The following is a 518859-nucleotide window of genomic DNA, read 5'->3' on the forward strand; positions in this document are numbered from 1 at the left end:
CCAGCAGATTATGGTTAATCTGATTCAGAGGCATCGTCCGTTTGAACTGACCCTAAATAACCATTAGAAACTATACTCTTTTGTAAAGTTATTATACAGAAGTAAAAAAAATGTTAGACCTTTAAAATGATCACAAATAATGAGAAAACAATCACTAAAACAATCGTTCTTCTGACGGAAACGATTAATCGTAAATCAACACTTTTTTGAATGGGGTTTGGTCCAAGCGTCTTCCCGCCATTTTCACGAGACAAAAAAAAAATCATATTTAAAGCAGGAAAAACTAAAGAAACACAGCACATGTAAATCAAAAATCCTAAAAACAATAATGACTGTCGAGGAAAATTTTAATAAATATTTGAAATGAAAAATGATTCAAACTCCCTCTCGTTTACGTGAACGAAGGCGGAACCGGAAGTCACGTATGAGCCGAACGTTTATAAACTTTGGATCCAGCCCTGGAATTATATTTAATTTCGTTAATTTAAACATTAACCCCTTGATGCCTGTTAGGTCTTGGTGCAGCTGAAATGAACTTTTTATCTCATTATTACCTATTGATTCATAGTCTACACAAACCAAAGATCCTATCAGATCCACTATGTCTCAGTATATTTGTGAGGGGATCAACTTCTTCTGTCTTTAGATAACTTAGTTATAACTCTCCACTTGATTTAACATCTGTAAGAATGAAAAAACACATAAAACAGTCTATTTTTATAACTGTTAATTAATTCAGGCAGTAAGGGGTTAAGTGCAGAAATATTGTTAATTAAACTACAAAACAATAAATACAAATAATGAAATTTTATTAAGTTTTAACTTTGAAATTGAAACGCAAGCTGTATTTTGACTGTTTGGTAACTTAACCCTCACCTGTAAGAACATTTAACTCAACACTATAATGAAACACTCTCATCAAGGATTCATTTAAATACCAAAACTCTTCTGTAAAAATTTAAAATTAGTGGTCAGCTCATGAATATTGAAAATGTTTTTTTCCCCCAATATTATTATTATTATTATTATTATTATTATTATTATTATCATTATTATTATTATTTCTGGGTTTTTCAAACGTTATCTCAAAATATGTTCTTGTTGCTTCGACTCAAACATGTCCCCATTTATGTATTTATTTATTTATTTTATTTTATTTATTTATTTATTTATTGTCTAGGAAACCAAAACATTTGAAGTCAGCTGAGCAGTTACATCTTGATTTTCTGTGCTTAAACTCAGGATCACAACCTCCTCTTGATTTAAATAAAAAATGAAAAAGGATCACATTAAACTTTCCTCTTGACCTCTTTACATCCAGCAAACCTCACCAAGACTGCTCCCCATGCTTCATAAGCCTCCCTCCTGCACCACAGCACCACCTGCTGGTCACTCTCAGCTCTGCAGATACAGAACTCAGAGCTTTCAGTGTGTTTCTGTTTTTCCCACTCTGTTATTATTCTGTCAAACACTTCGAGGTTCATCTTACTGTGAAACATGGAGGTTCAGAGTTTGTGTTCGTCCTGCACGACGTCCCCGTCCTCCTCCAGCCCAGAGGCAGAGCGCCCCCTGTTGGCGCCCCCTCCCTGTGCCCTGCAGGCTCCCACCCTGTAATTCTCCTCTTCACGCTCAGACATCTGTGAGCGTTTCTCCTCGACCACAGGAGCAGAATAGAAAGTCGTAGCAGAAGGCTGTGATTTGGATGGATATAAATAACGCTGCCAGCGAAGGAGACGCTGCTAACATGAAGGAGGAGCAGGAGGTGGGAGGTCCAGAGGAGCGGGACACCCAGGTCATCAAAGACCAGGGACAAGGAGCAGGAACAGGGTTAGAGCATCAGGGTGGGTGTGTTTATTTACAGTTTAGGTCTTTCTGGTTTTATTTCTCTCTGCTCCGTCTCTGACGGAGGGAGGAACCTTTAGGGAGGAACTTTTAAGGAGCGGTATGTTTTAATCCCATAAATAGTTCATGTTTCTCTCTGTTATTACACTGAAGAACAAGCTTCTCTGTCCCACATCTCATCCAGTCTCAAAGATTTGTCCTGGATCATGAATTTATGAGTTTTTCAACCATATTTTTCACAAGCTCTCTGGAAAGAAAAACTTTTAGGCTTTTCTTTGTTTTCTATCTGTTTCTTCTCTTCAAAAGCGAACATGTTTTTACAAAGTGATGATAAACTGAGGTCAGATTAGGGCGAAGAGCTAGGAAAAGCTAACGCTAAGCTAACCTTACATTATTCAGAAGCTTTATCATGTAGCTTCTGAATACTGTAACGTTACTTTATCATAGCTTGTGCAGCGAACGCAGCTTAGCTGTCCAATCATTCATGAAACGCAGGTGTAGCTATTATTAGCTGTAGCTATAGCAGTGTTAGCTAGATTGTTAAGGCAATTTTAAAACACAACCAACAATTCAAACATGGCTGATATTTACGTGGAGGAGCAAAAGTTTGGATATCTAAAAAAAAAAATCCATATCATGAGAAATTTGTCAATCCCCTTAGTTCCAGGTGAGGTCCTGGTTTGCCTTTAGCCGCGTTTCCATCAAGCAGTCCGGTTCGGTTCAGTACGGTTTGGCTCTGTTTGGTACAGTTAAGTCTGATCCTGTCTGTGTTTCCACAGCAAACTGTGCCCTCTCGTGGTAGGCGGTGTGTAAGCTGGATGCTGAAAGCCCCAGCTTTTAAACAATAGCGCGACGCCATAGCAGCTTACCCCGCTAATAAATCCAACGAAGAAGAAAAACGTGACACTGTAAACAAAGAGCAACGATGAAGAAATGCAGCATTTCGTCCTCTCTGTGATTAGCATGTAGCTCTTTGATACAAAGAACAATCAAACTTCGTTTCAGAGAAGTCTGTGAGCCACCAGGAAGTGACGATTCTTTCGACCAATCGACGGTCTACAGTGTTGTAGCTCCACCTTCCGAGAGCGGATCGGTTCAGTCTGGCACCCATACTGAAGGATCCCAAAAAAGTGGTACGGCTCATCTCGGTTATTTGGGGATCTGTCCTGGGATAAGTCAGTGGAAACGTCAACAAATGCGCGCAGTACTGAGACGAACCGAACTGGTCTGCTTGGTGGGAACGTGGCTTTTGTTGCCCTTCACCCTACGGAGAATTGGGACACCCCTTCACTAGTTGAGAACACGCAAAACTACAGACTAAAGGCCAGTTTCTCCTCCCTTTACGTACGAAAATGTCTCCATCCTTTTCAAACGATGTTACCGTCACATTTACTTTGGCATTGCTGTTAACCAATACAACCACCAGGGGGAGCAGCTCAGAGACAAATGTCTATGATAGCAACAAACTCAAAAACAAACATGGCGACTGTGGAGGAGTTTTACTGATGAAGTTCTTGCATAAAAGATAAAAACGGAGGCAGTGAAAGTTCCTCCATTGTTATTTTTTCTTTATGTGTCACTAAAGCTACGTATCAGGTAGTAACAGCAACACTGCCCCCCATGGTTTCCAGTGGTACTGCTCTGTGTGGTCTGTATCTGTAAGCTTCGTGGAAACGTGCAGAAATACGGACAAAACACAAGGACAGAAGACTACGTATCCGTATCCGTATCAGTTTCCGTATCCATATCCGTATGTAACGTTGAGCATTAATGGGTCTTAAGGGTTGGAATTGGGATTAGTCTTTAATCTGAGCCACATTCACCTGATGGGTCCAGAAAAAAAATGTTTTCAAGATAATTTGAAGACCAAAATAACCACTGAAATCTGTGGATATGGTAAAAGAAAAATGTGCTTGTTTTATTTCTTTTTATGCTGATATTATTCTTATTTCAAGAAACTTGACACGTACATATTTTTATATTCACACTACAAAAAATAAAATCTTATCAAGTGTTTTTTTTCTTCTTTTTTTAAAGTTAAATTGTCTTATTACACTTAATATGGGCCACATTCAACATCAAAAAAAGTTTCTTGTATTAAGACATTTTTGTAGTTTCAAGCAAATTTTTTTTTTTTTTTTTTTTTTTTTAAACTTGTTAAAGCAATTTAGACCTAATTTTTGTCTCTTAACAACTGAAAAAAAATCTGGATTGACCAGTTGAATGTGGCTCATATCAAGTGTAACAAGACAATTTTTACTTAAAATAAGACAAAAACACTTGATGAGATTTCATTTTTTTGCAGTGCAGGTGTCATTTTTGTCTCTTAATTTCTTAAAAACAGACATTTTTACGGTTTTATCAAGTGAAATCAGCTCATGTTGAGTCTATAAAAGTAATTTTTCAATCAAAATAAGATGAAAAAAGTCGTGCCCAGATTCTAGTTTTTGCAGTGTTGTCGTTTTTGTCAGGGGAAAACAGGCAGAGACAAAAACAGAGAGGAGGCCGGTGGTTTCTTCATTTAGCTGGAAGCTGGTTCCTGAGTTTCTGAAAATAAACCTCTGACACCACCGTGATCTGGTTTTAAACGAACAAAGAAAAGTGTGAAACGTCTTCTCTTTAAATCAGATGACTCAGGTCGGGGTGTGAGGACTGTTTCTGAGCACGTACGAACAATAATGGATGAAACATGTTGTGGAAACAAACACCGGGCCTCGGCATGGCTGTGGTCTCCGAGCGTCCCAGCTGAGGGTGGATCAGTGTAGAGCTGGTCCAGCAGGAGGATCACAGCCCGGGTTTTAAGAGCCCTGACCTCAGACTCCAGCCTCCAGGGACAGAAATAAACTGAGGGCAGAGCCCGGAGCAGGAGCTCACACACATTTAGAGACGACCCCTGACTGAATGAACAGTATCTGCTTTATTAATCTCACTCAGAGGTCAGGATTAGGATAATCTGGACACAATAAAAACACACGAATAATGACAAAAATATATGGAAACAGATTTAAAACCAGAACATCTGAAAGAGGAAAAGGAAGTGAGAGTCAAAGGGTTGTTTCAGACTGCTCCGTCTGATCGTTTCAGCCGCCATCCAGATTTCTATTCCTCATAAATATAAGAATAAATACCATCAAACCCTGAGCCCGGTCTAAACCCGTCCCTGTTCGTGCCCCTCAGCCGACTCCAGACCAGCGTCTCTCCGTCTCTGCCCGCTCTCTACCAGCTGAAGAGCTTCATGAAGTTTTGGAAGCCGTCCTCTCCCAGGAAGTCGAAGGATCCCTGAGACGTCCCCAGGTGGACCAGCAGGAGGACCAGGAGGACCACGGCCAGCAGGGGGATCAGCAGGTTCCAGCCGGCCGCCAGGATGTTGTACCACTTGGCTTTATCCGAGCACTCCTGGGCCAGCTGGAGGTTCCCCTGAGTCTTCTGGTCCCGGGCCTTCACACAGACACAGAGACACAGAGACACAGAGACACATGATCAGGATGAGAAGCTGGAGTATAAACCGTTTTTTCTCCTAAACCAGATTATCTCAACATGCTAAACCAGGGGTCTGCAACCTTCACTATCAAAGAAGCCATTTTTCCTCAGCTCACCTGGATTACAGTCATTCAGAGACACAAAATCTGCTTTATCTTCACAATGGAGGTAAAAAAAAAATGTGTAAAATTCTTAACATGATTAAAATCTGGTGAATAATTATCAAAACAAAAACTTTTTGGTGTTTATAAAATTGAACATGTGATATCTTAGTTTTTTATTTTTGATAAATTTGCCATTAAAAAAAAGGAAAAATTTGTAATTTCATGTATTTTACAAATATGCAAACTTTATGAAATGTATATAAGTTGCAAACTAAAAAAAAAAAAGAAATTTAATACTTTCAAAATATATAACAAATAGCCAAAATTTCCTGCATTTGCATAAAATTTTTAAAAATTGCTTTTTTTAAAGGAATGGAATTCAAATCATTTGTTAAAAAAATTCACTAAAAAAACAATTAAAAAAAAAAGTCAATAAATAAAAACATGCAAAAATCTCAAAAGAATCCAAACATTTGATAACAATACAATTCAATTCAATTTTTTTGAATTGATGTAATTTTTTTAAAACAAATATTCAAATTCCAATCCATTGAAAATAAATAATTTTTTTTTATTTTAATGCAATTTTAGGATTTTTTTATTATTATTATTTTGAAAGTATTAAGTGTCTTCCTTTTTTTTCCTTAAGGTTGCAACTTGTTAAAATTTCACTACGTTTACAAATTTGTGTAAATAGGAAATTAAAAATTTTACATTTTTCTAAAGAAATTGCAAATTTATTAGAAAACTAAGGTTTCACATTTTTTTTAACAAAAAAAACGAATTGATTTGAAAAGTTTCCAGATTTTTTTTTTTTTTCAGATTTTGCATTTTTTTTTTCTTGGCATTTTTTCAAATTATGGAAAATATTTTCAGGAAGAGTAAGCACAATTCATAATTTTTATCAATTTCATTTTTTTTCATTTCTTGCATTTTTTGTACAATTTATTTAAATTCTATTCCTTTGAAAAAAAAAACAAATTTTTGAAATATTTTTTTTATTTAGGAAATTTTTGGCATTTTTCTTATTTTAAAAGTATCAAATTTCTTTCTTTTTTTTTGTTGCAACCTATTAAAATTCAATAAAGTTTGTGAAGTATATTAAATCACAAATTTTCATTAAAAAAATGGCAAATTAATTAAAAATAAAAAGCTAAGATTTGACATGTACAGCTTTATGAAGACAAAAACCTTCTTGTGTATATTTTCATTCACTAGATTTTTTATCATGTTTAGAATTGTATCCACTTAATGTCTTTACTGTGAAAATAAAGTAGATTTAGTGTCTCCTGAATGACTTTAATCCAGCTGAGCTGAGGGAAAAGTAAAGTTTCAGACTCCTGATGTTGGAGGTCAAACAGAGCTCAGTGTAAACGCTCTTGTTCTCTCTGTCCGTGTGTTTACAGCTCGTTTTCTCCTCCTCTCATTATGTTTTCCTCGACTGAAGCCGTAGGAGGGCGGAGAGCTTCCAGATCCTTCAGCAGCTCCTGTCTGTGTATTTTGGATCCAGTCAGGCCGAGCCGTCCCCTCTCCACTCTCTAATTTCAGGAGCACTCGCCCTTCAGAGGACGTCAATTATTCTGTTTTTAACCTCTGAGACGAGCAGCCGGTCACCGTCTTTAATTTGGGAGCTGCGCCCTGAGCGGGCGGATGAAAGATGTAAAACAGAGAGCACACGCTCTTTCTGTGGGGAGGTTTCAGGAAACTCTGTTTGAGCTGCTCTGTGTGTTTCTAACGTTGTTTCCTCTCTGTTCAGCAGACTCATCTTTATGCAGATGATGCAACAGCGTCTGTGAGGATTTACTGTTTGCTGTGTTGGATCTTAAAAAGCTTCAAAGCAGAGTTTCATAAAGCAAAAGGAAGAAAATGGGAGTGAGATATTTTCCCATAAACTCCCAAAACGAGGTCAACCGCAATCTGAGTTTTTTTATTCAGTATTTGTTCATAATTTTTTAGTACTTTTTCTTTTTCTCCTCTGATGTTTTTCACTTATTGTGTCCGAGCTCGGCTGTAAAGACAGACCCCTCTGGGATGTATGAAGTATTTTTGAGTCTTTGTTTTTATTGTTACTGTGAAACTTCAGCGTTTGCGTTCTTCTTCCTCCACAGACTCATTCCTGTGGTGACGGGCGCAGCAGCTTCCTGCAGAGCTGCCATCCAGTCCAGGACAGATACAGGACCAGCAGGACCATGATGGAGCTGGACTGTCCCTCACAGATCACTACACTCTGTGAAACTCATGATCAAGGGTCTTCAACCTGTGGCTCTGGAGCCTCATGTGGCCCTTTGACTCTTTTACAGTGAGTCATTGTAGCTTTAAAAAATATTATTAAGATAATTATTTAAAAAAAATTAAACCTACAAAGAGACAAATCTGGAAGAAAATACACATTTTAATTCTGTGGGTGGATTCATTTCACTGACAACGTGCTGCTTAGTAAACATGATTGATATGTGGCAAGACATGAGCAAAAAAAAAAAAAAAGAATGAGTTAAGCAATAGTATTGATCTATGTTATCACATCCACTTAATCCTTCAGAATCCTTTTAATATTTTGCAAATTTATGAAATTTTGAATTAATTTATGTTTTTTTAATTAAAAAAATCGTGATTTGTTTTACTTTTGTAGGTATTTTTTAACTTTTTTTTTTTTTTTTTTTTTTACATTTTTACATTTTTTCAATGATTGAAATTTTCAAAAGTTCATATTTTTGGAAAAATTACCAAAATTTCAAAGTTTGTAAAATGTTAAGTTAAAAATTTTTAAAGAAATTTTAAAAACTTTTCAAATTTGACTTTTTTGAGTTTCGAGAATTTATGAAATTTCACTTTTTTGCAAATTTATGAAAATTATAAAAATTATTAGCTTTTGAAAGTTTTTGAAGATAATTTTTACATTTTTGGAAGTTTTTGCGAACTGTTGAGTTTTTGCAAATTTATCAACTTTTGTTTTAAAAAAATGCAAGTTGTTAATGTTTCATAATTTTTTAAAAATCTTTGCAAATTTTAGCAAATTTTATTATTCAAAAATTTTCAACATCTTTGCAAATTCTTTAAAATTTCAACAATTAAAAAAAAATGCATTTTCTTAATTTCTTGAAATTTGCAATTTTTTTTTAAACTAAGACATTACATGTACAAGTCAATAAAAAAAAAAATATATATATATTTAAAAAAAAAACTCTTGATTAGATAGTAATTTACTCGATTTAACTTGAATTTTATCCACTTTTTTGTCTCTATTGTGAAGATAAAATAGATTTTGTGTCTCCTGAATGACTTTAATCCAGGTGAGCTGAGGAAAAATGGCTCCTATAAAAGTAAAGGTTGCAGACCCCTGATCATGACACACCTGTACAGCTTTGGTTGCTTCCTTTTTTTGTCTTTGTTGAGTCAGATCTCGTCACTCCTTGGAGCTTTATTTCTGAGTGTGGCGTTGACCACGGCGTGCCCCACCAGCTCGCCCACTTGTGGTGAATTTCTGCCGTTTTTAATCGTGGAGTTGTTTTCTCTGTGGTTCAGTCACAAGATGGGAATTGTTTTCTAATTCGATTCAACCTCAAAATTTTTACGCCACCAGTGTTTCTACTTTTCCAAAACGAAACCTCCTAAAAGCCACAGACGGCAGCTTTAATAAATCATTTGATCAGTCACTGATTTAGGGTGAAATGGTTTATTTTTGGCCCTTTTCTCATCGGCTCGTCCTGCAGAGCAGAGAGGACTCTAACACTGATCAGTCTCCCTGTGTTTTTCTGTGAGCTGAGGAAGTTTCTGTCCCGTCATTGGTTAAAAACGAGTGATAAAGGAGCTGAATGTCTGACCTTGATGGAGTAGATGAGCGCCATGAACCCCAGGCAGCAGAAGTTGACGTACAGGGTGTTGCACAGAGACCAGACCAGGTAGTCTTTGGGGGGACTCTTCCCGGCGTTGCCCATGTTGACCACGGTGGACCCGGCCGGTTTCCTGGCGGACTTGCAGTTGGTGAGCGGGGTGCAGTCTGAGGGGAAGTTGTAGGAATGGTTATCCATGGTGAGCTGGGAGAGGATGCTGTGTGCTCTGTCTGCCTCTGGGATGAAGTGCCCCCCCCACTCTCTGTGAGAGGTTTATAAAGGCCGTGAACAGGGAGGAGGCCTGGGCAGGGCGCTTCAAACTGCAGCTCTGTCATTATGTGGTCAGGAGGACGGAGGACGGAAATAGAGACGCAGGAACAGAAAGATGCAGAGAGGGAGGCAGAGCAGCTGAAACATCACTTCAGGTTTCTACATCGCTTCAGCGCTGGAAGTAAACACTGGCATGGGGGTAAATCTAGAAGAGAAACTTTTTCCAGATCACTCTAGCTCCTCACTGCCCCTTTAAATAACAATGAAAGTTTGAAATAAAATACTTATTTTCTTTTTTTATGCCCTTAAGTGATAGTTTAAATTGCTGAGTTTGTCTCATCAACACCAAATATTCAGTTTGGCTTTGTTTTCACTTTGCTAGCTGCTATCCAAAGTAAACGTTTGCCAACCTATACTGAATGTGCTCTTTCATTTTCCCCAAATTTCAATCTTTCTTTCAGTCAAATCTTCTAAACTGAACAAAATTAACTTTTCAGAAGCATTCTGTGAAACTTTATTAATATTTTTAACACCTTTTTTAAACATTTTGTAAAATGTTTATTTTGATGAGAGTAATAATATTTGTAGTCTGCACAAAACTAAGGGAAGGTTTATTGATTCTGCACAGACTTTAGGGTGAAACTCAGAGTAAAAAAAATGTAACAAAAATGAGCAGAAAGCCTTGATTTTTAATGATAAGTTAAAAAAAAATGTTAACTGATATGAAACTAAAGAGTGAGTTAAACTATTCAATACATACAGCGTGCTCACTTTATACAAAATGCTTTCAGAATCAGAATTCCACCTTGGAAAATTAAATAACATTTAGTCCTCATGTGAACAGTTTACACCTGTGTTGTTGTTTATTATTATCAATTAATTAAGTAAACATTCATGGCAGAAAGGAAAAATGTCCCAGTTATTATTCATTTACCTGACAAATGGAACAACAGCGCCCTCTGCTGGCTGTTCACTGATTTATCTGAACGCAGCTCTGTGGATCCTCTACATTCACCGCGTTGTTAGAAACGCCATTTATACATTTTTAGGCTAAAGAATAGTTGAAATAAAGTAAAACCTACAGAATCTGCTCAGCTTGAACGCTGGTGAAAATTTAATACAGCTGATTACGATGAAAAGGAAACGAGGCTTTGGTTTAAAGAGGCAGAAACAGAGAGGATGTACTCGCTTCCAAATGAATAAACATTCGCTTCTGGCTTTTTGAGCCGAAACATTAAACATTGGTACAGATGTGAACTCGAGATTCAACGGAAACGCGAACTAAAATAATCCTTTGAAAGAAAAAAACACTTAGCAGAGGATGGTTTCGATCCATCGACCTCTGGGTTATGGGCCCAGCACGCTTCCGCTGCGCCACTCTGCTGCTTGTGTACGATTGGGTCTCGCGAGAGGTTATATAACTAATACAGAAACTCACGTCAAAACTGTTTAATTCATTAAAAATGACGAGGAAAGATGTTTTTTGTTTATTTTTAATACGGCCAATTTTGTTTCAGTTGTACCTGTTTTGGTTACAACCGTTACAAAATGTTGTTCTTGATCAATCCTAAGGAAGACAGTAGCCTACCATCGGAGCTTCCGGTCCCCCGGTGTTAAAAGGACCGCACGAAGGGTTGTTCTGCCCTAGAGAGATTATTTTCCATATTATCTTTCTGGAAGAGTGGTTCCCAAAGTTTGTGCCTTAAGGAGATAAAATTGTTTTTAGGTCCCCTTACACCCACCACTTCATACATGTTCTCAGATAAATACACTGTCAGTCCGGGGCTTTACTTGCAAACATGCAAAGGCTTCATTAATGTTTTTACATTTTTTTCTACATGTTTTAATCATACTGACATTTGTGAAAGTGACTGTTTAAGTATTCTAAATAAATAAATAAACCAACAAAAAAATATTTAGTTATTATTGATATTGTAGTAATTTTTTTTCTGTTTTCAGATTACTTTTTTCCTGTTTTTCTGAGTAATTTTGTCCTGAAGTATCGAGATAAAAAATTACTCCTTATAACAGGAGGAAAAAATTACCATGAAAAACAGCAGGTTGAGGTTCTTTTCTAAGTTGGGATTTCTAAGTATCTTGATACTTCAGGAAAAAATTACTCATAAAAACAGGAAAAAAGTAATCTGAAGACAGAAAAAAAATTATTCATAAAAACAGAAATAATTATAACAAAAAACAAACCAATAAAAAAAATATTAATCAGAAAACAAAATTAATTACCACAAAAAATTACTCATAAAAACATAAACAATTATAACAAAAACAAACCAAATATATATTTATATATCAATCAGAAAAACAAAATTAATTACCACAAAAAATTACTCATAAAAACAGAAATAATTATAACAAAAAACAAACCAATAAAAGAATATAAATCAGAAAAACAAAATTAATTACCACAAAAGTTACTCATAAAAACAGAAATAATTATGACAAAAAAACCCAATAAAATAATCATAACAAAAAATGATACAAGAAAAAAATATTTAATTATTATCAATATTGTAGTAATTTTTTTCTGTTTTTAGACTACTTTCTTCCTGTTTTTCTGAGTAATTTTTTCCTGAAGTATCGAGATAAAAAAAATTACTCCTAAAAACAGGAGGAAAAAAACACCACGAAAAACAGCAGGTTGAGGCTCTCGTAGGATTTCTAAGTATCTCGATACTTCAGGAAAAAAATCCTTCGAAAAACAGGAAAAAAGTTATCTGAAATCAGAAAAAAAAACCTCATAAAAACAGAAATAATTATAACAAAAAACAAACCAATAAAAAAAAATATTAATCAGAAAAACAAAATTATTACCACAAAAAAATTACTCATAAAAACAGAAATAATTATAACAAAAAACAAACCATAAAAAAACAATTAATCAGAAAAACAAAATTAATCACCACAAAAAAATTACTCATAAAAACAGAAATAATTGTAACAAAAAACAAACCAATAAAAAAATATTAATCAGAGAACCTGAGTTGTATTGTTTTTTCTTCAAGTGAATAAATTATGCTTCTGTAATATTGTGTGCTTAATTTGATTTTATTATGATTATTTTCTCTTTGTATGCAGCACTTTGTGTGGTACCACCTGTATGGAAGGGCTCTGAAAGCTATCAGGAGGAAAGTTTAAACTCTTGAAAACAGGGGCGTCCTAACTTTTTTTTTTAAAGGTTTCAGGTTGAGTTTGTGAGAAAGTCAAAGGAACAGCCTGTTTTTACTCGAGTATAAAGACTTCTTCTACCTTATTCACCCACGCTTCGCTCTGAGAGGAGGCACAAAGCTTCAGTTCACCACGGCCTGGAGGTCAACTATCCAAGGAGGACACAAAGGCATCGTATAGCTGCAGGATGAGCCCACGCTCGGTCTGTTTGTGGCAGTGAGTGGGTGTGCCAGATGTTTTTTCTTGCTCCAGCAGAATCCTGACGTCCTGAAAACCAGCGGGTCTTTAAATAATGTCACTTTATACATTTTCAAACAATGTTAAAAAAGAATTAAACTAAAGACTGTGTCATTTAAGAGCATGCATGGTTAATTTAGTGATTTATCAGGATGTAATTCTGTCTTTCAGCCACTGGGTGGCAGCAAAGGACATGAAGACGGTGAGGCTGAGCTTTGGTCTGACTCCTCTGGCCCAAAACAAAAGCATAAAGCAGCCTTGTAGGGAGAGTTTTATGTCATATCTGATGAGATAAAAGATGAGACGTTGAGTTTAGGAAAAAGAACACGAGTATAAAGGCTTCACTCTTTTACATTTTGGTCATTTTAATGCATCACATTTCAACCTTGCAGCAGATCCTCAAACAACCCAAGAAAATATGGATCGCTTTGAATCCCAGAAACACAGAAGTAGTTCAAAAAGAACTCATAACATCCGAAGAGTCCGAGCATGAGGTCATTAAAAAACGTCTTTACTTTATAAACTGGCTGACGGGCTGTGTGGTCCATAGACTGATAGTCCTGATGATGAGCCACTCTTTCTGACTGGCTGTGACGACTACCCGCACACACTCGATGTCGAAGCCGATCTTGTGGTCCACTTTGTTCACCTCGATGCTGCCTCCTTTAAACTCTCCTAGAGTGATGTAAGACAAACACTGACGTCCCTGTTTGGTCTCCACAGACTTCTGTCCCACCTCCAGAGCCCCGTGGTGGAGGATGTCCGTCTGTCTGTCCTCTGTGCCGGTCACGATCTTAATCCTGCTGATTTTGGTGGACTGGTTGAAGATGATGAGGTAGAAGTCTCCGGTGACGGGAGGCTTCCCCCAGAAGTACTCGTCCACGGAGCTGTACGCCTTGGTGGCGTCGTAGTTCTCGAAGACGTTGATGTTGGTGTAAAGCGTGGCGGGAGGGTTGTCGGGGATGTCGATGGAGTCCTCCTCGAAGTCGTCGTCCTTCAGCTTGTTCTCGGCTCCTTTGTAGGAGGAGTAGTAGCCCATGTGCTGGAACAGAGAGGGTTTGAAGCGGATCACGTCCTTCTGGGCCAGCAGACCCCTGAAGTGGATCAGGAGCCAGTCGCAGGGCATCTCCTGGTAGAACATGAGCAGGAAGTGAGCCAGGCGGGGCAGGTCTCTGGAGTGGTACAGCTTCCCGATGTAGCCCAGTTTGGAGAACTCCAGCATCACCCAGTAGGACCCGTCTCTGGAGGTTATCACCTTCTTCAGCGCCGTCAGGAAGTTCCTGGAGCAGCGCACGTCGTCCTCCAGCATCATGTAGAAGTGGGACAGGTTGGTGCAGAAGTTCAGGAGGAAGGCGTAGTCCACATTCTGCTTGGAGCGGAAACGGACCCGATCCTCTGGGTCATTATAGTTCCTTTTCAGCCCGTCCAGAGACGGGTAGTACTCCTCTGGAGTGTGGATCACCAGGAGGCGTCCGGCTATGATGTGATGAGCGAACTTCCTGCTGATTTCCTGGACCAGGTTTTCACACCAGACCAGGTCAAAGTCTGCCAGGTGGACCACGACCACGATCTCTTTGAGTTCCTCGTAGCTGGACTGGTCAAAGATGGATTTGATCGTCTCCAGGAGGTAGTTTCCCTTTTTCCTCTTGACAGACGACAGTCCGATGGTCAGGTACTCTGTGAACAGAGAGTCACAGCGTCATCAAACCAAACGCCGCGTGTTCCTGGTTAAATACGTTAATTAACTTCACATACTTTTGCGTGGCAGAGGAATCCCAGCGAGGTATCGGTACGTCACGTTGATCGTCCCAGAGAAATTGGACAGATCTCTGAACGTGTGCACGTATCTGTCAGAGTTTGACGGGTGCATCAGCGTCTCTCCCAGCTGACGTTTCTCAGCTTCCTGAAATCACAAAAACACGATAAACCAACAAGAAAAAAATCAAAGACCATGATCGCAGAGATCTGTGGGAGGAGAGGAGCCTCACCAGCACGTATCCGTCGTCCATGTAGAGGTTGAAGAAGAGCAGGAAGGTGATGAGGAAGCCGAGGAAGGGCAGCATGGAGCGTTTCCTGAAACAGCGCATCTTGTCTGAAGGTTTCCACATCAGCCTGGAGATCACGACGCTCGCTGCAGACACAGAGACAGTGATGGTGAATGAGGGACAGCGTGTTCACGTCTGCATATCTAATACCTGAATCACTGTGAAAGGTGCTTAAAGACTGACTCAGGGCTGAAATGATATTCTAATGAGACAATTGGAAATTAAAGAGGGGGTATTACGCTCATTTCCAGGCTCTGAGTCGTCCCTCTGAAAGATTTTTCTAAGCTTTTCATGATAAAACTCTTTATGTGTGTCAGACTGGCTCTTTGAAAGCCCTCTGTCTGAGGTGCTGCAGATCTTATCATGGTTTTTAGTTTGGTTCTGTCTTCATTATTGTTGTTTTTAACTCCCCATACATCCCAATAACCCACTGTTGACAGGTTTTTGTTGTTTTAATCATTTCTGTCATGTATAGTCATGAAAAACTGGAAAGAATGAGACAGTCTGACATGAGAAACATCTTTAAAGCTGGTGAGACATTGCTACTTTCAACAGACCAGACCAAGGGTGTTCAACCTGTGGCTCTGGACCCTCATGTGGCCTTTGACTCCTTTGCAGTGGCTCCTTGTAGGTTTAAAAAAATATTATTGAAATAAAGAATAGTTATTTTTCTCCCAGAGGGTATTGATGATTAAAGACACTGACACTAAATAAAATCCTGCGTTAACATAAGTTGAACTAAATCTTCATCCCATCTGTAAATAAAGCTTTCAATCTTTTTTTGTTTTTTTAGATTTTTGACATTTCAAAAAACTTTTTGCTAATTTTTAAAATTTCAATTTTTGCCTTTTTTTCAAATTTGAAAAAAAGAACAATTTTTGGTTTAAATTTTTTATATATTCAAAATTTTTACATTTCTGCAAATTTAAGGAAAACTTTTAAATTCAATTTTTTAAATTTCAGTTTGTTTAATTTTAACATTTTTTTGAAAATTAAGCAATTTTTTTTAAATGTATTAAAAATATCAATTTTTTTGTTGAGATTTTTGCATATTCAAAATTTTTAGAATTTCTGCATATTAAAGCAAATATTTTAAATTCCATTTTTAATTTCACAATTTGTATTCAAGATTTTTAATATTTCTGCAAATTTTAGCAAATCTTTTGAAATTCTTTATTTTAAATTTCACAATTTGTTTAATTTTTACATTAAAAAAAAAGAATTTAGAACATTTTTTGAAATTTATAAAAAAAATCTTTTTTGATGAAATTTTTGCATACTTAAAATTTTTATGGTTTCTCCTTAATTTAGCAAATCTTTTAATTTTTTTTTTTATTTCACAATTTGTTTAATTTTTTTTTAATTTAGAACATATTTTGAAATTACAATTTTTTTTAACAATTTTTTTTGCATAGTCAAATTTTTTGAATTTCTGCAAATTTTAAGCAAATTATTGTAATTCCACTTTTTAATTTTTACAATAAAAAAAAAGCAAATTTTTTTAAATTACATTTTTAAAATATTTTTGCATTTGTATGAAATTTCAAAATTTGGGGGATTTTTGGAAGTTTTTGCACCTTTTTGAAATTAGACTGGTTTATAGTTTGATAATAAACCATAGTTTTACTGTGAGTATAAAATGTGTTTTCTTAACTGGTGACATATCAGCCGTTTATCACTGACATGTTCAGCTGAGAGTCCCCAAGTTAGCACAGTCACTCTTTGCTCCAAAACACCCGTAGCTCGTTAATGTTTTGACACACAGACAGTTTTAAACTGTTGACAGCTCTGAGTTAGTGTTTGAAGAACAATAACTTGTCTGAATGAATGGAGCCAATCGCTGCTAAAAAAGCTATGTGTATTTTTGATGACGTGGACAGTGCGCTGGTGTGTTGATCTGTGCAGTCCTGAGGTCTGGATCCTGAATCTGGATGAGGTTCATCTTAACTCGGTTACGATGGAGAAGTCATGAAGACAGATGTGGTCATTGGCTCTAACAGACACAAACCAGAGTCTCATCCTGTTGTTTCTCATTGGTTTAAACAGACTGATAACAGCTGATCGTGGTCGTTAATCTGGTCGCTCACAGGAGGAGCTGAAGTCGTCTGTGCAGCTGCTTTATCTGAACTCAAACAGCTCCAGTTCATCGCCGTGTTTACTCAAACTGCTGACAGCTCCAGAATAACTCCACTCACTTTCTGTCCTATTTGGCACCTCATCTAAAAAAAACAACTGGTCCCATGATGCTCTCCCCAATTCTGATGTTGCGTAACACAAGAACGCCGCCGCCGCTGCTGCTGCCGCCGCCTTGGATGTGAGAAACGGCAGAGCTCCCCAGTGACAAGGACAATTTCTGCTCAGGCCGGCACGCCTGCCGCTGGGCCCAATAACTCAATAAACAACTTATTATTCAGCGCGTTATTCATCGCTCCAGTTCCATTTTAGGGGGAAACGTCTGCCATCTGCCAGAGGAGCGAGAGGAGCGAGAGGAGCGAGCCATTTTGTGTTTCTCCACGGCGACACCTGAGAGTAAGTGGAAACTCAATGACAGCTGTGAGTCAATATTATGAAAGTGCTCACAAAACACACCTCTACACACACACACACACACACACACACTCAGGAACTCCATTACTGGAGACGGCGGCCTGTGAAATCAGATACGGAGGCGATGAAAGAAAATCTAACAAGGCAAAATAATGGCCACATGCCGTCTCTGCAGGAGAATACTGAAAAGAAATTAGATTTTGTTTGCTCTCTCAGACTGAATGTAAACAACAAACAAGCCTCCCATAGGTCACGGATATTTATATGGAAATGAAGGTGCGTCTATGAATAAATAAGCACCATTTGTTGGGTCTATTTGCTTTTGTTTACAATGCTTCTCTGCCAAGTTGTTGTTTTTCCACAGCAAATTATCAGCCTCTCTGTGTGTGTGTGTGTGTGTGTGAGCTTATTTCTACCACTGAAGTCATTTCAGATTAGAGCCAGAGAAATAATAACAGGTAGAGGAGAATACTAATGAGCGGCAGCACTAAAACATCTCCCACGTCCCTCAGGAGCACTTATCTTCACTGGAGCACGTTTAAGAGGAGAGTCTCCAGAAGAGGACGGAGAGGAGATTTATCCCAGCCACTAACCTTCCTGTTTTATCAATTTAAAGTCCTCACTGAGGGGAAATTAACCAGGTATTTATCAGTGATAGCAGTGAAAGTCAGTGAGTTTGATATCCAGAAAAAAAACGCTCTTTCTGAGGCCGTTAGTGTTTTTATGATGTGTAATAAACAGCTACACCAACAGCTGGAGGGCCAATTATGTTCAGAGGCTGAACTGCTTTAAAAACAGGAGCTGACTGCTGTTGCTTTCCACAAGTTTTTTTCTTTTCTTAACTTTTCCAAAGTCCTTCAAACCAAAACCAGCTCCACGTCGTGATGGAGGGAAACTTTTAAAACCTCCTCTCCTCGCGCCGAGCGGCTCTGCTTCAGATCAGTGAAGTGATCTTCAGGTTTGAGGAGAGGATGGAGCTCGGCTTAAGGAGCTTTGGCGTCAGATTTTTATCTCAGCTTCTGGAGAATCATCTGTATTCATGCTCTCAGGAAGCTGCGACTTCTGGTTTCATGGATAAAAACAGAAACTAATAAATTAAAGCAACGTTATTTTTTTCTTTGCAGTTAAAGAGAGAATTCTTATCTTTTGGTATCTCATGGTTTTATTTGTACAGTTGTTGTAATCTATATATTCCTCATAATTTATATTCCTGTGCATGCTTTCCTTTGGATTCACTTATATCACTTTAATTTACATATATAACACACTGTAAAAAGTAATTTGTTGATTCAGCTTAACTCACTCAAGTCATCTTGTAGCTTTGACTGAGTTAAGTCAATTCAACATAATTTGAACCACAAAAGTTGTTGTTTGAACTTAAAGGGCAACTCCGTTTTTTTGACACCTGGACCTTATTTATAGGTGTGTGCATGCTCATATACTCACTCAGACAAACATGGTGCAGCTCGGAGTCCTTCAGAAGTTATTTAGATCCAGCTGATTTTAGCCGCACTTAGCAGGGGCTACGGCAAGGGAGCTTCAGCGCGGAACATAATCCCTGCAAAATCGCTCATTTCAGCTATATTTGTTCATCCATCGCCAGTGTTATCATAAAGTCAGCTAGTCTACCGTCTTCAGGTGGTTTAATTTATCAGTTTATCTTTGGGACATGAAAAAACGTCTGTACCACAGCCCGGTTTGTCATTGCAGTGTTATGAACTTCCATATGCGTATCAGCCGGTCTCAAGTCCTACTCTGAGCAGCAAACACAGTCCTCTTCTGTTGCCATAGGCGAACACTGTCGACAAGCGCACCACCAGTTCGCATTGAGTCGTGGACGTGCTCCTGTTTGTTGTTCTCCAGCCAGCTCTTCGTCTCTCTCCCCCTGCATCCTTCTTTCATGGAGCTCCTGGTCCGTGTACTCAGGCTCAAACCAGTAAGGACAAGCGTCAAACTCGAAGTCGTAGTCTGAAGATGGTAGACGAGCTGACTTTATGATAACACTGGCCATGGATGTAAAAATATCGCCGAAATGAGCGATTTTGCAGAGATCATGTCCCGCGCTGAAGCTCCCTTGCCGTGGGCACCTAAGTGCGGCTAAAATCAGTTGGATCTAAATAACTTCTGAAGGACTCCGAGCTGCACCATGTTTGTCTGAGTGAGTATATGAGCATGCACACACCTATAAATAAGGTCCAGGTGTCAAAAAACCAGAGCTGCCCTTTAAGTGTTATTACAACAAATTCAAAAATCTTTTGTCACAATGACTTAAAATAATGTGTTAGAACAACAAATGTGCAAAATCACTTTTTTCAGTGCACTTTGCTGCTGTAATACTATAAATTTACCTGTTGTTTGACGAATGAAAGGCGATCATACACTGTAAAAAAAATGCTGTTAATTTACAAGGAAATTTTAACGGTAAAATCCAACATGTTGTGTTTATTGTGAAAAATGTCCCTGTAAAAAAATGTCTGTGCTCCACATGACATTGACAGGTTGTCTTTACTGGCCCAGACCATCTACCCATTTTTTAATTATTTTTATATCATTATTTTTTTATTTGTTGTTTATTTTCATTGATTTTATTTCATTTAATTTTTTTGTAGTTCAGTTAACTTTGAAATACTGGGGCAGTGGTTTAATTGGAGCACAGACAGCCAGCACATGCTGGGCTAGCATATCATCGCAATTTCTTTTATATGTTAGCATCAAGCTAGCGCTATGTTTTTAATAAAAATTTTGGTCTATTGAGTAATGAACATTTCTTTTTGATCAGTTTTTCAGTCAAACTTCAAGGAGAAAATCCTGAACCAGAGTTTTCTTGGGAAGCTGTTATCATCTGCTAAGCTAAGCTAGCTGGGGCAGACGAGTTCACGTAAGGTCCCGGTAGCTTCGGTTTAATGTAAATAATCAGTGAGGGGATGGTTTAGCATAAAGGCTAATGATGTCGATGGATTGGATTGAATCATTTCTCATTGATTCTTAACAGGAACTGTTTCTCAATACCCAAAGTGAACGATAGCAAGATAATATCATACATGGTAACATGGGACGGCCTGACAGCTGATGGTAAAATGAGTCTTGTGTTGGTGCCAGGCTACAGATGCAGATTTCTTCAGTTAAAACCTCAGATCAGAGAAAATCGTCACTGTGAAAGGAGGAAAAGAGAAACTGCAGAAATGTTTATCCTGTAACCAGTAACCAGAGTATTTCTCCGTCAAACTAACAAATGATGCTTCAAATCCAACAAATTCCACCAAGGTGCCCTTCAGCAAGGCACTCCCTCTGCACACCAGTAAGCAAACCTTACTGGTTGTACTGGGAGGCTCTCTGGGGGAGCTGTGTGTAAAATGCTGAAACTTTCTGCCTCCTCAGCATAAACCCCTCCCTGAGTAATCTGAGCTGTAAAGAAGATGGATGTGCTACATGAAGCTGCAGAGACGCCGCGCTGCGAGACTCCACGGTGATGAATCTACACGACAGCTGGCGCACATCACCGACTCCATGAACACGCATGATTAAACGTGCTTAACACATTTACTCCAGGACGGCCATGTGGCGACTGTTTTCACATCCTCCACCTGCTGAGAGCTCCGAACGCTAATCCATCTGCAAACACGGCGAGCTGAGTGTTCCTGCTCAGAGCACCTTACAGTCCTGTTCGGGCTCAGTTAGAGCGCGCTGGGTAATCTGAGGATGAGCGGGGGCTTTATGTGTTAATAAAGATCAGAATGCACCACTACAAAGCAAAGATGTTCGTTTATGGGAGCATATTGCAAACACCGGGGAGGAAAGGAGAGAGGAAGCGATCATTATAATGTGACAACGTTTGGAGTTTATGCTGAAACAAGATGTTTTCAGACGACCGTGACTCTGAAACAGATGGGACGCTGCGAGAAGTGACAGATTCTGATTGTTAGGAAACTATTTAAACCCAACTTTTATCTAGAAGTAACGCAAACACAGCACAGCAAAGAGGAAATAATCATTTTTGTTGTTTTATGGACATTTTCTGCTAATTTGACATCAGCAATAGTCAGGAAGTAAACAAAGTACCAACAAATTTACCTTCAGTTTACAGGAAAAAGAAAACACTACATCATTAGTAAGTCATCAAAGTATTTTTGTTGTGATGGTGTTTCGTCACCGTGAGTGGGGAGGGAACACAGTGGATATGAGACTCTAACGGACATTAAGATGTTGCACAGAGAGTACAGGCTGTCTGTGCTACAATTAAACAAATGCAACAGTAATTGTATTTTATATTAAACTGGAAAAAAACGAACTTAATCATTTTCTCCATTTTAAACATGGCCACCACCATTAAAAATCATCCAGTACATGGTCTGTTCCATGCCATGTGGAGCACAGACTATCCATTTATTCCATGTGGAACACAAACATTTCCATGCAAATGGAGAAAAGAAAGCCAGTCTGTGCCATGTGAAACACAGAGAACCCATTTGTTCCATGCGGAGCAAAGACAGCCAGACTGTACCATGTAGCGCACAGTTAACCCATTTGTTCCATGCGGAACACAACCAGCGTTCTATGCAAATGGAAAAAAAAGTCAGCCAGTCTGTGCCATGTGGAGCATAGACAACCTGTTCATTCCATGTGAAGCAAAGACAGCCAGACTGTTCCATCTGGAGCACAGATAACCCATTCGTTCCATGTGGAACACAGACAGCGTTCCATGCAAATGCAGCAAAGTCAGCCAGTCTGTGCTATGTGGAGCACAGACAACCCCTTTTATTTTAAATGGAACACAGACAGTGTTCTATGCAAATGGAAAAAAAGACAGCCAGTCTGTGCCATGTGGGGCACAAACAACCCATTTGTTCCATGTGGAGCACAGACAGTGTTCCATGCAAATGGAGCAAAGACAACTGGTCAATACTACTGAGCACAGACAGTAGGTCCATGCCATGTGGAGCACAGACAGCTGTTCCGCGTCATGTGGTGCACAAACAGACGTTTCGTGCCATATAAAGCATGGACAGCATACTGCTGTGTAACATCCCATGTACAGCAGGGTCTCATATCCACTGTGTTCCCTCCTCTTTCACGGTTTCAAATCACCATCACAACAAAAATAACATTACTATAAAATTACTGCAATATACCGGCAGCTGGGTTGACGGTTTTTACTGGTATTTTACCGTTTTCACAGTGCTGTATTTGAACATAACATGATTTAACTGTTGAAATCTCCTCATGAATTTCCAGTATCTTTTTACAGTGGACACATGAGCCACATGTCTAGTCAAAGATGATTATTGTCATTTTACATAAATTCAACTGTTTTTTTGAAGAGCAGAAAAGATCGTACAGGATTGTTTCCTTTAAAAATTGAGAAATAAACACAATAAGTTATTACCGGCATAATACTTTTAAAAAATCCAGGTTTGACAGTTTTGTATAATATTTAAAAACAGAGCCACTACTTTATAAATTTGGGGTCATTAGCCAAACACACCTGGAGGAAGATTTATCCCCCTGAACTAATTTTCCTCCCTGGTTCCTCTGGAGGAAACGTATCTTCAGAGCAAAGGTTTGAGTCCACGTCTCTCTTTAAGTTGCTGCAGACAGAAATAGCCGTGCTGTGATCCTCTGAGGAATAAAAACATGTGTCTGTTTGCTCCAGCAGCCAAACTTCAGCCTCTCTCCTCAGAGCGCCTCACACCATCGCAGCACGCTGACGTCCCAACATGCAGCGTGGGTTTGGCTCGGCCTGTCCCCTGCATTCTTAATGCCACGTGCCCTCTCGCCAACAGCGGGGAGAGGGTAAGTGTCTGAGAAACTCCCCCCTCTTCCTGCACCTTGATGAATAAGTAAACACACAGAGCCGGGCAGAGATGCAGTCGGTAAAACTCCCAGCTGGAAGCAAAAAGATTTGCTTTCTTGTGAGAGGAACGCTGTTTACTCGTCTGAACTCCATTAACGTTTTCCCTCTGAGTCTGAATTCACGCCTCAGCTTTAATTCTGGTCAGCAGATTGAATTTCAGAGCCTCAATCAGACTCATCCCTCATCCTGAGAACGACGGTCTGGCTGTTTAATCCCTGTTTTTTACTCCATCATTTTCTAAACCATGAAAAATCTGCTGCTTTTTCTTCCTGTGCACTAAAAAGAGAAGTCAGACCAACCTTGGATGTTTATTATAAAGAGTAACAGCTCCTGGCTGTTTAGAGAAATAATGATGAATATTTTATCACCCACTAAAATCGTGATTTAGTTGTTTTTTAATGTTTTGAAGGAGACGGAAGGTTAATGTTTCAGTTTAGCCCAGGGTTTGGATCTTACAGAGATTTATCTTCTGCTTTAATTCTTGTTTGTAGTGATCGTCACGGGATATTTGTTATTAGCTGTGAGTTCAACATCAAAGGGGAGCTGTCCGGCTCGATACCTCCCTTCAGCGTTACAAACTTTTACAGCGGTTTTCATCTCGGAGCAGCTGAAGCTGGTGATGGAGGAGGCCGACTCTGAATATCCGACATGCTTACCCTGTCAGTGCCGCGGCGAATTCCCCCTGGGGATTAATGAAGTATTATCTTATCTGCAACGGCTCGGATTATCATCTACTGAACAGCAAAACAAGCTGCAAACACATAAATAATGTAAATTCAAGAATGTACAAACACAGAAATGTCCTGCAGGACGTTTTAAATCAGCTTTGTGTCCAAGGCCTCTGAGCATGCTCAGTACAACAGTCAGGGCTAATCCCAATTCTACCTTTTAGCACTCGATTTTGTGTGTACCTGTCTATTAAAGGAGTGTCTCAATTCTCTGTAAGGTGGAGGTAAGAAGCTACACACCTCTCTAAACAAAAAAAAATATCTGACAGTATGACTAATTTCCCATGATATGGACATTTCTGAGTTGTTTGTTTTATTCTTAAAACGCTCGTTATAACGATCCAGCTACAGCGACAGTACAGCTAAAAACAGCTACACCAACGTCAGAGCAGAGCAACACCACCCTAAACAATCATCAAGGTTATTTCTTTAGCTTATTTCTTCTGCTGTGAGTTCTTTCTTCATGTGTGATGCTAGAGGAGGATAACAAAATGATTTTGTGTAGTTTTATACTCTTGAACTCTGGTTAAAACTGTTTAAACTCTGGTTAGCAGTCACTGTTTTAGAATCGCTGACTCATGCTAACTTCCAGCCTTCAGAATTTATATAGAACACAGGAGTTCTGGAATGTTTTCCTCAATGACTCTGATTATAGAGAAAATTCTGGAATGTTTCTCAGAAAATGTTGTAATGTGATGTCATCACATGCTGGCCAAGCAGCAACCTCCGGTCTAAGAATGTGAGACAATGCTGAAGTTCAGACGGTCCAAAAAACGTCTCCTGTCTGAGTCGCTAATTTTACCACCAGCACACACTGTGGGGGGGGGGTGAGTTTTTTCTAAGACGATAGTAAGAGGATAGTAAGATCACAAGCTCGCCCAATCAGAGGCACAGCTCAGGTCACGTGACCAACAGGCGCCCTATAGCTGTCCTAAATGTCCTAAATAAAAACATGCTTACGTGTCAGTTTTTGCAGTGCACTGCAAAAACTGAAATCTCATACACTATTTTTTATACTCGATATGAGCCACATTCAAGTGATCAGTCCAGAAAAATGTCTTGTTTTACACAAAAAAAACTTGTACACAAAAAAAAAAAAAAAAACACAAAAATCTTTCGATGGAGCTAGAAAAATTTGCTTAAAACTACAATAATGTCATACTACAAGTAATTTCTCTTGTCCCATTGGCAGATTTTTTTTTTACTTGTTACAGCAATTCATACCTCATTTTGTCTTTAAATAACTTGAAATCAGAAATTTTTCTGGACTGGTCGGGCGAATGTGGCTTATATTAAGTCTGAAAAGACATTTTCGACTGTAAAAAGACGAAATCACTTGAAAGATTTTAGTTTTATGCAGAGTGTAAAGCCGACTTGAGGAACAGAAACATAGTCTGCAGGTTGATAAAAACATTTTCATACCTTCGTTTTTTTCTTCTGAGAAACAATTTTTTGGGTTTTACACCATTTCCCCAGAACTCAACACTAAGTTTTAAAACTTTTTCTCTGATGTGGTTTAACTGAATTGATGTTCAGGTTAAAGTCTAAAACCTTGTGCTTAAAAATGTCAGTTTCCACTCAGACCCAATCATAGATTAATCTTTTGATACTTTTATAATGTGAAGTGATGTTTTGATCAGATTTAATCTTCTTCCCATTTATACCAGGATTAATCCATTCACAGCGACTCCAGAGTAAACAGACGACAAAGTAAAGCTTGAAGGTTAGCGCTCAGCGTTAGCACTCGACATCCTGAACATTGGTCACACTCGCTTTCACAGAATCACATTTATTTTCAAACTCATTCAGAGGAAACCAGAGAAAAGCTTTGGATTAATAAACACAAAAGGTCGTCTTATCAAGGACACGTAATCAATCGCCCTCTACACACACACACACACACACACACGCACACACACACACTGAGGATCACAGAGACCCCGGGCGCCACAGGGTCCGTGAGGGGTTCAAACACGGCCTGGATGTCAACAAGCAAATGAACAATAGTGTTTACCAAACGTCTTTGTTGTTGAACACACAGCCTTATTAAAATGGCATCTCATTAGAGCGCTGAGTGCCTGTTTTCCCACAGATGAATTGCGATTTGAAAGCCGTTCTCTTCATTATTATTCCACGTTGCATATGGATCTGCTGTGACCGTAGCGGCTACATATTCATATAACAGGAAGCTTAGAGACGCTTGGGAAAGGAGCCAAAGGCGGAGCTGTGTTTGCTGTGCAGACAGACGCTGAATTTTAAACACCGGCTTTTCTGCTCGGTACGTTAAAAAAAAACACAGGCTGAGTGTTTCAAGAGAAATGAATCCTACTGTACCCCTCCCTCTGTCACTTCTCATGTTTCTGTATTTTATACTTTCTTATATCTCATAATTTTATATTTTTCCCTCAGGGATCAGTAAAGTATTTCTGATTCTGAATCTTACTGTAACAGGAAAACGTGAGATCATGAAACGTGTCTCCAGGTTTCTTTTCTGACCAAACAAACAGCACAACTTTCTCTACGTAACCCATTTAGTGACTTATTGTGGCGTTTTTTGGCTCGCTACTCCTCAAACAAATAATCACAGTTTCGCCGTTCAAACTGTAAAATGTGCAGAATGTTCAGGAAAAGTGGCCGTGTATCACTCAAATTTCTAACCCTCTTACTTAAAAAAAAAAAATAGCCAATGAAAACAAATAGAAAATGATCCGTAACCATGGCAACAACACGGTGATGATGTCATAAGGGATTCCATTTAGAGTTCCGAACAGAGGTTATGAATAGAACTGGCCTCTAGAGGGCTGGCCAATCAGGGGGAAGGGGGTTTGTGGAGCAGGAAGCCTTAAAGAGACAGCAGCTTAAACCAAGTTTTTCAAAAAGAGTTTTCTAAAAACACCAGGGAGAGGAAAACAGACTTTTTTGTTTTTTATTTATTTATTTTTTGTTTGTTTTTAAGGGCTGTGATTCATGTATAGCAGGGGTGGCCAACCTGCGGCTCGCGAGTCGCATGTGGCTGTTTGCCTATTGGTGTGCGGCTCTTCGATCCATTCATAAAAATCTATAAAGTTATGAGTAGCAGTGTGCTGATCAATCTTAAATATTGAAATACTGATGCCAACGTTGGGTTCAGTGTTGATCAATATTTGGGTGTACAGATTGATACTTGAGTTTCAGTTTCTTTTCTCTAGTATGATTTTAAACGCACAAACACAGTAAGCCTCGCTTTGAAAAGTATTGATTTTCATTTTATGTCATTTCGTTTATGTGTGAGAGGAATTGTGTTTGTAAGACCCCGTGTGTGTGACGTGGCTCTTTGTAGTACTACGGTAATTTTCGTGGCTTTTGGTCTCTGACTGGTTGGCCACCCCTGATGTATAGATACTACGGGGGCCCAAAGGGACACAATAAATACCAGATATTTCTTCCTTTTCGAACTCTCGGAGTCACATTTGTAGTCCAGTAATTTGGACATGTAGTATAATTTGTCATTTCACATTCAAGTTAACTCCATATTGACGGCTTTGTAGAATGGCAACAGTGGGGGAGGCTTCCAGAATGCTTTAAAGAGCTTAAATAACATTTTGAATAAGGGTGTTCAGAAATACCAGTCTGAGATACTCAAAGAATTTTTCGTTGCTGCTAAGCTATCAGAGAAAGAATATAAAGCCTAAAAATGAGCATAACACCCCCTCTTTAAGCTGTTTGTCTCAATAAACAAATAAATAACTGAGTCGTTCCTTCACTGACCAAGTCCTCCTAACGGGTTCATCACGTATTGGCAGAGCAGGCTTCAAACACCAAGGTCTGCCAAAAGCTCCGCCCACCTAGAAAAAGCCTCTAGAGGGCTGACCAATCAGTGGGAAGGGGGTTTGTAGAGTGGGGAACCTTAAAGAGGGGTATCTAAAACAAAGTTTTTCAGACAGAAGCTGAAATAAAGGTTTTCTAAAGAATCAGTGAGAGAGAAAAAGAGATTACTGTTGCATGTGAAGATACTACGGGGGCACCAGAGGGACAGAATGAAGACAAAAAGAAGCGTAATACCCCCTCTTTAAGTCTTCAAACAAATAAAAAGTTTGTGTTTTCGTTTGAAACTTAAAATCCCTTTTGCAGCATAAGGTGATGAGACTGTTGTTTTGAATGCACCTGAACAGACGTTCTTCTCTCATGATGAATGATCTCATTATCCCGAGCCGAACAAATAATTACTCTGTGATCTGAAACAATACATTACAGAGCTGGAGGCACGTCTCCTGTTCTTTAAAAAGTTAGAATAAATCACAGCTGCATTATTCAGAGAGGCTTTAATATCTGTGCTATTGTTTAAAGAATTGTATCTCCGTGTCTTCAAAGTGCAGAGGCTCAGTTTCCCTGATTAAAGGCGTCTTTAGCCCCGAGCAGAGGATCATTCTCCATTTCTGAAGCAGGCCTGCGCTACATGTAAATTACATCTGGAGTGTATTTACCTTTCAGGTCAAAGTCGAACATGAAAGGCTCAGCGGTCCCAGCGGTGGCGGCTGTAATGAGGATGGGCTCTCCCCAGCAGTCAGCGCTTTGACCCACATTAGCTCTCCGCCCGAGGCCCGCCGAGGCAGGATGGAGATGGAGAATAATAGCAGGATATAGTGTCTAAGACGCGCATTGTATATTAAATGATATTCACAGAGCTCCAGTAGACTCTGTGAAGTTCATAAACTAGAGGGGATTTTAAAAAAGCCAGTAAAAGCCCTTGGCACAGATTCCTCAGCGCTCTGAAAGCGAGCTGCGAGGATCCTCCTGCAGAGGCTTCATCACTGTCACTGTTCAGGCTGAGGGAGGCCTTCAGCTTCACAGACCTCTTCAGTCTGCTTTCATTCAGACAGGGTCACCAGACTCATTTCAAGGATGAAACTAAAAAAAACAAGTTGAAAATTTCAGACTGAATTTTGAAAAAAGAGAGAAAGATATCTGAGCCACCTGGAGAAATCTGAGGATTTACAGCCCAACATGAACCAGGAGAGGATCACCACTGGGGCGGAAATCCAGGGGAGCAGGGGACACAGCGTCCATGATTTCCCAAAGAAATACCAAATTTTTCTTTAAAGAGGGGTATTGTGCTTTTTCACTCTTCATTCTGTCCCTCTGGTGGCCCCGTAGTATCTTTACATGATTTACAGCTCAGAGTAATCCTGTTTCTTTCTTACTGGTGTTTTGGCAGACTCTTATTTCAGTTGTCTCTTTAAGGCTCCCTGCTTGACAAACCCCTTCCCTCTGATTGGCCAGCCCTCTGGAGGCCTGTCAAGGGGGGCGGGGCTATGGGCAGTCTCTATTGATTAAGGCCACCCCTCCAATGTGTCATGAAGCAGTTAGGATCTCATCTCTTGAGCGACCTTCTATCCCGTATCACCTCTGACGATCTGTCTTACTGAGTGTTGGTATCTTGTGTTCACAATAAAATTCAAAGTAAGCTTTGTTGGTTTGAGTTTTTTTTACATGTTGCCAAAGCCAATGTAGAAAAAAATGGATTAAGAAAACAGATCAACTCTCTAACTCCTTTTGTTAGAATTGTCAACAAAATTATTATGAAATCAATCAAAAATTAAAACAAATAAAAATAAACTAACAATTAGTAATATTTACATAGAAATACACTTTTTTGTTATCTTATAACAAATGATTGATAATTATTTGTAACTTGAGTTTTTATTTCCTGTGACGTTTCGTCTCATATCTCATATTCAAATCATGTTTCTTCCCTGCAATCTTTCTTGTGATGTGTTTGTATTTTATGTTTGTATCTGGTGTTCTTATCTAGTGTTTTTATCTTGCCTTTGTGTCTTGCGTTTGTATGTTGTGTTTTGTCTTGTGTTCATATCTTGTATTATCTTGTGTACCTTGTGTTTGTATCTCCTGTTGGTAACTTGTGTTTGTATCATGAGTTCTAATCTTGCATTATCTTGTGTATCTTGTGTTCATATCTTGTGGTGGTATCAAGTTTTTTTTTTTATCTTGAGTTCTTATCTTGCATTTGTATCTTGTGTTTGTATCTTATGTTAGAATTTTGTGTTTGTATCTGATGTTTCTATATCTTGTGTTTTTATCTTGCCTTTAGTATTGATTAAGGCCACCCCTCCAATGTGTCATTGTTAGTATGTTAGTATGTCATTTTTGTATCTTGTGTTTGTATCTTTTGTTTGTGTCTTGAATTCTTATCTTGTGTTTTCTTGTGTACCTTGTGATTGTATCGCCTGTTGGTAACTTGTGTTTGTTTCTTGAGTTCTAATCTTGCATTTGTATCTTGTGTTTGTATCTAATGTTAGTGTCTTGTTTTCTTATCTTGTGTTTTTTTATCCTGCCTTTGTATGTTGCGTTTGTATGTCATGTTCATATTTAGTGACCATATTTCATGTTCGTATCTTGTTCTTATCTTGCATTATCTTGTGTACCTTGTGTTCATGTCTCGCGGTGTTATCAAGTTTTTGTATCTTGAGTTCTAATCTTGCATTTGTATCTTGTGTTTGTATCTTATGTTAGAATCTCGTGTTTGTATCTGATGTTTCTATATCTTGTGTTTTTATCTTGCCTTTATATCTTTTGTTAGTATGTCATTTTCATATCTTGTGTTTGTATCTTTTGTTTGTGTCTTGTGTTCTTATCTTGTGTTATCTTGTGTGTCTTGTTGTCGTATCTTGTGTAGGTATCTTGTGTTTTTATCTGGTGTTTTCATCTTGCGTTTGTATCTAGTGTTTGTATCTTGTGTCTGTTTCTTTTGTTCATAACTTGCATTTGTATCTTGTTTTTGTATCTTGTGTTTGTATCTTGTTTTCGTATCTCTTGTTTATATCTTGTTTTTGCATCTTGTTTTTGTATCTTGTGTTTGTATCTTGCGTCCATACCTCGTTTTTGGTATCTTATGTTTATAGCTCATGTTTGAGTCTCCTCTCAGTATCTCTAGTCACAAGCTTTTGTTCCTATCTTGTGTGAAAATCTTTTATGACTATCCTGTTCTATTTTCTCACATTAAACTTTTGTCTTCTTCTTGTTTTAAGTATTTCATTGTTTTGTGTTCCCATATTTCACCTCTTCAGCTGAACAGACAGTTGTTGATTACCAATCAGCTGTTTCCAGGAACAGTCAGACCTGAACCCCGTCCTGAAAACATCTAAAAAAAACTCTTAGAGGAGGTTTGTTCAGCGATCCGACGCTGCTACACATTGTTGTTGTTGTTGTGAAACGTCTGGTGAAAGAAGAGTTTCCTCCCTCATTAACGCCCCTTACACCGAGCTGCAGCGGCTCAGTGTCAAAGAGGGAGAAAGATTTATTTTCAGTGACAAAAGTGATTTCTTTTGTAGCCGAGGGAAGAGGAGCAGGCGCTGCGGGGAGGCAATGATGCAAGCTTCAGCTCTGACGTCTGACATCAGAGAAAAACAGCGATCAAAACAAGACGAAACCAGCGCTGGGCTGGAGAGCCCCGAGTTTAAAATGTGAAGGAAAGAAAAACGGTTTCATCTCAACACAAAACACATGATCTACAATCAACAAGAAGAAGAAGAAGAAGAGTATCCTCTGTCAGCCGCCTCTGAAGGTCTGACTGTGACCCAGAGGGACGAGGCTGTTAGGGCGACGAGAGCGAAACACGACAGCTTGTTGATTCAGCTTCAAGGTTTCCCAGCGCTTACAGTGATAATCTGCTTATTTTCAGCTCCTGGTGTAGATTTATGTAACTCCACTTCTCCATAACGCAGAGGTATCAAACAGCAGCTCCAGGACTCAGAAACCACAAGTCTGCTGGATCTGGACTTAAAACAGAGTCCAGCAGGGGTCGTTCAGTCAGTTCAGGTCAGTGAGTCCTTTCAGCATCGTGTCCTCGCCTGGCGGTGTCAATTAAACCATCAAAAAGAGGAAGTTTCATCGTTAATCTGGACGACCCTTGAAGCAGAGGTCGTCAGAGTTCGTCTGCACAGCCACGGGACAAAAACACGTCAGACTAATTTCATATTTCACAACCAAAAAACACAAACGAAGAAGAGTTTGTTGGATTCATTGTTAGATCATTTAAAAATCTGCGTCTTTACTTGGAGCACGACACAAAGTTCAGACGGGCCGAGAAGAGTTTTAAAAGACAACAACAAACCTCTTCACTGACGCAACAGTCCACTTCAAAAGGACTGTGATAGATCTGCTTTGATCGTCTCCTCGTCAGCTCCACACGAGAGGCAGAGGGTTTCAGCTCTGCAGACGGAAAGAGACAAACTCTGTCCTTGTCGAAGGTTTTTGCAGAAATATCTGCACTGCAACAAGAGACGGTGAAACAATAATCCTCTTTTTACACCTTTTTAAAGACTTTTAAAGACCTTCTTGGATCCTGTTCAGGGGGTTTTGGTGTTCAGTCGTGTGTCACTCTGTCTGATCCACGGCGTGCCTCGATGACTGACTCAGTCATCGAGGCACGCCGTCGATAAGACATGTCTATAAGACGTGTCTACGGACGTCTTAAGATGTAAAAGTCTTAAGACAAATGTAATATAGACATGCACCGACTGATCGTTTGGTGCCAATTTCCTTAATTTTGGGGGATCAGCGATCGGCCCATCCTTACAGGCCCATCCGAACCTGGGGGGACAGAGCCTTTTCAGTTGCCGCCCCCTCTCTCTGGAACTCACTCCCTCAAAACATCCGCAACTCCACTGACCTCACCACCTTCAAATCCAGTTTAAAAACACACCTCTTCCGCACTGCTTTCAACCATTAATCCAAAGTCCCTTCTCAATGCTCTATGTTTTTACCTTTGCACTGTAACCTTCTGCTTTTATCTGTTTTCTGTTGTTCATGTGTCTTTTATCTGCACTTTTAACTTTTTATGTAAAGCGACTTTGAGTTTTTTTTGAAAAGCGCTCTATAAATAAAATTTATTATTATTATTATTATTATATGAAACTGATCTTATATACCTCCAGGAAGGTCTGACAGCCAGCCTTTTTTGCTTTTTGCTCCGAGACCTAAAACTCAGGACACTTCATTGGTTGTTTAAGTTAAAACATAAAGATTTTTTGTTTCACAGGTATTGATCAATGATTTTCAATAAGTTAAGATTGGAACATTGAAGGTATACACTGTCAGTTATAAAACAAACAAACAAAAAAGAATAAAAATCAGTATCAGCCCAAATCGGTATCAGCAGGTCAGGCTTTTAAAGATTGAGTGATCAGTGATCGGCCAGAAAATTGTGATCAGTGCAACCCTAGACTTAAGATGTATTAAGATCCCTTAAGACACTCAATGTCTTCAAGACAAAAAAACCTAACTGGGTGCACCTCTTGTAATGTCTTAAGACATGAGCGCAATCTTCAAATTTTTGTCTTAAGACGTCTTCATGTACAAAATATCTTGAGACGTCTTTATTTTGGTTATTAAGACGTCTTAAGATGTCTTGAGACACTTTGATGGCTGGGTATGTAGGGGTGGGTGATAAGGGCAAATAAATATATCTTGATTATTTTTTCAAATGTTCCGATAACGATAGTCTCACAATGTTGAACAAAAAATACTGTTGAACTACTGGCCTACCAAGAGAACAACTGGCCCCCACAGAGGCATCTGCCCTCCTGGCAGTCGAGTGAATTTTATTTTCCATACAGCGCCAGATCACAGCAGAAGTAAATTAAAGTTACCTCCTTCATAAATCAGGTCTATACTTTGTTTTTTAATCTAACAGACTAATCAGCCTTATGTTAACCATCTAATTTACACGATGGGATGTCATTTGTACACTGACGTGTTCACATTTCTCCTCACGTGGTTTCGGGGACAAGAGGCAACCGCCGGTCTAAGAATATGAGACAAAGCTGAAGTGCTAAAATCTGCTGTTTCTCCAGTGTAGCCTTGAGGCTGGCTCTGGAAGTACAGGAAGTCACATACACACCAATTAAAAAAGCTGTTTTCAAACCTATTTACAGCCTGGTTCAAAAAACATCTCCTGTCTGAGTCGCTAATTTTACTATCAGCACACACTGTGGGGGGGGATATTGAGATCACAAGCTCGTCCAATCAGAGGCACAGCTCAGGGTCATGTGACCGACAGGCGCCCTATGGCTGTATGCGAAGCCCTTGACATTTCCAATATGGCCGCTATAGCCGATCTGCTTCATTTTCCGTTTCAGAAACAGACGGGTGACGTCGGCGAGACTACGTCCATGTTTTAGACAGTCTATGTTCACGGACAGTGAAGTTCTGAAACGCTCACAGACACAAACATGTGCTCGCATTTACACACACAGACAAGCTCGTCCTGTATAGCGGACAGAGAGCTGGAAAACCACCACAAGAAACATCTCCCAACGCTTTCTCTGTGAAGATGCAACACTCGCTCCAAACCTTTTACAAACGAGGGACGTGGACCCACGTCTTACTGTTAAATTATCCGCTGAGACGGGAGACTCCTGCATGTTTTCTCTATGTGCGCCTGTTTGGTCTGAGTCACATGACTGAACCCTGTCTGCTGATTGGCTTGAGGCAAACATTCAGCAAACCAGGACTTTCAAGCACCTCTCCTTTGCCATCTACTTGAGTCTGTTTCTGTTTTTCAAAACAGAAATACTCGATGATGTAAAATGGCACATTGTTAAAGCAACATTTTGGATGATATCATACGCGACATATATCGTCCATCACTGCACAGGACTCAAACATGGTGTTCAGTCATGTGTCACTCCATCTGATCCATGTCGTGCCCTGATGACTGACTCAGTCTCTCATTCTGGTGTGGTCATGTGACGTCAGAGCTGAACGCTGTGAAGCGACAGATTTGGACGAGGTGAGAGGCAGAGGACAGGGCGTGGGTGGTGTCAGGGTTTTTTCAGAAACGCTCTCTGCCTCAGAGGACTCGGATGGCACGTTGCAGCTGGCCGGCTGCTCGCAGAGGAAGCTCTGCAGCTCCATGTGTTCAGTCACATTCGTCTGACAAAGCTTCATTAAGTTTTACTGGAGCTGGTTTCCCGTGGCGAGCTCACACACACACAGAGAGAGTGTTTTTTAATGTGTGAGAGACTCTGCAGAGTAGGAACGTGAGGATTTCCTGAATCTTTTGTTTAACTCCATTTATTCAGAGTCAGAAACTAATGATAGCTGAGGAAGAGGAGGAGAGGAGGATAGGAAAGAGGAGATGAGGAAGGAAAGGAAACAGCCAGGGGAGATATGAGAGCTTTAAATACCTTCATTTCTCAGACGTCAGTGAATCTGTTTTATCATTTCGCTCTGTGCCGTGGATTGGAAACCCGTCGATCTGAGAGAGGCTCGGTGAGCTGATAGGAGTCCCAGCTTAGCCCAGGATCCACAGAGGAAGCAGCTTTAAGATACAGAGATGACTTTAAACTGAGAGCTATCGCTTCACACGTCTGGACACAGGTGTTACAGGACCAGGTTTTCCCAGCAGCCATCAGTGAGACCAACAAGTCGCAGTAATGGGTTTTCCTCAGCAGGGTGCCAGTAAAGGCAGAGCTTTGATCCCAATCATGGTTTTATTTCCTGACTTTACCTGAGAGGAAACCTGGTAGAGGAACAACAACATCCTCTCAAAGCACAGCGTGATGAAAAGGAGGTGCTCCAGGTCCCACCGAGCAAAGAGACGTTCAAAGGACGTCCCCTTCAACGTCATTTATCAACATCTAACTTTGGTTTACTTTTTATAACATCCACAGTATCTTCGTATAAAAAGCTACCCCCCTTAAAAAAATCAATCTTTGTCCATGTCAGGCCTCAAATCAGTGTCCAAACCCAAGTCCCAATAAACTGAACTGTGCCTGTTCATTTCCTGTAGCATAATTTGATTTTCTCAGCAGCAGATGGTAACTGTAAATACAGACAAAGGCGTTTTACATTCCCACTTCAAAGCTGCTGCTGAGCGAAGTGAAGCTACAGGAAAATGCATCAGTATTTTAGAATGGGAACAGGAAATGGAAACAAATAAAATATGACTTTGATTCAAAACTAATGTTCGAAGTTAGACGTCCAAAGAGAGGTCCTTTGAACGTCTCTTTGCTCAGTGGGCTCCATTAACGTTCAACCATATGTACGCAAGAAAATAGAGAAGGTTTCCAAGGTACGCCACTCTGCTCTTAAAGTGATACTCTGGGTTGGATCAAGTTGGGTCCTATCACAAGGTTTAGGGCAGAAATTACCCCTACAGCAGTGTTTTTGTGCAGCAGAAGCCCAGAGCGCTCGCACCAAACACCCCCTCCCTGCTCCTCTGCAGGTTTCCTCTGCACTCAGACGGGGCCATATTTTACTTGACCAAAAACACAAATAAATTTCTGCTCTAAACCTTGTGATAGGACCCAACTTGTTCCATCCCGGAGTATCACTTTAAGCTCCTACAACAGGTACTAGTTTTTGACGTGGAGTGCATGTGTATACACAGCTACGCAGTATTACACAGTCATCAGCATCATCCACTTGTCTCAAGCTGCGTCATAAGGCAGATTGTCTGTTTTAACTGAAATGTCTATTTTAATCGTCTGTAATGTTTTCCTATGAATATGAATTATAAAACATGTATTTGGAAAGTTTATTTTAGAAATTTAGGGGATATTTAGGGTAAACATCTGACTTGTGCATAATTTCGGGTCATAGGAATGGAAATCATTGGTAACTCGAGGACTACCTGTACATATATGTGTGTATATATATGTAACGACTCAACCCTTATCGGGTCGGCGTTAAATACACCAGGGGGACAAACTTTCAGGAAATGACAAATCCCCAAGAAACAAACAAAAGAGGTCAAACAATGAAATAAACTTGGAGCAACGTTTAAGACATCAGAAATAACTCTTTAATCAAACCAAAATAAAATCTCGCCTGCGCACCCACGCGTAATAGACATCAAACTCAAATAGCTCCTCAAGAAAAAAACCAAATCCAGTCAGTCCTATCTGTAAATAAAACCAAAAATCCTTTTCAACGAAAATAAGTCCAATTGTCTTTTTTTTACCCTCTTAAAATGTCTTTTAACCGGTTTGCGTGTCCGTTTTCCGCCTTAAATCCGTCACGAAAATAAAATAATCCACACAGGGAAAAAAACCCCAAAAACACCCCAAAAAAACGTGATCGATCAATAACCAAAAGTCACTGGTATACCAGGAAAAAACACAAAAAATAAATGTTGTAAGGCTCACCCCCCTGGAAGCACTTAACCTCTCCCAGCCGGGTCGTGCTCCTCCTGGTCCTGGGAAGCGATATTCCGTATCAATCCTTTGGGCTGTAGAGGCATCGCGCAAGTAAGCAACTCTGGAAGATTTCTTTTAAGAGTGGTAACACTTTTCCTCTGACAGTCTTTACTTTTCTTCGGTTTTCCCGGCCCTTTCCACCGGCACGCCAGTTTCTTTGTCTTTCCTCTTCACCTACGCCTCTCCGCCCATTCCCTGACGCCACGTCCTCCCTTTATAATTTCGTCCATTCTTTTCTTTTCTTTTTCGACCAAAAATCCAAATCAAGACAGCAACAGGTACCCCGACCTCTCATACATTTTTTTTTTACTGGGATTTATTTTCTTTTTACTGCATTCATTTCTTTCATTCATTTCATTCATTCACAACAAAATTTTCCTTATTTAACCAAACCTTCTTTTTTTTCATGTTGACACTGTCACATATAAATATATATATTTATATATATATATATATATATATATATATATATATATATATATATATATATATATATATATATATATATATATATCTCCTCTCCTATCACAGGAAACTGGCTCCACCTCCTTCTCATTCATCCCTGCAGCGTCTCAGCGCTTTAACACAGTCAGACGCTGAGCGTCTTCTGACTTCAGCGGGGAAGCGTAGAGTGGGTCTTTCCACTGTGGAAACTGGACGGTCATTGGATAAACGCTGGGCTTTGTCCCGCCCATCGGACGCTCAGCGTCTCTGGGGGTCTATGAGGCAGTGGGCTGGCCTGGACGCTGGGCTTCTACATGACGATTGGATGATCTGTCTGAGGCTGAATCCCTTTTTGATTGACAGTGAAATGAGCCAGTCAGAGATCTTGAAGTATAACCCTCCACTGGAGCATCTTCTGTAGAGAGGAGCTTCTCCTCAAGTCTTACACCAGCAACACAACGGGCCAAGGCTGTTAAAGCAGTCTGGCTCTGCTGGACTCTGAGAGAACACTGGAAAAAACACCTGAAAAAACACCTGGTTGGTACGACAGGGTCACAGATCATTTTCTTGAAAAGGAACAGAGGTAAACAAATTTATGATGTAGGCCGGAAAAAAAAGAGCTTCCTCTCCTCGACTGACCAGCAGCCGCCACTGATATATAAATATTAGACTCCTGGGTTACCGGATGTTTCAGCAACAAGCAGAGCGACCTGTGCTCAGAGGACTCTTGAAGCTCCGCCCCTCGGTCTCTGACCATCAGGGCGCTCCCTGCTGAAGGATTGACACTCTGCTGATGCACCTGATGGAAACGGGTTTGGGGGCCGGTGACGGCGGCCTCATTCATCATTCATGGGGCTGAGGAGCGTCTGCCGACTCCTGGCGTTGAGTCAGGAAGGAGACGACAGTAAACACATTTTCTGAGTGCTGCTCCTCGCTCCTCGTACAATCAATTCTCCTGTTATTGCGTTTCAGTGGCTGTGGGGGCAACAGGACGGAGGGATATGATATCACCCAGGACTGCCAATAATAAAACTCTATCAGCAGAGAGCACCTGAGGGGGAGGGAAGTGTCAGGCTGCTCTGAAGCACACTTTCAATAACAAACAGCTCTCCTGTGAGGAGTCAACAACGCCCCGAGGTGAGACACGTGCCGTTCGTCGCCCCGGACGCACCGCTTCGTCGATGGATGGACGTGAAAGTGTGCGACCAGCCGCAGGGGAGGCCTGAGATCTCACGTCTGAGATGAAGGAGCCAGAGAGGGAAATACAGACGTCATTAAGTATTCTCAAAGCCCATCACTTTCTCTGTCTGCAGGAAGAGGAGCAGGGGAAATCCAGGCAGGAGCTGTAAAAAAGGAGCACCAGTTTGGAGGAGACGCAGTGTAGGGGAGAGGATGTCTCCATGGTGACTGGTGTGATGGAAACATCGGGCGCTCGGCGGCAGAGCGGCTCCAGTCACAGACAATCTCTGAAACGATGCTCGCTGTAAAATCATCCCACAGCTCCACAGAGAGGAGGAGGAGGAGGAGGAGGAGGAGGAGGAAGAGGAGGAGGTGGTGGGGGGAGGTGTCGGCTCTGAAGAAATTTCCCATTTTTTTTTCTATTTCCACGCCATGAGGATCCAGACTGGTGATAATTGCAGAGCGGGGTTCACACCACAGCTGAACACGTCCCGCTTCTTCCCCTCATTAGGGCCGAGGATGAGGAGGATTTGACGAAGCATGTGTTCAGTGTGACAATAAAACAAGCAGCACGTCCGCTCCATGTGACACGCTTACCCTCAATAATCAAACACAGCAGAGAAAAGCCGTCACTGAACACTTTGAGATCACCAAATCTGCAAAGATCTGAATCTGCTGGTGCAAAGGGAAGAGTCCAGTTTTCGAGGACTTTGAGGACAAAAACCACTCAGAGAAGGTCAGAGAGGATTGTGACTGAAGGAAACATTTTCCTGAGGCTGGAAATTAAAGCTAAAGCTATCAGCACGTACAGTACGAACTCAGCAGGAGTCCAAGCAATCAGGTCTGAACCACCAGGGAGGAGTCTGAGCCTCCTGGAGCTACTTTAAAGTCTGCATCGTGACCAAGCACCAAGCTCCACTCTGAAACCATGAAACCTCTGGCTTCTTGTAGCTTTAAAAAACATTATTGAAATAAAGAATTTTCATTGATGATTAAAGACTCTGACACTAAATAAAATCCTGCGTTAACATTTAGTTGAACTAAATCTTCATCTCATCTGTCAATAAAGCCTGCCACCGCTCTACTTCACCTCCTACAACATCAACAGCCCACCAACTTTCCATGCACCTGTGGCTAACCTCAAGTTTTACAGCCCTGGGAAGATAACTACATCTACAAAAAGACTCATCTGGAAGAAAATACTGATTTTAATTCTGTGAGGATGGATTCATTTAACTGACAACGTGCCGGATTAATACACATGACTGATATGGGGCAAGAGATTGACAGACAACAAAAAGTTTGTAAGTTAAGCAATTAAATATATATATGTGATCAAACTCAGGTGTTCTTTCAAAGATTTGGTAAATGTTTGACATTTAAACATTTTTTAAGCTTTAAAAATTTTGAATATCAAAAGATATTTTTGTTTCAAATTTTAAAAAAGTTTATTTATTTTTATAAAAATTTATTTTCTTTTAAATAGTTGTTGAATTTTTTTCTGATATTTGTAGTTCCATTTAAAAAAAAAAAATCAGATTTTTAAAATTTCAATATTTTTTGATATTTAAAAAATTTTTTTTTTAATTCTTGCTATTTTTTAAGAATACAATTTTTCTTAAAAGCTTTTGCAGCTTTTACATAAAAAAATAAATTATTAAAAAACGTTTTAAAATTTTTGGAATATCAAAACAATATTTTAAATATATTTTTATTTTTTTTTAATTTTGGCAATTTTTTTAAGAATATTTTTTTCTGCAAAGCTTTTCCAGTTGTTTACATACATTTCATTTAAACTTTTTTAAATTTTTAAAATCGATTTTTTCAAAACTTTTATAAATATTTTTTATATGTTTTAAAAAAAAATTAGAATACAATTTTTCTTCAAGGCTTTTCCAGTTTTTGTACATTAAAATCATTTTTTAAGAAAACTTTTTAAAACGTTTAAAATTTCAAAAAAATTTACACTTTTTACAAATGTTCAATTTTTTTTATTTTTTTCAATTTTTTTATAAAAGATTTTTTTCTCCAAACTTTTCTAGTTTTTGACATAAAAAATCAATTTTAATTTTTTTTTTCACATTTTTGAAATTTTAAATTATTTTGATTTCAAAGAAAATAGAAATAATTTACTAAGACATCACATGAACAGTTGCAAAAAAAGAAAAAAAAAACGTATTGTGTAGATAACAATTCACTGGACTTTTACTATGCTAAGAATTTTATCCACTTTTTTTTTCTTTATAGTGAAGATAAAGTAGATTTTGTGGCTCCTGAATGACTTTAATCCAGGAGAGCTGAGGAAAAATGGCTCCTATGAAAGTAAAGGTTGCAGACTCCTGGAAAACTCCTCATAGACTTTTTAAAAAGCCTTATAGATGAGATTAAAGAGACAGACTATTGAAACCGGTCATCCTGAATGAACCCTGAAGTTCTCCAAGTTTTTGTGCTGTTTTCATGTTGGGAGAAACACAGGAAACATCTTTATTTGAACGAAGCAGCCTGGAGTTACATCCTCTCATCCGTCCTCTCTCCACGCGTGGTCATAACTCCTGCTATCGGCAGCTTGGCTGTAAATTTAGCCGCAGTAAAAGCGAGGAGACTTTTCCTAGCCTCTGAACTCCTCCTGACATGGCTGTCAGCTCGCGTTGAGTTATGAGTCTTTTATTACATCCAGGCAGCGACGTGAGACAGAGATCCCAATAATCAGATCGAGGCTCAGAGCTGGAGCGCGGCCCAAAGCGTGTGTGTTGTGACTGTAGCCGAGAGCGCGGAGCAACAAAACCGTCATTACTCAGGTGGCTGCCAGGAGGAGCTGCTACTATAAGACGAACATAATAGGATGCTAATAAATCCTCTGGAGATCAGCGGGAGTTCAAAACCATGTTTCCCAGAAGGCTCATCAATCAGACGGAGAGCGTCAGGCGAGAGGCCGGCTCCATCTTTCCTGGAAGGCGTCCTGTTTCAGCACGTCTGGACCAGAGAGCAGCCCACTCGCCTGTTTGTCTCTAATGTCTCACTTTGATGTAAATAAACATCATCTGATGACTAATGCAGCAATCTCTCATCGCTCCGCTCTGACTCAGACCAGCAGCTCTCAGGCCGTCCTGTTCCCGCTCTCTAAACCTGTTTGGGTTCGTCGTGTCCTCACAGTTTGGGCTCTTCTTCAACGTCTCAAACTCCTTAACTTTAACTCACCTTCAAGCTGTTTCTGTGCAGGAGAAGAGCTCTGCTTTAAAAGCTTTCAGTCGTTCATTCAGAGGATTCAGCTCTTCACTTTAACCTCTCAAACACAGCCCGTGGTGTTAACACGCAGAGATGAATCCAGACAACTCTGATCCCTCATGTTTCTGTAAGAGACGAGTCTGAACAGCCTTCAACCTTTAGATGCTAACACAAAAGGATGAAAACCTGCAGCTTCTCTGAGCTCCAGCACATTAAAGAGGAGGTATTCTGCTGCCCCCCACTTTAACATGAATTTAAAGCAGAGTGTTGGATGTTCATGTAACTCCTGCAGAAAGGGGGTGAAATAATCTTAACCATGGATATCGATGCTAACATCTCTGAGCTCAGTGTTCTGTGAAGCTAAAAGCTAAACGCTCTGAAGTTCACTGGATCCACTCAGTTAGCGAGGAGGTTGGTTGTAGCAGAGATTTAGAGCAATGAGACCCAAGTTCACACAGAGACACGACGCAGAGTTAAGCAAATACAAAAAAAATATTTGGGCGGTTATGTTTAAGAGTTTTTGGCCTTTAAAAGATAAAGATAAAATATACTTTATTCATCCCCGAAGGGAAATTCATGAGTTTATTTAACTTGTGTTTTAGCCTTTAGCCTGTATTTAAGCCTTTGGTTGTGTTTTAGCATTTAGCTTCTGTTTAAGCCTTTAGCCTGTATTTTAGCCTTTAGCTTGTGTTTTAGCCTTTAGCCTATGTTCTAGCCTTTAGCTTTAGCCTATGTTTTAGCCTTAAGCTTGTGTTGTAGCTTTTAGTCTGTGTTTTAGCCTTACGCTGTGTTTAAGCATTTTGCAAACGTTGAAGCCTTTAACCCTTGTTTTAGCCTTTAGCCTGTAATTTAGCCTTTAGCTTGTGTTTTAGCCTTAAGCCCATGATTTAGCCTTTAGTTTTAGCCATTGTTTAAGCTTGAAGCTTGTGTTTTAGCCTTTAGCCTGTATCTAAGCCTTTAGTTTGGGTTCTAGCCTTTAGCCTGTATTTTAACCTTTAACCTGTGATTAAGCCTCTAGCTTGTGTTTACCATATTAGCTTGTTATAGGCTTAAGTTTGTGTTATAATCTTTAGTTTGTGTTTTAGCCCTAAGCTTGTGTTTTAGCCTCTAGCTCGCATTTTAGCCTTTGGCTTGTGTTTTAACCTTGACCTGTGTTTTAGCCTTAAGCCTGTATTTTAGCCTTTAGCCTTTGTTTAAGCCTTAAGCTTGTGTTTTAGCTTTTAGCTCGTGTTTCAGCCTTTAGCCTTTATTTTAGCCTTTAGCTTTAGCCACTGTTTTAGCTTAAAGCTTGTGTTTTAGCTTTTAGCCCGTATTTAAGCCTTTAGCTTGTGTTTCAACCTTTAGCTTGTGGTTTAGCCTCTAGCCTATGTTTTAGCTTTTAGCTTGTGTTTTTGCATTTAGCACATGTTATAACATTTAGCTTATGTTTTAGGCTTCAACCTTTTTTTTAGCCTTAAGTTTGTGTTTCAGCTTTTAGCCTGATTTAGCAATTTTTTTACGTTATAGCCTTTAACCTGTGTTTTAACCTTAAACCTGTGTTTTAGCCTCTATCCTTTGTTTTAACTTTTAGCTTGTGTCTTCACACTTTGCAAATGTTATATCCTTTAGCTCATGTTTAGCTTCTAACTCTTGTGTTAGCCTCTAGCCTGTGTGTTAGCCTTTAGCTTGTGCTCTATCTCTCTCCTGTTTCTCTTTCTTCTGCTCTTCTGTCCTTTTTCTGTCTGACAGTTAGGCTCCAGTGTCCACCATCACTACAAAATTAATCACAGAAATCATTTTCAGCAGATTGTCAAACCTCCACATGTTCATGTTTTAGAGAAATCTCTGAATCTTTTTATAAACTGAGCAAAACAGCACGAGAAGGGCCCTCAAACACCAAGGTTAGCCCATAGTTCTGCCTCCTACAGGCTTTCAGAGCGCTGGCCAATCATGAAAGCGTTTCATCTGCAGAAATCCTTCCATAATCCATCATCATCCTCATCATCATCATCATCATCGTCGTCTTCTTACAGCAGATCAGAGCGTTAAACACCAAGACGCCGTCACACTCCTGATTTCACAGCCGGCTCCAGGAGCAACAATCTGCGGCGCTGAAATGTCAGAGGAAGGATTACGACTGGATGTTTGAGGAGGAAACAAAGGAAGTGAAGTGGATTGGATTATATTAGATTACACAGACTGGTAGTGGATTGGATTGGATTAGGCCGCAGCGGGCTGAATTAGATTTGGGGGAAAAATGAAACAATAAGATTTAAGCCTGAAGGGAAAAACTGGACAATCTAATTTCATCCAGATTAATGTGTTTTTTCCACGTTTGTCCTCAGAGACTCTAATAACCTGACTTCATTTCAGACTGGAGCTGGATTATGCAACAAATACCTGGTCAGAAATGAACAGGAGGTTTTTGTTTACCTGAACGCAGGTAACGTCTCTGATTAACTCTGAGGTCATGAGACGTATCTGCAGGAGACAGACGCACATTTCCTCCTCATCTCAGGACGTTTCTCTGCTTTTTGTTCTGAGGAGGATCAGCTGAGGAGTTTATTTTCCTGCCTTCAAAGCGCAGATACCAAGAAAAACATTTTGTTTGTGGAGTTTCTCTCCCGCTGCTGTTTTTCTTCACCCTGAAGCAGTTTTTGATGAGAGGAGAATACGAGACCTCTGCACCAACCTCGGTTTCATCAATTAGGCTTTTTTACGTTTTCTGAAGTCGCTCTGGTTTCCACGCCGAGGGCTGAATGCCTGCCGGGGAGGATAACGAGAGGCTGGCTCTGCCTGAGCTTCACTCTGACCGGCGCTCCCACAGTTCACGGCAGGAAGAGCAAACCGCCTCCCCTCTGCTCGCCGGATCAATTCTCATTTTGTTCCTGAGTCGATACACTCCTGCTCTCCGTCTTTTTCTTCAGACGCCGTGTTTATTGGAGCTTCGCTGGTCGTACGGGGTTAGATCAGGCTGAAACGCCATGTTTGATGTATGTTGTGTGGAAGTGACACCTTTCTCCTTCAAAGACGACGTCTGTCAACATGTTTGTTCTGCTGTGATACCTTCCTCTGCGGTTCACACACCCGTACTGTCACTGCTGAGGGAAGAAACCCAACGCTGAATGTACAGATCTCAGATCCCTGTTTAATGTCTCTTGTGATCTAAAAAAAGACGATTTTTCCAAACCAAGGGTCTTCAACCTGTGGCTCTTTGACTCCTTTGAGTCAGCTGAGCCAGACCAGAGTCAACAGGTCTGAGGTTGGTGTACAATCCAGGAACTTCTTGATGTAGTCAAGATATATAAAGATAAAGCCCTGTTTCCACTAAGCGGTCCGGTTTAGATCAGCCCAGTTTGATCAATAAAGGCTGATCCTGTTTTTGTTTCCACATCCAACTGTGCCCCCTAATGGTAGGCATTGGGTAAGTCGATTGCCGATAGCTGCGTCTGTTAAACAATAGCATGACACCATAGAAGCAGGACACAGTTTTCCCCTGCTCATAAATCCAACAAAGAAGAAAAAAATTGACACAGTAAACACAGAGTTACATTTAAAAAAAAAAAAGAAATAACAATCAAATTTTTTAATTACTTTTTTTAATTGTTTGCAATTTTTTTATTTTCTAATCTTTTGCAGATTTTTAAAAATACAAAAACTTTTGAAAATTCTCGCAAAATTTCAAAATTCAAAATTATTATTATTATTATTTTTAATAAACTAAATCATCACATAGGAGGAGCAATGTGGTTTTCGTCCTGGCCGTGGAACTGTGGACCAGCTCTATACCCTCAGCAGGGTCCTTGAGGGTGCATGGGAGTTTGCCCAACCTGTCCACATGTGTTTTGTGGACTTGGAGAAGGCATTCGACCGTGTCCCTCGGGGAGTCCTGTGGGGGGTTCTCCGGGAGTATGGGGTGTCGGGCTGCTTGTTACGAGCCGTCCGTTCCCTGTACGACCGGTGCCAGAGCTTGGTCCGCATTGCTGGCAGTAAGTCGGACTCGTTTCCAGTGAGGGTTGGACTCCGCCAGGGCTGCCCTTTGTCACCGATTCTGTTCATAACTTTTATGGACAGAATTTCTAGGCGCAGCCAGGGTGTCGAGGGGGTCCGGTTTGGTGGCCTCAGGATTGAATCACTGCTTTTTGCAGATGATGTGGTCCTGTTGGCTTCATCAAGCCGTGACCTTCAACTCTCTCTGGAGCGGTTCGCAGCCCAGTGTGAAGCGGCTGGGATGAGAATCAGCACCTCCAAATCCGAGTCCATGGTTCTCAGCCGGAAAAGGGTGGAGTGCCCTCTCCGGGTCGGGGATGAGATCCTACCCCAAGTGGAGGAGTTTAAGTATCTCGGGGTCTTGTTCACGAGTGAGGGAAGGATGGAGCGAGAGATCGGCAGACGGATCGGTGCGGCGTCCGCAGTAATGCGGACTCTGCACAGGTCTGTCGTGGTGAAGAGGGAGCTGAGCCGGAAGGCAAAGCTCTCTGTTTACCGGTCGATCTTCGTTCCCACCCTCACCTATGGTCATGAGCTTTGGGTAGTGACCGAAAGAACAAGATCGCGGGTACAAGCGGCCGAAATGAGCTTCCTCCGTAGGGTGGCCGGGCTCTCCCTTAGAGATAGGGTGAGAAGCTCGGCTATCCGGGAGGAGCTCGGAGTAGAGCCGCTACTCCTCCGCGTTGAGAGGAGCCAGATGAGGTGGCTCGGGCATCTGATGAGGATGCCTCCCGGACGCCTCCCTGGAGAGGTGTTCAGGGCACGTCCCACCGGGAGGAGACCCCGGGGCAGACCCAGGACACGCTGGAGAGACTACATCTCTCGGCTGGCCTGGGAACGTCTTGGGATCCCCCCGGAAGAGCTGGACGAAGTGGCTAGGGAGAGGGAAGTCTGGGCTTCCCTGCTTAGGCTGCTGCCCCCGCGACCCGACCCCGGATAAGCGGAAGAAGATGGATGGATGGATGGATAAATCATCACATAATAATTGCAAAAATAAAAAAAAAATAGTAGGAAATTATTCAATAGATTAAAGAATTTTATTAAAAAAACATTTTTTTTTTGACGATCTTGCAATTTTAAAATTTTTGCAATTTTTTTTTAATCTTGGAATTTCTGCTTATTTATGCAAGTTATTATATTTCTTTTTTTAATTAGAAATTTAGAAATTTCTACATTTTTCTGAAAAACAAGCAAAATTTTTTAGATTTCAATTTTCTTTATTTTTTCCCCTTGTTAAATTTATTTTTCTGAAAACCTAAGAATTTTTTTGAAAAAATTGAACAGTTGTGCAATGTATCAGAATTTCATAAAGGCTGAAGATTAATAAAACAAATAACATTCATTTATTTTTGAAAATATATTTTCAAATGTATTAAAAATGAAAAACTATGAAATCCCTTAGATTTAAAAAAACAAACCCCTTTGGAAATTTTTGCAAATTTTTCAAATTCCATATAATTTTATTTTTTTCAAAAAAAAGAAAAAAAACCCCAAGATATCATAATATAATTGAAAAAAATTGAACAAAAAAGTCTTTGGTAGGTAATTATTCAATAGGTTATAGAATTTTAAGGTCAATTTTTTGATGATTTTGCAATTTTACTATTTTTTTCAATTTTTTAAAAAAATCTTCAAATTTCTGCAAATTAATGTAAGTTACTTCATTTCTTTTTTAAATCTAGAAATGTTGAAATTTATACAATTTTCTGAAAATTAAGTAACTTTTTTTAAATTCCAAAATTTTTATTTTTTACAAATTTTTTACATTTATTTTTTTTTGAAAACTTTCGAAAATTTTAAATGTAGGGGTTTTTTTGTACAGTTGTGCAAGGTATCAGAATTTTATAAACGTTGAAGATTAATAAAATGAATGACATTGATATATTTATTTTTTTAGATTTTGTGTCTCCTGAGTGACTTTAATGCAGGTGAGCTGAGGAAAAATGGCTCTTTTAAAGTAAAGTTTGCAGACATCTGAGTTAGTCCATGTTACAGAAAGCACAAAAACTACAAGGCTTTCTGATGACAGGGTAAAGCGCTGAAAAGAGTCTCAGTAGAGCGATCAGTTAAACTGTGATGAGTAAAAAATCAGCTAAACTACGTTAGCAGACTCGGTTGTTTCTCAAGTAACTTCTTTAAAAAGAAACGTGGAATATCCCTTTAAGGGCTTTGAGGAAAACCAACCAATAAAATCATTTTCTCATTCCTAAATGAGTCTGAACCAGGCTGTTCTGTATCTTAACACATTCATGAACATTTTAAAATCTTTCTGTGGCGGCTTCAGAATAAAGTTGGTTTGTTCATGTGAGTTTCATCGAGCGTTACAGTTTGAGATCTGAAGTTTCAGACGCTCACACGTGTGTTTCTGAAAGTTTTCCTCACCAGTGATCTCCACTGACAGAAAAGTCGGTGCAAACCAAAAGAAGTCGTCATGAAGTTTTCCCACAGATCGAACCGTGGCGTATCTCGAGCTCAGCCTGATGGGATTTTCATTTCCTGCTCCTTCAAGTCGCTCCAAGAACAAGGTGAGCAGGAGACTGTGTGCTGCTGGGAAATAACGCTTTGTGTGTGTTTATGTGTGTGTGTGTGTCGCGCTGCAGCCATCCACCATGATCAAAAGCTGCTGTCAGGAAACTACGAAACCGGGTCTTGAAGCCGCGGGGACGCCTGACAAGCTCCTCCAGAGGAGCCGGGCTGTGCTTATTAAGACTGGAGGAGCCGCGTGCTGTATGCAGCTGCCTGCTGGGACACTTTACACACACACACACACACAGCTGCTTCTTCATCTCACACACAACTCAGAGAGATGCTCCAGAAATCAGAGGGAAAATCACCGAGCAATTACTCGACCTGCAGGATCCGTCAATTTAAGCTTAATACGCTTAATGACACGTTGAAGGTGACAGCGGGAAACTGTTTTTAACTTTCTGTTTCAAGAACACAGGAGGGAGATCTGCACACGCTCAGCGCACGTCTACAGAGCGACAGAGCCTGAAGTGTTTCACAGGAAGATGTGACAGAACATAAAAACACGCTGGGCGGTGAGGGGCGGGGAGATGAACAGCATTTCATATGAGAAAATCCATCGCACAGATGGGACTGAAGGAGCTACACATCTGCAGAAAGACCACACATTGCTGAATCCAGCCGAGGCCCCAAAAGCAAAGGTGATAAATTCTCGCAGCCAGGAAAAAATGACTGTCAGACGATCTCCTGATTCAAAGCTATATCAAAAGTAGGGTTTGCCATTGGTAAAGCATATCAACAAACTAGGATGTCTCGCACCAATATAACCAGCTATTTTATTCCAAAATTCTCACCCATCTTAGTTTTGTTCCATGAGATCAGTTCTCACATGATTGTGACGCATCTTTCACTTCTTAGCTCGCAACAACTGCAAAAAAAAACCCCTCAAAATAAAAACCTCTTTGGTGCAGTGGCGTGCACAGACTTTTTGAAGGCTGGGGCCAGGGTCTGCAAGCTGCCACTGAGTGTGTCGACTCATTTAACTGCTAACGTGCCAGCTTGACAAACAGGTAAGATATGTAGCAAAAAAATTAGCAATCAACAAGTAGGATAAGTAAAAGGATATTAGCAATATATATTCCACAATTCAAATCTTCTTTCATAATTTTTGCAAATGTTTGAAATTTCAATTTTTTTTAAGATCATGAACATTTTCAAATTGACACAATTTTGGAAAATTTTGCACATTTTTTTGGAATTCCAAAAAATAGATTTTTTTAAAAAGTTAAAATATTTTTTTAAGTTATTTACATTCAAAAGTCTTTTTGAATTTCCTTGCATTTTTTTTATTTCTTTTTTTTTAGTCTGCAATCTTCTAAAGTATATATTTTTTATTTTTGCAAATTTTTGAAATGTAATAATATCTTGTTTTTAGTTGCAACATTTTTGAAATTTTTACAAATTTTTTGATTTTTTTTAACTTTTCAAATTTTTAAATTTCATTTTTTTTATTCTGCAGTTTTTTGAATATATACTTTTTATTTCTGCAAATTTTTGAAGTGTAATTATACATTTTTTTCAATTGCAACATTTTTGAAATTATTACAATTTTTTTTATTTTCACATTTTTTAAATTTCATTTTTTTATTCTGTAATTTTTGTAATTTTTTTTTTTTTCTGCCAATTTTTGAAATGTGATAATATCTTGTTTTAATTCCAACATTTTTTTAAATTTTTTTTTACAAATTTTTGAAATTACTTTTTTATTTTTTTGTAATAAACTAAGACATGATTTGTACATTTGCATTAAGTAAAAAAAAGTATTGTGTAGATAATCATTATTAGATTTTATCTTTGTTTAGAATTTTACACTTTTTATATCCTTACTGTGAAGATAAGCTGAGGCTAAATGGCTCTTATGAAAGTAAAGGTTGCAGACCCCTAGGCTTGGTCAAAAAAAAAAAAAACAGGCACATAAAACATGTGCTTTGTCATCCAAAGAGAGTAGTTTTTCATATTTTAAATATCTAAAAAGCTAGGTATGTGTGTTTTGCCAACCAGGAGGGCACTTAAGCACGTGTTTTTCAAAATTTGACCATGAAGGGGTTGACCATCCTCCCCTGCCCTTCCCTCCCTGTGCACACCACTGCAAAACACTTTATAGTCGATTATCAAAAAGTATTAATATCATGCTGATTATGGCTATGATAATGAGGGGGTCCTTGGAAAAACGTCTCAGCTGAAAAGCGTCCATGGTCTAAAAGAACCCTTGGTATAAAGAACAGACTGTGTCCTCTGCGCTCACAGACCAGCTCCTCGTCTGTCTTTGTGAGAGTCTCTGAAACGACGAGCAGCTTGTCGACACGTTGTTGTGTTTCACACTGAATGTACACAGGCTCTTAGAGCTGCAGCTTGTCCTCGCCGCTCACACAACTGTTTCCAAACACCAAACTCCACCGTCCTTGAGTTTTTGTCTTCAGAGAGAGCTCTTCAACTTTTTCAAACTGTACATATTTTTCCAAACACGCTCGCTGACGTTAGCTATGAAAAGAGAAAATACACTCTGCAGTTTCTGAGCCCAGCTTTAGATATACGCGGCTGACCTTCAGGAAAACACAGGAGAAAAAATAAAATTTGATCATTCACTACGACCGGCTCCCTGCTGAGAGAGCTTTCTGCAGCCGACGATAAAATCATTCATCAATAAAAGAAAAAAACCTTTTGTTCACTTCTGGCTCGCTTAAGGAGAGCACAGACAAAAACCAAACAGTGAGGGTAAATTTGAGTTACTCGTGACAAAGAAAGGAGAACAAGTGAGAAGACCTGAGTGCTGAACGGATGGATAAAAGATTCAAACAAAAGGAGGACGAGCTTAGATTAGATTAAATAAACCGCAGGAAGAAGACAGGAATCAGCCCTGAAAGATATAAGTGCCACAGTTTTTAGCTTGTCTCAATTCATTCTGGATCCATCTCTGGAGCAGAGCACAGCTCACCCCAAAGCAGCTGGACTCAGATCACAGGAAAACCACACGTTCCCACAGGAAGGATGTGCTGTGTCATACAAAATTATGAACTTTCCTACCTCCAGGTTTGACCTTTCCTCATCCATAACATCAGATTTTTATCTGGAGCTGACCTCCTGAATACTTCAGACCATGTGCCACTGTTGTAGTTTTGATGAACAGGATGAGATTTACGATCAGCAGCCAGAACGTGGAGCTTTATTTTGAAATGACCAGATACTCTAACTGTCAACCCTGCTGCCAGTTTTTTACCGTTATTTAACAGCAGAGTCATTTTTGTTGTGATTGTGTTTTGTAACCGTGAGTGAGGAGGAAATAAAGTGGATATGAGACTCTGCCGAACATTGAGATGTTACAATGGAGGAGGCCCACACTGTCTGTGCTCCACATGGCACAGACCAGCTGGATGTCCACAACATGGCCAGATCAGCTCTCTATGCACCACATGGCATGAACTGGCTGCCTGTGTTCCACTTGGCACAGACCGGCTGTTAGTGCACCACATGGCAAATGCCGACTGTCTTTGCTCCAAGTGGCATGGACCAGCTGTTTGTACTCCAAATGGCGAGGACAAGCTGTCTGTGCTCCGCTTGGCACAGACTAGCTGTTAGTGCACAACGTGGCACGGACCAGCTGTAAGTGCACCATGTGGCATAGACCGGCTGTCTGTGCTCCACATGGTTTGGACCAGCCCTCTGTGGACCATATAGCACAGGCCAGCTGCCTGTGCTTCATCTGATACAGATCGGCTGTTAGTGTACCGCATGGAATGGACCAGCTCTCTGTGCTCCACATGGCATGGACTGACAGTCTGTGCTCCACATGGCATAGACTGACTGTCTGTGCACCATACGGCACAGACTGACTGTCCGTACTCCTCATGGCACAGGTAGGCTATCTGTGCTCCATATGGCATGAACTGACTGTCTGTGCTCCACATTGCACAGGAAGGCTGTCTGTGCTCCACATGGTAAGGACCAGCCCTCTTTGGACCATATAGCACAGGCCAGCTGCCTGTGGTCCATTTGACACAGATCGGCTGTTAGCGTACCACATGGCATGGACCAGCTGTCTGTGCTCCACATGGCACAGTATTATCCTGTTAAAATAACTCCCAGTTCATGTTCTGTAAAATAACAGGACAACACTGATCATTTCCACTCCCAGTAATTTACAATGACATGTTTAACAATAAACTTTTCTAGACAGGAAACAGCTGTTGTAATCACAGGAAAACTTTTCTATAAATGGTAGAGTTGTTTCGAAATCTTCATAAAACAAACTGCTGATGGTTACTGTCCAAAGATATCAGACACATAGAGAAAGGGAGAAACTCCCTGAGGCGGGACTCGACAAGCTGCTGTCTGCATGATGAGAGGAAAGCTGCAGGTGCAGAAATTTCAACAATGCAAGAAATAAAAAGATAAATCCAGGTGAGTCCTGAAACTGAAGCTTCCTTTAAACCTGAAGATGCAAAGAAGATTCTCAACAACAAGAGGAGCAATGTCTATACAGTGATTTAACCACTGAGAGGACGAAGGTGTCAGATTGGTCGGGTATATTTCACTTTTTTTCATGAGTCACATTTGTAAAGCATGCAGGATGAATTTTCTTCACACAGGAAACACATCTTAGACATAAAAGGATGAGATCAGTAAAAAGGATCCTGACTTAGCTTAAAGGAAACGTATACGTCTGTATTAAGGTGATCCACTGCATGCCCCCTGCTCCACAGTCAGCCAGAAACCAGGCCTGAGCTGCACAGCTTGAAATGCAGCGAGAAAAACTCGACTTTGAAGACGCCTCACCACACAGAGTCGGGCTAACGCTGCTGCGGCGCGTCACGTCTGCAGGGTGGGAAAGCAAAAGAGGAAAATTGAATTTCAGAGCTCAGTGGCAGGCAGGCAGAAGTCTGTGATGAAATCCTCTGTGGGATTTCTCCAAAACAAGGTAAAAGCTGGCTCTGAATGTCAAACGCTCATCAGATCCAATCACTGCCGGGCTCCGGTTTGTGTCAGAGGAGAGGAGCGTCTCTCCGCTAATTAGAGGAATAATCCCTGATCTGAGTCAGCGCCGTGAAGGCAGCAGCCAGCATGTGTCGGATTCTGACTCGGCTGCTCTTCACGCTTCGCCGGGTCGCTGATAGAAACCCAGGATTAATAAACTCCATCTGATTGTCCTTCTGGCTCCAAATTAATGACACACTTAGTGATTAGTGAAGTGTTAACGGGCTAATGTGCTTATCGTCCATTATGTGCATTAATGACACAGCTCAGCGTTTCTTTAGATCAGGAGTCTGCAACCTTTACTTTCAAAGACGATAATATTCCTCAGCTCACCTGGATTAAAGTCACTCAGGAGACACAAAATCTACTTTATCTTCACAATAAAGACAAAAAAAGGGGAAATAAATTCTATGTATGGTTAAAATCTGGAGAATAATAATAAACATGAGAAGTGATTTGAGTTTTTGCAATTGTAAATGTGATGTCTTAGTAAATTATTTAAATAATAATAAAAACAATAATTAAAAAAATAAAATAAATTTTAAAAATTCAAAAACTGCAAATAATTTAAGATTTTATTTTATTTTAATTTTATTTCAAAAATTTGAAAATTATTTTATTTTAAACAATTGCAAAAGTTAAAAAAAAGAATTTTCAAAATAATTTAAATATTTTTACAATAATATTTAAATTTCAAAAGTTTTATAAAGTCTTAAAAGAATTGAAAATGGAAAAATCTGAAAAATAAATCTCAAACTTTTTGAAATTTTAAAAATTGCAAATTTTTGGGAAATTTTGAATTAAAATCAAAATAAAATAAATAAATAAATTTTAAAAATGCAAAAATTGCAAAGAATTTTAGATTTTATTTTATTTTAATTGTATTTCAAAAATTTGAAAACAAATTTATTTTAAACAATTCCAAAATAAAAAAAGGATTTTCAATTTTTTAAAAATATTTTTACAATAATATTTAAATTTCAAAAGTTTGAAAAAGTCTTAAAAAAAAGAAAATTGAATTAATCTGTAAAAAAAACCCTCAAACTTTTTGAAGTTTTAAAAATTGCACACTTTGGGGAAATTTTAAAAATTAGTCTTCGTCTTTTTGATTAGTCTTTTTGTAGATGTAGTTATCTTCCCAGGGCTGTAAAACTTGAGGTTAGCCACAGGTGCATGGAAAGTTGGTGGGCTGTTGATGTTGTAGGAGGTGAAGTAGAGCGGTGGCAGGCTTTATTGACAGATGGGATGAAGATTTAGTTCAACTAAATGTTAACACAGGATTTTATTTAGTGTCAGTGTCTTTAATCATCAATACCCTCTGGAAGAAAAATAACTATTCTTTATTTCAATGATATTTTTTAAAGCTACAAGGAGCCACTGCAGAGGAGTCAAAGGGCCACATGAGGCTCCAGAGCCGCAGGTTGAAGACCCTTGGTTTGGACAAATAGTCTTTCTTTGGATCACAGCTAGATATAAAACAGGGATTTGAGATCTGCACATTCAGCGTTGGGTTTCTTCCCTCTGATCGATGGTCCTGCTCTTCCAGAAAAATAAAAACTCTTTTCACTTTCTGACCAAGATCCCATTAGCTCCAACCACCAGCTCAGCCCACATCCTGTTTGAACCGTCTCTCAGACTGGAGGAACATCATTTGTTTCTAAATGTGGATAATGTTGGTTTATACCTCTGCGTAGACTCCATGTCATGGTGGCTTTATGATTTCCTGTTTGCTGCCCCCTGTAGTATTTTTTACATGACTCGCAGCTCAAAAATTTCTCTCCCAGCTGTTTTAGAAAACTCTGAATTAACACTGACTGACACATTTGGTTTTAGCTGCTGTCTCTTTAAGCTCCTCACGACACAAACCCCCGTCCCTCTGATTGGCCAGCCTTCTAGAGGTCTGTTGGGCTCTGAGCTATGAGCAGTCCTTGGTGTTATGGCACACATTTAAGCTCCCAAAGGGCACTTTAGAGCTCTTTCTTCAACTGTTCATCAAAAGTTAAACAGTGGCTGAGTGACAACAGTCTCCAACTGCATGCTGACAAAACGGAAACACTTATTGTTGCCCCAGACGGTGCAATTCCCAGCGTTGAACAGCACATAGGCGATTTGAGCCTTTCAGCCAAAACTAAGCTGAGGAATCTAGGGGTCATTTTTGATGAGGCCATGTCACAGAGCACCACTCAAGGCAGTTGGTTAAAAACTGCTTTTTTCAGCTGCGTAATGTTGCTAAGCTCGGGTCCATGGTGTCTAAACAGGAGCTTGAGATGATCATTCATGCCTTCGTGTCTTCGCCTTCGCAGCTGCAAGGCTCTGGACGAGCACCAGCAGGAGAGCCCACATCACACCAGTACTCAAGTCTCTCCACTGGCTTCCAGTTGCCTACCGTTTTCAATTTAAAACCTTATTGCTAACTTTCCGAGCCCTACATGGACAGCCCCATGTACATTGTGGATTTAATTAAGCCCTATAGCTCAGCCCGAAGCCTGAGGTCGTCTGGGCAAAACTTGTTGATGGTTCCTCGAACCTGCTTTAAAACTCGGGGTGACCGATCCTTCAAAGCTGTTGCTCCTCGACTTAGTAATGAACTTCCCCAGGACCTGTGCTCCCTGGACTCAGTGGACACCTTCAAAAAGCTCTTGAAGACACATTTATTTAGGCGAGCATTCGCGTCCTAACATGCCCAGTGGTGGCACTGATTGAGCACTGTGATTTTAGATATGTTGTTTTATGGTTAGTTTTACTATGTTTTTCCACTGTGAAGCACTTTGTGACTTGTGTCTGTGAAAAGTGCTATACAAATAAAGTTTACTTACTTTAGCTAACAAGTTGGCTCCCAACCTGCTTTCCCAGTGGACCTCTTGACTTCAAAAGAGCACAATGGTGTAGGTCTTGACTTCAGAAGGGCATGTTAGCTAAGTCTTGACTTCAACAAGTCACACTAGCATATGCCTTGACTTCAAAAGGGCAATGTATTGACTTTTTTAGGGCACTAAAGCAAAGTTTTAAATTCAGAAGGCCACATTAGCATATGTCTTAGCTTCAAAAGGGCACCTTGGCAAAGTCTTGCCTTCAAAAGGGCACGTTTGCGTATGTCCTGACTTTAAAAGGGCATGTTTGCATACATTTCAACTTCAAAAGGGCACTTTAGCAAAGTCTTGACGTAAACAGGGCACCTAAGCATACATCTTGACAAAAAGGGGGACTTTAGCGCAAGTCTTGACTTCAAAAGGGCACGTTAGCGTACATCATGACTTTTAAAGGGCAACTTAGCGTACTTTTTGACTTCAAACGGGCATCTTAGCCTAAGTCTTGATTTCTAAAGGGCACTTTAGTGCATATCATGACTTCAAAAGAGTATGTTAGTGTATGTCTTGACTTTAAAAGGGCATGTTTGTGTATGACTTGACTTTAAAAGGGCACGTTAGCACACGTTTTGACTTCAAAAAGGGCACTTTAGCATATTTTTGAGCACCTAAAATTCACTTTAGCCCACAGTTTGGTCCCCAAAGGATACTTTTGCTGATGTCTTGACTTCAGACGGGCACTTTAGCTTAAGTTTTAGCCTCCAAAGAGCACTTTAGTCTATGTTTTTGTTTTCAAGAAGGCACTTCAGTGCACATCTGGACTTGAGAGAGGCACTTTAGCGTATGTGTTTTTGCCTTCATCAGGGCACTTCAGTGCACGTTTTGGCTTTAAAAGGCCCTGCAGGGCATATTTTTCAACAATTGAGCCTTGAGGGGGGGGACCATCCCCCGTGCCCCTCCTCTGTGAGCACCACTGTGGGAAAACCATCCTCAGCTTGGCTTCACTTCCACCTGACTTCCTGATGCAGCAGCTCTTTGCAGACTTGCTGTTTTTTGTCAACTCCTGCACGACACTGATAGCTCCTGTTAGCTTGTACCTGAATAAAAACATCTCTCCTGCTTAAATTTGTGATATTTAACGCCTCGTCCCTGATAAATTCTCCCCATTATAACGGTGTGATAGCTAAGTGTTGCCAGATTGAATAAGTGAACACAAAATAAGCAGATTTCTTTTTGGGAGCAGCTTAGAGCTGTCAGGCGCTAACCGAAATAGCGGCTTTTTCTGCCTGTTAAGCAGCTTAGCGCTCTGACATCTCTGTTAGAGGATAAAAGTTGCTGCTTTTCAATCCAGACGTGTTTCCTCCACGTTTATATCTTCCTGAGCACAAAGAGGAGCTCTTACAACTCCTCACCGGGTGTTTGAGCGCTGGAGTGTGTCTGTTTTTTTTGTTGTTGTTGCACAGGAGGCTGAAAGCACACTGGCTCTCAAACGTCTATATGTTGGAGCCAAAAAAAGAGGCTGAGTTTTCGATCGGCTTTTATTGACTCGACTATTCTTGGCTGCTTCTGTGCCTGCAGCAGACGACGCTGCAGAAACCAAACAGTCGATCAGACCTCATGGCGAGCTGAGTTTCAGGACAGGACGTAAAAAAACAGCAGCAGCATCAGAAGTCTGTGGTTTGAGATTTACAGCAGGTGTTAAAAGTTAGTGAGAGGCGGCTGAGAGGGAGCTTTTGCTTTTTTTTAAATTTTCTTTTATTTATTTATTTATTTTAACAAAAGATAGCTTGGTTTACATACTACAACAATATGAGTAACACTCACGGTTCAAAATCTGTAGCCGTAGCCAAGGGGATGACAGCCAACCCTTTATGTAAATAAATGCAACTCTGTTATTTTTTGTGTACTCTATCCATTTTTGACGGACTTCTTCAAATTAATCCAGTTTTAATCTGAGCAAGAACATCAGTTTTTCCATGGCAAAGACCAGAAGTCTGTAGCCTTTACTTTCATAGGAGCCATTTTTCCTCAGTTCACCTGGATTAAAGTCATTCAGGAGACACAAAATCTACTTTATCTTCACATTAAAAACCAAAAAGTGGATGAGATTCTAAACATAGTAGAAATCTACGAGAAATGTTTTGAATTCATGCAGTTGTAAATGTCATGTCTTTACAAATTGAAAATAATAACAAATTAAAAATTTCAAAAATTTGCAAAAAGTGAAAAAAAAAATGAAATCGAAAAAAATAGCAAAAATTACAAATAATTTTAGAATTTATTTTATTTTATTTTTATTTCAAAAATTTGAAAACAATTGTATTTCAAAAAACTGCAAAATAAAAAATAAAAATAAAAAAACAATACAGAAAAAAGTGTATGAAATTCTATGTTAAGTAAAATATAGTGAATTATTATCTTAATAAGAAGTTTTTGTGTTTGTAAAATTGTACATGATGGCTTAGTTATTTTTTATTTTTAATTAATTTGCAAATGTTAAAAAAAAAACCCAAAAAGAAAAACTTGTCATAAATTTTCAATAAATTTTCAAACTCTATGGAATCCTGATATGCTGCACAACTGTTTTACAAAAACTGAAAATTTGCAAAAGTTTTTAAAAACATTACAGACAATTCAAAAAAATAAGAAATTTAAAAAAAAATTGATTTTAAGAAAATTTTACAAATTTAAAATTTTTCTCAATTGAGAAATAATAATAAATAATTTGCAAAAATGTGCCCAAAATTCCCATTTTTTTTATTTTACAAAAAAAAAATTAAACTGCAAAATCTTAGATTTTTTTTTTTTCTAAATTTGATAAAATGTCAAAAAAAACTTGTGAAACTCAAATGAAATAAGTAAAAAAAATAACAATTCTTTATTTCAATAATATTTTTTTAAAGCTACAAGGAGCCACTGAAAAAGAGTCAAAGGGCCGCATGAGGCCCCAGAGCCACAGGTTGAAGACCCTTGCCTTAAACATATATTTCTTTACAAAACCCTAAATTGTCATTTTTCCAGTAGTAAACAGTTCAAATGAAAGAGGAAACATACTTTTCATCATCCTGTATTTTATACTTGTGTTGTGTCGGTGCAGTGAAACACCTCAGGATGTTTCTCCAACCATCTCTCCATGAAGGGGGATCAGGTTGTTTATTTGTATTTAATTATATTTGCTTATTTATTTCTAACGAGGTTTAAAATCCTCTTAATAAGAGCAGATATTTCTTTGCAGATTCATACATCCTTAAAGCACCTCTCAGGTTTCAGTACTCATCTATTCTGATCGCTTTAAGACCAAGTTAAAAACACTCAGAGTCTGTGCTGTAGGAATGTGTAAGGACAAAGCCGACTGGAGGACGTGATAGAAACCTGACTGGGCTGATAAATGTTTCACGTTTCCTTCATTCTTCTGTCTTTGTGCACTCTCTCTGCACAAGTTGTTAAAATGTCCTTGAGCACAAACCCAAATAACAACTCTGAGGACTCTGAGCCGCTGAGCTGCACTTCAGAGGAGAGCGAAAAAGAGGATGATGAAAGACGAAAAAGCGTCCAGAGCGGCTGTCTCTGTGGACTCCAGCATCCACAGAGAGAAGAGCGAAACGGAGTGAAGCAGGAGGACGGGACGGGCTGTTAAAACGCATCATTTAATGGACGGAGGGTGTTTAAAGGTAGCGGCTTCAGAGCGGCGCTGTTTGACGAGCGCTGACCTCAGGTTTGGGTTTACAGTAGGCTGAGAGCGTCCGCAGGGAGCAGGCCGGTCAGCCGTGTCTCGCTCTGCGCGGCAGCCGCAGGTTTTTGGCATCGACAAGAGAAATCAAGAGGATTATGTTCTCCTCCTGCCAACACTCGCTTTTGATCAGCAGCCAGGTGGAGTCAGACATTAATCCAGCATCTCTATCTCCTCTCAGGTCCCGTTCTCCTCGCGGCCGCCGCTCCTCTCCTCTCTCCTCTCCTCACCAGGTTGTTATCAGGCGCAGGGATAATTAAGCCTTGTGGGACGGCTGCAGGCTTTCCTCTTCCAAGTTGTCAAACGTTAGAGGGAGGCAGATCAAACGGCTTTGAAACACAAGAGAAAATGAAAAAGGCTAATCTACCCCAGACAACAGACGTATTGTTGAAGCCGTGTTTCTCTGACTCTCAGCGAGCGCTGCCAGATGAAAGTTCACTCCGAGCCGCGGCAGAGTTTGAAATCAGGGACTTTTAGGCAAATTCACAACCAAAAGGAAGAAATGAAGAGGTTTGATGCTGAAATGAATGAAAAGGTGAGTGAATTCATGAATGACAGGCTGGTTAATCCATCACTGAGCTGCATGCAGCGAAATCGCCCACCTCGGCTGTTTCTCTGCTCGTGAATTAAAGAGATTTGTCAATAAAAACAACGATCTCAGGGTTTATTTACTCTAAAACACACCACTGCTGTCTTTAAAAGCATGGCTGTGAAATGACAAGGGGGTGATAAAAAGTGGCGCAGAGGATTTCATTACTCTCCCACTCAGACACAGGTTTTTGCAGGTTAACCAGTTCATACCAGGTCTTACTTTTTCAGATGTTTACAGCGAAGAAACTTTTTAATCAAACGTTCAGAACGAGTTACGAATCTATCCACAACTGAAGCATTCTTAATAAAAAAATTAAAAAAGAAAAATAAAAAAAGAGAAAAGGGAGAAAAGGTGAAAATAATAAAACATTGTTACTAGTTATTGCAGTCGTCTGTGTTTGACATGGCACAGACCATGAACCAGATAACTCTTACAGTTTGTTGGTAGATTTTAAAAAAAAGGAAAAAAAAAACCCAGAGCTGTCTGTGTTTTTCTTCAGTCAACTTTAAAATACCACTACTTGGACAGTATTTATATTTGAAGCACAGAAAGTTTGGGTGTGTCATGTGGAGCACACAGAGCAAGTCTGTGCCAAATACGGCAAAGTCAGCCATCAGAGCAAAGACAACCGTCAGAGCAAAGACAGCCAGTCTGTGCCATGTAGAGCACACACAGCCAGTCCCTGCCATATGGAGCACAGGCAGCTGGTTTGTGCCATGTGGAGCACACACAACAGTCTATGCCATGTGGAGCACATACAGCCAGTTTGTGCCATGTGGAGCACACACAAACAGTCTGTGCCAAATGGAGCACAGATTTCCGTCAAAGCACAGACCGCTAATTTGTGCCATGTGGAGCACACACAACTAGTCTGTGCCAAATGGAGCACAGATTGCCGTTAAAGCAAAGACTGACGGTCTGTGCCATGTGGAGCACATACAGCCAGTTCGTGCCATGTGGAGCACACACAACCAGTCTGTGCCAAATGGAGCACAGATTGCCTTTAAAGCATAGACTGACGATATGTGCCATGTGGAGCACATACAGCCCTCGAAGCACAGACAGCCTGTCCATGCCATGTAGAGCACAGACAGCTGCCAGGGCACAGACAGAAGGTCCGTCGTGCCATATAGAGCACAGACAGACAGTCTGTGCCATGTGGAGCACAGACAGCTGATTTGTGCCTTGTGGAGCATCTCACTTACAGTTACGAAACACCATCTCAACAAAAACTACTTTGCTCTATTGTTATTTTACCCTTATTTCACACTCATGCTACGCTGTCGCCACCGTAAACCTACAACGTGTGTGGGGTAAAGTGGATTCAAACACGTATCCTTGGGGAAAAAATGCCTTGCCATCTGTGAGGAAGATGAAGCTTTGGCGAAGTTGATTCCAAGCAGACCTCAAAGTCCACCTGGATTTTGGGAGGGAACCTGGAATACTCTAGGAAACCCGATAGACGATGTTTTCAGCAGGTCATAACAGAAAAATGGTCTACGAAGTGATAAACTTTCCCCATATGAAGCGGCTACATCACTTTGAGGATTAACCCTTTATCCCCCAAGCATCACTCAGGCTACCTGGACTTTTTTGTCATCTTGTCCTTAAAAGAGTCAAAGTTCATGCCTGGAAAATCTTATCGTCTCTTCTTTCAGGAACCATTTGATTTTTTTTCTCTTGCCCAACTAGTAGAAGAGTTACGGTAATGACAAAGGCTTGCATCAATTTTTGCCTGTGATTGGAGCGTGGTTGCTTGTGGATTCCTGTGCAGTACCGTAATACCCCAGATGTCACTGCAAAGCTTTTCTTTGTTTGCATTTCCTCTCCGGCCCAAACGCTTGAAGAGTTACGGTAAATTAAAGAGCACTTCTAAAGAGTCTCCTCAACAGCTGATCGATCCCACCAAACTGGAGAGGATAAATTGAGCAGAATTTCAGTGAGTGTTTGGTTTTCCACACACAGACTCCTCCTCGCTCTGCTGCAGGAGGTCTGACCACACCGAGGCGAGGAAAACATGGAGGTCGGCTCAGGACCTCGGGTGATGGAGAGGATGTGATGACCTCTGCTCCATCAGGAGAGAAAAGGTTTGACTCAGTCAACTCAGCCAGGCTCTTTCTCTGCTTCCCGCCTCAGGGGAGGTCAAAGGTCACGATCAAACCCTGCAGCCGTATCGCTACAGGGCATATCAGCTCTGCAGGAGCCTGCCAACACGCCAACCCCAGCACCGCACCATCATCTCAGATCTATCAGGATCCATCCGGGCTCCAACTTTTCCTTCTGCGGCGGTGAAACCAGCAGAGCTGTTCATCAAGTGTGAGTCTGATTTGTTCTGCTCGGAAACGCAGCGTGCGGCGTGAACGCGCGGCGTCCTGAGCCAGGAGCAGCTGTTTACATGAATCTTTAATGCTGGCGTACGGTGAGGTCTCTCGCAGCGGATCACTGAATCAAACCATGGGAAACTTTCAAATTGTTCAAGCTGCTGTCACGGCGGAGAGGAAAAACGGGCTCTTCTGAATAATAGATGATACCAACTCCAAAAACAAGTGATTCTACAAGAAGTGCTGAGTTCACTCTGATTTTACTCACTTCTTAAACTTTCTGCAGGAGAGGGGAATCAAATATTAACGCTGTTTTTAACCCTCGTTCAACAAACACTGACGACAGTCCAGGTCCTGCAGGGCCTGAGAATTCACTCCTCTTTGAAGCCAGTCATAAACTTACTCCCTCTGAGAAGAAAACGTGAAGAATAAAACCTGACAAGTTACCGTAGAAGAATACTCAGAGTCTCTGATATCTTCTGTGCACAGGCAAAAACTAAAGCTAAAGGGAGCCAAGAATTGTGATCAGCCTTAAATCTGATTGGTCCAGAGGGGTTCCAACTCCGGAACATTCCATTCGTCCGTTGGAGTAGAACATTCCGGAACACCCTTACAGTCAGAATTCTGAACAGGGAGCATCTCAAACACAGACTGTAAAACACAAGCAGCAACCTCCAGTCAAACAATATGAGACCATGAATAAGAGCTGAAATCTGCAGTTCCTCAAGCGTCCACTTGAGGCTGGCTCCAGAAGTACCAGAAACCACATACACACCAAGCCAAAAAAAAGTAGTTTCAACTGCAGAAATAAACAAATTTAAAGCCTGGTACAGAAAAACATCTTCCATTTGAGTTACGAAAATCTCTTTCTGCACACGTTGACCGAAGGGTGGATTTTTTTCCTAAAAATCATGAGTTTGCCCAACCAGAGGCACAGCTCAGATACATTTTTACTTTTTTTTTTTTTTTTTACATTTCAGATAATTTCAAAATTTTTGCCATTTTTTCAATTACATATTTCTTTGACTTCTAAAAACTTGGAAAATTCTAAGATAAAAAAATGTTTCTTAAATTAAATGATTTTTAAATGTTGCACTTTTTTATCTTACAAAATGTTTGATATTATTTCAAAATATATTTGTTATTTTTAACTTTCATATTCATTTTTTTAAATCAATCAATAATTTGGCCCATTTTAACTTTTTTAAAGCTTTGCAATTTTTCTAAAATATACTTTTTTTCATTTTTTGCAAATTGTTTTAATTACATATTTCTTTGATTTCTAAAAAATGTGAAATTCTTAGATAAAACATGTATGTTTCTTAAATTAAATGATTTTTAAATGCTGCACTTTTTTATCTTACAAAATTTTTGAAATTATTTCATAATGTTTTATATTTTATTTTTGTAACCTTTTTCACGTTTATTTTTTTTTAATCAATTAATAATTTGGCAAATTTTAACTTTTTTTAAAGTTTTGAAATTTGTTTGAAATATTTCTTTTATATATTTTGCAAATTGTTTTTATTACATTTTTCTTTGACTTCTGAAAATTTTGAAAATTCTAAGATACAAGATGTGTTTCTTTAATTAAATGAATGCTGCACTTTTTTATCTTCCAAAACTTTTGAAGTTATTTCAAAATATGTATTTTTTTTTTTGTTTTGTAACTTTTTTCACATTTAATTTTTTTTAAATCAAACTAAAAAATTGGCAAATTTTAACTTTTTTTTAAAGCTTTGCAAATTTTCCAAAATATCTTTCTTTTATTTCTGATATTTTAAAATTTTGAAATTTATGCAAATTTATTCAAAATAAAAAGACATAACATGTACAATTTCATTCATTTCAAACAATTAAGATATTTATTAATCAGATTTTCACACTGTTAAGAATTTTTATACACTAAAGTAGCTTTTGTGGCTCCATATTGACTCTTATCTCGGTGAGCTAAAGGTTGTAGACCCCTGATTTCACATTATCTGAGGACGAGAGGTCTCTGGGAACAGATTTCAGGGATTCTGGTGCAGCCAAGACTTCCTTTAATGAGCTGTGTTTGTGTCTGTAATGTCCTCTCCATCATTCCTTCGTTCTTTGGTTATGAAAAGTTTCTTGAAAGAAGATCAGACGTTCTTCCTTTGGTGTTGGAGTCTTGGAGTTTTCATGGTGCATGGATTTTGGGAAGGATTAAAAAAAGTGAGAAATGTCACATTTGAATAAAGATGACACGGACTGTGAAGTGGCGTTTGCGGCATCAGTTAAAACGTGCGATCACAGCTAATCCGACAACAATGTGTGAAAACGCCGCAGAGCTGCAGGAATAATGAAACAGTTTGATGAAGTCAGAGAGAAGGAACTCTGAGGATGTTTCTTTCCTACCTGCCTCCTGATGATGAAGATGAAGATGATGATGGTGGTGGCGGTGAGTTCAGGGTGTGTGTGCTGCTCCTGCTGCTGGCTCCGAGGACTGGCATGGATCCTCAGTCATCAAACGAGAACAACCTGAAAAAGAAGAGCAATATACGATGACACATTTTGTTTATACGTGAGAAAAAAAGAGCGATGCATTTCCTCCCACGCGCTCTCCGATGACTGTCTGGACATTTGAGACGTGCTCAGTCAGACTCCAGCGTCACACACTCACAAACAAAGCGCCCTCAGTGAAAACGCTCTTTTTACAGGAAAACACATCTGTGCTGTGTGGAGACAGGAAAAAGACGAGCTCATTATCCTCAAACTCAAACTGCTGCTCAGCAGGAACACTCTCCTCATGGAGTTAACCCTTTAACGCTCAACGTGTGCTCAGTCAGGAAACACCTTTAACGCTCAACGTGTGCTCAGCAGGAACACTCTCCTTATGGAGTTAACCCTTTAACGCTCAACATGTGCTCAGTCAGGAAACACTCTCCTCATGGAGTTAACCCTTTAACGTGTGCTCAGCAGGAAACACTCTCCTCATGGAGTTAACCCTTTAACGCTCAACATGTGCTCAGTCAGGAAACACTCTCCTCATGGAGTTAACCCTTTAACGCTCAACATGTGCTCAGTCAGGAAACACTCTCCTCATGGAGTTAACCCTTTAACGTGTGCTCAGCAGGAAACACTCTCCTCATGGAGTTAACCCTTTAATGTTCAACGTGCGCTCAGGCTCAGGTTTTAGGTTGCTCAGGGTTAGCAGTGCATAATCCTCCACACAGTCATTCAGTCAGGCTTTATGAGTTTTTCTCTTTTTTTTTCAACACCCTCCTCTTTTTCAAAAAAAAAGAGAAAAAATCAAAATGCCATTAGTTTGCAAATTTTATAAAATGTTTCAAAATGTAAACATTTCAAAAATTTGCAAAACCTTTTATAAAACTGAAAAAAATTGAATTATTTCAGCACTTAAATTTTTTAAATATTGCATAAATAATAAAAAAATAAAGTGGAATTTGAATTATTTGCTATAAATTAAAAAAAAAATGAAAAAAAAAAAATTTGGAAAAAAGAAAAACTAAACTTCATGAAATCTACAAAAAACATTAAAAATTTTACAAAATTTTAAAAAGCGTGGACATTTATGGAAATTCCAAAATTCTGCAGAAATTTTCAGACAAAAATGAAATAAAAAAAAAAGAAAAAACATTTGTCAAAATTTCTTAAATTCTGCAAAAAATAAATATATTTACAAAAAATTAAATTTATTTCAAAAACTAAAGCTTAATTTTCAAAATATTGAAAATATTTATGAAATTTGCAAAATTTTCCAATAAATAGAATTTGAATTATTTGCTAAAACTGCAGAAATAAAAAAAAAAATTAAATCTGAAAAATACTTTTTAATTGGTGAAATCTACAAAAAAATGTAAAAAAAAAAAAATGAAATAGTGTGGAAATATAAATTGAAATTCCCAAAATTTGCAAAAATTTTCTAAATCTATAGAAAAAAAATGAAAAGAAATATAGATAAATTTACAAAAGAATAGTAACAATTTCAAAACTTTTCGCTAAATTTTTTAGTATAAAGTATTGCATATTTTTAAAAAATACTTAATTTTACAATTAATCGTAATCAAATCATCCCGAAAAAATTGCAGAAATTTTTAAAAAATTGAAATTTGCAAAAATTTGCAAAAATGTGAATTAATAAACAAAATTTGCAAAATTTGAAAAAGTGTGGAAAAAAAGTTAAATTCCAAAAGTTGCCAGAAATTTCTCCAAAATTCCTAAAATTCTTAATTTTTGAAAACTTTGAAGCTTTATTGTAACAGGTGATGCATATGTTATTCTGCCTCTGGCTCCACCCCCCCAAACTCTCAACGCTCAAAATGAGGCTAAAAGTTAGCCAGTGTTGAGCCTTTTTTAAACAAACCTCAAACAGCAGTTAGGAGACTTAAACACGGGAAAATAAACAGTCTGTTTTTCCTCTTTTGCTAAGATGACAGGTTTGCAAACCAGCTGATTAAATTTGTTCTAAATGAGTCTCTGAACAAAATCACATCAGCGGAGTTTAAGTAGTCATTCTGAGTCATTACCAACACTTTTTACCTTCCATCTGGCAAATCTTTCATACACCTCCAAGACGACGTCTCCACCAACAGCTAAACAGACGAAAGCAGTCAGAGCGACCCCTGGAGGTCAGGCTTCAGTTAAAAAGTGAATAAAAACAGACACAAATCAAATGTTTCTAACTTTCTGTCCTCCTCTCTGCCGTCTTTTGTCAGGTTAGGGTGTGAGAAATATGGACGGTGGGTGGACTGCCTACTTTAAACAAGCAAGCCGCCATCTGCTCACAGCTCAATGTTTTAGTTTTTCTCTTTCACTCTGAGATTTAGCTTCACGAGCACCGTGAGCACCGTGAGCACCGTGAGCAGAGTGAACACAGAGAAACATGCTCAGCACATTAAACCTGAGCCCAGATCTGAAAAACAGAGGCTACGTCTGAGCTTATCCACAGGCTGCGTGTTTCTGACGCCACCAGAGCAACTCATGATCTTCACCTCTGTTTTTGGATCTTCAGGGAAAACTCACAATCAGACTCACTTCCCAGAGAGAAACTAAGACACAGTGTCAGAAAATGTGGAGACGTTAACCCTGGTTAGTGCAGTCTCAGTTTCAGTTACTGTGAAGAGGAGACTTTGACCAAAGTCTGGACTCTTTGCTCCATCATCAGGATTTCTGTTCACCGTACGTGGAGGAGGCTGAGGACAGGATGGTTCCTCAGAGAGGAACATCAGATGGAAACATGGAGGAGGAAGCAGGATGGTCTAGGGATGGTTTACTGGATCCAGAGTCTGGGACTTGTATGGAGTACAGAGCTCCATGTTCAGTGTTCTGCAGCGCCCCCAATGCAGTATGAGCCTGGTTGGTCAGGGTTTCATCCTACAGCAAGATACTGAACCCAAAGACCAAGAAGAAAGAAGTAGAGGGTCGGAAACATGGAGGGCTCTGCCAGCACAGTCTATGACCCCGTTTACACAACATTTCAGCCCAAAATGCAAAACTGTTTACACGCTTAGGGACTGAAAACGCTGTAGTAAGCATGCCAGACCTAGAGGTGGCGCTATAACTGTCTTGTCCAGAAGCAGCTTTTGGTAGATCTCCAGGGAAATCGAAATAGGTATTTTTTCTGACATGTTTTTCTGACAAAACATGTCAGAAAAAATACACGAGAGCGTCAGCTGACAATCATTGTTAAAAGTGACGTAAAGCCTTGTTTTTAACCTCGTATAACTGATGAAAACGAAACTTTTCAGAAAAAAGAGGACTTGGATACAAGACAGCCAAATGATATCTTCAAATCACCACAACAATCAGACGTGAGAAACATTTCTACCAGGTGTATTAATTTGTTAAAGTTTGACCACAGCCCATCTGGAATGACTGGGGAGATGGATTTTTTTAACCTATACTGCAGCCAGCCACCAGGGGGAGCAGTTTTTGTGGAGACCTCACTTCAAGCCGAGCAAGATGACGTCCATATTTTTTTTTTTTTAATTTTTTTTACAGTCTATGGCATTGAAGATTTTGCTATTTTTTTTAAAATTTGTGACTATCCTTTTTTTTTTTCCAAACTTAGAAAAAAAGTCAAATTTATTTAAAGGTTTTCCAAAACTATTTGAATCTGCATTTTTTTTATTTTTGAAAATCAAGCAAAGTTTTGAAATTGTATTCTTTCTTTCATACTTTTTTTGCAAATTTTTGAAATTTCTTTTTTTTTACACTTTGCAATTTTTTGAAATTTCAAACATTTTTTTTTTAGATTTTCCAACTTATTGAAAATTTATTAAGTTTGCACATTTAGGAAAATCTATGAAGTTAAGAATTTTTTAGTTTTTTTTTTTTAATATTTGTAAATTTACCAAAAATAAAAAACTAAGACATCACATGGACAAGTTTAAAACACAAAAAACTTCTAGTTAATATAATTATTCGCTAGAATTTTACACTTTTTTGTCTTATTTGTGAAGATAGAGTGGATTTTGTGGTTTCTGTTGTATTTTCGTTGTGCAGTTGTATGAGCATGGCGTCAACATTTCTACTAAAAACGGTGTTAAAGGGAGAACGGTGGCTTTTCAAAAGTTTGTGTTTTAGGTCGGCTAAAATGCAGTTTCTTTGTAAAAGAGGCCAAAACTCAACAACACTTTGGTGTTTTATCCTAAACCTGTTGTGGTGTGAACGTCCCCTCAGTCTGCAGACTCAGACCCTGAGGAGCTGGTTTTGAAGGAACAAACCTGCTTTTTATCACAACCATAAAAAGTTTCTGAGCGTCTGGAGGAAACTCTGGTTCCTCCAGGTGAGACCAGGCCTTCACGCCGTCCCTGCACGCTCTGAAATCCTCCATCACGGTTTCTGAAACCAAACAAAGCAGCGGTGATTTGTTGGTCCACCTGCCTCGACACAAGCTGTTAAACTTGTTTACCGGCCGCGCTGCTTCACCCTGACATTGTTTTCCCTGTTTATTGATCCTCACGGAGCGAGCGATTTCACCAGCTGAGGAGCTGAAACTTTAACATGACGCCACGAAAAGAAAATCCTCCCTAAGAAAAAACCATGTCATGAGTTTTCCTCTTCCCACACGGAGCGGGAAGGAGGTCAGAGCAGGTGAAAGATGCTCCTCCATCGATCCCTGGAAGCAGAGCGGACTGCGAGGAGGAGGAGGAGAGGAGAAAAGGATGAAGATCAATAAAAAGAGGATGAGATGCTCTCGTGTTTGAAGAGGGGAAACATCCTTGGAGTCGTCCTTTACGGAGGAAAGAGTGACAGTAAATCCAGCCCCTGATACATTTAATTTCTAATTTTAAGAGCTCCATTACTCCTCCTCCTGCACCTCCGCCTGTTTCGCTCCTGACGGGGTCACCGGGAGCGCCAGCATCAATAACAGCCGCCACATCCCGCCGACAGTGTCCTCCTGGGAATAACGTATGAAGCCATTAGGTGGCGTTACAGGTCAGAGCCCGCGCAAACACCGGGCAGACGAGGAGCTGACGGGAGCAGCGGTAAATCACCCTGATCCAGGCGGAGAGGACGGAGGATCTGTGACCAGCTCCAGTCCTGATGATGGAGCTTGATCGGAGCGCGATCACCTGCAGAGACACCAACCCCGGACCACAGACTCCAGAGAGGAGGGTCTAATCTGAGTCAGATTATCTCCTCTGGTGCAGATTGGGATGATCACGCTGATGCTCTTACCCTCCTGGTCCCTGAAGCACAGATTTGTCTTCCTCTCATCCTCTTCCAGCCTCACTGAGCCCGCCTGTCGATACGGAGCCGCTAAACGCTGCTCAGACTGTCAGCGAGGAGCTCCGCACGCCGTCCACACGAGAGCAGAGATGAGGAGCCAATTAGAGGAGGAGGAGGAGGAGGAGGTGGAGGAGGAGGAGGAACATCCACCTAAAGTCTGCAGAAGTTGTTTTCTCCTTCTCCTCGGAGCTGGAACAATGAGAGGAGCACTCAGTGAGGGATGCAGAGCGGCTTACCTGCTCGCGGCGTGGACGCACAGACGGACGTGACGCTCAGCTCCATCACTTCATGACTCAGGCGGAGCCGAGAGACGCGGCTCTCAGGGAAAGTGGAGGAAACACTCGCTACAAAGGCAGAAGGCAGGCAGGGCGCTCTGAGCTCTGCAGCGCTGCTATCCTCCTCCTCCTCCTCCTCCTCCTCTGTCTCTCTGCTTTGATCCCCCGCTCCTCCCTCCTCCTCCCTCCCTCCTCTCTCCAGTGGTGCCCTCTCTCTCTCCGTCTCTGCCACCCCCTCACTCTCCAACACACCGTGTCACACACAGTGTGTCTGCCCCCCCCCCCCGCTCTCCACGTCGCTGCACGATCCAGAAAATCTCCACGCCAACATTTAGGGAGCGGGAAACTCGTTTAAGGCGGGATTAAAGAAGAAACAACTTTCAAACATACTCCGTTTCTGTGCATAAGTTACAGTTACACACACTACAAACAACATTTCTCCACATTTAACATTTGTGAAAAATTCGTCAGATATTTTTCACAAATGTTGAACATTTTGTCTAAATGTTAAATGAAATAAATTAATGTTATGAATAAATGTCCTGATTCTAAATATTTGGCTGCGTTTCTACAAATTTAGTTTTTATTCCAAATCTTAAGAAAAGATTCCCGAATACTTTTTTCTCAATATTTAGTCGATACTTCTTAATTTATTTCTAGATCTTGGGCTAAGATTTTTAGATCTTTAGCAACAATTTCTAGATCCTATATTTCCAAATTCCTGAGCAAAAATTTCTTAATCTTGAGCTTAGCTCTCTAAAAATTTGCTTTGCTTTCTAAATATTGAGCTAAGATTTTTTAGATCTTTAGCGAAGGGTTCTAAGTCTAGGGCTAAGATCTCTACATTTTGAGCTATTATTTCTAAATATTTAGCAAAGATTTCTAGATCATTAGCCAGGAGTTCTAGATCTTAAAAAACAACAACCTCAATCCTCAGCTAAGATTTCTGGATCTTTAGCAAAGATTACCAGATCGTAAGCAATTGGGCTAAATCTAGAACAAATATCTCTATATCTTGAGCAAAGAACTTTTTGATATTTAGCAAAAAAAAATTCTAGATCTTGCGCAAAGATTTTGAAACATTAAGCAAAGATTTCATATTTAGCTACTATTTTTTAATCTTGATCCAAGATTTCTAGATCTTAAACGAGGAGTTCTATATATTTAGCGATTACTTCTAGATCTTTAGAAAAGATACCTTAATCCTTAGCTAAGAACTCTGAATACTATGCAAAATTTACCAAATCTTGAGCTGAGATTTCTTAATATTTAGAGAGAAGTTCTAGGCTTTTAGCAAAGATTAGTAGATCATGGGCAATGGGTCTTAGTCTATAGCTAAGATCTCTAAATTTTGAGCTAAGGTTTCTAGATATTTACCAATTTTTTGTAAATCTTGAGTTAAGATTTGTAGATCTTTGGCAAAGATTTCTTCACCTTGAGCAGAGATTTCTAGATCTTAAGGAAAGATACTTTGATTGAGGCAAAGATTTCTGAATCCTGCACAGATTACTAAATCTTGACCTTAGATTTCTAGATCTAAAGCAAGAGTTCTTCTAATGAAGTGAAGATTTCTTAATATTTTGCAGAGTTTCTAAATCTTGAGCCAAGATTTCGAAATATTCGCTAAATTTTCTAAATCTTGAGCTAGGATTTCTAGATCTAAAGCAGGATTTCTACTGGTGAAGTCAAGATTTCTTAATATTTTCTACGCTTTCTAAATATTGAGCTAAGATTTCTTGAGGTTTCTAAGGTTACTCGATCTTCAGCAAGGAGTTTAGAGTCTAGAGCTAAGATTTCTAAATCTTTAGCAAATATTTCTAGATCTTGAGCAGAGATTTCTAAACATGTAGCAAAGATTTCTTGATATTTAGCAAGGATTTCAAATCTAATGCAAAAAATTCTCAATTTTTGCCAATATTTCTAAATATGAAGTCAAGATTTTTAAATCTTGAGGTATGATTACTAAATCTTAAGCTTATACGCAAATTTAACCTCCCGCCCACCAGAAGCACCAAAATAAAAGGTCAATGAAGCGATCCAGACAAGTGGGATCTTGAGAGTGTTCAGCTCTTCTTCAATGGATCTTCAACAGCGCCATCACAGTCCGTTTCTTTTGGCTGATTTAACCCACTGTGTTTGACTTTCTTAAAATCAGATTTAGAAACCTCAGAAAAATATTCGTTCTTAGATTAAGATTTAGAATCAGGGCATTTATTTTTAAGATTTAACATTCAGATTTAACATTAACACTTACATATAATATTTGACAGACATATTGCACAAATATTTCTCTAAATCTGTGTTAAAGTGATGTTTTAGAGCTAAATGTAAAGAAATGTTATCTGTAGTGTGTGTAACTTTACAATCATCTCGTCTCTTGCAGCTTTTTCTCTGAGCTTCGTTTTCTCCTGAAGCTTTTCCTGCTCAGAAAAAAAAACCTAAACAACATAAAGGAGAAAGAATCCAAACCTTAATTTCCCCAACATCTGATCTTAAAAAGCTCAGTGACTCACTCAAACCTCCTCTCCGTCCCCTCTCTGCTCCTTCAGGCCCTGCGAGGACCTCCTGAGTGATCCTAAAATAGTCTCAGTGTTTTCTGTTTGCCTCGGCGTAATCCGGGATTAAAAACACTTTTTCAGCTGGAGGGTTGATGGTTTTTTCCTTTGGAAGTTTCTGTGTAAAATTCCTTCCTGTTTTTTTATCTTTTAGCATCTGAAAATATACTTTAGCATCAAGCTAGTGCTGTGTTTTTGATATGGCTTTGATATCCATGGATCAAACCATACTTATCCTTTTTCCTGAAACCTTGTGTCCTTAATGTGAGCTCTTTGATTTTATCTGACAAACAGAGAGCGGAAAAGAGGAGATTTTCCCTCGAGCAGCGCCACCTGCTGGTCTGGTTCATCTGTGCTTGGAAATCTGATGTAAACGTTTTTCTCACTATCTTAAATTCCCTCAGTAACAGATTGATTGGTCGTCCTCTCTGTGATAAAAACCTGCAGACCTCACATGTTCCCGGACGCTTTGTGCGAGCGAGCCTCGACCTCAGCCGGCGTCCTGGATGTTTCCGATACTGAGAAAAACACGACATCAGAGACGCTCAATGAGTCTGATCCCCTCGCACGGACTCAGGGTCGTGAACACTCAGTCCCTTCGTTACAGCGTGTTCCCGTCTGTGCATGACGACCTGTGCGAGGACTGGCCTTGGTGATGCGTTTAGGGACACTACGGACAAACTGAGTCACATGCAGCCGTGTGTGACGACTTCATTTTGTGTTTTTGTGTCACTAAAAGAAGAGGTGATGCAACGCCACGGCAACCGTGTCCCTGACCCCACGGTTTTGTTGCTGAAATCAAATTTGATTTTTTTCTGTGTTGTCTTTGCAAACCATCAAAATCTGTTTGAATTTTTCACAGCATCCCGACACAAATTTAAGACACAGCACCTGCTTATTTTCTGCCACATGATTTCTGATGAAAGACGCAGAAATCCCAATAAAAGGCAGGACTGAGTCCAAACAGCAGGACACGGAGCTGCCCTCAATAACAGGATCCATGAATTTTGAGCGGATGTAGCCTTTAATGATCAGTTCAAACTGGGTCTGCATGGAAACAGGGCCAGGAGTCAAGTCGCCAATTTGCAATTATAATAATCCTCCAAGCCCCTTAAAATGTAGATTACATATATTTCCATGCTGCTGTGTCCTGGTGTGATTTTCGCCCTAATTCGCCATGAAAACAGATTAATGGCAGCGCTGCAGATGTGCTCGTGTCGGAGGCGTGGAGGCGCTCTCGCTGTTGTCGTGTTTGGCCCTCTGAAATGTGCTGCATCTGTTTAAAATGTAAGCGTGCTAAATCATTGAGATCACAACATGTTGGAGCACAAATCAACACGGAGGCGCCGCGGAGGAAAGCTGCTGTACGCAGCAGACTGATGCAAGAGCAGACGCTGCAACACGGACAGGAAATGAAAGATGGACGCTGCAACATCTGTCCACGTCCGACTGAGAGCTGCAGAGTCTGACAGATGAAGGAGAGCGGTTCAGTTTCTGTGTCCTTTACTCAGATAAATATCTGTATTTCTGTGTGTTCACAGACATTATCTGTTCATGTCCTTCACACTGAGGCACTTTGGGAAAATTATTCTTCTTTGGGAAAAATCCTGAAGATTAAAGTGGATTAAACTCAATCATGCCATGAAATCCTTTGTTTCAAGTATTCTGTCAGATTTTGTCATGAGTGTGAAAGCTTGATATCCTAAATTTATCCAACTTATTCCAAGCACAAACCAATAAAACATGTTATAAGGTCAAATCTACTTCATCTTCATAGTAAAGACAAAAAAAGGAGATAAAATTCTACACGTAGTGCCCATCAAGTAAATAATTATCTACACAAGATTTTTTTTTCAATTTGTGCAATTGTACATTTGATGTTTTAGTTTATTATTTAAAAAAACTTATAATAATCAAAATTTCAATGGCTGTAAAAAATAAAAAGAAATAAATAAAAATTTGAAACTCTGAAAAAATTGAAAAGTAAAAAAAAAAAAAATTTCAATTTTCTGAAAACATTAAAATGTAAAAAAATTGAAATATCAAAAACCTGAAAAAAATTAAAATGGAAAAAATATTGAAATTTCAAAAACTGAAAGAATGAAATGTGAACAAAATTGAAATTTCAACACCTGAAAAATAATTTTGAAATGTGTGTGAAATGATAGAAAATATTGACATTTCAAAAAACTACACAAAAAATAAAATGTAAAAAATTTTGAAATTTTAAAAGCCTGAAAAGAATTGAAATGCAAAAAAATTCTGAAAGTTCAAAAAACAGAATAAAATAAAATTGAAATTAAAAAAAAAATGAAATTAAAAAAACTTGAATCAAATTGAAATGTTAAAATGTATTTTCAAAATCACGAAAAAAATGAAATGCAAAAAATATTGAAATTTCAAAAACCTGAACAAATGAGATGTGAACAAAATTAAAATTTCAACACCTGAAAAAATAATTTGTTAAAAAAAATGAAATTTCATAACCAGAAAAAAAACAAAATGGAAAAAACAAAATGGAAGAAAAAAATCTAATTTTAAAAAACCTGAAAAAATATGGAAATGTGAACAATATTGAAATTTCAACAACCTGAAAATGATTCAAATGTACAAAAATTGAAATTTTTCTGAAATGTCAAAAATTTGCAAAGTTTCAAAAAAAATTGTACTTTCAAAAAAATGTTTGCAAAGGCTTCCCAAAATACTGAAATTTCTAACATTTGCAAATAATTTTCTCATTTATTAAATGAATCCATCCACACAGAATTAAAATCTGTATTTTCTTCCAGATTAGTCTTTTTGTAGATGTAGTTATCCTCCCAGGGCTGTAAAACTTGAGGTTAGCCACAGGTGCATGGAAAGTTGGTGGGCTGTTGATGTTGTAGGAGGTGAAGTGAAGTATTTTCTTAGATGAACCTCTGCATATGTTGTAGAAATCCCTGAATCTGTCTGAAAACAAAAAAGGTTTCTATGTCGATAAGACATAATCGAGTTTATAAGTGAGTAAATATGAAATTGGTCCCTGGATCTGGATATCTCTGGACGTAAATAAATAAAAACTAAAAATCTCATGTAAAATCGATATATTAATTGAAGTAGGCCATCTAGTGTCTCAAAGTGGTTATAGCAGTTGTTTGAGTTGTTTGGAACCTTAGCATAACTGTTAAATGTTTCTGAGATGAAAGTTGAAATTCTGTTTTGAAACCAAAGTTGTTTTGATGTATGCCAAGCGCTAGCATTCAATACAATTTTCCATATATGTTAGCATCGAGCTAGTGCTACGTTTTCTATATCTATTTAGATATGTTGTTGGTCCAATAGGAGATATATGACATGTTGAATCTGTTGAACAGGAACCTCTGAATCCTGAATCAGATTTTGAATCAGGTTTTTATTTGGAAAAATGATATTACGTAATATTTTTGACTGCTAACTTTATTTTTCTTAAAGCATGGACAGTTTACGTGATAAAAAACATCTTCTGTGATTAATATTTTGCATTTCCTGCTGAGCAGAAACAAAAGCTCTGACCATGAGCTCCATGTTGACGTATTTATGACATTGATTATCAGCTGCTTTCATTCACCCTCCTTTTGTTGCTACGCTCAGCCGTCCTTGGTGCTGCATTCAAGGACGCGCTGCCGTTACCCTCGCTCCACCTGCAGCAGCACAATGCCTTCACCATCTGTCAAACCTCAAACTGGAGGAGACAAACGAATCAAATGCAGACGCTGTGAAGAGCGCAGAGTAAATTTAGCTGTTTAGCAGCTGTCAGCTCCAATCTTTTCCTCCAGACGCCGACAGGGAGAGTTTTCTGAAAACACTGAACCATTAACACGCAACAACGCGCAGCTCGGACCAGAAAAACAGCTGATATGAGCTCACAGGGATGGATTATATATCTGAGGCACATTAATGCCACTGTTGGTTTCTGAAAGGCTGTGAAATGAGCTGAAACCTGAGCCGGGTTTAGGGTTTAATTTGGAGAAATGTCTGCAGGAAGGGAAAGAGATTACAATTTGGAGTTAAATCAGTGAGCGGCCTCTGGCTGTACGAGCTGTAACGTTATTAAATCAGCACATTAAAAGTGACTAAAGTCTGAGAGCGTCATCCAAACACAATCATGATCTTTAACGACATTTCTCAGGGAAGAAAACTGGATTTATGACGCACTTTTCACAGACAAAAGGAGAAAATACAACAAAGATACAAAAACTTCATTTGAGACCAGGAATAAATTAATTTAAAGAATTTTCCGGATATGCCTCCTGCTTGAAATCCTCATTTCTGAGTCATTCTGCTGTTTCAAACAACCCCCAAATGAATAATTTAGGTTTTTACAGGAAACAGAAGAACCATGGAGGAGGAAATACAACTTAAAGCTCCTGTGCAGGAAGTGAAACTAGCATAATGAGGAATATACAGGACAAACATATCAAAGATTTAAGAGGTGAAGTTTGTCCACAGAGGGCGCCAAAGTCAACCCAAATTAAAGATGTCCACAGGAGCTTTAAGAGACTGCCAAACAAAGTCGATGTGAATCTGTCGATACCAGCTATGACACATTTTCAATCCCATACTCCCCCCTTATGATGTCACAGCTGAGACAGTATCGATTTCCTGTTTTTATTTTATGCAACTCATCAGATTTGTAGTTTCCTGATCATTATATGGGATCGTTAATCTCAGTGCTGACAGAGCTGGAGCGATGATGAACAATTCTGCACGTTTCTCTTCTGTTGCTTCAAAACTAAAGTGCGTAGCGTCTTTTACTGAACGCCAGGTGTTGTTGTTACACTCTGTTGACGTTTGTGCACGATATGGTCACTGTTACACCAACGCTGCAGCTCCTACATGTTACTATACACACACACACACACACACACACACACACACACACACACACACACACACACACTGTGCACTGCCCTCCCCTCCCTGCCAGATGATCACAAGTGTGTTCTAGTTTCCTGATTCCTCATGGACGACCTGTTTCTGGTTCTTGTTACTGTTCCCGCCTGCCATCTTTGGACCTCTGCTTGACTCATTGGTCTAACAATGAACTAAACCGTTTCCTGCTTTGGGACCTCTTTGACTTCTGCATCTGGAGTTGTCCTGTTTGAGTCCTGGACAAATTAAAGCTAAGATTAGCCCGCTAACAGCTACACTTTGGCTTTTACTCATATTTAAAAACCTGTTTTCAAACTTTTAGTGTCCTCCTGTAAACACAATCTTCATGCTGCTTTTCATTCCCTTTTTTTTGACCAATCAGAAGCAAGTCTGACCTGATTGGTCCACTGGAGCAGATACCCCCAAACCCCCTCCCCACCCACTCCCCTCCCCAAAGTGTAAGAGCCATCACTGCTCTGTTTTTGTCTGTAAACAGCCACATAGCTCCATGCTCAAGCTTCCCATCTCAGAAGAAGACAGACTAAGTGTCTAGAGTTCATTTATCAGGAAATGTTCCAGCTACACTCAGTAAAACTGAGCATGTGTGTGCTAGTCACTTCACGGCCGACTGCTTTTCCAACTTTGGACAGTCCAACAGAGGGCTAGCCAATAGACTGGTCCTGAATCCAGGCGCATTACCAACCATCCTCCAACAAACCTGGGACCCTGGAAATGTGAGTATTTTAAATGCTGTGTGCTGTGGAGCAGATGGAAGAGCTTTTCCTCAGTGTCCCCCCTGTCTCTGTGTTAGCTTCAGGATGCTAACTTTAGCTGCAGTTAGCCTGTTGTTTTAGCCTGTAATGTTACGGTAAAGGAGCTTCTCTGTTTTCTAAACATTGTGCACTCGGAGCTCGTGGCGCCGCTCTCAGTGACGTGGAAGAGCGGGGCGGTATCAGCGGTGGCTCATTTACATATGAAGGCCACGCCCACTAAATCAGAGCGTTCTGAACAGAGGGGCTATGAGAGCCTGGAAACAATGCTGCTGTGCTTGATTTATTGGCTTTTTGGACCAAAACATGTTACTACCATTTCATGAAGACATCAATGATCCAGATTAAACTGCAGCAAAGGAGCAGAATATGGGACATTTATAACAAGCCCTCTCCCTCTGATTGGCCCTCTGGAGCCATACCTTGGTGATTGAGGCTCACACCTTTGATGTGTCATGAACCAGTTAGGAGTCCTAAAGTGATGACCTCTTCATTTCAGCAATCGAATTTTGAGATAATTTTTTAGAACAGTGTTTTGTTCAGTTTACAGACAGATTCAGGGATTTCTACAACATATGAACATGTACACTCTTAGAAGAGTTTTAGTTTTTCCTCATAGGAAAACTCTTTTTGGTTCCTGTCATAAAGATTCTACCTGAAAAGCTTTCAGAGGATTTTACCTAGTACCCAGCATAAAGGATTAAACCCAAAACCATTTGTGGTCCATCCATCTCTGTAACCATGAGTGAGGAGGGAATACTGTAGATCTGAGTCCCTGCCGTCCTTTGAGATGCTGCGCTGGGGGCACAGACTGTCTGTGCTTCAATGCATGGACCAAAAAAACAAATATCAACCCATACCTCAATCTTTTTTTTTACTTAGCTTCAAAACTGGCCAACACAGCATCTAACACCTCATTTATTAATAAAACACGGCGTCAAAACCAAAAGGTGCCACGTGGGGCGCAGACGGCCAGCATCATTTCAAAGTACATCAGGGTCTCATATCCACGGCGTTCCCTCCTCGCTCACAGTTTTAAAACGGCATCACAATCTCAGCAACAACAACAGTTGCCTCTGTTTAACATTTCAGTTATAGCTTTTTATCTTTCTGAGTGGTTTGAACATTTAAGGTACATTGAGTTGCTAAGGTTATTCCAGATTATTCTACACTAAAACTATGAATAAAACATGGCTAAACATTTGAGTATTTGAGGGTGAGGATCTTCACCTGTTTTCAACAGCTCTTGAATAACCCCTTCTTCTAAAAAAAAGGTTCTTGGTATCAAAAAGGTTCTTGCAGGAACCCTGAGTCTTACAAAGAACCCTTAAAGAACTCTTCTTTAAAAAAGGTTTTTAGAAGCAAATGGTTCTGGGTAGAACTTCTGCCCTTTAAGAAGAACCTTTTTGAACCCGTATTCCTGAGAGCGTAGAGGTTTGAGAATCTGCACACGCTCAGTCTGAACAGCTGAGCTATCATAAGGCTAGCATTAAAGCTGTGACAGTCTGAGAGTCCAGTCATATTAATGAAAGCTCAGGTTCCTTCACAGATGCTCTGCTACCAAGGAATAACAGACCTGTTGTCATAACGACCAGGATCACATGTTAACGACTGTGTCAAACTGTTTTTTTAAATCTGTCCGGCCTGATTCATGGAGAGAAACACTGATAGTGAAACTTAGTGTGGCGCTGAGTGAGCGTGCAGACTCCTCTTCTTCTTCCAGCAGGGGGAAGCGCAGCCTGAGCTAACGTGATGATTATATTAACGGCCTACAGCGCCTGTCAATGTTCAGGCCACTCAAACAGAAACAGGCCGCCGCGCCCGGCAGAGTGGTCGATGCCTCCGTATCCTCCTCACGCCTGATTAAAGACGTTATTTGCTGCGTTTAGTCGGGGGAGCTCGGCTGTTGATTCTAATCTCAACAATCTTCTCTCAGGAGCGACTTCATTAGCGGCCAAAGTTCCCCCGTCAGCTCCTCCGAGCGGCGCACAACCTGGAACCAGGAGGAGCTGTGATGAGGAGTGACAGTCAGCTGACTGCCAACGACGAGGGAACGCAATTACAGCATCCGAGGCCAGCTGTGTGCTTTAGATACTGGTGTGTGCTTTGGAGACCAGCCACGCTAATTCATGAATAGATGAATAAATCAATTAAAAATTGATGAGGCGATGCAACGTCCTGCTCAAAGACATCCACGGGTGACCGCTCTTTTGGCGTTTGGCTGCGTGACCTTCTCCTCCCTCAAATATGAATATGGATTTCCTGCCGGAGGAATGGACGTCGAATGTGTCAGAACAAGTCTTAATTAACTCTCTTAAAAGTTCAAGTTTGCAGCGCGAGCGTTTTAAGGTCGACAGATGACACTTAAGACCAGCACAGACACCGGAGAGGAGGAGACGGAGCCGATTCTCAGCTCGGGCTCTCTGTGATAACGAATGCAAATTATGACTTCCTCCGTCTGTGCTGCATTAAAAAGAAGATCTTCTCCGGTTTGGCTGCTAAACAAAGTTAGCGCAGTGAGGAGCTGCAGCGCTGCGAGGCTCACAGCCACAGAGAGGATGAGTAACAGCAACAGTTACAAACTCACAAGTCACAAAGTCAGATCTCATGTTTTTGGTCTGATTCACTCCGTCGCTGAGGATCCTCTTTTTCAGAGCCGTTAAACATCTTTCTCTGTCTCCTACAGACGGTTTCTCCTCTTCAAAAATCCACTCACTGACACCAGACGACACAGAAAACAGCGTCAAAACCTCCAAACACCAAATCTATCACAAGCCTCTTCAGTCTGACTAGAAAGAAGTTTTAAGATGTCACAGATTACTTTTTCACATCCCTGATTAAATCTGAGTTTTAATCTTCTTTTTCCTGTTTCATCTCTTTAAAATGACTTTTTCAGTTTCTTGTTTTTATCCTGATGAAATTTTGTCTTCTCTTGTTTTATTCGTCTGTGTTTGTGAAGCAAAAAGATGAATGAGGGTTATGGGTGTATATGTCTGTCTAGATCAGGGTTTTCAAATTTTTGGGTTTGTGACCCTCTTGTCAAGTCCGACCTTTTAATGACCCAGAAAAAAATATTAGGAAACCTGTGAAATAAAATTTCAAAAAATAAAAGTTTTTTTTGTAAATCTTGTTGTTTTCTTTTTTTAAGTTTTCTTCATCTTCTGCCTTATTTTTCACGTTTAGTTTGTCTTGTTTCAACCACCTGTCCACTATATCCTTGGCTGCGCTGTTGTTAGCTTGCAAATGTACATGCTAGCTCGATGACACCAACTAGTCCAAGCGGTTTTGCAAATAATACATTTCATGGATATATGTGCTCAATTTGTCAACAGTTCCTCATTGGCTAAAATGCCGTTTCCGTGAAAATGAGCGGCTGAAATGCAACTGTACTTTTGCTTTTCATCCTAAAACTGTCAAATTAAATGCACTGTGTTAACGTGTCCTCTGGAGGGGGCTCCAGCCTGAGTTTGAAAGACATAGTGAAAACTAGCTTAGCCTTCACCAGCTACAACAATACAACCTCTCAGAGTGTGACATAAAGTAAATATTAAGAAGAGCCAGACAGTGAGGTGTTGTTTTAATATGAAGCTTCATTAGGGTCCTTGCACCAAAATATGCTCTGTAGTGCCACCTGGGCACACTAAAACTCTAGTGGGCAGTAGGAATGTTGTACTGAGATCAAACCAACGTCAAAAAGTTCGTCTCACTGAGAAGCACAATTCATATGCTGACACCCTTAACCTATCTCGAACAGGAAGCCAGCAATTTGCCTTTTAAAATAAAATCTGGCTAAATTTTGGGCCAGAAACAAAAGTTATCTCCCACTAGGCCATAAATGGTATCAGCCTGAAATTTGTTCAGATGGCAGAGTGGACCCTGCTTAACAAAAACTTTGTAAGAATTTGTTGTTTCTCAACAGTTTTTGAATGCCAAACCCTCAAAGTCGGTGAACCCCAAAGAAGCCCTTTCAGCTCTCCCTATTAGAATGAATGGGAGAGGAGCATCCAGCTCCACACAAGCTGCGGCAGTTAGGCTTCTACACAAAAAAGTAAAAGAGGTACAGCTTTAAAAATGACATGGATGGATTCCTGACAAAATTTACTATAAAAAAATACCCATTCTTACAGAGATTTGGTGAAAATTGTGGCATCTATGAGGAGACGTTTCCATAAATTCAGTCAGTTTCATTCCAGAGAGGGCAGCAGTTGGTGATGATGTCACAATGACTGAGAGTTCCGTGCAGCTGGTCATGTGACTCACTAAAGGCGGGAAAATGGAATGTGTAACACACACACATTATGAAGGGATGAAACGTTGACAGTGGAAGTGAAAGCGGCATAAAGGGACGGGGGGCAGTGCGAGGACCTGACTAACGCCGCTTCCACCTTAAATTTAACCCGTGTATTCACCATCACTGAAGTTTGACTTTATTCTCAGGAGTTTGACTTTAACAGAGCACTCTCACTCTGTGCTGTTGGTTAAATAAAGCATCTGAGTTCCTCTCCCGCTCCTGAAAATAGAATTAATTCCTGATGCAATGAATGATTAATACGGGACCTTGAGGTGTGCAATGAGAGCGATGATTGTGCGAGCTAAGTCAATACTCTCCCTCATCTCCTCCATACATCATGAGATTTCCAATCACAGAGGGAACGCAGTGGATCATATCAGCAGGGCTGAGGTTTTACCTTCATCTCCGCCGGCCGGCCGGCAGCTCTTTACATCAGCTCCACCGCTCGGCTTCAACTTCATCCATTAACTTGTCAGAAACTTTGAATTGGAATTGATTCCTCAGGCCGTAATTATTCATCTGTCTCCATTATTTATTGTTGTGAGGAAGGAGCTCGTGCTTTTGTGTTTGGTTTGATTTTCAGGTGCAGGGTTAGGATTCAGACGGAGGTGAAAATATCGAATTCAGATCCGTCTGGAGGGAAAGTTGGTGAAAAGTGGGGCTGGGGCTTCTGCAAGTAAACTCATCTAAACTCCTGCTGCAAAGAAAGGCTGAATAAAACAAACCATGGCTTCACAAGAGGAACAGCTCAGCCAGCAAATCAAGTCTGACATGTTGAAAACTTCACTTAAACAAAGTCGTCAGCATTCGTCTGAACGGAAACGGTGGAAATGGGATAAAATGTTTTTACGTGTTTGTGAATTATCTTTAAATGAATGAAGAATAATCCCATAAAACTTTCCTTTTTTTTTTTATAAAGTTAGAAAAAAAGATTTTTAAATTGAAATTACTGAGGGTCCTGTTCACAGAGGCAGACATAACGAACAGCCATGTTTGTCTACGGCAGATTTTGGGGACAAAAAGAGCGAAACACAGTTTTCCATACGAGCCTGGACTCCGTTGGAAGAAGAAGAAGAAGAAGAAGAAGAGAAAGTATATTTTTGTTGTTTTGCAGGGAAAAAGTTGATTTTGAGAGACCAAGGGTCTTCAACCTGTGGCTCTGGGGCCTCATGTGGCCCTTTGACTCCTCTGCAGTGGCTCCTTGTAGCTTATTGAAATAAAGAATTTTTATTATTCTTACAGAGGGGATTGATGATTAAAAATAATAATCATATACATCATCTCTTTGAATCGAGCTTTGAATTTTTTAAAATTTTTTGCAAAATTTCAGATTTCAATTTTTTGCTGCTATTGAAATAAAAAAACAAAACATTTTCTTAAGATTTTTTAAATTATGTAAATTTTTGTATTTTATTTTTGATTTTCTGCAAATTATTCAAATTCTGTTTTTATTTATTTTTCTATTCGTACATTTTTTAACTGAGCAAGTTTCTTTAAATTATTTTTTTTTTTTTACTTTTGGAAAATGTATGAAATTGAGGTTAATTTTTGAAAGTTCCAACATTTTTGGAAGTTTTGCACATTGTCTGCATATTTTTAAATTTCTTTAAAAAAAATGCAGATTTTTGACGTTTAAAAATGTTTGACAAATTTTGCAACTTATTGAAATAATAAATAAATTTTGCAAATTTATATGCAAATGTATGGTATTACGAGTTTTTTATTTGCAAATTCATCAAAATTAGAAAACTAAGGCATCACATGTATAATTTTAGAAACACAAAAAAATCTATTTTGGATAATTATTCTCTGGATTTCTACAATGTATCGAATTTTATACACTTATTTGTCTCTATTGTGCACATTAAGTTGATTTTGTGCCTGAATGACTTTAAGGCCATGTCCACACGTAGCCCTGTATTTGGGAATCTGGATAATGTTTTCTGAAAACCTCGGCCAAAGTAAAGATTTTGGAAAACTCTGGTTTCATGGTTCCGTGTAGACGCTGAACGACGGGGTCTCATTCTGATTGGCTGGCATGAGTTTTACATCTGGAAAATACTGCTCATTATGGGTTTGGCGTGCTTCCAGCCACACTCACGGGCAGATTTACCCGCTGCGTGTGGATTTTTAAAAACAAACAGGGAGGGATACTAGTTTCTGAAAATATATAGCTACGTGTGGACATGGCCTAATCCAGGTGAGCTGAGGAAAAATGGCTCCTATGAAAGTAAAGGTTGCAGATCCTATGAGGACAAACTAAAGTGCTTGAAGATGTTTCTAGTCAGCACTTTTACAGGGGAATGGAACCAGGGAAAGTAGTGAAAATATCTAAAAATGCAGCGTACACTCAAGCTGACAGGGTTTCGTTATATTTTAAACTATTTTTGGAAGCTTAAGTGAGTTTTTCCCTAGAGGAGCACAGCTTCACTTCAGAGGAGGAACTCCAGCTCACCTCTCCTCACAGGGCCTGGATGACTGTTATCTAACGCAGGTTAAATACTTCTGAAAACACAGAACTAGCCCTTTAAAACAAAAGTTAAAGCGTATTTCTGGTGGTAATTTACAAAGTCTGGTCCACAGCAGACGGAGCGTTCAGCTGATTTCCAACAAATGAAGTTTAAACGAAGTGACAGCGATGTGACAAGCTGAGTTTCTACGGCGACGTGTATCTGAGGTTTATTTCCTGGAGGAGACTCTGCCTCTGTGTGTGTGTGTGTGTGTGTGTGTGTGTGTGTGACAGGTGACTGACAGCGAGTATAACACAGAGCTGATTATGAAAACACACACTGCAGAGAAAGGATGAAAACACAGAGTAAACTGAAACAGCACATGATGGATTATGTCACTCAGGGGAGGTGTGAGTGGCGGCAAACGGCTGCTCGTGAGCGTCGCATAATGAGCTTTAATATCTGGTGATAAGAAAGCAAAACAGCGGAGGAAGCTGAAAGCTAAACAAAGACAAGCTGTCATGGAGGTAGGAAGCAGAGAGGAAGAGGATAAACTCGCTGAATGGATAAATGAAGGAGCCAGAATGTGAATGAGCTCCTTTCTCGAGCTACGAGAGGTGCTTTGGCATCCCAAACCACGCAGGGTTATTAGAAAAGCTGGCACCCTCGCTGCGCGCGTCCTCTTTCCAACAGAGCTGAGCAGGCTGCGCCGACAGCCAAAGCTCTCCACGGCTGCTACCATAAACACAACCCGAAGGCACACAGTGGGAGAAATGTTTGGCCTGCTCCACGCCACCAAAGCCGCACTTGGCCGGAGAAATCTGCGGCCTCCTGACAGACCTTCACCTCATTATGTAAATCCAAACATTTGTCCGGAGCCGCCGTGCAGGATCGCCTTTTACTGGTGATCCCAACAAAGTCTGCATCATGCAAACCAGTCAGAGGAAGGAAGAGGAAGGAGTGGATGAAACAACATCTACCTGAACATCACTGAAGGGCAAAGTTACCGCTGCAGAAGAAACAAGCAGCAGATTCAGAAACTAACGAAACAACAAACTGATGGAAAGCATTGTACATTCTTTATTTGCATGTGTCCAATCCAGGTGTAGTGGAAACACCAGCAGTAAGACCGACAAAACCCCAAGAGGACTATCAAACCGGGTCATTTTTGGCCCCCCATCTGTTGAACAGAGTCTGCAAGATTTATCTTGGAGCATTTTTACCATTTTTGTAGGACAGGACATAAAGAAAGGCCTGAAAGGTGGCGATCAGAGAGCCAAGGCCAGGAGTTGAACCAGCGCCTTGCAACAGGGACTTCAGCCCCAGCAGGTGTATGACGTATGATGATCTGCCCCAGCAGAGGGAAATACACATTTTCTTTTTCATTCGCATGTATATTTAGGGTCCTCGCCCCAAGGGACCTGACACTTCTGGTTTTGCTTTGTTTCTTCTTATTCCGTCTGCTCTTTAAACTTTAAACTTTAATATGAATTGGCACTCACGTCAGATTTAGCAAAAACTTCAATACAATACAAAAATTGACCCCTAACATTCCAAAATGTGCTCTCTAGCGCCACCTAGGCACACTGAAACACATTAAAACAGCTCTTATGGACAGTAGGAATGTCTTTCAGAGATCAAACCAACGTCACAATGTTTGTCTCGTTGAGCCGCAGAAATCATACATCGACACCCCTGACATATCTCAAAACAGGAAGTTTCCAATTTGCCTTTCAAAATAACACAAGACCACATTTTTGGACCTTTTTCAAAAATGACCTCCTCCTAGGTCATAAATGGTATTGGCTTTAAATTTGCTCAAATAACAGAGTGGACTCTGCTTTACAAAATGTATGTAGGAATTTATTGTTTCTCAAACGGTTTTTAAATGACGAGCCCTCATAGTTCGTGAACCCCAACAAAGCCCATTCAGCTCTCCCTATTACAATGAATGGGACAGGAGGATCCATCTCCACACAAGATGCAGCAGTTAGGCCTCTACACAAAAAAAGTAAAAGTGGTAAAGCTTTAAAAATAACATGGATGGATTCCTGACTAAATTTACTACAAAAATTTCAGATTTTAATCCAGATTTGGTCAAAATTGTGGCATCTATGAGGAGACGTTCCAAAACTTTAGTCAGTTTCACTCCTGAGAGGGCAGCAGTTGGTGATGATGTCACAATGACTGACAGTTCCGTGCAGCTGGTCATGTGACTCACTTTAGGCGGGAAAATGGAATGTGTAGCATACACACATTATAAAGGAATGAAATCTTCACAGTGGAGGTTAAACCACTGTGAGGCGTCCTCATCTTTGGTACTTTATCTACTATATAAACTATAAAGTGTATAAAACTCTATGCTTTTAAATATCTAGTGAATAATTATTTGAACGAGTAGCTGTTTTGTGTTTATAAAATTGTACATGTGATGTCTAAGTTTATTATTTTCAAAACATTTCCAAAAAATATTCTTTTAAGAATTGAAATGTCAAAAATTTGCATTTTTTAAAAAATGTAATAAAAATTTTTGCAGAAATTCTCACATTTCAATTATTATGCAAAAGTTAAAATAAATTGAGATTTCAAATATATATACATATATATATATATATATATATATATATATATATATATATATATATATATATATATATACATATATATATATATATATATATATATATATATATATATATATATATATATATACATATATATATATGTATATAAATAAATATATATATATATATATAAATAAATAAATATTTATATATATTTATATATATATATATATATATATATATATATATATATATATATATATATATATATATATATATATGTATATATATATATATATATATATATATATATTTATTTATTTATTTATTTAAATGTAATAAATTTGCAAAATTTTTAAATTTTTGAAAAACTCCTTGCCTTTGATAACATATATCGATGATGTCGCCCAGCTCATTTTCATCTTTGCTCATGTCTTGCCACATATCAAGCATAAATATTAATCTGACACGTTGTCAGTTAAATGAATCCATTCACACAGAATTAAAATCAGTATTTTCTTCCAGATTAGTCTTTTTGTAGATGTAGTTATCTTCCCAGGGCTGTAAAACTTGAGGTTAGCCACAGGTGCATGGAAAGTTGGTGGGCTGTTGATGTTGTAGGAGGTGAAGTAGAGCGGTGGCAGGCTTTATTGACAGATGGGATGAAGATTTAGTTCAACTAAATGTTGAAATGAAGAGACGTAGCTTCCATTGAAAAAAGTTTGAGTTAGCATGGGATCAACTGTCTGAGAAGGGAGATTTTTTCATTGGACCTGGCTTGGAAAGAGACGTGTTTTGATATCGTGTGTGCTCAGAGACACCTTCAGAGGCTTTGGGTGATTTCTAAAGGATCCAAACTGATGTTAATCAAACAGCATCAAAGGTCCCTCTCTCCCTGAAGGTTTGTAGTCAGGTATGATGTTTACTGACTGTTAGAGTCTATTAAACGTGTTTTAATTCATGATGATTCCTTTGGTTCCTCGGCAGCGGGCGGCGCTGTGCTCGAGGAGCCGCTCACGTCTCAATGCCGCCTTTCATCCCGTTCCACCGGGTTAAAACGTGAGTCGCAGTTCACTGAATATTCAGTCACACTGGGAGCTCCTGCAACCCTTCAAATGATCCGTTATGAAATATTCAGAGCTCATCCGCGCGGGGACCGGGCAGAGACACAGCAGGGGGCTCGGACGGCTGATTGGACCAGCCAGTTTTCATGTAGCCGCTTGTAACGCTGCCTGCACCTTTTACATTGACGAGGCTGACATTAATGGATACCCTTCATGCCTCTGGAGCGTGTAATTATGGAGCAGGCAGTTTGAAAATCCGCTAATTGGCAGTTAGAAGAGGAGAGCATTGTTGCCGGCTGAACTGTTATCCATTACCTGAGATAAAAATAACTGGGGGCTGAAATTTCAGAGCAGTATGTATCATCAAAGTTAGCCACTGCACGGCTGAAAATTGGTTTTATGACTCCTTTCTAGGCAAACGCTGAAGATTCAATATTTTATAAAGATGTACACTCAATAACAGCTTCGCCAGATGGTAAGAAAATCTCAGATGCTCAACATCCCTGAGCTGCGTCACGGAGAAGAAAAAGCTGTGAAGTGTCTCCGGTGATTTATCAGGAGCCTCACAGACAGAGCTGAAAGTGTGCCAGTTTGAAGCTCTGTTACAGGCACCGACGCAGAACGAGGAGCTCACACAGACTGGAGACAATTCTGACGTCTGTAAGAGGCCTGAAGGAAGTCTGGGACTCTGATATGAAGTCCAGCTCTTTGCAGAAAGCTCCACGTTCAGCACATAACTCCTCAGATCAGAGAGGGTGTTTTTTTCCAAGTTTTTTTTTTTTTTTTGGAATTGTTGCAATTTTTTCCAACTCAAAGATATATTCAATCATTTGGCATCCTTTAATATTTGTTATTTATTTATTTATTTATTTATTTTTTTTTTTTTTTTTTTTTTTGGGGGGGGGGGGGGGGGGGGCATTTTTCAAATAACATTTTTTTAATTTTTGCAAATTTCTAAAAAATTAAAAACTAAGACATCACATGAATGAAAAAAAAAAATGAAAAAAAAGTTTGCTTAGATAATTATTGAGATTATTACTTTAACTAGATTTTGCGATTTTTTGCAAATTATTGAAATTCACTATTTTCTATTTTGGAAATTTTGGAAATTTTAACAATTTTGTAAAAAATTAGCACTTTTTTAAAATTATTTTTTTCTCGCAACTTTATGAGATTTTAAGAAAACTTTGAAATATTAAAATATTTTTATCTTGAAATTTTTTGCAGTTTTTTTTGCAATTTTAAATTCCATTTTTATAAAAAAAATAATCACATTTTTGAAGTTGTTAAGTTTTTTTTTAAGTTTTGCAACTTATTAAAATGTCATAAATTTTTGCTAATATACATATATATGTATATATATATATATATATGAATACTTTACTTTTTTGAATAATTTATTTAAAATCATAAACAAAGTAGGGATGTCCCAATCCTCATCTCTTGTATCTGGCTGGTTTTGGCAATTTTTTTTTAAGTATCAGTTATCAGGAAATCCAGCCGATCCTCTCAACCGATCATTCACGTTAGCCGTCATAAAGCTAAAATTGTAAAACAGAGCGCTATAGTGCGCCCAGCCTCATAAAGTTGAGAGAATGATAAAATAAGGTACAGTGACGTAGAACAGCAGCTAGACTTAGCTTCATTACCGAACACGTGCACAACCAGATACAGCAATAACATCTGCTTTACAGCACCCTACGGTAACTCTACAGGGACATATGACTCAAAGAGCGAAAACAATCAAAAAAGTAGCCTGTTAGCTTAACACCAACAACTCTATGGCTTCAGTGTCAGCAGTGTGGAAAGACATCAAAATAGAAAGTGAAGACAGACCAACAGACACATCTATGCTCTGTGATATTTTCAAGAGGCCTCAAGTTCAACCAAAGCACCCCAAACAACAGGAAACGGTCGTTCACTTACTGAGGAGAGGCTGCTCCGCTGTGGCTTTAAAGACTGGATAAATATCCACAGAGAGGAGGACAGCGGCCAAAAAGCTCTGAGAAGAAGGTGGGACGCAGGTTTATGCCATCTCAGTTATCCACGGTAAGTCCTTCCGTTCAGACACTTGGTTTAACAGCCTGCTTCACTGAGGTTGTACATGTGAAGATGGTGAGATCAGTTTGACAACAGAAGTTTGTCTGGTGTTCCGGCTGAGCCTCAGCACACAGATTAATCCCTTACCATGGATGGTTCAGGTCAGTTAAAGTCATAATCCAGTTCGTAGCAAAATAAATATTTCGATGAAAGGGGAAAAACATGAGATACTCCCGTTGGCGTACGGTTGAAGTCTCTCACCGTCATCGTGAGTTGCGTTCAGGGCAGCCTCTGATTTTAGCGTTCTATATCACATGCTAAAAGTTGTCCAACATTCAGGGTTTGCTGAAAGCCTTAAGAAGCGTAGTTTTTTTTTTCAACTAAATTTTGTGAGCAAACCGGTCATTTTCTGCAATTCTTCTTAGAAGACTTGAAATTCAAAGCGATGTTGATGAAATTCTCCCGCCTCATGCGTCATGTTGAGACATATGTCCAGCTTCGTATGTGATACATTCAGGTACCCTCGGAAATTTGAGAATCCGACGATTACTCAAGTGTTTCCAGTTTTAGGATTGGACAAATGGCTTGTTTATAAGTGGAATTTCGATCCCGCCGACGGGTTTGGGATCCAGAGGGTTTTCACATCAAAATTAGCTGGACTAAGTTAAATAGACTGAATGAGCTTTAACTGTAATTTTTTTTAATATATACAATTTAGTATTGTTAACACATAAAACAAAAAGAACTGTTCTCCTCCACTCTACACTTCTTCAGTGAAGTTTATCTCCAAACCCAAAAATCTGATCGGGACTCGGTACCGTCCGATACTCAATATTAAATAATCAGGATCAGGGGCAAAAAATGCTGATGGAGACATCCCTAAAGCTAAGATATCATATGTACAACTTTATAAACACACAAAAAATCTTTGTTTAGATAATTATTCACTAGATTTTTAGTATGTTCAAAAAATGTATCCACTCTTTTTGTCTTTTTTATGAGTAGAATTTTGTCAATTTTTTTCTCTTTATAGTGAAGATAAAGTAGATTTTGTGGCTCCTGAATGACTTTAATCCAGGTGAGCTGAGGAAAATGAAATAGAGCTTCATACAACGCAGTAAAAATACCATTTATTTCCAACATTCCTGCACAAAAACACCGCCGACACATCCCTATAACACAATGACTTCGAACAAACGTGGAATAAAGGAGTTTCCCTTCCCTGCATGACTCAGTCACAACAGTCCGGACACGTCTCCGCTCTCAGGCCCCAAACAGCAGCTAAACCTTCATTAACGAGTATCCTGTAGCTGTTTGATGACGAGTGTCAGAGAAACCGCAGCACAGAAATCAACCTGAGGCTGTAAAAAAAGAGGCTGGAAGAAATGTGTGATTTAAAAATCTGACAAGGACACAACCTGAGACCCTGTGGAAACGCTGACCTCGTTTCATTTACTTAATGAGCATCTGGTTTCAACAGTTACAGCTGGGACGGTGTGAAAACTGAAGGCCGAGGAGATGGAGTCATGATATAAAGTACACATTAAAACCAAAGAAATCAGGGCGTGGAGCTGGAGGGCAGCACGCTCATATCAATAAAGGATGACAACATTACAACACTGAACCAGCAGCTGAAGAGCCTGAGCTTTTTCTGACTCCACCTTCCTCCATCCGTCGTTTCATTTCCTTCACATTTCCATCAATCAGCCGCCCCGACAGAGAAAAATGAAAACCAGTCAGCAGAAAGTTGAGAAATGTTTGTGAAGCATCCTTCTTGCTTCTCCTCCACAGCATCTGACGCCTGAGTCAGACTTGATGGCGATGTAATAACCTTCGTCAAATAGAAAGAGATCATGTTTCCTGAGCAGAGCACCAGCTTTGTCTTTGAGGAGTGACTCATTCGTTCGAGGCTTTCCTCATAATGTGCAGAGAAGATAAACTCCAACTGCTTACTGATGGAAATAGACTCATCACGTCTGCACACACCCGCACATCTTTGCTCTTCTGCATTATTCTACATTAGCATCATTCCATCTGCAGCCGAGGTATTTTTAGCTCTTTTTCGCCAGTTACACGACATCTCACCCAACGCCGACCAAGACGGAGGTGCTCAACCGTCCATAACATGTACCACCATGAAGCTGAGCACGTTTCTCAGAGTTAAAGAAGAAAACTTTCTCTTTAGCCTGTTTTAGCTGCTGTCTCTGTGTGTCAGTGTCTGTGTCTGCCTCAGCCCCCTCCTCTGCCTGGATGTTGATGCGAGTGGAAGAAGCTAATCAGAGCGGCTACGATGGCATACGTAGCACGGAGGAAGGACAAGGAACACCTGAAGGAGGGTGAAGCTTGGCGCAACTTTCACTCGCTTTCAGGCACTTGGAGAGCAGCACAGGACGAAGAGCGACGCAAGTTAGCTTTCTGCTAACTCGTGATTAGCTTGTGCTAACATGCCAAGTCAGGTGCACAGCTCTCCAGTCTCTCCCATATAGAAACATGATGCTACATGTGGTTGCTGGGCTAGAGTGTGTTCAAGTAGTCACAGTCTAAGGCTGAGGGTGTGGGCTGCCGCTGGCACTGAGCCAAAGAGGAGGAGCCTAGTTTGAAAGTTGTGTTTACTAATAAGTAATGAAAACTCCTGCAGACCCTACTTTCAAGGCTCCTTCTAGACAAACCTCTCCTCTCTGATTGGCCAGCTCTCTAGAGGCCAGAGCTATGGGAAGACCTTTTGGCAAATATGACAATCTCAAACTTTTTCTCTGGAAAAAAGAGCTTTGATCAGCTCCCAGTCAGATTCAGCGATGTAGACTCAGTTTTTGGTGTTGTGATGCTGAAAATAAACGATTTAGGATTCTTAGCCTCTATAAAGCTGATCAAGATACTGATAGGTAAACATAAAACTCTGAGTGGAGAAATCTTGCAGATTTTTTGGAAATTGCACCAGATCTTGATGAGGATCACATGAGGATCTCCTTACTGGTTCATGAAACATTAAAGGGGCAGGCCTGAAATACCAAGGTCTGCCCCGAGCTAAAATCATATGTTAACATTTTTTTTTTACCTAAATATAATTAACCTCTTGCAAATAACTTTCATTTTTTAAAAACATTTTTGCAAGCTTTTTTTTTACTTTATTTTTTCAAATTTAGACATTTTTTTTGAAGAGTTTGCAAATTTGTAGGATTTTTTGCAAATTTTTAGATTTGTTTTTGCAAATCTTATTTTTGAAAATTCCTGCAAATTTTGGAAAATATTTAAACTGATTTATTTCTTTGAATTTTGCAAATTTGTAAATTTTTTTAATAGGAATTTTGTATTTTTTGGAAATTTAAGAGATTTGGTAAAATTTTGTAATTTCAAAATTTCAGGAATTTTTTCAAAATTTAGACATTTCTTTTTTTATTTGAGATTTTTAACTTTAATTTTTGGATTTCTGACTTTTTTTTCAAATTTAGAAAAAAAGTTTTTTTTTAGATTTTCCACATTTTAAGAGTTTTTTTTTTTGCTAATTTTTTAGATTTCTATTTGCAAATCTCATTTTTTTTATGTCTGCAAATTTTGCAAGTATTCAAATTCTATTAATGTCTTTAAATTTTGTGAATTTTACTTTATTTTATTTTTGAAAATGAAATTTTGTAATTTTTTTGTAAATTAATGAGATTTTGGAAAACATTTGAAATTTCAAAATTTTTAATTTTTTTTTTTAATTTGACATTTTTCAAATTTTTAAAACTATAATTTTTGAAAAATCTTACAATGAATTGAAAGTTCATTAATTTTACAAGTTAATGAAATTTATGACATTACAAATGTTTCTCTTTTTTTGAAATATTTGCAAATGGGGAGCCTTAAAGGGACAGCCGCTAAACTAAAGTGGAAGAGGCTGAAATAAGGTTTTTTTTGAAACACCAGAGGGAGAAAAATACGGATTTACAGGAGCGGTAAATCATGTCAATATACTACAGGAGCACCAGAGGGACAGAATAATGACTTTGAAAAAAGCACAATACCCCTCTTTAATCATGATTTGTAGTGTTGATTGGTAAAAACATTAGCAGAGAAGCTAAGCTGAAACAGAAGCTGTGGATGAAGTGGTGTGGAGGAGAAGGTGAATCTGTTCTGGTTGTAGTCCACAGTCTGGGACTGACACCTTCACAGAGCTCAGCTCTGAACAGACCTGGAGGCTCTCTGCAGCCTTTTCACCGACACACCAACTCATCTGCCCACAGCGCTCCGCAAACAAAGCGTTTGGCTCAGCCTCTCCTCCGGTAATCAGGGCGAAGAGACCACTCCACATAATTGATATAGGATGCTATGAGGTGGGTTTTTTTCCAGCACTGGAGTGTGCACACACTCGTACACAAAGCTGGAGCATCGCGCTGAGTGGAGGCTGAAGAGGAGGGCGTACTCGTAGGGGAGAAGTTTACATTTGCATATGAAAAGCAGCGAATAACGAATTCCTCCTACTTGTTTTTGTTACGGGAGAAACACTACAAGTGTTCGCTCTTAAACGAAACCGTAACCAACAATGTGCTGTTCACTGTCATCATTAAAGACAACCCTCAGTGTTTCTCCAACAGACAAACATTTAAAGCTGTGATATTCTCTGACAAACCAAGTGTTTCCGTTTCTACTCGTAAAGATGATTGTGTTTCCTCTCTGTGTCTCTCTAATGAATATGTTCATGTATTCTCTCGTTTAAAGCCTCCAGACGAGCTGAGAAGAAGTAAACAAAAAGCCACATTAGCAACCAGCGGTGGAGGGAACAGGAGGGCCGGGGGACGTGGATGGAAATGTCCTACAATCAGTAACACTAAGCGGAGAGAGCGCGGGATCCCAGAGGCCACTTTGACTCACTCATCTGAATGAGTCCGACATAACAGAGCCGTGATGGACGTGGCTCCTGTCTCGCCGGGTTTCCTCCTCCATGAATAATGGATGAAACATTTTGTCTTCACATAAAAAGGCCGTTTGGAGAGAGGAGCCTTCAGCGCTCGCTGCTCGCTGCAGATTTCCAGGTGTGTAATCGGAGCGTGGAGGCCTGAGCGCGCTCCGTACCACCTGAGCAGAGGGGGACGAGGGGTGAGGGGATAAATCCAACACACTTATGTAACAAAATGTTCAACCCAACAACACCCAGGGTTCTCACCTGGCTGGGTTAAATACTGGATTCTGATTGGTCAGAAACCAGGAACAAGAGTTTTTACATCTGGACAGTAAAAGGTTACGCTTCTTGTTTTAACACGTCAACATTTTTCACATCTACAAAATTAATCCAGGGTTACAGCACATCTGGTGTTTATGATTTCACCACTTCCTGTTTACACTGTGACAAACATTACTTTCCAACAGCTTTGGTAAACATCGAGGAGGATGTTTTTATAAATGTGAATCTGTTGCTCCACTTCTGCTCTAAGCATTCACCAACACACCAGATGATCAGCCCAACTCTACTTCAGAGGAGATCTACCAAAAGCTGCTTCTGGACAGGACAGTCATATCGCCACCTACAGGCTTGGCATGCTAACTACAGTGTTTTTAGTTCCTCAGCATTTTCGTGTAAAAGCAGATTTGTTTTTCACTGCGTTTTAGTGTTTTTAGATCAAACATCATGTAAAAAGCCTTCCTGATGCCTTCACTGAAGCTCAGAAACAACAACATTTGTTCTGGACAAACATTCATAAAAGAACGATAAAATAATAATATGAATGCTCCAGTCCGTATGTGTGGCAGTAATTTTTTTTTTTTTTTTGAGATTTTGCAATTTTTGCAAATTTAACAAATTTGTACAAGTTTAAAATTTGTAAAAAAAAAATTCAATTTTTTGGAAGTATTTTTAATTATTTTTTTTTTTTTAAGTTTAGCACATTTTTTAAATTGTTATTATTATTTTCTTTTATTTTTTTTATAATAATAATAATGATAATATTTTTTATAATTATTATTTTTTTGCAAATTTGTGTTATTTTGGGAAATGTTTAAAATTTCCAATTTCTAAAAAATTTTTTGCACATTTTCAATTCAATTTTTTTATTTTCAATTTTTTTTTTGTTTTTTATTTTTTATTTTAAAAAAAAGCATAAATAAGCAATTTATTAAAATTTCATGAACATAGTTTGTAAATTCATGAAATAGATGATATTACAATTTTTCTTTTTTAAAAAAAACAAATAAAGAACTAATATGTCACATTACCAATTTTGTACAAAACAATTATGCAACTTATTAAAATTAATACATTTTGTACATTTTTCTCTTTTATGACATATTTTCTTATCTATTAAAAAAAAAAGAAAAACTAAGACATACAATTTTTTCAACACAAAAAACTTCTCATTTAGATAATTATTTACATGATTTTTACTATGTTTAATATTTTCCACTTTTTTGTTTTTATTGTGAAGATAAAGTAGATTTTGTGTCTCCTGAATGACTTTAATCCAGGTGAGCTGAGGAAAAATGGCTCCTATGAAGGTAAAGGTTGCAGATCTTGGGTTTAGAGACTCTATTTGAACATCTTGCTTTGACAGTCATTGATATATACGGTATTTATTCTTATTTTTCCAAACATAATTTATGAAAAAAAGGTGGTTTATTAGTGTCACATTCAGCACCTGGAGTCTGGATTATTCTGAGGTTGTGGGTTGAAACTGGAGCGATGGATGGATGAAATGTCTGGAAATGTTGATGACTGCTCTTCACACGTGGATTCACACACACACACACACACACACTCAGCTCCGTCTCAGTGATTACAAGCTCCTATTTCTGTCCCTCCATGTCATGAATGTTGTTCCAACAACCCAAATATCTGGGCTGCAGCTCCTCATGAGATCGACGCCCTCGTATTCTGGGAAGCCGGTGCATCCAAAGTTCAAGTACCATCGGTTCGACGCCGTGACCGCTGAGACGAAAAGAAACATCCAGCGATTTATGAGTCGGCGCGGCCCTCTCCCCTCCTCGCCCACATTATGAGCCAATGTCACCTCTCCCCATCACAGCAGGCGGTCGGCGCTGACGCTGTAATGAGCTGCTGTTTGTTTGGCTACAGGCTGTCGCAGATGAGACATGATGCTGTCACTCACATCTCATGGCAGCGGCCCCGCTGGCTCTGAATCACCATCTGAGTCTCTCACCGGCCCACGTCTGATCAAAGGCAGCTTCAGCAACGTTTCAGAGTCATCTCAGATTAAAACGCCCGTATCCTTCAGTTTGTTTCTTCTTCTATCACTGAGGCTCATCCTGAGTGTACACAGGCAGGTCCACACTCATTCCCATTTACTCTGATGATTGGGTGACACATTCATTTACCCTAACGTGCCTCTAATGACCAGGTGCTGTTGGCTGCTCTGCTGGAGCAGCTGGGGGCAGAGTGCCATACTCAAGGGCACATGTTTCACAGCTTCTGACCCTCAAACAGATCCAGTTTAGAGTAGAGTGGCCTGAGAGTCTAAATCAGAAAGTGAAAGATGCTCAAACTCCAGCTAAATCTGGATCTGTCCACATCAGGGGTCTGCAACCTTAGCTTTCATATAGTTTTTCAGTGATATTTTTACTATTTCTGCTCCTGTGTTTGTCTGGAGATCCTACATGTAACCATGGCTGCATTGTTTACATGTGAACTCAGCTGTTAGCAGCCTGTAGCATGCCAGTGCTAACTGGTGCAAGGCCAGATGTCTTCCCACAAGGTGAGGAGAGGAATTATTTTTTCAAATTTAGAAAAAAAAAATTGGAAGCTTTTGCAAATTTTAGAATTTTTAGCAAATTTTTAGAATTTTTTGCAAATCTCAAATGTTTTGACTTTCTGGAAAATTTACAAATATTTAAATTTGATTTATTTTTTAAATGTTGCACATTTTTGAAACTAAAATTTTGTAATTTTTTTCAAATTTGTGACATTTTGGGAAATTTTTGACATCTCAAAATTTCTGGACTTTTTGCAAAGTTTTGAAATGTCTTAATTTATTGTCTTTTTGTTTTGTTTGTTTTTTTTTTCGTTGCTATGTGCTGCCCAAGTAGCTGCCTGTTGCAGTAGCTCTCTCGTCTTTGTTCGTTTCTTGTAATTTTTTCGTCTCTTTTTGTCATTTTTTGAATTTGGAGTGGATCTTTGCTTTGTATGGCTCATTTGTTGCTCATAGACACCAAACTGTTTTTGTCTTCAGTGATATTTTTACTACTTTTTCTCCTGTGTTTGTCTGGATGATCCTACATGTAACCATGGCTGCATTGTTTACATGTGAAATCAGCTGTTAGCAGCCTGTAGCATGTCAGTGCTAACTGGTGCATGGCTTGATGTCTTCCCATAAGGTAAGGAGAAGGAGGTGAGGAAATTTTTGCAAGTTTTTTTTTTTTTTTCAAATTTAGAAAAAAATTGGAAGCTTTTGCAATTTTTCAAAATTTTTAGAATATTTGCAAATCGCAATTTTTTTTTAATTTGCAAATATTTACATTTGATTTATTTTTTAAATTTTGCACATTTTTGAAACTAAAATTTTGTATTTTTTTTTTTCAAATTTATGACATTTTGGGAAATTTTTGACACTGTAAAATTTCTGGAATTTTTGCAAATTTTTGAAATGTCTTTATTTGATTTGAAAAATTTTGGAGGAAGACGTGCTGGTTCTCAGGTGTGAGCTAAGAAGTGACGACATGGACCTGTCCTTCCATCCATCGTTATTGGGAACGTAAGATCTATCTCCAATAAGATGGACGAGCTAGCTGTGCTAACCCAGCAACAGAGGGAATACCAGAGGGCAGAGTAGCATCATGCTATTCACAGACATGGCTAACAGAGCTAACAGCAGACACCAAGGCCACATGTGAAGAGCTTCACCTGCTGTGAGCAGACAGGATCCAGGAGACAGAGACTGAACAGACTGCTGAAGAAGCTCAGTCCTGGACCCTGTGGAGGTGGAGGCTGGCTGACTGGACAATGATGGACAAGCTGTCAGCATCTATTTTCTTATGGACCTTTTTACACTTTCTATACACTTTCTTACTTTTTTTTCTTGATTGCTGCTGTGACTCCTCCTGAATTTCCCCTCAGGGATAAATGAAGTATTTTCTCACAAGCCCTGTTTCCACCAAGTGGTTCAGTTCCGTTCATCTTGGTACGGCACACATTGTGGCGTTTACTTTGACTCATCCCAAATTACCAACCAGTACCGTCCCACTTTTTGGTCTTCGTCTGTTGGGGTGTCAGACTAAACCGATCCCAGAAGGTGGAGCCAGAAACACTGCAGTCTGCTGATTGGTGGAAAGTTAATTGCTGGATGTCTTCATTGCTGCTCTTTGTTTACTGTGTTGCGTTTTCTTTTCGCTTACACGTCGCCTACCAAGGAGGACACGGTTGGCTGTGGAAACACAAACAGGATCAGGCTTTACTGATCCAACCTGTACCAAACTGGACTGATCCGTACCGGACCGCTTGGTGGAAACGAGGCTTAAGAGCCATACTCTAACTCAGGTAGTCGTCTGATTTTAAAGATTGGCAAGAATCTGTTATTTATTTATTTTTTTTTAGCTTTTTCAGCTTTTTCTAATGGTCAAACTTGGACTGACTCCTCCAGGAACACTTGCTGCTTAAACCATCAAAGTCTGACGCCTCGCCATAAAGCATTAACTGAGGGTCCCTCAGACATATTGGCTCCAAACTGCCTCAGACTTCACCATAAATGTCCCCGTCTCTCAAAAACCCACGTTTAGAGGCTAAATGTTAAATTTTCACTGTGCTTTTGCGTCATGACGCATGCAAAACACGACTATTAACGCCATTTCAACGTTCCTGTCTCTGATTCAGACTCGGCGGCTGCAGCATCTTTACATCTCTGAGGCAGAGGTTAAAGACGAAGGACACACCGTCTCTGCTCGTCGTCCTTGAACACGCCGCCGCTCAGAGAAGCAACAAAGAGCTTTATGAGACGCGTCCTGACAGATCTGGTCTGAGGTGGATTCATGTGTGCGGTCAGAGGTGTAATGTTTGGCCCCAGCTCTCAGGGGGGCGGGTCCAGCAGGTATCCATCACTGTACGCTGACAGGGCGTCTCATAAAAAAGCAGAGCTGGGTAATTTTACAGGATGAAAGTCAATACAGTCGATACAGGCAATCATCTGAGGGACGTCCCCGGCTTTCCTGCAGCTACTTACTGCCACAGCAGAGCTGAGAGTGATGGTCTGAGCCGGTCTGAGGAAGAGGGACCAGGTCCAACGCACGGAAACATGAGAGAGTGGAAAAACTCTGACTACAGGAAAAGTTCAACAGCATTTTTAGACCCCTTTATGGCTATTTATGTATTATTTACAGTGGGGAAAATAAGTATTAAATGCCTCAACTTCTTTCTCATCACATTTATTTCCAAAGCTTCAATTCAAACCAAATTTCTCCCAGACATTGGTATTAACTCCAATAATCCACACATGAAAAGAAATCACAACGTTCAGGTCCATAAATAATGATTATGGTGAATTAAGTACGATAACACAGGAAAAAAGTATAGAACACACCATGGAAAGGCTGAATACTTTGGACAGGAAATGCACCATACCACCTGAAATCTGTCAGTGATTATTACTTGAACTTCCAATTAGTGCAAACCAACATAAGCTGTCTCTTTCATTTCTTCCTGGTTCCTTAAACCTGAACGAGCCTGGTTAATCCTTACAACATGCGTGTTGTATATGAAGCTCAAAATGTAGCTGTGATAGTTGATTAAACTCAGTGCTGGTTTAAAATACTTGTAACTATGAACTGTAAATCCAGAGTATCCAACAAATGGCCCCTACCCTGAAGGTTTTTTTTTAAACCTCTAAAACATTAATTTACCATACTGGGGGACGAATGAGTTTCATTTCAGTGATGGTGGCTTGAATCAGTGGTTTGGAACACGAAAAAAAATCTCTGGTCAAACTTTGCCAGGAGTCTGTACAGTTTTGGGTTCGACTGTAGCATCTCCTTACTCGTTGGCCACGGTGGACTACTGGTGTGTGATAGTCTCTGACTGTAAAGCAGAGTCTTTCCGGGAATCTCTCAAACTGTTTACTGTCGTTCAGAGGACTAAAAATAAACAGGGAGGAGGCCAGAAATGTTTTTTGACATTTTGATGTTAGGTGGGGCTTCTGCATCAGGCATGATAAACTGGTTCTTGGAGCCAAACATAAAGGTGAAGCAGGAACCAAGTTCACAGATTCCTCTCAGTCCGACTGATCAGTGTTTCACAGTCACTTCACACAAATGGACGGTAAGTTAGAGCCTTTCTGAATGAATGTTTCTCCAGTGTTTTAGCGTTTCACAGTGACTGCTGACGAAGATGTTGTTTTGGATAAGCTAGCAATGATTGGTTTTGTTGCAAAGGTTAAGACATAAGTCATGGTCAGTTAAACTTTCCCATGTGCCTGCAGGAGCTGGGATTGAACCCTCAACCTCCCAATTGAGAGGCCACGACTCTACCGCTGAGCCTCAGTCGTCCAGAAGTAATTCTGGCATGGCAGCGTCAGGCGAGGAGCTTACAGGTGAGGATGCACCTGTTTGGTCTTTGCCTGCTGTCGCCATGTTTGTGTGCTTTTTGTTTGGTGGTGGGGCTTGAATAGCATTTTATTAGGACTGTTTATCATCTTTATTCTCATTGTTGTTTTATGCCATGAAGTTCTGTCCAGGGTTTGGGGGGTGTTGGCCGTCACCATGTATTTTATTTCACTTTATGATATGCCTTGGCTTGTTTCATTCAGCTGTGTGACAAAGTGGGTCAGCCCTGCCTGTCTCCTTTAACCACTTCTCACTGAGCCGTTAAACATTACATCACATTATATTATCAGTAGTATTATTATATTACTATTTACAGGTTTTTTTGTTTTGCTATAATTTACTTTTGCAACGTTGCAACTATAACTATCCTGGGTTTGTTTGCATTAGCAGTGAGTCACAGTTCACATCAAAGCACAAAGTAATGTAAGGCACACACCCAGTCTTTTGTTGTTGTAGTTATTTTAACTGAATCTCAGGTAGTGATGGACAAATGATAAAGAGACTTTGGAGTGATCACAAACACTGTTTTGGAGCTTGTATCAAAACACCACTGTCACGTAACCATGGACGTACAAAGCTTTAAACGTGGTCACTGCTTCACAGAATACTGGGCTAAAACACTGAACAAAAAATAACTTGTTTCTGTGTTCAACACCATGTTTAGTTTCAAAGCTGTAGCAGGAAGAATCTCTGGTCTTGTCATCCAGTTTTTTAAATCTAGCTTTCTGAATAAACCTTAAGCAGCTTGTTACCTTTTGTATTGCCCCATTTATATTTATCCTGTGGTGTCATCTAGGATGTTTTTTGGTGTGAAAATTTTTAAGACAACCCACCCTTTTTGAGGGTTTCATCTAGAACCCAACATTAAAGGGATAGTTCAGTTTTTTTAAAGTGGGGTTGTATGAGCTCTATGTGACCACTAAGGACATTAGATACAGTAGAAAGTTGTCTCCTCTCCCTCAGTAAGACACAGACTGTAATCGATGGTGACGAGGAAATAGACGCTAACAGGGACAGACCGTACCAAATTCAAAGGCTATTTTCTCTGCCTACAAGAACTAAAATCAAAAAGTAATACCACAGTTTAAGAGTACGATACATAAAATATTTTTTAAGTGCATTAAGTCTTCGGAAATATCAACATTTATCTGGACCTAACTAACTCATGTGTCCTTCCGCGCAGCGCTAGTGCGCTCCGTCCCCCCTCCTCCTTTCAGCTGTAGGGAATGTAAACAAGCTATGCTTCGAGCGCTGGTTGTAGCCTCGTGTAAGTTTGATCAAGTATCGTAATTCTTTTGTTTTTACTCTAAGGATTGTGAGGCAGCGTAGGAAATTCAAAATGAGTGACTATGACAGCGACGATGAAGTTTCATTCACTTTGGAACCAAAAGGATACCTGTATGAACCGGAGCATACAGAAGAGGAGCTGCTACAGATGGAGACTGAAAGGAATACAGAGGAAACATCCACGGACACTGGACATCGAGATAGTGTCTGAAATACTCAGTACTGAGCTGTGACTCAATGCCCACGGATGCTGAGTGTTACTGCTGTCACGAGTGGAACTTGGTCACAGAAACTCTTCAGGATTTGTCTGAGGACACTGCTGGCTCTCAAGCCGTCTGTATAACTCATCGCACAGATTTCCCTGCTCTTTTAAATTCTGGAGTGTCCTGTAACAACAACAACAACAACAACAACAACAGTCGTGGCAGCAGTAACACTCAGCATCTCGATGTCCAGTGTCTGTGGATGTTTCCTCTGTATTCCTTTCAGTCTCCATCTGTAGCAGCTCTTCTTCTGTGTGCTCCGGTTCATACAGGTATCCTTTTGGTTTCAAAGTGAATGAAACTTCATCGTCGCTGTCATAGTCACTCATTTTGAATTTCCTACGCTGCCTCACAATCCTTAGAGTACAAACAAAAGAATTACGATACTTGATCAAACTTACACGAGGCTACAACCGGCACCCGAAGCATAGCTTGTTTACATTCCCTACAGCTGAAAGGAGGAGGGGGGACGGAGCGCACTAGCGCTGCGCGGAAGGATACATGAGTTAGTTAGGTCCAGATAAATGTTTATATTTCCGAAGACTTAATGCACTTAAAAAATATTTTATGCAGCGTACTCTTAAACTGTGGTATTACTTTTTGATTTTAGTTCTTGTAGGCAGAGAAAATAGCCTTTGAATTTGGTACGGTCTCTCCCTGTTAGCGTCTATTTCCTCGTCACCATCGATTACAGTTTGTGTCTTACTGAGGGAGAGGAGACAACTTTCTACTGTATCTAATGTCCTTAGTGGTCACATAGAGCTCATACAACCCCACTTTAAAAAAACTGAACTATCCCTTTAAGGGTTAGAGATGATGGTTGCCATCTGTGAACCATCCATCTTTGTAACCCTGAGTGAGGGGTGAGCCCCATAGATATGAGTCTCTGCTGTCCTTTGAAATGTTGTCCAGATACATCCGCACAACTAAAATATAAATGAAACATGGCTAAACATTTGAATACTTGAGGGTGAGGATCTTCTAACAACAGTTTTCAGCAGCCCTTAAAGAACCCCTTATTCCAAAAAGGGTCCTCTCTATTGAAATGGTTCCTGCAGGAACCCTTAGTCTTACAAAGAAGACTTTGATGTGAAAACCCTTACCCTTGCCAATAGCTGCATCAGTTACGTAATAACATGACACCATAGCAGCGTGCACAGTGTACCCTGCTATTACATGATTTAAATCAGGAGTTAATTTGCCTTAACTTACATACATTTCATGATTGTTCCTATCAAACTTTGCCAGTAGCTCATGGATTCATGTCATGACATGAGCTTATTTGTGTCTTCAGATACATGAAACCATGTTCAGTTCAATGACGGGCCATTTTGTTTTTCCTTCAGAGCCAAAGAGAATAGTCATCCTGGGGAAAACTGGATCAGGGAAAAGCAGCCTGGTTAACACCATATTTGGGAGGACACTGTTCACGGCTGGCCACACCTCTGAATCTGAGACAAGGAAATGTCAAGCAGAAACCAGATCTGTCAATGGGAGATGTTTCACTTTGGTTGACACTCCTGGTTTATTTGACACAGAAACACCTGAAGATCTGAAGCCTGAGATAATAAAGTGTATGACACTGTGCGCTCCTGGACCTCATGCTTTTCTCATTTTGCTGAAGGTTGAGAAGTTTGGTGAACACGAGAAGGCTGTCATCAATGAAATTCAAGCACTCTTTTCTAAAGAAGCCTTCAAATATGCAACAGTTGTCTTCACTCATGGTGATCAACTCCAAAAAGGGCAGACAATTGAAGATTTTGTTGGTGATACGAGTCTGAGTGATGTGGTGAAGAAGTGCGGAGGCCGCTGTCACGTCATCGACAGCAAATATTGGAATGAAGAGACAAACGATGAATACAGGAGCAACAAGTTCCAGGTAGAGCAGCTGCTCAAGACAATTGACAAGATGATAGAAGACAACAACGGTGGCTACTACACCAACAAGATGCTGCAGGCAGTGGAGAGAATGATGACCAGAGTGAGGGAAATCATTTCAGAAGTTTCAAGAAACTTGCCAACAGAAATCGTCAGGACAATTGACATAGACGTTGTTCAGGGAGAGCTTCGTACTGTACTCTCAGGTGTGCCAACACGTATGTTGTTGGCGGTTTTCCTTGGTGCAGTAATGTTGCTGGTAGTAGCTCTGGTAGAACGTCGAATAGGAAATGTAACTGCATTAAGAGCTGCAGTGATCGCAGTTGCAGGAAATTACATGACTCAAAGATGACTGATTTAAGTGCACAGAGATTATTAATCGTTCTTTCTGTTTCCACTTTCTACTTATACATCTATCAGCAAAGAATAAAACATGTGCTTGTATTATATTCCTGCATAGAACAAATGTGTTTTATGTAAATGTGCATCAATATTAAACTTCAAAGCCCAGAAATCAGAGAAGCCTTTATTTATGTTAGTACAGAAAGAAACACAGTATCATGACATAGGCCCGTCCCGTGTTTAATTTTCAGTTTGATGTTAAAACCAAAGAAGAGACTTTAAAGTGAAGAATGAAAGAAAACGGTCTCAAATATCTTGTTGGTGTTAGCTGGCTGAATAAAGATATTGTTATCGACAAAGTATTTCGTTTGTTCTTGTTGAATCTTGTGTCCGATGATGATGATGATGTCATCATCGTTTGTCTTATTTGATAAGTTAAAGCTTGTTAACTGAACTTCAAACTTCACTTCCTGCTGGACCAGCTATCCTATGTATGATGAAGTTTTCAGTGCTATTGCCATGAACACAACAGATCAAACACTTCAGAGGTTATTTAAATCAATCAAGTGTTGTCTACTGTCAAGGCTAACTAGAAAATACAGAGGGGAAAATAAGTATTGAACGCATCAACTTCTTTCTCATCATTTATTTCCAAAGCTTCAATTCAAACCAAATATCTCCCAGACATTGGTATTAACTCAAATAATCCACATGAAAATAAATCACAACGTTCAGGTCCACAATATTGGTATCGGCTGATAAAAGCTTAAAAACACGTTTATCGGTATCGGCAGATATGAAAATTTCTGCCGATAGTCACAGCCGATAAGGTGCTATTCAGTTAGGATTATTATTATTTTCCATCTGAAAAATAAGCTCCTTAAATAAAATGTAGCACTTCATTTATTTGCACTGCAGAGCTCTGTGTCTGTCACCAGGTTGTTACAGTAGCTCTAAAATAATCAAATGCAACTTGGTTATGTTTAAAAATGCATTGAACATTTAAAGTTCATGTGATCTAAAGAAATTATTTTTCTGTATGTCAATACTGAATGTCTTGAGTTTGAAAAAATAATGCATTTCTTATTTATGGTAAAATCAAATGTTTTTTGTCTGGTTTTATGTGTGTTTCTTAAACAAATAAGACCGTCACAATAAGAGTAACATGTAAATTCCAGTACAGGATAGACTTATCAGTATCAGTATTGGCCAAAAGGGGTTTCAATATATTGGCATCTCGGATATTGGCAAAAATCCAATATCATGCATCCCTAGAAAAAAGTATTGAACACACCATGGAAAGGCTGTATACTTTGGACAGGAAATGCACCAAACCACCTGAAATCTGTCAGTAATTATTACTTGAACTTCCAATCAGTGCAAACCAACATCAGCTGGGCTAGAGCAAATTGATGGTCCTATAAAAAAGGTGTTTTTTTCACCAAACAGTTAAATAGCACACACCTCATGATGGGTAAAGGCAAAGAGCTCTCTGAAGACATTCACAACCTGATTGTTGCTCAGCATCAGAATGGAACTGGTTACAGACTTATATCAAAGCACCTGAATATTCCAGTCAGCACCGTTGGGGCCATTATTCACAAGTGGAAGAAGCACCACCTTACCATCAACAGGCCACGCACAGGAGCTCCTTGAAGATTTCTGACCAGGGAGTCAGAAAGATAGTCAGAAGAGGACTCAACCAGCCAAGGACCACCCTGAAAGTGCTCCAGAAAGACTTGGAGGCAGAAGGTACAATTGTTACAGAGAAAACAATAGGCAATGCACTCCACCACCATGGCCTCTATGGACGCTCAGCCCACAAGACTCCATTCCTCAAGAAAAGGCATGTTGAAGCTGGTTTAAAGTTTGCTAAACAGCATCTTGACAAGCCTGTAGAATACTGGGAGAATGTTGTCTGGTCAGATGAGACCAAAACTGAACTTTTGGGCTGTCATACTACAGACCATGTTTGGAGGAGAAATGGCTCTGCACATCAGCCCAAAAACACGACACCAACAGTGAAGTTTGGAGGTGGAAGCATCATGGCATGGGGTTGTTTCTCATCTCATGGTGTTGGCAAACTTCATATAACTGACGGAGCAATGAATGGAGCCATGTATGGGGAAATTCTTGATCTGAATCTGCTGCCATCCACCAGGATGATGAAGATGAGACGTGGCTGGACCTTCCAGCAGGACAACCATCCAAAGCACACGGCAAAGTTGACTCTCAAATGGTTTGAAAAAAAGAAAATCAATCTGTTAGAATGGCCTAGTCAATCACCTGACTAATTTACAGTAGTTTACTGTGAACATGAAATCTGTTTCTTTCTCTCCAGTCCATAGTGTCGTATTGTAGGGATGGGTATTTATAAGATTCAATTGATACTACTGCCCTCATCAATTTGATCCTTTTTCTATCCCCTTGTCTATTCCTGTGAATTTTCAAAAACATTTTATTGAGTTTACAAGGGAATAAATATGAAATTGGCCACTGGATATTGATATCTCTGGACGTAAATACATAAAAATAAATAAAAGTTGCATGTTACTGTTCATGTTGATATTAATGCACTGTTTTGTCTTATGTTATTGGCTGAAATGGGCTATTTAGTGTCTCAAAGTGGTTACAGATTCTGTTTAGGTTGTTGTTTGGAGCCTTGTGGCACATACAAGGATATCAATGCAATGTCCCTTAAATGTTAGCATCAAGCTAACGCTACTTTGTATATAGTTCTTGGTAAAAAAAAAAAAAAAGATGTATACCATGTTGAATGTATTGAATAGAAATGAAATGAGTAACGTTCATTTCTTGGAGTGTTCAGGTCTTCAGTCAAACTTCAAGCAGAAAATCCTGAATCAGCGTTTTCTTGGGAAAGCTAAGCTAGCTGCGGCACACTAGTCACCTCAATACACTCTGCGATATTTTAAATCATTTGACTCAATCGCTAAGTTCAAAAGTTTGCAGCTCATGAATCATGTTTTCACACCATACGTCCACGCCTCGGACTCTGTATCCTTCTTCTTCTGTGGTGTTTGGGAGCTGGACTCATGTATCTAGCTCTGCAACGTCAGAAGCAGGAGAAGAAAAAACACAGAAGTGGGAGACGCACACAAGAGATGCTCAACAAAAACAAAAACGCACTGCCTCGGTAATTTGTGGCATTCAAAAACAGTTTGTAAACGTTGACCAGATGATTATTGATGTCATCGCTCAGGACTCTGTGAAACGAGAGGTTGATTTATAGTTTGTGAAATACATCAACCTTTACGTCCCACAATCCTTTGCTCCCCTACAGCAGCTCAGACAGACGCCGAGGCGCTGTGTGAGCTTTTGATTTAAACTGAATCATCATTATGTAAAATGTTTTTCAAAGTTCAGCAAAGTGAAGTCTGGAAACTTCAATTTCTCCTCTTATCGGAGAAAAACAAGCGCCTGGAAGATGGCGGGGATAAGAGAGCGGAGACTTTACTTTCATGTTTCCAATTTAGAGTGGGCACAACAGGAAGGAGAAGCAGCCTTTGATTTATATTCAAATGAGGAGTATACAGGGGAAATTGGATTTCTCTTTCATTTCAGAGAATGAATTTCCTGGTGGCAGATCGTATTGTATCATCTGGTGGCGTTAATATCCAGCTCTGAGCGTCAGGAGCTATTCTTCATCACAGAGACTCACAGGAACTTTCACACCTCCTCGCCTCACAACGCAGCCACACGACGCAGCCATTTCCATTTCTGTCTCCGTGTTCAAACAATACCCCCGAGGCCACTTAAGACATTTTTCACCGTTTTAATTTACACTTGAAAGGAGATAACGTATCAAAGCAGCTCTGCTTTAAACTTAAAAGAAAACTTGTTTCTGCTTCACGTCCCGTATGTCGAGCAGGCGGCCGCCGCAGCGTCCTTTAGTAGGTGTAATTGAGTTCAGCGTGTTTGTACGCCCATAAAAAATTCAGCAACGTACAGCCGGCCTAATCAGGCTGCAAAGGCTCATGGGAGAAAACAGCATGCACTGCAGGATCCAGAGAGGAGCAGGAATCCTTCAGTCCTGGTTCAGACTCGGTCTCTGGGTCTGAGACCGAGAAGCGGGTTGTAATCCTCACAGGACGCAGGAAGCTCCTGTTACTGAGGGAGGAGACGCTCAGGGTTTAATCAGGTGTTAAATCCCAGAGTCAACACGGCGCCTCCTCAGGTCGACGGATTCTCCACGTTCGCACCACAAGAAGAGAAATCCAACCAAGTGTTTCCGTCTTATTTTTAGAAAAATAAATTACTCATCAGAAAGTTTGAACTGCATTTACATTTACCTGAGGAAAAAATGAAAACCTGTCTGGAAGGCAGAGAAGAAGAAGAGAGGGGGCGGTTGTTGTTTTTACTGTTGAAGAAGAAGAAGAACAGAGTTTTGTGCCTGTAGTTTCTCTGGCTTTGAGACAACAACGCCCATCAACATCACTCCAAATTTAGCCAACATCCACTGGCTGCCTGTTGCTTTAAGGATTATTTTAATGCCTTGTAAGGTACAAGATGGCCTTGTCCCACAATTATTTTGAGCTTTGAACTCCATATGTAGCTGCACGCAGTCTGAAATCTCCTGGCAGTGCCCTACTGGACGTTCTTGTCTTAGTTTCTTCTTCTTTTCTTTTTTTTTTATAAATTGCAAATATTTCAGAAATTTTTGTATTTAAAAAATATGTAAATAAAAAAATAAAAAAATAAATAATAAATAGTTAATAACGGATTTGGAAAAAATAAAATAAAAAAGTTTAATGAGTTTTCATAAATAATTTAAATTAAATTAAATTAATTTAAGAAATTCAAAAAAATGTTAAAAATATTAAAAATTTTGAATTTATAGTCGTACATGTGATGTCTTAGTTTTTTATCTTTTTAAAAAAGTTGCAAATATTTTCGAAAATGTTGTATTTAAGAATATATATATAAAAAAACAAAAATGATTTGGGAAAAAATAAAATTTGCAAAAGAAATAAAATAATTTTGATACGTTTTTTTAAGTTTGCAAATATAAATTAAATTTAAGAAATTTGGAAAAATGTTAAAAATATTTAAAAATTAAAATTTATAGTCATACATGTGATGTCTTAGTTTTTATCTTTTTAAAAATTTGCAAATATTTCAGATTTGAAGAAGAATTGAAGAATTTGTTTAAAAAAAATAATGATTTGAAAAAAAAAATTTTTCAAAAGAAAAAAAACAAGTTAAATAAGTTTTTATAAGTTAGCTCATACAAATTAAATTTAAGAAATTTGAAAAATGTAAAAAAAAAAATCTGAAATGTAAATTTATAGTCATCATATGTAATATCTTAGTTTTTATCTTTTTTTTTATTTTGAAAAATGTGCAGAAAAAAATTAAAGAATTTGGGAAAAAAATAGTTTAATAAGTTTTTATAAGTCTGCTAATATAAATTAAATTCAAAAAAAATTTCCAAAATGTTACAAATTTTAAAATCTTAAAATGTTGCAATTAAAAAAAAATTAAATTTTCTGAGTTAAATAAATGCAAAAATTAAAAGAATAAAACAAAAAAAATGTTAACTTTAGTTTTTTAATTTTTTGTTTTTCAAATGTTGATTAATTTATATTTATTTAGATGATGATGATGATTATCATTATTATTTTTATTATTATTATTATTATTTATTTATTTATTTATTTTTTTTCAACATGATGATCAAAACCAATGACGCCCCCTTCAGGATCTCCTTTGATCTGCAAAGGCTGAGAGACCCTCAGTGATGGGATGTTTTTATATCTGAATGCTCCATGTCCCTAAAATTCTGATTTCTACAAACTGCACCTTTAAATTTTAGATTACGGATCATGTGATTCTGTTTTACTTCAGTGCTTCTAATCAGCTGATTGATGTGATGGTTTATTGGTATTTAGTGTCTCTGTCACATGTTACACTCTTTAAGAAGACTGATGTGTGTGCAGCATTTTCAGACGTGAGCCGAGGTTTTGCCTCCTTGGGCCGGAGTCTGCAGGTGGATGCTGGTCTGGATGCTGGTCTGGATGCTGGTCTGGATGCTGGAAGTTCAAGCACAGCTCTGGTTCAGAGCAGCAGGAGCAGAGGCAGCGACTTAAATAGACGACCAGAGCAGGAGGGAGGGGGGGTGCGTGTGATTGTGAGAATGACGCATGTGAAGTGTGAAATCAGGACGGCTTGAGACGCCGGCGTGAAGCAGGCGCTGCTTCATTAATCAGTTAAACGAGCAGTTTTTAAAGCTGACGGAGAAACTCTGATTTACTGTAAACGAGGTGAGCAGGTTATCTCTGAGGGGAAATGTTAAACAGCTGTGATCTCTTTAGTCCCAGAGGAGGCAGCAGAAATAAAACGACATGCTCGTACAGGATTAGGTTTCTGGTGCTCTGACGGACACGTCACCTTCATACTCTGACAGGTACGACGACTCTGAAAGAAACACACCTGAGTGTCTTTAAACCTGAACCAGCTCCATCTCCAGCCTTTCACCATCATATGTGTGTGTCTCTGGCGCCACCTGCTGGACACACACAGGAACACCAACACCTCCAACTCCTTTATCAAGTCGTCTTTATTGTCACACAGCAAACTGACCAATGCTCAGCTGATTAAAGGACTAATCCACCCAAATGGGACAAAACGAAATGTGTGTCATCAGATCATTTTGATTTTATTCACCTCGGTTTCACCTTCACGCTCCAAAAAATGGAATTAAAGAAAGTTTTTTTTTAAATTATTTTTAGTATCTAGACTTGATTGAATATAAAATTTTACCAAGATTCATCAATTTCAGGAGAAAACACTGTTTTAAAGCAAAAGATATACGCACAGAGATGCACTTTTGTTAACTTAATCAGTTTTATTTGGGTGGACTGGTCCTTTAATCACACAAAAGCAGAACTAATGCCACAGAAACATTTAAAAAATGTTAGAGTACGGTTCATTTAATGCCTTTAATGAGAAGACAACGACATGTTTTTAAAGTGAGAGTTATTATCCAACAGCAGGTGAATCTTTGGTTTAATGAGACGCTTGGCTACTGCTGCTAATAAGCTAACAGCTAACTGAGTTAGCGCTGAAGTCACCACCTCACTGATCCTCTACGTCCGTCCGTTTTCTGTTTCCATGCAGACAAACATCAGAGAACAAGTATCCAAATAAATAAATCCCCTCATCAGGAAAACAAAGTTCAGAGTTTATCCAGAACATCCCAGGTCCCAGAAGACGTCACGACGGAGAGCAGAAAATCTGAGCCTGTTTCCTGATCCGGTGATAGAAATCCTCCTGCTCCTCTGCGTGAAATCATCCCAAAATAAGCCGCAAATATCATCCAGGAAAACAGAGAGATGAGTATCAGCGCCGCAAAAATCCAAAACGTTTGTGCAACAAGAAAAATTCATCCAAAGCGAGTTCAAGATGCTTCAATGTCAGAAAAAGTTGCAACACCTGCAAGCGAAGAGCTCGCTCTGACTCAATCTGAGCTGCCTGCGCGTCAGGAAGGACAGTCTGCTCCTGGAAGATTGAATCCTTGAAAGTACGAGATCAGGAACGACCTCCAGACTCTCTGTGGATGGGTTCATTTGATCAGCGCTCTCAGAGAGCTGCTCAGTGGCCGTGTTGGTGGTTAAAGTGGGGTATGAGTGTGTGCGTGCCACGTTTTCTAAACTGCTGTTGATGATTTAGAGAAACAAGTGTGAGGACAGGGACACCTGCTGGATTTAACGTGAGCAGAGGAGCTTTTTCAGTTTATGAAACAAGTTCAGAAAGCAAACTATCATCCAAGAAATAACCAGCTTCAATTTTTCTACAGAGTATTTTAAAAGCTAGGAGAAAAGATTATGGAGACTTCATTTACAGCCTTCCCACAGGAGGAGGTTTAAAGCAGGGGTCTGCAACCTGCAGCTCTGGAGCCAGATGCAGCTCTTTGACTCATATTTAACTGACTAAATAAAATCATGTGTCAACATTTTGTTGAACTAAATATGCATGAACACTTCAATTAAAGCAATCAAGTAATTTTGAGATTTTTACTTTTTTTTTTTTTTATTTAAGAAACATTTTTAGCTTTCAATTTTTTGACATTTAGAAAAAAACATCTAAATTGTTTCGAGATTTTGCAAATTTATGCAAATTTCAAAATTTTTGAATTTCTGCAATTTTAAGCTAATTATTTAATTTTTTTGAGAAATTTACCAAATATTTGAAATTACAATTATTTTTTACAATTATTTTGAGATTTTTTGCATTTTTTTCAATTTTTACAAGTTTTTTGGCATTCAATGTTTCACAGTTAAAAAAAAATCAAAATTGTTTCAAGATTATGTTTTTTTTTAATTCTGCCCTTTTAAATTAATTAATTATTTTTTGAAAAGTTTACCAAATTTTTCAAATTACAAATATTTTTTATAAATTCTTTTGAGATTTTTGCATTTTTTTTATTTTTGCAAGTTTTTTGGCTTTCAATTTTTGACATTTGGAAAACAATTCTACAATTTTTCAAGATCTCGCAAATTTTTGCAAATTTCAAAATTTTTGAATTTGTGCAATTTTCTGCTAATTATTTAAAGGTTTTTTTTTTTAATTTACCAAATTTTTGAAATTACAATTATTTTTGCAAATTTCTGAAATTTCATTTTTTTTTATTTTTGCACATTTCGTAAATTTATTTCTTTAGATTTTGCAACTTATTGGAATTTCATAAATTTTTGCTTATCAAGGAAGTACATAATATTACAAATTTTATTTTTTTTTAATATTTGCACTTTCATTAAAAATAAAAAACAACACCATTTTTTAGATAATTATTCACAAGAGTTTTACTTTTTACTTCTTTGTCTTTATTGTGAAGATAGAGTAGATTTTGTGGCTCTTCTCAAAGTAAAGGTTGCAGACCCCTGGTGTAAAGGTTTAAAGGAAGCTGGAGATTTTTCTTTTGAAGGGAAGACTTGACTCAAAGAGATAACCACACTCCAGAGCCCAGACAGACAGATTAACCAAGCAGCTTTAAGTGAAAATGGATCATGGCACATCTACGCCTCAGCTCTCCCCCTTATAGGACTCTAAAGGCTTCAGCCTCCCCTGGATGTGGACAGACCTGCTCTCTCTGGAAGGATCCTTGTGTTGGAAGAAGCCACCGTGTCTGTAAAGAGGCTACTTGGTGGACGATTCCCCGTCGGGCCTCATGCTGAAGGGCTCCAGGCGCTCGCTCTCAGGCAGCATGTTGTTAAGGCGCTCCATCAGCGGCACCGTCTGGTCGATGCCCATCTGGATGCGCCTCAGGATCATGGACATCTCGTTGACCTTCTGGATCTGCTCGGCGTACTTGGCGTAGCGTTTCTGGCGCTCCTGCATGATGCTGAAGAGTGTTTCCACGGACAAGTCCATCTGGAGAGAAACGATGAGGAGAGGGTTGAACGTTGAACATTCTCCCTGATCATCATCCTCCTCTGGTTACACCGTCACCCTGCTGCTCTCACCTCTTTGATCCTCTTGACCAGGGCGTTCTGGTCGAAGGCCACGGCCTCAGCACACTGGTGTAAGTGGTCCTGGTACCTCACACAGAGCTGCATCACCTGGGCGGTGTCCAGCCTCTCCAGACACACAGTGCTGGGCGACGTCTGACCACTCAGCACTCCTGGAGAGAGCGTGAAGAGAAATGACTCTCACAGACAAGGTGGACCACAGTAACACTTGTGTAATGACTTTAATAAGCTACTTCTAAGAGTGCACCCACACAAGAAACTCATTATCCACCTTCTAACGCGGTGATAATGGGCTGCAGCAGCAATTAGTTTCTGCAAGAATGTGCAAATGGACTGTTGGAGAGAAGAAGAAAACAACACCTGCAGACAACACTTCCTTCAAAGACTACCTGGAATCTGAGTGTGGGCTGATATTAGACCTTCTCTGACTCTGCTCTTAGTTGTGTCATTTATGGAGGCACTGGTACCCGAGTTACCCTTTGACACTAATGATTCAAGACTCTATAAACCAACATCCAAACTATTCTGACAGTAAACACGAAAGCTGCAGCTCAACAGTCTCTGAGAAAACATTATTTCAGAAACATTTTCTTGATAAGGTTCGTTTACGTTCTGAGGGTCACCTTTCAACAGCGGCTGAAACGTTGGTATTTCCTGAAGCTTAATGACGTCTGGGTCGTTGTGGATATTTCTCATGGACTGCGTCCCCTGAGCCACGACCACGATATCATCCATCTTCGCCTTCTGCTTCGCTGGGGACGGCACCACTGCAACGACGACAACACAAGTAAAACCAACAGTGAAGAGGAAGCGAATCAAAGGATACGTGACTTAACACTGAGTAACACAAAAAATATTCTTTTTCTACTTTATTGAAAACTTAAAGAGGGGGTATTCTGCTTAGCTATATTTCCAGTATGGATGTAAAGAATAAAAGATTTACTGTGTTTGTAAGCAGGGATGGGTACCTTTCACATTTGAAACGATACGGCACCGATGCCTGGTACCTGCTAATTGGTACCGGTACTCAAAAGTACTGATTTTCGGTACTTTTTTGTGTTTATGTGGTAAAAAATATCAATTTGTTTAATAATAACGTACATTTTTTTAATTTTAACATATTTACTCTTCAATATATAACCTTGCAATGCTGTGTTTATGTCCAGCATGGAAAATCACCTTCTCTTCCACTCTCTCACAATGCTGTTTTTAGGTACCTAAACATGGCATATTTGAATTTACGTGAATTGGTACTCGCTACTTTTGACAGAATTTGGTCAGTACCTAAAAAAGTACCTAATTCGGTACCTGTCCCTATTTGTAAGTGTGTTTAAATTTGTACTTGGAGCCGTGTCTGTCTATCTATCTATCTATCTATCTATCTATCTATCTATCTATCTATCTATCTATCTATCTGCCTATCTATCTATCTATCTATCTATCTATCTATCTATCTATCTGCCTATCTATCTATCTATCTGCCTATCTATCTATCTATCTATCTATCTATCTATCTATCTATCTATCTATCTATCTGTCTATCTATCTGTCTGTCTATCTATCTATCTATCTATCTATCTGTCTATCTATCTATCTATCTATCTATCTATCTATCTATCTATCTATCTATCCGTCTATCTATCTATCTATCTATCTACTTATCTACCTTTCTATCTATCTATCTATCTATCTATCTATCTATCTATCTATCTATCTATCTATCTTTATATCTATCTGTCTATCTATCTATCTATCTACCTATCTATCTATCTATCTATCTATCTATCTATCTATCTGTCTATCTATCTATCTATCTATCTATCTATCTATCTATCTTTCTATCTATCTGTCTATCTATCTATCTATCTATCTATCTATCTATCTATCTATCTATCTATCTATCTATTTATATAGATATAAGCATATGAGTGATTGAGAGGAGCACATGTAGAGAAGAGAAACTGAAACTTAAGTATCAGTCTCATCATCCAAGTATTAGATTGATCGGCACACCTCTACTCATAACAATATTTTATCAATTAATTTTAATTAATTAAGAATGGATCCAAGAGCCGCACACCGAAAGGCAAAGAGCCACATGCGGCTCGTGAGCCACAGGTTGGCCACCCCTGGTCTATTGTCTACTAGTGTTTGTTGTAGTGTATATTGTCTCCAGTGCTTTTTGTGTGTTTTGGAGAAGAATAGAAATAAAAATAGAAGGACTAAAAATATGAATTTAAAAAAGGTCTCCTGGATCTCCTAACTACATCAAATTGGAACGGGCCTCAGACATCAAGGTCTGCCCGTAGCCCCACCCCCAAACCAGAGGGAAGGTGGAGTGTTAAAGGGACAGCAACTAAAACAAAGCATTTCAGAAACAGGTTGAATAACTGTTTTCTAAAACACCAGGGAGGGACAAATAGAGACAGAATAAAGCCTAAAAATGTAAAATACCCATTTTTAAATACTGGATCCAGTTGCTCATTCTCGTCTGAAATAACATGATGCAGATTTTGAAGTGAAGATTAGTTATACCCCTATGCTGCATAGATAGAGGATAAACCATTAAAGGGTATTTGTTGGATGTTTTGACTACATTACATTGTTTAGAGTGTCATAATTATACCCATAGTTTTAACAATACTTTTACCCAAAATGCATATGTGTCACTTCGTCCCTATGTCAACATTGTCGTAAAGCTGCTGCTAATATTCGAAGTCAAAAAGCTGAGACTGATAGCAGCTACACTGAAAAACACACCAGTTAGTAAGCTTTTAATTCGTGTAAGTTCGTTTTTAAAAGCTGATAAAATAAATTAATCTTATAAAGAACTCCTTTACTCACCAGATGAACTGTAGTCGGAGTGTTTGTGCTCCGCGTCTCCGCTCTGCTCGGCTCCCATACTGCTAGGCTAACGTTAGCCGTTAGCTTCCCGTAACCGTCACAGAAACCGTGATAACAGGAAATAACGGTGAACACAGAGGACACCTCGACAGCAGAGAGATCTCACATGACTTCAAAACTCGACGACGGTAAGAGTCTGAGACACATGCCGAACTGAAAGAGAGGTTATTCAGCAGCTAGCAACTAAGCAACGTTTGAGTAGCGCTGGTCAGAAGCTTCCAGGCCACCGTAGATCCTTTAAATGCTATACTAGCTGGGATAGCGCCCACAGTTTGAAGAATTCAGCTTTTTTAGTGAAAATATTAAAAGAAATGACAGTAATGAGTCAGGACTGCAGCCTCTGCTCAGGGCAGAGGAGACACTTCCGTAAATAATGATCACGAGGTGTGCTCATGTAAGCGCAACTACATCTTGCTTTGCACTATCGCCCCCTGCTGGGCCTGAGGGTGACTTGCTGCCACACTGTTTTTATTGAATTAGTTCGTCTAAAAGACAAGGGGTCTTCAACCTGTGGCTCTGGAGCCTCATTTGGCTCTTTGACTCCTCTGCAGTGGCTCCTTGTAGCTCTAAAAAATATTCAAATAAACAACTGTTATTTTTCTTACAGAGGGTATTCGAGATTAAAGACACTGACACTAAATAAAATCATGTGTTAACATTTTTTTTTCAAACAAGTCCAAAACATTGAAATTTGTGCCAATTTTTGAAACTTAAAAATTGTTTGGAATGTTTGTAGATCTATTAAAATAAAAAAAACTAAAACCTCACATGTAAAATTTCATTGAGTTAAAAACCATCAAATTCAAATTTTCTCTCAAATTTATCTCACAATTTTTTTTAAATTCAAAAATTGTGATTTTTTTTTCACATTTTTTGAAATTGGATTTTTTTTAATCTTTTGTAAATATGAAAAATGTTGAATTTGTTTTTTTTTTCAGATTTTCGAAATTAGATCTTTTTGAAAATGTAGTTTTATTAATTTTATATATATATTTTTTTTTTTTTTTTATTATTTTAAAGAACAACTTATACATCACATGGACATTAAGTCAAAAACTTTCAAATTCAAGTTTTCATCCAAAAATTTTGAAACTCTTTGAAAATGAATATAATAACTTTTTTTTTTTTACATTTTAACTAATTTTTTAAAATTCCAAAATTGTGAAAAAATTTTCTCATTTTTTTCAAAATTAGAACTTTTTTTGATCTTTTGTAAATGTCTGAAATTTTAATTTTTAATTTTTTGAAAATTTTGTGGTATTATTAATTCTATATATTTTATCATTTATTTTTATTTTTTATCTTTTTTTAAACAACAACTCTTACATCACATGGACAATTACATATCTTCCAAAAACTTCTTGTTTAGGTTATTATTCACAAGATTTTGACTGCGTATAGAATTTTATCAATTTTTTTGTTTTTATTCTAAAGACAAAGTAGATTTTGTTTGTAGAAGTTTTAGTTTTGTTGTGCAGGGATTATGTACCTTGTAAATAAATCAATAAATGAACCAAGTACACTTAATTTTTAACTTTTCAAAACATTTAAACAAGATTCATAAACAAGATACAACTTATACAGCAAAACTTAAACGCAAATACAAAAAACAGGCAATAAAATAACAATAACTGTTGCACTTCTTGGAGTGCAGCATCTGAACATTTTCTCTCATGAGTTGCTACAAACAGGTTAGCTTCTGAACCATCTCATTTATCAACTTGAAGTCTCTTTGGTAAATCACCAGAACATTATTGAACAAAAAAATCAAGTTGAACTCCAGGTGTAAATCTGTAAACACTGCCATTTCCTGGGAACAAGACTGAAAGAAGCACACATCATCTGCAGGTTACACACGTCTGGGAGTCTCCTTCTCTGCCTGTTCGTTTTCCTCTTCAACAACAGGGTAGGGTTGCAGGTCCAGGGTCAGAATGCGGCTCAACATGCACTCATCAAACTGCAAAGGAGACAAATCTTTGAGTGTGTGCTCACAGAAGTTTAATGTGCCGTGCATTTCATTCAAGAAGTTTTCTTACGTCTGAGTAGACCCCGAGCAAAGCGTCCGCCTTTGAGAAAAACTCTTCTTTCAGGGAGATGACGATGATCTGCATGTTAGTCCTGGACTCCTCTCTGATGAAACTGGTCACCTGGACACACAGAAACTCATCATATGAAATACAAAACTTACAATTGTAAGTAGTTGTAGTTTTTTTTTGTTTCAAAATTAAATTATTTCTGAGTATACAACATGCAGCTGGACTCTTACCTTTCCGATGTTCGTGTTATCTAAAGCTGCATCCACCTCGTCCAAGACGAAGAAGGGTGCAGGGCGGTAACTGAGAGAAATCACATAAACAACACTGTGCCAAAACACAAACAAGCAAAATCCAGAAGTTTCTGTGAAGTTTTCAGAAACTGAAGAAGAGTCAGAACCAACGGTATCAAAGTCATATCTCTTAGAGCGAACCTTTGCGGTCGCCATAGGCAACTGCAGCTCCTCTACTGCTGCCATTGTCTGTGGTGTACCACAGGGTTCAGTTTTAGGTCTGATTTTATTTTCTATTTACATGCTGCCCCTTGGCCAAATAATTCAGCGCCACCAAGTCTCCTTTCACTGCCACGCAGATGACACACAGATACACCTTCCCCTGAGACCTGAGGACCCACAGGGCCTAGCTGCTGTCATGGACTGTCTCAGGGACATCAAAGGTTGGATGGCAGAAAATTTCCTGCAACCCAATAACACAAAATCTGAAATAATCCTGTTTAACATTGACAACTCCCCCCTCATACAGTCCAGTCTTGGCACATTTGAGTCTTTTTAGTCTTTTATTTTCCTTCTTTCTCTGTGTTTTAGTCTCTTTTCCTTTTATTTGTGTCCCAGCCTTTTTTTTATCCTTTTATTTGATGGTATTTTTCTTATCCATCTTTTATTGACTTCTTATATTGTTATTTTAACAGACTGGTGTTTTTGTTTACTTCTAATTCAGATTGTTTTATCTCGCGTCATACATTTAATCTTCTTATAGAAATATTTTAAAGTCACTGTGTTATTGTTCTATCCCTGTTTCATCTCTACTATTTTATGTTTAATGTTTTTTTTTTCTTAATTGGTCCTCATGTCTCATATTAGCTGCAGTGTTCCTGTACTGTCTGGGTTTCCATGACACATGGAGGGGGCCTTCTGAATCATGGGGCTGGAGTTACTGGACATGGCACTCAGGATACAGTTTACACTTAAGTCTTGTATGTTGCTGTATCCTGGTGTGCTGTGTCTCCGGCCGTGTGTGTCCGTGTTTAGTGACAGAGCCTGGATCACTGTGCTTTCTTTCGGGGTTAATTTTGCTACTTGTGTTTGTCCTAACTGTTCTTTGATTTTAATGAACCCTTTTCGGCTGTTCTTTTACCATGTGTTAAAAAAAGGAGTCTCAGAGTGAGCTGCAGCTTCAGTGGATATGAGCTCAACTCATCTGAAGAGAAGAGTTCCTCCTCATTTAAGTTGATGAAGTGAAATGAACAAGATGATTAAGAGGCTTTAAAGGAACAAATCTCTGCTTTCAGAGTCCATTCATCAGCTTAGGAACTCATTACACTGAGTTTTCCAGCCAACAGAGGGAATTTGAGATGAATGAATACTTTCTGAAGAGACGTCAGCTCCAGCACCAGTGGACTAACAGGATTTAACTTGTCTACCTGGTAACTTGTTGTCTCTGCTGTTTGTGTTCTCGTCCAGACTAAGAAATGTGATCTCGTTACCTGTGGATAGCGAACAGCAGGGCCAAGGCGGCGATGGCTTTCTCTCCACCGGACAGATTGTCCATGGACATGAAGCGTTTCCCCGGTGCCACGCAGTTGTAGTTGATGCCGCCGAGGTACGGCTCATCTGGATTCTCTGCACTCAGGATGGCCTGCAGGAAAATACAGAGTTCAGTATCACATATATGTACTGTCTGTACTGCAGTCAAAGACAGAAAAATAACCCAGTAGGAGGCGATGATGCTTTACCTGAGCGCTGTTGTTGCGGCAGATTCTCTTATAGATCTGATCGATGACCACGGACACGTGTTCGAAGCACTGGCTGAAAAGATGGAAGCGCAGAGCTTTCACTAGTTCAAACTCCTGGCTGCATTTCCTGGCTGCTTTGGTGCTGGCATCAAACTCTGAACGAGAGAAAGAAAACAAATCAAGAGTCCAGGTACAGCAGTTCACATGATACAGCTGAACAGCACAGGTAGAAATCCCTGAATTACAGACGTTTCACTTACAGCTGCTCTTGTACACAATGAACTAGTTTCAGAGTGTTAAAAGAAAGTACAAATACAAAAGATAAGGGAAAATATACAAAAAGAAACAGAATATCACAATGAGGCAGAAGCTCAGAAATTCTTTTGAGAGTCTAATCACTTCCTGACTCTGCCTCCCGACATATTTTACAATCCCCGAAAAAAATACACGAGAACATCAGCTGTCAATCATCGGTAAACGTTACGTAAAGCCTCGTTTTCAACCTCGTATAATTAATGAAAACGAAACTTTTCAGAAAAAAGAGGACTTGAATACAAGACAGCCAAATGATATCTTCAAATCACCACAACAATCAGACGTGAGAAACATTTCTACCAGGTGGATTAATTTTTTAAAGTTTGACCACAGGCCATCTGGAATGACTGGGGAGATGGATTTTTTGACCTATACTGCAGCCAGCCACCAGGGGGAGCAGTTTTTGTGGAGACCTCACTTCGAGCCGAGCAAGCAGACATCCATTTTTTAACAGTATATGATGTAAACAGGTTAGTCGATTCAAAATTGGACGAAGCATGGATCCATTGGCACAGCTTGATGATAGGGCTGGGACAATATGCTTTACTCCTGATTCTATTTCTTTACGATTTTTGCAGTGCTGATTCAATTTAAATTGCCATTCTTCAATATTCCTTCAGACCATGTAGAAAAAGTTGACTGATGATGATGTCTACTGTCTTCATCAGGAGCCATACTTTCACAAAAAATGCACGTTACATATGAGTAGGGATGGGTACCTTTCACATTTGAAACGACACGGTACTGATGCCCGGTACTCACCGGTACCAAATTTCAGTAGTTTTCTTGTGTTAATGTGGTGACAAATATCAATTTGTTTAATAATGAAATATCATTTATTTCAATTCAACTTATTCTTCAATATATAACCTCATAATGCTGTGTTCATGTCCAGATTGGAAATCACCTCCTCTTCCACTCCCTCACAGTCATAAGGATGCATTTAGGTACCTAAACATGGTACCTTTTGGTTTAACATGAATTGGTACCAGGTACTTTTAACAGAATACGTCAGTACCTATAAACCAGTGGTGGCTACTGGTCAGTCAAGGAGGGGAAGCTCATATTTTTCTGGCCTACATCAAAAATTTGTTTATTTATTTAAAGGTAATTTCTCCCCTCTGTGTCAGCTTGTTATCAGCTGGAGCTGCTACGTGAGACTACGACAGGCTGTAAGTGTGAGTGACAGGGGGAGAAGCTCCACAGCTGTAGCTGGAGCTGCTTATTGGTGAAAAGAGAGAGAATCTTTAAACACAACGCTCGTCGTTTTTAAGAAAGGTAAACTCGCTGGGGATTGATAAAACCTCTGGATCAGTCCAGAACAACTGACTGTAAAACTCAGAAGATGCTCCTGTGGAGGGTTATACTTCAAGATCTCTGACTGGTTCATTTCACTGTCAATCACAAAGGGATTCAGCCTCAGACAGATCATCCAATCATCATGCAGAAGCCCAGCGTCCAGGCCAGCCCACTGCCTCATAGACCCCCAGAGACGCTGAGCGTCCGATGGGCGGGACAAAGCCCAGCGTTTATCCAATGACCGTCCAGTTTCCACAGTGGAACAACCCACTCTACGCTTCCCCGCTGAAGTCAGAAGACGCTCAGCGTCCGCCTGTGTTAAAGCGCTGAGACGCTGCGGGGATGAATGAGAAGGAGGTGGAGCCAGTTACCTGTGATAGGAGCTGATTCTGAACTAAAGATGAAGGAATTCTAGCTCAGATTTTATCAATGAAATGTTCACACAGCAGAACATATCAACACTTTTTAGGGACATTTTAGGGGAAGCTGAGCTTCCGTTGCAGTCTTAGAGCAATCACCACTGATATAAAAGTACCTAATCTGGTACCAGTCCCTACACATGAGTCAGTTTTTAGAATTTATTCGGGGATCTGGCATCTCAACTTTTTTCCAACAATGACTAAAATGAAAGATTTAGGTCTGAAAAAAAGAACATTTTATGAACAAAAAGTCATGATTTAAAATCACTAAACAAAACATCAATACTTCCATACATGGATTATTTTGTTTGACTGAGACAGACAACCCTTCATGAGCACAGACTCACTCCTACGGACAATTTGGAGTTCACAATTAACCTGTTGAGAATGTTTCTGGATTGTCGGAGCACTCCCTAAACTTCAATATCGAAATTTCATTTAGAAGAACAGTCAAAAACTCTCTGTGACTACACACTTAGGGGGAGCACAGCTCAAAGAAACATCCAGGAAAAAAACAGACAAGGTTTTCAGAGTTAGAGAGAAATCTAAGAGAGACTGAGCTTCACAAACCTTCTGTCACTCCCACCAACTTGTCCTTCACCTCTCTCATCTTCTCCACAGCTTTCAGGTTGGGTGCAGGGGTTCGGTGCAGAGTTAACTCCATGGAGGACACTGACTCTGTCATCTTCTCCAGGTAGGCCTCAACCTCTGCCTCCTGGAGATGCTTCACGCACACACAGGGAAACAGATGTGAACACACTCGAACATGACAAACTCAGGACAGGAGTTTGACTTCATGTCTCACCCTGACGTCTCTCCTCAGACCAGAGTAGTCGATGACCAGCTGTGCCTCTCTCTCAGTGTCCAGCTGCAGGAAACAGAGCAGTCGTGATTAATCGTAGTGCTTAGCTTGTCATGAAGTTTCACTCTGAGCACATCTTACCTGCTCCATGACCTCAGTCAGGCTCCCGGACTGCAGCGTGATGGGCAGAGACTGGATTTTGCAGGCCACCAGCATGTTGTGTCGGGCCAGTCGTTGCTGCTCTACAGCAGACTCTGCAGACGTCACCTCCCCCTGGAGCTTCACCAACTCTCTGAGAGAAACAAGAGAGCGTTCCCGTGTTTGAAGATCTACGTTTTATCACAGCTGTGAAACTACAGATCAACAGCCCTGTCACACCAGCAGGTGTTGGCAGGTGTTGTCGTACTTGTTGATTTTTTGGAAGCTCTGGGTTTTCTGGTCCAGCTCAGCTTTGGCAGCAGTGACCTGACTCTTCTTAGTCAGCAGCTGCTTCTTCATATCCAGCAGTTTGTTCTGACCCTCGTCCACAGCCGCCAGCAGCTTCTCCTCGTCCTGGAGAGAAGTGGAGACATCAGGCTTAATCCTGGACTGGGCATTATTTTAAATCAGCCTTAAATATATGTAAGATTGGTAATTAAATTGATTTTGATCCTTTTTTGGTTTTTGTATTTCTTTGCAGTGTCAGATTCTTCATTTCCTATCTTTTCAGGTAAGCCCAGGACACAAGTTTCTCGTGTAGTCTCACTATAACCACAGTTTTTAAAAGCACAATCATTACACAATAAAACCATGTGTTCTCTAATTTCAGGCTTTAATTTTGGAGAAAAAACAGCATTTTTCATTTTTACCATCCATTTCTTAATGGTGAAAACAACTTTAACTATAAAAATGGGCGTTCAAAGGGTTTAAACAATAAAGTCCATTAAATATTTGGTGTTTTTGATTAGGATGGAAGTTGACTCAAAGTTAATTGGGAATCTGACACAGTAAAAAAGGAGTAAATAAATAATGATGCATCAAATTGAATTTTGTTAGAAATCTTCTGTTTGTTTCAGCCGGAGCTTAAAGAAAAATCCCCGACCCTTCAACTTTTATTATATGAAAAATAACTCATTTTATGTCGTTTTCAAAATAATAATGGTGAAATCATGTAATCAGATGAGAATTTAAAGGGTCTTGTGTGTTTTTTGTTTCCTGTTTTAGTCTAAAGGTCTTGCTCTTTGTGGTTTTGGCGTGTCACTTTTTTGGATTTATCTTGTCTTGTCTTGTTGTGTCTGATTGCTCCCTGTCTAAAAGTCTCTGTGCTGAGTTCCTTAGTCAGTTCAATGTGTGTGTATCCTGTCTGCTGTTGCTTTTCATCTGTTGCTGGTCTCTCGTGTCTCATCTTGGTGCCTCTTGGTTTCTTGGGTAAGTTTTCTAGAGTTTTTTGGTTTGGGATTTTATAAGAGATTTTGGTTTTGAGTTTTTGGACTAAGGCCATCTCCACACGTAGCCGGGTATTTGGGAAACCATTTATATTTGTATACGTTTACTCCAGTCGTCCACATGAAACCGCAGCTTTACGTCACTAAAAACAATGTTTTTTGAAAACTCAGGCCAAAGTGAAGATTTTGGAAAACTCTGGTTTTGTGTAGATGACGGGAAAAAGAGTTTTTGCTTCTCATTCTGATTGGCTGGCACGGGTTTTACGTCTGGGAAACACTGCCCAGTATGGGTTCGGCACGAGTCGAGCCGCACTCACCTGCAGATTTATCCACTGTGTGTGGATGAAAGTATTTTTAAAAACAAACGAGTGGGGGATACTCGTTTTGAAAATACTTGTGTGGACATGGCCTAAGAGTTTAGTTGCAAAACCTTTTTGTTACATCTGCATTTGGGTCCTCCACCTCTATGCTTCCTGCTTCTGTGTTTCCTCACAGGTTAAAATAATAAAAAAATATATTATATATTGTTTATTTTTTTATAAGGAATAAAGATAGCTGAACAATCTGAGCAAAAAAAGTAGAAAAAAAATCTGTTGTGATTTTAAAGTAGTTTTTGGTAGCTAATGTTCTCAAGGGTTGTAAACTAAAGCTACCCATAAGGGGTAAGGAGTCTGCCGTCAGTAAGAAGAAACACTGACTACGTTTACATCCAGTCATTAACCCTTTCATATTCAGAATATTAGCAATAACTCGGTTGCGCACAGCCATGCAAACACTAAAAAACCCTTTTTAAAAACCAGAATATGCTCATATTCCTGTTTTATAACCTGAATATTTGGTCATGTTTATGCCTTTCAGGATATCCCCATCCAAAGGAACATTAATCTGTGTTCTGTTTGCAAGGAATCTTGGTCTTTTGCGGACAGGAAGTCTGAGATGTTGTCTGTGTGATAAAATGACTACCTTCTTCTGTTCAGCCACAGCTCTCTGGGCCTGTTCGATGGTTTCCTCCATTTGGCGGAGCTTCTTCCTCTGCTGGTTCAGTTGGCCTTCTTCATACTCCAGCTGTGTTTTCAGGCGAGTGCGCTGACTCTCCAGCTCCAGGCTGAAAGCAGAAACACGTAGAGGCTTTTTTTAATCTCAAACATTAGGTTCGGATTCATCTTTGCTGAAGAAGCGTGTTGTTTTGGTACCGCTTCTTGTCGAGCTCCGTCTGCTGTTTCAGGTACTCCTGCTCGTATTCTCTGATGCTGTCCACGCCGATCTCAGCGCAGAAGTCAGAAAACACCAGATCCTCCATCTACAAACACAGAGCATCAGTGTTTAAATGCAAGCAGCTGTTACATACATTTGTTTTAATCGCAGACGTACTGGCTCTTGTGAACCACTTTAAAAAGATGCTGCACAGTCAGACGTACCTGGTTGATCTGGTCTCTGATCATCTTCATCTCTGCGTCTTTCGCCTCCACACTCTCCAGCTGCATCTGGATCTGAGAGCTCAGGTTTGCCAGTTCGCTCTCCATACGAGAAATCTCCTGGAGAGCAGAAGGTAAAACTGTAAACTGATGTTTATCTCTGCTCCTGCGTGACTACATTATGGCATACTGATGTTGTGTGACGTTTTATTGGAGAGAGTGGAGAATCTGTGGCCTTACCGCCTGACATCTGGGGATGTTTTTCTTCTGGAGGTTTTCCAGATCAGCTTTGGAGTATTTGAGGCGGGTGTGAACACCCTGAGCCTGAGCAGTGAGCAGTTTCAGGTCAGACTCCTTTCGTTTCAGCCTCATCAAGTCCTGTCACAAGGTGAAATTACAGTTAAAGTAACATTTCCTGCATCACGTATTCAATTCTGTTTCAAAACTGTTTGGTTGTTTTTGTTTTCCTTGCATTGACTCACCTGTAGCTCTGCTGTGAGCTGGTGTTTTCGATCAATCAGCTGCCTCATCTCCTTTTCCTCCCAGCATCGAGCTTTGGTCCGCAGGTCACTGGAGCCTCCAGAGATGATACCGGATTTCGAAAACAAAGTCCCGTCCAAAGAAACGGTCTACGAAAGAAGAAAATGGTACAGCAACTCTGACGGACAACTTCTTGTTATTTTTTTGTCACCCGAGGATGAGGACTGTGTTTACCTTCAGGCGCTCCTGTCCGTCAAAAGCCACGCTCCTGGCTTCTCTGATGTTCTCACACACCAGAGCGTTACCACACACAAACTGCACCACCCTCCTCAGCTGAGCGGCTCCTGCAGAAGTGTTCACCTGTACGACATCCACCAGCAGCTTGGCACCAGGCACCTCCCTCAGGCGCTCATTCAGGGTACCCACCTGAGCGAGGAGTCGACAAACGTTTAAAAAACACCCTCAGTTAGTGGACACAGCTGATCCAGACTTGCTGTTATCCAAACTCACCTCCAGGTAGTCGATGGGGAGGAAGGTCTCCGGCTCAGCACGCTCTGCTTTGAGGAAGTGGATGCAGTCACGGGCCACCTTCTCCGTGGCCACGACAATGGCGTTCATGTAGCGGCCGAACACCTTCGTGACAGCCAGTTGGTATTTCTTATGAATGGGGCTGCACAAGTCAGAGAGGCGGCCGAACTGAGACGAAAGAAGACGTTTAAAGGAGGGAAAATGATTTAACTCTTAATTTTGGGCATTTTGAGCAGGCCTGTCACGATAACAAATTTTGCTAGATGATAATTTTCCAAAATATTATTGCCGATAGACGATATTATTGTCAATATTATTTTGATTTTTTTCCATTTTTTTCATTGATGTAATTATGATAAATGGGATAATAAAGTGAGTACACCATATCAAAAGCAAGAAACTTTAATTTCTTAAGAGTATTTAACTGTAATTAAAAGGTCAGGATCTTTGAAATAGGATAAATTAAAAAAAATATATAATAAATTTAACAAACAAGAAAGAGAAAAAAATACAATGAAAATGAAATGGACTCTCTTAAAGAAAAAAATATTTTTAATACTAATCAAAAACAATAAAACATAGACCCTGTCTCGAAAGAAAAAACAAAACTCCAAAAAAAAAAACCAACAATAAAAACTATAGCCTAAATAAAAGGGAGTTTATACAGTTCCTGAATTGTTTGTAACATGTACTTTTTCCCAGTCAATCCGAACTGTCTGTCAAACATTTTTAATATTTCTGGCTTTCAACCGTATTGAAGGGCTGCATTTCTTTGCCAATGTATCTGTCTTTGAGCGCCACCATTTGGCCCTTTTATTTCTATTTACTTTGCCGACCAAAAGCCTCAGTAAGAGCAGATTGTCAAAGAACAAGGCTCTGCTGCACCTCCGCTTCTTCTTCTTCGTCGCCACTATTTTCAAACAAATGCCACATATCAGCTGGTTGGTGTTCATGAGCTCACACTTTGTTCATTCTGATAAAAAACTAAATATTCCCACACTGGGACTGTGGCAGGCGGCTTAAGAACCGTATCTTTGGTGCCATCACTCATATTAGCGTGTGTTTCCTCCTTACCCCTCAGGACGCTCGCTTCAGCTCTCTCCGTGTGTACGCGCGAGCAGCCCCGTCTTCACCCCAAAGATCACATTTTTGACAGATGCTCACTCCGCTATAAATCTGCAAAATCCGCTATAGAACCTATGCACCCCAATGTTAGGAAAGATAGACGTAGTGAGCCATCTTCTCATTCAGCCTCTTTGGTCCAAAGAGAGGAGGAAAACAAACATGCACGTGTCAGTTTATCCAGGCTGGAAAACTTACCCAGGATGTTTTTATTTATCGTTCGGTTAATCCATTTATTGATTATCGTGACAGGCCTAGACGTGTGTTTTATCAGCTGTCAGTCTGTCACTCACCACTGTGTCAGGGTAGAGTCTGCGCAGCTTCTCCAGCTGCTCTTTGCGTTGCAGCTCTCGTTTGCTCTCCTGTCTGTCCAGACGAGCATTTCTCAGCTCCTCCAGCAGCTGACCGAGTTCCTGGTTCACCTCTGCCTGACGCTGGCGGCCCCTCTGCAGATCCACGCTCAGACTCTCCTCCTGCTGGCGGTACTCTTCAAGTGAAGTCCTGAAACATCAAGTTTCTGAATCTTAAGCTGATCCGTTCTCTTTTCTTGTGACAGAAAAGTGTTGTCAAAGTTGTGTGACATACTTGCTGGTCTCGATGTACTCCTCCAGCTTCTCTGCTCTTCGTGTCAGATCTTCCAGCTGAGTGTGGTTGCTTTTAATGGAAACCTACACGAGAAGATGTTTCAAGATCTCAAATTTTTATGTCATTGTTGGCTCACAGTATCATTGCTGTGTGGGTTTTAGGCGATACACTGGCTGTACTTTCACTTCCTTCATCCTGCGTTGATCAAAGGCCATTTTCTCGCTGTCTGCTCTGACCTCCCAGTGCAGTTTTTCCGCCTGTTGGCTTAAGACAGCCCCCTGCTTTCTTGCTAGCTCTTTTAGCTCGTTGTATCGCTCCAGCTGCAAAAGACATAGACACAAAAACACATTCAGGATGTTGTGACTATGTCCTGATGATATCTCAAAGTTAAGAAGCAATATCTGTGATTGAATAAAAGTGATATCTTTTTTTGTCAAATCTGGCAGCTCCTTCTTTACACATCATGCTGAGTGACTGTAACTGATGGGAAGTAGGTGGCACTGTCTGCTCACCTGATCCTCATCCAGGTGGATGTCTCTCCCCTGAGGCGCTCCCTCCCCCTGCCTCTCGTAGCTCCTCCAGGTCATTTCCAGTTCAGCAATCTCCCGCTGTCCCTCTGCCAGCTCCTGCTCCTTATCAGAAATGAGCTTCTGAGTCTTCTCCAAGGAGTCACGTGCCTGCTCAGCCTTCTTCAGGTGATGGGAGGTGTTCACCTTGGCTTTGATGTACTGGGAGCGACACTGGGACACAGTGTGTTCCTGTGCTCTGATTGACAGAATGAAGAGACGTTGAGAACAGTAGATGAGTAGATTTTATCATCTGAGACTTTCAACACCTGTATTTGTCGAAATAAAACACGGGACAGGAAAATCAAATTGTAATTTTCTTCACCGAATCTCTTTGTCCATGTGCAGCTGTTCCCTGGTGAGGCGTCCATGACCCTTTTTGTGGGTTTTGACTGCGTTTTCAGCCTCCACCAGTTCACCGTTCTTGACAGCTGCAGCCTGCTGTTTCTCCCTCAGGGTATCGCTCAGGGCGCTGATGCCCTTCTCATTATGGTACAGCTTGGCCAGTTGCAGCTGCAGGCGGTTTTGGTAGAGTTCATCCACAAGTGCCTGGTATTTCTGGGCCTAGGAAAGTGAGAAGAGGGAGAGTGTGCATACACCGGTGATTCAGGACACCCTAGACTAATTATTTCTGCTATTAAATCCTGGATTCCTCAGACATTTATCTTTTAATCTATGTTCAGATTCTTTTAAACTATAGCTCCAGAGGCTAACCTCAAAAGCTGACATAATGCTCAGAGAGAGTTCACATAAGGTGAGAAACACTCCACTCCAGTGTGAATCTACCTCCATTTTCTCCTGAGACACCTGTTTCCTCTCGATGGTGGCAGATTTCTTCTTGTTAAAGTGGAACTGAGTGTCCTCTTTTGCTTTCAGCAGAGCCTCTTTCTTCTTGTCATACTCTGCAGCGTATTCTCTTGACTGACTGATAGACTCGAACATCTTGGTCCTCTCCTTTGGGTCCTTCAGTGCTATGGACTCCACTGCACCCTAGAAGAGAGAACAAATGACAGACTAGTTTTTGAAAAAGGAAAAATGTCATGCACATCTTTCTCCCAGTTTGTTATCTATTGCACTATCCTGTTACTTGTCTGCTTCTGTCTACGTTACATCTGAACATTTTCTGCCTGCTAAGAGTGTGTTTTTTATATAATTATTGAAATATATGAAGCATATTAGCACATGCATATGCACCACACTTTTGATTTCATGGTAAAGTTTACCTGGAACACTAAGCAGTTTTGAGCTTTGGTAAAAATGCCAATCTTCCCCAGCTCCTCAATGTACTTGGTCAGACTGATGTGTCTACCATTGACGCGGTACTCAGACGAGTCACCTGCAAAAAAAATAAAATAAACAGAAAAGTCAGGCAGAGCAATAACTAGTATTTATCCAAGTGACTTGCTCAAAGGTTCAGAGCAGCCCTGATAATCTGCCCTCTCCACTCACCATGTATACTCCTGCTGAAGACGGTCTCTTGGTCCATATGGTCGCAGTACTTTATGGCAACTCGGGCTGTGTCGCTGACCGGCTTCCCGATGTGAGCTCCATGGATCAGGTCTCTAAGATGTTTCACTCGGAGAGAGGCAGCTCGCTCCCCTATGGCGAAGCTCAGGGCATCCATCACATTAGACTTTCCTGGTGTAAAGTAAGAACAGTACCTTTCTTAGTAACATTTATAGCATTGTTAACAACATTTAGGACTTAATGAGAAATCCCCATTGAGTACAAAAATGCCTGTTTAGTTTATAGGATCCTTCCTCCGTCTATAATTCTTTTCCTTAGAGCATCACATTAGCAGAACTCAATACCACAATGAAAAAAATAAGTGAAGTAACATGCTATCATTAATTTAAATACAAGTTAGGAAATGGTTTATTATTAAGAATCAACGACAACACTGATGCTGAATTTACCTGTATCCTGTACTTTCTGTTCTTCCGATATTCCCTGTTGTTATGTTTTGCTATTTTTACACTTTAAATGTCTATAATCTGTCTTTCTACACTGTACTTTTAAATATATCATCATGTTTCTATGTTATAACATCTAACAAAGGGACTGTTGATGAAAATCTGCCTTTTGGCTAACTCAGGTGAATTTACATTTGCCCTTATATCAAATGTCTAGTTAATATACCTTGTATACACAGATATTTTCAATATAAGATCACCGAGCCAAACTTCACTTTTAAATGAGTCAGTTTTCTAACATAACACCTTTGACATTTTTATAAATAAAGAGCAGAATTACATAAAAATGATTCAACAAAGCGTTATTATATTTGTAATAAGTGTGAATTAATTAGAAGTAGACTTAATTTCATAATCTTGGCTGGCATATTGTTTAGATATCAACATTTGAACAAGTACAGTTAGGTCAAGCTTTACACCTTATCAAGCTACATACATTTAAAATGCATATTAACACATATTATCCCCATAACACGAGAGATTTTTATACAAATATTCTAAAAAATATCGCTCAAACAAACGAACATTGCAGTTTTATTTAGTAATCGACTACTGACAGCTCAATTAGCATAGATAGTGCTCGCGCCCTGTAACTTTAAATGGGACTTAGCGTCGCGTGCTAACGGGAGCTAGTTCATGAGCTAGTCGACCGTTAGCAGTTCACTTACCGGAGCCGTTGGTGCCGATTATGCAGTTAAACCGCATAAAATAACCGATAACGTGTTTACCACGCCATGACTTGAAGTTTTCGACCTCCATTTCTTTTAAATACCCCATTTTAATCTGAAATTTGATGAAAAAATAATGTTGGAGTGACGGTTCTCTCCTGGTAGAGAAGAAGAAAGTCCAAAGGCGGGAAAGGAGTTGAAAATGGCGTTGGTGAGTCTATTTTAACACATCAATATTTTCACACTCTTGAATCGAAAATACTCTCAAATTTAAGGCATGTTTATCCCTTTATTTCGACATAACTGTCTCAAAGCTATATATAAAAATTATTTTCACAACTATCTCATGCCGTAAAATCTTTGGAAAACAATATTTAATATTATAGTTTGACATTTTAAATACAACATGTTAAACAGTACGTCTTTCCACCAACTACATTTTCGTTTTCTCAAGAATAAATTGTGTATTTTTCCCGTATTTTAATAAATCTTTAAATTAAAATAGACTCTTTGTGGTATAGAAAATACACACCAAAAATAATATGGGGTTATCCTATGACACAACTGTAAAAAGGCTCATGTGGATTCCTTAAATGTAAATACTTTAAAGTTTTGTGTGTTTTTTTTTTTTTTTTAAATTAGATTTATGCTACTTTAGACTAATTGTAAAACACAATGGAGATCAGTAGTAATCAGTGTTTTTTTTTTGTTTTTTTTTTTCAATTATTTATTAATTCCTCTCTCCTTTCTTGAAATTTTTATCACTGCTCATTTATCCAAGAGACCTGGCACTTTAAATATCAACTTTAGCACTTTAATTAATAACTTAAGCTCTTTATACTCAACTCAAGCACTTTACTGCCTAAATCTAGCACTTTAACATCTTTTACTGACCACCTGTGTACAATAAAAACTATGATTGTAATGTATTGTAAAATGTTTTATTATGATAATGTTTCTCTGTTCTTTCTTTTCCTTAAAAAGAAACAAAACAAGAAGAACAGAGCCCTTTAAGTATTATACTTGTAATTTTTTTTCTTTCTTTAACCTGTTTGTTTTTATATTTTAGCTGGGGTGACTACCAATGGAAATTAGCTTGGTAGCTAGATTTGGGTACATTTACATTTTTTTTTTTTTTGAACACATTTTTTTTGAATGTACATTGTCCCTCCTTATCAAATAAACTAAATTGAAATTGAAATTGTTGCTTTTAAATGCACTGCATAAATTCAACACATATTTGATAAGGAGGTATCTTAAGGTCAGAGTTAACAAAGCTGCTATCTTGATCTAAACCATGGTATGAAATGGTGAGGTTATGAATGCATAATGTTCGTAGACTGTACTCTCTATGATTATGTTTAAAGAATTAAATGCAAAAAATGAGTCTTGACTTCACAATTTTGTGACTTTATTGGGCAGTATCAATAGGTCATCTGTTATTAAACAGCCATAAATCAGCACCGCCTTATTAAAAAGTCATTATGCTAATTTACAGACTTCATGGACTTTATTGAATTTATTACAAAGCTTTCCTCTTCATGGTAGCTCTTAATAAGGATGGTCACGGACGTACTCCATGATGTGTTTCAGGGCGAGCCAGGTCTCGCTGGCTGTGGGGATGATCTGACTGGCTGGCAGGATGAAACCATAGCGGCCAGTGTCCCTCAGCTCAAAAGCGTAGGAGTACTTGATGCCCAGGTTGTAGGTCCAGTCGATGCTGCCGCCACTGGCTTGATCTGAGAGCGGAGGAGGAGATGATGAAACAAGTTGAATGAACAAGGTACTTCCAACCCCTGGCACAACTTGAATTGAAATCAATATGACTTTTCTTTGGAAAATTTGAGTTAGAAGTTACTTATTAGTGCCCTCTAGTGGACAAATGTCCCACCTTTTTGGTTTCTACAGTAGCTCACAGTATGTCTTTCAATAAGTTTGCAACTACTGTTAATGCTTCCAAATTCAAAAAGTAACTTTTGTTGGCATCCTTTTAACGTTTTCTTTTGAAAGAAGCTTGTGACACATTATTTTTTTAATACCCACAAGTTCACCTTAAAATGGTGTGACATGAAAATAAATTTATGGTGTGGTGAAGAAAGCAAACATTGAAAAAAGGTCACTTACAGATGATATTGCAGATGCTTCCAACCTTATACCTGGTGCCATAGAGGGAGGTGAGTTTCTGCACGGCTGCTCTGCCAACAGAATCCTGCGGGGAATAAAGAAATATTAAAGTTGTAAACAGACAGCAGTGCTGCAGAAAGGGGGCATGCAGAAGTATAAGGAGAAAGATTGTGAAGGCCTTTCCCTTATTCTCACAGTTTATTGGCACCGCTGTCCTGAAACAGCGAGATTGCTCTTCATCCTCTTGAGAGAAAATCAACCATAAAGGACTAACGGCATCTACTTCCAATTTTTCAGCACATAAATTTGGTGGAATACGTTCTTTTTTATTGAGTTACAAAACAGTATGAGGTTTGCTTTGCACAAATAAGTCAATAAACAAGATGTTTGAGGGAGTTTAGGTTATGTAAGGAGAAAAGTTTGTTTTTAATAGAGATATGAAAGCAAATATTTCAGGGCATAACTTTTAAATGTAAAAGTTATTTTCTCCAATTAGGTTGGTGAGTCAGTCTGAAAATCGAATTCTTGTTGCACTTTTGTTGTTCAGTGAAAAGAGCCTTCAGCTAACTGGGAAAAAGAGGTTTACTGGTAACAGCAGCCTGTCTGAAACACTGGATGATCTTTGCAAACACAACATGAAATGGGAAATTTTCAGAACTCAGCATAGAGTTACAAGTTTAAGGGATTTATTGGCAGAGGATATTAGGTGATCTTTCATGAAAAAGTACTTAAGATATTTTTTTAAACTCCATGTATCAGAGCTGATGCACTTTTCCCTTTTTCAAAGACAGGGGTTTGTAACCTTTACTTTCATAGGAGCCATTTGGCCTCAGCTCAGTTGGATTAAAGTCATTTGAGGGGCAGAAAATGTACTTTATCTCAACAATAAAGACAAGAAAGTGAATAAAATTCTAAACATAGCAAAAACCTAGTAAATCGTTATCTAAACAAGAAGTTTTTGTGTTTATAAAATTGTAAAAGTGACTCTTTTTTATTTTTGATAAATTCAGAAATATTTTAGAAAATGTAAAGAACTTGCACTGAAATGAACTTGATGAAATTTCAATACAATTCGAAATTGTTCAGAAATTGTGAATTTTTTCAAGATTTGCATTTTTTTCAAAATTATGAAATTTAGAAAAATGTGCAAAATAAAAAAAAATGTACTTTCAAAAATTTACAAACTTTTCATAAAAAATGTTTCAAAATTTATAAAAAATTTGCTATTTGAAAGAATAAAATTCAAATAATTTTCAAAAAATGCAAAAATGCAAAAAATTAAAATAAGCCAAAAATTGCAAAAAAACATTTTTTCTAAAAATTGAAAAAAAAAAAATCAAAAAGCTTGCAAAAATCTTTAAAAAAATATCAAAGCTTTATTTACGGATGTGATGGGTTTTTTTTAACTGAAACAAAATGTTAACGCATGATTTTAAGTGTCATTGTCTTTAATCATCAATAACCCCTAAAAAAAAAAAAAATTAAAAATATTTCTTTAAAGCTACAAGGAGCCGCTGCAAAGGAGCCAGAGAGCTACATGAAGCCCCAGAGCCGCAGGTTGAAAACCCTTGTTCTACGGTTTAAAACTTCAACTAGACAAGAAAGACAAGAAATTTGTATCAAACTAAACAAAGTCTCTTTGGGCGCTCCCTGGAAATCACGATGAAAAAAAAAAGAAAAAGAGCATCTTTTCCCGCTTTTCTTACCAGCTCAGGCTGATCAGGAATGTCCCTGCAGGTGTAGCCGTAGGGGTACATGAGCAGCTGGGAGTAGGCGTGGACGGAGATGAAGGACTTGAAGTTTCCGTGACTCTTAATCAGGTCCACCACGTTCTTCACCTCGATCTCAGAGTGAGCCGAGGGGCCGTGGAAAGAGTCGGAGCAGGGGTTCCTGCTGGCCCCGGGGCCTGGAGGGAGAGACATTCATACTGAGATAAAGAGGAAAAAAACTTTCAAGGTAATAAAATAAGAATCAGTGTTTGACTGCTGGGTTTACACTGTTTTCCAAACAGTCATTTTATTGGACCAGCAAAGATCTCTAAAAGGTTGAGCAGTCTATTGATTTCTAATCAGGGGGAAATTATCACTTTTTAAAGTCATATATTTAAGATACCTCTTGTTTCATTTTATTAAGAGAAAAATTACATATAAAAATACAGATTGAAGGCTCTTTTCTTTCTAAAAACAGGCAAAACCCAAAGACTGCATAAAACTCCAATCATGTTCAGGTGAATAAAGAAAACCTTTGTTTGCAGACACTTTGCCCTGCCTGATCCAAATCAAACTTCCAAAACAAAGAGCTCCTTTCCATGGGAAGCATTTGTCGTCTTTCCCACACTCACCACCAAAGCCTGCGTCCCAGTTCCTGTTGGGATCGACCCCACGGCACACAGAGCCAGAGTTCTTGGAGCGGGTCTTACGCCACATACGATCCTGAACACACCGCACAGTTTCAGTCAGTTGAGCACGAACCACTAACAGTTTAAGCAGCAACATGTGATGATGTGTTTTTACCTCGTTAAATGAATGAAAACATGGAGATTTATTCAAACAGGAAGTGTAACACAAAGGTTTAGTACGTTGGTACTGAGTGACGGTAACGCACGTTGGAGTGTGTGTAGGCGTATCCGTCAGGGTTGGCGAGCAGCAGCATGTAGATGTCCATGGTGTTCAGGAGGGAGGTGAGGGAAGCATCAGTGCCGTAATCTGTGGCAATCTGACCAAGAGAAGAAAAAGCTTTTTATTTCACCTGCAGCAACATGATGATGTAACAGAGAGTTATTAATGTCTGTAGCAAGAAAAATGAAGGAAATGAGACGCATTTCACTTTAATGCAATCAGTTCAATACATTTTAAAATCTGGATACAGCAATATTTGTCTAAAACAGGGGTCTGCAACGTTTACTTTCATAAGGGCCATTTTTCCTCAGCTCACCTGGATTAAAGTCATTCAGGAGCCACAAAATCGTGAAGTTTTATGTGTTTATAAAATTGAACATGTGAAGTCTTAGTTTTTTTTTATTTCTAATAAATTAACAAATATTTTTCAAAAATTAAAAAAAATTGTTAATTCATATATTTGCAAAATTTATGAAATTTCATTAAGCCGGATTTTTTTTTAATGTTAAAATTTAAAAAATTTGGCAAATTTTAATCAAAAGAATTAATTTAAAAAATATACAAAAATGTGAAAAAGTAAAAAAATAAAAACTTTAAAAGTTGCATCACCCCCCCCCCCCAAAAAAAAAAAAAATTCATAAAAAAAAATAAAATAAAATGATTTAAAAAAAACATGTAATTCTAAAATCGAGCAATTTTTTCAAGAATTTCAGAAATTTCATGTATTTTGCAATATATTTTTTCAAATTTTGGAGAATTAAAAAAAAATGAAACTAGCAAAATTTTCAATAATTTGCATTTTTTTCTAAATTTCCAAAAATGTAAAAAAAAAAATTAAAATTCAAAGTATTTGTTAAAAAAATACAAAATATTTGAAAATTAAATTGAAATCTTTGTTGCAAGGGGTGATGCATACTTAGATCAACAAATTACTTATGCATATTTTTATTTAGTGTGTCTCTAATGTCTTTAATCATCAATACCCTCTGAAAGAAAATTTAAAATTCTTTTTTCAATGATTTTTTATAAAGCTACAAGGAGCCACTGCAAAGGAGTCAAAGAGCCACATGAGGCTCCAGAGCCACAGGTTGAAAACCTTTGCTCTAAAAACACAACTTTTACAAAAACTATGACCTTAACATTTGTTAGAGTTCACTTTTGCAGGGCAGCTGGAAACTTTGCCTCAAGTAATCACAATTTTGGAGAAAAATGCCTCTCAGACCTCAGCCTTACACAGCTTTTACTTCCTCTGGAGGAGGTCTGACTCACTGCAGTTCATGACCTGATGGATCCAGTCTGCATGACGTACCTTGTTGGCTGTCCACACTCCTGTGGCCTGGGACACCCACTCTCTGGAGTGGATCCCGGTGTCGATCCAGATGGCAGGACGTTTGTCTCCTCCAGTGCTGAACTGAACACAGCGATGACAGAGACAGAGTTACAAACACACACACACAGACAAAGGCCTGGTGGCATTGTGACGTATAACTGTGTGTCGTCAGCATTGTGATGGTATCTGACTTTGCTGTTTTCTATAATCTGAGCCAATGGGAGCATGTTGATTTTAAACAGATGAGGCCCCAGGATGGAGCCTTGGGGGACTCTTACCTTGAGTGCGTACATGGGCCTGTTCTCGTAAGATCTTCCAATTTCTTGCTTGGAGATCAGTTTGGGGTACTGGGCCACCAGAGTGTCCATCCAGCTGTAGATCTTAACGGAGGATGAATGAAATATTAGAATTCAGACAGACGCTGGTGTATTATTACGTGTTTGTTAAATGACCTACAGTCTCCAGGCTATGGTAGGCTCCGAAGTTGAAGCTCTTGGTGCTGCGCTCCCTCATCTGGTTCCTCTGCATCTCAGCTTTCTCCTCATCCAGCAGCTCCTGATGACACAAAGACACGTAAAGTTCAGAGATAGTATCAGATATCGAGCTCAGCTGATGACTGACTGCATGTGGAGGGTTACATGCCTGAAGGTTGTTGATAAGGATGGAGTAGTGGATGTTGTGCTGATGGAGGAACTCCGTCACAGCACTGTGACTGGAGAGGGGCACACGGATGTCGATGGGGAGCTCAGTGGAGACCGGGTGGAGCCAGAAGTCCACCTGAAGCGACATGATATCAGCATTACTCTTCAAACTCATACATGCGTTTCCTCATTTTGGCACCCCAATGCCCCCCCTTCCTTATTTTAATAAATCTGGAAAAATCCACCGGGTGTTTGAGTAAAGTCTAATCTGTACACTCAGAGAATTATTCCCCCCAGTTCCCTCTGAATTAATGAACCAGAGGCTTTAGTGCAGATATGAGTTAATGAGACAAGTGCAAATTCACTTTCCATTTGTCACTTTCATATTCATATTGAAAGTCTCTGTGAAGAGTTTCTAAGTGATCTAAAAAAGAGTCTTCCTCCTAGATATCTGCCTGATCCTGATCCACACTTTAAAATGAGATTATCAGCATCAGTATTACAGGTTACAGATTATTCCTAAATGCTACTTCTCAGCTTCCTGATCAGGTCGAGTAGGACCAGATTAATTTACAGCACGTCTAAGTCTCTATGACAACACCACGTCAGCTGATGAAGTTTAGTAGAGGGAGAGAGATCTGTGTTTTTCTCTGCTGAAAACGATTTCTGTGATTAACTTTGTAGTGATGGTGGACACTGGAGCCTAACTGTCAGACAGAAAAAGGACAGAAGAGCAGAAGAAAGAGAAACAGGAGAGAGATAGAGCAGCAGCTAAAGGCTAAAACACAGGCTAGAGGCGAAAACACGAGCTAAAGGCTAAAACTCAAGCTGAAGGCTAAAACATGAGCTAAAGGTTAAAACACAAGCTAAAAGCTAAAACAAGCTAAAACATGAGGTACAGGCTAAAACACGTGCTTAATGCTAAAACACAAGCTAAAGCCTAAAACCGGAGCTAAAGGCTAAAACAAAGGCTAAACACCAAAACACAAGCTAAAGGCTAAAAAAACAATGGCCAAAGCAGAGTTACAGGCTAAAAAATGGTTAAATACTAAAACATGCTAAAGGTTGAAGCATATGCTAAGGACTGAAACACAGGCTTTAGCCCAAAAAAAGCAAATGGCTAAATAATGTCTAAACCACCACAGACTTAAGGCTAATACAAAAGTAAAATGCTAAAATACAGGCTAAAGGCTTAAACATAAGCTTAAGGCTAAAACACAGGCTAAACACTCAAACAGACTAAAGGCTTAAACATGCTAAAAGCTACAACATAAGCTTAAGGCTAAAAAATGCTAAAGGCTAAAACACAAGCTAAATACTAAATCAGGCTAAAGGCTTAAACATGCTAAAAGCTCAAATACAAGCTAAAGGCTAAAACATGCTTAAGACCAAAGCAGGAGCTAAAGGCTAAAACACAAGCTAAAACATGACCTTAAGGCCAAAACACAAGCTAAAGGCTAAAGCCCAGGTTAAACCCACAGTCAGCAGTTATTCTGCAGTGGTCTGTTCAAACTTGAGAGTCTATCAATAAAATGAAGAGCCAGGTTACGTTAGCTCTGATTGGTGAGGTTGGAGTTGGTAGATGAGCTCTGGTAGGACAGAACCAGGATTCACTAACGTTATACGTTACAGACACGTCTCAGAGCACCGGGCTGTGAGGAGAGAGAAATATAGCAGCTGCTAAACTACGCTACAAACTGACAAAGTTAGCTTGTTGTTACGTTAACCTACAGATACTTCAGAGCACCGGGCTGCCGATAGCACTACATAAAGCCAGCTACTACGACATTTGCTTGATGTCACCTTTCAAACCATAGTCGTCTCATAAGAGTTTAATGAAACATTTTTCTAAGTAAGGTGCCGTTCCTGACACTCATTCATTAATTTGTATCAACTTTCTCTTTAAAAAGGAGCAGAAACAGATGAGATAATTAGAATCAAATCGAAGGCAAAGGTTAACTTCTGCTTCATTTTTGTTTATTACGGCCTGTGAAAGTTTCTCCCAACAAGATGCTGATGACTCTGTTAACCTTCAGCCCACACACGCTCCTGGAGGATTAACCCAGGCTGAAACTCATTTCCCTTTTCTACGTTTGGGAGTTTGTGAGAAAGTGTTTAGCACCAGCAGCTGAGAAAACTTGGAGTGTAGGTGTTTGTGCTGCTGTGTGCTTATGTTTGTGTATATACGTGTGTGTGTGTGTGTGTGTGTGTGTGTACCTCCCACTCCTCTTGCGTCTCCAGAGCCTGCAGGAGCTGGATCTGCTCCTCGGACTCAGGGATGACCCTGATGACCTGATCTCTGGAAGAAATTCAGCAAATGAGAAACGACTCACGTTTTTTAGTTTTAACTTAATGTTCTCATTCCTGAATTCTACTGTGGGCTCGTCCGTCGAGATTAATGTTGTTGCTTACCAACACACCAAGCAATTATTCCCACAGAACAGCGAGTAGCAGACCCGTGACTCCCACTCTACTCTCTTTAATACGGCTGTAATTATGATTTAATCTTTCTCCAAACATAAAGTCTCTGCGTGTACTGCTCACTGAATATAAATGTGCTTTCCCTGCTTCACAAAACGTTTGGTATGCTAAATATCTGAGGCACTTTGGAAAGGAAATAGAGCTTTTCATGTCTCTAAAGACTTTAATTTAATAACTTTAGACTGTTTTGTGTCTGAAAACTAAACGGCAGACTGAGCGGAAACTGAGGCGTGCAAGAAATTCAAACATTTAAAGGTTTAACTTTTAATTCAGTCCATGTGTTGTAAGGCAAACCTGAAGCTGGAGCAAGTTTTAACATCTTATTTTTATTTCTTTCATTTTATTTTTTTATTATGAGATTTTAAAAGACATACGATGCATGAATTGCTTGAAAACCGTAAAAAAAAAAATATTAAAAAAATAAGTCAGTGCAGTAATAAAAATGTACCTGTTTGTTTTTTTTTTGTTTTTTTTTAAGAATAATGACTTAAAACAGGAAACTAAACATGGATTTGCTGTTCAGTGGTTTTTTTAAATGATGCAAGGCAGTTTTTGTTGCAATGGTGTTCTGAAACCGTGAGTGAGGAGACGCTTAGACGCTGCTGTACATTGAGATGTTACACTGCAGGGGGCACAGACTGTCTGTGCTCCACATGGGACAGACCATGTAGTGGTTGATTATTACAGGGTGGTGTCCAGTTTTAAGGAGGAAAAGATAAATTGAGGTTTTTTTGGGGGAATGCATGATATATCTGTATCAATATCAGTTTCAGCTGATGTTGGTCATTAGCTGCCGGCATTTTCAGAGCATCTTGAATGATCTTTCCAGACTCAAATAATCTTGTTTTCGCTCACTATGTAAACACCAAAACTACCTAAGAAAAGTGGACTCTCTTCTTTTATGTCTTTCTTCCTGTTTTTGATCTAAAAACAGACAAAACAAACTTTTTGATCACTTACATCCCGGGTGCTCCATCCTTTGATCCTCTCTGTGGTCGTCTTTTCTCGCGATAATGCTGCTCTTTCACTCTGAACTACCACAAAACATCATCAATGATTGTTTTTTTTGTTTGTTTAACCAATATTGATATCGGCAAATATCGGTTATCAGCAATAGCAGCAACACCAATATCAGTATCTGCCAAAATTTTCATATCGGTACATCCCAATTAATTAATTTCAAAATATCACTCCTGTGGCAGTAGTTTAATTGGAGCACAGACAGCCTGTACCCTCAGTGTAACATCTCACTGTACAACAGGGTCTTATATTCACTGAGTTCCCTCCTCACTTATGGTTACAAAACACCACACTGCAAAAAAAACAAATCTCATCAAGTGTTTTTGTCTTATTTTCAGTAGAAAAGGTCTTTTTAGACTGAATATGAGCCGCATTCACCTGATCAGTCCAGAAAATTGTCTGGTTTTAAGTTATTTAAAGACAAAAATGAGGTCTGAATTGCTGTAATAAGTTTAAAAAAAACAGTGAATGGAACAAGAGAAAATTTACTTGTATTAAGACATTATTTTAGTTTTAAGCAAATTTTTGAGGATTTTTTTTATTCCACTTGCAGTTTTTTAAAAACTTGTTACCGCAACTTCGAACTCATTTTTGTCTTTAAATAACTTGAATTAAGTTGTTTTTTTTTTTTTTTACCTCCGCCAAGGTGCTTCTGTTTTGGGGGGAGTTAGCCTATTTGTGAACAACATAACTCAAAAACTAACGAACAGATCTTGATGAAATTTTCAGGAAATGTTCAAAGTGGGATAAGGAAGAAGTGACTGCATTTTGGCGGTGATCCAGATCACTGTCTGGATCAAGGACTATTTTAAAGGATTCTTTATCATTCTGAGATAGAGCCGTTTTCACCATCTATGTAAATAACTCCACCATAAATGGTCAGATTGATTTACAAAACAACACAAGACAAGGTCACCGTAATTTCTGACAGATGTAAAAGTACGATCCAGATCCTGGTAATATTCTGGATGCTAAGATCCAGAATATGAAATATGAACTAGGTCATCATCATTTTCAACACTGTCAGGAAACAAATTATCAAAACTGTAGCAGACAGTCTGCTGAAAGGGAGTATAACATTAAAGTCGGACTTAAGTGATGTATGGCAGTCATAATATGCTTGGTGGAGGTCTGTGCTCTCTGACTGCTTTTCTACTTTTACAAGGAAATTTTTCACAGTGCTGTAAAAATAACATGATTTTACTGTCAAAATTTCCTCATAAATTTACAGTCAATTGTTACAGTGTAGGCAAAATCTGATCAAACGCCTGCAGTAGCAAGAAAAAAACAGGTGAAAAAACACATTTCATTAAATATTATTGAGAGCTGACTGAAAAATAATCCAACACTGTGAAATAACTGTAAATTACTGCTGACAGTATTTTACTATGATTTTTTTTACAGTGTAACCTCTCCTACCTTATTATCCATCATAGCGCCGAATGAAAAGACTCTAAAAACCCAACCAGGAGTTCATCATGAGGAATTCAAACAGATCACAGAACAAATCAATCCCTCGCCGTCCACACACAAACTCACCCGATGAAGACCCTCTCGTCAGCTCTGGCCGCGGCCACGAGCACCAACAGCATCCACAGGCCTCTCATCTCGTCTGTACGTCCGAACCGTTACAGGAGCACAAAGCGAGCCCCGCATCAGTTTTTCTAGTCTCTTCATATCACCTGACGACAGGTGGACTGTTCCCACACAGAGAGTACAGTTTGTCACTGTACGGACAAACACAACCACTCTCCTGTCTGGAAAACAGCTATTTTTGGAGACAAAGTTGCTGACGAGGCGTTGTGTTTATCTGTTCAGAGCTCAGCTGTGGATACTCACACTTTCCCTCGCTGTGTTCCCAACATTTTGTACAAGTCAAGATTTTCACTGGTCACATGCTCATAATGCTCAGCAGGGAAATACTGCAACTTTCCTGCACATACAGATAAACTTGGAAATATAAAAAAAAAAAAAAAACGGATAAATATACAAAATCATGCAGAGCTGGATAAAATATCCCACAAAGAAACACAAATGGAGATTGAGCTCTATGAGCATCATCAGGTTAAAACTGTGCCATCTTTAAAACTGAACAAGCTGCAGTCACACTTTAAGCAGACTAAAGAGGCAAAATTACCTCAATATCAACCCTGTTGTTTGGTTTCTGCTCGAAGAAGATGTACACATGAAAAATAACCACAATCTTTTATCTTTAAATGAGAAATAATCTGCTCTGTATGATGGAATATTGCATTCACTTTACCAAAAATGCTTCTGTTCTTACGAGATTATTTCATAAAAACAAGAATTTATTTAAATTTGATTTTTCTGTTTTTACAAGATACTATCTCAACGGTCTTCAACCTGTGGCTCTGGAGCCTCATGTGGCTCTTTGACTCCTTTGCAGTGGCTCCTTGTAGCTTTAAAAAATATGGTTGAAATAAAGATTTTTTTTTTCAAGCAGAGAGAATTGATGATTAAAAACGCAAGAACTAAATAAAATCAAGCCTTAACATTTTGTGTGATTAAATATGCAACACTTCTTGGAATAAAGCTTTCAATTTTTTGAGTTTTTTTTGCAATTAAAAAAAAAAAAAAAAATATATATATATATATATATATATATATATATATATATATATATATATATATATATATATATATATATATATATATATATATATATAAAGTTAGGAAAAAAATCAAAAATATTTGGAAGATTTTGCAATTTTTTAAATTTTTTGCTTTTTTAAAACATTTTGAAATAATTTTACAATTTTCTGCAAATAAATGAAATTTTGATTAATTTTTGAATTTTTGCACATTCTTTAAATTTCTTTTTTCTTTTTTAAAAATTTTGCAACTTATTAAAATTTCATTAACTTTGCAAATGTATAAAGTTTATGACATTACAAATTGTAATTTGGAAAAAATATTTGAAAATTTATTGAAAGTAAAAAAAAATAAGACATCACATGTACAAATTTATCAACACAATAAACTTCTGGTTTAGATAATTATTCACTAGATTTTTACTTTTTTAATTTTTTACACTTTTTTGTCCTCATTGTGAAGATAAAGTAGAATTTTTTGTCTTAATGACTTTAATTCAGGTGAGCTGAGGCTAAACGGCTCCTATGTAAGTTAAGGTTGCAGACCCCAGTACAATCCCATTAAAAACAAGAAAGCTTTAATAGGTAGTCAAGCGATGTGAGGATGTAATCACCAAAAATGCATTTTTTACCTTAATAACTATAATTTGATGGATGGTAATTTTAGTCCCTAAACCAAATTTTGCATTTACAAAGTAAAAACTGGATTTAGAACACTGACGAACACTGGTGTGGTTTAGTGTAAAGTGTGACCCTGTTAACTGGCGACCTTCAGCTGAAAACAACAGACACTTTTGGCTCAGCCGTTAGCAGTTAGCAGTTAGAAGTTAGCAGTTAGCGCAGTCATTCTTAACTCCAAAACACCAGTTGCTCTGTAATGGTCACTGAAGAGGAGTCGGCTCCATGGTGAGCATCGTCTCTGACCACTGAACAACCCGACATTTTCATGCTGCACACAACTTGAATTTAGCGTTTAAAGAATGTAAGCTGTAAAAAACTTCTTATTTGTACAAGTTACTTTCTCATAAAAACAGGATTTTAAAAAACATCCAAGTGAACGCAACATGCCACCATGCACCATCAAAGCTCTGACCTCTTAAAAATGTTTTCAGTAAGAAAATAAAGATCAAATGAAAAAATGATGCATGTTAGTGAGCAATGTCTCCAGCTCCAGCATTTAAAAACAACTCAAAGTCATATCTCCATCAATTAAATGTGGTAAAAAGTATGACTTGCACACATTTCTGTGTGTAGAAAATGAATCAATCCATATCACACTTGCATGTTGACACAGCAGCCAGTAGATGGCAGTCTGGAACCACCGAGCATGTGTCACATCAAGCCGTACAGTCATAACAAACCCCTAATTATGGCTCTGCTGAGTGACATCAGATTAAGCAGGCTGGAATTACCCTGCACGCTGAATAATTGATCACACGCTGAAGCTTTTTGTCTTGATGAGTGTCACTGTTACGGCTCATGAGTACGACTGAGTGGGGAGCTACTTACAAAAGCGGCGTTTCCTCCATAAGTACCCAGAGGAGCTTTTTGGAGCCACTAAAAGGTCCCTGAAGCTCATAGCTGGCTGTGTTTCCACTGGTGGTCTTAACCCCTGTGGAGAGACGCCACATTAGTCTGCTGAGGTAAGGAAAACGCTCACCTGACCCCGTTTGGACACTGACTGACAGCATCAAGTCCTCCCATTCTTCAGTTAACATTTATACACAGTAACACACTCAGACATGAAACCACTGAGCGCTCTGTGTGTCCTGTGAATGCTGTGATAACTCAACCAATCATAAATCTTCAGTACGTCCCCTGAAGCCTGTCCTTTTGATGTTTTATTCAAACCTTAGTCCTTATGGTAGAAAACACAACATAACGCTGAGACCCGCTCATCTGTGGGACAGTTTCCTCCGGAGGAATCAGGCAGAAAAACAAGCAGAGCTGAAATATTAACTAATTGGTACCAGTATGAACAAATTTCTGTGTCTGTGATTATTTAGATAATAAATCAATGTTCAATTACTTTTCTGGAAATGTTTGCCTCCCGTTTTTATCACTGAAATAGAATAAATTGAGCATTTGGACATTTTTTAATTAAAACAAGGTGATCAAAAACTGCACCGCTGTTCCTGAGAAGAATCTGATAGATGCTCTTTCTCAAATATGCCAGAAAAAAATGAGTTATTGTGAAATAACGGTAATTTTTTGTTGTGGTGATGTTTGTAACCGTGAGTGAGGAGGGAACACAGTGGATATGAGACTCTGCTGAACATTGAGATGTTACACTGCAGGGGGCGCAGACTGTCTGTGCTCCAATCAAACCACTGCTCCAGCTGTGGTAATTAAAAGTTAACTGAAACAAAACTCAGTTTATCTTTTTCTCTGTTTTAAAATTGGCCAACACGCTGTAAAAATCATCAGGTGGATGGTCTACGCCATGTGGAGCAGAAAGCCCGTCCATGTCATGAGGAGCACAGACAGCCAGTCAGTGCCACAGTTCCTCAGGTCATCTGCATGGATTTTACTTAAATAATGTTCACCATGTGCACTAGGGGTGAGGGTTGGAGGGTTAGAGGTGGAGGGTTGTACACTAATATGTGTTTGTTTTTGTGAGTTTATGAGGTGACTTTTGATTATTATTATTGTATTTTTTGTTTGTTTGTTTGTTTTTGCCTTTGCCAAGCACATTGTGTTGCCACTGTTCTGCGCAAAAAGTGCTTTTAAAATAAAAATGGATTAATTGATTGATTAGGCACAGCCAGCAAGTCTATACCATGTGGAGTGCAGCCAGTCCATGCCACATTGAGCACAGACAGCCAGATTGTGCTATGTGAAGCACAGATAGCAAGTCTATGATATGTGGCACACAGACAGCCTGTCCATGCCACTTGAAGCACAGACAGCCAGTTTGTTCTATGTGAAACACAGACAGCCAACCTGGGCCATGGGAAGCAGAGACAGTCAGTCCATGTCACATTAGGCACAGACAGCCAGTTTGTGCTTAGTGAAGCACAGACAGCCAATATGGGCCATGTGGAGCCCAGACAGCCAAGTCCATGCCACATGAAGCACAGACAGCCATTCTATGCCATGTGGAGCACAGACAGCCAGTCCATGCAACATGAAGTACAGCCAGCCAGTCTGTGCAATGTGGAGCACAGACAGCCAGTCCATGCAACATGAAGCACAGACAGCCATTCTATGCCATGTGGAGCACAGACAGCCAGTCCATGCAACATGAAGCACAGACAGCCATTCTATGCCATGTGGAGCACAGACAGCCAGTCCATGCAACATGAAGCACAGACAGCCATTCTGTGCCATGTGGAGCACAGACAGCCAGTCCATGCAACATGAGGTACAGCCAGTCTGTGCCATGTCAAGCAAAGACAGCTGGTTTGTACCATGTAGAGCACAGGCAGCCTGTCCATGCCATGTGGCGCACAGACAGTCAGTCTGTGCCATGTGGCGCACAGACATCCTGCACCTCCTGCAGTGTAATATTTCACTGTACAGCAGGGTCTCGTATCCACTGTGTTCCCTTCTCACTCACGGTTACTAAACACCATCGCAACAAAATCTACTTTGCTGTAAAATAACGGTTAAATACTGACAGCAGGGTTGGCACTTTTATTTTACTGTAAACTTTTTATAGTGCTGTATTTTAACACAATAGGTTTTTGACATTTTTTACTTGAATTTACAGTTGTTTGTTACAGTGTAGCAATGAATTTGTGAGCTGCATCTCTCTATGAAATTATATCTGAAAAAGCTTGAAAGTTTGACCCTTATGTGAAATTTGACAGATATTAAACCACAAACTCCTGTGATATGTTTCCATTTCACCAGCTTCTGAAGCTTGATAACATGATAAATTTACAGAGACCGAGTCCTTTCTGCACCCCACATTTGGCTTTTCCCCAATGGTGCCACGCGATCATATTTTATTACTGTCAGCAGAGGATTTTGGGTTTTGTGTTAAGTTATTCATGCTGATATCCAACATTTGACACACGCTCTACACTCCCGTCAGCTGCTGTGACACCCCGCCAAACGCTCCCTCCTCTCAGAATTAATAAAAAGCGGTTTTGCCGTGTCACTTCCCTTCCTTTTCACTCCCAAACAATCCCACGAGACAAAGCGGGAGGGGAGGGGGGGCGGTGTCGAGGCTTGAATCGGAGTGGGAGGCTACGGGCACATGGGAGTAGAGCTAGGGCTTTCCATCTTCCTCAACGTGGAAATTATTTATTGCTATTCCTGCTGTGTGTGTCTGAAAGTTTAATGTCCCCATGAAAAGTGGCTTTACATGCAAATGTGGGTGTAGTGTGTGTTGTTGGCCTCTCCTCTCCCCTGTCGGTTGCCTCTAAAAGCTATATGAACAAGGCAGCCCAGACCAGCTTGTTCCACATGACTTCCTCTGCTACACTATAAATAGATCCATTTACATTGCATTTCATGGCTGAGCTCTCCCTCTCAATATTTCAGAGGGCCACCAGTAAATTGACCATTAATCATTTATTGCTCACTAGTTGTTCGTCTCATTTTGCACAAAGAATAAACTCAGATATCACAGAGAATGTGGTTAAAGACGTTTTGTTGTGTATTTTCAGCCGTCATCCGTCTTAAAACCTGCTGTTTGATAAAGGAAATGTGACTCCTCTGGTATCTAACACGTGAAATAGGTGTTTTGGTCACTTAAGCATCATGTGATTTGCCCTTGTCAGCAGGTCAGCGGTCAGATGACGGCACCAAGGGGAAATCTTTCATCTGTGAACACCTTTAGAGAGGTAAAATCTTTCTCCTGACTGGATTACACTCCTGGGTATCAGCCTGTTATGACCCAGGGCTGTAATTTAAATTGTGCAGCTCATGTTTTGTGAACAGCAGCATAGTTTCCAGCAGCGCCTGTGAAGAAGACATAATGAGAACAGGCGACAGTGAGGAAGTGACAATTTTTGTGCTGCTGAAAAAGAAGTACAGACAGACCTCTGAATTAAAATGCATCATGACATGCTGCTGAACTTTCTGCTCTGTTTTGCTCACAAATGCTGCCCCAGCCTCTTGTGATGAATACTAAGTGTTTGCTGATGCTCATGAGCAGGAGTCTGCATCCTTTACTTTCATAGGAGCCATTTTCCCTCAGCTCACCTGGATTAAAGTCATTCAGGAGACACAAAATCTACTTTATCTTCACAGTAAAGACAAAGAAAGCGTATAAAATTCTATACATAGTAAAAAACTAGTGAATAATTTTCTAAATTCAAGGGGGGTGTTATAAAACTGTACATATGATGTCCTAGTTTTTATTTTAAATTAAGTCTCCATTTTTTTAAATGAAAAATTTCCAATAAAAATGTCATAATTTTCAAATGTTTAAACATTTAAAAACAAAAATAAAATAAAATAAAATTAAATAAAATTTGCATTAAAAAAAACAAATAAAATAAATGTATTAAAATATGTGATTGTGCAAATGCCAACAGCAATACAATAATTTATTAAATTTGAAGGAATTAAAAAAAAACATAAATTTCAGCCATTTGGGAAATTTTTTAAAACATTTTAAAATTTTAAAAATTTGCAATTTTCTTTAATATAAAATCAATTTTAAAAATGTGATTGTGTAAACACCAATGAAATTTCATTAATTTACAAAATTTGCAGAAATTCAAAAAAATTTTGAAAATTGCAGCCAGTTGTGAATTTTTTTAAAACATTTTTAAATTTCAAAAAATTGCATCTTTTTTTTTTAAAAAAAAAAGAAATCAAATAAATTTGAAAAATGCAACTGAGTAAATGGCAACAAAATTTCAATAATTCACAAAAATTTCAGAAATAAAAAAAAAATTGAAAATTGCAGCCAGTTGTGAAATTTTTAAAACATTTTAAAACTTCAAAAATTTGCATCAAAAAAAGGGAAAAAATTAAAAATTTGATTGTGCAGACGCCGACGAAATTACAATAATGTACAAAATATTGCAGAAATTCAAACAATTTTGAAAATTGCAAAAATTTGCCAATTCCTCAAAAAATTTGGATTTTTTTCAAAATAAAAAAAAGGAAAATAAAGAAATGTGCAAAAAATTTTGCAAGAAATTGCAAAAGAAAAAGAGCCACATGAGGCTCCAGAACCAGAGATTGCAGACCTGTGTTCATGAGGATGGAGTGGTCATTTTTGAGTACCTTGCAGTGATAGGGAATGTTGACATTTTTGATTATGTAGTAAAATAATTATTTAAGTGCCAGAATAATCATAAATGTATCGATCAGTTTGATAAGTATGGAAAACATGCCATTAAAAAGTAGCAGAGGCCTAGTGTTAGCTAACTGAAAAATATTATCATTTAAGACAAGTAGCTGCTCTTTGGACCCATTCAAATGGCTGCCCCTAGCATGACTTCTAGCTAGTAATTTTAAAAACTGACATTGATTTTTTTCCTTTTTTAAGTTCAAAAGCAAATGAATACTGTAGTATTTAGTATATAGCTAAATTAGAATCCAACCCCTACTTGCAAACATTTTTGATTCATCACAATGAGAAAGTAAACAGCAATGTAAACAATATAGTATGTTAGCAAAATAAATAAAGGAAAACTACTAAAAATGTTAGCTAGCTGCTGTTAATGCAATCTGACAGCAGTGTCATGCTGGTTAGCTAGTGGTTAAGTTAGCAAACATTAGTTGCAGTAAGCCAATGTTAAAGCTGAAGAAAAATCACTGATTTGTTGGCTAACTGGTGGTAATGCTTATTGTCTGTAACGTTGTGCTAGCAAGAAGTGATGTTTGCTTCTGACAGTCCTTATCTTGTTTGTTGTTTCTTTTTACCCAGAAACAATAAAATCATGTTATACAATAAAAAAATGCATTAAGAACACTAATAATGTTAGCATGCTAGTGCTAATGTTAGCTGACAGTCATGTTATGTAAACTAGACAGCAGTAGATGTACAGTGGCTAAATGTTAGCTTGCAGTGGTTACAGTTAGCCAAGGTGTTGGCTGAAAAAAAAAATGTGGCTTCAGCTAGCTTGAAAGTAGTCATGCCAGTTTGCTAAGTATAATGTTAGCTTACAGAAATTCTCATTTTTATTTTATTTTATTTATCATTTTACTCATTACATGCTGTGGTAGCTGCAGTCTGTGGCTAAATGTTGATTCCTGAATCCAGACTTGATCTCAGAGTCATGCTAAAGTAACCATATAGTGTTGATTTAGTTGGCCACCAGGGGGCAAAATGACTTCAGCTGACAGAACGCAACAATGTGTGTCATTACACTATTTGCTCTGTTGTTTACATAAATATAAGTACAATATTTACCCAGCTTTTAGCTTTATTTTGGTTCCTTCTCCCCCTTCTTAAAGGTTTTCTTTACCGATATTGTTTGTTATGTGTCAAATCAAAATGTATGCTAAAATGGTTAAAAAAAATAAGATAAATAATTAAAAGTTAAAGCTCTTATTGCTCTCTCTAAGGTGTGAGAAAGCCTTTCAGAGCAAACATATGGTTCCTCGTTTAAAGAGATGATACATTAAATTAACAAGCCTTTATTAGGCGCATGAAACCGAGAACTTGACTTCCAATTATTCTGTTTTGTTGACAGTTTCTCCCATTCACACTGACATCGTTAAAAATATGCATCGAGGCGTTTACACTGATCTGTGTAAGGGTTATGTAAGCTCTGAAACACAGCCACGTCTCCTCACTTTGCTCCCCGGCTCTGTCACATCCACATCCTACATCTCAGCTGATTGAGGCTTGATGTGGCCGCACGTCCGCGCGCTGCCGAGGCCGTGCTGACTTCCTGTTCACGATATGGGAGCAAGCAGTCAGTGTTATCGGTCCCAAGGCGCAAATTTCAACAGCGTTTTTTCATCTTTGCTGTTGTTCTTTCTGCAAACTCAAGATGAGATGTGTCCCAGAAGGAAAACTCATTATCTTCCCCTACCTGTCACCCGTCTGAGCCGACTGCAAGCTTGAAATTATCTTTTTTTGCTATTTTTCCTGTCAAGATTCTGGCACATTAGTCTCATTAGTTGCAAAAACAAGTCGTACCACCTCCAAGAAATGTCTTTAAACGCCTGCATTTCCCTGAAATAAGAGCAGATTCCTCCCTCTGTATGTGATGATGGAAAAACTTCCTTCTGGGGTTGACTCTGTGTTACTGTATTGCATCATGCCTTGAGATTTGTTTATTATGTAATAGTCTAAAAACAGACCATAACAGCCCAGGAAGGCCTCAGCTTGAGTAAAAATAGAAAGGCAGGAACAAAACGATCCGGTTAAATTTAGCAACACCACCCCATCCTCTTCTAAGAATAGCTGCAGAGATGTTTCACATTCAGCCTGAGACTACGCCTGGTACGTGCCAGGATGTCGTATCCCTGTACTTTCTGAGTGGAGTGGACAGACGCTGCCTCCTCTTGAGCCTGTCTGTGTTTGTGTGCTGGCTGCGGGCTTTTTGAGGTGCATGTCATCAAAATTTTACTCACTATTCCTTATTCCATTACTCATCAGAGCCGGTTTCAGCATGCAGGCATCTCTTAGCTGATGAGCTTATTAAGGGGAAGCAGGGGAAATAAAAACTGGCAGAAACGGCAGCTCGGAGACACGAGTGGCTCAAAGAATCAGCTCAAGTGATATTAGATTCATGCTGAGCTTGTTAAAGTCTGCTTTATTGCTCTTGAGTCTTGGGGCTCCATGCTGGGTGGTCCCCGAAGTGAGAGGAGCTTCGTGTGTGAGTCCCTGAGAAGTGCAAAGTAGGACCTTCACTTTTTGGGGTCAGATAAGACGAAGAAATCTGCAAGTAAATAAAAAGAAATCAGTTTCTTTTTGGGGGGTTTGTACATTAGAGAAAGGCCAGAGTGAGGCTGCTGTGTAACGTATGATATGATACCACAAATCACATGCCTTTCTCTTGAACGACCATTGTCTGTTCAAACTTGAGAGTCTATCAATAAAATGAAGAGCCAGGTTACGTTAGCTCTGCTTGGTGAGGTTGGAGTTGGTAGATGAGCTCTGGTAGGACAGAACCAGGATTCACTAACGTTACACGTTACAGACATGTCTCAGAGCACCGGGCTGTGAGGAGAGACAAATATAGCAGCTGCTAAACTACGCTACAAACTGACAAAGTTAGCTTGTTGTCATGTTAACCTAAGGATACGTCAGAGCACTGTGCTGCCGATAGCACTACAAATAGCTGGCTACTGCAACATTTGATTGTTATCACATTTCAAACCGTAGCGCTACGTAACTGTACTGATAAATACCTTACCTCAGTGTCTTGTGTCCAGTGGAAAGTTGTTTTAAACAAATAAAATTTGTTTTAAACTGATCTCAATTTACTTGCAAAACGAACACAAATTTCTTTTTTTTTTTTCAATTTCTGCAATTTTTTTGAAAATTATTTAAATTTAATTTTTTAAATTAATTTTGCATTTTTTTAACACTTTTTTTGAAAATTTTGCATTTTTTTAAATGACAATTTTCCATTTTTTGCATTAAAAAAAATAATTAAAAAATTTTGAAATTTCAACATTTTTGAATTTTTGCAAGTTTTTGCACATTTTCTAAATTACAGTTTTTCTTTTTTTAGATTTAAATTTATTTATTTATTTTTAATTTTGCAACTTTTTATATTTTATAAAGAATTTTTTATTAGAATTTATGACATTACAGATTTTTAATTTTTTAAATTATTTGCACATGAATTAAGATAAAAAAAGAAGACATCACACGCACAATTTTATAAACACAAAAACCATCTAATTGAGAGATTTATTCCCTTTTTCTCAACAATGTTAATTTTACACCTTTTTGACTTTATTGTGAAGGCAAAGTAGGTAGTAGTAGTACTTGCAAAATAGAAATAAATTTATTTTTAGTTTCAATTTCTGCAATTTTTTGCAAATTATGTTAATTCATTTTTTTTAATTAATCATGCAATTTATTAATTTTTTTCATTTTTTGCATTAATTATTTTTTGTTTCAAAATTTTGGAATTTTTGCAAGTTTTTGCACAATTTGTAAATTGCGTTTTCTTTTTTTATAATTTAAATTTATCTTTTTTTTAAATTTGCAACTTTTTTGAAATTTCATTAAGTTTGTAAATTTAAAGGATTTATGACATCACAAATTTTTCATTTTTTAAAAATATTTGTATATAATTAAAAATACAAAAATAAGACAAAGCAGGGCCATTTTTATAAACACAAGAAACTTCTCGTAATTATTCATTTTTTACTATGTTTAAAATTTTACACACTTTTTTGTCTTTATTGTGAAGATAAAGTAGATGTTGTGGCTCCTGAATGACTTTAATCCAGGTGAGCTGAGGAAAAATGGCTCCTATGAAGGTAAAGGTTAGTAAAAGTTAATACTTTTGTCCTACCAACCTTTTAACCTACCTGCCCATCCACCTACCATCCTATTTCCCTGCCTCAAGTCCCCCTTACCTGTCTAACTACCAAATCCTACCACATCTACCAACCTGCAGACCAGAGCTTTCAGAGGCATGCCGGCCCCTGTTGGTGAGAAACATGCTGGGTCATAACCAAAGTAAATCTGTCCTAATAGAGAGAAACAGGCGCGTCTGCCTCAGCGAGTCAAACATGCGCTCTCCAACAACTCAGTTAAATCTAATCCCTAAAAGCCTGGAGTCCTGTTGGTTGGTCGTAAACACATTAGTGGAGTCATGATGTCTCATAACGACTGCAGAAAACACAAAGAGAATCAGATTAGCTCTGTTATTGATAACTGCAGAGACAATGATGTTTTATTCTGCCATCACAGTCGTTAAGCTCTCTAACAGCTCCGGGTTCAATAAAGACCAATAAGAGGAAAAGTGCCCGCGGTGAGCGTAACCTAATTTTAGCTTTAATACTCTGATGGAGAGTCTCTGAAATCATTTCAAACCCACCACCCTGGAGTCGTTTCCAGACGTAGACGTGTGACTCTCCCAGGTTGAATCTGAACTAAGTTCCCAGCACTATCTTCTGACCATACTGTGAGATAAACAGGATTCATGCTTTCATTTATTGTTGAACAAGACTTTCCTCACTGTGAAACTGAAGGTTGACTAATGACAACATCACTTCGTCAAAGAGCAGCTGTAGAGCTTAGAAGAGGAGCATGTGTTTCCTCTTTGCACTCCTCTTTCTTGAAATACTACTCCACCACAGCGAGCCTCTGATGAGTGGGGTGTCAGGTTTGTGGCTCACAGTGCCAATTAAAACCTCTGATTATAGCTCCGAGTGGGAGGAGACCATACAAATATAATAACTCAAAATGAAGTTAAACGTCATATAAATATAAAATAATAGAGCAGGAAGCAGAGAGTGCTCATTATAATCTGGGACAGGACCAGAACTTGAAGGAGAAAGAAGAAAGTCTACCGGCTGTAATTAGCACACTGTCACTTGTTAGAAAGCAGCCCACGCTTGTAGCGCGTCGGATCGCTTCCCAGCAGCATCCACCGTTTGTTTTGTTGCTATTTTGAAAGCGAGTAACATCTGTGCCGGGGGATAATACACGAATGGCTCAAATCCAACAGAGAAACCCTGCACTGTAACACATTACTGTAGATTAATGAGGAAATTTAAACAGTAACTTCCTGTTAATTACTGCCCTGTGAAAAACTTCACTGTAAAATAACAGTAAACGTGACGGTGTTTTGTAACCGTGAGTGAAGAGGGAACACAGGATATGAGACCCTGCTGTACATTGAGATGTTACACTGCAGTGGGCACAGGCTGTCTGTGCTCCACATGACACAGGCTGGCTATCTGTGCTCAATGGCACGAAACAGCTGTTCATGCTTAATGGCACACACAGAAGCTTGTCTGTGCAACACATGGCATTGACTGGCTGTTAATGCTACATATGGCACAGGAAAGCTGTCTGTGCTCCATGTGGCATGGACAGGCTTCCTGTGCTCATCTACCTGTCTGTCCTCAACAGCAGAGAACTGCTGTCTGTGCTTGACATGACAAGGACTGGCTGTCTGTGCTTCACTTGGCACAGAATGCCTATCTGTGTTACACATGGCATGGACTCAGCTGTCTTTGCGCCACATGGCATGGACCGGCTGTCTGTGCTCAATGGCAAGGAACGGCTGCTCATGCTTAACGGCACACAAAGAATGCCTGCCTGTGCTACACATGGCATGAACAAGGTGTCTGTGTGCAGTGGCAATGGACAAGCTGTCATATGAAGCATTGACTGGCTGTCAATGCTTCATATGGCACAGGAAAGCTGTCTGTGCTCCACATGGCAAAGACGGGCTTACTGTGTTCCATGTGGCATAGACAGGATCCTTTGCTCCACCAGCTGTCTGTGCTCAATGGCATGGAAAGGGTGCCTGTGCTCAGCATGGCACAGACTGTTTCTGTGCTCAATGAAACAGAATGGCTGTCCATCAGTGGCGGACTGGGACTGAAAAACAGCCCTGGACTCTGACTCGGCCCAACAACAACAAAGGGACACGTCCCCTGCGCGCCCCTGGGCAGCACCAGCCATTTTGGTATTCTCGAACGTCCAGATGACTAATCCGCCCCTGACGTCATTACTTAAAAAAAATAAACGCTCCAACCACTGGCCAGTTAGGGTCTGGCATAGACCGGCTGTTCAGGAAAAGTCCCAAATTTCCGAAGGCCTGCCGCCCCTGCTGTCCATGCTTAATGGCACAGACTCGCTGTCTGTGCTCTACATTACATGGACTGGCTTTCTGTGCTTTATATGGCATGTACCTGACGATTTTAACAACGTGTTGGCCAATTTTCAAATAGAGAAAAAGAAAAACGTTCATACACTGTAAACCAATATAAAGTGTTACACTATAAAAATGAATTACAGACATGCACAGCAAAATGACAGGAAATTACCGGACATTTCTGCTGTCGGTATTTTAGTTTTTTAACTTTACAGTGACACTTTTTACAGTGTTCCTATCAAAGAGAAGAGGCCTCTGTTCACACACGTCTCTTCCTGGGTCTGTCTGGAAACTACTGAATAAAATATGGAGCTCAAAAAGCTTCATGCAATCCTTTTGTGCTCCGATCACGCTTTTTTATATGGATTATGAATTTGGAGGTCTGATTTCCTGCACCGCTGGAGCACATTGTGCCACAATGTTCCATTATTTCCGTCCCAGAAAGTCATGTACTTTCTTTTTTTTGACACTCCTCACAACACTAAATAATGAAGCAGGGATGATAAAACGTGATGGCACAAAGGATGTCAGTGTCATCTAATGTAAGAGGGAAAATGCCTTTGAGGAATCCTTCAAGCGTGAGCTCCATTTAGCTCAGCGTGAGTGACAAACCTCTGACAGGATTTCCAACTTCGCCTGACGACTGAACACACTCCCATTTTCATACGTGGCCCAGTGTTTCCTGCTCCTGCTTGTTAATCAAACTCTACTGGTGAGGAGCTTCGCTAAGCCAGTGCTGAGGAGGTTCACGACGCATGAAAACACAGAGCTGCAGGAGTCCAGTTCAGCAGCTTTTGAAGGACGGAGCGGGCATTAGGCCGGGTCGCTCTGAGGGGCATGGAGCACTTTCCAAATTACTGCTTCACACCAGCATTTTCTACGACTGCACCAACTCTGTGTTAGAGTGACCCTGAGACCTGTTAGTCTGCTCCTAACAACGCGTAGAGCTCTCTGTGTGCTGAGGAAAACATCTCGTGATTACTGGATATCATATCACTGCGTGTTCATGAGGAAGTTTCTCAATAATTAATTGTGAGCATGAGATCATTACTCTAAATGAACGTCTTTATTACTGACATGCAATCCTCTCTCCTTGTATTTTGTGTACTTCCACCTCTACCTGATGTTTGCAGCTGTCTTTAAAACCTGTTTCAGGTGGCGTTCCTGTAGAGTATGTCCTTGCAATTGGTCCAAGGTTGAAATACAGCTTAAAGATGTTGTCAGTGATCGTCTAACCTGCACTATTTGTCAAAATCGCAGTATTTCTCCTCTCCATCCACAAGATATCATCACTGACAGCATGATGAAAAAAAAGTCTGGTTTCAATACACAACCTTGGCTCTGAATTTCAGCAGGTAAATACTGTGGCTCGGACTGAGACGCCAAAACAGGGTACACCTCCATCAGCTGGTTACGCGCTACTAAGTAAGGCGATACTCTGATTTCTCCACCTTTTTCAGTAACAGGTAATCTAACGCGTTACTATTACCAAACCAGTAATCAGATTAAAGTTACTTATTCAACTCACTGTGCGTTTCTTTTCTTTTTATTTTTCATGTAAAATTTCAAAATGCTTTTTTCTTGTGTCTCAGGGAGTGACGGGAGTCACCTGTTCATCACGTTTTCAGCATGAGGACAACTCAGGTGTGTTAGCAGCCAGTGACACAAAGGTAAACAGAGGGAGAGGAGAGATGTTGGTTTTCTAGCTGGAAACACAGTCACTGTTTGAGTTTGTGTCAGCTATAGATGATAATATTATGGTTCGTTGTTCACTCTGCACTGGCAGTTTGCTTAAGATATTTGACTCAAACATTTAGGAATCAATCAGAGAGAGATCAGCGCACTGCGGACGTAAACGCTTGAGAAGTTGTTTGATTTTTACCTGGGGAAAGGTGAGTCCCGTCTTCCATTGTACCTCTCTCTATTCCAAGAGCTGAACCCTCTGTTTAGCTCAAATCCATCCACTGAGGAGCAGAGCAACATGACGTAGGCTACAACAAGACACCAAGCAGGGGCGTGCCCAGACTTTTTAGACTGGGGTGCCCCGAGCAGGGGGATTATGTGAGCCCGCACTCCAGCAACATTTATTTTTGCTTGTTGTATTACAGATACAGGTTCAATAGACTACAGCTTTAAGAAAAATGAAACTGATAAAAACCAAACTAGACCAAAAAAAAAAATGTAAAAAGAAAATAATTTAAATTAAAAATTGTGCAGTGCACCAAAAATGGCACTGTAAAAGCATTCGTTTTCGTAAGCATTCGTATTTTGAAATTCAAAATGTGTAAAATGAATATTTTTGTTTTTAATTGTAAAGTACACGTTTTACAGCTACCAATGTCTGCATGTTACTTTATAACAAAACATGTGGGCTCATATTATCATTCATTTTAATTGCATTGTACAATTTTTGCCAAATTATGAAAGTAACTAACAAAGTAACTTGTAATCTGATTGAGTTACTTTTAAAATCAAGTAGTCAGTAAAGTAACTAAGTTACTTTTTAAAGGAGTAATCAGTAACTAGTAATCAGATTACTTTTCAAAGTAATTGTGGCAACACTGACCCCCACACACCCAGGGGGCGCTGATCATACTCATGCTCAGATCAGACAGAGGGGGGAGGGGCGTAGCATGTTACGTAGCCTGCACAGTTAGCGTGCACAGTTAGCGTAAGAAGCAGTGTGATACCAACAGAAGCAATGGCTGAAAAACGGCCCAAAAGAAAAATGACAGAAGAGCATAAAATGAAAAAGAAGGTCTGTGACCGTAACAGAGGGAAGACCCGGGTCAACATTGGTTTGGCTTTCCCACGGTGGAGGTAACTCTGCGATTTAACAGAGCTGAAAACGGACGCAGATGTCAGCGTCTTTCTGCTGGACAGGTTAGCAAGATTAGCTTTGTGCTGCTTCATAACAGTAACAGCCGTCAGGCTTTCATCTTATTGTCTAATCTGCCAAAATGTTCTGTTGTTGTGATGTTATCGATTATGGAAGTCGAGTTGTGGCTCCTGTTGTCTGACGAGTCAGGGTTATCAAAGAACCATGAAGCCCAAACAACAGCAGCGAGCTAAAGATAGAAATAGCTGTAAAACAGCTGGAGCCGGCGAGCGTTGCAGCTAAATCTCCTGAGGACAGCGTCCTCCCGCTCCGTCGTACGTCTGCGGGTCAAGTCTCTTTCAAAGGCTAAACAACCTGGACCTTTCTATTGGAGCTTCACACGTCTTTGATCAGAAAATATTTAAATCTCTAAATTAGGGCTGTCATTTTAACGCGTTAATTGGATTAATTAATTACACCGCAAATTAACGCGTTGTAAAAATTAACGCAGATTAATCTGGATCCCAAACCCGTGAGGTGTTCAAAGACGCACTTATCTTCAAATGTCTGGCATTTACAAACCGTTTGTCCTACTTGGAAAAAGTGGTGTTCTCGTCAGATTTTCAAATTTCCGACGGTCCCTGAATGTATCACACCTGATGTCAGCAACATGGTTTAAACCGAGGGGAAGAGAGAGTGATACAGTCCACATCTCGTTTATTCACACGTCCTTTTTGAAAATCTGCAGAAAATCAACCGTTTGCTCAATTCTGTAAAAAACAGATAATTTTACACTCTTTACTGCATCAAACAAGCCCTGAATGATCGATATTTGTCCTGTATTTAAATCTAAAGAATTCTTTGAAAATGTCCTTCCATCTTCCTGGTGTCATGTTTCAGCTTGGGGCTGCTCTGCACCAATCAGCAACAGTTTGTGTGTTCAGAGCATGTTAAACTGAGAATACTTCACTTTTCTTTGATCCAAGACTTGAAAAAAGTGTTTTATACATAGTTCCTCACAGTTTTTAGCCTTCAGCCCTGGTTCTCCTGACCTCATAGAAGTATAGAAGTTCATATTGCAGTGAAAATTGAGTCCACATCGAGTAAAAATGTGACAGAAGCAAAAACAGTGCTAAAAATCAAATCAGCTTATCTTAGGTGCAGGACTGTGTAGATTTTGTTAAGGTAGATTTCATTAAGGTAAGTTCATTTGTTCCTTATGCCTCAGGGTACCTAAAAATGTGTTGTATATATTCCCACCTTATTTTTTTTACGTTTTTAAATGTCTTTTAATGTAATTTTAATGTCCTGGAATTCAAATTCTCTATTTTGGGACCTTAAGCAGATATGAGATTAAAATGAGATTAATTCGATTAATTAATTACAAATCCTGTAATTAATTAGATGATTTTTTTTTAATCGCCTGACAGCACTACTCTAAATATTATAATATCTTTTGCTACAATACTACTAAAAGTCGTCACGCTACCACTACTTTCAAAGCAATAAATCTGGCTTTGTATTATAGCGAACTCACCCTCTACAGTTGTTTCCATGACGATGCATCCATCATCTGTTGGGCGTGGAGCTAGGGGTGGGGTATGAAGGGAGAGGCGGGTCTAAATTAGTTTATCAACAACCTCTGCACTCGTTTTCTCCCAGACCGCTGACTACACCTTTAACTAACTCCTTGGACTGGAGATGCAGGCAGTAAGCATTGGTTGTCTCAGGTGCTCACCTGTAGGCTGTCTCATAAGCCTGGGAAACTTTCTAGAGGTCCCCTACTCTTCTCCTTGGTGCATTGATCTGCTCTCACGGCTTCTCCTAACACTGCTATGCTGACGACACTCAGCTTTTCCTGTCCTTTCCATCTGATGACACAACTGTCTCAGCTCAGATATCAGCGTGTCTGACTGATTCCTCCACATGGATGAAGGAACGCCACCTTCAGCCATGGATCACTCCTTCTGGTCCTCTACGCTCTGCTTGTGAAAGACGCCTGGTGCTTCCAGCCCAGCGCGGCTCCAAATCGCTAGCCAGACTCTTCTCCTCTGTTGTTCCCAAATGGTGAATGAATTACCTCAATTTCAGGGAACACTTAGACCCTTAATCTGACCCTTCTCCTCTTTGTCCTGAATGAGTCAGAAGATCTCAGACTCAGCTCTTAGTGAATTTTCAGCTCTGATCACTGAATGTTGTTGAAGGTTGAAGTATATTGTTGCAGCAATTAATTGTGGTTTGTTGTGGCTACATTATTCTACATGGGAGGGATGAAATAAATGAATAAATAGATAAAATAAAATACAAATATTCTTGCAGCACTTGGTCGCACTAACTCGTTTTTCCTTCTGTCTAAATTCTTGCTTGTATTGTACGTCCCTTTGGACACTTCGAGTTTAGTGCATGTGTGAATAACTCATTACTGAGGTTTTACCTCCTTTATGCCTGACATCAGCTGACACATATTTTCTTTGAGGACTCAGACACAAAGACAGAAGCAGAGTGCGTAGAAAAAACTCTGTCTAACACCTGAAGGAAGAACGTAGCACTGTCCACAGAAGAATGAAGGCAACAATCAGGATTTCATTATTTTTTCACAGCGAGCCCATTCATTATTCATCAGATACTGATGATAATAATCAGACATTTCCTGCTACTGTCTGAATGCAGCAGTGAGAGGAGAAGGTGGCGGCGCTCTCCGTCATTAAACTGCTATTCTACAAAAAAAAGCTCCTAAACCAACAAACTGGTGTTATTTGTGTTTCCGAAGCCGGCGATGTTGTGCTCCTCTGTGCTCCTCTGTGCCCCGGAGCTCCTTTGTTATTAAACCACACTGCTGCACAAAGCGACATGTCCTTTAATTACTGTAAACACACACACACACACACTCACACACAGCAGTTTATTCAGTGCTAGTCCCTCTTACACCACCCTGCTGTCAGTAATACACAACAGCACTTCATCTGGGCCTGTATCAGTTACACAAGCTGTGAATAAAACTGTCGATATTTCAGAGAATTAACGGACTTTGGAATAAAGGGAATACAAAAGGCAAAAAGCTTTGACTTAAATATATTTACCATCTTCAGTAATGGGGGTGAGAGATCATGAGACTGTGGATGATTTGAAGCATATTAAATGTGTTTATGTACGTATATTTCTTATGTCTCCAATAGATGGCGCTACTCCTATAACGCTATGCATCTGTATGTAATGGGTGTAGAGTAGGACAGTGAACGTGTGTTGAATTTGGTAAAGATCAGACAATGTAGTGTTTCTTGTAGATGTGTTGAGAGCTGGACGTTGATGGTGTGTGTGAATTTGAAGCAGATTGGACGTCATATGAAGTAGTCGGATATCTGAGTTTAATATGGCACTATAGACACACCCTAGAACTAAACCAAGGGTGTTCAACCTGTGGCTTTGGAGCCTCATGTGGCCCTTTGACTCCTTTGCAGTGGCTCCTTGTAGCTTTAAAAAATATTATTGAAATAAAGAATAGTTATTTTTCTTACAGAGGGTATTGATGATCACAGACACTGTTGTGTTGTGTTAACATTTTGCTGAACTAAATATGCATCACACCTTGCAATAAAGCTTTTTTTTTTAATAAAGAAAAAAAAACAAATTTTATGAAAATTTTGCAAGTTTTTGAAATTTTTGCAAATTTCACTTTTTTATTTTTTGCAGTTTTTTTTAATTATTTAAATTGAATTATTTGTTAGTTAGCAAATTTTTCTTTTTTAATTTAGCTATTTTTTAAATCACAATTTTTTTTTGCAAATTTATGCAAACTTTATAAATTCCTTTTTTGAAAAGTCTTTTTTTATAATTTACAATATGTCTCATATATTTTGCAAATTATTGAAATTTCACAAAGTTTTCAAATTCATAAAATATACGGTATTACAAATTTTTCATTTTTTTATGATATTAACAAATGTATTGAAAATAAAAAAACTAAGATATCACATATTAAATTCTATAAACACAAAAAAATCTCATTTAGATTATAATGCACTGAATTTTTGTTGCTCCTGAATGACTTTAATCCAGGTGAGCTGAGAAAAAATGGCTTTAATGCATGTAAAGGGTGCACTCTGGTGCAGGTATTGGCACGAAAACAATGGATTCACATTTTTTTGCTGTGACTGATTTTTGGTGGGTGCTAGGTTTGTGTGCATTCATTTCATGCTGAAGGCATGCAATTTGGGTCAACGCAACCGGGAATAAAAAATTATGGTTTCGAGATGGCCTTCATCCATTTTGGGCTCAGTGTCCACTAGGGTCTGGCTTCAGAAGTCATGAAAACACATCACACAGCTGCAGTTTGGCTCAGAGCCAAAGAGTGAGGAGGCATAGCGAGCGTGATTTTGATTAAAACACAGTAAAGCTCCAAAAGACACAGCGACTGTGTCTGTAAACGTTTTCTGTGCCGCTCAGTCTCTTCTGTCTTTTATCAGGAGTCTTTGAATAATTTCATTACCCTCTCAGCCACACACTTCAGAGGTGTAATGGTGCGAAGTCCATCTATTTCAGAGCGCTGGCTCTATTTGAAAAGACTTTATTGGCGCTGTCGGCAGGAGTACGTGTCCATCAACAGGAGGAAGGTGAATCAGGAGCGATGGATTGGGGCTTTCCACAGAGAAGGAAAACTTTCTACAGTATATTTATTTTCCTATGTCATTATGAAGAAGCTTTACAGACTTTACATCAAAACGCTTGTTCACTGAGGTGTAGTTACTCTCATCTATGGGAAAACTGTTCAGGGAACTAAGTCTCTGGAAGGATGAAAACCTGAACACGGTGATCCCCCTTGAAGATTTCACTCAGCTAATCTTTAAAGAAGAAAAGCTTTATGTGGAAACATACACTACGCTGAAAAACTGTCTGCAGACAGGGTCACTTCTAACATAGTTAAAGCAAAAAACACAGAATTAAAAAGATTTCAGGAGGCCGACAGTAGAATAATGGCCAAGCTGTCGTCTCTGATTGACTATTTGAAGTAGTATTCTATTTGTGTGTTCTTGACTTTTTGCACTAAATACTTCCTTGTTTTGCTGTCGTGACTCTAAATTTCCCTGAAGGGATTAACTAGGTAGATTCTATTCTTTTCTATTCTATTCTATGAATAAAGAATTTTTATTTTTCTTACAGAGGATAGTGATGATCAAAAACATAAACACTAAATAAAATCATGTAATAAAATTTTGTTAAACTAAAAATGCATCAACTCTTGCAATTAAGTTTTTAAACCTTTTATTTGAAAAAAAAAAATCAAATTATTTGGGTTTTAACTTTTGGATTTTTTTTTAATTTAGAGAAAAAAAATCCAAGGTTTTTTGTTTTGTTTTGTTTTTTAAAAATTCTGCAAATTTTTGATTTTTTTTTTAAATTACACATCATTACACAATTTTTTGAGTCTCTGAAATTTTTCAAAAATTATTTAAATTTTATACCTGATTTTTTTCATTTTTTGAAAATTAAGCCAAATTTTGAAATTACATTATATTATTATTATTATTATTATTATTATTATTATTATTATTATTATTATTATTATTATTATTATTATTATTATCATTTCTGAAATTTTGGCAAATTTCTGAAATTTCAAAAATAGCTAGTTTTTGTAATTTTTTGAACATGTTTTAAGTTTAATATTTTTGAAAAGATGCATTTTTTTTGAAATTTTGTAAAAAAATGCAACATATTGAAATTTAATGAACTAGCAATTTATAAAATGTTACATTACAAATGTTTCAATCTTTTAGATATTTGCAAATTTATTGAAAAAAATAGACATCATATGTACAATTTTATAAACACAACAAAATCTTGTTTAAATAATCAATCAATAAATTTTTACTTTGTTTAGAATTTTTTTACCTTTTTTTTTGTCTTTATCGTGAAGATAAAGTAGGTTTTGTGGCTCCTGAATGACTTTAATCCAGGTGAGCTGAGGAAAAATGGCTCCTTAGAAAGTAAAGGTTGCAGACTCCTGTATGAGGGTTTTCTAAAAACACCAGTGAGAGAAAAAAGTTTTGTTTTTTTTGGCTGTAGGTCATGTAAAGAAACTATGGGGGCACCAGAGGGACAGGATAAAGACTTTAAAAAGCACAATAGTTCCTCTTTAAGATCCTAAAGTTGTCTTGTGAGTGTCTCTTCTCAGTCACGTCTTTTGAGTTAACTGTGTTTTTGTTTCTCTTTAGGCTTGCAGACCAAAAACAGCTGATCCTCTTTTGAAAGAAAATGCAGCTGTGGTGTTTGTTCAGGCTTCAAACGAGCTGGACAGACGAAGAGACGATCAGACGAGAGGTTTGATATGAATATTTATTTAAAGACTTGAGTCGTTACAGAAATAGTCATTTGAATCAATCTTTAGTGGCTTCCATATTTCCTATGAGAACAGTAAAACCTGTGCTGTATCACAATATCACTAACCCCAAGAACAGATCCCAGTAAATATCATGTTTAATGGACAGATGGCTCTGGACGGTCTCTGTAGTGTCATCACAAGCATCATGCAGAAGCCACAGGTCACTCTTTAAAGATCCAACGAAAGGGCTGAGGAGAAATGAAAGCGAAACTGAAGGTGTGGAGCGGATCGTTTGTTGACTCTGAGATAAATACAGATTAAACTCAGCTGAAGGATCCGTGTGTTTGCTCAGAGCCACACGGCCCAGTGTTTTCTCTTTCCAGCTCACTCTCCGTCTCATTCACATCCGTTTCCCGCGCTGGCTCTGAGAGAAATGCTGAATACAGTCTGATGAGTGACTGTGCATGATTGTAGCCGAGAAATCAAGAAGGAAAAACGTAAAAGAAGAAGAATGACTCTTCGAAATAAAAACCTCTGAAGGCATTGCACAATTCCAAGTTAGATCAGTGAGATTTTTAAGGCAAAACTTGTCTAAAATACTTTGAAATAACACTTAAAGATATTACAATTATGTTTTTAACCCACTGGTGCATCTCTGTTAGAAAAGTCTGTCATGCAAACTGAATGCATGCTATAAAAAACATCAGGATAAAACAGGAGAGCATCACGAGCATTCGTCTGAACCACGTGGTTAGTATAATAAGGTACAGTAAACAGCTTCATGTAGTGAAGAGAGGTGGGCGTTGGGACGGCCTGGCATGCTGACACAGGACTGCCTTGGCAGAGTGACTGTATGGATGAGCGGTGGGAGGCAGCGAGGTGTGAGCCCGCGTCGTTACAGCTCGTATGGCGGCGGCTGGCGGCGGCGCAGGGTTTCAACGTGTTTTTTCAACTTGGAGTCTCCTACACAATAAATGCTTTTGATTGTCACGCCTACACCGACGCGGCCTCAGAGGAGCGGTGATTTCACACCTGGGACAAACACATCGGGCCCACCGAGCCGGGTTTCTGTGTTTCTGTCCCTGAGAGCTCAGACGAGCAGGTCACAGGAAATCTGTGCACAATCTCGTGCTCTTTAGAGGACGCCCTGGGCTTTCCAGTGATATCTAAATTTATAGGAGGTTATCCAATCAAACTAAAGATCTGTCTTTCCAAACTGTGTTTTATGAGCGTAAGACAAGAAAGTTATCAGATTTATGCAAATGCTGCTTTTAAAGTTAAATATTGGATGTTTCTTAAAACACAGCTGTTTGAGCCAAACTTTGTTTTTGCTTTTTTTACTGACTTACTTAAAACAACGTTTTTTCCCAATGTCCTCCACGGTGGACATGGGGACACACACATAAAAACACAAGCCCATTCTAAGTTGAGTTTTGAGTTTTCTGTCATTTTTCTAGATTTGATTAAATGTATAGACCTGGAAAGGGAGGGGAAAAAATCTACAGCTGTGTCAGCTAACTTTTAGAAAGTTAATGACTAATTTTTTATTTTTTATTTTAAATACCAAAAATATCTAATTCCCCCTTTAAAAGTGTAGAAAAGATGACAGATAAAAGAAAAATTGTCAGCATAAGGAAGTCCAACGGTCCCCTGCAAAGGACATTCAGTATTAAAAAAAATTTGGAAAAAAAAAATTGTATTATGCTACTTTCAAATAAGACAATTATGTGATGCAAAAAAAAAAATAATCTGAAATTGAATGTTTTGGGGTTTAAAAGATTCTTCAAAATTTTGAGCAAAATTTTGAAATTCCAAACTTAAAAAAAAATAAAATAAAAAATAAATAAATTTAAGATTAAAATAAAGTGTTTTGGAATTTTTGAATATTTAATTGTTTAATTTTTTTAATCATTAAAATTTAATATTTCAAATAATCATGATTTTGTTGCAGCTTCTTGAATTTTTTTGTATATATTTTGCTTATTTATTAAATTTCAAATTGTTTTTGTTAATATTTGCAAATTCATTAACAATAAAAAAATAGCAAAATTTTAAAATTTAAATTTAAAATAAAAAATTTTCTTTCAAAATTTTTATTTAAAAAAAATTGCAGCTTTTCTAAATTTAAAATTTTTCTCAATTCTTTGTGATATTTTTTAAATTTCAATTTTTTTGTTAATACTTGCAAATTAATTTAAAAGAAACTACTGCATCACATGTAGAATTTTATGAACAAAAACAACTTCTTGTTTGGCAAATTTTTCACTAGATTTTTACTTTGTTTAGAATTCTATTCACTTTTTTGTCTTTATTGTAAAGATAAAGTAGATTTTGTGGCCCCTGAATGACTGAGGAAAAATGGCTCCTATGACAGTAAAGGTTGTTCTAGAATGTTCTAGAATGTTCTAGAATGTTCTTATGGAGCTTTGATTGATCTGAAACATTCTACTCTTTGATGTTTCATTCTGTTCCACTGTTATTTCTTAACAAGAACTGGTTTTGGATACCCATCCTTGTCAGCATATATCACAACAACTTAGATCTAGATGATCTAGATTTCCCAAACACTTCTCCAACAATAATAACTCAACCATTCTGCAGCTTTGGGGAAAGAATGCTGTTGTTTTTTTCATTGAAGCATAATCAGTTTTAGATTCTTTAAACATTTTTGAAACAACAGATCATATAGACGTTGAAAGGATCCAGTGAAAGCGTCTCAGCCGAGCTCTCAGAAAGAACCGGTGGGACAGAAAACAAACAGAAACCCGGCTCCTAAACGTTGTGATGCTGTGATAAACATCCATCCTGTGAAAACACGGTTTCTCTGAGAAAACAAGCCTGAAAGTGGAAATCTCCACTGGAGCGTGGCCTTGTTATGTAAGCGTCATGCATGTTTGATATAGGAATACATGTCCTGGATGTACAGTATATAAGAGGGTGTGTGTGTGTGTGTGTGTGTGTGTGTGTGTGTGTGTGTGTGTGTGTGTGTGTGTGTGTGTGTGTGTGTGTGTGTGTGTGTGGTGATGAATAAATGAAGGCCCTGCCTTGTGTTTCAGGAGGAGAGTCTCAGAGTTCTGGCAGTTTGCTGCAAAGTCACCTCTCTGGAAAACATACACGCAGTATTTACAGGTTATATACACACCAACACGTATAAAAAACTGTTCCTGTCTGATCTGGTTCAGTCCAGCTCCTCCAGTCCAGAACCAGACCTGAAACCAGTGCTACATTGTGCAATTCAACATCCCCCGGCTGTCGTAGGGGGTCCCCGCCGTGATGCAACGGTACAGAAGAGTAGAAAACGTGTCAGAGCGGCCGTCCCCGTGTGACGGACCCTATTCAGTCAAACTGTGCGGAGTGAGGCTCCGCCCACAACCTGACGCTACACTTTACGAGAGTTTGGCAGAAATGTTGCTACGGAGTGAACTTCACCAGCTGGACTTTGAAAGGTCCCGCACACGTGGGACGTTTTTACTCAAGCATTCGCTCATAAAAAAATACAGGCCTGTCGTTCATGATTTAAATATGAATAACTTATATAGAAACATGAGTAAGGCCTGTTAGTCATGATTTAAATATGATTACAGGCCTCAGTATAAAAGGTTATCGTCATATCAGCAGAGAAGAAGCAGCATTACAGACACAGTTTACTGACCATCACACAAAAAGGCAAAATTTGTACAGTGTATAAATGTTTACGAAAACGTTAAACAAGCAGTTTACACGGAGATGTTTCATCATCATCAGCCACCATGCGTGCTAAGTTTGAGGCGCCAGTTTAGAAAAACGTTGTAAACCTTCTGATTCGTGACTGAATAGGGCCCAAAGTACTGAAGGAAGTCAGATACAGTGAGACGCCGTTCTTCACACACTCACAGGAGTCACAGAGGGCCTCAGGAGGAGGTGTGGGTGGGTGGAGCCGACTGAGTTTGTGCTTCGCCTAAAGTTTTCATTTACACAGATCAGGGCAAAACTGCAGGGCTGAGCTCCAGTCTCAGCTGAAACTGGGCTAAAAGTGACTAAAAGTGCGATTACCTGCTTTAATAAGTGCTGTGTTTCCCCAAGAGACGCCGCGCAGAGACGCAGAGGTTTGGAGGTCAAACACGGAGCATCTGAAGGCGTCAGGGGGTCTGTAGTTAGAGCCTTTAGGAGTTTTTTTGAGGGGGACCAAATAAAACTTTAACCCAGGGGTCTGCAACCTGCCGCTTTAAGACTCTAAATAAAATCCTGCGTTAACATTTAGTTGAACTAAATCTTCATCCCATCTGTCAATAAAGCCTGCCACCGCTCTACTTCACCTCCTACAACATCAACAGCCCACCAACTTTCCATGCACCTGTGGCTAACCTCAAGTTTTACAGCCCTGGGAAGATAACTACATCTACAAAAAGACTCATCTGGAAGAAAATACTGATTTTAATTCTGTGTGGATGGATTCATTTCACTGATTGATATACATTTATAAAACTATTTTTCTTTTGAATTTTCAAGGAAAAAAATTGTAAGTTTTTTAAAATTTATGAATTTATGCAAGCTTTGCAAAGTTTTGACATTTCAAAAATTTAGCGTTTTTGAAATTTAAGCAAATATTTGAAATTTCAATTTTTTTTGGAATTTTCGCAAATTTCTAATAATTTTACTAAATTTTTTTTTATTTTGCAATTTTATGAAATTTCTTTTTTTTTTTAATTTTTGCAGATTTATCAAGGATGGAAAAAAAACAAGGCTTTACATTTATAATTTCAAAAATTCCAAAATAACTTTTCATCTCAGTTTTTTCTGTCTTTATTGTGAAGATAAAGTAGATTTTGTGTCTCCTGAATGACTTTAATCCAGGTGAGCTGAGGCTAAACGGCTTCTATCAAAGTAAAGGTTACAGACCCCTGGTCTAACAGCTCATATGTTTCATGATTTATCTTCTTTCATCGACATATATTATTCACTCATTGTCGTGTTTTACCTTTGGCACATTGCACCCTGGGTTTATGTTCTATGTCTGTGTGAATGATGGTACAGACCAATTTAATGTTAACGCCATCATAAATATGAGTAGGCATTTTGGCAAAGGAAGCAACATTTAGCTCCATTCATCCAGACGAGTTATCGTTCTTCAAACCCTAAATTAAAGCTGTAAGCGGCAAAATGTCTGAGCTAACCTTCTTGAAAGCTTCAGATGTGTGAGTGTTTGACGCCAAAACTCTTTATTTTCTGTGACTGTCCCTTTAAATACATGATTAAACACATGCTACTAAACTTTGGGGCTACTGATGATTCCTGGCTCTGATGTTACAGTTACAATGCTCTTGGACCAAACAGAAAGTGTTTTCCTGGTGTGTGTGTGTGTGTGTGTGCCGCTAAATGAAAAACATTTTCTAGAGCAAGGGTCTTCAACCTGTGGCTCTGGAGCCTCATGTGGCCCTTTGACTCCTCTGCAGTGGCTCCTTGTAGCTTTAAAAATATTATTGAAATAAAGAGTAGTTATTTTTCTTACAGAGGGTATTGATGATTAAAGACACTGACACTAAATAGAAACCATGCGTTAACATTTGGTCAAACTAAATATGCATCACCTCTGACAATACAGCTTTAGAAGTCCTGTCAAGATTTTTTGGCATATTTGCATATTTTGTATATTTTTCTAATTTTTGCAAATTTAAGATTTTTGGGAATTTTTTGTCAATTTTTGCAAATTATTTAAATTCCATTTATTTTTAGAAAACTTGCAAACCTTTAATCTTTAATTTTTTTCCCCAAAATTCAACAAATTTGAGGAGTAACAGTTTTTTAATTTCTTGGATATTCATGATATTTTTGAAAACTTCATTTTTTTTATTTCTGCAAGATTTTGCAAATTATTCAAATTCAATTTCTTAAACATTTTGTATTTTTTAAAATTTCATACAATTTATTGAACATTTAGAAAATTTTTGAAGTGCATTTTTTTTTTTTTTTATAATTTACAATTTGTTTAAGTTTCTTATTTTTTTTAATTGTTCAATTTTTTTGCATTTAATATAAATTTCATTTTTTTCAATTACTGCATTTATTAATTTATTAAATTAGATACATTTTGACATTTTAAAATTTGGGGAATTTTTTCAAATGTTTAATTTCATTTTATTCAATCTTTATTAAATTTCTTATTTTTTTAATCTAGACAATTTTTTGAAATGTATTTTTTTCAACTCTTTCCAGTGTTCATAAAGTTTGCATATTTATGAAATATATTACATTGCTAATTTTTATATTATTTTCAAATTTGTCAATAAAAAACTAAGACATCACATGTAAAATTTTCTGAACACAAAAAACTCCCGTTTAGACATTTACTTGCTAGATTTTAACTTATTTCAGAGTTGTAGGTTGCAGACCCCTGCTCTGGTGTGTGACGTGTGCTGAGCTGTTTCCTGTACACGTATTCACAGTGTGTTGCTGACACAGACACCATGAGTCACCTGATCTGGAGAAGCTACCAAAGCGCTGTGAGTCTACAGTTTGGCAGATATTCGATGAGACGGTAAAAGTGTGAACTCAAAAATCACAGAAGCGCCAACACTTTGTTGTTTTCACCACTTTTTTCTTTTTGGCAATTTGAACCAAGTGAGAGGTAGAGAGACGTTAAACCGAACAAAGAAATGCTTCTGAAGATCGTTACTGCATGAGAGGAGGAGACGCTGACTCACACACGGTCAGGTTCGGTGGTGGTGAGATGTGTGTTTTTGACGTCTGGGCTTGGAGATCCACGTTTCCAGAACCCACCGTGCCTGTGAACGCTGTCCGACAAAAAGAGTAAGGCTTGTTCAAGTCCCTGCTGCGTTTCATGTGACCGGACTCCCCGAGGAGTCAAGGCAGGTGGACGGAGCAGAAGGTGGGAAGATTTCAGGTCGTGGCTGATGGGTTTGCACGTGACGGGACGTGGCAGTGGTGGCGGCGGCGGCGGTGTGGGAGGGACAGAGCCCTGAGTGCAAGACGACAGTGCATGCTTCTCTTAAACTAGCACATGCTCCATTTATCAAAAACAAAGGTACACACTCTGTAATGAAGAAGGTGGCACCAGGGCCTAAATGTCTCGTTTGTACAAAGTCAAACCTCCACTTCCTGCAGCTGAAAAATAGGAATTTGAAGAATTTCACATTGATCGGTAAAAATGTCCTCCTGAAAAAACGCCTCGGCTTGTAAACATTTATATATTGAGAGGTGTGAAGGAAAGAGGGCGTGGAAATCAGAAGAGAAGAGCAGTGTCTGAGTCCCTCAGTCCGGACCCGTCAGACTGGACGTGATCAGTCTCAGTCCTGATCCAGGACCCCGCTCCACAGATCGACTGCAGGATCCGTCAGACCAACCAGAAATGAACATCGGAAGCATGGCGTTCTCCGCAGGTTTCCCACGCCACACTCACCGCTCATGGCCAAACGTTTCCGAAAGTGCAGCAGGAGAGCGGGCGAGGTCGCCGTGCGCTCAGAAGCTTCCGGTGAAGAGCAGGAAGAAGAAGAAGAAGAAGCAGAGGGAGGAGAGGAGGGCCGGTGTGGTCCGAGAGACAAACCTGGGCCGTTAGATTCGGCTCACGCGCCTGGCGAGGAGCGGGTGGAGAGCAGGCGGAGGGCAGGTGGTGTACGGAGGCGGGAGGGGGCCCGGTTTGATCCCTCGGGTTCTCATGTAGGACAGGAACTGGTCTGGGATTTCAGCGAGCACCTCTTTGGCCAAGCGGGCCATGCTGAGGATGTGGTTTCCTCGCCGGTCGATGTAGTCTCTGAAGGGAACGAACTGCAGGGAGACAAGAAGACGACCTGATTTAGTAACTTTAAAGAGGGGCTTCGAGATTTATTCACTCTTTATTCTGTCCCTCCAGTGACCCCGTACTCTGTAAATTAAAATTACTGTAAAATAACCGTAAGTAATTTTTGTTGTGATGGTGTTTGTAACCATAAGTGAGGAGGGAACACAGTGGACATGGGACCTTGCTGAACATTGACATGTTTCACTGCAGGGGGTGCAGGGTGTCTGTGCACCACGTGGCACAGACTAGCCGTACTCCACGTGGCACAGACTGTGCTCCGATTAAACTACTGCCCCAGGTGTGGTATTTAACAGTTAACTGAAAAAGCAACAACTAGGTTTCATCTTCTTCTCCATTTTAAAATTGGCCAACACACTGTAAAATATGTTGGGTACAAGGTCAGTGCCATGTAGAGCACAGACAGTCTGTGCCCCCCGGCAGTGTTAATATATCTATGTACAGCAGGGTCTCATATCCACTGTGTTTCCTCCTCATTCACGATTTTAAAACACCATCACAACAAAAATTACTTCTCTTTAAAATAACAATCAATCAATCAATCAATCTTTATTTGTATAGCGCCAAATCATAACAAATGTTATCTCAAGACACTTTACAAAAACATTTACAGGTCTAAACCCGTAAATGTTAATAAAAATAACAGGATATAACATATACATAAAACATAACAGGATGTTACTGTTAAAAGTTCTTGTAAATTCACATCAATTTTTTATAGTGTAGGGAAAAAAAAAAGTTTTTCTCTCACTTTTGCTTTTAAAAACCTTAATTTCAGCCTCTGTCTTAAAACACTTGATTTTTAGCTGCTGTCTCTTTAAGGCTCCCTGCTCCACAAACCCTCTTCCCTCTGATTGGCCAGCCCTCTGGAGGCCTGTTGGGGGCGGAGCTATGGGTAGACCTCAGTATATGCCCCTTCAGTGTGTCATGATGTAAGATCAGATCTCATTAAGGGCCGTTGTAATAGTGATCTAGTAATTTACAGATTTCCCTCTTTAAGTTTTATTTTTTCCAGTCAGTAACAAAATCTCCTTTAGAGAGAGTCCAGGCTCAGACCGCAGCGTGAAAGAAGTTTCAGACAAAGACTCGACAACAGATTAGGAGAGAGAAGGAGAGAAGACAGAGACGAGAGGACGGAGGAGGAGAACAGATTTTGTTTCTCTATCAAAGCATCGCGGCGAGAAACCAATTCACTGTCATATCAGCGCCTGAGGGCTGAGAGAACAACAAAACTGCTGCTCACATCTGATAAAAAAAACTCTCAGAGAATAAAGAGGAGAAAAGAGAGGACAGGAGGTATAAGAGGAGGGGAGGAAACAAAAGGAGGAATAGAAACTGTGAGGATAGGAGAGAAGAGGGAACAGGAAACTGACTGAGGAGACAAGAAGAAACGAGGAGATGCTGAAGGAAGGAAAGATAAAGAAGTGGAGAATGGAGAGGAGAGGACAAAACAGGGGCTTAAGGTAAGGATACATAGGAAAAATAATAAGGAGACGAGGATGGAGGAGGGTAGAGGAAGGGGTAAAAATGGGTAGAAAGAGGAAGAACAAAGGGAAGGTGAGTAAGGGGAAGACGGAGGAGAGGAGGAGGAATTACACAAAGAAAGGAGAGGAAACAAAAGGATGAAAGCAGAGGTGGGAAGGAGAAAGGAAGCAAGGAAAGAATGTAAGAGAAGAGGAAAGGAAACATCAGTAAGATGAGAAAACAAGAGAATAAAAGGAGAGGAGGTAAAGGAAGAGCAGAGAGAAAAGGAGGGACAGAGAGGAAAGGAAACAAGGAGGTAGGAAAAGAGGAGGCAACGCAATCAAAGGATCCTAATAGGATAAAATACTGGTGAAGGGTACAAGGAGAGAGGAGAGAATAAGGAAGCACGAAGAGTAGAGGGAACAAAGAGAAAATAAAGATTATGATGTAAGACAAAAAGAAGAAGAAACAAGGAAAGGAGAGAGGGAAGGTGAAGAAATAGAGAGATAAAGTAGAGGAGAGAGGAAAAATGAAACAAGGAAAGGAGAAAAGTGAGGAAGATGAAACAAAGACCAACAATCTGGAAACAGTGAGGTAGGAAAGAGGAGACAGCAGGGTATAAGGAAACATTGGTGGAGGATACAAGGAGAGAGGAGAGACGAAATAAACAGGAGGAGGAGAGGAAACAAAGAGGAGGAGAAAAGATTATCATGTTAGATGAAAAGAAGAGGAAACAAGGAAACAAGGAAAGGAGAGAGGGAAGGTGAAGAAATAAGGAGATAAATAGAGGAGAGAAGGAAAAATGAAACAAGGAAAGGAGAAAAGTGAGGAAGATGAAACAAAGACCAACAATCTGGAAACAATGAGGTAGGAAAGAGGAGACATGGTAGGGTTTAAGGAAACATAGGTGGAGGATACAAGGTGACACAAAGGGAAGGAAAAGGAGGAGGAAAAGGAAATTTAAAGGAGAGGAAAAACAAGGATGAGCAGAGAGAGGAGTTTGACAAGGAAACAGGGAACACAAAGGAATGGAAATAAGGAGGTGGGAAAAGAGGACACAAGGAGACTAGAGGAAGCAGGGGTTAAGGAAACATCAACAGAGAAAGGAAAAGAAGAAATGAAAAAAAAGAGGAAGCAAGGAAACAAGGAAAGGAGAGAGGGAAGACAAATAAATAGGGAGACAAAGTAGAGGAGAGAAGGACAAATGAAACAAGGAAAGGAGAAAAGTGAGAATGACGGATAAAAAAATGGAAACAGTGAGGTAGGAAAGAGGAGGCACAGCAGGATATAAGGAAACATAGGTGGAGGATACAAGGAGACACAAGGGGAAGCAAAATGAAATTGAAAGGAGAGGAAGGAACTAGGACAAGGGAAAGGAAACAAGGATGAGCAGAAAGAGGAGTTTGAAGAGGAAACACAAAGGAATGGAAATAAGGAGGTGGGAAAAGAGAACACAAGGAGACTAAAGGACGCAGGGGTTAAGGAAACATCAACAGAGGGGACGACTAGAGAAGAGAGCAAGAAATGAAAAGAGGTTAGGAAACAAGGAGGGGAAGAAGAGAAGAGAAGAGGACACAAGAAGTGAGGAGAGGCTGAAAAAGGGAAGCTGTAAAGGAGGAAAGTTTGAGTTTTTCTGAGACTAAGATTCAGGACATCTTTCACCTAAACAAGAACATTCCTGGTAAAAAAAGGTGAAACAAAAAATATGAGGAGGACTCAGAGGACGTCTAAGGGTGAGAGGCAGCAGAGAGGAGAGAAAGAAGAAGGGTAAAAATGGAGGACGGAGAATAAGAGCACAGCAGAGGGTCAGGCACCGTGACCTTCTCCCATTAATCACAAATCCCACATTTCTCTGAGGACGCTGAGCCGACTGTCGCTCAGACGCTCAGGCGTTACGGCGTTAAGGCGTTAAGGTGAGGCTCTACCTGAACGATGTCCCTCTCTGCGTAGCGTCCTTGAGAAGAGATCCTCTCCTCGTCCCCGTCCAGCTCGATCATTTCTACAGGAGGGAGCACACGCATCAGTCACGGGCTGTCAGGGCGCCGCGTCAAAGCCACACCGAGCAAACATGACACACAGAGGGTGTGTGTGAGTGTGAGTGTGTGTGTGTGTGTGTGTGTGTGTGTGTTTTCTTTAATCTGCTGGAGCCTGACTCTGTTACATTCCCTCTGAGTGCTGGAGAAGCCAAACGTGACCAGGATCTGCGTCGCTGAGCGTGAAGTCACCGTGCAGGAACATGCAGGAATGTGTGCAACAGCCAGCGGCGTGCACGCACTGCTGGGACGCCATGCAACCGTGCGCCCTGACTTCATCATAAGCGTGATAATCCCTGAGTCCTGTTGACTTTACGGGCTAATTACTCATCTCCAGCAAGCCACTGTTCTGAGGATGCAGACATGGCAACACGGGGGAGACGTGGGAAACAGGCCAACGCTCATTAAGAAAAATAAGAAAAACCACAAAGAGAAACAAAAGAGCCACATCTGGATCCAGGAACCAGGATTCAGGAGGACTTAAGACCAAGGGTCTTCAACCTGTGGCTCTGGACCCTCATGTGGCCCTTTGACTGCTTTGCAGTGTCTCCTTGTAGCTTTAAAAATATTATTAAAAAAAAAGAAAAGTTATTTTTCTTGCAAATCCTTGTTTACATTTTGTTGAACTAAAACTTCATCTTATCTGTCAATAAAGTCTGTCTGATTAATATACACACCTGGTATTTGCCAAAAAAGTAACAAATGACTAAAATGATGAGTTTAATGACATAGTAATTATGCATAAAACAAGAAATAGGTTACAAAATTCAGGTAGCTTTCCAGGAATTAGATTTTTTGCAATGTATCATTTCTTTTAAGATAATATTTTTTTGCAAATTGTAAAAATAACGTATTTCATTGAAATTTTTGCTTTAATTTGAAATTTCTTATTTTGTTGTGCATTTTTTTAAATTTCATTTCTAAATGTCGCAAATGTATAAAAAATTCAGTTTTCTTAGTTTTTGCAAAATAATTCCTTTTTAAATTTGAAAGTTTTAAACTTTTAAATTTTTAAAACAGTTTTTTGAAGATTCAGAAATTAATTTAAATACTTTTCTTCGAATAACTGCATATTTTTTTGCAATTTGTGAATTTTGAAGGTTATGCAAATTTATTCAAAATTTTAAAAATGAGACAGATGTACAATTTTATTCAATTCAAAACATTTTATTTTTTAATTTTATAACATTGTTTTTTTTTTAGAAAATTTGGCAAATTTGTAAAATTTCGTATTTTGTGGTTTCTTTTCTTAAAGGTTGCAAATTATAAAAAATCTTTTTTCTTAATTTTTGCAAAATAATTCATTAACAATTTTTTTTATCATTTTTTGCAAATTTTTGAAGCTTCACAATTTTTTTTATCTAAAAAAAATATATAAAATTTATTTTATTTAATTTTAATTCCAAAAATAAAATTCTTTCAAATATTGCAAAATTTTTTAATTTTGAAGATTTTGAAGGTTATGCAAATCTTTAAAAAAAATAGACATCAGATGTACAATTTTATTTATTTCAAAACATGTTTCTTTAATTACTGAATCAATATATATTATTTTAATTTTACAAATTTTTGAAAATAAGTTTTTTTTTTTATATTTGGCAAATTTTTATATTTCATAATTTTCTGAAATTTGGCAGCTCTTTTTAGGTTAAATTTTTTTTGAGTTTTTTGCCGATTTTTTTTAATTTCAACCTGAATTTGTTAAAATTTGCAAATAAATAAAAAAAAATAATGCACCACATGAACACTTTTATAAACACAAAAACTTATTAAGAAAAATATTCACTAGATTTTAAATATGACTAGATTTGTATTCATTATTTTGTCTTTATAGCGAAGATAAAGTAGATTTTGTGTCTCCTGAAAGACTCTACCCTCAGTGAGCTGGGGAAAAACGGCTCCTGTGAAAGTAAAGGTTGCAGACCCTGGTTTAGAAGAAGGAGAATGGAGGAGGAGAAGAAGAGCTGGAACATGTGGGAGGCGAGATAGGGAGGAGAATGGAGGCGAAGGATTACTGCATGCAAATAAACCCAGGACACAAAGCGTGCACATGCAGAGGATCTTCACCCCCGCTTACCGTCAAACTCCGCCGGTCCAACCCCGACTATTATAATCGACATGGGCAGAGACGCGGCCTGTGGAGGGAGGAAGGGGGGAGAAAACAGACGTGTGAGGGGAGGAAGGAGAAGCAACTTTGGCTCTTTTCTCCGTGGTGCTATCTTAAACGCAGCAGGCTGGCGGGTAAATTAACCAGACGGCGCTGAGGAAGGAAAGCTCAGTGGCAGAATTCGACGCCATTGTTAAAACAGACAGGGGGTTCATTCACTCGCCTCCATCTGCCCTCTGCAGCCGCTTTAATAAACCTTCTCATCCGGCCAGTTGTGGAGTTTTGTAATTTCATGCATCTACAACTTTGTCTAAATCTCCCGGAGCTTAAAAATGACTCTCATTTACATCTCTGTCCGCGCTGAGCTGCCGCCGAACGGCCGCCGAGCGCCCGCCCAGCTCCGCAATATTGTTTATTAAATCTCAGCTGGAGAACAGTTAGAGTGATGGATGGAGGCGCTCTCATTGTTTCATCACTTCCTGGGGTTATTAGACCAACGCTCAAATTGCCTGGAATATGAGGGGCAGGGGCCCCCGGTGGCCGAGGGGATAATTACTCTGAATCTGACTTCACGAGGACGTTACTTCACATGGAGGAGGAAGAACATGTGAGGAGTCATCACACTCATCAGGTGATTGGTTATTAAAGCCGAGCGGAGCAGGATCAGGGGGTACGGAGGGGAGCTGAGGATGAGGAGGACGACCCCGACCCTCTCAGCTCATTAGAGAAGACATGAAGAGGACTGCAGCTGGACAGCTCTTCATCTCTCCTTTCATATTGTTTGTTTATTCATTACAATCTTTATTAGAGGCTCAATCAGAGGCCGACCACCTGGACCACCTGGGCTCCTCGTGATGAGCCGCCTGAAGGAACCCGAGCGTTAACTCATTAACAGAACCCTGAACAACGACACAGAGGGTTTGTCCCAAACAGGGTACCGTACATTGACGATGGACTCCTTGGTCTGAGCCATGTCCGTGATGACGCCGTCAGAGATGATGAGCAGGATGAAGTACTGCGAGCCGTCCATCACTGCCGATGCGTACCTGCAAGAGAGAGACGCAAGGGTCACACCTCTACGTATTTGTGTGTTGTGGAAATCCCTGAATCTGTGAATTCACATTTATGAACCCATAATTTCACCATAATGAGAAGACAATCTACATTCCCCGGCAAATTTATTAAGCCCACCTGTCCAACTGCTCGTTAACGCAAATTTCTAATCAGCCAATCACATGGCAGCATGTAGACATGGAGAAGAGGATCTGCTGCAGCTCAAAGCGAGCATCAGAAAGGGGAAGAAAGGTGATTTAAGGGACTCTGAACGTGGCATGGTTGTTGGTCTGAGTATTTCAGAAACTGCTGATCTACTGGGATTTTAACCCACAACCATCTCTAGGGTTTACAGAGAATGGTCCCAACAAGAGAAAATATCCAGTGAGCAGCAGTTCTGTGGGACAAAATGCCTTGTTGATGCCAGAGGTCAGAGGAGAATGGACAGACTGGTTGGAGCTGATAGAAAGGCAACAGTAACTCAGAGATTTCTGGATTTCTGCTCCACATTCAGATGGTAGGGTCAGAATTTGGCCTCAACAACATGAAAGCATGGATCCATCCTGTCTTGTATCAACGGTTCAGGCTGCTGCTGCTGGTGTAATGGTGTGGGGGAGATTTTCTTGGCTCACTTTGGGCCCCTTAGTACCAACTGAGCATGGTTTAAAGTCCACAGAAAAAAAAAAAAAGAGGAAAAAAGAAAAAAAAGAAGAAAAAAGAGAAAAAAGAAAAAAAAGAGAAAAATGGAAAAAGAAAGAAATAAGGAAAAGAAAGGGAAAAAGAGATAAAAGGAAAAAAGAAAAAAGAGATAAAAGGAAAAAAGGATAAAAAGAAAAAAAACAAGAAAGAAAAAGGAAAAAAGAAAAAAGAAGAAAAATGAGAAAAAAAGAAAAAAGAAAAAAAAGGAAAAAAGAAAAAAGAAAGAAAAAGGAAAATAGAAAAAGAAGAAAAAACAGAAAATAGAAAGAAAAGAAAGAAAAGGGAAAAAAGAAAGAAAAAGAAGAAAAAAGAAAAAAAGAAAGAAAAGGGAAAAAAGAAAAAAAAAAAAAGTCAGCTGGTAAGTCCTGAGTATTGTTGCTGACCATGTCCATCCCTTTATGAGCACAGTGTACCCATCTTCTGATGGCTACTTCCAGCAGGATAACGCTCCATGTCATAAAGCTGGAATCATCTCAGACTGCTTTCTTCAACATGACAATGAGTTCCCTGTACTCAAATGTCCTCCACAGTCCCCAGATCTCAATCCAATAGAGCACCTTTGGGATGTGGTGGAACGGGAGATTCTCATCATGGATGTTCAGACCACAAATCTGCAGCAACTGTTGATGCTATCATGTCAATATGGACCAAACTCTCTGAGGAAGGTTTCCAGGACCTTGTTGAATCTATGCCACCAAGGATTAAAAAGGGGGTCCAACCCGGGACTAGCAATGTGGACCTGATGAAGTGGCTCACATACTTCTGTGCGTCCTTTTAGTTGGCACTGCTTTTAACCAATACATCCACCAGGGGCAGCAGCCCAGAGACAGAAGTTTATGACAGCAAGAAACTCAAAAACAAGCATGGTGACTGTGGAGGAGTTTTGCTAATGTACCGCTAACATAAAAGACAAAAACGGAGACAGCGTTGTAGGAAGCTGTGGTCCATGGGGTAGTGAAACACATAGCGAATGTTCCTCCATTTTTTATTCCTTCATGTCTTATTAAAGCTCCGTACTGGATGTTAACAGCAACACTGCCCCCACAGCCTGAAACTTGCTAAACTGATGGTCTAGGAGAGGAACTCAAACACCAAGGTCTGCCTTTAGCCCCGCCCCCTTCTCCTTTTCATCATGAATAAAACCAAACTAAACCTCTGCTCAGGACTCAGATAATAGATTAAACTTTGTCTGAGGTAGAAGAACGTGGACCTGCTTTCACTCTTTGTTTTCCTCCTGTCAGACACAAAAAGGCCTTAAAGGCAAACCAGCGATCTGTGATGAGGGCTATAAATGAACATATCTAAAATAGACGTGATGTAACGAAGAAGAAGACACGTCTAAAAATAACAGAAGGAAGAAATAAAGAGCACAAACAGCTGAAGGACAGAAAATCAGAGAGTCCAGAGCGTTTCAGACCGTCATGATAAAAACTGAAGTCTGATCATTAAGAACCTGATTAGACTGTTTAATTTATCCCGTCTTCCCCTGTTTCAGTCACACGCTGCACAGAAATGAGCGCCGAACAATGCAGCTATTCTCAGCGTGCGTGGGCGGATGGCACTTTCAGCGAGGGGGGGGGCTCTGAGAGCTGATGATGAAAGGTGGGAAAAGTGCTTGTTACAGTCAGTCTCCAGGATCAGGAGACACAATCTGGCAATAGAGGATGTCAGGTGGAAGTGGGCGATGGCTGTAGTACAGAGCAGCACGTTACATCCTCTCAGCGCGCGCTGCTGTCAGAGCACACAGAGCTGCAGACACTTGGTGGATGAAATCTACCAGAGGTTTTTCTTATTTCCTCTAAATATTTAAAGAGGGGGGAGGAGGGTTTGTGTTTCTCATCTGTTGATCTGATAAAACTCTAACTGGACTCCAAGGCTGAGCCCGGTGTTTTCTACGACTGAGGACAAAGATCTGAGTGAAGTGGGAGGTGTGACACTCAGATTAGTCACAGCACTGTTTCTTCTGAAGTTTATGAGCTTTATTTATTTATTTTCATCCATCTGAAGCAGAGCATCAATCAGGAGACTGAGAATAACCCCAGAGAGCAAATCATTCATTATTCCCTCGGTCAGGCCCTTTGACTCCTCTGCAGTGGCTCCTCGTAGGGAGGGTATTGATGATTAAAGACACTGACACTAAATAAAATCATACGTAATATTTCAATTGAGCTAAATATACATCATATGTTGCAAGAAGAAAAGGTTACCATTTTTTTTAGATTTTTGCAATTTAGTTTGAATTTTTTGTAAATTTTTGAAAGTTGGAAAATTTCATTTTTTTACATTTCTGTAAATTTTGCAAATTTATGAGATTTTTATCTTTTTTTTACAAATTTTTTGAAAATTTAGCAAATTCATTAAATAACAACTTCTATTTTTTATTCAAATTTATAACATTTTGGCAAATTTTTGGCACATTTTTTGAGTTTCATTTTCTTGAGAAATTTTTCCTTTTTTTTTTTTTGCAAGTAATCTTTAAAATTAGCAAATTTATTTAATTACATCTTCTATTTCTATTCAAATTAATAACATTTTGGCAAATTTTTGGTACATTTCTGGCACATTATTTGAGTTTCATTTTCTTGAGAATTTTTTACATTTTTTATCTTTTTTTATTTTTGCAAGTAATTGAAATTCTATAAATTAAAAACATTTATTAAATCACATCTTCTATTTTTTATTGCAAATTTATTACATTTTGGCAAATTTTTGGTACATTTCTGGCACATTTTCTGAGTTTCATTTTCTTGAGAAATTCCACAATTTTGCTAGCAAATGAAATTCTATAAATTTCACAAATTTATTCAATTACATCTTCTATTTTTTATTGCAAATTTATTAAATTTTGGCAAATGTTTGGTACATTTTTGGAACATTTTTTGAGTTCCGTTTTCTTGAGAAATTTTGCAATTTTTTGATTATTTAATGTTTTTTATTAACTTTTTTTGCAAGTAATTGAAATTCTGTTAATTTAGCAAATTTATTAAATTACGTCTTGTAATTTTTTTTGCAAATTCATAACATTTTGGCACATTTTTGGTACATTCTGGCACATTTTCTGAGTTTCAGTTTCTTGAGAAATTTTGCAAATTTTAGTTGTTTAAAAAAATATTTTAAATATTTTTGCAAGTAATTGAAATTCTATAAATTTTGCAAATTTATTAAAATTATGACATAAAAAAATTTCAAGTGCAGCCTCCAAATACGGTGTGCATGCTCTAACCACTTGGCTAACAGCGCCCCCTTCTGAACCATATGACCACTGAGACTGACATTTTGATTTAAACTACTTGTCTAACGATGACTTTGGAAGAGTGTCAGCCAGTCATTTCTATTGACACTTTAATGTGTTTGATGACTGGCTGACACTCTTCTGTTCCTGAACCCTTAGAAATGAGATGGTTCAGTCCAGGCGGATCGTCTCATGATGCTGCATTCAGAGTTGGACTGTAAACACTGAATCCACTTCATCAACAATAAGAAGTCACTTAGCAACAGTGGCAGGAAAAACTGTCTCTAAATAGACTGAAACCTGGGCATAAAGCAGGTTCATTGGTGGAAAACCATCTGCTGTGAGGCTCAAACCAAACAGACCAGACACCAACAAACAGGTCTTCAGAGAGCTCACCACGTAAACATGTCTGCATTGTGTCCTGTGTACCGTTCTGCCAGTCAGCCTACACATGTTCCCAGCAGCCCCGGCTGTGATTACAGTGGACCTACCTGGCCACATGGTTAATAACAGGGGAGAAGTGGGTGGGTCCGTACAGGCGCACCGATTTGAGGCTCTGGTAATAAGCCTCCATCACTCCCTCGATGCCGTTGCAGTACGGGTTCTGAGGATTACCGTTCTGCAGGAAAACAGAAGAAGAAAACAGGTGAAGGAGCCAGAAATCTCTGGATTTATCGGCGAGAAACATCAGAACATTCAACCTCAGGGATGTTTGAGCCCTCGTTTGTGTAGTTTTGTGTGAGCTGGTTTCTGAATGGACGTGTTAGAGTCAAAGAGGGTGGAAGAAATAGTGAAATATATGATCTGTATGGTGGAGGATCAGGGCCCAGAGGGGGAGGTCGTTTTCTGTTTTGTTCTGTCGAGAAAAGCTCCTCCAATGAAAAACTGCTTCATCACTCGACTATTTAAGGTCACATCAGCTTGTAAAGACCTATAATGTCATTCAAGCGACAAAAAGTGGGTAAAACTTAGCTGACTTGCTTACTTCTTGCCTTCTTTTAAGTTAGCATTTAGCATTCAGCTTAGCATATAGCTTGGTTTTTCCCATAGTAAAGCTGAGTTACTTTTTGCAACATAAGGTTGAGACTAGCGTACCATTTAGCATTCAGCATGTAGCTTGGTTTTTCTGATAGCTTAACTGGCTGAAATATTGTAGCACATGGTTTTGTTATCTTAGTGTTTAGCTTAATATGAAGCTTGGTTTGTCCCCATAGCTTAGCTGACTTGCATAGTGTAGCACATGGTTTTGTTATCTTAGTGTTTAGCTTAATATGAAGCTTGGTTTTACCTATAGCCTAGCCGACTTGCTTATTGTAGCAAGTGATTTTCATATATCTTAACATTTAGCATTCAGCTTAACATGTAGCTTGATTATCCTTTAGCCAAACTGACTAAATAATCTTGGCACATTTTCGTAACTTAGTGTTTTACGTTCGGCTTGACATAAATTTTGGTTAAGCCTATAGCCTAGATGACTAGCTTATTGTAGCACATTTTTGGTTAGCTTAGAATTAAGCAATCAGCTTGACATGTAAGTTATTTTAGCCTATAGCCTAGCTGACTTGCTTAACGTGGCACATTTTTGGTTAACTTAGCATTTAGCATTCAGCTTAACATGAAGTTTGGTTTTCCCCATAGTCTAGCTGACTTACTTATTGTAGCACATGGTTTTGTTAGCTTAGCATTTAGCTTCATATGAAGCTTGGTTTTACCTATAGCCTAGCCGACTTGCTTATTGTAGCAAATAATTTTCATTTATCTTATCATTTAGCATCAGCTTAACATGTAGCTTGATTATCCCTTAGCCAAGCTGACTTGCTAATCTTAGCACATTTTTATTTAGCTTGGCATATAACCTTTAGCTTAACATGTAGCTTGATTTTCCCTTTGTTTAGCTGACTTGCTCATCTTGGCAAATGTTTTCATTTAGCTTAGCATTGAGCATCCGGCTTAACATGAAATTTGGTTTAGCCTATAGCCTAGCTGACTTGCTTATTGTATAACATTTTTTGTTAGAATCACATTTAGCATTAAGCTTAACATGTAACTTGTTTTAGCCTTTAGCCAAACTGACTAGCTTATTGAAGCTGTTTTTTTTGTTAACTAGGCATTTAGCATTAAGCTTAACATGTAGCTTGATTTTCCCTTTGTTTGGCTGACTTGCTAATCTTGGCACGTTTTCATTCAGCTTAGCATTTAGCATCCGGCTTAACATGAAATTTGGTTTAGCCTAAAGCCTAGCTGACTTGCTAATCTTGGTACACTTTTGTTAGCTTAGCATTTTACATTCAGCTTAACATGAAGTTTGGTTTAGCCTACAGCCTGGCTGACTTGATCATTGTATTACATGTTTTTGTTAGTATAGCATTTAGCATCCGGCTTAACATGAAGTTTGGTTTAGCCTGTAGCCTAGCTGACTTGCTTATTGTATATCATTTTTTGTTAGTATCACATTTAGCATTCAGCTTAACATGTAACTTGTTTTAGCCTTTAGCCAAACTGACTAGCTTATTGAAGCATTTTTTTTGTTAGCTAGGCATTTAGCATTAAGCTTAACATGTAGCTTATTTTAGCCTATAGCCTAGCTGACTTTCCTATTGTAGTTCTTGCTTTAGTTTAGCTTAGCACTTAAAATTCAGCTTAACATGTATCATAGTTTTATCCTTAGCTTAATTTAGCACTTAGCTTAGCACTTTCTGTTTAGTTTAGCATAATTCGCTCTTAATGTGTAATTTGTATTACCAATAAATTAATTACCCACTATGAGAAGTTATTTATAGCAACTTGCTAATCTGTGCATCATTTTTCTTTGCTTTAGTTTTTCTCTCTGAACTCAACCAGTGATTAACAAACAGAGACCAGCTGAGACTTGACTCCATCATCGTTTGAATTTGATTGACAACCCCACACGCAGTGAGGACGGTTACAGAGACTGGTTTCAGTTCATCGTCTGAGATGGATCACACCTCCATCTTTAAAAAACAGATCTGTCACACGCTGAGCTCCAACGCTGCCTCGTCTCTTTTCAGGTGAAGCTTCCTGACTTCACGTACGTCAGCGTTTCACAGCTTCATACAGAGCGCCTCTCGTTGATTTACAGCCAGAGAGGGAATATTTAGAAAAATGTGCTAATTATATTCAAGGATAATTAGAATATCCTGCTTACATTCTGCTTTGTTGCCCCAGCAGAGACAGCCGCACATTGAAACACCAAACATCACAGCTGCAAATTGAATCTGGAGTGGCTTGTTTTGATAAATGCAGAGATGGAGCAGCTAAAAGCAATAATAAAGCCGAGGATCCCTGAAGGAGACGATAAATAAACAGGATTTATAGACTTTATATCCCCTCGTGGGGAAAAACGGGCTCGGGTGGAATTACATTTTATTTTTCAAAACAGGCGTGTTTTCACTGCAAATGGCAGAATAACAGGATTACAAGCGTAGTCAAGGGCCATCAAAAAGGGGCTCCTGGGGGCCACAGCATCAGTTAAACTCCAATATTATTGAAAATATGAGCAGGTGTAAGAGGCACGGGAGGGTTACGGAGCCTCCAGGACGTCAAATCCAACCTTCATCAGAGATATCAGACATTTTGGAGAGATGTCCACGGGTCAAATCTTCTGTTTCAGGAGTTTTACATTTTAAACTCAGCGTGAGGGGCGGAGACCAGCGGAGGCCTTCTGGTACGAACTGACGGGTGAGATACTTTGAGCGCTGCAGAGAGGAAGAAAAACTCTTCTCTTTTCATCTCTGAACCCTTTGAAAACACTGAAACAAACGCCTGGCTGCCCGGCTTTGAGACATCTGAAGAAACACCACGACATGCTCACACGTCCCCGCTCGCCGTATGTTCCCGCTCTTTCTAATTAACTCAGGCAGGAGCCATCTTGGCGAGCCGTGCTTGGTTGCCCGTGAGTACGAGCGGCGCTCATGAGACTCCTTCGCTGTGTAAACGGAGCCTGCTCGATCACGTTGGATTCAGGAGTGACTGTGTCCCACCCGCCGCTGCCACACAGCTGCAGTCCTCCTCCTCCTCCTCGTCTTCCTCGTCTTCCTCTTTAAAAGCCGACTAAGTGGAGTCTTTAATGTGAGGAGCAGTGTGTGTGCGCCTTGTCTCGGGGCCCGGGGCCTCTGGGGAGGCTGCTACTCAAAGCTGAGCAGATGTAACGGCTGTAAATGTCTCTGGAGCAACATCTGGAAGAGGAGGAGGCAGGAGACCACAGAGAGGATCATGGGAGACGGAGGCGGAGTCAGAACAACCAGCACTGAGTCTTTCTGTCCCCAGGAGAGTGAAAGGATGAGACGCTGAATCGATGGATGAATGAATGGATGAAATGAAGGCAGGAACAATGGACCTTAAGATGACAGAGTGATGATGGAAAGAAGAAAACTGATAATGATTAGATAAAGAAAGAAAGTTGGGAGTTTATTGGGCTGATGGATAGATGAAAGAAAAAATATGAATGAAAGGTTGGTAAGATGGATAAAGAATGGATGAAGAATGAAGCAGATGATACGATGCAAACATAAATGAGACGGAAAAGATTGAAAAATTGATGTTGGATGGAAAATGGAGATCACGTGAAAAAGGATGGATGGGTGGGTGGATGGATAGATGAATGGATGATGGATGGATGGATAGATGGTTGGAGGTGATGGTTGGATGGATGGATGGATGGATGGAAGGATGGATGGAAGGATGGATGGATTAGTGGATGGTTGGATCGATGGATGGATTGATGGCTGGATGGATGATTGATTGATTGATTAATGGATAGATGGATGGATGGATAGATGGAGGATTAATTAATGGATGGATGGTTGGATGATTGATGGGTGGATGGATGGATAGATAAATGGAAAGATGATTGATTAATGGATGATGGGATGTATGGTTGGATGGATGGTTGGATGGATGGATGATTGATGGATGGATAAATGGATTATTGGATGGATGGATGGCTGGATGGATTGCTGGATGGTTGGATGGATTGATGGATGAAGAATTGATTAATGGTTGGATGGATGGATGGATGAGTGGATGGTTTGATGGATGGATGGACGGATGGATGGATGAGTGGTTGGATGGAAAGCTGATTGACTGATTGATGGACGGATGGATGGATGGATGATTGATGGGTAGATGGGTGGATGATTGACTGATGGATGGATGGAGGGAGGATGGATGGATGGATGGATGGATGGATAACAGACTGTTGAATGGATGGATGGATGATGGATGGATGGATGGATGGATGGATGGATGGATGAATGGACGGATGGATTGATGGATGAAGAATTGATTAATGGATGGATGGATGGATGGATGGGTGGATGGTTTGATGGATAGATGGACGGATGGATGGATGGATGAGTGGTTGGATGGAAAGCTGATTGACTGATTGATGGATGGATGGATGATTGATGGGTAAATGGGTGGATGATTGACGGATGGATGGAGGGAGGATGGATGGAAGGATTGATGGATGGATGGAGGATTGATTTTGGATGGATGGATAGATGGATGGATAGAAGGATTGATTGATGGATGGAGGATTGATTAATGGATGGATGGGTGGATGGAAGGATTAATGGATGGATGGAGGATTGATTATGGATGGATGGATGGATGCATGAATGGATGCATGGATGGATGGGTTGATGGATGGGTTGATGGATGGGTTGATGGATGGATGAAATTGATGGATGGATCAACAGGGAGGTAGATAAATGGTTAAAGAGATGATAGATTGATGAAGGATAGATCAATTAATCAAAAAAAGATCGATGGATCATTGGCTTGAGGATGGACAGAAGAATTGATGGATGGAAGGGAGGAAGTAGTTATAAAAGGATGAATGTAGTGGTAGATGAAGGACAGATGTTTGTGTCTGTGTTTCTACGGCTGTGATCTCCTCATGCCTCACACCTTAAACAGCCGTCAAACCGCCGTCACGCTCCTCTTTAATCTGAATCCACAGTTTTCAGTCAGACATAACGATGTATCACAGACGAGTCACGTACACATCTCTCAGGGCCACGTTCCCTTCGTTTACAGCAGGAACCTGAGCAGCTCCTCTTCCCTTCATCACCTCAGAGCGTGGGCTGATGTCTCATTTGTTTATGTTTGTGGACCATCACACCTACCGCCGCCTACACCGAGCACGGCTGTGATTGGTCATCTGAGCCAGAAACAGAATTCACAGCTTTGGTTTTCACTGTTTTATAAAGTTTCTCCTGAAACTTCCTGTTTGTTTCTGTCTTTGATGAAGACGTACAGTATCAGCTTTGCTTTCAGAGCTGCAGAGAAGAAGCCATTAAAAGTTTCTCCTGCATTAAAGAGCAGTTTGAGGAAATTCAGATTTTATCCTGTCAGGTTTTACAACAGCACTCTTTAAATTAATGCTGTTTGAAATTAAAACCACATCTCACTGAGACCGAGCCTTCACGACACAATTAAACATGTCTCTGTAAATGTTCCCTAACGACTTTTAGAGACGCCTTCCAGCATCGATCGGAGAATTAATCCAAATGAATTCTGTGAGCGTAAAACTTTTCATTAGAGCTGGAATTAACACACATTTTTGAAGTTTGAAGAAAATCCCTCAGGTCTTAAAGATAGTTTATCTCTGAGTTTGTTTTCACTGTTATTTTTGTAGCTTTTTGTTCCTTAAAAACTGCTTTGAGAAACGAGTGGGGCATTTTTGTGGAAGGAAAAGTTGTTTCAAATTTTGCTTCAGTATTTTCACAAGAAGAATAAAGTTATATAACTTCTTTCTTTTTTCCGTCTTTAAAGGTAGAGTCTGCAGGATTTTCCTAAAATCAAAACATCAACTTTTACTGGAATGATCCTGATCAGTCGTCGCCTCTGGGCCTCTATACATGTGTGTCAGTGTCTGTGTCTGCCTCAACCCCCTCCTCTACCTGGATGTTGATGTTTTGGTTGTTTCCAGATGTTTCTGGGCCGAACCAATCACAGCGCTCCCAGTGAGAAAGTGACTTTGCGTGATGATTAGCAAGTGGAAGAAGCTAATCAGAGTGGCTACGATAGTGGATGTAACCAAAATTAAAAAAAAAAAAAAAACGCCAAACAGATAAAGCTTTTTCCTAAACAAGGGTGAAGCTTGGTTTGATTTTCACTTGGAGAGCAGCACAGCACAAAGAACGACACAAGTTAGCTTTCTGCTAACCATATATCAAATACCCGTGATTAGCTTTTGCTAACATGCCAAGTTGGCACAGCTCTCAAGTCTCTCCCACACAGAAACGTGATGCTACCTTTTAGCAAGCTAGAAGGTGTCCTCTCCTAAAATTCCTCTTCTTCTTCTTCTACTTCTTCTTATTCCTTGACCCCCTAAACGTGCTCAAAAAGTCTCCAAAACCTGTGAGATGTAATACAAAAATTGACCCCCAACACACCAAATGTGCCTTCCAGCGCCACCTAGGCACACTAAAACAGCTCTGATGGGCAGTAGGAATGTCATAGAGATTTCAAACCAATGCCAAAATGTTTGTCCTATTGAGAAGCACAAATTATATGCAGACACCTCTGACCTATCTCAAACAGGAAGCCGGCAATTTGCCTTTCAAAACAAAGTTTTCCCACAATTTGGGGCCTTAAACAAAATTAATCTACTCCTTGGCCATAAATGGTATTGACTTGAAATTCACTGGGATGACAGAGTGGACCCTGCTTTACAAAAGCTTTGCGGGAATTTGTTGTTTGTCAAACGGTTTTCGAATGACGAGCCCTCGAACTCCATAAACCCGAAGAAGACCTTTCAGCTCCCCCTTTTAGAACGAATGGGAGAGGAGGATCCAGTTCCACACAAGCTGCAGCAGTTAGGCCTCTACACAAAAAAAGTAAAAGTGATACATCTTTAAAAATGACATGGGTGGATTCCTGACAAAATTTACTACAAAAATATCTCATCTTTACAGAGATTTGGCTGAAATTGTCGCATCTATGAGGAGTTCTTTCTAAAAATTCTGTCAGTTTCACTCCTGAGAGGGCAGCAGTTGGTGATGATGTCACAATGATTGAGAGTTCCGTGCAGCTGGTCATGTGACTCACTGAAGGCGGGAAAATGGAATGTGTAACACACACACATTAAAAAAGGATGAAATTGGCATGAGGGACGGGCAACAGTGTGAAAACCTGACTAACACAGCTCGCAGCTTTGATTTAAATGTTTAATTTTGCTGAAAAATGCAGGACGACTAAACAAAAAATCTTCAAAGTCTTGTCTAATGACTAAATTATTCTCTTAATTATTCTATAATCTGAAAAAATCTCCCAGCACTGTCAACAATGGCGTCACTTTCTCCCAGTTTTCACTTTAACTTGAATGTTGAAGAGTTAAAAAAGTACAGCTTGTATTTCCTGGATGTGACCATTGGAGCCTCACAGGAAGTGGCAGTTTTCAAAGATATTTTTTTATGCAGGAGGTATGAATGAGTATAAGGTGTACCTGTGTAGCTTGGATAAATTGATGATTAGGATATTTGTGAATGTTTAAATGTTAGGTCTGTCTCCTTACCAGGGCGAATTCATGTGACACCCTGCCATCAGGGGGAAGCTTGGCGCCGAATCCCAGCGCAGGAAACAACTTGTCGCTGTCGTAGTCCTGGATGATCTCTCCGATGGCCCGCAGCGCCATGGCGTAGTCATTCAGCTGGTACGGGCTCATGTAATGGAGCGAGGTGGGCTGCGACGGGTTGCCTGAGACCCGGATGGTTCGACACAATAACACACACACACACACACACACACACACACACACACACACACACACATCAGCATCAAACTGTAATTATGCTGCTCCCCCGGGCTGTGAGTCATATTAAATAAAAAGGAGGGGAGTGGGTGGAAAGGGGGTTAAAAGGCAGACTGGAGTTTTAGTTACACAAACATTTCTGGGAGGCACAGCTGCATCAGAGGCTCAGATATCCGCACTGGGTGCTCCAACCCTCAGAGGGTCGCGTGAGGAAGCTCAGTTTGAGGGCTGAGCTCAGTAATGTGAGGCTGTTTCTGAAACGCAGCTCCTCCGCTAATAAGATGAGGAGAGAAAGGCTTCCTGAGCCCACAGGATTTCCTCCCCCACAGTCCATCAAATGAAACGTGTGATTGTTGTAGAAAAATCTTCAGTTTCCTTTTCTCTCTTTGAATTCAGCATCTATTCCTTGCCAATTTATCTCAGTTTCACTGTTATCTGTTGTTGTGTTCAGGTTGAAATCTCTGCTTCCTTTATATTAAAACATACTGTAAACATATTTATTTTATTTTTATTTTTTTAAGTGATTTATAGCTGTGTTTGACTGTCAGAGCAGTTTTTTCATCCTCCCTTTCTGGATGGGGGACTTATATGTAAATATATATATACAGCAACTTTCCATGCACCTGTGGCTAACCTCAAGTTTTACAGCCCTGGGAAGATAACTACATCTACAAAAAGACTCATCTGGAAGAAAATACAGATTTTAATTCTGTGTGGATGGATTCATTGAACTGACAATGAGCTGGTTTTATTTACAAGCTTCACATGTCGCAGGACACAAGCAATAAAGACAAAAATGACAAATTAAGCAATAATTTTAATACATGCAATCTAATTCAGATTCAAAAATTCTGTTGTAGTTTAAAAGTTTTGAAAGTCCAAAATTTTTTTGGAAAATTTTTGCAAAATTTTTTAAATGTAAAAAATTTACATTATTATTATCATTATTTTTACAATTTTTGAAGTTTCTATTTTATTTGAATTTCAATTCTTATTTATTTATTACTTATATCATTATATATTATATATTGTTTTTTTTTCAGTTTTGCAAATTTTTGAAATAAAAAAAAATCACAATTTTTGAAATTTTTGAAATTATTTATTTTTTTGAATTATTTGCAAAGTTTTGAAATTTCAAATTATTTTAACATGTTTGTAAAAATAATGAACTACATCATCATATGTACGGTTGCATAAATAAAAAAAAACTGCTTGCATAGATTATTTTTCACTAGATTTTAACTATGTGTAAATTTTATTCATTCTACAGTCTTAATTTTAGTAGATTTTGTGTCTCCTGAATGACTTTAATCCAGGTGAGCTGAGGAAAAATGGCTCCTATGAAATTAAAAGTTGCAGACTCCTGAAATAGAGGTTTGAAAATCTGCACATGCTCAGTCTGAACATCCAGCGTTGTTGCTTTTAAAAGGGGAAAGCAAAATACACCTTCTTTGTTGCTTAACCTGAAGCTATCTGATGGACATTGTTGGCTTCAGTTGTTTTAGGGGACTTAATTCTGCCCAGTACAGTGTTAAAAGAAGAACTTTGTCCCTGCTTCAGTCACGAGTCGAGCCTACGTGAGGATATCTGAGGCCCCAAAGACAAACTGTACACATAATGTGATCATATGCATAATCTCCACATCGTTCTCAGAGACAGAGCTGTAGGAAGCCGGTCTGATGGGGGTAATGAAAGCCATCCATTCCTCCTGACGTCTGCAGAATTGTATTACAAATATGAACTTACTGAATCATCGCTTACTGAAATGAGATCACCGCTCATCTGTGACAAAGTCTGCCACAAAGAATTGCTTGTTTCCTTTATTTGTTTGCTGTTGAATTGTTGTCGCACACAAATGTAAAGCTGAGTATCTCTGGGGCTTCATAACCAGCCGCTGCATTTGGAAACTGAATATGAGAAATGTGGGTTTGTTGTCAAAGTGTTAATGAAAAACATCAATCTGGAGTCAGACGTTTGAGGAAACAGATGATGTCAAAGTTTGCTTCAGCTGAGTCAACACAGGAAACCCAAACTGATAAGGAAGCACTCATCAGATGAAGATCTGAGAGTTAACCAGCAAACTTTTATCTGTTGGATACACTTCAGCGATTTAATTGATGGGAGCAAAGGCTTGAAACACTCACCATTTGATGCCGTGAAATCAATTGCCACCGTGAAATTAATCTGAGTCCTACAGGAGAAAATAAATCACGTCAGGCTAACATGGAATCATCAATCAGGCTGGATTATACCACAGCGTGTTTCAAAGCATGCAGCGGCGAGCAATTAGGCAGCGGGTTATCAGCAGCTGTCTGTCTAAATATTGGAGCTAATAGTGCTGTAATCCTGGGTGCAGTGTGTACACTAACAGGAAGTGACTCGCCTTTCACTCACCGCCTTTTACTGAGGACTTACCCGCCTCTGATGTAGTCCAGGAAGGAGAGCTCGGTGTCCACCAGGCAGGACAGGAGGGTGACCTGTCAGGTGACACAGGAGGAAGACAGCGTGAGTGGGAACCTCCACACAGTGTTGTGGCAGCTCAGTGTTACCCCTGTGTGTGTGTCTGCCATGATCTTACAACTGCGTCACTTCAAGATTTTCCCCAACTGATCAGTTTATCATTTCAGAGCTTTTTAAAATCCTTCCGTAGTGTCCTTGGCATGATGGGAAAGGACACTTGTGACGTATTTGACCGACTAAACGTGTCCAAAAACTCACCAAAATTAACACACCTCACATTTGGCCAACAATTTAATATTATACAAATTTTGACCCTATATATATCAAAATGTGCTCTCTAGCGCCACCTAGGCACACTAAAACAGCTCTAATGGGCAGTAGGAATGTCATGGAGAGATCAAACCAACGTCAAAATGTTTGTCTCAATGAGACACACAAATTAACATGGGGCAACTCGAAGCTTTTTGGAACAGGAAGCCACCAATTTGCCTTTCAAAATAAAATTCGGCCACATTTTTGGGACTTTTTCAAAAATGGTCTTCTCCTTGGCCATAAATGGTATCGGCTTGAAATTCACTGAGATGACAGAGTGGACCCTGCTTCACAAAAGGTGTGCGCGAATTTGTTGTTTCAGAAACAGTTTTTGAGTGACGAGCCTTCAAAGTTGGTGAACCCCAAAGAAGCCCTTTCAGCTCCCCCTATAGGAATGAATGGGAGAGAAGGATCCAGTTCCACACAAGCTGCAGCATTTGGGCCTCTAGACAAAAAAGTAAACATTGTACAGCCCTAAAAATGACATGACTGGATTTCTGACAAAATTTAGGACAAAAATATTTTATTTTCAGAGAGCTTTGGTGAAAATTGTGGCATCGATGAGGACTTGTTTTTAAAACTTCAATCAATTTTACTCCTGAGAATTTAGCAGATGGTGATGATGTCACTTACTGATTGACAGTTGTATTTTGCGGGCTGTTTTTATGTAAATAGTCATATTTTTTTCTACTTTTCTATACTTCTTATATTCTTTATATTTCTTCAAATTGTTTATTTTATATTCTATTATCATTATTCTATTTTTATTGTTATTGCATTTCTGCACTTTTTTGTGAGCTGCTGTGGCAAAAAAATTTCCCCCAAGGGGGATCAATAAAGAATATTCTATTCTATTCTATTCTATTCTATTCTATTCTATTCTATTCAATGTTTGAGCCTTTAATTAGAACAGGAAAGTGGATAGAGCGGGAAACAGGATGAGAGTTGACCTCCAGGTTAACCTATGAGTACACCGTTCATTAAATCACTCATTATATTGATCTAGCTAACGCTGCAGCTACAGCTAATGATAGCTACAGTGATGTCAGAGCAGGGTGACATATTCACAACAAACAGACTTCACTAAAATAAACTGCATCATGAGTTATGAGCTACTTAGGCTATGATAAGCTAATGTATTCTGAAGCTATATAATATAGCTTCTGAACACTGTAACATTAGCTTAATGTTAGCTTTTCATAGCTTAGCTGTCTTATCAACAGCTTGGGTTAAAGCAGGCGTCTGTCAGTTTGAGAGCAGTTAGCAGAAGCTGAGCAGACTCACCGTTCCTGAGTTTTGGTACTTCTTCTTCTTCTTCCCTTTCTTCTTTGGATTTAGCACCTGTGGAGACAAACAGGAGCTTTAAACGTCTTTGTTGTCTCTGCGAGCAGCAGGTGGCCGAGGAGCAGCCAGAGGGCTTCATTTAGGTCCTCAGTTTGGGTTCAATGCACTCCTTCATAGCAGCTTAAGAGAGACAACATCAAATACGATCAAACGTGTGAAACGATTCAGTCAGAGGAGTCAGAGGAGCATCCTGGGACCACAACAGTCCATGAAGTGTTTGGAGTCCAGCTTCCTCTGAGTCCACACAGTGAGAAATCACAACAGGCCCAGTGTTTCCTCAGAGTCCAGATATTTAAATCAACCTAACTTACATAAAGTTTGGTCTCCTCCCCCTCAGATCTCACCGTGTCGTCTCTGGAGGCTCATAAACTCACATTAACTCTGCACAGACACAGGCTGAGCTCACGGCCTGTGCTCAGACTTTTACCCACACAGCGCGGCGTGTCGATGAGTGCAGGGTAAAAACTAAAGCAAAGATCATGGTCACAGTAATCCACAGGAAAAAAAACAAGAAGGATCCAGCTGCAGATAAAAGTAAAAGGTTTCTTTTAAAGTCACAAATTACAACTTTGGTTTGAGTGCAAGGAATTCTGGCATGTAAACAAACCAACATGGCCGACAGTAAAAGCATAATTCTTAATCATTTCAATCACCAAAGGAGCCACAACTTGCTCTCCATGCTGAGATCTTCGTACATTACATTGTTTTTGATTAGCATGATCAACTTTTTAACATTCGCTAAAGTTAGCTATCGCTAGCTAGCACTAGCTATTTCACGCTGGGCACTGTCTTGGAAATATAACAGTAACATTGTGATTGCAACATGCAAATTTTACGTTACACTGTTGTAAAGTCTATTTCTTAGCGTGTGTCACGGCCAGCACCACCGCATCCATAGAGGGCGCCATATTGTTTACGCAGTGATATGACGTCATAACTCGGGGTACATTGATCTGGTATGAGTGAATGGGTGGGAAGTTATGAGTTCGACTGCCGTTCCAGTGCACTTTTACGAGTTACAGGTGGGAAGAACACAAGTTACGGGTTGCCAGCTTTAACCAACACAGGGAAACTGCAGACAGAGACAAAAGAGACCAACACAAGACAAGAACCAAACAAGAACCACAAAGAACAAGAACTAAACTGTTAAGCGACCTTGAGTGTCCAGAAAAGCGTTTTTAAAGAAAAGACACAAAAAAAAAGAATAACTCAAGAAACACAAAGAATAACCAAGAAAAAAACAGAATCTTGAGAAGTACAGAAAACTAAAAATAAACAAAACACAAACCCAAACCATGACGATCGTCTGACACAGCAGAGGAGGCATCTCTACGAGGCTGAGCCACCCAATCACACGGAGCAGACTCCTCTCTGCAGACCTCCAGCCTTTAACTAAAACAGACCCAGACCTCCTCCAGTAGATTCATGGTCCCTCACATCGATCCGCTCCTCTCACATAGATCTGATTACATATCGATTCAGAGCCTGGATTTCCCAGAGCTGTCCTCAGGGTGAACCGGTCTGATCCACTTTGGCTGCTGCTGGGAATAAACCCTCAGTCTCATTCGTATTCAGGAGTCTTTCATTGATCTGTTGGACCCACATAAATGAAGTCTCTGCTCCGTATCTGGGTGGAAAAGCAGGAACAGGTCAGCAGCTAGCCTCTGACTCCAGAGCTGGAGGTTGTGCCCCGGCCCCGTGGTTGGATGGATAATGGTGTACAGTGTGTGTGGAGCCGTCTGAAGACTTCAAAGACGGACGCCTGACTCCTCTCGGGGTCGGCTCACTGAGCAGACCATTAACTCCTACAGCATGAGAGCAAACCCTATCTCACTGAGGGTCCAGAGTCAGCAAAGATACTTAAGAAGCAGGACCTGAATCTGTGTGTGTGCGTGTGTGTGTGTGTGGAGAGAGGAAGGGTGCTCACTCTGCATCCGCCTGGATTTTATACCTCACATTACAAGCCTGAGGATCAGAAATTTCAATAATGTCCCTGAGGGCTGTCCAACAGATCCAACAGATCGATGTGTTTATTGCTTTTTCCTTTTTTTAAAAAAACAATAAGCAACAAAACACACAAAGATCCACACACATCTGTCACTGGTCCTGTTAACAAAATGAAGCATACAGGTATAAAAGAAGATGCAATTCACAGGGCCCTTCCTGATTATTCCATTTTTCCCTTTAAACCAAAAAGAGTCCATATTTAGTCTCGTGCAAGGATGAACAACGTATGCAGACTGAGCACACTGCAAATCCCCCTGAGTTAAACTTTCAGTGTTAGACCAGCTCAGAGTGAAGTGTTAGATCCTTTACTGAAATTAGACTGACATAAAAACAAGAACATTTGTTTTTTTCTTAGACAATTCGATGCAATGATTTTACAATAAACTGTTCTCTAATCTGCACTGTTGGCCCAGAATTGTTTGCAATCAAATCTTCTAAGTACGGTTTAATGAGAAAAAAAGGTTTTGTTGAATCACTTTAGCTATTTAGGTGCATTTTCCATTAGACATTAATTTGTTTTGTGATTACATTTTGTAACCGTGAGTGAGGAGGGAACACAGTGGATATAAGACCGTGCTGAACATTGAGCGGTTGCAGAGGGACATAGGTTGTCTGCGCTACATAGCATGGACTGCCAGTTAGTCCTCCATGGTACAGACAGGCTGTCTGTGCTCTGCACTTGGTATGGACCGGGTGTCTGTGCTTCATGACACAGACTGGTTGTCTGTGCTTCATGACACGGACTGGTTGTCTGTGTTTCATGACACGGACTGGTTGTCTGTGCTTCATGACACGGACTGGTTGTCTGTGCTTCATGACACGGACTGGTTGTCTGTGCTTCATGACAGGGACTGGTTGTCTGTGCTTCATGACACGGACTGGTTGTCTGTGCTTCATGACACGTACTGGTTGTCTTTGCTCTACATGTCACTGTGAAGCCTTTGTAATTGATTCTAAATCAGAGGTCTTAAACTTGTGCCATGGAGGGCCAAGAGGCTGCAGGTTTTCTTTCCAACCAACAACTTCACCAGCTGATTTCACTGATTAGCCCCTGCTCTTTACTTGAAGGTGAGGTAATCAGTGAAATCAGCTGGTGGAGTTTTTGGTTGGAAAGAAAACCTGTAGCCTCTTGGCCCTCCATGGCATGGGTTTGAGATCCCTGATCTAAATTGACACTAAGGACATGTTTGACACATGCTGTGGAAAACAGGAAGCCCAATCTGTAATGTGGAGCACAGACATTGTGCGCCATGCAGCACACAGATGGACAATCTGCACCATGTGGTGGACAGACAGCGGTCTATCCTGTAGACCAGAGACAGTCAATCCGTGCTGTGGAGCACAGATATACAGTCTGGTGCACTGAACAAACACAGCCTGTGTCCCCAAGTTCAGCAGGGTCTCATATCCGTTGTGTTCCTCCTCACTCACGGTTACAAAACAGCAAAAATGACTTGAATAAAACTGTTTTCCTAAATCGTAAACGAGCAGCTTCTTGAAGTTTGGTTACAGAGGATATTGAATTGAAAAGTATTGAAATTTAGCTTAGGTTGTTTTGAGTTGGATTTCCACAAGGTGATGATTTCAAATTAATCAAATTACTAAGCTCATCAGGCTGAAAACAAAAAAACATTTGAAAAAAAAAACAGTTTGAAACAGTTTTATAAAGTTGACCCAACAGTTTGTTTTTACAGTGCAGTGAAGTTGAAGCTACTCAAACCTTTAATTTAGTTCATCACGGCTCAAATCATTTGAGGAAAATCACGTGCCTCAATTTTAAAACAGGGCAGTTCTCAGCAAAAACTTTCATTTTTCTTTCAGTTTCATTTTGATGGAATTCAAAGTAATGTTTAATGAAACTCTGAGAAGGTTTGCCGCAAAAACTTCTGCAAAATAACTCCCACAGCAGTTTGGTTTGAGATCTCAAAACAGCACCAAGAACTGAACACTTCACTCTGAAACAGTTAACACTGGAAGTTAACCACTGGGGGGTTTGCTGTGCAGGCTGTTTGAAAAACCTGTGAATAAAATTTGGGACTTTTTGGAAAGAAAACGTAATCATTTTGATCTCTACTGTACAAACTACATTTTTATCTTCAGCTAGAGGCGCTCGGTGCCTTCCTCCCACCTAATCATCTCTGACAAAGTTTTTTGATTTTCAGAAGTTGACTTTTTGTGCTTCTGTGAACCAAAGTCTTCCTCCAAACTCTCAACGCTCTACTGAGGAAACTTCTCCTGATAACACGAGCACAGCGTGGAGATAAACATCAGCTCTGAAAACAAATCTGAGGAGTACGTAGAGTGAAATTATACCCAAAGAGTACCAGGACGTGGCTTTGTGTGTGTGTGTGTGTGTGTGTGTGTTTACCTCGTAGATGTGGAACTGCGACTGGCTTCTGGACATTTCTCTGTAGCTGGTGCTGAACTCTCCGATGAAGTCGTGGCTGTGACACAGACACAAACAGATCTGTCTGATGTCTTTGTGGTTGGGTCAGTTTGTCTGTAAAGTGGTCTTCAAAGTGCAGAAACATCAGCGGCTCGACTAACGAGCTCCTCGCTAACTGTGGGCGTAGGAACCAATTTCATAATTTCATGGAGATAATCTGCACAGGGTCAGAAAGGAGGAGAGTGTCTTTAAATAAGGAAATAAAACAGCTGGATTCTGGGCGCTGACTTTCTTTGAAGGCTCTTTATTCCCTCGGCGGACTCTGTGCAGACTCTTTGAGGGGTATAAATACTTGATGTGTATTTAAAGCAGCTGAGCGATGTCGAACTGTCGACTGTGACAGTGACAAACAAAAGGCGGTTAGAGACGCTCGTATGGAGACAGATCTACGATGATAATCCCTGAGGGACTCCTCCAGTGAGCACACAAGCTCAATTTACAGGCTAAACTTCATTTTTACAGCATATTAAGAATCACATGACCATAATTATGTCATAATAAACATGTATGTGTGTGAAGAAACAGCATTAGTCTCTCACCCTCCGTCTCTGTCCCAGTCATACACCTCCACCTTAATGCTCCTGTAGGAAAGGACGAAGGGGACAAGGAAAGGGAAGGAGAGAAAATCCCATTAAAAACCAATTAGCATCCATTAGCTTTCCTGCCTCTCTGCTTAAAAAGCCAGCTAGTGGTCCAGGACAGGCCCCGGACTAAAGTGGTCCCCCCTGTGAGATGGAGGAAGCGTCTTTTCCAAGGTCAGAGTCAGAGTGTTCAGTTAGAGACCAAAGAAAACATGCTAACCTTTCTCCCTGAACACCAAACTAAAGAAGAACTAACTCCAGGGTTTTAACGTTTTTAACATTTTAACAGTTTTACTCTTCAAAGTTTTCCTACCGTACAGAATAGACCTGAGCTAAAATGCTACCAACTTAGTGACAGTAACGGTTCCCGCAGCTCCATGAGGTAAGGTGTTTATCAACCGTTAGAGCTACGCTTTGAAACCTGACAACAAGCTAACTTTGTCAGTTTGTAGCGTAGTTTAGCAGCTGCTATATTTCTCTCTCCTCACCGGTGGTCTGAGACGTGTCTGTAACGTGTAACGTTAGTGAATCCTGGTTCTGTCCAACCAGAGCTCATCTACCAACTCCAACCTCACCAAGCAGAGCTAACGTAACCTGGCTCTTCATTTTATTGATAGACTCTCAAGTTTGAACAGACCACTGCAGAATAACTGCTGACTGTGGGTTGGAGACAACATTAGCACAAACACATTAACCTGGGTTTTAGCCTTTAGCTCATGTTTTCGCCTTTAGGTTAAGTTTTAGTTTTTAGCTTGTGTTATAGCCTTTAACTTATGCTTTAGCATTTAGCTTGTGTTTATTACTTGAGCTTGTTTTTTAGCCTTTGACTTGTGTTTTAGCCTTAAACCCTTGGTTAAACCTTTAGCCCTTGTTTTAGCCTTAACCCTGTGTTTTGACTTTAAGCTTTTGTTGTAACTTATAGCTTTTGTTTTAGCTTCTAACTTGTGTTTTTGCCTTTGGTTAATGATTAAGCTTTTGGCTTGTGTTTTAGTATTTAGCCCTTGTTTTAGCCTTTCATTCATGCTTTAGCCTTTGGCCTGTGTGTTTTTCCCTTTAGCCTTTAGCTTCTGTCATTGCCTTGTTTTTTAGCCTTTGGCTTATAATTAAGCTTTTAGCTTGTGTTTTAGCATTTAGCTTGTGTTTTCGCATTTAGCTTGTGTTTTCGCATTTAGCTTGTGTTTTAGGCTTCAGCATGCTTTTTTTAGCTTTTAGCCAGTGTGTTAGCCTTTAGCCTTTGTTTTAGCATTTAGTTTGTGTTTTAGCCTTTAGCCTGTGTTTTAGCCTTTAGTTAATGTGTTATCCTTTAGCCCGTGCCTTAGCCTTTAGCCTTTGATTTAGCATTTAGCTTGTGTTTTAGCCTTCAGCTTGTGTACTAGCCTTTAGCCTGTGCCCTAGCCTTTAGCCTCTGTTTTAGCATTTAGCTTGTGTTTTAGCCTTCAGACTGTGCTTTAGCCTGTAGCCCCTGTGTTAGCCTTTAGCTGGTGCTCTCTCTCTTTAGCCTTTAGCCTTAGTTTAAGTTCTCACTTGTGTTTTAGCCTTTAGCCTTAGTTTTCACTTTTAGCCCATGCTTTAGCCTGTAGCTTGTCTTTTAGCCTTTAGCTTGTGCTCTATCTGTCTCCTGTTTCTCTTTCTTCTGCTCTTCTGTCCTTTTTCTGTCTGACAGTTAGGCTCCAGTGTCCACCATCACTACAACATTAATCACAGAAATCATTTTCAGCAGAGAAAAACTCAGATCTCTCTTCTCTCTGATAAACTTCATCAGCCAATGAATTTGGCCAATCAGTGTTCAAGAAAATAATCCCAGAAAAAATTCTAAATCAGAGAAATTTGATTTAATCTGTAAAATTCCAGTAAACCCTGTGGTTTGCTTGATGTGAAATATAAAATAAGACTGTCTCAGGTTTTCTGGCACAGGCAAAATAAAAACCACCAGTGTGAGATTTTATATAAATGGATTTTTTTGCCCTTAGTTTGTTTGTTTATGGTCCTTCTATTCCCAGATATACATCCAGACTTCATTTGTGACAACATCTCCATCAGGGAGGTGTGTGCAGCAGCAGGTACCTGTCATAGTCTCCGTTACACAGCGCCCTGACGGGAATCTTAAACGCCTGCCACACCGGGTCCAGAGTATTCTTCACCACCTCCGTCTTATGGCAGATGGTGAATCTGTGAGACACAAAACCACGTTAACAGGCGACAGATCTACCTTTAAATTCACTGATCCCTTTTTACAGTCAGGAATCCTGTTTTTTTCAGTCTTAATAACAGAAGGAGTGAACCGTCAGGGGGGATGTGGGCGTGGCCTCTGATGAGCAGTTTGACAACTGGCAGCAGACGGTCACAGAGCTCAAAGAAAACAGTTTTACTGATTTAATTCAAAGTTAAAAGCATCATCAGGTAAAATTATGGTAAATTTTACACCTCTCCCTTCACGGTTTCATCTCTTTGTGTGGAAACATCAAAATAAAGCAGCGTCTTGATTTCAGAGAGGGGTAAAAATAGCTGCTGAGTGCTCCTCTGCTTCTCTCTGTGTTATTTAAAGACGTGTAATGTTAGAAGTATTTCATAAAGCATGATCTGCAGCTAAAATAACCACTTCCTGCTCTTTTTTCTGCGCGGCGCCCGCTCCGGCTCTGGGTGACTGTGGCGTGCGGCTGTGAAACCCTGCGGCTGAACATTTAGGCTGCTTCAGTAAATACCCAGCTGCACAAAGAGCGAATGTGTGTCTCCTTTAAGACGCTGAAGTCCGCTTGAATAAAAGCATCTGCGGGGCAAAAGAAAGTGCGACCTCTGCATACAGTTTTCACTTAACTCCATCTTCCCGTCCTTTCTCTCCCTCTGTCAGCTCTGATCTATTATCTCTGCTCATCCCTCCTCCTGCCGCCATAAGTCACATATACAGCGCCCAACGTTATGTAACATCACATATGCAGTATAGTCCTTATATCCTGAGTATGGGAGCTTTTTGGAGCATGAAAAATCCCTCTCACAGCCTATATGTGTCCCAGGAAGCTTAACATGTTGTGTTTTTGTGTCAGCGCCGGATGGCTGCTTCTGATAATTCAGCAAATTGATGTCCAAACAAACCGCTTGTCAACTTACGATCCGTCTTCGTTACTGCGGTAGAAGACGAGGAAAGGGTCGGATTTTCCAAAGAAGTCTTTCTTGTCCAGTTTGTTTCCGCAGAACTGCAGCATCACCGACTCCTGAAAACCAGAGGAGTAAACAAAGAGGAGACGTTAGACGTTAGACGTTAGACGTTAGACGTTAGACGTTAGACGTTAGACGTTAGACGGCCTCAGGTCTCAGAAAGTTACCAAAACAAGTCGTTTGAGAAGAAGACAGAAGGACTGTCCCTGACATGTTTGTCCGTTTACATCGAGGAGTCTTCATTCAGATTCATCAAAGTTAAACAGACACGAGCGTCAGACGTCACATTGTCACAGGAACTGGACGAACACGGGAAAACTTTCAATCAGGATCACTCATCTAAACAATTTTTGTTTTTCATGTCATCACGTACACTACAAAAACTGAAATCTTACCAAGTGTTTCTGTCTTATTTTCAGTAGAAAATTCCTTTTTAGACTCAATATGAGCCAAATTCACATGACCAATCCAGAAAAATGTCTTGTTTAAAGTTATTTAAAAACAAAAATGAGGTTTGAATCGCTCGTAACCAGTAAAGAAATCTGCCAATGGAACAAGAGAAAAGTGACTTGTATTAAGACATTGTTCAGATTTTTTTTACTGGTTACAAGCGATTCAAACCTCAGTTTCGTCCTCTGATAACTTGAAACAAGACATTTTTCTGGATTGATAAGTTGAAAGTGGCTCATATGGAGTATATTAAGATGATTTTTACTTAAAAAAAGACAAAAACACTTGATAAGATTTCAGTTTTTTGCAGTGTAAATATGGCGGCATGGCTCTGTTCTGTACGGTAGCCCTGAGCTTCAAGTTATAGAAACAAAACAAAAAATCAAACAAAACAAAACAAAACAAAAAAAAAAGAAACAGTAAAATAAAAAAGAAACAACTAAGAACTAAAAAGAAAAGAAAGAAACAAAAAGAGATCTCAGCTCAGTAAAGAGGAAACTAAAGGATCGGCACGAGTCACTGAGCTACTGGCACATGTCACAGAGTTTTTCACATGAGTCGCTAAAGAATTGCCAAAAAGCACTGAGCATTTGGCATAAATTGCTGAGGGATTGAAATTAGTTACTTACGATTTGGCACAAGTCCCTGAAAGATTGGCACCAGTGGCTGAGGGATTGGCACAAATGCTTAAAAGTCCCATATTCTGCAAAAATCACTTTATTAAGTCTGTTAGTGAAATGTGTGGGTCTTTGTCTTTCCTCCCAGCCCACAAAATGTGATATTTAATGACCAAACCTGTTCTTAGTAGAGCTTGTTAATGTAAAGTCCTGACCTAAAACCAGCTGTTTGGATTTTGGGGGTTTGTTGACGAGCCATCACTGCTCTGTTTTTGGCTGTAAACAGCCACATAGTTCCATGCTCAAGCTTCCCATCTCAGAAGAAGACAGACTAAGTGTCTAGAGTTCATTTATCAGGAAATGTTCCAGCTACACTCAGTAAAACTGAGCATGTGTGTGCTAGTCACTTCACGGCCGACTGCTTTTCCAACTTTGGACAGTCCAACAGAGGGCTAGCCAATAGACTGGTCCTGAATCCAGGCGCATTACCAACCATCCTCCAACAAACCTGGGACCCTGGAAATGTGAGTATTTTAAATGCTGTGTGCTGTGGAGCAGATGGAAGAGCTTTTCCTCAGTGTCCCCCCTGTCTCTGTGTTAGCTTCAGGATGCTAACTTTAGCTGCAGTTAGCCTGTTGTTTTAGCCTGTAACGTTACGGTAAAGGAGCTTCTCTGTTTTCTAAACATTGTGCACTCGGAGCTCGTGGCGCCGCTCTCAGTGACGTGGAAGAGCGGGGCGGTATCAGCGGTGGCTCATTTACATATGAAGGCCACGCCCACTAAATCAGAGCGTTCTGAACAGAGGGGCTATGAGAGCCTGGAAACAATGCTGCTGTGCTGGATTTATTGGCTTTTTGGACCAAAACATGTTACTACCATTTCATGAAGACATCAATGATCCAGATTAAACTGCAGAAAAGGAGCAGGAGATGGGACCTGTAGGATTCCCAAAAGTAGCGGAGCAATCAAGAATGTTGAGTATTAGCATAAGTTGCTAAGCAATCAGAGGCACACCATAGCCTGCTTCTGGATTTCACTGTCTCTCCAAATGAGCCTTTTCAGACTTTTCAAGACTTTTCAGGACCCTTTAAGGACCAACTTGGACCCTGTGCAGTAAAAACTGAGACTCAGAGCAGAAAGTTGTGGACGTCCTGTGCACTGTGTGCTCACACCAGGCCCAGAAGCTGCAGTCCTCGTCAGACTGGTATTAGGATCAGTTTCTGCCACCCAACACAGCCTGACATGTTGACTTTCTAACAGCAACAAGCCTCAACATAATTGCTGGAAAATGAAACTCCATGTGCACCAGACTCACAAAGAAGGAGCAGAAAAAGAGGACGAAGCATAACGAGCACAAACACAGAAGCTGTGTAACTGTAAAAGTTGAGAATCTGGTCTTCAGACTGACTGTGAGTGTGGGGCACACATCATTTCGAGTCGATAATGTGAGACCAGAGCAAACTGCGCCTGAACGATCCGGACTGTGCAGCTCTGACACGGCCACGAGGCTGATACTGAAACATTTCTCCCTCCATCAAAACACAGATTAACTCAGAATAATCAGGCTTCATTTCCCCTGCATTACTCACGACACAGACGTATCATCAGCATGATCTCCCCTCAAATCTGACATTAACGATGAGCCGGGATTCAGTTTCAATTAAGCGTTTGTAATTAGTTTTTAACGCTCCCAGTTTCTCTGTGTACCTCGTCTTAATTAAGCTGTTTTCTTTGCTTCTTCCCAGGTCTTTGGAGAGCGCCCAGATAAAAAACAGAGAGATGTCAGATTGTGTGCCAACTTCTCCGACGCCTGCCGGAGCATACATATTGTATGAGGAGAAATGTCAGAAGTGAAATTGATGCCTCTGCCTCTTTACGACGGCGCTGGTTCGATATGTTGTTTGGAAACGACGGCTCAGAGCAATCTCTCTTTGATTTGAAGGGAAGGACGGCAAAAAGGGACGTTCACCGTTTGATGTTTTGATCTCAGGCTCGCTCTCACACTCCTCAGCAAACACCTTGTTTAGGGGACGAGGCGTCGCCGGGTGGGAGGAACAGGATCGAAGAACAAACGGGCCCTGAATGGAAAGCTAGTTTCTCAGATACCTACGTGTGTTTTTAGAAAGTCTGAAAGAAAGACGGATTCAGAGAGTCGGGCTCATCAAAGGTCAGCTCAGAAAACCAGTCGTCTTAGTTTTTGTTCTTTAGTGATTGTACATCATTGTTAGCTGTTGTCCAAAGGGCTCTAGTAAAGCTAATGTTAGCTTCTGGAGCTTAGCTTCATTAGCTTATCTGTAATAGCCAAGATAACAAAGGTTAGCTAGCATTTTGCTGTGTGATTCAGTGTGAAAACTGTAGCTCTGAACTAAGAGAGACACACTCTAGGTAAAAATGCTAATAAGGGCCTTAGAATTTCGTCATGTACAAGGGTGTTCAACCTGTGGCTCTGGAGCCTCATGTGGCCCTTTGACTCCTTTGCAGTGGCTGCTTGTAGCTTTAAAAATATTATTAAAATAAATATTTTTTATTATTTTTACAGAGGGTGTTGATGATTTAAGACACTATAAATAAAATCATGTGTTAACATTTTGTTAAACTAAATATTCATCGCATCACATTTTCAATAAAGCATTAAAAAAAAATAATCATTTTTTAAATAATTAAAATTACTATATTGTTCAAATTTTTAATTTTGGTTTTACATTTTCAATTTCTAGGATTTTTTTTTTAAAACATCTGCAAAATTTGTGAATACCAATTCTTTGACATTTTGAAAATTTTGGAAAAAAATAAAACCTTTTGATGATTTTGCAATTTATTGAAACCTTCACTAATTTCCAAACTTTCTGAATTTCAGCAGATTTTTGCAAATTATTTCACTTTAATCTTTTTTTTTTAATGAAATTTTTGAAACGTTTTACTTTTAAAGATTCAGCTATTTTTTTCAAATTACAATTTTAAACATTTTTTGCTAATTATAATTTTTATATTTTGCACATTTTTAATTTATTGTTTTTTTAAGAAATTCAAACTTTTGGATTTCTTGCAACTTATTGATTTTTATAAATTTTGTATGAAACATTATAGATTTTGATCTTTTGTAAATGTTTTAAAAAATGATCAAAAACTTAAAAAATGAGACACCAAATGCAAAATTTTATAAACAAGAAAAAACACTTCAAAAAATTTTGGAAAAAAAATCAAAATTATTTGAAGACTTTGCAATTTATTGAAATCTTCACAAATTTCCATATTTTTAGAATTTCTGCAAAATTTTGCAAATTGTTTCATTTTGATCTTTTTTTTGTAAATGGAATTTTTGAAACGTTTTACTTTTAAGGATTCAACTATTTTTTTCAAATTACAATTTTAAATATTTTTTGCTAATTATAATTTTCATATTTTGCAAATTTTTAATGTATTGTTTTTTTTAAGAAATTCAAACTTTTGGATTTCTTGCAACTTATTGATTTTTATAAATTTTGTATGAAACATTACAGATTTTGATCTTTTGTAAATGTTTTAAAATTGATCAAAAACTTATAAAAACTGAGACATCAAATGCACCATTTCATAAACACAAAAAACTTTTACTTTAGATAATAATTCACTAGATTTTTACAATGTTTAGGATTTTTATCCACTTTTTGGTCTTAATTAAGGAGGTAAAGTAGATTTTGTGTCTCCTGAATGACTTTAATCCAGGTGAGCTGAGGAAAAATGGCTCCTATGAAAGTAAAAGATTGCAGACCCCTGGTCCTGACCAATGCTGATCCTCTGTCTTGTCTGAGATGCTGATGCTAACCAGATGCTGTTTATCAGGTTTACTCTGGGAGCTGTAAATTTAGTCTATAACTGACCTTCACTAATAAAATGATTCATATCTCCCTCTGATGTGGACTTTAGAGACTTTTAGGGTCTGAGAGATGATCTGTGATCTTTCTGTCTCCAACATTCATCAACAGCATCCTGAGAAATGTCTCCTGCTGTGACACCTGTCGATGCACCTGTCACTGAATGTTTGTCTGAGTTGGTGGAGGGGGCGGGGCTTAGCCATAGGTCGACCGGGCCATGAGGGGTGGTGACTGCCCCCTCTGCCCCCTTCTGTAGCAGAACATGGAGAAACTTCCTCTGAGTGTAATCCATCAGTGTGGACAGAGTCTGAGAACAAGGAGCTCTTTCTTATCTCTAACAGAGCTTACAGCAGTGTCTGGCCCGCAGCGATACAGCGGTATCTCCAGAAAACATGACTTTAAATAACTCTGTTATGTTCCTTCTTAAAGTCCTGAATGCAGCTTTAAATCCATACACTACCAAAGCTCAAAGGCTCCTCAGAAAAACAGCTGAACACTCTGTTAGCGTCTGAAAAAGAGCTTTGAGTTCTGACTTAAAGAGTGAGATCAGAAGCTTCGAGTGGAGCCACACAATGAACTACAGGCTCTGAGTCTGGAGGGGGCGCCAGGACTGGGCTTGTTAAGGTTTTTAACTGTCACGACCTGATGAGTTCACATAACTTTACAGCAAATGTGACATTAACGTGGTCACGCCAGACCACAAAAAGTGTACGCTCATCTCAGCCCATAGAGATAAACAGTGAAACTCACCCTGCAGTTGCTCAGCTCCTCCGCTCTCACGATGATGGTGCCGCATTTCTTCCCCGGGATCCCACTGGAGACAAAAACACAAACACAACTGATTTAAATACACTGTAAACAATTAAAGTTCTCACACATTATGGTAAAACAAGATAAATATTAGTCCATGTCAGGGGTCTGCAACCTTTACTTCCATAGGAGCCATTTTTCCTCAGCTCACCTGGATTAAAGTCATTCAGGAGACACTAAATCTACTTTATTTTCACAATAAAGACAAAAAAGTGAAAAAAATCTAAATATATCTAAAATCTAATGAATAACAATCGAAACAAGAAGTTATATTTGTGTTTAACAAATGGAACCTGTGATGTCTTAGGTTTTTTAAATTTGCAAATACAAGGATTGAAGAATTTGTAATGTCATACATTTCTTTAATTGGCACAATTTCTTAAATTTTAATAAAAATATTTTAAAAAATTGCCATTTGGAAAAAAAAGGTAATTTGCAAAAATACCCCCAATTTTGAATTTTCAAGTTATCAAGAATTTCAACAATTGTGGAAATTGAAAAAAATTTGCAAAATTTAGAAAAATGAATTTAACTAATTTGCAAAAGGTTGCAGAAATTCAAATAATATTGAAATTTTCAAAAATAAAAAAGCAAAATTTAAAAAAATACAAAATAAAAAAATTAAGTTAACTTATTATCAAAAATTTGCAGAAATTTACCAAATTTTGAAATTTGCACAAAAAAAACAACTCAAAATTTAATAAATGTAAAATAAAAAAATGAATTTAACGTATTGGCCAAAATTGCAGAAATTCAACACATTTTAAAATTTGCAAATAATCAAATATTTGCAAAATCTCCCCAAAATTTTTGTTTTCTTAATTTGAAAAAGTGTCAAAAAGCTTGCAAAAATTTTGAAAAAATAAAAGCTTTATTGACAGATGTGATGAACATTTAGATAAACATTTTTTGATAATTATATTTAGAATCAGTGTCTTTGAAAATTTGATTTTTTCTGAATTTGAAAAAATGTAAAAAAAAAAAAAAAAAAAAAAAAAAATGACAAAAGAAAAAAAATTGCCAAAAGTTAAAGAAAATTCCCCAAATCTCAAAAAAACTCTTAGCTTTACTGACAGATTGGATGAATATATAGTTCAACTAAATGTTAATACAGGATTTTATTTAGTGTCAGTGTCTTTAATCATCAATTCCCTCTGTAAGAAAAATAAAAAATCTTTATTTTAATCATATCTTTTAAAGCTACAAGGAGCCACTGAAAAGGAGTCAAAGGGCCACATGAGGCTCCAGATCCACAGGTTGAAGACTGTTGGTCTATGTTAAAGTTTCCCATAAACCCATAATGACTTGGTTTGATGTAAAAACATAAAAATACTTTGTTTTAGAAAAATAAACATAAGCTCCCCTGATTGTTCTGCGTTTGCTTCATCAGACAGATTCATTTCAGATACAGATATATACGTTCACGTGTTTCTCTGAGCCTCTTTCTGTGGAGAGATAATGGATGCAGGATTTATCTGAGACCATAAAAACTAAACTTTATCCAAACATTAATTATTCTGCAGTTCAAATGTCAGCTGATTGCAGGATCCTGTCGACGCAGACCCCTGCAGACCTGCAATCAAACTTCCTGTTTTCACCTCTTTCTCACATTAACATCCAGCGCCTGATTGTGCAAATAAATATTAATTAATGCTTGATGAAGACCTTCATAAAAGACCGTGAAACAACAACGCCACATCCAGTGACATTTCAGCTGCGATGTTTGTTTACATCCCAAGCTGGCGAGGCGTAACACTCAGCCAATAAAGCCGAGGGAGGCTGACCACTAAAAATAGACCCGTGAATGCCACAAACCCCGGGCCTGACTCAGCAGCAACACCACCAGAGACCGCTTCATTTGGATAAAGGTCCAGTAATGACCAGGACGGACTTGGAGACGGTGATGACGGGCTTTGATCGTCACCGCTCCGTTACCTGAGACACACAGCTGTGCTCTGATGCAAGAGGAAGAGTTCATGGACGTTAATTTCGGCAGGAGCAGAGAGATCAGTCGCTGAGGGGGCAGACGGACCACAGACTGACAGACCAGAGACTGACAGACCAGAGACTGACAGACCAGAGACTGACAGACCAGAGACTGACAGACCAGAGACAGACTGACAGACCAGAGACAGACTGACAGACCAGAGACTGACAGACCAGAGACTGACTGACAGACCAGAGACTGACTGACAGACCAGAGACAGACTGACAGACCAGAGACAGACTGACAGACCAGAGACTGACAGACCAGAGACTGACTGACAGACCAGAGACTGACTGACAGACCAGAGACTGACAGACCAGAGACTGACAGACCAGAGACTGACAGACCAGAGACTGACAGACAGACCAGAGACTGACAGACCAGAGACTGACAGACCAGAGACTGACAGACCAGAGACAGACTGACAGACCAGAGACAGACTGACAGACCAGAGACTGACAGACCAGAGACTGACTGACAGACCAGAGACTGACTGACAGACCAGAGACAGACTGACAGACCAGAGACAGACTGACAGACCAGAGACTGACAGACCAGAGACTGACTGACAGACCAGAGACTGACTGACAGACCAGAGACTGACAGACCAGAGACTGACAGACCAGAGACTGACAGACCAGAGACTGACAGACAGACCAGAGACTGACAGACCAGAGACTGACAGACCAGAGACTGACAGACCAGAGACTGACAGACAAGAGACTGACTGACAGACCAGAGACTGACAGACAGACCAGAGACTGACTGACAGACCAGAGACTGACAGACAGACCAGAGACTGACGGACCAGAGACTGACAGACCAGATACAGACAGACCAGAGACTGACAGACCAGAGACTGACAGACAGACCAGAGACTGACAGACCAGAGACTGACAGACCAGAGACTGACAGACCAGAGACTGACAGACAGACCAGAGACTGACAGACCAGATACTGACAGACCAGAGACTGACAGACCAGAGACTGACTGACAGACAGGAGACTGACAGACCAGATACTGACAGACCAGAGACTGACAGACAGACCAGAGACTGACAGACCAGAGACTGATGGACCAGAGACTGGCAGACCAGAGACTGACAGACCAGAGACTGACAGACCAGAGACTGACAGACCAGAGACTGACAGACAGACCAGAGACTGGCAGACCAGAGACTGACAGACCAGAGACTGACAGACCAGAGACTGACAGACAGACCAGAGACTGACAGACCAGAGACTGACTGACAGACCAGAGACTGACAGACCAGAGACTGACAAACCAGAGACTGACTGACAGACCAGAGACTGACTGACAGACCAGAGACTGACAGACCAGAGACTGACTGACAGACCAGAGACAGACAGACAGACCAGAGACTGACAGACCAGAGACTGACAGACCAGAGACTGACTGACAGACCAGAGACTGACAGACCAGAGACTGACTGACAGACCAGAGACTGACAGACCAGAGACTGACAGACCAGAGACTGACAGACCAGAGACTGACAGACCAGAGACTGACTGACAGACCAGAGACTGACAGACCAGAGACTGACAGACCAGAGACTGACTGACAGACCAGAGACTGACAGACCAGAGACTGACTGACAGACCAGAGACTGACAGACCAGAGACTGACAGACCAGAGACTGGCAGACCAGAGACTGACAGACCAGAGACTGACTGACAGACCAGAGACTGACAGACAGACCAGAGACTGACAGACCAGAGACTGACAGACAGACCAGAGACTGACAGACCAGGGACTGACAGACCAGGGACTGACTGACAGACCAGAGACTGACAGACAGACCAGAGACTGACAGACCAGAGACTGACTGACAGACCAGAGACTGACAGACAGACCAGAGACTGACAGACCAGAGACTGACAGACAGACCAGAGACTGACAGACCAGAGACTGACTGACAGACCAGAGACTGACAGACCAGAGACTGACTGACAGACCAGAGACTGACAGACAGACCAGAGACTGACAGACCAGGGACTGACAGACCAGGGACTGACAGACAGACCAGAGACTGACTGACAGACCAGAGACTGACAGACCAGAGACTGACTGACAGACCAGAGACTGACTGACAGACCAGAGACTGACAGACCAGAGACTGACTGACAGACTAGAGACTGACTGACAGACCAGAGACTGACAGACAGACCAGAGACTGACAGACAGACCAGAGACTGACAGACAGACCAGAGACTGACAGACCAGAGACTGACAGACAGACCAGAGACTGACAGACAGACCAGAGACTGACAGACAGACCAGAGACTGACAGACCAGAGACTGACAGACAGACCAGAGACTGACTGACAGACCAGAGACTGACAGACCAGAGACTGACTGACAGACCAGAGACTGACTGACAGACCAGAGACTGACAGACAGACCAGAGACTGACAGACCAGAGACTGACAGACCAGAGACCGACTGACAGACCAGAGACTGACTGACAGACCAGAGACTGACAGACCAGAGACTGACAGACCAGAGACTGACTGACAGACCAGAGACTGACTGACAGACCAGAGACTGACAGACAGACCAGAGACTGACTGACAGACCAGAGACTGACAGACAGACCAGAGACTGACAGACCAGAGACTGACTGACAGACCAGAGACTGACAGACAGACCAGAGACTGACAGACCAGGGACTGACAGACCAGGGACTGACAGACAGACCAGAGACTGACTGACAGACCAGAGACTGACAGACCAGAGACTGACTGACAGACCAGAGACTGACTGACAGAGACTGACAGACCAGAGACTGACAGACCAGAGACTGACAGACCAGAGACTGACAGACAGACCAGAGACTGACAGACCAGAGACTGACAGACAGACCAGAGACTGACAGACCAGAGACTGACTGACAGACCAGAGACTGACAGACCAGAGACTGACTGACAGACCAGAGACTGACAGACCAGAGACTGACGGACCAGAGACTGACAGACCAGAGACTGACAGACGGACCAGAGACTGACAGACAGACCAGAGACTGACAGACCAGAGACTGACTGACCAGAGACAGACAGACCAGAGACTGACAGACAGACCAGTGACTGACAGACCAGAGACTGACAGACCAGAGACTGTCAGACCGACCAGAGACTGACGGACAGTCCAGAGACAGACAGACCAGAGACTGACAGACAGACCAGAGACAGACAGACCAGAGACTGACAGACCAGAGACTGACAGACGGACCAGAGACTGACAGACGGAGAGGACAGTGAGGACAGGGAGGACAGTTAGGGCAGTGAGGACAGCGAGGACAGTGAGGACAGGGGAAGATGGAGGAGGGGCTGACAGACACACACCTCACAGCTCAGTTTCCAATAAAACATCCTTCAGACTCTGATTTCCCAAACGTGCTCAGAGCTGATATCATAAACACACCTTTTTAATTCAACATCAGAAAAAAAGCAATCAGACGGAGCCCACCTCCTCAGAGCTTTCTGGGACTCACACCAACATCCAATATATCCACTCTGAGAAACACGCAGCTCCAGGTTTCATCTTCTTCTTCTCTTCTTCGTATTTAAATTACTCTTTGTTTTTGCATCTTCGAAACAAAAAGTTTCTAACTTCCTTTGTTTGTTCCCTCTTCAGGAGCATAAACACTCCGCTCAGTATTTACGAGAAAAATGTTTCCACAGACTGTAGCTGTGTTTTCATGACCTGCTCCAGTGCGCCCCCTATTGGCTTAAAACTGCAGCCCCTCTACTACTGTGAATAGGCCTGAATTAGTTTTGCAGAATTATCACGACACCTACAAAAAGTCTCCAACGACCACGGTGAATTCCGAACAGGAAGTTCAGAAATTTGGGTTAAGCATCGGATTTTGTCGATTTATAGGTGACGTATTTGAACGGATTAGTTTTAGGTTTTTCATCAGATCAACTCAAAACTTGTCATGTGTGTACAAAACACATTGAAGATTTAAAGTTATCAAAGGATTTTTTCTAACTCAATGGGCGTGGCTACAAATGGCTGACAAAGTTTATGATTTTTTCATTTAAATTTAAATATATATATATATATATATATATATATATATATATATATATATATATATATATATATATATATATATCCTGTATAGCTCAGCAGATAGCAACCATAGACTGTAAAAAAAAAAATGGACGTCCGCTTGCTCGGCTCAGTGAGGTCTCCACAAAAACTGCTCCCCCTGGTGGCTGGCTGCAGTATAGGTCAAAAAATCCATCTCCCCAGTCATTCCAGATGGGCTGTGGTCAAACTTTAAAAAATTAATCCACCTGGTAGAAATGTTTCTCACGTCTGTTTGTTGTGGTGATTTGAAGATATCATTTGGCTGTCTTGTATCCAAGTCCTCTTTTTTCTGAAGAGTTTCATTTTCATTAGTTATACGAGGTTAAAAACGAGGCTTTACGTCACGTTTAACGATGACTGACAGCTGACGTTCTCGTGTATTTTTTGGGGGATTATAAAATATGTCTGGAGGTAGAGTCAGGAAGTGATTAGACTAGTCACCCAGCTCCACTCAGATTCTCCCAGAATCCCTCACAGTCTCTACTGCACAGACTCTGGCTCCAAACTGCTTTAATGTCTGCGCCTGAGACGGGGAATTTTGGCTTCAAAACCAAACAATGACAAATGGAGGAGCCACTCTGTATACAGAGTATGGTATGGTCTCACAAGAGGTCTGAGAGTCTCATCTTGGTACCTAATGGCAGCCAGGCTCCCTCTGGAGAGCACATGGAGGGCTGTGCGGCCCCCCCAAAGAAATGCCGCCCCACACCATTACTGACCCACTGTCAAAGCGCTCATGCTGGAGGATGTCCACGCTCTGGACACTACGCTGACAGACACAGTAAACCTTCTCACATTGATGTGCCTGCCTGCTGCTCATGGTGTGTTACAGATATCAGATGTTAGGAGGCGTTTCCTCCAGATGAGGCTGATGTTTCAGGAGAATAACAGACCGTCTGCGCCATGAAGCATCGTCTCAGCCTCAAACAAAACGTGACGCGCTCTGCGCCCAGCACGCACTCCTCTCTCTGCTGTCTTCGTTTCTTCTTCATCCCTCTGATCCGCCTCCACTCGGCTGAGCAGAAGTGTGATACGTTCGACTCAATACGGGCTTTTTGTTTGTTTCGCTCAGAGTCAACAGAGCGAAAACACACACACACACACACACACACACACACGCACACACACACACACGCAGCTCTACAAACTTCAGAAATCAGCCAAGCATCACGGGAAAATAAAGAACGTCTAAAAATATCTGCAAACTGAAATAAAACGCCAAGAATAAAACAGGCAGGTACACACACACACACACCACACACACACACACACACACACACACACACACACACACACACACACACAGATTTCTGAGTGAATGACTGTAGGCAGAGGTGATTACATAACACGGAGACCTCAACACATTCTTACATCATGTTTCTGTGTGTCATTCAGACCCATTCAGCTCCAACCACTCGTTGATCCTGCCTCACACACACACACACACACACACACACACACACACACACACACACACACACACACACACACTCTGGCTGGTCCAGTGTGTGTCAGGGGACAGGGCGAGGGTCAGACGACTGATGGCTTTCTGCCCGGGAGGTAAACAACAACAACAACAAATTGTTCTCTTCACTGAGCTCCAGAAGACGCTGCACGGCCGCAGAGTGTGTGTTACAATGACAGTTACAGCTGCTCTGATATTAGGATACACACACACACACACACACACACCCAGCTCTGTTTTTATAAATAGATGGAGAATAGAGACTAAAAAGGCACCAAACCCCGTCTTTGAGTCAGTTCACACACCAAAAGGTGACAGCCGTCACTCCTTCATCAGGATCAAAAATCACTGGATACTGAACGCCTGGGTTTTCATGAAAAAAAAAGGTAAATCAAAAACTGATGACATGATTTCTGACTCTTAAGGTCACAGTAGCAGGAAGAATCCAGGTGTCCTGTTTGATACCTGGGTGATTAAGTGTCAAAGCATGAAGACAGAGATGGAGCCGTGTTTGAGCTTCAGAAGAAGTCGTTGATGGAGGACTCCTCTCATTAAATCCTGATCTGATGAGCAGACTATGACACGTTTATCAAACTAAACCAGGATGACCTCCTCTGTGTCTGAACAGCTGCTGTAACCTGGATCTGAAGGTCTCCAGTTTACAGGGTCACTCTTTACACTGGAACACCAGGAGCTGACAGAGACACAGTCACACCATCAGGAGGAACTAAACCAAGTCCATCACATCAGGGGGTCAGCTTAATGTGGATGAAGAGAGGGGGGGAAAAGAACTGTGACCCCCAACCCCACAGTCCCTGGAACTTTGAAAAGAACTACTCCAGAACTAAATTTAGACCCTGGTACCGGCAGCCTTTGGGACAGGAACCTGACGTCTTAGCTACTTTAGAACACATGAAATTAAATTGATGGTACTGAATTATAAAGTGGTTGTTCACAAATTATTTTGGAATTTTTGCAATTTTTTTAAATGAAAGAATTTTTGCGATATTTAAAATTCAATTTTGAAGATTTTTTTTTTATTTTAGAATTTTAATTATTTTTTTTTTTACTTTAAATTAGTTAGTTTTTCAAAAAAATCTAAATAAAAAAACATTTTAGTCTTTGAAATTTCAAAATTAAGCATTTTTTTAAATTAAAAATAAAAAGCCAATTTGATAGTTTTAATAAAAGTTTATGATTTTTTTATTCTTTTACACTTAAAATCTCAGAAAAGTTTGAATTTTTTGGAAATTTTTAAAATTTACAATTTTTTTTTTAATTAAAAAAAAAGGCAAATTGTTTTGATTTCAATTGTTCTATTTTTTGCAAATTTTTGAAACCACAACATTTTGAGAAACTATTCAATTTTCAAAATTTGTTTAATTTTTTAAATAAAATATTACATTTAATTTTTACATTTCTGCAAATTTTAGAAATTTGCAATTTTTTTAAAAAAAATTGCAAATTCATTTGATTTCAATTTAAAAACAATAAAAATAAAAATTTGTCATCTTCAAAAATGTTTAAACTTTTTAATCTTCTGCAAATTTGATTTCATTTCTTTTTTTTTTTTGCAGATTTTTAAAACATCACATTTTTAAAAAAGATATTCGCAAATTCATTTTAAATCAAAAACTAAGACATCGCATGTATATCTTTTTTCTAGAAATAAAAAAAAACTCGATATTTTTAACCCTAACCCTTTTTTAGATTTTTACTATGTCTTGAATTTTACCTTTTTACCCACTTTATTTTGTCTTTATTGTGAAGATAAAGTAGATTTTGTGGCTCCTGAATGACTTTAATCCAGGTGAGCTGAGGAAAAATGGCTCCTATGAAAGTAAAGGTTGCAGACTCCTGGTTTAGACCCTAGTTCCTGCAGTCTTTGATACAGGAACCTCTTAGCTACTTAAGAGCCTTTCCTCCATACTCTCATGAAGAAACAGCTGAATTCATGTCACCACGTCGTGATTTCAGACAACAAACGGAAACTTGGGAGGTTTAGAAGAAGACGAGCAGCAGATGCAGATCCTTTAACGAGCTGATTTTCTGTTTAAACAGGATTTTGTTTCACTAATCAACGACATAGAGTGAGAAATCAGAGATGTATTTACATGTATTCACATTAGCCCCTCTCTTCTCTGGCTGAGGATTCCTCCAGGGTTCAGCTCAAGCTTCAGCTCGGCTCAGACGTCTTCAGAAAACGAGCTGCGAGCTGACGTCTTCCCCTTTGGGTGAACTGTCTCTTCCCACTACCCAGTGTTTACCGTCTCCACATGTTTACAGTCTGTCATTAGGCCCTGCTGCTCTTTAACTATTCATGTCATTCTGCTGATGGAGACGTCTTCGCTCATTTCCAAGCTCCTGCTTCCACTCACTTCAAAGACCAACGGCAGCGAGTGAAAATAACACGATGATTTTCATTTCACACCACTCGATCGGAGACAACCTGGAATCAAACGTGAGCGCAAACATCTTTTCTGTGCCATCACATGATCGCAACAACCAACCGGCTTTCAATTAGGAGAGTCTAATTGAAAGAGAAATGTTTGTTGGTGTGTGTGTGTGTGTGTGTGTGAACGTACTTACATCAAAGGTTTCTCCAAACGACTCCCCAGGGAGCCGACGATTTCCCCCAGCGTGCAGAAGGCCTGTCCCAGGAAGTCCTGCAACAAACAAACAAACAAACACGCCACGCTTCAGCAACACAAGATGAAAAGGTTCGAGTTGGAGAAAAGAAAAAAAACAGTTTCTGAGGATTTCATCATTTTTCTTATTGTTTTATTATACCAACAAAAAACAGCGTGGTGGAGCGTCCTGGCACCCCCCCCTGGGGCCGGTCGACTCATTACTGAGCGTACAGGCTGTGAAATACTGGAGGGTTCACTCCCATAAAAAAACAAAATAATGTGTCTTGGAGGAACATACCAAATTAATATAAGTTACATTTATTTAGAATTATTTTCTATATTTTCATTTTTTCCAGAGAAAACTGTTTTAATAATAAGAATTTGTAAATTAGAAAGTTTAAATATTTTCCTAAAGCACCTCATATCTGTGACCATACTTCAGTTTCGGTTTCTTTTCTCTCCATGCTCCTCTCATTCACTCTGCTCACTTTTAAAAAGTGCTGTCAGGGTTGTGGAGATATTTCCTCTAGGAATGGGCGAGTACCGATATCTGGTCTTGGTAATGAGCTGATACCAGCCTTTTTTCAAGGTATCAGTACTCGTGAAGGCTGCAGATACCAGCTGCAGATACTCTAGGCAAAAAAAACGTATCAAGAGTAAGTCCTCCTCACCACTAGATGATGCTAATTGCTGCAGTTTGATACCACGGCAAATGTGCATCAGGTCCTGTTCAGACAACATGAATGAACCAGGGAGAGTTGACAGTAAAACTGTTTTATTTTGCACTTTAGTCTGTATTCAGACCAGAAAAGTCCTTTGGTCCACTTGTTTGGTCCGGACCAAAAGAGAGACTTTATTTTTGTCGTTTGGTGCGGTTCGTATTCAGATTGTACTTTTTCCAAGTGGACTATATTGTGTAAACACATCCAGGTGTGTGAGGATCAGTGCTCTCATTGGACAGCTCTGACAAAGGGCGGCACACAGAGCACAGACCTGGAAATGGAGGTAAACATGTGTTCGTGCTCTTATTAGAGCTGCTAAATCATTTTCAGTTTCAAGAGCAGCTCCTTCAAAGCAGCTTAACAACACCGTTTACAATTTAGGAACAGGAAGACCAGTGATCGCAGCAAGGAGGCGCTATGCTCTGTGTGTCCTGACCCACAACATGCTAGCTACAGCGTGGCTAAACAGAAGATGGAGGATCAGGTATGAACCAAAGACGGTTAGGTTACGGTGGCTCTATAGGCCCAAAAGGAGCATGTGTCCTGTAGTTAGTTCAGATGGACCTTGGTTTGTATTCAGACCTGCACCGGAGAACCACGAACCGCATCAGAGTTCGTTTGGAAGCGGACCGAGACCACCTCAAAAAGTGGGTCTGGGTCCAGTTGTTTGGTCTGCACCAGGGTTCGTTTGTGTCTATTCACACCTGCATGAAAAGTCCAGACCAGCGTGGGAAACGAACCCTGGTCCGTTTAAAGTGGACCAAACAGTCCAGGTCTGAATACACCCTAAGTTTACTTTAAAAATACTTAAACTCTGACAGTTGCTAGTTTTATTTTGCACTTTTAATATATATATTTTTTATTTATCAAAAAAACCCTGTAAACTCAGAGAGTTGTTTGTGTTTTATTTGGACTTAATGTCAGAGTGACTGTGCTGTCTTTGATCATAATGATCTGTCATCCATTAACAGAAATTTTATGTATCAAAAGTACTAGTAGAATCGGTACTCAGTATCGGTGAGTACTCAAGAAGAAGTACTGTTACTGGTATCGGTCTGAAAAAAAGTGGTATTGAACATCCTTAATTTCCCCATCAATACTCCTCATGTATGAATTTATCGATCTTTCTCTTTTGAAGTATCCAATGACACAGCTCTACATGGTATGGCAGTGTATGGTATCTAAGTCACAACTGACTGTAAAGCTTCGTTTCCATCGAGCAGTCTGCAATACGGGTCGGATCAGTAAATCCTGATACTGTTTGTGTTTCCACAGCCAACAGTGCCCCCTCATGGTAGGTGGCGTGTAAGCTGGATGCTGATAGCTGCATCAGCTACGTAATAGCTTGACGCCCTAGCAGCGCAACAGAGTGTAATAAATCCAACGAAGAAGAAAAACATGACACAGTAAACAAAGAGCAACGATGAAGACATCCAGAAACTGGTCTCCTTTGTGATCAGGATGTGGCTCTTTCCACCAATCAGCAGACTGCAGTGTTTCTAGCTCCGCCTTCTGGGGTTGGATTGGTTTAGTCTGACACCCCAACAGAAGGAAACCAAAAAGTGGGACGGTACGGATCGGTGATTTGTGGATCTGTCCTGAGGTTTGTCAGTGGAAACGCTGTAAAATGTGTGGCGTGCTGAGACAAACTGAACTGAACCACTTGGTGGAAACGGGGCTTAAACCGCAAAACCAGACAAACGATGAAAAAAATTGTGACTTATAATCCATGAAACACAGAATACAGTGAATAGTTCCAAAGTGACAACTATAATATACAACAGTCACATAATTTGCATGCTACACAGTCCCTAGCGAGACCAGTAGGGGGAGCACAGGAGCTGATTATGCTCTCGTTAACCTAAGACTGAGCCTGAGTGCCTCTAATGGAGCATATTTGTGTTTTTGCAAATCTAGAAAGATTCTCAAACAGGAAGACGTCCTAACGTCAAAGGATGATCAGTTTTTAATAATATATCCACCAATAAAAAACGTCTTCATCAATAAAGCTTCTTTAGTCTGTAATAACCCTTTGTTTCATCAAACGTGTCTGAGATTCACTGACACATTTTTTGACACTGAGGTTAAATTTTTGCCAAATTTTACAAATGAACTGTTACACGTGGAGTTGCTGCTCCTCATATTTCTGAGTTTTTATCCCCAATGAGTCAGGACACCGTCTGAGATCCTCTGCTGGTTTTTCCCTGGTCCAAACTGAAAACTGAAAGTGACAGCAGGAGAGCTGTCGGAGACCCACAACTCTGGATCCTCCTGCCACGAGGAATCAGACTTCAGAGGTTCAGACTCTCAGGCATTTTTTAAGAGATTTGGGACGAGGCTTCTCTTTTGGTGCATTTATCCGTCCCTTTCTGACTTATTAGCCCAGTGTGAGGAGGAGGAGGAGGAGAAGGAGGAGGAGGAGGAGGAGGAGGAGTAAAGCAATGTGTTTACAACAGGCAAGGAAAGACTCTTCACGCTCCAATACTGAGGCCTCCCTGCCAGATTGTGTATGCATGTGTGTGAGAAGGCATGCATGTATACGCGTATATGTCAGTGAGTGTGTGTGAGTGTGTGTGTGTGTGTGTGTGTGTGTGTGTGTGTGTGTGCAGAGAGCTTGACAGATGAGCCGTGTTGAGTCCGGCGGGCAGAAAGCTGCTCCAAAGATCTTTGCCGGTGCTGAGCATTTTCTCCCCGAGTCGAGGTCTTGAAACAAAAAGCGAGATGACAAAAAAAGCTCTGGCCTTTCCGCACGGCGAGCGCTGCGAGCGAGCAAACCCAGCTCAGAGACCGATACACTCCGAAAAACCCAGACCAGGAGCTGAGGCGCCTCGCAGTCAGAGGCTGGGTTGGCGTTTTGCTCCCTGAGATAAAACCGTGACGGCTGTCAGCGTCAGGGCTTTGATCACAACACAACCAAGGTCAGAAAGTAACCTGCTTTTTGTCCTGTGTGGCTCACCGTAGATGAAACAGCTGCTTCCTTCTTCTGCTGTCATCACATTGTGCTTCTAGAGAAACATTTCCTTATGAAAGACTCAGTTTGCAGTTTGAGCTCATCAGAGAGCTTCAGTCTGTGAGCGAAGCATGAAGGTGCAGCCAATCAGACGGAGGCTAATAAACAGCCACAGCACGATGTATCCAGCCTGAGCCTGACCAACACTGCAAAAAACTGAAATCCTATCAAGTATTTTTGTTTTATTCTTATTAAAAATTGTCTTATTTCCTACTCCAAGGAGGTTATGTTTTTGGGAGAGTTTGTCTGTTAATGAACAACATAACTCAAAAAGTAACAAACAGATCTTGATGAAAGTTTCAGGAAATGTTAAAAATGGGATAAGGGAGAAGTGGTTAAATTTTGGAGGTGAACTGGATCATCGTCTGGATCCAGGACTTTTCTTTGTGAGATAGGCCTGTTTTCACCATATGTGTATATAACTCCACCATAAATGATCAGATTGCTTACAAGACAAGGTCATCATAATTTCTGACAGATGTAAAAGTACGATCCAGATCCTGACAATATTCTGGATACTAAGATCCAGAATATGAAATATGAACTGGGTCATCATCATTTTCACCACTGTCAGGAAACAAATTATCGTACAAACCTGTAGCTAACACCTAACTGTAGCAGACAGTCTGCTGAAAGGAAGTATAACATTAAAGTAAGACTTAAGCGTTGGTGACAATCACAATATGCTTGGTGGAGGTCTGTGCTCTCTGAGGGTTTTCGAGTAAGTTTTTGTCTTATTTTCAGTAGAAAAGCAGTAGAAAAGTTACTCATAATTACTCATTAGTCATTTTTGTCTTTTAATAACGTGAAATTAGACATTTTTCTGACAAAATAGGACAGAACACAAGATTTTAATTTTTTGCAGTGTACTGTATCATTTCAATTAAGAAAGTCACCCATCCCTGGTAAAGACACTACAATCCTCTTCATCCACTTTGTTTACAGATTGTTAGGAACCAAAAAGCTCATTATTGAGTCCAATAACCTTGGAGATTTGGTTCTTGTACCAAAGCCGACTCACAAAGAAACCACAGCTCCTGGCTTTACACTGTAAAAAACTGAAATCTTATCAAGTGTTTTTAGATTTATCAAAGACAAAGGACAACAGTTTGTTTATGACAGTGTTGCAATACTTTGTATTGCGCGTTTGTCGTACGTACAGTCTTGAAATTATGTTCATTTCTTTCAAAGTTTGGAAATCAGACATTTCTCTGGACTGTTCAGGTGAATGTGGCTCATATTAAGTCTAAAAAGACATTTTCTACTGAAAATAAGACAAAAACACTTGATAAGGTTTCAGTTTTTTACAGTGTAAAGCCAGGAGCTGTGGTTTTTTAGTGAATCGGCTTTGGTACAAGAACCAAATTTCCAAGGATAGTGGATTCAATAATGAGCTTTTTGGTTCCTAGCAATCTGTAAACAAAGTGGAGGAAGAGGATTAAGAAGAGGATGGTGTCTCGACCAGAGATGGGTGTCTTTCTCCATTGAAATGATACGGTACACTGCAAAAAATAGAAATCTTGTGTTTTGTCAGAAAACTGTCTCATGTCAAGTTATTTAAAGACAAAGATGAGAAATGAGTAATAATGAGTAACTTTTGTACTACTGTTCTACTGAAAATAAAACAAAAACACTTGATAAGATTTTTTTTTTTTTTTTTGCCGTGTAGCAATAGCGCCACCTACTGGACACAAGTGATACTCCCATTTGCACCTAAAAAAATGCTTGAAATCATCCACATTGTTTCATGATCTCTCCCCGAATTAAATTATGAGAAGATGATAAATATATCAAAGTCACTGCCTTACCTAGTGGTCAAAAGCAGTACTGCAACATATTTCATGATTAAAATTACCTACGGTCAAACTGAGACCAATCCCAGTTCTCATTCTTACCCTTTTACCTTCATCTTACCCTGTCAAAAAAGCCATGAAAAGCTAAGGTTAAGCTAACGTTGCAGCATTCAGAAACAATATTATGCAGCTTTTGAATACTGTAATGTTAGCTTGACGTTAGCTTATGTAGCTAATGCAGCTTATCTGTCTGATCCTTCATGAAATGCAGTTCATGGTAGTGAAGTCTGTTTACTGTGAATGTGTAACCCTGCTCTGACATCACTCGAGCTATTATTAGCATTAGCTGTAGCTATAGCAGAGATAGCTAGATTGTTATATCGAGCGATTTCAAAATACAAACAACGATTCAGACATGGCTGATATTTACGTGGAGGAGAAAATGATGGGATATCTGATAAAAAAAATCCAGATCATGGGGACAGGCTCCTTCTCTCCAGAGGAGATGAAGATGCTTTGTGAGTACGGGCCTGGACTTCAAATCTCTGTTTCCAGCCCTGTTTTTTTTTCGACTTCCAGGCAGAGTCTGCAGATGTGGAGCCAGCACAATAAAGTGCTGACGAAAAAAAAGTTACGGCGCAGAAAGACGATAAGAAACATGTTCACAGCTCGTGTTCATTTTCCCGAATGAACAAAATGTACCCAACAGAGCGTCTGAGTGAAAGGAAACGCAGACATAACTCCTTTTTGTTATCGCCTCTGCTGCCCAGACTGTGTTCCCAGAGAGACGAAAGATGCCGAGCGACCTCTCAGGAAGTCAAAGAGAGACAAAAGGAAACCAATAAAAAGCACATAAAGAGTCAAATTCAGCGTTTGTTTCCTGATAATTCACCAAAATGAGGTGATTTCTGCTGTTTTTCCTAATCACAGGAGGCTAATGTCGCCTTAAAGCCGAGCTTCCCTCTCTCAACTTCTCAGAGTGTTTGCTCTGAAAGAAGAAAGTTCATTATTCAACATTTCAGGAGCACAAAAGGAGAAGAAAGGAAATAATTATCCCCTCCAAGCTATTGTAAATTTAATAAGGGGAGTAAAAGTTTGACTGCTCTCCGAGCGCCGAGCGGGAACACAGTGAGTTAAGTTAATTACTGTGTGCAAACAAAGAAGCCATTTCCCTGCCTCGCTCTCCTGCTGATGGAGTTTAAAATAATGAAGAAAAACTTTGAAATGAGATTTTCTGTTTGCAGGAAGCTTATTGGAGGATCCTCACACAAACACAGCGTGGAGTAAATAAAGCACAGAGCTGTCAGGAGTCAGGCCCAGGGAGAAACATCTACATCATCTGCCAGGAAGGACGATAATGTGAGGGTCTTCAACCTGTGGCTCTGGGGCAACATGTGGCCCTTGACTCCTTTGCAGTGGCTCCTTGTAGCTTTAAAATTTATTAGAGAAAGAATTTGTATTATTCTTAAAGAGGGTATTATAGATTGAAGACAGTGAAAATAAATAAAAATTAAATTCAAATATTTTTTTAAATTTTTGCGTTTAAAACAACAAAAAAAAAAAATTCTGATTAAGAATTTTTGAAGATTTTGCCATTTTTTGAATTTTTGAAAACTGCATTTTTTGTCAAGTTTCTGATTTTTCATGAATTGTAAAATGAATCATAAATTAAAATAAAAACATACATGAGGAAATAAATCTAAAATAATATCAACTAAATATTAATAAATTGTAATTCGTATTACTGTTATTATTATTATTTACCAACAATATTATTTTATTATAATAACACTATTACTACAATTAATGATAATAATAATTCTAATTTTAATTTAACAATAATACCTATAATAATAATTACAATTATAATAATTATTACAATAATAATAATTATTACAATAATAATAATAATAATAATAATAATAATAATAATAATAATAATAATAATAATTATTATTATTATTATTATTATTATTATTATTATTATTATTATTATCTATCACAAAAAAAATAATAATTGAAAAATGGAAAACTTGAATTTTGTGCAATTTTTTGGAAATTACTATTATTACAAATAATAATAATAATTATTATTATTTTTTTAATGTATTAAAAATAACGATATGATTAAATAATAATAAAAAAAAATAAAATAAAAAAAAATAAAATAATAATAATAATAATAGTAACAATAATAATTGTTTTTGTGTATCTTTAGAAAATCTATAAATAATTGAAAAATGGAACATTTGAATTATGTGCAATTTCTGGAAAATTAAGCAATTTTTTTTTCTTTTTTTCGCAAATTTACAAAAGTTTTGGGAAATTTTTTGAATTCCAAAATTTATTGCACATTTTTCAATGTAATTTTTCAAAGAACTTTTGCAATTTTTTATTACATTTAACATTTTTTGGAATAATTGTCCAACTTATTAAAATTTCATTAATTTTCCAAACTTACAAAATTTATGACATTACAAATTTTAAAATTTTTCAAAAAATATTTGCAAATTTCAAAGATGAACAAACTAATAAATCACATGTTAAATTTTAAAAACAACAAAAAAAATCTTTGTCAGATAATTTTTTACAGGATTTTCCCTGTCTTTTATTATATACACTCTTTTGTCTTTATTGTAAAGATAATGTAGGTTTTGTGTCTCCTGAATGACTTTACTCCAGGTGAGCTGAGGAAAAATGGCTCCAATGAAAATAAAGGTTTCAGACTCCTGCGATAAGGAATGATTCATTAGATTTACTGTACGCTCGCTCTTTGCACGTCTCCTACAGTCGTGTCTGTTTAAGGTATGCACGCCATATGGCCAGAGAAGAAACATCTGCTGTGGTGGGAGGAACGGAGCATCCTCAACAACACGTCCACTGAAGCTGCCAAGACAGACTCTGTACTCGTGCATTCCTCATTTTTCCACGTTATTTAAAGCTCGGCGACAGGAGATGGACCGTGCCCGGACAATGGAGCCATCACCGCGTGCCAGATCTCTAATCCCACACATCCACAGCGACGACGGACGCATCCAAGCGTCCCCGGCCTTCACGCTGAGAGTGAGTGGCTACGTGCACATCGCTCAGCGCTCTGAGTGGAAGCCCGGGGGGCAGCAGGGCTGGGGCTGGGGCTGGGGGAGGAAGAGGAGAAGATCCCGCCTGCAGTTGGCGGAGGATGAAGCAAAGTGAAAAGAAGTGGGTCTGGGGGTGTGAGATCCAGATCTGGAGCAGGACGCTGCTCCTCGTGAAGGATGGAGAGAAGGAGAATCTGAAAGAGGAGGTGGAGAAACCAGGAAAAAGGAGCAGGTGACGTGTTTGGGAGTAAAATCCCAGCTCTGACAGGAGATGTTTACAAATGTGACCCATCATGAGCGGGAGAAAGAGACTGACACCGAAACGACAGAGCTGATTTAATCTGCTCTCATTATCAAAGCCTCTCAGCTGACTGTTGTCACAAACGTTTACGTCGTTTAGAAAGAAAAACGGGGGTGATCTTCCCCGTCTTTATCTGATCGTTCTGACAAGCTAGAAATCTGCTCGGAGCTACGGCGTGTTTCCACCCTCTTTTTTTTTTATAAAGCATCAATTTTACGCAGATGATACACCTCCATACACCCTGAAAATCACCAAACATGATCTCACACTGACGCATTTATGGAAGAGGTTGAAAAGACGCTCAAAAAAAGATACAGACAGATGTTTTCTTCTGCACAGAGAAGCAGAGGCTGGAGATTCCTCTGATGGTTCGTTCACGACAGTTTTAAACACACGTCCAAACAGGCAGGATCTAATCTAATCTATCGGACATTAGAGACTAATACAACTTAAAGAACATTTAGAGTATGAGCTCCAGGAGTCAGACGAGGAGGTTTGGGCATCTCCCCAGGAGAGGAGCCAGGATATGGTGACAAAGACAGTATCTCTTGGCCTTCCTGGGAAAACCTCAGTACCCCCCAGAGGAGCTAGTCAAAGTGGCGGGGGGCAGGAGACACCGGTGTTGGCTGACAACACTGCTGCCCTTTTGACCTGGACCCGGATAAGACGACAGACTGATGGACATAAAACCAAACTAGCTAAAAGTGTTAAGAAGGAAGTAACAACTAAGAACTGTTTGGCACTCAAGACTGTGAACGCTGCTGAGGTACAGACTGCGAAAAAGCAGAAATCTGGGCTAAGACGAGAAAATAAAAAAGACTTTCAGCCCAGCCTGTGTTTTTAGCTTTTAGCTTGTGTTTTAGTCGCTACCTCGTGTTTTAGTTTTTGGTCTTTAGCTGGAGTTTTAGCTCATGTTTTAGCCTTCAGTCTGTGTTATAGATTGGTCTTTAGCCAGTGTTTTTGCCTTTAGCTCATGTTCTACCTTCAGCTGGTGTTTTGGCCTTTAGCTCATGTTCTAGCTTCAGCTGGTGTTTTGGCCTTTAGCTCATGTTTTACCTTCAGCTAGTGTTTTGGCCTTTAGCTCATGTTTTACCTTCAGCTGGTGTTTTGGCCTTTAGCTCATGTTCTACCTTCAGCTGGTGTTTTGGCCTTTAGCTCATGTTTTACCTTCAGCTGGTGTTTTGGCCTTTAGCTCATGTTCTACCTTCAGCTGGTGTTTTGGCCTTTAGCTCATGTTTTACCTTCAGCTGGTGTTTTGGCCTTTAGCTCATGTTTTACCTTCAGCTGGTGTTTTGGCCTTTAGCTCATGTTTTACCTTGAGCTGGTGTTTTTGCCTTTAGCTCATGTTCTTCCTTCAGCTGGTGTTTTGGCCTTTAGCTCATGTTTTGGTCTCTAGTTGATGTTTCAGTCTCTGGCTCATGTTTTCAGCCTCTAGTCAGTGTTTTAGCCTTGAACTTGTGTTCCAGTCATTAGCTCATGTTTAAGTCTCTAGCTGGTTTTTTAGCTTTTAGCTCATGTTTTACCTTCAGCTGGTGTTTTGGCCTTTAGCTCATGTTCTACCTTCAGCTGGTGTTTTGGCCTTTAGCTCATGTTCTACCTTCAGCTGGTGTTTTGGCCTTTAGCTCATGTTTTACCTTCAGCTGGTGTTTTGGCCTTTAGCTCATGTTTTACCTTGAGCTGGTGTTTTTGCCTTTAGCTCATGTTCTTCCTTCAGCTGGTGTTTTGGCCTTTAGCTCATGTTTTGGTCTCTAGTTGATGTTTCAGTCTCTGGCTCATGTTTTCAGCCTCTAGTCAGTGTTTTAGCCTTGAACTTGTGTTCCAGTCATTAGCTCATGTTTAAGTCTCTAGCTGGTTTTTTAGCTTTTAGCTCATGTTTTAGCCTTCAACCTGGTGTTTTAGCCTTTAACTTGTGTTTTAGCCATTAGCTCATGTTTTAGTCTTTAGCTCATGTATTAGCATTAAGCTCATGTTTTAGCTTTAGGCTCTTGTTTTAGTCTCTAGCCGGTGTTTTTTTTTTTTTTTTAATTGGCAATTGTATTGATTTTTTTCCTTTTTTTCACAAAAAAGACAAAACACAAAAGACGAACAAAGAAACAATACAAAACAAAACAAAATAAAAAATGTTGGCAGGACGTGTGCATCTTTCATTTGTTCTTACATATTTGTGACAGTACTGTATGTTTCAGGTATTTACATCGTTTCCTCCAGTCTCAAAATCACCAAAGCTGTCCCAGTGTTCCCCTGTTTCTACATTCCCAACATCAGTTGTCTTTCATTAAACCCCTACTATAAAGCCTGTTGGTGTGTATTTGCCTCTGGCCTCTCTAGCTGGTGTTTTAGCTATAGCTCATGCTTTAGCCATAAGCTAGTGTTTTAGTCTCTAGCTTAAATTTAGCCCTTTACTTGAGTTTTAGCCATTAGCCTGCATTTTGGTTTCTAGCTTGTGTTTTAGCCTTTGACTCGTGTTTAGCCTTTAGCTGATGTTTTAGTCTCTCGCTCATGTTTTAGTCTCCAGACCATGTTTTCAGCCTTTAGTCTGTGTTTTAGCCTTGAACTAGTGTTTCAGCCATTAGCTCATGTTTAAGTCTCTAGCTGGTGTTTTAGCTTTTAGCACATGTTTTAGCCTCAACCTGGTGTTTTGGCCTCAAGCTCGTGATTTAGTCTTTAGCTCATGTTTTAGCTTCAGGCTTTTGTTTTAGTCTCTAGCTGATGTTTTATTTTTTTTAGTTGTCAATTTAATTGATTTTTCCTTTTTTTTTTTTATTAAAAAAACAAAACACAAAGGCCAAAAAACACAATACAAAACAAAAAGCTAGTGTTTTAGCTACAGCTCATGCTTTAGCCATAAGCTCGTGTCTCTAGCTTACATTTAGCCCTTTTACTTGAGTTTTAGCCATTAGCCCGCATTTTAGTTTCTAGCGTGTGTTTTAGCCTTAACTCGTATTTAGCCTTTAGCTCATGTTTTAGTCTCTAGCTTGTGTTTAGGCTTGTAGCTCATGTTTAGCCTTTAAGTCATGTTTTAGCTCTTAGCTTATGTTTAAGGCTTTAGCTGGTGTTTAAGTCTGTAGCTCATGTTTTAGCCTTAAGCTTGTGTTTTAGCCTTTACCTCTTGTTTATAACTCAACCTTTTGTTGTAGCCATTAACTCTCATTTTAGTTTCTAGCTTGTGTTTTAGCCTTTGCTTGTGTTTTAGTCTTTACTCGTGTTTTAGCCTGTAGCCTTTTTTAGCCTTTAGCTCATGTTTTAGCTCTTAGCTTATATTTTCGCCTTCAGCTGGTGTTTTTTTTTGCCACAAGCTCGTATTTTAGTCTTAAACTCTTGTTTATAACCCCACATTTTGTTCTAACCTTTTAGCCTGTGTTTCATGTTTAGTCTCTAGCTCGTGTTTTAGCTTTTTGTCTTTAGCTGGAGTTTTAGGCTTTAGCTCATGTTTTAGCCTGTAGCTTGTGTTTCAGCTTTCAGACTGTGTTTTAGGTTGGTCTTCAGGGGTTGTTTTGTTTTTGGCTCCTGTTTTAGTCTCAAGGTCATGTTTAGCCATAAGTTCATGTTTTAGTTTTTGGTCTTTGGCTAGTACTTTAGCTTTTAGCTCATATTTCAGCCTTTAGCTTGTCTTTTGGCTGTTGGCTCTTATTTTAGCCTTAGGCCTATGTTCTAGCCTTTAAGTTGTGTTGTTAGCCTTTAGCTTGTGCTCTACCTCTCTCCTGTTTCTCTTTCTTCTGCTCTTCTGTCCTTTTTCTGTCTGACAGTTAGGCTCCAGTGTCCACCATCACTACAAAATTAATCACAGAAATCATTTTCAGCAGAGAAAAACACAGATCTCTCTTCTCTCTGCTAAACTTTGTTTGGAAGCTAAGAAGTAGCATTTAGCAATAACCTGTATTGGAGCTCATAATCTCATTTTAAAGTGTGAATCAGGATCAGGCAGAAATCTAGAAAGAGACTTTTTCAGGATGACTCAGAAACTCCTCACAGAGACTTTAACTGCATGATGATTGTGACCAGAGTTCGCTTTCTGGCTCCTGGCTCAGCCAAGGTCGTACTCAACGTAAATGTTATTATCTCAGTGAAGAGCAATTTGTTTAGCAGACGGCAGTAAAAAAAAAAAAGCAGAGCAATAAAAAGATTGACCCAAACATTGAGAGGAGATAAAACAGAGGAGTGGAGGAAATCAAACTCTGAAATAACAGCAGCAGAGGAATGAGCCGAGCTGATAGCCGCTGGGATAAATGAGTTTCTAATCTCTGGGAGCCGCAGCAGCAGCAGGTCGACCTCTGTGAGGAGACCACGATCAGAGAGGACAGACTTTAACGTCCCGTCTCTGAGCAGCTGTGGAGGATTTCCCCTGACTGTTTCTGATTCGGAGCGCTGGGTGTAAAACCCTCTGAATGCCTTTGGTACGGGTCACAAACCGCTGCGTCTCTCCTGAAGGAGGCTGAAACGCCAACACGCTGCTCCGTCCCCGCGGTGACACTCTTACCTCTGACATTCTGATTTAAATCAGCCGCCTATTGTACTGGGAGGGTAAACATTTGGCTCTAGCGTCTCCCTGAATGCGTGGCTGATTGAGCTGCGGTCGGGGTGAAGGAGACACTCACGTGTTTGGAGAGGTTGTCGCTCTTGCAGTCCAGATCGTACCTGCAGAGAGGAGAGGAGAGGAGAGATGACACATCAGAGCGAGGCCTGTGATTGGCTGAGAGGTTCGAGGTCGGTGAGTCAAACAAAACCAGAAGTCTAATGATAATAGGTTCGTTAATGTGAGGAGCTGATGACGGTGACTGAAGCAGCCAAAGCTTCACTGATCCCAGACCAGGCCTGAGGGGAGGACAGCAACGCTTCCAGAGCCTTTATTTTGAAAGGACAGCCTGAGGGAGGAACAGGAAGTACGAGGAGAATGTGAATCTTTTAATCAGCTGGATGAGGGCGTGTGAAGCTCCTGCTCCACAGCTTAGCCGACATTTTACCCAGAAACCTGCTTTAAAAACAGCCCTGATGAGCGGGTTAGGATCAGGCATTTATCCAGAAGTTTTCCAGATCACACAGCCCCTTTAAAAAGAAGGCCTGATGATTGCTTTTTTTTCTTGATTTAAAAAAAGAAAAGAAGAAACATCCCCCTCTTTAATCCCATTTAACAAATCACACCCTGGTCACAGGTGATGTGAAGCAGGGGCGGCTTTATGGGTGGGCTCAACAGTCCCTGGCCCACCCACATTTCAACAAGCCCATCCTAAACTTTGGAAGATTTTTTAAAATTATCTTTTCATAAATCAGTTTAAACAAAGCACTGTGTAATTTCGTCACTTCACACTTGTTTTGTTATGGACAGATTCCCTATCCCTTTAAAATGAGCTGGTAATCTTTTTGGCCTGTTGGATAAAAAATAAAAATGAAGTGGTGAAACATCCAGCTTTTTGTTTTATAGGTGGGACTAGAAAATGATTTATGAAAGACAGTATATTTCTGTCTTTTATCCAACTGTGGTTAATGTAGCCGCTCTTACAGCCTATAATAAGTGGAAAGCTGTAGCACTACAACGCCATTCTTTGCTCAGTACCATGGAAAACCATCACAGGTTGATCTGTCTGATGCACCAAAACTCAATAAAGAAAGGAGCTAAAACAACCACAAACACTGAAAGGAGTATATCAGTTTTTTTTACCAATCGTTATTAAGGCTGTATTCAGACCAGAAAAGTCCTTTGGTCCACTTGTTTGGTCCGGACCAAAAGCAGACTTAATTTTTTTCGTTTGGTGCAGTTCAAATTCAGATTGTACTTTTATCAAGTGGACTATATTCTGTAAACACATCCAGGTGTGTGAGGATCAGTGCTCTCATTGGACAGCACTGACAAAGGGCGGCACACAGAGTACAGACCTGGAAATGGAGGTAAACATGTGTTTGTGCTCTTATTAGAGCTGCTAAATCATTTTCAGTTTCAAGAGCAGCTCCTTCAAAGCAGCTTAACAACACCGTTTACAATTTAGGAACAGGAAGACCAATGATCGCAGCAAGGAGGCGCTATGCTCTGCGTGTCCTGACCCACAACATGCCAGCAACAGCGTGGCTAAACAGAAGACGGAGGATCAGGTATGAACCAAAGACGGTTAGGTTACGGTGGCTCTATAGGCCCAAAAGGAGCATGTATCCTGTAGTTAGTTCAGATGGACCTTGGTTTGTATTCAGACCTGCACCGGAGAACCACGAACCGCACCAGAGTTTGTTTGGAAGCGGACCAAGACCACCTCAAAAAGTGGGTCTGGGTCCGGTTGTTTGGTCCGCACCAGGGTTCGTTTGTGTCTATTCACACCTGCATGAAAAGTCCACACCAGCGTGGGAAACAAACCCTGGTCCGTTTAAAGTGGACCAAACAGTCCAGGTCTGAATACGCCCTAACGCTCTGTCAGAGTTGGGTTGGCCCACCCGAAAATGAAATCTTGGCTCCGCCCCTGCTGTGAAGTGACACCAGAGAATAAAACCTAAAGGAAAGGAGCTTTAGAAAAAAAAAAATGTTGACAATTTTTTTTATTTAACAGCAGAATTGAACACAATATGATACTATTTTTGATGATTGACTTTTATATAACCACCCTGAACAGGAAAGTGGTAAAAAAAAATGGACGGATGGATCAAGGGCTGTGAGAAGTTAGGCGTCAGTGTCGTGCACCGCAACATAGAGGTCCGAAAGAAAATATTGATACAGAGATATATCAGGATACTTTGACCCTTGATTAAGTATTGATATTTCAACTCCTAAAAGAGATGAGTACTCCTCACATCTGAAGCGATATGGTTCCGATGCCCGGTACCTGGCACTCAGTACCAGTACCCAACAGTACCAATTTTCGGTACTTTTTTATTTGTTTATGTGGTAAAAAAATATTAATTTGTTAGATAATATAATAAAAAATGTCAATTCAACAAATTTATTCTTCATTATTTAACCTTGTAACGTTGTGTTCATGTGCAGCATGGAAAATCCCCTTCTCTTAAACTCCCTCACAGTCACAAGGATGGGTTTAGATATCTAAACATGGTACCTTTTGGTTCTAGGTGAAGTGGTACATGGTACTTTTGACAGCCTTGTCTGCCCTGGAGTAAAAAAGATACACATTTTAAGTTTCTTGAAATAAAAAATGTTTTAATGGAAAAAGCTAACCGAGTGAATTTTCTCACCTGTTTGTCAGATTTTGCTCTAATGAAATATTTATCATGAGAAATGAGACGCTCAGACGTGCTCAGATATCTGTTTTTACAGAGCGGCTTTGTCTCCTGTTCGTCTCTCGTCTTTGCAGAGTTTGACAGATTTCCAGATTCCTCTTATTTAATCTTTGTCTCTGCTGCAGGATCTCACCTGGACCTGGATCTCTGCCCTGTTCACGTTAAAGACCGTGTATTTCTCCTCATGCTGCTGTAAAAGTCGAGCTGTCGGAGCGATTATGAAAATGATTGGTCCTCTCTCCTCGCTCAGACTGGCTGTGGTTTCCCGCTGTGGCTCATGAAAAATGAAGGAGCTCTTTGTTTGTTTACGTGTTGGTCTGTCGGTGAGGCTGCACGCCGCTGATTAGCTGAGCGAGGTCACTGTGAAGGTCAAGGGGAGACGCAGGCTGTTATCTAACCTGTACTGTAAACACACACACACATATATATATATATCCAGGTTGTTAAGGTGAATGCGTGTAGCTACAGGTATTGTTGGCTTTGTGCATCATTGTCAGACGGTTTGTTTGTGAGTTTTCCCGCTCAGAGCTGTGTCCTCCACACGTCGACTGTGATGGTTTAATGTTTGGTCCAGAGAGCTTCGTTCTTCACTTTCAGGGTGTTTTATGTCGTGCAGCCAATTTCTCCAATTTCTTGTTCATTAAAAGGGCATATTATAGGTTTTTTTTTCAATTAACACTTAACATGGTCTGATTATGGCAGCAGAATAAGTCAAACACTGGTTTTGTATCTTATTCAACAAAAAATGGCAGAGATTTAGCCAGAAATTTGGCTCCTAGCTCGGCTCCTGGTGGCAGACGTAAACAAGGATTGTCAGAGATTCAACGGAAACGTGAGCTGAGCAGCGTAGCTAAGTCTTGGTTTTCTGACTCTGGATCAGTGGATGGACTCTGATAGACCTCTCTGTCTGTCTCTCTATGGGTTTTATTGCTTGTGCAGAGCTGCTAATGACATGAAACAGTTAAGACAAAACAGTGAACACAATTCTAAAAAGAGTGAGAATCTAGTGAATAATTGTCGAAACAAGATTTTTTTAAATAATTAATGGAGTTGTAAATGTGATGTCTTAGTTTTGAATAAACTTACAAAACTATCAAAAACTGAATTTTCCATATTTTGCAAAACTTAAAAAAAAATTAGAATTTAAAAAAATTACATAAAATCTTAGAAATAAATCAAAACTTTTGAAAAAATTTTGAATCATTGCATTCTTTATTTAAAATTTAACAATTTGTTCTTGTTTTTTTTTTTTTGAAATTTTACAAAAATTGTGAAAATCCCAAAAAAAAATAAATCAAAATGAAAATTTAATAAATTTGCAAAAAAAAAAAAAATCAATACTTGAAAGAATACTTGAATTTAATAACATATATTGATTAAACCACTAAACTTGTAATTTTTTGTTTGCTTGTTTCTTGCAACATATTAAGCATGTTTATTAAACTGGCAATTCAAAGAATCCATCCACACAAAAATAAAAAAAAATGTTTTCTTCCAGATTTGCCTTTTGTAGATTTATTTTTTTTTATTATATAAATATGCAAAAAAATTCAACAAATTTTGAAAATTGAAAAGTTTAAAAAATATTTGAAGAATCAAAAATTTGCAAAATCTTAAGAAAATTTAAATAAAATGGATTTGCAAATTTTTTAAGTATTTTGTAAATTTTAAAAATTTGTAAAAAAAAAAAAAAAAAAGTTACAACTTTTCTAACAACTTTAAAATTTGCAATCTTTTTAAAGAAAATTCAAGTTGAAAAAAATTGCACAATTTTTTTAATTAATTTTTAAAATAAATAAAAATTACTAAATTTGCAACATTAAAATTTTTTTGAAGAAAAACCTGTTTCCTAACATACACTGATAATATGTTCAACCCATAATTTTTTGTTGTTTGCTAATGTCTTGCACATATCAATCATGTATATTAATCCGGCACGTTGTAAGTGAAATGAATCCATCCACACAGAATTAAAATCAGTATTTTCTTCCAGATTAGTCTTTTTGTAGATTTATCTCCCCAGAGGTGTCTTCAATATTTTTCAAAGCTACAAAGAGCTAATAAAATGTGGAGCTAACGCGTGGAGCTAACGTGTGGAGCTAACGTGAGGAGCTAACAGTGTGGAGTTAACAGTTTGGAGCTAACGTGTGGAGCTAACGTGAGGAGCTAACAGTGTGGAGTTAACAGTTTGGAGCTAACGTGTGGAGCTAACGTGAGGAGCTAACAGTGTGGAGTTAACAGTTTGGAGCTAACGTGTGGAGCTAACGTGAGGGGCTAACAGTGTGGAGTTAACAGTTTGGAGCTAACGTGTGGAGCTAACGTGAGGGGCTAACAGTGTGGAGTTAACAGTTTGGAGCTAACGTGTGGAGTTAACAGTTTGGAGCTAACGTGTGGAGCTAACATGTGGAGCTAACGTGTGGAGCTAACGTGTGGAGCTAACGTGTGGAGCTAGCGTGTGTAGCGCTGAGGAGAGAGCAGAGATGGAGGAGGATGGATTTGGTGTGTGGATGTTTTTGTGTGTGCGCCCTGCAGGGGGCACGTTGTGAGTGGGAGAGCATCAGGCCCCACTTCTGTCCTCTGGGCTGATGGCCCTCTGCTACGATAACTCACAGCGAGGACACGACTCGCCTCAGCCCACACACACACACACACACACACACACACACTCTCGCCTGCCCTCGGAAGGAGAAATCTCCCAAAATACACACACACTTCTTCACACAGAGACACACATTCACACTCTGCCACTGAGGCAGTCTCCTGCGCTCCACACGCACACACATTTCTCACACTCCTCGTTACAGGAGCTGTGGTTACTCCTGCTCTCCTCAGCCTCTGTCCTGAGGTCTGGAAGTCGCTTTTTTTCATGCTGCAGCTCCTGCAGCTCCTGCAGCTCCTGCAGCTCACGCACGCAGCACATCATTACCTCCACCTCCCTCACATCCACTCAGCGCCTCAGGATCTCCACACGGCACCAAACTCCCCTCAAAGCGCCAGCAGAGCAGCATCCCACGCTCTCTTTAGCCTTAGGCCCTGCAGTCCAGACACACTCAGCTTCCTCTGGAGCTTTCTGGAAATCCTGTTAGCCCTGCTCTCCCTGACGCCTCTGCTTCCCCTGCTTCCCCTGCTCTGTGTGGTTTTTTATGTGGTGGTGTTGAAACTCGAGATGCTAGCTGGAGCCAGTAAAGCCCGTGGCTGGGTGGGTGTCTAATCAAGGGTGGCAAATTGGATCAGGCCTGGATATTAAGTGAAATGACCTCCCTGGAGCAGCAGGAGAACAATGCAGAGCTCTTAACTTTACAACACAAGTTATCAAAGGTTATCCTGAAGCACACGTTCACCAGCGTCAGCTTTAAGAAACCAAAAGTTTGTGTAATGACACCACATTTAAAGATATTTTTGTTGTTAACACTAATGAAAACAACTGGGAACAGAAAATGCACATCCCCAATAATGTTCACAAACTACCTGACAAACGAGGTGCATTAAAAACAAACTGGGGCCTAAAAACGAGCTGTGAGGAACCCCAGAGGTACTCGTTATCTGCTGCAGTGACTAATGACTCTCCTGCTCCAACAGGGGGCAGTATGAAGCCTTAAACAAGCACAATACCCGGTCTTTGAACACAGCTCTTAACATCTTATCACCTGTAAACCTGCGGGTTTTTTAATAGTTAATATTGATGTTAATCATCAATACCCTGTGTAGGAAAAATAAAAATTCTCTGTTTCAATACATTTTTTAAAGCTACAAGGAGCCACTGCAAAGGAGTCAAAGAGCCATATAAGGGTCCAGAGCCACAGGTTGAAGACCCTTGTGGAATAATAACAAGACTACAGCAGGATTACTCTTGTCCTACTAATCTCAAGAAGTTTTTTGTGTTTTTAAATTGTGAATTTGATGTCTTTATGTTTTATTTTTGATAAATTTGCAAATCTTTTAAAAAAAAAAATTGAAAAATTTGAAATGTCATAAATTTTTCAATATTTGGAAAATTAATGAAATTTTAACAAGTTGTAAACCTCTTCCAAAAATTTTAAAATTGAAAAAATAAATTACAAGAGTTCTTTGAAAATATTAAATTGAAAAATGTGCAAAAATTGAGTTAAAAAAATTCCCAAAATTTTGATAAATTTGTTAAAAAAAGTTGCATTTAATAATTTAATAATAATATTTTAATATAATAATAATAATAATAATAATAATAATAACAATAACAATAATAATAATAATAATAATAATAACAAAATTTGGAAATGCTTTCTTAATTTATAAAATGTCAGAAAATTAATATTCAAAAATTTAAACAGGGCAAATTTGCAAATAAGATAAAGAATGTTATTTCAAAACTTTGCCTAAATTACCAAAAACTGTTACCGGAAAAAATACATTTAAAACTAACAAATAATAATTTATCACAAAATTATCTAAAATCATAAAATTTTCAAATTTGCAAAAATTGGCAAATATAATAATAATAATAATAATAATAATAATAATAATAATAATAATAATAATAATAATAATAATTACAAAATTTGGATTTTTTTTTTTATTGTCAAAAGTAAGAAAATTGAAATAAAATAAATAAATAAATAAATAAATAAATAAATAAATATATAAATAAATAAATAAATAAATAAATAGGAAAAAAAAAACAAAAATTTTTGAATTGAATTTTTATTTCATGTCAATGTTTTAGTCATCATTACCCTCCTAAAGTAAAATAACAATTCTCTATTTCAGTTATATTTCTAAAGAACAAGGAGCCACTGCAGAGGAGTCAAAGAGCCACAGGTTGAAGACCCTTGTTGTATAATAACAAGACTACAGCAAGGTTACTCTTGAAATCTGAGGAATTAGCCCCAAAGAATAAAATAATGGGATTAAGAACACATGCTGGGTTACAGATAATCTGTGAGGACAGATCCTGCACTGATGGATTGTGGGAGTTTGGGAGCGTTTTGTGTCAGAGGGCAGGAACGCTTCTCTGAGGTTTCATGAAGCTGTGAAGAAACGGAGCTCATGTGTCAGCGCGCTGTCGTCGGTTTGTTGCTGCCTCCCCGGCCTCGTTTGTTTGTGTGCCATCATTAGTCATCACTGCTCAGTTCAAACACACACACACACACACACACACACACACACACCCCTCCCCCATCACGAGACTGACAGCAGGACCCAAAGAAATCCTGTTTGGCCCAGTGACATGCAGAGTGATGTCATCCTCATAAACACACACACACGCTCACGTTCAGTCACACAAAACAAATGTGCTCTCACGAGGCGCCGCGGGACATGGAGTCCTGCACACACTCTGATGTGTGTCTATAGGTGTGTGTCCGTCAAACCCCTCTGCCTTCACACACACACACACACGCACACACACAGACGTGTGTTTCCCTCTCTCTTTGGGCGCCTCAGTAATTAAATGCATCATTTATAAAAAGCAGCAGAGGCAGGAGATGGCGAGAGCACGAAGCACACCTGTGCATTTCTGCCGATGGCGTGTTGTGTAATCACGCCGTTTTTTTCCTATGGAATTACATTAGCAGCCACGGCGCCGTGCTGAAGGCTCCGCCCACCTGGAGTGACACACAGCGACTCCACGTTTTGTCAGCAGGCGCCTCATTGTACATGGCATGCTGTCTGCAGGAAGAAACACTCAGGCTCTCCCTTTCTCTGCACTCCACTGCACGCTGCACACACACACACACACACACACACACACACACACACACACACACACACACACACACACACACACACACACACACACACACGTATTGACCCACACCTGAGGCACAGAGCATGGCAGGTTATTAAGAAGTAAATAAAGCTGGATGAGTTGCTCTCTGGAGATGTGAGGGGGTCACATGGTCTACGTGGTGTGGGTGTAGCGTATGGATCTGGGTTCTGGTTTTAGGATGAGGTGGAGCTGCGTATGGATCTGGGTGCTGGCTTTAGGATGAGGTGGAGCTGCAGACCGACCGGGGAGCAAAGTAAGCAAACACTCATGAAGCGGTCTAAATATAGCCCAGCATCTCAGAGTCTGCAGGTAAACAGAGTCACACAGGCAGAGGGAGGCTTACGTTAGCAGAGCTACAGTCCGGCATGCTAACATGCACAAAAACACCACACAACAAGACGCCAGCTCTCATCTGTGCCTCTTTACATCTGGGTAGTAGATCACAGTCTGTATAATACATGGATAAAGTCTCTGTGAGTATCTAACCTCAATTCTTTCAAGTTGGCATGAGGTAAAGAGGTGAGCTTTTAGACCTGCGCCTCTTTGACTCCTCTGCAGTGGCTCCTTGTAGCTTTAAAAAAAGAGATTATTTCTTTTTCTTCCAGAGGGTATTGATGATTAAAGACACTGACACTAAATAAAATCCTGTGTTAACATTTAGTTGAACTAAATCTTCATCCCATCTGTCAATAAAGCCTGCCACCGCTCTACTTCACCTCCTACAACATCAACAGCCCACCAACTTTCCATGCACCTGTGGCTAACCTCAAGTTTTACAGCCCTGGGAAGATAACTACATCTACAAAAAGACTCATCTGGAAGAAGATACTGATGAAAAAAGGAAAAGGAGGAGTTAACCAATATAATCAATAAATATCATTAACTTTAAGAATTATTTTAAAAATTAAGAATTTATAGAAAATTTGTTAAATTCGGTTTTTCTTTTCTTTTTAAGAATAATTTAATTACTAAATTTTTCAGATTTTTCTGGAATGTGTTAACATTTCAGTTTTGTTTATTTTTTTGAGTATTTTTGGCAGACTTTTTGAATTTTTTTTCATATTTTCAAATTTGGGACACAAATTTAAATTTTGAAGCTTTTTCACATTTTAGAAATTTTTTACAAATTTCAAATTGTTGACATGCTACAAATTTTACAATTTTTTTTTTTCTTTTTAGATTTTTAAGCTTATTTTTTTGCAAACTTTTTGCATATAATTTCTGTGTAATTTTTTTCAATTTTGGGATACAAATTCGGAACTTATTGAAGCTTTTGCAAATTTTAGGAATTTTTACAAATTTCAAATTGTTGACTTGCTACAAACTTTGCACATTTTTTAAATTTTGTTTATTTGTTTTTTGTTCAGATTTTTAGTATTTTTTATTTTTGCAAACTTTTTGAATTTTATTTTATTTATTTATTTATTTTTTCAAATATGGGGAAAATGTAAAATTTTTTAAGCTTTGCAAATTTTTGAAAAATAAAAAAAAAATCCAATTTTTGACTTGCTACAAATTTTGTTTATCTTTTTAATTGATTTTGTTTGTGAAAAAATTAGCAATTTTTAAATTATTTTGATTTTTTTTTTTGTTGTTTTTTTACAATTTATTGAAATGTCATAAATTTTGCCTTTTTTAAATTTATGCAATTATTTTTTGTAAATTTCCAACATATTAAAAATGAAAAAAACAAGACATCAGGTATTAAAATTTCTAATCAAAAAGAACTCCTCTTTTTGGTAATTTTTCACTTCATTTTTACAATGTTCAAAATCTTAAATATTTTTTTGTTTTAATTGTGCAGATAAAGGAGACAGACAGACCTTGGTGTTTGAGGTCCAAGCTCTGCATTGAGCATGAGCCAGTTAGAAGATCTGATAAAGATCTTGTGTTATATTTTTAGAACACAGTGTTTTAATCAGTTCTCGGACAGATTCAGGGATTTTTCCAACAGATGAATATGTAGAGGTTTGAAAATCTGCAGAATACCCCCTCACAAAACTCCTTCAGTAGATTTACAACAGGAGACAAAAAAATCAAGCGTTAGTTTTTCCAGAGCTGCAGAGCTCAGCAGCGTTAGGCCACTGTGTGTTTGACCACAGCTCACTCATGCAACTTGAAATAATCGTCTTGTTTTTGTGATTTCATCCATGAGAAGCTGCAGCTCAGTGTGAGCGAGTGTTTCAGAGAGTGTGAGCGCAGAGACGAGGTGCAGCTTCCTCTGAGCTGGATGACGGCGTGCCAACGATCAAACGCTGTATCGCTTTGGCCGAATGCAGCTCACATGCTAGAGCGGAGCGGAGAGACGCAGGACTCTAAAGTTTCATCCAGAGTGGCGTCCCAGATATCTGCCAACTGTCCCGTCAGAGTCAGAGACACAATCGACTTAATTGGCGCCGTGTGTTGACATGGACGAGGAGCTGGACCGCGCTTGTCAGCAGCGCTGCACAAACACACGCTCAGGACGGAGAGAGATGTTCGGATACAGATTCACATGTCAACAAGCAGATCATGGATTAGACACACAGGCATGAACATACAGGGATTATATAAGCTGCTATAAAAATAGATAAACAACATAAAGTATGTTCACAGGAGGCAATTCAATCCCTATATCCAGGTCTGATTTCCAGTTTCACTGTCATCAAAGTTTTAATCCTTAAAAGAAACCTAAAGTAATGTTTGGTTTGTCCTCATAGATCAGGGGTCTGCAACTTTTACTTTGATAGGAGCCATTTTTCCTCAGCTCACCTGGATTAAAGTCAATCAGGAGCCACAAAATCTACTTTTTTATCTTCACCATAAAGACAAAGAAGTGGATAAAATTATGTACATAGTAAAACTCGAGTGAATAATTATCTAAACAAGGAGGTTATAGTGTTTGTAAAATCGTACATGTAGTGTCTTTTTATTTTATTATTTTTATTGAATTCAGAAACATTTATAAAAGAAAAAGGAAAATTTCATAAATTTGCAAAATTTATAAACCTCAATAAATAGTAAAAATTACAAAAATTCGCAAATTTTGTGCAAAAGTTCCCTAAATAGTATTTTCAAAGAAATTTACAAAAGTTTTAAAAAATTGCAAAAAAAATTGTAAAAAAGAAATGGAATTTAAATAATTTGTACTTTTTTCTTTTTCTTTTTAATTTTCCAAATTTGTCGTTTTGTAGATTTAGGTTCAAATTTGAAAAAAATTGAAATTTCTAAATAATGCAAAAATCTCTTAAATTTGAAAAATAGAAAAATCGTTAAAAAAAAATTTAAATAATTTTTTTTAAGTTTTCAAATTTTTTACTTAAAAAAAAAAAAAATCAAATAATTTGCAAAAATTTGCAGAATTTTTGAAAAATTTGGAAATTTTATTCCAAGTTTGAAAGAATGTTAAAAAATTAAATTCAAAAAGTTTGCAAATCTTTCAAAAAAAAAATGCAAAAAAAAAAAAAGAAAAAAAACATTTTAAAACTTACTGGGAGCCACAGCAAAGGAGTTTTCATTAGGCTCCTGAGCCACAGGTTGAAGACCTTTGTTTTAGAAGAAGTCTGTTTTGAAATACACTGGACTTTTGTTTCTAAACTTGCATGAGCAAATTTCTAAAAATTATAATCAAATAGGCCTGCAAGGTTGGTTCACTTCAAACCTTTACCTTCAAGCTCAAAGGCCCCTCAGCAGGAAAACACCATCACTGAGAGTCCAGCCTGAGGAACTCTTTGGCATCTGCCTGCCTTGATCTGGTCAGTTTTCTGAAAATTTCCAATCGAAGCAGCCCAGGGATTTTTTTGACCTTACATCATGAAGCTACGGCAGAATCTGTTTTCCCACCAAGCGTGCAGAGCGGCCACTGATTGGACTGACTGTACCTGTGCATGTTTGAGTGTCTGGATTTACTCCATGCTTTCATTCACTTTGTTCATAGCCTGACTCAACCCAGCTTCCTTCAGTTAGGATCAGGTGAAGAGGCGGGCTTTCAGACTTTTTACAGACAGATACATGGGGCCCACCTGTCGGTCAGATCAGCCGTGACTCATGAGGATTCTGCAGTTTTCAAAACTTCTACATCAGATTCAGGTTTTAAGACCAGTAACTGTCACTAAGAGATGAGCAACTACAACACAAAACAAAGGGAGGAGGAAGAAAACTGTGAGGGGAGACGGGGGAGACGGGTACAGCCTGGTTAACATGAATGTGAACTGACACAGAGAGGAGAGGCTGAAATGAGTGAGTGAAACGAGTGAGGAAAGATGACACAGTTGGAGGAGCCTGGCCAGGAAAACAATCGCAGTAGTTTGACCAGAGTGGCCTGTCTCATCACTCCCACACGTTAAGGAGGAGACACGTCATCTGAACAACAAGACGCTAACAATCCTCCAACCCTGTGTGTTCGTTTTCTCTGACGTCCAGAAGGTGTTGTCCATCCGCCTCCTGCCTGGAGAGGCGTGAAGAGGCAGCGCTGTGAGAGGAACGGACTGCAAAGAGAGCATCCTCTGAAAACAACCATTAAAGAGAGGTATGCTGCTCCAGCGGGGCGCTAACATGGAGAAAAGCTAACACTGCTGGATGCTCAGACTGAGCGTGTGCAGGTTTTTAAACCTCTACATGTTCATCTGTTAGAGGAATCCCTGAATCTGTCTGTGAGCTGAGCAAAACAGCTTTAAACAGCATTTAGACATTTATTGAGTCGGCCTACTTCACAGCAGGACCTGGAAAAACTGGTCCAGGCTTTTATCTTTAGTAACCCCGATTAACTGTAACAGCGTCTTTACAGGCCACAAAATCTACTTTGTCTCTACTTTAAAAGACAAAAAAGTGGATAAAATTCTAAACATAGGAAAATATCGAGTGAATAATTATCAAAACAACGAGTTTTTGTATTTGGAAAATTGTTCATGTGACGCCTTAGTTTTTTTTTATATTAATGAATTTGCAAAAATTTAAAAAAGTAAAAGAAAAAGAAAAATTGTAATATCAAAAATAAGAAAAAATTGCAAATTTTTCAAACAAAAAGATAAATTTAAAAAATTCTGCAAAATTCCCCAAAAACTGCATTTTTTAACGAAATCACAAAAATTTAACGAAATTACAAAAATTTGCAAAAATTTGCAAAATTGTTTAAAATTGGAATTAAAATAATTTGTACCTTTTTATTTTTCTTTTTTCTTCTTTTAATCTGTATTCAGGATTTGTCTTTTTGTATATTCAGTTTCAAATTCCAAAATAAAGGAAATCTAAAAAAAAATGTTAAAATCTAATAAATTTGCAAGAAAAAAAAAAAGAAAAAATAATGAAATTTCAAAAATTTCACATTTTTTAAAACTTTCAAAAAATTTGCATTTTTTTAAGTGACTTCAAATATTTTTTTTTTAAAAATTGACAAAATTGCAGAATTTTTGAAAATTTTGATTTTTTTTTTTAGAAATTTGAAACAATGCCAAAAATGAAATTAAAAAATTTGCATAAATAAAAAAAAAAAAAAATCCAGTCAGACAGCTGCGGGCGCTCAAGTCCCCACTAAGAGCAAGAAAGTGGATCACATCAGTCCAGCTCTGAGGTCTTTAAACTGGCTTCCTGTTTGTCAGAGGATAGAGTTTGAAACACTCCTGTTGGTTTACAAAGCTCTGAATGGATCAGGGTCAAAATGTGTCTTTTTATGATCTTTTGATCCCATATGAACCATCAAAACTTAGCTGGATCTGGATCTGGTCTGCTTTTAGTCCCCAGAGTCAGAACCAAACATGGAGAGGCAGCGTTCAGCTTCTATTCTCCAAATATCTGGAACAAACTGCCAGAAAACATCAGGTCTGCTGAAACACGCTGCTCCTTTACATCCAGGTTTGTTTGTTTTCTGTTTTGTTTTGTTTTTCTGTATTTTATTTCTAATCTGCTTTTACCTGTTTTTTCATTGTTTTCTTTTAATATGTTATTTCTGTGAAGCACTTTGAATTGCCTTGCTGAAATGTGCTATATAAATAAACTTGCCTTGCCTTTAATGCTCTGCATATAGATTTTTGGCATTTCAAAAAATTCCACAAAAAATATCTACAAATTTGAAAATTTTTTAAGTTTCACAAATTTTCTTGTATTTCTAAAAATTTTTATATTTAAGCAAATTTTTGAAATGTCAAAATCTTTAAAAATTATGCAAATTTATTCAAATTTTTTAAAAGACATCACCTGTTGGATTTTATTTATATCAAAACATTTTATTTAGATATTTATTCACTAGTTTGCACACTTTTTTGTCTTTATTGTGAAGATAAAGTAGATTTTGTGGCTCCTGAATGACTTTAATCCAGGTGAGCTGAGGGAAAACTAAAGTTTGCAGACCCCCGATCTGAGGGTTTGTTATGGTCTTACCATAAATACATTCAACTGGGAACTAAAAACGTACGTTACAAATTACATTTACAAAGCATCTTTACAAACGAGCTGCATAAAGAAAGTTAATGGGCCTGGAAATGAGCCGTGAGGAACCCCAGAGGAGCTTGTTATCTGCCGCGGTGACTAAAGACTCCTGTTTTAACAGAGCAGCTTCTGGTGGAGCTCTGACCCAGAGATCCCCACCCTGCGCTTAAGGCGGTGAATTAAAATTGTATGATGGACTGTGTCAAAAGCCGCGCTCCGTCCTGGACGAATGGGGAGAGAGCGATCTGCACGTGCCGCTCCACAGAGGTCGTTCGTTTGTGCGGTGTCACAACCCAAAATGATCGGCTCGATTCTTAAAACTGATGGAGACTTTCACAAGCTGCTGAGGAGGGTTATGGTTCACCGTCTGCGCCGTGTTTCCTCCTGAAGCGCCGTATGAATGGAGGAAGTGGGAGGGAAGCGATGGCGAAGAAGACTGGTCTTTTATTTAAGAGGGAGAAGACTTACATCTCCCCCTGCACAGACCATAAATATTTCAGTCTGAGCTTAACTTTGCTCCACACAGAGCACCACTCTCACCCACTGCTTTAACACACACACACACACACACACACACACACACACACACACACACACAGAAGTCAAGCGTTAACTCACAGGTCAAAGCGCAGGTTCTGCCTCTCCTCGAAGAAGTAGTCCAGGATGAATTTGCGGACAAAGTCGGGGTTGAGGGTGTTGTCGATGACTTCTGTTCGGCCGAACTGAAAGAGGAGAAACAGAAACGTCTGATTAGAAACACACGACTCAAACCCAGACTGACAGCTTTATATCTTATTTCTCCCTTCAACCCTGTCTCTGTCTGTCTCTGTGTGTCTCTGTTTGTCTCTGTCTGTCTCTGTTTGTCTCTGTGTGTCTCTGTTTGTCTCTGTCTGTCTCTGTTTGTCTCTGTCTCTGTTTGTCTCTGTCTCTGTTTGTCTTTTTTTGTCTCTGTCTGTCTCTGTGTGTCTCTGTTTGTCTCTGTGTGTCTCTGTTTGTCTCTGTTTGTCTCTGTGTGTCTCTGTTTGTCTCTGTGTGTCTCTGTTTGTCTCTGTGTGTTTGACTCTGTTTGACTCTGTGTGTCTCTGTTTGTCTCTGTCTGTCTCTGTGTGTCTCTGTCTCTGTTTGTCTCTGTGTGTCTCTGTGTGTCTCTGTCTGTCTCTGTGTGTCTCTGTCTGTCTCTGTTTGTCTCTGTTTGTCTCTGTTTGTCTCTGTTTATCTCTTTGTGTCTCTGTTTGTCTCTGTGTGTCTCTGTGTGTCTCTGTTTGTCTCTGTGTGTTTGACTCTGTTTGACTCTGTTTGACTCTGTTTGTCTCTGTTTGTCTCTGTGTGTCTCTGTGTGTCTCTGTTTGTCTCTGTTTGACTCTGTTTGTCTCTGTTTGTCTCTGTGTGTCTCTGTTTGTCTCTGTCTGTCTCTGTCTGTCTCTGTTTGTCTCTGTGTGTCTCTGTTTGACTCTGTTTGTCTCTGTTTGTCTCTGTGTGTCTCTGTGTGTCTCTGTGTGTCTCTGTTTGTCTCTGTGTGTCTCTGTGTGTCTCTGTTTGTCTCTGTGTGTCTCTGTTTGACTCTGTTTGTCTCTGTTTGTCTCTGTTTGACTCTGTTTGTCTCTGTTTGTCTCTGTGTGTCTCTGTGTCTCTGTTTGTCTCTGTTTGTCTCTGTGTGTCTCTGTTTGTCTCTGTCTGTCTCTGTCTGTCTCTGTTTGACTCTGTTTGTCTCTGTTTGTCTCTGTGTGTCTCTGTCTGTCTCTGTCTGTCTCTGTTTGTCTCTGTGTGTCTCTGTTTGTCTCTGTGTCTCTGTGTGTCTCTGTGTGTCTCTGTTTGTCTCTGTGTCTCTGTTTGTCTCTGTGTGTCTCTGTTTGTCTCTGTGTGTCTCTGTGTGTCTCTGTGTCTCTGTTTGTCTCTGTGTGTCTCTGTGTGTCTCTGTTTGTCTCTGTTTGTCTCTGTGTGTCTCTGTTTGTCTCTGTTTGTCTCTGTCTGTCTCTGTGTGTCTCTGTCTGTCTCTGTGTGTCTCTGTGTGTCTCCGTTTGTCTCTGTTTGTCTCTGTTTGTCTCTGTGTGTCTCTGTTTGTCTCTGTTTGTCTCTGTGTGTCTCTGTCTGTCTCTGTGTGTCTCTGTTTGTATAAGTGTCTCTGTGTGTCTCTGTTTGTCTCTGTTTGTCTCTGTTTGTCTCTGTGTGTCTCCGTTTGTCTCTGTTTGTCTCTGTTTGTCTCTGTGTGTCTCTGTTTGTCTCTGTTTGTCTCTGTCTGTCTCTGTGTGTCTCTGTGTGTCTCCGTTTGTCTCTGTTTGTCTATGTTTGTCTCTGTGTGTCTCTGTTTGACTCTGTTTGTCTCTGTGTGTCTCTGTCTGTCTCTGTTTGTCTCTGTGTGTCTCTGTGTGTCTCTGTGTGTCTCTGTTTGTCTCTGTTTGTCTCTGTGTGTCTCTGTCTGTCTCTGTGTGTCTCTGTCTGTCTCTGTGTGTCTCTGTTTGTCTCTGTTTGTCTCTGTGTGTCTCTGTTTGTCTCTGTGTGTCTCTGTTTGTCTCCGTGTGTCTCTGTGTGTCTCTGTTTGTCTCTGTGTGTCTCTGTGTGTCTTTTTGTCTCTGTTTGTCTCTGTTTGTCTCTGTTTGTCTCTGTGTGTCTCTGTTTGTCTCTGTGTGTCTGTGTGTGTCTCTGTTTGTCTCTGTTTGACTCTGTTTGTCTCTGTGTGTCTGTGTGTGTCTCTGTTTGTCTCCGTTTGTCTCTGCTTGTCTCTGTTTGACTCTGTTTGTCTCTGTTTGACTCTGTTTGTCTCTGTGTGTCTCTGTTTGTCTCCGTGTGTCTCTGTTTGTCTCTGTGTGTCTCTGTTTGACTCTGTTTGTCTCTGTTTGACTCTGTTTGTCTCTGTTTGTCTCTGTTTGACTCTGTTTGTCTCTGTGTGTCTCTGTGTGTCTCTGTGTGTCTCTGTTTGTCTCTGTGTGTCTCTGTTTGTCTCTGTGTGTCTCTGTTTGTCTCCGTGTGTCTCTGTGTGTCTCTGTTTGTCTCTGTGTGTCTCTGTGTGTCTTTTTGTCTCTGTTTGTCTCTGTTTGTCTCTGTTTGTCTCTGTGTGTCTCTGTTTGTCTCTGTGTGTCTGTGTGTGTCTCTGTTTGTCTCTGTTTGTCTCTGTTTGTCTCTGTGTGTCTGTGTGTGTCTCTGTTTGTCTCCGTTTGTCTCTGCTTGTCTCTGTTTGACTCTGTTTGTCTCTGTTTGACTCTGTTTGTCTCTGTGTGTCTCTGTTTGTCTCCGTGTGTCTCTGTTTGTCTCTGTGTGTCTCTGTTTGACTCTGTTTGTCTCTGTTTGACTCTGTTTGTCTCTGTTTGTCTCTGTTTGACTCTGTTTGTCTCTGTGTGTCTCTGTGTGTCTCTGTGTGTCTCTGTTTGTCTCTGTGTGTCTCTGTTTGTCTCTGTGTGTCTCTGTTTGTCTCTGTGTGTCTCTGTTTGTCTCTGTTCGTCTCTGTCTGTCTCTGTCTGTCTCTGTGTGTCTCTGTCTGTCTCTGTGTGTCTCTGTCTGTCTCTGTTTGTCTCTGTGTGTCTCTGTGTGTCTCTGTGTGTCTCTGTTTGTCTCTGTGTGTCTCTGTTTGTCTCTGTCTGTCTCTGTCTGTCTCTGTGTGTCTCTGTCTGTCTCTGTGTGTCTCTGTTTGTCTCTGTTTGTCTCTGTGTGTCTCTGTTTGTCTCTGTGTGTCTCTGTTTGTCTCCGTGTGTCTCTGTGTGTCTCTGTTTGTCTCTGTGTGTCTCTGTGTGTCTTTTTGTCTCTGTTTGTCTCTGTTTGTCTCTGTTTGTCTCTGTGTGTCTCTGTTTGTCTCTGTGTGTCTGTGTGTGTCTCTGTTTGTCTCTGTTTGTCTCTGTTTGTCTCTGTTTGTCTCTGTTTGTCTCTGTGTGTCTGTGTGTGTCTCTGTTTGTCTCCGTTTGTCTCTGTTTGTCTCTGTTTGACTCTGTTTGTCTCTGTGTGTCTCTGTGTGTCTCTGTTTGTCTCTGTGTGTCTCTGTTTGTCTCTGTGTGTCTCTGTTTGTCTCTGTTTGACTCTGTTTGTCTCTGTTTGTCTCTGTTTGACTCTGTTTGTCTCTGTTTGTCTCTGTTCGTCTCTGTCTGTCTCTGTGTGTCTCTGTTTGTCTCTGTGTGTCTCTGTTTGTCTCTGTTTGACTCTGTTTGTCTCTGTTTGTCTCTGTTTGACTCTGTTTGTCTCTGTGTGTCTGTGTGTCTCTGTTTGTCTCTGTCTGTCTCTGTCTCTGTCTGTCTCTGTCTCTGTGTGTCTCTGTTTGTCTCTGTGTCTCTGTTTGTCTCTGTGTGTCTCTGTTTGTCTCTGTGTGTCTTTGTCTCTGTTTGTCTCTGTTTGTCTCTATTTGTCTCTGTTTGTCTCTGTTTGTCTCTGTGTGTCTCTGTGTTTCTCTGTTTGTCTCTGTGTGTCTGTTTGTCTCTGTCTGTCTCTGTCTCTGTTTGTCTCTGTTTGACTCTGTTTGACTCTGTTTGTCTCTGTGTGTCTCTGTTTGTCTCTGTGTGTCTCTGTGTGTCTCTGTCTGTCTCTGTCTCTGTTTGTCTCTGAGGCTGGGAGCAGGATCCCTCTCCCCCTCCTTCGTCTCTGCCGGCAGCATCACCTCACTTGCCTTCCCCTCTTCACTCACCTGCTCTCGTCTCTCTGATTAGCTCCCCCGCTTACTTAGTCATGCCTCTTTCAGCAGTCCTCCTGCCACAGACTGTCCTCGTGTCACACAGCGCTCAGAGCCTGGACCTCCTCATCTCTGTTTGCTCTGTTTGCTTCCTGTCGCTGAACTTTGTCTGAGGTAAAAACTCAGAGTCCAGAGTTTGGATTCTGTGTTTTTAACCACATTCGCTGTTTTAAAGTGTGTCTGATCCAGATGTTTTTTTATCTTCACTACAACAACAAACCGACATCTGTGCGCAAAAACCTTCGGCATGGTCGCTAACTAACTAACTAATAACTCCAAAACACTGTCTGCTTTTGTTCGGCCAAACTTGAGTATCCAAGTGCCCAAACTCGGTCAACGTTGCCTCTGTTGCAGGGACAGAGCCAGGATTTCAGCCCTGAGTGGGTCAGACAAAGTTTGGTTGGGTCTTGAGCGACAAAATTTTGTAGATTATTGATTTCATTAATAAAAATATCTGACAATATATACTGTGTGTGGTTTTAAAGCAGATTTGGTTGCTTTTTTTTAACTCTAATTTGCATTTTTGCATCTTTAACTGTAAGAGCAAGGACATTAACCATGGGTTAAATAAAATAAATATAATCAATGAACTTCTACAGTCTTTTCCAAAGTAATGCTCTGATACCATCAACATGAAGCTGAATGATTTTTTTCAGCAGGCTAAAAGCCACAGCTCATTTTACAAAAACAGAGCATCTAATCCTAACAAAATGAAGTGACAACATTTTACCATACTTTTTCATATCAATTTAAAAATATAAAAATAAGAAAATGTTCAAATATTTTTGCAATTTTTGTTTTAATTTTTGAATTTAAATTGTCTGAAACTTTTGAAACTAAAAAAATAATTCCAATTTTTTAAAAGATTTTGATTTTGATTTAAAGTTTTGAATTTCAACTTTTTTTGACATTTTTTCAAATCAGGAAAATAAATCCAAATTTTCTAAACATTTTGCAAATTTTTGAAATTTTTGCAAGTTTCATTTTTTTTATTTCCGCATATGTTTGCAAATTCTAAAAAAATTCATAGTTCTTTAAAACTTGCAAAAAATGTTTTAAAAATTATTAAATTTTTATATATATATTTTTTTTAATTTATTATATCAAACATATTAATATTTTGAATTTAAAATTTAAATCTATATTATTATTTTTTATATTATGGTTTTATAATTTTTTAAATGCAACACATTTTTGCCAATTTATGAAATTTTGGCATTTTTCTTTAATTAAAAGTTTTGGAATTATTGAAAATTTGGAATTGTAATGTCTTCATTTTTGCTAATGTATAAACATTTTATAACAAATTTTTCAGGTTGTTTTCATATCTAGAAATTTGATAAAAATTAAAACACTAAGACGTCACATGTACAATTAAAAACAAACAAAAAAATCTGGTTAGGATAATTATTCACTAGATTTTTACTGTTTTGAATTTTATCTCCTTTTTTGTCTTCATTGTGAAGATAAAGTAGATTTTGAGGCTTCTGAATGACTTTAATCCAGGTGAGCTGAGGAAAAATTGTTTGTATTAAAGTAAAGGTTGCAGACCTCTGACCTAACCCTTACCCTCTTATTTAATATAAATAGTTTCTTACAGGAAGAAACACATGTGATCTCAGTAGACCTGTAGCTTCATGTAGCAACACGCTAACATGCACTTAACTCTGTCATAAGAGGGAAAACACGACGCTGCCTTTAACTACTGGACTATTTCTGAGAGGAGGCGCACGTGACGTGAACATGCAAACACAACAACAGGAGTGAATCTTTAATGTGATGAACTCAACCCAACGCGGCGCTGCACTGAGCTTCAGACGGCGTTTCAGAGACAGAGGAAACGGGCTGGGCTCTCATCAGGAAGCACATACTGTAAGCTGGCTCATAGACCACAATGCTTTGCTTCATTCTGGTTTAAGCTCCCTGGAAACAGACAGTGGTTAGCAATGATCACTCCTCCTCCTCCTCCTGCGTACTCACCTCTCTCCACTCCCTGTTGGCGATTCCTTGGGTGTACAGCACACAAACTGTTGGATGAGAGCAGGAGAATAGGGTTAGACTGACTGAAGAGTATTGAACAGAGTCTACAGCTGAGAGCGTCTCCTTCCCCTGGACCCCATCATGAAATGAAAACCTCTAATTAAATGTCACTGGAAGTTTGCCTGGCAGCACGCTGATATTTCAGAGAGGGAGAGAAGGGGGACGGGGTTATGGAGGGTCTGCGTGGGTGGAGGGATGTCCTCCTTATTGACACTGGAGCGTCTACGTTCCTGGGAGACTTTCAGTGTTTTCTGACGACGGACGGAGTGAAACACGGCGAGGCAATCAGCTGGCACTAAACTGACATTTCATTTGCTTTCCAGCAGCTTCTACTGTACTCACACACACACACACACACACACACACACACACACACACACACACACACACACACACACACACACACACACACATCCGTCACAGGGTGAGGCTCACAGCGCTGGGGACCCCCAGGACCAGACACTCAGAGGTCTGTTTTTACAGGAACCATGTTTACGTGAGGGGAATGTGAGGGGTGGAGCTGATGGAGGAGGTACACAGCGAGGAACAATGACTGAAATACGGAAAACTGTCATCAGCAGGTTATTCTAAAACAATTCAGGAAAATTCTTTGTCTTTTAAAGACGCTACGAGAAGGTTTTAATGTGACTGCCTCGCCACCTCCTGGCCTGGAGTCTCACGATCACTGTCGTGATGAGCCTTTAGCTCATGTTTTAGCCTTTAGCCTGTGTTTTAACATATGGCACATGTTTTAGCCTTTGGCCTTAGTTTTAGGTTTTACCCTGTGTTTTAGCCTTTAGCTTGTGTTTTAGCCTTTAGCTTTAGTTTAGGTTCTAACCATGTGATTTAGCCTTTAGCCTTGTGTTCTAGCCTTTAGCCTGGGTTTTGGTTCTTAGCCTGTGCTTCAGCCTTTAGCTCATGTTTTAGCCTTCAGTCTGTATTGTAGTTTGTTGCCTCATGTTTATCCTTTAGCCTTGTGTTTTAGCCTTTAGCTTGTGTTTTAGCCTATGGCTTTAGTTTTACTTCTTAGCGTGTGTTTTAGTGTATAGCTTGCTTATGTTTTAGCCATAGTTTACGATTCTTAGCCTGTGTTTTAGCCTTTAGCTTGCTCACTTTTTAGCCTTTAGCCTTAGTTTTAGTTCTTAACATGTGTTTTAACCTTAAACTTGTGTTTTAGCCTTTAGCCTTAATTTTCACTCTAAGCCTTGTGCTTTAGCCTTTAGCTCGTGTTTTAGCCTTTAGCCTTAATTTTCACTCTAAGCCTTGTGCTTTAGCCTTTAGCTCGTGTTTTAGCCTTTAGCCTTAATTTTCACTCTAAGCCTTGTGCTTTAGCCTTTAGCTCGTGTTTTAGCCATTAACCTTAATTTTCACTCTAAGCCTTGTGCTTTAGCCTTTAACCTGGGTTTTAACACTGAGTGTGCAGCACGGAGCAGACACTTTTTGTGCGAGTGTCCAAAGTAAACAAAAATTCTGTTATTCACATGATTCATCACACAGAGATCACCATGACGACAATGTGATGAACAATTCCTGGCTTCAAATTGTGTCCACACAGTGTAAATGACTTCCTCTACTCTACGCTGCCCCCTGCAGTTTTGGAACGGATGCCAACAGATGCTGCAAAAGCCACAAACGTTTTCTTGAGCTGATTTCGAGTGTCTCATTTTCATGCCGAAACCATAACCCAGCTTTTATATCAACTCTTGGACTCAGAAGAAGTTAAGTTTGTATTTTGTTTTGGAAGCTGAAGCTTGGAAAGTAGATGAAACTCACTGATGGGTCTAAATCACGTTTTCTGAAAACCGTGAATGCAGGTTTATTTTTAGGCGGACATCTGACTTCCTGTCCTGACCTCCTGTTTCTGTGCAGAATGAAAGAGCAGAACTTTGACGAAAGCGTTTAACAAATCATCCCTGAGTCGAGAGGTCGCCGGAGTCAGGAGGTGAAAACGTTTAGCATAAAAGGCGGGAAAGGAAAGGTCCTGTCAGATGGGTCCAGATGATCTTCTGACTCCTGCACGCCGAGGCCGAACCCTCTCCACCTTTACACGCATCACCATTAATTAGTGAATTAATTCAGCGCACATCAACGCCCGAGCTAATGTACGAGCCGAGCGGCGGCGACGGAGGAGTCATTAGGAGGAATCAGGCAGGTTGGAGATAAATGTCACTTCTCTCTGGGATCCTGTTTAGCTCAAAAACACTTTTTCCAACATTTTGCAGAAAGATGATGTTTTTTCTGTTTCTCTCGCAGCAGTCTGCTAAATGTCACGCTGCGTCCCGGCGCCAACACAAAGAACAAACGTCCTAATTATCGGGCTGCTGGTGCGGCGGCAGGAGTGCTCACACTCGCTGTGTTTTGGCCACGCTGTCAGTGTGCATACGTCGCTGGCGCTGCGCGGCGTGGAGGAGCGAGTAGCAGCGAGGCTCAGCCGCGCCCACAGCCCGTCCTTTAATCCAACGTCGCAGCGCAGGATCACACATGGTTTCTGCGTTTGAGATACATCAATCACACACGGCTGCAAACGACGATGCGCCCTCGCCACCCTGACCGCCTTTTCCAATCGGCTAAAGCATCATGATCAAAACACACGACCACGCCACCGCGCCGCAAGAACAAGCGTTTCACAGAAACAGGAAGAAAACACCAACACGGGGTTTGTTGTCCGGCTCTATAAGCTAATATGAGTATGGTGCGTGAGCCTGCCGGGGGCCCTGCATGTGTGTGTGAGTGTGTGTGTGTGTGTGTGAGTGTGTGTGTGTGCGGCTCTGCTCAGGCGCTCTAATGCTGTGTGACTGGGGCCAGTGCTGTCAGCAGAGCAGAGACATGGACGCAGCACAAGTGCCTCCTTGCATAAACGTTGCGGCGGGCAGGGATGCTCGTCTCTCCTCTCCCACCTCCTGACACTTAAAGGTCCGACCCTCTCCTCCTGAGAGCTCATCAATTATGGGTTCACACACGCCGCGGCCCACGCTGCAGAGCACCACCGCCGGGTTGGCTGAGCGGCGCCCAGGTGGCGAAGTGGGAAGCTGAATATTTAGGGAATACTGCAAGGTCGAGCTGAAAAAAGCTGCATGCTAACCAAACGGTAAAAGAGAAGACACACATTTCCACTTCACCTTTTCATCATAACTCAGAGGATTTTCCTGCCGTCGGGTTTATTTTTAGAGCTTTTAACGGACAGGACTGTCACAGGCTGTTACAGGAAACAAAGCAGGCGGGAAGGACTTTCAGACGGAGCGAGCGCGAGAGGATGAGCTCCTCAGTCAGGATGGGTGAAATAAAAAGTAGCATAAAACGTCAAATTTCACAGGAATAATTCTGCTCAGTCGTCTCCTCTGGGCCTCTTTACACGTGTGTCAGTGTCTGTGTCTGCCTCAACCCCCTCCTCTGCCTGGATGTTGATGTTTTGGTTGTGTCAGGACGTTTCTGTGAGGGGAGTAAGCGTGGTTGACTCAGCCAATTACAGCGTGTCTAGTGTGCAAGTGACTTTGCGAGTTGATGCTAGCTACGATAGCGGGTGTAGCACTGGGGAAGAAAAACAACAAAAGTGAAATGAAACTCCAAACAGATAAAGCTTTTTCCTAAACGGGGGTAAAGCTTAGCGAGTTAGCTTTCTGCTAACCAGGTATGTGTCAAATACCTGTGGTTTGCTTGTGCTAACATGCTAAGTCAGGTGCACGGCTCCAGAGTCTCTCCCATGTAGAAACGTGATGCTACAGGTGGTTTCTGGGCTATAGAGTGTGTTCATGTAGTCACAGTCAGAGGCTGTGGGTGTGCTGCAGCTGGCACTGAGCCAAGGAGGTGGAACCCAGAATAAATGTTGTGTTTACCAACAAGTAACTAAAACTCCTGTAGATTCTGCTTTTAAATTAATGGATTTATCAGGGTTTGATAATGTGAGAGTTAAAAAAAAAACAGAGGACACAAGACTGGATTGTAGTGCTGACATGGAGCAGAAAAGACAAAAACACTTCAGAATCCAGCTGTGAGGACTTTCTAAGTGATTGTAAATAAAAAAAAATCTACCTTCAAAATCAGGTGCCTGTAAACTTTACTTTCACAGGAGCCATTTTTCCTCAGCTCAGCTGGATTAAAGTCATTCAGGAGACACAAAATCTACTTTATCTTCACAGTAATTACCAAAAAGTGTATAAAATTCTAAACAAAGCAAAAATCTAGTGAACAATTATCTATCTCAGAAGATTTTGTCTTTATAAATTTGTACTTGTGATGTGGTAGTTTTTTGAATTTCAATAAAATTTTCATTTATTTTTTAAAAATTCAAAATTTGTGGTGACATATACTTTATAAATTTGCAAGGATCATGAAAATTTTACTGTATCTTCACAATTAAGACAAAAAATGTATAAAATTCAAGGAAAGTTATAAATCAGTGAATAATTATATGCAAGAAATGTTTTTAATTGTATTAAATATTACATTTAATGTCTAATAATAAATTCATTTTTATTAAATTTGCATAAAACAAAAACTTTTTTTTTTTTTAATGTATTTTTTTTTGGAAATTTTAGAAAAGTAGAAAAAAAATAAAAAATTTTGAAACTTAAAAAATTGCAAAATTTGGGGGAATTTTTATGGAATTTGTGTAAATTAAAAATACCTACAAAACTTCAAAATGTTTTAAAATGTTTCAGCAATTTTTTAGAAAAAAAATCAAATGTAATTTATTTGCAAAATCAATAAAATAGAATTAAAAGTCCAAAAAAAAAATTTTCAAATTTTTTTAAAATTTGCAGAATATTTAAAATATTTTTCAAACAGTTTGTTAAATTTAAAGAAAATGAAAAATTGATGTATTGCAAAAAAACAAAAAAATCAAAATCTTTGAAAAAATACTTTTTGAATGATAATATGTCTGTCCAGAGGTGTGGGCAGAAGGTGGCCAGTGCTTGTTCCTGCCGATAATCCCTGAATCTGGCTGGCTGGTTTTTGGTACCCAGGAAGCACTGAGGTAAAAACTTCAGCATAGGAGAAGTCTGGTGAGACCAGGGAGCTGGATTTTTTAGTCAAAGAAATTCTGGCAAACTATCTGGTGACTCTGACGGGGAAAACGGTCGTTTGTTTGCACCGTTTAGGAGTGGGGAGCTGATGACCTCAGCTGAGAGCACAGTCAGGAAGTGAAAGCAACACTTGGAGGATCTCCTCAGTTTCACCAACAAGCAGTAGACTGAGGGAGCAGAGCCAGAGGACGTGGGATCCATGGACGATAACAGTCAGTAAACACGTCAAACAGAGCAGCTGGGCCTTGGTCATCTTTAAAGGATCAGGTGAAAAAAGTTTGTAGACCCCTGAAGCGTCTAACCAACACACTTCATAAAAACTGTGTTTGTGATTAATCCAGAGCTGATGAACCGTGTCTGCTGCGTCTGATAACTGATCCAAACACAAACCTGGACAATCCCTTAACTCTGCGACTTATCGGAGCGGAGCTCTCGTTGTTCTCTCGATGACACGGCAGACAGGATAACGCTTTGTCTGACAATCCCTTTGATCCGCGGCGTGTGTCCTGTGTGTGTGTTTGATCAGGCCTTCATCTGGATTATCATGTTCAGTCTGATGACGGCAGGCGTAAACAAGATTGGGAATCAAAAGCCTGTTTTGTGAATCTGGCTCTTTTTGATACGCTGTGCTGCGAGTGCGTTTCAGGCGCCATCAAAAAGAGAATTAAGGTCTAACACCTGGTCCTGGTGTTTACGTGTTGGCTTAACGCCGAGCGATCCGGACTCCAAACGAGGAGTTAGCTCCTGAAAACAACACGCAGGGATTCTCCATCCAGACAAACGTCTACGTGATGCAGCCAGAGCCTTTAAAACCACCAGACCAGCCGCCAAATGAGCCCCTGCTGTCAAGACAGTGAGGATTGTGTGTGTGTGCGAGTGTGTGTGTGTGTAGGAGGGTGGCTGCTGTGTGTGTGAGGATGATCTGGTTCCCCTCACTCACATCGGAAGCAGAGAGCGGTGACGAATACGACCCCTGACATATGCAAATGTCTACTGATTCACACAGGAGAGGCAGAGCACGTGTGCCACTGTGTGTGTGTGTGTGTGTGTGTGTGTGTGTGTGTGTGTGTGTGTGTGTGTGTGTGTGTGTGTGTGTGTGTGTGTGTGTGTGCAGGGAGAGCAAGCTGGTGTTTGTACAGTTAAAACCAGGCTGCATGTGGTGAAAGCTGGAAGATCATTTCTGTTTGTCAGCAGATTAATAACGTGCACGTCTGTCAGCTGATGTGTGATTTCTTCCAGAGGGTATTGATGATTAAAGACACTGACACTAAATAAAATCCTGTGTTAACATTTAGTTGAACTAAATCTTCATCCCATCTGTCAATAAAGCCTGCCACCGCTCTACTTCACCTCCTACAACATCAACAGCCCACCAACTTTCCATGCACCTGTGGCTAACCTCAAGTTTTACAGCCCTGGGAAGATAACTACATCTACAAAAAGACTCATCTAGAAGAAAACACTGATTTTAATTCTGTCTGGATGGATTCATTTCACTGACAACGTGCTGGATTAATATACATGATTGATATGTGATTGATTTGCTTTTTCTTCATATCGCTTTGAATTTTTTGCTATTTTTTAATTTGAATTTTAGATTTTTTTTTATTATTTTTTTTGAAAATGTTGCAAACTTATTTAAATTAAAAATAAATATTTATTTGCAATAAAGTAAGATTTTTTTTTTAAAAAGTGAGGTTATTAAATTCAAATTTTAATAATTTTTTAATATATAATTTTTAAAATACCAAAAATTCCACAAAAATGTAATAATTATTTGGCAAATATAAAAATTTTGAAGTATACAGAAATTGTCTTAAATTTTTCAAATTTTGGAAGAATTTTTCCTTTTTTTAAAATTTTAGAATAAAAAATTCAGCAATTGAAAAATTAAAAAAAAAAATTGCATGATTATGATGATAGTTACAGTTTTTTTTCTTTGAAAAGTAAGGTTTTTTAAATTTTGAAAATTCTTTAATTTATACTTTCTACTTTATAATTTTTGAAATTTTAAAAGTTCCCCCCAAAAAATTAAAAAATGTCTTTGGCAATAATACAAATTTTGAAGTTTGAAGAAATTGTCTTTAAGTTTGAAAAATTTGGGGGGGGATTTTTTGCAGTTTTTTAAATGTTTAAAAATTATTTTAAAATGTTGGTTATAGTTTTTTTAAGTCATTTTTTTTTTTTTTTGGAAATTTCAAAATTCCACAATAATTTTCTTACAAATTTTAACATTTATAAAGTTTTACAAATTTTCTTAAAGTTTAAAAGTTTTGAATTTTTTTGGCAAATTTTGAGAAATGTTAACGTAAAAAATATGCAAATTAATTAAAAATGTTAATAAAAAACAAAAGATTTCATATGTACATTTTCATTCATTTCAAAACATTTCAGGCTGATTATTATTCACTAGATTTAACTATCTATAGTTTTTTGTCCACTTTTTGTCTTTATTGTATAGATAAAGTAGATTTGGTGTCTCCTGACTGACTTTAATCCAGGTGAGCTGAGGAAAAATGGCTCCTATGACAGTGAAGATTGCAGATCTCTGGTGTCTGTGTTACTGTATGTGTGTGTGAGTGTGTGTGTTTCTGTGTGTGTGTGTGTGTGATGGAGATGAGCTTACTTGGATCAGACTTGGAGAAGGTGTCTCTATCCAGCAAGTTTCTGAAAAAGAAGAGCACAGAGGAGCACATTAGCTTTAATTGCGCCGCTCCCCGACTTTAACAGAGAAAGTGGAGCACGGCGGTTATTGCATCACTTAAACTCGCCTAATTAGCTCCCTCTTTCACTCTGACAACTTGTTTCTCCGTAATCCTCCCCTGAGTTGATGAACAAAAGCCATTTCATCCCGTCATCAAGGCAGCGACATTAAACAGACGATAAAACCCGGCTCAAAACGAGCCCATTTATATTTCAAGCAGGGAGCAAACAGCGGCAGAGAGAGAGGACCTATTTTTCACTTTTCCTGCGCTCCCTGGACGCCGGCAACGACAGCAACGACAGCACAGGCTGCCATCAAATTTACATGACACTCCAGTCTCCGCTCTCTGCACAAGGGGCGGGAAAAATGCAGCAAAGAGCCCATCACCGAACAGATGCTCGGCTCCACCACGAGCTGCTCTGCACAGAAACAGCTCTGGAGGAATTAAAAATGCACAAACGACACGTCCCCGCCGCCGCTGCTGCTGCAGCTGCAGTTTGGGACGCCACAGGAAGGCTCAGGCTCAGGAAGGGAGACCCGGCCTGTTACGTCAGGTCTCAGGCCTCCGTGTGTCATGGTCTTGAGGAGTCCAGGTCTCAGGGGGGAGGCAGTCAGGAGGCTGACAGCACCCAGAGGAGACGGCGTGAACCCTTCACTGTCCCGCTCGGCGTGTTCTGCTGCCAAGTCTTACATTAAAAGCCCATAAAGCTTTCATGGAGCGCGCCCGGAGGACCAGATAATACCAGAGCCTCAGGAAGTGCAGCGAGCAGCAGCACTTCATGAAGTGACCATCAGACCTGATCCTGTCCCAGAAACACCTGCACACCAGCTCTGATCCCCTGAAACCCTGCGTGTGTGTGTGTGTGTGTGTCCTCAGCGTTTGTCTCCACACACTCACGTCTTCAGCTGCGTTAAAACACACTCCAGAAACTTCCCAGACAATTAAAAAGTCATGATTTCCTGACTGATGTAACTGTGCCAGATATTTCCTCTCCAATGTGTCGCCAACAAAACACTAATTCACTTCCCATGATGCAAATGGGTTGGATATTTCCCCCAGGATGAGTCTGACAGAGACGCAGAAAGGACACAGAAAGGAAGAAAACATTTATGTTTTTTTTTATTTTTATTTTTGTTTTTTTTTTGAGTCGCCACTTTATCACCTGTTTATCGCCTGTTCAGCTGCTCGCTAACACAAATATCTGGGGTAGACGTTGGGTGGAAACCTTTTATCTCCAAATTTCATCTTGTGTTTTTTCCCCAAGTGGTTCAGTTTGGTTTGTCTCAGTACGGTACACATTTTGTGGCATTTCCACAGACTAATGCCAAATTACCGACCCGTACCGTCCCACTTTTGACATTTTTGCTAATTATCGAAACAACGAAATTGTTGGAAATGTTGAATAATTTTTCTAAAAAATTACAAATTATTATTATTTTTTTTTTTCAGTTTATAAAATTTCAAAAGTTTTTGTAAGTTATGCATATTATTTTTGCAAATTTTTTAATTTCAAAACTTTTGGAAAATTTTGCAAATTTGTTAAAAAAAAAAGTATGAGTTTTTTTTAAGTTTTTGATCTAAAAAACTGCTTTTAAAATATCAAAATTCGAAAAAAAAAAAAATCTTTTTATTGGCAAATTTTAACATTTTTAGGTTATTTAAAAAAAATTTTTTTTGAACTTCAAAAGTTGGGGAATTTTTCCCAAATTTCTGGAAAATTATTCAAAATAAAAAAAAACTAAGACATCATATTTTCAATTTTATTTTCTCTCTAAACATTTATTCAAATAACTTTTCACTAGATTTAAACGCACTTTTTTGTCTTTACTGTGAAGATACAGTAGATTTTGTGTCTCCTGAATGACTTTAATCCAGGTGAGCTGAGGAAAAATGGCTCCTATGAAGGTAAACATTGCAGACCACTGTGTGTTTGCAATTCTTGAATGTTTTGCATGTAAAATAAAAATGCTGTAAATAGGGATGGCCAATGATTCTTGAATATTTGAATACTTGTTAACATAGAAAAAAAATCAATCAGTTAACGTGACGATGGCTTCAGTTTTACAAAAAGCAGGTCGAGCAGGACAGGAAGTTGTTCACGGAAACTGCCTAAAACATCCGATGACTTTCAAAATACAACAAACGTGTCTAAACCAGATCGTATTTAACTTGACTACGGCAACAAACTCACAGAACGAACCGGACAGACCAGGAGTGAGCAAATGCTCAAAAATGGATTGGGAAGTGCAGGAATAGCTCTGCTACTTGATGCCCATCCCTTGTTCTAAACTCATATAAGAGCATTTGAAAATAAATGTTTTCTTGAGTCTATAAGGTAAAAATAAAATGATGAGATGACCTTGTTTGACTTGTGAAATGAGTAACTTGAAGAATATTTTGTTTTTATGACCTATACTAGGTATTTGTACTAAATCAACTGGGTTAAAAAGAACTGGATCACTACAAAGAGACTGAAGTACAGTCTAAAATTTCAGTCGACTGAGGTGCATTTACACAACAAGGTTTCACCTTAGAAGACAAAAACAAAGAAAAAGAAATCTACATTTGCATGGAAATGCTGAGAGACCGAAAACCCTGTAGTAAATAAACTGTAGGTGGCGCTATAACTGTCTTGTTCAGAAGCAGCTTTTGGTAGATCTCCTCTGAAGTAGAGTTGTTGATCATCTGGTGTGTTGGTGAATGCTGAGAGCAGAAGTGGAGCAACAGATGCTCATTTTGTTAAAGACAGTCACAGATTCAGCAGATTGAGCAGCACAAGATCAACACGGGAGATCACCACCATCCAAACAACGATCCTAACAACCATCCTAACAACGATCCTAACAACGATCCCAACAACGGGGCTGTTGGATGTGCTCGCGCAAAGCAGAGTGTGACGTCATCGTTTTCACTGAAAACGCCGGCTTACTGTTTACATGGTGTCGGCAGCGTTTCAGAAAAATCCCACTCTGGAGGCCGTTTTCAAAAGTTTGCGTTTCAGGTCGACCGGAACGTTGTTTCCGTGTAAACACTTTGCATTTCATCCTATAACCGTAAACAGCTCCTATAACTGACCAAAAAAAGACTAAAATACTCAAACTTTTAGTCGACTAAAACTATCAAGAACTGAAACGATAGTTTGACTGGGAACAACACCAACAGGGTCCAACTGGAAACCAGTGAGGTGGATCTGATGAAGAGCCCGCCGGGCATATCATCCATGTTGTTTTCCTTCACCACCAGCCAAAGACGCCAGCGTCCTTCGTGGCGTTAATTTTCTCAGAGGAAGGAGATGGAGGTGTATCATTGGTTCATGTGTAGTCCGTGGTCGTGGCGTGCACAGACGCCTCCACCTGTATGATGACGTAACGATCAGCCCGTGTTTCCCTCGCTCAGAGTTCAGCTCTGGGTTTCCTCGTCTCTCCGTCTCCGTCTGACATGGATTGGAGCTGACCTCCTCTCAGACGCTCTCCCCGCTCGCTCAGTCGCGTTTTTGACTCTTAAAGAGCGATTTGGTGTAAAGCACCACTTTGAGCTGCAGTGATGTCAGCGGAGATGAAGACAGAGAGGGCCGCGCTGTCATGGCAGCTGAGCGGCGAGCGTTCTGTCGCCTGTCCCGTCCTGAATGACAAGCGGCGAGTGTTTGAAGCTGTTGATGGCGAGTGATGTATCCAGATCAGGCGCTCGTGTTGAGCTGATCCCAGCGAGGCCCAGATGGTGAAACGCCACGCTCTGCTGCTCACGCCGCTCTCGCTGCTCTCGCCGCTCTGGCTGTCAGGGAACGCCTCCTGGCCTTTCCCGGCGCCGAGACCTCAGATTAATGATAATAAGTGTTGGAATCAGGCCTCGCCACATCAGGCCAGGGTTTGTGACGACCGGAGAGACTGGGAGGGTGTGAGGGAGCGGGGAGGCGCCTTCACCTGCCAAACGGGATCAATGTGGAGTACAGAGCAACACTGTAATCTGCTGTTTCCCCGAGGAGCGAGAGCGGGCAGGGCGCCGCCACCACTGCCGAGGGGGGAGGGAGCGAAGACAGAGAGCGCTACTGTACGCGTGTGGGTGGAGGTAACCCTGCCTCTGATTCATGACCCCCCCAGGGCTTCCACCTGGCCCTCCCCGGGAACGCCGCTCTCTAAAAAGCCCTCTCCGCCGCGCGGTCTGAGCAGAGTGCTCCGTCAGTCATCAAACATTCACGACGGCGCTCCCTCCTCGACACCAGAATCACATTTGAAATCCCAACAGTTACATCAGCGCCGCCTAAACATGGCAGCTGGAGCTTTAAACAGCGGCCTGAGAGGTGGAGGAAGAGGAGGAAGAGGAGGAGGAAGAGGAGGAGGAGGAAGAGGAGGAGGAAGAGGAGGAGGAGGTGGGGGGATGGAAACACTGCTCTCTTCAAGGCAGGGGTCTGCATCCTTTACGTTCATAGGAGCCATTTTTCCTCAGCTCACCTGGATTAAAGTCGTTCAGGAGACACAAAATCTAATTTATGGATAAAATTCTAAACATGGTTAAAATCAGGTGAATTGTTGTAAAGTCAAGAAGTCTTTGTGTTTATAAAATTGAACGTGATATCTTAGTTTTCTATTACAACAATTTTTTAATTTTTTTTTTTTTTTCAGATTTTTCATGTTTTTATTTGAATTTTTGTCAAACTAGGACATTAACATTTTTGGGGAAAATTTTGCAAGTTTTTTTGAATTTTTACTGATTTCATTTATTTTTTTTTTATTCAAAATGAGTTATCTTGAATTAATAAAAAAAATGTTACATTTACTAAATTTTCAACATATTCCTAAAATTAAATTTAAAATAATATCCAAAATTGCTAAAAGAATGAAAATTAAATAATTTGCAATAAAAATATAAAAATAATGAAACAATAAATAAAAATAATTTGAAATCTAAACAAAAAAGAAAAAAATATTTTAAAAAAAATGAAATTTACTTGCCGCAAAAATTTTAAATTTTTGGAAGAATACTTGAAAACATATTTACTTTTAATAATGATTATAACATTAATCTCATGACTTTTTGTCATTTGCTAATGCCTTGCCTCATATCAAGCATGTATATTAATCAGGCAGGATGGTATTTAAATAAATCCATCCACACAGAATTAAAATGTGGATCAAAAACTGATTAAAAAAAAGTAAAATTACAAAGACCTACAAAATCATAAAATATTTAATTATTTTGCAATCATTTTATCTATGTTTTTCATTGAATAAGTTTGCAACATTTTCCTAAAAATTGAATTTAAACTTTGAAAAACTTTTGAATTTCAAAAAATTGCAAGAAATTCAAAGAAATATGAAATTTAAAAAATGCAAAAACTTAAATTAAATTGAAATTTTTAGAATCTCATTCTTTTAGAATTCTTTTGATATTTTTTAGTTTGCCATAATGTAAATTTGAAATAAGAAAAAAATGTAAAAAAAAAAAAAAATAAATAAAAATATCTTCTAAAAAATGTGAAATGTCACAAAAATTTAAAAAATTTGAAAGAATTCTTGATAACATGTTTACTATTCATGATGATTTTATCATTAATCTCAAGATTTTTTGTCATTTGCTAATGTTTTGCCTCATATCAAGCATGTATATTAATCAGGCATGTTGGTAGTTAGATAAATCCATCCATGTATATTTTTTAAAGCTACAAGGAGCCACTGCAGAGGAGTCAAAGGGCCACATGAGGCCCCAGAGCCACAGGTTGAAGACCGTTGCTTTGAGGTGTGAAACAGGAGCAGCTTCATCCCTCAGAAACAAAGGAGGAGGTGGTTCATCCACGGCACTGATCATGTTTACGTACAGCACCATCTGCCTCGCTCACAGGCCCACCCACTCCACTCTGTAAATGTGAGCTTTCATCACCTCAGGGTGTTTTTTCCACAGCGTGATCCACTTCACATACAAACTCCTGAATCGGGGGAAGCGTGTTTCCTTTCTCACACAATGAGCAGCCGAGTCGGCGAAGAGGAGGAGCGCTAAGCCTGTTTCCAACGTGACAGGAATTTTTGTTTCACCCTGGGCAAATCCAGCTAATTAATGCCTAAAAGAGCCTAATGCAGGAGGATTAGGAGCAGCGCTATCACAGCCAGCCTCTGCTTTCAATTTATATCCACACAATGAGGAGAAGAAAAGTTATTTCAGATCCTCCTGTCGCTCCCGTTCTCAGCTCTGCCTTCATGGATTCACTGCTCCAACATCTCAGAGCCAGTACATGTCCGCTACGGCAAGAAACGATACCACTGTGGCTGTATCACCATTTTAAAGATGGGTACATTTCACATCTGGAACAATATGGTACCAACTGTGGGTACTTCTGTGTGTGTAATAAATATCAATTTGTTATTTGTTGGTAAAATAATCTCAAAGTTTTTAAATTAAACATATTTATTCTTCAGTTTATAAACTTACAGTGCTGTGTTCATGTTCAGCATGGAAAATCTCCTACTCTTCAACTCCCTCACAGTCACAAGTAAGTGTTCAGGTATCGAAACATGGCACTGTTTGATTTTACTTGAATCTTGGTACAAAGACAGAATTTAGTTGGTACCCATAAAAGTACTTAACTCAGTACCTAACCCTAAAAGATATATCAAGGTATGTGTTGTTTTTGGGTGACTCTGTTCCAGTAGTTTGTTTTATAACCAAATCTTTAGTGTTGTGGATCGGGATCAGTCCTGCCTGGGGACTGGGGATGGGTACCAAATTAGGTACTTTTATAGAATAGAATAGAATAGAATAGAATAGAATAGAATAGAATAGAATAGAACAGAAAATACTTTATTTATCCCCGAGGGGAAATTCAGGAGTCACCGCAGCATTTAAGAAAACAAAAGTAAGAAAGAGTATAGAAAGTGCAAAAAAGTCCATAAGAAATTCGATGACGACGTCCCGTCCACCACTCGTCCACCACTCTCCAGTCCAGCCAGTCTCCACCTCCACAGGGTCCAGGACTGAGCCTCCCCAGCAGTCTGTTCAGTCTCTGTCTCCTGGATCCTGTCTGCTCACAGCAGGTGAAGCTCCTCCAATGTGTCGCGGCGTCCGATGTCTGCTCCGTCAGCCACATCCGTGAACAGCACGATGCCGCTGGGTTAGCACAGCTAGCTCATCCATCCCCCGGAGCGAGATCCCACGTTCCCAACAACGATGGATGGAAGGACAGGTCCACGTCGTCACCTCCCAGCTCACATCCGAGAACCAGCACGTCGTCCTCAGCTCCTCCTCCTCAGCTCGAGGGAAATCATCAAGCCCTACACTAGTTAGCATTGACATGCTACAGGCTGCTAACAGCTAATTTCGCATGTAAACAATGCAGCCATGGTTACATGTAGGATCTCCAGACAAACACAGGAGAAAAGGAGTAAAAAATATCGCCGAAGCCACAAAAAGTTTGGTGTCCGTGACCGACAATGAACCATACAAAGTGATGATCCACTCCAAATACAAAGATGACGAAAAAGAGACGAAGAAATTACAAGAAACGGACAAAGACGAGAGAGCTGCTGCAACAGGCAGCTACTTGGGTAGCGCCTTTATAGGTGCAGACTGAACTTTGTCTGTAGTACCGAGAAAAGTTTTGCGTAAAATCAAATGTTACCATGTTTCGACACCTGAACACATCCTTGTGACTGTGATGGAGTGGAAGAGAAGGGGATTTTCCATACTGGACATGAACTCAGCATGGCAAACTGAAGAAATTAGATTTTTATTGTTAAACAAATTGATATTTATCACCACATAAACACACAATCAGTACAGAAAACTGGTGCCTTTGGTTACCAATACAGATTGCCAGGTACAGGGCATCTGTACCGTATCATTTCAAATGTGAAACATACCCATCCCTACTGGACCTCTGGTAATTTGGTGTCGTATATTCCTTCTCACGTTTCTGACTGAAAACTCTGAACAACCCATCGTGTTTTGGAGGCAGCATCTCGCTCTGCATCTCAATGCACAGCCCGACGAAGACATCCACATCCAGCTTCATGCCTTAAATACACCAGATCCATCTGCAGATCAACTCTGTTCTGTTTAGGGCTGCAAGTAACCATTATTTTTAATGTTGACTAATCTATTGGTTATTTTTTGATTAGTCGATTAATCACGATTATTTTGTGTTTCAACCTAATTTGTCCTTTAAAATGTGCAGACCTTTAAAATTCAACCTGTGTGTTTCATTTTCATTGCATTTACCCAGAGTTCAAAATGAATGAAGCAGGTAACAAGGACATTAAGTTGTTGTTCACAGTGTTGCTTGGACAGACCACTTATTAGTGACTTTGAGCTTGTTTTCTAATGTTTATTTGTTTGGCTTGCTTTGCTCTCCGTATGATCCCGCCTGACTCTCTCCCAGCTCTCCATGACAACGCCTTTAGTTTCGTTTCTTTACATGAGCTATTTCCACTTTGCTCATGCGCACTCAGCCCCTCCTCCTCCCCGCTGAGAGTTACCGCTGCAGTGAGAGCATGAATTCTATTTATTCATTTATTTTTCCTTTATTTAACCAGGAAGTCCCATTGCGATATAAATGTCTTTTACAAGAGAGAACTGGCCAAAATTAGCAGGCGTACAGAGCCCAAAGTGAGAGCTCCATCAGATAAGTGTCCTCTCTTTTAGAAATTAGGGGAGTTTTGACTCTAGTTTGTGACTCCGCTCATTACGTCTGTTTGTCGTCGTAGTCGAGATAAATACAAACTGATTTTCACACGGTTTCTCTTATTTTGAAAGTGACTGACTGTTTAAGGTAGTTTCTGGTCAGACTGAACACACAGTGTATTTATGGTGTTAGGATCAAGGATTTGCTCGACCTTCACATGAAACAAGACGCTGAATAAGGACCTGGAAGAGCAGAGCCCACTTCAGCATCTAATAAGAGTCTAATAAGACAGTTTTACCTAAAGTGAGATTAAAACTGTTTTTGCATTTTGTGGTCCACCAGGAGAGACTTTGTTGATGACTTGCGACATTTTTAGATCCATGTCTCGGTACCGATTTTACTGATGTGACTATTTCTGGACCAATATTTACTCCTCCAGTGGCAAAGAGCCAGTTTACAGACAGGAAGTGGCCGCTCGCTTCATTCATCCGTCTCTCCAAGACCTCAAAGAGGGATCCTCGAAGACAGAGCCGCAGCTGCAGACATCACCAAAGTCTGCTCATGGATCGCTCCAACTGTCTGCTTTGTCTGGGTTAAAAAGATTTTTGCACGGAGGATTTTTAGGCCCAGCTTTGGACGGAGTGCTGTCACCCTGACAGAGCCCCCCACATGGGGATGAAGGGACACCTGGTTCACAGACGGCACCGTCAGGGGTCGAGCCTCGGACAGCTCCAGCGTGGTTTAACCCCCTGGTTCATGAACAGATTTCTCATTTTTAAAGTCAGAAATGTCGTCATCTTCTGTCATAACTGCAGCAAAGTTTCCTCCAACTTCCAGCAGATGCTCAGATTTCCCTCTGACGGCGGCTGTTAGTGTCTGTGTTTCTGAAACGAGGCTCGTTTGCAGAGAAAGCCTCGTTCTGCGTGAATGCATGAAATCTCCTTTGAATCCAGGTAACAGTGCAGGAGCATAAAGACACCACTTCCAGCACAATCTGAAGCGTTTAACTCTCTGAGGATTGAACAATGTCTTTGTCTCTGTGACAAAAAGCTGCACAGTCCTTCAGCTGTAGAATCCACGTCTGGGCCCAGACATCCAGGTTGTTCTCACGATCCCAGCGAATGGATGATGAATGCGGCTCCAGCTCGGCTCTGTGTGCGTCTAAAGGCCACAAGTTGCCATCAGTCTCAGCCCTTTGGCAACTGTTGCTATGTGGGAACTGTTTTACAGTTTCTCTGCATCAAGAGATGAAGATGAAGAGGAGGAGAGCAGTGAGAGAAGAGCTCCATCAGAGCCATGAAACCTGTCCAACTGCTCGTTAACACAAATTTCTAATCAGCCAATCACACGGCAGCAGCTCAGTGCATTTATTCATGTAGACATGTGAAGAGGATCTGCTGCAGCTCAAAGTGAGCATCAGGATGGGGAAGAAAGGTGATTTAAGTGACTCTGAACGTAGCATGGTTGTTGGTCTGAGTATTTCAGAAACTGCTGATCTACTGGGATTTTAACCCACAACCATCTCTAGGGTTTACAGAGCATGGTCCCAAAAAGAGAAAATATCCAGTGAGCAGCAGTTCTGTGGGACAAAATGCCTTGTTGATGCCAGAGGTCAGAGGAGAATGGACAGACTGGTTGGAGCTGATAGAAAGGCAACAGCAACTCAGAGATTTCTGGATTTCTGCTCCACATTCAGATGGTAGGGTCAGAATTTGGCCTCAACAACATGAAAGCATGGATCCATCCTGCCTTGTATCAACGGTTCAGGCTGCTGCTGCTGGTGTAATGGTGTGGGGGAGATTTTCTTGGCTCACTTTGGGCCCCTTAGTACCAACTGAGCATGGTTTAAAGTCCACAGAAAAAAAAGAGAAAAAAGGAAAAAAAGAGAAAAAAAGAGAAAAAAGAGAAAAAAGGAAAAAAAGGATAAAAGGAAAAAAACAAGAAAAAAGAAAAAAAAAGACAAAAAAGAAAAAAAAACAAAAAAGAAAGAAAAGTAAAAAAGAAAAAAGAAAGAAAATAAAAAAGAAAGAAAAAGGGAAAATATAAAAAGAAGAAAAAACAGAAAAAAAGAAAAAAGAAAAAACAGAAAAAAGAAAGAAAAAGGAAAAAAGAAAAACGAAGAAAAAAACAGAAAAAAAGAAAAAAAGAAAAAAAGAAAAAAAGAAAGAAAAGGGAAAAAAGAAAAAAGAAGAATAAATAAGAAAAAAAGAAAAAAGAAAGAAAAAAGGGGAAAAAAGAAAAGAAAGAAAAAAAAAGTCCACAGCCTACCTGAGTATTGTTGCTGACCATGTCCATCCCTTTATGAGCACAGTGTACCCATCTTCTGATGGCTGCTTCCAGCAGGATAACGCTCCATGTCATAAAGCTGGAATCATCTCAGACTGCTTTCTTCAACATGACAATGAGTTCCCTGTACTCAAATGTCCTCCACAGTCCCCAGATCTCAATCCAATAGAGCTCCTTTGGGATGTGGTGGAACGGGAGATTCTCATCATGGATGTTCAGACGACAAATCTGCAGCAACTGTGTGATGCTATCATGTCAATATGGACCAAACTCTCTGAGGAAGGTTTCCAGGACCTTGTTCAATCTATGCCACCAAGGATTAAAAAGGGGGTCCAACCTGGTACTAGCAAGGTGTACCTAATAAAGTGGCCAGGGAGTGTATATCCCACACTAAAATTTGGGCTGTTCATTATTGCTTTTCTTCCTTGATTTTATTTTGTGCATCTTTTACTTTTTTTTCCTACTTATTCACTAAAGCTTGTGCCAGAAAATGTTGCTAAAAATAATTAGTAATGCAGGATACTGGATTGGATTTTTTGCTGATGTGCTGATATTTGATAACTCATGTTGCCGATTTCCACTTCTGATATTTTTTCTGCAGACCTAACTGCAGAGATCATCAACTGCTCTCTGTTTTGGAAGCAGCGTACAGTGTCCTGCAGCAAAACACAAAAAATACAGAAAACTTAAAACTGCATATTTGTTTAGACAGCTGTTTTCAACAGGAGTGGAGTTAAACTGTGAAACAGACTGATTTATTTAAGTCACAAACAGAAACAGACCATACCAAAAAAATTCAGTCACGGCAAAAAATGAATGAATGCTGTGCGTTTGTATTTAAAAAAAAAAAAGCTCCATAGCGCCACCTAGAGGACCCCAAAATCTGAAAAAAAAAAACAGTTCCTCTATCAAGTTCAACCTGCATGCCTAATTTTTTGTGCACAACTATCATTTCAAGACTTACAAAAAGTCTCTCATGGAAACAGTGAAATCCCGACAGGAAGCTGAGGAAGTAACAAATTTCCCGTCTTTTGCGGTTTTTGGTGATTTCCAGGGAACGTGTCCAAACAAACTACCCACAAGCACACGGAGGCGAAGGTCGGCTTATCGCCACCTGCAGCCTTAATTTAAGAGCTTTCTGTTTTGAGCATCCAGCACTTAACTTCACATTGACACGCACAGGAGATGCGGGGATCAGTGTGTGTCAAAGACGGTTTAAGGATCACGTTCACTTGTTTCAGCTTTTATTCGTCAGGATCATTAAACGTTATCGTGTCAGAAACTACTCCTGAGTTTGGTGGAGCTCTTCAGACGCTGGGATCGTTGGTGCTTCCAGGTTAAACCTGTAATTTCAGGCCCTGTGATTCTGATCGGAGCCAGCGTGGACTGCTGATGGTTGGACCGTCTCTCAGTGAATCAGGATTCCTCCAGTTCATTACAGGAGACAGTTTGCCCTGAGCGTGCCACACACACACACACACACAGACTCGCAGAATGGGTCACAGATAATCGTTGTGAGTTAAAGAGTGTCTCAGGTGCTTCAAAGGCGGATTGATCAGAACAGCTTAGAGTTTTCTTCAGCCTGCATTGACCTTATCGAGCGTCCGTTATCCTCCCTGCAGGACGAGCCTGTGCCGTTCATTACTGCGCCTTTGTTTACCGAGGGGACCTCTTTATTAGACACGGCTCCACACAAACACTGCCACTGCATTAACCCAGAGACAACCTGCACTTTGGCTGCAGGGCTGAATGTCAAGCTAATAGGCTTAGGTGAGGTTACATGAAGGGAGCAGCCGCCTACGCTGCAGCCAGGCGCTCAGTGACTGTGGAGCAGGAAGCAGAGGAGGTTTCTCCCTGTCGACAGAGGCTGGCGTCAAACACGTGACGGTCAGAGCTTATCCACGGGGTCCCCCAAAATATGAAACATCCAGTGACTGTTGAAGGAATTCACAGTTTTGATAAATGTTTGTAAGAAACTTGATGGAAAAACGTCCGACTGGGGAAATATGAAAAGAACAGCCCGAGGGTCGGTGTCCACTAATGGCATTTTGGGCGGTAGCAGCACTCATGACCTCAATTTCAGAGTTTCTCACTGATGCTTTCCCCGCAGCACTTCCGCTAACCTCAGCGTCGACTGTTAGTCTGCTTCAAATAGCTTCATATTAGCTTAAAATCAGCAGAATTCAACCAGAGACCAGTGGCAGCCCGTGACGAAAAATTACTGAGAGGGAACAACGTATTTGATTCAGTGTTTAACTGTTATTTTCATGCCAACAAATCACGGTTACTGTGCCGTTATTTCGCTGATGTCTCTTTAAATCTCTGGTGTCGAGAAAGAGGGCAGTGTCTGTGGGAGGCAGTAAACACAGGAGTCACACCAGGTGTGAATATGATGGGTGGGTGTGTGATACTGTGCTTGTGAGGGAGAGCTATGGGTGCGAGCATCGGGCTAAATGTGTGCTTGTGACACCATCTGTGCTTCACATGACACTGTAGCACTGTCTGTGCTCCACATGACACTGAACAACTGTCTGTGCTCCACATGACACTGAACAACTGTCTGTGCTCCATGTGGTACAGAATGACTGTCTGTGCTCCACATGAAACTGAATGACTGTCTGTGCTCCACATGACACTGTATGACTGTCTGGGCTCCACAAGGCAGAGAAAAACTGTTATACATGGTACAGAACTATAGTCTGTGCTCCAAATGACACAAAATGACTGTCTGTGCCCCACATTACACTGAACAACTGTCTTTGCTGCAGATGACACTAAATGACTGTCTGTGCTCCATGTGGCACAGAATGACTTGTCTGTGTTTCACAAGGCAGAAAAAACGGTTACAGTTTCACACGACACTGAATGACTGTGCCCCACATGGTACGGAACTATGGTCTGTGCTCCAAATGACATTTAATGACTGTCTGGGCTTCTTGTGACACTAAATGACTGTCTGTGCTCCACATGACACAGAATGACACTCTGGGCTCCACATGACAACGTATGACTGTCTGTGCTCCACATAACACTGAATGACTGAATGTGCTCCACATGACACTGAGTGACTGTCTGTGCTCCACGTGGCACAGAATGACTGTCTCTACTACACATGACACTGAGTGACTGTCTGTGCTCCATATGACACAGAATGACACGCTGGGCTCCACATGACACTGTATGACTGTCTGTGCTCCACATGACACTGAATGACTGTCTGTGCTCCACATAACACTGAACGACTGTCTGTTCTCCACATGACACTGAATGACTGTCTGGGCTTCACAAGGTAGAGACAGTCTGTTTGTGTTCCACTGGACACGGACCGGCTGTCTGTGCTTTACATGGTTTGGTATGACCTTTTGTGCTCCGCATGACACCAAACGACTTGTCTGTGCTCAACATCACAGAGACCAGTTGTCTGTGCTCCACATGACATGGACTGGCTGTGTGTGTCATACAGAGCCAGTATTTTACTGTTATTTTACAGTGAAACTTTTTACGATGTGGTAAACGTCTCATAGCTTCCTCACAGCTGGACGCTGCTTTCGTGGACAACACTGATGAAAATCTGGTTTGGGACAATGCTTCTCACTGACTTATATTTAATTAATTGGGGACAACAGAATTTGAGAGGCAGCTGTGGCGTACAGACCAACATTAATTACTCATGTAATGAAGATACTACAGGGGCACCAGAAGGACAAAATTAAGACTGAAAAAGGCACAAAGCTCCCTCAGATTATTTGCATATAAACAAAGAAAAACAAGGAGCTCACTCTTCTTCACAGACTTGAGTTTTGCATCTTTTAATGTTTTCTATACGTCCACATTAGACGTCTAATGGCACCCTAGAATTTAGCTGGAAACCCTAACGCCTGAGGAACGATTCAGAGTGGCTGTATTTTTCTTTAATGCCTGAAAAGAGGCGAGAACAGGTTCAGATTTTGCACTTGAGGATGCCCGGTAAGATGAAACCTCTGCAGTTCTTGGCATTTTCATCCTGGCATGCTCGCTGCTGATTAATGTCTCTAAACCTGCTTTGTGTGCGTTTGTTCCTCTTCAGGGAGACTAATACGTAAAATACAGCACAAAGTGGGTTATTCTCCTCAACAATTGACAGGACATGAGCTTTGAATCATGAACTCTGTTGAAAGAGAATCCTCTGGACTGGTCTAACCTTCAGAGAGGTGATCTTTCCTGAGGTAAAGCCGAGGATAGGAAGGGTTTTAAAAGCAGAGTTCCTCAGAGATATCACACGAACATGATGCATGTTAACATTAAAGAACACAAATTACAGCCTGAATGTGTAATGTGCTGTTCCCTGAGATTACCGTCTGATTTTACGTTTGAAGAAATCTCCCTCTGCTGAAATAAAAGGAGCTGAGCTGAAAGACACTCCTCATCAACTGAACATCTCCAGAAGCGTCCGGAGCAATCAGAGGATGAAGGCGAGCGGTTATGCAAAAGATGAAAGTGGAGGAGCGGCGGGGGCAGGAGGTGAGGTGGTTAGTAATGTGATGGAGCCGTGGCAGCTCTCTGAGGTAACCAGGCTCAGCTACGGTGGCTGGCTGGTGTCTTAATTAGGCCCAATGACTTCTTCAAAAACTCATTAAAGCAGCCACTCAGCGTGACCCCCACTGGGCCCCCTGCGGTTTGGACCCGCTGCATGACATCGACTTGATCCGCTGCTTTTATGCTCTTTTCTTTGCTGCGGTGAAATGGCGGAGGAGAAGTCAAACCTACATGTTCAGTCCAGGTAAAAAATGACTGCTGCACTGTGACAAATGACTGTAAATTAATGAAGAAATTTCATAAGTAAATCCTGATATTTTTCAATAACAAATAGTAAATAATAGTAAAAATGTCACTATAAAATAACAGTAAAATACATTCAACCTCGCTGTCAATATTTAACCGTTATTTAGTCATTTTTGTTGTTGTGGTATTTTGTAACCGTGAGTGAGGAGGAAACACAGTGGAGATATGAGATCCTGGTAAATATAGGGATATAACATTATAGGGGGCACAAACTGTCTTTGCTCCATGTGGAGCACAGACCAGCTGTCTGTGCTCCACATGGCATGGACCAGCTGTCTGTGTTTAGTGGTTTGGAACAGCTGTCTTTGCTTCAAATAACAAAGACAGGCTGTAATTGTTCCACGTAACATGGGAGAGCTGTCAATGCTTCACATGGCACTGAAAGGTTATCTGTGCTTGACATTGCGCTGAACGGATGTCTTGCTCTACATAGCACAGAATGATGTCTGTGCTCTTCGTGGCACAGACTAGCTGTCTGTGCTCCAAACGACATGGACAGGCTGTCATTGCTCCACATGACATTACAGAGCTGTCAATGTTTCACATGTCACTGACTGTCAATGCTGTCAAAGGCTGTCAGTGCTTCACATGGCACTGAAAGGTTACCTGCGCCTGACATTATCCTAAACAGATGTCTTGCTCTACATGGCACGAAGCGCTGTCCATGCTAAACATGGCACACACAAGCTGTCTGTGCTCAAACAACATGTACAGGCTGTCATTACTCCACATGACATGGAAGAGCTGTCAATACTTCACATAGCGCAGACAGACAATCAGTATTTGACATTGCACTAGACAGATGTCCAGCTCTACATGGCACTGACTGGCTGTCTGTGCTCTACATGGCACTAAACTGCAGTCTATGACTTTCATGGCTCAGAAGAGCTGTCCATGCTCCACATGGCGCAGAGTATATACCTGATGATTTGTACAATTTTGGCCAATTCTTTAATTGAGAAACAGATAGATCGTGTTTGTTTTGTTTTGTTTTTTTCTGTTACCTTTAAAATAACACTCCAGAGCCAGAGGTTAAATTCGAGCACAGACAGTCAGATACAAAATATCATCATAATAAAAATTACTTTGCTGTAAAACTACGGTATTATTTAACATACATATACAGTAATACAATATATCGTATTATACTGTAAAAATAAGTTACAGTACATGCTCTGTAAAATAACAGGTTATCACTGCCCGTATTTCAGTTTGTTATTTAACTGCGGCATTTTTTACAGTGTGTGCCTGAACTTTGAGTTTTCATTCCTGAGCATTAAACCAACAGCCCTGAAATTAACCAGAGGAGTGGAGTCAGGTGGAAACACATGAAACAATAGGTGTGAAAAACCCCATTAAGAACAATAAGCCCACTGAGAGAGTGATGCATTGTATAAACAAGCCGTACCTCCAGGACGCGCTCCTCTTTTTTCCAGCTTATTATAACAGAGCACACACTGTGAAGCTAATCTCCCTCATGACATAACTGTAGTTTTAATCATTCTGCGCCTGTGTTCATTACACACAGACTCAAGCATTAACGAGGGGAGGAAGCTGCAATCTAAGCATCTGAGGGCGGGAAATCTGAGATGATACTGCTGCAGGAAGCATGAACGTGATGGATGATGAGCGCATGATGCAAGGAGGAAAAATCTGCTTTTGTTTATTTGTTCTGTTGGATAATTTTAAGATTTCTGTTAGTAAAAAGATACTCCTGGCTCTCATTAGCTAAATAATAAAGTTTTCAGCTTCTCCTGGGTCTCAAATTGTTTGTTTAATTAATATTTAATGTTCCGGTGAAATAAACGTATTACTTCAGAGTGGTTCATCCTGTAGTGATGATCTGATAATAAATAACATCTCCTGTTGCACCCACACCTCTCCATCACGCTGATATTTACCTCCTGACACTTCCAGAGTGTGAACAATCAACAGCCAGAGCTCAGAGAGCAGACATCAGAGCGTCTGCAGAGCTGTTCGCTGAAACCTGCACTAACAGAGAAACTATGGGAGCAAGATGTGAAAGCAAATAAGCTGAAAGCATCAACAAGCTCCACTAGCTGCTTCAAAGTCTTCAGCGTTAGATTTATAAACATCCAGCGACAGCGGCTCCTTGAATTTCAACTCGCTCTGCGGTAAATTCACGGCGTAGTGTGCAGAATCACAATGTCTGTGCAGAGATTTTAAAGCAAGGAGCACAAAAAGGTCCTGGAAGCTCAAAAAACTATGGTGATAAGGCACAAAAAAAAAAAAATCTCCAAAAAAGTGTTTTTTGACTATTTTTTCCAGGGAAAAAAGTCAGAATTATTGAGCGAAGGAGGGTTAAAGTCATTCAGGAGCCAAAAACATTTACTTTATCCTCACAATGAAAATTGTTCTTGAGATTTCTTAGTTTTATATTTTGAATAAATTTGCAAATATTAATCAGAATAGGCCTTTTGCACAAGCTAGCATGACGTATATTCAGTTAAAAATAAGGTAGTATGTAAACTAATGGTCACTGCAGAGTGGTGTGTTTAGCGATGAAAGATGATATTCTGCTGGAAAAACAAAGTTTAATCGATGTATGCAAGCCACTAGCATATTAATGCAACTTCCAATGTACGTTAGCATCAAGCTAGCGCCAAGTGCTCTATCTTGCTTTTGGTAGATTACGAGCTATAAAACTTGTTGAATGGATTTAAAAAAATGTCCTATGCAAGACTATTACACTTGTTAAAGTTTTGCTTGAAAACCAAAGTTTTATTGATGTATGCTAACTGCTAGCAAGGAGATCTCTTGTAGCCAGTTTTTCACTTATGCTTTAATAAAAGTACAAACACGTGAAGTCAGAGGTATATAAACATGATTAAACTTACTTTACACAAAAGTAAGTCTTCTAGCTCAGGCTAGCTACTGTTAGCAAATTATCTTCAAAGCTCCAAAGAAGTAAAGACACAGGTTTTAAAGCCTTTATACGACTTGCTACATGGTGTTGTTTTAGATACTCGGACGATTCTGCGTTTATCATTAACAGAAACTTGAGGCAATGCCAGCAAACACCTTATTTATTTAATCTCTGCCATCAAAAACACCGTCTACCGTCACTTTCTAATGTTTCTTTCCAAAACTGGAAATGCTAAAGCCACCTAACTCCAATGTGGAAGTGATCTGTGCAAAAGAAATTCTGAGAAAAAAAAATAGTAATAAAAAAAAAGAATTTTCTTATTCCCTTCATTTAACTTTATTCTCTCTTATTAGGACACAGAAACAAGGAACACTGCTAACCAAATTTATCTAAGAGAGTAAAATAAAAACAATCTAACAAAACTATCTTTGAAATATTTGTGAACCAGATTTATTTTTGTAGCTGCGTGTGGCCAGATGTTACCACAGCTGCAGTGTTTTTATGAACAGGACGCCACAGCATCTCAATTTCAGGATGTGATGCTGCAGGAGACGTTAAGCCTGACGGAGAAGGTCTCTTTAAATCTTTCTAAAAGTCGACTGAAGGTGTTGGAGGATGATGCATCAGGTTGCAGTGGTGTGTACAGAACTTGAAAGCCAGATTGAGTAAAAGCACTTGAAATTCACTCCTGTGAAAGTGAAAGTCGCCCACTTTAAAATCACTTTGGTTAAAGTAGCTCAAATTAAGACAGACAGAGAAAAAGGCAAGTCAGAGCTGCAACTTTTTAGGCTCCTCTTGTGACTTTTTTCTTTTGGTGACTAGCGACTACTGTGGGCCTCAACAGGTCCCCCTTGCTCGCAGCTGCAGCCGGAGCATGCAACTGCATGCATATGAACCGTGCATATCCTTATCTCTTTACGGTCCTGAGCCCAAACAGAAGAGGAGGGTTGGCATTCCAACATAAAAAGACAAAATGAGAAAGAAGAAAGACTTTCCTCTCTGAGGAGCTGAACCGAAGATCCTGAACCAAACAGGAAGTCGTATACGGAAACTACCTTGAAATCAGCCAGTGACTTTCAGAATAAATCAAAGATGGTGTTTTTATTTTGACCACAACCATAAACTTACTGAGTCAGACCAGGAGTCAGCGGGTTTGAGCTTTTACTGCCCAACATGAACCAGGAGAGGATCATCACTGGGTTGGGAATCCAGTAAATCCGTTAGCACGGCCATATTGGAAGTGGGGCGGGGTTCACGAGCAATGGCGTTCAATCAATGTAAGCTGTTCTCGTTACTGTAACTCTTCGACCATTTGGACAAGAGAAAAAATACAAGAAGAAGAGAAGTGTTTGTCTTCTTAGTTCTTGGGTATTAAAGTGTTTTAACCACTGGGTCAAGTAAACACCTCAAACACTTAAACTGTAATCGCAGCCATGCAGCAATGACAGGCCTATGGATGTTATAATTGCTCTGAATTAGCAGATAGCAGATCCCTTTTTCAACAAATCCAGAAAATGATCCGTGGTTCCCTCGACGCGTAAGAAAAGATTAAATGTGTGAAGATTCTCAGAGAAGTTCTGGAGTTACAGCAGCGTCCTCCTCCAAACTTTAATCAGGGATAATGATATCCCCGGGCAGAGGAAGTCAGACGATTATGAGTAATGACTCCAAGGACGACAAATTCTGACACAAATTGCAGCGATTGGGTCCAGACAGTTTTTAATAGGGTGTCACAGACACTGATGGGCCTCTGACTGTACTGTTAACCCAGCGATATCAGCATCCCAGACTGTAAGACCCAACTGTTCAACACACACACACACACACACACACACACCATCTCCCCCCTCTCCTCCTCCTCTCCTCCCTCACAGTTTGAAACCTCTGGTGTAAAATATCCAAATTAGCCTCGGAGCGGTCGTTCTCTAGATGCTGCTTAATTTAAAGATCAGTTTACTCAGTTAGCAGAAAGCAGCACCACCGGGACCAAAGCAGCTTTCACACACAGGAAGAAGGAGGTCTGTAGATGTTGCTGTCTGTGCCAAACACCGAGAATGGTCAGGAAAGGTTTCCACACCACAAGAAGGGTGGGACTGCACTGTAAAAAAAACTACAGTGAATTCATGAAGAAATTTAAACAGTTAAATCCTGTGACATTTAAAAACTTAAAGCTGCAGGAGTGAAACGTCTCCTCATAGCTGCCACAATTTTAACCAAATGTCTCTAAAAATCAAAATATTTTGTCATAAAATTTGTCAGAAATCCACCCATGTCATTTTTAAAGCTGTACCACTTTTACTTTTTAGTCTAAACGCCCAAACTCTGCAACTTGTGTGGAGCCGGATCCTCCTCTCCCATTCATTCTAATGGGAGGAGCTGAAACGGCTTCTTTGAGGTTCACCGACTTTCAGGGCTTGCTATTCAAAAACTCTTCAAGAAACAACAAATTTCTACAGAGCATTTGTAAAGCAGGGTCCACTCTGTCATTTTAGTGAATTTCAAGCCGATACCAGTTACGGCTTAAGAGGAGATCATTTTTGAATAAGGGCCAAAAATGTAGCTAAATTTTACTTTGAAAGGCAAAAAGCCGACTTCCTGTTTGAGATAGGTCAGGGGTGTCAATGTATGATTTGTGCGTCTTATTGAGACAAACATTTTGATGTTGGTTTGATCTCTTTATGACATTCCTACTGCCACTGAGAGCTGTTTTAGTGTGCCTAGGTGGCGCTAGAAGGCACATTTTGGTATGCTGGGGTCAATTTTTGTGTTACATCAAATTTTTGGCCGAATCTGAGGTGTGCGCCGATTTTTTTGAGTTTTTGGACACATTTAGGGGGTCAGATTAGAGCTCTTGCTAGACTGGTTGTCTGTGCTCAACATGGCACGATCCATGTACTCAGTGATTTTACAGTGTGATGGCCAATTTTAAAATGGAAAAAAAACATAAAATGTGTTGTTTATGCTTTTTTTCTGTTACATTTAAAAAACTTTTACAAGTACAAATAATCCAATTGGAGCATGTATCGTAGAACACAAACAGCCGGTCTGTGCCATGTGGAGCACAGACAGTCTATGCCCCCTGCAGTGTAACATCTCAGTGTACAGCAGGGTATAATATTCTCTGTGTTCCCTCCTCACTCACTCCTATTTTACTGTTATTTTACTTTTTTTTTTTTTTTTTTTTTTTTTTACGGTGTAATGTTTTAATCAAACCCCCCATCCTTGTTGCACAGTACCCTGAAACGGTGACTTCGGTAAATCACAGTAAACCCCAAAAAGGCTGCAAACATCTCAAATCACTTAAAAACATCAGCTGACCTGTTGAAATGATCACGTTTCGCTGCCTTTTCTCTGCGTCTGACCCCGAGCGCCATTTCCTACGCCGTCTCCTGCTCCACATTGTGTTTGTGCAGAATTCCTTCTCCGCTCCAACAACTCTGTCTGTCTCTTTCTTCACCTTCCCCGTGGAAAGTGCAACATTGGCTGTGACACATCGACCGGCCTCTCAGCGGGTCAGCGTCCGGCTTCAATACAGCCGCCATCACAACACGTCAATTCTTCGACGGGATACACTTCCTACCTTTTGTGCCCAAAGGTTACGGCTATCTCTCCGCCGTGGAGTGCTCAGATCAGATGACAGCCGCACACATGTGAACACTGACATTTTTTACCAAAAACACTCTGCAAAGGTCTGCAGGGCTCGCCGTTTGGCGTCCACGCATGAGGCTGAGCTGCAGGTTTGTGTGTTTGTGGTCAGATGAGGAGTGAACAGTCAGTCAAACGGCCGCTGCTGGAGCAGGCCGAGGGATTTTCTCCTGATGCACGACGTCAGACGGGTTAGTCAATCCGTCTGTTTGGTTCGGGTTTATCGAGTGAAGGGAGGTCTGTCACCGAGGGACGGGATCTCTCCGAAAAGATTAAGAGCAGGGGTCTGCAACCTCCACTTCCATAGGAGCCATTTTTTCTCAGCTCACCTGGATTAAAGTCATTCAGGAGACACAAAATCTAATTTATCTTCACTATAAAGACAAAAAATGAGTGAAAGTCTTTACATAGTGAAAATCTAGTGAATAATTATCTCAACAAGAACTTTTTTGTGTTCATAAAATTGTACATGTGATATCTTAGTCTTATATTTTTTTTTATAATTTTTTAAATATTTAAATGAATAAATAAAAATTTATTATATAACAAATTAATTAAATTCATAAATATAAATAACATAAAAAAAAATTCAACTTTTTTAATTTCAAAAATTTTCAAAATAAATTCATTAAATCTAATGAATAATTATCTAAACAAGAATTTTTCTATGTTCATAAAATTCTACATGCAATGTCTTTCTCTTATATTTTTCATAAATTTTCAAATATTACAGAAAAATAAATAATACAAAATTTTATGTCATTAACTTGCAAAAAATTATGAATATTAATAACTTCCAAAAATTTTCAACATAAAAAAAAAGTCATTTAAAAAAAGGGCCATCATTTTTCAGAGTTTCAACACTTTGGAAATTTCTAAAAAAAAAAAAAAAAAAAAAAAATGCCCAAATTTCATAAATTTGCAAAATAACATGTAAATTCAAAAATTTGCCAATTTTTTTTAAATTGTAAAAAAAAAAATCAAAAAAGCAAAAAGAAAATGGAATTCAAATAATTTGCAAAAATTTCAAACCAAAATTGAAACAAAAATTTTGAAATTTTGCAAAATCTCCAAAAGATTGAACTTCTTTATTTATTTAAATTAAAAAAATAAAAAATAAAATAAAAAAGATTTGCAAAATATTCACAAACCTTTATAAAAATCTTTAAAAAATTGAAAGCTTTATTGCAAGAGGTAAACCCATGATTTTATTTAGTGTCAGTGTCTTTAATCATTAACTCCCTCTGCAGAAAAATAAAAACTCTTCATTTCCATAATATTTTTCAAAGATACAAGGAGCCACCGTAAAGGAGTCAAAAGAGCCACATGAGGCCCCAGAGCCACAGATTGAACACCCTTGGTTTAGAGACTCGCAGTCAGCACACACCATCAGGGCTGTAACACTTGTAAAAACAGGATCCATCACAGTCCGAGGCAGGGGTCTGCAACCTTTACTTTCATAGTCATATCACTGTGAACGATCCAAAGAGGAAAAAAACCATCATCTCTGCTCCTCAGCTTCTCATCCTGACGCTCCTCATCTCCTCACCCTGACGCTCCTCAGCTCCTCATCCTGACGCTCCTCATCTCCTCATCCTGACGCTCCTCATCTCCTCATCCTGACGCTCCTCATCTCCTCATCCTGACGCTCCTCATCTCCTCATCCTGACGCTCCTCTCCTCACTCAGACTCTGATATATCATCACTCCATCACAGGTCACTCCTCTCCTCTGTTATTCCTCCTCCTGGACTCCAACACAGAAATAACACAACTGCACATTCCTCTGACTCACTTCACAACCATTAAAGAAATGTTGCTGCAATTTGTCAAAACATTGCCCCCGCGTCCATACGACTTCCCGTCCACGTCTGCGCCGTCACACGGGTCACAGCGTGGACACTGTGTTTGAAAAGCTGCACTTTGTATGAGATTATAAATGACTCATAACTCCTCTGTGGAGGAAAGGCTTTTTTCTTTCATGGCGCCGTCATTTCATTTCAATCATCTGGTCGGGCTGGTGGCGTCCTCATTTTGAGGGAAACATCTTCAAAGGCTGGGATTGAAAACTGGTTCAGGTCATTATCAGAGCGGCTTCTTCGTCCCGACATTATCAGGCTTTTATCTCAGACTGATGCTAAAACACAGAATCAGCATCAGCATCAGCATCAGCATCAGCATCAGCCGCTCGGCTTCTTTCAGGCAGAGACGGAGAACAGAAGTTTTATTCTTCTTCTTCGAGACGTTTATCCCAAGTGGATGACAGAAACTTATCACTTCAGAGGACGAATACACCAAACACTTCTGAATTTTTTAATGCTCAGCTGCTTTTAGTGATCTCTCATTCACTGGATTTATAAACTGTTCGATGCCAGAAACCTACATTTTTCAAGGAGAAGATGCTCAAAACCTGAACCTGAGTGTTTCACATGATTCACTGCGAAAAGTTAAAACTAAGTAAGTTTTTTTTTTTTTTTTTCCTGGTAAAAAATGTTTAAAACCAGAAAAATATCTCATTTGAAGATAAGCATGTAGTGGTAATTTCCCTGAATACAGACAAAATCCTTGATTCTTTAAGTCACTTTTTCTTATTCCAGAAACCAGACATCCAACCCTCTGTGGCAGTGTTTTTCAAAGTGAGGTCCTAGGACCCCCAGGGGTCCACGAGCCATAGCTTGGGGGTCCTGGGATAATTTAAAAATGACTGTAAAAGGGTCTTTCATCACTAAAAAAGCATATCAACAAACTTGCACCAGTAAAATCAGCTGTTTTCCAGAGCAGTTCATCATATTTTTACCACCCAAAAAGGCAGTTGGGTGTTTTTGCACCCAAGAGAGCGCTTACACAATTCATCCCAGTTTTCATGAAATACTTTTAGAAAAGAGAAAACGCCTCAAGTAACCAATGGCAGGGTTTAAATTTGTCATGTGACCCTCTGGAGGTCAGGCTGAATCCCTTTTTTGAAGACTTTCTTGCAAGGATCAACTCGGCCAATTTTCTCCTCTAAACTGTCAAATAACTTTTTTTACTCTGCTTCTCTCAGCCTACAAAAAATATGTCCATTTTAATAGACACGTAAAGCTCAATCTCTAATATTTTAATTTACTTTATTCACTCTGGTTACTGTCTTTGGGTTCACACACTGCTCAAAAACAAACTGGTCGTTAAATTTTATTTGGTGTCAGTTTTAGTGAAGTTCAGACTCACACTGTCGGCTCTGGTCTACTACTATACTTCATGTAAAGTACATAAAATATGTTTGACCCATTCATTTCAATGGTACAGAGTTGTACCTGGGTGAGTGTGTTGTTTACATGACGAGCAGAGAAGACGGAGGTAAAAGGTGTACCTCAGGGAAGGCATAAGGTTAGATTTCAGACCCTCAGATGATTTTATTTTAAAGACCCAAATTGTTGCGACTTTTCTGGAGTTTGGAGAATCAGACGTTGAAGCGCGTTTTCATCGCCTGAATAAGCAGCGTTTGCTATCGTGAGCCCATCCCCCTATCCAAAACACAGACAGCCCTCCTCACCCACAGCAGATGAAATCACCAAGTGTGAGTCTCATTATGGTCACTTCTGCTGGTCCCCAGCCCAGACAAAGGAGGAGGGTTGATATTTAGACATAAAAAACAAGAATGAACAGAAGAACGTTCATTTGTAGTGTAAACAAATTTATGATGTTGCTATAGAGTCTGTCACAACCACATGCAAATGGATTATTATTAAATTAAACAGCAGCATCATTAGTGGCTGTAGTGACTTCTGGGACAGCCAATAGCAGCTCTCCTTACTGAGGAGTTGGATTGTTGAAACTAGCGATGTTTGACTCAGCTTTAGTGATCTTTAAATGGGAAACAGCCTCATTCTTTAAAGTGATCCTCCAGGATGGAACAAGTTGGGTCCTATCACAAGGTTTAGGGCAGAAATTACCCCTACAGCAGTGTTTTTGTGCAGCAGAAGCCCAGAGCGCTCGCACCAAACACCCCCTCCCTGCTCCTCTGCTGGTTTCCTCTGCACTCAGACGGGGCCATATTTTACTTGACCAAAAACACAAATAAACGGACTCCCACCGAAAAAATCTGATATGGGTCTGCATTCACGCTTTATTTAGAGAATTTTCAGCGCGTTACTTTCACACAAAGACACCACTAAATAAGGCTCTAGTTCTCATCGTATCTCTTCGTCCTGGCAGACTACCTGCGTTTGTTTATATCTGGCCGCGCGCGTGGACTGATACTCTAAGCGGCGAGTGCCTCGTAGCCAGCTGTGGCTCTGCAACGGAGGTAGCACCGTTTTATGACACAATGAGAACTAGAGCCTTATTTAGCTGTGTTTTTGTGTGAAAGCAACACGCTGAAAATTCTCTAAATAAAGCGTGAATGCAGACCGATATCAGATTTTTTGGTGGGAGTCCGTTTATTTGTGTTTTTGGTCAAGTAAAATATGGCCCCGTCTGAGTGCAGAGGAAACCTGCAGAGGAGCAGGGAGGGGGTGTTTGGTGTGAGCGCTCTGGGCTTCTGCTGCACAAAAACACTGCTGTAGGGGGAATTTCTGCCCTAAACCTTGTGATAGGACCCAACTTGTTCCATCCCAGAGTATCACTTTAAGGTATTTCATGACTATATATGACTGAATGGATTAAAAATAATCTGTTAATAGTGGATTATTAGGGTACTTGGTAAAAAAAAAAGTGTAAAAAACAACAACAATGTACACTAGCCGAAAACCATGACAACAAAACTGTGATAAGAACCAAACCGTGGATTTTGTGAACCGTTCCATTCCTAAACGAATCGCATCGGGTTTCGTTAGGTGATCGGGACCGATTCACGTGTTTTCAGCACCGTCACGCTTTACTGCTGCTGTAAATAAAACCAGGTTGCAAACATGTCCCCTGTGTGGGACTGTGTCTCTTTGGAAAGCGATGATAGTAAAACAGCATCTGCAACATCTGTAAAGTGAGGTGAGGAGGAACCAACAAGGCTCACTTTAAAACAACAAAATCGGTATCAGATTGGTTTCGGAAGGCAAAAAATCAGTACCAGGACATCCCTAATGCGTACCATAAAGGGTCTAAGACCTCAAAATGTGCCATTTTTCAGGACTTTTCAGGCCGATGTGACTCTAATTTCAATCTTTTTAATATTTCTAAAAGAAATCAGACAAAAACACTGGTTAAGTTTTCAGTTTTTGGAGTGTGTTGAGAAGTTGCAGCCTCTCTGCCTCCACGTCTGTGCTCCTGAACTGTTTACATCGAGCCAACAATCAAGACATAAATCAGCAGAATGATCATCGATGGAAGAGATCGATCTCTGCTTTCTCTTGGAGTGCTCATTACTTTCCTAATGAGCCTGATTTTGGGAAATATTTACGTCCACCATCGACTAACAGTTTGTAATTTATGAGGAAAACAAAGTGCAGACCAATCAATTATTGGAAACTTCAGGCTGATTGATGCTTTGAGCTGTCTGTTTGTTCAGTATCCAGCTCTGTGCATGCACAGGATGGACGGATGGATGCAGTGACAGCCTCACTCTGCAGTTCAATGCTTTGGAGTGGAGAGCAGAAAACCCCTCCACAGAAGCTCAAACAGGCGCTGAAAGCGGTTATTTCCTGTTAACAGCATCAACTCCCTCAGCTCCACATGTGGCAGCAGCAGCAGCAGAGCTCAGAGATGTCTCAGTGCAGCGGAGACATGTCAACTCTGACCTCCATCTGGACATCCTCCAAAGGCAAAGCGCTGCCAACCGACGCACAAAATGAGCTCTTTCTCCCTGCTCCAAGAGGCTGCTCCAACCCCTCACATCCAACTCTCCGTGCGCTCCTCTCCGTCACCATCCATCCATCCATCCATCCCCTCACTCAGCGCCACACACACAGCCCCGCAGCGGGAACTCACCTGCAGGAAACCGTGAGTTCAACTTTGGTGGCAGGTATCGCAGCGGTGAAAGGGTCCGCGTCCCCGATACACGCCATATTCATCGAGCTGCTGCTTGGTCGATCACAAATCGCCCCGAATCCAGCGCCTTAGCGGCGACATGAGAGGAACACAAGGAAGGGAGGGAAGGAAGGAAGGAAGGGGACTGAGCAGAAAGAAAGAGAGACAGAAATAAAGGAGGAAAGACGAGAAGCTGTTTGTTTTCTGGAAGCGCGGAAAGCACCGGGGGAGAAACGCGGACGCGGAGCTCCAGCGCGCCTGAGTCGCGTCTCTCTGTGCGCCTCGCTGCTCCGGAGGAGAGAGGACGGAGTGAAGGGGAGGGAAGACACACAAACTGAGTCACACACACACACTCACACACACACACACATACCGACAGGCATACACACTGAGTGGGAGTGTGCTGTATGCATCAGCTTGGCAAAGAAAGCATGACATTTTCTCCTCAGAAAACAGCCAGTGATCCTCAGCATGGAGACTCTCACTGCCAACACGGGCTCACATCTTATGAAATGAACATACACTGTAAATCTAACTGTATATATTGTTAAAACAGGTGTGAGATTGAAATGCATGGGTTAAAACCTGCAGAAAAATACAGGAAAATCACGCAAGGTGTCCTGCTTTAAAGCTCTGTGTTGACTTGCAGCGTCTGAGACTGAGGCTTAACATGATGCTAAAAATAGCACAGCATAAGAAAAGCTGGCTTTATGGAGAAAAGGTTTTATTACCACTAATTTGATCACTGTGGGTGTAAACTTGAGCTTATTCTTGAGTGAAATTGCACATTCAGAGTTTCTGGCGTCTGCAGGATCACGCCTCTGGGACGGCGTCTGCAGGGCCCTGATGGTCAGGGGGATGACCATGACCATGGATGTTGAGGCGTGCAGCAGAACATGACAAACAGGAAGATTTAAAGAGGAACAAACTGCAGCTGTGCTGTTTGACATTCACAGTGTTTCCCTCTGAAGCTAACTGCTAACACACACACCTCACACACACTCAGTGAAATCTGACCACAGTTAAAGCTACACAGTGACACTTTACTTAACTCGGTATAAATTTCTTCACATTTCAATAAACACTATTGATTTGATGAAATAAACTGATTTAGATTTACTGATAAATCAGTTTTTGCTGTCACATTGTGGCTTTTGCATTAATGTTTTGACTTTTTAAACTGTAGCTTTTGCATTGTAATTGTAGATTTTACATTTGTGTTGCAGTCTTCTCAGTCTGTGCTGCATTTATGGTTTTGCTTTTGCATTTTTTTTTTTTTTGCTTTTGCAGTCATGTTTTTGCAGTCATGATTTTTTGCTTTTGCATTCATGTTGTAACTTTTGCATATTTATTGTGCTTTTGCATTTATGTTGTAACTTTTGCATTTTTATTGTGCTTTTGCATTCATGTTGTAACTTTTGCACTTTTATTGTGCTTTTGCATTTATGTTGTAGCTTTTGCATTCATGTTGTGGCTTTTGCTCTTCTGTTGTAGCTTTTGCATTCATGTTGTAACTTTTGCATATTTATTGTGCTTTTGCATTTATGTTGTAACTTTTGCATTTTTATTGTGCTTTTGCATTCATGTTGTAACTTTTGCATTTTTATTGTGCTTTTGCATTTATGTTGTAGCTTTTGCATTCATGTTGTGGCTTTTGCTCTTCTGTTGTAGCTTTTGCATTCATGTTGTAACTTCTGCATTTGTGCTGCAGCCTTTGCATTTATGTTTTTGCTTTTCCATTCATTTTTTTTTTTGCTTTGGAATTCATATTGTGGCTTTTCCATTTGTGTTGTAGCTTTTTTCATCTATGTTTTTGCTTTTGCATTCATGTTGTAGCTTTCTGCATTTGTGTTTTCCTTTTTGCATTCAAGTTGTGGCTTTCCCATTTGTGTTGTAGGTTTTGCAGTCATGTTTTTGCAGTCACATTTTTGCTTTTCCATTTGTGTTGTAGGTTTTTTCATCTATGTTTTTGCTTTTTATTCAAGTTGTGGCTTTTCTATTTGTGTTCTAGCTATTGCATTTATTTTTTTTTGCTTTTGCATTTATGTTGTAAATTTTGCATTTTTATCATGCTTTTGCATTTATGTTGCAGCTTTTGCATTGTTATTGTGGCTTTTGCATTTGTGTTGTAGCTTTTGCATTCAGGTTGTTTCTTTTGCATTTGTGTTGTAGGTTTTGCATTCAGGTGGAAGCTTTTGCATATGTGTTGCAGCCTTGGCATTTTTTTTTTTGGCTTTTGCATTCATGTTGTAACTTTTGCATTTTTATCATGCTTTTGCATTTATGTTGTGGCTTTTGCTTTGTGTTGCAGCTTTTCAGTTTTTGTTAGACCTTTTGTATTTGTGTTTTTGCTTTTGCATCTGTGTCGACGTTTTTGCAGTCGGGCTGTGGACTTTGCAAATTGTATGGCACCTACAGGCCACCGTACACTTCATGTATGTGCACTGATTAAGTTTGTGATTTGGGACACAGCAAAAGAAAAAGTGACTGGAACAGTTTTGACCAATCACTCATTAGAGTTTTTTTTCTATCAGCTGATATGAACTTGTGGAAAAACTTATATTCAGAGCAAAAATGTCCGACTCCCCCCTCCACTCTTTAATGGAGACTCTGCTCTGCCCCGGCAGGACTGGAGGGTTGGAGAAATCCTGTTCTGCTGTGATGAAATTATCTCCTCTCACAGCTGCAGTTGGAGGATGACAGCTAAAATAAAAAGAAGCTTTTCTAACGACTTGTTTACACTAACGTCGTTATCTGGCCTCATCATGGTGAACGAGGCTGAATTAGAAAATTCTCCTAAAACACATTATTTACAGCACCAGGATCACTGGGAGGGAAAATAAGAAAAGAAACAGGACTTTGGCTTTGCTATCATCAAATATTCATGTTCACACACACACAGGGAGCCAGCTGAGTTATCCGTGTGGGTGGAGAAACGCAGATTGGAGTGTGGAGGGTAATTGAAAAGTATACTTCTCTTAATAACGTTAGAAAAGTTGAGGTAATTTTGAAATGATTAAAGCAAAGCAATATCCTAAAATGAGACCCAGAACACGCTAAGCTAGCAGGGCATCATCTAAACATTAAGAAAGGAAGAGATTAAGGTTTATTACAGCCAGAGCCGCTGAAGAAGCCGAGGTAATAACCAGGAGGTAGACCAGAGATGGGTCACACTGAAACCAGATGACGACGACCACCTGAGCAAGACAAACCAAATTAAGCAGCCCAGCATGAAGCTCAGGGCTAAAAATGGGAATGTGTCTGTCAGCTTCACTTAGACCTCTGGAGCAGACTCCCAGTTCACTCTGCAGGCCCCACACCTGCTGGACCAGACGCTGGAGGAATGAAGGATTCAATCCACTGATTCAATCTGAAAAATTCATCCTGGTGACCAGTTTTTCAACTGCGAACTTTATAAAACAGAGGTCAAAATGATCAACCACCTTAAGAAGAGACCTTTTTACTGAGACAAAGCACAAACTACAGCTGAACTACAAACAGCTGAAATACACCGATACTCAGGTCCGCCTCTCAATTAATTAATGAAAATGTGAATGTGGTGTCTTAGTTTTAAATTTTATTTTAATTTTTTTGTTTATTTAAATAAATTTCACAGAAAAAATTCTTAAAAAAAAAAAATGAAACAAATTTTTAAACTTCAAAAAGGTTGCACTTGTAATTTAACAAATTTGCTAAAAGTAAAAAAAAAAAGAACACAAGGTGAAAAAAATTGCACTAAATTAAAAAACTTTGATAATTTCCAAAAGTTTGAATTTTAGCATTCTTTTTAAATACTGTTTGCAATTTGAAAAATTTGCTATTTTTTTTAAATAAAAAAAAATCCAGTTTTTAAATTATTTTAGAAATTAAAAAAAACCTCACACTGCAAAAAAATGTCAAATTTCAAAAAATTCCTTTTTTTTTTTTTTGTCAATGACTTTGATCATCAAAAAAAAAAACTTCTTTATGTATTTGCTAAAGGTTGAAACATTGAAATTCGGAAGATTTGCAAAAAAAATAAAAAAAAAACATTTGCAAAAATCTTAAATAAAAATTCAGAGCTTTTTTTGCAATAGATTAACACATGATTTTATTTTGTCTTTAATCATCAAAACCCTCTGTAAGAAAAAAAAAAATAATAATAATTTAAAGGGAGCCACTGCCAATTAGTCAAAGAGCTGTATGAGGCTCCAGAGCCGCAGGTTGAAGACCCTTGGTCATGTCAGGTGATCCTGTTTTGACACCATAGACTGTATAAAATATAGACGTCGTCTCGCAGACGTCACCCGTCTGTTTCAGAAACGGAAAATGAAGCAGATCGGCTATAGCAGCCATATTGGTAGTGGCAAGGGCTTCACCTATCATAGGGCGCCGTCACGTGACCCTCAGCTGTGCCTCTTATTGGGGGAGCTTGCGATCTTAATATCCTCTGAACGGCCGCGTTAGAAAAAATCCACTCCCCCAACAGAGTTGGACTGCAGAGGTTTGGTGGATTTGAGGCATTAGCCTGGTGTAAAATGATGCTAATAACAGCTAGCTCCTGTTTAAATCCTCACAACCCAGTTTTTAAAGTAAAAGATTTTAAATGAAATTAAATGACATGAAATCACTAGAGTATAAAATGAATGTAGAAAAATATCAGCCAGCAAAAATGATTTATGACAACAATGAACCCACACCTACACACGCCAAAAGATACACACTGTTTAACACTCAGCCATTGTCATTCGCGGGTTTCATGCCCCTGTTAACAGGAACATGGAAACCCTGTAGCTCTCTGTAGCATGAGTCTACACATGGGCTTTAAAAACACATTCAGTTAACAAACACACAAACCAGTTACACACACAAACACAACCACCGACACACACTCACACACACACACACACACACACACACACACACACACACACACACACACACACACACACACACACACACACACACACACTCTGCTGTGTGTTCACACTCTTCAGATTCATATAGCTGCAGGTTTCAGTGCTTTAGGTTCACTCCTAAGAGCAAACATCAAACACAGAAAACTTCCCTTACCTCCTGTCAGCCTGGCGCGGACTGGGAACGTGCAGCGGTGACGTCACACAAACACGGATCTCTTAAAGCAACAGTACATGTATAAACACGTCAGTCTCAGTGATTAATAAGAACAAGGAGAAAACATCATGAAATGAACTTTTTTTTCTTTCATTTATTTTTCAGAATAAATACCAAATCTCCAGCACTTTTAAGTTTGTTTGTTTTTTTATTTTGTAACATTTTGAATATACAGACAAAAAGTTTATTTTTATTTGTATTTGTATTTTATCTTAATTTTTATTCCCCTTGCAGTGCATGCTTGTTTCACATCCTTAAAGTGTGTTTTACTGTGTGTTCATTTCTTCTCTGTCACACTTGCTTGTACGGTGCAAAAATGTGTTTGTCATGCCAATAAAGCTTTCTTGAGTTGAAGGAAACATGTAGAAAGATGCCGAAAACTGAAATTGTATCAAGTGTTTTTGTCTTATCTTAAGTTAAAATTAATTTAAGTTGTTAGTTCTGTGCTGATGGACCCATCTAACAGACAAAATGCCAGCTTGATATGTGGCAAGACATAAGCAAACAAAAAAAAAATATCAGTTGAGCACTTTATTCAATATAATAAATATTATAAAATTCAAAGATTATTTTAAAAATGAAATTTTACTTGTTTCATTTTTTTGTGAATTTTTTATTATTATTTTTTTAATTTTGCCAATTTTTTTGATCAAAAGTCTTTGAAAAATTTGGTAATTTTTTAAATATTTGCCAATTTTTTTAATTTTATAATTGTTCCTAATTTCTGAAACTTTTGAAATTTATTTTTCTAAATATTTGCAAATTTATTAAAAGTACAAAATTAGACATAACATATGAAGTTTCATGATTTTTTTTTATATATATAAAAAAACTTTTTGTTTAGATAATTTTTCACTAGATTTTAACTTTGTGTAGACTTTTTTGTCTTTACTGTGAAGATAAAGTAGATTTTGTGTCTCCTGAATGACTTTAATCCAGGTGAGCTGAGGAAAAATGTGTCAGGAAGTCCAAAGGAAAAACTAGGAAGAGGACATAGTTGCAGATATAACCAAAAATGTTTTACTTAACTAAACCAAAAAACACAAAGTTCAAAACAAAAGCTCTGACAAAAGACAAAATTGATAAACTCACCAAAAAAACCCACACATGTACAGATCACAAGAACACAGTGGGTGAAAGCAGACAGCAACAATGAACTGACAGAGGAGCACAAGAAACACAGAGACCATAGACAGAGGAGTGATCAACACAGGTGTGAAACAAGACACAGGTGTGAAACACATGAGGAGCAATCAACAGGAGGGAAACACAAGGAGTAAACAACACAGGGAGCAACCAAGTGATCAAAAAACACAGGGAAAACACAGAAAGAATAACTAAGATTAACACAGAAACACTAAGAATAATCATAAAAAGACTTTCACATGACAAGAACTAAACCACAAGGAACGCAGACCAAAGACAAAAACAGGAAACACAGGACACACTACAGGAATAACTAAGATAAACACAAGGAAGGATTAACCTAAGACGCATAAGAAAATCCAAAACCCAGAAAACAAACACAACTGAAAACATGAAGCTCTCTGCATATCAGAGCTGGACATATTTAAACTCTGAGTCACTTTCAGGATGTCAGCACTGGTTGTTCCTCAGGTAATTTCTGGTTAAATGTTCTGACCCCAGTTACGCTCCGACCCCTTACCTTCACCTGAAAGTGATCTGATGGATAAGAAGAAACAAGATCCTCTGACTCACGTTTTCAGCGAAGACACGACAAAAGACAGTTTGTCTCCTCATGGCTCCACCACAGACTGATTTTAACTTCAGCTAATTCAGAGAAAACATCAATCACAGGTGTTTGAGGAACTTCTGCTTGAAGCCAAGGAGAGGGAAGACATTAGAAATTCAGATCAAGCGTGAAAACTCAGATTCACACGTTTAATGACTGTTTTTCAGATGAACTTGTTGAAAAGAAGATGCTGTTCCAGATAAGTTTTTCTTTTTTTGTTTGTGTGTTCACAGAGTTTATAATCTTCATTAGCATATAAACACCTTCAAGGTGTGATTCTGGAAAAACAACCACAGCTGGATTGGCAGCTTCCTCTTCTCCCTGAGGGCATCGACGCAGAAAACAGTGAAGAAATGAACGATTTGTTTTTAAAAGCTTATGCGCTGACACCTTTAATTCAAGCAGTACAGTCAGTCTGATTTAGGAACACTGACTTAAAAATTACCTCCACTGTTTTTTAATGTGTGTGTTACACATTCCATTTTCCCGCCTTCAGTGAGTCACATGACCAGCTGCACGGAACTCTCAATCATTGTGACATCATCGCCAACTGCTGCCATCTCATGAGTGAAAATGACTGAAGTTTTGAAACATCTCCTCATGGATGCCACAATTTTGACCAAATCTCCCTAAAAAAAAGAGATACTTTTGTGGTAAATTTTGTCAGGAATCCATCCATGTCATTTTTAAAACTGTATCACTTTTACTTTTTTTGTGTAGAGGCCCAAATGCCACAGCTTGTGTGGAGCTGGATCCTCCTCTCCCATTCATTCTAATAGGACAAGGGTCTTCAACCGGTGGCTTCGGAGCCTCGTGCGGCTCTTTGACTCCCTTGCAGTGGCTCCTTTGAAGTTAAGAACTTTTATTTTTCTTACAAAGGGTATTGATGATCAAAGTCATTGACAAAATATGAAAAAAAAAAAAAAAAAAGGTTTGAAATTTCAAATTTTTTGCAATGAGATTTTTTTTTGGGGAAATTTTTTAAAATTTCTGAAATTCCAAAAAAAGGGCATTTTTTTTTATTTAAAATGTAAAAAATATATTTTGAAAACTTTTCTAATTGCAAATGGTGTAAGAAAAGAATGCTATTTTTTAAAATTTCAAAAAGTTTTAATTTTCTGAATTTTGGAAATTTTAAAAGTTTTTGAATATATTGGAATTTTATTTTAATTTTATTTTTTTTATTTATTTATTTATTTTTTTGCATTTTTTTTAAATTACAAATGCGGTCTTTTTTTAAACTTAAAATTTGTTTCAATTTTTTTTTTATTTTCTTGCAAAATTTATTTAAAATGTAAAACTAATACACCACATTCACAATTTCATCGATCAAAAAAAAAACCTTCCCTTTTAGACATTTTTTTTTTTGCTAGATTTTAGTTGTGTATAGAGTCCACTTTTTTGTATTTCTTGTGAATTTAAAGTAGATTTTGTGTCTCCTGAATGACTTTAATCCAGGTGAGCTGAGGAAAAATGGCTTCTATGAAAGTAAAGGTTGCAGACTCCTGTAATAGGGGAGTTGAAAGGGCTTCTTTGGGGTTCACTGACTTTGAGGGCTTGTCATTCAAAAACCATTTCAGAGACAACAAATTCCTATATAACTTTTGTAAAGCAGAGTCCACTCTGTCATCTGAGCGAATTACAAGCCGATACCATTTATGGCCAAGGAGAAGATCATTTTGGTTCAAGGTGTCTGCATATAAATTGTGTGTCTCAATGAGACGAACAATTTAACGTTGGTTTAAAGTCACTACGACATTCCTACCACCAGTGAGAGCCATTTAAGTGTGCCTAGGTGGCGCTAGAGAGCACATTTTGGTTTTCTGGCGTCAACTTTTCTAATATATCAAATTTTTGGCCAAATCTGATGTGAGTTGGTGAGTTTTCCAGCACGTTTAGGGGTCAAATCAGGGCTCAAAGACTGGGCAGAATCTATCCATGTAATACTATAAGGACCCTCAAACCCACGTCAGTAGATGGAGCTGCAGACAGCATGCCTGCATGACGTCGCTGTGTTTCAGTATTCCAGCTTTCAGCAGCTCGTGTGTTTGCTCTGACTCTGCAGTGATAAATTTATGCCTCATCAAACAGATCCCAGATCATCAGAGCTCTGACTGCGGCTAATGACTGTCACCTCGGCCTCACCTCTTCTTGGTTTGCAGAGATGGCCCAGCTTTAATGATGCTAGCTGTGACTCTTTCTAACATGTTTCCAGCAGTGGATCTTTCATTATCATCTTTAGCTGAGCGGCAGAGCAATTTCAAAGCCTCAGAGCTTTATTCACATCACAGACTTTTCTAATATCTGTAGATGAAGTTAGAGTTCAAAAAGGAAAAAGAAAAAGTTTGAAACATGAATGAGTCCAGTGTCCTCTTTAAACTCAAACATACTCATAGCATTAGTTCTATGTTCCACAGCCTGTTGCTAATGGTTACCATATTGAAAACATTGACTTAAAGAGGGGGTAATGTGCTTTTTTCAGTCTTTATTCTGTCCCCCCAGTGCCCCAGCTCAAAAAATCTCTATTTTTATTTTTCTCCCTATGTCTGAAATACGTTTTTTAGCTGCTGTCTCTTTAACCCTTTAACCCCTTTAACACTAACAGTGAACATAGTACTTCTTCTCCCTTTTAATCAATGAATGTGGTAAAAATAAAAAATAAAAATAAAAAAAAAACGTGTAAAAATGTTTGCCAAATTGTGTCAGATTAAATGAATAAATACATTAATAAATAAATAAATTAATTAAGAAATAAATAAATTACTATTATTATTATTAATATTATTATTATAAATATAAATATAAATATTAATAATAATAATAATAATAATAATAATAACAATAATTACAATGAGAATAATTTTTAAATAAACATATTTTTATATAGTAATCATCCAAAGGTTTTTTAGATGGTAAAAAATAAGAATAATTTTAACTATAAAACAACAATACTAGCAGTTTTGTCTCCTTTTTAATTTTTTTGTCATGGCTTTATAAAATACAGTAAACAAATGCACAACAATATAAGAAAGATAAAAGTTGTAAATAAGACTGAAAAGTAATTAAAAAAAGCAGTAACACAGCAACTTGAGACAAAGTTGGTTATTTTCTGTCACCAGCGACTGCAACCAGTGTTTAAAGGGTTAAAGCTTCCCACTCCACAAACCCCCATCCCTCTGATTGGCCAGCCCTCTGGAGGTGGAGCCAGACCTTGGTGTTTGAGGCCCAGGCCTCTGATGTGTCGCATATTAATCAGATCCTCAGCTGATGACTTCCTCATTGAAGATCTCATGCTTCTTTTAAAGAATGGAGCGTCCAACATCGTTATCTGTATATCTAAGTTTAACATATAGGAAAACAGAAAAACACCATCAGATATGATCCCAAGACACCAAATTCCATGCAACTCATGGCCTCAATAAAATCAATTTTGTTGCATTTCAAAGAAAAAAAATTATCCAACACAAGTGTCTATGAGTAAAAAAAGAGACCTACCCACCTTAAACTGTATTTTTGATTCAGGCTGTGAAGGTGTGTATTCCTGCTCTACAGACATCCATATGTAGGACCTAATGGGGATTCCTTTGCTATTGGACCCAGCCTCCAGTGGACACTTGAGGTACTGCACCTTCTGTGCTTGAGCCCTGCTTGTGTTGCTGCTTTGCTGCAATGACTCACGGTCACGTTTGTTGTGTATAAAAAGAATCCAGCTGCGGTTGAAAAGGTCCTTCAGGTGTAGTTTGTGCTGATGCGGGTGGAAGCGTCTCTCTGAGGGCTGAGGATCTGCTCTGCACCGACCTGCAGCAGGAGCAGCAGCAGCAGCAGCAGCAGCAGCAGGGCCCGGATACAGAAAGTGCAAATCTCTGCATGTTGAGAAACAGCTGGTGGTGCTGTTTTTAAATGAGGATTAATGGACTTACATCAAAGACAGAGGCTACTGACCAAAGAACACACGTGATGTATGAAGAGGTCTGCAGGAAGGCCAGGCGTGGTGGGGGCTGCTAAACATGACGTCAGTGTGTTTAGCTGACTTCTGTTAAATGGCTGTAAAAAAGTAGATTCACCCAGTCGTGACTTCGGTGACTTCCACAGACCCCGCGTTGCATCATTCACACCAGGCGGCCGGTGATTGCTGCTTCCTGTCAGACAGTCCTGTAGATTTATTAGAGCAAACGCTGATGATGGCCTCCTGAGCTCATCATTAAACAGCTCCACAACATGTCTGAGTGTTCGCACACGTGTAGATTTCCACTAAACTAAATCTGCATCTGTCAATAAAGCCTGCCACCGCTCTACTTCACCTCCTACAACATCAACAGCCCACCAACTTTCCATGCACCTGTGGCTAACCTCAAGTTTTACAGCCCTGGGAAGATAACTACATCTACAAAAAGACTCATCTGGAAGAAAACACTGATTTTAATTCTGTGGGGATGGATTCATTTAACTGACAACGTGCTGGATTAATATACATGATATATATGCAGCGAGGCATTGGTAATGATGATTAGCATGAGTTTAATAATATAATAATTATAGATAAGAAAAATCGTATCATATCCAAGAGTTCTGTCTAAAGTTTTGAAATTTCTGCAATATGTTAAATTTATTTATTATTATTTTTAAATTGTTTGAATTCTTTATTTTTTTCTTATTTTAATTTTAAATTTAAATTATAAAAGAAAATACTAATAATAATTTTTTGATTTTTTAAAATTAAAATTATTCTGAAATGTAGAAAATTTATTAAAATTAAAATTATTGTAAAATAGTTTTTTTTTAAGTTTTTGTGAGTTATAAATTTTCTTTTTTTTTTGTTTAAATTTAGGCAATTTAAAAAAAATCCACATAAAACTGAAAATTCCAACATTTTAGAATTTTTCCAAATATTTCTTAAATTTAAAAAATGTTTGTATTATTTTTTTGCAAATTTTCTTAAATTTTAATTTTTTTTTTTAATTATACAGATTTATTTAAAAAAAAAATCATTTGTTTCAAAACATTTCATTCAGATGAATATTTACTAGGTTTTTTTTCTCTTTTTTGGGGAATTTTATTTACTTTTTGTCTTTACTGTGACTCCTGAATGACTTTAATCCAGGTGAGCTGAGGAAAAATAGCTTCTATGAGAGCAAAGGTTGCAGACCCCTGATCTAGAGATTACAAAGATAGAGGCAATTTTAAAACGTTCTTGGTACAATCAGATCTTTAAAGAGGGGTATTCTGCTTTTTCACGTTGCAAACATGGATCTGAAGCAGCAACACTGGCTGTTCAGACTGAGCGTGTGAAAATGATTTTAAACCACAAGTTTTAGAAACCCCTGAATCTGTTTGTAAACTGATCAAACCTCTGAGAGCCTTGCTGGATCTTTGTGAGATGAGATCTATGATTTCTTTGGGAGCTGAGGTTTTTACAAAATCCTTACGAGACAAATGATGAAGTCATTACCGAGGGATTTCATGTTACATTGGACAGATGGGCCTCAGACGGGCTTCTGCCCAGAGCTCCGCCCCCACAGGCCCACAGAGGGCTGGCCAATCAGAGGGAAGGGGGTTCATCCTGGGAGCCTTAAAGAGACAGCAGCTACACCTGTGAGAGAAGCGTAGGGCATCATTACTACTACGGGAGAAAGTTTTTTTAATTTACATCACCTGTTAGCTTTGTGTGTAAAGAGGAAATAGTTATCTCATCACCTAAACCAAGCAACCCATTCAGACACACTTTGCTTTAAAAGTGAAGCCCATTACATAATGTGATGATTCCACACACGTACAGTTTCTCTGCGTCGATGTAAAATCATCACCGGAGCTAAATATTCTTAATAAAGTGTGGTTGACTCCAGCCTCAGGGCGCGGCGCTCTGGAAATGACTTCCTGGATAAATAATGTAGTTTATTAGCGAACATGTCTGCAGGGCTCACATCGCTGAGGGAGTTAATCACCGTGCTGGTAAAACACACTCAGACACACAGCGCTGTGTGTGTGTGTGTGTGTGTGTGTGTGTGTGTGTGTGTGTGTGTGTGTGTGTGTGTGTGTGTGTGGCTGCAGAGGAACACAGGGGACAGCCAGATCAATATCACAGTGATCAATGCTGGTTTTTAAAGAGCCGACACTTTGTTTCAGCTTCAATCAGAGATATTAATAATTCACTCTGTTTAACTGACCGTGATGGAAAGTTAATTACGTGTTGATTCAGCCTTCGCGTAAGGAATGAAATGTCGTGGCCCTCCTTTGGAAACAAACAGAAAATACAATGGACAGCACACTCTTCTGTTTTATGGTGTGGTTTGGTTTTGTAGAAGTGTCTCTGTGCGCTCTCCTGCAGGTTCAAACAGGAGAAGTCAGGAGAGGAATCAAAGCTCTCTGCTGTTTCTCTTATTAGCCGGTTACACTAAATGTCAGTGACAGGATTTTTGGAGGGTGACAGCAGCGACGACGCTCCCTGGTCAGTGCTGTGGGTGATGCTACTGCCATCATGTGGTCACACGTCCTCAGACTCCTGGAAACAATCTGAAAACCTCAGACACAGAAACTGAGGAGGAGGAGTCTGCAGGAGGAGGTGGGGATGCATTTACAAACACACACTGCAAAAACTGAAATCAAAGCAAGTGTTTTTGTATTATTTTTAGTAGAAATGGTCCAGAAAAATGTCTTATTTAAAGATAATCAAAAGATGAAACTTAGGCCTGATTTGCTTTTTTTGAGTTTTCTTAATAACTTTCTTCTTCACTCAATCTTTCCTGCTTCTTTCCTCCATTTTCACCTGTTCAGTCCATCTTTACATATTTGCTTTTTTTTTTTTTTTTTTTTTTAAGGTCCCATATTCTGCAAAAATCACTTTATTAAGTCTCTTAGTGAAATGTGTGGGTCTTTGTCTTTCCTCCCAGCCCACAAAATGTGATATTTAATGACCAAACCTGTTCTTAGTAGAGCATGTGAATGTTAAATCCTGACCTAAAACAAGCTGATTGGATTTTGGGGATTTGCTGACGTCAGCGATTCCCTTTTTTGACCAATCAGGAGCAAGTCTGACCTGATTGGTCCACCATAGCAGATACCCCCGAACCCCCTCCCCGCCCACTTTCCTCCCCGCTGCAGGAGGAGAATGCCAAAGTTGAAGAGCCATCACTGCTCTGTTTTTGGCTGTAAACAGCCACATAGCTCCATGCTCAAGCTTCCCATCTCAGAAGAAGACAGACTAAGTGTCTAGAGTTCATTTATCAGGAAATGTTCCAGCTACACTCAGTAAAACTGAGCATGTGTGTGCTAGTCACTTCACCGCCAACTGCTTTTCCAACTTTGGACAGTCCAACAGAGGGCTAGCCAATAGACTGGTCCTGAATCCAGGCGCATTACCAACCATCCTCCAACAAACCTGGGACCCTGGAAATGTGAGTATTTTAAATGCTGTGTGCTGTGGAGCAGATGGAAGAGCTTTTCCTCAGTGTCCCCCCTGTCTCTGTGTTAGCTTCAGGATGCTAACTTTAGCTGCAGTTAGCCCGTTGTTTTAGCCTGTAATGTTACGGTAAACGAGCTTCTCTGTTTTCTAAACATTGTGCACTCGGAGCTCGTGGCGCCGCTCTCAGTGACGTGGAAGAGCGGGGCGGTATCAGCGGTGGCTCATTTACATATGAAGGCCACGCCCACTAAATCAGAGCGTCCTGAACAGAGGGGCTATGAGAGCCTGGAAACAATGCTGCTGTGCTTGATTTATTGGCTTTTTGGACCAAAACATGTTACTACCATTTCATGAAGACATCAATGATCCAGATTAAACTGAGGAAAGGAGCAGGATATGGGAGCTTTAAAAACCAACCTGAAGAGAGCGAGCTGCAGAGATGCTACAGGAAGTGATGAGTGAGTTTCCTGAGTGGTGGAGCAGAGAAAAGCACACAGAGCTGCTGCTTTTTGACAGATGGCGTTTATTCTCACCAGGCATCTGACATTAGAATCGCTACAGAGTCCGCCACTGAGGAATGGCTTTCTAAAACCCCAGAGCGGGAGGAGACGCCTGGGGAACGTGGGACAGGAAGCAGAACAAACAGAACAGAGAATTTAAAAAAAACTAAGTGTAGGCCACTAAACAACCCGGCAGCTCACCAGAGGACGCTCTGCTCGCCACACGGGTGGTCCCACAAACTAACATTCAGTCTGATTCTCTTAAATACAGGGTTCACATACAGGAAAGGTGTGTGACGTGATGCCTACGGCTGCTGCTTCACCAAACATTCATCGACAGGCTCAGCAGAGGGCCCCGTAGACCTCTCCAACAAACAAACAAAGAAAAATATCCTGTCACACTTATTTACAGACACGTCGCTCCGTAGGCAGGAAGTGATCAGACCTCGCCAGAGTCCAGACGAGGAGGGAGCCCTCTGATCGGGGTAAAGAAGGTGAGCGCACCACGTAGCAGCAAGGGGGGCGGGGCCAGACCACATCTGAGCAGTGAGGGTTGAGTGAGCGCGGACCGCAGCGCGTGAAGAGTGAACAAACGTTTCTACATACGATGAAACATGGACGACACGTGGAGAGTATATCAAACCGGCTCACGGCGACAGAGAGTAAATGTTTCAGAGCGACGGCAGAGTTTGACGTTTTCTGACAGAGGTTTATTCGCTCACTGATGGTTAGCTTAGCTTAGCATGGAGACAGGAAGGAACAGGCGTCAGGTATCCTGGCAGAAAATATAAGTTTTTTTCCTCTGATTGTTTCCTGAAGTCTAGTCTGAGATTTAAAGTCACTTCAGAGTAGAAGAAAAAATATAAAAAATAAAAATAATTTCTGTTTTCCCTAATTTTCTTTGGATCTGCTCAGATTCTTCTGTGTCATTTTAACCATGACTAAAAATCAGAAACTTTTCATCTTTTCACATCATGAAATGTGACGTTTTCCCGGGTTTATATCAACTTTAAGAAGTCTGAATCAGCCTGACTTTCCTCTGCACTTGACTTCCTGTGAAGTTAAAAAAAAATGAAGGAGTCCAAAATGAACGTCCAAAAAAGTTGATTTATCTGATGACGGTTAAAAAACACCTCTCTGCGTTGAGCGATCAAACTTTTTATTTTTCTTTCATTTACTGCAGCTCTTTCTTCTGATGTTTATGTTTTTTTTTCCTATCTGCTGTTTTTAAATTATTTTTATCAACTATTTATTTTTTATTGATTGTGTTTTTAACCTTTCACAGGTCTTTGGTCAACTGTCACTGTTAAAGATCAGACTTTCCTAAGCTACCAGAGCTGGGACGTTTTATTTTTCTCTAGATTCTTTATTTTATTTTTTTCATTTTTTAAGACTTTTGGGGCGCCAATTTAATTTGAATTTTGATCCTTCAATATTTCAGATTTTTGTGAATTTTTTGTTTGCTTTTTTGACACTTGACCATGTGAAAATAAATTAAATATCAGGAGCCATTTTCTCCCCAAAAATGCTCATCAAATGTGTCAGTTTTTCAGATTTAGTCAGGGAATCTGACAACTCAACTTTTTTCCAACCCAGCTTATAAACAAAGAAGGGTTTAAAAATATATTTTTAAAAAAAATTGAATTTTGAACAAAAATTTTTGATTTAAAAATAATTAAATTAAATGATTAAATGAAAAAAAAAAGAAAAATAAAAAATGATAAAAAAAAATAAAAATGAAAAATAAATGAAAGAATAAATGAAAAAAAATAAAATTAATGAAAAATAAATAAAACAAATGAAAAATAAATAAAATAAACGGTAAATAAATAAAATTAATGAAAAATTAATCAAAAAAGAAAAATAAATGAAAAAATAAATGAATAAATAAAATAAATGAAAACAATAAAATAAATGAAAATAAATGAATAAATAAAATAAATGAAAACAATAAAATAAATGAAAAAAAAATGAAAAAAATGAAAAAAAAAAAACTTCAATACCACAATTTTTTTTCACACCCTTTAAGCTCCAAAACAAAAAACTGTCAGTAAATAAACTCTGCTTACATCAGAACTATCAGACAGATGAGTCAGCATTTTCAATTAATAATTAATTTATTCATAATTAAAGCACTTTTTCGGCTTTTAGTTACCGTATGATACAGTTCGACAACTCTCGTAGAAGATCAGAGACCAGTCACAGAAATATCATGTGACTCTTCTGAGCGATTCTGCAGGAAGTTACGGTCAAAACACGTCAAAGTATGAAACATACAAGACCCTTCTTACTGATTTTAATAAAATTAAATGTCTGAATTTGTCAAATTCTGCATTAATCAGGCAGAAAATTCCTCTCCGATAAAACAAAACATCACTTTAAGTTTGTTTTTGTTTGTTTGGAGAGATATTAAATATTAATGACTCAACTGACCACACGGCAACAAACCATGGAGTCTGTACACAGGATGCATCAGCTCTGACCTGATCTCCAGTCCCTGTGAGAAGCTACGCTAGGCTACGCTAGGCTAACACTTAGCTTGGTGTGGTCTAGGTTTTCACAGACAGATGTTAGAGGAGTGTGATGGAGCAGAATAAACCGACCTCAGAGACGTCAAACCCGTGATGTGAGTGAGTCTGCTACTGTAAAGTGTGTGACGTTCACGAGCGCAGTGCAGGACGCGGACGACGAGTCGTTAAGACGATTCTGGTCGCTGATTCGAAACAGCTGCATAATCATTTCAGGAGGGAGGAGCAGGAGGAGCAGGAGGAGCAGGAAGTGGGGGAGGGGACGATGATTTGTCTTTAACACGTAGAGTAAAGCCACTTCTGTTAATCTCTAGGGAAAAGGAGCGGGGACATTGGTTCTCCACCGTCCAATCAGAGCAGAGAGCTGGGTTGAAGAAGACCAGCTACCAACCCGTCAGCTCCTCGCCTTTCTCCTTCTCAGCTCTGTCTCTTTAAGCTCACACGCTCAGATATTCTCCGTCTGTCACGTTCACGTCTTATCAAATCTACAGCGCTGAAGAGAAAACTGCTGCAGTCGGTCACAGGAACTAAAACTAGCACGAGTCAGAGAGACAGCGATAGAAAAGTGCTCGCACGTGAGTGACTTTCAGGTCGGCTCAGTCTCAAAGGGTGACGGCGTGGGAGGTGGTTCAGGGTCAAAGTGCAGGGACGCAGCATCACATGATGCCGTCAGTGTCCTCCAGCTCAGCAGGTGGCGCTGTGGTTAGTTACTGGCTGCCTCGTCCATGTTGTCGGCTGTGTCCAGGTTTGAGTCCAGTCCTCCTCGAGCGCGCCAGATCTTCACGGTCCGGTCGCTGCAGACAGGAAGGGGAAACGGTCAGAAAGAGAGAAACAAAGATGTTTTTCTGCGACGAAAAACATGAAAAACATGAAATACATGAAAAAATTAAAAACATAAACCATCACTCCTGGCAGAGGATTAAAAACCTTAATCTAATGGATTCGTGGCTTCGTTAAAGGTCGACATTCTGCAGAATCGTATCTGTCGATGGTCAGCGCGTACTCCCACCTGTCGACTAAATGTTGATTCTCAGACTTGGTCGTGATCACCTCACACACCTCACACACCTGCTCGCCTCATTTCCCCTCTGTGTGTGTGTGTGTGTGTGTGTGTGTGTGTGTGTGTCTCCTCTCATCAGCGGGATGATTTGTAAGTCAAAGAAGTTGTTTTTCTCTCCTCATCAGTCAGTTTTCTCGGCGTGTCAGCCACACGCTGTTAATTTAGAAAAACTTCTGGAAAAACAGGTTTCTGAACAACAAACACTCTCGTAACGAGTTTTAAAACAGAGACAGGTGAACATTTGTGTTTGAGTCTGAACATACCTGAGCGAGAACTTAGCCACTGATCACTGATGGTGCCCTGAAATCTGATCAAGTATTTTTTCTCTAATTCAAGATATTAAAAGACACAAAGAATGCCTGGATTACTTAGAAAATCTGTCACTAGAGTGAAAAAAATTGGTTTGCCAAGTTTGCTTTTTTTGTACCCTATTGGTAAATTTTGTTTTTGAATTGAACAAACAAAAAAAATTATTAATATATATATATTAAATAGATACATATATAAATGGTAAACATGTAAGGATATAATTTTAATAATGGTATTTATTTTGTTTTTGCTTATTTTAATCTCTTTAAATCATAATTTACTCATGTTATGTTTAAATACTTAAATATATATTTTATTCTATTTTATTTATTTTTTTTACAATTGAACAATTAATACATTATTTGCAATCCTTTAATTTCCCTCTTTTTTACCACTGTAACTATATGTTTATAGTTTTTATAAGCACAGTATAAAAATAAATACATTAATTAAAATTAAAAAAAAAATTGCAAAAAAAAAACAAGCAAGGCAACTGTAACTTAACTTTATTCTAGGGTAAGAAAGAAGAGAAATAAAAAATATATACATATAAGAAGTGCATAAAAATCCAGATTAATTAATGACAAAAGTAGGTAACAGTCAGGGAAAAGGAATTTTAAAGCTATTTTATGGAAATATTTTTCACTACAAATGATTAAAACTAAATAAAAAAATAAAAAAATAACACATAGACACAGTTATTAAAAAAGGAAAATGTTAAAATTGAGGGAAAAAAATTATATTATGTATTTAATTCCTCTACATCTGATGCTCTTTTTATTTTTATTTATATTTTCGCCTGTAAATACTGAGTAATTTTTAATTATTTTGACTTCTTTGACTTTGGAGTTCTCTTGTTGAAAGGCATTCTGGGAAATAGAGGCAGTTGAACCGGGCGGTTAACATGTTTGCTTGTACAGACTTTTTGAATGGGTGTGTATGTGGCTCCCAGAGCTTTTGGGACCAGCCTCTAGTGGACACTGGAGGAACTGCAGTTTTCAGCACTTCATACTGGCACTTGCTGCTTGGTGCAGTTAAGAGAACCCCCCTCTCTGGTCCCCCTTGTACTTTCATGTTGGGAGTTTGTTTTTACAGTGCACCAATCAGAGAAGAGACGGCACATGAAGCACGTGACGTGCCATAAGGACGTGTGAAGTGTGACTTTGCGTGTTCAGAGAGGGACTCACTCGGAGGCGGTGAACAGGTGGCTGCTGTTAGTCGAGATGCCGTTGATGGGACTCTCGTGACCCTTCAGCTCCCCAAGCGTCCCCAGAGTGTCCGTGTGCCACAGCTTGAGAACCCCACCTCTGCAGCCGCTCAGGAGGGCGGGCGACCCGGGGACCACGCCGAGCGCACAGACCCAGTCGCGGTGGGCGTTGGGGACTTGCTGTGAGACAGGAAATGAAGGAGTTAATGCTCAGAACAGGAGACGTGAGATCCCCCTCACAGGGCCCCTCGTAGTCTCTGATCCAGTACCTGCAGCAGGTCTTTCCGGTCCAGGTCCCACTTCTTGATGCCGTTGTCTCGAGAGCCGCTGAAGAAGATCTCTCCTTGGACCACCAGAGACTCGATGCCATCGTAGTGAGGGGGTTCGAAGTTGTGTGTGGGGCTGATGCTTCCCAGAGAGCCTTCGGTCACGTCGAACAGCTGGAACCAGAACCAGAACCAGAAACCAGATCGTTGGAGGTCGTTTCACTGATTGTTGGGACTTTGGGTGAACACAGGACAGAAAGTGGTGGACTCACTTTGATGTAGTGATCCTTGGACCCGGTGATCACCATGTCCTGGTTGTTTCCAGACTGATCCACAGTCAGGCACATCACAGGACCCAGGTGACCCGTTAGTTTCCCGGTGGAGGCGAATCTGACGGAGAGGAAATGAATAAACCAAAGTGAAGAAATCAGTTTGACAGTTATTATCCTGATTCTTTGGATAAGAAGTGGCGTTTCTGAAGTTTAATCTCAGAGCATATTGACCCAAAGTTATTTTAATTATCCCGACTGCCACTTAAAAACTGCCCGTCATTCCCAAAAACACAACGAGCTCATTCATCAAACCTGGTCCAGGTTTAAGTGACGGCTGACAGCTTCAGATTGGAAACCTGTCAGGTTTATAATGAGTCACATCCTGCAGAGGAGCAGCCAGAAGAAATCAGGCTTTGATTAAATTTGTGTGACCTGCATCAGGTAACTGTTCAGAGCAGAAGTCTGTGACCTTAACTTTTATAAGAGCCAAAAAATCCACTTTATCTTCATAATAAAGACAGAAAGTGAAAAATATTCTAAACGAGGTATAAATTCAGTAAATAATTATCTAATCAAGAAGTTTTTTGTGTTTGTAAAATTGTACATGATGTCTTATTTTGTCAATATATTTAAAATGTTGAAAATTTGTCATTTCATAAATTTGTAAAAAATATGAAATTTCAAAAATTTGCAATAAAAAAAATCTAAAACCCTGAATCTTAGAAATGTCAAGATATTGCCAAAATTTTCATTAATTCATTAATTTAAAAAAATCACAAAAAAATTGTAATTTCAGAAAATGTACATTTTTTTTCCTTTTTCAACTTTTTAAAACTTTGTAAAAATTTTGATTGATCTAAAATTTGAAAATTTTGCAAACTTCCAAAAAACCTAGAAAATTGTAAAATTTCAAAAATATTTTGAAATTACAATTTAAAAAAAAACTTTTCAATGGAATGAATTTGCAAAAAACTAACAAAAATGAAATTGAAAACAAAAAAAAATCAAAAATTTGCCAGAATTCCCAAATTTTTGAAATTTCAAGATATAAATGCCATAAATTCTTAAAACTCCCCCCAAAAAATTTAAAAGAAAGTAATTTCAGAAAAATTGCAAAAAAATGATTTCTTATCTAATTTTTCGAAACTTAGCAAAAATTTTGACTACTTTGAAATTTCAAAAATTATCAACAACTTAAAGATTCTGAAATCACAAAATTAAAAAAAAACCTTAAATTGAACAAAATTAGAAAAAAATAACAAAAATGAATAAAAAAAAATACAAAAAAGAAGAAATTTGTAAAATTACTAAAATATCAGAATTTTTGAAAGAATTCTACTTCCTGCCACATGAGGCTCCAGAGCCACTGGTTGAAGACCCTTGGTTCAGAGGATGATAAACACACTGCTGGTCTTTACTTTAACAAACAGATATCAGGTTTATAAAATCTACTCACCTCCGCAGGTCCCAGACTCTGACAGAGTTCCCGGCGGCAGCGTACAGAACGGAGCCGTTGGGGTTGAGAGCGATCTGGTTGATCTGGTTCTCTCCTGCGGGGATGGTGACGGTCCGGCTGGTGTTTGACGCACACGCATCCCCGAGGTTAACCTGACCAGACGACCTGAACACACAGAGGAACAGTTTCAGCTCGTAGAAGTCGCTCTGGTTAGGAAAAGGTTTTCTGAAAGGTGTTAAACTAGTTTCCATGTTTCCATCAGTCAGACTCACGTTAGCGTCCGGATGCACCTGGCAGAGTCCCGGATGTCCCAGACTTTGATGTAGGAGGTGGAGACGGTGAAGACCAGACTGGAGCTGTAGCGGACTGACACCACGTTGTTGGGATGACCTGACAGGGACATGATCTCCTGACCCGTCACCAGGTTCCAGACCTTACAGGTCCGGTCTGCAGAGAGAGACACAGTCAGTCCCCCTTATTATGACTCTGCTTTATGACTCTACTACTCCAGCTCCACGAGGTAAGGTTTTTATCAACAGTTAGGTAGAGCTACACTTTGAAACCTGACAACAAGCTAACTTTGTCAGTTTGTAGCGTAGTTTAGCAGCTGCTATATTCCTCTCTCCTCACAGCCCGGTGCTCTGAGACGTGTCTGTAACGTGTAACGTTAGTGAATCCTGGTTCTGTCCTACCAGAGCTCATCTACCAACTCCAACCTCACCAAACAGAGCTAACGTAACCTGGCTCTTCATTTTATTGATAGACTCTCAAGTTTGAACAGACCACTGCAGAATAACTGCTGACTTGTTGGAGGCTACATTAGCATAAACACATTAACCTGGGTTTAGCCTTTAGCTTGTGTCTAAGCTTTTAGCTAGTGTTGTAGCCATTAGCTTGTGTTTTAGCCTTTGGCCTGTGTTTAACCTTAAGTCTGTGGCTTAGCCTTTAGCTTGAATTTTAGCCTGTATTTGAGTGTTTAGCCCGTGTTTAAGACTTTAGCTTGAGTTTTAGCATTAGGCCTGTGTTTTTAGCCCTCTGTTTTGTTCTGTGTAAGCCTTTAGCCCGTGTTTTAGCCTTTAGCCTGAGTTTTAGACTAAGCCTGTGTTTAAGCCTTTAGCTCATGTATTAGCTTTAAGCTTGAGTTTAAGCCTATGGCTCAGTTTTTGGCCTTTAGCCTGTGCTTTAGCCTTTAGCCAATATCTTAACTTTTAGCTCTTGTTTAAGCCTTCTGTCCGTGTTTTAATCTATAGCTTGTGTCTTAGCCCATGGCTCGTTTTTTAGCTTTTAGCCTGTGTTTTAGCCTTTAGCCTTTGTTTCGGCCTTGGCCTTGTGCTTTAGCCTTTAGCCCATGTTTTAGCTTTTAGCTCATGTTCAAGCCTTCAGTCTGTGTTTTAGCCTTTAGCTTGTGGTTTAGGCAATGCCTTGTTCTTTAGTTTTAAGCCTGTGTTTTAGCCTTTAGCCTTTGTTTCGGCCTTTAGCCTGTACTTAAGCCTTTAGCTCACGTCTTAGCTTTCAGCTCCTGCTTAAGCCTCTAGCCTGTGTTTTATCCTTTAGCTTGTGTTTTAGCCTATGGCACAACTGTTAGCCTTTAGCCTGTGTTTTAGCCTTAGCCTGTGCTTAGCCTTTAGCCCATATCTTAGCTTTTAGCTCCTGTTTTAGCATTAACCTGTGTTTTAGCCTTCAAGTCAAGAAACTTGACACAGGAAGGTTTTTTTTTTTTTTTTTTTTACAGATGACTTATGGATGATTTTTGAGGCTTTTCATACGAGTCAGGCTTCATTTTTCTCTTTAATATTCTGAAATTCCTGGACTTGTTAGTTGAACGTGGCTCATATTAATTTTAAAAAGTAAACGATCACTATAAATCAGACATCAACCCTTCCTGCAGTGAGCATTTTCTGCATTAACCAGGAAACCGTGGACATACTCTGCTCTCTGTGAGACTTGTGGCTCTGACAGCATCAGTTTATTGATTTCTGAAGCACAATCTGAAGAAGCCGCCTCCAGACCGTATCGAACAGGATGGACGGACATCTCGCCTGGAAGACAAACTCATCAGGACACGCCGTCTCCAGCAAAGAGGCGTCAAATTAAGCGCTCGGGGGGAGTAAAAGGAAGGATCCTTTCTGATTGCCGATACATCAACCTCCATTTATTTCCACAGAAAGCTTCTGCAGCTTCACGCTACGTGCCTCGCTTCTCCACACACCCGGCGCACGCCAATCTTCATTAATCCTGTCAGGTTTTATCTGCTGTTAACAGCGTAAGAGCATGTCAAAGTGGAATAAATTACCACTGCCAGAGAGATACGCAGACACGTGAGGAATACTGATGAGGCGCAGAGGGAGAGGTGAGGGGAGGGAGGATGGAGGGGTGACGGCGGCTGTTATTAACCTTTGGATCCGGTGAAGAGGAGGTCATCGGTGCAGTCCACACACAGCACAGCTTTACTGTGTCCCTCCGCCACGTGGACGCACTGCAGCGTCGCCGAACGGCTGCTCTTGGTGGCCGGCACGGGGTTAATGACGCCCCTGGAAACACACACACACACACACACACACACACACACACACACACACACACACACACACACACACACACACACACACACACACACACACACACACGCACACACAGCTATGAATAGATGCAGCACAGACATAAGACTGCCTAATAATCAGAGCTGCACAGAAATAAATCACACCCACGCAACCAGAATCATGCACAGCGTGCAGCTTTCGTGGCTGATTTGCACGATGCTGCAAACCAGGAATAGAAAGAGACGTCAGGAGCAGTCCACAGAAAAACCAGGAGGCAGTTTGAAAAGTGGTGATGGTGCTAGACCAGGGGTCTTCAACCTGTGGCTCTGGGGCCTCATGTGGCCCTCTGATTCCTCTGAGGTGGCTGCTTAAAAATATTATTAAAATAAAGAATAGTTATTTTTCTTCCAGAGGGTATTGATGATTAAAGACACTGACACTAAATAAAGTCATGCGTTAACATTTTATTACACTAAATATTCATCACATCTGTCAAAAAAGCATAGAAATTAGTTAAAAAGAAACATATTTTAAACCTTTTGTAATTTTTTTGCAAATATTTTAGATTTTTTTAAACATTTTTTCCAATTTTTCAATCCCAATTTTCTAAAGATTTTAATTTTTTTTGCAATTTTTGCAATTTTTTTAATTTCAAATATAATATATTCAACATTTAAAATAATGTGCATTTTTTAAAATATTTTTAGAATAAACTAATGGAAAACAAAAGTTTTTTTTTTGCAAATGTATGAAATTTTAAGCATATTTTTGAATTTCAAACTATTGGAATCATTGTAGAATTGTTGCACATTTTTAAATTGAATCTTTTTTAAAAAGTTGAACAAATTTTTGAAATTCTTGCAAATTTTATTTTCTGGAATTCCTGCATTTTATGCAAATATTATAACTTCTACTTTTATGTAAATCTGCATTTTTTTTATTTTTCATACTTTTCTTAAGTATAAAAAAAATGAAAATAAAATGTCTTTTTTTTGGCAATTTATGAAATTTTTTGCAATTTTTTTTCTAGAATTTCTGTATTTTTGGCAAATATTATAAATTCAACATTCATGAAAATCTTCACATTTTTAGATTTTTTCTTTACATTTTTTAAATTAAAAAAATTGAAAATGAAAAGTATTTTCTTCAATTTTATGAATTTTTAAAGCATATTTCTGAAATTCATAAATTTTGGAATTTTTGTTAAAGTGTGTCACATTTTTTAAATCAAATTCAAAAAAAAAAGTTTAATTTCTTTTTCTTTTTTTTAACGAAAATTGGCAACTTATTGAAATTTGTAAATTTTTTCAAACTTATGAAATCTTTATTACAAGTTTTTACTTTTTTAATTCTTGCAAATTTGTTTAAAAAAAACTGGTAACACATGTACAATTATATTAACAAAAAAAAACTTCCTAATCAGATGATTTTCCTCTAGATTTTTACTGTTTAAAATTGTATTCACCTTTTCCTCTTTATTGTGAAGATAAAGTAGATTTTGTGTCTCCTGAATGACTTTAATCCAGGTGAGCTGAGGAAAAACGGCTCCTATGAAAGTAAAGGTTGCAGACCCCTGAGCTAGGAATAAGAAGAATAAGAAGCAGCTGAAAAACGCCTCAGTCTCTTTTTTCAGCCCATAATAGATCAGAAATCACCCGAGGAGACGGACAGGTGATCGTTGAGAGGAGCAGTGTTGGATTGTTAGGGACAAGGAGGCTAATGAGCGCCACATCGACCCTGATCGATGTCTCATCGGCTGTTAGCGTCAGAGGTTAGCGACCTCTGATTGTGTAAATGTCGAAGCCTTTTCACTCCTCCAGCTGAAAGAGGGGCGCAGAGCGCGATCAGGCGCTGATAGAGATGAGTTTGTGAATAAATGAGCTCTTAAAGGTCTGCTGTGTGCAGAACAAAGGAGGAGAGGAACAAAGAGGCTGATGAAAGGAGAGGATTAGAGTCTGTAACAAGCTCAGAAAGATGAGGCTGTGGTGGTTTGTGATAATTATCTCCTGATAAGAGCTTTAGTCGTTGTTTTAATCCAGCAAACAGGTGACGGGACATCCAGAAAACACCGCTCTGAGTGTCGAGATGAGCCAGGTCGTGTTAGTAAAGCCTGAAGAAACACCTGTGTTAGCATCCACCTCGGCCCTGTGCACCCACAGTGACATCTGAGTGACATTTGAGGAGAATAAATGATAAAGATTTGTACTTTGGAGGCTCGGGGAGAGGAGGAGAAACCGTACGGAGGAGGTGGTTGGAGGACGGGTGACAGCGTCCATCTGCACTGAAGGAGGAGAGAGTATCAGACATTCATGGGTCATTTTATTTCAGTCCCTGTATGAGAGAAAAGCCCCATAGGAAGGAGTCAGGAAAGCCTTAAACAGGAGGTGCAGTCTCAGTTCAGCAGTTAAACCACATGCCCCGTGTATCAAAGTTTGCAGTCTTGAAGCAAATCCCACCTGTGGCCGTCTGCTGCGTCTCATCCCTGCTCTCGATCCACCTTTCTTTCAGTTTTTGCTGTGTTCATCTGACTAAAGGCGTCAGAAACTCCCTGAACGTGTCTTTAACGAAGAGCGCCTCCATGCCCCTTCCACACAGCTGATGTTTCCACACTGCGCCACAAGCGTTCAGGGACTTCCTGTCGTTCTGAATCTGAGGTATGGATTATTTTCTTCAATCTCACCCTAAACTGTGATATTTAATGTCTGAAATTATTCTCTTTAAATCTGTCAGACTGAGGCATTAAAACCCGGACTGAGGACTACGGTGGCTGGAAGGAATCAGACAGTTTGCAAATTAAAAACACTTCACAGAGAGCACAGATGGTCTTCACCCTCACACAGCTCAGGTTTGAGTCCAGACCACGTCCTCTTTCCCTGTGTCAGTCCTCAGATTTTCCTCTACCTGATCCTGTTAGAGGCATTAACGGCCCAAAGAAACAACTGTATTAGCCTTTAGCTCGTGTTTAAGCCTTAAAACCATGTTTTAGTCTATAGCTCATGATTAAGCCTTAAGCCTTTGTTTTGGCCATTAGCTCGTGTTTTAGTGTGTAGCACATCACTAAGCCTTTAGTTTATGTTTTAGTCTTTAACTCAACATTTAGCCCTGTGGCTTAAGGTTTAGGTCTTTAGCTTGTTTATTTAGCCTTTAGCACATGTTTTAGCCTATTGATCATGTTTAAGCCATTAGCTTGTATTTTAGCCTTGAACTCTTGTGTTAGCCTTAACCTTGCCTTTTAGCCTTTAGCTTGCCTTTTAGTCTTTGTGCTAGAGCCCTAGCTTGTGACTAAGCCTTTAGCTTGGGTTTATGCATTTAGCTTGCTTTTTAGCCTCTAGCTAGTGTTTTGGCCTTTAGCTTGTGTTCAAGCCTGTATCTTAAGTTTAAGCCATTAGCTTGTATCTTTGCCTTTATCTCTTGTGTTAGCCTTGGGCTTGCCTTTTAGCTTTTTAGCTTGTTTAAGCCATTACCCTGTAGCCCCTATTTTAGCCTTTAGCTCATATCTTAGCCCTAGCTTGTATCTTAGCCTTTAACTTGTGTTTTAGTCTTTAGCTCATGTTAAAGCCCTAAGCTCAGGCTTTAGCATATAGTCTATGTTTTAGCCTTTAGTTTGTGTTTAACCTTTAGCTTGTATTTTAGCCATTAACTTTGTACTTTAGCTTTTAGCTCATGTTTTAGCCCTAAGCCTGTATTTTAGCCTTTACCTAGTTATTTAGCCTTTAGCTCACCCCCTACCCCTTAGCTCATGTTTTAGCCTTTAGCTTGTGTTCAAGCCTGTATCTTAAGTTTAAGCCATTAGCTTGTATCTTTGCCTTTATCTCTTGTGTTAGCCTTGGGCTTGCCTTTTAGCTTTTTAGCTTGTTTAAGCCATTACCCTGTAGCCCCTATTTTAGCCTTTAGCTCATATCTTAGCCCTAGCTTGTATCTTAGCCTTTAACTTGTGTTTTAGTCTTTAGCTCATGTTAAAGCCCTAAGCTCAGGCTTTAGCATATAGTCTCTGTTTTAGCCTTTAGTTTGTGTTTAACCTTTAGCTTGTATTTTAGCCATTAACTTCGTACTTTAGCTTTTAGCTCATGTTTTAGCCCTAAGCCTGTATTTTAGCCTTTACCTAGTTATTTAGCCTTTAGCTCACCCCCTACCCCTTAGCTCATGTTTTAGCCTTTAGCTTGTGTTCTAGCCTGTATCGTAAGTTTAAGCCATTAGCTTGTATCTTAGCCTTTAGCTCTTGTGTTAGCCTTGAGCTTGCCTTTAGCCTTTTAACTTGTTTTAGCCATTACCCTGTAGCCCCTGTTTTAGCCTTTAGCTCATATCTTAGCCCTAGCTTGTATCTTAGCCTTTAAATTATGTTTTAGTCTTTAGCTCATGCTATAGCCTAAAGCTCAGGCTTTAGCCTATAGCCACTGTTTTAGCCTTTAGCTTGTGTTTTAGCCAAAGAAGCAACTGGAAAAAAAACAGTTTGCAAAGAGAAAGGGCACGACCACACCAACAAAAACAGGCACAGCTGTTGTACAAGCTTCTGGTAGCCTAGCTTTAGACTCAAAACAGACTTTATTCTCTTAACTTAACGACTTAATTCTCATAGATTCAGAAACTTAAATCTCATGAATTTTTACTTTGTCTTATAGATTTTTAAAGTTTATTTTCGTAAATTTACGACCCTATTCTCATGAATTTAAGCTCGTAATCTAGTAAATTTATTAGATTTTTATATCTTTAACCTGGCCCTAACCCTATGTAATGCTAACCCTATGCTAATTTCTCTGTTAGCTCACACTGAACGAGGACGGTTAATGTTTTTAACTCAAAGGTTTAGATGTTGGGATCCTCTCACACAGCTTGTCATGTATCTACGCCTCGTCATCATCAGTTTCCCTCTGTGACTTTCAGGAAAATGAAGAATTTTCCAGGTTTTGAGGAAGTTGACAGATTTAGGAGAATAACGTAACCGTTAATCCTCACCGTCTTCCCCTGACTCTAATCTGACTGTCTGCCAGGTTTGTGTCAATTCTCCTTATCTCCTGTTCTTACTCATCCATGTACAGAACGCCCACACTTCCTGTCACACGCTGAACGTGGCGGCGGTACGGCGTGGTTACTGGGACAGGCTTTAGGGGAGAGGGGAAGTGGTGGGCTGATGACTCGGCTCCTGATGACTCGGCTGTGAGGGGAGACAGTCAGGCAGCCAATTAAGCAGCAGCAGCTTAATTAACGAGTGTGCTGAGCTGGTTACACACCAGGAGGACAGACGGGAGGCGCATATGCTGCGTTTACATCGAACCGAGTTTCACGTGTTCAGACGCACGTGAAGCCGTAACTGAGCCTGAAGCCTATGAGCACAACTGATCTGTTGATGTTTATAAAAACTGATCAGTCTTTTGCATTTTTAAGAAAGTGATTTCAAAGCTGATACAAACGTTTATCAAACGTGGTCTGTTAGTCACTCCAGTCGGGTTTTTCAGGGTTTAAATAAAGATGGAAAGTAAAACCTGAGCGTCCCGCTCTGACACTGAGCTGAAGTGAAGAGCTGGTGTTTGGCTTTTTTTTAGATTTTAAAAAAACATGTCAGTACGTCACGTTTAGGGACAGGATGACAGGGAACAGAGTGTTTTTAGAGTACGAGCACAAGCCGTCATTGTTTTGTCACTTTTTCAGAAGAAATGAAGCAAATTCACTGAGTTTACTCGACATTTTCTGTGACAGTCGTAGAGAAAGAACGAGACGGTGGAGGAGGAAGAGGAAGAAGAGGAGATACAGGGGGGAAAATAAGTATTGAACGCGTCTGTTTTTTCTCGTCACATTTATTTCCAAAGCTGCAATTCAAACAAAATTTCTCCCAGACATTGGTATTAACTCAAATAATCCACATGAAAAGAAATCACAACGTTCAGGTCCATAAATAATGATTGATTTTCTTTTTCTGAAACCATCTGAGAGTCAACTTTGCCGTGTGCTTTGGATGGTTGTCCTGCTGGAAGGTCCAGCCACGTCTCATCTTCATCATCCTGGTGGATGGCAGCAGATTCAGATCAAGAATTTCCCCATACATGGCTCCATTCATTGCTCCGTCAGTTATATGAAGTTTGCCAACACCATGAGATGAGAAACAACCCCATGCCATGATGCTTCACCTCCAAACTTCACTGTTGGTGTAGTGTTTTTTGGCTGATGTGCAGAGACATTTCTCCTCCAAACATGGTCTGTAGTATGACAGCCCAAAAGTTCAGTTTTGGTCTCATCTGACCAGACAACATTCTCCCAGTATTCTACAGGCTTGTCAAGATGCTGTTTAGCAAACGTTAAACCAGCTTCAACATGCCTTTTCTTGAGGAATGGAGTCTTGCGGCTGAGCGTCCATAGAGGCCATGGTGGTGGAGTGCATTGCCTATTGTTTTCTCTGTAACAATTGTACCTGCTGCCTCCAAGTCTTTCTGGAGCACTTTCAGGGTGGTCCTTGGCGCGTTGAGTCCTCTTCTGACTATCTTTCTGACTCCCTGGTCAGAAATCTTCAAGGAGCTCCTGTGCGTAGCCTGTTGATGGTAAGGTGGTGCTTCTTCCACTTGTGAATAATGGCCCCAACGGTGCTGACTGGAATATTCAGGTGCTTTGATATGAGTCTGTAACCAGTTTCATTCTGATGCTGAGCAACAATCAGGTTGTGAATGTCTTCAGAGAGCTCTTTGCCTTTACCCATCATGAGGTGTGTGCTATTTAACTGCTTGGTGAAAAAACACCTTTTTTATAGGACCATCAATTTGCTCTAGCCCAGCTGATGTTGGTTTGCACTAATTGGAAGTTCACGTAATAATTACTGACAGATTTCAGGTGGTATGGTCCATTTCCTTGCCAAAGTATTCAGCCTTTCCATGGTGTGTTCAATACTTTTTTCCTGTGTTATCGTACTTAATTCACCATAATCATTATTTATGGACCTGAACGTTGTGATTTCTTTTCATGTGTGGATTATTTGAGTTAATACCAATGTCTGGGAGAAATTTGGTTTGAATTGCAGCTTTGGAAATAAATGTGATGAGAAAGAAGGAGACGCGTTCATGTGTTCGTGGCGTCTGTCAGAGGAGGATGAGCAGCAGAGGGCCAGGGTGAGGAGCAGCCGGACACTGAATCAGAGTCAGAGAAAACGTCTCGCTAAGGCTCGGCTCAGTTAGTCACATGACTCTGAATTCAGTGTGAGGTGAAGGTGATCACACCAGGCACAGAGCGTTTAGATCACATGCTTCTCCAAAGCAGGAAACGGAGAGGAGGAGGAGGAGGAGGAGGAGGAGGAGGAGGAGGAGGAGGAGGAGGAGGATTAGTAACGCTGAAGTTATTCTGCTTTCTGTTTGTCGGCCTCGCAGCCTCAGTGTCGGCAGCAAGCTCTTACTGTTTCAGCTCCTTGACCTTTGCCCTGTCGGACGCCGCCTGTGACTTGTCATAGGTCTTCCTGCGAGAGAGCGGCGAGGGCTCTGGAGCTCGCTTCTCCAGCCCGGGCGACGCTCTGGAGCCAGAACTGATCGTTCAGTTACAAACATTTATACACAAACAAACAAAAAACGAACATGAAACAACAGGAAGCAGCAAAACAACATGAAAACGCAACAATGAGGAGATGAAGTTCACGCAAAAAAAAAAACACAGTTACCTGATTTTTAAAGTCCCAGACTGAGGCGGGTCTGTCCTCGCTCATTCTCTAACACTAAGGAAACTTTCTAACTCACACACACGTCTCTGACTGAAGGATAACTAAAGCCATACATCTCTGAAAGGTGTCAGTATGCACCGAGGTGTGAAGCGCTGCCGGTTAGAGGGATGGAGTTAGTATCTCTGCAGGATTAAAGGATCAGAAAAGCAGTTTTCGCAGCAGGTCGTTCTAACGTAAGCAACACATTTTCCAGATTTGCTCGTCTCTACATGCTTTTCTTCAAAGACCTCGTCAGAAGAAGGAGCCGCTGATGTACGGACGCTCATGAATTATGGAAAAGAAAAATGAAACACATGTAGCAGCAACATCAAACATGCAGGGAGGAAGGAAGGAGGGAAGGAGGGAAGGAAGGAAGGGATTAATGAGTGTTAGGAGGAGTGTCGGCCCTGGACTTACATGCTGCCCATTTTAGAGGAGAAGCCGGGGGAGAGAGCTGTGAAGTCCCTGACTGATGAGCCTGACGTGTCCGTGTCGCCGCCGCCGTCGGGCGTTTCGGCTAACGGCAGCATGGGGCCGGAGAAGTCTGCGGTGGGAGCGTCGGGAGCAGAGTCGCTGTTGGCGTACAGCAGCTCCATCTGGGTGGTCGTCCTCCTGCGAGCCTGAGGAGCAAACAGGAGCAAACAGGAGCGAGGAGCTCAGACCGTGTTCAACTTGCAGAAAACACAGCATCAATAACACGCCAACCGCCGTCATACCTTACTCCTGGTTTTGGTTTCTCCACAGAGTTTCATCAGATCTGTAGCCAGGGTGCTGCAGGGGAGAAATAAACAACACATCAGGAGGTTTTTCACAAAGAGCTGAAACTGGATCTGATCAGTGAAAACGAGAAGTTGGAATAAAACTATCCAATGTGTTGTAAGTAACACCTGCATGATGAGACAAAACAACAAAAAAATACCACATAATTAACATAACAACGCTAAGTGTCTGATATAAGTATAATATAAATAAATAAACGAGCAGTTTTTGGTGTTTACAAAATTGTACATGTGGAGTCTAATTTTTTTTTCTAAATTAAAAAGAATTAAAAAAACTTAAAAAAAGACGACATTTTAATGTCATCAATTTCAAAAATTTGCAAAATTTGTGACATTTATATGAGTTATAAAAAATAAAATAAAATTTACAAAAATGGCAAAACTCATAAATTTGCAAAGTTTTGTGACATTCATATAAGTTATAATAAATACTATCGAAAACATTGCAAAAATGTCATAAATTTGAAATACATAAATTGTAATTACGTAATTTTCAAATTTCTATATTTTTTTTCTTAAATATAAAAAAAAATCATAAAACTGCTTACATTTTTTGGATTTCTTTTCTTGAGTTGAATGAATGTAATAAAAAATATAAAAATTATATAATTACATAATTTCAAATTTCAATACTTTTTTCTTCAATAGGCAAAAATTTTCAAAAATTTGCACAAAAATTTTGGATTTCTTTTTTAAATTTGAAAGAATGTAAAAAATGTAAAAAAAAAAAAAAAAATTGTGTTTACAAAAATTTTAAATTTCTATATCTTTTTCTTCAATGTGCAAAAATTTGCAAAAAAAATTGGATTTCTTTCCTCAATTTGAAAACACATTAAGAAAATTGTTAAATTTTAAAATCAGCTTAAATTTTGTAAATATGCAAAAATTTGCATATTTACAAAAAATGTACAAAAATTAGCAAAAATTCAAAAACTATAAAAAAAAAATCTGAACAATTTTTAAATTTAAAAACAAAACATTAAAAAAAAATTTATTAAACAAATTTTCAATTATTTCTTAAATTTTGAAATAATCCAGAATTTTATAACATTTATGGATTTTACTGCTTTCTTTGCTGTCATCACTTTTTGAACCATTGAAATAATGAGCATTACATAAAGATGGTTTGCTATGTTAAAAAAAAAAGATTTTTCAAGAGTCTTGTGTCATTTATTGTTCTCTTCCCTTTTTTTATTGCTTGTTTCAGTTGTCCAGCACTTTGTTAACATTGCTTTTGAAAAGTGCAATCTAAATAAAGTTTTTTATCATTTTTCCAAAGAGTGGTCCTTAGTATTTGAGCACCACTTGAAGGATTTTTTCAGTTACTTACTGCACTAATAAAACAACATGAAAAAGTGAGAGAAAGTTTTGGATCAGGAGACAAACTTACTTCCCCTCTGCAGACGGACTCTGTGCAGACTCGTCACTGCTGCTGTCGTCCCCGTTTTCTGTCAAACCAGATCAATAACAACGTCAGAGCTGAGACGACGGCAGTTAGACGAAGCTCCTGACTCTGATTTCTTTTTCTGATATAGATTTAAGTATTTTTCCCTCTGCTGTTTCTCACTCATTGAATCTACGAGGCAGTTTTTAACTCTAACTCTTAAAGCTTGCTGTAAATGGACATGGAGAAGATGAAGAGCTGCAGCAGACGAGGGTGATGGTGTCAGCGCAGCACCATGCTGTTTCACCAACAAACAAAAACTCAGCTCTCACTGAGCTCCATGGGGTCAGACGGATCGGAAAGGTCAGAGGTCAGACAGCGGCCAGGTGGTGAGGGTTATATTTAGAGAGATGTGTGGGCAGGTGTAAGGAATCATTAGTCCGTCGCTCCAGGTGGGGTCAGCTGACCTACGGTCTGACAGAGCTAAAGGATCCTGGGAAACTGGCTCCTGTGGACGGGTCGGAGTTAGCAGGGTGCTAAAGCATGGTGGCTGTAGCACATGGAGAGCTAGTCAGAGGAGGTAAAGAGGAACCAGATGAGGAGGAGGGGGTCAGCGGACAGATGGAGGAAAGCCTGGATGCGCCTCATGCTCCTGTTTCTGTTACGTTCAGTTAGTGTCAGTGCAAAGGGAGGAACCATGCATTCAGAGAGGAGTCTAACGTGGTGTCACTTACCGGGAGGGATGTTACCTAGCTCTGCAAAAACACACGAAACAAAAAAAAGACATGGGGGAACAGAAAAGAGGCAACGCAAAAATCAAAACCACAGTCCCCCAAAATACAAAAAGTAAACACTCAAAGGAAAATGAAGAGAAGCTACTGTAAACAGAGCGTCCTGCTGAACAGAGGCTGGAGAGGAAAACCAGAATCAAACACGTTTTGTTCCCAGAGATAATAAAAAATTAAACTGCACACTGAACCAGAATTTTTTTAAAACAATGAAACCAGCTTTTATTCAGCAGGAGGCAACGAGCAAGAGCATCTCCAAAGTCCCCATCATGCATCTGACCAGTAACCAGTAACCCAGTCCACCTCCTGAAAGACCAAAACCTGTTCAATCAAATTGATTCAAGAACCAAAGTTAGCATCATTTAACCACTACTGGAGGTCTTGGAGGTCTTGAAGGTGGTCTGGGTTAAATCAGGGGTCTGGTCCATGTTCCAGGTCTTCATCTCTGCATATTATCATCATCACCACGCCAACATCCAGCGCTGTTACCTTGCAGAGCGTTCCCCAGCAGCGCGTCCAGCTCCGGGTTGAACTCGGCCTTCTCCTTCAGCATGTGGAACAGCAGCTGGTTCTGGGTGGCGCTGGTGATCTCCGTCTGCTTCAGACGACCCTCCATCACCTTCACCTGAGACTCCCTCTGAGCCGCCTGGAGACCCTGGAGAGTCCAGACCACAAAGGTCAGTGTGGAGGTATTAATGTAGCAAAATAATATGGGTGTGTGTGTGTATGTGAATGCGTTTACAGACATAAAAAAATGATCCAAAAATGTGTAAACAGATAACAATGTGTATAATAGTCACAATAAGTAAATTTATGTGCACATTTGTGGATTTGTGTGCACATTCCAAGATTTGAGTGCACACTTCTAGGTTTGTGTACACATTCATTGACTTGTGTGCACGTTTGTAGATTTGCTTGAACACTTTTAGACTTGTGTGCACATTTGTAGTTTTTTGTGCACATCTGTAGATTTATGTGCACATTTGTAGATTTGTGTGCACATTATAGAAATATGTGCACATAAGTGGACTTTTATTTGCACATTTGTAGATTAGGTGCACATTTGCATAGTTGAGTGCACATTTGTGGATTTGTGTGAGTGATTTTATAGATTTGATGCACATTTGTAGATTTGTGTGCACATTTGTAGATATATGTGCACATAAGTGGATTTTTTAGCACATTTGTAGATTAGGTGCACATTTGCATAGTTGAGTGCACATATGTGGATTTGTGTGCACATTTGAGGATTTGTCTGAGTGTTTTTATAGATTTGTTGCACATTTGTAGATGTGTGTGCACATATGTAAATTTGTATGCACATTTGTAGATAAATGTGCACATATGTGGATTTGTTTTCACATTTGTAAATTTGGTGCACATTTGTAGAGTTGAGTGCACATTTGAGGATTTGTGTGAGTGTTTGTAGATTTATGTGCACATATGTAGATTTGTGTGACACTTGTAGATTAATGTATACATTGGTAGATTTGGTGCACATTTGTGGATTTTTGTGCACATTTGTTGATTTTTGTGCAAATTTCTAGTTTTGTGTGCACATTTGTTGATTTTTTGTACATTTGTTGTTTAAAGTGCATGTTTTCAGTTTTCGTGCACATTTTTAGATTTGAGTGCACATTAGTTATTTTGAGTTGATTTGGTATACATTGTTAGATTTGCACTCAAATTTAGAAATATTTTACACATTTGAAAAATCTGTGTACACATTTTTTGTGGATGCGTTTACACACACAGATATTTTAGCTTCAATATTAGCTCCATATGTTAGCTGATTGCTAACGTCACAGAGAACTGGCGCCATGACTGGGCTAAATGAAGGTCTGGTACCTTGTTGATGGCCATGGACATGAAGTGATCCAACAGGAAGCGAGCTTCAGTCAGGGTGCAGGAGCCGACCACAGCAGAGACGTCGGTGGTGTCGCCTTCCTCCTGGGGGAGTAACAGCCATCAAACACTTAACTCTTTGTTTTCCTTCTTCTCCTCATCATTAACGTCAGAAAAACTCATCTCTGCTTCCTCCTGTGTCACCTTAGTCTCCTCCATCTGCATGATGTTGGCCTGGCAGTCAGCGATGCTGTCGTTGATGTAATCGATGTTCGCCGTCAGCGCGTCCACTTCCTCGTTCAGAGCAGGCACCGCCTTCTCTGACTCCGGCCCCTCGCGAACCAGCCGCTCCCTCTTCCTGATCACCTTCTCCTTACGCTTGGTCAGCTCCTCTCGTTGCTGAGCGAACAGAAAACACGGCGGTAAGCAGAAAGCCCTGACATGACTCGGTACAGATTTAGGGAAGCTGCTGTGGTACGTTTCAGGGAGGGGAGTGTCCCAGACTGGAGCAGAGTTATTTATGGGCTGCACTGATGAAGACGAGTCACACAACAGATGAAGAGTGATTAAAACCTCCTCCAGTGTCAGAATTCAGAGATTTCTGCAGCTCGCACGGGCTGCAAACATGACGCAGACGTTTCAACAGCCTCACACACACACACACACACACACACACACACACACACACACACACACACACACACACACACACACACTCACCCAAATCCTTTTATACCAGCAGACTATGGAGTGAAAACGATGACTTTAATGTTTGGTATAAAAAATAAATTTGGCAGACAAAAGTTGTGTTATAAAAATGTATAATGGCATCAAAACAGGAAATGAAAAAGTTTAAATCATGGACATGAAATGTTTTACAATATTTAATCTTTTTTTTAACATTTTTTAAATTTTGATGATGACGATGTTTTTTTTTTCAATCACCTTTTTTTTACCACGTACTGTATTTTTTCAGTTTCAACTTTCTGTCATTCTTTCCCAGAGGAGGGTTTTGATCAGGAGTCTGCAACCTTTACTTTCATAGGAGCCATTTTTCCTCAGCTCACCTGGATTAAAGTCATTCAGGAGACACAAAATCTACTTTATCTTCACTATAAAGACAAAAAATGTTTAAAACTCAAAACATAGTAAAATCTAATTAATTATTTTTCAAACAAGACTTTTTTTTAAAACTAATGTAATTTTGTGTGTGATGTCTTAGTTTTTGGTTTTTAATCAATCTGAAACAATTTTTAAAAAATGCAAAAAATTCAAAAAAGTGTAATTTTAGAAAATTTGCAAAAATTTTATTTTTGTCTTTTTAACTTAAAAAACTCTGCAAAAATGTTGACAAATTTTTAAATTTCTAAAACTCACAAAAATTAAAAACAAATTTTAAAATTTGCAAAATGTTCAAAAAGTTTTAAATCACATGAATTTGCAAAACTTTGACGAAAAAAATGACGTTTCAAAATTTGCAAACATTTCTAAAATTTGTAATTTCACAACATCAAATTTTTTTTTAATCTTTACAACTTTGCATAGATTCTAACTCATTTTGAAAATTTTGAAGATTTTCAAAAACTTTCAAATCAAATCAAGTTCAAATCAAATTTGCCAAATATTTAAACAAAATTGAAAAAAAAAATGAAAAAATTTCAAAATGAATAATTTCAAAAATTATTTTCTTTTTTATAAAAAACCTTTTCAATCATTTTAACCAATTTTGAAACATCAAAAATTTGCAAAAGTTAAGAACAATTTAGAAAATTTTCAACATTTTCCAAAAACTTTTAAATCAAATAAATTTTCACAAAACTTTTGAACAAAATGGAAATTTAAAAAAAAAATGTAAAACTTGCAAAAAAATGTTTTTCAAAAATTTGCAAAAAAAACTTTTTTCTTTTTAGATTTAAAAATCTCTGAAATATTTTTGACCAGTTTTGAAACATAAAAAATTTGCAATTTTTAAGAACAATTTTGAAAATTTTTTCAAAAACTTTTAAAGCAATAAATTTGCACTTTCAATAAAAATTACAAATGTTAAAAAATTGTAGAAAAAAAGGTAATTTATTTAATGTGTAAAATATCAAAAGTTTTGAAATAACTATTGAATTTTATTATTTATACTGACCATGGTGCTCAACTCAATTTCGGACTTTTGCTAATGTCTCTCCACATATCAGTCATAATCCAGCACATTGTCAGTGAAATCCATCCACACAGAATTAAAATCAGTACTTTCTTCCAGATGAGTCTTTTTGTAGATGTAGTTATCTTCCCAGGGCTGTAAAACTTGAGGTTAGCCACAGGTGCATGGAAAGTTGGTGGGCTGTTGATGTTGTAGGAGGTGAAGTAGAGCGTATTTCAGTAGAGCGTGTATTAAGATGAAATAATATAAAACATTTCGTTTCTGTGTTTTCAACTTCAGCAAACATTATCAATGCCATTTCCTGTTTTGATGCCACTATGATTTTTGTATTACACATTTTTCAACACCAAACATTAAAGTCATGGTCTTGGCTCAGCAGCAGACACACTGAAAACAACAGGAATAATAAAAGCTAGCGTTACTTTGAGGAGGCGGTTCATGTCGGCCTCCATGTTGGAGATGGTCATCCGCTGCATGATGATGTCAGAGACCCTGCGCTCCAGAGACTGCCATTTGTTGCGAGCCACCCTGGTGGAGTAGATCCCTGCTGTGCGTCTGTAGGAGGACCTGCACACAGAGGGGAGTCCATGACGACTGTTTCTAAAACTTCAGCACCAAACTTTGGCAAAGACTCCATCGTTCCTCTCAACGTGGAAAAATGAAGTGTTATTGAGTCAGTTTGACTTTCAGTGGGATTACATCATCCACAGTCACTCTGCTGTTTCCACAGACTCAGTCAATCACCAGAGATCCTCACGACACCTGTCACAGCACTCAGACTCATATTTCTACATTTCAAACATGGATTCATTAAAAAAACTGAAATCTTATCGAGTGTTGGAATCTTATTTTTAGTGACAAAATGTTTTCAAAACTTTTTATGAGCCACATCCACCTGACCAGTCCTGGAAAATGTCTCATTTCAAGTTATTTAAAGACAGAAATTAGGTCTGAAAAGCTTGGAAAGAGTAAAAAAAAGATTTTCTCAAAGTTTCTCAAAATAAGACTCATGTCTTAAACCAAAAACTTTTTCTTAACTCATCAGCAGGTTATTTTACTCCTTATTTATTTTTGTCCTTGTTCTTAAAAATAAAAAGTCAACTTTTACAGGAATAATCCTGCTCCATTGTCTCCTTTGGGCCTCTATTCATGTGTGTCAGCATCAGTGTCTGCCTCAACCTCCTCCTCTGCCTGGATGCTGATGTTTTGTTTGTTTCAGGATGTTTCTGGGCAGAGAGTCAGTGTGGTTACCTCGGCCAATCACAGCGCATCTAGTGTACCCAGTGACTTTGTGTGTTGATTAGCGAGTGGAAGAAGCTAATCAGAGCAGCTACAATAGCAGACGTAGCATGAAGGAAGAAAAACAACCAAAGTGAAACAAAACGCCAAACAGAAAAAACTTTCCTGAATGAGAGTGAAGCTCAACTTTCAGGAACATTATTTTCTTTTTAACTTTAAAAAACTGCAAAAATTTGGACCAATTTTGACATTTCATACATTTGCAAAAATTAAGATGTTTTAAAAATTTTCAAAAACATTTTTAACCTTCATTTAACCAGATGAAAACCCATTGAGATCAAGATCTCTTTCACAAATAAATCTACAAAACTTTCAAAAAAATTATTTTTTTTAAATTAAATTTTCAAAAATGTTTGAATTTTTGCGCCAAGTGCACAATTGAGTTTGCCTGTTGTTGATTAGCGAAAGGAAGAAGCTTGGAGAGCAGCACGGGACGGGGAGTGAAGTGAGTGTGGCTCAGATAAAGTCCAAAAAGATTTTTGACTAAAAAAAAACCAACCACTTGCTTAAATTTCAGTTTTTACAGTGTATGAAGTATCAATCCTGGATGTTCAGACTGAGCATGTGCAGATTTTAAAACCTGTACACATTCCAGTGTTGTAGAAATTCCAGAATCTGTAAATAAATTCAAAGGTCTGCTCAAAGCTCCGCCCACCAACAGGCCCCCAGAGAGCTGGCCAATCAGGGGTTAGTGGAGCGGGGAGCCTTAAAGAGACAGCAGTGCAAACAAAGTTGTTCAGACAGAGGATGAAATAAGGGTTTGTAAAACACCAAGGAAGGAAAAACTGAGGTTATACTGGGCTGTAAATCATGTAAAGACACCACGGGGGCACCAGAGGGACAGACTAAAGACTGAAAAAGTGTCCAAAACTAAAATTTGAAGCAACACAAAACCAACACAACTCAAATCTGAGCAAGTTTAATGTCTCGTTTTTAGATAATTTCATGGATATAGATGATAAAAATGATGCTCAAATTGCTTGCAGAGATTGAAAAATCTGCAAATAGAAAAAGAAAAACAAACTTGTTCAGCTCCTTTAAGTAAAAAAGCTTAACAAGTACTAATTACCCTGATTTAATTTATGTTGAGGCTGGGCTGCAACGAGGAATCGATAAAATCAATAAAATTCGATTGAAGCGTTGACAACGTTTTTCCATAATCGATGCTCTGTGCTGCATCATTACTGTATTAGTTTGTCTTCTTCCTTTTTGATGGATTATTTAGCGGTTAGCAACTAGCTGAAGCTGCGTTACTGCAAGAAAACACTGGAACAAGTAAACACGTGAAAAACAGAGATGGAGAAGACGTTCGTCCAAAAACTCCAGAGTTTGGGAGAATTTCACGCTGAGTAAAAGCACACAGCGGCAGTACGACTGCGATGATTCAGCTCTTAAAACACAAACATGTCGGGCTCATCGATGACGAGCTGGGAGCTCACAGCGAGGGGCGCAGCTACAACATCCCACATACACTCCTTTATATGTTGTGAAATCCATGGTTTGTCTTTTAGGACTCGTTCAGTCTTTTTTATTAAATCGTCACCCTGTTTGAAAACCTCGAGGAGTTCATTAACCCAACGTTAGCATTAGCGTTAGCTGCTACAGATAGTGTAAGGGCAGAGGGGGTGAACTGTTTGACCTGCAGGGGAAAAGACTGAGGACACATTTTTATTTATTTTCCTAATTGGCTCAATAAGTTCTTACTCTGATGATATAACAAAATATTTTCTTTTATTTTGTCCAAACTGTTGATTCGTCATTCATATCACTTTTTATACTTTATTAATGTAGCATATGGTCAGTTTAATTATGTTCAAACATGCTGTTTCTTTGTTTATATCATTAAGCAAACTATAGTCATCAACTAAAATAACAATACGTTTGGTTTTTTCTCACCCTTTGTTTTAACCCGATTAATCGATTAATCGTAAAAATAATCAACAGATTAATCGATTAATTGTAAAAATAATCAACAGATTAATCGATTAATCGTAAAAATAATTAACAGATTAATCGATTAATCGTGAAAATAATCAACAGATTAATCGATTAATCGTAAAAATAATCAACAAATTAATCGATTAATCGTAAAAATAATTAACAGATTAATCGATTAATCGTGAAAATAATCAACAGATTAATCGATTAATCGCAAAAATAATCAACAGATTAATCGATTAATCGTAAAAATAATCGTCAGATTAATCGATGACTCAAATAATCGTTAGTTGCAGCCCTAATAAAGACGTATCCTTGGACTCTTCAGGTGAATGTGGCTCATTTTAAGTCTGATGAGACAGTTTAAATAAAAATAGGGACATTTTTTGTCTTTTTTTTTTTCACGTGTGGAAACATTGACACACACTGAGCGCACAGACTGACCGTGTGCCGTTAGGAGCTGTGTTGCTGGAGGAGTACATGCGTCCAGATGGAGGTCTATGGGGGGAGTCCTGGACCGGATCGGGCAGATTGACCTTCCTGACGACTTTACCTGAGGTTGGCCTGACCTGCCGCCTCAGAGCGGTCACCTGACACACACACACACACACACACACACACACACACACACACACACACACACAGTAAGAATAGTCCAGCTCTGAATGAGCTCCACGTGTGTTTCTGTTTGCATAATGTAGAAGACGTGTTCCTGCATAAATAATGTATGAACACATCCATCTGCTGCTGCTGCTGCTGCTGCTGCTGCTCACCTCCTCAGTCTTCCTGCGCAGGATGAGCTCCTGCTGCCTCTTCTGAGCCTCCAGTAACTTCAGCTGGTGCTGCAACACAGGACAAAACATTTTAACACAGTTTAAAAACCATAATCAGACTCATCGAGGACGTAGAGGGTTGCTAGCATTCAGCCAAACAACCAAACTGGTTTTACAAACTCTGAGCAGAAACTTTTAAATCTCATTAAACTGGAAAAACAACTTCCCAAAAACTTTCCAATAGATGAAAAAAACTTAAAGAACTCTCAAGTTTTGTTTGATTTTACTGTAAAGGTCTTTTCATCATACTAGTGATAAGTTTCCAGCATTTTCATTAGCCACAATTTTGTTGTTGGATAATCATGTTTACTGTGATTAAAGCTGACTATGACAAGCTAAAGTTTAAAGTTTATAAGTTTTATTAAAATAAAAAAGGATCAGTTTTAATAAAAACTAACTTTTTATGCAGGCAAATGTCGTGTTAGTGCAGAGAGGAAAATAAGTATTGAACTTTTTTGTCATCACATTTATTTCCAAAGATGTAATTCAAACCAAATTTCTCCCAGACATTGGTATTAACTCCAATAATCCACACATGAAAAGAAATCACAACGTTCAGGTCCATAGATAATGATTATGGTGAATTAAGTACAATAACACAGGAAAAAAGTATTGAAGACGCTAACTGAGACTCATCTAATACTTAGTGGAGAAGCCTTTGTTTGCAGTGACAGCTTCCAGAAGCTTCTTGAATGTTTGAACTAATGGCCCACACTGCTCAGGTGTGATTTTGGCCCATTCCTCTGCACAGATTGTCTTTAAATCTGGAATATTCTTTGGTGCCCTCTGGTGAACCCTTTTCTTTACTTCTTTCCACAAATGTTCAGTTGGATTGAAGTCAGGTGATTGACTAGGCCATTCTAACAGATTGATTTTCTTTTTCTGAAACCATTTGAGAGTCAACTTTGCCGTGTGCTTTGGATGGTTGTCCTGCTGGAAGGTCCAGCCACGTCTCATCTTCATCATCCTGGTGGATGGCAGCAGATTCAGATCAAGAATTTCCCCATACATGGCTCCATTCATTGCTCCGTCAGTTATATGAAGTTTGCCAACACCATGAGATGGGAAACAACCCCATGCCATAATGTTTCCACTTCCAAACTTCACTGTTGGTGTAGTGTTTTTTGGCTGATGTGCAGAGCCATTTCTCCTCCAAACATGGTCTGTAGTATGACAGCCCAAAAGTTCAGTTTTGGTCTCATCTGACCAGACAACATTCTCCCAGTATTCTACAGGCTTGTCAAGATGCTGTTTAGCAAACTTTAAACCAGCTTCAACATGCCTTTTCTTGAGGAATGGAGTCTTGCAGGCTGAGCGTCCACAGAGGCCATGGCGGTGGAGTGCATTGCCTATTGTTTTCTCTGTAACAATTGTACCTGCTGCCTCCAAGTCTTTCTGGAGCACTTTCAGGGTGGTCCTTGGCTGGTTGAGTCCTCTTCTGACTATCTTTCTGACTCCCTGGTCAGAAATCTTCAAGGAGCTCCTGTGCGTGGCCTGTTGATGGTAAGGTGGTGCTTCTTCCACTTGTGAATAATGGCCCCAACGGTGCTGACTGGAATATTCAGGTGCTTTGATATAAGTCTGTAACCAGTTCCATTCTGATGCTGAGCAACAATCAGGTTGTGAATGTCTTCAGAGAGCTCTTTGCCTTTACCCATCATGAGGTGTGTGCTATTTAACTGCTTGGTGAAAAAAACACCTTTTTTATAGGACCATCAATTTGCTCTAGCCCAGCTGATGTTGGTTTGCACTAATTGGAAGTTCAAGTAATAATTACTGACAGATTTCAGGTGGTATGGAGCATTTCCTGTCCAAAGTATTCAGCCTTTCCATGGTGTGTTCAATACTTTTTTCCTGTGTTATCGTACTTAATTCACCATAATCATTATTTATGGACCTGAACGTTGTGATTTCTTTTCATGTGTGGATTATTTGACTTAATACCAATGTCTGGGAGAAATCTGGTTTCATTTTGAATTTCATTTGTAAAATGCGCTTTGGTCATGTGATGGATCACAGATGTTGTGGCAGCACTGACCTCCTGCTTGCGCTGGTCCTTCTTTAAGGACGCGATCTCTCTGTTCCTGCGGGACTCGTTCATCCTGTTCTTCTCCTGCTGCTCCTTCATCTGCTTCATCAGACGAACCTGCAGCCAGCACAGCAGGAAGTTAACAAACAACAACACAAACAGAAACCCTGGACGGGATGTTTGGGGGTAAATTCTCTCAGCAATCTGATTTGAAACCAAAACTTAGAGCATCAGAAAGTGACATTAAAAAACAAATTAAAAAAAAAAATCTTCCTGTTTCTCTAACACAGAAAGTCACACTCCCACCAACAACCATTGATTTTTCACCCAGGACAGCTGAGCTTCATCTAATCTGGGCTTAAGCTCCTGGAGTTCATTTCAGATTCATGACCCGTCTCAGAAACATGTTCAGACTCTGTGATCACCAGAAACTTCGTCTCTGCTGTTGATGCTGGAAAATGTGCAATGACAGGTTTTTTACCTCTGGTGTAATTGATGAAGGTCTATCACAGAAACATTAAAATATAACAAAATATTTATAGTGATCTTCCCAAGATCGTCGCGAGATCGTCATGAGACTTGAAATCATGGTGTCATTAGGAACAAGCTGCTCCATGACCTGTTGAAGGGGTTGGGCCTCAAACACCAAGGTCTGCCCAGAGCTCCACCCCCTATGACACGCCTCCAGAGGGCTGGCCAATCAGAGGAAAGGGAAGTGTGGAGCTGGCGCCTTAAAGAGACAACAGCTAAAACAAACAGAGGCTGAAACTTGGTTTTCTAAAAACACCACTCACTCCGCCATTTATCTATTTATTACTTCCAATTTTATTCATTTATTTAATAACTGCAAAAAAACTGAAATCTTATCCAGTGTTTTGTCCTAGTTTATTTTTTAAAAATGTCTTATTTCAAGACTTTTAAAGACAAAATGAGGTCTGAATTGCTGTGAAAAGTAAAAAGATCTGCCAATGGGACAAGAGAACAGTTACTTGTATTAAACATTATTCTGATTTCAAGAAACTTGACGAGCTCATTTTTTTCCTGCTACAAGAAATTCAGACTTCATTTTGTCTTCAAATAACTTGAAACAAGTCAGTGTTTATCCTGGAAGTGTCAAAGAAAAAAAAAACATATTAGACTATAAGAGTAAGTGAGGAGAATCTGTTTAAATCAGACTGCAGCGCCACCTTCTGGTCTGGAGTCTCACACACATACTGTGGTGAGGACGTGACTGAATGGAGATGAGAAGTAATTTCAGGCTTTAGCTCATGTTCTAGTGACAAGTCATAAAAGAAAAATCTTATTAAAAAATAGTAAAAAGATAAAAAAAAATCCTGGATTACTTAAAAAAAAAATGAGTCAAGATTCTTAAGTCTTTCTGAATTCATTCTTCAGCATCATTTTTGTCTTTTTATTGTTACTTTGAATTAAGACATTTTTCTGGACTTGTCAGGTGTCCAGAAAGGGGCTCTGATTGTAAAGTAACACACTACAAATAACATTTCTCTACATTTAGCTTGAAAACATAACTTTTTTATGCAGATTTAGAGAAATATTTGTGAAATATATTTGTCAAATATTAGATATTAATGTTAAATGTTATCTATAAATGTTATAAATAAATGTCCTGATTCTAAATATTTATCTAAGGTTTATAAATCTTAAGCAAAGATTTCTAAATCTTTAGCCAATATGCTAATTCACACTCCCGCCCGCCAGTAGTACCAAAATAAAAGTTGGAGGAAGCGATTTTGAGAAAGTCCAGCTCGACTTCTTCGATGTCGGACACAGAATCTTTAACAGCGCTATCACAGCACTTGGTATGTTTATTTTCTGATTTATCCGACTGTGTTTGACTTTCTCAAAATCTGCTCGGCTGGATTGCTTCCTCCAACTTTTATTTTGGTACTTCCTGTGGGCGGGAGCGTGAATTTGCAGGTTGGCTTAATATTTAGAAATCATACGTCAAGATTTAGAAATCTTTGCTTAATAGCCCATTTGAAATAAAAACTTAATGTTTAGAAATGTAGCTAAACATTTATAACATTTATAAATATTATTCAACATTTATTTATAAAATTTGACAAATTTATTTCACTGATATTTCTCTAAATCTGGAGAAAAAGTTTTGTTTTTGAGCTAAACGTGGAGAAATGTTGTTATTTGCAGTATGACTTTACAATTGGCGCCCCCTACAGGTGGCTGTGTCTCACATTAAGTCGAATGGAACTATCTTTTGTAAATGCAGACCTGCAGCTCTGCACAGACTCAGGTGAGGCTCAGAGTCCACCTGGGTCACCTCTGAGGTAGCCCCGCCCCTTCCACCCACCTTGGTCTTCTTCATCTCGGCCACGTCCATCTGCAGCTTCTTCAGCTGTTTCTCGTACTGCGACTGGTTCTTCAGCAGGCGAGCGTGCTCCTTCTGAGCCGACTGCAGCTTCTGCAGCTCCTTGTTCATGACGCTCAGCTTCTTCTCGTACTCGGCCTTGATTTTCCGAGCTTTGTCTTCTGTGCCGCTCTCCACCGAGGCTGCAGGGAGACATCACAGAGAGGCGATTAGCATAAAGAGACGAATCTTTAAATGCTGCGTCTTTTTCTCCTCTGATGGTTTATAAAGTCTGGGGCCTTGATCACGCTGTCAGAAAACCTTTTAGCCTTTTTTTAGACCGGCTGAAAATCCTGCATCAGCTTTGATCCATTAGTGCTGATAAACACGAGTTCAGCCGCCGCCGCCGCCGTCTGCTGCAGACGATAACTGACTTTAAAGGACGCTGTGAAGAACAAAGTCTGGGACGTGCGGCTGATGTCGTTTTATTTTGAAGGGATAAAAATTCTTCAAAACAAAAGCAGGAGAATAAAAAACTGAAATCTGAAATAATCTGGTTTTGATTGGCCCAGGTATCAGATCTGGTCTGTCGTGACCCGTCTTACACATGTTGTGCAGGACCCGGTCCCGCTCCAGCTGGGTGTCCCGGATCTTGCACTGCAGCATCATCAGCTTCTGCTCGTACTGCTGTTTGAGCGTGTGCAGACGCCGCTGGCTGTTCTCCAGCTCGTCGATCAGCTTCTGCTTGATGGCGATCTCACAGGTGATGTTGGCGAGGTCGGCCTGGAAGTTCTCTGTGTGAGACACGAGACCGGGTCAGTGTCACCCCTGAGATTAAACACACACACAGTCCTCTTTCTGTCTTATTGTTTCACCTTTCTGATAAAAGAGACTTTACTTTCTAATTCTGCCGTTTCACTTTCCGTTCATCACTTTCCTCCTCAGTTTTTTTTCAGCATCTGCTGTGAAAACATCTCAACCTCTCAGCTCTAAACGTAGGAGAGACATCATGAAGCGCTAACCTCTGCAAATGTGACTAAACAGCTCCCCCTGGTGGACATTTATCAACCTCTCTAAACAAACCTGTCAGGACATTTCTCTTCTCTTATGGCTCAGCTCCTTAATCCTGTCAGAGAGAGTCCTGGATTAAAGGACTGACGAGGGTCAACTGATTTCTCATCACTAGGTGGCAAGTAAGGAAAGGATAAAAAGGAAGGAAGGAAAATAGGAAAGATAGAAAGTAAAAAAGGAAAGAGTAAGGACAGAGGGAACTGAGAAAGAAAACAAAGAAAGAAAGGTAAGAGTGAAAGGGAACAACAAAGGAAAGGATAAAAAGGAAGGAAAGAAAAAAGGAAAAGTAGAAAGGGAGGAAATGATGGAAGGAATAAGGAAAGGAAGAAGCAAAAAAGGATGAAAAGAAGAAGGAATAAAAGAAGGAAATATTTAAAGTAGGGAGGGAAGTAAGAAAGGAGGGAAGGAAGGAAGGAAGGAGGTAAGAGAGAAATGAAGGAAGGAAGGAAGGAAGAAAAATGGGAAGGGGAAAAAGGGAGGAAAGGATGGAAGGAAAGAGGGAAGTAAGGAAGAAAGGAGGTAAGAGAGAAATGAAGGAAAGGAATAAAGGAAGGAATGAAAGGAAGTTAGAAATTTAGAAAAGGAAGGAAGGAAAAAAGGAAAAAGGAAGTAAGAAAGGGAAGGAAGCAAAAAGGGAAGGAAAAAGAAGGAAGGATAAAAGGAAAGGTAGAAAGGGAGGAAATGATGGAAGGAATAAGGAAGGAAGCAAAAAAGGATAAAAAAGAAGGAAAGAAGGAATTGATCAAAGTAGGGAAGGAGGGAAGGAAGGAAGGATGAAATAAAGGAAAAAGGGGAAAAAGGGAAGGAAGAAAGGGAGGAAAGGATGAAAGGAAGGAAAGAATGAAAGTAAGATAGGAAATTAGGAAAGGATGGAAGGAAGGAAATGAAAAAGGAAGTTAGGGAGGGCAGGAGGTAAAAGGGAAGGAAAAAAGGACAAAGAAGACAGGACAAAGGACAGAAGACAGAAAGGATGAAAGGATCAAAAGGAAGAAAGAAAGAAAGAAAGAAAGAAGGATAGAAGGAAGAAAAGGAAGGAAGAAAGTAAGGATAGGTTAAAAAGGAAGGAAAAAGAAAGGGAGAAAAAGGATGAAAGCAATAAGGAGGGAAGTGAGGAAGAAAAGGGAGAAAGGAAGTAAAAAAAGGAAGGGAAGGGGTTAAAAAGGAAGGAGGAAAAGACATAGGAAGAAAGGAAGGAAGAAAGGACAGAAGCAAGGAAGGAAGGAAAAAAAGGAAAGGAAGAAAGGGAGTAGGATGGAAGAAATACAGAAGGATGTAGGACAAAAGGAGGAAAGGACGGGAGGATAGTTTTTTATAATCAAACTAATTTAAACTTTTTTAGTCCCAGATTTTTCTGATTCTGTCTCCTCGCTGTGATCTCGTCTCCTCTGAGGTGTTTTTGAACCCTCACATTTTCACCTCCTGAGAAAAACGCTGATGTAAAGACGCCGGATTGAGTCCCCCCAAACATCGTCTGAAGACTCAGGGATCAAACCCTCGCCCGTCTAACCTTTCTCATCCGACTCAGAGTCTGAATCCTCCGAGCTCTCCTCCACATCCATCTCCTCCTCCTCCTCCTCCTCCTCCTCCTCTGCCTCCTCGTGGTCGCTGCCTTCCTGGACGTCCTGCAGGAAAAGCACCGACTGTTTAACGTCTCAGAGAAATCTCCAAACTTTAAAATAAATAAATAGAGTTTGTGAATCGAACCATTTCTGCCTCCTCGTTGACGCGCTCCACCATCTCCTTCTCGGCGCCTTTCTCCTGCTCGTTGTCGTTGTTGACCTCCTCCTTGGTGGCGCTGAAACATCGAGACAAAGACGGAAATCAGAAACTCAAACTCAGGCTGAAAACAACAAAACGTCTGAGGGAAACAAAGACACAGTTATGTTTTTAAAGCGGGGTCACTGTCTTTTTACCAAACAAGCCGTTTGAAAACGCTTTGAATTAAACAAAACTTCATTTTTACACAACTCCACAAACTGCTGAACTAACCAGGGACGTCACAGCGCTGAGACTTGTTTGTGGAAAAGACAGCGTTAGCATTAGCGTTAGCATTTGTGTTCATGGGAAACGGAGGGAGGCATCTCAAGGTCTGAACAAAACCAGGAAGAGCAACAGAAGCATGAGCGGGTTAAAAAAACATGAATAAATAATGAGTTTTTAATCTGTTGGATAAATGTTTTATCCAAACCGAGCGGGTCAGAGACGCTGAGGGGTTTAACGCTGGCAGAAAACATCTGGAAAAACTGAAGTGAACGAGAAAAAAAGATCAACACAAGAGACAAAAGGAGTTTATCCTGTCATGGTGAGGAAACAGACTTCACAGGAAGCTGCACGCTGCGTCAGAGTTTGGAGGTTAGGCTCCTAAAAACTTTCCTTTTCTTCCATCTTTAGCAACAAACCCAGAGATTTAAACTTTAACACAACAAACCTGGAAAGTGTTCGACTGAAAAAGCTGCAGGAGATTAAACATGAGGGACTTTAGAGGTACCATCTTTAAGAATACACTCCCATACACTCCTTTTTCTTTTCTTTATCATTAAAAGCAGACTTTTATTTTGAAAGCGTTAACTAAGTTGCACCAGTGGTGAGCACAGGAAGAGGGCAGAGAGGAAGACGCCCATCATGGCCCAGTTATTGAAAAAGAAGTGTCTTTTTAAGAGCTAAAATGGGATAAAATGCCCTCTTAGATGGTTAATACATTTTACAGTGCCCCCTAGGAAACAAAAACTGTGCTAAAGTGCCCTTTTGGGGGCCAAAACACCATCTTGGGGGCTAAAGTGCCCTCCTGGGCGGAGAAAACACGTTTGGTTGGCTAAAACAGGATAAGGGGCCCTCTTAGGAGCTGGATCGTGTGCTGAAGTGCCCCCCTTGGAACTAAAACCCACGCTCAAGTGCCCTTTTGAGAGCAGACAACCTCTTGAGAGCTAAAACGGGATTAAGTTCCCTCTTGGGTGAAAAAAACACATGCCTTGTCAAAACAGTACAAAGTGCCCCCTCAGGAGCCAAAAACACGCCTGTTAAGCCAAAAAAACAGCTTCTTTGGAGCCAAAACCTGTGCTCACATACCATGTCAGGATTAAAAACATGTGTCACATGGCTCTTTCTTGCAGCTAAAATGCACACTTTAGTTTCCTCAGGGAGCCAAAAAACAAGCCAAAGTGCCCCCTATAAGCCAAAACACCCTGTAAGGAGCTAACAGTGCGCTAAAGTGTGCTTTTGGGAGCCAAAACACCCTCGAAGGAGCTAAACTGTGCGCTGAAGTGCCCTACAGGACTAAAAACAACCTCTTGAGAACCAAAGCACATGTTGAAGTGCCCTCTTGGGGGGCACATTTGGTTGGTTAAAACACCATGAGGGGCCCTCTTGAGACCTAAAATGTGTGCTTCAGTGCCCCTTGGAAGCTAAAACGCATGCTAAAGTGCCCTCATGGAGTCTAGATGCTTGCTAAGTGCCCTTTTGGGACCCACCCTCTTTAGAGCTAAAATGGGATAAAGTTTCCTCTTGGGTGAAGAAAACTCATGCATGGTCAAAACATGATAAAGTGCCGTCTTGGGAGCCAAAAACATGCTAAAGAGCCCCTTTGAGCCAAAACAGCCTCTTTGGAGCTAAAACCTGCTAACGTACCCTCTCAGGATCTGAAATGTGGGCTAAAGGGCTTGTAATGCAGCTAAAATGCAAGCTGAAGTTCCCTCAGGGAGACAAAAACAAGCTAAATTGCCCCCTATAAGCCAAAACACTCTGTTAGGAGCCCAACTGTCCACTAAAGTGCCCTGCAGGGCTACAAACAGGAGAGGTGAGGTGCCCTCTTGGAAGCTAAAACGTGCTAAAGTGCACCTTATTAATAAAAAACATCCTCTTCAGACCTTAAATGTGTGCTTAAGTGCCCCTTGTAAGCTAAAATGTGTGCTAAAGTGCCCTCTTGGAGCTAAAATACACGTTTAAGTGCCCGTTTAGGGGCCAAGACACTTCCTTGAGAGCTAAAATGGAATAAAGTCTCCTCTTGGATAAAAAAAATACACTTGGCTGGTTAAAACATGATAAAATGCCTTATTGGGAGCCTAAAAACACACTAAAGTGTCCCCTTTGGACCAAAACACCCTCTTGGAAGCTGAACTTGTGCTAACGTACCCTCGTGGGATCCAAAACGTGTGCTAAAGTGCCCTTTCTTGCAGCTAAAACGCAAGCTAAAGTTCCCTCGAGGAGACAAAAATCAAGCTAGAGTGCCCCCTATGAGCCAAAACATCCCGTTAGGAGGTAAATGTGCGCTAAAGTGCTCCATGAGAGCCAAACCCTGCGCTAAGTTCCATCCTGGTTGCTGAGACACACAACAGCGCCCTCTAGGATGACAAAAAAACATTTGGCGCAGCGCCCTGGAAAACAGCGTTCGATGCCCCTCAGTGACGAGAATTCACCGTATGTGCCTTTTTCTTTCTTTACGCCCCTGATCGTTAAAAGTCTGTGCACACCACTGGGTGGCGCTGTCTTCTTGAGTGGGTGTGTGTGTGGTTCCTGCTCATTTTGCTGCCAGCCTCTAGTGGACACTTAAAGAACTGCAGTTTTCTAACACTTCCACACAGGCTTCATGTTTTAGGGTGGGAGCTGCTGCTTTGTTTCATGCTACATTGCAATGAATTCTGGGTAATTCTCTTACACAATTCAAAAACATCAGAATTAGCTTTATCAGCATGAAGTTTTTTTATTTTTATTTTTTTAAATCTGGCCTCTTATGAGACGGCGCAGTAAAATTTTACTGGGACACTTTTTATTATTTGTATAATTTATTCGACACTTGCTCTTATTTATTTACTCACCAACAGTTTGTATTTACAAGTTAACTTTTCTTCTGTGAAAGTTTTAGATTAGCTCGTAGAGAAATCTGCAGCAGCAGTTCTCCCACAGCTCCAAACGTCCCGAGGACGTGATGTTGATTTCTTAAATCGCTGTTTTTGCGTCCCGTGTGTCCCGTGGCTTAAAGCACTTAACGGCTTTAGGCTTCAAAACTATTTTCCTTAAATGTTTGCAGCAAAGCACCCAGACCCCTCAGCTCATTTGGCACAGGTTTAACTTTTTCCTCTACCCCCAGGATTAAAAAAAAAACTTTAACATCTGTGGAGAAAAACCTGAAAACTGCAGAAACTTTCAACTTAGTTTGCTTCAACTTTTCAATCATGAGGACACGTCTTTTAACTTTTCTTTCTTTTAAATGTTACTCTACTTTTGCAGCTTGGAAATCTATTAAAGTGCAGTTAAAAGGTTAAAAGATGTAAAAAGAGGCGGGGATGTAGCGTGAGGGGTCGATAAAAAAAAAAAACAGGCTGTCAGATGTTTAAAAAAAGAAAAGTGCGTCGATGGGAGCCGGCGCCTCCAGGTGAGGCCAAAGGAAAAGCAAAGGGAACAGGAAACGACCGACAGGAGGAGGATGCTCTGACAAACCTGACGTCCTCAACCTCTTCCACCACCTCCTCCCTCTCCTCCCTGTCTCTCTCCTCCAACAGCTGCTGGAGTCTTCAGGGGGCCAAGCAAGACAAGGAGGCAAGGGAAGGACAAAGGAAGGAAGGAAGGAAGGAGGGAGAGTGGTCAGAGGAAGCTCTACACTGAGATCAGCTGTCGTCAGCCTCTGGAGCATGACTCAGCAGATCTGACGCTGACGCAGCAGATTTACCATCAGGACTTCATCATGAACACACGTAACAAACACTGAACCCATGAGCGTTAGCTGCAAATCAACATTACCTAACGCTCCACATCTGAAACTGCTGCAAAAGTTTGAATCTTAGTGCAAAAATCCATGCAGGTGGTCGGCAAAAGATAAAAACAGGCGGCTCCATGACGAAAAACAACTCACCCTGAAATAAAGTTTGAAGCTGCATCGATTCACTGATAAAATATGAGTTAAATCAAAACAAACCTGTGTTTGAACCTTTGACCCAAAGAAGAAATTTGGACCATTAAAGTTTTTTTTGCATCAGTTTGTACGGAAGCACATTTAGGACATAATTCAAATGAAAATGTAAGAAAAGAAAAACAGTTTCACATGATATGATTCAGATTGAAAAGAAAAGGGTGTTTGCATTTTACTTCTTAAGAAATGTTGGGCTAAATCCTGGACAAACGGAAATTAAGGAAGCACGTTGTATGACATCACCCGAATGAAAAGGAAAAATGAAAACAGCAGGTGGCAGCAGCGTGCATCAAGGTTATAATAGTTATGGATTGGTCATTTTCATTTAATTAGTTTTGACATTTTTTTTCATTATAGTTTAGTTTTGATTTTTTTTAAAGCGGGCATTCTAGTTTTTATTTAGTTAGTTTCAGTTTATTTTTAGTTTATTTTTAGTTTAATTTTAGTTTTTCATACCTGATTTGCCAGGTGCAGGATTCAAAAAGGTCAAAGTAAATATTTTTTCATACTGTTTATTTTCCAGTCCAACATAGTGCAAAGATAAATAATATAAAAATAATGTTAACATAAATTAAATAGAAATAAAATAAAGATATATTATATAAAAACAATGTTACCATAATTTCTATAAAAATAATATAAACATAAATTCTATAAAAATGATGTTAACATAAATTAAATAAAAATTATATAAAGATAAATTCTATAAAAATAATATAAACATAAATTCTATAAAAATGATGTTGAAATAAATTAAATAAAAATTATATAAAGATAAATTCTATAAAAATAATATAAACATTAATTCTATAAAAATAATGTTTACATAAATTAAATAGAAATAATATAAAGATAAATTCTATAAAAATAATATAAACATAAATTGTATAAAAATAATGTTAACATAAATTAAATAAAAATAATATTAACACAAGTTATATAAAACAATATAATGTGAGCTTCAATATATGAGCAATAATCTGTTAATATTGTCAGAAACTATAACTAAGGACATTTTGTCTTTAATTTTGGTTGGTTTCAGTTAGTTTAGTGAACACAAGATACAGTTTTAGTTTACTTATCGTTTTTGTTTTCTTTTCTAGTTTTTACTAGTTTGAGTTAACTGCAATGTGTTTTAAATTTTAGTTTTTGTTTTTAGTTTTGTTTTAATTAACTATTATAACCTTGGCGTGCATCCAGTAAACCCAACATATAATGCAGTAGAAGAAAACAAAAGCCTCACCTGCAAACTCCAGCGTACTGAATCATTAGAATCAGTTCAGTGATTCGTTCAAAAGATTCATTCAGTGAATCATTGTGAACTCTCCACAGTTTAGTTTACAGACTGAAAGCTGCTGAAACAAAAATTTTCCCCCAGGAAAAAAATCAGGGATATATCGATTATCAGCGCCGATATTCAGCATTTTGAGGCGTAGCTACATCTGCCTTCTTTAAATCCAGTGGCCGATAAGAAATTAAATTTCAGCCTGTGTTATTTTGACTCTGTCTCCAGCATTGCACCAACCACAGCACCATCTGATCAGTGACACACACAGACATTTTTTGGAAAACTTGACTTCCTGTAGAAAACTTTAAGGAGCTATTTATTTTTTTAAGTCTTTATTAACTTTATCAGACAGCTGCTGAGCCTGGGAGCTGTTTGATAAACACACACTTACAGTCATCAAACGAAGTGAAGTGTTAGAGTTTGTATTATCCCAAATTTTGACGTCAATATTTTCACTTTTACTGCAAATGAATATTGGCCTCAATATCTGTTATCAGCTTCCTTCACAACTGGTAACGGTATCATTCCTGAAAAAACCTAATCAGTCCATCTGTAAATCATTCACTGACGGTCTGACTGAGAGGAGAGGAGAGCTGCCGTTCAGCACGTTCAGTCAGTGAGTGAGTCACTCGATCAGGTCATTCAGTGAACGTACTGCAGCTCCAACAGGTATGTTTGTATTTCCTTCATTGCATTTTCATTTGTCCAAGATTTGTTGAACATTTTTAAAACTTAAATGCAAAAACACTTTTCATTTTAACCTGAATCATGTCACATAAAGTGCAGTCTGGATGAGCCTGTATTAATGAAATGAAAATGTATTTCTTTGTTTTGTTGCACTTTCATTTGAATTATGTCCTAAATCTGCTTCCATAGATCTGGGCCTCTTCTCCAACATATTACGATGCAGATTCCTTTGTGAAGTTTTTTTTTATCTTTTATTAAAGCAAAAGTTTCTTCTTGAGGTGTGGACATGGTTTCCCTGATCTTATCTCTCTTAGAGTCAGGTCATTATTATTTCATTAGTTCGAAATTTTGGACATTTATGTAAATTCATGTTAGGCTGTGAAACACTTTGCACTTTCTCCTGGAGAAAATCTTCTGGAAAAATTTACTTTGAGCATTACTCATGATAAATATCACCAAATATATCTGAATCAGAAAAACATAAAATGTAAACGCTTCAGTTTGAGCTCTTTGTGCTCGTTGTATCGTGAAAACTTCACTTTCTGCAGCAGAAATACCTCACAGTGTGGATGATAAATCAAAATCTAGAAGCAGAAAGCTCCAGAATCTGATGTTTGTGGCTGTTGCTTCTGATTTCATAGATCTACAAAATCCTGCCAGGAGCATTTTTTATAAGAAGACGTTTTTCTGGACTCCAACGACTCTAACACCCCGTACCTTTTCTTTTTCTTCTTCTCCCGTTTCTTCAGCTTCTCCAGGTCTTTCTTGGCGAGCTCGATGATGTCCGACGTCTCCTTCTCGGGCGCCATCATGGCGGAGGGGAAGGAGCCGGGGCCTCCGTAGAAGGACTGACGGCTGGAGGCACGGGACAGGTTCTTCCTCAGGTTCTCGTTCACGGCCTCGCTCTCCAGGAGTTTGGCTCTGCGAGGGGAAAAATCAACCGAATCTTCTCAAAGAGCTCGTTAAAAAGTCTGATCATGAGGGAGAGGGTGATGTGTTACCTGAGATCCTCGATCTCTTTGATGTAACCCTGAATCATGTTCCCGATCTCCTCAGATCCTCCTTCACCTGAAAGAAGAAGAAAAGTCAGAAAGAGGTTTCAGGTTTCTTCCTGGTCAAAGTCCGGCCCAGGTTTTGGGATCTGGACCCACCTGCCCTGGCGAGCGCCTGGTTGGCCTGGTCGCTGAGCAGCTGGGTGAGCCGGGCTCTCTGGGCGTCGATGGTCTCCTGCATGGCCTTCACCCTCACCCTCAGGTTGCTGTTCTCCGTCTGCAGCATGGAGTTCTCGTGGAACATGTCGCTGAAGCTCTCCACGCCATCCTCGCCCATCAGGCGTTTGCCCTGCGGAGGGAAGCAGAGAGCGGTGCTCGTTTATTCCCGATCTGGACTTCAGAGTCTGAGGTTTCCTCTTCCTCCAGCTCCTCACCGTCTTGTACTCCATCAGCTCCATCTGCAGCCGAGCGATCTCCGTCCTCAGAGCGCTGATCTGCTGGCTGGCCTTGTCCTGGTTCACCATCACCTTGTTCTTGATGTTTCGGGCCCGGTTGGCGTATTTCAGCGTGTTCAGCGTCTCCATGAAGTCGCGGTCCGAGGGGCTGATGCAGGCGATCATCACGGTTTGGCTGAGGCGGGAGAGGAGACGGTGTGAGCGGGTGTTTGAAGCCTTAAAGGGGCGGAGTCTGACGCAGACACTGACCTGTTTCCTCCCAGAGAGTCCTGCAGCAGACGCGTCAGTTTGGAGTCTCGGTAAGGCACGTGTGAGCTCCGCTTGCTGCGGTCGCCCAGAGCGCTGATTACATTCCCCAGAGCGAGCTGCACCGAGGGAAACAGGGAGAGGTGAAACTGAAACCTATCAAACTAATATGACATTTATCAGTCTGTATTTTGTCCCTCCAGGGCCCCCGTAGTGTCTTAACATGATTCACAGCTCAGAGAAATCTCTGTTCCTCTCTCTGCTGTTTTATAAACTTTTATTTCATCCTCTGTCTGAACACTTTCTTTAGCTGCTGTCTCTTTAAGGCTCCCTGCTCCATAAACCCCCTTCGCTCTGATTGGCCAACGCTCTGGAGGCCTGAGAGGGGCCAACCTTGGTGTTTGAGGCCCACACATCCAGCTTTGCTATTTCACACCCATGTTTAAACTATGAAGAAGAATAACACCCCCTCTTTAAAAACACACACACAATCCTCCACCCCCCACCCCAAACACACCATCACACGCCCCCTGGTGCATAAGGAAAACACTTTCTGTAGAGCTTAATGAGGAAACTCTGAAGGTAAAATAAGATGTTAAAACTCAAGATAAGACAATAACAAGACCAATTTAAAAAAATAAGATAATGAAGTTTTAGTGCATAAAAGTGATTAAAAAATTAATCGAATTAATCACCTGTCTATTCTGTGATTAATCAGGATTAATCTCACATTCCCCTCAGGCTTAACAAAGTCTATAGATACAATCTATGTATTGAAAAACTACAACTGGACTTTGTTTTGAGTAGTTCTGTCAAACTATTAAAATACTGATTCAGACTAATCTCAGGGTTGCTGTGGATATTAATCATGTTTCATTTTGCCTGAGCAAACAGACTCAAGAAAGGAGGAAATATTTTTACCCCTAAGGTGTGAATTAAACATCTTCAACGGTTCATGATAAAAAACTCTGTGCTTCTTGATTAAGCCTTGCATCTTAAGAGGAAACTTGTGAAACTTTTGTAGAAACTGTGTCCTGGACGATTTTAAAAAGTCTGCAGTTTGTTGCAATCCACGTTTTTTAACTGTGTAAGTTAATCTGAAGCCCTGAAGGAGAAAAAGAAAACTCCTTCCTGCAGAGTGTGAATTATACTTTATGTTGGTCAACTATTAATTTTTGATTTATTTATAAATTTTAATTTTTTTTTAACTTACTGCAAATTTTTGCAAACCATTCAAATTCCATTTTTTTAAATTAAGCATTTTTTTTAAACTTTTACATTTTTTCTAAATCAAGCAAATTTTTGCATTTTTTTTTTGCAAATTAAGTCAATTTCTTAGATTTTTTTTGTAAATTTTGAATTTTTTTTTTAAGTTTTAAATTTTTTTGAAAAATGTTCCAACTTAATTTCATACATTTTCGCAAAACTTTAACAATAGTGATATAAAAAAAATCATTTTTTTTCAAAAATATTAGCAATTTATTAAAAATAATAACTAAGACATCACATGTGAAACATAATACACACTAAAACTACTTGTTTGGATAATTATTCACTACAAAATTTTTTAATATAAATGCAATTTTATCCACTTTTTGTCTTCATCGTGAAGATAAAGTCAATTTTGTGGCTCCTGAATGAGGAAAAATGGCTCCTATCAAAGCAAAGGTTGCAGACCCATGGACTAATCCCTTGTAAAAGCCTCATACCCCTCTTTAAGTGGGGTCTGCATGAGCCAGTGAACCCTCATACCTCAACAAATCAATTCTTTGGAACCCAGAAATGAACTCGGTAAACTATTTATTTATTATTTCAGTTATACTAAAGTTTTTGAAGAAGAAACAAACCCTAAAACACAACATCACGCACAGCATCATCAGACTGGATAAGGTTTTTTGTCCTTCATTGAAAAAACACAGACCAGGATTTCTTTTTCACTGAATTAATCTTTGGCCGTTTGCAGCTTTGAATTTGTTGTAACAGGAGTTTGTGCACTGGGAAAAAGCAGCAGAAAGGCCACTTAGAGATTAAAAAACATGATGCATGTGAACTTTTCTCTGTGAATAAAACATCGTCTCTGCAGAGAAATGCTTCATTTAGTCTGTTACAGAGAAAAAATTGTTAAAACTCCCATATTTACTCTAAAACTCTGACATTAATCTGGTCAAACTGTTCCCTGGCAGCTCTTTGGGTGTGTTCCTCCCTCCTCTCTGCACTTTTCACACTCCACCACTAGGTGGCAGCAGACTCCAGTGTTTGTGTTTCTCACCAGGCCACAGTTGATGGAGATGCCCTCTTTGGCTCTGTCGCCCGTCGCCCCGGTTCTCTTCAGCCGCTCAGAACCGGCGAGGTCCACGAAGTGAAACTTTGCCGTCAGCGTCTCGTACTCGTCCATCTCCGAGTTTCCGTTTGAGACCCTGTTGTCCGGCTCAGCTTCTTGCTGTGGGAGAATAAAACACACACACACACAGAGTCAGTCCTGCTGCAGCGTCTCTGTGGTTTTCTGAACAACTCTTCGGGCCCTCACATTGTCAGAGGCACAGACGCGAACTTGGCACAGGTGGATGGTGAAGATGGCGTGGGATCTGGAGCTCTGGACGTTCATCTGCGTGCTGGCCGTGGTACGAGACAGAGCGCCGAGCTTCAGGCACTGCATCATCTGAATCAGAGAAGAGAGAAAAACTCAAAGTTTGATCTTTCTGCACCTGATGAAAGTCAACAGGGTCACACTTTGCACTGAAACACCAGAGACAGCTGATTTTCTACATCCAGTTTTTATTTTGTGTATTTGATGCAAAACTTTGTTTCAGGGCAAAGTGAAGGGAGTCGTTTGACACAGGATTAAATTCTAAAAATGGTAGAAATCTGGTGAATAACTATCTAAACAAGAAGTTTGTTTTTGTTTATAACATTGTGCATTTGTTGTCATGTTTTTTTTATTTCAAATAAATTTGCAAATTTAAATACAGAAGAAAAAAAATGTCACAGCATAAATTTCATGAATTTGCTAAATTTATAAAATTTCAATTCTCCAAATTTTTACATTTCAAAAATCTTAAAAAATATATTTATTTTTATTCAAAAGCATGCACGAGTTTTTTTAAAAATGGAATTTAAATAATTTGCAAAAATTCTCAAAACCTCAAAATGAATTTTTAATTTGAAAAAAAAAATGTCAAAAAATTCAACTTAAAATAAATAAATTAATAAATATAAATAAATAAATAAATAAATAAAATGTCCAAAAATCTAAAACAAAAATTGAAATGTAAAAACTACGCAAAAATCCAAATAATTTTGAAAATTTAAATATTGGCCAGATATTTTAAAAGCCACAGTTTAATAAATATTCAATAATCCTTTTCAAAACACACAGTCTTTATTTCAGTAATAGTTTTTAAAGCTACAGCAACATAAACTATCTTCATCTTTTAGAGTAAAGGAGCTTTTCTACGAGTCTCCAAAAAGACCTGGAGGGAAAAAGTGTTTTTACCACCTGACATGACTCAGAATCACTTAAGGTCGTCTTTTTAAAACTTGACCTTTGACCTCAGAGTCAGGAGTTCCCGTTACCTCAGCAGCAGACGACACGGTCCGTGTGGTCACGCCCACCGTGTAGATCCCTCCGGTGGCGTCCTCGTGGATCTTTATGTGAGATTTCTGCTTCATGTCTCGAGCCGAGTCGAACAGGTCCAGAACCTCCTCGTTATAAAGCTGCAAAACAGGCAAAACACACACACACACACACACACACACACACACACACACACACACACACACACACACACACACACACACACACACACACACACAGATAACACACAGATTAACACATGGATTAAATCAGGACATATGAACAAATATCTGACAGGCCGTCACGATCTGATCCTGGATTTCTACGAGGACTTCTGCAAACTGACAGAGTGACTCTTTCATACATTCATTTTTACAAAAGCTAATCTCACCAAATTAAAAGCAAAAGCCTCAACTACAGTGAAGAAACGCTGGATCAAAAATATAGGACAGCAAAAGATTCATAATTAAATAAATAAAAAAAACATTTTGAAATAAATACCATTTTATTAATAACAGAAAAATATGTAATATTGCCAATAAATTTGCACTAAATATATTTTATCATTCTTTAATATCAAATTATTGTAAAAAGGTATTTCATAATGATTATTTTAAAAAAAATCATAATTTTCAAAATGATGACTTAAAATGTGTTTTTCACAAAGTCAGTTTTTATTTCATAATATCCTTTTCCACAAAGGCCTTTTTATTTATAAAAAAATATACATAAAAATTGACTCTGATAAAAAAAATATTTTATTATTGTTTTTTACTATTATTTTATTATTTTATTTTATTTTATTTTATTCTATGTATTTAATTATTTTTCTATTTTAATTTATTTTATCTTGTTTTATTTTATTCTATGTATTTAATTTTTTTTTCTACTTTAACCTTTTATTTTGTTTTATTTCATTATATTTTATTATATTTTATTTTAAAAAGTATTAAATTGTAAAAATAATCATTTTGAAATATTTAATTATAATGATTAAGTATTAAGGAATAATAAAACATATTTCATAATAACACTACCTTATTTCACAATTCTATGGCCATTTTATATATTTGTCTGTTATTCATCAAAATGATATTTATTTCAAAATGTTGCTTTTATTTAATTAATCATGAATCTTTTGGGGTACCGTAAAATAAATGTCTGTTTGTTTAGAGCCAGATCGACTTCATTTAATGCAGATGTTTCAAAACTTTTCAGCCTGTAGCCCCAAAAACACCGGTGCCAACATCGGACCCCCTGCTGTGAGCATAGAATAACAGGCTGATCCATAAATCAGACAAAGACATGTTGACAGTTTGTTGAGAGTTTCTGCATTTTTCAGAAAAACAGGCTGCAAACATTTTCAAGAGCTTGTATAAAATTTACCACCAGGACTTCTTTAAAAGAAATCCAGGAAAGGTAAATAACTCTGCATGATAAAAAAAAAATAAAAATGGACTAAATTAATTCTACTGAGATGATTTTGAGGAAAAAATGAAACATTTGCTCAGATTTCACGCTGCGCCCCCTGCAGAGCGTCTGCCTCCTCTCCTCCACTTCCTGTCTCCTGCAGGAATTCAGACCCTGCTCCTCTCTGATGGAGCACAACAACTGTGGGCGACATCGCTCCCGTTAACTTCCTGTGGCCCCCAGCACCTCCTGACCCCCGCTGACAGCTGCTGCAGGTCGATTGTCAGAGACGCTGTTTCTGAATGATGGAGCTGCTGTTAGAGCTGCTGCTAGAGCTGCTGTTAGAGCTGCTGTTAGAGCTGCTGCTAGAGCTGCTGTTAGAGCTGCTGTTAGAGCTGCTGTTAGAGCTGCTGTTAGAGCTGCTGTTAGAGCTGCTGTTAGAGCTGCTGTTAGAGCTGCTTAAATGATGTTGTCAACGATATGAGCCTGACCCCTGACGCCTCTGTATGGCGTCTCCTAACGTGACTGAGGCTGGATGGGGGGCGGGGGGCGTGGTCTGTACCTCCAGGAACTGGGCGTTGATCTTGAACTCGGGCACGGGGCGTCCCTGCTCCCGGGCTGCCTCGCGGCGCTCCTCGATGCCCTTGAAGAGATGGTGGACGGCCCGGGGGATGATACCCAGCTCCTCGTCTGCAATGTTGACGTCGAAGCCCGTCCCCATGGTGTAGGTCTTCCCTGACCCGGTCTGCAAGGAGGGAGACCAGAAACTGTTAGCCAACCCAGACCACATGGGGCCTGTTGTTCCCTGACGTCATCATGACGGGGCTACAGTTGTCATTTTTTACCATTCTGTGATAATCTGGATCAAAAACAGTAAAAGCCTTATCAAGCCCCCTCCTCCTCCTCCTCCTCCTCCTCCTCCTCCTCCTCCTATCACCCAGTTAACCACATGGAAATAACATGCAAGTTCAGGCCTCTCTCTTCCTCCTCCTCCCCTCCTGCCTGTGTTGCCGTGGCGACCAAGCTCCCACTGTAAGGCTGGCTCACGATTCAAAGTGAAGTGAAGTGCACAAACACCTATTTTCTGACGCCCATACATCTTTAATGTGCGCCCGTATTAACCCCTTCCTGCCCGGTGACTGCTGCTGGCCTACTTCAGAGAGCAGACAGCGGACTGCACGGTCTGGATCAGACCTGTTTGACTCTAAAGAGGACTCTCCTAGATTTAGATCGACCCACTCGGCTGCTTCACAAGAACTCAGCCCAGTTGGGAGCAGATATAAACAGACGGCAGCGACGGGGAGAGGAGAGTCTACATCCTTTTAAACATCAGGGGCTGTACGCTCGAGTGTCCACCGTGTGTTTTAAAAAACAAACTGAAGACAGAATACATTTAACTCAATAATTGTCTGCAAATTTAAGAATTGTTTCACAATTTCAGAAAATGCTTGCAAATGTATTAAATGTCAATTTTTTTTAATTGAATTAAAATTTGTGTAGGTTTTTGAAGTTTTAATATTCTTCATAAATTTTTTGCACTGTTTTTTACTTAATATATCTTTTAAATTTTTGCAATTTATTTAAAATTTCAGGCATTTTTTTAATTTCAGAGTTTTTTTTTTTTTTTTTTTTTACATATTTTTCAGATTTTAAAAAATTAGAAAAAAAATTCCAAATTAGAAAAAAAAATCCTGGGAATTTTTTGCCAATTATTTAAAATTTCATTTTTATTTTAAATTCTGCAAAAACATTAAAAAAAAATAAATCAACTTGTCAATTTATGATTCTTTTGACATAACAATTTTTTTTATTTTAAAAAATATTTAGGAAATTTTTGCGATTGGAGAAATTATTGAAAATGAATTGAATTGCATTTTTTTTCTTAATTTGTGTAAATTTTTGAAAATTCAAAAATTTTTGTAAATTTTTTGCATAACTTAGATTTCAAATCATTGTAAAATTTTTGCCAATTTTTTTAATTTTTTTGGAAGTTTTGAAATTTCATATTTTTTTGTTTTTTTAATTTATTTTTCAAATTTAAAATGAAAATTCGATTTTTTCTTCTGAAATTGTTTTCAAATTATCTAAATTCCATTTTTCTAATTTTGGAAATTGTTACATTTTTTTCATTTTGCAAAATTTTAAATTACATAAATCTTTAAGCAAATTTATGATTTTTTTTATTTTGCAAATTCTTGACATTTCATAGTTTTTTGAGTTTTTGCAACTTGTGATTTAATTAATTTTGCAAATTGATGATTCTTATGACATTACAAATGATTAACTTTTAAAAAATATTTGCAAATTATTTAAAATAAAAAAAACGAAGACACTTTGTTTTCTTTTAAATAAGTTCAAAAAACTTCTCATTTAGATTATTATTCACTAGATTTAAACTGTGTATAATTTATGTTGTATAATGTAATTTTATGCATTTTTCTGTCTTTATTGTGAAGATAAAGTAGATTTTGTGGCTCCTGATTGACTTTAATCCAGGTGAGCTGAAATGGCTCCTTTGAAATGGCCCCTGCAGTTAACTCTTTTCTTTCTGTCCTCAGACGTAAAAATACGCTGAGCCGTTTCCACCCCGCTGTAAAGCACCACCAGCTCCTGCCGCAGCAGTGACACAAAGACTCGCCTGTCCGTATGCGAACACGGTGGCGTTGTAGCCCTCGAAGCAGCCCTCGATCAGCTTCTCGGTGCAGGTGCTGTAGATGGCGTCCTGCTGGGAGTCCATGTCGAACATGTAGTCGTAGGTGAAGGACTTGTCTTTGCCCAGGATCACCTGAGGCTCCCCGGGCATCACATACGTGCAGATGTGACATCCTTCGATTTTCTCTCTGGCCAGCTGAGGGCGAATCCTGCAGAGGAGAAAAAAGGAGGAGAGGAGGACGAGCTCGTTAGGGTGATAACGAGAAAACACACAACAGCATCAGACACCTGCAGCGCTCCTGAAATAATCAGGTTTATTAAAGATAGAGAGGGCGTGGAGAAAGGAGAGGAAAGCTGTGAAAACCAGAGTTAGAGTTAGTGAATTATTCTGGCACGCTGCACAGAGAGCATCTGAGGCCACGCTCAGACTCAGGACCCAAATCCTGGTTTTGGGCTTTTATCCAGACCAGTTTCATGTCTGATGTTGAACAGTCTTAATCTGGAGACGTGCTGATTTTCAAGACTCTGAAAGATCCTGACGACAGAAACAGCAACTGCTGAAAAGCTGCTCTGCATCAAACACACATCAGCTCTGACTCACACAGGGCTGGTGGTTAGTAGGTGGAGAACTCCGTTTCCCATGAGCACCGTCACAAACCAACCTGAAGGTCACATTAGAGGAGGAGCCTGAAACTGTACAGGAAACCTTAGAGGTAAAAATCAAACCATCAGTGAAACTGCTTCAGGTTTTAACCTTTGACCTGAACTAATCCATCAGATCCAGATGTTTCCATCACAGCAGCTCAGGGTCCAGATCCCGTTCTGACCCAGTACTCTGCAGTACTCTGTCCCATAAACCTGCCAGCTGGGTTAATATGTACAGATTTAGTCTGTCTGAACATGTTTGTGACAAAGCTGATGTGTTCGCTGATGTCCTGAATGTTTTCCAACCAATCGAGCAGGATTATCCGGGGATCAAAGAGGAAGAGGAGCGATGCATGAGAGCATCCTGAAGATTTTAAGGATCTGAACTCCAAGACGGAAATACAGCTTCGTATAAACCAGGAGTCTGCAACCTTTACTTTCATAGGAGCCATTTTTCCTCAGCTCACCTGGATTAAAGTCATTCAGGAGACACAAAATCTACTTTATCTTCACAATAAAGACAGAGTGGATAAATTCAAAGTATAGTAGGCTTCATTTTTTATTTTTAATAAATCTGCAAAAAAATCTATAAAAATTCAAGTTGAAGCATTTGCACAATTGAAAAAAAAATGGAAATAAAAAAGAAAAAGAAACAGAATTAAAATAAAAAAAATCAAAAAAAGATTAGAAATTCAAAAATAATGCAAAAAATGACGTTTTTTAAATTTGCAACATTTAAACATAACCAAAACTTAAAAATAAAAATTGAAATGAAAAAAATCCAAAAGTACAAGAGGTATTTAAATTCCAAAGAAATGGAAAAAAATCAACAATTTTCAAAAAGTTGCAACATTTACAAATGATTAAAATTTCTAGGAATTTGGAAATTTGAAAAAGAAAAATAAATAAAAAAAAACTTTAAAAAATTTAGAAAAATATTTTTGAAAAATAAAATTTAAAAAATTTAAAATTTTGAATAATGTGTTTTTTGGTGTAGTTTTATAAATTTGAAATTATTCAAAATTTTTCAGTGTTCTATACATTAAAACTACAAGAGTATAAGTTTCAAGACATAGTTTGCTTTATTTTTTATTTTAAATAAATTTGCAAAAGAATTTTAAAATTCCAAGTTGAAACATTTGCACAACCAAAAAACAAATGCAACAAATAAAAATAAAAAAATTAAAGAAACAAATTGCAAAAAATGCAAAAAGAATTGAAATTCTCTTTATTTTAGAAAAAATCATTTAATTTTAAATTTCAGAAAGCTGCAACCTTTAAAAATAATTGAAATTTTAAATTTGAAAGGATTTTAAAATATTAAAAAAAAATCCAAAAAAGACCTTTAAAAAATTCTGAAAAAAAAACATTTTTTATTTAAAAAATTTGCAAAAATTTTACATTTTTGAACGAATACCTGAATTTCATTACTTTATATCGCTCAACTCATCATTTTTTGTTGTTTTTTAATGTCCTGCCACAAGCTATCCACACAGAATTAAAATCAGTATTTTCTTCCAGATGAGTCTTTTTGTAGATGTAGTTATCTTCCCAGGGCTGTAAAACTTGAGGTTAGCCACAGGTGCATGGAAAGTTGGTGGGCTGTTGATGTTGTAGGAGGTGAAGAAGAGCGGTGGCAGGCTTTATTGACAGATGGGATGAAGATTTAGTTCAACTAAATGTTAACACAGGATTTTATTTAGTGTCAGTGTCTTTAATCATCAATACCCTCTGGAAGAAAAATAACTATTCTTTATTTCAATAATGGTTTTTAAAGTTACAAGGAGCCACTGCAGAGGAGTCAAAGGGCCACATGAGGCTCCAGAGCCACAGGTTGAAGACCGTTGGTCTAAACTGAATCAAACAGTGCTGTTGATGTGTACTGACGTGTAACTCTGACAAACACGCTCGGGGGAAAAGCACCTGAAAGAAAAAGCCTGCCAGTCTCTCCTCCTCTCTCCTTCTGTCCTGCGGGGAAATAAAAGCCTCTTTGTGCCTGAACTCAGAGGAGAACAATGCGCTGAGGGGAGCACAGTGTGGCCTTTGTGTCCGTTTATGTGACACCGGATCCCGGCGCTGACACCAACGTTACGGCTGCAGGATTACACGGCCAGACGGAGGCGAGGGAGGAGAGGTAACGTCCTGCCTGGAGGGTGTGACTGACATCTGCGGTCAAAATGGTCAAAACGGTCAAAAACGGTCAACGAGAAGGAAAACTACTTCCTCTGATGCTCTGGCACACTTTGTCCCACATCGTGTTTTATTTAATCTGATGATGTTTCTGCCTCTTGACCTTCCTCAAGATCAGAGACCCAGGCACAGACTTTATGTAGGTCACACTCCACTGAACTGGAAACTAATTTAACCGAGACTTTCACACCAGAAAAACCACGTTCACACTCTGATAAATCAGCTCCAAGTGTTTATTCTGCATCTAAAACGACCCAGTGTTAGCATAACAAACCCTGTGAGACTACGTTACAGCAGGAAGACCAACACTCAGCACATGAAGCCGCTGCGTCAGTGTAAAATCAGACTTTTATTGTGAAGGAGCAGCAGGAAGACGTCCCAGGGGGTCGCTTTAACATCGTCAGCTCGTCCAAACTGAATCCAGAAGTTGGTTTGAATCTTTAAACCTTAGTCAGCAGATCAGTTTTACTCCAGTGAAGCAGAAACAGGGGATTGTTTGATGAGTGGACGGGGGATCGGGGCCAATATTCATTTTCAATAAAGTGAAAACACTGGCCTTAAAATTTGGGATAATACAAACTCCAACACTTCACTTTGTTTAAATCCTTTAAGCATATTTTTATCAAACAGCTCCCAGGCTCACCAGCTTTCTCATAAAGTTTAATAAAAGTAAATATCGCCCTAAAGTTTTCTACAGGAAGTCAAGTTTTCCAAAAAATGTCTGAAAACTCAGTCTGAAATGTAATTTCTTATCAGCCACCAGGTTAAAAAATGCAGATTTGCCTCAAAATACTAAAAATCTTTGAGAAGCTTTTGGTAGTTGTGGCGCTGTGGGCAGGAGCCAAGTCCTGCTGTAAAATGATCATGATAAAATCAACATCTCCATGAGGGAAATGATAAATGGCTGCTTTCATTAAAGTGACATTAAAAGAACAAGGGGCAAAAAATCTTTCTTTCCCTCAGCTTTTGTTAACGACAATAATCACAAACTTTAACTGAAGAGAAAAAGTTGTTTAATTGTTGTTACTTAAAGTCTCTGCGAGGAGTTTCTAACTGATCTTTAAAAATTCTTCTTTCTAGATTATCTGCCTGATCCTAATCCACACTTTAAAATGAGATTATCAGCTCCAACACAGGTTATTGCTAAATGCTACTTCTTAGCTTCCTGATTGGGTTGATTTCTGTGATTAATTTTGTAGTGATGGTGGACACTGGAGCCTAACTGTCAGACAGAAAAAGGACAGAAGAGCAGAAGAAAGAGAAACAGGAGAGAGATAGAGCACAAGCTAAAGGCTAACACAGGAGCTAAAGGTTAAACCAAAAGGTAAAGGCTTAAACATGTATCAAAGGCTAAAAAACTGAATAAAGGCTAAACCACAGGCTAAAGGCTAAAACAAAAGCTAAAGCCTAAAATACAAGTCAAAGGCTAAAACACAAGCTAAAGGTTAAACCAACTGCTTAATGCTAAAACATAAGGGAAAGGCTAAAACACAAGCTGAAGGCTCAACACAAGTCAAAGGCTAAAAACACAAGCTAAAGGCTAAAACACAAGCTAAAAGCTACAACACAAGCTAAAAGCTAAACCAACTGCTTAATGCCAAAACATAAGGGAAAGGCTAAAACACAAGCCGATGGCTAAAACACAAGCTAAAAGCTAAAACAACTGCTTAATGCCAAAACATAAGGGAAAGGCTAAAACACAAGCTAAAGGCTAAAACACTAGCCAAGGGCTAAAACACAAGTCAAAGGCTAAAACACTAGCCAATGCTTTAACACGAGCTAAAGGCTAAAACACTAGCCAATGCTTTAACACGAGCTAAAGGCTGAAACACTAGTCAAAGGCTAAAACAGAAGCTAAAGGATAAAAAAAATGAGATGAAGGCTCAATCACATGTCAAAGGCTAAAACATGAGCTAAAGGCTCAATCATAAGCTAAAAGCTAAACACAACTAAAGGCCAAAACACAAGGTAAAGGCCAAATCACAAGCTCAAAACTCAAACACAAGCTAAAGGCTAAAAACATGAGCCAAGGGCTAAAACAAGAGCTAAAGGGTTAAACAAGTATCAAAGGCTAAAAAACTGGATAAAGGCTCAACCACAGGCTAAAGGCTAAAACCACAAGCTAAAAGCTAAAACAACTGCTTAATGCCAAAACATAAGGGAAAGGCTAAAACACAAGTCAAAGGCTAAAACACTAGCCAATGCTTAAACACGAGCTAAAGGCTGAAACTCTAGTCAAAGTTAAAACATTGGCGAAAGGCTAAAACACGAGCTAAAGGATAAAAAATGAGCTGAAGGCTGAAACACGAGGTAAAGGCAAAAACACGAGCTAAAGGCTAAAACACAAGCTAAAAGCTTAACACAACTAAAGGCCAAAACACAAGGTTAAGGCAAAAAAAAATAGCTTAAGGGTAAAACAAAAGCTAAAGGCTAAAGGACAACCAAAAGGCTAAAACAGAGCACCGGGCTGTGAGGAGAGAGAAATATAGCAGCTGCTAAACTACACTACAAAGTGACAAAGTTAGCTTGTTGTCAGGTTTTAAAGCGTAGCTCTACCTCGTGGAGCTGGATCTGGGAAAAAGTCGACTTGAACAAAGAAAAGTCAGAAATCATTATCTGAGAGCTCATCTTCTCTTCTTTCAGAAACACTTTTACTTTTTTCTCTTGCCCAAATATTTGAAGAGTTACGGTAATGGGAATAGCCTGCCTGTGATTGGAACTTTGTATCTCATAAAAAACTACGCTCTTAATCAGCTTTAGGTGGTTAAAAGACTGAGCGTTGATCACTCTAAAGACATTAACATGCACTTTGAGTCTAACCGTGGTTAGAAAACATTGGATCAGTGTTTACAGTCTTAGTCTGTGCTGCTACACAGCTGCACATTTCAGGATTAACCTGAGCCTCATGAACTGTTTGCTAATCAGAGTGTTAACAACAAAAATATAAGGATATTTATGTTTTTGGAGCCTGATGACGTACAGACGTACAATGATCAACATCTCAGAGATCTGAATGTGAAGACAGGAACAGCTGAAGGAAACGTCTGTTTGTTTCCCTCGCCAACCCTCCACCATGAGCCGCCCTCCAGCTCCACAGCCGTAACAAAGCTGAGCTGACGTAGGACAACACGAAGACACAACAACCGCTTTAATCCGTTTCAGTTGTTCAGCGAGCACGCGCTCTTTTGTCTGCGTCTCTGAAACAATGACGTGATCCCAAATCAGAAAATCAATTATTGAGCACGTCGAATCGCCGCATTCAGCCAGCTCCACGTTTCCTCATCTCATAAGAGCGCTCCAGAAATCTAATCCTCCAGAAAACCACAGGGGGGTCTTTGTTCCACACAGTTTAACTCACTAATTGGGTGTGTAATCCTGTCTGTTTCAACACTCTCCCCCAGCACTCTCACACGCGGGACTCACAATCCACTCGCTTTTCATCCACGACGCTGAACACTCAGACGTCTTCCTGGGTCCTCACAGGACGTACACACGTGAAAACGCAAATATTAAACTAAAACACATCAGACAAAGAATCAGGAAAGCTAGGTGTGAAAAGTATAGTGGTGCTCTTTTAGGAAATAAAAGTCTTTTCAAAATAAAAAAAGGGATTTTTCTCCAAGACATTTCAGTAAAATCTGTGATAAAATGATGCAGAGAATAAATTACAAATAAACTCCTTCCTGGGGTTTTAAAGAGGGGGTCTAGGGCATTAAAAAAAAAAATCTTTTACTGAAAAAATCCTGCTCAATTGTCTCCTCTGAGCCTCTGTACATGTGTGTCAGTGTCTGTGTCTGCCTCAAACCCCCTCCTCTGCCTGGATGTTGATGTTTTTTGGTTGTGTCGGGACATTTCTGGGTGTGGAGAAGCGTGGTTACCTCAGACAAACACAGAGCGCCCAGTGGGAAAGTGACTTTGTGTGTTGATTAGCGAGTAGAAGAAGCTAATCAGAGCAGCTAGCATAGCGGACGTAGCATGGAGGAAGAAAAACAACCAAAGCGAAACGAAACTTCAATCACATGAAATTTTTTCTTTCAGGAACTTGGAGAGCAGCACGGAACAAAGAGCTATGCGAGTTAGCTTTCTGCTAACCAGGTATGTGACAAATACCTGTGATTAGCTTGTGCTAACACGCTAAGTCAGGTGCACGGCTCTTGAGCCTCTCCCATGTAGAAATACAATGCTACAGGTGGTTGCTAGGCTAGCGAGTGTGTTCACGTAATTATGGTCAGAGGCTGTGGGTGTGGGCTGCAGCTGGCACTGAGCCCAGGAGGAGGAGCCAAGTTTGAATGTAGTGTTTACTGACAAGAAACAAAAATTGTGTCGTTTCTTTAAGACTCCCTGCTCCACAAACCCTCCTCGCTCTGATTGGTCAGCTCTCTGGAAGCAGGCCTTGGTGTTCGAGGCCCTTGACTTCATGTCACGTCTCAGATTCAGGGATTTCTTAAACATATGAACTTGTAGAGGTTTGAAAATCTGCACATGCTCAGTCTGAACATCCAGGAGAAAGCAGAGTACCCCCTCTTTAAGAAAGAAAGCTGGCTGTGAAATCAGGGTTACATCTGGTCAAGAGGAGCTGAGCTTGGTCTGAGGAAATGAAGGGAGTCAGAGAAATCCTGATAATCCCTGAGGGGACGTTTGTTTCAGAGCCAGCAGCAGGAAGAGTTCACTAAACTGATCAGGAACATGTCCAGTCTGTGAGACTGACAGAAACCAGAGCAGCGCTGTATCGATCCTGAAAACAGCTGCTGCGTCTCATCACTGGATCCTGACCTGAGGGAGGAGCAGGGTCAAAGGTCAGAGGTGAGGACAGGGTGAGGGTCAGGGTCAGGGGTCTTGACGTCTCCTTAGCAGAGACTTGTCGTCTAGATACCATCAGCTGAGGACAGATATGGAGACGAGACGTCGTCTCACACGCTGACTGGAGAGGGAACATGAAAATAATCATTTCAGACTCGTTAACGTCGTCTCAGCACGTGATCGCTTTGTTTGGTGAGAGTGTTTCTGCATACTTTGTTTCTGAGCTGTTAAATCTGAACAGAAACACGCCTAAACCTGCAGCCACACCCCCCACGCCCTCCAATCCTCCTCCACAGTGCAGCCATTAAATCATTACGGTGCAGAGTTACACTGCAGGAGGGGGAGGAGTGTGTGTGTGAGTGTGTGTGTGTGAGGCTGCAGACTATAAAAAACAGGATATTTAAGTGTTGCATATTGTTAAACTCAGACCAACAGATCAGGAGGGACTCTCCCTGACTCTCTGTGGTGCTGCAGGGTCTGGATCTTATCAACGTTCCCCAAGTTACAAACTGATCTGACCCTGGAAGGAGCAAAAAAATATTATTAAAATAAAGAGTTTTCATTTTTCTTCCAGAGGGTTTTGATGGTTTAAGACACTGACACTAAATAAAATCCTGCGTTAACATTTAGTTGAACTAAATCTTCATCCCATCTGTCAATAAAGCCTGCCACCGCTCTACTTCACCTCCTACAACATCAACAGCCCACCAACTTTCCATGCACCTGTGGCTAACCTCAAGTTTTACAGCCCTGGGAAGATAACTACATCTACAAAAAGACTAATCTGGAAGAAAATACTGATTTTAATTCTGTGTGGATGGATTCATTTAACTGACAACGTGCTGGGTTAATATAAACAATTGATTTGTGGTGAGGCATTAGCAAACAATAAAAAATGAGTAAGTTAATATGATCAATATATGTTATCAAATTCAAGTATTCTTTCAAAAAATTTACAATTTTACAAATTTAATAAATTCCTTTTTTTGCAAATTTTTTTAAATTTCAAAATTTTCTGAAAGTTTTTTTTTGAAAAATTAAAAAATGTCTAATAGTTTTTGCAGATTTTGAAAATTTTCAAAAATGTTTGTAATTTTTGCATTTTTTTCAGAGATAAAAAGAAAGAAATATTTTTTTGCAAATTTTCTTAAATTACATCTTTTTTATTTTATAAATTTTTGAAATTTCCATTTTGTTTTATTGTTGCAAATTTACTGAAAATAAAAAAATGAAGACATCACATACACAAATATATAAATTAAAAAATATATATTTTTTAGATATTTATTCACTAGATTTTTACTTTGTTTACAATTTAATTCACTTTTTTGTCTTTATTGTGAAGATAAAGTAGATGTTGTGTCTCCTGAATGACTTTAATCCAGGTGAGCTGAGGAAAAATGGCTCCTATGAAAAGTAAAGGATGTAGACCCTTATTCTAGACGAAGAGATGAGAAGTCGAAAACTCATTTCTCTATTAAAACCTACCTAAACTATCAATTCTCCACATTTTAGACGATGCATCCACCTCAAGCATCCTGAAGACATGAATGAATTCATTTTATTCCACTTTCATGAGAATCTTTCTTGTTCCTGAAATTGTTCCTGTTTTTTTTTCACTTTTTTATCCCATTTTATGATCAAAAGTGATAAAAACTACATTTTTGAGCAGTTTATTTTTTTTGATTGTGGAGTTTTTCTGCAAAGAACCTGGTGAAAAAAAACAAGACCTACAGTCACTGATTTTCCCTCACACACAGCCAAAATCAAAGACACACACACACACACACACACCCACACACACACACACACACACACACACACACACACACACACACACACACACACACACACACACACACACACACACACACAGAGCAAACAGGACCTTTCTGTGAGGATCTGCTGACGGCAGCAGTGCGGCGGTCTCAGGATGATGTCACCTGCTGCCGAGCTGCCCACTCCACTCCACGTCTCTCTGTCCTCCACAGAGGAGACGACTGGAGGCTGCGTGAAGGGCGGAGAGGCAGAGCGTGCAGAGTGACGGATAATCAGAGAGAAAGTGTCTGTGTCACACGCTTGGACTGAAGCCAGACTCTGCAGGTCGTCATCTACCCGTTTCTTTGTGGTTACAAACGTTGTGAGGAAGCAGGAAAGAGGAGCTCCAGAAAATCATGTTAACAACAGTTAATGCAGCAGAAGGGCGAGGCCTGCTCCTCTTTAATTCATCAGGACGGGTCAGAACCGGTCCGGCTGGTTCCAAATCACTGAAACATGTGCTAAATTGCCTTCAAAGCATTTCTCCATTGTTCATGTGAGTCTGGCTGTCAATCACCTCGATAATAAAAACAAAATCCTGCTCGGGGAGCTGCACGGACCTGAGGGGAGACCACAGGCCGTCTGAAACAAGCACAGCACCACACAGATCCCAAAGCCCGTCTCCTCCAGGTGAGCAGACTGAGCCAAACGTTAGCGCTGAAAATGCTCCTGACTTTGAAGTCAGTCTGCAGCGCTGCTGTTGTGCAATGACTGGCAGATCTGTAGGAAACATGACAAAGACCAACACACGAGTCAGGGAACTTTCCAGAGCTGAGGGCGTGTGCTTCAAATCAACATGAGGATCTGTTCTGAGAGGCCTGCGCTGAGCCGAGGGATCTGTGTGGTCTTCTCTGTCTGTAAAATGTGACCAGGTCCAAGAACTGATCCCTTTAGGAGACGTCAGCCCCGTTATTAGCCTTTATCACTCAGCTTTCTAACTTAGCGCTTTTCAGACGCATGATTCCCATTGGTCAAAGCTCTTTGGTGACAGCAGACTGATCACATCACTTCAGATCAATCTGAAGAGTTCACAGAGTTCAGTTTCTGACACCACAGACTGAGACGTCAGGTGAAACTGTTCGCTTCCTTTAGCATCATAGAAGAGAAAAATTAGTAATGTTATAAATTTCATAGATTTACAAAATTTCTCACACTTCAACAAGTTTCAAAAATTCCAAAAAATTCAAATGCAAAAAATATTTGCAATATTTTTTCTTTTAAAAAAATTATAGAATTTGAAATGTGAAAGAAAATCCCAAAATTTGAAATAAAAAAAATTGCAAAATGTTATTAATTTGCAAAAAACAAAGAAAAAAAAATTTAAAAGATTTGCTGAATTTAAAAAAAAATCCAAAAAATAAAAATGTAAAATATTTGAAATATTTTATCTTTTGAAAATAAAGAATTTTAAAAAGTGCAAAAAATTTCCCAAAATTTGAAAACTAAAAATATTTGCAAAATGTCATTGATTTGCAAAAAAGGAAAAAAAAAATTTAAAAAAATTTGCTCATTTCATAAAAAGAATTGTACAAATTCCGTTAAAAAAAATCATCAATTTCAGCCATTTCCCCAGCAGTTAGACCCCAGAGCTGCTGAAACTGAGCCTCACTGATAATAAATTTAAAAAATGTGCAAAAATTTCCCAAAATTTGAACTCATATAAAAAATGCAAAATGTCATTTATTTGCATAAAGGAGAGATTTTTTTTTTATAAAAAAAAGCTGAATTTACAGAAAGAAAAAAAATATTTTAAAAAAATTGCTGAATTTTTTTAAAAATTGCAAAAATTTCATTAAAAAAAACATGAATCATTAATTTCAGACCTTTCCACAACAGTTTGACACCACAGCTGCTGGAATTGAGCCTCACTAACAATAACTTAATCAAAATATGTGCAAAAATTCCTCAAAATTTTAAATTTTAAAAATTGCAATACTTCATCAATTTAAAAAAAAAAGAAATTGTATTTTCAAAAGATTGCGGATTTTTAAAAACATTGAAAAAATCCTTAAAAAAATAAAAAAAACATTAATTGTTCATTTCCACAGCAGTTAGCCACCAGAGCTGCTGAAACTGAGCCTCACTGAGCGTCTGCTCCGTGTCAAAAGAAGCTGCATGCTGACAGTTGTTGTACGCGAGGAATCACCTCTGTCTGCACTCTGAGGATTAGCACCACAGAGCTAAGCTGGTGTGTGTGGATGGGGGGTTGGAGCTGGAATGATAACCAGGATTCATAAAAGTGAGAAAGACTCAGAGCTTCAATAAAAAACATGAAGAGAGGACAAAATAAAATAAAATGAATACAGGAATAACTGGATGACAAAGATCAGCCTGTTCATTTGGCGTCACACACCCTGCAGCAGACAAAGAGCTCAGAGTGTAGTCGGACAGGAACCAGCATCAGTCTGAAAACAGGTGAAGTCTGAGCCTCTGAAAAACCAAACCCAGAGGAGATGAAAGCTTTAATATCCTTGTTTTCTGAGAGCTGATTTCCTCTCATACTCTACAAACACGCCTGTATGTCCGTGCACTGAAACACTCTGTACCCTGCGTGACACAGAGGATGGGGTTGCCATGGTGACCGATAATGGATGCCAAGAATTAAAGTCATAATCCGATCCCAGCAGGACGACGCCGAGCCGGTGGAATAAAAGATAGCAGAGGGAGGGGCGTCTGACACAGACAGACAGGCAGAGACAGAGACAGAGGGCGGCTCAGCACGCTGACAGACGTCACACTCTGCAGGACGAGGTTAATTCATCCAGCACAGAGTCAGTAACACACTCCTCCAGCTCTGAAATGGTTTATCGTTTAATTAGCTCAGACCCACAGGGAGACCTTCAACCACTCAGTCAGGCTTTAATGCTGGCTGTGGAGGCTTCAACAGGAGCGTCTGAATAAAACAGCTGTAACCTGGATCAACAGCTGAATGATCTCCTCTGCACAACAACCTGAAGCAGATCCTCATTCAGACAGGGCCAAACACAAACTCTATGTTACATTTTACTTCTTTCATAACAATGCTTTTAAAGTTTAAATTATCAGAATATTACAACCTGTCTGTATCAAATACTCAATTCTGATTGGTCGGGACTTTAACAACAACAGTAATTGGCTTCAGAAGAAATGTTCACTGTCCTGCAATCCGGGCAACACCAGCAGAGCTGGAAAGAGCACCTCTAAGCAGTCTTATTTTTAACTCCACTGTGATGTTTTCATTTTTTCCCAGAAGAAGGCTAAAAGGAGGTGATGCTACCATGGATTAATGAATGGATTAAAACCATTTTTAAATTAAAGGGCCAGTCCAAATTCTACCCCTCAGTGCTAGGTTTTGCACAACACATCTAGTGAAGTGGTGTCCCTATTCCTTTAGCTCGTATTTTAGCCGTTAGCTTGTATTACAGCCTTTGGCCCATGATTTAGCCTTAGGGTCATGTTTTAGCTTTTAGCCCAGGTTTAAGCTCTTAGCTTGTGTTTAAGCTTTTTGCTTGTGTTTTAGCTGTTAGCTTGTGTTTAAACCTTTAATCCACATTAAGGCTTTTAGTTCATGTTTTAGCATTTGCTTGTGTTCGAGCCTTTAGTCCTAGTTTAAGCCCTTTTGCTTTTTTTTATCCTTTAGCCCGTGTTTTAGCATTTTGCTCTTATTTTAGCCTTCAGCTTGTATTTTGTCCCATGGTTAAGCCTTTAGGTTGTGTTTTAGTTTTTGGTCCATGGTTTAGCTTTTAGCTTGTTTAAGCTTTTAGCTTGTGTGTTTAGCATAAAGCTTGTGTTTTAGTTCTTTATCTACATTTAAGCCTCTAGTCCTTGCTCTAGCCTTTTTCTTTTTCTTTTCTATCCTTTAGCTTGTGTTTTCGCCTCTAGCTCATGTTTTAGCCTTACACTTGTTTTTAGCATTGTGCTAATTTTTAAGCCCTTACTGCATGTGTTAGCCTTTAGCTTGTTATTTAGCCCTAAGCTTATATTCCGGCCTTTGACCCATCATTTAGCTTTTGGTCGTGTTTTAGCTTTTAGCTTGTTGAAGCTTTTGGCTTGTGTTTTAGCATTTGCACGTGTTTTAGCCTATAGCTTGTTGTTCTTTTTGTTCTTTATTTGTGTTTAAGCCTTTAGTTCCTTTTGCTTGTTTCTCCATTTAGCTCCTGTCTTAGCCTCAACCTCATGTTTAAGCCTTTAGCTTGTGTTTTAGCCTTTAGCTCATGATTTAGCTTTAAGCTCATGTTTTGACCTTTAGGTCGTGTTTTAGCCTTTAGCTCATGTTCTAGCCTTGAGCTTGTGTTTTAGCCTTTAGCTCATGATTTAGCTTTAAGCTCATGTTTTGACCTTTAGGTCGTGTTTTAGCCTTTAGCTCATGTTCTAGCCTTGAGCTTGTGTTTTAGCCTTTAGCTTGTGTTTTAGCTTTAGCCCCTGTGTGTTAGCCTTTAGCTTGTGCTCTATCTCTCTCCTGTTTCTCTTTCTTCTGCTCTTCTGTCCTTTTTCTGTCTGACAGTTAGGCTCCAGTGTCCACCATCACTACAAAATTAATCACAGAAATCGTTTTCAGCAGAGAAAAACACTTTAATATCAGTCAGGTTAAAGATCTTCTCTATAGAGAGGTGGGTGTTTGGGTTTTAGGAGCAGTTCTGGTTTTGATGATCCTTTCTGAAAGGGTTGAACAGGAGGAAATGAAGAACAAACGTCTCCTTCAGACTGTGTTTGCCTGCCAGCCGTCTCACTGCTGATGTTATCTCTGTTAGAGCAGTGTGCGCTCGGTAAACACGGCGCTGAGGATCCGTCTGTTGGTCTTTGAAGTGACTCTGATCGTAGTGAAACGGTTTTATCTGCGCAGACCTGTCGCTTAATGTGTTACAGAGCAACAGCTGAGAACAAACCTATCACATACTTCAACACATGAGGTCAGAGCTGGCAGGGAGAAGACACACACCCTGGCCTCTGCTGGGACACATTAGCTGTGTTTTATAACCCTCACACACACTCACACACTCACACACTCACACACACACTGCTCGCAGCTTCATCTTCTCCTCATAACGTTCGGCGTGAAAACCCCGCTGATCCACGACCTCGTGAGCTTTTTGGAAAAAGTGCTTTAAAAAACAAACACGGCAGGGCCAAGTCCCCGCGGCACGCTGATAACGGCTTCACTGCTTCCTGCAGGTCAAAGGTCAGGGAGCAGACCACCTCGTCATGATGAGGAGGGGGGCAGGGATCATGTGTAGCTGTCAACAGGCAGAGGAAGGCCGGGGTCAGCGTTTGAGGGGACGTAGACCCCGTCTTCCTCTCCGTTGGTGTGTTAGCGCTCACATGCTCGCCACGTTTCAAACACGTCTCTGACGCCGTTTTCAGAGGGAAGCGTGGAGTAAGAATAACAGCACAGTTTGTCACTCAGGTCTAAATCTGTATGTGATGATGGCCGCGTGCTGCATGGTGTGATTAGCGCTGATTATCAAGATTAGATGACAACACACGCTAAAAACAGCTTCCTGTGTTCAGGATACCAAACAAAAAAACAGAAACTGGACCAAAGACGGTGTTCCTCGTTAAGATTTATCTTCTTCTTAAAAAATGTTAAGATGCTTTGACTTTGAAAAAACTTCTTTTTTTTTCTAGATACTGGCTGATTGGAAATCAATAAGGAACCAAATTCTTCAGTCACCCTTTATTTAGTCAGACTTAAGCTCTGGTTTTAGCCTTTAGCTCATGATTTAGCAACAAGCTTGTGTTTTAGTCTTAAGCCTCAATTGTAGCCTTTAGCTTGTGTTTTAGCTTTTAACTCGTGATTCATTCGATGTTTTAGCCTTTAGCTTGTGTTTTAGCCTTTAACCTTTGTGTTAGCTTTTAGCTCATGTTTTAGCCTTCAGCTTGTGTGCTAGAATTTAGCTTGAGTTTTAGCCTTTAGCTCATTATTCAATCCACGTTTTAGCCAGTAGCTCATGATTTAGCCTTTGGCTTGTTTTTTTAATCCTTTAGCTCCAGTTTTAGCCTTCGGTTTGTGTGCTAGAATTTAGCTTGTGTTTTAGATTTTAGCTCAAGATTTAGCAATAAGCAAGTGTTTTAGTCTTAAGTTTCTGTTTTAGCCTTTAGCTTGTGCTTTAGCCTTTATCCAATAATTCAATGCATGTTGTAGCCTTTAGCTCATAATGTAGCCTTTAGCTTATTTTGAAGCCTTTAGCTTGGTTTTAAGCCTTTAGCTTATGTTTTAGCCTTTAGCTAATTACTTAGCAATAAGCTTGTGTTTTAGTCTTAAGGCTCTGGTGTAGCCATTAGCTTGTGTTTATACTTAAGTTCATGTTTCAATCCATGTTTTAGCCTTTAGCTCATGATTTAGCCTTAGCTAATGATTCAATCCATGTTTTAGCCTTTAGCTCATGATTAAGCCTTTAGCTTGTGTTAAAGCTTCTGGCTCAAAATTTAGCATTAGGCCTTTGCTTTAGCCTTTAACTCATAATTCAATCTATGTTTTAGCCTTAAGCTTATGATTTAGCCTTTAGCTTATTTATAGGGCCTTTAGCTTGTTTTTTGATCAATTAGCTTGTTTTTAAGCCTTTAGTTTGTTTTTAAGCCTTTAGCTTGTTTTAGCCTTTAGCTGATGATTTGGCTATGAGCTTGTGTTTTTGTCTTAAGCCACTGTTGTAGCCTTTAGCTTGTGTCTTAGCCTTTAGCTTATGGTTTAGCCTTTAGCTGATATAGCCTTTAGCTCAAATGTATCCTTTAGCTTGTTTTTGAGCCTTAGCCTTTTTTTTGCCTTATCTCGTGTTTTGGCCTTAAGCTGATGAATAAGCTTGTGTTTGAGTCTTTAGCCTTTGTTGTAGAGTTTAGCTTGTGTTTTAGCCTTTAGCTCAGGATTTAGCCTTTAGCTTTTAATTTAGCCTCAAGCTCATGATCCAACACATGTTCAAGCCTTTAACCCGTCATTTTGCCTTTAGCTTGTGTTCTGTCCTATAATCCACGTTATGGCCCTTAGCTCGTGTTTTAGTCTTTAGCTAACGTTTTGCCTTTTGCCCATGTTTTAGCCATTAGCCTGAGTTTTGGCTTTTTGCACATGGGCTTTAGCCTGTGTTTTTACCCTTTAGCCCATGTTTTCAGTCACTCTGTGTTTAAGTATCACAGCCTCACTTCAGTGCCACAACAAATCCGAACAGTAAATAGGAGTTTGATTCAGACATAGCGAGCATGAAAAAAACCGCTAAAGGAAAGATCAAAGATCATTTTCTCTCCAACAGTCCTGCTGTGTGATATTTACAAGCCCTCATCCTTCGCTCGACTCTTTATTTGCAGACACTTCGCTGAGCTATGAATGATGCATCCTTTTCAGGAGTGGAAACACTCAGCCAAACAAACACACACACACACACACACACACACACACACACACACACATACAAACACACAAATACATGTTGAACCTGATAGGAGAGATGCTTAATTAAACTCAGATCATGTAGCACGACAAATAAACTCTGATTCTAAAAGGTGTGACTGGCATCACCAAAGCAGCGCTGGAAAAAGGACGTCAGGTGTCTCAAAATAGCAAAAGAGCTTAAATTATAAATCTAGAATAGAACAGAATAGAATAGAGCGTACTTCCCCAACCCCTGGAGGGAAATTCAAGAGTCACAGCAGCAAAAAAAGAAAGTGTATCATAAAAAACACTCAAGAATATATAAATAGAATAATGTAATCAGCATCAACTCCTCCTCAGCTCACAAAGAACACCTGGCCCAGCACCGGTTAGCATCAACATGCTAGAGGCTGCTGACAGCTAAAATCTGATGTGTAAACAAACAAACAAACATGGCTCTGCTGTAAAGACACGTATAGATACAGAAAAATCAAACAAAGTCCAGCTCCTGTTCCCCGTCAGCGTGCAGAGTCTGGGCTGCCGTGTCATTCAACCGTGTGCTGTTGACACAGGCGTCCATCTCTGAGCCAACCACCGGCCAGGGACACAAAGCTGAAAATGTGAAGAGTGTGTGTGTGTGTGTGTGTGTGTGTGTGTGTGTGTGTGTGTGTGTGTGTGTGTGTGTGTGTGAGGGACACACCATCCAGCCGCCATCTGCAGCTTTCAAGGCAGTCAGATAGCAGATAATGGGTTAGACAAACACGGCGGTGGAGGTCGAGTGGAAGTCAGAGCGGCTCCGTGGTTAACCGTTTCCCTCTCAGTCAGATAAATATGGATCCAGTGTTCAGGACGTTATTTCCCAGCAGGTGGCCAATCAACGCTTTACAAAGACGCCGCCCACGACGAGCGTTCACACCTGCAGCCAGCCGCACACAGCTCATGAATATTCAGATCAGCAGCTGCTTCGCCGTGCCAGCAGGTGTTCCACTTTCATTTACATATCAGCAGCTTTTTTTCCACGCCTGAGTTTCAGGAGCACGGCCGTCTGACAGGAATATTTCTGACAACTCCTGAGTGAAATGTGCAAAGAGTGTGTGAGCGCTACCTGCAGACAGATCATCTTATAAATAAAGAAATTATAAAAACATGTTGAGAATATGACGAAGGTGGGAGGAAGTCATCCATGAGCCAGTTACAGGAAGTCTCAAGTCATAACCTTCAGAGCCTGTATGCACGTTCAGTCGTTAAACAAACAGGACCATTAGTCCTAACGTTCTGTTATTGATCGGCCCGTTTGGCTACAGCATTAGCCGCATGAATGACTACTAATAATCATCCAGTTAACGAATTACACAGTGAAAGAGACGCAGGAGCAGATTATGTCATAGTTAAGGGCAACATCCTGGAAAACCCCATCAAACAAAGTTGAACTGAGCATGTCTACCACTCATAAAAAGTGATAAACCTGGCAAACAGCAACAATTAGACTAAGGAAAAAAACAGGAAAAACATTTCTCAGTGGCAGAAATGGACACTAATCAACATAATATACAAAAAGCTGTTATCAGAGAGTCAGACAGATTAAAAAAAAAGAAGAAGAAGGATGGGAAAATAAGGCAAAATCGCAAAATTCATAAATTTTGAAATTTCAGAAATTTGCAAAAAATTCATGAATTTGAAAAAAAATTTGAAACACTGTATTTTCAAAGGAATGCCAAATTTCGATCAATTGTGAAAATAAAAAAAAATGGAATTCAAAAAGTTTAAAAATATTGCAGAAATTCTGCACATCTTTAAAAACTTTTTTTTTTCTTGGTATTAAAAAGTCGAAAAATTCGAATCTAAATAGTCCACACAAATTTAAAAAAAAATTGGCAAAAATTCTGAAAAAACATCTAATGTTTTTGTGTTGATAAAATTTTACATTTGATGTCTTTATTTTTTTTATTAAATTAGCAAATATTAAAAAATGAAAAAAGTCATTGCACTTCATAAATTTGCAAAAAGTATAAAATTTCAATGAAGAAATTTTCAAATTCCAAAAATTTGCAAAAAATTATCCTTTTTTTAATTCAGAAATATGCAAAAGTAAAAAAAAAAGGATTTAAATAGTTTTCAAATATTTCATTAAATCGCATAACCTTAAAAAATTGAATTTGAAAAATTTGCAAAAATTTGCTTAACCTTAAAAAATGATTTTTTGTAGTTTAAAATTTGTCCAAAAATTTCTACATTACAAAAATTTGCAAAAATTTAACTTTTATTTAATTCAGAAATGTTCAAAATTTAAAAAAAAGGATTTTAATAATTTTCAAAAAATTCAATAATTTGCAAAAACTTAAAAAATGGAATATATTTAATTCGCAGAAATTTTAAAGAACCTTAAAAAATGATTTTTTTTTTTTGTAGTTTTAAATTTGTCAAAAATTAAATAAATAAAAAAATCGCAAAAAAAAAATTTTAAATGCCCAAAAACAAAAAAAATTTAACTGTACAAACTTTTCAAAAATCTGAACAATTTTAAAAAATTAAAAATTGGCAAGAAATTTAAAAAGGTTAAAGTTAAATACATTTTCATTAATTCTTTTCAAAACAAAAAAATGTTTTTCTGTACTTTACTACTGTAAAGGAGTCAAAGAGCCTCATGGCTCCAGTCATTTCTTGTCTTTTGTGTTATCTCCAGTTTTATGTTCCCTGCTTTTCTTGGACAGACCAAAGAGCTAATCATAGAAATGATTATGAGTTTATGTTTTATGAGACTGAGTCACACCTAAAAACAGAGCTGGGAAAAGTGGTGCTGCAGGATTACAGACTCCTCTCTGCAGTAAAGAGTCTTAATCCTCAGATATTCAGATTATCTTTAGTAAGTGGCTCGTTCACGGTGACAGGCTGCGCTCTGACTCTGTAATTTGAGTGACGCCGTGAAGCATCTCCAGTGCTTCGCCGCCATGACCCTCTCTCCAGACAGAAGGCTCTTCCTTCCAAGAAGACACTAAGCACAGCCTATACTTAAACCCAGCTTGCTCTAAAATAGCCCGTGGTCGGGCCGCAGCATTTCTGACAGACCTCAGTTATCTATATCACAGCCTGAGACGAGTCAGCACATTTCTGCCCCGCGCATCTGCAGAGACCGCTGTCAACGGAGGGGCCGCGCCGCACGCACCACATGTGGACACATTTATGACAGGGGTGGGTTTCCTCCTCCTCCTCCTCCTCCTCCTCCTCTTTCTCTGAGCTCATTGTGAAGCCCTTCAGAAACAAGCTGGCCATGCAGAGTGGATTGGTTGTGATTACAGAGTAGCTAACATGTGCCACACCCCATGCAAATATGTTGATCTTTCAGCTGCTGCGCGTTGATCTGCCTCATTGTCTTCCTCCTCCTCCTTCTCCTCCTCCTCCTGTCAGCGTCTCCTCCTCACACAGATCTGTCCAGTTAAGGGCTCGGCTATAACCGATGAGGTCTGAATGTGGAGCTGCTCCCACAAATAGGATGTGGATGTAACTTAACTTCCATCATCAAACTGCCAGCAGACGCTCAGGAATAGTCCTCAGACGGTCACGAATAGCTCTGTTAGCACAGCGAGCTGACACATCCGTACTTCTGTCTCTGATCAGGGGAGATGGTCGTTTCTGTGTGGAGACAGCAGCTGGACTGAGTCCATTAAAATGTGACGTCTGTGGTTTGATTGTTCTGGGTGATAAAATCTTTAATGGTCTATGAGACAGTTATTGAAATGCTTTAATGGAGACGTTGTAATTAAACCATGTTTGATGATGTCACATCTGAAAAAAACTCCTAACACAGATGATCAGAAGCAACTCTTTAAATTAGTTTCTATGCCTCAGCTTCCTGATCAGGTCAAGCAGGTAGAGACTGATTTACAGCACGTCTAAGTCTCCATGACGACACCACGCCGGCTGATGAAGTTTATCAGAGAGAAGAGAGATCTGAGTTTTTCTCTGCTGAAAACGATTTCTGTGATTAATTTTGTAGTGATGGTGGACACTGGAGCCTAACTGTCAGACAGAAAAAGGACAGAAGAGCAGAAGAAAGATAAACAGGAGAGAGATAGAGCACCAGCTAAAGGCTAAAACACAATGCTAAAGGCTAACACAGGTTAAAGGGAAGAGCACAGGCTAAAGGCTAAAACACAATGCTAAAATATGAGTTTAAGACGAAAAAATGGGCTAAAGGCCAAAAACCAAGCTAAAGGCTAAACCACAGGCTAAATACTAAAATACAATCTAAAGATTAAGACCCAATGTACGGCTTAAACACTAGCAAAAGGCTTAAACACAAGCTAAAAGCTAAAACACAGGCTAAAGGCTCAAACATGACCTAAAGGCTAAACTATGAGCTAAAGGCTAACAGACAGGTAAACCTGTTAATGCTTAAACACAAGCCCAAGGCTCAAAAACAGGGTAAAGGCTTAAACATTAGCAAAAGACTAAAACACAAGCTCAAGGCTAATAAACTAGAAAAAGGCTAATAATTAAGCTAAAGGCTAAAACGTGAGTTTAATGCTCATGCACGAGCTAAAGGCTAAAATGTGAGCTAAAGGCTAAAACACTAGCACAAGGCAAACGATTGAGCTAAAGGCGAAAACATAGGTTTAATACTAAAGCACGAGCTAAAGGCTTAAACACAGGCTAAAGGCTTAGATATAAGCTAAAAGCTAAAACACAGGCTAAGTGCTCAAATATGACCTAAAGGCTAAACTATGGGCTAAAGGCTAAAAGACAGGATAACCTGGTAATGCTTAAGCATGAGCTAAAGGCTAAAACATAGGCTAAAGGCTAAAACACAAGATCAAGGCTAAAACATTAGCAAAAGGCTAATGATTGAGCTATAGTCTAAAATACAAGCTAAAAGCTAAAACCCAAGCTAAAGACTAAAACACAGGCTTAAAGCTAAAACACGAGCTAAAGGCTCAAACACAGGCTTAAAGCTAAAACACGAGCTAAAGGCTCAAACATTAGTAAAAGGCTAATAATTTAGCTAAAGGCTAAAACACAGGCTAACCTGTTAGTGCAAATGTTTGTACCATCTTATCACAGCAGTGACAGCAGAGTACCCCCTCTTTAAAGTTTTAAATAAACTGAGTAGATGTTATTTTTCTGCAAACAAAGTCGTTTCACAGCATATTGTGACAGATAATCAACTTTTCCTGCTCAGAAATGAAAGTTTACAATGGTTCATTAAACCAACAGTGGATCCACGACATTAATCACCACAAACCAAATATAAACTCCTTCCTGCTTCATAAACTGGGTCTATACGCTTTAGATCTATGTTAGTGGACTCTTGACGGCCTCAGCTCTGTTTGAATGCTTGTTGTCACTTTTGTAGAGATGTAACCGACCTGAGAGGAAACAACACCGGCCCTGAACTCTCCTGTTAGCTTCAGATTGATGTACAGGTTTGATAAGAGGAGCAGAAAGTCTGCACATCCATCAGATCCAACAGCTCCACATTAAAACAACGAGTCCAGCAGCCGCAGCGCTCTCCTTAACGCAGCCGGCCATAAAACACAGAGTGTGAGTTTATTTTACACTTTAATGAGCCCCGGCTATTCAGAAACACACACTGCTCCTCCAGCTCCAGCTGCAGGTGGAGACAGTGTTATTCAGAGCTCCACGGCTCCTGAGCGGGTAGCTGGGCTCACACTTTAACACTTTGGCTAACACTTAGAGAGTCACGTGACATGTGGAGCAGCACGGAGCAGCAGCACGGAGCAGCAGCGCTGTGCGAGCTCCCCTCAGGCTTTCCTCTCAAAGGAGCTGGAGGATCACGGCGTGAAGAGTCAGAGCGAGACGCAAACAACAAAAGGTCAGAGGCAACGATCATCATGGCTGCAGACAAAGAGCGAGCCAGACTCCCCGAGGCCACGAGGAGAATCTGAGCCCAAGAAATCCACTTTTATTGACGGTGCAGCCGCACTACACCTGAAGCTAGGCCCTCTGCGTCTGCTCGATCTGCTCTATCTGCTCGATCTGCTCTATCTGCTCTGCAGTTTGTTGTTTTAAATAAACTGGGCTCAGAGGGCCTGAGGCTCACAGAAAAACATCCATGGAAACTGACTCCTGCAGCTTTATATTGTTTTTCTCTAAATAACCCTGAAACCAAGTGAAGATATTCAGTTTTTTGGCCTAGAAACGTCTGCCAGTTATGTTAAACACGTCGTCTGAAGCCTCAGGAATGCAGAATAACTGATACAGGAGTTATACTCATGAATTTAATCTTTCTCTTTCCTTCTTCCTGTCCAACAATGAGTCAGATTAAGCTGTGTGGTTGGACAATATCTGGTCAAGCTTCAAAATAGATTAATTAAAAAGGATCTAGAGCTGAAAATGAGGTCAAAATGAGGCTCCTCAAGTGTGTTCAACAATATTTAACAATAATTCAGGGACATAAAAGACGAAAAGTGTTTGTTTTTTAATAATGTAGCAAAGAATTAGTCCTTAAAATAAAACTGTATCTTTCTTGAAGGAGGTTTTTGTTGATAAATGTTTGAGATCATTTATTTTGTCCCTCTTGTGTCCCCGTAGTAGCTTATAGCTCATAAAAAATCTCTTTATTTCTCTCTCTGGTGTTTAAGTAAACCCTCATCTGAAACATTTTATTTTTAGTCGCTGTCTCTTTAAGAATCCCCGCTCCACAAACCCCCTTCACTCTGATTGGTCAGGCTTCCAAAGGCCCATTTGGGGGCGGGGCCAGTGGAAAATGTTGGTGTTTTTAAAGCGTTTTGATCAGTTTACAAACATATTCAGGGATTTTTAAAAACATGAACATGAAGAGGTCTGAAAATCTGCACATGCTCAGTTTGAACATCCAGCACTGTCACTTTAAATTCATGTCTAACATATGGGAAAGAATAATAACCCCTCTTTAATGCATTTTTCATGCCACACAACTTTTGTGCAAACTTTTCATCACAACACATCAAACTTTGGTCCAGATCCAAAAAACAAACAAGGTACAAGTTTTAAACCAGATACAGGTTGTAACGAAGTGAGGAAATAGAGCCCCTCACACTCTCACACACACTCTCACACACACACACACACACACACTGGGATCCACGGGTCAGTGGCTGCTCCTGACAGGCAGACTTGGCTCAGTGGATGTGAACAAAGCTGGAGGTCTGTGGAGGCTTTAGAGCCGACGGGGCTTTTGTGTTTGCATAGCGATGCCATGGGTAACCAACGTCACTCATCTGAGCTCCCATGGTCCTCTGCCAGTCCTGGACTGGGGACTGGGACTGGGCCGGCCTACATTCAGAGACCCCTGAGCCTGGAGCAGTTTCAGCTTCAGCCTCAGAAATAAACCAGCCGTGGTTCAGTTTGGGGTCAGACGGGACTTTTAGTTTGATTCTTGTTTTTTAAATCTGGGTTCACCTGAAGGAAAGAGGTCATTGACCTCAAGTGATCAGAGTTTTCTGTGATTCAGTCCAACAAACACAAACAGTCTGACCAGGATATACAGCCAGGAGTGAGAGGGTTAAAGAAATCAGTCAGCTTTGATTAGAGGAGGGAGATTTTCACACAACAAACATCACATCAAGACACTGTGCCCTTACACAACAGAGGATCAGGGCCACGTTGAAAAAATAAACAAAAACATACATTTTAAAAGTATAATCTGAAAAAAAACAAAGTCATACTGGGAGAAAAACTCAGCATTTTCGAGAATTTATTTATAAATTAAAAAAATAAAGTTATAAATTTAAAGTCTTAATTTTTTTTTTTTAATCTCAAATTCATGAGATGATGTCAATAATTTACCTTTTTTTTTTTTTTTTTTTTTTTTTTTTTTTTACAAATTTACGAGATAGTAAATTCATATAAAGGCTTGAATGAATGGATAAAGCCAATAATTTAAATTAGAAAAACATCAAAAATTACATAAATAAAATCAAATTTACTGAAAGAGAATGTAATAAAATTACAAAAATAAAGTAAAAAAAAATACAGCAATTAAATTGATAGAAAAAAATCTAAAATCTATGCAAACAAAGTTATAAAAAATGGACAAGAAAAAAGTAAAAAATTTATAATCATCCAATAAAAATTATGGAAAAAAAATATTCATTTATGAAAACAAAGTCCTAATTCTTTGGGGAAAAAAATGTCAAAAATTTTTTAGAGTACAGTTTATGATTCGAGGTTCAAGTAATAAATTTAAAAAATAAAGTTTTAAATTTCCAAAATAGTCTTTAACTTACAAAACAAAAAAAACATATTTTTATGACATAAAACCAGAAATTAATAACAAAAAAGTTGTAAATTTACAAGAATGGAGTCAAAAATTAACCATAATCAAGTCAAATTAACAGAAAAAAGTTTTAAATCTCACCGAACAAAGATATAAATATATGAGAATAAAGTCTTAATTAGACAGGAATAAAGCTGAAAATTTATGAAAAATGAAAGTAGTAAATTTATGAAAACAAGTCATAAATTTACCAGAATAAAGTCTCTGAATCAAGAATAAAGTCATAAATTTAAAGGGAAAAGTCATAAATATCAGAAAATTACGTCAAAAAATTAACAAGATAAACTTCATGAAGTTATTGAATATTTCTGTGTCGTATTTTATCAGTGTTGTAATTTGCAGACATTTCATTGGAACAAGCTCCAGATCTGCAGAGACCAATAAAAGTTCTCGTTTTTATTCTCATGAATTTATGGGATTAATCTCATAGATTAACTTTTCTTTAACGAGGCTCTAATCCTGTGTCATTAAACGCTCTGTCAGAGCTGATACAGCCTCAAAAAGTAGAGGAAACACGTCTCTGGAGAGTTTTCTGTCATCGTTAGAGGAGAGGAGGAGTCACCTTCACAGAGTTAATGGAAAAATCATTTATTTCCTGCCCTCTGGAGTGGGAGTGGGAGTGGGAGTGGGAGTGGGTGGGACACGTTTCCCTCCGTCACAGGGGAATCTCCTGGGTTAAAGCAAGGACGTTTAAAGTGAGGGTGAATGTTTTTATCTTTCAGACAGAAATCAGGATAAACTTCATGAAGACCCTGAACTCTGTGGGGTCGGTCTCTGTCCCCTCCTGGTCTTCCCTCTGCACCTCAGAGGCTCCTGTTTGTTGTCAGACGCTGTCTCTGGTCATGTGACCCAAAGCGCCGCGGCCTGGTCTGCTCATTAAGTAATAGCAGGTATCAGCTCCTTTTAACGAGCTTCCCCTCACACGGTTAACCCTGCCTCCACTCAGGGCTCAGGGCGCCGACCTGCAGCTTAGCCTCAGCCACGTCCACCAGTCGCTGCATGCCTCCATGTCATTACGCTGTGACTTAAGCCCTAAGAGGTTTACAGACAGGTTTAATTTCATTATGGTCGTCGTTGTTATGCCCTCCAGCTGCAGAGAAACAAACAGAAACAGGCTGATCTTCATGATGTAACACGTCTCCGTCGTGTTTTCAGAGCTTAATGAGTCGACGGCAGCAGCAGCCTCTAAACTCCAGCTCACAGACAAACAGAGCTCTGAGCGTCTGTCACCGCGCTGACGATAAATGATAGCTGCTGATGTTTGCTGTGCTGGAGTAATCCTCCCAGCAGGCAGGTCCAACAAGTCCTCAGCCCCTCCCCACAGCGCACACCCCCCACTCAAGACAAACGTCTGTGACGTCCACGCTGTGCAAATAAGCCGACTACAGTATATAAACTGAAGGAGGAAGGTCACATGAGCCAGTATTCATCAGCGCTCACTCTGAGCTCAGTAAACATGGAGAAACCTTGTTGTCCTCTGCAGGTATTTGGAGGAACAGGACGGCCTCTGTTCAGAAAAGCTGGGGTCTTAAACCGATTACAGACCGCCGGGGCTCTGAGCAGCCGGTTCCCAGGTAGACCACGACCAAGATCCAAGCTTCACGGCTCAGAAACTGAATCAGTAAGAGTATAAAACAAGAGTAAAGGGTTTCATTAGAAATTTGAAAAAAGGAGATAAAAAAAATAAGAATTGGATATTTTGCTCCTTTGAGCCCCTCTGAAGTAGGGATGGGAATTCACAGAGATTCCTGTACTCAATTACTGACTAAATATGTGGTGAACACAGACCTCCTGGACCCTACTTAAAGACTTTACTTCCGTCTTTTCCACTCTCATAGATGTTGTTCTCCGTGGCTGTGACTTATTCTCCACAAACGCCACCAGCTCTTTGACGCCTTCACCTTCCGCTAAACTTGATGTGAGCACATCTCCAGTTAGCATTTGGGCTGTTAGCATGCTAATCTTTTCCGCTATGATATGTGACAGGGCATTAGCTATGGGTTAAGAGTGGTTATCAAGAAATGTTTTCAAATTCAAGTATTATTTCAAAAAAATTGATTTATTTTTTCAAATTTTTAAATTTTTTTTTGCAATTTTTGGAAATTTAAAATTCTTTTTCATATGTTTACATTTTTAAGAAATTTCAATCTTTTGGGAAATTTTGGCAAATTTTAAAATTTAACACGTATTAACAATAATAATAATATTTTAGAAGTAATAAACAGAATATTTGGACAAATTCTTTATATTAAAAATGAAAATACAAAAATACATTTTTTTTTTAAATTGTTAAATTTTTACCATTTTTGCAAAATTTTATATTTTTAAATACATTTGCATTTTTTTACAATTGCTGCTTACTTTTGAAAGTTTTGCAAATTTATTAAATTATTTCAATTTTTTTCCCCAATTTATTAAAATTAATAGTCAATTTTTTTTCTATGTGCAATGTTTTTATTTCATTATTTTATATTTGTATGATTTGTAAAAAAAAAAAAAAAAGGTTTTAGAAGACTTTACAGATTTGATTAAATTTCTGCAATTTTTGCAAATTATTTCATTTCCATATTTTGTAACACTTTGCAATTTTTGAATTTTTTTAGTTTATTTTTAAATTAACAAATTTTTGTAAATATTTGTGATTTAAAAAAATTGAGTTTTGCCATTTTTTTTTGCAAATTATTGGAATTACAAATTTTGCAATTGTTTTTTTTTTCATTTTTATTCAGCAAATTTTTGCAATTAATTTTTTAATCTAATTTTTTGTAGAGTGTTGAAACTTTGGCAAAATTTTTTAAATGTAAAAATTTTGGGAAATTTTCAATTTTTGGCACATTTTTAGCAACTTATCGAAATGTCGAAATTTTGCAAATGTATGATGTTACATTTTTTATTTTTTAAAAATATTTGCAAATAAAATACAAACAAAAACTAAGACTGTAATTTTATAAATTACAAAAACATTTAGTGACGACAATTATTCACTAGACTTTAATCATTTTTTGGAATTTTCTACACTCTATTGTCTTTATGGTGAAGATAAATAGATTTTGTGGCTCCTGAATGACTTTAATCCAGGTGAGCTAAGGAAAAATGGCTCCTATGAAAGTAAAGGTTGCAGACCCTGGTTTATCCCTATCTTTGTCTTTGTTTAAAGTCTTCAGCTGACAACAAACAGCCTCAGCGATACCTGACCCTTGAACGATGCTAATGCTAAACGCAAACAGCCAACCAGCAGTCTTGTGACTTTTCCTGTGATTGTTTTGTGATGATTGACTCTCTGAGCGTAGCACTAATCATCTGATACAGGACGGGTCTGAAGGTTGTGAGCTGAGTCCACAGTTTGTGTTTTAGATCCCACAGATTTGGTTTCCTCAGACTCTAACTGACACGTTTTAAAACTCTGGATGAATCAAACTTGAGGCGCTGGTTCAGCTCAGTCGTGAAGTCGTTCACTCAGGCGTTAAAAACCTGTGAAGCTCTGTTAACACACAGAGCAGCTATCCCCCAGTTCACCAGAGCTGCTGGTGTTTGTCTTTGAAGCAGCTGACTGAACGCAGCGTCGCACCCAAACTGAAGGAGCCGAGCACGTGCACAGAGAGACTCGTCAACAAGAGTCCTCACTAACTATTTTTCATTTGGCAGCAGTTACAACACGCCACGACAGTCAGAGAAAGCGTGAATGAGCTTCTAATGACAGCACAGGTACCATCATTACCTCCTGTAAACTCCAAAATGTAGATAATCAGAGCAGTGTGAAGCCAAAATGCTCTGAAAGAGTTTAACTACGACAGTTTTATGGAGCTTGTTTGGGTTTTACAGAAGAAATTAACAGGTTTACCACAGAATGGAGTAGTTTTAGCTCAAAGAATTGGGTTTGAAACTGGTTTTAAAGTCAGTTATGCATCTCATATGATGAATTCAATGGTTGACACTCCGCTGGGCTGGAGTTATTTCTGGTTTTGGAGCCGATGATCGAGCTGTTGTCGTATCCTGAAGAAATGAGATTGAAGCCTGATACGTCGCAGCTTTATCAGGAGAAACAAAGAGACATCTGCTGATTTTCTGAGGGTGAAACTTCTGATACTGTTTCTGACAAATTTCACCAAAAAACTTTAATATTTCAACAAACTCTGACGTACAGAGTCAAAACTTAAAGAGGGGGTATTGGCCTTTTATCAAAGACTTAATTCTGTCCTTTTTGTGCTCCTGTAGTATCATTATCTGATTTACGGCTCAATGTAATCTCTATTTTTCTCTCCCAGTGTTTGAGAAAAAAACTTATTTCAGTGTCTGAAACACTGTCGCTTTAAGGGCCCAACCCTGGTTTCAGATATCCGTTAACTTCAGTAACTCCATAAACTCATTTTTAGCTTTTTACCCCAAAACATTCCCAGTCTTATCCCACAGTAGGGCATGCAGCTTATTATTTGGCACTGGTGTTGGATTGGTGTCAGTTAGGGATCACGGATATGAACATTTTGGCCGATATCCAATATTCACCGATATAGATTTAAAAAAAAACATTCTGAGATGATTTGTCGAGGTAGTTCAGAGAGAAAGAGCAGCGTGGTCGTGAGAAAAGTCGACCATGGAGAGGATCGAAGGATGGAACGTGATCTAAAAAGTATGTTTGTCTGTTTTTGGATCAAAAACAGGAAGAAAGACATAAAAGAAGAGAGTCCACTCTTCTTCTGTAGTTTTGGTGTTTACAGAGTCAGAGGAAACAAGATTATTTGGGTCTTCAAAGATCGTTTAAGATGCTCTGAAAATGCTGGCAGCTAATGAGTAATATACCGATATTGATACCGATATATCGTGCATCTCTAGTATCAGTATCGGTTGATACCCAAAGCCCAGGCATCTGTATCAGGACCAGAAGAAGAAAGAAAGAATCGATGGAAAGAAGTATACTTCCTTTTCAAACCATGTTACGTTAATGAAAACAAACTCAAAAACAAACAGAGCGCACAGGGCTCCGTGGTCTAGGTGGCGCTCTACGAGGTTTGAACAAAAATAAAACTTAAACAAACATAGAGGAGTTTTGCTAATGTACCTTTTGCATAAAAGACAAAAATGAAGCCAGTGTTGAATGGGGTGGGCGGTGAGTAGGGATGGGTTCTGAATAAGGTACTTTTATAGGTACCGACCGAATCCTGTCTGTAGTACTGAGTACTGATTCCTGTTAAATCAAACGGCACCATGTTTAGGTACCTGAACGCAACGTTGTTACCATACTCTGTATACAGAGTGGACAGCGTGGCTCCAACATTTATCATTGTACGGTTTTGAAGCCAAAATTCCCCCGTCACAGGAGCCACCATTGTGCAGCCAGAGTCTGAGCAGTAGAGACTGTGAGGGATTCTGGGAGAATCTGAGTGGAGCTGGGTGACAAAAAAAAAAAAAACTTTTGAGAGTCTAATCACTTCCTGTCTCTACCTCCTGACATATTTTACAATCCCTGAAAAAAATACACGAGAGCGTCAGCTGTCAATCATCGTTAAACGTTACATAAAACCTCGTTTTTAACCTCGTATAACTAATGAAAACTAAACTTTTCAGAAAAAAGAGGACTTGGATACAAGACAGCCAAATGATATCTTCAAATCACCACAACAATCAGACGTGAGAAACATTTCTACCAGGTGGATTAATTTTTTAAAGTTTGACCACAGCCCATCTGGAATGACTGGAGAGATGGATTTTTGGACCTATACTGCAGCCAGCCACCAGGGGGAGCAGTTTTTGTGGAGACCTCACTTCGAGCCAAGCAAGCGGATTAATTTTTTTTTACAGTCGATGGTTGTTACTGTGAGGGAGTGGAAGAGTAGGAGATTTTCCTACTGGACATGAACACAGCATTACAAGGAGAGAGAAAAACGTTGAGATTTTAAATCAAACAAATGAACATTTATCACCACATAAACACACAAAAGTTCAGAGAATTGGTTCTGTTACGTACCATTAGTGATATCCAGGTACCGGGCATCTGTACCGTACCGTTTCATATGAGAAAGGTTCTCATCCCCAACACTGAGGCTGTTAAATATACATCCTGAAAGTTCCTCCATTGTTATTTCTTCTTCTTCTTCTTTTAAAAAAAGTCTTCAAACCCATTTTTATTCTTTGTCTTTTAATCCAGCTTGAGACTCTGCTCATGTTTCAGTGTTTTATGGTTTGTTTTAGTTTGTATTAATTGTTTCATTGTTTTAAATTATTTTCAGAACAATGTCACAATTTATTTTACTATGTGCACCTTTGTTTTAATGATTTATTTGTTTTATTTACTTATTTATTCCTGCACTGCTTTTATGTACAGCACTCTGTTTCAGCTGAGGTTGTTTTAAAGTGCTTTATAAATAGAGTTGAGTTGAGTTCGTGTCTCTCCAGAGCTACGAATCGGCTAGTAACAGCAACACTGCCCCCACAGGTTGCTGGTGGTACTGCATCGTTTGGTCCGTATCCATAAGCTTTATGGAAATGAAATTAACACGGAGCACTGACAGAAGATTGTTTTATTTGTATTTAACGTTGAAAATAAATAGGCCTTAAGGCTCCACAAACCCCCTGCTCTCTGATTGGTCAGCGCTCTGGAGGCCCGTTATGGGGCGGGGCTTTGAGTAGACCTTGGTGTCTGATGACCTCATCATTTCAGCAAGTCTAATTTTAGAAAAGAGCGTTTTGATCAGATTACAGACAGATTCAGGGACAACAGACGAATATGTGGTTTAAAAATCTGCACATGCTCAGTCTGAACATCCAGGATTGCTGCTTTATAAAGATGTTTACAGCATGAGAAAGCAGAATACCCCCTCTTTAAAGAGTCAGAAAGGACAGATGCAGGGCCTAACATTTGTTGTGCACCCTTATTAAAGATGTCATCTTCCTTATTCTAACATTAAACATCATTAATACCAAATTTAACCTCTATATTTCATCACATCCTCACATTTACTACTGACACCGCAGGATAGAGAACGTCATCACAAGTCAGCTGCATCAGTTTGTCGCTGTGGGCTGAAAATAACTTCAAGAGGAGGATAAAGTACACAAAGTTCCAGGTGATTTATTTATTTATTTATTCAGCTCAGTGTGTGCAGAGAGCAGGAACTAAAAGGTGTCTCTAGATGCAAACATCAGCGTGGACAGCTTCCTGATCTCTGACCCCGACATCTTTTCACAGCTCAGAGAAACTAAAAGGCCAACGGGATAAAAGACCAACAATCTGTGTTTTTTCAACAGCTAGAAATGTGGATTTCGCCCACATCCACATGGGAAATGGAGTCAGGAAGCTCTGGATGAAAACACATTCCACTCACACACGCACGCACAAAATGATCCAGCACTTTTGGTACCAAGTGCACACAAACAAGCAAACTCACGCACGGAAAGATGGATAAAAGGAAGGCAACAATGCAGCCATTATCTGTGATTTCATAACCGTCAGAGGGTCTGTGGATGAGGGGCAGGGACATTATGCCACTGTCACTGTGCCACCTCACCAGCTGGGTGGGAGCGGCCTCCTCCAGCACAATAGCACCTCCAGTGTGGGCACTTTGGAGGAGAAGGATGGTGGTGTTTGCCTCAGCAGAGCTGTGACTGGATGTCTGCAGACAAAGAGCCGACTTGTCAGAGCTGGAGGACGCTTGGCTGTCCTTTCTTTACAGCCCAGGCTGTCAGAGCAGCTCCTTTCATCGACTAACTGTCCATCTGCAGGAGAGCACAGGCTCCTCACACACACTGGCTGATTGTCTCCCCTGCACCTCCCTTTTCTTCCTCCCTCTGTCCCTGAAGATGATATCATCCCTCCTCATGCACAGCAGAGTGTGCTGCTGGAGCTAACACATGCATGCACCTGTTTGGTTCTGTGCAGCAGCAGAGAAGCTCAGAGCATCACTCTCAGTCAAAGTGCAAATCCCAGCGGGGTGACAGCCACACAGAGGCCGAGGATCTGCCCTCCAAAGCGGGGAGCAGCCTCCAGAGGAGCTCGGTTAGAAGTGGGTCACCGTGCGTAAAGAGAAACCAGGCAGAGATCATAAAGTGAACATTCATGAATCAGCAGATGCTGCTGCTGCTGCTGACCTGCAGGTGTTAGCTAGGCCCGCGGCGCTGACTGACAGGTGGCACCGGGCAATTAAGGCAGAAGCCACGCATTTGCTAAATGAAGAGACATTTGAAGACTTACCTCAGCGCCACACGGACTGTGCTCTCATCCTGCCCCGTCGTCATGATCCTGTAGTCAGTGGTGGGTTGAAAAGCAACGAAAAAATCTCTCTAAGCTGCGCGTCCTGGCAGAAAACGACAGAAAAAGTGCGCACAGCCTCCTCAGGCGAGCGAGCTGACCGAGCCTCAGAGCTGCTCACCTCAGCTCCAGCGCCGCCATCTCAGAGCGCGCAGGAAAAACGAGCCTAACGGTGTTTGGAGCATGTTGTCAGCGTGAAGGTGAGGCGGTGCCATCCGCATGTCGCGTCTACGTGCGCCGCATCTCTGCGCAGCTCAGCCCGGACGCTTCACCTCCTCCGCTGGCTCGAGCCCACACGCAGACTCGCTGCCGCTGCCTCTGCCGCTTCTGCTGCCGCTGCCGCTGCTGCCAGGTGAGACATTACCGCGCGCGTGCACTCATACACAGTCATGAAACAAGTGCGCACACGCGCCGCCGTGGCTCTGTGAACGGTGTACGCACCGGGGTGGGAGCCGCAATGCGTCAGCAAGCCACGCCCTCGCCGGGGAACTTGCCTGTGGGGTGACGTCATGAATGGGGGCAAAAAAAATTTAAGTAAAGTCACAGAACAAAATTTCTTTTTCTTTTTTATTTTCTTCTCTTTTTAAAACAAAACATTAAATATCTAAAGACACACTGTTTATTTTCAATGAGATTTATTATTTAAATAATTTAAACTCTTAACATTATTACTAAAGACAGGTCACAGGATTGTCTGATGTTATATAAACAAAAGCTTGATATTAGATTTCTTTTTAACTCTTTATGGAGTATTTGAAGTATTTTTCATTGTCTCATCTACTGTTATACATGAAAATAACTACATTCTTTCAGGGTTTATTTATTATTAAAACCATAATACAAACATTTTTTATTACCCCTTGTAATAAATGAATCCTACAACCCGAAAAGTAAATAGAAAAGACGTTTTTTGTAACTATTCTATCTTCCGTGATGAAAAAAACATACTGTTACTGTGATAATACAAATATTTTACTCAATAGAAAGCCTGTCAATCTTAACTTTATGTCAAAACAATTCTTAATTCACAATTCTATGACTATACAGAGACATTTACAGCATGTTAATGATTTTTTTTTTTTTAATATGAAGTCAATCTGATGCATTAAAATGTGCTCCGGAAACATTTTTGATTAAATAATAATAATAATAAAAAAATAAAAAATAAATAATAATAATAATAATAATAATAATAATAATAATAATTTATAATAATAATAATACTAATAATAATTATTATTATTATTATAGAAATAGAAATAGAAATAGAAAATACTTTATTTAACCCAGAGGGAATAAATATAATAATATAAATAAATAATAAATATAATATATATAATAATAAAAGTAATAATAATAATAATAATAATAATAATAATAATGATAATGATAATAATAATAATAATAGTAATAAATAATGAATCTGGAATTTAATGCAAATATATAGATAAAGACAGTATTTGGGTTGCAAGTTCAGCTCTTCACATGTGGATTTTTAGCGCCTCTCTGTGGTGAAAAAGTGTAATGACACCATGGAATTACAAACAAATAAAGAGGATATTTTTTTGTAAAACCAACCGAAAGAAATAATCATTTTTCATTCAAAAAATAAAAACATAGCCCAGTAAAGAAGATCATAGATTATCTTATAATGTCTGGTCAAAGAATTTTAAAGAACAACCTTTGTCAACAGCAATAAAAAAAAAATACTCAGAGCATCCTCACATGCAAGATTAATGAAGCCCAAAGAGGCCATGTGTAATCATGTTTTGCTTCAACTTTTTCTTCAAATAAGTTTACTTCAGGGGTTTAAAAATTTGAAAAAAAAAAATAATAATAATTTGAAGATCAAAAATATGAAGATCAAGAAAAGAAATTCAATAAAATCACAAAACAATTAATATTAATATATTTTTTTAATTTTCAGAAAAAAATTAAAAATTGAAAAAAACAAATCCAAAAAAGTTGGAATTTAGAAAATATAAAAAAAATATTTTAATTTTTTTTTCTTCAATTGAAATTTTAATCATTTTTAATGAAAAAGTAGTTTCAAATATTTTTAAACTTTTGAAATAACACCTGAATTTGTTAACATACATTGATAACCTCTTTTTTTTTATTTTTTTTTTTTTACTTTTTTGTTAACCTCTATTGCGGCCCTAATTATAGAGTCACTCTTATGTATTTGTGAACGGGGTTCACAGAGATGACCCATGCTCACAGTTTATCAAACTATGATAAGCTCAGTGTTCATAGATGTGCTTTGTTTGGCTCTGCTGCCAACACTCCTCTAGAAAAATCAGACACTGTTCAGTCTAAAGCAGGGGTCTCAAACTCGTGCCATGGAGGGCCAAGAGGCTGCAGGTTTTCTTTCCAACCAGAAACTCCACCAGCTGAATTCACTAATTACCTCACCTTCAAGCAGAGGGCAGGGACTAATCAGTGAATTCAGCTGGTGGAGTTTCTGGTTGGAAAGAAAACCTGCAGCCTCTTGGCCCTCCATGGCATGAGTTTGAGACCCCTGGTCTAAAGCATTAAGACCATAATCAGGAGCCTTAAGACTGTCCCCAGTACCAGCACTGCTTGTTGAAAAGGATGAAAAGCCTTGGTGTTTTCAGCAGGTTAAACTGGGTTTACAGTAAAACTAAAGGCCAGTGATCATAAATCTGTTGTTGCTTGTGCCTCTCACATGGGAGCGACCCAGTACAAGGAAAGACCCAGAACATGGAAAGGCAGGTTTTGGGGTCTATGTGACACAGTCAGCAGTAGTCCCTGACTTCCTGCTTCTCGGTTTGCTTTGCAGTTTAGTCTGAAAAACAAGCAGAAGAAGAGGGTTTGTGGTGGATTTTGGTTAAGTCTCAAAATGGATATTCCTACAGTGGACTTCAGCGCCTACAGCCTGGAGAAGAAAGAGGTTTCTGACGAGGACCTGGAGATTTTAAGTCAGGCACTCAAAGAGGCTTTTACAGAGATTGGGTTCGTCTATCTGGTCAAAACAGGCATCAGTGAAGAGGAGGTGAGACTGAAAGAGAAACTATCCAGTTTAAAGCTAGCAGTGGTTGTTTCTGTAACATTATAAATCTGTGTTTATGTGTCTGATGTGGACAGGTGCAGCGTGTTATGGACATTTCCAAGGACTTCTTCCTGCAGCCAGAAGACGTGAAGCAACCCTTCAGCCGGGGAAGCTTCCCCCACAACGTGCACCACGGCTGGGTCGCCATGGAGACAGAGGGGTGGGTACCAGACGACATTCAGATCCTAGTCCATTTCACAAATTTGTTATCATTACATTATTCGGCACAAATTACTTTGTTCGGACCCCAAAACTCTAAAGTTGCATCCTAGACTCCTTCACTTGCATCATCCACTTGCTTCCTCATCTTTTTCTCCAGAGGTGAATGTTAAAGATTCAAGGAAATGAAAGAAGGAAATGAAACTAATTTTATCAAAAATTAGCTTTCCGTTTTCTCTGGAATTTGAGTAACAGTGCTGAATCAGCGTTTCTCCAGTTTAACAAGAAGTCAGGAAGGAAAAACTGACCCTGTTTACCCTGTTCATCACTTTACTGGTGAAATTTATCTTCATTAGGTTATATGTTGTTTATTTCTTGATATGTGGGTGTCAACATTTTGAATAATATAAACTCAAACAGCATTAGAGCCAAAATAAGCCAGTTTTAATTAAACCATTGGATTAATAAAAGGTGGATGCCAATATGCTTCAAATTTTCAAATTTTATCCAGAACAATAACCGTACAGGGCTGTATTGTCGCCCCAAAAACAGACTTCAGTTTCTGTTTCAGGGAAGCCCAACGTGACGGTTCAAGGCGCCCCTCCTCTTCTGGTTGTTTTTTTTGGAGTGGTAAATTTACAATCTGCATCACTCACAGCTCGTCTTCATCTGCTGCTTCCCAGGTTGAGTCCTCGTCACCCAGGAGACCTGAAGGAGGCGTTCAACGTGTTACTGCACCCAGAGATAGTAAGAGAGCTCCCTAACAGAGTCTGTTTAACGTTCAGTCAGAGTTTTTAGATTTAAAGTCGTCTGTCTTGTGCTGCAGAAATGGCCATCAGTGAAGTCGTCCCAGGAGGAGTCCTTCCAGGACATCCACACGTCTTTCTTCCTCCGCTGTAAGGAGCTGAGCCTGCGGGTGCTCAGGGTGATGGCCCACTGTCTGGACGTGGCCCCGGAGACCTTCCTGGAGCCACACCGTAACATAGGAGAAGGTAAACGCCCGGCCCCTCCTCAGAAACACTCCTCAGATTTACAGACGTCTGCTAACAGAGGTGTTGTCTCTTCCAGCTTTTGTAAACTGCACCACCCTGCGCTCCCTGTACTACCCAGCCGTGCAGAGTGAGCACGCCAAGGAGGGTCAGCTGAGGTGTGGAGACCACTCAGACTACGGCAGCATCACCTTGTTGTTCCAGAGCTCTGAAGGACTGGAGGTAACACCACCCTTCTTTAAGGAGGAACTGGTCCACTCACATCGTCTAATGTGAAACCTTTGGTCACTCGTTAACTTCCAGGTTCGCAGTCGTGCTAATGAGTTCGTGGCTGCTCCGTGCATTCCTGGAGGAGTCCTGGTCAACATCGCTGACCTGATGCAGCGCTGGACCAACGATTACTTTGTGTCTGTGGTGAGTTCAGAGCAATTCTTGTAGATTCTGAGCATCTCATCCCCGACCCCCTGGAGGAAAGACTCAGGAGCCTCCAGTCGCTCTCGTCAGTATCAGTCATGTAGGATCACTGAGATGTAAAAGTGTGAAGAAAATGAGGATGAGTTAAATGTGAAAGCTTATCTTTGCTGTGCTTTTGTCTCTTAGCGACACAGAGTTCTGCTGCCCCCTCCTGGAGACTCTCGCACACGTCAGTCTGTTGCGTTCTTCGTCCATCCAGACAACACGACTCTGATCACCTGCAACAAAAACCCAGAGAAATACCCTCCAGTGACGCCAGTCGATTACATTGCAGAGTGCTTGAGAAGCTTGAATTAACTACAATTTCTTTAACTACAGACCAACCCTACGGCTGATTTGTAGGCAGCGCCATTGTGTCTGGACGCCATTACTGTGGTGGAACAGTACTACCACCTGCTGGCTGTGAGAGTGGTAGAGATGTTTGTTGTAAAAACGTTACAGAATTACAAGAGTACTGTAATCAGAGGGCTGTAAGACTTAATCCATTTAGAAAATAACGTTAAAAATGTGAATTTAGGTCCAGAGTTCATGGTGGACTCTAGTTGCTGATCAACTTCCAGGATTCACTCATAAACCACTTACGGTTGTAACTAGCGTTAAACAGCAACGAAACAGCTAAAAACAAAAACACTGATCCAGTATCATGTCTCACAAGAGCAAAGCTGGAGCAACACGTTTCAGCACAAAACTCCACCTGAGTTAAAGTCAATAAAAATCATCATAACGTATGTCTAGCTGCCTCTTATTGCATTTCACACAGTGAACAGCCAAGACTTTCAGTTAACTCCCAGTTAGCCCATTAGCTTATTAGCTATCATGAGCAGCTCACAGCTATGTTTTCAAAACACCATCGAGAGACCCTGCATTTCAGATGAACAATGTTACTCACCCCATTGACGACTTTAGTCCTCGTAAGCTGATGAATCCAGCTCCAACCGCTGTTCACCTTAAACTTTAGCATCCAGCTGTCACGCTTTCCACGCCATCAAAAGAAAACAAAAAGTCATCTGGGTCAGGAATAGTTAACTGCTGTCCTACGTTTATTGATACATCTTTGGTGCTGTGAGCCTGCGCATGCTAACCAGCTACTACTTCCTGTTTTTATCATGAAGATTTAATTAGCCGTGTGCTGTTTGGGGACAATCAGGATAATCTTCCTGGTACCCACTGCTGTTATGGTAGCCTAAAACTGCACACCCTCCCACATCTCCTTGGTGTAATTATTCTACAGTGATGAAACGTAAAACTTTGGTTTAGGTTGATGTTTCTGACCGCTCTTATTTAAACATACGCTAGTTAAGGAGCTTTTTCCACCGAAGTAATGGCGGCTCGTCATTTTCTGGAGTTTCTCAGGATTGGTCTATCGTAAATGTTTTATCTACCAGCTTAATTTTCCTTCTGCTTACATTGTTAAATTTTTGTTTTCAAACCCCTGTCACTCTATATTTCTGTTCTTAATGTTTTTCTAATAAAACGATGAACAAAATAACCCACAAGTGTACGATTAAGTCTTGATATGAATCCTATGGGGTCACAGGTATTGAAAAAATGAGCTTTGGAGAAACAGAGGGAAATTCTATCTTTACATTTTGTCAGTGATCTTGGTCCATAGATACAGAGATAACTTGTGAAGTCAAAAGTCAGACAGGTGCTGTTTCAGTTGAATACATAGACTGAGACAACCCACAGGATTTTTTAACAGGAGTGTCCACACGGTACAGTGGTTATCGACAGGTTAGCATGCTAACACACCCAAACTTTAGCTTACTGAACTCTGTGTATTCCAGCAAACGTTAGCAGTTTGTCTTCATACCTGTAAATGTTTCTTAAAGTTGGACATGAAGTCCCTGGATGATAATTTGTACTGTAATATAATCTTGTTCCCTTTTCTGATTTAAACTCAAAATGATGCCACAGTTTGCCCCACCAGTGGCCGTAATAACAAACGACCTTATCTTACATTTTGTTCCAATCATCAGTCAATCAAACTTTATTTGTATAGCACTTTTCATACAGGACTTTCCAGTTTCTTTATAATACAAAGTGCTTTACATGGGGATAAAAATAACAAGAAGTGGAATAAAAAGAAGAAAACTGCATAATTGCATAAAATGAAAACCCCCACAATACCCCATCCACCAAACCATATTCAATATACACACACACTTACTCAAACACACAGAGACATAAAAGGGAAATCCTGACAGAAAACAGAATTATGAGGAAAATGAGGAGACACAGGAGCTAACAATTAAAATAATTATTAATTTTAAATAAAGTCAAAAATACTAGGGGTAAAATAGGTAAATGTGTAAATACATAAATCAACAAAAAACAATGATAATTTTCTTTTAAAAACAATGTAAAATAAAAGTTGGATAAATAATATGGTAAAGCGTGACTAGTAACACCAGGTGCATAATAAAAACTGCTAAAACAGGATCATTAAAGGAAAAGCATCAAACAAAAAATAAAATTCCAGTTAAAAAATCTGAACTGAAATGTAGAAATAAATAAACAAGTCATCATCCAGAAGATACAATACAATACTTGGAGTATACAACAAGCATCTATCCTCATTATTATTGTTTTTATTTTTAGATACAATCAGGTGTGTGAAAGGGGTCTCCCCAAGGAAGCTATTTAAAGCTTTTAATAGAGGTCCAATTTTCCATGTTTTTAAGGATATTGGCCAGATATCCTTAAAAACATGGACAACATACAAACAATAGACAATCTCAGTATTCTGGTTTCATTGAATCAATGAGAGTTAAGGTAACAGTGTTGGTTGAGGAAGATGAAAAGATGCAAAAGAGACGAGTATTCATGTAATATATTGATCAGCACATTAGATACTAGACATACTTTTCTTGAAGGTGGAGATGGAAAGTGACATTTTTAGTGTTTCATCAAGCTCGTTCCAAATCTGTGGTCCTTTACATACAATGCTAAAGCTTGTACATTTTAGCCTTCGTTTTTTCCCAGCAATTAGATTAGGTTAGAAAAGTGTGTCGAAGAGCACAGATTGGGATGAGGTCACATAGTTTAGGGTTTAATTTGTGGACAGTCTGGTACATTACACAGGCACTCTGTAGGTAGTTGTACTCTCTAAGCCTCAGAAGGTTGTAGCAGTGGAAAATCTGTTTTGTGGATGCATTAAATTCGGACCATGTTAAGGCATGTATGACTGTTTTTTTGGAGTACCTCAAGCTTTTTTAAGTGAGTTGGAAATGTATTACACCATATAGGGAGAATGGGGTAAGTTGAGCCTGTAGGTAAATTGACCCCCCCCCCCTCCGTCTCTGGGAAACGATACGCATCAGTGGTCACATGACTCTGGGTTTAGTTAGCCTGCCCCTGTGGTGAACAAAAACAAAAGTTGAAGTGTTAAGTAACTTTTATTCTCCAAAAATCATTTTTTGCATGTCGAAGTAAATTTTCAACATATCACGAATAATGACTATAAACTCAAAATAATTTTAACTATATTTAAAAACACACATCAAATGTGTTGCTGAACTATCAATGTATAAAACCATGTGAATTGTGTAGCTAGGTATTAGCCTGAATTGCTAGGCTAGGTTGTTTTTAACAAAATGGTGGCTGTGGGGTAAAGTGAGCCAAACTGCTTGGGGTAAATTGACCCAGTGATTTAAGTTACCCCACAATGAGGCACTAAAGTGTCAGAGGTGAAACGTGTTAAAGTGTAGTAATACATAATGATTTGTTTTTTATTTCTTTTTAAATATGTGTAACATTGTGGACAAGCTAGAATGTCAAGGAAGACAAACTGGGGCTCAACACCCTGTGAGGAGATGCAGAGAGCAGCAACCAAAGTCCAGGGTGGAAAATCCATGAGAAAAGTGTCCTCAGAGAGAAACATTGACAGGTCAACCTTACGCAGATTCCTAAAAAAGAAAAAGGGAGGGGAAGTGACAGTGGCAGGCTACACAGGGACAGCAAACGCAAAGAGGGTCTTTACAGAAGAGATGGAGGAAGACCTGGAAACCATGAGAAAAAACTGGCTGACCAGTTCCATGGCCTCAGGTAGTGTAGAGGAGATCACAATTCAACTCAGGTAAACAGTTGGTCTTGTAGCTAAATAAATCCTTAATAATGTCCCTATTCTTTTAGGTCGAGATTGGTTCATCAACTTCAAGGAACGCTACCAAAAAAGTCAAAAGAACTTACCCCCATGTGGTTCAATTTACCCTTTGAGGTGGAGCAATTCACCCCTTAGCTGGGGCAAGTTGAGCCACAAAGACCATTTTGTTAACAGGTTATATTTCCATGACCAATCATTATATATTATATATCATCATGAAATTAATGTACATGTGTTGATTTCACTTCAATTTAATTTCCACTTGCCGACAGGTCAAACAATGTCAAAAGTGTCTCAGTTTACCCCGCTCTCCCCTAATATTGCAGTATTGTAAATAAGGTTCGAATAAAGATTTATACAAAATGAGAAGTGTGGAGAGAGGGAGATAATGTCTCCACTTAAAAAACAGGGCAGCATATTTAGGCAGTTTCTTTGTGAGATCTTCCATATGTTTTTTGAAATAAAGAAACTCATCAATGCAGAGCCCCAGGAAGTTTGTAGAGCTGGTACGTGACATCATAAACTCCAGTACGGTAGTTGGCGCCAAATATTTACGGAGGATGCCGAACGCCCACACGGAGATGACGTCACCTGCCGAGCGATGTGGGCCTGGACTCCTGTGTTTATCAGGCGCGATAACTGCGCGGTTTAGTCTGAAAACTAGCAGAAGGAGAGGGGCCGTGGTTGAGTTTGGTTAAGTCTCAAAATGGTTATTCCTACGGTGGACTTCAGCGCCTACAGCCTGGAGAAGAAAGATGTTTCTGAAGAGGACCTGGAGACTCTGAGTCAGGAACTAAAAGAGGCTTTCACAAAGGTCGGCTTCGTCTATCTGCTCAAAACAGGCATCACCGAAGAGGAGGTGAGACTGAAGGAGAAACTATCCTGTGTAAAACCGGCAGTGGTTGACTTTGTTTCTGTAAAATTTTAACTGTGTGTGTTTGTGGACAGATTCGGCGTATTATGGACATCTCCAAAGACTTCTTCCTGCAGCCAGAAGACCTGAAACAACCGTACACCCGGGGAACCTTCAAACACAACGTGAACCACGGCTGGGTCGCCATGGAGACAGAGAAGTGAGTCCCGGACGACATTCAGACCCCGGTCCCGGTCCCCAATTAGTAGTCATCGCTTTATTCGTCACCAATTACTTGGTTTGGACCCTTTAACCCTGAAGTTACATCCTAGACTCCTTCACTTGCATCAGCCACTTGCCTCTTAGTCACTGCCTCCTTGTTGATGATTTAAGGAAATGAAAGAAGGAAATGAAATCAGTTTCTTTAGAAATGAGGTTTCCCCTTTCTCTGGAAAATGAGTAACAGTGCTAAATTAGTGTTTTTACCAGTTTAACAAGAAGTCAAGAAGAAAAACTGTTTACCCCGTGCCCTGTATAGAGGCACACAGATCACTTTACTGGTGAAATTAATCTTTATTGGATTATATATGGTTTATTTAGCCTTTATCTAGAGCTTATCTGACCCTAAACTCTCACACAGCAATAAAATCTAGTTAATGATGTCTCAGGCTCACTGGACGTCACTTATTAGATTCCAGGTCAGGTGTCAGGGAAAGCAGAAGTTGTGTTTCTCTTCACAAACTCCTTGATGGTGATGAGTATGACGTGTTTCACAGCGACGTGACCGTTGTCAGCTCCTCTTGTGTTGCTATCTTTAAACTCCAGTGATGATACAATTCTGAGAAATCTCAACTGCTGCAGCGTCCCGTCAGTCAGTGACCTTCCCTGTGGGGTCGTAGACTTTTAATCTGTCTAGCTAGGCTCTATGGTTAACCAACTTTTAGAAGAGAAACTTTTTTTTCCACGCTCTTTGTATTTAATATTTTGGACTTCAACAACAAAAGTTTTTCCTTTTGTGGCAATAAATATGTACATCCTGGCGCTGGAAAATCATGTAGGAAACAAAACTAATAGAGTATAAAATATATCCACAACTTTGTTTTTTTGAACTCTTCAAATATCTGTTTGTTTGCACTAGAGCCCGACCGATATGGGATTTTTGGGGCCGATACTGGGGGGAAAAAAAAGCCGATATCCGATATATCGACTGATATATATATATATAATAAATTCATTGATAAACACTGGATATATACTGTATATAAACATAAATTATAATACCCATATGATTCAAGACAGAGACAGAACACTATTAAATTAAAACAAGGAACTTTAATAATAAAACTGACAACATAAGAACTGTAGTGTAAACCAATGATAAATAAGAACAAGCTGTAAACACAATAATGAATATATAAGTCAAACTTTATACACAGTAAGTAGAAAAAAAGTCAATCCGTTAACACACAATGATAATAAAAAAGTTAAACTTTAAACACAGTGATTAATAATAAGAAAAGTCAAACTTTAAAAACAATGATGAATTGAAAAAAAAGTCAAACTGTAAACACACTGATAAATAAGGCAATAGGGCAAATTCGTGCAAACTTGTTAAAATGCCATTCTATAGTCTTACTTTAAATTATGGTGGACATGTAAATTTACTGACACATACATCTTTGATTATTTTTACAAAGGTGCAACTTGCACGACATTAAACATTGTTACACACTCTTTAAAACTTACATGAAAAAAAAAAAAAAAATTATAATCGGCTACATTTTGGCTGATGTTGATTATTCTGTGACAGGCTATAATCGGCCTGATTAATCAGCCCGATTAATCGGCCCGCTGATTAATTGGCCCGATTAATCGGCCCGCTGATTAATTGGCCCGATTAATCGATCAGGCTGTAGTTTGCACACTGCACCTGTTGGACAAAAACCCTCAACGTTCACATTTTTATATATTCTTGGTGCTACCAATAAGTCTTGTGTAAATAGTAATAGTCTGAAATAAGTCATTAGTCGACAGCAACACTGATTAAAATTCATTTTTATTTTTTGTGCCATGATTGAAAAACAAAAAACTCCCTGTTTTTATGAAAGGGACTGAAAATGTCCACTTCTGTTAACAGTCTAAAAATGCTTTAAAACTCATACATTTCAAAATGTTTGTTCACTTTCACCACATTTTATTTTTAATTTGTTCCAGTCTGTCATTAAAATTTCATTTAAGTACAGAATTTTAACATTTTATCCCCTGGTTAGATCACACACAGCTGTTTGTATAGAAACGGAGAAAAGCATCAGATTTGAATGAGAACATTAATACAGTGCACATGCTGTGTGTGTGAATGAGAGGGAAAAGAAAGAGATCATTAACTTGTGTATTTCAATGGGTTTGTATGTTTGTCAGTATCTAAGCACAGCCCTTTATCCAGTGCTGGATGCAGTGAATTCAACCTTTTTGCCGTCTTGGGAGAGAAAAACTGATCTGGGAGCTGCCAGGTCTCTTTAAAACCTGAGCACTGGCTGCACCTGAACAAACACGTCTATGAACAGGGCCAGAGACTTTTATTCCTCTTTCCTCAGGAGCTTGATCTTTAACTAAAATACAAAGCATCTTCCGTTTCTTTTAACACCCACATCAAAGCTAATTGTCTCTTAGAAACTGAAAAAAAATATAAAGACCTGTTTTTTTTTTTTTTAAATACAGCTTTACTTTAAGTCACTCTGCGTTAAAATACATATTTGTGCTGCATTTTCATACAAAAATAAGCTGCAATCAGAGATCAGCGGCTCTCTGCTTGGTCCATCACACCTGTTTTACTTCCACTGTGAAAGTTTGATCTCCTTTTAATCTGTGTGTTTAAAACATAGCATTTTCCCTCCTTCAGTGAGTCACATGACCAGCTGCACGGAACTCCTAATGAGTTTGTGACATCATCACTGCTGCAGGTGCACGGAACTCTTACTGAGCGTGTGACATCATCACCAACTACTACAGCAGAGAGAGGATTCAAATTCACAAAAGTTTAGAAACAACTCCTCATAGAGGCCAGAATGTTGACCTAATCTGTGTAAAAATTATTTATTTGTAGGAACCTTTATCAAGAATCCATCCATGTTGTTTTTAAAGCTGAAGGACTTTTTCTTTTTTGTGTAGAAGCCAAAATACTGCAGCTTGATCTTCGGCTCCCATTCATTCTTAATGGGCGAGCTCAAAGGGCTTCTGTGGGGTCACTGACTTTGAGGGCTTGTCGTTCGAAAACCGGGTTCGAAACGTCAAAACCATAAACAGCTTTTGTAAAGCAGAGTCTAGCCTGTCATCTCAGCAATTTTCAAGCCGATACCACTTATGGTTCCAGACAAGATAACTTTTGAAGAAATGGTAAAAATTGACATTGTTTTGGAAAGGCAAATTGCCAGCTTCCTGTTGGAAATAGGTCAGGGGTACCAGTGTATGATTTTTGGGTCTCAATGAGACAAACATTTTGATGTTGGTTTGATCTCTCTACGACGTTCCCACTGGAAACTAGAGGTGTTTTAGTGTGTCTAGGTGGCGCAACAGGATAGCATATTATGGGATGTTGGGGGGTCAAGTTTGGTATCCTATCAAAATTTTTGACAATCTTAATGTGTGTGCTAATTTTTTAGTTTTTTAACATGTTTAAGGGGTGAAATTAAACCTAGATCAAAACTGTGCCACTGATTTTGTCCATTGGAGTGCAGCCATCAACCCCCCCTACTGGGCACTAACAGTATTACACAAAATTAGTCCTTTGACCAAAATTGAATTAATGACATGAGCTGGCGAAATACATTAGAAACTACAATTGCCAAGTGTTGAGTTTATAGTAAAAGCAAATTCATCTAAGTTTTATGATTTTATGAAGGAATGAAAACCTGTAAAAAGAGGCAACATATGAATAATCAGTATATTTTTTATTAGAATTAGAACGAATGAACAGATGATGACGAGCTTTTAAAATTATTTGTCTCGACCCTCTGTCTAACTGAGTTTATAACAGTTCAGTATTTCATTTTTTTTGTCTCCTAAAAAACAGACTTAAGTTTCCCTCCTCTTTTGTTTTTTTTTTTGGAGTGATAAATTTACAATCTGCGTCACTCACAGCTTGTCTTCATTTGCTGCTTCCCAGGTTGAATCCTCGTCGCCCTGGAGACCTGAAGGAGGCGTTCAACGTGTTACTGCACCCAGAGATAGTAAGAGAGCTCCCTAACAGAGTCTGTTTAACGTTCAGTCAGAGTTTTATGATTTAAAGTCGTCTGTCTTGTGCTGCAGAAGTGGCCATCAGTGAAGTCGTCCCAGGAGGAGTCCTTCCAGGACATCCACACGTCTTTCTTCCTCCGCTGTAAGGAGCTGAGCCTGCGGGTGCTCAGGGTGATGGCCCACTGTCTGGACGTGGCCCCGGAGACCTTCCTGGAGCCACACCGTAACATAGGAGAAGGTAAACGCCCGGCCCCTCCTCAGAAACACTCCGTAGATTTACAGACGCCTGCTAACAGAGGTGTTGTCTCTTCCAGCTTTGATAAACGGCACCACCCTGCGCTCCCTGTACTACCCAGCCGTGCAGAGTGAGCACGCCAAGGAGGGTCAGCTGAGGTGTGGAGACCACTCAGACTACGGCAGCATCACCTTGTTGTTCCAGAGCTCTGAAGGCCTGGAGGTAACTCCACCCTCTGCTAACCAAACATGGACCACTGACTTCTCCAACACTGACAGACTGATGAGCTCAGAATCCTCCTGTCTGATAGAAACTGAGCTGAATGTTTGAAGTTTGCTTCTTGGTGGAGCTTTGATATAGAGGAACTGGTCCACTCACATCGTTTAATGTGAAACCTTTGCTCACTCGTTAACTTCCAGGTTCGCAGTCGTGCTAATGAGTTCGTGGCTGCTCCGTGCATTCCTGGAGGAGTCCTGGTCAACATCGCTGACCTGATGCAGCGCTGGACCAACGATTACTTTGTGTCTGTGGTGAGTTCAGAGCAATTTCTGCAGGTTCTGTGCTTTGTTGAGCTAAATCTTCATCCCATCTGTCAATAAAGCCTGCCACCGCACAAAATCATTTTCTAATGTCTTTCCACTTATCAATCGTGTATATTAATCCAGCACGTTGTCAGTTAAATGAATCCATCCACACAATTAAAATCAGTATTTTCTTCCAGATGAGTCTTTTTGTAGATGTAGTTATCTTCCCAGGGCTGTAAAACTTGAGGTTAGCCACAGGTGCATGGAAAGTTGGTGGGCTGTTGATGTTGTAGGAGGTGAAGTAGAGCGGTGGCAGGCTTTATTGACAGATGGGATGAAGATTTAGTTCAACAGTGTAGTAAATATAGGTTGTTACATTCATGTTTCATTTCAAAAGTTAAGAAATATTATTATAAGTATTTTTGAGATATCATCTTTTTTAAATGTGGCACTTTTTTTACATTTACAGTTTTTTTTGCATTTAAAAAAAAACGATTTCAATTTTTTTTTTTTTTTCAGAATTTTCAAATGTATTTAATTTTACAATTGTTTTTAATGAAAGCACATTTTTTACATTTCAGAATGTTTCCAAACTTTTGAAATGCTTTTTTAAAATTTTTTCACTTCAATTTTAATTTGCAACTTTTTATTTTTTTGTGAAATTCCTGCAAATCTAGTACAGTTTTTAACTTATTGTTTTTTTTTTTCAAAATTGTTTAATTTACAATTGTTTTTAATCCAAACACATTAAAAAAAAAAATTCAGAATGTTTGCAAATTTTTGAAATGCTTTATTTTATTTTTTCAATATTTTTTTTAGTTTAATTTTTTTTTTGCAATCTTTTGCAACCTCTTAAATTTTTTTTTCCAAAATTCCTGCAAATGTAATAGATTTTTTTTAACTGATTCCTATTTTTTGAAATTTTTGCACATTTGTGAAATTTTAAGTTCTTAAAGGTTTTGCAAAGTTTTAAATTTCAAAAATAAAGTTAAGTTTATGGAATATTCTTATTCATAATTTTTTTTGAAAAATTTGCAAATGTATTTAAAATAAACAACGAAGACTTCACATGTACAATTCTATAAACACAAAAAACTTCACTTATAGATAATTATTCACTAGATTTTTTTCTGTGTATAGAATTTTTTTTACACTATTTTGTCTTTATTGTGAAGATAAAGTAGATTTTGTGGCTCCTGAATGACTTTGATCCAGGTGAGCTGAGGAAAAATGGCTCTTTCTTAAAGTAACAGTTGCAGACCCCTGCTCTGGAGGAAAGACTCAGGAGCCTCCATTCGCGCTCATCAGTAACAGTCATGTAGGAACACTGAGAGAGAAGAAAATGAAGATGAGTTAAAGTGAAAGCTCATCTTTTCTGTGTTTCTGTCTTGTAGCGACACAGAGTTCTGCTGCCCCCTCCTGGAGACGCTCGCACACGTCAGTCCATGGCGTTCTTCGTCCATCCAGACGACGAGGCTCTGATCACCTGCTACAAAGACCCAGAGAAGTACCCTCCAGTGACGGCAGGAGATTACCTCATGGAGCGCTTCAGAAACTCGTACGGGCATGAATGAGCTTCAGACGATGATGTTTTGTGGTTAACTGTTGATTTCACACCTCTGGGGTCCACTGTTTCCTTTGAATAGCTAAGAAGGTAAATTAGTTGAGCGGTTGGTAGATTCGGCTTTATAAAGATTAAAAACAGCCCTAACTTTTTGGTTACTAACAGGAGGAGGATAATTTCTTGTAGTGAAGGTGCCTGTCAGCTGGTCGGGCAGGCAGAGATGATTCCCCCTGAAAATAGGAAAAGGTGACGGCGCCAGCGACTCCACAAGCCCCAGATTGAAGTGGCTCAACGAACACGTCTGAGCACGTCCCAAACTGCAGCAGCTGTGTGGTGTTCATGGTCTGCAGCGGTCGGTACCGGCCAGAGAGAGGAGAGAAGGAAGGCTGGTGATCATGTGACGTGTCGGAGGTTAGCTGAGGCTGATGCACTCAGTGTTGACCGAGAGCTCGTGGAGAGCTGGCTCTCAGCTGCAGGCCCCGGCCCAGCATCTCTGCAGGATGCAACCCCTCCTACCAAAACACTTTCCTGGAGGCTGATGCAATTTGAGAGTCCACGTGTCCAGGAATCTAACCTTCAAGAAAAAGATTTAAAAAGCACTTTACAATCCGTTTATATCGGATTAAAATCCATTCCAGGAATACTGATTTTATACTCAACCTTTTGGTGCCATTTCAAACTGCAGTGGCAGTCTAATTTTTTATTTATTTATTTTTCTCTTTGGCGTTTTAGGAGGTTTTTACAGGAACAGAAACGGGTTTGGAGGAAAAAATGTTTATTAAATTTCAAAACTAAAGTATATTTTTAAGTACTTGTTCTTTATCGACTCGGTGCAGGGACTCTATGATTGGATGCAAAAAGTGTGTGTCACTTCAAATACACAGCTTTGTTTTAGGCCATAGGCTGCATAAAACACTGCCTCTGTGATGTCACCCATCTGCTTTTGATGCAGAGTTTTGAAACCTGCTTTGTTATAAATAAGAAAAAAGAAGTACAGTATGCGCCAGAGCAGAAACAACTGTACAGGTGTGACTCTTTTAACCAATCAGAGGCACAGCTCATTGGACTGACAGGTCTGGCACCCTCTAGCTGTCAGAGAAAAGCCTCAAAGCCCCCCTCTTGAAACCAGCAATTCCTGTTCAGCCCCTACAGCCGATAGGCCTCATTTATTAATCCTACGGTTATAAACAAACTATTTTTTTATTTTGGGCATATCGATGACATCACAGCTTCATAATGAATATAACGTTTTTAACCCTGACGCCTGAGGAAGAGGATTTATTTTGACCCCTTTCTGTTCCTTTTTTGTTGGAATTTTTAGCTCTTAATTTGGACGTTATTTTCATTTTCACAGCATTCAACAGGTGGCGCCACTACACCCCAAAACGACCGGGCGTAGTGACGCCACCTGTAGCTCATGTTCACCCTTTACTATCTGCATGACACTTCCCAGCAGCGCCAGTTATCTCAACCCCAGCTCTTTGACTTTTGCAGACGCAAAAACATAGAACCGCTTCAGATAGAACCGCTTCAGATAGAACCGCTTCAGATAGAGAACTACTTCATTAAACCAGTCTTAGCAAAACTAAATTTACGTTTATTCATCGCAGCAGTAGAAACAGTTAGTCCACACGCTCTTCTTCTGTTCTTAAAAAAAAAAGTGTTTTTTTGTTTTTGTATTTGTGTGTTCTTGTTTGTTTTTGATTGCTATTGTGGTGCTGAATCTGAAACTGGCACAGTTACATCTGGAGACACAAGCTGAAAATTAGTCGTTAATCCGATCGATGTCAGATTAACACGGGACCATTTGATCACTTTTACCAGCTCATCTCTGTGGCTTTGTGACCACGTCTACTGCCGTTTTTCAGCTGCATGATTCAAAGAAACTTCAAGGTGAAGTCTTTTCTATGTTGAAATCTGATGGAAACTTTTGTTTTTAACCTGTAATCTGATTTTCTCTTAATAAAAGAAAACACACACACATCTGCGAGCTCATTCAATTTATTCTCCACATTCAAACAAGTTTCATCCAATCAGGGAGCGGACACAGATTTGGCTGCATTTTGAAACAGAGATACAAATTAAATGAACACCTGGCCTTGAGTTAAAGCCTGTTTCATCGACTTCCTGCAGTTCTTATCAGTGGAAAAATAAATAAAATTATAATGACGCACAATTCACACACAAACACTTCATGATCCACACGATCCTGACACCAACAGGTAAAATTATATTAAATCATTTAGATCTATGTAACCTCATCTGTAAAAGAAAATTCTCTTTGCGCAGCGGTGATAACTGACCAAACTTAACTCACTGGCTGCCGTTAGCATCTTTTCAGGTTAACTGTATTTTTCAGTAGGGTCTGGTGGAGCTTGTCAGTCAGTATCAGGCTTGTGAACTGCTGTTGGTGGCAGCGGGCGTCTCTTTGGATGAGATCAGCATCGATCTGAGAAGATGTGAGACAGGAAGTGGTGTCCCATTTCCTCACTTAGGGGTTTGACAAATTTCTCGTGTTAGGGAAATTTTTAGCAGATATACAATCCTTTGTTTTGAGTTGTTGGTTGTATTTAAAAATCACTCATTATAATAAACTAGCTAATGCAGCCTGGGCGACAGCTACAGTTAATAATAGCTACACCAAGGGTCTTTTTGAGATTTTAGCAAAAAAATAAAATAAAATAAAAAACAATTTGCCAATTTTTTAAATTATACTTTTTTTTTTTAATTTTGCAAATAAAAAAAAGCAAAATATTTTAAAACTTTTCTACATTATTAAAATTTTTTGCAATTTCTAATTTTTAAAATTAATTATTTAAACTTAATTTTGTTGAATTGAAAAATTTAGAATTTTTAAAAACATTTTTACAATGTTTTGAAAAGTAAAACATGTTTGAAGTTTCAATTCTTATTTACAAATTTTTGAAAAATTTTGCACATTTTTAATTCCTTTTTTTTGTAAAATTTTGCAAAACTTTGAAATTGATTCTTCAGTTTTGAAGTTGTTAAAATGTGATCAATATTCAAAATTTACATTAAAATTGATATATATATATTTTTTTTTACATTGCAAATTCATTACACATAAACAACTAAGACATTACATGTACAGTTTTTTAAAAATAACCTTTTTGCTGAGATAATTATTCACCAAATATGACTGTTTAGATTTCAATACATTTTATAGACGTAATTGTAAAGATAAAGTAGATTTTGTGGCTCTCTGATGAGGTAAAGGTTGCAGACTCGTAATGTGTGTAAGTGCGTTCCTCTGTTTTTTGGATCAAAAACAGGAAGAGAGAGGTAAAAGTGGAGCGTCAACTCTCCTTCTGGTAGTTTTGGTGTTGACACTCGTAGAAAATAATCCTCAGTGGGTCTTTAATGCTCTAAAAATGTCTGGCAGCCAGTGAGTTAATCTGTCAATATAACTTTGTATAAAAAATAGAGTAATTTAACCTTTAAACAAAATTATTTGGTGCAAAGACTTGTGGTTGCAGTCCTCTGTTTGTTTAAAACTGTTGCTACTGATACTGACAGCTTAAAGCTAAATACAAATGAGTTAGAGAAAGAGGTTTGTTGTTTTCCATGATATTTTTAGGACGTTATTATGAATAATATGTTGTGAAAATTCCATTTTGAAACATAAAACTGGCAGGAATGTTAGTTCTGTCATTTCCTCCATGAGGGGGCAGCAGGATTTCATCTCTACAGTAAAGTCTGAGCTCCTCTCACAGGATTTATAAATAAACTTCAAAGTCTGACTCCTACAGAAACTCCAGTGTTTCTACTCATCACAACATTCACTGTCCAGGCCCAAATCCTGCCCTATTCACCACAGAGTGCTACCTCTACAGAACCAAGTCCAGGAGGGTCAAAAGGTCAAAACCAGAGGGTCAGGGTCCACGAGGAGTCTGGAGCAGCGCCGCAGCTCAGCTCGTCTGGGTGCAGCGCTGGTTTTAGTCTGAACACGTCTTCAAATGGGCTTCAAATGAAAAAAGGCAACGCACACACACACAGGCAGGCTCACAGTCACTCACACACACTCACACACACACACACACACACACACACACACACACACACACACACACACACACAGGGGTAGCGGATCCTGCTAAGAGTGGCTCTGCACTGGGACTTCCTGCACCGGTTGGCTGAGACCTGGAGCTCGATCAGCGTCAGCGACTGGAGCCCCGCCCTCTGCAACAGAGTCACAGCAAACGTGGTCACAGCAAACGTGGTCACAGCAAACGTGGTCACAGCAAACGTGGTCACAGCAAACGTGGTCACAGCAAACGTGGTCACAGCAAACGTGGTCACAGACTGACTTTCATTTCCAGAATAATTTGACATCACACATAACAGAAGGAAGGAAGGAAGGAAAGGAAATTAAGGAAGGGAAGGAAAGGAATGGAGTAAGGAATGAAAGAAAGATAGGAATTAAGTAAAAGAAGGAAGGATGAAAGAAAAGAAGAAAGAAAAGAAGTAATGGAGGTTAAAGTGGAAGGAGGAAAGGAAAGGAGGATAGGGAAGGAAGGAAGGAAGGAAGGAAGGAAAAAGGACAAAAAAAGGAAGAAAAGATAAGAAGTAAGGATGATGGGAAGATGAGAAGGAAGAAGGATGGGATTAAAAAGAAGAAAGCGTGAAAAGGAAGAATGCAAGGAAAGGAATGAAGGTAAAGAGGAAAGGGAAGGAAGGAGTGGGAGGAAGGACGTAAGGAATAAAAAAAATGAAGGACAGTGATGAAGGAAAAAAGGAAAGTGATCCTAGCGACACTCACGGTTGACTTCAGCCTTCATGCTCTGGGCCTTCGTCCGCTCCATGTGCTCCACCGCCTGAGGAAAGGAAAGAGGAGGATGAGGAACTTTCTGGACAAACGAAGAAGGAAACGAGCGTCGTCCACGGAGCGTTCCCCACCTGCTGTAGGCCGATCCTCTGAGCGTTGAGCTCCTCCTGCTTCCTCTCCAGCTCCTCCCTCTGTCTCTGCAGCTCCGCCGTCTTCTTGTTGATGTCTCTCTCCTCGTTGACCAAATGTCGCTCGAACTCCAGCATCTCCTCCTCCGTGTACAGAGGGTTCTGATCCAAAGTCTGAGGAAGCAGCGACCATTAGACGTTAATGAAAGGATGGTGATAAAACACATCTGGGTCTTTCTGCAGCCCACAGACTCCAAGACCAGGGGTCAACGACCTTTACTCTCAAAGAGCCGCTTATCCTCAGCTCACCTGGATTAAAGTCATTCAGGAGACACAAAATCTACTTTATCTTCACTATAAAGACAAAAAAGTGGATACAATTCTAAACAAAGTAAAAACCTAGTGAATAATTATCTATAGGAAAATATTTTTGTGTTCAAAAATATTTACCAGTAATGTCTAAGTTTTTATTTTCGAAAAATCTGCAAATATTTTTGAATTTTTTTTATATATATTTACATAAACTTGCTAAATTTGAGTCATTTCAATGAGTAGCAAAAAAAAGTGCAAAATTAAAAAAAATTCCCAAAGTTTTTTCATTTAAAAAATTTGCCAAAGTTTTATAAATTTGCAAAAAAACTAAAACATAATATATATAAGAATTTGCTTACTTAAATAAAAGATAATAATAATAAAAATTGCAAAAATTTGGAATTCCAATAATTGGCAAAAAATTGCAGAAATTATTTTTGTTTAATTCAAGAAAATAAAGAATTTGCTTAATTAAAAAACTGTAAAAAAATATATTTAAATTCCACAAAAAAATATGCGATTTAAATAACCTGCAAAAATTGCAGAAATTCAACAATTTTGCAAAATCTTCAAAAAAAATATTTTGTGATGTGAAAAAAAAAAAAAAAATTACAAAGTGAAAAAAAATTGGCAAAAATCTCAAAAAATTTAAAGGCTTTATTGCAAGAGTTGATGCATCTTCTGTTCAATAAAATGTTAATTTATACCCCCATAAGAAAATAAAAAATCTTTATTTCAGTAATATTTTTTAAAGCTACAAGGAGACAATGCAAAGGAGTCAAAGGACCACATGAGGGTCCATAGCCACAGGTTGAAGACTGTTGGTCCAGAGCCTAAGTAAAGCTGTCAAGTCAGTGAAATCTGAAACTGATAAACTTTTTTCCTAAAAAAACAAACTCTCCTGACAGATCTCCCTCTCACCTCCCACTCCTCCTTTTCCGTGAACTCCTCCTTCTTCGTGGCAGCCATGAACTCATTCAGCGACACCAGTCTGTCTTTGTTGGTGTCCACCTGAACATGAACACAGGAAGCTGCTTTGGTGAGTGAATTATCCACAGTAAATGATTTCACATGGATCAGTACAGAGACTGATCACAGAGATCCCTGGTTGTGAAATTGTGGAATTGTAGAAAATGTTGAAACCTGTGAATCTCTGGTTTGTTGACACACAGGAACCTTTAAACACGTTGGGTAACGCTGGCGCTCACCTCACTCATCACGTGCTCCCTCATGCGTAGCCTCTCTTCTTCCATCTCCACCATGTCGTCCTCTTCGTTTTCAGGGTTGTACACTTTCTCCAGCTTCAACACAAATAAAGACAAAGCTCATCATTAACCTGACACGCCGTCCTTAAAGAGGGGGTGTTCTGCTCTCTCATATGGTAGACGTGAATATACAGGAGCAGTGCTGGATGTTCAGACTGAGCATGTGCAGATTTTAACCTCTTACCTCTTTGGTGAAGAGAGCTTCAAGCTCAGTCTCATCCAGGAATCCGTCTCCGTTGTTGTCTGCAGCACACAGGGACAGACTTGGATCAGAATCTCCTACAGGAGTTTGAAGTTTAGACGACGTCTGTTTCCTGTTACTGACCGTGCATTTTGAAGAAAGTCTTTGGATCAAAGTCGTCAGGGTCCAAACCGTCTGCCTCCTGCCACACCTCCTTCAGCTGGTCTTCACTGCCCTGCACACACACACACACACACACACACACACACACACACACACACACAGACACACACACACACACCATGTTGAACAGTTCAGTTTTAACGAATCCAACCACAGGGAAAGCCAAGTGTCATCCCTCCTCCTGCAGGAGTCTTACCGGGTGGTGGACTTTGGGGTGGTCGGCGTGTTTCTTTCTCATCTCCTCGTACAGCTGCTCCTCCTTCTTGCGGTCCTCCTCGCTCATGGCCTTCAGGCGCTCCCTCCTCTCGTGCTCCTTCATCATCTCATAATTCTTGAAGTTATCGTGGCGAGACTTGTCGTAGTTCTCCAGGTCTTTGGTCGCCTTTGGATGAGAGTAAAAACAAACTAGTTTGAATTACATCGAGCAGTTATTTAGTGTTTACATCCCTATGAAGCCACGGTGTGACAGAGACGCCTCAGAGATCACACCTGAGAGGAAATAGGTTTAACAGGTTTAACCGCTGTTGGTTCAGGGGTGGTTTGGTTTAGTGATGCTAAAAAGGTCACTGCCTGGGTTTGCTTTGAAATCTCATTTAAAGGTGCAGTGCATAAACATTTGTATAATGTATAAACTTTATATCTCTTTTCCACAGATTAACAGCCCAAGTAAAATATATAAATACACAAAAAAGACAAATCTGGAAGAAAATACTGATTAAGATGTAAAAAATTAGGTGAGCAATATAATCAATATATGTTATCAAATTCAAATAGCATTTCAAAATTTAAAAAATTATTTAAAATTATTAAATTTCATTTTTCAATTTTTGCAAATTTCAAAATTTTTCACAAATTTTATAATTTGCAAAATTGTAAAAAATTTAAGTTTAATGAATAAAATTAAGTTGAGCAATATAATCAATATAAGTAATCCAATTCAAGTATTGTTTCAAAAAATAAGAAATTATCCCAAAAAAATTAAAGTTAAAATTTTTTATTAATTTTTGCATATTAAAAAGATTTCACATTGTTTAAACATTTCAAATTTTATTGAAATTTTTGCACTTGTTTTTATTTTCACAATTTTTTTAAATTAAAATTCTTATTTATTTATTTTTTTTTATTATTGTAAAACTCCTAGTGTTTTTAAGAGTAAGTAATTTTAATTTTTAAAAAATGTCTCCATATTTTTGCAAATTGTCAGAATTTTATTTTTTGACAAAAAAAAGATTTTCCTTTTTTTTAAAGAATTTTAGCATTTTTTCAAAATCACTATTGTAAAGTTTTGCAAATTTTTGAGATGGATTTCTTGCATTTCATAGAATTAATAATAAATTTTGTAAATTTATGACATTACAAATTTGCCATTTTTTTATATTTACAAATTTATTCAAAGTAAAAAACTAAGACATCACATGAACAATTTATAAACACACAAAACTTCTTATTTACATAATTTTTCACTAGATTTTTTACTGTGTTTAGAACTTAATACACTTTTTGCCTTTTGTGAGAATAAAGTAGATTTTGTGGCTCCTGAATGACTTTAATTTCTACAACGTTAACCTGTGTTGCCCCTGACGAGCTCACTTGCTGTGTTCTGCGTGTTTGTGCTGGCCTGATGCTGGTGGCCCCGTCCCTCTGGAGACAAAGATTTATATGGTGCATTATCAACAGGCACATTATAACAGTGAGACTATTTCAGGATCATTTAGAAAGTCGTGAAAGTGTTTTTAAAGAAGCAGGAAGAGGTTTTTACAAAGATAGTAACACTCTCAGATCTGCAGTATCAAGAGGTCAAATGCACCAGGGGGCGCCAAAATCGACCCTGTTTGCTCTTAAGCCCTGCAAGTAGAGTGGAAATATTCTGTGTGACAAGCCTGAAAGTCTCTCAAACACTTATTTATCTCTGCCAAGCAGCCGTTAATGACCCTGAAGAGACAAACAAAAGCTCAGAATGGAGCTCAACGCCATGCACACACGGTGTGACTTCCCCATTGTGTTTCCTGAGATCACAGGAAGCTCCGACGCACTTCGCAAGCCTATCTCTGGGTGCAGCATCTGCCTTAAACCTGCTAAATGAGCTGAGAAATGTTCAACATGCAGTTCCCCCTCGAGGCGTCCCCTCTGTGTGAGAGAAAGCCGACGCACGTCTCGCTCTGCGACACCTGTAGTTCAACCATCTGGAAAATTACTCTTCACAAGCAATTCAGCGTCATTTTTGTCTCAAATATCTTCAGATCAGACATTTTTCTGGGCCTGTCAGGCAAATGTGGCTCATATGAAGTCTAACGAGACGGTCTTTAACAGAAATCAGACACCAACACGTCACACCCTGTGTGTTTTCAGCTCCAGGCGGTGAGTCCACGGACTGTAACAGCTACCTCTCTGAAGTGACTCATCTGTTTGCTCTGGCTGCGCCAAAACAAACCCCACGAACAGATTCAGTCTCCTCTGGATTCACCGTGACTCATTACTCTAACAGTGACTCTGGATTTTACAGGGAGCAGAGTCGACTTATTTACTTTGCTTTGGGACGTAAAGTAGACATTCCTGACACAAGAAATGAGCCGTGCTGTTGGAGTCATGATGTGTATTAAGCCTGTGTGTGATTATCCGTCCATTACTCCAGCTCATTTACACCTGGGTGTGTGTTTACATCACTTTCACTTTTGTTCAGTGAAAAGTAAAAACTTTAGATTGAAGTGAATTGATCACACGAACCGATTTGATGAGGCGGTCCAGGTCCTCCACTTCGAAAGTGTCTGGGTTCATGTGGTTGAGATGCTCAAACTGTCTGAGCAGAGCCTGGTGGTCCACCTTCCAGCCTGCACACAGACACATCAGGTGAATATCTGACAGTAACTGGAGCTGCATCATCCCTGAGAGCTGAGCACAATCCATCCATTCATCCATTCATCCATTCATCCATTCATCTATTCATCCAGCCGCTGACGCCGGACAGGCCAGTCTGTGCATATTTGGCGCTGCGCTGCTACCTGCTCCCCCGTCTAACAGCCACAGCCTACATCTGACGCTCCGTCACCTTTCCCTCCCTGGATGTCGTGCTTGGCTTTGATGAGCATCCGCAGCCGGTTCATCTCCTCCCTCTTCAGCTCGTCCAGCTTCGTGCGAAAGTTGTGGTGGACGAAGTTCAGCTCTTTGGAGAGTTTCCCGTTCTGCAGGAGGAGGATCAGCAAGTCACAGGTCAAAAACACGGTTCACATCAAAAAGAGACGACAAAACATTTAGTGTCTTCAGAGAGTGAGTTAGCAGATACCTTGATGTCTTCCATGTTGGCTGAAAACATTTTCAAGTATTCGATTAATCATTTTGTATCCGATTAATCGTTTCGTATATGATTAATCGTTTTATATTAGATTAATCGTTTTGTATATAATTAATCGTTTTGTATATGATTAATCGAATAGTTCGTGTGCTATCCTTGCATTTTTAAAGTGTTCTTTTTAACCTGTGTTTTCTAGCTTCTGCTTGTAATGCTGCTCATATGCTAACAACGGTTGTAGGGCACTGTTCATGTCAACGAAGAGACAATGAAACATTTAGTGTCTCCAGGTAGGAAGTGGGCAGATACCTTGATGTCTTCCCTGTTGGCCGAAGACACTTTCAAGTATTTGATTAATCGTTTCGTATACGATTAATTGTTTCGTATAGGATCGATTGTTTTTTATATGATTAATCGTTTTGTATTTGATTAATTGTTTTGTATATGATTAATCATTTTGTAATCGATTAATTGTTTGTTTTTCGATTAATCGAATATTTTGTGTGACTGTTCTTGCATCTTCTAAGTGTTTTTTTTTTTACCTGCGTTTGCTTGCTTCTGTTGTAAAGCTGTTTAAATGCTAACGGTGGTCATAGGGCACAGTTCATGTCAACAAAGAGACGATGAAACATTTAGTGTCTCAAGGAAGGAAGTGAGCAGATACCTTGATGTTTTCCATGTGGATCGAAGACATTTCCAAGTATTTGATTAATCATTTTGTATTTGATCAATCGTTTTGTATACGATTAATCAAATAGTTTATGTGACTATCCTTGCATCTTTGAAGTGGTATTTTGAAACTGTGTTTGCTAGCTCCTGCTTGTAAAGCTGTTTAAATGCTAACAGTGGTTGTAGGGCACATTTCATGTCAACAAAGAAACGATGAAACATTTAGTGTCTTCAGGGAGTGAGTGAGCAGATACCTTGATGTCTTCCATGTTGGCCGTTTTGAGCTTTTCTTTAAAGTGTGGGTCTTTTTCCAGGAACTCGATGACTTCTCTGAGGTAGCGGTCGTAGTGCAGCCCAGTTTCCTGAAGCACAAACACATCAACAAATCATCTCTTATTTATTCACTACAAAGACTCATACATGTTTTTAAGCATCTTTTTCCCATTTTAGATTGTTTAAGTATCTAAATAGACATACTTTGCTTGTGTCTATGAAAGTTGCTACGTAAATGAAGTTGAGTGAAATTAAAGAGGGGGTATTGTGTTTTTTTAGTCTTTGTTTCTTCCTTCTGGTACCCTGTAGTAGCTTCATATAAGCTCAAAAACCTCTATTTTTCTCTCCCTGTTGTTTCAGAAAACCTTTATTTCCACTTCTGTCTGAAACCTTTATTTACAGCTGCTGTCTCTTTAAGGCTCCCTGCTCCACAAACCCCCTTCTCTCTGATTGGCCAGCCCTCTGGAGGGCTGTCAAGGTTGCAGCTATGTGCAAAACTTGGTGTTTTTTAAAACTTTTTCAAAACACCTGAATATGTAAAGTTTTGAAAATCTGCACCTTAAGTCTGAACATGTAGTTTTTTAAATCCTTGGTGAAAAGTTTGGAAAGCAGACTAACCCCTCTTTAATCATTCGCAGCAAACCCCTCTGTGCATCTTGAGGCAGTTCATTTCCTCTGAGGTTGCTGCACATTTAATGCACAGAAATGACATTTCCTGTCGAACCTTCACCCAGAGGCTACTGAACTTTAAACACAGTCTGATTTCTGTCACAGCTGAGGCACACTCACTGTGAAACACTTAAAACTCATATCTACACATTAAGTCTCCGTATTGATCCGACTCACGGCGCTCTGTGGGGGCTGCAGCTCCTCTTTTTCCGGTTTGTCGCTGCTCTTGTCGACGCTGATCGGCACTGACTGGATGCACAGCCACAGACTGAGCAGAACCAGGCCGCAGTGGGCCAGGGCTTTGCCTCTCTGCATCTGGTTCAGAAGGTCAAAGGAAGACAGCGAGATGGCAAGGTTTAATGTGATGTCACGTTGAAATGGTTGCACATATTATACAGCCTTTAAACTGCACTGGAACACATTCTCAAGTATACAATTAATTGTTTTCGATTAATCCTTTCATATACGATTAATCAATAGCTCATGTGACTATGTGTGTGTAACGTGTAACGTTAGTGAATCCTGGTTCTGTCCTACCAGAGCTCATCTACCAACTCCAACCTCACCAAGCAGAGCTAACGTAACCTGGCTCTTCATTTTATTGATAGACTCTCAAGTTTGAACAGACCACTGCAGAATAACTGCTGACTGTGAGTTGGAGCCAACATTAGCACAAACACATTAACCTGGGCTTTAGCATTTAGCTTGTGTTTTAGCCTTTAGCTTGTATTTTGGACTTTAGATAGTGTTTTAGCCTTTGACTCCTGTCAAAGCATTTAGCTCATGTTTTAGCCTTTATCCAGTGTTTTAACCTTTAGCTAGTGTCTTAGCCTTTAGCAAGTGTTTTTGAGCCTTTAGCTTATGCTTTAGCCCTTAGCCAGTGTTTCAGCCTTAAGCAAGTGTCTTAACTTTTAGCTAGTGTTTTAGCCTTCAGCTTGTATTTTGGACTTTAGCTAGTGTATTAGCCTTTGACTCCTGTTAAAGCCCTTAGCTCTAGTTGTAACCTTTAGCTGGTGTTTAAGCCTTTAGCAAGTGTTTAAGCCTTTAGCTAGTGTTTTAGCCTTTGACTCCGGTTTAAGCCTAAAGCTCCAGTTGTAGCCTTAAGCCAGTGTTTAAACCTTTAGCTTATGCTTTAGCCCTAAGCTAGTGTTTTAGCATTAAGCAAGCTAGTGTTTTAGCCTTCAGCTTCTATTTTGGCCTTTAGCTAGTGTATTAGCCTTTAGCAAGTGTCTTAGCCTTAAGATAGTGTTTTAGCCTTAACCTAATGTTTTAGCCTTTAGCAAGTGTCTATGCCTTTAGCTAGTGTTTTAGCTTTTAGCTAGTGTTTTAGCCTTTATTAAGTGTTTTAGCCTTTAGCTCATCTTCTAGCCTTTTGCTAATCTTTTTGAGCATTTATCAAGTGTCTTAGCCTTTAGCTTGTGTTTTAGCTTTTAGCTAGTGTTTTAGCCTTTGGCAAGTGTCTTGGCCTTTAGATAGTGTTTTAGCCTTAAGCTAGTGTTTTAGCCCTCAGCAAGCGTCTTAGCCTTTAGCGAGTGTTTTAGCTTTTAGCTAGTGTTTTAGCCTTTAGCGAGTGTTTTAGCTTTTAGCTAGTGTTCTAGCCTTTAGCAAGTGTTTTAGCTTTTAGCTAGTGTTTTAGCCTTCAGCAAGCGTCTTAGCCTTTAGCGAGTGTTTCAGCCTTTAGCTCATCTTCTGGCCTTTTGCTCATCTTTTTTAGCATTTATCAAGTGGCAAAGCCTTTAGCTAGTGTCTTAGCCTTTTGCTCATGTCTTAGCCTTTAGCCTGTGTTTTAGCCTTTAGCTCGTGTTTTAGCTTGTGCTCTATCTCTCTCATGTTTATCTTTCTCCTGCTCTTCTGTCCTTTTTCTGTCTGACAGTTAGGCTCCAGTGTCCACCATCACTACAAAATTAATCACAGAAATCGACCCTATCAGGAAGCTAGGAAATAGCATTTAAGAGTAACCTTTATTGGTGCTGATAATCTGATTTTAAAGTGTGGATTAGGATCAGGCAGATAACTAGATGGAGACTTTTTCAAGACCACTTATAAACTCCTCACAGAGACTTAAACTAAAAATCAAAATGGTACCTAATGGTTATACATTATGTATAACTATTAGCTATTTGATAAAAAAAGCAGGTGTAGGATAGAGATAAACATTGAGAGTGTGATACAGAAAAAGGAGGGCCCTGAATTATAATTCAATTTAACTTTCTGTATGTATGGGTATGTATTACTCATTGAAAACTCAATAAAAACATAAATTTAATAAAATAAAATAATCTTCTGACAGTCAGTGAATGGGGATCTATGTCTGCCTGGGGAAAGGGGAACTATACAGTGAGCAGTGACTGTTCAATTGTTGCCCGCTCCTATTTTTTAGCTCTGAAACACGGTTACATGTTAAAATTAAATCTATAGATAAATCTTCCTCTCCAAACAAACACGTATGAAGTAAATAAAGGCCTGTAACTTCATGCTAACCTCCTGTGAACATGCTACAGGTGTTATTTACATCTAGCAGATGGTTCAGAGAGGATGGCACAGCGCAGGTGGTTGCTAATTCATTATCCCACAGAGGTAGAAAGCGGGAAAATAAGCCCTAAACCCGTTAAACACGACTCACCGTGAGCTATCTCTTCTCTTTACTCCTCTCTTCACTCTTCTCTTCCTCCTCGGTTTGTTTTCCCTCCGCCTGTCCGAGCTCCCAGCTAGCGGAGCGTGTTTACAGCTCCCATCGCTTCACTACGAGCCTCCTATGGCTGAAACCTACAGGGGGAAAAAAAGGAAAAAAAGATTGTGTTCACCATGGCAACGCCCCGCCCACAGCCGCTCTGATTGGCTGGGAAAGTATACTTTCTTTGCAAAACAGTCGCGTTGAGAGCTGATTGGTTGGCTTTACCTGTCAATCAAAGTGTATCAACTGTCAGCCCGTGGCTTAAGGTGCGTTGAGACAAACTGTACGTGGCGCTCAGACAACCCCCCACGAGGGCGGAGTCACCGTTTGATGCAAGAATTAACGATTAACCTGTCAACAAGGAGCATTCATGATAAATAATGTTAAAGGGGACGTTAGTTTCAGCCTCAAACAAGCAGAGTGAAACTAAGCGTCACTCAAGATTTTTATTTACTGATTTATTCCGTGCTTCTCTTATTTTATTCTCTGATTTAGTATTTTTAAACCATTTCATTTAGTTCTTTCTATAAAATTCTTAATTTACGATTTTTTAAAATAGGTATAAAAATCTTTCTTATAGCTTAGAAGTTTATCTTTTTATATTCAAGTGATATTTTTTTATGATAGGGCAGAATAAAAAAATAAATGAATAATAATAACAATAATAATAATAATAATGATAAAAATAATAATAATAATAATAATACAAAACACAAACTCACTATTGAAAGTGTGTGCTATAATCTGACATTTCTTCTTGTACAAGGGGAATTATTTCCCCTTTCCATTCTCTAATCTATGTAAAAGTAAGAACCATGCATAGTTTATATTTGTTAAATTTGTTTAAAAATTCATTAATTAATTCTTTAATGTTGATTTCTCTTTCTGTAGGCTGTTGCAAGTTCTCACCTGAGCTTGTATTTCATTTTTGTTTCCTGATAGACTTTTAATTTTTTAGACCTGTTTTGAGTATATAAAGGTACCTCATCATATTAAATCATGAAGTTTACTCATGAATTTAATAGAGGAGAATTAGGGCCACTTAAAACAAACAAACAAAAACAACAACAACAACAACAACAACAACAACAACAAAAAAGTGAGTCACATTTTTGTTATATTCCTATTTTTTCCAGAGGAAAAAAAGCCAGAATTCTGACTTTAATCCCTGAATTTTGACTTTTTCTCTGATAAAATAGCTACAAAACAATTCTGGACATATCATTATTATTTTTTATTGTCACTCATCCTATTATTATTATTATTATTATTATTATTATTATTATTATTATTATAAGAAAAACAAAAATAACACAAAAGACAAACTGGCTATTGAAAGTATGTGCTACAATCTGACATTTCCCCTTGGGTGAGGAAAATCTTTCCTCTTTTCACTCACTAATCTATGTATAATTACGAATCACGCATGGTTTAAAGTTGTTATATTTTTCTCTTAATTTCAATTTCTTTAAATGTTTACGTCTCTTTCTGTAGGCTGTTGAAAGTTCTCATCTGATCTTATAATTCATTATTGTTTTCCCTGATAGACTTTTAAATGTTTGGATGTGTATTTGAAGTATTTGAGGGTACTGCATACCTCATGAAATTTACTTAAGAAATAACAGAAGAGGATAAGGGCCACTTAAAAAAAAAAAAAAAAGACACACTTTTGTTATATTCCTATTTTTTTCCAGAGCAAAAAAAAAGTCAGAATTCTAACTTTAATCACTGAATTCTGACTTCAATCTCAGACTTCTGGGTAAATAAAAGCCTTAATTCTGTGTTTAATCCCTGAATTTCGACTTTTTCATTAAAAAAAAAAAAAGTTTGAAAAAATATGAACGTATTTTTATTTTTTTTATTGAACCCAATCCTCTTCCCTATGAAATATCATTGTTAGGGACAAAATAAAGATTAAAAAAAAATCAAAACACTTCTACAGAACCATGACGTACATTCATGCACTACCCATGTTTGTCCACTTGGTGTCGCTGCTGCCCCTCCTAACGTGCAGCGCAGCCCGAGCCGAGCACAGAGCCACCGAACCCAAACTCCAAGCAGCCTTCCTCCACAGGAACTGACGTCCCCTCACTGCAAGTGGATGGAAAAAAATGCAGCTGCAGGAAAAATGGCTCCAAACACCGCACCGCTAAAAGGTGAGAAACTAACCTTTTGTCCTGTAAATGTTGACTGATTTAACTTTTATGTTGTAGTTACCTGAAATCTGAGATTGCGGCTGCGTAGTAAACAGCCGTTAGCGTAGAGCGGAGCTGCATTTCTTCTTGTTGTTGGCAGGACCAAAGCAGTTAGTAGTCTTGGTACTTTTTGAAATACTGTATCAGTGTCTTTAAAAGTCTTACAGACATGTACGTGGCTGTTGTGAGGCTAAGTTTAGTCACTAGATGTTTCTGTGAAGTACAAACTCGCCTCTTTGTGCGCCGTGTTGTTTGGTGTAGCGGCTAACAAACTTAGCATCCAACAAAGTCGAAAGTTAAAGTTCAAACCGCTCCAGAAGTATCCAGAAGTGACACTTGAGCTCCCTGCCAGGGTAACCGAGCCAGAGTACTTTCATTTCATCGGTTTATACGCAAATAGAAAAGCAATGGAGTCGTGAAAGTGTTTGTGTGTTGTGAGTTTTTCTCTCCGTCACTACACACTGACATTTCACAACGCATCACTCGGTGTCAGGTGAGCATCAGCCGACAGGTCTGCTCGCTGAGCTCCTGGAGATGTGCACAGATAATTACATAAGACGAGTCTTTTACAGTTTAAAGCCTTGGCAGAGGTGGAAGAAATCCTCATCTCTAATGTCATCTATCTGATCTGTCAGTCACGTCTCAGACACGCTCAGAAATGTTACCTGATGACACAATACTCAGGTGCTCACCTGGAATCAGGGGAAACACCTGTTCTTTGAAGTAATTGGCTGAACACTTGAGCTTTTGGCTCATGAAAACTCAAATAAACAACAAACTACTTTGGCTATTCTCTATTTGTGAGTCTGTTTACACAGAGGAGAGCTGAAACTGATTATGAGTGTTTTTCTGCTGTTACAAATGAAAAATGTTCAGTTCACTGTTTGATTTAAGATCTTGCACCCAAGTACAAACATTAAGCACACATTTTGCCACTGATATTTTCCACTTATGACTAAAAAAACAATGGTCTGCAACCTTGGCTGTTTGACTCCTTTGCAGTGACTCTTTGTAGCTTTAAAAAAAAAAGAACATTATTAAAATAAAGAAATTTTATTCTTCTTTATTTTTTCTTGAATTAAAGTGGTCTTTCAAAATTTAGAAATTTTTACAAACTTTATCAATTTAATCTTTTTTTTATTTATTTATTTTATTTTTTTTCAAAATTTGATTTTTTTAAAATAAAATGTTTGCATATATTTTAAATTATTTTTATTTATTTTTTTGCAAATTTTTGACATTTCATTTTTTTTGTAATTTTGGTAAATTTTTAACATTTTTGCAACTTAATCAAAACAAACAAAAAAATTAAGACATCACATGTAAAATTTTATGAATTAAAAAAAGTTTACATATTTATTCACTATATGATGATAAAGTAGATTTTGCAGATCCCTGATCTAAAACATCCTCCTGAATCATGCAACAGTTGACAGAAATTTGTTTAAAAATATGCAAATCAGTATTTTTATGTGTCTTGTTTCACCCAACATGCAGGATATTCAAAATACTGTGAGACTAGAGAGAAGGAAACCAAAATCTTAACATTGAAGCTGCTGAAATTTGATGATTTAACTCCCAAATGATTCTCAAATCTTTGATATGATTCCCAAAATAGGTGGATATCACAATTTATCATTTACTAATTACAACTACAGGGTGTTTTGGTTATTAAATCTCAGTTTTATGTATGACTAGTTTGGGCTCCATACAGGATTTCAGACGTGTAGTTATGTGTTAGACTCTGAGGATTTTTAACTAGATTCCTTTTGCCACGCGTCAACCAATAGATGAAGCTCATGGATCCATAAACTTGACCTGGTTACTTATTTCCCTTTAAAGAGATGATGCATTCACCGTACTTTGCTCAACTGCCAAGTTTATTGTCAACACCTGAACCTTTCACAGCTGTTAGAGACAAACTCACTCAGTCCTACCAGGAGATATCATGTCCTTAGATTCCTTCCTCGTGTATTATCAGGAAAAGTCTGCACGTAAATGTGTTTTAGAGGTTATTCTTATCAGCCTGAGTAGCTTAATCAAGCTAATGATGCTACCATAAAGCATGGAGTAGATTTAAGTAACACGTGTGACTGATCATAAACATGCAGATGTCCAAGGTCAGCACATAAGGATCTTCTAACTTGTAAGATTCGTGACACGTTAATCACCAAGGTCTGCCCGTAGCTCCACCCTCCACAGGCCTCCACCGAGCTGGCCAATCAGAGGAAAGGGGTATGGGGTACACGGTACACTCTCTAGCCCAGCAACCACCTGTAGCATCACGTTTCTACGTGGGAGAGACTCGAGAGCCGTGCCCCTGACTTAACATGTTAGTACAAGCAAACCACAGGTGTTTGACACAGGTGGTTGTTTTTCTTCCTCCGTGCTACATCCGCTGTCTTAGCTGCTCTGATTAGCTTCTTCCATTTGCTAATCAACACGCAAAGTCACTGGGCGTGCTGAGAGTGGCACACTTACTCTCTACCCAGAAACGTCCCAACACAACAAAAACATCGGCATCCAGGCAGAGGAGGGGGTAGAGGCAGACACAGACACTGACACACATGCAAAGAGGCTCAGAGGAGACGACTGCGCAGGATTACTCCTGTAAAAGTTGATGTATTTTTCAAACAGACCTACAGACTCTACCTTTAAGCTGAAGGTTTGAAATGAGAGCAGCTCTTGCAGGACCGTGGCTCTGCCATCCTCTCCCGTGGTGCCGCTGAGGAAGGTTTGCACTATTTGTTTTGGCTGCTTCTGGATTTTTCCTTAAGTGGAAATTTCCTCCATTCTTTACGTCTCATGTTGCCATGTATGGACGTTACACATGTTATCTTTAGTCTGCATCTTTGCTGCCTTTTCTGTGACTTCTCCATCAACAAATGAGCCTGATCTTTAACGCTTCAACACTCTGTTCACTCTGTTTATGCTTCGTAGCGTGGCTTGCAGAGAGGATCTGGAAGAAGTTTCTGTGAAAAGTCTGGATCAGGTCAGAGGTTGTGGCCTCCAGACTCTAGAAAAGTGACTCCAAGTTCATGTCTCTCTGTTTTCACACTGTGTGCACAATCAATGACACATGGATGGACTGCTCCACTTTGATCATGTGACTTTCCTGCACAGAATCAAACCATCAGCTCCTGACCGGCTCTAGAGGACTATGACCTTCGTGAAATTAGCCCCACGCTCGTTTGGTGGGAAACTTAATGAATGCAGCCACATTGTCGCAGCCTGCTGGTGTGAGCACAGCTGATAAGACAGCCTTGGTGCCGTGGCGCTAACATAACGCTAACAGAGTGAGAGAAGGCGTGAGGAAGAAAGAGAGCTAGAGACACAGACCCGTCGGGCTGCTTAGCATGCCAAATTCCTCAGCTGCACAATAGTGCTAGGCTAGCCCGAGCCCCAGCACAGCCAGCCTCCTCCACCACAATGGGAGGGGAGGCTCAGGAGAGGCCGTGACGCCTGGGGAGGGAAGGAACTCACTCAACCCTGGGACTGTGATCGTTGGATGAATGGTTGCTTTGAGAAGGCGCTGTGTCATTTTAGGACCACAAAACACTCTTTGCTGGGATGTTTTTCTCAGGTTTTAGGCTGTTGTTCCCTCCACATCCAGTTTTCTAACAACAGCTTTCTTTAAGCGTCACAGGGCAGGAGTCATCATCACTGATGGATGATATTTTAAGAGGAGCAACAAACAGAAGTTCAACCTGTCTCAGGTTCACGCTGGTGTCTTGGTTTTAAGTTGTTTCCAAAGTCTTTTACTTTCACCGCGGTAGGCAACAAGTTGTGTTGCTCCAGTTTGGGGAAGAAACATGAATTATTACTTTCCAGATGATTCTACCTTGAAGCTCCTGTGATGAACTCGATGGTCTGTGTGACTCCTGAGGGCAGAGCGATGCTTCTTCTTAGCTCTTTGCTAGTCGTCCTGCTAACGACGTGTTTTCTGGTTGAAAGTGTCAAATCTTGTTGGAGTTACTTTCAGTTGTTGTTTTTTGCAGAGGTACAGAGCAGAGATGTTTTCTTGCAGCACATTTCCCATTTCTTTAATCAGAAATCAAATTTATGAATAGGCAGCAAGTTTAAAGGGGAGGAGACAAACTTTGTTACAGCTGAACACAGGATCAGAGAAAAGCCAAGTTGGTTAGTTAGCTGAGGCTAACACTAGCAGAGCTAGCACCACTAGTCTTCAGTTGCACAGGTTGACACCAGTTATACATCAGCTCCAACCTTTAGAATAGATTAGAAAAGAATAGAATAGAATAGAATAGAATAGAATAGAATAGAATAGAATAAAACTTAAATGTCATTGTAAAAAGTACAACGAAATTGAAGTCACAGCAGCAATCTAAAAAACCAAAGTAAGAAAGTGTATAGAAAGTGTTAAAAGCTCCATAATAAAATAGATGCTGACAGCTTGTCCATCATTGTCCAGTCAGCCAGCCTCCACCTCCACAGGGTCCAGGACTGAGCTTCTTCAGCAGTCTGTTCAGTCTCTGTCTCCTGGATCCTGTCTGCTCACAGCAGGTGAAGCTCTTCACATGTGGCCTTGGTGTCTGCTGTTAGCTCTGTTAGCCATGTCTGTGAATAGCATGATGCTACTCTGCCCTCTGGTATTCCCTCTGTTGCTGGGTTAGCACAGCTAGCTCGTCCATCTTATTGGAGATAGATCTTACGTTCCCAATAACGATGGATGGAAGGACAGGTCCATGTCGTCACTTCTTAGCTCACACCTGAGAACCAGCACGTCGTCCTCACCTCCTTCTCCTCACCTTGTGGGGAAACATCTGGCCTAGCACCAGTTAACATTGACATGCTACAGGCTGCTAACAGCTGATTTCACATGTAAACAATGCAGCCATGATTACATGTAGGATCTCCAGACAAACACAGGAGAAAAGTAGTAAAAATATCATTGAAGATATTTTTCCTCAGCTCACCTGGAATAAAGTCATTCAGGAGACACAAAATCTACTTTATCTTCACAATAAAGACAAAAAAGTGAATAAAATTGTGTGCATAGTAAGAATCTAGTCAATAATTATCCAAACATTTTTTTTTATCTATAAATTTGTGCATGTGATTTCTCAGTTTTTTGTTTTCATAAATTTGCATATTAAAAAAATAGAAGTTTAAAAAAATCTAAAATAAAAAAAAAACATTTTTAGAAATGTGAAAAATTGCAAAAAATTCAAAAATTGCAAAAATAAAAAAGTTATTTTTTTGTATTTAAAAAAAACTTATTTTTTTATGATTTATCTATTTCAGTAGTGATGATGCATCAGAGGTGAAAGTATCGTAATATATTGCTGTGTTACTTTGTCAGAGCTCTAATAATAGAGTGAAATGGAGTTGGCAATTTGGCTCAAAAGTCATTGATTGATAAAACATTAAGTAGCTCTGGAGCCCAAGGTGCTCTAATGTTCTGGGGATGATCATTTCAGTCTGACCACTGCCAAGACTCAAGCTCTGATCAAGAATCTGATTCCTAGTTAAAAAGTGTCATTTTCTAATCAGAGCTCATTGAAATTCAAATTTATCACCTGAATTCATTGTTTTCTCTCTTGATTCAAACAAGTTTTCATTTGAAAAATAAGTGCTCTTTAACTAAGCATAAAAATGTTTTATCCAATTAATCAATTAACTAATAATTGATTATCGATTAATCGATTAAGCGCGGTCGATTAACCGATAATGGATTAATCGATTAAATCTCCAGTAGATTACTCAAATACTAAAATATTCCACAGCTGCAGCCCTACTGACAGTTTCTGCTCAGATTACACAGCAAAACTGAAATTTGCACAAGTGTTAATGCTTTATTTATTTTTTTTAATCGTCTTATTAGACTTCACATGAGCCACATTCACCTGAGAAGTCCAGAAAATGTCTGATTTCAAGATATAAAACAAGAAAACTGACACCTAGAATACTTTTAAACACAAAACAATCTGCCAACAGGGGTTTAAAAAATTAACTTGATTCGTTTCTTGCTTTTTTTACTTGATATTCATGTTCAAACATTTTTTTGTCTGTTTTTATGTTGATGTGTTGTTTGGCTCATATGTCACCACGTTACTAATCACTCTGCACGGTTGTTTTCTGGACTCTTGTATCAGTGTGTGGTCAGTCCAGCTGCTGAATGGTCAAAACGATCAACATGATAAAGAGCTGTATCTAAAACAGGTGATCCTTCTATCAGCATCCCAGTGATGTGGACCATGCTGTGGTTATGTAACCTAATCATCGCCCTTGGCCTCTTAAACTCCAGGCTCTAATTACCAAGCTGTCGATCCGTGACAAACGGCAGCCAATCATTGAGCGGGCAGAGCCTGGCTCCTGAATCTAGGCCTCAGTGACGTCCAATCACTGCAGATGATCAGAGTGACTTTGAACGACTTGAGAAGCTTCAGAAATGATGTTTTTTTTTTTTTTTTTTCCAGGTGTCTGAAGAAGTGCTGCGCTGCCCCCTGGGCCTCACTGACTTAAAGGCTGACACACTCATGGCCCCTCCCAGTTGACAGAATGGCCCAGATATCAAGCGGTAATGGGTTCAAGCTGGATGTCCCCCAGCAGAAGGGGGTTGTGGGTAAAGAAGAAGCCCTCCGCATGGAGGAGGAGGCTTTAGCCAAGTTGCAAAGGGAGAAGAGACACACTTTGCCAGCTTCAGCCCCCTCGTCTTCCCCTGCAGCGTCCTCATCCTTACCCAAACCCAAACCATCAAAGTCTACCACTACTGCTCCTCAGCCATCGCCCTCCACCCACCGACCAGAGAAGGACCTCATCGTCTTCCCCGAGACCAAGAAGCAGGCAGAGCGGGACAAGTTCAGGGACATAGACGTGGACAAACTGACCAATGAGGAGCTTGAAAAGCTGCTCCTGGATGAGAACTTTGGGGCGAACAGTAAGGCGCCCCGCCCCTCTCTGCTGGGGTTCAACCTCAGCGCCTCCTACCCCGGGGGCCATGCCTGTAGCTCCTCCCCTTTCCAGAGTGGCCAGTGGACACCTGTTCTGCCCACCTCGACCAGCTCCAGCGTGTCCACTCCCACCCACCAGCCCATCCCAGTGTTCCCCTCGGCCCCCTTCCCCAAACCAGGCACATTTCAGAACGGCTTCACTCCAACCATGTCCCCCTTCATGACCATGTCGGCGCCACAGCCGTCCTTCATGTTCACTCCCATCCAGCCGGCTGCTGCCATGGTCTTCCAGCAGCCGGCCGTGGACCCGGAGATGGCCAAACTTTTTGATAAGATTGCCAGCACCTCAGAATACTTGAAGAATGGCAAATCGGCCAGCACTGACCCAGATTCCTCTCAAGCCGGCACAGCCTCCCTGGCACCCAACCCGCCACCCCAGCAGCCAGCAGTGACGGAGTCCTCCGGCATCAGCCGCTTTGACTGGCTGGATCTGGACCCGCTGACAAAGCGTAAAGCTGAGAGCGAGGAGGCATCCCCGGCACCAGGAGGCCCTGCAGAGGCAGCACCAGGACCCTCTGCTGGGGATCCCTGGGACGCAGTGCTCGAGACTGAAGGGAATAGCACAGGTGGCAGCAGCAGCCCCCCTCCAGAGGGGAAAGCAGCTTTGACGGTTCGTTCACAGCAGAGGAGAGCTTCAACGGGAGCAGCTGTCACCAGGAGTCACTCGCTGAATATCCCAGGAACCTCCTCTCAGCACAAACCAAACAGCCAGGTAGGATCACTGGAAAATAAAAAAGTTTTCATCGTGCTGCCTCTACAGCAAGGGTCTGCAACCTTTACCTTCATAGGAGCCATTTTTCCTCAGCTCACCCGGATTAAAGTCATTCAGGAGCCACAAAACCTACTTTATCTTCACAGTAAAGACAAAAAAGGGTATAAATATCTAAACACAGGAAAATTTAGCGAATAATTATGTAAACAAGAAGTTTCTTTTGTTTATGAAAACAAAGATGTGGTGACTTTTTTTTTTTTTTTTTGATAGATTTGCAAAGATTCAAAAATAAAGAAAAAAATCTTATGTAAATTCCATCAATTTGAAAAATTAAAGAAATTTCAATAAGGTGCAAACTTTTTGAAAATCTGCAATGTTTGGACAAAAATCGAAACTTTAAAATTTCATGAATTTGAAAAAAAGTAAAAAATTGAAATTTCAAAAATTTACTAAATTTTCAAAATAATGTATTGTGATGTAAATTTAATCAATTAAAAAAACGTTTATTTCAATAAGTTGCAAAATTTTTCGAAACTGGAAAAATTTGGACAAAAATCAAAAATTTCATAAATTTGCAAAAAAATGAAAAATTGTAAATTTAGAAAATTACTAAATTTTCAAAAATTGTTAAAATTTCAAAAGTTTGCAGTTTCTTTTAAAAATTGATTTTTTTTATTATTTGATAAATTTCCAGAAATTCTAAGAATATTGAAATTTGCAAAATTTTTTTAAAGAATTTTAAAAAAATTGTTGGAAAAATTGGATTGTTTTTCTAATTTGGAGAAAAATGACAAAAAAGTGAAATAAAAAAAAATTGTAAAAAAAAAAAAAAAAAAGCTTTAGTCACAGATGTGTTGCATATTTAGTTCAACAAAATGTAAAGGCTTAATTTTATTTAGTGTCAGTGCTTTTAATCATAAATACCCTCTGTAAGAAGAATGAAAACATATGTATTTCAATAATATTTTTTAAAGCTGCAAGGAGCCACTGCAAAGGAATCAAGAAGCCGCATAAGGCTCCAGAGCCACAGGTTGAAGACCCTTGCTCTAGATCTTCTTAGAGTCCCTTACTAATGCTTGATGTCACATCAGGTGAATAATTAACGTAAAAGGCTGTAAACTGCTGCGCTCTGGTGTCCTGAATGAACCCTCACTTTTTGCCATCGCTGCCGTTTCCCCTCCTGTTGATAAAAGGTTGTGTTACATCCGTCAGTGCATTACATCAGGGTGGATCAATATTTGTACACAGGGAAGGAAGTTACGAGCTGCTGAATGCTGGGTAAATATTGGCTCCTAATATTGCTGCTTATGAAACAGAAATGATGCGTCTCTGTGTCCCACACATTCAAACAGCACCATCTGCAGCAGGAGAGTGATGAAGTTGGGTGGAGGTAGGGCATACAGCCTAACACTGCAGGAGGGAGTTTTAGCTAAATCAGGCCTCTCACTGTGGTTCTTGACCCTCTGTTTTCTATCCCCTCCTCTCCCCTTTAACATGTGAAAGAAGGAGAAGGTAGGGCATACAGCCTTACATGTGAAGTGTTTGCTCCAGCCTGAAGTTTTTCTTACCTGCTCTGTAAGCTCCGTTTTCTTTAAGGATCTCACAACAGACCCTTTTCGCCCTCTTTCCTCCGCTTTTCTTGATAAAGGTGAAGTAAAGGGGAGGTAGGGCATACAGCCTGTTGCTTGAAGAGTAAGCTTTAGTCAAATATGGTTTCTTGCCCTTGATTTGTTATTTTCTTTCTCTTATCTTACTCTGTAGACCACATTCTGCATTTAAGCTTTCTCTGCAAATGTAAATCTAGAGGTAGAGCATACAGACAGCTTTAACTCTAGCCCAAGCAGAGTCCTTGTTTTGGTTTTCTCGTCACATCTTCCACAGACTCTTCTTTCTGCTTCCTCTCTCTTCTCTTCTTATGTCTTCTTAAATTCGTAGAGTTGAGAGGAGGTAGAGCATACAGCCTTACATGTCAAGTGTTCACTCCAGCCTAAGGTTTTTCTTACCTCCTTTCAATCTCTGTTTTCTTTCAAACATCCCAAGACAGACCCCTTTCTCTCTCTTTCCTGTTCTTTTCTAAATAATGGTACATATAAAGGAAAGGTTGGGCATACAGCCTGTTGCTTGAAGAGTAGGCTTAAGTGAAAGTTTGCTTCTTGCCCTGCATATGCCATTTTCTTTCTCTTTTCTTACTCTGTACACTAAGTTCTCTGTTTAGGCTTTCTCTGCAAAAGTAAATCTGGAGGTAGAGCATACAGACAGCTCTTACTCCAGCCCAAGCAGAGTCCTCGTTTGGATTTTCCTGTCACATTTTCTACAAACTCTTCTTCCTGCTTTCTTTCTCTTCTCCTCTCATGTCTTCTTAAATTGGTAGAGTTCAGAGGAGGTAGGGCATACAGCCTTACGCTGGACGAGTGAGCTTTAGTTAAATCTGGAGTCTTGCCCTGGATTTGCTATTCTCTTTCTCTTTTCTTACTCTGTAGACCACATTCTCTGTTAAAGCTTTCTCTGCAAATTTAAATCTGGAGGTAGAGCATGCAGACAGCTCTTACTCTAGCCCAAGCAGAGTCCTCGTTTAGATTTTCCTGTCACATTTCCTACAAACTCTTCTTTCTGCTTTCTCTCTCTTCTCCTCTCATGTCTTCTTTAATTGGTAGAGTAGAAAGGAGGTAGGGCATACAGCCTTACTCGTCAAGTGTTAACTCCAGCCTGAAGTTTCTCTTGCCAGCTAGGCCATCTCCATTTTCTTTTAAACATCTCAAAACAGACTGTTTTTTCTCTCTCCTTCCTCTTCTTTTCTTGATAATAGTAAAGTCAAGGGGAGGTAGGGCACACAGCCTTATACTTAAAGAGTAAGCTTTAGTCATATCTGTATTCTTGCCCTTGATTTCCTTTTTTTTCTCTTTTCACACTCTGTTGACCACATTCTGTATTTAAGCTTTCTTTGCAAATGTAAATCTGTAGGTAGAGCATACAGACAGCTCCTACTCTAGCACAAGTATAGTCTTCATTTTGTTTTGTTTTTCTTTCAAATCTTCCAAAAACTCCTATTTTTGTTTTCCCCCTCTTCTCCTCTCATGTCTTCTTAAATTGGTAGAGTTCAGGGGAGGTAGGGCATACAGCCTGTTGCTTGAAGAGTAAGCTTTAGTCATATCTGTATTCTTGCCCTGGATTTGCTATTTTCTTCCTCTTTTCTTACTCTATTGACCACTTTATGACTTTGTGCCTCCTCTGCAAGTGTAAATCTGAAGGTAGAGCATACAGACAGCTCTTCCTTTAGCCCAAGCAGAGTCCTCTTTTTGGTTTTCCTGTCACATACCCCACAAACTCTTCTTCCTGCTTTCTTTCTCTTCTCCTCTTATGTCTTCTTAAATTGATATAGATGAGAGGAGGTAGGGCATACAGCCTAATGCTGCAGAAGTGAGCTCTCCCTGCTGATCTATATCAAAGGTTGTGGTGTGAGGGCCGTTGTTGGCTTAGTGGTAGCAGTATTATCTCTACCTGGAGCTCCAGTCCGTCTTTGCTCAGGGTGTAAGGTAGAGCATGAAGCATGAACTCCAGAGTTCAGCCAGAAAGATGCGGATGGATCCTTTAATTTTACTAAAACACTCATCAAACTCCCTCCTCCAGCTGCATGACTCCTCCTGAACATCCTCCTTCCTCCTCTTCGCTGTAATTACATGTTTTCATCGTGGTTATCTACCCACTGTGTCGCCCCTTACTTTCCCTGAGCAGCGTTTTCTCATTAATCTCACCATGAGAGACTCGAGTGGTCTGATTCTTTGTGATGAATATTTAGAGCTCACATTCGGGACAGCGCTAAGGGCAAGTGGCATGGGATACGGCTGCCTGTGAATCCTGCTTCTCCCCCTAAAACTAATCAACCATCTGTCATTTGGCTGCATGTTTACGGCAGCACATTCATGAACTCGTCACCCTCCACGTCTTCCTCTTCGAGCGCCAGATTCAGCAGTGGCTGTAAATCTGTTCATGGGAAGGAAATTAGTAAGAGTAAACGCGCTTCATCCGAACAATCTTAGCGCCGTTTCTCAAAATCTGGGACATTGTGTCATAGTTAGAGGTCTGTGACACACACTTCCTGCTTATTGTGTCCTGTTCGCTGTGTCACAACCAAACAATTAGTCTCTGTGGGATGTTTCTCACACCAGGGTGATAATTAACCTTGAAGCTCTGTACAAGGAAGGCTGTTGTTCCCAGGATTCTCTTTGGTGGTCAGGATTTATCGCCGTTTGGGTAGATGATGGAGCATGTGTAGAAAGGAGGAATGTGAGCGTCTTTAAAAAGATGAAAGCCTGTTTGTTTACACTTGTCTTTATGTTATGTCTCAGTCAGACTACAGGGTTACGTAAAGCGAGCTACTTTAGCTCTCGTACTCTTTCACTTCTCTTTCATTTGCATGTTGTTTCTGCTGCTATCTGGTTTGGTTGCCCGTGTTGTTTACGCCTCTTGCACTGAGAGTCTGTTGTTGTAAACAGGAACAAGCCTGAACAGCTCTGCAGTATCAGCGTGTCTAAAGATATGACCTGAAACATGTCAGAGCCAGCTCTGCTCTCTGTTGGTTCAGGGAAGAAGCTCCTTTAATCCAGGAATGCTGGGAAATAAAACCCATACAGAATCTTTAAAAAGGGAGTCTCATGCTTTCTGTATTGCACACATGGATGTTAAGTTGTAATGTTGCGTGTTCAAACTACTACTTTGCTTTGTTGTTAGTGGGTGTGTTGCTAGCTGCTGACACCATGGAGAGTTTGGAGAGCAGAGAGGCCATAAAGGAAAAATGAATTTGAAGTCATGGAGGTGGAGAAATCAGACGTATGGGTCGCAGGCTGCTGCACAGGAAGTGAGAGCTGTGTCCGGTGTGGCGACCGCCCTCGTGCCATCGTTGCACAGACGAAGCCCCAGTTAAATAATCAAAACTCAGAAATAGTGTTGTTGGATAGATGATATGTCTCCACTGTTTTTAGTAGCCGTTTGTGTGTGACACTGTGCCGGTTTGCACCTGCCTGTCTAACGTGCTAAATAAAGACGCAAAAACAGTGTCGGCTAACAGCTTCAGGTTTGATAAATCACTCTGTGGGCGCTAAATAATTATATTTTCATCTCCTCCTCCCAGATTTGATTGGCTAATCAAACGTCTATCAAATGAACCAATGACTTCTATCAAAATTCTATCGACCTAGTTTCATATTTCTATCCCGGCAAAGTTCATTTGCGGTTGTTTCATTGCCCAGGTTGACCTCTACACACTGATTTGTTGCAGAAATCACTAAATTTGTCAGTGAACTGCGACGAGCGATGGACCTCAAACACCAAGGTCTGCTCATGACCCCATCTCCGACATCCCTCCCCCAAAGGGCTGGCCAATCAGAGGGAAGGGGGTTTGTGGAGCAGGGAGCCTTAAAGGGACGGCAGGCTGTTCTAAAACACCAGTGAGAGGAAATGTGTTTTTTTTTGGCTCTAAACCATGTAAAGTTATAGCAGGGGCACAAGAAGGACAAAATAAAAGAGAAGAGCACCCCCTCTTTAAAGAAGTCTTTTGACTTCTGGATATTCATGACAAACATTTGCACAAATGTTACAATTCAAATGTTTAAGTAATATCAGAAAAAGCATTGATCAAAAAAAGGTAATTTAATCTGGTTTGTATTTTTTTATTTATTTACTTTTTGCTGCAAAAAGGAGGCAGGCAAGGCTGAGAAAAGTAGATTTGACATCCAGCCACAGCGACAATAACAGCAGCAACAGCTAAACCACATGAGGAGTCTGTAGAGAAAGGTGCTTTCTGTGAGTTTCTCTCCGAGCTCGGACCACACGGATCAGCGTCCAGCGATGACACGGCCAAGCTGGTGCAGTGTCATCAGGGTTTGCTCTCACTCTGTCAGGAGGAAGTGAAACGCTGCGGTGCAGTGAAAACAGTTTCTCTCTGGCTTCTGTTTAATGACTAAACCAGTGTTTTGATGGATTTGGCCAACACGTTATGTAATAAATTGTTGAGGAAGTTTTGTTAAGCTGTTCTGTAGTACACTGGTGAGGGGTTTTCCTACATGGCAGGCAGACTCGGGCAGATTTGTTTACAGACTTCAAACTTGCTGAGCTGAGGAAACCTGAGAGGAGAATGTTTGTGTAGATGTCGACCCTTTATCGCCATGTGATCGTCAAAAAGCTCTGCTAGCAGTGTTTTTGAGCTGTTGTTCCTCTTCATCTTCATGATGCTCTCATTGTAAAGCCTTTATGCTCTGACTTTCTCTCAGCTAGTGTCAGCCATGAGAGTGAACGCCCACCAGGGTGTAAAAATAACTCTGCAGCACTCGTAGGCTGATTAGATAGAGACACTGGGGTTGAGTTTCAGTGCAGCCTCTTCTTCACATTATGTTTAAAACTTTATCATAAACTCTTTTAGCCTCCAGAACGGTTTCATGCTCACTGTTTGGTTTCAGAGGTCGACTCTGAACAGTCGTAGCCTCTGATTCTCCTTTGATGAGTGGCTTTACACTATGAATAATGGTTTGACTCAACTGATCCAGTTGTAAGAGTGTGTGTCAACAGTTTCTGGGATTCAGCCTGAGGTTTCTGCGCTCTGTTGTGGTCGACATGAGTGTAGCATTAGATGTGGTCGTTGGGGCAGAGGGGGTAAAATGGAACAAATGAGCTCCAACTTGGATGTTAGTCAGAGTTATCTTCTGTCTAACACTAAACAGACAACGCTTCTGTAGTACTCATCCTGCTAAAGACTTTTACACAACAAGAAACCAGAGATTGATCCACCAAACCAAACAAACCCATCATGATTAACCTTCTCCATCAAGAGTCTGCAACCTTTACTTTAAAAAGAGCCATTTTTCCTCAGCTCACCTGGATTAAAGTCATTCAGGAGACACAAAATCTACTTTATCTTCACAGTAAAGACAAGGAAATGCATACAATTTATGCATAGTTAAAAATCTAGTGAATAATTATCTACATGATATTTTTAGTGTTTTTAAAATTGTACATGTGATGTCTTTTATTTTCAAAAAATTTGCAAAATTTGAAAAACAGAAAAAAATGTAAAATTAAAAATTTCAATAAGTTGTTAAAATTTGAAAAATCTTGAAATTTCAAAAAATGTAGAAAATGTATAAAATCAAAATTGTAACTTCAATTTTTTAAATTCATTGATTTGCAAAATTGTACAAAAATGGAATTTAAATAATTTGCAAAATTTGCAGAAATAAAAAAAAATTGCAAAATCTAAAAAAATTGGATTAAAAAAAGAAACAAAACATTTAAATTCAAATAATTTGCAAAAATCTCAAAAATCAAAGTGCAAAAACTATGCAAAAGTCTGGAGAATTTGATCTTAAAAAAAAGGAAAAATATTTGAATTAAAAAAATGCAAAATGAAAAAAAAAGAATTATTAAAACTATGCAAAAGTCAGAAAAATCTTGAAATGTGAAAAATTTGTAGAAAATATAAAAAATTAACAATTATTACTTCAACTATTTTTAATTCAATGCTTTGCAAAATTTTACAAAAATTGGAACTTAAATAATTATCAAAAATTTGCAAAAAAAAAAAAATGGATTTGGAAAAATACACAAATGTAAATTTAAATAATCTGCAAAAGTTTAAAAATCAAAATGTAAAAACTATTTAGAAAAACATTTTTTTTAAGTAAAAAAAATTCAAATAAAAAAAAATTGCAAAAGAACAAAAAATTGTATTGTTTAAACTTTACAAAATTCTGAAAAATCTTGAAATTTCCATGATTTAAAAAAATATATATTAAAATTGAAATTTAAAACATTTTCAATTTCTTTATTTTGAAATAATTCTTAAATTTAATAACATATCTTGATTGTAATGCTCAATTTAAAAAAAAAGTTATCATGGTGCATGGAAAGTTGGTGGGCTGTTGATGTAGTCAGAAGTGAAGTCAAAGGGCCACATGATGGACCAGAGCCACAGGTTGAAGACCTGTCTGTTTTCTTTGCTTCGTCACTGTTTTTCTCCTCATATCTGGGTTAGTCGTCTTCATCAGTCAAACAGAAACTGTCTCTCCTGTTGCCGTCACACCTCTCAGCACCTCTCAGCCTGTTCAGACCTGGACTCCTGTGTTTGTGAAGCAGCACAGACACTAAATGAGTCATTACACTCCCTCTGTGTCTGGATTTGGCAGGATTCATTCCTCTGGCCTCGCTCGTTTCAAAGACGGCACTTCTTCTTGATTCAGAGTTGTGAGATTTCTCTGAACACGCTGCAGATCTTTTTTTACCATGGGTACAAGAATAAACAGCTGTAGTTAATGATCCGTGTTTTACAGTGAGCTGTAATTAGTGAAATAATGCAGGTGGTGAACAAAGGAGGTCAGGATTATGTTATTAACCAGCTCATTTCTTCACAGCTTGTCCGTACCTGCTTTCTCTGTCACGTTAACGACCTGCAGGCTCATTTTTCTGAGATTTTAAGATCACGTATCGCTGCAGGAAACCACAATACGCCGTCATGTATTGTGTGATTTGTGAACTCCTTCCCCCGCAGACCTTCAGGAGCTCTGTAATTTCCTCACACCTCCACACCGTCCCACTCCAGCCTCAGCCCCATTTTCTTCATCATCACCTAATTACACCTCCACACAACTGTTGGACGGAGCAGCAGCCTTTTGACACCCTGTAAATTTAGTTTCAGGGTTAAAATATGTCGCGGCGCGGGGATGTGTGACTCATCGGACAAACAGGCTTCTGTGCTGGAACCTTTCACCTTGTTTACTCGGAGAAAACAGAAGACATATTGTGGACAAGGAGCGAGGAAGCAAATCAAATACTGATGCAAGGAGCAAAAATAGTGCGAATGTGTTCAGGGAAAAGGGTGAATTATGCAACTTTTCAGAGGGAAAACATCAGAGTGGGAGCACATGGCTCAAATTAACAGATAAGAGCCTAATGAGGGAGTGAAAAAAGATCGTGATGGCTTTGTTTGTGTTGATAAATACGCATATTTATGACTACTTCAAATGAGAAACTGAGGCAGAGCTGCCAACATTAGCCCAGCTTCTTTAAGCAGCCTCTTTTTTGGAGTAATATTCCCCTAATCTTCAGGTTTTGAAAGGTTTGATCAAAGATTAAAACCATGGACTGTATAAAACATGGACGTAGAAACAGAAAATGAAGCACATCAGGAAGCATGATTCAGCCATATTGGAGGTATAGGATGGCCATTAGTCATGTGACCTGAGCTGTGCCTCTGATTCGGCGATCTTGATATCTTGGTATCAACACAAATCCTCTGTGAAGCAAACAGAAACAAAAATGAAAACAGTAAAAAGTACATGTACAGAAATTTGAGGTCAGAAACCAGGACTTCCTCAGCGCTCTTAAATACGGTGGCCCTGCGGAGGGATGCACTGATATCCGATATAAATATTGCTATTATGGCCGATAACCAATATTTACCAAAATCAATTAAAGAAGACATTAAAGGAAGAGAGTCCACTCTTCTTAGGGAGTTTGGTGTTTACATAGTCAGAGAAAACAAGATTATTTGGGTCTTGAAAGATCGTTCAAGAGTCACAGCTATATGCTAATACAGAGGGGAAAATAAGTATTGAAAGTGTCAACTTTTTTCTGATCACATTTGTTTCCAAAGCTTCAATTCAAACCAAATTTCTCCCAGACATTGGTATTAACTCAAATAATCCACACATGAAAAGAAATCACAACGTTCAGGTCCATAAATAATGATTATGGTGAATTAAGTACGATAACACAGGAAAAAAGTATTGAACACACCATGGAAAGGCTTTATACTTTGGACAGGAAATGCACCATACCACCTGAAATCTGTCAGTAATTATTACTTGAACTTCCAATTAGTGCAAACCAACATCAGCTGGGCTAGAGCAAATTGATGGTCCTATAAAAAAGGTGTTTTTTTCACCAAGCAGTTAAATAGCACACACCTCATGATGGGTAAAGGCAAAGAGCTCTCTGAAGACATTCACAACCTGATTGTTGCTCAGCATCAGAATGGAACTGGTTACAGACTTATATCAAAGCACCTGAATATTCCAGTCAGCACCGTTGGGGCCATTATTCACAAGTGGAAGAAGCACCACCTTACCATCAACAGGCCACGCACAGGAGCTCCTTGAAGATTTCTGACCAGGGAGTCAGAAAGATAGTCAGAAGAGGACTCAACCAGCCAAGGACCACCCTGAAAGTGCTCCAGAAAAACTTGGAGGCAGCAGGTACAATTGTTACAGAGAAAACAATAGGCAATGCACTCCACCGCCATGGCCTCTATGGACGCTCAGCCCACAAGACTCCATTCCTCAAGAAAAGGCATGTTGAAGCTGGTTTAAAGTTTGCTAAACAGCATCTTGACAAGCCTGTAGAATACTGGGAGAATGTTGTCTGGTCAGATGAGACCAAAACTGAACTTTTGGGCTGTCATACTACAGACCATGTTTGGAGGAGAAATGGCTCTGCACATCAGCCAAAAAACACTACACCAACAGTGAAGTTTGGAGGTGAAGCATCATGGCATGGGGTTGTTTCTCATCTCATGGTGTTGGCAAACTTCATATAACTGACGGAGCAATGAATGGAGCCATGTATGGGGAAATTCTTGATCTGAATCTGCTGCCATCCACCAGGATGATGAAGATGAGACGTGGCTGGACCTTCCAGCAGGACAACCATCCAAAGCACACGGCAAAGTTGACTCTCAAATGGTTTCAGAAAAAGAAAATCAATCTGTTAGAATGGCCTAGTCAATCACCTGACTTCAATCCAACTGAACATTTGTGGAAAGAAGTAAAGAAAAGGGTTCACCAAAGAATATTCCAGATTTAAAGACAATCTGTGCAGAGGAATGGGCCAAAATCACACCTGAGCAGTGTGGGCCATTAGTTCAAACATACAAGAAGCTTCTGGAAGCTGTCATTGCAAACAAAGGCTTCTCCACTAAGTATTAGATGAGTCTCAGTTAGCGTCTTCAATACTTTTTTCCTGTGTTATCGTACTTAATTCACCACAATCATTATTTATGGACCTGAACGTTGTGATTTCTTTTCATGTGTGGATTATTGGAGTTGTTTGAATTGCATCTTTGGAAATACATATGATGGGAAAAAGTTGACGCTTCCAATACTTATTTTCCCCACTGTAAGTGATGCCATGTTGACATTTTTAAAACAGTAGTTTCTTCTGCTGATCAAACAGTGCTGCACTGTAGGATATGTACATTTATTAACATGTCTGTCCATTTAAAATAAATTCAAACCAACTGGAGTTTAAAGTCTCTATACCATGTGAAAATATCTATCTATAAAATATGTCATTTCTGTTTCTGTAACTGTTCTTCAGATTTTGTGCAGATCGTTTTATCCTCTGGCCCCAAAACAAACAGATCGCTTCCTTAATCCGTCCCTCGACCACGTGTTTTAAAGGCAGAGAGTTCACTCCATAACCCAGGAAGTGCGAGTTCGTTAAGACTTGCTCACTTCCTGATTGAAAGGAGAAGTTGGTTAGTGTCTCCCAGCTGGTTCCTCTGATATAAACTGTCCAGCTTCTCATAAAGTCGAGTCAGTGCTGCTGTTTTCATCCAGCCGTGTTTACATGCTGACACTTACAGGTTGCTGAGTGTTGGTGTTGTTAAATCAATCTGCACATAGTGAACGTGGATGAAGGCGTCACTCAGAGTCTCCAGGTGTAATCTGACGCCTGCAGCAGCTGTAGTTTCTCTCATGCTGAGCTGAGGGCTGCATGCTGCAGCTTGAACCCCGAGCTTTTCTTTGTGTGGTGCGTTCAGGTTTACATCCTGATCTTCCTGATAGATGAAGCCTCCTGTGCACGGCACCATCAGCCAAGTCATTTTCATTAGCTTGGCAGCGTTGATGCAGGAGGTGTCTGATGTCCGGGTGTTTGCTGTAACCTCATACTGTTGCTGGGATTGGAATTACCAGAGAGCACAGCACGGCTGGAGCTGTGGGCCGGAGTCTCACAGCAAAGTTCCTCTATGTCCAATGTTTGTGTGGGTTTAAAGAGGGGTATTTTTATTAAAATTAAAAAGGTAACATTGAAATGTAAGCAATTTCATAATTGTGCAAAATTTATGAAATTTCGATCAGCTGTTGAAATTCTCAAAATTTAAAGATTTTAAACATTTGGAAAAATGTAATACATTTCTATTTAAAAAAAAAAAAAGTAATTTCAAAAACGTGAAAAATAAAAAAAATGGAATTGAAATAATTTGCAAAAGTTGCAGATATTCAAAAAAATGGAAACTTGCAACAATCTCCAAAAAATGGGGAATTTTATTCGATGTAAAAAAAAAAAAAAAGTTTAAAAAAATGAAAATTAAAAATGTAAAAAAAACAAAAAAAAAAAAAATTAGAGTGAATTAAAATTCTGAACATACTAAGAATCTAATGAATAATTATTATAACAAGAGGTTTTTTTGTGTTTAATAATAAAATTTATGATATTGTAAATGTGATGTCTTAGTTTTTTATTTTTCAAAAATTTGAAAATATTAAAATGATAATAATGATGTATATTAATTTTATTTGAATATAAATATAAAATGGTAATAAAAATGAAATTAATTCCATAAATTTGAAAAACATATAAAATTTCAATAACTTGCAATTTTTTGAAATGAAACTTAAAAAAGTGACAAAATTGCAAAAACTCCAAAATGATTTAAATTTTTAGTGAAAGCCAAAATTTCTCAAATTTGCAAAAAGTAAAAATTTCAATTTCAAAAATTTGCTCAATGTACAAAAAAATGTTAAAATATCAAAAATGTATTTTTTTCCACAGTTTTATTTTAATAATTTGAAAAATTAATTCAAATAATTTAAAATAAAAAAATGCAAAATTTTTCAAAAAATGTTTGTGTTCTTTCTGTTTGCAGCATTAAAAAAATTGAAATTCAATCAATTGCAAATAGTTAAAAAATTTGCAAAAATCTTAAAAATTTTGTATAACTTTATTGCAAGAGGCAATGCATACTTAGTTCAACAAAATTTTCACACATGATTTTATTCAGCGTCCACGTCTTTGATCGTCAATACCCTCTGTAAGAAAAATTTTTAAAAATCTTAATTTCAGTAATATTTATTAAAGCTACAAGGAGCCACTGCAAAGGAGTCAAAGGGCCGCATGAGGGTCCAGAGCCACAGGTTGAAGACTGTTGATCTAGACTAAAATTGCCAAAATAAAGCAAAGAACACCTCACCACTCACTCTTTAAAATATAAGAAAGTTGCTTTTTGAATCTCCCTCCCTCTGTATTGTTTGTGTCATGCATGTGTTAAGGAAAGTTTGGTGCCACATGCAAAGATTACCCCTCAGTGTCTTAAAAAGGACTCTCATGCCCCCCTCTGTGATCATATTTCCACATCAGGAAAAACTACCATTATTCAATGTGTCTAAACAGCTGAGTAACAGCTCTGTTCAGTCTCTGAGGTCACACTGCCCCAGAAAAATAGCCTGAATATTTGTAAGTCTGTGTCATTTTGGTGAAGTCACGTGTTATAGTGGATCCAGTCTCACTCTGGAGCAGAACGTGACCAGCGAAGTGACGTAGTACGCTCCAGAGAAAAACCAGAGAAAAACCCTCTGCTCTGAGCTGAGACTGGCCACAGCGAACAGTCAGGAGGACGCTGTGATCAGAGGACTCAGCAGGTTTGGAGAGAGTAGAAAAAACACCAACTCCATTCCTGTTAGGAAAGTTTCATTTTGATAAAAATAGAGAAATTTAACATCTTTTTCATTATTAGAAAAAGACAGTTATGGTCGTTACTTCCCTTTGTGGATGTCCGTCATCCTTCAGCTCAAACTGTCGCCACAGCTTCCTGCCCGTGACCCTGAGCTTCATCCATCATAGGGTTTCTAACCTTCCTGTTCGTCGTACAGCGTGTTCCTGGACTCATACTCAGCGCGCTGACACATCGTAGTGAAACCAGAGATTAGTCAACGTGTGAATCATGTGAAGACGCTCCCAGACACCAGGAGCTCCACATCCAGCAGAAATCGATAGAGTGAAACAAAGCCAGGCCTGTCCCGCTGCACGGCCTGCTGAGTGTGTGTGTTTGTGTGTACGTGTGTGTGTTAACAGTCGGCTAGCACGACCTCTTTGGAGAATCTGTGTGTGTTTGTTTTTACTGCAGAAGATCTTACTCAAACATAAACACTCCAAACCTGCTCTGTCAGTGTTTCTCCCAGACTCTCTGTCGTTTTTACACCTCCTCTTCCTCTTTGACTCCTCTAGGTTTGAATTTATTAACCCCTTTTTCCATCTCTCTGTGTCACTGGAGCCAAACTGAAGGACTATGAGGATTCAGATCTGTAAATCTAGACCAGGAGTCTGCAACCTTTACCTTCATAGGAGCCATTTAGCATCAGCTCACCTGGATTAAAGTCATTCAGGAGACACAAAATCTACTTTCTCTTCACAATAAGGACAACAAAGTGAATAAAATAAAAAAGGTAACATTGAAATGTCATCAGTTTCTTAAATGTGCAAAATTAATGAAATTTTGATTAGTTGTTAAAATTCTCAAAATTTTAAAATTTCAAAAATTTGGAAAATGTAATACATTTCCATTAAAAATAAAAATAAATAAGAAAATAAATATAAAATAAAAAATGTAATTTCAAGAACTTAAAAAAATAGAAAAAAAAAGGAATTGAAATAATTTGAAAAAGTTGCAGATATTCAAGAAAAATTGAAAACCTGCTACAGTCTCCCCCCATTTTTTTTTCTATGTATGAAAAGAATGTTTAAAAAATAAAAATTAAAAAATGTAAAAAAAAAAAAGAGAGGGTCCAAGAATTAAAAAAAATTAAATGTAAAATGCACAAAAATCTGAACATTTTTTGAAACTTCAAAAATGATCAAAAATTTTAAAAAATATGAAAAAATATAAACAACAATAATAATAATAATAATAATTTTAAATTCAATTTTTTCTTAAAATCTGCCAAAGTTTTGAAAAAAAAAATCAGATGTTTGCAATACTTAAAAAAAAAATAGAATTTAAATTATTTGCAAAAAAAGTTTAGAAATTTAAAACAATTTTGAAATTTGGAAAAGTTTCAAAAATTTCAAAATTTGTGAAAAACTTTTTTTTACAAATTTTAAAAAAAGGAAAAAAGGGGAACATCAAAACATTTTCAGAAAAATTAAAAGCTTTTTTGCAAGAGGTGATGCATATTCAGTTCAACAAAATGTGCACACTTGATTTTATTTAGCATCCATGTCTTTAATTGTCAATACCCTCCGTCCCTAAAAAAATAAAAAAAAATACCCTAAAAAAAAATTAGAAAATATTTTTACAGCCTCAAGGAGCCACTGTAAAGGAGTCAAAGGGCCACATGAGGCTCCAGAGCCACAGATTGAAGACCCTTGGTGTAGGGAAAGTTTGGGGCTGAATCTGCGCAGTCAGGAACCCGGTGTCCTCTCCTTTTTGCTGGGACCTGCAGGTGGTTTGGGGTCAGGCTCGGCCTCTTTTCCACGCTCCATGCTGACTGAGAGGTTTCAGTCTCCTGGTGTTAAGCTGGGTCACTTTGCTGCTTTGAAGAAGAGCGACACATCAGAGAAAGTAACATAGAGATTTATCTACTCATCCAACCATCCAGAGTGAAAATGTCACGCTGACCTGGCGCTTAAAACACTTCTCTACTCTTCCCTTTCATTGTCCTCCCAAATCAAACCCAGCTCTGAATCTCTCCACCCTCCTCCAAAAACTCTGGGCTGAAAATTTCCCAGGAGAAATAAACTCCTGTCATGACATTTCAAACATCCTCCTTTATCCTCTTTCTCTTCCTCTGGCTCTGCTCAGGGTGATGTCAGACTCGCAGATTCCCGACCTGTGACTGAGCACTTTTTGCTGATAGCTCAGAGTCTGGAGCAGGAAGGGGCGGGTCCCTTTCACTTCTCATTTCCTGTGCCACAGGAAACGCATTCCTCAGCAGCTGGCAGTAAACTAAGCCATGAGTAACTACGAGTTCCCGGCACAGGGCCAGGCTCCTGGAAAGAGGCTGTCTCAGGACTGTAGCCTGTGTGTGTGTGTGTGAGAAAAAAAGAGACAAAGACAAAAACAGACGCGTAGAGCAGCTCAGTGCTGATAGCAGAGCTCCAGATTCTGGTATCACGACATCTCTGATTCATGGTTACAGGAGGTTGTTGACCGTTTGTGTCAGAAAGAGGACTCTGAAGTTTTTACTTTGTTGAAGAATCCACAAAAACTTGAAGAAGGGGTATCATGCTGTGCTTTTATTCTTTTTTATGTCTCTCTGGTGCCCCCGTAGTGTCTCCTCATAATTATCAGCTCAAAAACCTAAATTTTCTCCCACTGGTTTTTAGACGACCCTCTGTCTGAAATGCTTCAGTTCCGTCTCTTTAAGGCTTCCGCTCCACAAACCCCTTCCCTCTGATTGGCCAGCTTTCTGGATGCCTGTTATAAAGTATCTTCAAAGTGTTGAGTGTGTGAGGCCCGCCCCTTTGACGTGTCATGAACCAGCTGTGGGATCCTCATGTGATGATGTCATAATTGTGTGACGGTGTGTTTCAAACAAAGTGTTTGATTGGTTCACAGACAGATTCAGGGATTTCTACTACATATGAATAATCGCAGTCTCGGGCTGGGGCGATGTGCTATTCTCACAATTTGCTTCTATTACGATATTTCGGGGGCAGATTCCATTTAAATTGTGATTCCACGATATTCACGATTTTTGCAATTTTTACTTTTCTTTTTCAACACCAGACCAAGGGAAAAAGTAAAATGATGATGATGATTTCTACAGACTACACCAGGAGCCATATTTTCCCACATGGGTCAGAGAGACACATTTAGCCCCCCCTGGAGAAAAGTGGAAACTTTTTTTAATCCAGTTTATAAACAAAGACTGAAACGAAGAATTGGAATTTGAAAAAAAGATCAAACTCATAACAGAGAATCCTGATTTTGATACTGGAAAAAAACAGCCTTTTAGGAGACACAGAAGACTGAAATATCATGTAAGGTTCAAACAAAAAAAATGAAAAATTGTAATGTCATCAATTTTATAAATGTGAAAATTTATGAAATATCAATAAGTCATAAAATTCCAAAAGTTCTTAAATTTCATAAATTTGCAAAAAAAAAAATTAACTTGAACTTTTTAAAGGAATTTAAATGTTTTGCAAAATTTGCAAAACAATTACAAAATCTTCAAAAAAATTGGGATTTTTTTCTTCTACACGTGATGTCTACATGTCCAAAAATTAAAAAAAATATATATAATTGAAAAAGATTGCAACAATCTCAAAAGAATTAAATCTGAAAGCTGCGCAAAAATGTGGTAAATTTTATAACTTTAAAAATTATTAAAAATTTTAAAATTGTTATTTTTTAAATTTGTTTTTATTTCTTTAATTTTGGAGTAACTCTTGAAATTTGATAAAATTATATTGTTTAATTTATTAGATTGAATTTATTTTATTTAATTTATTATATTTATTTTATTGGATTATTTTGTTTAACTCACTTTTTTTCTTTAAAAATCAGAGTCTCCAGAGCCACAGGTTGAAGACCCTTCATCTTGCTGAAATTAAGTTCAGTCTATTAAATATCTTGATAATACAGATTTGTATTTACTAGTTTTACAGGTGACATTGAGGCCATCTTTCCATATGCCTTGATAAAAATGATTTGGGTTCAATAAATAAAATATGGTTTATCAACTTATAATTGGTACCACTTGGCTTAAAAGCTATGTGATGCTATTGAGCGTGACTTTGTTGCCATAATGTTTCTATGTTGAATCTTCTGAATAACCTGCCCTCTGTTAGGCCTGCGGTCTTTCCCCGGCTCACGGCACCAAATTGTAGATTCTTCCAGTTCTTTGGTCATACACTTCTCAAGAATCACCCCAAGAGGAGCTATTCCTCAGTTCAGCATTTATTCTAATCACATTAAGTTTACAGCGCTGGTCTCAAGAGAATGAGCCCCGATATCCGGGAGCAATACAATTTAATAACAATCATTGCTACGCCTATGAAGAGGTTAAGTTAAACTAAACACCCGAGAGTAACTGGCCAAAAACATGACTGACACAACTATCTCAACCCACAGCTGGTGTCAGTTTTCAGAGAGATGTGCTATCACAGTGTGTGACTGTTGGATCAGAGCATGGAGCGAGGAGACTGGGTGAAAGTTTACACAGGGTCAAAGAGAGCTCACAGACACAAGCTGCAGACAGAAGCTAACCTTCTATCTGCCAGATTAGCATACATCAGCCCTGAACACAGCATGTGACTAAATTAAAATGCTAAATGATGCCAATCATTATAAAAACATATTTTGATCATTTATATATAAAGTTATTCACTTTGTGTATGTCCAGGAAATCTGTTTCACCCCTTAAAAAAACTATAAATCATCAATGGTTGCTCTGAAGTTACCCCCTCACAGGGGGTATAGGAATTATAAATGATCTCAAAGTTGTTGTAATTTATTGAAACAATCTGAACTTAAATCTAAATTCATGCATAAAAATCAAACCTTAATTAAATGTGTGACTAATGTGTCGCCGCTTTAAGAGACTCGTGAATTAAAGAGGTGGAGAAGCTCTTTGGTCCCTCTGACATGTTTTTCTCCCTGGAGGATTCACAGCTCTGAGGTGTTTTTAATAAAACTGCCTCTTTAACAATCCTCCAACACAAATCACCTGAAGACTCGGTCTGCTCAGCCCCGTTAAAGTGATAAACGAGCTTCATAAGAGCTGGACACTTTCAGTGATGAACCACAGGCGGTGGCTCAGCGTCTGTCTCCATACCTGTCCTTCCTGCTCCCTGACCCTGTCTCTCTGTTTCTCTGTTTCCTTCAGGACAAGGGGAGAGGAAAAGGCTTGGTGAAAAACGCCGCTCTGGACGAGCAGGATGCTCAGAACCTGGAGGTTGTCGCCTTCTGTGAAGACGTAGCAACGTAAGGCCATCACCCTAAGACCATCGCACTCCTCTCACTATCGCAGATCTCCTCTGGTAGTTTTAGTGCTTTTTGACATTAAGAGCCACGAAGAAGCACCACAACAGGAACTGATTCAACCTGGACTAATGTCTTATTTCAATATGTGAAAGCCAAAAAGTTTCTTGAACCTCGAGCTGACGGCGATGTGTTTTCATTGGGTGAGCAAACCTACATCCAGAGCCAGCGTGTTGACTCTGCTCTGTTGTTGTTTTCCCTCCTACCAGACTGCGCTCCACGTTCCCTCATGACGACAGGTCCACCAACCCGGGCTATGTCCTCAGCCCTGTCATCACCCAGAGAGACCCCGGAGGAGACAACAGCTGCTCTGTTAAAGTTTCCATTGAGATCTCTGAATCTCAGCAGCCGGTGACCTTCACCTGTGACGGTAAGAGTCCGACCTCTGTATGTCGTGGTTTGAGTCTCTGAGCCAGGTCCTGACGGATGGAGGAGCCAAATCAGATCATGTGATCTGAAATCACATGGTTACAGACTCGATCAGAATCGGACATTACATGCCGATCAGGGAATGCCATCACAACAGCGACACTGTTGGTTGAATGCCGTAAAGTAGAGAAGAACATGTCAGGAGCTCTAAGCTGGGAGCGCGATGTATCAGAATAGAAGTATCGGATCAGTATAACTGAGTATGCATCAGCTCTTGCAAAAAAGCTTTTACATTTTTTTAAATGTGTTTTTAATTTCCTTTTTTCCCCTTTTTTAAATTTGAAAAAATAAGGTTTTTGCAAGATTTTTGCAAATTTTTGAATCTTGCAAATTTCAAAATTGTTTTGAATTTCTGCAGTTATTTGCAAATATTTAAATTCTGTATTTTAAATTTTGCAAATATCTAATTTAAATAAACTGAAATAAGCACATTTCTAAAATTACAACTTTTTTCTTTTTTTTTAATTTAAATATTATTTTAAGTGTCAAAAGATTTTCAGATTTTCGTGCAATTTTAAATATTTTTTTTTTTTAATTCTCAATTTTTTTAAACATTTTTTATTTTCATTTTTTGAACATTTTTTTTCATCAAAATAAATCAATTTTTTGGAGATTGTTGCAAGTTTTCAATTTTTTTTAATATCTGCAACTTTTGCAAATTATTTCAATTCCATTCTTTTATTTTTTTAGGTTTCTGAAATTGTAATATTTTAATTTTTTTTGATAATTTATTACATTTTTCCAAATTTTTGAAATTTAAAAATGTTGAGAGTTTTAACAACTTATTGAAATTACATAAATTTTGCACATTTATGAAATTGATGACATTTCATTGTGACCTTTTTTATTTGTTCACTTTGTTGTCTTTATTGTGAAGATAAAGTAGATTTTGTGGCTCCTAAATGACTTTTATCCAGGTGAGCTGAGAAAAAAGGGCTCCTAAGGAAGTAAAGGTTACAGAGCCCTGGAGTAAAGATTTAAATTTGGTACATATTTGGAAATTTATGAAGAAACTCAAGGCCAATTTATGCTCAATGCAACATGTGGATCCGGATACAGACGGAGTCTTCTGTCTGTGCTTCGCATTCATTTCGTCTGTATTTTTCTGCACGTCAACATAAAGCTTACGGATTGGGCGAAACGGAGCGGTACCGCAGGATCCCATGAGGGCGGTGTTGCAGTTACTACTTAATACATAGCTTTAATGGCAATATGAAGCCAAGTTGAAAAACATAGGAAGCCTGGAAGCATTGTGACTTCCTGTTGCCATTTGGGGGCGCTGTACTTTTAGGTGAAAATAATGACATCAATGTGTCCAGGTCGTGACCCCAAACGTGTGTCTGTTTTCATCCAGATCGTACATTGTTGACAAAATCACGAACTTTGACCCCTTGGCCTAGCCACGACCTTCGAGCTACCAAAACACCATGAATAGCTTTTCATTGTCATTGTGTCTTGTATACACAAGCCGAGTTTGGAGTTGATCAGAGAAAAAACCTTGGGCGAGTTCTTTCAAATACGTACCCAAAAAATCGTCAAAATCTGATGTCTGAGTCCAAATAGCGAACTTCCTGTTCGGAATTCATGGTGGTCGCAAGAGACTTTTTTGTAGGTCTAGGCATGGTTGATATGCACAAAAAATTTCAGGCCTGTTGCTGAAAGTAGCAAGAGGGTCTGCAGGTGTAAGCCACTGGGGGGCGCTGTGGAGCATATCCGATGTCTAAGTCCAAATAGCGAACTTCCTGTTCGGAATTCATAAGAGACTTTTTGTAGGTCTGGGCATGGTATTTATGCACAAAAAAATTCAGGCCTGTAAGTGAAAGTAGCTGGTCAGGCTGCAGGTGTTAGCCACTGGGGGGCGCTGTGGAGCATATATTTTATCGCAAATTCAGCTGACATAATTTGGTGTCATGTTTCGTGTCGAATTTAAGCACTTATTTGCTTCCCAAACATAAGCAGTCAGTCATGGTGCTAATGGGATATTGAGTCTTTAGCCCAGGAAAGCACTACAGATTTTGTCCACAGGGGGCTCCAAAATCACCTCTGTTTGCTTTGTAAATCCTCAACCAGGGTTGATATTGACCAAAAATGACAAAATAACCAACCTTTGCACAAAAAGAAGGTGAGGAAATCTTCATCCATGGGAAATAGCGTCTCCTTTCAGTCCCACAGAGGAGAAACCTTGAACCGTCTTTTCCTCTCAGAGCGAGCGGCTCAGATTGCAGATATGAGACTTCTGATGAAGGAAACGACATTTACAGCTGCCAAACTCCTTACCCCCTCCCCGCCTCGGTTTTTCTCTTTCTCTTCGTTTCGTCTCTCGTGGGAAGCACACTTTGTTCCTTTTTCCGCACAAATAAAGGTTTGTCCCTGTGCCATGCTGGAGCCATGTTGGGAAAAGGGAACGGAGGCTGTTTTTTTTTTTTTTGAGGGTTTCCTTCCCTGGATGTTTTTGGCCAAACCTTCGCTGTACACACACAAAAGTTCACCCAGTGATTGACACGTCTGTTTGGAAGCAGGCTGGAGGCTGTTATTGTTCTACATATTGTACCAACTGTGAGACCGGGTCCATCGAAGTCTGTGGGTCTCTGTGTGCGTCTGCTGGGCCCTCTGCTCTGTTTCTGTCTGTGTATACGTTAGTCTGACAGTTGTTTCTTCATTAACAGCCTGTGCATACATTCAGGAGGACTCAGGCTGTCTCGTGTGTCTTTATGTAACCGTCCCACTGACCCAGACTCCGCTCCCCGTGTCCTGCTTTAACAGAAACAACCTATAGGAAGTTTATTTGCAGTTTCCCCTCCTCCGTGTCGGACACACTCTCCTGTCTCGTCCCCCAGCTGCTGCTGCTGCTGACTTCTCCTCCTCCATCCCTCTGCCCCGGTCACTTCCTAGATGTGCTTCCTTTTTTCCTAGCATGCTCTCTCGTCGGTTATTTCCTGGTTAACATCCCATGTTGTCAGCAGCAGCAGCAGCATGTTGACCCAAATCGTCTCTGTTTGGATTCCTTTACTGGAATCTGCTCTGAAGAACAATGGGGCTCAGTTCAGCTTTGATGGGAGGATAAAGAGAGGGGGGAGAAACTTCTTCTCCTTTTTTAATCTCCTTTCTCTTGGTTTCCTTCGTCCTGACTGAGGTTTGTGTAGGAAAACACTGAATCTGATTTCATGATTCTTGCGTCTCTCTTGTATGAGAGCAGTTTCCTCCACCCTGGTTTCTGTGCAGCATTTCCTCCTCCCTGTTTTTCTCTCCCTCCTGTTTTTTCCCTGCCTGGTTCTCTCCATCCTGAAACAAATTAATGGGACATTTCAAATATGTCGGCCTTGTGCTTGTTCTATTCTATCCTGAGCTTTTCTGCATTAACATCTCTTTCTTTATTGGATTTCCTGTCGGGCTGGGACGACATGCTTTCCTCCTGATTCCATTTTTTTTTAATTTTTGGGGTGCTGATTTGATTTAAATTGGGATTCCTCGATATACGTCCAATTTTTGCAATTTTTGCTTTTTTAACACCAGAGCAGGGGTCTGCATCCTTTATTTAAAAATTAAAAAAAAAAAAAGTGTAATGTCATAGATTTGCAAAATTTATGAAATTAAAATAATTTGTAAAAATTCCCTAAATTTGTAAATGACAAAAAATTTGCAAATGCACAATTATGCAAAAAATGTAAATATTGTAGTTTCACAATATTAAAAAATTGCACTTTTTTTTTTAGAAGAAAATGGAATTTAAATATTTTGCAAAAGTTTGCAATAATTTAAAAAAATAATCTTGCAAAAATTTCAGAAATTTGCAAAACCTTCCTAAAAGAAGATTTTTTGTCTAAATTTAAAACAATGTAAGAAAAACAATAAATTCAGAAATTTGCAAAAAAAATTGCAAAAATTCTCAAAACACAAAATGAAAAAAATGCAAAAATTCTCAAAACACAAAATGAAAAAAAATGAAAAAATTCTCAAAACACAAAATGAAAAAAATTGCAAAAATCTGAACAATTTTGAATTTTTTTTTAAAAAAAGTTGAAATTAAATAAATTTGTAGTTATTCCTTAAGTTATTATTCTTGCATTTGATAACGATCATTGATTGTATTGTTAAAATTATTTTTATTTTTTTAATCTCTCTCTTCTCTTAGTTTTGCTTTTCCCCCCTTATTTCATGTTACATACTAAGAAACAACCATTGGGCTGCAAATATCAAATCAGTATGCTTGGGCACCCCAACAGAAGGGTTTAAAAAAGTGGGACGGTGATTAGGGGACCTGTACTGGGGTTAGTCACATAAAGCATGTCATCATGACAGAGGCCAACTGTTGCTACAACCCCAGAGACAGAGGGATGAAAGATGGAGAGACACAGTGATAGTCTGGAGGAAAGGGACTCAAAGGTTGGCGCAGTGCGTACGGACTGAGGCAGGGTGATGATGCCAACTCTAAGTGCAGCAGAAACATTAAGTGATGATTTTACAATGATGTAAAGATAAAAACCCCAAAAGCCCCATTTTTCAAGCACCATCAGGATCGTCTTTCTGAAACATGCCCACCCTGAGTTTCTTCCTGTCCACCTCTGACTCTCCTCTTCTTGCTGGAAAGCAGCGAACAGAGCGGCAGTGAATTCTTCCAGGGCTTGGCTGTGAAGTGTTCGGCTTCTGGGGATTCCTGACATACTGTGGTGAGAGGAGACATGGGAAGGAGTGGTGGTGGTGGGGGGGGATAATAAATGCACAGAAAGAAAAGGAGAGACAGAGAGAGGGGAGGTTTGAATGCTATGTTAAAGGCAGACTGATTTATGGAGAGAGGGTGGTGAAGGTACGGCATGGGAAAATGAGATGACGCCTCAGTGTTTTATTAAACAAATCAGATGAATGGGGAAAGAATGACTGATGGAAGAAATGCAGCGAGATGGCTCAGGTTTCTGTCTGCGGTTTGGAGAGAAGGAAACACCACCACGTCTCTCAGTTTACAGACCTTCACCCACGACCTGAGCTGTAGCAGCATCGTTCAGGCTTATATGTGTGCGTTTGTTAACTTAAAGAGGGGGTAATCTGCTTTTCCATACTTTAAACCTGCATGTAAGGATGTTCAGACTGAGCATGTGCAGATCATCAAACCTCTGTATGTTGAAGAAATCCCAAACAGAAAGGTTTGATTTTAGCTCTGCACCTTGACAGGCCTCCAGAGGGCTGGCCAATCAGAGGGAAGGGGGTTTGTGGGGCAGGGAGTCTTAAAGAGACAGCAGCTGAAACAAAACATTTCAGGTAGAAGCTGAAATAAGGATTTATTAAAACACTAGTGGGAGAAAAAAAACTTTTGAGTCTCTTTAAACAGTTTTTGATTGAAATAAAACACAACCAGGCGCTTAGATTTCACTTTTTGCATAAGAAAAGTAGGAGGAATGAGTCTACCTGTTTCTGTTTGTCTCAACATGTACCCAGGTTGTTTTCAAAGACAGCGCGCTGTTTAGTTTGTTTTCATGCAGCGTGACACGCCGGGTAATCCAGCTGTAGGTGAAAGTTCAGAGAAACAAACGCTGACACGGCTGAAGTGAAAGAGATAAGTTCCCAGCTCCACGGACTCAGTGGAGCTGCACAGATTGTCCTTATCATGAACAAGTACACATTAATGTTCCTCTCAGCTTTTACGTCTCTGGACGTGTGCCTGACACTTCCCATAACTGAATCTGTGTTTGCTCTGAGTCACCACCTCCTGGAATTACATCATTTCACTTTTACTCTGATTTAACAAGAGCTGAGCGCCTCCTGACCTCCTCCTGTCCTCTCACCAACGAGACACTGAGGCCACCAAACCACCTACTGTAGAGACTAATCTTATTTCCTTATCGTTACCTGTTAACTTCAGTAGATGAGTGATGCTTAAGAGCAACAGTCTTCAACCTGTGGCCCTTTGACTCCTCTGCAGTGGCTCCTTGTAGCTTTTAAAAAATATTACTGAAATAAAGAATAGTTATTTTTCTTCCAGAGGGTATTGATGATTAAAGACACTGAAACTAAATAAAATCCTGCGTTAACATTAAGTTGAACTAAATCTTCATCCCATCTGTCAATAAAGCCTGCCACCGCTCTACTTCACCTCCTACAACATCAACAGCCCACCAACTTTCCATGCACCTGTGGCTAACCTCAAGTTTTACAGCCCTGGGAAGATAACTACATCTACAAAAAGACTCATCTGGAAGAAAATACAGATATAAATAGTAATTGAGTTACAAAACACAATCAATAAATGTTATCAAATTCAAGAATTTATTCAAATTTTAAGAATTATTAAAATTTCATTAAATTTTATTTTTAATTTTTTTCTGCAACATTTTGAATATTGTTAAGATTTTGGTGTGGTTTTTTTACTTTTGATTTTTTTATTATTTTAATATATATTCTTTTTTTTTTAATTTCCGAAGTTTTTGAATTTCAATCTTTAACATTTTTTCGAATTTAGAAAAAAATCCAGATTTTTTTAAGCGTTCACAACTTTTGTATTTTTACAGCAAATTTTAAGATTTTTTTCAATTTCTGCGATTTTTTTTTTATATTGAAATTTCATCTTTTCAAAAAAAAAGCAAATGATTGTTTCTTTTTCTTAAAAAAAAGGAAAATTTTAAAAATACTGTTTATTCTTTCTGCAAATTTTATTTTATTTTTTACAATTTTTTAGATTTCAAACTTTTTGTTGTTTCTGTGTTGTTTTTTACATTTTGATTTATTGAGTTTTTTTTGCTTTTTTTAAACTCTTGCAAAATTTTTGAACTTCAATCTTTGACACTTTTTCAAATTCAAAGAAAGAAAAAAACAGTTTTTTTTAAGATTTCGCAAATGTACGGTTTCTTTTTGCAAATGTCAACATTTTTTTAATTTCTACAGTTATTTTCCAAAATGTTGAAATTTTAAAATATACAATTTTTGTTCTTTTTTTGCAAATGTAAACATTTTTTACAATTTTTTTGAAATTTGCCAATTTTTCTGAGGTTGACAAATTTTTTTGAATTTCATGAATTTTGCAAATTTTTGAGACTTATGACATTACAAATTTTTTGGGGGGGATATTTGCAAATCTATCAAAAACAAAAAAACTAGACAACACGTGTACAGTTTTATAAACACAAAATAATTTATGCTAAAGATATTTATTCACACCATGTACAGAATTGTATCCACTTTTTTCTCTTAATTGTGAAGATAAAGTAGATTTTGTGGCTCCTGAACGACTTTAATCCAGGTGAGCTGAGGAAAAATGGCTGTTATTAAAGTAAAGGTTGCAGAGCCCTGTCTCAGAGTTCAGATGTTGACATGAGGTAAAGAAGTGTTTTTCCTCTTTTAGCCTCCATCGTAGAAATCTTTTTACCACCTCTCTTACACAATGAGGCGTGATCAGTGGAGATTGCTTTGTTTGAAAACACTCCAACACTTGTTCAGCGGCTGTGACCACCCGGGCACACAGGAACACAGAAACACAGGACCCTGCTTCAGCTGCGAGAGTGAGAAAAGACGCTCCATTCCTCTGCAGGGCGGAGGTCTGTTCCTGCTGGAGCCAGGGGTGGTCTGCCTCTTAGTAACCTGTGTGTGAAGCTCTGAATCAGGCGTCCGTATCAGTCCTCTTATCTGTCTGCTGTGTTTGTGTGTAGCTGAGCTGTGAGTGTGTGAAACCTTCAGCAGAAGAAGCCAAACACAGTAATCCTCCAGGTCTCAGGTTTCCCTCTCTACACACTCCTCACCGGTAGGACACACACATCAGATACTGAGGCATACACAAACACCCTTCAATCCCCTCACTCCGTATCACTCCACACACACACACACACTGATGTAAGTGTTTGTCAGATTTAAGGGGAAACATGAGCTGTGTGAAATCCAGCAGGAAGTGTTGGGCTGGTGGAGAAACTCAGGAAAGTGTGAGTTTGGAGTTCAGTTCCCACAGCAGCTCATGGGACCTTATTGTAGCACGACCTGACCAGGTTTGACCGTAAATAAACAATAATAACAGCTGATATCCTAAATCCAGGTTTTACTTTGTGGATTTAATGAAAAAGTTGGTTTGAGCCGAGGTTAAAGGAGTCATTTATCATCCATCAAACTGTTGTTCAGGTGTTTTTGGACCAACCATTAACGCTTTTCAGAAATTTCTTTACATTTTAAATTCCTGTTTTTATGGGAAAGTTTCTCGTAAGCACTGAAGGATTTTTTTTTTACATTTCACAACACAAGTGAAATAAATAGATACTGATGGGTTTTTATTCCTGGCATTTCAACAGTACTCCTCTGTACTTTATGAAGCATTATTTTGTCAGGATTATAGAGGCTTATGTTATGTTTTTTTTTTTGACACTCTTTTTTATTTGATTTTTGGCACTGGTGGCATACATAAATAAAATTTAGAAATTACATTCATCAATAATTTCCCCACTGGGGATCAATACAGTTTTATCTTATCTTAAGTAAATAAATAATAAGCTAACAAAAAAAGTGGGGAAAATTTTTATTACTAATTTATTCATTATTATATATATTTTTATATTAATTGCAATTTCCACTGTATTATTTGTATCATTATTATTATTATTATTATTATTAGTAGTAGTAGTAGTATTATTATTCACAACAACATTCATAAATAAAATAATGATAATAATAATAAATTGAGTATATGGATACATATAAAAATGTGTACAAATAAGAAAAATTATAAATATATTAATATAAAATAATTGATAAATAATTAATTAAATAAATAAGAAATAATTAAATTAATATATTACTAAACAATTATAAGCTGACAGAATAAAGTGAAGAAAAGAAATTAATTTGTTATTATTATTATTAACAACAACAATGATAATAGTAATAATAATAATCATTATAATAATAATTCTGATAAAAATAATTACTTGAGAATACGAATAAATATAAAAATGTATATATAAATAAAGTGAGAATAAATAAGCGAACAAAATATTTTTATTATTGTGTTTATTAACAATGATAATAATGATAATAATTTAGGTATAGGAATAAATTTAAAAATAAATATAAATAAAGTGAGATTATATTCTTAAATAAATACATAAAATAAAAGTAAAAAGAAAATAAGTAAACAATAAAAATAAAACAATTATTAAGGGGAAAAAAGGATAAAGATGTAAAGAGGAGTATAAGAGCGATAGTATATATATATTTATATGGTGTAGAACACTTTTAATAAATCCCAGGTTGTCTTCTGAATGAGTTTTAATAAAGTTGTTCTGGGTTATGGAGGCCTGAGTGAGTTTAAAAGTGGTCAAAAAATGTTTTATTTGTTGTGATGAAAACTTATTTAAGTTTCTGGCCCAGGAAAGCAGAATGAGCAACAACAGTTAATTTACAGAGGTCAGAAGTGTAAATTAGCAGATTTTAGCTTCTTCGTTTAGCTTCCTGTAGCTGGAGTACTGTGTTTTACTCTCATAGTAATTACGTCTTCCTTCTGTTTTCTTTCTCCTCCATCACTTCCTCTCATCCCATCTCCTTCCCTCCTTCACTCCCATCCCGTGGTTTTTCTGTCCATCATTATCCCCTCTTCTCCTCCTCCTCCTCCTCCTCCTGCTCCTTTCCTGTCCAGTGAGTTCTCCTGTGGAGCTGTTGATCAGTCAGACTCTCTGCTGGGTCCACGACGACCTGGACCAGGTGGACTTCTCCAGCTACCTGCTCAAAGTCTGCGGCCGGGAGGAGGTGCTGCAGAAGTGAGTGAAACAAACAGAAATAACTCTCCCCTGGCTCTGTCTTCTCCCTGTCGCTCCTCCGTTGGCGTTTTCTCAAACTCTGGCACAGAAAGAGGCTGACGGATGTTTCTATATTTCACCCTGTGCCCTCCTACGCCGTGGAAACTCTGCGCTCCCTCTAATCTGGGATGCATGGGAACGGTTCCTCCCCTGTGGAGGTTTAAAGGCCCAGTACGCGCTCATGTTTGGAGCTGCAGGAGTGATGCAGGAGGATTAGAGCTGCCAAACAGACGGATGTGGTGCAGATCTGTCTCTGAAGAAGCCTGCTCTGCCTCCAAACAACACGCCTGCATGAGCGTACAGGAGCCCTTTCTAAAAATAACCTCTGACTCGTCCCTTCTTTCCTCTAACAGCGTATTATTATCCTCATCATATACTGTGATTTTCTGACCCCTGCCTCTCCCGTTGCCATGTGCCGCAGTAAACACAGCCTCGGCAGCCATGAGTACGTCCAGAGCTGCAGGAAGTGGGAGAATGAGATCACGTTACAGCTCCTCTCCCACTCCACCATGAGGAGAGACCTGGCACGCAGCGTAAGTCACTCCATCAGCCGAGCGAATGAGCTCATATTAAACTCTGTGAGGCAGACTTTTATGAACTGTGACAGAAAACATTTCAGACTGTGCCACTGAGAGGGGTTTCAGCCTCAGCGCCTCAGCTGGAGCTGACAGACACATCCTTCAGGACGAATGAGACGCTGCTCCTGAGGATTCTGTGTCACACATCTCAGACGCTCGGAGGATTAAAGATTTCTCTCTTATCTGTTTCCCTCCAGGCTGAAGACGACAGCGCTGTGATCGATTTGGAGAAGCACCTCGGACAGGTGGAGAGGCCTTTCAGGGAGAACGTCACCAGGTACGATGATAGACGTGAACAAACAAATAAACCACCTGTAGTACTGACCTGAATCTTAGATTTCCTTCAGACTCATCTGGAAAAAAAGAGGGAAAGTGGGTTTTCCTCACCACAGATTATCAGTGAAGCTGTTTTATCCTTCATGACTGAGGCCAGCTGTGACTCACTCCCACACTAACACGGAGATGAAAGATGAAGCTGCTCTGAAGTTTGACACGTTAACCAACAGCAGAGGTGGATTTCTGGAGCCTGTTTGAAAGAAAACATTGATAAATGTAGTGAGATGTTTCCCAAACAGTTAATCAGTCACACAGAGCGATGTCTAAAGATGGCCAACCTGCAGAGATCGACTTAAATAATTTGGCTCTACAGACATGTACATGCTTAAGTTATAAATGAAATAAAAATGACTTTCAAAAATAAATGAAGGCTGCACGGTGGCCCTCCCACAATCCAAAAACATGCTCACCAGGTTAATTGATCGATCCAAATTGTCCCTAGGTGTGAGTGAATGGTTGTCTGTCTGTGTGTCAGCCCTGTGATTGGCTGGCGACCAGTCCAGGGTGTACCCGCCTCTCGCCCAATGACAGCTGGGATAGGCTCCAGCCAACCACAACCCTGAATAGGTTGAAAATAAATGAATGACCTAATTAAATAAATTAATAAATGAAACAATAAAGTAGTGATAAGATAACAAAATAAAAAAGACAACAAAAAAATTAGTATACTCATTATTACTTCTACTACTACTACTACTAATAATAATAATAATAATAACAATGATAATAATAATGATAATAATAAAAAGGATGTAGAAATGAAAATAAATTGATATGTTAATAGAGTATGATTATTTCTTAAAAAATAATAATTAAAAAGAAAGATGAATAAATAAATAAATAAAATCAAAATAAATAAAAAATAATAAAAAAAATATTATTAGAACTTATAATAAAAAAGGATGTTAAGAGCAAAAATAAATTAAAATACAAAAGGATAAAATAAAAAAAATAAAAAATAAATTTATTAATAAATAAATAAATAAAATTCAAAAGAAATAAAATAAAATATTGATAATAATTATAATTAGAAATTATAATAAAAAGAATGTTAAGAGCAAAAACAAAAATACAACAGTACAAATTTAAAAAAATCATTAATTAATAAATTAGTTCATAAGAATTTAAAAGAAATAAAATAAAACAATGATCAGATATTATAATTAGAAATTATAATTCAAAGGATGTTAAGAGCAAAAATAAATAAAAATGCCATAGGATAAAATAAATAAAAACATAACAATTAGTCATACACTTTTGCCAAATTCAAGATTGGTATTTTGTGGTGTATCTGTGTGCAAAACACAAAAGGGTTTTTATAGATCCACATTTTTCACAACATATTAACAAAAATATCAACAGAACCCGGTCTTCCTACAAGTACCATTATAGATAATATACAAGAGAGCTCAAACACAAGAGGGACAATTATTTAATCCCACCAGACCCCAACTTATGGACACATACATAGCTACTGACAAAAGCAGGAACAACGAAAATAATTTAAAATAAGTAAAAAACACCTCCCACTTTCAAAAAAATGATGCTTTTAGAGAGAAGAGGAGCAGGAAAAGAAGAATGGCTGCAAAATCCTGAAAAAAAAGTGTGTCTTATTTTTAGTAGAAATTGTCGTATTGGCCCAAAAAGGAGCTGTTTTAACGTAACAAGTACAGAAAAATGTCTTATTTGAAGACATTAAAGACAAAAATTACACCTTTAATGCTCGCGCAGTAGAAGAGTGAAGACGTTACTCTTGGTTTAAGGAACACACAAAGCAAATTCAGTGTCTAATAAGAAAATATTTACTAGAAATAAGACACACTTGCTTGGGTTTGTGTTTTTGCTGTGTAATATAAAAGTTCTGGTATCATAAATTCTTTATTTTTACATCGGATCATGGTTTTATCTCAAGTGAAAGTTAAATTTGAAAAAGGAAAATGCAGGAAATCCATAACTTTTTAAGAATAAAACTTGTAAAGGTAGCAAAAAATGCAAAACACCTGTAAAAAATCTCATTGCACGGATATTTTTTCCTCTATTGATTCTTGCAGACAGGGCCTGGCAGACTATCTGGAGGGTTATCACAATCAAGTCAACATCTGTCTGCAGAACGAGGTAGGTGCAGCTCTGGAGAGTAATGTAAAGGACGGCTGAGTGTATTGTTCGTCTGTTTGTGGACCAGCTGCTCACACGTCCACATTTTGAGCCGTGTGTTTCAACTCCCAGCTCCAGCTCGCCGTCCACATACCTCACACACCAGTGTTGGTAAACCAGGACATTCCTGGAAGGCAAACTTTCTAGAAACACACATCTGTTCCTCGGCCAGCGCAGCGTATAGTGGAGAGGCTGGCTCCGCCCTTAAAACCAAACCTCCAAACAGAAACAAGGTTCACTTCATCCAGCCTCCAAGAAAGAGTAGCTTTTTATTGTTCTCTCAGAAGTTTCTGGTTTGGCCTTGTTTACACACACTTACACACACTAACACACACGTTCAGAGGAGGCTGGTTTGATTCAGAAATGCTGTTTATTTGAGGATCTGTTAGGTGTATTGTTGGATGTATTGTTGGAGCTGACCTCCTGCTGTGGAGTTCCCGTGTTAAACAAAAAGGTTTGAGTGTTTATGGAGCAGCTGCAGAGGAACAGGCCATGAGGAGCTGAACATGGATGCGTTTGTTCCCTAAACGACCTTCCACCTCCCTCTGAACCTGTGCTTTCAGAGCACCCAGTATAAGACGGTGGACCGCTTGGTGCAGACCATGAAGAACCTGTGCTGTGCCCTGGACGAGGTGGAAACACAGAACATCACAGAGGCCGTCAAACGGCTCAAACACTCCGTCAACTTACCCAGGACGCGCTCGCCCAAGGTGAGCGCCTCAGACATACACGTTTACATCTTCATACTCATTATTTTCTTCAGGTGAGGGCTGTTTACGCCTCCTTCATGGACTAAAACAGATCTGTATGTGGTTATCTGTAACTCCATCAGTGAGCCTCGTCCTTAAAGCGTGTGTTTGTCTTTCAGATGGGATCCTCATCGTCTGCTCAGTCATCTAACGGTACGATTCACACTCACACAAACACATGTCCCTGCAGAATTCAAACCATAAAACCAATGACCACAGAGCCAGCATGGAAATGGTTAAAGCACCTGTGACTGGGACTATAAACAGACTGTTTTTAGTTTACTATAAACAATAAAAACTAACAGACTGGAGGCTCAGCTGGACCCAGACTCTGACCTGCAGCTCTCCTCCCATGTGCTCCTTCAAGGTGTCAGCGCATCATTAAGAAAGGCTTTAAAAAGACTGAAACTCATGAAACAAGCTAGCACTAGTTTACTTTCTTACATGGCATATTAGCTGAAAAAGCTAACATTAGTTACCTTCTTACATGGCGTATTAGCCCAAAAAGCTAGCCGTGGCTAACTTTCTTACTTGGCATATTAGCTTATCAGGCTAGCACTAGTTTACTTTCTTACATTGCATATTAGCTTAACAGCTTAGCACTAGTTTACTTTCTTACATGACATATAAGGTTAACAAGCTAGGACTAGTTTACTTTCTTGCATGGCATAATAGCTGAACAAGCTAGCCCTTGTTTACTTTCCTACACGGCATATTAGCTTGATAAGCTTGACTAGTTTACTGTCTTACATTGGATATTAGCTTAAGAAGCTATCACTAGATAACCTGCTTACGTAGCTTAAAAGGTTGACAAGTAAGCACTAGTTACTTTCTAACATGGCACATTAGCTCAACATGCTAGCACTAGTGCCCTATTAAAATGGAATGTTAGCTTAAGAATCTAGTACTAGTTTCCTTTCATACATATTGAATTAGCCTTACAGGCTAGCACTAGTTTACTTTCTTACATGGCATATAAGTTAAACAAGCTAGCACTAGTTTACCTTCTTACATATCACATTAGCTTAATATGCTAGCACTAGTTACCTTTTTACAGGGCATATTAGCTTAATAAGCTAACACTAGTTTACCTTTTTACATGGCGTATTAGCTGTACATGCTAGCACTTGTTTACTGTCCTACATGGCATATAAGCTTTACAAGCTAGCAGTAGTTTACCTTCTTGCATGGCATATTGGCTTAACAAGCTAGCTCGAGATTACTCTCTGACATGGCATATTAGCTTAGCAAGCTAGCACTAGTTTACTTTCCTTTATGGCATATTAGCTTAATAAGCTAGCACTAGTTTATTTTTCTTCATGGCATATTAGCTTAACAAGTTAGCACTAGATAACTCTCTTACATTGCATATTAGCTTAACAAGCTTAGATGAGTTTACTTTCTTAAATAGCTTATTAGCTTAACAAGCTAGCACTAGTTTACTTTCCTCAATGGCATATTAGCTTAACATGTTAGCACCAGTTAGCTCTCTTATGTGGCATATAAGCTTTAAAAGCTAGCAATAGTTTACTTTCTTACATGGCATAGTAGCTTCATTAGCTAGCGCTAGTTACCTTCTTACCTGGCATATTAGCTCAACATGCTAGCACTAGTTTACGTTAAACTTGACCAACGTAAAACTGAAACTGAAGCATGCGAGGTGTAGAAAACGTTGGTTTCCATCTCACTCAGACGACAAACTAACAAAGATTGAGGGAAAAAAGAGAAGAACATACGTGTTGTGTTAATCCACCAGGCGACCGTGGAGGCTGTGAGCTGGTTTCTTTCTTTATTCTAACTCTAACAAACAAACATACCACCCCGACAGGTCATACCAGCCCCGTGGAGGAGTGCATGTCCTCGCTGACGCAGGCTGTCTACGACCTGGCCAAGCTCTACCTGCGCTCCTTCTGCCCCCCGGCCGTCTCCTTCAGATCCCCCATGCTGCCCCAGCCTGCAGAGGGGAGCAGCGCTGAGGGGCGGAGCAGCAAAGAAGCTTCTGGCACCACAGACCACCTCCAGTTCACGCTGTTCGCCCTGCACGGCATCCCGGCCAACTGGGTCAGCAGGTAAACAGAAGGGAACAGTGTGTGTGTGAGGCTGTCTGATCAGTACGCTGAGTTCAGGAGACTCAGACTGAAATACACTCATTCATCTCTGTGTCAAAACATTTCATCATTTTATGCTGAAGCCTCAAACTGGAGAATCTGTTTCCTCTCAAATATAACATCAAGTTCAAAAAAGCTCCTGCAGTTTAATAACCATTCATGGGTTTGTATTGAGGACACTTCATGCTGTGTTGTCACAGCAGATACTCATGTTTTCTTCCACTAAACCAGAGGTCTGTAACCTTTACTTACATAGGAGCCATTTTCCCTCAGCTCACCTGGATTAAAGTCATTCAGGAGCCACAAAATCTACTTTATCTTGACACTAAAGACAAAAAGTTTTTTGTGTTTATAAAATTGAACGTGACTTCTTAGTTTTTTTTTAATTTTTAAGAAATTTGAATGTATTAAAAAAGGAAACTCAAGAGGTTAACTTTCAATAAGTTGCAAAACGTATGCAAAATTGTGAAATTTTAAATATTTACAAAATTTTTCCAAAAAAGGAAAGTTTTGGAAATTTGCAAAATTCCAAAAAAAATAAATTAAATTAATTTGCTAAATAAATTTTAAAAAGTAATTTTGAAATGTGCCAAATTAAAAAAAATCTGATATTTGCAGTAGTTTTTTTTAAAAATGGAATCTAAATTATTTGCGAAAAAATGCAGAAATTGCAAACAATTTTGAATTTGCAAAAGTTTCAAAAATTTGTAAAATCTTTTTTAATCAATTTTTAATCAATCTTTTTTTTTTTCAAATTTGAATAAAGGAAAACAATTCCAAAAATTTGGAAATATTAAAAAATTAAATAAATTTGAAAAATAAATTAAAATATGTAATTTTTAATCAGATATTTGCAAAACTTCAAAAAATGGAATTTAAATATTTGCAAAAAAATAGAGGTATTTTGAAAAATTGTGAAATTTGCAAAATCTTGAAAAAAACATGAACATTTCTTCTTTAATAAAAAAAATAAAAAAAAACAGAAATTCAGTTTGCAAATTCATTTTTTTCGCAATTTGCAAAAATTTCAAATTAAAAAAAAAACAAAAGTTTTATTGACAGATGGGATGAAGATTTAGTTCAACTAATTGTTAACACATAATTTTATTTAGTGTCAGTGTCTTTAATCATCAATACCCTCTGGAAGAAAAATAAATATTCTTTATTTTGATAATATTTTCAAAGCTACAAGGAGCCACTGCAGAGGAGTCAAAGGGCCACATGAGGGTCCAGAGCCACAGGTTGAAGACCCTTGCTCTAAACAAACAGCTCCTGCGTTGCTCCTGTGTTGCTCCTGTGTTGCTCCTGTGTTGCTCCTGCGTTGCTCCTGTGTTGCTCCCGCGTTGCTCCTGTGTATCTCCCCGTGTCTCACTTTTCCACGCCAGTGTCCTGTTTCACCCTGACTTTATCTCCTGCGTGTGTCTGGATCTGAGCTGAGCCAAGTTTTCCGTTCCCCGCTCCGTCACGCATCAGTGACCAGGATCAGTTCGCTTTAGACGAGGCCTCTGCAGACGGCGGCTGATACCACAGAGGAACGAAAGATGAAGAGTTTAGGGTCTTTACAGGTCTGCAGGTGGACTCAGGAAGTGACAGTGAAGATTGATAAACTTATTAAGGAGCTGAAGCTTCGGGTCCAGGTTTCTCCCACCTCTTCCTTCCCTCCATGACAGTTTTCATGGCTCTCAGTCACGCCTTCATACACAGGAACTGCTTAATAACAGGCCTATTTACTCCAGCACGGCCTCTTCTGCTGCTATTTTAAACCAGCCCCAAGCATTTCTGCAGCGACAGCCGAGCCAGAGACACTTCCCTAAATATTTAGCTGCTGAAGGAGCTTGGCATACCTGTCGCTGTGTCGTGGTGTTACTGTAATGCTCCCTGATTGAGGGCTGAGTGTTTGGCGTTGCCGTGGCTCATGTGTCATCCATCTGGAGCGTGGTCGATGCCGAGGCGCTGTCAGCGTGTCGGGGAAGCGTGGCACAGATGGCGCAGAGCAGAGGGAAAGGCCTGTGGTCGTTAGAGACGTAAACACTGTGATCACAGCTCCTGACGTATCAAAGCTCAGACTGGAAGAAAATAAAGATTTTATCTCTTTATGTCAGCGGTCGGACATGTTTGTGTTCATGCAGAGGCTCGTCCTGGATTCCTGGATTGTTTCAGTTATCAGGAAAAATATTTTCAAGTTGCAAAAGTTTCCTGAAGACTCCGTCAGGTTGGAAAAATAACTCAGGGAACGTTTTGTTACCAAACTTTCAAAGCTGATACACTGATATCAAAAACTTTAGAAGTCGTACAGACCCAAAAATTACGTTTTTTTGTCAAGAAAAGTTGTAAACATAACTTTCTGCTGATTATTTTGTGGAATTAAGTTTTTTAACCTTCATGTTCAAGAGGATGTGGTTATGTTTATGAAGAATTCAGTGCAACATATCTGAGTATTGATATTTTTGTAAAAATAAGAAATCGTATTTTAGCAGAATGGGAAGGAAAGTCGGACCTCCATGTCCCCGCAGAGATTAAAAACAGGAAAATCATTTTAAGTTCAATTTTTACACTGTAGTAGACTTTTAAAAACTGTTATTATAGTAACTTTTTTTACACAATATCATTTTTTTGATGAGAAATATTGTTTTCACCAACTGACAACGTAATAAAATATAAATAAGAAATTATCAATAAAAAAGTTTTAACTAAATTTTTCCATTTAATTTTGACTATTTTGTGATTCATACAAAAATCATCTCTATTTTTTTCTTATTTAATGTGTAGAAAATCGTCATATATATCACAATATTGGGATATCATGATGCATATCGTAGCGTGAGGTTCTTGCGAGTACTCAACCCTGGAAATATTTATTCATTCATTTTTGATTTGTTCAATTCATGAACAGACAGTTCACAGCGTACAACAGTGAAATATCAATTAATACATGATTTATCCTAAACATTTCATATTAACACCCTACATCACCAAAAAGGAGCAGCTAGAAGAACAAAAATCTAATTTTTGACTGCTTCTATTTTGAATACAATCTTTAAGATGTTTGTTCACCATCATCGGCCCTGCTCTGACGGCCCATTTCTCCTCCTTTTTGTGCAAAAATGTCTCCGTCCTTTTCAAACCATGTTACAATCACTGCTCACATACCTCCATAGAATAGAATAGAATAGAATAGAACTTTATTGTCATTGTAACAGGTACAATGAAATTAAAGTCATAGCAGCAATCCAGAAAACCAAAGTAAGAAAGTGTATAGAAAGTGTAAAAAGCTCCATAGTAAAATAGATGCTGACAGCTTGTCCATCATTGTCCAGTCAGCCAGCCTCCACCTCCACAGGGTCCAGGACTGAGCTTCTTCAGCAGTCTGTTCAGTCTCTGTCTCCTGGATCCTGTCTGCTCACAGCAGGTGAAGCTCTTCACATGTGGCCTTGGTGTCTGCTGTTAGCTCTGTTAGCCATGTCTGTGAATAGCATGATGCTACTCTGCCCTCTGGTATTCCCTCTGTTGCTGGGTTAGCACAGCTAGCTCGTCCATCTTATTGGAGATAGATCTTACGTTCCCAATAACGATGGATGGAAGGACAGGTCCATGTCGTCACTTCTTAGCTCACACCTGAGAACCAGCACGTCGTCCTCACCTCCTTCTCCTCACCTTCTGGGGAAACATCCGGCCATGCACCAGTTAGCATTCACATGCTACAGGCTGCTAACAGCTGATTTCACATGTAAACAATGCAGCCATGGTTACATGTAGGATCTCCAGACAAACACAGGAGAAAAAGTAGTAAAAATATCACTGCAGACACAAAAAGTTTGGTGTCCATGACCAACAAATGTGCCACACAAAGTGATGATCCACTCCAAATACAGAGATGACGAAAAAGAGACAAAAAAATTACAAGAAACAGACAAAGAAGAGAGAGCTACTGCAACAGGGCAGCGCCTAGCAACCTGCATCATCTGCGACCATACGTCCTTTCCGTTAGTATTGCTGTTAACCAGTACATCCACCTGGGGGGGCAGCCCAGAGTCAAAAGTTTATGACAATAACAAACTTAAAAACAAACATGGCGACTGTGGAGGAGTTTCGCTGATGTAGCTTCAAGATAACAAAACAGAACAGAACAAAAATGGAGGCAGCGTTGTAGGAGAAGGTGGTCGGTGAGGCTGTAAAATACGTCACAAAAGTTCCTCTATTATTATTTATTTTCCATGTCTTATTAAAGCTACAAGTAGTAACAGCAACACTGCCCCCACAAAAAACTGAATGTTTTCTTTTTTCTTTGCAGTTATGAGAAATACTTCCTCATGTGTTCCCTCACCCACAACGGCAAAAACCTGTTCAAACCGATCCAGTCCAAGCGAGTCGGCACCTACAAGAGCTTCTTCTACCACATCAAGTGGGACGAGCTGTGAGTGACGGTCCCCCTCTGCTCCATGTGTCTGCTGCTCTGACAAAAAGGAGATAAATGATGATTCGTCCCTGTCTCCTGCAGGATTAACTTCCCCATAGCTGTAGCCGTCCTTCCTCTGGAGTCCATCCTGAGCCTGACCCTGTTCGGGGTCCTGAACCAGAACGCCGGCGGCTCCCCGGACTCCAACAAACAGAGGAAAGCTCCAGAGATGCTCGGGAAGGTCTCCATGCCACTGTTTGACTTCAGGAGGTGAGGGGAAGACGCAGCGAGGCAGGGTTTGGCTTCACTTTAGGAGAGCTGTCTCGTCAGCTGTCAGATTTTATTGAGTGTTTGTTTCTCATTCCTCAGAGTTCTGGCCAGAGGCAGCAGGTTGTTGTGTCTGTGGACCTCCGCCCAGGGAGCCGCTGCAGCTGCCGCCGGCACCACAGGAAGCCGCAAGAGGATGCCCACGGAGAGGATCGTGCTGCAGGTGACGCTGGTGTTAGCATCTGTAGGAGCAGCAGTTTGATTTAAAGTGTCTCCATGAAGCGCTTTAATAAAATCCTGGGCTCACAGAGGTCAAGAAACTTTTCTTGAAACTAGAGTAAAGTCTTAATACAAGACATTTTTCTGCAGATTTCATCTATAAAGACAAAAACACTTGATAAGATTTCATTTTTTTCCAGTGAGAGTCTAAAAAACACTTAGGATAAAGGAAATTCATTGTGTCTTCTTCAGAGAATTTAACTTCCTGTTTACTTCCTGTTCCTCCCAGGTCGACTTCCCCAACTCACCTCTGGATGTTTTATACGTGGGACCGAACGAGGCCCCGAGTCCTGAGCCGCCGGTGGAGGAGCTGGATCCAGACCTGAGACGGAAACTGGAGAAAATCTGCAGCAGAGCGTCTAATTTTGGGTAGGCCCATCTTTGGAGCAGATATCAGAATATTTTCAGTTTAAAAAATAGCATCATGTTGGGGTTTTAGCATCATGTAGCAAAGAACAAAAGAAACCAGAGGCTGTTTGCATCATAAAGTTCGTCCCAGTTCAAAGAATTGAAAACTTTTGGTGTGGAGACTTCATCTAAAAACTTTCTTGGAGTAAAAACAGATTTCTGACTCCCTCTCAGACCACCCAGACTCTCCTGAACTTTCTGGATTTCAGGAGAGATTTTTAAGGAGCTTCTGACTTCCCCATAAACGCCCGTGTGTTGTCTCCTCCAGCGTCTCCTCTCCTCCAGCTGCTGCAGGCCCCGTTAAAAACTCGCTCATGGCTGCTGCCAGCCAAATCTGCTCCACGCTGCCAACATCGCTCCGGCACAGAGCGCTCTGTCTCTCTGTCTCTCCGGGCTCGCAGACCGCCTGCTTTCTGTCCTGCTCATTCATTCGTCCAGCCTCCACGAGACCTGTGGGGCTGTAGGTTTTTACACGCACAGAAACACGGTGACGTCTGAGTGTTCCTTCATGAGGAGTTGTTGTTTTTATGATTTTACAGACGTCAGAGAAAATACCAAAGATCCTTCTGTTTCCTGTTTTTAATCTGTTTCAAAAACTGGGAAATCAGCTTCATGTTCTCACAGCAGCTAAAGTTGGAGACAAAGGTCATGTGACTTCTGTTCCTCATCACAGAAAGTTGAAATCATCAGATCTTCATGAGACCGACTGAAAAGTAAAGGTCATCTCATGAGGATCTCTTAGTTCATGACACGTTTGAGAAGCAGGCCTCAAACACCAGGGTCTGCCCATAGCCCCGCCCCCTCAACAGGCCTCCAGAGATTTGCCCAATCAGAGGGAAGAAGAGGGTTAGTCCAAACTAACTGAGCCTGTCAGACAGAAAAAGGACAGAAGAAAGAAAAACAGGAGAGAGATAGAGCACGAGCTAAAGGCTAAAACAGGAACTAAAGGCTTAAACATGAGCTAAAGGCTAAAGATGAAGGATAAAACACAGGCTAAAGGCTAATTCACAAGCTAACCGCTATGACACAAGCTGAAGACTAAAATACAAGGCTAAAGGCTAAAACATTAGCAAAAGGCTAAACATGAGCAAAAAGCTAAAACACAAGCTAAGGGCAAAAACATGAGCTAGAGGCTAAAACATGAGCTAAAGGCTGAAACATGGGCTAAAGGCTAAGTAAACCAGCTAAAGACTTAAACACAAGCAGATAGCTATAACACAGCCTAAGGGCTAAAACATGAGCTAAAGGCTAAAACACAAGCTAAAGGTTGAAACTTTAGCAAACAGCTTTCACACAAGCTAAGGGCTAAAACACAAGGCTAAAACGTGAGCTAATTTCTAAATTACTGGCTAAAGGCTACACAATGAGCCAGAGGCTAAAACATGAGCTAAAGGCTAAAACATGAGCTAAAGGCTAAAACATGAGCTAAAGGCTAAAACATGGGCTAAAGGCTAAAACATGAGCTAAAGGCTAAAACACTGGATAAAGGCTAAAACATGGGCAAAAGGCTAAAACACAAGCTAAAGGTTGAAACTAGAGCAAACAGCTTTCACACAAGCTAAGGGCTAAAACACAAGGCTAAAACATGAGCTAATTTCTAAAATACTGGATAAAGGCTTTAACATGAGCAAGAGGCTAAAACATAAGCTAAAGGCTAAATCAGGGGCTAAAGGCTCAAACACAAGCAAAAGGCTTGAACACGAGCTAAAGGCTAAAACACTGGATAAAGTCTTAAACATGGGCCAAAGGCTAAAATGTGAGGTAAAGGCTAAAACAGGATGCTAATGGCACAGCCCCCCCCCCTCCCCCCTTAGGTTTAGTGAGTATTTCTGAGGCTGTTTTCACGTTATATCCAGTTTTTTCTCAGATGGCGGTTATATTATTAGGCAGTTTGGCCTCATTCGCTTTGTTTCTGGGTGATTCTCTGTTAAAAACTCATTCCCTTCTTTCTGATTTTAATCTTTTTTTGTTAATTCTTCCAAAGAACCTGCTCACTGAAACCCTCCTCCTCCCTCACTTCAAACACTTCAGTCAGTTATTTATTTATCTGTGAGGTTAGTTTCTTAACAGAGAAAGACGGACTTTAAGATCAGACAATAATCCAGGAGAACGTTTCCTCTGACGATAAACTTTAACCCTCTGAACCGTCTGTTCCCACCAGGCTGAAGCGGTCGGACCACCAGCTCCTGTGGGACCACAGGCTCCACTGCCGAAGGGACCACCCCAGCAGCCTGCCTAAGGTGCTGGCCAGTGTTCCCAGCTGGGACTGGGCCAGCATCGCTCACATCCACTCACTGCTGCACCACTGGGCCCCTCTGCCGCCTGTCACTGCGCTGGAGATGCTGGACTCAAAGTAGGCTCTGTGCTAAACACACACACACACACACACACACACTCAGAGTACAGGGTTTAAACTGTGAACCTCTGTGTGTGTAACTGTGTTTGTAGGTTTGCAGACACAGAGGTGAGGAGTGTAGCCGTCAGCTGGATCGAGAAGAGCAGTGATGATGAACTGGCTGACTACCTGCCTCAGTTGGTCCAGGTGGGTTCAGCTGGACTTTCACGTTTCCCTTCCTGCTCTCAGCTGCTCCTTCCTCCTCCTGTACTTCCTCCTTCCACCCTCAGTCCCTCCATCCATTATTCAGAGCCCGCGTCCTCTTTCTGCTTCTTCTTCCAGGCATTAAAGTTTGAGTGTCACCTAAAGAGCGCCCTCGTCATGTTCCTGCTGTCCAGAGCACAGGGCAACATCAACATCGCCCACTACCTCTACTGGTGAGTCTGCAGCAGCAGGGACACAGCAGCAGGTTGATAAAAATACCATCATTAAAAACTCTCAAGGAAGGTGAGGAAGAGGCTAAAACACAAGATAAAAACAGAAAAATGGGCTAAAGACTAAAGAAAAAATAAAGCAAAAAAAAAAAGTCCAAAGGCTGAAACACTAGCTTAGGGCTAAATTATTAGTTAAAACACAAACTAAAGGCTAAAACACAAGCTAAAGGCTAAAATACGAGCTGAGGCTAAAACACAAGCAAGAGGCTGAAACACAAGCTAAAACATGCACTAAAGGCTGAAACACAAGCTTAGAGCTAAAACATGAGCTAAAGGCTAAAACACAAGCTAAAGGCTAAATAATTAGCTACAACACAAGCTTAAGGCTCAAACACAAGTTAAAGGCAAAAACATGCGCTTAATGCTGAAGCACAAGTATATGGCTTAAACATTAGCTAAAGGCTAAAACACAAGCTTAAGGGTAAATTATTAGCTTAAACAAAAGCTTAATGCTGTAACACAAGCTAAAGGCTAAATTATTAGCTCAAACACAAGCTAAAGGATAAAACTTAAGGTAAAGGCTACAACATGAGCTAAGGCTAAAACACTAGCATAAGGCTAAATTATTTGCTGAAACACAAGCAAGAGGCTGAAACACAAGCTTAAAGCTAAATCATTAGCCACAACACAAGTTAACGGCTCAAACAAGAGGTAAAGGCTTAAACACTAGCTAATGGCTGAAACACAAGCTAAAGGCTTAATTGTTAGCTGAAACATGAGCTAAAGGCATAAACACAAGCTAAAGGCTAAAAAACGAGCTAAAGGATAAATTATTAGCTAAAACATGAGCTAAAGGCATTAACACAAGCTAAAGGCTCAAACACAAGCTAAAGGCTAAATTATGAGCTAAAACATGAGCTAAAGGCTCAAACACAAGCTAAAGACTCAAACAAGAGCAAAAGGGTTAAACACGGGCTAAAGGCTCAAACACTAGCTAAAGGCATAGCCATGAGCTAATAGCTAAAACACAAGCTAAAGGCTTAAACACAGGCTAAAGGCTAAAACACGAGTTAAAGGCTAAGACACAAAACACAGGCTAAAAGCTAAAACAGAAGCTAAAGGCTGAAACTTGAGCTAAAGGCTTAAACACAAGCTAAAAGCTGATACACGAGGCATGAGCGAGTGGATTTTAAACTCTTATAAGACCTGAATTGATAGATTGGGTTCCCAGAAAGTCTGGAAACATAAAAACCAGGAGCTCACTTTTTGAATCTGAAACCTTTGACTCACTCTGTCACTCACTGTGAGTCGGTGAAACAGGCTCATCCAGCACCGTGTGTCTCACATGCGTCTCCTATGCTGTGTACGATGTCTGCAGGCTGCTAAAAGACGCTGTGCAGGATCCGGCCTGGGGACAGCGTTACGAGCGGGTGCTGGGGGCCCTGCTGTGTCTGTGCGGCGCCAAGCTGAGGGCGGAGCTAGAGAAACAGACCAACCTGGTGACGCTGCTGGGCGCCGTGGCCGAGCGGGTCAGACAAGCCGGGGGCTCTACACGACAGGTTAGCGTGGTTAGCTTAGCTTTACAGTGAGAGTTCATCTGGCAGCATGTGTGTGACATCCTGCTCCGTGTGTGTGTGTGTGTGTGTGTGTTCAGGTGGCGCTGCAGGAGGGGCTGGAAAACGTGCAGAACTTCTTCCAGAGGAACAGCTGCAGACTGCCTCTCAGTCCCAGCCTGGTGGCCAAGGAGCTGAACATCAAGGTGACACAAACACGCCACGATCAGGCTCTCTGAGCTCCCAGCTGGAGCTGCTCTCGGTTTGAAGACATATTCTCATCCAGTTCAGTGTTTTATCTTATCAGGCTCTCCCTCTGCAGTCTGACAAACAAACCTTGAGTGAACTGTTGGTTCAGAAACAGGAAAAGGTTTTGTCTGAGTGGAGCCTCTGTGGTTCAGACGGACGCCAAAGTGATCTCATGCGGCTTCGCTTTCTAAATATATGCACGTGTCTGCAGAAGTGCTCAGATATCTCATACGTAGTGATGATCACAGGTCTGAGAGCGTCAGACAGCCTCCCCGGTCAGTCCAGGATCGTTACAGACACACGTTACGGTTCCTGGTCTTTAGAAATCCCCCTGCTCAGATAATTGGTAGAAACAAACGCAGAGAGGCCTGATTGTATCCTGCTGAAAAGCCCAGGCTTAAAAAACAACATAACAGCATGCTGTGGTGCAGGAGATGACATCATCTGTTTGTGTGTGTGTGTGTGTGTGTGTGTGTGTGTGTGTGTGTGTGTGTGTGTGTGTGTGTGTGTGTGTGTGTGTGTGTGTGTGTGTGTGTGTGTGTAGGCCTGCTCCTTCTTCAACTCCAACGCAGTTCCCCTGAAGCTGGCTCTGGTCAACGCCGACCCGCTGGGAGAAGAGATCAATGTGATGTTCAAGGTAGAGCGCCCCCACACACACACACACACACACACACACACACACACACACACACACACACACACACACACACACACACACACACACACACACACACACACTCTGCGCTGTAAATAAAACATAGAGCAGGAGCTCAAACCATGCCCCCCTCACGTGCTCCTCATTAAAGTTTAAACTGCAGAGTCGGCAGTTACATCACAACTTGTTGTATCCACGGGGCCTGTGAACTGGACGCTGCGCCCCCTGGTGGCTGAAGTCAGATGCAGGCTGTGAAAACAGACGTGTTTTGTGATTGCTCTCCCTGTTTGTCTCCGTCAGGTCGGAGAGGACCTGAGGCAGGACATGCTGGCTCTACAGATGATCCGGATCATGGATCGGATCTGGCTGCAGGAGGGACTCGACCTCAGGATCGTCAACTTCAAATGTATCTCCACCGGGAAGGACAAAGGTAACGTTGAGAAAAACAGAAGAACAGGTGGTTATTTACACAAGGCTGTTTGCTGACTGTAAAAACAAATAGAAGAAGAAGAAAAACACCTGAGACACCTGGAGCAGTCGCAGCAAATCAGCCAGAACGTCTTTCTCTTTGGGATTTATAGTCCCTGAGACACAGTCTCTAGACCAGGGTCTGCAACCTTTACTTTCATAGGAGCCATTTTCCCTCAGCTCACCTGGATTAAAGTCATTCAGGAGACACAAAATCTACTTTATCTTCACTATAAAGACAAAAAAGTGTAAGAAATTCTAAACATAGTAAAGTGCTAGTGAATAATTATCTAAATGAAACTTTTTTGTGTTTATGAAATTGGACATGTGATGTCTTAGCTCTTTGTTTGTAATAAATTTGCAAGTATTTAAAAAATAAAAGAAAATGTAATATAAATTTCACAAATTTGCAGAATTTATTTAACTTTAATAAGTAGCAAAATTAAAAAAAATAAAAAATAAAATAAAAACATCTAAAAAATGTGCCGACAATTCTAAAAATTGTGAAATTTTATATATTTGCAAAGAAAAAGTAATTTCAAAGTTTTGCTAAATTTTCAATACATTTTGAAAATTCTCATTTTTTTTAATTGCATTTGAATTATTAGCAAAAATTTGCAGATATTCAATAATTGTAAAAAAAAATTAATAAAATCTTTCAAAAAATGTGATTTTTTTTTTCTAAATTTGGAAAATATACAAAAAATGAAATTCAATAAATTTTCAAAATGTTCAGAAATTTAAAAAAAAACGTAATATAAATGTCACAAATTTGCTGAATCCATGAAATTTAAACAAGTTGCAAAATGTAGAAAAAATTTCCAATTTCCAAAAAAAGTGTTTAAAACTCTTAAAATTGTAAAATTTCATAAATTTGCAAAAATAATGTGATTTCAAATGTTGCTAAATTTTCAATAAATTTTAAAATATTTAAAATATTGGCTTTATAAAGTCAGGATGCTAACCCATTAAAGGTGCAGAAAGAGGAAAGGTTGTAGCAAAGCCTGAAAAACTTGTGTATCACAAACTTTTGTCATTTTCACTCTGGTTTGAAGAGCACAGGCAGCAGGACGGACGCTCAGTTTGATGTTTGATTGAGCAGAATTCAGACCTGATGTTTCCAGCCTTGCAGAGCTGAATGCAGAGCTGAGCGTGGTGTTAACAGAGGTGGTGGTGTGTGTTTCAGGTATGGTGGAGCTGGTGCCGTCGTCCGACACGCTGAGGAAGATCCAGGTGGAGTACGGAGTCACCGGATCGTTCAAGGACAAACCTCTGGCTGAGTGGCTCCGCAAATACAACCCAGCAGAGGATGAGTATGAGAAGGTGAGCGCACAGAGGGGGTGGAGCTATTCAGCCGTGGAGGGTGTAGAAACACCGTCAGGGAGTCTGAAGTTTATCTGCTCCTCCTCCTCCTCCTCTCTGCAGGCCTCAGAGAACTTCATCTACTCGTGTGCCGGGTGCTGCGTGGCGACCTACGTCCTGGGCATCTGTGATCGCCATAACGACAACATCATGCTGCGCTCCACCGGTCACATGTTCCACATCGACTTCGGGAAGTTCCTGGGACACGCTCAGATGTTCGGCAGCTTCAAGAGGTCTGTTTCAGATCTCATACCCTCTGAGAACACAAACACACACACACACACACACACTCTTCTTGTCTCCTGCCTTAAATGTGAGCTCTGAATTCCTCTCTAAAAGCTTTTGCTGAAAGTTTCCCCTCAGGGGGTTTTGCTGCTCTGGAAAGGGAGCTCTCTAATCCAGATTTCCTCAGGGATTCCAACCAGAGACCTCTGATCCTGGAGCTGAGTTTCTCTCCTCTCTCCGTCTTTCCCTCCAGGGACCGAGCGCCGTTCGTTCTGACCTCTGACATGGCGTACGTCATCAACGGAGGCGAGCGTCCCACCAGTCGTTTCCAGCTCTTCGTGGACCTGTGCTGTCAGGCCTACAACCTCATACGCAAACACTCCGGGCTCTTCCTCAACCTGCTGTCCCTGGTGAGAGGCTGGAGACACACACACGAAGAGATACACACCGTCACAGCTGACCTGTTTTCATGTTGTGTTTTTATTCCTCATCATCAACTTTAAGTAGGTTTTACTCCGCTTTAAAAAGATTCCTCTCAACTTTTTTCTTTTGCACCTGCACGAGCCAGAAAAACAAGAAATGCAAGCGAAGCACATCTGACTGCAGCATTAATCACAGCTTTGCTCTAAGTCGTGGAAATCCACCCTGACTGCTCCCTGCAGCACCGAGGGCTCTGAGAGAAAACCTGCTGCTGGTTTTATTCACGTTTTGATCTACGACCCTTTGAGGACAAACATCCTCCACCTAAAACTGTTATTGACAGGATCTTTGGACTGGATTTCACTCATGAAAGCATGACAGACAGATTCTTCTTAGTTTTGTCTTTTTATGCTGTTTTAAGTTAAAAACAAACTTTAAAGTGAGCAGATAAATACAACAATTTAAAGAAATCTTGTAAGTCATCAAAAAAAATCACAATTTCTACCAAACCTATAAATTTAAACTAAAGTTAAGTCTAAACTACAGCTTGAACTCATGAATCTGTTTTCTTTGATTTGCAGAAATAAAGATTTTTAACTGTTTATCTCCTTTTTTAACAGATGACGTCCTCGGGCCTCCCAGAGCTGACCGGCGCCCAGGATCTAAAATACGTGTTTGACGCTCTGCAGCCGAACAACACGGACGCTGAGGCCACAATCTTCTTCACCAGGTCAGAGTTTGGGTCCAGTTTTAAAATTCAAACATTACAAAATGTGACGGCAATCTGTCGTGAAGAAGCTTTTGATTTTTTTTGGCGTTTCCTCTTAAATAGCACAAACAGCTCTTACCCTAAGACAGTGAGGTTGATGGAAGCAGCAGTTAACACATTGTCCACTAGATGGCAGCATAGACACATAGAGAGAAGTAGCAGTTTACATTAGAGACTCATCAGAAACTTATGAAGAGGAGCTCCTTTTTTAAAAATTATCTTTTAATTGAAATATTGCATCATTTCATCACTTATTCTATACATCTTCAATTTAATTTTTCCTTTTTTTTTCTGTCTTACTCTGTTTATTTTCAACAGTCAAAACATAGATTAGAGACAAAAAAAGAGAAATAAAATAAATTAATTAAAAAAATATATAAAACAGATAAATTCATTTAAAAAAAAAAAATAATAATGATAAATAGGATAGAAAAAACAAAATAAAAATAAATAAATTAAAATAAATAAAATAAAAAATAAATTATTTAGAATACATAAATAGAATAAAAAGAAATTAATTAAAATAAATAAAATAAAAATAAATTAATTAAAATGAAAATAAATAAATAAATTCCTTATAATAAATGAAAAAACAATAAATTAATTAAAATAAATAAATGAAAAATAGATTAATTAAAATAAATAAGTAGAATAAAAATAATGAATTAAAAATAAATACATAAAAATAAATAAATTAAAAATAAATAATTAAAATAAAATAAAAAATAGATTGATTTTAAATAATTATAAACTAGTAATAATATTAATAATAAATCCTTTTTTTCTCTGTCACTTAAGGAGTCTGTCATGTGTTCATGTGGTTCCTCTCGAGTCTAGACTTTCAGCTCAATATCATTTTGGTTTACATCTAAAATAAATTTTAAAGACAGCCCATGGGAAACAATAATAAGTACAAAAAAAAGAATAAGTGGAGAAATAATGAGACAAGTAGTAAAATAATAGTAGTTGTTTGAAAAATAAAAATAAAAAATGCTAAATATATATATAAAAAGATAAGAATCATAAATGAGAAAACAAATATACATATGTTTATCCATATGCAAATTATTTTAATTTCAATAAAATGAAAAACAGTTCCTAAAGTACTGTCCCAATCATGATAATAATGACATTAATCACAATAACATTTACAACCCTTAAAAGTTAAACACAGAATAACTCTGGGGATGACGACCAACCTTTAATAAAATGTAACTTTGATGTTTTTGTCTCAAGGAGGAGCTTCTTTTTGATGAGTTTACCCTACCTCCTTCCCTCTCACGTCCTCCCTCCTTGTCCTCTGCAGGCTCATAGAGTCCAGTCTGGGCAGCGTGGCGACCAAGTTTAACTTCTTCATCCACAACCTGGCCCAGCTCAGATTCTCTGGCCTCCCAGCGAACGACGAGCCCATCCTTTCTTTCTCCCCGAAGACGTACACTCTGAAGCAGGAGGGGCGCATCCTCCACGCCTCCATCTTCTCCTTCCAGAAGAGATACAACCCCGACAAGCACTATGTGAGTTTACCTGGCCTCAGCGTGTCACTCTGCTTCGTCTCCACGCTCTCTGCTTCCTAACACGCTGTCCGTTCCCTGCAGACGTACGTGGTGAGGCTGATGAGGGAAGGTCAGACCGAGCCGCAGTTTGTCTTCCGCACTTTCGATGAGTTTCAGGAGCTCCACAACAAACTCACCATCCTCTTCCCTCTCTGGAAGCTGCCCAGGTAAGTTTCATAACCTGCTGACGTCGGCACAGCCGCTTCAGAGACCAGATTTGATTTGTTGCAGGAGCAGATTGCTCTGCTTCAGTCGTGGCACCAACAGTGCTGGATCGAGGGCTGGTCTTCTGGAAACCTCTTTCTGCTCATGTAGCTTTAGAATTCTTTAAACATGTTTATATAAAGTAACAAAGCCGGATGTTCAGACTGAGCATGTGCAGATTTTCAAACCTCTACACATTCATATGTTGGATAAACCCCTGATTCAGTCTGTAAACTGATCAAAACACTGTATTCTAAAAATAGATAGGTTTGCTGGAAAGATGATAATTCATGGCGCATAGGAGGGATGGGCCTCAAACACCAAGGTCTGCCTCCAAAAGGGTCTGCTACCTTTACTTTCATAGGAGCCATTTTTCCTCAGCTCACCTGGGTTAAAGTCATTCAGGAGACACAAAATCTACTTTATCTTCACTAAGTCTTCACAAAATCTAGTGAATAATTATCTAAATAAGGAGTTTTTTGTGTTTACAAATTGTGCATGCCTCATCGTTATTTATTTGGAATTAACTTGTGAATATTTTTTAAAGAATAAATAAATTTGTAATATCATCAGTTCCATGAATTTGCTAAATTTGAGACTTTTCAATAAGTTGCATTTTAAAAAAAAATACATGAAGTCAGCAATGTTATCGTTTTTGTTACTTGGAATAAATTAGAAAATATTTTATCAAGAATTGAAAAATTTTTAATGACATCAATTCCATATATTTGCAAAGTTTGAGACATGAAATATGAAGTTTAAAAAAAATTACAAAAATGTTGAAATTTTACAAATTTGCCTGAAATTTAAAAATTTGCAAAATTAAAAAAAAAAAGTAATGTAAATAATTTGGAAAATGTGCACAATTTAAATGAATAAGAAATTTGCAAAATTTTCAAAAATTGGATTAAATTTTCTAAATTTGAAAAGTCAAAAAATTTAAATTTAAAAATTTTACAAAAAGTAAAAAAAAAAAGGAAAATTCTCCAAAAAAATTCAAGCTTTATTATTTGTTTAATAATATTATTTTTCTAAAGCTTTAAGGAGCCACCACAAAGGAATCTAAGAGCCACAGGTTTAAGACCCTTGCTCTAAAAGGCTGGCCAATCAGAAGGAAGAGGGTTTGTGGAGCGAGGAGCCTTAAAGAGACAGCATCTAAAATAAAGTGTTTCAGACAGAAGTGAAAATAAGGGTTCCTAAAACAGCACAGGGGGATAAATTAAGATTTTTTTAGCTGTAAATCGTGTGAAGATACTACAGGGACACCAGAGGGACATAATACAGACTGAAAAAAAGCTCAATACTCCCTCTTTAAACTCACACCTCATCTCAACAAATGGGTTACTATCCTGAGGAATTCGACATCTCTGACGTCTGTAAACCAAACGAGTGTTCCTCCTCACGTTGCTGCTGTGTCGTCTCAGTGAAACCTAAAGAGTTTTGTCACTTCCAGTGGAATAATAAATAACCCTGTTTTCCTCCTCCGCCCAGTTTCCCCAATAAGATGGTGCTGGGACGCACCCACATCAAAGAGGTGGCCGCCAAGAGGAAGTTTGAGCTGAATAACTACGTCCACAACCTGATGAGGAGCTGTGCTGAGGTGAACCAGGTACAGGAAGGTTTAACTCTCATGGTGTGGCCACACCAAACGCGAATTTGCGGCGCGATTACATACAAAGTCAATGCAAAGACGCGTTTAGCCGCCGATTCGCCTCGGGCGGCGCAATTCGCGCATTTGGCGCGGCGCGTTTGGAGCGTTCACGCGTTTGGGCGGTAGACGCGAATTTGCTCGAGTTCAAAATATTCCCCCATGACATCATTGTTATGACAACGTTGGGGGGCAACTGCCGCCTGCTCCGGCTCCAACTCCGCCGGAGGATGGAGGAGAAAACAATCTGTGCGGTGTGTCATCATCCAGAGTTATACGTGTGTACTCTACAGAGACCAGAAAAAAGGAGCAGGCTTGGGTGAAAGTCTCTGAGGAGACAGGTTTTGAAGGTAAGTTCTGAAAACATTCGTTCCCAGCTGGATCTGCCTGTACGGGCTATCACTGAGTCCAACTGTGTTTTCCTCAGTGGAGTTTTGAGCCTGATAGAGAGGAGGGAGGAGCGGGGCAGGGGCAGAGCCAGGGAAAAGATGGAAGTTCTCTGTGCTCCTCTCTTTCCTCCACCCCTTCATTATCCCCAGGGAGACCTCCGGGAACATGGGTCGGGGGTTCGGGTGGTCGGGGGTACGGGGGGTCGGAGGTTCGGGGGATCGGGGATGAGATCCCAGGGAACAGCCAAGCAGGGCTGGTGGATTACCAGGGAGAGGCAGCAGGCATTGATTGTGATCTCCAAAGCTTTCACACACTCTCCTGTCATGCTTTGGAAACCACAGCTCATTGTTTTTCAGATGCTCTTTTGGACTTTCGGTCTTTAAATGAACGAGCTCTCTACTCCGCATGCGCTGTACCGCGCATTCGCGTGTTCGCGCCTCAGCTTGTCAAAAAAGTCCAGCGGCGAGACTCGGGCGTTCACGCGGTGCGTGACAGGCCATTCGCGCGAGTTAATTCGCGTGTTCACGTTTGGTGTGGCCGCGGCATCAGAAAGACTTTCAGACGGGGACAAAGGGAGAGTTGGTGAAGACATGTCCTGTTCTCTGTCCTCAGTGTGACCTGATCTACACTTTCTATCACCCCATCGCACGAGACGACAAGACGGAGGGATTAGACGCTACGCCCAGAGCTCCAGGTACACTCCTGAGCTTTTCTTTTACGTTGATCTTTGTTTCAGACTTTCAGTGAAGCCTGTCTCTCCTCTCTGGTGTTTGACGTGACGTGTGCTCGTTGCAGAGCCTCCTCTGAGTCCCACCTCTGGACGGGTGGAGGGAGAAGTCAAACTCTCCATCTCGTACAGGAACAGCAACCTCTTCATCATGGTCATGCACATCAGAGACCTGGTACGCAGCGCCACCTTCTCCTCGTACATCTTCACGTCTCTTCCTGCTCTGAATCCTTCCCTCCTTTGCTCTCTTTAAGGTGTCTGAAGACGGGACGGATCCCAACCCGTATGTGAAAACCTACCTGCTCCCAGACCCTCACAAGACCTCCAAACGCAAGACCAAGATCTCCAGGAAGACCAGGAACCCCACCTTCAACGAGATGGTGAGAAACGAGCTTCAACGATGACAAATGTGGCGTTAACCCTCTCTGTGCCGCCTCTAACCCGTGACTCTCCTCCTCCTCCTCCACAGCTGGTGTACAGCGGCTACAGCAAAGAGACCCTGGGCCTGCGGGAGCTCCAACTGAGCGTGCTCAGTGCAGAGTCGCTGCGTGAGAACTACTTCCTGGGCGGCATCACGCTCAGACTCAAAGACTTTGACCTCAGCAAGGAGACGGTCAAGTGGTACAAACTGACGGCCGTCCCCTACTTCTAAACCTCTCCTCAGCCGCCTCCTGCTGCGTTCACCTCCTGTAGGAAAGGAGGCGCACGAGAAACCCTGACGTCCTCACTTTAGTTTGTGACAACACGACTCCAGGAGCTTCCAGATCTTTAGTTTGGAGTCGTGATATTTTCATTTGAGGGCCAGAAAACCGTCTCCTCAGCACGGATCAGGTTTGAATCCCTGAGTGGATTCACCTCGCGTCGTCAGGTTTTGTAGATGTCACCATGATGCTTCAGGAGTCCTCCCCATGTGACCTGGATGCAGACGGATCCTGGAAGAACGAGGAGGAGGAGGAGGAGGAGAGCCTTCTCTTCTTTCGTTGCTTCTTCTCCTCTTCAACTAATCAAGATTGTTTCTGTGACAAACAATCGCTTCTTCTCTGTCTTTCTTTCCTAAACTATAACAAAAAGCTGTAATGTTTTGTACATTTTGATATTAGAGGACCAAACGGCTTACTTTCAGAAGAGTATATATAGATCGACAGGTTTATTTTTTAAGGAATAGAAAGGGGGATCTTTTTACATTTTCCTTTGCTCATTTTCTACATAGACGAATAGAAGGTATCAGGGTTCAGACGCTTCTGGGTAGAGTAGTCCAACACTTCAGATTCCAGGGAATCAGCTGTGACCTTACGACGACCAGAGGAAGTGCCAAACGTAAGGAGAGGGACGGCGAATCACACCACTCAAACAGGGTGCCTTTGTTTGTGCTCACAATCTCTTTTAATACTCGGCCTTAAATCTATTTTAATACCGATCTGAAACGAGCTCATTGAAATAAAAAGTCTATATTCTGATGTATCCAGAGTTCTTCCACAGCAGGTGGTTTTGTAACAGCTGACGTCCAGCTCTCTCTTTCAGGTGTAACTCCACTGTTTGCAGCACATCTTAAAAGAAGAAGGGTGTATCATAAGCTTGAGTTCAGTTTTTCCATGATTCAGACTTTTCTCAGTGCAGTAAAAGGGCCTGGTGAACGCTGGAGTCTGGATGTGAGGCTCTCTCAGCTCAGGCTCACTCACAGTGCCTAACAGTGGTGCATCCACGCCCAAACTCTGTAACCTGCTTCAAGCTGCCGGTGACGTCCAGCTCCAGCCTGGTCTGATGATCTCTGAGCGAGGAAACCCTCTGAATGTTGGAGCTCTGGCTACTTTATCTCTAAACACGAATAAGGGAACAAGATCCTGAGCATTAGCTGCTTCTCCTTCCACTTGCTAACTTTAAATTGTTGTTAATGTTGAATAAAGAAATTACCATGGATTTATCTGATTTTTTTTAAGAGATCTGCAAGATATTTGTGATCAGCACCCACACTATGAATATCAGTGACTTGATCCACTCTTTTAGTGACTGTACAAAGAACACAAGCAGAGTTTGTATTAACATGGCCAGTTATTTATTCTTAATTGGTGACCTGTAACCCGAATGGATCAGTGTGTACTGTAATCCCTCTTTCCTAAAGCAAATTAAATGTTTTTGGAACAAACATTGTGTGATTAAGTGTTTCCTTCTTTCTCAGAGAGTGTGTCAAATACCACTGAGGTTAGACCAATGTAAAAAAAAAAGTGGTTTAATCACTCAGATTTTTTGGTGAGCTGATGAAAACACTGATGAATGAGCTGGACTCATAGTTCGATAAGAGAAGAGCTTAAACTCATAATTCAGAGTCCAAAGATATTTCCCTCATATCAGCATCTAAAAGTACATGCAGTTAGTTTTCCAGAGACACAAAGTCCACTGATCTTGTCAAAATACTGATACAGCATTTTTTGGTGTACAGTTATTTTTAATTCCTTAGCATCGGTTTCCCAATCATTAAGCTCTTATATGAATCTTATATTTAAAGTAAGTTTGGCCCCAATGGCCCTTAGTTTGCTTCATGTTGTTAACAATCTGGCCCCATTTAACTTAAAAACTTCAAACTGCCTTAACTAGAGATAAAAAAAAATAAAAATAAAAAAACACACTTTTGGGGACAATTTATTGTCATTGAAAGGAACAAAAAATATTAAAATCATGGTATTAAATTAAAGCTTCTCTATATTGCAATATAACTACACGTGACAGGATTGCAATAAATTATCTGTGGATTTTTTTTTTCAATTTTGTTACTTAAAGTAAATATTTAAGTTTTTGGATATTTTTTATAAAGCTTAAATCTTTATTTATTTTTTATTTATTAATTAATGAATTTACTAGATAATAAAATGTTATTTATAAAAAAAATGAATATACAATATTTTTCTGAAAAAATATATTTTTATACATTTTTTTTATTAAATTTTCAATTAATTACATATTTAAATTAAAATGTTACATTTTTTTAATTTATTTTTAGTCTTTGGTTGGGAGCACGTCTCATGAGCTCGTCTCTACGCCATTGCGTCATTTCCGACGCAGGCGCATTGTACCGTCTTCTGTCGCGTGTCCGGCCTCTCTTCCTCAACCGCCATCATGGGTCGCATGCACGCTCCCGGGTGAGTCCTAAATTTACCCATAAAACGGACAAATCCCCGGCAGTTCATCTTTTGAGCGGCTGATAATGGTTATAAAAGCCTTATGCTCCACCACAGGCTAAATTTGTTTGATTAATTCGTCTAAAAACTGAGAAAATGGCTTGAAAATAAGGTGCTCTTAACGGTATCCGTCCTCGGCTAGCTGTTAGCATTAGCCTTTTTCAGTGGTTGCTCACCTCGATTCTTTTTGTTAGTTATTTACAAGTTAGAAAGTGACATCAAGATGCTTTAAGCTTTTGTTTTACCTGCTTTGAATAAAGAACAGTCTCTTAAAGTTACAACTTGCCGCTAAGTTAGCACAGCACCTCTCTTATGGAGTTAGCATTAGCCGGGCCGTCAGCTCTCAGCCCGTACTCCGGTCCACAGCCATGTCTGTTCTCTTTTCAGCCTTTTCATAGACTGATGTTAACATTTCTGTTCAAAAAGTCTAACTAGTCTTATGTTCCGTGTCCCACAGAAAGGGCTTGTCCCAGTCAGCTCTGCCTTACAGGCGCAGTGTTCCCACTGTGAGTATCAGCATTGAGAGAAGTTTTTTCCTTCGCACTGTGACAGCGGTTACATGTTTCTGCTCTGACTTGAGTGTTAGTAATACATGCTTGTTTGTTTTTTCCAGTGGCTGAAGCTCACATCTGATGATGTTAAAGAGCAGATCTTCAAGCTGGCCAAAAAGGGTCTGACCCCCTCTCAGATTGGTAAGAGTTCATATGAAAATATATTCAAGACTGTGTAAAACTAACATAATCTTTTGATTCATCCACTGTGGTTTTTATTGTCTCTGATTGAACACAACGTGCAGGCACAAGCAATAAGGTTTCACCAAAGGCCAAAATTCAGTGGTGACAACAAAATGCATCCTCTTGCTTTGGGCCTGTTGTTAATTAAACAAGATGCTCTGTCATATTCTTCGCTTTCTTTTCCTCTCAGGGTTTTTATTTTTTTAATTCTGATTTTGAAGGTTTCAGTGCAGCAGCTATATTCTGTATTCTGTTCATGATTGATTGATAACTTCACCAAATTTCCAGATCTGCTCCATTTGATGCTCAAGAATCTGTACAAACTTTGTTTTAATCTGCAGAGAAATTCAGTTTGTGACTAAAGTATCTTGGCAGAGCTGCTCAGTTGGCAGCACAAACATGTAATAATCAAATGTCATATTCAGGTTGTAAATAGAAAATGAGTTTTAGTAACACTTAGAGTCCCCAAGTTATTAATAGAACATGTTAGAGCAGGTCACCGTGTTATATGGGATGCATTTTGTCAGTTACTGGATCAAATAAACTTATCTTTGTACCTTGAAATTAGTTCTTGCAAAATTAATAATTGAGCTTCTACTTTCAGGGGAGATTTAGTTTGTAAACTGTTAAACAAAGTTATTTTTACTACAACTACATTTACAGTTTCACCTTAAATGATTTTTTTTTTCTCTCTGGAGTATTGAGCATCTGTTTCTTTGGATTCACCTTGACAAGTTCCTCTCCGGTTCTACCCCCCCTCTAGGTGTGATTCTGAGGGACTCTCATGGTGTGGCCCAAGTACGTTTCGTCACTGGCAACAAGATCTTGAGGATCCTCAAGTCCAAGGGTCTGGCCCCTGATCTGCCCGAGGATCTGTACCACCTCATCAAGAAGGCCGTGGCCGTCAGGAAGCATCTGGAGAGGAACAGAAAGGTGTGAAACCATTAAGAACATTATTAAACCACTGACAGGGTGTGAGGTTGTAATATGTTGAGGCTGTTTCAGATCTATCAAAGTTTAGAAGAAAATCAATCATTAAATTTAATTTGATGCATTTTCTATTCCGTAAAATTGAGGATTTTTTTATTTCAAGTAAAAAAAAATGTGGGTACATGCAAATGTCCCAAAACTAAATGCACTCTGTAACACTAAAACTTTTTATTTAAAGGACAAAGATGCCAAGTTCCGTCTGATTCTCATCGAGAGCAGGATCCACAGGCTGGCCCGCTACTACAAAACCAAGAGAGTGCTGGCCCCCAACTGGAAGTAGTACGTATCTGATGATTTCTGTTCAGCCTTTTTTTCACTCAGATAACTGATATTTATGTGTATGGGTTACAAAGCTGCACAATTCATTGTCCTGCTCTCCTCTTCTGTGGGAGCTGTGATATTTCTGTTGTGCTCGAGTAAAGCTGGAGGTAAATTAGCGGAGCGGCTTCTTGGTGCCGCCTCTGCCAGTCCCCTTCGTACACTGCAGTAAACATGCTTCTGAAAGATCCTGCAATGATTTCACATCCTCACAGGGGAGTTAGGACATGTTTGCTAAGCTTTCCTCACCCAGTGTGAACTTGTCCCATACTGCCCCCTGCTGTGGATTATTGGTATAAGCTGAGTGGTGTTAAGAGTGCGCCCTCTAACCTCTTGTTCTCTCTCTCTGTTTACAGCGAGTCTTCTACAGCTTCTGCTCTGGTGGCATAAATGATACACTTTTTGGGTTAATAAAACAGTTTGAAATTTCAAATTGTCTGTCTTTTTTAAGTTGTGAGAGCTTCTTTTCTTATTAAAAAACAAAACAGGTTGTGGTTGAGAGAAATAGTTGAAAATGATTACAGGTTTCACTGATTATTCAAACTGTTCCCTGGTAATTTTGCTTTTGCATGTGATTTAATGTTATGTTTTTATACTACCAGAAATTCATCTAAAGTCAAAGAGCAAGCTAAAGCAGATATCACATTACAACCAAGGATAGTAAACACTTCAAAAATATATTTTTAAGATGAGGAAATAATCTATTCTTCTAAGTATTATCAGGATCAGGTTTTTTTTAACAAGTACATTTGCATATACAATGTAATTGAATTGGTGTATTGGTGCTAACAATTAACAAGGAATAAAATAATGTGAACAGCAAATCAGCATCTACTACAATAACAGAATTACAAGCTACACACTGTAAAATAAAATATAGACAAAGTTAAGATGGTGCATAAAATATAGACATTTTTTAAAAAAATTATTAAAAAAAAAGAAAATAATATTTTGACATTAACTAGAGTTTACACACAAAAAAAGACAAAACTTGCACACCAACTCTGGGGCGACCATCTCAGATGCCATGTTGCCATATTGTCACAAAACAATAATATATTTGAAAAACTTAGATGGTTTTGCTGCAATATTATGCATTGACTGAAGGAAATGTTGCACCAAAATACAGTTAACCACTTCCTGTTTAGATGTATCCCTATGTTTTTTGGGATGTTTGTGGATTTTGTGTGTGTTTTGTGAAAACTTCCATACAACACGTAAACTTTTTTGAAAAGCTAAAAGCCATCATTTGATTGCATATTAACAGGGGTAAAATGGTATTAAGTGATTAAATTAGCCATTTGAGACATTTAATTCTATAGAGAAAAGGAAATAGAAAACCAAACACACACATAAACTGATAATTTTAGGGGTTGGCTTGTTGTGTTTTCCCTTAAAGTGATTGGAGAACTCCCTCCAGTTACTTTATAGCTCTAATTTCGCTTTTCCCTCCTTGTTTTCGCTTCTCGACCTGGGTGGAGCGCGCTGGGCTTTCCTGGAGGCCGAAGAAATTACGGGCACTTTCCCAGCGTCAGACGTTACGTAATCTAGGGGCGGGGCTTCGTACGTGTGGAACGTGCTGTTGAGAGTTTTCAGCCGCTTTGTCCAATCACATCGCAGCGTGACGTCAGGCTTGTTTATATAAAGAACGGTGTTGCAATAGTGAGACATTCACTCTTTGACAACAACAACAAGAACACAGAGAAACATGGAGACTTTAACAGCGATAATCTGACGGAAGAGATCACAAAATGGCGCGTATCAGCCAGAAAATGAGGCGACAGTACATCGACGCGTATCGGTCACTGACAAACACAAGAAATCTGCTGGTTTTTGCCGAGGAATACCAGAATACGTGAGGATTTTTTTTTTGACGCCACAATCCACAAAGAAGAGGAGAAGTGAAAATGGCGATTGTTGGTTCCGAGAAGGGTTCGGCGATGGAGAGGTTCGGTAACGGAGGGATGGCGCTTCTGCCTTGGACCAAACAAATGCTCACCGTGCTGTGGGAACAGCTTCGACTGCTGGTTCAGGTCATTTACTACAGCTTCATGTCAGGTAAGGAGGGACGGACAACTTCAGACTCACTTTGGGGCTGGTTTTCACTCCAACGGTCACATTAGGGACCATTTCTGTTTTCAAATCACTTAGTTTTTGACGGAAATGTTGTGAAATATTGTAGATAAAACCACTGACATAACTAACGAACACTTAAATGGTCAAACTAGGTCACGTAATGTGCTGAATGGAGCCAAAATACAGGATAAAAACGCTAAATTCAATTTTAAAAAAAGAAATAGGACACTATTATTTTAAATAAGAATGTTAAATTTAAGAATAAAATCAGCTTTTGGGAGTATTTCCGAAAAAAATGCTAGTTTCTGGATAAAAATACTTCCGGAAATATGATTGATAAGCAGAAACAGGCGCTAACGTTCGTTTTAATCATGTTTACGACACTTTCTGCTGCTTTACGGACACAAATTCAAAATAAGCTTTATTAGCATGTGGATTTTTTGTACAGCGCTAACAGTGAGTTTACTTGTGTTTTTGTTGTTGTTATGTTACAAACAGTTAACTATTCTCATGCCTAAATTGTTTTTTACATTAATTTAAAAACGTAAACTATTTTCTCAATCCTCTGGCACCATCGTGGGATGTAATGCCTTGTTTGTTTTGTATTTTTTAGCCTATAAAAATAAGAGCAATATTTTTAAGTTTTAAGACACTCATTATTCAGTTTTTAGTGGTGTTATTTCTCTAACAGCCCTCCTCTGATGTTTTTAGTTTTCCAGATGTTCCGCCTCGAGGTCCACCTGAGAATCACAGACGAGACGGGTCAGCACATCCAGCACATGACCGCAGCAGCTAGCCAGACGGATTCCTTCCTCTTCTCCTCCTTGTTCGACGGAGAAAACGGCGTCATGGTCGGCGGTTCCAATCCTCTCTCTAACTTCTGTGCCGACGTCGGCGACCCGTTCGCTGGGAAATCCACCGCAGAGGCCCTCCTGTCCAGTCTGCGAGCTGACGACCTCTGCTGCGGGTTAGTGGACGACTTTGTGTCCAGAACATCGGGAAAAGAAGACAGCATCTTCCTGGGACACCAGTCGAGCTGGAAAATGGGCTTCCCCGGTGACTGGAACTTCTTCGTATCGAGCAGCGACAGCTCCACCGACGGCTGTCACAAGAGTTATGAGAAAGTCTTCAAGCAGGAGGTTTCTAAGGAGAAAGTTTTCGAGGAGGACAGGAGCTCTCACTGGAGCAGCGAGGAAGACCAGAACGTGGTGGAGTTTGACAGCGAGGAAAGTAAAGCTCTCTGGGAGTCTCTGTCCAGATCCAGCGACCCTTACAACCCCTTCTTTTTCTCTGCCTGCATCTCAACAAACACAAACATGGGCAAGAACCAGGGTGAAGCGAAGGACGGCGGCGCTGCTGACATCATGTCAGTGAGCAAAGCCACGGAGGAGCTGCTGGGGCCCAGGGGCCTGAACATCTGGGTCAGTCGCTCCGACAGCGAGAGCAGCTGGAGCAGCTGGGCCAGCTCGGACAGCTCCAGCCCCGACTTGGACAGAGAGGAGAACGAGCGGCTGCTGGAGTTCTTCAGCAGCCCAGAAGATCCCTACAACCCCATGTGCTTCACAGCCTGCACAGCAACCACTACACCCCCCAAAACCCCCAACACCAGCACGACCTCCAAACCGTCCCACACAGACACCGAGGAGAAGACCAGCAGCTTCTCCCCTTCGTCTGAGGATGATGAAGAAGAGCAGCTTTGGAAGTCTCTGGGTCTGAAGGACGACCCGTACCACCCTCTGAACTTCCAGGCCTGCCTCAAAAGCTCCCAAACAACAACAACAACACTCCAGTCTGGAAAGAATCCAGCTTCCCTTGATGTCCCTGATGCTAACAGTCCCAGCGTGTCAGGAAAGAAATGTGAAAACCAGTCCAAACTAGCTCAGAAACCCAGAACCACAAAGCCCGCTCTGCCACAGAGAGGCTGGAAGCATCACTCCCATCCAGAGAAAACCGAGGTGCCCTGGAAAAGACCCGGACCAGCAGCTGCAGCAGAGCCGGGGCAGAGGAAGGAGAGCAGCAGCAGCAGCCAGAAGAAGGTAAAGATCACCTCACGTTATGTTTTTATTCAGCTCTCAGACTTCAAAAAACACACACTGCTCCTTTATGTCTTTATTTATAAGCACATATTTTCATGAGGGAGCGTCTGTCTCGCTTCGTTCCAGACTAATCTGAGCTCCACGTCCTGTGTTAGGCCGAGCTGTTTGTGGTTGTTTAGCAACGCCGCGGTCGTCATGACTAATCCAGTCATGTGACCACAGCGAGTCAGCAGAGAGTTGGACTTCCTCATGGGCTATATGGAGTTGCAGCAGTGTTGCAAAGTCATTTAAAAACCTCGAGGATTATGTTCTGTTGCGTCAGATTAGACGAGTCTAATTATAAACGCACGCTGATCTAAGATCTGAGCTCTGATGCTGATACCAACAGTCATCTGTGAAGTGTTTTTTGTTTTCTGTAAACAAACCAGCAACTTCAGCTCCTGTCAGAGCAACAGGCAGGAGCTGAGGAATGATGCTTAGTCATTGGTTGGTTTGGAAAAAGTCTCATTAAATCCTCAAACTTTATTATTTCAAACCTCCTACTGATTATTTTGAGCCCTTAGCGTGTCTCTAACTTTAATTTCTCACAAAAAAATAAAACATCACAACTGTTTATGTTTTATTTGTACTAAAATTGGTTTCATCACACCTAGTTTGAGCCAAAAACACCAGACAGGTAGGGAAAATGTTTCATTTCAAGATTGTAAAAGACAAAAATGATGCCTGAATGGCTTTTGAAAAGTAAAAGAGTCGACCAATGAGGCGAGGAAAAAAAATAAGGAGACCTATTCTGAATTTGTCAGGAGGATGTGGCTCATTGAGTCCATTAAATTAAAAAAAAAAAAAGACTCATTTACATTACACTTTTTGTGGTTTTCTTTTGTTTTTAAAAATACTACTTGTAATATAAACATTAATATATAAAAATATATTAAATAAATGTATTTATATTTTATATTTTATAAGCAAAAAATTTTCTTACAACAGTATTTCAACATACTAAGCTACAATTAGCCTCTCACACAAATAAACATTAATGAATATAAAGAGTATTAGATAATTAAATAAAAACTTATATATAAAAATTCATTACAAGGAAAAAAAATAAACAAAAAACAATAAATAAAAAATTCACATATGTCTTTTTAAATAAATATATTTTTAAATAAACATTGATATTTATGTTCAAATATAAACATTAAAAAATAAATATTGAGAAATAGATATTAATAAACATTGATAAATATGGAAGTTTAACAACAAAAAAATAAAAATAAATTTCAAAGAATAACTGATATTTATATACAAATATTAAGATTAAAAAGTAAATATTTATAAAGCAATATTGATAAACATAAATAAATAAAGATGTTTTAACAACAAAAATAATAAAAATAAATTAAAATAAATATTAATAATTATATATAAATATCAACATTAAAAATATTCACAAATAAGTATTTATAAACATTAATAAATCTAGACGTTTAACAACAAAAAAATAAAAATAAATTCCAATAAATATCAAGATTCGTATACTGATATAAACATTATAAATAAATATAAATAAATAAATTAAAATAAGCTTTATTTAATATAAACATTTAACATCTTCCTTGTCTTTCTGTTTTTCAGGTGCGATTCTCTCCTCTCGTCCAAGTCCACGTCATGCGCACCTGGCCCTTCGCTCGTCAGGCGTCCCGCAAAGGACCCTGGGAAGAAATGGCTCGAGACCGCGACCGCTTCCGTAGGCGTGTCCAGGAGACGGAGCAGGCCATTGGTCACTGCTTCAGCCAGCCGCACAGAGACAGGATGCGGGCGTACGTGGACCGTGCCTTGAATTAAAAAAAGAAAAACTGGACCTGGTGCTCGGTTTCCTTCCTGGATGAGGACTTGTGATTGGTTGCAATGCAACAGTGACTTTTGATTTGGGCCAATTAGAGACGGATGTTCGGCCAACGTTGATGTTCGGTGTGGAGTTGAACAACTTTGTACCTCAGAGGTTTTTTTACGTGGCGTGCACTGACGGACACTTTCTGCTTTAACCTCAGCGTTACTGTGTGGAATGTTGTGTTTGCCTTATCACTGACCTAGTAATGTAACTTATTTATGCCCTATGGAGCTCCTGTGTTGGACTTTTATCCTGTTTTAACGTGTGAACAAAGCAGAGTGCTGAGACTAGACGTAGACCTTCAGTTCATGGTACAAAGTGTTTGGGTTTTTGGTTCGAGCATGACGGGGAGCCACCATTAGTTCTGCTGCCGCTGGTCTTCTAGTTCAAAGTGTTTTATATTTTTATTGGACGTGTGTCTTGTATTTTTCTATTCAGTTTGAGAGAAACAGCTTAAAGCACTGAATCCACCGTCATCATCATCATCGTTATCGTCTCTCCAAGTGAAAAGATTCAAACGTGGCTCGACCTCGAGGCCACAGTCTCAAAAAAATGTCTGTAGCAGATTTGTCAGGTGCTTTGTCTTTACAATAAATTTGTCACGATGTAGAAACGCTCTCTGGGTTTGGATTGGACACACACGCACACACACACACACACACACACACTATGCAAAACACAGTCAAATAAGAACAGGACACACTGAAACACTGAAAACTAACCATGAGCTCAGTGTGGAGATATCTCAGTGACACACACGCATAAAATTAGCTTCCACGCCACAATCTGGCGAGTCACCCTGCGTCATGTGTGTTTACAGGAAGAGGAACTTCACACCTGAAGCTTGTGGTAACAAACCAGCTCCACCTCTCACCCAGTTCAGACACACCCTCACACACCAGCCCTTACATCATGACTCACATTTTGCCTCCATAAAAGGTAACAATAAAACCTAATCAGCCAATCAGAAGGCAGCGACCAGGGAGGAGGAGAAGCTCAGGAGAAGAGGACATGTAATAAAAAACTTATCTACCTCAAATGTGCTGAAATGGTGCAGTTGTTCTCTTTGCACATGATTTTTTTTTTGCACATGCTGAAGTCTTTGGTCCCTCCTCCTTGTGCGTTATCTCTCCTCTCTCTCTCTGTTACACACGCACACACACTCACACACTCACACACACACGCTCAGGAGCTCCTAATTTCCCTGAGGGCCCGCGGGTCTCCGTGCTGTGACTGCTGTAAGGCTTTCGTAAGACAAGGGTTAAAAACACAGAGTATGATGAAATGACTTTCCACAGGGACGAAATCAATTAGCAGCTCTCCACACACACACACACCTTCACACACACACACACACGTTTACAGGGATGGTGTAAAGGTGAGCAATCGCTGACACTGTCGCCGTGTTGGCCCAGCGGGGGGTGGTCTGCTGATGTAAATGAATCTGACACGTGGAGCCTCTTTGTTCAGACTGAGACGCAAAGCGCTTCCTGTTGGCGTGAAGAAGAAGAAGAGTCAGAATCTGAGTTTTTCCTCTGCCGAGGTCTGAAGGCAGCAGCTGTTCAGAGATTTATGATAACATGAGCAGAATTTAATGACTTTAAACTCATTTCTACACATTTAATAAACTGCCTCAAATTAATTCACCACACTGTAACAAATGACTGTAAATTAATGAGCGAATTTCAACAGAAAATCCTGTTATGTTTAAATAACACTGTAAAAAAAAATCACTGTAAAATAACTGTAAAAATCCCTGCTTCCAGTATTTTACCGTTATTTTACAGCAAAGTCATTTTTGTTGTGGTGGTGTTTTGTAACCGTGAGTGAGGAGGAAACTCAGTGGATATGAAACCCTGCTCAACATTAAGGTCACAGACTGTCTGTGCTCTAAACTACTGACCCAGTTGCTGTATTTTGAAGTTAACTAATAATAAAATAATAATTTTAAAAAAGTAATAATAAATAAACAAAGAAAACTCAGATTTTCTTTTTCTCCATTTTAAAATTGACCACTACACTGTTAAAATCATCAGGTACATGGTTCATGCCATGTGAAGCACAGACAGCTGGTCCCATCAATCAATCAATCTTTATTTGTATAGCCCCAAATCATAACAAACGTTATTTCAAGACACTTTACAAAAACATTCACAGGTCTAGACCCGTAAATGTTAATAAAATGTTATTATCAGAAACCCAACATCAAGACAAGATAAGGAGTCTGATCTTATCTTAATCCACCATGAGTACAGGACTTTGCAGCATTTAGCAAGTTACAATGGAGAGGAACAACTTCCCTTTAACGGGCAGAAACCTCGGACAGAACCAGACTCATGTTAGACAGACATCTGAGGAGACTGAAGGGGTTAGAGAGACACATAGAGGAGAGAGAGTGGGAGAAGTAAAGAGAGAAGGAGGGGGGGGGGGGGGGGGGGGGCAGAGAGAGAGGGATACACACATGCACGCGCGCACACACACACACACAGACACAGACATAGTCCGAAGTTTGGCGCTGTGGCGAAAGTTAATGCCTGAATCAGTCATAGCCACAGACAGCTGGTTTACGCCATGTGAAGCACAGACAGCTGGTGGTGCCATGTGGATCACTAACAGCCAATCCGCTCCATGTTTAGCACAGACAGCCAGCCTGTGCCGTGTGAAGCACAGACAGCCGACCCAAGCCTGAATCACACACAGCTAATCTGTGCCATGTGGAACACAGACTGCTAGTTTATGCCATGTGAAGCTCAGACAGCTGGTCCATGCCATGTGGATCACTGACAGTCAGTCCATGCCTGAATCAATTACAGCTGGTTTGTGCCATGTGGAGCACAGACAGCAGGTCTATGTCATGGGATGCCCTGACAGCTGGTTTATGCCATCTGGATCACTGACAGGCAGTCCATGCCATGTGAAGCACAGAACACAATGAACTCATAAGTGAGGTCCCGGTTTGTCTTTGTTTTTAGGGGCTGTGTGGCTCTTCCCATCAACCTTATGGAGAATGGAGACGAAAAATGTTCTTGTTGATTTCCCTAAAAAAGAAAAACGTCTTAATAAAAGAAAATTAACAAGTAAATATTTCTTATCCCAACTTCAAATATCTCTGCCTAAGAAACAATTCGGGCGTTGTTTTGTCTTTAACATTTTGAAATCAGACATTTTTCTGGACGTGTCAGGTGAATGTGGCTCAGACTAAGTTTTATAAAACTACAAAAAAGAACACGAGTGGTTGCAGCAGAGAAAAAGAAGGAAACAACACAGGTTTAAAATAGACACAGAAATATAAATTTCCTCTCTTAAAGGTCAATTATTAAAAAGCTCCAGTCTGCACTTTTAGTGAGTCCTGCATCTTTTATTTATCTCCAGTCTTGATGCTTTACCCATGATGCAACACTAAAGAGTCTGTGTTTTTCAGGGTGTCTTTCCCTGCAGGAGCTGCGTCTTGTTGCTGGGCGTCTGCAGCTGACCTGCCTGATTCGCTCGGAGCCGAGGAGGAAATCAAATCTCTGAGTCTGTTTGGATTTGTGCAGACAAAGACCTGGGTGGGCGCGTCGCCGGCGTCCACGGACAAAGAGTGAAGCCCCCCCTGCTCTGAGACGAACTTACTCCTCCTTCCTTCCACCTTTCAGCCCACTCCTCTTTGTCTCCATCCTGCTCCTCCTCATCCTCTCCCAGCATCATTAGCTCCATGGCGACCCCGTCTCCAGGCAACCGGCGGGAGCGGTGAGGGCTGAAAGGATTGCAGGTGATTGCAGCAGCAGCGGCGCCAGAATCAGCAGCAGAGGCGGAGGGTTTCTCACACACACACACACACACACACACACACACACACACACACACACACACACACACACACACACACACACACACACACACACACACACACACACAGGGCCATCCCTTCCTCTCGCCTGCAGCAGGAAGGTGTTTTAACAAACTGTTTCTGCGTCAGGAGCGTTCAGACTGAAACACCTTTAAATCCATCTCTGCTCCAAGAAAAGAAAAAGAACGAAACGAAACGAGACGTCAGGACAAACAACACACTCCTGCATCTCCTGGGTCACAATTAACTGATGATGATGATGATGATGATGATGATGATGCAATCCAGCGGCAGAGATGAGTCTGACAGTAGCTCACGAACACACACACACACACACACACACACACACACACACACACACACACACACACACACACACACACACACACACACACACATACACACACACACACACACACAGTCAGCTGACTGTGAAAGTCACAAACTTAGGGTCAGACCAACGGTCTTCAACCTGTGGCTCTGGAGCCTCATGTGGCCCTTTGACTCCTCTGCAGCGGCTCCTTGTAGCTTTAAAAATATTATTAAAATATAGAATTTTAATTTTTCTTACAGAGGGTGTTAAAGTAAACATGCATCACATCTATCAATACAGGTTTCATATTTTTTAAGGTTTTTGCAAATGTTTAAAATATTTTTTTATATATATTCCAAATGAAAAAGATCAAAAAATTGCAGATTCATTTTTTTGATATCTGAAAAATGTTGCATATTATTTTGATTTTTTGTAATCTTTTGCAAATTTTAACTTTGTTTTTTTTTTTTTTTGAAATAAAGCGTTATAATGTTGCAAGTTTAATTTTTTTATTTTATTTTATTTTTTACTTTTTGAAATTCTAGGAAATTTTTTGAATTATAAATTTTTTGGGAATTTTTAAGAATTTTTTGCTTTTCTTTTTTTCTAGGTACTTGTCATTTTCAAAATTTGTAACTTATCAAAATTTCATACATTTTGAAAATTTATGAAATAAATATTAGATGTTTTGATTTTTAATTTTTTTTTGCTTGCTTATCCAAAAACAAAAACGAAGGCAATACAAATACAATTTTATACTCAACAACAAAAAAAAAAAAATAAAATAAAAAACACCTGGTGTAGTGGTTATTCACTAGATTTTTTCTGTATTAAGAATTGTTCCCCCTTTTTTGTTTAATTACTGCAAATATATTTTTTTAAAAAATGAAATAGTTTCAAAAAATAAAATTGTAATATTAACAATAATAATATATAATAATTATATATATTTTTTTCAATTTTCAAAATTGTTTGAAATGTCAATCATTTGGATTGTTGCAAACTTTTGAGATTTGGAAATTGTTGATTTTTTTCCCATTTTTTGGGGAATTTTGATTCTTTTAAAAATATTTTCATCTTGTTTCTTTCATTTATTTATTTATTTATTTATTTTCAATATGTGGTAATGTCTCAACTGGAAATTTTAAGATTCTTTTGCAAATTTAATGAAGTAAAAATGAAGCCAAAGATGTTTTGAATTGTATCCAGTCTGTCTTTCTTGTGAAGATAAAGTAGATTTTGTGGCTCCTGAATAACAAATGAAAAATGAAAGTAAAGGTTGCAGACCCCTGTTCTCTAACTTCATGTAAAATCTCAAAGTTTTTTTTTTTTTATTTGCAGTTTTTTAATATAATTACACAACAACACCCCAAATGTCCTCATAGCTCCAGCGAAGGTGGGGCTGTGAAAAAAAAAAACTCCAAATATTTACAGTTTTCTGTGTTTTAATAACCAGCATCCTCTGGGATTTAATTATTTCTCTCCCATTCATGTGGACTGGCTCAGTGATTAGCTAAGTGGTCTTGAACGTCCCCTGTGGGGCCTTCAGGGGATCCAGCAGAAAAGATTCACTTAGAGAGGCTCAGTGAAAACAGCAGATTCAGAGAAAAAACGCCAGAGTGCTGGTTTTCTTCATGGATGAGATTTTAACTATGGTCATATGATCACAGGTGGCGTTACTGGTTTATTTAGTAAACAGTTAGTTAGTCATGTGATCAGAAGGATGAGTGTGTGTGACCAACACCCTGAGGAGGTTGGGCGCAGTGTTTCCTTTGGTGACACACCTTTCCTTATCCACATGACACAACACACACAACAGACACAAAGCACAGCTGATCCATGGTTACCGAGGGCAACGTGAGGTCACATGATGGGTGTGAAGTTTTTTTCTTTGAACTGGTCAAACATCAGAGGATCTTATTTGTATCTATGTGTGTGTGTGTGTGTGTGTGTGTGTGTGTGTGTGTGTGTGTGTGTGTGTGTATGTGTGTGTGTGTGTGTATGTGTGTGTGTGTGTTTCTAAAGATTAGTCTGTTATCATTCCTCTGTGTGTGGCATATTTGCCACTTCCTATCTCACCCTTCTGACCATATATGGACATACAGGCGCAGGTTACCTCAGACAGCAACTATGTAACTCTGCTGCCCTCCTGTGGTCAAACTGAGAACTGCAGAGCAAAAAAGGACACTTCCACTGAATCTCTGAACGTACAGAATTAAAATAAAGAACAAAAGGAAGACTTCAGATAATAAAATAAACAAATATATAAATGAATAAATAAATAGCTCACAAATTATCATGTCTTGTAGGGTAAAAGAATATTTACATGAACTAAAACCTGGAAATTATCATTATCAATAATAATAATAATAATAAAAATAATAATAAAAATAATAATAATAATAATAATAATAATAATAATAATAATAATAATAATAATAATAATAATTATAATAATAATGAAAATAATAATAATATAATACAAATAAAACAAATAAATTAATCATAATAATAACATAAAAAATAAATAATAATAATAATAATAAAAATCATAATACAACAATAATAATAATAATAATAAAATAATAAAAAGAATAACCATAATAATAATATAATAAAGATAATAATAGAAATAATGTCTATATTTTCAGAGTGCCGCCCTGAGAAGAAGAGGGTCGCTCAGAGGGTGAACTGAAGCCTGTAGACTTCATTTAGACCCTGACATCTGCTGTTCCCTCAATCGTCTCCCCTCCCTGAGGAAACTTACATCTTTGGACGGTATGATCAGGACATATTTGAGAGTTTCATCAGACAGATTGAATTTCACGGCTCAGGGAGGAATGTGTCATCATCCGCTGAGATTAAAACGATGTTTCAGAGTGACTTCACTGCTCTTCTCTCATGGCTCAGACAGCAGCGTGGATAAACAAACCTCTTCTTCGTTGGTGAAGTCAGCTTCTCCTGTTAGAAACTGGATATTTATACATTTAGTTACATCCTGCATTCAGCAGCAGGGTGTAACAGACGTCTGTGCTTCAGGTATCAGCTGAAAAACATTCAGTTTTTATTTATTCAGAGTGAGCTGTGAGGTATCAGAGTCTGCACTCAGTGTTCCTGCTCTAATAGATCTGAATAAACGATGCTAACACACTGTTTTACCTCCTGTTCCCCTTTTTATTCCCATCTCAAGCTTCAAACACACACGGCTCCTGGTTTAACGATGTTTATCTCAGAGTTAGACTCACGTGTTTTACAAATAAAGAGTTCAAACTCTGCTGGTTTTAATAACCTCCAAGGAGTTCTGCCTCTGTTTTCTGGTAGTTACACAAAATGACCAGCAGAGGGAGACGGGGCTGAGCAGAAACTGTGAAACATTTAGAGCAGGGGTCTGCAACCTTTACTTTCTTAGGAGCCATTTTTCCTCATCTGGATGAAAGTCATTCAGGAGACACAAAATCTACTTTATCTTCACAATAAAGAGGAAAAAGTGGATACAATTCTAAACATAGTAAAAATCTAGTGAATAATTATCAAAACAAGAAGTTTTTTTGTGTTTATATAATTGTACATGTAAAGTCTTAGTTTTTTATTTTTGATAAATTTGCAAATATTAGAAAAGTAGAAAAATTTGTACTTTCACAAATTTCATGAATTTCATGAATTCGCAAAATAAGTGTAATTTTAATAAAATGTGCAAATTTTCTTTAAAAAAACTTTTAAAAATGTGTAAAACTTAAAAAAATGTAATTTAACATTGTGCAAAAATGAGCAAGAAGCACAAAATTTTTTGAAAGCCCTAGAATGTGCCAAAATTTCATTAAATTGAAAAAAAAGAAATTTTGATTGTTTTTCCAAAAAAAAATCAAAAATTTGCAAAATTTTCCATAAAGTTAAATTTAAATAGTTTGTGAAAAACTTGCAGAAATTCAAAAAGTTGTGAAATTTGCAAATATTTTAAAAATTCAGAAAAAAAATTTAATTTTTTTTTCATTGCAAAAATGTCAAAAAATTGAAATACAAAATAATGTATTTACTTTCAAAATTAAAAAATATAACAATAAAAAAATGCAAACCTAGTTTTTAGTAATGTCTGAAAAATTGTGCGTATTGTTTTGATCTTTTTGTAATCTTTTGCAAATTTTTACTTTTTTTTAAATAAAGCATTATAATTTTGCCCATTTTATATTATTTTAGTTTTTACTTTTTGAAATTTGAAGAAATTTTTTGAATTACAAAATTTTTGCTCAATTTTCTTTTCTTTTTATCTAAATACTTGACATTTTCAAAATTTCTAACTTATCAAAATTTCAGACGTTTTGAACATTATATATATATATATATATATATATATATATATATATATATATATATATATATATATATATATATATATATATATATATATATATATATAATTCAATTATATTTTTCAAAGCTACAAGGAGCCACTGTTAAGGAATCAAAGAGCCACATGAGGGTCCAGAGCCGCAGGTTGAAGACCCTTGATTTAGAGGTAAGTTTAATTTTCTTAAAGAGGCTGTACATTATGATCACGATCAGTCAGAGAGACTTTGTTTTTGAAAACGTAAGTGAAATAAAAAACAGAAATTTAATTTTAAATGATCAGTGAAGCTTTGGACGACAGCCCCATGTCACGTTTCCTGTAAACAGAAGCTTCTCATGTCAAACCAGTATTTTAATTCAGTCACAAAATGACAGAAAAATAAGTATTCACGCTGTGAACATTAAAGTTTTATCACACACCTGAGAGTGGAGCTGCTCGGCTGACAGACGTTGATGAATCAGACTCAGGAGGACTCGTCTCTGCGGCTCTGAAGCCTCAGTTAAACCCACCACTACCAAAAGAGGGATACAGGTTATCAGAAGGAGACAGATTCAGTTTCTCTGCCCGTTAATCGTTTTAATCTGTTTGTTTCTCTGCAGGCTCTGTTTGCTGAGGGATGGAAATCAAACACATGTTGGATTATACGTTAAGTCCTTCAGTTTTTCTTTAACAGGATAAAATATGGTCCCTCATTAAAAGATTTATGTTCCTAACTCTGCTTCCCTCTGTGTCCTCGTAGTGAGAGCTCAGATTTAAGTGTTTTATTCCTCTTACAGTCACACATGATGATGATAATGATAATGTTTCTCCTTCCTCTAATTAGCTCCACTGATCACCAGGTGAGTTCAATCACAGCAGGTAAACTTGGTCCAGGTGTGGAGGTGAACTCATGGTTCTCACCAATATAAGACTTTCAGTTGAATCAACAGGAACTGGATCATGTCAGGTAAAGGAAAAACAATTTGTTGGTTTGAACATTAAATTTGTTACTCTGTTTGGACTATGTGTCAGGATCACTCACAACCCCTATAAAACAGAAAGTTTAGTCCAGAATTTGATTAGTTAACTTTTTTTTTTAAAGACAGTAAACTTTCAGTTTGCTTTAAAGTACTTATTGAAGAGATACTAAAAGTTATGTTTAAGTAAACTGAAAAGTAAATTTAAAAGTCTTACTACTTTGCTCATGATTATTTGGAATTTTTCTGAAATTTCCTTTTTTTTTTTTTTTTTTGAATTTTTGCAAATTTTAGAAATTTCAACTTTTTGCTGTTTTGGGGCAATTTTTTGAAATTCATATATTTTTTAAAATTCTTGAAACCACAAAAATAAAATTTTGCATTTTTTTTCAAGTTTTACAATTTTTTTGCTTTTTTTTGCAAATTTTTGAAATATTGTATTTTAAAAAAACATTTGCAATTTTTGTCAACATTTCTGTTTTTTTCTTTTGAAAAATTTCAATTTTTTAAAATTTCTTTCTTTTTAAATGTACACCACATGTACAATTTTATTAATTAAGAAAACTTCTCATTGAGGCAGTTATTCATGAAATTTTTACTTTGTATAGAATTTACACACCTTTTTGTCTTTATTGTGAAGATAAAGTAGATTTTGTGGCTCCTGAATGACTTTAATCCAAGTGAGCTGAGGAAAAATGGCTCCTATGAAAGTAAAGGTTAAAAAAAGTAAAGGTCCAACCCTTCTCTCTCTGCAGCTTCAGTCTCTGACATTTGAACAAAGACTTGTCAGTCTTGTGGATTTGGTGACACCTGGTGGTGGGATTGTAGATTGCAATGAAATATTTATTTCCCCCTTCTCTTGAAGCAGTTCACTTCATCTGAGAAATAACACCATTAAGTCTTGTTTTTGTTGATTTCTTTCTTCCTGTGTTTTTTTTGGGTCATTCGTTTACTACTTTACATTTTGATGGCCGACAAAATAATCTCCCTTTGACAAAAAGCAGCAAAACACCTAAGAATACCCTCACTGAAAAAAAACTGACAGGCTGAAATCTTTGTCTCTGCAGAGAATCAGCAGCTGGGGAAGGATTCCTCCTCCTACTTTAGGCCAAAAACAAACTGATTCCTGCTCCTCATCTTAGTTTCTGAGCATTTCTCTCTTTGTCTCCTCTCTTTGCTCCTCCTCAGCTGCAGACGCTGGATCTCCCTCTGGTTGTTAACACCGCTCTGCTTCCTAACGTGAACTGTTCTTTGTTAAATAATGCAGAGAGAGACGTCTTGTTTCACGTGTTTGTACATTTTCATCCAAGCAGGATTGTGTTTGTCTGAGCCCTGAGCCGGGGGAGTCAAAGTGCTGCCTGTAAAACTTTTAGAGTGAAAGAAGAAGAAGAAGAAGAAGAAGAAGAAGAAGAAGTTAGGCCGACTGAGAACAGGAAGAGGACAAACAGTCAGCGTGGAGGAAAATGGACAGAAAAATCAAAGGATAAAGAAATTAAACAGAAGTGAGAAAATCTCTGATCCAGGAAATGAAGTCACTGAGTTTGAGTTGACAACTTCTCATCTCTCTGTGGGAACGTGTGTTTTGGCCGATACAAAAGGAAAGAGAAGGAGACAGATGGATCAGTGAAGTATGACCGAGGATCAGCGCCACGTTTAGAAAAAAGTGATTAACAGGAATAACCCTTTTCTTTAGTTCTTTCCACAAATGTTCAGTTGGATTGAAGTCAGGTGATTGACTAGGCCATTCTAACAGATTGATTTTCTTTTTCTGAAACCATTTGAGAGTCAACTTTGCCGTGTGCTTTGGATGGTTGTCCTGCTGGAAGGTCCAGCCACGTCTCATCTTCATCATCCTGGTGGATGGCAGCAGATTCAGATCAAGAATTTCCCCATACATGGCTCCATTCATTGCTCCGTCAGTTATATGAAGTTTGCCAACACCATGAGATGAGAAACAACCCCATGCCATGATGCTTCACCTCCAAACTTCACTGTTGGTGTAGTGTTTTTTGGCTGATGTGCAGAGCCATTTCTCCTCCAAACATGGTCTGTAGTATGACAGCCCAAAAGTTCAGTTTTGGTCTCATCTGACCAGACGACATTCTCCCAGTATTCTACAGGCTTGTCAAGATGCTGTTTAGCAAACTTTAAACCAGCTTCAACATGCCTTTTCTTGAGGAATGGAGTCTTGCAGGCTGAGCGTCCATAGAGGCCATGGCGGTGGAGTGCATTGCCTATTGTTTTCTCTGTAACAATTGTACCTGCTGCCTCCAAGTCTTTCTGGAGCACTTTCAGGGTGGTCCTTGGCTGGTTGAGTCCTCTTCTGACTATCTTTCTGACTCCCTGGTCAGAAATCTTCAAGGAGCTCCTGTGCGTGGCCTGTTGATGGTAAGGTGGTGCTTCTTCCACTTGTGAATAATGGCCCCAACGGTGCTGACTGGAATATTCAGGTGCTTTGATATAAGTCTGTAACCAGTTCCATTCTGATGCTGAGCAACAATCAGGTTGTGAATGTCTTCAGAGAGCTCTTTGCCTTTACCCATCATGAGGTGTGTGCTATTGAACTGCTTGGTGAAAAAAACACCTTTTTTATAGGACCATCAATTTGCTCTAGCCCAGCTGATGTTGGTTTGCACTAATTGGAAGTTCAAGTAATAATTACTGACAGATTTCAGGTGGTATGGTGCATTTCCTGTCCAAAGTATTCAGCCTTTCCATGGTGTGTTCAATACTTTTTCCTGTGTTATCGTACTTAATTCACCATAATCATTATTTATGGACCTGAACGTTGTGATTTCTTTTCATGTGTGGATTATTTGAGTTAATACCAATGTCTGGGAGAAATTTTGTTTGAATTGCAGCTTCAGAAATAAATGTGATGAAAAAACAGTTGACGCATTTAATACTTATTTTCCCCACTTGTCCACCTGGCCTCCACCTCCCTCTGCACCATCAGGACTCCTCTTTGTTGGCGTTGATGCTCCTCCAAACGGAGTCCTGCCAATGGAAACCAAACAAAGACGCAGATAAAATCACACTCATGCTCAGAAAAAGGCTCCAGATGTGAGAAACACGCTGCGAGCGTTTTGGATAAAAGTCAGATTCAGTCTGATTAACAAACTGAGAGGAAATCTGGCAGCGTGTGCTGGAATCTGGAGTCAGAGTCGAGAAACGAGAGGTGGTCACATGACTTTAAAATCCCTGAGAGCCACGAGAAGTTCAGCATCCAGAGGGAAAATGACGACTCTTCCTGATCAAACAGCTGATCTTCACGCTCCCTCCTAATGACGGCCTTTCCAGGGAACTTAACAACAACTTCCTGCTGGGTGTCAGGATGATGAGCGTGTTTGGAGAGTGTGTGTCAGGATGTTGTCAGGAGCACGCAGCCACACGTCTTCCTCCATATGAGGAGCCACTTTTGGAAAAACGAAATTCCAATGAGCTCAGAGTTCCTGCGGCGTGAGTCAGAGCAAACAGCCTCTGACAGCTGACTGAAGCTCCTGTTTACCTTTAATGAGCCGCAGAGGAAAACCAACAATTACATGTTTGCTGCGTGTCAACATGAGAGACACACGGCAGGACAATGTCCCCCATTCAGACCGGATCACCACTGACCTTCAGTCATCAGCGTGTGCTCTGCTGGGGGCATGGATAGGTGCTGTTTTTACTGTTAAAGCAGGAAATACAGAAAGAAACACACTGTTAAAAAACGTCACTGTAAAATAACGGTTAAGTAAAAGCAGCAGAATTGTCCAGCAACTTCCTGTTGTCGTTTATTTTTACAGTAAAGTACTGTGGCGTTGGATTACAGGATCTAAATGTGAGATAATGTTAAATTATGGTATACATGGTCCATGCTATGTGAAGCACAGACAGCTGGTCAGTGCGCAACATGGTTAAGAGACAGCTATTTCACGCTATGTAAAGCACAGACAGCTAGTTCCTGCGTAGTGCTCCACACGAGACGGGTCCGTGTCGTGTGGAGCACGGCAGGCCGATGCCTGCTTAGTAGAGATCAAACAGCTGGTCAGTGCCACATGGAGAAGAGACAGCTGGTCTGTGCCATGTGAAGCACAAACAGCTGGTTTTTGCTAAGTGGAGCAGAGACAGTTGGTCTGTGCCATGTGAAGCACAGACTGCTGGTTCCAACCAAGTGAAGCACAGACAACTGGTCCATGCCATGTGGAGCACATAAAACCTGGTCTGTGCCATGTGGAGCATGGACAGCTGGTCAGTGCCATGCAAAGCACAGACAGCCAGTCTGTGCCACATGGAGAAAAGACAGCTGGTCTGTGCCACACAGAGAAGAGACAGTTAGTCCATGCTATGTGAAGCACAGACAGCTGGTCCGTGCCATGTGGCGCAGGGACAGCTGGTTCCTGCTAAGTGGACATCAGACAGTTGGTCTGTGCCATTGGAGTACAGACAGCTGGTCGGTGCCATGAAGAGCACAGACAGCTGGTCTGTGCCAAGTGGAACATAGACAGCCAGTTCGTGCCATGTAGAATAAAGACTGCTGGGCTATGTCATATGGAGAAGAGACTACTGGTCCGTGTTTTTTGAAGCACAGACAGCAGGTTCCTGGTAAGTGGAGATCAGACAGCTGGTCTGTGCCACATGGAGCATAGAGAGCTGGTTGGAGCTATGTGGAGCACAGACAGCTGGTCAGTGCAATGTGGAGCACACGTAACAGGTCCGTGCAATGTGGAGCACAAACAGCTGGTTCCTGCTTAGTGGAGATCAGACAGCTGGTCAGTGCCATGTGGAGAATAGACAGTCTGTGCCCCTACAGTGTAACATTGTAACATATAGCTTGGTCTCATATTCACTGTGTTTCCTCCTCACTTACGGTTACAAAAAACCATAACAGCAAAAATCACTTTGCTGTAAAAAAAAAAAATAAAAATAACGGTAAATTAGTAGCAGCAGGGTTGCCAATTTACCATTATTTCAAAGTGAAATTTTTACAGTGTTGTATGAACATAACGTTTTACAGCTGAAATTTCCACATTAAGTTACGGTAAGTTTTTACAGTGTTTTCTTTATTTTGTGTTTGTATTCAACTAATGCTCTAAAACTGCAGTAGACTCTGCAGCAAGGCTTCCTTAAAGTCAGTTTATTGCACAAACCTCATTTTATTTTCATGAAATGCATCCAGACCTGGCACAGACCTTCAGTTTCCAATAACACTTTCAGAAGAATAAAACCCTCCGTGTGTTTGAGCTGAAATGACAAAAGAAATCCCTCTGGAAATCAGCGACAGCTTTTAAAGTTTAGTAACTTCATCCTGATAGAGGCATCAAGGAATCAAGGAGAGCAGAGAGAGGAGACTCGTAAAATCTTTCCTCGTCTTCATCGTCTTCTTTGTGGGTTATTTAAACTCTGTTTTGAACTCTCAGAGCTTTAAAGGTGGGGTTGGATGACATTTAATGAGGACAGGGAGGGAAGAGACGGCACAAACAGAGGGATTACAGTTAAAGAGGAGGTTTCTGCTTTCCTATCTCAGAAAACAAGGAAACAGAGGAACAACGTTTGAATCTGTGTCTGCTTAAAATGCTCTGTTCTAAAAACAGCTCAGGATCTGATCTTCACCACCAACCTGACCTTTTGGAGAAACTGCAAAAATACCCTTAACTTCCCACCGGCTACAACCACGGTGAAAAGATGGATACTACTCCTCATTTTCTTTCTGAGAGTGCAGCACAGGGAAGGAGCAGCCTGGGTCTCTCACGTCGTCAACGAGCACAACATCCTGTTTGTTAAGTGTCCACTTGTGGCTGGAAGTCCCAGAAACTAACAACACACTAAGCCAAAAAATAAAAAATAAAGATTCAGGAGCCACAAAATGCACTTTATCTTTACTGTAAAGACAAAAAAGTGTATTAAATTCTTAATATAGTAGAAATCTTGAGTATAACATCTTTGTTTTTTTAATTCTTAATAAATTTGCAAAAATTAAAATAAATGAAAAAAAAAAACAAAACCATAAATTTCAAAAAATTGCATTATTTATGAAATTTTAATACAAGGCAAAATCTTTCAAAATTTCCAAATTGCAGAAAAAATGCAAAATATATGAAATTTAAATACAAGACAGAATTCTTAAAAAAAATTAAAAAGGCAAAAAATTGCAAAACTAATAAAATTTCAATTGATAGCAAATTTTTTTCTTTAAAATTGAAATTTTAAAAATTTGCAAATTTTCTGGAATTCAATACAGAGCAAAGTTTTTCAAAAATTTTGAAATTGCAAAAATTATCAAACTTATTAAATTTCAATACAGAGCTACATTTTTAGAATAATTTGAAATCGTAAAAATTTGCAAAATTCCTAAATTTCAATACAAAGTGCATTTTTTTCAACAATTTTGAAACTGGAAAAAATTTGCAAAATTATTTGATTTTATTTCAAAGCTAAATCTTTCAAAAATTTTGGAATTGTAAGAATTTGCAAAATTTATGAAATTTCAATTCAAAGCAATTTTTTTCAAAAAATGTAAAATTGCAAAATTGCGCAAATTTGCCAAAATATTACAAATTTGCAAATACATTTAAAAAAATGGAATTAGATAATTTGTAATGACACAGGTTACAGACACTTAGTCTTGGGGCTCAAAACCCACCCTACTTCCAATATGGTAGTACCAAACAATTTGGCGGGCCTCAAACACCAAGGCCTCCCACAGTAGACAGACCTCCAGAGGTCTGACCAATCAGGGCAGGGTTGGGGACTCGGCTAAAACATAGCGCTTCAGACAGAAGCAGAAAGTAGAGTTTTCTAAATCACCAGGGAGAAAAGCACACTTCTCTGTCTTTAGATCTAACTTTTCGACACCACCTCAAACCTAAAAACAAACCAAACATGAACCAGTCACTGGTTTTTCTGAAGAGACGTCATAATTTTTCCTTTTCGCCTGACTCCAGCTTACTTTCAGCCAATCAGAAAACAGACTGGAGTTGAGGAAGTCTGAATGAATCTTGTTTACAGGTGTGCTAAAACTGCAGTTCTTCAAGTGTCCACTAGAGGCTGACCAGAAGCCCCGGTAGCTACACACACACCCATTCTAACTCAGCGTGTTTTGATCTGAGGAGATGATCTTCATGAATGTTTTTTACTCATTACTTTTTCAGGCGTTACTTTTGCCTCTTAATATTTTGAAATGAGACTTTTTGTCTTGGTAGTAGCAAACACATGGTTATGAGGGTAAAGTCTGTGTACAGTGTGTGTTTACAGATAAAGCAAATTAAAAAATATAAAAGCAGTTTATTCTTCAGTTAACAGATAAACATGAGCAGGAGTAACGCTGTGATGGATTAAAGTGTCCACGCTGAGCTGTGGGAGAACTTCTGAGTATTTGGGATAATTAAGATCACAGCTTTCCTTAATTAGGATCCTAATTAGTTAAATGAAATCTCTAATCTCATTATCAGATAACACTAAAGATGGGGAACATCTTAAAGAAGCTAAACCAGCACTTTTTGTCTGAGACTCTCCTCCTCCTCCTGTGGAGACCTGCTGCTGTGATGCGTTTAGGTCCAGAGGAGAATGTAGTAACTCTGAACGACAGGTAACAACACCTGAAGTACGACACACGGCAGGTGGGAGTTTGCGTGTATTGTTGCCTATAATGTTAGAGTTTGAAGTTTGATGAGAGATCCACAAAAAGTCAGATTCATGAAGTTAGGATTTAAAAAAAAAAACTTTAAAACAAAATTCAGCTATATTTAAAAAGTCAGAATCTTACACAGAAATATAATTCAGGGTTAAAAATTATTTTAAAAAAAAGTTTGAGGCTTTCCTTCAGGATTGTTTTGTTGTGCGACTTCATGCTAAACAAACACGTGATAAAACACACACTCTCCCTCCTCTTTGCAAACACACACACACACACACACACACACACACACACAGACTGTGGCTCTGATTTCATATCCAGCATAATCTAAATCACCTAACGTCGTGTGCTCACACTCAGCTTCTACATTCTTCCCTTCACACTTCATTAATCTGGTTAAACATGCCTCACAATCCTGACCCAGCGTTGCTTTCAGGCGCTCTGTTGGACACACCAAAAACAGCACAGCCACTCTGAACCTTTCTGCTCTAACATGTGAAAAATAGATCCTTTAAAGGTCTCTGTGCAGCCGCTCCGAGCTGATTAACATGACTTTTGTTTGCTCTAAGTTTGATATTTTTCTTTTCCTGTAAGTTTTTCAGCTGATTCAGCTCATGAGGCTGAGATGGAGTGAGGAAATGAGGAGAAAAGGAGTGAAACACAGATAATATCCTCAGCGTTTGGAGGTTTGAAAGCACGTGTTTGCCTTCAGCTGGAGTAATGTTTCACAGGAGCTCAGGCTGGAGTCAGGATTTTAGAAAAACTGAGGTCACAAGTCCAAATTCCCCTGGCACAAATTCACCTCGCTAAGAAATGATTAACAAGCAGCAAACTGAACGCTGGAAGAGGAGGCCCGGACTTTACAGGTCTGCACAGACTGCATGGAAACAATGCAGAGTTGGCACACTTAAAAAAAATAAAAATAAAATAAAATATAAATATAAATAAATAAATAAATAAATAAATAAAATAAAATAAAATAAAATAAAATAAAATGTATCTATCTATAAAATTTTATTCAGAAATTTTACTCTTGGTCACTTTTTACATTTCCAAAAAAGGTGAAGGAGCAGAAACCAGACTTTTTGAAACACATTATTTCTTATATGTTACTTTTTTTTCTCTAAATAACAAGTAGCAAACAACACCAGATATTTTTGTGGCAAAGCTAAATAATCTTGAAAAAATGAACAAAAAAATACACCAGCATTTTTAAAAATAAAAAATAAATCAAAATTAAGAAAACAATGAATTTCAAAAATAAATATTTTACAATAAGTTTTGCATTGAAAATAAAAAGGCAAATATTTTTTTCCACAAGAGTGTGACCTGCTTAATTTCTTTTAACAGGATTTGAGAGAAAAGAATGTGAATGTGTTATAATGCTGTATTTTCATTTTAAATGTGTTGGTTTGTTGTAACTGATGTATTTTCATTGAATTAAATAAATCCTGATCACCCCAATCAAATTTAAAAATAAACAATAAATTAATAATAATATTTTTAAATAAATAATAATTATTAAGAATAAATAAATATTTTTGGTGCAAATTTAGATAAATTATTATTTTATTTTAATAATTATTATTATTTATAATAATATGAATTATTATTATACAACCAACCAACCTACCAAATAAAC

General features: G+C 39.3%; 13 protein-coding genes, 1 non-coding gene and 1 pseudogene across 22 annotated transcripts; 7 read left to right on the forward strand and 8 right to left on the reverse strand.

Annotated features, from left to right (window-relative positions):
• Positions 1 to 4925: 4925 nt before the first annotated feature.
• On the reverse strand, positions 4926 to 9742 carry LOC141796967 (interferon-induced transmembrane protein 5-like). The gene is made up of 2 exons (XM_074678319.1): positions 9248 to 9742; positions 4926 to 5280 (listed from the first exon to the last, which is right to left on the reverse strand). The coding sequence occupies exons 1-2, from the start codon at positions 9452 to 9454 to the stop codon at positions 5059 to 5061; spliced, it is 429 nt and encodes a 142-aa protein (XP_074534420.1). The 5' UTR covers positions 9455 to 9742; the 3' UTR covers positions 4926 to 5058.
• Positions 9743 to 13239: 3497 nt separating this feature from the next.
• LOC141796576 (alpha-1,3-mannosyl-glycoprotein 4-beta-N-acetylglucosaminyltransferase C-like) lies at positions 13240 to 91818 on the reverse strand. Of its 5 annotated transcripts, none has more exons than XM_074677781.1 (5): positions 91585 to 91818; positions 65460 to 65582; positions 14935 to 15077; positions 14702 to 14845; positions 13240 to 14623 (listed from the first exon to the last, which is right to left on the reverse strand). In XM_074677781.1, the coding sequence occupies exons 2-5, from the start codon at positions 65552 to 65554 to the stop codon at positions 13458 to 13460; spliced, it is 1548 nt and encodes a 515-aa protein (XP_074533882.1). In that variant the 5' UTR covers positions 65555 to 65582; positions 91585 to 91818; the 3' UTR covers positions 13240 to 13457. The 5 variants fall into 5 exon arrangements, with proteins under 5 accessions (XP_074533882.1, XP_074533880.1, XP_074533881.1 ...); XM_074677779.1 differs by lacking the exon at positions 91585 to 91818 and adding an exon at positions 71036 to 71210; XM_074677780.1 differs by lacking the exon at positions 91585 to 91818 and adding an exon at positions 70749 to 70961.
• An 11044-nt stretch (positions 91819 to 102862) lies between these two features.
• Positions 102863 to 113172, forward strand: LOC141796650 (GTPase IMAP family member 7-like). Its single transcript, XM_074677879.1, has 4 exons — positions 102863 to 102928; positions 103089 to 103199; positions 106109 to 106858; positions 112940 to 113172. The coding sequence occupies exons 1-4, from the start codon at positions 102922 to 102924 to the stop codon at positions 113170 to 113172; spliced, it is 1101 nt and encodes a 366-aa protein (XP_074533980.1). The 5' UTR covers positions 102863 to 102921.
• A 2739-nt stretch (positions 113173 to 115911) lies between these two features.
• On the reverse strand, positions 115912 to 119750 carry borcs5 (BLOC-1 related complex subunit 5). Its single transcript, XM_074677991.1, has 4 exons — positions 119315 to 119750; positions 117094 to 117237; positions 116465 to 116622; positions 115912 to 116372 (listed from the first exon to the last, which is right to left on the reverse strand). Exons 1-4 carry the CDS (start codon positions 119370 to 119372, stop codon positions 116139 to 116141), a joined length of 594 nt encoding a protein of 197 aa, XP_074534092.1. The 5' UTR covers positions 119373 to 119750; the 3' UTR covers positions 115912 to 116138.
• Positions 119751 to 121110: 1360 nt separating this feature from the next.
• Positions 121111 to 135084, reverse strand: smc1b (structural maintenance of chromosomes 1B). Its single transcript, XM_074677895.1, has 25 exons — positions 134976 to 135084; positions 133784 to 133972; positions 133558 to 133670; positions 133121 to 133324; positions 132660 to 132898; positions 132281 to 132533; positions 131948 to 132088; positions 131769 to 131851; positions 131477 to 131684; positions 130044 to 130229; positions 129768 to 129959; positions 129536 to 129682; positions 129294 to 129431; positions 129057 to 129173; positions 128832 to 128938; positions 128602 to 128743; positions 126621 to 126766; positions 126356 to 126506; positions 126218 to 126280; positions 125983 to 126136; positions 123380 to 123534; positions 123131 to 123282; positions 121641 to 121710; positions 121411 to 121521; positions 121111 to 121331 (listed from the first exon to the last, which is right to left on the reverse strand). The coding sequence occupies exons 1-25, from the start codon at positions 135082 to 135084 to the stop codon at positions 121224 to 121226; spliced, it is 3678 nt and encodes a 1225-aa protein (XP_074533996.1). The 3' UTR covers positions 121111 to 121223.
• A 1313-nt stretch (positions 135085 to 136397) lies between these two features.
• On the reverse strand, positions 136398 to 146823 carry cpa4 (carboxypeptidase A4). The gene is made up of 11 exons (XM_074677347.1): positions 146729 to 146823; positions 143906 to 143987; positions 141690 to 141824; positions 141504 to 141602; positions 141326 to 141427; positions 141027 to 141128; positions 139704 to 139814; positions 139441 to 139531; positions 138806 to 139005; positions 137100 to 137184; positions 136398 to 136714 (listed from the first exon to the last, which is right to left on the reverse strand). The coding sequence occupies exons 1-11, from the start codon at positions 146794 to 146796 to the stop codon at positions 136527 to 136529; spliced, it is 1263 nt and encodes a 420-aa protein (XP_074533448.1). The 5' UTR covers positions 146797 to 146823; the 3' UTR covers positions 136398 to 136526.
• Positions 146824 to 147105: 282 nt separating this feature from the next.
• Positions 147106 to 296208, reverse strand: LOC141796310 (copine-8-like; annotated as a pseudogene).
• A 16473-nt stretch (positions 296209 to 312681) lies between these two features.
• Positions 312682 to 395055, reverse strand: LOC141796033 (kinesin-like protein KIF21A). 4 transcript variants are annotated; one of them, XM_074676897.1, is made up of 36 exons: positions 394882 to 395055; positions 361619 to 361841; positions 359543 to 359725; positions 357570 to 357710; positions 356524 to 356655; positions 356266 to 356436; positions 354000 to 354115; positions 353730 to 353925; positions 353455 to 353644; positions 353305 to 353371; positions 353021 to 353224; positions 349860 to 349931; positions 346131 to 346221; positions 345934 to 346048; positions 343961 to 344149; positions 343359 to 343558; positions 341039 to 341146; positions 338941 to 339009; positions 338612 to 338757; positions 335353 to 335497; positions 332983 to 333177; positions 332782 to 332883; positions 331423 to 331588; positions 330880 to 330900; positions 330152 to 330209; positions 328699 to 328753; positions 328400 to 328602; positions 327686 to 327811; positions 322520 to 322594; positions 320168 to 320304; positions 318046 to 318220; positions 317774 to 317938; positions 316318 to 316435; positions 316049 to 316219; positions 315760 to 315959; positions 312682 to 313997 (listed from the first exon to the last, which is right to left on the reverse strand). In XM_074676897.1, the coding sequence occupies exons 1-36, from the start codon at positions 394923 to 394925 to the stop codon at positions 313907 to 313909; spliced, it is 4860 nt and encodes a 1619-aa protein (XP_074532998.1). In that variant the 5' UTR covers positions 394926 to 395055; the 3' UTR covers positions 312682 to 313906. The 4 variants fall into 4 exon arrangements, with proteins under 4 accessions (XP_074532998.1, XP_074532999.1, XP_074533000.1 ...); XM_074676898.1 differs by lacking the exon at positions 322520 to 322594; XM_074676899.1 differs by lacking the exons at positions 330880 to 330900; positions 349860 to 349931.
• A 114-nt stretch (positions 395056 to 395169) lies between these two features.
• On the forward strand, positions 395170 to 399974 carry LOC141796034 (uncharacterized). The gene is made up of 8 exons (XM_074676901.1): positions 395170 to 395290; positions 397742 to 397954; positions 398047 to 398171; positions 398854 to 398917; positions 398997 to 399162; positions 399239 to 399381; positions 399463 to 399573; positions 399760 to 399974. The coding sequence occupies exons 2-8, from the start codon at positions 397802 to 397804 to the stop codon at positions 399928 to 399930; spliced, it is 933 nt and encodes a 310-aa protein (XP_074533002.1). The 5' UTR covers positions 395170 to 395290; positions 397742 to 397801; the 3' UTR covers positions 399931 to 399974.
• Positions 399975 to 404319: 4345 nt separating this feature from the next.
• LOC141796307 (uncharacterized) lies at positions 404320 to 412640 on the forward strand. The gene is made up of 7 exons (XM_074677344.1): positions 404320 to 404597; positions 404687 to 404811; positions 408754 to 408817; positions 408897 to 409062; positions 409139 to 409281; positions 409479 to 409589; positions 410978 to 412640. Exons 1-7 carry the CDS (start codon positions 404445 to 404447, stop codon positions 411155 to 411157), a joined length of 942 nt encoding a protein of 313 aa, XP_074533445.1. The 5' UTR covers positions 404320 to 404444; the 3' UTR covers positions 411158 to 412640.
• Positions 412641 to 414412: 1772 nt separating this feature from the next.
• LOC141796308 (nucleobindin-2-like) lies at positions 414413 to 425659 on the reverse strand. 2 transcript variants are annotated; one of them, XM_074677345.1, is made up of 13 exons: positions 425523 to 425659; positions 423077 to 423214; positions 422212 to 422319; positions 421049 to 421181; positions 420727 to 420830; positions 418199 to 418384; positions 417964 to 418054; positions 417823 to 417881; positions 417582 to 417674; positions 417295 to 417384; positions 416065 to 416235; positions 415928 to 415982; positions 414413 to 415347 (listed from the first exon to the last, which is right to left on the reverse strand). In XM_074677345.1, the coding sequence occupies exons 2-13, from the start codon at positions 423212 to 423214 to the stop codon at positions 415262 to 415264; spliced, it is 1314 nt and encodes a 437-aa protein (XP_074533446.1). In that variant the 5' UTR covers positions 425523 to 425659; the 3' UTR covers positions 414413 to 415261. The 2 variants fall into 2 exon arrangements, with proteins under 2 accessions (XP_074533446.1, XP_074533447.1); XM_074677346.1 differs by lacking the exons at positions 422212 to 422319; positions 423077 to 423214; positions 425523 to 425659 and adding an exon at positions 421283 to 421299.
• Positions 425660 to 427613: 1954 nt separating this feature from the next.
• pik3c2a (phosphatidylinositol-4-phosphate 3-kinase, catalytic subunit type 2 alpha) lies at positions 427614 to 489828 on the forward strand. The gene is made up of 33 exons (XM_074676982.1): positions 427614 to 427729; positions 434209 to 435454; positions 454330 to 454427; positions 454694 to 454854; positions 464515 to 464635; positions 465096 to 465207; positions 465450 to 465529; positions 467640 to 467703; positions 468306 to 468452; positions 468611 to 468644; positions 470320 to 470560; positions 474891 to 475013; positions 475098 to 475265; positions 475365 to 475485; positions 475771 to 475910; positions 478111 to 478302; positions 478398 to 478491; positions 478627 to 478721; positions 480097 to 480277; positions 480373 to 480477; positions 481065 to 481157; positions 481476 to 481605; positions 482830 to 482966; positions 483069 to 483238; positions 483484 to 483640; positions 484271 to 484380; positions 485726 to 485933; positions 486015 to 486139; positions 487668 to 487785; positions 488827 to 488908; positions 489010 to 489116; positions 489196 to 489321; positions 489411 to 489828. Exons 2-33 carry the CDS (start codon positions 434291 to 434293, stop codon positions 489591 to 489593), a joined length of 5187 nt encoding a protein of 1728 aa, XP_074533083.1. The 5' UTR covers positions 427614 to 427729; positions 434209 to 434290; the 3' UTR covers positions 489594 to 489828.
• Positions 489829 to 491983: 2155 nt separating this feature from the next.
• Positions 491984 to 494589, forward strand: rps13 (ribosomal protein S13). Its single transcript, XM_074676996.1, has 6 exons — positions 491984 to 492075; positions 492572 to 492620; positions 492728 to 492806; positions 493612 to 493781; positions 494017 to 494117; positions 494513 to 494589. Exons 1-6 carry the CDS (start codon positions 492053 to 492055, stop codon positions 494544 to 494546), a joined length of 456 nt encoding a protein of 151 aa, XP_074533097.1. The 5' UTR covers positions 491984 to 492052; the 3' UTR covers positions 494547 to 494589.
• On the forward strand, positions 494192 to 494322 carry LOC141797279 (small nucleolar RNA SNORA19). The gene has a single exon (XR_012599023.1). It is a non-coding gene; the product is annotated as a small nucleolar RNA SNORA19 (small nucleolar RNA).
• Positions 494590 to 495789: 1200 nt separating the features above from the next.
• LOC141796086 (uncharacterized) lies at positions 495790 to 500801 on the forward strand. Its single transcript, XM_074676995.1, has 3 exons — positions 495790 to 496214; positions 496944 to 498268; positions 499904 to 500801. The coding sequence occupies exons 1-3, from the start codon at positions 496064 to 496066 to the stop codon at positions 500111 to 500113; spliced, it is 1686 nt and encodes a 561-aa protein (XP_074533096.1). The 5' UTR covers positions 495790 to 496063; the 3' UTR covers positions 500114 to 500801.
• Positions 500802 to 518859: the final 18058 nt, after the last annotated feature.

Source organism: Halichoeres trimaculatus, unplaced genomic scaffold (assembly GCF_033239565.1).
Source record: "Halichoeres trimaculatus isolate MK-OKI-2021-1 unplaced genomic scaffold, fHalTri1.1 fHalTri1_scaffold_10, whole genome shotgun sequence".
NCBI classification, from domain to species: Eukaryota; Metazoa; Chordata; class Actinopteri; order Labriformes; family Labridae; genus Halichoeres; species Halichoeres trimaculatus.

Bases quoted from the DNA above. Each gene is read 5' to 3' on its own strand.
- pik3c2a (XM_074676982.1), top strand. From the start codon at position 434,291: ATGGCCCAGATATCAAGCGGTAATGGGTTCAAGCTGGATGTCCCCCAG. The intron at 454,428-454,693 runs GTAAGGCCATCA...CCCTCCTACCAG, and splicing joins TTCTGTGAAGACGTAGCAAC to ACTGCGCTCCACGTTCCCTC. The intron at 478,722-480,096 runs GTGAGTCTGCAG...CGATGTCTGCAG, and splicing joins ATCGCCCACTACCTCTACTG to GCTGCTAAAAGACGCTGTGC.
- LOC141796576 (XM_074677781.1), bottom strand. From the start codon at position 65,554: ATGCCAGTCCTCGGAGCCAGCAGCAGGAGCAGCACACACACCCTGAAC. The intron at 15,078-65,459 runs GTAGGAAAGAAA...CTGTGTCTGCAG, and splicing joins TCTTCATCATCAGGAGGCAG to CGAGCGTCGTGATCTCCAGG. The intron at 14,846-14,934 runs GTGAGGCTCCTC...GATTTCAGGAAG, and splicing joins TGGACGACGGATACGTGCTG to CTGAGAAACGTCAGCTGGGA.
- LOC141796086 (XM_074676995.1), top strand. From the start codon at position 496,064: ATGGCGATTGTTGGTTCCGAGAAGGGTTCGGCGATGGAGAGGTTCGGT. The intron at 496,215-496,943 runs GTAAGGAGGGAC...TGATGTTTTTAG, and splicing joins TTACTACAGCTTCATGTCAG to TTTTCCAGATGTTCCGCCTC. The intron at 498,269-499,903 runs GTAAAGATCACC...TCTGTTTTTCAG, and splicing joins GCAGCAGCAGCCAGAAGAAG to GTGCGATTCTCTCCTCTCGT.
- LOC141796033 (XM_074676897.1), bottom strand. From the start codon at position 394,925: ATGACGACGGGGCAGGATGAGAGCACAGTCCGTGTGGCGCTGAG. The intron at 332,884-332,982 runs GTGACACAGGAG...TTACTCCCCCAG, and splicing joins TGCAGATGGAGGAGACTAAG to GAGGAAGGCGACACCACCGA. The intron at 330,210-330,879 runs GTAAGTGACACC...CTGGTTTGACAG, and splicing joins GCTAGGTAACATCCCTCCCG to AAAACGGGGACGACAGCAGC.
- LOC141796650 (XM_074677879.1), top strand. The intron at 103,200-106,108 runs GTGAGGATGCAC...TTTTTCCTTCAG, and splicing joins GTCAGGCGAGGAGCTTACAG to AGCCAAAGAGAATAGTCATC. The intron at 106,859-112,939 runs GTATGTTGTTGG...ATGTGTGTGCAG, and splicing joins ACTCTCAGGTGTGCCAACAC to CATTTTCAGACGTGAGCCGA.
- LOC141796307 (XM_074677344.1), top strand. From the start codon at position 404,445: ATGGTTATTCCTACGGTGGACTTCAGCGCCTACAGCCTGGAGAAGAAA. The intron at 404,812-408,753 runs GTGAGTCCCGGA...GCTGCTTCCCAG, and splicing joins GTCGCCATGGAGACAGAGAA to GTTGAATCCTCGTCGCCCTG. The intron at 409,282-409,478 runs GTAACTCCACCC...GTTAACTTCCAG, and splicing joins AGAGCTCTGAAGGCCTGGAG to GTTCGCAGTCGTGCTAATGA.
- rps13 (XM_074676996.1), top strand. From the start codon at position 492,053: ATGGGTCGCATGCACGCTCCCGG. The intron at 492,076-492,571 runs GTGAGTCCTAAA...CGTGTCCCACAG, and splicing joins GGTCGCATGCACGCTCCCGG to AAAGGGCTTGTCCCAGTCAG. The intron at 492,621-492,727 runs GTGAGTATCAGC...TGTTTTTTCCAG, and splicing joins ACAGGCGCAGTGTTCCCACT to TGGCTGAAGCTCACATCTGA.
- LOC141796034 (XM_074676901.1), top strand. From the start codon at position 397,802: ATGGATATTCCTACAGTGGACTTCAGCGCCTACAGCCTGGAGAAGAAA. The intron at 398,172-398,853 runs GTGGGTACCAGA...GCTGCTTCCCAG, and splicing joins GTCGCCATGGAGACAGAGGG to GTTGAGTCCTCGTCACCCAG. The intron at 399,382-399,462 runs GTAACACCACCC...GTTAACTTCCAG, and splicing joins AGAGCTCTGAAGGACTGGAG to GTTCGCAGTCGTGCTAATGA.
- LOC141796308 (XM_074677345.1), bottom strand. From the start codon at position 423,214: ATGCAGAGAGGCAAAGCCCTGGCCCACTGCGGCCTGGTTCTGCTCAGT. The intron at 417,385-417,581 runs GTGAGCGCCAGC...GTTCATGTTCAG, and splicing joins GGGAGCACGTGATGAGTGAG to GTGGACACCAACAAAGACAG. The intron at 415,983-416,064 runs GTGGGGAACGCT...TCCTTTCCTCAG, and splicing joins AGAGGATCGGCCTACAGCAG to GCGGTGGAGCACATGGAGCG.
- borcs5 (XM_074677991.1), bottom strand. From the start codon at position 119,372: ATGGGAGCCGAGCAGAGCGGAGACGCGGAGCACAAACACTCCGACTAC. The intron at 117,238-119,314 runs GTGAGTAAAGGA...TCGTCGTTGCAG, and splicing joins CTCCGACTACAGTTCATCTG to TGGTGCCGTCCCCAGCGAAG. The intron at 116,623-117,093 runs GTGACCCTCAGA...CGCTCTCTCCAG, and splicing joins GTTTCAGCCGCTGTTGAAAG to GAGTGCTGAGTGGTCAGACG.
- smc1b (XM_074677895.1), bottom strand. From the start codon at position 135,084: ATGGGGTATTTAAAAGAAATGGAGGTCGAAAACTTCAAGTCATGGCGT. The intron at 126,281-126,355 runs GTAAGATGTGCT...TGTTTCCTGCAG, and splicing joins TGACTGAGGTCATGGAGCAG to CTGGACACTGAGAGAGAGGC. The intron at 123,535-125,982 runs GTTTGTGAAGCT...TCTCTCGTTCAG, and splicing joins GTTGGTGGGAGTGACAGAAG to AGTTTGATGCCAGCACCAAA.
- cpa4 (XM_074677347.1), bottom strand. From the start codon at position 146,796: ATGAGAGGCCTGTGGATGCTGTTGGTGCTCGTGGCCGCGGCCAGAGCT. The intron at 141,428-141,503 runs GTAGGTCATTTA...TCCTCCGTTAAG, and splicing joins CCTACCATAGCCTGGAGACT to ATCTACAGCTGGATGGACAC. The intron at 141,129-141,325 runs GTAAGAGTCCCC...CGCTGTGTTCAG, and splicing joins GGCCCATGTACGCACTCAAG to TTCAGCACTGGAGGAGACAA.
- LOC141796967 (XM_074678319.1), bottom strand. From the start codon at position 9,454: ATGGATAACCATTCCTACAACTTCCCCTCAGACTGCACCCCGCTCACC. The intron at 5,281-9,247 runs GTCAGACATTCA...GTCTGTGTGAAG, and splicing joins CGCTCATCTACTCCATCAAG to GCCCGGGACCAGAAGACTCA.